Source organism: Macaca mulatta, chromosome 14, assembly GCF_049350105.2.
Source record: "Macaca mulatta isolate MMU2019108-1 chromosome 14, T2T-MMU8v2.0, whole genome shotgun sequence".
NCBI lineage: Eukaryota > Metazoa > Chordata > Mammalia > Primates > Cercopithecidae > Macaca > Macaca mulatta.
The window spans coordinates 121,311,244-121,887,959 of record NC_133419.1 but is presented as its reverse complement, the minus strand read 5'-3'; the positions used below and the strand labels follow the sequence as shown (position 1 = coordinate 121,887,959).

Sequence of the window (576,716 nt, the reverse complement as noted above, 5' to 3'; positions counted from 1 at the left end):
TCCCCTGGTGCCCACCCTGACTTCATCCTTGCTAGGTTTCTTTTTCTCCCTCAAATCTTAGCTGAGTGGTACCTTCTCAGAAGGCCTGCTTGAAATTGACATGGGTTCTGCATCCCCACTTTTGACCCTAACATCCAATTTGTATTTTTCATAGGATTTTTCTCCTTTGGAAATTACACCTTTATTTGGTATATTTACTTGTTTATTAATGCTCTGCCCCACTAAACCACAAATTCTATGAGGGGAGGGACTACATTTGGTTCATTTACCACTGTAGACCTAATACCTCATACTAGGTAGGCAATAAATATTTGATGAAAGAATGAATCAAGTACATCCAACTGGTAAGTGGTGAAATCAGGATCCAAACCCAGATCTGTCGGACTCCAGAATGTGTGTTGTGCACTATTATGCTATGAGTAAAAGTAATGCATGTTTGGTCAAATTTTAGTATGAAATACATTTTTTGAAAATCAAAAATTCCTTTTAAAAAAGTTTTTTTTTTTTTTTTTTTTTTTTTGGATAGAGTGTCTGTCTGTCACCTAGGCTGGAGTACAGTGGCATGATCACAGCTTGCTGCAGTCTCGACTCCCTCAGGCTCAAGTGATCCTCCCACCTCAGTACTGCAAATAGCTGTGACTACAGAAATGGACCACCATGCTCAGTTCATTTTTATCTTTAATGATTATTGTTATTTTTTTAGATGGAGTCTCGCTGTGTTACCCAGGCTGGAGTGCAGTGGCGTGATCTCGGCTCACTGCAACCTCCACCTCCTGGGTTCAAGTGACTCCCTTGCCTCAGTCTCCCAAGTAGCTGGGACTACAGGAGCGCACCACCACACCCAGCTATTTTTTTTTTTTTGGATTCTAGTAGAGACGGGGTTTCACCATGTTGGCCAGGATGGTCTCCATCTCCTGACCTCATGATCTGCCCGCCTTGGCCTCCCAAAGTGCTGGGATTACAGGTGTGAGCCATGGCGCCCAGCCTTAATTTTGATTATTTAGAGACAGAGTCTCCCTGTGTTGCCCAAGCTCGTCTTGAACTCCTGCCTCAAGCGATCCTCCTGCCTTGGCCTCCCAAAGTGTTAGGATTACAGGTGTGAGACACCACGTCTGGCCTCTTGAAATTTGATGGTTCCTATGATAAGCCTCTGTTGGCTATAGTGTACTTGATTTACCTCTCTCCTCCAAACTGACAGTGACGCTGCATAACATAAATTTTACTATATTTCACATTTTGTTTACTAAGATGGCCAGACAAGGTCCCTTGCAGTGATTCTTCTAACTCCATCAAAAATTCTATGAAATCAAATAAAATGGCCTTGTACAAGTTACTTAACTTCTTTGAATCACTGTTTCTTCATCTATAAAATCATGAAATAACTATTTTCTAGGGTCACTGAAGGGGACTTGAGGAAATAATAGATGCTAAGCCCTCATCAATGGGCTTAGTGTTTGGCAAATAAACAATAACGGGTTCTTTTAAAAGAAAAGTCTTAATTCTTTAGTTGACTGAAAGATTCTAATCTTTAGGGTCAACTAACCAGGTTTGGGTGGTGGTTGTTGCTGTTGTTGTTGTTGTTGTTGTTGCTGCTGTTGTTTTAACTGTTTCCAAATTGTGACATAGTCCAGAGGAGCGGGATTGACACGTGAAGTCATCAAATGCTGATGAAACAGCAGGGGAGTAGGCAGGAGAGCTGCCTCAGAAAGGGCCCCTATGAATCCACACACAGGCTCTAAATCTAGATGAATCAGACTTAGAATTTCCACTGAGTTTACACTTTACGACTGTAGCAAAGAACAGCTAGAGTCCCAGGTTGAAGTTGACGCCATTCTTGGAATTTGTGTTTGGCTCATGAATTTACATTTCCCACCATGGTAAACTTCTTTTTATAAGAGGAATATAGCAGCACACTCATTCTTTTCTAAATTGCTTTTAAAGAGAAATTTGATTCAGTTTATCGATTCTGCCCAAAGAACAACATAAAGGTAAAAACAGCCGGGCGCGGTGGCTCAAGCCTGTAATCCCAGCACTTTGGGAGGCCGAGACGGGCGGATCACGAGGTCAGGAGATCGAGACCATCCTGGCTAACCCGGTGAAACCCCGTCTCTACTAAAAAATACAAAAAAAACTAGCTGGGCGAGGTGGCGGGCGCCTGTAGTCCCAGCTACTCGGGAGGCTGAGGTAGGAGAATGGCGTAAACCCGGGAGGCGGAGCTTGCAGTGAGCTGAGATCCGGCCACTGCACTCCAGCCTGGGCCACAGAGCGAGACTCTGCCTCAAAAAAAAAAAAAAAAAAAAAAAGGTAAAAACACTGATTTTTAGTCATGAGAATTTCTTTCTTTCTTTCTTTTACCCCAGAGGACTTTGTTATCCAGCATTTGTCAAGTGCTCTATTTCATGTGGTTTAATGAAAACCTTGGGTCCCATTTTTCTTTGAGATCAGTTTGAGAGGTCCATATTTCTTTCATTTAAAAAGTCAGAATTTCTTTTCTGAATCTCAGGTTTTGAGTATTATCATGACAAAGGTAGACAAGCTGGCAGAGGAAGCCGCAGAAGGTCTCTGAGAATCTGAAAGCCTAATAAATAGAGATGAATGGATTTTGAATAACAAAACCGTAGAACCGTCTAACTTTGGGAAAATAAGATAGACCTTTTGTTAAATATTTATGTGTTTTGGAGAATAAAATTTTAGAGCTAAATACTAAAAATTTTAAGATTCATCAACTTTTACCCTGAAGCTTTAATTTACACACACATACGTACACACACAAAAATGCAGAAATAAAATTGAACCTTAATGTCCGTAATAACTGGGACTTTAACTAAAGGAATGGCTAAGTAAATTGTTTCACAGCATCCTAGGGGGAAATTACTGGTGTTTCTTAGTATCCTATTGATACGGTTTGGGCCTGTGTCCCCACCCAAATCTCATGTGGAATTGTAATCCCCAGCATTGGAGGAGGGACCTGGTGGGAGGGGATTGGATCACGGGGGCAGATTTCCCCCTTACTGTTCTCATGATAGTAAGTTCTTATGAGATCTAGTTGTTTGAAAGTGTGTAGCACCTCCCCCCCCACCCCCCCCACCCCCCAGCCTTCCTCCTGCTCTGGCCATGTGAAGAAATGCCTGCTTTGCCTTCTGCCACAATTTAAAGTTTCCTGAGGCCTCCCCAACCATGCTTCCTCTACAGCCTGCTGAACTGTGAGCCAATTAGACACCTTCTGTTTATAAATTACCCAGTCTCAGGTAGTTCTTTACAGCAGTGCAAGAACACACTAATACATCTATGGATTTGCTCTAATATTTATTTACTCATTTTTCAAGGTAATCAGTTTAGTTTTTTTTTTTTCCATTTATGAAATCATGTGTTTAAAGGCAATGGCATCAAAGCACTTGGTTGCTTGCTTTATATTCGTTAGTGTCTACAAGGAATTATTTTGTTAAATTCAAACGTTTTTCCTCAGGGAAATCCTGGGTTCATATTTTATTTCTTGGTTCTTGGTTCCAGTAGATTTTTACTCGCTGAATTAAATCTGAGAGATTCATTGTTTTCTTTAAAATAGTATTTTCCAAATATCTCAGAATTAAGATCATTTTCTCTATCTTAGGGGTTTTAGTAAAGTCAATTTCCTTTTCCTTTTCTTTTTTTTTTCTACATTTTTGGAAGGAGACTATACCTTCAAGGGCATCTGGCCCACCTGGCTAACTCAGGGTTCCATGAGAAGTCGAGGCCAAAGCAGGGGCCACCCACAGCCCTGGCCCTCTGCACTCCTTCCACCATCCTCAGCTGCACTTTGCAACATATAGGAACAAAATATCCTTGTGCTACCTTCACGAAACTAAAAGGTTCTGCCACTCTCATTTTTCCAACCCATGTACATTTATATTCTTCTGGTGAGAAGGAAAAACTCGGCCAGGCGCGGTGGCTCACTCCTGTAATCCCAGCGCTCTGGACGACAGAGCGAGACCCTGTCTCAAAAAAAAAAAAAAGAAAAACAAAAAAACTCAGAATAGGGTTGGAATAAATAATGTGGGAATTGCTTTACAAATAAAACAATAAGAGCAGACTTTGCCAGTGATCAGTGACTCAAGTTCATGTTTTAGGGGTGGCATTTAAAGAACCCACTTCTAACAGCAGACCCAAAGACGAGGAATTTTGTTGTTGTTTTTGTTGCTCTTTCTATAACATGGGAGCACCTCAGAATGATACTTTCTGGTAGAAGACTTAGAAATGCAACCATACATTTTACAAACTTTATTGTAAAATTTATCAAATCACCACACGTTAAAGTTCTATAGTTGTATCTTCCTAACAAAGTATGGAAAACCCTAAGGCAGAGGACAGAGAAATAGTTGTTGCCGCGAGGTCTCTTGGTTTGCAAGAGTTAGGGGTGCCTCTTTGGGGATCTACCTGGAAAGTTGACTTTTGCTGAATTTGTGTTGCTGGGGTATAATGCCTGGAAATACAACAAAGTCCTTGTCAGTTGCGATTGTCTGAAACTGTTCTTCAAAATAAGAAGCATTTAAATGTGTATGATGGAGACATGTTTCCCTGTGATTTAGGCAGCCTGTGTTTTCAGGGAAATTTGTCTAAATAACATACAAATGTCAACTTAGTTTTGGGATTCTACTTAAAATTAACTAATGAAAGTAATTGTGTATCAACACGACCAGGTTGAGAATACAAACAGAACAGGTAACAACAGGAGACATGAATAAAATCCATAGTGGCCAAGTATCTCTAGACTCACTGCATTTCTGCTAATGTTAAATTAATATTCAGAATACTTCCATTCTTCTCTCTTGGAGGTTCAAAGTAAGCATTTCAAATATGGGGCTTTTTTAAGGATACAAATTGGGTTATGTGCTATCTACAGCCCTTTTTCTCATTTTATGCTTTGAATATTCTGATTTGACACGTAGATGCTTCCGCATTATATGTTAAGTCATTTTCCCCCTGTCGAATTAGTTTGCCAAATTGCCTTGTGACCATGACTTTTCAGGAGAGCAGACTCTGTCCCCTGCACGGCTGCAGATACTCCTTAACAGCATTTTGCGGTCATCAACGTAGAGACTCATGGTAAGTGTGAATAAATATATGCTTGTAACTTCTTGATTCGAATGACCCATGTAGTTATAGAAACCAAATTTAAGGACCAGGATGGCCTGTTAAATTAAGAATGTTGGTGGCAGATAAGAGGGAAACACTAGGAACCTGGTTTTTTTCTGCTTTTGGTTAACATATAATTAACTCAGTAGCAAATTTCTATGTGACTACAGTCTTTAAATTTAAATAATTCCACTAATTCTAGGTTGAGCCACTGCAAAGGTTTCAAGACTTAAATTAAATGTTATCTTTTTCAGTAAAATAATATATTTTTGCCCAACTAAAATAGGGTAATATCGATGTATTTTTGTACCCTAAAGTATTCCACAAAGGAATTCAAAAGTTACGGGGAGAAAATAAAGAATTGTAAGTTTGTTTGTTCTTAAAAGTCTCAAAAGGTCACTATCATCCTAATATGTCTCATTAGAAGTTAAAAATTACTAAATAAACCTGCACATACAAGCATACATATATGAATGGGTCTGTGTTCTTTAGTTAGCACTTTTGGATATATAAAACTTCAACTTAATACTTTTCCTCTAATTTCTCTGTCAGAATGCAGCATGATCTAGGATTGAAAAATATTAAATACAGTGGCAAAGCATTAGTTATGAAAGATGCTACATTTGCATAAGGGATTGTTATTTCATCCAATGGTAGACTATCTTAATTTCAAAACTATTTCACCATCAGTATCTTATGCTACTGAAGAAAACAAAAGCTAACCTAGAGGCTAGATGCAAACAGAAACACACAATGAAATGTACAGTGAACATTCTTCCTCCATTTGTTTCCTTAGCAAATAGAATTTGATTGCTGAGTTCTTCATGGAATGATGAGTCTTTTGTATTTTATTTCTATCTATAGACACAGAGATCTGTCCCTCTGCCATGGAGATGTTGTCTTATATGAGAGTCGTATTTCAGCAAACATAATTAAACCATCACAAACAGAGCCTTCCATTAGTCAGAACAGTTATCGCTGTTGTGCTGTAGATGCATGTGAAAGTATTTCACATTCTGCTGGGGGGAAGAAAAGACCATTAAATATTGCCTGGGTTTTTCTTGATCAGATTGTTTATTTCTCAACATTTTAAAGAGATACTTAATTTTTCTTGACAGCTATTTTTGTCAACACGTTAGAGAAACAAATATTAAGGGCAAAATTTGCATGGGATGCCAAGTGCTGGTATTTCCTGGAGTAATGCATACTGTATGCATAAAAATAAATCCCATACTGTTCTCCAGAAAACGTCCTTGGCATTTGATGTGCTTTCTAAAGCTATATTCTCGTAATGTTCTGCATCTAAGGTTTCAGGGTGGCAGTGGGGCGGGGGACGGGAATCATAATTTAATTGGTGTGGTTCAATACACATTTGAGCTTCATGCAAAAACAAAAATCAGACACTAGAGGGTGCTGTTTGATTTCCTTTTTCACTGGACTGTGCAGCTGATGTCAGTGTATGGGGCACTGCAAAATGCCAGCATGGTCTTCTAAACAGGCCCAAACTGCAATGAAATACAAGCTGTAGAGATCCCCTGAGTTTTAGGAGAAAGGCTGGGAAGTTCAAAACACGGTGGATGGTAAATTAATTCAGAATTAGTAAAGAAGTAATTCTTTATTACCCTAGCCCTGCATGATTGTCATCTTTTGATAATTACTTAATTCCTTTGGTTGAAAGAAATTTTATTAGATTTCAAGCTCCCACTAAATGTCAAATGGTTCTAAAAATAGCTAGAATATTAGACAATGTTAAACAATTAGCACTCTCAAGTTTTGTCATTAGAATTTTGAGTAGAATACATACCTACTACTGGTTAAGAAACTACAGAATTCCCAGTGGTCACAAATGCCAGACCCAAAGATGTTGTTTCTTTTGATATCAAACAAATACCAAGTCAGTAAGATTCCCAATTAACTTCCTTTTCAACCTTTGCTAAGCCCGCACTTTCCCACCCCTTTACCCCGCAAGCAAATCTTTCAGAGCAGCAGGAAAAGGCAATGCTCTGAAGTTATCTTAACCATATACTATCATATGGCTTCTCTTTGTACAAAGACAAGGGATTAGGTTCGAGGGCGTAGGAGAGTGGGTAGGGTTCCCCGGTCAAGTGTCTAGTGTCACTTTGTGACATAAGAACATTTGAAAAGAAGCTTCATGTTCTTATGTTACATACAGGAAAATTAAGGTATTGAGGCATGTAATCATTTGCATTTCAAGCAGAGAATTAGTAGAAGAGTCAGGATCATCTCTCAGTTCTTCTGCCTTCCAGGAAGTCAACTAAAGGGCCCATTTGTTTTCAGTTTTGTAGAAGTATTTCTCTTTAATCCAGATGGAAGTGATTGGCTCGAAGGCAATGTGAGCACTATCACCACTGATTTCCAGCTCTTCTGCCTTCCAGGCACACGGGAAGTTGGTGCTTCCTCATCTCTAAAAGTCAGTTACAACCATCTGGCTTGCATTGACCAATGAAGTGGGAACAGAAGCAATACGTGTCACTTCAGGCAGAAGCACGGAAGAGCTAGGGTGGGATTCTCCATGCTGTCTTCCCTTGCCAAGGTGAATCTTGAAGCCACACATTGAGCTGACAACAATGAAGGATAATAGTCTCCAGCAACTTCCATTCTAGGATGACAACGAAAGCAGGGGTGACTTGCGTGAGCAACAAAGAAACCTTGGTAAGTCACTGAAATTGTGGGGTGTTCTATTTCTTTTTTTTTTTTTTTTGAGACAAAATCTCATTCTGTTGTCCAGGCGGGATTGCAGTGCCATGATAATAGCTCACTGCAGCCTCTACCTCCCAGGCTCAAGCGATCCTCCCAACTGAGCCTCCCAAGTAGCTGAGCCTACAGGCATGCGCCACCACCCCTGGCTAATTTTTGTATTTTTTTGTAGAGATGGGTTCTCACTATGTTGCTCAGGCTGGTCTCAATCTCCTGGGCTCAAGATCTGTCTGCCTGGGTCTCCCAAAGTGCCGGAATTATAGGTATAAGCCACCACACCCAGCCTGGGGTTTTCTGTTGCATCATTACAACCAGGTTTATCCTGATGGTAGACATGTGAAGGATGCCAACTAAGCGAGAAAACCAAAAGCCAAGAATGAAAGTGTGGCGAAAAGGATTTCAATTAAAAAGCTTTTTTAAAAAAAAAAAAACTAGAATTTTTAATCGAGGAATCTCTAATGACTTTAATATGGGAATCAATAAAGAGGTGCTGTCAAGTAAGTAATATACCATTTCTTCCTTGTATGTTTTCAGTTAAAATTCATCTAAAAAGGCAGGCATGGTGGCTCACGCCCATAATCCCAGCACTTTGGGAGGAAAAGGTGGGTGGATTGCTTGAGCCTGGGACTTCGAGACCAGCCTGGGCAACACGGTAAAACCTCATCTCTACTAAAAATATAAAAAATTAGCCGGGCATGGTGGTGTGTGCCTGTAATCCCAGCTACTCAGAAGGTTGAAGTGGTAGGATCACTTGAGCCCAGGAAGTCGAGGCTGCAATGAGCCAAGATCATGCTAATGGACTCCAGCCTTGGCAACAGGAGTGAGACTCTGTCTCGGGGGAAAAAAAAAATCATTTAAGGATCTCAGGTAAAACCATAAATGAGACATTATTGTATTCAACTCATAATGTTTGATTTCAAAAGCCTAACCCTTTAATGGTGTGAATGGAAATGGTGCATAAGCGCATCTCAATCCTCTGATCCTGAAGTGTGGGATAGTCTGGAATCCAGGTTTTCATGCAAACGAAGAACACACGCCTAACATTCGTTTCTGTCTTGGTGAGGAAGAAGTACTGTGTCTCAGCTAGAACAGACAATGGTTTGATTCCTTAAGCCATCTCAATGCTCAGTATTTTCCCAAAAGATCTTAAGATGTCCAAGCAGAAGCAGACGCAGATTCTTCTCCATCAATACCAGTTGTCCGCTTAGCTGCATAGCATGTGTGACTGCTGAGGTAAGCTGGAATGTGTTGATTCTCCCAGGGGGCTGGGAGAACAAAACAGCTCAGTGCACAGTCAGTCTGCACCCCACTTCTTCAGCCTAGTGACAGTATGATGCCAGTGCTTTGACATATGAGACAATGGCCATTTCACCCACACTCACGTTCAAGAGCACTAAGCATTTTTGCTCAGCTTTTCAGAGTTCCCAGAAAAATACAAAAATGCGATCCGTTTAAATCCAAGGCAACTTTAAAATAAACCTGAAGTGGGTTTTACTTTGTTTTTGCCCTTAAAAAGCAAAGCATTCCAGGGATATATTTAGTAGGCCCTCCATTTTGTAGTTAATTATAGCACATATGTGTTTGTGTACCACTTACAAAAGAGGATGATGCCTGCTTCTCTTCTACGCCGTGCCTTAATGCTCTGCTAATGCTCTGTAAGTACACACGAACAGCAATATAACGGTGCATTAACGTTTTGGCCAACAGTGCCTTCCTGGTCCAATTGCTGCTATTTCTTTAAAAAAAAAAATTCATGGCATGCTCTTTAGTGTACAAAGCTTAACATCAATAAGAATTATTCCAGCCACCAAGTAATGAGAATATTTGAACACAAAGTTTATTTAAGGATAAAACACATTAAAAAGTATTTGGTTGATTTGTAAAAAGAGAAGGGATTGGGTTCGAGGGGGTAGGAGAGTGGGTGGGGTTCCCCAGGTCAGCAGTATCCCCAGCGGCCAAAGCTGCCATGGCAAGGTTGAAGGATACAGTGGGTGGAGAGCGCCTCATAGACAGAACACATACATATCATAGATCAGACACTTCCAAACGCCAGCAAGATTCCTTAGAGGGAGTCAAACCTTCCAGTCATCACTTCAAAATCATTCCAACAGGCTCTCTCTGTAAAAAAACGTGATCCAGAAATAGCACTGGCTTGATAGATTTCTCTGGTCAGATTTCCGGTCAGACTTCTCTAACCAGAATTTTTTTCCTTTACTGGTTTTTCATGTGAACCAAAGTTTCTAGTGACAACTGTTTGGAAATTTTTCACAAGAGATATACTTTCCATAACTGACTTGTAGAAGCCCCGTTTCATATTCTGAAAGAGGAGCTTGCATGTTCGCTGGTTTCTGGACCTCAGACCGTTGGAGGCAGGTGGCATCATTCTGAGATGCTGGACACTTTCAAATAGGTTTTGACTTAAGGGCACACACTTTTTATCCTACAGGGAGTTGAAGTAAGTAAATTACAGTACTTTATATAGCAACTTTGAGTTAATTATGAGATCGTGCCTGATTTATAGACAAAATGCCATAATGAAATCTGGATCATGACGAGAAGAAGCGTCCAGACTTGGAGTTCGACTGAAGAATTAGAGGCTGTAAACAGAGAGGAACACAGTAAGCCCTATGGGGAAAAAATACCTGTTTGATAGGGATGAGACATCTTTGCAGCACTCAGCTAAAAAAGGAAACTTCATTGCCAAGAACCCATTTTACCCAAATGACCCGAAGGCAGCAAAGTAACAGAATTAACCCAATCTTTAAGAGAGTCCTACTTTGGGAGGCCAAGGTGGGCGGATCACAAGGTCAGGAGTTTGAGACCAGCCTGGCCAATATGGTGAAACCCGTCTCTACTAAAAATACAAAAATTAGCTGGGCGTGGTGGCGTGTGCCTGTAGTCCCAGTTACTCGGGAGGTTGAGTCAGGAGAATCGCTTGAACCCAGGAGGCAGAGGTTGCAGTGAGCTGAGGTCGTGCCACTGCCCTCCAGCCTGGGTGACAGAGTGAGACTCCATCTCAAAAAAGAAGAGAGTCCTGCCAACCTCATTAGAGGTCAGGGAAACCATGTGCTAAGGCTTGTTTGCTGGAGGAAGCATCCCAATCCCAACCTTAGCCCAAGCAGACTTGACAGCCAGATGTAGGCCAATATATGGTCCTTAAATGGCTGGATAACTTGTTTTTTAAATTACCTTTATATTTGAGGTGAAAAAGCAAGGTTTTCTTTTGTTGTTGTTGTTGTTGTTGTTTGTTTAATGGCCCTAGAATTCCTTGGGTATGTTCCCCATCTTTCCTCCTTAATTTCTGGAGTTTTTGAGGGAGAGTTTGCTGACCTAGTGGGCTTCAAATCTGAATTTCTCCTTCTGGGGTAAAGAATCTCCCGTGTCCCCTAGCTGCCTGCCCCAAGGTAGAAGAGTGTCTACCTCTGCAGCTCTTGCCATCCTCCTGCAGGGTTCCTGTTACACAGCTGCAGAGAGGCCCGTCCACCCTGCTCGTGCAAATCTGCTCACACCCTCCATTGTCCTCACACCAGTCCAGCCCTACAAAAGAGCAGTTAGGAAGATTAACTACACATAGTTCAACCCTTCCACTGGTATCGAAGGGCAAGGCTTTAAAAAGAGAGGAGGACAGGCTGGGTGCGGTGGCTCACACCTGTAATCCCAGCACTTTGGGAAGCCGAGGTGGGCGGATCACAAGGTCAGGAGATCGAGACCATCCTGGCTAACACTGTGAAACCCTGTCTCTACTGAAAATACAAAAAAATTAGCTGGGCGTGGTGGCGGGCGCCTGTAGCCCCAGCTACTCGGGAGGCTGAGGCAGGAGAATGGCATGAACCCAGAAGGAAGAGCTTGCAGTGAGCTGAGATCGCACCACTGCACTCCAGCCTGGGAGAAAGAGCGAGACTCAATTCCCCCAAACCACCACCCCCCACCCAAAAAAAAAGAGAAGGACAAAGAAAAGCTCAATGCCATTGTTGAATGTTTATGTCAATGAAAAGATGTCTTTAAGGAAGTGGGTGCTGTTCTCAAACCGGTGTCCCCAACACCAGCCTCCTCATCCACTGGACCCACATCAGAGGTGAAACACGTCTGAGCCTTCAAATCCCATTGTTTTAATAATCTAGGGTGTGTTTTAGAGAACATACATACTTTTTCTCCTAATAGGTCCCACTGAAATGATCTGTTCTTTGGGTTCTTTTGTGTAATCTGTGGCACTCCTGGAATTTTGTGGGCAAGTCTGCAAGACAGAACACCAGGGGAAAAATTTCACACAATTAAGCTGGTAACTTATTCTTCACCATGTTTTCACCTCTAAAAGAGGCAGTGACTCTGGCCTCAAGCATTATTGCTGCTCAGACTAATTAGAACCAATGCATTCTTGATCATCGAATCCACTGGGACTCTAGGCTGTGTGTTGAACAGAATTAAACACACTCTCCACACTGGAATTAGTACTTTTTCCTTTTTAAAAATCTCTCCTACATTTCTGATGGATCCGCACTGGAATGAGATTCAAAGAGGCTCCCTGCCCAGGAATAGGATTGCTGTATCTCATCAGGCACTAATGTATGCAGTATCATCTGTAAGTTACCCTGACCATAATTCACATCTTGATTCTGCAAACATGGTGTTAGCATAAAGCTGCAATGTTAAAGGCTAGGGGCCAGGTATCAGGCAATCGAATCTTAAGGACCCAGCCCGTAAGTGGTGGGGGTGGAAGCCTGGCACAGAAGAGATGATTAGTTTGCTACTTCATCCCTCATCCCCTCCAGGGTCCTGATGTAGATCAGGTGAGCTGCAGGACACCTGGATAAACTGTATCCTGAGCTCAAGAGTTTGGTTCTGTAGTGGAGTGGAACTTGGCCCAATGGTCATTAGAGTCAGGCCGCCTGGCTCCTTGAGACTCTAGTGCGGTGGTTCTCAGCCAGGCCAACTGGCAACATCCGGAGACATTCTGGGTGTCGAAACTGGGGGAAAGTGTGATTGGTATCCATGGGTAGAGGTGAGGAATGTTGCTGACATCCTACAGTGCACACAACAGTCCTCCAGAACAAAGAATTATTCCGTCCAAAATGTCAACAGTGCCGAGCTTTGAGAAACCCTAGTCTAGCATTAAGCCCATGACTGGTTGACAATTCAGAGATAGAAGAGTAAATAGATATATTTCCCCGTGTTTTCTCTCACTGTCCCATCAAAGATGATTGTCCACCCCAAGCATCTATGGATGCTTCCAGTCCGGCCACCTGGCATTCACGATCCTCATGTTGGGAAACCGAGACAGTGAGAAATAAGACTAAGCACTTTGTTTTCACATTCTCACTTACGATTTTACAGGAGTACTTTTCTGAGTCGCAGAGTGACACTGCACAGTGAAGGTGAACTTCGTCGTAATCCCCTATGAATTTAAAGACGGTGACGTGAAAGCGACAGGTCAGGGAGACTGCGTTCTCCTCGATGCCGATGGTGTTATCTTTGATGTTCTGACACCTATTCAGAAAAAATAATGGAATCTTTGCCACATGTTTTCCTCTTACACTTTAATCCTCATCTTCATTTCAAAATTTCACTTTCACATAAAACCGTCATAAGTGGCAGAAATGCCTTTACATTTGAAAGTGACCTCTGGACTGCCTGGGTTTGTCATTTATTATCACTCCCTCATATTTTCATAGTTTGTTTTGAAACATCAAACACCACCTCGAATTAGTATCCTAACTGCAACTAAAAACAAAACGACTGCAGGGACCACACTCAATTTCCCCACGCTTCAGTTTCTCATTCCGCCCCCTCATAATGCTGTGTTTTACCGATAGCAATTTAATAAACACAAGATTCATTCTTACTTCTCTTCTGTACTTTCTTCAGTTAATTATCAATGTTGGCAGGGGCCCCTGACTCAAACCCTGTTGGGAATACTTCCCACGCATCAAAATAGGTGGGAGCTGGAGGGGAAAGAAGACCCATCAGGGCGAGCTGCAGAGTCGCTTGGATGTGGCTGACTTCCCCTTTTCTCAGCCCCTTCCTTCCCGTGGTATTGAGCCAAGAGACAACCCCAGCCAAGACATCTCTCAGACACAGAGCTCTTGCTTCAACTACGTATAGTTCCCCAAATGCATCAGAGTCTCCTCTAGTCCTGTGTCTTTTCACGCAATGTTTCCCCCGCCTGGAAGATCTTCCTGCTCTTTGTCCAATGCATCACTCCTGCCCTTTCTCCAACCCCAGTTCTATGGCACCCTCTCCTTTATAAATGTCCCCTAGTCATGCCCGGACGAGGCACAAACAAATGGCCTTTCCTGGATTTGCCAACAGCCCTCTGTTGAAATCCGTGAGTGCAGAAACCAAGTCATATTCCTTACTGTGTCTCCACTGCACCACATGGCATGTGGCATGTATTTGAAAATTTTTGTCAGATGAATGAATGAGCGAGCGAATGGTGTTGCCACAGCCAAGACTGGCCCGTAGGAACCAAAAAGCTCTTTAAAATGATAAAGATAAAAAGGGTGACTCTTCCTTATGTTTCTTCTCCCTGGTCCACAGGATTAAATAGCTTAGCAATAAGGAAAAATTAAAACTTGAAGTTATCCTTCAGCATTTCCACACATTTAGCCTTCCAGGCAAAATGCAAGTTGCTTTTCAAGGCAATAGTCCAAGTCTCTTAAGTGCTTTGAAACAAAAACTTACATGCCATACTTTTTCTTGACACCGTTATTTATTCGGATAACCTGAACAGGCTCAAGGATTCTAAAGCGGTAATAGCTCTTCAGTCTTCATACAGACCTTCCCTCTTAACCAGACCACCAATTCTCTCCCAGGGAGATGACTTGAAGTGTAGGTATCAGCAAAACTGAAGGAAGGGGCATAGCGAGGCAGGAATGGCTGTCTGGGTGTCTTAGACTGAGCACAGACACCAAGCACTAGAATCTTCTGTTAACAATGAAACATCTGCCCTTTCCTCCAGCTAGCACATGAAGAGAAAACAGAAGTGGCCTGCGTGTCCCCAGACTTACAAGCCACTTGTAGAAGCTGCTGCTGTCTCTGCCCTCCACACAGCTGGAGAGAAACAGCTGACCCCCAAAATACTTTAGTGGACCCATTTTGCAGCTCATTCATTAAGCATTGAACATCTGGTTTCCCTAAGTTTGCTGGAAAAAAACAATAACCACATTCCTCCAAGAAAGGTTAGGAGGACTGATGGATTCACCTACATAAAGAAGTCACTTCCCACCCAACCACGGTTTAACTTGAAGATGTTTATTCAGACAGACACTGGGGTAAGCTGAGATTTATGAATATGCTCCTTGGCTCGCTCTCCCTCTCTGGGTCAAGTCTTTTAAATATCATTTTAAAAATGTTAAAGGCTGCCATGTCCTTCAAAGGAGACATAAGCCCTATAATCTGGATTTGCATTTGTATAGTGTCTCATATATTAACCCTTTTATGTTGCAAAAGGAATACAATAAGAGGAGGAAGAAACATGAACAAAAGGATAATTGTGATGCTCACCCACTCATCTAGGCCTGAAGGACACCAAGAGTCACCACGTTCCTCTTTTTCCCTCTATGGAGGATAAACACCAATTCAGAAATACAAATGCCTTAGTGAGGTCTTTGCTGAAAATTCCACAATACACCTCAGCAACCCATGCCACTCACCACACCTGGTCACTTAGGGAGTCGGTGTGTCTTGAAACCTAAAAGGATTTCTTCTCTGCTCCTTGATAGTTGTGTGACCTTGAGTGAGCTCTGTGCCTAGTCTCTGTGAGCCTGTTTCATCTGCAAACTAGTGAAAGTCTATTGTTTGTCTTCCCAGAACCACACCCTTCTTCTCTTGGGAAACCATGCCTCTTCCCCTCAACCATAAAGCTACTTACTGTATCCAAAGCACTCTCTGACCACTACAGGGGTGGGGGCTGACCAGGCCAGGCAAATTCAATGGTGTATATCCCTACCTGCCAAACAAAGGATAAGCAAGTGGTCCAGGATAGGCCTGGGATTCCCTGCACTGGAGTCAGAAGTGCTCTCTTCTCATTGGTTACAATGCTATAAGAATGTGAGTCTAGGATTGCCAGTGTCGAACAAGGTCAATGAGAGAGAGAGAGACAGAAGGGATAAAGCAAGAGGAGAGTCTTGATAGCATCTGGCTCCCTGGATCCAATCATCTCTGAAGTCACATCCACTCCTGTGATTTGGTGTTACAAACATTAAATGCCTTGATTTTTGCATAAACTAGTTTGAATTGGTCTCTGCCACTCAGAATTCTGATTAATACATTTACTTGCTTTAGGAATTATTGTAGGCTGGCTGGCATGGTAGGTCACACCTGTAATCCTAGGACTTTGGAAGGCAAAGATGGGAGGATCACTTGAGCCCAAGAGTGCAAGACCAGCCTGAACAACATAGGGAAACCAAGTCTCTACAAAAAATAGAGAAAATTTACTGGGCATGGTGGTGTGCGCCTGTAGTCCCCGCTACTCAGGAGGCTGAGGTGGGAGGATCACTTGAGCCCAGGACGCTGAGACCGCATTGAGTCATGATCATATCACCACACTCTAGCCTGGGGCCTGGGAAACAGAGTGAGACCGTGTCTCCCAGAAAAATTATTATGGGCTTCAAGATGGCTGGCTAGAGGCACCCAGAACTTGCCTCCCTAACAAAGATGGGCCCAAACAATAAGCAGACTATCACAAGTTGAATAGAGCATCAAAGAAAGAACACTGGAATCCAGCAAAAGAGGGACAGAGGATCTCTGAGGCACGAAAATAGAGGGAAACAAAGCAGTTGGCCGTGCTAGGGTCAGCTTGGAGCCAGAAGAAACTTCCCAATGCAGGAAAAGGTAATTGAGAGATCCCAGTGGTCCATATTCCACTGCAGACTTTGGTAATGCTAGCCATGGGAGAGCCATTTGGACCCTGAGACTCGTATAGGAAGCTACCTGGACTCCACATAACAGTATTGTTCCAGAGATGGCGTTCACACTGAATCGCACAGCCTCCAGCCCCCCAGACCCAAGCAGCTGCAGCATGGCGCCATGTTGAGAGCCCAGCCCCCATCAGACTATATCTTGCCCTGGGGTCCAACAGCCCCTACTTCTCCACATCCCTGGAGCCCTGCTAACACCCACCCCTCATGTCTACTCAAAAGGCTGCAGGTTCACAACACTCCCTGGACTCAGTGGTACAGCTGTGTCCACAGCACTCTAATCCACACAGTGTCCTACACCCTGGGGAACAGGTGATGCAGTGCACCAGGGAGGCTGTCCCCAGGGCCAAGGGGCTGACGCACAAGCTCCCCAGAACCCAAGAGCCATCTGCCTGCAGCTGCTGCCACTGTCAGCAACTCTGCCACTTCCCCAGCAGCAGGGCCACCAGACACCCATATACACCTTCAGAGGGCCTGAAGATCAGCCCACCAGGTGGCGTCGTGAGGCCTGAGGACAGGCCTGCCCCACCCACCACCACTGGTGCCCATGTATGCTGTCGCGGGATCTGGGGTCTGACTCATCCACCAGTCACCACTGGCGCCCATACACGTCTTCCAGGAGTCTAAGGACAGGCCTGCCCAATCTGTTGCCACCACCACTGGCAACCACGTGTGTCGTTGGGGGGATTTAGGGATCAACCTGCCCCATCCACTAATATTGATGGCTGCATGCACCATCAGGGGGGCCTGACAACAGACCTGCCCCACCCACTGCCAGTGCTCACATGCACCATCAGGGGGCCTGGGGACCAGCCCACCCCTGTGCTCACACATGTCATCAAGGGATCTAAAGATAGGCCTGCCCCGCTTGCCACTCCCAGCACCCATGCACATCATCTGGGGGCTTACAGATTGCCCTGCCCTGTCCACCACTGCCAGCGACTACATTAAAATTTGCCTTTTGGGAACCTGAGGACAGGCCCACCCAGCCTGCCACCACTGCCAGAACTCACCCGTGTGCCACCTGAAGACCTGAGGACTGGCCCACCACCACCACCACTGGCACTCCCATGTGAGGCTTTGGGGCCTAAGAGTTGGGCCACTGCTGCTACTGCCATCACTGATGCCACATACACCACTTAGGGCCCGAGGACCCACCCACCCACCTGGCCCACTGCTACCACTGACCAAGGATTGGCCCACCTAGACCTACTACCATGAGTGCTTGTTAATGCCACCCAGGGGCCCAAAAGCTGGCATGCTGGCCTGCTATCACCACCACTGGTACCCAAAGACTGGCTCATCTGGCATCCCTGTCCCCAGCAAAGCCTCACCATAGCCTCCACTAATAGCCTAAGTCACTGACTAACTCACAGACATGACTGATGCTGATTACAGCTGAAGAAATCATATGGAGACTACACTGCTGTGTCCACCCAGAATCAAAGCCAAAGTCAAACCCAACCAACACTATAGATACATCTATAGGAAAAACTCCGTCCCTATAAAAGCCAGTCCATAAAATTGGAGAAGCAACTATGATACCAGATGCACAGAAACAAACATAGGACATAAGAAATATAAAAAAGCAAGGACACAATAAGAACACCATAATTCTCCAGTGACCAGGCATGGTGGCTCACTCCTGTAATCCCAGCACTTTGTGAGGCCAAGGTGGGAGGATCACCTGAGGTTGGGAGTTCAGGACTAGACTGACCAACATGGAGAAACCCCATCTCTACTAAAAATACAAAAATTAGCCAGGCGTGGTGGCACGTGCTTGTAATCCCAGCTACTCAGGAGACTGAGGCAGGAGAATTGCTTGAACCCAGGAGGCAGAGGTTGCGATGGGCCAAGATTGTGCCACTGCACTCCAGCCTGGGCAACAAGAGCAAAACTCCATTTCAAGATATAAAAAATAAAACAAAATAATAATAATTCTCCAGCAACACATTCCAACCAAAAAGAAATCTATGAAATACCTGAGAAAGAATTCAATATAATGATATTAAAGAAGTTCAGTGAGATAGAGGAAAACACAAACAATACAAAGAAATCAGAAAAACAATTCATGATCTGAGTGAGAAATTCAACAAAGAGACAAACAAAAAGAACCAAACAGAAATTCTGGAACTGAAGAATTCAATGAATAAAACTGAAAAATACAATCAAGAGCTTCAACAATATGCTAGATCAAACAGAATAAAGAATTTTTTTGTTTTGAGATGGAGTCTTGCTCTGTTGCCAGGCTGGAGTGCAGTGGTGCGATCTCAGCTCACTGCAACCTCTCCCTCCTGAGTTCAAGTGATTCTCCTGCTTCAACCTCCTGAGTAGCTGGGACTACAGACACATGCCACCATGCCCAGCTAATTTTTTGTATTTTTAGTAGAGACAGGGTTTCACTGTGTTAGCCAGGATGGTCGCAATCTCCTGACCTCATGATCAGCCTGCCTCGGCCTCCCAAAGTGCTGGGATTATAGGCATGAGCCACCGCACCTGGCCAGAATAAAGAATTCTTGAATACAGGTCTTTTGAAATAATCTAGTCAGGCAAAAACAAACAAACAAACAAACAAACAAACAAACAAAGGAATAAGAAAGAAAGAAGAAATCCTGTGTGAAATATAAGACACTATAAAGTGACCAAATATTCTAATTTGGGGAATTCCAGAAGGGCAAAAGATGTCCAAAGGCATAGAAAATCTATTTAATGAAATAATAGCTAAAAACTTCCCAAGTCTTGCAAGAGATATAAACATCTACATACAGGAAGCTCAAAGATCCCAAACAGATTCAACCCAAAAATGTCTTCTCCAAGGCATATTATACTCAAAGTGACAAAAGCCAAAGACAGAATTCTAAAAACAGTGAAAGAAAAGCATCAAGTTATATATAATGGAACCCCATCAGATCAACAGCAGATCTCTCAGCAGAACTCTCATAGGATAGGACAGAATGCAAGGATATATTCAAAGTGCTAAAAGAAAAAAAATACCTGCTAATCAAGAATACTACACCCAGCAAAGTTATCCTTCAAAAATGAAGAAAAAATAGTATTTCCCAGACAAGCAAAAACTGAGGGTATTCACGACCAGACCAGCCCTACAAGAAAATTTAAGTGTGTCCTACATTTGGAAGTGAAAGGTTGATATATGACATAATAAAAACATACAAAAGTGTAACACTCAATGGTAGATCATACACACAAAAGAGAAAGAGAAGGAGTCAAATGTTACTACTACAGAAAGCCACCAACCCACAATAATAAATGATAAGAGAGAATGACACAAAGGGTATACAAACAGCCATAAAACAATAAACAAAATGACAGGAATAAGTTCTCACTTATCAATAATAACCTTGAATGTAAGCAGATTAAATTCGCCACTTAAAAGATATAGACTGACTGAACAGCTAAAAACAAACAAACAAACAAAAAACTCCAATATATGCTGCCTACAAGCAACTCACTTCACCTGCAAAAGACACACATAGACTGAAAGTAATGGGATGGAAAAAGATAATTTGTGAAAAGCAAAACCAAAAGCAAGCAGGGGTAGCTATATTTGTATCTGACATAACAGACTTTAAGTCAAAGGCTGTAAAAAGAGACAAAGAAGATCATTACATAATGATAAAAGGATAAATTCAGCAAGAGGATACAACAATTCTAAATATATATCTATCCAACATCACAGCACCCAAATGTATAAAGCAAATATTATTAGATCTAAAGGGAGAGATAAATTCCAAAGTAATGAAAGTTGGAGAATTTAACATCCTACTCTCAACATTAGAAAGAAAATCAACAAAATATTTTATTTATATTGCACTTTAGACCAAATGGACCTAACAGGCATTCACAGAACATTTTACCCAACAGCTGCAGAATACACATTTTTCTCATTAGTACACAGAATATTTTCCAAGATAGACCATATGTTAGGCCAAAAACCAAGTCCTGACAAATTTTTAAAAATTGAAATCATATTGACTATCTTCTCAGACCACAATAGAATAAAACTAGAAATCAATAACAAGAGAAATTTTGGACACTGAATAAATACTTAGAAATTAGGCAACATGCTCCTGAACAACCACTGGGTCAATGAATAAATTAAGAAGCAGATTTAAAAAAAATTTTTAAAAACAAGTGAAAATGGAAACAGAACATACCAAAACATGTGAGATACAACAAAAAACAGTGCTAAGAGGGAAACTTATTGCAATATACACCTACATCAAAAAAGTAGAAAATTAAATCCAAAATTAGTAGAAGGAAAAAATAATAATAAAGATTAGGCCAGAGTTAAATAAAGTAGAGACTAAAACAAGCAAAAAATCGATGAAATGTACATTCATGTTTTAAAAAGATAACAAAATTGATAAAGCACTGGTTAGACTAACTTAAGGGGAAAAAAGACAGAAAACCCAAATAAAATCAGAAATAAAAAAGAAGATAATACTTATACCACAGAAATATGAAGAATCATTAGAGACTGTTATGAACAACTATACACTTTGTAAAACCTACAGAAAATGGATAGATTCTTGTACACATACAACCTACCAAGGTTGAACCAGGAAGAAATAGAAAACCTGAACAGACCAATAACTAATAACAAGATTGAATCAGGAACAAAATGTCTCTCAGCAAAGAAAAGTCCAGGACTAGTTGTCTTTACTGCTAAATTCTACCATACTTACAAAGAAGAACTAACACCAATGCTTCCTAAACTATTTCAAAAAAACCGAAGAGGAGGGAATTTGGGGATTCTTCCTAGCTCATTCTACAAGGCCAGCATTACCCTGATATCGAAACTAGACCAGGACACCACACACACACACACACACACACACACACACACACACACACACAACAAGCCAATGTCTAAACATAGATGCAAAAATCCTCAATAAAATACTAGCAAACTGAATCCAACAGCACATCAAAAAGATAATACACCATGATCAAGCAGGATTTATTCCAGGGATGCAAGAATGTTTCAATATATACAAATCAACAAATGTCATATATCACATAAGAATGAACAATAAAAACCATACAATTATCTCAATAGACACACAAAAAGCATTTGATAAAATTCAACATCCCTTTATGATAAAAATTCTCAAAATATTAGGAACAGAAGGAACATGCCTCAACATAATAAAAGCCATATATGACAAACCCATGGGTAATATCATACTGAATGAAGAAAAGCTGAAAGTACTGGAACAATTCATGGATTCTCACTCTCATCATTCTTATTAACATAGTACTAGAAGTCCTAGCCAGTTCAATCAAGCAAGAGAAAAAAATAAAAGACATCCAAATTGGGAAATAGAAAGTCAAACTTTCCCTTTGCAGATAACATGATCTTATATACAGAAAAACCTAAAGATTCCATCAAAAACTCTTAGAACAGATAAACAAATTCAGTAAAGTTGCAGGACATAAAAACAGCATGCAAAAATTAGTAGCATTTTTATACACCAATAACGAACTAGCAGCGAAAAAAATCAAGAAGGCAATCTCATTTACAATACTTACAAAAAAATAAGAAATCTAGGACTAAATTTAACCAAGTGAAAGATCTCTACAAGGAAAATTACAAAATGAAGAGGACAAACAAATGGAAAGATATCTCATACTTATGGATTGGGAGTATTGAAATTGTTAAGGTGATCGTACTACCCACAAAAAAAAATCCACAGATTAAATGCAATCCCTATCAATGTACCAATGAAATTCTTCACAGAAATAGAAAAAAAAATCCTAAAATTTGTATAGAGCCACAATAGACCCTGAATAGCCCAAGCAATACTCAGTAAAAAGAACAAAGCTGCAGACATCACACTACCTGACTTTTAAGTATAGTGTGAAGCTATAGTAGCCAAAACAGCATGATATTGGTATAAAAACAGACACATAGACCAGTGTAACAAAACAGAACTCAGAAGTAAGTCCATGTATTTACAGCCAACTGATTTGCAACAAAGACGACAAGAACTTACATTGGGGAAAGGACGCTCTCTTCAAAAACTGGTGCTGAGAAAACTGGATATCCATATGCAGAAGAATTAAATTATACCCTTGTGTCTCACCATAAACAAAAATCAACTCAAAGTGGATTTAAATGTTCAACCAGAAACTATAAAGCTACTAGAAGAAAACAAAGTGAACATGCTTCATCATTGGTTGAGGCAAATATTTTATGGGTAAGATTCCAAAAGCCCAAGCAACAAAGCAAAAATAGACAAATGGGACTATATTAAACTAAAAAGTTTCTACACAGCAAAGAAAACAACCAACAAAATGAAAAGACAACCTGTTGAATAAAAGAAAATATTTGCAAACTATTCATCCAACAAGGGATTAGTATCCAGAATATGCAAGAAACTCAAACAACTCAACGGCAAGAAAACAAATAATTCCTTTAAAAACTGGGCAAAGGATTTGCATAAATATTTCTCAAATGAAGACATACAAATGGCCAACAAGTATACAAAAAAAAAAAATGCTCAACGTTACTAATCATCAGGGAAATAAAAATCAAAACCACAATGAGATATCATGTCATGCCAGTTAAAATGGCTACTATTAAAAAGACAAAAAGTAACAAATGCTGGTGAGGATATGGAGAAAGGGGAACTCTTCTACACTATTGGTGGGAATATAAATGAGTACAGTCATTATGGGAAACACTACAGAGGTTTCACACACACGCACGCGCACACACACACACACACACACCCCCCCAAAAAAACCACTAAAAATAGAACTACCACACGATCCAGCAAGGCCACTACTGGGTATTTATCCAAAAGAAAGGAAATTAGTATATCCAAAGAATATTTCTACACTTCTATGTTTATTGCAGCACTATTCACAATAGCCAAGATATGGTATCAACCTAAGTATACATCAGTGGATGAATGGATAAAGAAAATGTGATATATATACACAAGGGAATACTATTCAGCCTTAAAAAGAAATGAAATCCTATCATTTGCAACAACATGGTCAGAACTGGAAGTCAATATGTTAAATGAAATAAGCCAGGCACAGAAAAGCAAATATCTCAGTATCTCACTCATATGTGGGAGCTTCAAAAGTTGATCTCATGGACGTACAGAGCAGACTGATAGTTACCAAAGGGTGGGAAAGAAGCTGGGATGGACAGAGTTTGGTTAATGGCTACAAATATGCATTTAGATAAAAGGAATAAGTTCTAGTGTTTGATAGCACAGTAGGGTGACTATAGTTAACAACAATTTATTATATATTTCAAAATAGCCAGAAGAGAAGATTTGAAACGCTCCCAACAGAAAGAAAAGACACATATTCAAGGTGATAAGTATCCTAAATTCCCTGGTCTGAGCACTACATATTTAATGCATGTATCAAAATATCATATATACTCCATAAATATGTAAATGTATCAATATATTTTAAAAAGAAATTCATATAAAAAGTAACTATTGGAGTGACAAAAATGTTCTAAAATTAGATTATGGTGATATTTGCAATTCTCTGCAAATTTACCAATCAATTACCATTGATTTTTACACTTAAAGCAAATAAATTGTATTACCTATAAATTATCTTTGTAATAAAGCTGTCAAAGTGAATTGTTACAAAACCTATTACAATAAATGTGAACTGTCTAACATATCCAGAAAGTATTTTTGTTTTTAATAAAGATAATTATTGTGGTTGGTCTACAGTCTTTTCTTTCATTCATTTATTCATTCAAGAAATTTTGTTGTGTAATCACTATGTTTTCAGGAAATATACTAGGTGGTAAGCATATAGTGGTGAGTAAAGGGAAACTTGTTGAGTCTATAGGCTATTATATTAATTTCTTTTTTATTTTTATAGATGCCCTGTTCATTAACCTGTGGTTATTGTCATTATATTCTTTCATTTGCAGAATTCCACATTCTTCCCAAATTGAAGTTCAAAGTAAACAGCACAGAATCCCCACTTTGAGAATAAAGCATCTTGTAGTTAATGTAGTTAATGTCACATGGACTTGGGGTACCTACCACTATATTTCTGTGTGACTTTAGGCAAGTTACTTGATTGCCTGTAAAATGAAGCTTATAATATCTACCTCATAGGTTGCCTTGAGAATTAGATGAATTAATAAATGCAAAATGCTGGCCTTGTAGGCAGCCAACAAATATTAGTTTCCATTCCCTTCCTTAAAAAATGATGCAGACAATATTATACCTGAAGCTCTGAGACTGTTATCTATAAAGAGGTTACTCACCCTCCTTCGATGATGAAATATCGGAGCTTATCATTGCTATCTCGGGAGGGTGTGGCATAGCATTTGTTGAGCGTTAGGATTAAATGTGTGGAGTCAGCTCCAACCACAAAAACCCCTACATACAGCACATCTCGAGTCGTCAACACTACTTCACCCTGGCGGTAAGGATGTTTGTAGGAGGCATTTTTGTAGAGAGCCATCTTGGTGGTGAAGCTGCCTTCTTGGGTTGGAACTGTCAGGTTAATTACACTAAAACGGAAACAATTATGAGACAGGAACCTAAAACAATGTTACCTGTTCAATTATCTACCATTTTTCAAGCTGAGAATGCAGAGGGAAAGCAAAACATGTAGTAGCAAAGTCTAAGGCTGTGCTGTCCAATATAGTACCTGCTAGCCACATGGGGCAATTTACATTTAAATGAAATAAAATTAAATAAAATTAAAAATTCAATTCGCAGCCCCCTGAGCCACATTTCAAGTGCTGAGCAGCCACACGTAGCCACCACATTAAACAGTACAGATGGAACATTTCCATCATCACAGAGAGTTCTATTGAACAATGCTGATTGAAAGGATTTAGGCTCAAGAAACGTGAATTATGTTTTTCCTAGGGCATCAAAGACAAATGCTAGCAATTTTGATTATGCTAACCTTAACTGTCAAGGAAAAGAAAAAGCAATGTGCACAGCCCAGGAGGTGCCTTACCTTAGCATAGGCTTCACAACAGAATCCAAGGAGATCTTGATATCCAGCTCATAAGCACATGCAAATTCCACATTGATCGTGCGGTCCCTGGTGATGATGTTGCCAGTGTTGTTGGCACTTTCGATCCAGATTGTGTTTTTATACATGATATGAGTGCCATTGGACTGCAGAGCAAGGGGAAGTCAGAAATCATTACATCTGGGAGTGAGTATGTAGCTTGCATATCAAATCCATATCCCTGAAAGTGGAGAAATGGCTTCCTTCCATACATAACTTAGAGGCCAGTATAAAGTAGCATGGAGCTAGCCTTAGCATTTACTTGGGGCAAAAAAGTATTACAATAGATATCAGCAGCACCCTTCAGTCTGCTAACCTTGAATACCAGTGGAAGGTGATTTCATCTACTACTGAATTCTAACCACTACCAGACCCCACTTATCTGTGAGACCCCAAGCTAGGAATAGCATGAACTATTGCCATTGCTGAGTAACAGAAATCTTCTTTTTCAATGCTTAATTCAAAATCTCTTCTCCACCAAATCCATCACCAGACATCCCTACAAGGACCAACATGAACAAGTGCAAGTTTCACCTCCTTACTCCTTTCAACCTCTGGTAAAAGTATTAAGAAATAGAGCCATGAATAGAAGACGCACAGCAAGGCAGAAAAAGAAGAGAAACAAGATGCTTTGCTAACCTATACACTGCACAATCTGACATTAAAAGTTGGGACCTTACTATATTTCTGAAGTCAGCTGTTTTTTGTTTTGTTTTGTTTTGTTTTTAGTGACACGGTCTCACTGTCACCCAGGCTGGAGTGCAGTGGTGCAATCATAGCTCACTGCAGCCTTGAACTCCTGGGCTTGAGATCCTCCCATGTCAGCCTTCCAAGCAGACACAACTACAGGCACTGTCACCACAGCCAGCTAATTTTTAGATTTTTTTTTTTTTTTAAATAGAGACAGGGTCTTGTGATGTTGCCTGGGCTCATCTTGAATTTCTGGCCTCTTGCAGTCCTTCTGCTTTGGCCTCACAAGGTGCTGGTGAGAGGTGACAATGTGCTGGCAGCCCTCATTCTTGGCACCTCCTCGGCCTCAGTGTCCACTCTGGCAGCACTTGAGGAGCCCTTTACCCCGCCACTGCACTGTGGGAGCCCCTCTCTGGGCTGGCCCAGGCCAGAGCCGGCTCCCTCTGCTTGCAGGGAGGTGTGGAGGGAGAGGCGCAGGCAGGAACTGGGGCTGTGTCCAGCGCTCACAGGCCAGCGCCAGCCCAGGGTAGTGAGGGGCTTAGCACCCTGGCCAGCAGCTGCAGAGGCTGTGCCAGGTTTCCCAGCACTGCTGGCCCACATGCACCACTCTGGAATTCTCCCCAGGCCTCAGCCACCTCCCCGTGGGGCAAGGCTCAGGACCTGCAGCCTGCCATGTCTGAGCCCCACCCTCCATGGTGGGCTCCCATGGGGCCCAAACCTCCCCAATGGGCTCCACCCCCTGCTCCATAGTGCCTGGTTCCATTGACCACCCAAGGGCTGAGGAGTGCAGGTGCCCCTCAGGACTGGCAGGCAGCTCTGCCTACAGCACTAGGTGAAGCCAGCTGGGTTCCTGAGTCTAGCGGGGACTTGGAAAACCTTTATGTCTAGCTAAGGGATCGTAAATGCACCAATCAGCACTCTGTGTCTAGCTCAGGGTTTGTAAATACACTAATCAGTAGTCTGTATCTAGGTAACCTAGTGGAGACTTGGAGAACTTTTCTGTCTGGCACTCTGTGTCTAGCTAGAGGATTGTAAATGCACCAATCAGTACTCCATGTCTAGCTCAGGGTTTGTAAATGCACTGGTCAGCACTCTGTATCTAGCTAACCTAGTGGGGACTTGGAGAACTTTTATGTCTAGCTAAGGGATCGTAAACAAACCAATCAGCACTCTGTCTAGCTCAAGGTTTGAAAATACACCAATTGATACTCTGTATCTAGCTAACCTAGTGGGGACTTGGAGAACTTTTCTGTCCAGCACTCCTGTGTCTAGCTCAGAGATTGTAAATGCACCAATCAGCACCCTGTCAAAATGGACCAATCAGCTCTCTGTAAAATGGACCAATCAGCAGGACGTGGGTGGGGCCAGATAAGGGAAGAAAAGCAGGGTGCTGGAGCCAGCCAGTGGCAACCCACTCGGGTCCCCTTCCACACTGTGGAAGCTTTATTTTCGCTCTTTACAATAAATCTTGCTGCTACTCACTCTTTGGGTCCATGCTGCCTTTAAGAGCTATAACCCTCACTGCAAAGGTCTGCAGCTTCAGTCCTGAAGCCAGCGAGACCACGAACCCACCAGAAGGAAGAAGCTCCAAACACATCTGAATGTCTGAAGGAACAAACTCCAGACACACCATCTTTAAGAACTGTAACACTCACCGCAAGGGTCCGCGGCTTCATTCTTGAAGTTAGCGAGACCAAGAACCCACCAATTCCGGACACACTGGGATTACAGGCATGAGCCAAAGCACTCGGCCTGAAGCCACCTGTTAAATGAGGTTTGGGACTCCCTTACCCCCTGAAATAGCTAAGCCTAGATGTATTTGCCTCAAAGAACAATAGAAGCATAAAAGACACAATTCTATCCATATACAAGACAAAGAACCACAGTAGGCATCCCAAACCAAGGAAAAAACACATCACTCTTTCAACTCCGTCAACCACTTAGCATGAAATGACGACTGCTCTTGCTGTCTTTCATTTTACACATGCCTATTGCTGTTTTCCAAGGAGCATATTTCTAAGCAGATCATCCTGAAGTTAGCTTTTGGGACAATAAATGTGCAAACACTCGAAGCTGTCGCTGTCTCTGCCAGGTGCTCTTTCCTGCTGCTTTTCTCACCTGCACAATGTTTCCACAATTCCCTTTGGTGTTGTTGATCTGAAAGGAGATAAAATCTTCCCCCTCGATGCCGGTACACTGTCTGTCATTGATCCTCACGCCCTCCCTCTCAAAACCGAGCTGGAAGAGTTTGCACTTAGATATGGACACTTCCATCTGGGATGCTTTGCAGGTCACCTCTGCATCGATAATGTCATGTGAGTCTGTGGGAACAGTTATTACGAAAGGCAAATCAGTGGAGTCGGTCTTGCTGCAGGAGTGGGAGCAAAGCATCCCATTACCATTCTCCTTTAGAAGAGGCAAATGATCTCCACTCAAAGACTGCAGCATTTCTAATTAGGCTTTGATCAGACCAAGCGAGCATATGAATTCATTCAAAGCAGTAACTTGGGCATTAGCAGAGCCTTTTTAAAAAGATAAAAATGCTAATAAAGTGTCTTCTGTCTTTTCTTTATAAAAACATGTCTTCCCCCACCTTGCTGGTGGCAGCTACTTTTCTGTAAGCTACATACTGAACATACCAAATCTGGCACATTGTGGCCTGGCTGAAAAGCATGCCTCTCAGGGACAGCAGCACTGGCCAGGCCACATCCGAAGCCCCTGCTGATTCAGCTCGGCAGAACCGTAGCGATTCCCAGGTGAGCACTAGGAGCTTGTTTTTTGACATGGCAATGCACCAATTGACATTTTCTCTTGAGCATGTAAATACAGCTAATAAGCACTATAGAAACAGAGAAAAACATTTTTATCTGTTTAGGTGAAGCCCTTGTCCCCTCCTAAGGAGCCTTTGGTCAACCAGATTTTCATTCTCCAATGCTGTTAAATTTAGCAGCTGCCTCTGCGTTACTTGGTTCAGGAAGGGGAGCAGAGATGGAAGGCAAAGCAGCTCCGCTTCAAGCTGCCATCCAGGCAGGCTCGGCAGTGGACAAGGCCATTTCCACACCAAGGGAGCTACAGTTAGGAACAAGTCCTGGAGTCCTAGTTATTTATGGCTTGCTTCAGACATTTGAGTCGTACATATCTTCGGGACCAAAAAGCTTTGGGCCAAATAAATCTGGCTTTAAATAACATTCATCCTAATTATTTCATATTGACATCAAAATACCCTATTTCCTTGTGCATCTAAAAGATCAATTTGGACCTTTCTGATGTTGAACGTGACCTCAGATGGAAATGGCTGGTTCCATTCATGTACAAATTTGTGTGTTACAATGTATTGAGGAAAAGGATGTAGCTATACTTTGAAGCAGTCAGATTGCTTCCTTGTTCTGCTTAAATGCTCCTGAAAGCTTCACTGTTTGGGAAAGCTTCACAAAGTGGGATGCATCAAGGTCCCTCCCCAGAGCAGCATCTCCCACGGGGCCTTTCTGGGTGGGGAGGTGGCCCGTGTCACTCACTGTTTCCATAGGGGGGCGGCTCGATGCAGCCACACAGCTCCCTGCCATTGCCCAGCTCGCAGGTTCGGTTGGGACAGTCCGCCCCCACACAGGGATCTTCAACCACTCCTGCTAAAAAGAAAAACACACAGAAACATGCACAACTTGATTTTCACACCTACATGCGGTAACATTTGGTTCCACTCCAGACTTGCCTCTTTAATCACATTGGAAATGGTCAGATGGCAGCTGCAGGTTAACAGACATGGCAACCTTCCAGAAAATAATGTCAATAGCTAGCAAATAGGTGCGTGCTATGGGCCTGGATTAGCTTCTTTGACCCTCGCAAATACTCCTCAAGGCTAAATATTATAAGCTCTATTTCACAGCTGAAACTTGCCCAAGGTCAAAAGCGAAGGTAAGTGGTGAAGACTGAATGCACAGATGCTCTTAACCCCAGTAATCTTACCACGATTAAGGCACCCACTACACTATAGCACAACGATTTGCACTGATATTTATATAAAGAGTAGCATCCAAATCATTTATCTCTACATCCCAGCATTCAACCACCTCATGGTTGGTGCACAATAAATATGTGTCAATAATGAACATATTAGGGCCAGTAAGATCCCAGAGAGGTCTCCCACACCAGCGCTTCTGACTCCTTTCTGATTCTTGGTTCACTTTCCCCCATGATCTGCTACTTGATTTTGTAAAAATAGACAAAGGAAAAACCTCCACACAGCTCACCAGCATTGACTTAGATTCATGGTGCTGTTTTGCCAAAAGGGTAAAACTGTAAGTAAAATAAAGATGTTATGTGGAGTATCATCATCATGTTTTTATGAACAATATTTCTGTAACAGATGAGATCACCTGCAAGATAGTCAACGCCTCAGTTTGAGAACCACTAATTAGCATTTTCTTTTAGAAGTTCATTTCTTTATTTAAAGAATCGCTCTGCCTATCAAGACAGAATATTCCTCCTGTTCATCACGGTATATGATGGACAGTGCTAAAGAAACAACTGTTCAATCCCAGCATGAGCCAAGTTGGCTTCAAGAGTTTTTTAAAAAAGAGTTTTTAAAGGATGCAAAATTTCATTTAGACAAGAGGAATAAATCCAAGCGATCTACTGTACATCAAAGTGGCTATAGTTAGTACCAATACACTGTACACTTGAAAATTACCAACAGACTAGAGTTTCATGTTCTCACCACAGACACACATACCCCCACACACAGGGAAAAAAAGAGTTTAAAAACAAAACAAAAATCCCAGGCTGCCCACAGCTCCATATACCTCTTCTGACTCAGCTGCCACGCCCCTCTGGTAGGTAACTAATTACATTAGGTAGGAGTGCATGGATGGCTCAGCATAAGCCTGTCTTAATTTCTGGAAGGACAACTGAAAGAATGCCATCAGCATAAGTTAAATATATTTATTTTCAAAAGGCTGCTTTTTATAAAGATCCTTTCACTGGCCCAGTATATCCAGTACCTAGCACAGTGCTAAGCACATGGCAGCCACCAAGCGAATGTTATGATTGACCGACTCTGCATGAGAATGACAAACAGAGTAACAGAAACATGGTGCAGAGGTTACAGTCCACAAGAAGGAAATGTTTATTTACAAATGTGGTGGTCCATCTGCCAACTGGCAGATAAAACATGCCCTTAGACAGATGGAAGCTTTGAGTATTTTTTGAATTATATATGTATTTTTTAAAATTCCTGACAATTTGAAAAGTTCAAAACAGTTAATTTTTAAAGTCATTGAAAGTATTCTTATGAACACAGCAGAGTAAAATATTAACAAATATTTTTGTTAGTTTCCAACAGAGACTAGTAATTTGCTTAACAGTTTCTGAAATCACTGAAATGTATTTTAATTAACTGCATTGTTTTTAGGCTCTGAATTAAAGTGTATTCCTACACTTGATCCAGTTTGGTCTGCAAATTTACCAACATGTATTTATCGTCTTGGAGTCAGCCTGTTTTCACAGTGGTACCTATATACACACCGGGCTGGTGTTGTGGGTCAGAGCACAAAACACACATTCTGTTGGCCACACTAGTGGGAGTGACCATTTATGTGTATGGACACACATGTATGTCTATGGCACGTTTACATGTGTGTGTATACATCTATAATCACTCCCCTATTTGATTAACACAGTAGGAAAATGAACAAATTGAATAATAGAATACACATCAAAATAATTTTCTTACTACAGAAAAAAACCCACAAGATTCTGTTTACCTTTTTTTTTACCAGCTGATCTAATATATGTGATCTCCACAGTCAATCCAACTGCAGCTTCCTTTCAGCCCAGGTGGACATAACCAGCTCAGTTCCACCTCTGCCTTCCGCCTGCTCTTGCCTTCACTTTCTGATAGAGGATGACCTCATGCTAAAGAAGCCAAGGTGGAGATGCGTTTGGGAACTAAAATCCATCGGGAATCCCACACTGTGTCCCTCTACCTCATAAGCCACTAAACCAGGGCTCTTCCAACCCAGAGAGCCCCATCTTCCCACGTTTGTTTTCCAAATTCCATAGCTGGACAGGAACCATAGGTGGGTTAGGCTCCATGGGAGGGGCCCGTCACTGAATCTCGGCTGCAGCTCACAGCTCTCTACTATCCAATCCTGGAAGCAGATCTATGAGTAAATCTGGAGAGGACCAGTCATCCCTAGAAAAAGCAATGCTACCTGCAAAGCTGTTCTTTTCACTGAAAATGGAATCCACAGAAATAAAATAATTCTCTTACAGCAATTCTCCTTCTCAATCCATTCGGTGCTGAGGATCCCGAAGGAGCGGCAGGCCTCCCCGTAGGCAGCCAGGGAGCCGCACAGCTGGAACTTCTTGTGGTTGTAGCAGCCGTCCAGGTAGCAGGACTCGTAGAATGGGAGGGGATCAAGAAGCCCATAGCAGGGCTGGAAGAAGCCCTTCATGTCGGTGAGCTTCAGGCAGTAGCCATCACCCTGCATCTTCTGGATGTGCACATTGTCACACATGGCTGCATACTGTGAGAACTGCAGCTCGTTGCAGCTGGGGGCAAGAGGTCTGGTCAGACTGAGTGATGCAAAAACAGCCATCTGAGATCTTCAATGGAAGGTAAATAGCATCTGTACCTGTTTTGCTACCCCTGAAGCTAGTGCACTGTGCCAGTTCCAACACTAATTAGCTTTGTGACCTTTGGCAAGTCAGATACTACTGGTCTCTATTCTATCCATCTAAGAAAGTGAAACGGTAATTCCTGTCACATATCATTGAACTACAGTGAGGCTAAAATGGAATGATGGATTAGTGGCCAAAGTGCCATACGAAAGGCAGATATTGATATAGTAACCACGAACACTTTGGCATAATTGATTGATATGTTTGATACAATTGATATAATAACCATTAACAGGTATGAATATAATAACTAATAACAATGATAATAGTAATGATACTTGGCAGAATTAAAGATTTGAAAGGAAGCCTTCTAAGCCAGTTCCACTTTAGCCATGAGGGACCAAAAGCAAAACATTACAAGAAAGTCGGTGTCCAGCTGATAACAGTTTATTTTAAAAGGAAGAGGAGGGGAGGGGAAGGGACCGGTGAGGAGGAGGAGCAGGAGGGGAAGGGGGAGTGGGGGAGGGGAGGGGAGGGGAGGGGAGGGGAGGGGAGGGGAGGGAAGGGAAGGGAAGGGAAGGGAAGGGAAGGGAAGGGAAGGGAAGGGAAGGGAAGGGAAGGGAAGGGAAGGGAAAGGGGAAGGAAGGGAAAGAGGGAGGGAAGGAGGGAGGGAGGAGGGAGGGAGGCAGGCCGGCCAAATTCAAACAGAATCATAATTCCTCAAGAGGAGCTGAACCTTGCCTATCTTTGGAAACACTACAGTGGCTTAAAGTAGTGTTCTAAATATAATGTCCAAAGTTCTCTCTTTTCTATCTGTGGGTCAATGCATAGCATTCTAGAGTAAGCACCAAATTAGGAATCCTGGAATCTCATCCTGGCTTTGCCATATATGGGGCCTCCTCATATAAGCCATTCTCTGTCTTAGTCTCTGTTTTACCTAGGAAAGGAAGAGACTGAACAAGATATTGCCCAAGGATTTTCACAGCTCTGAGTCCCATAATTCACAGGACAGTCTAATATATGATACATTGTTCACTGTGCACTTGGGGCAGGGTCAAAGAGGCTTAAAGTGTGATTTCCAAGACTAGGGATTTAGCTGATATTTAGCATGTAAAGCAACATGATTGAGCCATTGTACAAGCAGAACTAACAAGAAAGAGAAGCATATCTACAGATCCAGAAAGGTATCCACATACTCAGCAGCCCTGAGGGGCCCTAAATTTAAAACCTTTGGAATAACTTTTTTTTTTTTTTTTTTTTTTTTTTTTGAGACGGAGTCTCACTCTGTCGCCCAGGCTGGAGTGCAGTGGCCGGATCTCAGCTCACTGCAAGCTCCGCCTCCCAGGTTCACGCCATTCTCCTGCCTCAGCCTCCCGAGTAGCTGGGACTACAGGCGCCCACCACCACGCCCGGCTAGTTTTTTGTATTTTTTTTTAGTAGAGACGGGGTTTCACCGTGTTAGCCAGGATGGTCTTGATCTCCTGACCTCGTGATCCACCCGTCTCGGCCTCCCAAAGTGCTGGGATTACAGGCTTGAGCCACCGCGCCCGGCCTTGGAATAACTTCTTTAGCTCACTCTCTCTTTGCTGGCAGGGGTGGGCCTGATAATAACCTTGTAACTGCTGTTTTTAAAAAAGGCTTTCCTGATTCCCACCAACTTCTACCTACACAACCATAGTCAAGCCTTCTTGTAAGAGGCAAGGACACACAATTAGACCCAGCACTAAGGGAGTCAAAGATAGCCCTTCTTCTTCTGAGTCAACTCTTAATTCCACACCCAGCAGGGGTGCCTAGGTCCTGGGTGGGCAGCTGGTCAAGGCTTCAGAGTTCTCATCCTGGGCACACTCTTCTGTTTAGCCAAGGGCTGGATGACCTGAAAATTAGAGTTATATCATCTAAGCCCAACTCCTTCCTCTGCAGTTCACAAAATTACTGGGGTCTCTGATGTGCCTAGTTTTAGCATCAAAACTCCAAAGAGCTTGGGTTCATCTCTGTAGGAGAGCAGGGGCAGTGCTAAGGAAAGTGCATTCCTCATTCACACCACCTATGGACGTGAGAGAACCTGGGCCACCAAGTTTAGTGGCTTGAACTCCTACACCCTCACCTCTTCTGCATGCCATTGGTTTTCCAGCTCTGGGCCAGCACCACGCTGCTTACCACCGGCTTCCCTCGCAAGGTCACATAATCATCTGTTAGGTCCCCGTTGAAGTTGCCACAGAGACCACACACTTTGTTCTGCAGCCTCTCGCTGATGCTGATTTTAATGACGTTGAAACCATTGTAGTATATCTGGATGTCTGGGCTGGTGTCAATCACCAGAAACCCCTCACTGCTGTAGATTTTGGTTGCCAAACCAGTTATAAATGGAACATTCACTTGTGTGCCATTCACCTATAGGAGGAGGAAAACAGAAAATAATTACGCTTAGAGCAGGGGTTGCCAAACTTGTTCAGGAAAGGGCCAGGGAAAATATTCTGGGCATCGCAGGCTCTGTGATCTCTGTCTCAACGACTCCACTCTGTCCCTGCGGCATGACAGCAACCACAGACAATACACAACTAAATGAGTGTGGATGTGTTCCAGCAAAGCTTTATTTACACAAACAGGCAGCAAGCAGATTTGCCAGCCCCTGCCCTAGAGTTTAAAGGCATTCACTCATCTTACTGTGTAGTTGCCCCAAAGGAAGCAACTATGGAACAGAAGTAGGGGAGAGGAGGTGAGAGATAAGGAAATCTTAGAAAAGTATAACCCACAATGAATGGCTGCATTTGTGTCTAAAACTTTCCCCAGCATAAGCCAATTACTGAAAATGAAATCCCAATCCTGTGCCAACGAGAGTCTAACACAGTTAAGATGGATCTGGGCATCATTGCCATGTTTATCGTTTTCTTGCTTATAATGTTCAAACTGGAGGTCCCCCCAGAGGACCTATAGGCACATTATTTTCTGCATTTGTCATTTTCCTGCTTTCTAACATTTTCTTTCCTTAGCCCTTGGGGCAGAATATAACATGCTTTTCCTGTACTTACAAAATAAAAATTTTCTCCCCAGGCTATTAGTAGCTTTTGTACCTTAAAATAAAAAAATAAAAACCAGACACCTTTTTAAAAAATGAGTCTCTACTGTTTTGACTAGCTTGGGTATTTTGTTCAGCCACAATGTCAGTTTTTCTCTCTCGGGTGGTCATCTTCATTTTCTAGCCCCTGGATTCTGGACCAACGCTGTCGTGTTGATGTGGGCCAATTTGTAAAAGGAATGAGAATGTCAAAAACAGTGGCACCTTTCACTGAAGTTAAAACCGGTATTAAATTTCAGATTCTTCATTTTAAGCTCACAAAATACTGCTGGTCTTTTGCCTGATGCTTGATACTATGCTATTTGATGACTCTTCAATTAAAGATACACTCAAGGCCTGATTATCTGAGCAGGTGGAAAACAGATACACGCAATAACACTCAATTCCAAAAAGTGGTAATGTGGCTGTCTCTGGGTCCCTCCCTCCCTGTGCTCACAGTGCTGGGGCCTGGCTCCATCCTTCCTGGCGACCTGCGGCAGCAGCCTGCTCTGCCTGAGAGGCTGGGTCACCGTCAACAGTGCATCTGAGCAGGTGATCTTCTTAAAAAGGGTGGGAGGAATTCAAGTAGAGAGCCATATTTGTTGTGGGGGTGAGTGGGGGGTTGGGTGGGGGGTTTACATTTATTTACACACAGGTGTAAGATAAACAAGAAACCAGGAAATGGGCCTAAGGAGGAGCCAACCTAAGAGAAGTCCACCAAGTGCAGCCTCCCATTTCCTGCCCCTCAGCGGGTCATCATGTGGCCCTTGGACAAAGGAGGTGCGCGTCAGGTTTTCACTCAGATTGGTGTTTTGTAGGCAAATGCTTGCTTTCTCTTAGCTTATAGAAAGGATGGCAAAGATGAAGGGTGGGTCTGACTACAAGAGGGCAGAGCCAAAAATAATCTTAAGGGCTGTTAAAAACAAATGAGACGCATTTTGGAAAGTAATCAGAGTAAAAACTGATTTACCTAACAATTTATCACCTGAAGCTCTGTTAGCACCCATGCCATTGCCTGGCTCTGAGACCCCGCAAGTCTCCTGCCTTTGGAATCATCAGCCAAGAACCAAATGGTGTCCATTCTTAATGCTTAAAGCATCTTCATACTTCGATTCTTTAAAACCTGGTCACTGTGTGTGGAACACCATGAAGCAACAATCTATCCCACAACTTGGCTATCTGGGAGAACCCTACACAATCCCCCAGCCAACCCCTTGTTTCCGGGCCCCTTCTTAAGAATGGACACCAGACTGGTCACCTTGACCGTGTTCCGGTCGCTGATGAGAATCTGCTCTTCGTTAATGTAGAAGTAGACGGGCGAAATGATGGTGAGGTTGGGGGCCGACCACTTGTCGAAGTTGATGATAAGCTGGAAGGAGATGTCGGGCAGTTTCTGGCAGATGGTGGACAGCACGAAGGCGCAGTTGGCCGGGAAGCGGAGGAAGGCGCCGTCGAAGGTGCGGAAGACGCCGCCGCCGGCCGCCAGGCAGTAGGAGGTCTTGGTGCTGAAGCAGCCGCGCACCCCGTTGCGCAGCGCGCACTCCTCGTCGGACTTGCACTGGCGCGGGTCGCACTGGATCAGGTTGCGACGGAAACAGCGGCAGCGGCGCGTGCAGTCGCTGTTCCAGAACAGCTGCTTGGGCTGGAAGAGAGGCGCCGTTTGCATTAAATTCAGACTGTGGTCAGGGCTGGAGACCCCAAAGTCCAGTCCCCCTGGTCTTTTATCAGGCTGGGCTAGCCTATCTTTAATAGGGCTGGAATTTGTAGGAGGCAGCAGTGGGGAAACGGTCTCAACTCAAAGGCTCCATCAGTTGCATGCAACTCAGACGCCAAACAATATGCAGTTTTGACATTTACTTATTTACTTATGTATTTATTCTTAAAGACAGGGTCTCATTCTGTTGCCCAGGCTGGAGTGCACTGGCGCAATCGCAGATCACTGTAAGTAACCTGGAATGCCTGGACTCAAGCTATTCTCCTATCTCAGCCTCCCTAGTAGCTGGAACTATAGGCACACACCACCACACCCAGCTAATTTTTGTATTTTTTGTAGAGACGGAGTCTCACTATGTTCTTGAACTGCTGGGCTCGAGCGATCCTCCTGCCTCAGCCTCTCAAACTGCTTGGATTACCGGTGTGAGCCACCACCCTGGCCATAACTTGATTGATTTTAATAAAGAACTCTGAAATCTTTGTGGCTGGATTGTAGAACTAATCACAGTCAACCTGAATGTGCAGCTGTTAGAGGAACTAGGTAAAGAGGAAGAATATTTGGTAGAAAATATTCATCAAGGAATCACACTTCTGACAAGTACAGACTCTGCTTCAAAGATGAAATTAAAATTTACTTAAGAATGATAAATTGGCCCTTCAAGTTTTAAACAGTCGTAAGAAAGCAATGACCAGCACTTCTGATTAACCATTTCACATTTCACAATCCTCACCCTTCCTTGTGTCTCGTCTGCTTCCAACTTACTTCTGTTGGAAGTACCTTCATTCCCATGTGTCCTGAATGTGAGAGATCCAGAGAACACCTGGGGTCCATGAAAGGAACGTTTTGGGATCAGACCACCTGAGTTTCAATCTAGTCCTGTATCCCCCCCTGTGCCATCTTGAGTAACATTACTCACCTCCCCAGTGTCACTTTGCTCATTTCTAAATTGGAGATATTAATAGTATCCTGTGGTTGAGTGCAGTGGCTCATGCCTGTAATCCCAGCACTTTGGGAGGTCGAGGTGGAAGGACTGCTTGAGCCCAGGAGTTTGAGACAAACCTGAGCAACACAACGAAACCTCATCTCTACTTAAAATAATAATAATAATAATAGGCCAGGTGCAGTGGTTCATGCCTGTAATCCCAGCACTTTAGGAGGCTGAGGTGGGTGGATCACCTGAGGTCAGGAGTTCGAGACCAGCCTGGCCAACATGGTGAAACCCCATCTCTACTAAAAATGCAAAAATTAGCCAGGCATGGTGGCACATGTCTACAGTCCCAGCTGCTCGGGAGGCTGAGGCAGGAGAATCGCTTGAACCTGGGAGGCGGGGGTTGCAGTGAGCCGAGATCATGCCATTGCACTCCAGCCTGGGCGACAGAGTGAAACTCTGTCTCAAAATAATAGTAATAATAATAATGATAATAATAACCAGCATGGTAGTGCATGTCTGTAGTCCCAGCTACTCCAGAGGCTGAGGTGGGAGGATCGCTTAAGCCTGGGAGGTAGAGGCTGCAGTGAGTTGTGATCCTGCTACTGCACTCCAGCCTGGGCAACAGAGAGACCCTGTCTCAGAAGTAATAACAATAAAATGAAATTAAAAATAATGTCTTACAGGGCAGTTGTAAGGAATAAATTAAATAAGATGTATAAAACACACTTCCTGGCATAGGGTAGGCACTCAATAAATAGAAGCTGCTATTACAGGAGTAGAACAGCTCATCGTCTTTCAGATGGTGAAGAAATTATGCAACATTATATAAAATACCTACAACATAGCGTATCCTCAACTGGAGGCAGCTATTCTTTTCTTTTCTTTTCTTTCCCAGGAGTCCCACAACTAGAATGTTATTTTCTACTTTTCCCAAAACAGGCGGCAATCTGCAGGCACGACTCTGCTTGGTAGGGTTTGCATTCTTGATGTTGCACTTGCTCTAGACTAAGAATTCCAGGAAACTGTTGGAAATTGGTCATGATTGTCCAAGTGGGAGGTGGTACCAACAAATAGACTGTGTCAGAGAGATGTGGGCACTCAATGCATTATCGACTTACCAAAATAGTGTTATCCAGAAAAGATCTTTCAACAGCACAAAAAGGCCTATGTTTCTGTCTGGTCAGTTTTCTGCTTTAACTAGAGACATCAAAACCCTGGATATCAACTACAGATATGACTCAGATTCAAGGGTAAATAGATAGAGGAGAAGATCTTCCAGAACAACTTTCCTGATTGCAGTGCACTTCAAGATGCTATTGCTGATTCTTTCATCCTCAAAGTGAAGTCATTGCTGGAACTAAGTCTACTCTCCTTCCAGACTTACATAACATATTCTGGATGCCAACAGCCTCACAAATTGACTTCATTTCTCTTATCAGATTTATAGAATAACTGAGTGGATGGTTTGGCCTCTCCCTGATAAGAAGTCAGACATTACAGTGGTGAAAAGTGAAAAATAACTTGATGTATGTGGATATGATAAAGGGTAAATAATTCATCCACGAGAGAATCTGATCCTGAAACGAGCATTACAGTAAAGTGGCTGGCCCAACGCTGCTTTCTTCACCTTAATCACACATGACAATGACAGCTGGGTGATCACTCTACATGCTAATAGCCAGGCATAGTCTCTATTCATTTCCAAAGAAATTTATTCTATGAACAAGCCCCCAAGCGCTTTGGAATGGTGGCAAGTAGATGTGGATTCTTTGTTCTCTGAGTTTCCTGCTTCCCGGATGTAAGCTGTTGTCAAAATCCACTGAGGTTCTGATGAAAAACTGTTCATAATGTTTACACTGTAGTACTAATAGCAGCCAAGAGCTGACCATGCTTTTCCTGAGAGTCCCAAGGGCTTTTATTTGCATCCTTTCAGAAACACGCCTGGATTTTTCATTTACAAAATGTTTCTCAAGAGAATAACAAAACAACAATAACAATAGCAGCTCCCAATTATTGAAGGACTCGATGCCAGGCAGTAGGCTAGGAACCCAGCATATATTATTTATCCAACAGCCCTACTGGGTTGGTATCATTAGTCACATTTCATTCACAGGGAAACAGACGCTCAGAGAAATGACAGCGTTTGCTCAGTGTCACACCTCCAGCGGTGGTACTGCTAGGATCGAACCCAGGTTTCATTGAATTATGCCACACTGACACTCAGAATGCCTGCCAAGGGTGCATGGCACAGTTGATAGATGGATAGGTTTTGGTAAGTCTCCGGGCTGGGGAACACAGTTTATGGAGTACTTTTTGAGTTTTGAGCCTGATTGTATCTTCTCCTCAACTGTGAGAAAACAGAATTCATTAATTTTTTCCACATGTTCTACCTTTTCCTTTCAAATAATATTTCTAAGAGCTCATTTCAACACCCCCCTCCCAAAAAGCCTCCTTTGATTAGTTCCACTATTTTACCTTACTTCCTCCCTGTCTTTCTAATATAGCATTTAAATAAATTTTCCACTGAAAGTGAAATTGAGGGTCACTTCCACATTTCTTTTATTTATCCCCAAAGTTAGGGCAACTTGAATGAGTCAATGCATCTTTACAAAAAGGAGTTACTATTTATTTTTCGCCTAGTTGATTTCCAATTCAGACATTTCAGTTAGATTTATTTTAAATGCTACTATTCTTTTTCACTTAAAATTGATTAGTTCTGTAGGGTATTATTTTTCACTTGCTGATAGGTTATTTTGTAACTGTTCTCCTGTTCTTTAACGTACATTGTTTCTCTCTTCTGAATAGATTTTTAAGATCCTCAAGGCAGGGGACATGCTTTCTCATCCCCCACAATACCACCAACACAGTGCTTTGCAAACAGTAGATACTCAATTATTCGTAGTTGTTAACCATCTAACTTGCCAACATACGGTTTTGATGTCATTTAAACAGGGAATGGGCTTGAGGTCGAACCATGAACTAAATGCCTTGTCTATTCAAGAGCTTTTCTAGCTTAGTATTATGGAATTCTAGCTTAGTATTATGGAAAGATTACAAAGTCCAAAAAGTGAAATGATTTCGTGAACTAATATGTTTTATTGATAAACATCTGCGAAGGGCATCTTCATAAACTCTACGTTTAAACCCCTGTAGGGGGCGCCGCAGAGGGTGGGATGTGGGGGCACCACATGAGCAGTCCAGACCAAACTCTGGGGATGATCCACAGTGACAAATGGCACACGTGGAGATGGCAGCCACAGCTACCCTCACGGAGCCTCAACAGCCAGAGAGGGAAGGCCGCCCCACGCAGCCTCCAGCTCCATATTTTCCAGTGACAAATGTCCTTAGCTAAGACAGCTACAAATGTCAGATTCACAGCCACCATATTTCCAAACTATAGCTGTATCTGAAGCTTTCAAACTGAGATTTACAGGACAGAAAACAGAGAAAGGCACGACAGAGACACACAAATGTGAGTGAGTTGGGGAGGCAGAGCACCGGAGACCTTGCCAATGTGGAGGAGGGAGGAGGGAGACACTCTGGTGCTTTTCTGACACTCAGTGCCCAAGAGCATCATCTGAAGAGTGTGCTTAGCCTCTCTACCCCCCATCCCACTCCCCTGCCATGAACATGATGCTCTTCATAATGAAGTGGGAAAATTGGTCAATCTGACCAACCTCTTAAGAGTTGGAGAGGAATCTGATCATTGGCAAGGAGGACGCCAGGCTGGCCTCCCATACCTCGTAATATTTGCCATCGGAGTAGCAGCCGCAGCTGTGGGGCAGGATGCAGCTCTTGCCGTTGAGGACGTAGCCAGCGTCGCACTGACAGCCCTCCACGCAGTAGTGGCTGCAGTCACTCTTCAGGCGGATGGCGGCACAGCGGGGCTGGCAGACACTCACGCAGCTCTCGTAATGGCTGTTTGGAGGGCAGGTGACAGCTGGAACAGGACAGACAAGTCAAGACTCACACGATCACAAGGCACCAAGGAGGGTTTTCTCACGGCCACTGCTCACCTACTCAGGGGGATGAAGGTCACAGGGAGAGGCAGGAAGTAGGAGGTCTGCCGCCTTTCTTCATTACTGCCCTCTTCACTCACAGAAAGCCTGGGTCTGATTAGTTGCCTTTTAAATAAAGGGCCAATGTACAGATGGAGGTGGCTGGAGCTTCTCACATCATGGTCGTCCTCTCCTCAGCCTGGCCATTGAGATCCTCTATTGCCTGCCACCTAAACCGACCCCGCATCTGAATCTCCAGTTAGACATGTCACCTGATAACCTCTCAGGGCACCCACACTCCTCCTGCCTCTAGGTCTTCATTCACACTGATCTTTCTTATTCATGCCCTCCTTCATCCTCTGAGCCTATCCATATTCCTGGTTCTTCAAGTCCCAGTGGGAGTCCCAGCTTACCCATATAGCTCTCCCTCTTAGACCAATGTCAGCTCCTCTACACCCCAGAGCTTCTACAGAACCTTTTTCTAAGCCAGCAGTTTACCATCCATAGATGCCTGAGCCCCACGATCTCTGAGAAGGCAAATGTACACTCTGTGTGTGTGTGTTTGTGTGCATGAGTACACGTGCTGGCGTGGACGTGTGTGTGTGTTTGTGTGCATGAGTACACGTGCTGGCGTGCACGTGTGTGTGCATGTGCACGTGTCTGTGCAAACTGACTCACATCAATTATGTTCTACCATTTTTCAAATGCATCTAGATGCTTCTATAGAAGGCAAGTAGGGTCCTGGTGAAGGGTGTGGGCTCTGGAACCAGCTGTAAGAGACCCAGAGCATCACCCGGGCTCTCTGAGCTTCAGCTTTCTTCTCTATACATACAGATACCAATAGCATTCGCTTCATGCCTGGTTGCAAAGGATTAAGTGAGTCTGTGTGCTCAGGACGGTGGCTGGCACATAAGTGTTCCATAAGTATTAGTCAATCATTAAAGATAGGTTTGCTTAAAAAGTTTTGTAGAAGCTATTATCTCAATCAATGTATACTAAAAGCACAACTACCATTGTGTGGGAATGTCTACCCTATACTGTATACAGTATCTATATGGGGGGTTATTTCATTTATTAAATTATCTAGTGGTAACATCTACTTTTAGAGTACACAGTTCTATGAATTTTAACACATGTTTTGATTCATATAACCACTCTCACAATATACCATATGTTTTTAAAAAACATTTGTAGTTTAATACATAATACTTGCATAGCGTAGAAAATCCAAACCATACAAGTAAAAGCATAATGAAATGGCAACCTCTGATACCAAACTATAGTCCATTTTTCCAGAAGTGTTCTATGCATATACAAGCACCCATTTGTGTGCGTATGTATGCACACAAGCATATGTGTATGCCCTGCCCATTATTTTTTGCATAAATGGGAGCATAATATATACACATTTCTGCTCATTGCTTTCTTTATGACAATATTCATTTCATTTATCCTCAAATTATTGCTTTTGCGCTGCTGCATGCTGAGTGTATTTTATATGTTTATGCTGATGCTGCAGTGAACATCCCTGTACGTATATCTTTGCCCTCATGAGTAAGGGCATCTGCGGAATAAATTACTGAAAGTGGAATTACTGGGTCAGATGGTATGAATGCCACTAAGTTGCCTCTAAAGAGGCTGTGCCAATTTATCTTCCTCCCTGCACTGTTGGAGGAGGTTTGTTTTCCCACACTCTCCTTGATTGTCTATCACCAAATTGTCTGATCCTTGGAAACAAGCTTAAAATACTATATGTGCTGTCTCCTTATGCTATATGTGTATTATTATTATTATTATATATCCTTATTTAGTTTGCATTTCTTTGTGAGGTTGATCCTCTTGCTTTCATTTGTTTTTTTTTTTTTTTTTTTTTTTTTTTTTTTTTTTTTTTTTTTTTTTTTTTTAATTTATTTATTATTATTATACTTTAAGTTGTAGGGTACATGTGCATAACGTGCAGGTTTGTTACATATGTATACTTGTGCCATGTTGCTGTGCTGCACCCATCAACTCGTCATTTACATCAGGTATAACTCCCAATGCAATCCCTCCCCCCGCCCTCTCCCCATGATAGGCCCCGGTGTGTGATGTTCCCCTTCCTGAGTCCGAGTGATCTCATTGTTCAGTTCCCACCTATGAGTGAGAACATGCGGTGTTTGGTTTTCTGTTCTTGTGATAGTTTGCTAAGAATGATGGATTCCAGCTGCATCCAAGTCCCTACAAAGGACTCAAACTCATCCTTTTTTATGGCTGCATAGTATTCCATGGTGTATATGTGCCACATTTTCTTAATCCAATCTGTCACTGATGGACATTTGGGTTGATTCCAAGTCTTTGCTATTGTGAATAGTGCTGCAATAAACATACGTGTGCATGTGTCTTTATAGCAGCATAATTTGTAATCCTTTGGGTATATACCCAGTAATGGGATGGCTGGGTCATATGGTACATCTAGTTCTAGATCCTTGAGGAATCGCCATACTGTTTTCCATAATGGTTGAACTAGTTTACAATCCCACCAACAGTGTAAAAGTGTTCCTATTTCTCCACATCCTCTCCAGCACCTGTTGTTTCCTGACTTTTTAATGATTGCCATTCTAACTGGTGTGAGATGGTATCTCATGGTGGTTTTGATTTGCATTTCTCTGATGGCCAGTGATGATGAGCATTTTTTCATATGTCTGTTGGCTGTATGAATGTCTTCTTTTGAGAAATGTCTGTTCATGTCCTTTGCCCACTTTTTGATGGGGTTGTTTGTTTTTTTCTTGTAAATTTGTTTGAGTTCTTTGTAGGTTCTGGATATTAGCCCTTTGTCAGATGAGTAGATTGCAAAAATTTTCTCCCATTCTGTAGGTTGCCTGTTCACTCTGATGGTAGTGTCTTTTGCTGTGCAGAAGCTCTTTAGTTTAATGAGATCCCATTTGTCAATTTTGGCTTTTGCTGCTGTTGCTTTTGGTGTTTTAGACATGAAATCTTTGCCCATGCCTATGTCCTGAATGGTACTACCTAGGTTTTCCTCTAGGATTTTTATGGTATTAGGTCTAACATTTAAGTCTCTAATCCATCTTGAATTAATTTTCGTATAAGGAGTAAGGAAAGGATCCAGTTTCAGCTTTCTACTTATGGCTAGCCAATTTTCCCAGCACCATTTATTAAATAGGGAATCCTTTCCCCATTTCTTGTTTCTCTCAGGTTTGTCAAAGATCAAATGGCTGTAGATGTGTGGTGTTATTTCTGAGGACTCTGTTCTGTTCCATTGGTCTATATCTCTGTTTTGGTACCAGTACCATGCTGTTTTGGTTACTGTAGCCTTGTAGTATAGTTTGAAGTCAGGTAGCGTGATGCCTCCAGCTTTGTTCTTTTGGCTTAGGATTGTCTTGGAGATGCGGGCTCTTTTTTGGTTCCATATGAACTTTAAAGCAGTTTTTTCCAATTCTGTGAAGAAACTCATTGGTAGCTTGATGGGGATGGCATTGAATCTATAAATTACCTTGGGCAGTATGGCCATTTTCACAATATTGATTCTTCCTATCCATGAGCATGGTATGTTCTTCCATTTGTTTGTGTCCTCTTTGATTTCACTGAGCAGTGGTTTGTAGTTCTCCTTGAAGAGGTCCTTTACATCCCTTGTAAGTTGGATTCCTAGGTATTTGATTCTCTTTGAAGCAATTGTGAATGGAAGTTCATTCCTGATTTGGCTCTCTGTTTGTCTGTTACTGGTGTATAAGAATGCTTGTGATTTTTGCACATTAATTTTGTATCCTGAGACTTTGCTGAAGTTGCTTATCAGCTTAAGGAGATTTTGGGCTGAGACAATGGGGTTTTCTAAATATACAATCATGTCATCTGCAAAGAGGGACAATTTGACTTCTTCTTTTCCTAACTGAATACCCTTGATTTCTTTCTCTTGCCTGATTGCCCTAGCCAGAACTTCCAACACTATGTTGAATAGGAGTGGTGAGAGAGGGCATCCCTGTCTTGTGCCAGTTTTCAAAGGGAATTTTTCCAGTTTTTGCCCATTCAGTATGATATTGGCTGTGGGCTTGTCATAAATAGCTCTTATTATTTTGAGGTACGTTCCATCAATACCGAATTTATTGAGCGTTTTTAGCATGAAGGGCTGTTGAATTTTGTCAAAAGCCTTTTCTGCATCAATTGAGATAATCATGTGGTTCTTGTCTTTGGTTCTGTTTATATGCTGGATTATGTTTATTGATTTGCGAATGTTGAACCAGCCTTGCATCCCAGGGATGAAGCCCACTTGATCATGGTGGATAAGCTTTTTGATGTGTTGCTGAATCCGGTTTGCCAGTATTTTATTGAGGATTTTTGCATCGATGTTCATCAGGGATATTGGTCTAAAATTCTCTTTTTTTGTTGTGTCTCTGCCAGGCTTTGGTATCAGGATGATGTTGGCCTCATAAAATGAGTTAGGGAGGATTCCCTCTTTTTCTATTGATTGGAATAGTTTCAGAAGGAATGGTACCAACTCCTCTTTGTACCTCTGGTAGAATTCAGCTGTGAATCCATCTGGTCCTGGACTTTTTTTGGTTGGTAGGTTATTAATTGTTGCCTCAATTTCAGAGCCTGCTATTGGTCTATTCAGGGATTCAACTTCTTCCTGGTTTAGTCTTGGAAGAGTGTAAGTGTCCAGGAAATTATCCATTTCTTCTAGATTTTCCAGTTTATTTGCGTAGAGGTGTTTATAGTATTCTCTGATGGTAGTTTGTATTTCTGTGGGGTCGGTGGTGATATCCCCTTGATCATTTTTAATTGCGTCGATTTGATTCTTCTCTCTTTTCTTCTTTATTAGTCTGGCTAGTGGTCTGTCAATTTTGTTGATCTTTTCAAAAAACCAACTCCTGGATTCATTGATTTTTTGGAGGGTTTTTTGTGTTTCTATCTCCTTCAGTTCTGCTCTGATCTTAGTTATTTCTTGCCTTCTGCTAGCTTTCGAATGTGTTTGCTCTTGCTTCTCTAGTTCTTTTAATTGTGATGTTAGAGTGTCAATTTTACAACTTTCCTGCTTTCTCTTGTGGGCATTTAGTGCTATAAATTTCCCTCTACACACTGCTTTAAATGTGTCCCAGAGATTCTGGTATGTTGTATCTTTGTTCTCATTGGTTTCAAAGAACATCTTTATTTCTGCCTTCATTTCGTTATGTACCCAGTAGTCATTCAGGAGCAGGTTGTTCAGTTTCCATGTAGTTGACCGGTTTTGATTGAGTTTCTTAGTCCTGAGTTCTAGTTTGATTGCACTGTGGTCTGAGAGACAGTTTGTTATAATTTCTGTTCTTGTACATTTGCTGAGGAGTGCTTTACTTCCAATTACGTGATCAATTTTGGAGTAAGTATGATGTGGTGCTGAGAAGAATGTATATTCTGTTGATTTGGGGTGGAGAGTTCTATAGATGTCTATTAGGTCTGCTTGCTGCAGAGATGAGTTCAATTCCTGGATATCCTTGTTAACTTTCTGTCTCGTTGATCTGTCTAATGTTGACAGTGGAGTGTTGAAGTCTCCCATTATTATTGTATGGGAGTCTAAGTCTCTTTGTAAGTCTCTAAGGACTTGCTTTATGAATCTGGGTGCTCCTGTATTGGGTGCATATATATTTAGGATAGTTAGCTCTTCCTGTTGAATTGATCCCTTTACCATTATGTAATGGCCTTCTTTGTCTCTTTTGATCTTTGATGGTTTAAAGTCTGTTTTATCAGAGACTAGTATTGCAACCCCTGCTTTTTTTTGTTCTCCATTTGCTTGGTAAATCTTCCTCCATCCCTTTATTTTGAGCCTATATATGTCTCTGCGTGTGAGATGGGTCTCCTGAATACAGCAGACTGATGGGTCTTGACTCTTTATCCAGTTTGCCAGTCTGTGTCTTTTAATTGGAGCATTTAGTCCATTTACATTTAAGGTTAATATTGTTATGTGTGAACTTGATCCTGCCATTATGATATTAACTGGTTATTTTGCTCATTAGTTGATGCAGTTTCTTCCTAGCCTCAATGGTCTTTACATTTTGGCATGTTTTTGCAATGGCTGGTACCGGTTGTTCCTTTCCATGTTTAGTGCTTCCTTCAGGATCTCTTGTAAGGCAGGCCTAGTGGTGACAAAATCTCTAAGCATTTGCTTATCTGTAAAGGATTTTATTTCTCCTTCACTTATGAAACTTAGTTTGGCTGGATATAAAATTCTGGGTTTAAAATTCTTTTCTTTAAGAATGTTGAATATTGGCCCCCACTCTCTTCTGGCTTGTAGAGTTTCTGCTGAGAGATCTGCTGTTAGTCTGATGGGCTTCCCTTTGTGGGTAACCCGACCTTTCTCTCTGGCTGCCCTTAAGATTTTTTCCTTCATTTCAACTTTGGTGAATCTGGCAATTATGTGTCTTGGAGTTGCTCTTCTGGAGGAGTATCTTTGTGGCGTTCTCTGTATTTCCTGGATTTGAATGTTGGCCTGCCCTACTAGGTTGGGGAAGTTCTCCTGGATGATATCCTGAAGAGTGTTTTCCAACTTGGTTCCATTTTCCCCCTCACTTTCAGGCACCCCAATCAGACGTAGATTTGGTCTTTTTACATAATCCCATACTTCTTGCAGGCTTTGTTCGTTTCTTTTTCTTCTTTTTTCTTTTGGTTTCTCTTCTCGCTTCATTTCATTCATTTGATCCTCAATCGCTGATACTCTTTCTTCCAGTTGATCGAGTCGGTTACTGAAGCTTGTGCATTTGTCACGTATTTCTCGTGTCATGGTTTTCATCTCTTTCATTTCGTTTAGGACCTTCTCTGCATTAATTACTCTAGCCATCAATTCTTCCACTTTTTTTTCAAGGTTTTTAGTTTCTTTGCGCTGGGTACGTAACTCCTCCTTTAGCTCTGAGAAATTTGATGGACTGAAGCCTTCTTCTCTCATCTCGTCAAAGTCATTCTCCGTCCAGCTTTGATCCGTTGCTGGCGATGAGCTGCGCTCCTTTGCCAGGGGAGATGCGCTCTTATTTTTTGAATTTCCAGCTTTTCTGCCCTGCTTTTTCCCCATCTTTGTGGTTTTATCTGCCTCTGGTCTTTGATGATGGTGATGTACTGATGGGGTTTTGGTGTAGGTGTTCTTCCTGTTTGATAGTTTTCCTTCTAACAGTCAGGACCCTCAGCTGTAGGTCTGTTGGAGATTGCTTGAGGTCCACTCCAGACCCTGTTTGCCTGGGTATCAGCAGCAGAGGCTGCAGAAGATAGAATATTTCTCAGTTGAAAATGCAGAAATCACCGGTCTTCTGTGTCGCTGGCGCTGGGAGTTGGAGACTGGAGCTGCTCCTATTCGGCCATCTTGCTCCGCCCCCGCTTTCATTTGTTTATAATCCATTCGTATGTCTTTTTTTGTTAACTGCCTTTTCATATCCTTTTCACATTTCATGTTGTTGAAATTTTTATTATTAAATTATAAAAGTTCTTTAAAAATTAAAATAGGCCAGGTCAGGTGCAGTGGCTCACGCCTGTAATCCCAGCACTTTGGCAGTCCAAGGCAGTGGATCACGAGATCAAGAGATTGAGACCAGCCTGGCCAACATGGTGAAACCCTGTCTCTACTAAAATTACAAAAATTAGCCAGGCATGGTGGCGCTTGCCTTTAGTCCCAGCTACTTGGGAGGCTGAGGCAGGAGAATTGCTTGAACCCAGGAGTTGGAGGTTGCAGTGAGCTGAGATCGTGCCACTGCACTCCAGCCTGGTGACAGTGAGACTCCATCTCAAACAAACAAAAAAAAAGAATTAAAATAGGCCTTTGTGGTATGTCCTATGTGTTACAAAATATTAATCATTTGTCTTTTGACTTTGCATTCATTTTTAAATAATTTTCTAACTTTTTTTGAAGTTGTTTATCTCTCTGCCATGGAAAGATGTAAAATTTTTAATGTAATGAAATTTATCAAATTTCCCTTTTAACTTTGGATAATTTGTTCTGAAACGTTCTCTCCACTGCAAGATTATCAAGAACACTCCTTTGTTTTCTTCTAGTATTTTTGTGATTTAATTTTTTTATGTGTAATCTTTGTTCTGCCTGGATTTTATTTTGGAGTAAGAAATGAAGGAAGGATTTAGCTTTTCCCAGCTAGTTTGCCCTTTGACCTTTTACTATTTACTGAATAACAAATATGTTTTCCCAGTACTTTGAAATGCCAACTTTACCATATGCTAATTTCTCTTTAGTGTTTGGGCTTGTTTCTGAACTTTCTCTTCTTTCCCTTGGTTGGTCTTTCTGTTCATGTGCCAGTATTCACTTGTTTTATTTTTATTATTTATTTGTTTAACTTGTTCATATGCCCGTGTTAACAGTGACTGAAGGTCTGCAATACACTGTAATATTTGGGAAGAGGTATTACTAATTTAGAGATGTTTGTTATTTCAAGTATTTCAAATGGGTCTATTTCTCCAACTGGATGATAAACACCACGTTTCGCACTCTGATTCTTCCATGCCACCCCAAACAGTGTGAGAACATGGCAGATGGTTAAGAAACACTTGATTCTTGGAAAACAAACTTTCAGATTCCTAGTACTGATCCACTGCTTCTCTCTCCCCACCAAATGATATACTGCGAGCTGTGGAGTGATGACCTGGGCTCTGCACCTGGATTTGTACCATGGTCAAGAATGTCTCTTGCCATACCCAGCATCTGTGCCTTGGTAGACAGGATGAATGGTGCCCCTAAAAAGCAATTCAGCTCAACAGAATGGACAGGGGCTTTGGAATCAGGCCAACTTGGATTTGAGGCCTCGCTCTGCCATTAAGCAGTGTCACTATGGACAGGTTACTTGCTCTCTCTAAAATTCTGTTTTCTCATCTATAAAACTGGGATCATATCTCCCTCATCGAGTAGTTATCAAAATAAAATAAGATATAATTCATAAAGCGCCTCATATAGTGCCGGGTACTTCAATAATAACTTCTGCAATTCATGGTAGTAATAGTTGTAATTGTAGAAGGAATTTTTTTTAACAATTATTCAACAGGAATTTATTAGATGTTTGGAGAAAATGTAAGACAAATCTTAATTATCAGACTTTGTACTCAGCACTCTGAAGTAGCAGCAGCTGCCTCCAATAAAAGGGAAAATGACGATGACAACCAACTTTGGCCACAAGTTAGGCACTGGGTGACCAGGCTCAGAGAGGCAGCATTGCACAGAAGGGAGAGCACTGTCTCAGGAGCCACTTTCCAACTTACCCAGGCCACCTTCCTCGGGAAAGTGACTTCATTTCTCTGAGCTTCAGTTTCTTCCTATAGAAAATGGGATCATGAGTAGTGCCTACTTGACAGGGTTGCAATGAGAAGTAAATGCATGAGTCCCCAGATCCCACTTAGAACCTGGCACATAGTGAGAGCTAAGGAACTGTCATTTATTCCTTTTTTATTTCCTTCTCTTTCTCCTCTCACCATTGAATGCCCTAATTACAGTCCCCCGTTAAGGGACTGAAAGAACGATAGACTCAGCTCAATGAATTTTAAGGAGGGGCTAGTAATTAAGACAATTTACCTTCCCTTCTCCCTGTAAGCCTATTTGCTCAACTTAGGTTACAAGATTTTCCAATGAGTTTACAAATAAGGTAATTGAGTAATAAATTATCCCATTGATAGGAACGGTCAGATCATTGAAAAACACCAGCATTCTACCTTGTTACCAAAAAAGCACAAGTTTGATGGGCAGTTCTAGGTTAACCCCTTTGCTCCTAAAGCACCATTTCTCATATCAAGCATTGGATGAGATGCTTGGATTAATTTTTGGTAGAACGAGAGTTGGAGAGAGATGGGGCCTGTCCTCACATGATGTGGAGTCATATCAGCTACAGTTAAAACAATCCTATTCTTAGGTCGAATGGCTGAATTAGGACTCAGTCTCCCGAAGCTTTTCTCTGCTTCTGAGATTCAAAATGGAAAAGGAAGTTGCCTCTAACCACACCCTCTCCCCCAACCTGACCTCCATACCAGCTTTAAAACATATATTTTTTCTCCTATTTTAGTTTTTCTTTTTGCCATTCATTACCACCATCTCCTCAGGTGCTCTAACTTTTGGATCTTTACCCCTATCTTGAAATGTCAAGGTAGGGAAGGTCTAAGTCTCCTTGTGATGGGAACGATTCTAAGTTACCTGCTGGCCCTGGCGTATCAGCCTGGGACGTGCTGGTGGGAAGCTGGTAGAGGGCAAGGGATAGGACCCGAGACTGAGGATGAGGCAGGGCAGACTCGGCTCTGGGTGCCATGGGTAGAGCTCCCATTACTAGCAAGCCAGGGTAGAGAGGAGGCAACCAATGTTTGGACAGAAATTTGGGAGGGGAGAGGAAAGGGTTGCTGGTAGAAGGGAGAGAAAGACAAGAAAAATCACCTTCTTATCCTTTATCCCTAGCCAAGCTTTGTTGTGGGGGCCTTTCTTTCTTGGGGGTAAGGTTGTGAGGCCTTGCTGACTCAATTTCTTTTCCTTCTCATGAGTGACAAAAATTAAGACCCATCAATTGAGGTGAGAGTTCCTGGCATTAGCCCCTGTGTGCACTTCCCTATTTGTTGCAGTTGGAAGCACTGGTTTTTGGCATGCCTGTCCCCACCCCAGCCACCCTGAGAGCGGTACACCCAGCATGGCGTGGCTGCAGGTGAAGAGGGAAGTCTCTGTAACATGTCTCGAGGGGAAACAGGCGAGCTTTCCCTTCCGAAACAGCTTCCCCATTCTGCACCATGTTTAGGCCTCTGGGTCCAAAGCTTGGTTTTCTGATTTAGAGGAAGACAAGCTCTCTGGTCTTACTGGAATGACCCCAATGAATCCAGAGTAGCTCTGGGGATTTACCCAGACCCAAGCTTTCTTATAGGTGTATTTATTTTATTGAAGTCATCAGAGGCCAGTTCGTCTGGACTGTCATCCCTACTGGCACCATTCCCTACCCTGCCTGGCCTCACCCACTCAGGGACTGAGCCTGGATGAAATGGGGTTGGCATCTGTTCCCTGCCTTCATCTTCCTCCCACCCTTCCCTTACAATCGACATGAATCCAGTTGTGTGGAATGTAAACTGACTGTGTGAGCGTTAAAGCACAATGCTGTTTCTGGTTTTTCATCTGAATTTCCTTTTCCAGGATGAAGATGGGAGTTGATTCTCTGGGGACCCTGCTGTATCACTTATTTAGAGCTATATGCATTCCGGATCAATTTGTAGTTTTAAAAGAGCTACAGACCTTCTAAAGGGAATATGCTTTTTAAAGAAATATGCTATTATTGAGATTGAGACAGGAAAATAGATCAAAGCAGGTTAGCTAAAGACCAACAGTGTTTTTTTCCCCCCAAGTTTTTCCTATTCTTATGTGCTAAATGCAGGTAAATTATCCCAGTACATAGTCCAGCAGTATAGTATATGGGTTGCGAGCCTGGGCTTTGGGTTAGAAGCTCAAGTCCTGACTTTGCCACTCAGATTATATGACCTTAGGCAGTTACTTCATTCCTCTGAGTTTCAGTTGCTCCTTGACTAATTGGGTCATTGAGAAGAATAAATGAGGTATATTGATAAAATGTTTAGCATGGGGTCTTGGCTCAGAGCAAGCCATTAATATAACAATACCGCTTAGAATGCACAGAGTGCGCCTGGCTTTCAATTACCTAATTGGATCCCCTGGACGTTTCTGAGGCATAAACAGTAAAGGCAGCATTACCACTGCTTTATGGAAGGGGAAACTGAGAACCAGGGAGGAAAAGTGAATTGCCCCAAGGTCACACAGATCCTTAAAGACAGAGTAAAGGCTAGAATCCAGGGGCTCTAGTTCCTTCTCTAATGTACTCTTAATATTCTGCTCTGTTTCATAAACACAAAGACTGAAACATGACACATATGAATCAAATAGAGTAACATGCTTAGACAAAGCATGTGGATTACTGACACAAGGATGGGCCCATGAGGTGCTGCTAAAACTTATCCTTCTTTCATTAATCTCTTGTTAGCATTCTATTGCGAACTTTGTGTGTCCAAATGCCACGTGCAATACTCTGTGATTTATATGCATGACCTTATTTCATCCTCAGGGTAACCCATGAAATAAGTGATATTAACTCCATTTTACCAATAAGGACATGGAGGCTCCAGGAGGTTACATGTCATGCTTCATTCAGATAACAAACTCAGTTCCAAAGTGCATATCCTTAAACTGCTACTCAATATGTTCTGACTTCTAGGGAGATGGAAGACTAGCCTTCCCAGAGCAATCAAGAAAGAAGAGAAGCTACAAGGAGCGACAATGAGAAGGACTCACTGCAGGATGTGTAGTTCCTCCAGCCAGTCACCGTGATCCCCTGAGTCTGGCAGGTGCTGGCGTAGTTCTGCAGCCAGCTACAGGCGGTCTGCACCGCGCCCCCATCGATGCAAGAGTCAAACAGGCAGTTCTTGTAGAAGAAGGTGGGGTTAACTTTGCTGTGACACTTGGAGAAGCCAGCATTCTGGTTGGGGATCAGGCTGCACAGCTGCTGCACTTTGGAGAAACCTTCTACCTTGGCACAGGACGGACAGCGGTCCCCACAGCCCACCTGGCAGAAGGTGTCCCTCTTCACCCAGCTCTGCCCAAACTCATTGACGCTAGATGCGAGCAGACCTATGGGCATCTCCAGGTCGTCGTCAGGGTTGCCGTCGTAGCGGCCGCACAGACCATAGGTGCTGTTCTGCATGCTCCGAGGGACTGTGATGGACAGGAAGGTCTTCCAGTCATATACAACCTTCAGGCCAAAATCAGTTTCCACCACCACGTGGAAGCCAAAGGAAAAGATATTTATCTTTCCTTGCCCCAGCTTCAGGGGCAGATAGAGCCGTTCACTGTTGACCTATAAGAGGAGAGATGAGGGGGAGAAACACAGTTGGCCCAGAGATTTCCCAGCTCTTCTCCTAACAATGAGTCTCTTGAAAGACAAGTCCCAGAGGGAAGTTGGAGCAGGTTGAATGTAGTCTTTGCATGTACTGTTGTTTATGTCAGTCAACTATTATTATTAGGATTTGAACAGATGCAAATGACTATCCTTGGTACACTAATATACTTATTTATTTCAGTGCCTTCTGTTTACATAGCATTATTTCCCCCAGGAGTTCAAATTGTTTTCTCCAAGGTAATGTAAAGGTAATAAGAATTCAATTAAAGTTTAGACTGAAATACCAAAACACAGAACTCTTGTGTTTCTATTTCTAGCTCTACCATGGAATTTATTTTAGGCAAGCCCCAGTGTATTAATTCCTTCGAGATTTCTTTTTTCTTTAAGGATGGCTTCACTTTGCTGTTCCCTCTGTCTGAAATGCCACTCTCCGCCCATCAACATCCCTCTCATCCTCCAGACCCTGCTCTAATGTTGCCTCTTCTGTAAGGCAAGATTTTCTGAGCCCGTGGTCAGAATTAATCACTCCCTTGTCTGGGAAACCAGGGCAGGTTATTTATACTTCTCTTGTATTCCTCTCTACCGCTGGCCAGGATCACGCCTGCAGACACTGTATTGCAGCACACATCACAATCTGCCTTATGTTATGACTGGTGTACGCTCTTCCATCTCACCTACAAGATTATGGGCAACTTGAGGGCAGGAACCACATTTTACTGATCTTTATGCCCACCTTCCCCTCATTACCCCCCAGGCACCCAGCACAATGTCTCCCACGGAGGGGGCACTTGACATAGGTTTCCTCCCACGTATTTTTAAATTCAGACAAGAGGGAAATCCCTTAACAGTAAACTCCAGGACTGCACTGCCCTTGAACTATTTTGATTCAGAGGAGCCAAATCCTACAGCCTGTGGCCAGGTTAGTGCATGATGGAAGATGGACAGGCAGCTTGCTCACTGCAGCAAGGGCTCATGGGGGAGGTGGCATGCCTTGTGGGAGAAGCAGCTGTTTTAAGATTGCTCTGACCAGAAATCCCTTCCCCCAACCTCCTTCCTCTCTCTCTTGGCTGACACCACTTTCCACGCCTTCTCCTGCCTTGGTTCAGACTCTCATCACCTTTCACCTTGACTGTAGCGTACTCTCCTAACTTGTCTCACTGGCCCCAGGATTGCCCCTCCATTCAGTCACTACCGCCACGCCAATAATCTTAATGCAATTGAAAGCAGTTAATCCAATCCTGAAAGCCCTCTCCAGGGCTTGAGTAAAGTGTCTGATATTCTTAGCACTTCACCCTGAGCTCTCCAGGAACTGGCCCTGCCTCTCAGATCCACCCCATTGGCTTCCTGCACACCAGCAACACCCAACAGTTTGCAGTTCCCTAAATGAACCAAGCTGTGCCATTCCACCCTGCATTTCCTGTGCTGTGAGTGTGATGGATGCTTTCCGTGCTCCACCCAGGGCCCCCAGTCCCAGGCCCTGCGACTATGGGCTAATGATAATTCACAGCCGGCCTTGGCCCCATGGGAACCACGTTTCCCAGAAGATTCTGACCCCCTAATCCAAGGGTAGCCCTTGGCCAATGACTGGCTGACACTGTGAGTCGAGTGCCAGGGCTCCCACTAGCCCAGGCTAAAGCTGTTCTGCAGCTTGGACCACAGCCCTGCTGAGCTCTCTTGACCTGGTGCTATCCTCACTTTCCCAAGATTTCCCACCTCAGACTTTGCTTCTCGGGAACCTGACCTAAGACAACAGGGATGCCCTTGACCCCACCTTTTTCCTGGGGCAATGCTCACCCTTCAAAACTCAACTATCTCCTTCTGTGAGTATTCGCTGAGGCAGAATTCATTCATTCATTCAGTAGACATTGATTTGACACCACTGAGTGCCAGGCACTGTGCTAAAGGCTGGGATACAAAACATATGGCCTTTTCCTAGGAGCTCATAGGCATGTGGCAGAGGGAAGTACACAGACAGATAACAATACCATGTGATAAAAGCAATGATAGAGGTAAACAGATGCACAGGCACCAGCCTTAGCCTGGGCACAAAATCAGGGCTGCCTGCAGAAGACAATGGCCGCACCCGGTCTCAAAGGAGGAGGAGGAGTTGGCCCATCAAGGAGGGGTGGGAGTGAAGACAAGGGAATTCGAAGTAAAGGGCTCACTCAGTCCCAGCAAAGGCCCAGGTAGGTAAGGGAAAAATATCCTGATAAATATGAATAATTACAGCAATTTAGTGCTGCTGGGGCATAGCGTGTGGCCTTGGGAGTGGTGGGAGATGAAAATGGACAGGTGGTGAGGGCCTGGATCATGAAGGGCCTTGTATCCAGTACACACATGGCAAAGCGGCCTATGAGATAAAGCCTGCAAAACACCCATTTGTTTTGTAAAACAAAAGCATCACAATCTTAATAAGAGAATTTAAGTAGGAAGATGAGGCCAGAATTTGGATTGCAGAAACAAATAGCAAATAAAGTAACAAACAGGAGATTCAGAAGCAGAGATGATGCTCTTAAGAGTCTGACCAGAAATGGAAGGAGAGAGATTGGATTGAAGCTAGTGGGCAACTGGGGGCAAGGCTTGTTTGAGAATGAACATGTCTATGGGTTGAAGAGAAGGATGCTGTAGAAAGACACAGAAGGGAGAGGAGACAACAGAGGGCCAAGATCCCAGGGAAGGCAACAAAGAGATGGCAGAGCGGGGAAGCAGCCATGGGAGGAGAAGAGATGCCTCATTCTCGGCACTTGGAAGGGAGGAGGTGGAGAGGATACAGTGATAGTCATTTAAGGGACAAGGTGCATGGAGGGTGAGAGGAGGAGCGAGATCAGGCCATGGAGACTCTGATCTATCCTGAAAGTTCACAGCGAATAAAGTAAAAGCCTTGCACTCAGAGGCCAATTGGTGCCAGCTGGCTTTTCTTCCTAAGTTACCTTGCATTCTATATTTCTGGCTACCTGATGTCACGCAGGAGGCAATGCCTTGGGGAGGCAATATAATTGGATGAAGCTAAAGGCTTGCAAATTCTGCCATTGCCAAGGAGAGCTTTGAGAAAGGAACACCCTCGACTCAGACAGGCTCGGCTTCTCTGTCTCAGAAACTCCACGCATGCCGCCTCCACCCTGGCACCACTGCCCTGCCTCTCTGTGAGTGAGAAATGGAGGAAAAGAGGGAGCTCAGAGGCAGGAGCTCAGAGGCAGGAGGTCAGAGGAAAAGGGAGAGGCTAGAATGGCAACAGGCTTGATGGATGGAGGAGGAAGTTGCAGAGGATGATGAGAAGGTGTGGCAGGAGTCGGGGGAAGTGTATTTCAAATATTTAAGTATTGGAAATAAGACCACATATTAGAGTTTTTGGAGACAGTTTTCCTTTAAACAACAGACCTTGACCTAGTTCTCCAACAAGATCTTCTGCAGCAAAGTCTCCCTGCATCCCTCACTTTGCTACCCACCCCGAGTCTTCACCAATATTTCCTTTTCGTGGACACCTTCACCTCCTTCTTGGCCTGGCAAGTGTAATCCTCCAGTGATCAACTCTGGGTCTTCTCTTCCAGGAAGCCCTCCCTGAGGTCCTCACAGCTGATTTAGGCAACCCCTCCTCTGTGCTCTCACACCCTCCATGAGCAACATTTTTGTAGCTCTTCACGTTACACAGACATTAATTGCCAACATGTCTGTCTCTAGCACTAGACTCTTTTAGGACAGAGGCCATATTTGATTCATTTTTCTACCCCCAGGACTTGGTAGAGAATAAGCATCAATAGAAGCTCAAGACACTAAACCAAGCCAGAGTGATGCTCAAAACCCCACTCTTCTGGCAATAAATGATAAAGACACAGGCTACGAGGACCCTGAAAACCTCCCCGTTGGCCTGAATCATGTCAGACTTGGCTGTGATGAAGCCTGGGGGTAGGGGCAGGAGTGAGGCAGTCTCTGATGAGCTCTGGCTGTGGATGGCTGAGATGGGTTATGGCGGTGCCCCCAGGAGTGGCTCACCTTCTGCAGCTCACCCCCCTACCCTGTCTGGTCTGTAGATAGCACATTTATTTCTAGCTTCTCTTGGCTTAGTGGATTTTCCCATGTCCTGTGGTGCTGCTGAATGCAGGGAAAGGTCAGAGTCATAGAAGAACCCTGTGTCCCAAGGAAGCACTTTCTTATCACCCTCCATTTCTGAGGGCCCCAGCAGTGACCTGCACTCTAGGCTGTGTTTTACCCAGCACTTCATTTCACACTGTCATCCTAACGGCCATTATTCTTCAGGCTCAGGGAGAGATGGTGACTAATAAAAACATCATGGGAAAACAAATGCAAATCATTGAATAAGCAGATTCTGCAATGCATTTTAATAATCTGAAGTAACTGTTAAATCTATCCCCTATGCCTCGAAAGAAAAGAACCCTCGATGCCCCCTGAACTTGTTCTTCTTGTCAAGGATTTGAAAGCTGTATACTCTGTTTCCAACTTGAGCACTTAGGACATCTCAGTGACTTAGAAAGAAGTACCCTAGCAAGAACTCCCCCCACCTCTTTAATCCATTTCTCCTTGATCCCCTGTTGTGGGTTACACTGTGTCCCCCCAAAACAAATGTTGAGACCTTAACCCCCAGGACCTGTGAATGGACTGATTGGAAATAGGGGCTTTGTCGATGTGATCAAGTTAAGATGAGGTCACCCTGGATTAGGTGGGGTTAACTCCAGTGAATGGTGTTCTTAAAAGGAGAAGGGGATTTGGACACAGAGAAAACAGGAGACACAGAGGGAAGGAGGCCATGTAAAGATGGAGGCAGAGACTGGAGTTTATGCTGCCACAAGGTAAGGAACATTGAGGATTGCCCACAGCCACCAGAAGCTATGAGAGAGGTAGGGGGTGGTGCTTCCCCAGGACCTCCTGGGGAGTCTGAACCTGCCACCACCTTGACTTTGGACTTACAGCCTCCAGAACTGGGAAAGAATGAGTTGCTGTTGTTTTAGGCCGCCCAGTCTGTGGTATTTCATAATGGCAGACCTTAATAAACTAATTCACACCCCCCTCTCCATCTCTCTGTGAGGAAGAAGTCTGCTGTGTGGTCTTGGGACTTTAGCAATAAGTGCATCTTGTGAGACTGGGGCAGAGCACATGCCTGGAAGGAGAGCTAACCCACTGGGGGCTTAACCCTAAAGTAGAGGGAAAGGGAAGGAAATGCCTAGAGACAGTGGGAAGTCGTTTATTGTGAAGGAGAGGGAAGGGTAGCATGAAAGAAGAGTAGGTGCTCACGAGGACCCCACAGTCTATACCTGAAAAGAACTGGGAGGATGTCTGAAGCCAACATGCGTAGCCTCAGGTGTTGAGGTACCTAAATGCAGACAGTGTGTAACACGAGGCATAAAACACAATTCATCTTAAACTAGATGAGACAGGACCCATGAACAGATTACATTTTAAAAGAAAAGAAAAACCTGAAAGGCAGAAAGGCAGAAGAGCAGCGAGTATCAAAGAGATAAGTAACTGCATGAAAACACCTAAATCTAAGGGTGGAAAGACATCACAAAAGGAAACAAAGAGTAAAGGACAAATACAACGCAAGCAATGTGGGCAAAACGACCGATACATTTGTTTTAACGTAAGATGAAAATGGATAGAGGGAAGTTGTCATAATGGGTAGCTTTGACTATCCAAACATCTAGAACTCTTATGTGGCTGAAAGCCAAGACTCTGACACAGTCCTAACTTGCCTCAGTGGCAATGTAACCTCTCAGATTGTTGAAACAGTAACTAGCACTGTGACAAAATCACGGGAACCCTGGAAGAAAGGGGTTATTGTGTCGTTTCATTCATTCTTTTTTTGGGGGGTCGGGGGAACAGAGTCTCACTCTGTCACCCAGGCTGGAGTGCAATAGCATAATTTCACCTCACTGCAATCTCCGCCTCCCGGGTTCAAGCATTTCTCTGCCTCAGCCTCCCGAGTAGCTGGGATTACAGGTGCCCACCACTATGCCTGGCTAATTTTTGTATTTTTAATAGAGACGGGCTTTCACCATCTTGGGCAGGCTGGTCTTGAACCCTTGACCTTCTGATCCACCTGTCTTGGCTTCCCAAAGTGCTGGGATTACAGACATGAGCCGCCATGCCCAGCCTCATTCATTCATTTGACCAGTGTTTCGAGTGTCACTAGGTGCAGGGGGTTGCCCATTCATTCAACATAAAGATAAATTAGGTATGGTTCCTGCCCTTATGAAGCCCATGATTAGAAGTGAGAGAGCTTTAGACATGAAGATCACGAAAAATACAGCCTGATGAATGCAATAATGGCTACTGGAATAAACCATTAGGATGAGCAGAAAGGAAAACAACTGGAATTTAGGTTTGTGGGGTGCAAGCAAGGGAAGAGGACGACACAGTGAAATTGCTCCCTTAGATGCTAAAAAGGAAGATTTTCAATAAACTTGAAAGGCTTGGGAACCTCTCTTTGTCAGAGAAGGAAGTTGAAGAAATCCCGAGGCAGAAAAAGAAGTCGGTATAGTTGCCCAGGGAGCTCTTTAGTTAGGTTTAGATAGTTTAGTTCAGTATAGCTCAGAATTTCTAACACAATGTATACAAGATGAAAAAGAGTCCCTTTAGAGATAGAAAAATTATGACACAGACCTGTGATGATAATGTCAAGAAGGCAAACACCCTAAATCAGCTCTCTGAAATGCTAAAGCAGAGGCCATTGGCTTGCTTCTTAGCATTTCAAGTCATGTGCAGAGCAGGACCCTGGAGAAAGAATGGCTGGGCCTGTGGCTGGGGCTGATGTCTGCAGGCCAGACGAGGAGTGCACAGAGCTCCTCAGCCCCACTGCCCCTGTCTTCGTGGTCAAGGAAGTGCTCTTTGGGTGAAAAGGGTGGGAAGCTTAGAAAGAGTGAGTTGAAGCCTAAGTGAGTAAAGGGATTGTAGGAGAGCCACGAGTCCTCCAAATGTGTGAACTTACAAATCCTGTGGGTGCCAAAAGGGAGACCAGGAGAGATGGAGGGAGGCCAGAACAGGTGAATATCACCCTGATCTCAAAAAAGGGAAGTGGGTGGATGAGGACAATAGCATCAGTTAGGGAGGCCTAGTCTGTACAAGGTAGGCATTTCTTTTACAGGTGGAGTGACCAAGCTAGGAGGTTAAGTGACTGCCTGAAGTCACACAGCAGCCACCAAGCAGGGATGCTAACCCCGGTCTGTGCTCTCTCCAACATACTCCGCTGCCACATGAAAGGCCCACTTCCAGAGCTGGCTCTGCCTCCTAACTTGGTGTATGTGACTTGGGCAAATCATTTTTTTCTCTGAGCCTCTGTTTCCTTCTCTGTAAGATGAAGTGACCAAAAATCTCTAGGGCCTCTCTCTGCTTTAATATACTATGATTTTCTTTGGATTCCAGACCTGCCTGATTCAACTGCAGCCTGGCTTGCTGACCCCATCCTTACGTCTCTACGACTCCCCTCTTGAGGGAGCCCCGTGACTACTCACCAGCACAGTGTGCTTGTAGGCTCGGTGGATCACGATGCTGTAGCCAAACACGGTCACGTCCACCTGCTTAACCCACAAGGCCAGTGACGGGTCCCGGTCCTCATTCTTGGCTGTGACAACAAACTTGGGGAAAGAGTCTGAGCTCGGCCTGCTTCCTGTGGTGCACAGGATGAGCGGGCAGCTGGTCTGGAAGTCAAAGGAGAAGCCATCAAAGGTAAGGTAGTGGCCATAGCCTGAGACGATGCAGGAGGCGTCGGTGCGGGCTTGGCAGTAGTACAGGCCGCCCTCCTCCATGCAGTACTCATCATCCTTGCAGGGCACGGTCTCACAGTGGACACTGTTGTCTGTGCCATTGCAATAGCAGAAGATCTGGCAGTCCAGGTCCACCCAGAAGGTCTCATTGGTGACAAGTTGGTGCCCCTCAAAGTTGCAGCCACACTCACTCCGCGTGACACACTGGCTGCCCAGTAGAGCGTAGCCCTCATCACACTGACATCCCTCAGAGCAGCTATCCACGCAGATGGGGCCCAGGGCAAGGGTCTCACAGGTCTCTGTACATATTATACACTCCTCAAAGTGGCTGTTCTCTGGGCACTCCAGTGCTGCAGGTGGTCAAGGAGAAGACGGGTTTGAGAAAAGGACAAAAGTCAGAGACAGAAGTGTGTGTGCATGCATGTGTGTGTGAGTGCATGTGTGTGTGTGCATGCATGTGTGTGAGTGCATGTGTGTGTGCATGCATGCGTTTGTGCATGCATGTGTGTTAGTGTGCATTTGCATGTGTGTGAGTGCATGCACATGTGATTGCACGTGTGTGCATGAGTGCATTGTGTGTGCATGTATGTGTGAGAGTGCATGCGTGTGTGCACATATCTGTGCATGCATGTGAGCGTGCATGTGCACATGTGTATGCATGTGAGTATGCATGTGTGTAACTGCATGTGTGTGCCTCTGTATCTGTGTGTGTGGTCTTATGCGCACAATACAGTAAGTTGTACTCATCCTCATTTGGGAGATCCAAGTTCCAGTGGCACCCCTTCATTCACATACTCTGCTAGGGCACCTAGCTTTCCATGTAGAAGATTTTGAGTCTACATTTCCGGCAACATGGCCGAATAGGAACAGATCCAGCCTCCAGCTCCCAGCGCGAGCGACACAGAAGACAGGTGATTTCTACATTTTCAACTGAGGTACTGGGTTCATCTCACTAGGGAGTGCTGGACAATCGGTGCTGGTCAGCTGCTGCAGCCCGACCAGCGAGAGCTGAAGCAGGGCAAGGCATCGCCTCACCTGGGAAGTGCAAGGGGGAAGGGAATCCCTTTTCCTAGCCAGGGGACTGAGACATACAACACCTGGAAAATCGGGTAACTCCCACCCCAATACTGCGCTTTACCAAGAGTCTTAGCAAATGGGCACACCAGGAGATTATATCCCACACCTGGCCAGGAGGGTCCCACGCCCATGGAGCCTCCCACATTGCTAGCACAGCAGTCTGCGATCCAACAGCAAGGCAGCAGTGAGGCTGGGGGAGGGGCGCCTGCCATTGCTGAGGCTTAAATAGGTAAACAAAGCCGCTGGGAAGCTCCAACTGGGTGGAGCTCACAGCAGCTCAAGGAGGCCTGCCTGTCTCTGTAGACTCCACCTCTGGGGACAGGGCACAGCTAAACAACAACAACAACAACAACAACAACAAAAAGCAGCAGAAGCCTCTGCAGACGCAAACGACTCTGTCTGACAGCTTTGAAGAGAGCAGTGGATCTCCCGACACGGAGGTTGAGATCTGAGAACGGACAGACTGCCTGCTCAAGTGGGTCCCTGACCCCTGAGTAGCCTAACTGGGAGACATCCCCCACTAGGGGCAGACCAACACCCCACACCTTACACAGTGGAGTACATCCCTGAGAGGAAGCTTGCAAAGCAAGAATCAGACAGGTACACTCGCTGTTCAGAAATATTCTATCTTCTGCAGCCTCTGCTGCTGATACCCAGGCAAACAGGGTCTGGAGTGGACCTCAAGCAATCTCCAACAGACCTACAGCTGAGGGTCCTGACTGTTAGAAGGAAAACTAACAAACAGGAAGGATACCCACACCAAAACCCCATCAGTACGTCACCATCATCAAAGACCAGAGGCAGATAAAACCACAAAGATGGGGAAAAAGCAGGGCAGAAAAGCTGGAAATTCAAAAAATAAGCGTGCATCTCCCCCTGCAAAGGAACGCAGCTCATCGCCAGCAACGGATCAAAGCTGGATGGAGAATGACTTTGACGAGATGAGAGAAGAAGGCTTCAGTCCATTAAACTTCTCAGAGCTAAAGGAGGAATTACGTACCCAGCGCAAAGAAACTAAAAATCTTGAAAAAAGAGTGGAAGAATTGATAACTAGAATAATTAATGCAGAGAAGGCCATAAACGAACTGACAGAGATGAAAACCATGACACAAGAAATACGTGACAAATGCACAAGCTTCAGTAATGGACTCGATCAACTGGAAGAAAGAGTATCAGCGATTGAGGATCAAATGAATGAAATGAAGCGAGAAGAGAAACCTAAAGAAAAAAGAAGAAAAAGAAATGAACAAAGCCTGCAAGAAGTATGGGATTATGTAAAACGACCAAATCTACGTCTGATTGGGGTGCCTGAAAGTGAGGGAGAAAATGGAACCAAGTTGGAAAACACTCTTCAGGATATCATCCAGGAGAACTTCCCCAACCTAGTAGGGCAGGCCAACATTCAAATTCAGGAAATACAGAGAATGCCACAAAGATACTCCTCAAGAAGAGCAACTCCAAGACACATAATTGCCAGATTCACCAAAGTTGAAATGAAGGAAAAAATCTTAAGGGCAGCCAGAGAGAAAGGTCGGGTTACCCACAAAGGGAAGCCCATCAGACTAACAGCAGATCTCTCGGCAGAAACTCTACAAGCCAGAAGAGAGTGGGGGCCAATATTCAACATTCTTAAAGAAAAGAATTTTAAACCCAGAATTTCATATCCAGCCAAACTAAGTTTCATAAGTGAAGGAGAAATAAAATCCTTTACAGATAAGCAAATGCTTAGAGATTTTGTCACCACCAGGCCTGCCTTACAAGAGACCCTGAAGGAAGCACTAAACATGGAAAGGAACAACCGGTACCAGCCATTGCAAAAACATGCCAAAATGTAAAGACCATCGAGGCTAGGAAGAAACTGCATCAACTAACGAGCAAAATAACCAGTTAATATCATAATGGCAGGATCAAGTTTACACATAACAATATTAACCTTAAATGTAAATGGACTAAATGCTCCAATTAAAAGACACAGACCAGCAAACTGGATAAAGAGTCAAGACCCATCAGTTTGCTGTATTCAGGAGACCCATCTCACATGCAGAGACATACATAGGCTCAAAATAAAGGGATAGAGGAAGATCTACCAAGCAAATGGAGAACAAAAAAAAGCAGGGGTTGCAATACTAGTCTCTGATAAAACAGACTTTAAACCATCAAAGATCAAAAGAGACAAAGAAGGCCATTACATAATGGTAAAGGGATCAATTCAACAGGAAGAGCTAACTATCCTAAATATATATGCACCCAATACAGGAGCACCCAGATTCATAAAGCAAGTCCTTAGAGACTTACAAAGAGACTTAGACTCCTATACAATAATATTGGGAGACTTCAACACCCCACTGTCAACATTAGACAGATCAACGAGACAGAAAGTTAACAAGGATATCCAGGAATTGAACTCATCTCTGCAGCAAGCAGACCTAATAGACATCTACAGAACTCTCCACCCCAAATCAACAGAATATACATTCTTCTCAGCACCACATCACACTTACTCCAAAATTGACCACATAATTGGAAGTAAAGCACTCCTCAGCAAATGTACAAGAACAGAAATTATAACAAACTGTCTCTCAGACCACAGTGCAATCAAACTAGAACTCAGGACTAAGAAACTCAATCAAAACCGCTCAACTATATGGAAACTGAATAACCTGCTCCTGAATGACTACTGGGTACATAACGAAATGAAGGCAGAAATAAAGATGTTCTTTGAAACCAATGAGAACAAAGATACAACATACCAGAATCTCTGGGATACATTTAAAGCAGTGTGTAGAGGGAAATTTATAGCACTAAATGCCCACAAGAGAAAGCTGGAAAGATCTAAAATTGACACTCTAACATCACAATTAAAAGAACTAGAGAAGCAAGAACAAACACATTCAAAAGCTAGCAGAAGGCAAGAAATAACTAAGATCAGAGCAGAACTAAAGGAGATAGAGACACAAAAAACCCTCCAAAAAATCAATGAATCCAGGAGTTGGTTTTTTGAAAAGATCAACAAAATTGATAGACCGCTAGCAAGACTAATAAAGAAGAAAAGAGAGAAGAATCAAATAGATGCAATAAAAAATGATAAAGGGGATATCACCACCGACCCCACAGAAATACAAACTACCATCAGAGAATACTATAAACACCTCTACACAAATAAACTAGAAAAATCTAGAAGAAATGGATAATTTCCTGGACACTTACACTCTCCCAAGACTAAACCAGGAAGAAGCTGAATCCCTGAATAGACCAATAGCAGGCTCTGAAATTGAGGCAATAATTAATAGCCTACCAACCAAAAAAAGTCCAGGACCAGATGGATTCACAGCTGAATTCTAGCAGAGGTACAAGGAGGAGCTGGTACCATTCCTTCTGAAACTATTCCAATCAATAGAAAAAGAGGGAATCCTCCCTAACTCATTTTATGAGGCCAACATCATCCTGATACCAAAGCCTGGCAGAGACACAACAAAAAAAGAGAATTTTAGACCAATATCCCTGATGAACATCAATGCAAAAATCCTCAATAAAATACTGGCAAACCAGATCCAGCAGCATATAAAAAAGCTTATCTACCATGATCAAGTGGGCTTCATCCCTGGGATGCAAGGCTGGTTCAACATACGCAAATCAATAAACGTAATCCAGCATATAAACAGAACCAAAGACAAAAACCACATGATTATCTCAATAGATGCAGAAAAGGCCTTTGACAAAATTCAACAGCCCTTCATGCTAAAAACGCTCAATAAATTCGGTATTGATGGAACGTACCTCAAAATAATAAGAGCTATTTATGACAAACCCACAGCCAATATCATACTGAATGGGCAAAAACGGGAAAAATTCCCTTTGAAAACTGGCACAAGACAGGAATGCCGTCTCTCACCACTCCTATTCAACATAGTGTTGGAAGTTCTGGCTAGGGCAATCAGGCAAGAGAAAGAAATCAAGGGTATTCAGTTAGGAAAAGAAGAAGTCAAATTGTCCCTGTTTGCAGATGACATGATTGTATACTTAGAAAACCCCATTGTCTCAGCCCAAATCTCCTTAAGCTGATAAGCAACTTCAGCAAAGTTTCAGGATACAAAATCAATGTGCAAAAATCACAAGCATTCTTATATACCAGTAACAGACAAACAGAGAGCCAAATCATGAATGAACTTCCATTCACAATTGCTTCAAAGAGAATAAAATACCTAGGAATCCAACTTACAAGGGATGTAAAGGACCTCTTCAAGGAGAACTACAAACCACTGCTCAGTGAAATAAAAGAGGACACAAACAAATGGAAGAACATACCATGCTCATGGATAGGAAGAATCAATATCGTGAAAATGGCCATACTGCCCAAGGTAATTTATAGATTCAATGCCATCCCCATCAAGCTACCAATGAGTTTCTTCACAGAATTGGAAAAAACTGCTTTAAAGTTCATATGGAACCAAAAAAGAGCCTGCATTGCCAAGACAATCCTAAGTCAAAAGAACAAAGCTGGAGGCATCACGCTACCTGACTTCAAACTATACTACAAGGCTACAGTAACCGAAACAGCATGGTACTGGTACCAAAACAGAGATATAGACCAATGGAACAGAACAGAGTCCTCAGAAATAATACCACACATCTACAGCCATCTGATCTTTGACAAACCTGAGAAAAACAAGAAATGGGGAAAGGATTCCCTATTTAATAAATGGTGTTGGGAAAATTGGCTAGCCATAAGTAGAAAGCTGAAACTAGATCCTTTCCTTACTCCTTATACGAAAATTAATTCAAGATGGATTAGAGACTTAAACGTTAGACCTAATACCATAAAAACCCTAGAAGAAAACCTAGGTAATACCATTCAGGACATAGGCATGGGCAAGGACTTCATGTCTAAAACACCAAAAGCAACGGCAACAAAAGCCAAAATTGACAAATGGGATCTAATTAAACTAAAGAGCTTCTGCACAGCAAAAGAAACTACCATCAGAGTGAACAGGCAACCTACAGAATGGGAGAAAATTTTTGCAATCTACTCATCTGACAAAGGGCTAATATCCAGAACCTATAAAGAACTCAAACAAATTTACAAGAAAAAAACAAACAACCCCATCAAAAAGTGGGCAAACGATATGAACAGACAGTTCTCAAAAGAAGACATTCATACAGCCAACAGACACATGAAAAAATGCTCATCACTGGCCATCAGAGAAATGCAAATCAAAACCACAATGAGATACCATCTCACACCAGTTAGAATGGCAATCATTAAAAAGTCAGGAAACAACAGGTGCTGGAGAGGATGTGGAGAAATAGGAACACTTTTACACTGTTGGTGGGATTGTAAACTAGTTCAACCATTATAGAAAACAGTATGGCGATTCCTCAAGGATCTAGAACCAGAAGTACCATATGACCCAGCCATCCCATTACTGGGTATATACCCAAAGGATTATAAATCATGCTGCTATAAAGACACATGCACACGTATGTTTATTGCGGCACTATTCACAATAGCAAAGACTTGGAATCAACCCAAATGTCCATCAGTGACAGACTGGATTAAGAAAATGTAGCACATATACAGCATGGAATACTATGTGGCCATAAAAAAGGATGAGTTTGTGTCCTTTGTAGGGACATGGATGCAGCTGGAAACCATCATTCTCAGCAAACTATCGCAGGAACAGAAAACCAAACACCACATGTTCTCAATCATAGGTGGGAACTGAACAATGAGATCACTTGGACTCGGGAAGGGGAACATCACACACTGGGGCCTATCATGGGGAGCGGGGAGGGATTGCACTGGAAGTTATACCTGATGTAAATGACGAGTTGATGGGTGCTGATGAGTTGATGGGTGTAGCACACCAACATGGCACAAGTATACATATGTAACAAACCTGCACGTTATGCACATGTACCCTAGAACTTAAAGTATAATAATAATAATAATAATAATAATAATTAAAATTTAAAAAAAAACCCCTCTTCCTTCTTTAAAAAAAAAAAAAAAGATTTTGAGTCTGAGACCCAGAATTGAGCATCTGCTACATGCCAGACACTGTCCTAGGCACTTTTGGGTACCTTATCTCAACAACCTGGAAAGTAAGGGAAATCTTATTACTCTTATCTCACAGGTGAGGAAATTGAAGTTTGATGATTTAACTTAATCTAACTAGTAAGTGCCAGAGTGAGATTGAATCTGGGTCCACTGACTCAAAGACTCTGGAGAGGGATTATTGTATGTTTTGGGACCACAGAGACCTGTGGATGCTGCTAACTTAACTCTGGGATGTTATTTCCTGTCTTCAGGGCTTCTGTTTCCTCTTTCATTAAGTATGAACCACATTTAGCTAGCAAGGTTGTTTTGAGGGTTAATAATATAATCTATCAAGAGGGTCTTCATCAATGGTATGCCCTTTCTCCTCTTTGCACCTCCTTCTGTTACACAGACAGGCTATATGTAGGTATTTTTACTCTGTAGATTGGCTTGTAGTCTCTCCTTTTGTCTTTCATTTCTCTGTTCTTGGTGCCCTCTGGCCTCGTCCACCTCCTCATCATTCTCTACAAAGGAGGTCATCACTCCGCAGCCCCTCTGTTCATGCGCTTTCACCTTCCTGGACAGCCCCCCACCCACAAAGCCAAAATCCCACCCATCCTTCAAGTCTCACTTCAAATTGCCCATCTTCCCAGAAGCCTTCCTTGAAAGGTAAGTCTCTTGGTCAAAAAGCACGGCACACAACTGTAATCCCAGCACTTTAGGAGGCTGAGGCGGGCAGATCACCTGAGGTCAGGAGTTCAAGACAGCCTGGCCAACATGGTGAAACCCGGTCTCTACTAACAATACAAAAAAAAATTAGCCAGGCGTGGTGGCACATGCCTGTAATCCAAGCTACTTGGGAGGCTGAGGCACTAGAATTGCTTGAACCTGGGAGGTGGAGGTTGCAGGGAGCAGAGATTGCGCCACTGTACTCCAGCCTGGGTGACAGAGCAAGACTCCGTCTGAAAAAAAAAAAGGCACATAAAATGATAACAGCACGGGATATTCACTGTGTCGTAGGCGTACTTCCCATCTCTCACTGTTACTTTAATGGGTCACAATTTACCAGGGGCAGGGACAAAACTCAGGAGCACAGGAGAAGCCTCCTATAAGCCTGTGCAACCTAAAGATCAGCGGAGGTCCCCACCATCTTCCGGGAAAATAAGATCTCACCTTTAAAACTTTATTTGGCTCATATACATACTGTCACTCCTTAATACTGTTTTACAATCCAAGGACACAGAGGGCATTACAGAAAAATAAATTGCATGGCAATAATAGCTCTGCCCACAAGTACCGATACAACAGTTCTGCACTATGGGCTGGAAGTCAATCATTTTTTCCTCTGGGCTAGAGGACTATCTCCACTCCCATTGACTACAATACCATACAGCTTCGAAGTTGAAGGCTAGTTCGGCACTGATTATATATGTCTGTATAGAGGGATTTTCACATTTGTCTCTAAATTATGAATGTTCTAACACTGACTGCAGATTTATGGTGATAGCAAATAACATGACTTATTTAAATGGCTCCCACTTTATGACTTATTGTGTTGTCTGAATTTGTCTGAAAGTCTGGAACATACAGACGTCGAGTAATAAAACTTCCTGTAGGCCCTGGAATGCCTCTGTGAAATTATTTAATTGGGCAGCCTGGCTCTGCCAACAGGAGGGCCAGTTAAAAATATCTGAACACAGAGGCAGCAGTTGTCTGTCTCTAGGTTCAAAGAAGATTGTGTTCCTGATTCACAGCTGTCATGCAGTTCGATCCCCACTCTGCAAGACTCCGAACAGATTAATCCCTTAGTACTTGGAGGCCTGATGAATCAAGTGGGCACTATCCAGTCCTTCTCGCCAGATCCATGTACACAAGATGTAGATGAGATATCCTGGGGGACATCTCAAGTCGGAGCCCTGGCCCTCAGCCCAAGAAAGCCATGTTCCATGTGACTGCTTCCGCCCACATCTTCCCTAAAAAAGACATGATAAGAACTTCCTCCAGGTTTGCAGGCCCAGATGAGGGATAGTGAGAAGCTCTTCTCAGTAGCTGCCACACGCAGGGAAACAGGGAATATCACCATCACACCCTGCTAACTTGGCACACACGACGTCACCAAACTGTGCTCCGTGCAGCACAAAAACAACTCAGAAACATCCCCAGCCGGGTAGGAGTTAGCAGTCTAAAAGGACCGCACCGAAATGGCCTGGCAACAGAACAGATTTGGTATGGGGGAGACTCGGCAATCCTATAGCATGAATGAAACACAACTGGGAGGCTCAGTGTGGGAGCAGAAACAGAGATCGTGTTGGATAAGCTGGAGATAGGACAAAAGAGGATATAGGGAGGTGGATGAAAAAGCTTTGGGAAAGTCTGATAAGGCCCCACCGGATGTGGTGGCCAACAGGAACCGTGGAGGCTCTCACGGCATCTGCTATTAGGTCCCTCCCTGGGGCTCACCAGGGATACAACTGCCCTTCTCTGAGATGACAACCACTAAGCTCTCCACACGCTCCTTGGATTTCCCAAGGTCAGGAATCATAGAGTTAAAAAGATGTATGTGTGTGTGTGTGTGTGTGTGTGTGTGTGTAGTGTGTGGTGTGTGTGTTGGTTTTCAGCTCTGTCTGTTGAAAGGACCTAGAGGCAAAGCAAAGACACCCCAAGAGCAACGGGGACACCTCCCTTACATCTTGGTTTCTAACAACATTCCCCACTCAGCAGGGCTTCCTGGAGTCACGCAGATTCCAGCATGGGGCAGGGAAGATTAAAAGATGAGCGTGAGGCACCTTGTTATGCCAAAAGGAAGAAAGTGCTCAAAAAAAAAAAAAAAAAAAATGACAGAGGCATGCCAAAGGGACACAGGAGCCAGCTTGAAGGAGCTCCTACAGGCCAATTCAGAGCAATTTTAACACTGAAAATAATTAATACATGGAAGATGAAATACAGACCACTGGAAAAAACAGGCATCCATGTCCAGATTGAGAAGATGACTGATAGATAGAGAGATAGACAGACAGACAGACTGACAGGATATTTGCACAGTCTTAAAATATCTCCCCACAGGTTGCAAGGGAAAGCTCATAGTGACTCTACAGCAGAGACATTTGACAACAGCTTGACCAGGGAATCAACGTGCACATCACCAATGGGGGGAGGCTGGACAAGATCGTGCTTCTGTGTGTGCTGTGATTCCATGAGAAAAACACATGGCACCTGCCCAGGAGGCTAAGTGGAGATGCACAGCTGAAGCTCCTCAGGATGGAACATCAACCCCAATGGATGGTCATTCTGTTTATGGAGGGCCATTCTGTTTCAAAAAGTAGGAGGCTGTGTTCTTCAAAAATGCCCATATCAGAAAAGACAAAGAAAACTAAGTCATTGTTCCAGATTAAAGGAGACTAAAGAGATATGACAATGAAATGCAATGTGTGATTCTAAACTAGGTCTGTACTGAGTGCCCCACCCTGGCACCCCAAAAGAGCTGTAAAGAACATTGCTCAGTCAACTGACAAAATTGGAATATGGACGTTAAATTACTGTAGCAATGTTAAGTTTCCTAAGGTTGAAAACGGTACTGTGGTTATGTACATAAATGCCCGTACTCTAAGGAAATACATACTGAAGTTTTAGTGGTAACGAGGCATGAAGTCTGCAACTCAGTCTCACATGAAGGGCAGGGAGGGAGGAAGGAAGAGACAGGGAAAGGGAGGGAATGATAAAACACATGAACAAATATTATCAATAGGTTAATCTGGGCAATGGGTATACAGGTGTTCTCTTATGTAGCTTTGAAATTATTTCAAAATAAGAAGCTAACAAAATAAACAAACTTAGGAGGAAATACAGTGGGCCAGGTTTCTCACTCTCAGATAAAAGAAACTAAAAAATGGAAAACTGGCCGGGCGCAGTGGCTCACGCCTGTAATCTCAGCACTTTGGGAGACCAAGGTGGGTGGATCACGAGGTCAGGAGTTCAAGATCACCTGGCTAAGATGATGAAACCCCATCTCTACTAAAAATACAAAAAAAAAAAAAAAAAAAGTTAGCCAGGTGCAGTGGCAGGCGCCTACGATCCCAGCTACTCGGGAAGCTCAAGCAGGAGAATCCCTTGAACTTGGGAGGCGGAGGTTGCAGTGAGCCAAGATCATGCCACCACACTCCAGCCTGGGTGACAGAGTGAGACTCCGTCTCAAAAAAAAAAAGGAAAACTAGAAAACTCTGTGGTATTGGGCTGAAACTGTAGGTTCAGTGTGAACTCACGGTGAGATAGAGACAGAGATAGATAGAAAGAGAAAGCGACGTACCTAGCTACATAAAAATGTGCATGGAGGGTGTGTATAGGCAATACATGCATTTCCTCACTCTCTTCACTAGGGAATGCTAGAATCAATGACACTCTAGGAAGAAGTGGGCACACCTGACACCCAGATCCTATCTCCTCAATACTGTGCTCCGCTGGAAGGAACCAAAGATTCTTGGAGAAATGGCTAATCCAAGGCTGGAGCAGAGAAAGTGCAAGATGAGCCCGGAGTACATTGTGCCTTGTGGAAAGCAACGAATGATGATGCAAATGTCAACAGAAACCACTGCTGGAAGGAACTCCCACTGGCCGTATATGGAACAATTTGAGCATAAAAACAAATTATGATAACAGATACAATCGGTTAAGTAGGAATCCATGATGAGTTCATACTCATCTAAATAAACAAAAATAAATAAATGGGTGAAAAAGACATCTCTTTACAGTACAATGCCATATTAAATGCAGGAGCCATTGAATTACAAAAAAATAGCCATTTCACAAACAATAATAAATGATTCAGGCAAAAATTATCACTGGATGCTAAATCTAGCGTATGAAAGCTTGGGAAATAGAATAGCTACCTAAATTTAAAGTATCTCCCTGAAAAATATGTATTAATTATATGGTAAAAAACAGTAACTTTCAATGGAGAAATCTGACAGACACTACCTTAAACAAGTGATCGAATCTATCATGCTCAGTGTAACGGGACAAACCAACATCAGAGGCCTCCAGATATGACACATTGAGAAGACACGTCATTGCTTTTGTGGTATTCCTGCCAAAAATGCATAATTTCAATGTAACCAGGAAGAAATATAAGCTGACTCAAACTGAGAAACAGTCTGCAAAATAACTGGCCTGTACTCTTCAAAAACACTCAGACAACGAACGTCGAAGACTGAGGACCTACTCTAGATTAAAGGCACCCATAGAGACATCATATTAAGATGCAACATGTGAACGTGGATTGGACTCCAGGGTTTTTTTGTTTGTTGTTTTGGCTATAAAAGACATTATTGGAACCACTAACAAAATATGAACATGGTCTTCAGATTACATAATAGTATTGTATCAATGGCAATATCCTGATTTTAATGATTATGTTATGGTCATATAAATGTTCTTATTCTTAGGAAACACACTGAAATATTTAGGTACAAACAGGCATAATGACAGCAACTTGCTCTCAAGTGGTTTAGAAAAAGAGTGAGTATATTTTTAGAGACAAAATTAGAAAGAAAATGTGTTAAAATGTTAACGATTAGGGAATCTGAGAGCATGGTAGACTTTGTATTATTCCTGCAACTTTTCTGTAAGTCTAAAATTATTTCAAATTAAAAAATACTTTTGCTGACTAAAAATGGAGGGCAGATAAACAGCCGTCAGGGACGGAATCTTAATGGTGGCTTTGGCTTTGGTGCGGGGCCCACCTTCGTGGTGGGAGAGGGATGTGTGCTGAAGGCCAGATGAGGTAGTTCTAGCTCCAGGAGTGGGCTCTGCCTTTTGCCATGTTACTCCTCCCTCTGGCCTCCCCAATAACCAAGGGTGTTATATATCAGGCCTTCCCAGTAAGTATTCTAATTACTACTAGTACTTTCCACTGCCTTGTTAAGAGGAGTCAGACACTCGGGACAAAATTAAAAGCCAGTAACACAGGACTCTCTTAATATCCATTGTCAGGTTTGCCCTGGGGAGCATGCTAATCTCTATGCCCTAAAGGCGCCCTAGCCGATCACTTCCTATCAAAATGAATGTGGCTCTTCTTTGCCAAGGGAGAAGGCACCTACAGAGTCCTTTGACATGGTGCCTCTATCCTCTGCTAGATAAAACCACATGTAAATAGGACGGCTAATTGTTCTACAGTGAAGAAGTACTGTGCAGTTAGGAACAAAAGTGAAGATGAGAAGCTATCTGGTTTGGGGTGATGAGTCTTTGGGAGGACGCATCAGACTAGGGCAGGTATACACAGTCATTAACATCGCCCTTGGGCTCAGTCCCACCTGGAAGGGAAGTCCTGAGTAAGGCCCAGTATGGCATCTATTTCCCACCTAGAAAGCCTCTCCCAGAATCCAACCCCAACTTACGGCAGAAGTCATAGGTCCGCCAGGGCCCCACCTCCACATCGGCATTCTTGCAGGCGCTTGCATACCGGGCCACAGAGTCACAGAGCTCCGACTCATTGCCCCCACTCTGGCACAGGCGGAAGAGGCAGGTGCGGTAGTAGGCAGTGACGTTCACCACCCCATGGCACTCCAGGAAGGAGCTGTTGGAGGGGTCGTTGATGATGCCGCACCTGGAGCGGCTTCGATAGAACTTGAGCAGCTCGGAGTCATTGTTGCAGGCCTTCAGCAGGTCCCCACACTCCCCGTTGCAGATCTCCTCGAAAGTTGTCCAGCTTTCCAGGAACACTGCCAGGTTGTCCGTGCACTTGCCATTGGGGAGACAGAACTCGTCACTGACGTTGGCGTTGAAGAAGCCGCACAAGCCCCCCGTGCAGTTGAAGTATGTGGTGGACAGCCGGATGTACAGCAGACCTACGTCTGAGTACTGGACAGTCACCACGCCCCTGGACTCCACCGTCGTACTGTTTTTGTTTCGATAAATTTCCAGCTTCCCCGAAGGATGGAAAAAAGGCAATTCCACTTCCTGACCATTCAACTGAAAAATCAAATCATTCTTATCAATTCCAGGGACACACAGAGGACTCCCCATTTCCTAGGCTGTGGGATAAAGACATGGTCTGCCCTATTGTTAGCCTTTTGAGAGAGGTCAAGAAGCTGATGGAACCCACACAGATATCAACCGATTTGTCATGGGCTTCTTTATATCTTTCTTTTTGGATTCCCCTGATTAGACCCATTCGCTGTTTATATGTGTGTTCTGGACCCAAAGCTAGCCCATAACAAACTAAACTGAAGTGTGAGCAAAAATCGCCTTAGATACGTGGCTCCCTCCTGCTGCCTGGCACCTCTGTTTTGGTACCTTTCAAAACAATTCCCCTCCTTTCCCGCCTTTCTGGCTCCTTTTCTCTTCCAATCTTACTTTTCCTGTGTCCCAGCTCCTCCAGGGCACATAGGATATCTCTAATGATCTAGGTGTCCATTCATCTATCTACTTCCTACTAGTCTATTAACAAACAAATCTCTGCCAATGTGGCAATGGGAATAAAAACACATCCCTTCCAGTTTGTGGATGTGTATTTTATTATCTCCTTGGGCAGTACTGTGTTGGCTTTTGTTTTCCAAACTAGACTTCAGGTGACATAAAATGCATATTGCATCCCAGTTCTGCAACAATTAGCTGTGGGACCTTCATTTACCCTCTTAGTATCTTCATGTGAAACGAGGAGTTGCACTCGATAATTCTCAAGATTCCTTCTAGAGCTAAGGATCTATGAGTCTGGGTGCCTAATGATGGGTTTTTCAGAGCAGGTCAGAGGGGTGGGAGTCACCCCTTACATCATCCCACATAGACTGGCATGTACAGGTAGGGGAGTTAGTAGGGTGCAAGGGTTAAGAGCACAGATTCTGGAGCCAGCCAGGCGGGTGTGAATCCTCCTTCACAGTTATGTGTCCCTGTGGAAGTTACTTAGCCTGTCTGCTCCTCAGCTTTCTCATCTATAAAATGAGGATCATAAGATGAAGTGTGATACTGCTTATAAGGGGCTTAGAATAGTGCTTGGCACATAGTAAGTGTTCTGTAAGTATTTGCTATTCCGGAGAGCTGGTCCTGCTCTATCTAATTGGAGAAATCCCAGCTGCATGCCATTTCTCCACCTGATAAGTCTTATTTGGTGCAGATCATTAGAAAACACTCCTGGTTGCAGCCATCTTCTTCCCAAAATCCACTCACAGCAGAGGCAGAAAGGCAAGCCTGAAGAGGATGGCGAGCTCCTCCTCCTGGCTAGACGTACCAGGAACCCCTCCAAAGGAGCAAGGAGCCTTACCTTGACTTCCGAAGCCCCGATGCCTCCTATCTTGACCTCCTGGTTGGCCACCAGGATCCGAAGTCCCCGCAGCCAAGCAGGTCCTGCATCGGGCTTCTTCTTGTTGATGTCGATTTCCAAGTACTCTGGGCGCTCAGGGCAGGTCTTCAGGAGGGTGTAGGAGAACTCGGAGGGGAAGGCGTAGGCGGCGCCATCAAAGGTGTGCAGCACCTCGTTTTGGCTGAGCAGGCACACGGTCTCCCGCTTAGGGAAGCAGCCCTGGTAGCCGTCCTCCACCGCGCACACCTCCTCGCTGCTGCAGGTCTTGTTGAAGCAGTAGATGTCCCCACCCTCCTCGCACAGGCACTGCACCGTGCAGTTGGCTGTGGCCCAGAAGAACTCCCCCATGGTGTAGTAGTGGCCATCGAAGTCGCAGCCGCACTTGTGCAGCGGGACGCACTGGCTGGTGCTGAGGACGAAGCCCTGGTTGCACTCGCAGCCCTCCGTGCACGGTGTGGCGCAGTTCTGCGAGGCCGTCAGGTCGGAGCACGTGTCGGGGCAGCTGCTGGTGCACACGGAGTAGTGGCTGAAGCTCGGGCACTGCACCGTGGACACTGATGCGGGGAAAGGAAGAGAGCCGATAACAAGGTGAATGGACCCCGACTGCCAACCGGCCAGAATCTTAACGCTCCTCCTGGATCATTTAGTTCCTAGAGTGAGGGTCAAGCGGCCACTCGGAGAAGAGAGAATTGAGGTTGTATCTGTAAAACCCAGCTCAGTGACTCTCCTAATAACTACTGAGCAGTGTAATTGGACTATGAACTTCTATTGGAATTTGATCATCTTGACTAAAATTAAACTTTCAGGATGCCATCCTTTCTAGACTACTGATTACCCAATATAGGTTTATTATTTGGTAATCCACACTATCGAGATGTTTTAAGAGCTTCCACTGATGGACATTTAAATTGATCTGATTTTAAAGAGCATGGCCCATTCTTAGAAGGAAATAAATCCAATTTTCAGGAGAAATGAAAAATGTAACCATTAGAGGAGTAATTTGAAAACGTCAAATTTGTAACAGGGAGGTACTTAAAATACCTAAGTGTGACCAATGAAGATTGTGGGGATGAATTCCCTGAGATATTAAAAATAAGAAAGAACCCTGGCTACCTCCAAAGAATTCAAAGAATTTGTGTGGCTATTTCTCCAGGAGACTAGGCAAGATGTCTTCTAAAGGCCCTTCTTGCCTCAGAAATCTTCGGTTTAATAACATCTGGGCCTACATAAATGTTTGAGTCTGGTTGAATCCAACAAGCAGGGGCTCAGGGGCCTAGTAAACTAGCTCTCTGAATTAAATAGAGTCCATTGCACCAGAATAAGAGAGAGAAAAGAAAGAGAAATGTAGAGGATGGGAAAGTAGTGACACTAGAAAATATCTATCTGTAGCCATTGTAACATTTGAGTTAGATAATTTGGATGCTCTTGGCTTATATAAGGATAAAGAGAAGCCATATTCGGTCTCAACTTGAATCCGAATATGGATGCTCTGGTTATAAGAGAGGCTGGTCAGTCACACAGCAAGAATACAGTTGCTTGTATTGTAGTTTGACCAAAACTCTTAAGAACTGAATCAGATACATGATGGTTTATGTGACTCCAACTTATACTGATAGGAAGAATTCTCCCCCTAGCCTTGGAACTTAAAGAAACCTTTACATCTTCTCACCTCTCTAGTATTCTCAAATGCATGGATTACAATTTTCTATTTACTCATATGGAGAAAACCAAGGACTAAGAAGGAAACGAAATCTATTTGTTTCTAAACTGTGTATAACTAGCAAAAGAAATACATATTTAAGTGGGATACAAGGAAAAAATAATGAGATAACTAAATGGTAAAAATGCTTAATCCAAAAGTGTGATTCAAAAGAGCCAGGATTTCCCTTAAAGTTGGGGCTTTTCCTAACCACTCCTAACATTTAAGAAAAAGGGTTTCTTTACTCATATGCTGTACTGCTCATCTGCAGCAGCAGCAGGGCAAAAACCCTAAAGGGTCTAACAGTGGAGAAGAAAGTGCCAAGGAACAATTGCTGCAGGTTCCATGTGGGAGGTGAGCTGTTTTCCCAAGGGCTAGTTTTGATGACCCAGGCCCACAGCTGCATTAACTCAACAGCCTAAAAAGTAGCCACCTCCCCCTCTGGACACCCCACCTCCTCACTCAACTCTGGAGCTGCCATCCCCTGCTATGGGACTTCCTGCCATGCCTTCCATGTTTCCAGACCAGGTATGTTCATCAATGGGTTGTTTCCCGGCTGTGGTATTAGGTGGGGGCAAAAGCAAAGATCCTTTCACAATTCGTTCTTTGTAATTTGTGCAATTTCAACCTCCCCTTCATTCTTGGGTCACAAGTCTTAACAAGGACATTTGGAGGAGCCCCCAAAGCCTATCCCTGCCCCCTACACAAGAGAGACCTGTCATGGGTATGGGATGCCAGCTTACCACACCCAGTCTGGGTTCGCCAGTCTCCAATTGGAATGCCAAGGGCTTGGCACACAAGAGCGTAGGCCTGGATGGCTTGGCAGAGGAGCGTGCCATTGTCCCTCACACTGCACAGGTCATACACGCAGCTGTGCACAAAAGCAGTGGGGTCCACGACAGTGCCACACTCCCACAGGGGCCCATCTGTCTTGTTGAGGAAGCCGCAGTAGTCAGAGCCAAAGTAGAGGGCTTCAGTGGCAGCGTCACATTGGGTGCAGTTGTCCACGCAGCCGGAGTCGCACTTCCAGTCCGCGTGGTACACACGCCAGCTCTCTCCCAGATCCAGGACAGACATGGCCGGCCTGCCATCCGGGCGGAGGAAGTCATCCAGTGGGTTTTTATTATAGTTTCCACAGAGTCCGCAGGTGGAGTTTATATAGGAGCCTGGGATGGAAATGGAGGCGTAGTGCTGGCCATCGAAAGTCACTAAGAGCCCAAAATCTGTTTCCACGGCAGTAGACATGCCACTCTGGTAGATTTTCACTGTCCCCAAGTCTAAGGTGACGGGCAAAGAAGTCAGTAGGTCATTAACCTGCCAACAACAGTAATAGTGAAAGGCAGGTGAGCAGGCGCCCGGGCACTGGGTTCCAGCAGAGATCAGGAAAGGAAGGCAAAGCAACTCAACACTCCAGAAAGAAGCCACCTAAATGGTCCAGGCTCCAGTAGGCTTCCGTCTGATTAAGACAAAGGCCCGGGGGCAAATGGAGACAGCTGCTTGTGGGCCAGCCCAAGCACTGTGTATATGGGCTGTGGTTGCTGTGGCATACCGAGTGCCACTACAGACTCCTCTGGGGACCGTCTGGTTGTCAACCTTTCCTGGCTGGCTCTTGGCTAGCTTCAAATCTTTTCTTCAAAGACCTGTCACCTCCCTTTTCCTCTGCATTCCTCTAAATATCCATTCTTTAAGTCTCAGCTTAAGTCATGCATTTTCCAGGACCCCCTTCCTGCCTTTAGTCCTCCCGACCCCACTCTCAGCTCGAGTGTGTGCTGGGTCCACTGCTGGACACCATTTAGCTTTCAGCCTGTCCTGATGTAGTATTCTCCAAGAGTTGTACTCTGTAACTTCCTTGTATCAGAACTACGTCATGTAACCATTCAACAACACGTTTAAACACCTGCTAGGTACCAAGCACTATGTCAGGAACTGAGATGTAAAGGGTTAAAAAACCTAATTGCCCCTGCCCCTCAAGGAGCCCTCAGTCTGCTGAAGAAGAGGGAAATGCATCGATACTTACAGCATACTCTTTAACTGTGAGTCAACAGAGGATACAATGGGAGAGCAGTAAATGAACGTTGAATCCAGCGTAGGGGAATCACGTAAAGTTTTTAGAAGCAGTTAAGTCTAATCTGGGTCTTTAAAGATAAACAGAAGTGGCCAAAGGAAGAGTCGAGGAAGGGCAGAGAAATCCAAGACAAGAGAGCAGAGGCAGGAGGGTGAGGAACAGCTGGGTGGGGTTGGGGGGCAGACACTGAGGTGTTACTGGACTACAGAGGGAAGAGATGGCTGAAAATGAGGCTGGAGGTAGAGGCAAGGTCCATTCATTCTACAAGTATGTATTTAGGCCTTTCTGTGTACCTAGCACTGTTCTAAGAGTTGTGGATTAGCAGCAAGTGAAATGAACAAAAATCTCTGCCTCATAGAACTTATATTTTAGCTAGGGAGACCAACAACAAGCAAAATAAATGAGTAAAACGTTTATGTCAGATGAGTGTTAATGCAGAAAAATAAAGAGCAGGAAATACTTTTTAAAAAAGTGCTAAGGCACATATGTTTATTGCGGCACTATTCACAATAGCAAAGACTTGGAACCAACCCAAATGTCCATCAATGACAGACTGGATTAAGAAAATGTGGCACATATACACCATGGAATACTATGCAGCCATAAAAAAGGATGAGTTCATGTCCTTTGTAGGGACATGGATGCAGCTGGAAACCATCATTCTCAGCAAACTATCGCAAGAACAGAAAACCAAACACTGCATGTTCTCACTCATAGGTAGCAATTGAACAATGAGAACACCTGGACACAGGAAGGGGATCATCACACACCAGGGCCTGTTGTGGGGTGAGGGGATGGGGGAGGGATAGCATTAGGAGATAGACCTAATGTAAATGACGAGTTAATGGGTGCAGCACACCAACATGGCACATGTATACATATGTAACAAACCTGCATGTTGTGCACATGTACCCTAGAACTTAAAGTATAATAAAATAAATAAATAAATAAATAAATAGTGCTAAGGAAAAGGGTTTCTAATTTTAAATAGGGTGGTCAGGTAAGACCTCCTTGGGAAGGAGACGTCTGAGATAAGGAAGCAAGCCATGTGGTTATCTGGGGTGAGACTGGCTCTTGAGGAGGGGACAGCAGCCCTAGGTTGGGAGCATACCTGGGCGCTCCCAGGATTACAAGGCGTGTGGGGGACAGTGTGGCTGGAGAGAGACAGCAGGACAGGGCAGCAACAGATGACGTCAGAGTGAGAAGAGCAGCCAGAACAAGCAGGGCCTGTCGGCCATTGTAAAGACTTTGGCTTTGGCTCTGAGCAAGACGGACAGCCCAGGGAGTATTTAAAGCAAAGGGTCGGCATGATCTGACTTCTGCTTTAAAAGAATCGCTCTGGCTTCTGTGCTGAGAACAGATCTTGGAGGGCCTTTTAAGCCAACGTTAAAAACAAAACAAAAGTTGGATTTCTATTCTGTAGGGAGAGCCCGTGAAGGCTCTTAAGCAAGGGAATGACATCATCAGATTTGTGTTTTAGAAAGCCCCTTCTGGCTAGCATGAAGAACTTACTGAAGGAAGTTGAGATTAGACACAGAGAAGCCAGACAGGCAACTGCTGCAGGAGTCCAGGGAGGTGATGAGGATGAGAGCCTAAACTGGCTGCAGACATGAGAGGGAGGGATGAGCTTATAGAACACACACAGCTGGATGTGGTGGATTTGCAATGGGGCATGAGAAAGGAGGGAAGAATCAAGAGTGAGCCTCAGGCATCCAGTACGGGTGAGTAAGTGGCTTGATAAGCTTCAAACAGAGAGTTAATTTTCTTTTTCACACTCACCATGCCTAGCACCTACAGACACTCATGCTCATGGGCTGGGATAGAATAACTTGTCTTAGAACAGCCCTCAGTGGGCTTGACTCTAAGTGCACATAAACTTTCCAGGGTGTCCTGGACCCACACTGATTTCTGGCACATCAGATAAACAAGGGTCTTACCTGTCATCATTGTTGCTACTTTCTGAGTTGTCTGGGAGATGAGATGATGGTCTCAGCATCCCTTCCAACATTTACCGTGGCAGATGCCACATGCATCTCTCTGTCTCTATGGATTAGTAGTTGGTCCTCACCAAAATCACCCTTAATGGTCCATTCACTACAATGTAGGCTTTTGCTAGAATGTACTTCAAAACTCTTCCAGCCTCTACCAATTACCGAAAGATGCTAGCACTTTTTTTTTTTTTTTGAGACAGGGCCTTGCTCTGTCTCCCAGGCTGGAGTGCAGTGGCACAAACATGGCTCACTGCAGCCTCAACTTCCCTGGCTCCAGTGATTCTCCCACCTCAGCCTCCTGAGTAGCTGAGACTACAGGTGCACACCACAACACCTGGCTATTTTGGCTATATATATATATATATATATACATATATATATATATATTTTTTTTTTTTTTTGGAGAGACAGGCTTTTGCCATACTGGCCAGGCTGGTCTTGAACTCCTGAGCTCAAGCAATCTGCCCTCCTTGGCCTCCCAAAGTGGTGGGATTATAGGTGTGAGCCACTGTGCCCAGACTGCTACCACATTTTTAGGTATTTATTACAGCAGCACCCTACTCCTGGTACCAATCTTCTGTTTTAATATGTTTGGGTTGCTAGAACAAAATACCACAAACTGGGTAGCTTATAAACAACTGAAATTTATTTCTCACAGTTCTGGAGGCTGGGAAGTCTAAGGTCAGGGGGCTAGCAGATTCATTGTCTGGCGAGAGCCCAATTTCTGGTTCATAAATGGCACCTTCCAGCTGTGTTCGCATGTGGTGAAAGAAGAAATGAGCTCCCTCTGGCCTCCTAAGAGCACTAATCCCATTCATAAAGGCTCCACCCTCATGACCTAATCACCTCCTCAAGGTCCCACCTCCTTATACCATCGCCTTAGGAGTTAGAATTTCAACATATGAATTTTGAGGGGAACAAAAATATTTAGATCATAGCAACGGGGGAAGGGAATAAGAAAATAAGCTTGAGAAATAAACCATCCTGCAGAGAACTAGAAGTAGAAAGAAAAACCAAGGACTTGATTTATTTATTCCTATCTCCTAGGTAGAGGGTTAGCCAAATCTTACTAGCTGACCTTGCCTACAATATGGTTTTTCCTACCATAAGAGAAAAGGGAGAGAAGATCCATATTACAGGGAAGGTCAGCTAGTAAGAGCGCTGAACACTTATCCATCGTTCTGTGCTGGTAGTGGAAGGCGAAATCTTCCCCAATGTTGGTATAATTATGAATGTCAAATACGTCAACTGCTGAGTGGGCTCCTCTGCTCTTACTTAAGCTCCTGCTAGCAAGGGGCACAGTCTTACTGTGTCCCAAAGCAGAAGCCATGGGGTAGGCTGGCTCTGGATATTTCTACAGTCCCCCCACCATCACAACCCCAGGACCCCAGTTTCCCTGCCTCTGTTCTTGTCACACTCAGGCTAACCTGACACCTGGGTGACTGTGGGTGTCAGTAACGTTCCAGTTCATACCTTTTTTTTTCTGGCATAAGTTTTCATTTATTGCACCCCCTTTCACTCTCACTATAGAGTCATTGTCCTTGTGTCCCATAGTGCTTAGAGCAGGAGATCCCAGAGAACTCTTGTCCCCAAGTGTAATTCCTTGCTTCATTCCTCTGACCCTGTCCTCAACCTGTGGTTAGCAGACAGCTGATAAGCCTCGCCTGTTTGCTTGCTTTTCTTCTGCCTGCATTCTGGCCATTTCCCTCTTCCACAGTACCTCTCCCAGGATGTAGGTGGGGGCAGGGGGAGGAGAGAGAAGTGGAGTTACAGAGGCATAGGTCTTGGAACTGAAAGAAAGTTCCATGGGAATAGTCATAGGGAGCCGGCATGCACCGAGCATGTACTGTGTGCCAGACTTTGTACTGGACATTGCCCTGTGGCTATTCTATTTAATTCTCATAACAGTCTTAGGAGGTCCTTATCATTTTCTCCTTTTACAGATGAGGAAATTGAGGATCGGGGCTGGTGTGACTTGCAAGTGACAGAGCCTGAGTCCTTCTAGTCGAGCTCCAAAGCCAGGTTTTCTCCACTTCTCCCTGCTGCCTGTATACCAGTGCTGAGGACAGGCCGCCAGGGCCAGCGACAGCCCAGGAGCCCTACCTCCTAGAGGGCCCCGTCTCACAGACAAAGAAAACGGAGCTCAAACAGGCCACTCAGCTGGCGGTGGTGGCGTAGGGATTTGAACAGGTCCAGCCCCAGAGCCCAAGCTGCTCATCGCCGTGGGCTGCTTGGCCTTGGCTCCCTTTTCACTGGAGCCAAGTGAACACCTAAACTACTGGTGTTCATGTGGGGAAGAAAGATGAGAACTGATATTAGCTAGAAGGAGATGCTTCTTCTAGATGGATTTTTACTTATGCTGGCTTTCTTTGGTCCCACTGGCATATCTAATCCTAAACTGTTTATTTTGTTATTTGAGAACAGTTCAATGGGGGAAAATCCATGTACAGAACTCAGCTCCTAATCCCAGCGTATGAAGACAGCGCTGGAGGAGGGAGGTCTGTGTTTTGGAAGAACAGATCTTAGTGGCCATTTCTAACCTGGCACAGCGTGGCTGAAGAAGTCAGCTGCCTCCCGGCATCTCAGGCTCCTTCCTGCTTCCCAGCCCTCTCCTTGCCTGTCCTCATATCACCCTGGGTCAGGGCTCTGCCATCCACCAAACCACTCTCCCCAGCAGGGCAGGTGTATTCAGAGACGCTTGGAAACCATTTGGCAAAAGGAAAAGGAAGCCATTGTTAGCTTGCAGTTGGAGTCACATAACCTTTTCTTTCTGAAACATTTACATTCACATCCACATCTCCCTGTCGCTACAGAAAATTGAGGAATCCGTGCCCTATGCTTGGACGATGGAACAGAGCCACATAAAATTAGCAGAGCTGCTGGGCCTGAAAGAAATGACGGTGTCCCTTTCCTTCTAAAACAAAAAAAATCTGACTGAGAATGAAAAAGAATTTTAATCAAAATACAAAATAGGAATAAAGCATGAAGCTTTATTTTTCAACTACTGATATCATACACATCATCCCCAAATACAGGAAAGTAGAGGGAAGCTAGTGAAAAATTTTTCTAGCTTGAAATGCCAGCATCTATCTACAAGGATAAGTATAGTGCTCAACAGCACAATATAAATTTAAAAGGGAAAATCTCCAAACTTCTGTATCTGAACTCTTAGCCTTGATTTTATATACAGAGTTGTCCCTAGAGAGACTAACCAAATAGCAAGCACACTGGCGTTTCAACCACAGTAATAGCTCACTTTCCTCATTATGAGACTGATAAACTGCCCAGACCTGGGAAAGGCAGAGCCAGAAAGTGGCATTAGTTCCCTGGCCCTGCCTTTTGTTGGACATGCTACATCAATTAAAACTACAACACATTTTTCCAAAAATGAAAGAAATCCCTGCATTGGCATCAGTTCTGGTTTGTAATCTCTGTAATGACCTACATGCATGGGGATTAAGGATTGCACGGGGTTGCAGCAATCAACCCCTTGTGGTCTTGGTTATTACAGCTTGAATAAATACACGGTTGCAACAAGGTCTTGATTAACATTATGAAAATTGGGGCCTGCACAAATTGAGTAATTGCTAGTAGCTTTTTGCTTTCTCTCTTTTGTTGATGTCCCTGCTTGAAATCCAGGTGGACAGTGACAGGAATCATTTGCATATGCTAAACTGGCCAGCAGAGACCCATGTTCTTCTGTTATTCTAGGTGGGAGTTGGGGACTCTATTCAAGGGGTGTCTGGGCAGAGCTTTCATGGGACTTTCCCAGCCAAGCCTCACTAAGGAAGTCACCAAAGCCAATCCAGGTGCCTGCACAGGTGGTGTCTCTGGAGACATCAATCGATTTGGAGGTTTCTCTGAAAATGAAGCAGCAGCTCTTGAGCAAACAGAATTGGGGCTGAGATGGGGTAAGGATTGTTAATCAAAGGCTGTAGTGAATTGGGGGTTTGTATTGTGTTTGCACCATCCACAGGGCATGGCTATGTGGCTACAATTATTGCAAGCCAGGACCATGAGAAACTCCAGTTTTTCTGAGCTGTGCGTCTGTGTGTGTGTGTGTGTGTGTGTGTCTACCAGTGTTTATGAGGGAACTAGGAATATAAATGTACTCTAAGTTTAAAAGCAGATAGACATGTTGAGGAGAGAGCTTAGGATAGCTCTTGTACACATAAAATTTGGCCCAGTGAAGTATTTTACAAGCTATTTGCAAGGCAGGGAGAGCTGTGCATCTCTTTGGCACCGTAGAGAGACAAACAGCAGAACCAGTCTTCCCTAGGCTGAAGAATCTCCAGCTTCTCCATTTCCCCGTAAAGGACAGAGAGGGTCTCACCTTGACTTTTCCATAGCTTCCTTTGGGGATGAGAATCTTGTAGCCATTCACCTCCACTGAGAGCTCCTTCACCCAGGAGACGGCTGAACCCCCGCGGTGTTCATTCTTGGCCTCTACACTGAAGAAAGGGAGGCTGGAAGTCTGCAAACACTGTCGGGCCAGCAAGTAGGCACAGGAGCCTTGGAAGTGGAAGAGGAAGCCGTCAAAAGTGTGGTAGTGTGGCTCCCCAAACACCACGCACGTGCTGGTTTCCACAGTGCTGCAGTAGAAGAATTTGCCTTTGGGTTCGCACACCTCGTAGGGGCTACAAGAAGCCTCCTGGCAGTAGATCTCATTGTTGAAATCCAGACAGCGGCACTTGATGGTGCAGTTCAAGTCTTCCCAAAACACCTCCCCTCGCCGAAGGAACTGTCCTGGGGAATAATAACATTAGAGCCAACATTTACTGAGCATTTACCCTGTGTGTCAGGCATTGGGCTAAATGCTTTACTTCCATCATACCATTTAATCCACGTAAGAACCTGTTAGGGAGGTATGGTCGCCCTCATTTGACAAATGAGGAAACTGAGGCTTAAGAGAAGTTGAGTAATTCATCCAGGATCACTCAGCAACTCCGTGGGAAAGCCAGGATTCCAAGTGGAGTCTGTCTGAATCCAGTCTAAGCTCTTGGTATTATTATCTCCATGGCTGGTGAGCAAACTCACATTCAAGGAAAACAACATTATCATTAATCCATGGAAAAGGGTATGACACTTGGAAGTCATTTCCTGCCTTTTCTTCCGAAGGAAGAGCCAGTTTACCCAGGTTACTCAGCAACACTCATTGTTTGTTTGCTAATTTGTTCATTCATTTAACAGACATTTGTTGGGGGCCCAGTATGTGCCGGAAAAGGTCAATAGCACTAATCAGGAGTCAGATGTATGAGTATAAATCCCAAGCTCCCTGGGAAGATTCTGGAAAGCGCTGACCACTTTCTTGGCACGTTTAAAGGCTCATGAATCCTGCAGATGCTGCTTAGGCAGGATTTACACCTACACAAATTGTCTTCTTTCCCACTCTAGGGCCCTGTCCAAGTCCAGGATTCCTCTCTGTCTATGCACTGGACAGACCTTCTTGACAAATTCTAGGTCAGGAAGAGAATGAGGAAAGGGGAGGGGAATGGTTTGAAGGGATGTGATAATTTTAAAAACACTTTTGTCTTTGGTAGAAGTGTAGTCTTTAAAATCATTTCCATAAATAAATGACCTCCCCACCAAAAAACTTTGAAATTTTCCGGTTGCTAACATCAACCTTTAATTGAAATAGAAACATTTCTGGGCTGAGGGCTGTGATCTAGTCCTTGCTGGGGGGTTGGGGTCAAGAGAACTGAGCAGCAGTCACAAATCTGCAATCAATTTCCAAGACTACTCACTCAACTTCCACCTGTCTGTTTTTCTAACCTGTAAAATGCGGATACTGCTATTTCTCATCCTTGTCTCACAGGGAACAGTGATGCTATAAAAAAGTTGACACAGGTTGATAGAAGTAGAAGCACTTGTAAAATAAGAATGTCTGAAAAGGCAAGTATCAAAGACACAGCATTAAGAAATGTAAATAACATCTCAAGTTTTTATAAAACTGACTATGGAGTGAATAGCACAAGGCTGCAAGGTTAACCCAAGTCGGGGGTGCGGGTGCATCAGTAACAGTCTTGGCTCTATCTGCCCAACAGGAACAATGACACTTCAACAGGCAATTCTATTTTATACCTGTTGAGAATAGAGTTGAAAAATGAGAGAATAGATTTAGTCACATTCCCAATAGGTCATGTGCATCAGCCCTGAAAACAGGTCCTCAATCCTCAGCACTCCTTGGCACGAGTTTAGGGCTGTATGTATTGTGACAGCCTCCACTCAGCATCATTTCCAGGCCCTGCTTTTTCAGGCTTTCAATAAATGAGAGGAAAATGCCTTTGAATAGAGGGGGTTTGGACCAAAAGGTAGACTCTTTGAGATAATTTTGTTTGTGGAATGATGATATAATAAACCAGCTCTATGGAACACTTCCCCTGTATACCCCAGGCCAAATCCCAATCTCATTAGATTGATAGATGCCCAGAGGCACATAAAAATGCATAGCAGTCTATATAAGGATATTGAATTCATCCTGGATATGAAACCCAAACTTATAACTCAGGAGGAAAAGAATGAAGTCAAAGTGGAGACTGTGTACACAGCTGGCATCTGACCAATTCCACAGCTCTGCAAGCCGATGTTTTCTATTATCACAGCATTTCATTCCCAGGACTCAGGTAAGAGGCTGTCACTGGGCACTCATGTTGTATGGCCATAGTCAGTCATCTCTGTGATGCCTGGACAAGCGGAAGAGGTATTTGGGTAAGAGTCTGCAACTTCTCAGGCCCCTGGTCCAGGCTGTACAACGGAGGGAGAGAATGTGGTATTGAGTTGCTATCTCTCACAGACCTTAAGTGATGCTGTATTTATACTCTGTAGGGGAGGAGGGTACAATCTCAAATCCTAATGAGCTCTGGAACTAGATTATTTCCTATCCAGTTAATACCAGCTTAGCTGCAAAACATTTATTTGTTATTTTGAACATGGGGGATTTTACAGAGTCCACAGAGGCAAGAGCCCAGGCAGGCCATCTTCACACATGACCTACCTTAGAGCAGAGGCACTAATCACAGCACAGGGAATGGGGCAGAAGGCACAGGTGTGTCAGACCATGTGAATGTGGCTTTTCTGTATATTAAACACATTGAGCCCAGGTGCAGTGACTCACACCTTTAATCCCAGTGCTTTGGAAGGCTGAGATGGGATGATGGCTTGAGGCCAGGAGTTCAAGACCAGCCTGGGCAACATGCTGAGACCCTGTCTCTACAAAAAATAAAAAATTAGCTAAGCATGGTGGTGGTTCCTGCAGTCGCAGCTACTCAGGAGGCTGAGGTGGGAGGATCACTTGAGCCCAGGAGTTTGGAGTTCAAAGTTACAGTGAGCTATGATCATGACACTGTTCTCTAGCCAGCCTGGGTAACAGAGAGAGATGCTGTCTCCTAAACAAACAATAACAACAACAACAACAACAACAAATTGAAGCTGAGCCAAGAAAGAACCCCGAGACCTCCCAGGGCTGCCAAGACAAGCAGCAGTCCAAGCTTCTATCTGAGGGTGTAAGGGCACCTCCTCATTCCTATCCAAAACTTCCTTAGAGGTCTGGAAACACTTTTCCCATGGTCTTCCTCTGTGTTTCCACAGTACCCTACACACGTGTCTATCATAATATGTCTTATGCTGTGTCATCATTGTTCCCATGGCTATGTCTCCTCTACCATAGTAATGTCATGGGCAGCTAGAGCAGCTTTATCTCCAGCACCTCACAGAGTGGCTGGCATTTCAATGGCGCTCTTAAAATGTTTTTCAGAAAGATGCAATGGCTTGCTGAATGGCTGGATGACTTGATGGATGGGTTGGTGGATGGGTAAGTAGGTGGATGGGTGGGTAGGTGGATGGATGGGTGGGTGAATGGGTGGATGGATGAATGGATGGATGGGTGAATGGGTGGGTAGGTAGATGGATGGATGGGTGGGTGGATGGGTGGGTGGATGGGTGGGTGGATAGGTGGATGAATGGGTGGGTGGGTAGGTGGATAGATGGGTGGGTGGGTAGGTGGATGGATGGGTGGGTGGATGGGTGGGTGGATAGGTGGATGGATGGGTGGGTGAATGGGTGGGTGGGTAGGTGGATAGATGGGTGGGTGGGTAGGTGGATGGATGGGTGGGTGAATGGGTGGGTGGGTAGGTGGAGGGATGGGTGGGTGAATGGGTGGATGGATAAATGGATGGGTGGGTGAATGGGTGGGTGGTAGGTGGATAGATGGGTGGGTGGGTAGGTGGATGGATAAATGGATGGGTGGGTGAATGGATGAGTGGGTGAATGAGTGGGTGGGTGGGTAGGTGGATGGATGGGTGAGTGAATGGGTGGGTGGGTAGGTGGATGGATGGGTGGGTGAATGTGTGGATGGATGAATGGATGGATGGGTAGGTGAATGAGTGGGTGAATGGGTGGATGGGTGGGTGAATGGGTGGGTGGGTAGGTAGATGGATGGGTGGGTGGGTAGGTGGATGGATGGGTGGGTGAATGGGTGGATGGGTAGGTGAATGGGTGGGTGGGTGGGTAGGTGGATGGATGGGTGGGTGAATGGGTGGGTGGGTAGGTGGATGGATGGGTGAGTGAATGGCTGGATGGATGAATGGATGGATGGGTAGGTGGATGAGTGGGTGAATGGGTGTATGGATAAATGGATGGGAGGGTGAATGGGTGGGTGGGTAGGTGGATGGATGGGTGGGTGAATGGGTGGATGGATGAATGGGTGGGTGGGTGGGTAGGTGGATGAGTGGGTGAATGGGTGAATGGGTGGGTGAATGGGTGGGTGGGTAGATGGATGGATGGGTGGGTGGATGGGTGGGTGGGTAGATGGATGGATGGGTGGGTGGATGGGTGGGTGGGTAGATGGATGGATGGGTGGGTGGATGGACCAATGAACAGAGGCATTATTTCCTGCTTCTAATTTCTATAGCTTCTACTCCTGGAAGTAGAAATATTATCAAAAATTCTGTTTTTTAAATATTTTTGGACACATAAAAGCAGGAATTCATAAACCAGGATGTTTCTCTGAAAGTGCAAGGTGAGTTTGCACATCTAAAGGGGTTCGATAGTTCAGAAAAGGCTCCAAACTTTGGGTACCCAATGTGAAGGACATCCATCCAGGTTCAACTACAGCTTGTTCACAGAGACCTAAAGTCAGCTTTGATTCTCCTCAAATTCCTGCACGTTTTGCTGATGCTGGGAAGATTTTAGAAGAAGTTACCGTAAAGACTTACACTATTTTTTGTTTCTTTTTTTCCTAATCATTCTAGGAAGTGCTGATTTACCCTCATAGGAACTTGGCAATACTCCAACTGCACCCACTCCTGTGTATCTACAAAGTGCAGATGGCAGAGTGAGAATAAGGATGAGAAGAAAAACGTAAAGGGCAGAGGGAGGAAATGGCAACAGCAACAACGAAAATAATGTTAAACAGGAGGGTTCCCTTCTGTCCCTCTGGCTGAGAAATCACTCAAGATCCTGGTCCATTTCGGAGCTGTTCAGAACTGAGAGCTGTGTGCACACCCCAGAAAAGGACTTCCAAAGCTGCGAGGTAGCGAATGCAGGGTTTTAGCTCCTGATGTGATGAATGTGCATGCTAAAATTACCTTGATCTCCATTACCCAGCTGAGAGATGTCAAAAGAGTAAGGCTTTGGGAATGAGTCCGCCCCCGTGGCTTAAAAGCTTGCCTGTCAATCTACCCTAAACAAACCCTGCCTTGCCATAGACAGAGGAAAAGCTTTACCTCTGGAGGTGCAGCCATTGGCTGGGTCAATTTCCTTTCCATCAACTTTAAATGCCCAGCGGCCTGGAACATTGACGTTTGTGGTCTCCTGGATATTCACGATCTCGGGGGTTCTTGACCCGGGGAGGCTGAAGAAATTGGTGAGGTTTCCACCATTAAATCCTGCCTGCAGCACAAAAGGAAGACAAGATTTTTTGAGTACAAAAATCCCCCATGGGTTAACTGGCCCTACTGTCTTATTTTTAGAATCCAGCACCTCTAAAATCAAGAGCCCTCTTTTCCTGGAGTCATTGGGGCCAACATTCCAGGTGAGAAAGGACTGCCTCGTTCATTTCATAGCCGAATCAGGGTGCCAAACATGGGCAGGACTAGCCTCATAGTTCACCTGCGAGATCAGACGTGCGTCCCTAGTTAAAAGCTGGTGGCAGGATTCCCTCCAGAATGCTGAGCCACAGAAGCAGAGAGTGCAGCGACGGAAACACGCGGGGGATGAAGTGGAGAGTCACCTACCTGTGCCATCACTCCACCAAGACCCGTCAGGGGGTCACCACCACTAGCCGTCCCCGTGGTCCAGTTGATCTCGTAATAATTGAAGAGGGTGAACGTGTAGGAGCCATCGGACACCAGGACGGCCTGGAAGGTGTTCACCTACAGGATGGGAATGCACAGTCTCATGACTTGCACTCCCCAGGAGGTCCTGGCCCCAGGGAGGTCCTCCCCTCACCCTGCGCCTTCCCCACCCACAGGCAGCTCAGAGCTGCTCTGCAGCCAGGCCCTCCAGCTCTGACTCCTCTCTGAATTTGTTCTCGCCTCCAGTGGGAAAAGCAAGACATGTGGGATTGTGCATCTAAAAGAGAAATTGCCTGAGATAAACCCAGAGTCTGACTCAGCGTCCGCTTACATCTCTGACTTCTACCAGACAGAAAATTCAGAGGCCTGGCTAAGCGTGTGATAATGTGAAAGCACCTATAGATGGCAGCACGAGAATAAACTACAGGAAAGACTCGGCCGGGGACCAGGATGAAAGCACCCATTCCCCTTGCAGAGTGGGTTGGACGAGGGAGCAGATACCAGTCCCTGTGATTAAAGTGGCCATGTGGATTGTGCTCTCTCCCTTCCCGGAAAACAACATTAATCTTGATGAGATGTCTCCCTTTTTAAAAATGAAAGTGAGAAAGTGATTTTTAAAAAGCACTTTGTGGAGAGAAATTACTCCTCTAATTGAGCATTTGTGCATCACTTTATTTCTGCAAAATCGTCAACATTCATCTGTACCCCAGACCAATGCTAAGATCGTATTGGCCCACATATATCTTATAGCTAAGAAAACTAGGCACTCTGGGAAATGAGTTACTGGAAATTTCACAGTGACCCAGCAACAGAAAACGGGATTTGCGCCAGATTCCCAGTCCATCTCTCAGGGCACTGCCATTCCATGCTGCCTTCATTTTAAACTTTTTAGGATAGAGATGTTATTTAAATTCATATGAAACTTGTGAACGGTTTTCAGAAATAAGCTGTAGCAAACCCTGTCCTTTATATTTTCCGCTTGCTAATCCTTACCCCTTGTCACATGTTTTCAAAACATTTAATAGAAATAGAGTTAAAAGGAGAGGCTGCATTGACCTTTTTCTATTCAAACCCAGCACTTTTCCCTGCTGCCTGACACTGTCCCGGTTAACAGTCTGTCCAATGCAGAGGAAGACACAAATCCTTATCCTGTGTAATCAAACTGGGGTAGAGGATCTTGGAAGCCCCAAATCTCCCCATTCTAGATGATCCCAGAAAGCGAGGCAAGCTACGAGTAAGAAGAGCCCTTTTTGTAAAGAACTTTTCTTCCCACGCTCTGTGCTGGCCACAGCTGATGGCGTTTGTGATAGACTTGCTCAGGTATATGCCTTCAGTCTCTGGCCCCATTCGACAGAAGAGGAAAGTGGGACACAAAGATGAGTGAGCAGTAGGTTCAAGATTGCTGTAAGGTCACCAGCAGGCTCTCTTTCAAGGGACAGGTGCAAAGTCAAGGTCACACAAGGACTAAAGCTACAGCCTCCTTCAGACCAGGATTCTCCTTCAGAAGGGAATTCCTTCTCCCACAATGAAGCTGGAAATATCTGGTCCAAGCAGGTCTCAAGAGCAATCCATTTCCAACCCCTGAAGTCACACCTCTAAACCAACCAGCCATCCCAGTGACACCCCAGAGGCTGACCGCCACCAGCACGCACCTTAGCTCACTCTCACACATTCCTACACTACAGAATTCTTCAACATTCATTCTAAGACTCTTCTGGATAAAAAACCTTTTTTGCTTCTGAGGACTTCAGCCACACCCGGAGGAGGCAGCTGAAGAAAGAAGAGTCTGGGATTTGGAGTTGGAGGACTTTGGTTTGAACCCCTGCTGTGTCTCCTAGGAGATACGAATCCTATCCTTTTTCTTGCCACTTGAAGGAGATACTTGGCCTCTCTGGACCTGTTGCCTTCCCTTGAAATTGGAGACAGTACTTGTCCAGGAACATTCTGGGGAGGGTTAAATGATATGCAAAAGTAGCCTTCAGCACCAGACACACAGTAAGCCCTCAATAAATACTAGTTTTCCTTCCTCGAAGTAAACACATCCTCTTTCCTTCCCTTCTGTTGGCCTCACATGAGAATTTTTGCCTGTAAAAGACCTCTCAAGCCCAGTGTTTAGCTGGCCTGTGATATGTGTTTCTGTACGGAAGGGGAAACATGGAATAACAGGATGAAAGAGGTGGGGCCAATTTCAAAGATGGTGATGGATGGACACTTTCGCAGCTCCAGAGAACTACACCATCTTTTTTTCTCCAAAGAGCTGAAAGCACTTAGAGGTTACCTCATTCATCCTCATAGAAAGAGTTCTCACCTAGTTCAGAAATTTACTCCAAAGTACAAGCCAGAAAGTATCTAAATTATCTTGCCATTTTTATTGCCAATGGAAGTTTTTTTGAAAAACCGGTGGTCAGCATTTGATGGGCATTTCTTCCCTCCACCCCATGCCACTAAAATTTATCGATTGCCGGCATCCCGCATTCTAACGCTGTAAGATATGAGGCTTAAAGGATATAAAACATCACCCGAGGAGTCATTAGCGATCCACAACGTGACAGAGGGAAATGTATGCTTCTTTAGAGGTTATTTCTAGCCAATGCATCCGCTGTTTAAACTTGTGTCTTTCTGTTCTACAGAACCTCTTAACGATAAAGTGCTTCTTGATGCTCTGGCTAGAAGGTGCTAAAACATAATGTGTTCGTGGTGTCGCAGCTGTGAACTGCAAACCCGGCACTTTTTCACCTCTCTCTAACTCAGTCGTTTGTGTTCCACCCCTAAACAACTGACTCATTGCCAAGGAAACTGGAAAACAGATGGAATTGGAAATAATCCTAAGTAAGTGGAGGGCAGATTTTTTGAGTTGTCTTTGCTTACTAGAAATTATACAGTTGAAGATGTGTCTACTACTTCAAAACTCTCCACTGCCAAAGTCACCCAAACAAGCTGCAGGCTTTTGTGAAAACTGCATTCTGTCCCTTTATGTAGAAAGTTGATTATCTCTGCGATAATGCCAGTGATAATCTTTCTTATTTGACTTTTATTTGACTGCTCATTTGGGATTTCAGAGCAGATGTTGAAATTTTATTCATGAAACACTTTCACTGCCCACTCTAATTAACATCAAATATGAATAATTTCAGTCCTGGTCGCAATAAAAAAAAAATATCACAACATAATGAGCCAGTTCATTTGGGCCCAAACTTGGGACGCTATTTTTCTCTTCCAACCAAATTTTACTGGGGAGAGAGGGAGGAAATTAGGAATAGAGGGAGGCATTTGTACCTCTGTCAAGAGAAAAGGACCTTTGGGTCCCTAGATGGGCTCCTAAGCATGTGGCCTGGAATGGGTCTCCGTACCTCAATCACTCTCCTGCAAAACAGGAATGTCACTTACAGCGGGAAAGTTCTTGAGGGTTTTTTTAGGCATTAGTAATGATTTGTGATAGGGGTGACATATCTTCTGAAATATTACAGCTGACTGGGCTGGTTAGCTGTGATAGTTCCCTCTGTTTCCTGCAAAGTGGGTAGCAAGACTCATTAGTTTAACTCAAGGGAACTGACACTCCTTAGCTCTAATAATTAGACTCCTTCACGGTAGCGAAGATGGACAAGAATTAGATGTCAGGTTATGAAGTGGAAAGTGGAAAATTTGAATTATTACAGGTGTGGTGCTGCTGCCTCCATAAAACGTGACTTCCTCCCATGTCACAATGAAAACCCAAGTGGCAGAGAAGGTTGCCATGTCTTTGAAGTACTTCCTGATGTCCTTGGTGGCTCTTTTCAAGATGACAGGGTCCATGGTCTCTCTATAATAGATCTCGCCTCGAATTCCATTGTGCACATCCGCCCAAAATGGGGCGATGAAGGCCCTCCCATCCGTCAGGGGAAAGGATTCCGGCGTGAACTGGCTCACTAGCACGTTGAAGGAAACAACTCCGTTGTTATTGACCTACGAAAATAAGAGAGGTTTTGCACAGCGGATCTGAAACCATAACAACTTCAGAGTCACAGACCAAGACAGGCATTCGCCTAACTGTATGAATGAAAACAACTTTTAAACTACTGAATTAGAACCCCCAAATGCCGGCTTCCATTGCTCAAACTAAGAGGTTCGTTTACTTCCAGACAAACTCATTGGTTTTCTTTCACATTCGATTTGTAACCAACTTCATTTCTGATTAATAATCAGTCTCATTTTCATGTTCCCTATCCTGTCTCTATTATGCTTATCAAATGCTCCTGAGTTGTGCTTGTGCATGTGTGTACGTGTGTACTGCGGGTGAGATGTGCATGTGTGTGTACTGCAGGGTGTGTGTGTACTGGGATAAGGTGTATGGGTGTGTGTGTTCTGGGGATGGGTGTGTGTGTGTGTGTACTGCGGTGAGGTGTGTGAGAGTGTGTGTACTGGAGTGGGCTTTGTGTGTGTATTCTGGGGTGGGGAGTGTGTGTGTGTGTACTGGGGATGGGGTGTGTATACTAGGATGTGTATGTGTGTGTTTGTGACTGGGGTGGGGCGTATGTATACTAGGTTGGGGGGTGTGTGTGTGTGTACTGGGGGTGGTGTGCATGTGTGCTTACTGAGGTGGGACACATATGTGTGTACTGGGGGTGATGTGTATGTGTGTGTGTATATTGGAGTGTGTGTGTGTACTGGGGTGGACAGTGTGTGCATACTGGAGTGGGTGTGCATATATGTACGTACTGGGAGTGGGTTGTGTGTGCTTACTGAGGTGGGATGTATATGTGTGTACTGGGCATGGTGTGTGTGTGTGTGTGTATACTAGGGAGGGTGTGTACGTGCGTGTGTACTGAGGGTGGTGTGTATGTGTATTTGGGTATGTATGTGTGTGTACTGGGAGTGTGTGTGTGTGTGTACTGGGGGTGGTGTGTGTGTGTGTGCTGGGCCAGACAGGGAGTAACATGGGTTCCAAAGATAGATTCAGGGTCACTAATACAAAATAAGCAGGAAAAAGAAATAAGCATGGAAGTGAAATTTGAAAATTGAGGTGCTCTATATTAGGCCTTGCTTCCTATTTTATAACCAAAGAGGAGTGTCAGAGAGAGAGAAATCAAACACTCCGTCCAACTCCAGTCTCCGACGAACAATATTCTGCTTTGGGTGAGACATTTAAAAGACCTCTACTGATGTCACAACCACTCCTGTGCTCAGAGCAAGGACAAGGTTAAGACCTACAGATGCCCAGTTCCATTCCAGCTCGTGTGGTGTGATAGTGTCTTGGTACAATCGCTGCATAAAAATTGAGGCATGACTACGTTGTTTATATAAATGACTATCTTATGGTGATTTCTTCATGATCTGTAAATGGCTTAGTAAACCAATTAAATAGGAAACCTTACTGGAAATCACAAGCCAAGATACACCCTCAGTTTACAAGGGACCTGTAAACAATTCAACCTCTGCCTGAATCTTTAGCTCTGTACGTTGCTAGATAAACTGATTTAACTCCGTGGCTTACATGGCTTCAGCAGCAGAGGTGCCTGTAGTGAAACTGCAATTCTTGGATATAGAAAACCTGGAGATAATTTTCCTATACACTCCAATCATATGTTAATTTCCTGTTAACCAGTAACATTATGGACATTAACAGTGGCCCAGATCCCAGAGGCAAGTTATCAAGGCCTGGGCCAAGGGTAGGTCTACATGTTTGGAAGTAAGGCTTTGGGTTTGGAAGAGACTTAGAGTCTGTTGTCTTCCAGTAATAGGGAACATCCTAGAGGCTTGAAGAAAACTGCACTACTCAAAGTGTTGGAAACGCAAGGAACAATGTATCCTCAAATAAGTCTGCCTCAGGTTAAGGACCCTCCTGTTGCAAGGGCAAGAAAAAATTCTTCAGACTCCATATCACACAGTGCAATAGAGAAGTAAAACTAGCTTAACTGGGCTTCCAGTACGGAAGTCCTCACTCTATTATTGCCAAAATCAGGTCAACACATCCCAAAACTTAAAACCAGCTATTGCAGACTAGGGAGGCCCTGTTGTGAGTAGAGAATAAAAGGCGTTTCAGGATGTCAGAGTGAAGTGTTTGCTAGGGAACAATAGGTGTAATTAAAACACACAGACTGGCAGAGGAAGCTGGTGATGACTCACATGTGTCTTGATTATATCCTATGGTTGAGATCAGTGGTTCTCAAACTTTTGTGGGCATCAGAACCACTTGGAGGACTCATGAAAACACAGATTACTGGCTCCTCCTCCCAGAGTTTCTGACTCAGTAGGTGTGGGGTGGGGCCCAAGAAATGACATTGCTCATGAGTGCCTGTGTAACCCTGCCTCTGCAGGTTCAGGGACTACCAGTTAGGTAATGGAACAGGGAACTCTTTTCTAGCGGGAATCATCCCGGAGTCATAAATCAAAAGTTGGGTAGAGAGAGGTCCCAGAGGTAGAGATGGCCAGAGGTGGACATGCTTAGGGTTGCATTCTTCCTCCAGGGATGTGGTATAATCCCTCACCCAGTTCTTTAAGGCCAACAATAAAGGCAGGCTCAGTTGCTCTGAGTCTTCCTCTTCATGTGCAACCGTTTCACTAGCAGCAAACCCAATGATCCAAAAAAACAAAAACAAGAACCTGAGAACACAGGTGCCTAGAAGAGCTCTGATCACAAATGGGACCATTTCTTAGTGCGGGTTGAGCGATGGGATCCTCTGGCCTATCTACAGACGATTATTGAGGGTGGCCAATTCTGCAAACAACTTTGATATAATAGTTGATTACCCCTCTACTGTGTTCAGACTTTGCTTCGAATTGGTAGGAAGCCCAAGAACAACAGATGCCTAAACTTTTCACACCCCCAGAAGGGAAAGAAAAATGATATTGCTCCTACTGTGGTTCATTGTATCTTTTTATCTCATTGAGTAGCAGAAATAATGTTCATGGCATTGGGGCTTCTGCTTCACTTCTATGTTTAATCACCCACAAAAGCAATTTATTACCCTGTATACTCCTCCACCATGAACATTAGCCATTAAATATACCTTTGACTTTCTTAATCATAAAACCTATCAGCTCATGAAATCTCAGAACTTGTCGTTTTGGCTGCCAATAAATCCTCCTTCCCAGAGCTCTGGAAGAGGATACTTAAAATGCTTTTCTTAATGACAAACAAAAGGGAGAGCCAGAGAGCAACAGCTGGGCTGCTTCTCCACTTACATAGACAGTGCGGTAAGGAACGCCAAAGAAGAAAACTGGGATGGCCAACTTAATCTCAGATGAGCTTCCATCGTCTACTTTAGGGGTTTTGGTGTCATTCTGCCAAAATGGATACATGAGCTCCCTGGGCTGAGCTGTCAAGAGAGATGATGGTTAGATAGATGGCAGCTCCCTCTTCCGTTTGGCAAGCTACATCCCTCCTACTTACTGAAGCCGGTTTCTTTCAGTAAGGCTTGCAAGCTGAACACAAGTCACACTGCCCTCTCATTCATCCTAAACCTAGGCCATACACAGTGCAGTATCTTCTGCCTCTGGGAAAGGGGAGAACGGGAATGATAATGTTTCTCCATAGGAGAAAGCGCTTTGTGCACGTTCTTGCACTTTCATGCATCTTGGTGATATCTACGGTTACAACTGGCTGGAAATTTGTGAAACTTCCCTGGAAGCTGGAGCTTTCTGGGTACTGAGAGGCAGCCTCTAGGTCTGGCATGGCCACAGTTTTGAAGCTCCCTTTCTAGCTCAAGAATTCCACTATCGTGTCTTCCTGAAAGGAGTTCCCTCCCTCTTGCCGCCCAATTGGAGAAAATCCCAGATCCCAGAAGGAAATAAACAACAGTGGGGACTGGGACAAAAGTGGGAGGAGAGGATTTGTAGTAATTGGCCCATGAATGACCTTGATTGAGGGCTGGCCCTGCAAGAGGCTCTTTGTCCAACTCCTTTTTACAAAAGACAGACACGAGATCCTCCGCGGTCAGGGGGTTGGGTCCTTGAGAACTCTTTGGAGAGGAATTGCAGGGCTCTGACTGGTCCTCCTGGTCACGGGAGAGCCATCATACAAACACACACTGCACCCCGCCGTGACAGGGTTACCCCCGTCCTGGCAGCCCCGGCTTGCTGCTCCCAGGTTTCCGGTCCGTACTGCTGCAAGGTGTGGCTCAGTTTTGTGGGAGAAATGAGACAAGTTCCCTAGGGTCTGCATCACTGAGGATCAAGTCCAATAGTATCTGTGAAATAATCTACATTTTGGGTGTTACTTTTCTCTGCCTCTGTCCTTTCTTCCCTGAATGAATATAAGACAATAGGACACTATCATTTTCTCCCTTTTTCCCTTTTTTTAAATTTCTCATTCTCAGGGGCAGCGGCAAGCCCATTCTGAGCATCAGCCACACTTCTTGAGGTACCTGCTTGCTGCCATGAGATGCCGACGCCCCCATTCTCATGTCGGGCCTTCTCCTCAGGAAAGTCCCTGCTCTGTGCTGATGGAAGCAATAGGCTGGGGAGCAACCGGCCAAGGACTGTCTTTGCTCCTTTGGGAGGCTTTTAGTGAACAGACAACAGCTCATGTAAAAGAGAGTGCAAAAGGGCCAGAAAGCAGGCCTGTTGCACCAGGCCAAGAGCCAGCTCTCCAGTTCTGAAGCAGGGAGCAAGAGGAGTTCTGCCTCAATGGAGGGCTAATTTCTTTCCAGGGGCTGACGTCCGAGGAAAGCAGGGAAACGAATCTGGTCATTAGTGTATATGCATCGTCCAAACCCCAGAAGTTGCTGAGAAGCTGCCCGAATTTGAGCCTGTAGGAGGCACTGTGTCAGATCATAGGAGCTCTGGGCCCATGAGCTGTATTTAATTTACAACCAGCAGGTGAAAAGGGGTCTTCTAACATTTCTATTTACATAATAGTAACAAATTAAAAATTCCTAGAAGGTACGAATTAAAAAAAAATCTTTATAATCGCTACTACAGTATTATACACAGGTACTTATTTCTCAAGTTAACAGTAACAAATTGTGTCCTGGCATGGATTTATCCTTCATGGGGAACTTTTTAGGAGTCGTGCCCAAGTATGAATGAGGGCTTAAATTCACACTGAATTATCATCATTTTTTGGAAAGATTAATTGGTATTTTGGGCTGCATTAATTGGCCAGTCTGCCTAGGGAATGGAAAATCCATAATACCCCTTGGAGGAGACAGAAAACCATGGCCAGGGAGAATGATCCTAACCTCCTCTTCTGCTGCAAAGGTGAGGCAGTTTGCAAGATTCTTCTCTTTGCGGGTGATCCTAATTAGTTCACAATTTTGAATAGGAAAGAATGGACAGTTAAATATTTTTAATTTTAAGAAGGATACAAACAATAAGAATATCTAATATGGTAAATAATACTTGTCAAATGAAAAGGAGGGTGCTAAACACAAGGGCATAGGTTTAAACTACAGTAATTAACACCTCAGAAGCCATTATTATTAAAATATATATATATGTAACTGTTAGCAGCATGGCCTATCAATAACATCAGAGTTGCTAAAAGAAAGAATATCCCTATCCATGCTTGCCCTAAGCTGAGAATTTCACAATAAACATAGCTATGTTTCCAGGATTTTTTTTCCCACCAAATAAAATGTACTTTCTTGGAGCTGGGGTAGAAGGTTGAAATCACGGGCCCTCTTTCATTCTTGTGGGGTCTCACACTGTGGTTTAACTGTTTAAATTCACCAACTCTGGAAAAACATTAGCGCTGCACAGGGGCTGGACATGCGCACCTCAGACTTGTACTCACGTGCCACCTGAACTAGACAAACTCTCAAAGTAAAGAAAGGTGCCTGAGAATTTTAGCCATAAAATGTTAAAATCTATTTAGACTACCCCATCTTTGTCTAAAATCCAAAACAACAGTAGAAAAAGATATATGTGGCCTTTCACTTACGCAGGGCAATGCTACACAGAGAAAGAGAAGGAATCACTGAGGGGAATAATTCTCTTATTTACCTTGAAGTTTTAGATTTGGGGGCCACGTAAAAGGTCACTGATATACAAGCCACTGACATCAATACCATTGTAATTTCCTAGTTTTAGGCCAAAATAAGTAGATTATTTAAAGTCTCCACCGCAAATTAAATGCCTTAATGGGAATCAGTGATCAGACATGAGGTGCACATACACCTATCTTATCTACTTTTAATGGAAGTATTTTGCATTATTTTAAAGATCTACTCCATTAGCATAGGGCAAGCTGGTATATACAAATAGTATTTGAAGTTAAATCAGAAGAAAGTGGGAATATAAGTAAACCTCATTTAAAGTTAATGAATTTTACCCTTGATAATAGAATTTAATTACATTTTTCTCGTGTATCTGTCGACACACATGCACCTGCCCTTACAATTATGGTTCCTAATAAACGTGTCTCTTTATCAATTCAAGAGCATGCTAACTGAGAGCTTTATGGAATTCTGTAGTACTCACCTTGGTGCCGTACAAGTGCGAAGATGAAAGAGACCCAAATTCTAAGGAATGATGAATAATTCATCCTGGAATTTTAAAAAGAAAAAGAAAAAAAAAATCCCCAGCTTGCCAGAGTAAATAGAACACCAGGTGTGTTTGGTGGCGAATCCCAAGACCATCAAAACCATCACAGAACAAATTCACGTAACAACATCAACAGTGCTGAGTCGGGCTGAAATCCCCTGAATGCTGGCAGGTCCTCCTAAGTTCAAAACTTCACGAACAAATTATAGCTGCCCAGAAGAAGCCAGTCTGGAAGTGTAATGATATCGTTCGAATTGTCAAGTAATTATTTAGAATTAGTGAGAGCAGTATGAGTAAAGGAAAGGTATCTCCTGTGCATCGAATAAAGCACTGAAAACTAGGACCCAACGCTAAAGATGCATGCGGGTCCCGGGTTGTGTCTCTGCACCAGAAACCACACCCCAGTGAGACCTGGCTTTCCTAATTTTCACAACAGCTTTCCACCAAGATCAAACAAAAGTTGGTTAAAACACAGTATGTTCTACAGCTAGGAGAATTTAGAGTTTGCCATCACCTTCTCCATAGAAGGGAGCCGATCCATCATTCTGAAGTATTGACCAGATTCAGGGCCAGTCTACTCTGTTCACTGACTTCACATAGTGAAATGAATGATAGAAACATTAGTAATAAAAAAAAGAACCCGTCCAGAATTGGAATCACAATAAAAAATAGAATCCAGTGCACAAGCAACCAATTAATTCCAGCAAGTTAATTAAAGAAGGAACGCAGCAAAGATGAACTTGTTTTCGTGTTAGTTTACAATCAGTTGCACGGTGGCTTTACCCTCCATTAGGAGTGCGTTTTGTCTGTGTCACTCTGCAAAGCTACAATGAGAACACGGATGCAAGCTCAAGTTAGATATCACCAAAGTGCGTGGCTAGACCATGAAGTCTCCTCCTGAGAGTATTCTTAAAAAGAAAAACCTTCCTCTTATTTGAAGTTATCACAATTCTTCAGCCAAACTTTCACGGGAAAGGCAATGAATTTATCCTGTGAGAGTTTTATTGCAAATCTTTAGTTGTCAAGTATGTATGTTGTAATTTCAAGCACATATTAAATATTAGACAGTTTTGCTGGAAACGGTACAAAGGCTTTAGCAGAGATCACACACAGCTTTAACGGAGACAGATGCCATGCAAGTTTAAGACTACAGCCCTTAGGGAACTGGTTCAGAGAGAAGGAAGGAGGATTCATTTAGATATTTGTATTTACGAAAAATGTCACTAACCTGTTCTGTAGAGGCTGGAGAAACTGAGTCAGAAATATTAAGCCAAATCTTGGTAAGCCAGGAAAAATTAGGTAAAACAAGAATTCATGTCAGTTCTCCTCAACTTGTTGCCAATAATTTCTGATTCCTGAAATGATGTCTGAATCCTGTACTCTTAAAACCAAAAATTAAGTTAGTCCTGCACTAGAGACAGGTAAGTGTTGAGCTGCAATCAAGTTTTTTTCTATTGATTAAGGAAAAGTAAATCTAAAGATCAGTTTCAGGATTGCGTAGAGAGGTTCTTTGCCTGAAAAACTAGACCTTTTTTTCCCCCTTAAAAAAAAAAAAAAAAAAAAAAGGTAGATTCAGATGGAAATGTCAGGTGCTTGGAGCTGAAACCTTGGGCCTTTCTGATCAGAATCACTTTGCACTGAAAAACACAAAAGAAAACCCCCTTCTACCTTTGTACCCAAAAGAAGCAACTGTATAATGTTACAGAATTAGCATCCACCGGCATGGGATTAAAACTCCGAACAAAGCAGCTGCCTCCAACGTTTAAATGAAGTTGGTTTTCCATTAAAGTCTTTTTTTGTTTCTCTGGTTTTGGACAGTCGCCACAGATAGGCCCTACTCTATTTTTTCACAGGTATGTATGAAGTATTTAAAGAAACTTTTCCAAACTTTTTAAGTTTTATGCCCTCTCTTTTCTCTCTGATGCATCGCTCTGCAGGAGATAGGACAGGGCAGTTTCCAGGCAAAATCTAACAAGGGACCTAGTGCTAGACATGATCTTCCACAAGGGAAATCTCAAACTGTGGCCTGGAAACCTCCCCTGACACCCAGGGAGGGTCACTGGAGGCAGAGGGGGGAGATAAACCCCTCCTGATAAAAGTTTGCAGTAAGTAAATAGTTTAAAAGGCATGTGAATAAGGGGAAAACGTGCTCGGTTAGATGCTTCCAAGCATCCAGTAGATGTGGAATAAGCAAAACTGGCTAAGGCATAAGCTGAATCTACTATTCGAAATGTTTAAATGGAATTTATCAAGAAAGAAGTAACTTGACTGTAGCAGGAAAAAAACTCTTCTGTAAATCAATGGGAATTTAAAAATTATTCCAAATTTTCTCTGACCAGACATTTAAATGCCAACTGTACAAAAGAAATATAATTCTAGGTTTAAGCATGTTGTCACAAGAGTGTTTGGTGAACTAAATTTTTTAGTTTAAATTTCTCCATGTTTTTCCAAAAACCTGTGAAAATTCAGCAGGTTTCCCACATTGTTTATTCTCTCACTGGTGTTATGAATCCTCCACACATATTTACTTACAGATGTTAAATGACTGCTTCTCTCCAAATGACTCACATTTATTTATTTTTCTTTGGATTCTAGGAGTGCTTAGAATGGCACATATTTATATAACAGAAAAGCTAGTTTCTTGGGTGCCTATTTAAAATAAAATTAAGTTCAAATCAAAGACACATTAGAGAAGGATTCTCTTTGTCCAGCCTTAGGTTGTAGTCCAGTAGTCAACCTACATGTCTTGAAGCAAAATCGTTGGCTCCGTTTTTCGTGTTAGTTTACAATCAGTTGCACGGTGGCTTCACCTTCCATTAGGAGCGCTTTTTGTCTGTGTCACTCTGCAAAGTTGCGATGAGAACACGGATGCAAGCTCAAGTTAGACATCACCAAAGTGCGTGGCTAGACCATGAAGTCTCCTCCCGACAGTATTCTTAAAAAGAAAAACCTTCCTCTTATCATTTGAAGTTATCACAATTCTTCAGCCAAACTTTCACGGGAAAGGCAATGATCTTCCTGGTGGCATATTAATTGCTTTCTTCCTTTTTCATGCTCTCTAGGATATTTATATCTCAGCCCTTTTGACCCACACTGGATGCTCCATCCTTCTCGAGGCAGGACTGCTGCTGGTATAAATGCCATCGGGGCATAACCAGATACACAAGATGGTGGCATACATGATTAGAATTAGAATGCCTCTGAGAATCCGGCTGCAAGGGAACACCAGGTGCGTGGGGAGACGCCAGGTTGGCTTATCACTTTGGGAAGCTGGTCAGTGAGTGTGTGTTCTGGTGTACACCCAGTGGTCACAGATTGACAAATGACAAAAATCTCTTTTCCTGCTGTGTCAGCAGGAGGACTTATTTTGTTGAAAGTGTGAGGTGAGCAAAGATTTTGACAAGATTTAGATGTGGGATAGGGTGGGGGTGCATCGGAGCTAGTCAACCAAGATATTTGTGCTTTATTAAAAAAATGGCGAAGTTGATGCTATTTTATAGGCAAGAGGAAAGACGGCTCAAACAAAATAAAAAAATACAGTCCTCTAAAATCAAGTAGAATGGGTTTTACGTGTGGGATGCTTTTGTTTTTGTGTTGTTTTCTTAACTTTCATATACCTTTTTCTGTGGAACAGATGGTCAGATGTGAGCTACTTTGAAATGATGCAGTTATTGGCTATGGCAGACATGGAGATGCGCCACTCAGACCCCCCACTAAACTCCGTACAACAGAGATGGGAGAAGCACAGTTGGCCAACAGCCTCTAGCCCTCAGCGCTTTCAGGCTCAGCCCCAGTGCTGAAACCCAGGACACACTCTTCATGGGACAGCCCTCCGCCAATAACTGGGCAAGGTCAGGCTACACAGTCTAGCACTTTCCAACCAAAGCAGGACTCCCCAGATGGGCAGTTTTTGCTCTGGAGAGCCCTGTTGAATGACAAAGACTTGGTCAGGTGCTCAAGGGAAGCAGTTCTATTATACCAATGTCAAGGTCTACCTGGGAAAAACATACATATGTGTGTGTGTATATAGGTATATATAATTTATTACACATTATATGCATACATATATATTATACATGTGATTTATCATATACACATGTACACACACATGTACATATAGGTATTTTATATGCTTATTTTATATACCTAGCCTCATTTGGAGGCTATCTGGGTAGATGCCTCCAAAGATTTATTTCTGAAAATTTCTGATCCTTTAGACACACCCTACTGCACACCATCAGGAACTAAAATTTCCCCCAGCACAGGAAGACAGTAGAGAGGACTTCCCCCGACAAGGCAACAGTTGCTCTCTTCAAAAGCTGCTCCCACCTTCTCTCCTGAATGCCAGGCCTGTAATCTGGGCTAAGCTGCTGCATAACCCAGCCAGAGACATGCTGGGCCTGACAGGAGACAAAAGGGACTGTGCCCACGAAGGTGCTGCAGGTGCAAAGCGCCAGCACGCACTGGTAGGGATGAGGGGAGGGCATACCCAGGGGCACTCTCTAGAGCTACAGACTTCAACGTGGTGTCAAGAGCACCAGCGGATGGTGCAAACTCACTCCTAGAGAAGCTTCTAGAAGCCTGGAAAAAGTGATGGCTCACACTGAGCAAGGTTCAAATGCCTGAATTACCATGGCAGATGGCCGAAGAAGGGACCAAAAGGCTCACAGATGTTTGCATGGTGGAATAGATATATTATGTGACTCTGCTAGGCCCACTGGACAATCACGTTCCATGGAAGGACAGAGGACAGACGCACCAGCCACCAAAGCCAGCAGGAATATACTGGAGAGGGAGGCACCAGTATCACTAAGCAGCTCAGTAGTGGCTCCCTAATGCCAGCCAAGGCTAATGCCAGGAAAGGTGATCATGGAACTTGGCTCTGATAGCAACGGAGATGATGGGTCCCTGCAGAAATACAGGCCAGGTGACATAACGCTACTGTGTGAAGCCAGGGATGCTGGGAGGGCAATCATAATTTTTGTAATGACCAAGAAGATCAGAGGGGCAGCCAAGGGACCTGATCCTTAAAGAGTCAAGGACATGCTTAATAAAGCACAGTATCCAAGGGGCAAAGCAGATGGGCAGCCAGCAAAAGCATGGTTTCCTCTGTATAATAATATAAAAGAGCAAGAGCCAGGCGCGGTGGCTCACACCTGTAATCCCAGCACTTTGGGAGGTCGAGGCAGGCAGATCACCTGAGGTCAGGAGTTCAAGACCAGCCTGGCCAACATGGTGAAACCCTATCTCTACTAAAAACACAAAAATTAGTGGTGGTGTGCCTGTAATCCCAGCTACTCAGGAGGCTGAGGTAGGAGAATTGCTTGAACCCAGGAGGTGGAGGTTGCAGTGAGCCGAGATCTCACCACTGCACTCTAGCCTGGGCGACAGAGCAAGACGCTATCTCAAAAAAAGAAAGAAAGAAAGAAAGAAAAAAGCAGGAATGGTTGAGAAAGGTGGAGAGCAGTGGTCCCAGTAAAAAAAAACCATGGGCCCTGCTTGGTTTCTGGATCTGAGTCAGTTTTCAAATCTGGAATCTAGACTGAAAAGGTAACAGGTACCCAAAGGGCAGGACCCTCCAACACCATGGCAAATATGGTAATTTTCCCAATCTGTCCCCAAAAAGACCTTTGGCCATTTACACAAGTGACCATAGACTGGGAGAAGGAGAATGCTTAGACATTTTGAGGACTGTTATAGAAGGAGTTTGAGTTAATAATGATAAAGACTCCATTAAAGTGGGAACACATAGGGCTCAGAGAATAAAAGGAATCCTAGAAAAGTTTACAGTGGGTTTACAGGGGCTGCAGACCCGTTGGATGTTATTTTCCCAGTCCAAAGATATTACAATAAAATTAAGCTTAAATCAAAGATTCACCTAGAGAAGGATTCTCTTTGTCCAGCCTGTATTAAGGTTTAGTCCAGTAGTGAACCTAAATGTCTCGAAGCAAAATCGTCAGCTCTATTTTAATAAACTGCTAGCAGCATACTAATTGTTTTCTTTTTCCATGCACTCTAGGATACTTATATCTCAACCCTTTTGGCCCACGTTGGATGCTCCATTCTTCTCGAGGCAGGACTGCTGCTGGTATAAATGCCATCTGGGCATAACCAGATACACAAGATGGTGGCATACATGAATTAGAATGCCTTTGAGAATCTGGCTGTGAGGGAACATCAGGTGCGTGGGGAGAGACCAAGCTGACTTATCATTCATTGGATTAGGAAGCTGGTCGGTGAGTGAGTACCATTGGGATTGATGTATTAATACTTGGCACATTGCATCTTTAGCTTATAGAGTAACAACTATCATAGTAAGGAAGGCAAGTGGAAATCTCTGACACTCCCTGTCCCTACTCCGACTAAAGTAGTCACATAAAAGAATATTGCACCCTGGGCTGTGGGGAGAATGGTAAACATTAGTATCACTCTTAAAGAAAAGGGGTGGTGAACTCTTACCATATCTTTATCGAACTGGCCAGGATGGATCCTAGAGAATGGCTATGGACTACTCCAACTTCAACCAAGTGGTAGTACCAATCGCAGCTGCTGTGCTTCAGATACGTGATATGTGGCCATTCATTTGACAAATGCATTTTTTTCCCTGTTTGAATCAGGAATGAGGGTCAAAAATAGTTCACATCTTATGGAACAGACAACAATATATATCTGTATTTCTAGCTTTGCCCCAGGGCTATAAGTCTCCCACCTTCTTTCATATTGTAATGAAAGAGTTCTGAGTCATCTGGGTACTACAGAACATCACCTTGATTCACTGTATTGACAACATCAACAAACCGGGCACCATGGGCAAGAGATGGCCAGCAGGCTGGACGCCTTAGTAACACACAGGGGCTCCAGAAGGTGGAAGATAAATCCTACAAAGATTCAGGGATGCTATTTCAGTAAAGTTGTAAGGAATCCAGTGGCCAGGAACATGCTGGGACAACTCCTCCAAAGGAAAAGGCAAATTGCTGCATCTTGTAGCCTGTCTACAAAGAAATTCTTTCTTCTTTGTCAGCTTCTTTGGGTTCTGGAGGCTACATGTTCCAAACCCAGAGAAATTGCTTCAGGTGATATGAAATTAAGCCAGTTTTGTGTTGGTCTGAGAACATAAAAGAATTCCATTGCAGCTCCAGGCTACGATGCAAGCAGCTCTGCTGCTTGGGCCATGTGTTCAGTAGGTCCTTTGATATTGGAGGTGTGTTTGGTGGAAAAAGATGAAATGTGGACTTTATTGCAAACCCCAGGGGAAGAACTACCACATAGGCCCCTGGAGTTCCGGAGCAATGTCATGTCATCTGCAGCAAAGAATTACACACCTTCTGAAAATCAGCTCTCTCATGGGACTAGGCCATGTGATGGAATATTTGTCTAAGAGACAGTGGTCATGTATCCAGAACTTCCCACGAAGACCTACGCCTTGTTGGACCCACCAAGTCATGAAGTCAAGTGGACCCAGTAGCAATCTAGCATAAGATGGAAATGACATATCTGGGACCAGTCATGAGTAAGATGCCTGAGTAGGTAGTCCAGACTCCATGTCACCTGACATAGTTGTGTCAGTACCTACTCCCCAACCAGATCACACATATGGCTATATGTGGGAAGGTGAATACGACAAGATGGAGGAGGAGGAAGAAGCCTAAGCCTGGTGCATGGATGGACTCAATTGGTGTGTGTGCGCGCAAGCCTAAAGCAGACGCTGGTTGGCTTCATGACAGCCTCATTCGAGTGGCCTTGAAAGACAATGATAAGAGAACATCCTCTCAACGTGTGGTGCTTTGGGTGATATATCTTGTCATGCATTTTGTGTCAAAGGAGAAAGAGTTCTGAGGTTAGAATATGTACAAACTCATAGGCAGTGGTGAATGACATAGCTGGCTGGACAAAGGCCTGGAAAGAAAAAGATGGGAAAATCAGTGACAAAGGGGCCTGGATAGACAGATGAGGGTGGACATGAAGTGTGAAGATCTTTGTGTCATATATTATCACCTACCAGAAAACATCCACTACAAAACAGGAACTAAACAACCAAGTAGACAAAATAACTCGGCCAGTTGATGTAAAGCAGTCTTCATCAGTGTTGGTCCAATGGGCGCATATATAAAGTGGCTACAGCAGCAGGATTGGAGGTTATGCATGGGTCAAACAGCACGAACTTCCATTTAGCAGGCTGGTCTAGATACCACGGTATCTGAAATGTTCAATCTGTTCAACCTGCGAATAACAGAGACCAAGGCTGAAATCCCAATATGTTACTGTTGGGGAGACCATTTGGCCATCTGGTGGCAAAATAACCACATTGGACCCCTTTCATCCTAGAAGGGTCAGCACTTCCTTTCCACAGGGATGGAGCCATATTCTGGACATGGGTATGCCTTTCTTGCCCAGGGGCCTCAGCCAGCACCACTAATGGGAGGCTTGCAGAATGCCTTATCCATAAGCATAGAATTCCATGCAAAATAGCATCTGACTAGGGAACCTGCTTTATGGAAAAGGAAGTGTGGCAGTGAGCCCACGGCCATGGGATTCACTGGTTGGAGTAGTGACAGTATGAGCGGAAGATGCCAGCTGAGAAGATGCCAGGTGAGAATTGAAGTAAATTGCTTAAGGAGTAGGTGAAGCACCACCCTGAAGACAATATTATGCAAGGATGAGGTGCTATTCTCCAGGATACTGTGTACACAGCGAGTCAGAGACCTTTGTAGGGTGCGGTGTCCCCAGTAATAAGACTACATGGATCCAGGAACCAAGGTGTGAAGGCAGGAGTGGCCCTACTTGCCATTACTCCCAATGATTACTGGGGGACTTTGTGCTCCTCAACCCCTCATCTCTGGCCTATGCAGTTGGAAGTCCTGGTTCCTCAAGAGGGTACATTCTCACCAGGGGATGTGAGTCCTGCTGAATGATAAGCTATGGGCTGTAATGGTGCCTGGACACACTGGGCTCCTTGTATGCAAAGACTAGCAGGCAAGAACATGAACCATCATCTTCTTAGGAGTAGTTGACTCTGATCAGCAGGAGGAGACAGGGCTATTGTTATACATTGGGTTCAAGGGATAACATATGGCACTCAGGTGACCAATTTTGGTGCCTCTTGGTACTCCCTTACCCAATTAGACTGTGATGGACAAGTGTAGCAACCCTAGTCTGATCAGCATACGATTACGAAGGACTCAGACTATAAGGAACGAAGGTTTGATTAAGGTTTGAGTGAAACCACCAGGTAAGCCACTGAGACCAGAGAGACAAAAGCCAAGGGGTTATAAGGATAGTGGAAGAAGGAGAGAGTGGGTACCAGTTGTCACTCTGAAATCAACTGCAGTGACAGGAGTGTTAAGCCATTTTCCTAGCCTCCCTCTTCTAAGTTTCCTCTCAGATAGAGAGGCCCACCAGAGCCCTAGAGGAGCTGCCATTGATCATGGATGGAAAATTGGATCTACACATTGCATGGAGTGGACCGTGGCAGACACTAAGATGCAAAACTCAGACCCACCCTCAGAAAAGGGATGATTTCCAGCTACAAGGTGTACGGTTAGCTGACAGCTTCCAACTGTTGGCTCCTTTAGCATCTATATCAGTTCAAGCTGAGGTTATGTTCTTGAAGCATTCCCATATCAACGATTGAGAAAAGTATTGGTAAAGGGCCCTGGCCATTTCTGGCCAAGGTAGGACTCATCTAATGGAAAATCTGTGCTCCAGAGCATCCTATTGGGCTGACTGATTCAGGTCTGTAGCATGGTCTGATGGTCCATCTCGCTCAACCCTACTTCTTCCCCGTTCTTTCACAGGTGTTACTCCCCAGCAAACTTCCTGCACTCCCAACTCCACCTCAGCATCTGCTTCCTGGACAACAGAATCTGTGACATTGATGTCTCTGATAAATTTACAAGCCCTGTACAACTGTTTTGCTTCACTGTATGAACTACCATGGAGTCCAAAGAGTTCTGTAATGCAGTTGTTTCTACCACTTATCCACTGAGTGAATAATGTCTAACCTCCTAGATCTAGCTCATTCAGGTGATTACATCTAAGGCTATATTTACATTCTCCCTGAAAATGGTAATGTTGTCCATAACAGGATCCTCAAAATACATGAGGTAATGGAAAAATGAAATTCAAATTTAAAGCAAACAAAATTTTAACACAACCAAGACAGTTCCTATTGTCCTAGTTGTATTCCCTAACAATGGAATAAAGCTTACATCTGCCCTCAAATGCATCAAATATTTTGGAAAACATTTTTCTCTTTAGTCTGTATTATTTGACGTCTGCTTCCCAGAGTCTTGTTTTTATTTATTTAACACCTTAATTGTATTACTTAAGTGACTAAGAAGCATTCAGGAATGCAAAGTCAGAATGATCTGATGAACTGAAATTGCATTGTCTTTTTTTTTTTTTTTTTAACAGATCTAGATCCTGCAGACCATAATAGAAAAGCTGTCTCCTCTATTTTAAAAGTAATATATATATTCTTTACAAGGCTCTCTCTTGAATTTTAAGGAGGAACAGTAGCGTGACTGCCTCATCCTTTCCAATAACAAAACCTTTGATAAAGGCTCCTGGAACATTAAATTATTGTTTTTCCTCAATAAATGCCTATTTTAAGTTCACCTGGAACATCATGCCTCCTTGATAAAAGTCTGAGTTGGAACTGAGTGATCTCTCTCACCTTTGGCTATCTGCTGAAACCAGTTTTAGGGCTCTAGAATGTCCCGAGGTTAAAAAACAAATCATCAGTCTTCTTGGGTCACATTACTTGTTCATTTATTATTGTGAGTAACACCCATCCTGTGTCCAATATGGCATTTCAGAGGAGAAGGGGGGACAACAGATACGTCCCAACCACAATTTCTCAATTCTGGAAATGGTTTGAGGGCAAATTCCAGTCTGGATCTAGAGCTATCAGCCACATCAGTGATTCTGTTACAGAGCCAATCAATTTAGTAAATGGATATTGAGGACATCTCATTTTAATTTTTCAGTGAAAAGGAAGACTAACAATAAAGGTGTGTGCTGGGGAACTTTAGCAGTAAGCACTACAGTACAGCTGTCAGTGCATGGGTTCTGCAACCAAACTGCTTGCGTTTGCATCCTGGTCTTGCCATTTACCAGCCATGTAACTTTTGGTATTACTTAACCTATCTGTGCATCAATTTCCTCACTAGTAAGAAAATGGAGATAAGAGTGTCAACCTCGTAGGGTTGTTGTAAAGACCAAATAGGAACTTCTTTTCCAGAGAAGAACTGAAAGAGAAATGTGACTTCAAAAGCCAACCTTCTTGTTTTAAATGCATTCTAATAACTAGAGAAAGTCACAGTATTTTCCAGTCCAATAGTTATTGGATGTCTTGATACATGTCTACTTTGCAGGTACTCAGAGAAGCTCATACTAAATAGTAATTAAATAAAACGTAGCACAGAGGCTTAAATTACAGTTCTTTGAAATTTGAATAGCAGGCAGAAATAATCTTAAACAGGTCATGATACTTATGTATTTCTGAGGCATTGAAAGACAAGTGAATGAACTCTGTCTCTTAAATACAGAAATAAAGTACAGTCCTTAGACTTTAATCCTTGGTGAAGGTTAATTCATAACGGCTTACCAAGAAATTATTGATAAGCAAGCAGGGTTCAAATGTACAAAATTCTAATACATATAAAAAACTATTTTTCTAAGGAAAAAAGTAGCCCCTGAATAAGAACTGGCAAATTTTAATTTCAACAAATGAGATTTTTCAATCTTACTCATAAAAGGTGATGCCAAATATCTTAAGACAGGTTTTATCCTCAAAGGATAAAAAAGCAGTCAGAAGCATGTCAGAAGTATAAGATTTTGCTAACAGAAAAGCAATAACACGTCTCTTATGAATCTTTGTTTTCTAGTTTTCAACTCTGGCAAAATTCCAATTAAATTTGTCAAAATGGTCAGACTTTTACTAGTTTGGGCCAATCCTCCAGAGAACTCAACCACAGAACCAATGAATATTTTTAGCTATATAAAAATAAACATATACCTTGACCCCACACTCCAGAAAAAAAATCAGAACACAAAGAGAAAATGGACTTGAATTTTAATTTTTCAAAGATTATCTCTATATATATATATATAAATAAAAAATGCAAAGAATAGACCTTCATGTTTAAATTATATTCTAAAATTATATATATATATATATATATATATATATATATATATATATATATATATTTCCATTAACTGCAGGAGACAACTGGCAAGTAAAGAGCCTGAGAGAGTCCAGTCCCTCTCCACCACTACAATGGACATATATTTCAAGGAAGCACCTATGAAAAATAGTAGAGTGTTCACAACACATCTGGTAACACAGATAGCTTCTGGGTGTTCTTGAAAGCAGTTTGTTTGCATTTTCAATTTGACATGAAATGAAGGGAAAAATCAAATTCATAAACAGAAATGACATTACTTAGAACAATCTAGTATTCTGTATTCATGTTTTACATGCCCTAGAGCCTAGTATTTTCATGCAGCAAGCTACACTCACAAGTGCGTTAGTAACAGCTATCAGCTGCACGCCTCAAATGGTGATCAGCTCGTAGTGCAAGTGCTCTCTGCTCCTACCACTGCTGGTTGAGCAACACAGCTGGAACATCTGGTTAGAACTGAATTTTCCTTTCTTTAAAAATAAGTGAAATTTTTAAAAACACTGTAGCATTCAGCCCTGTTATACGTAGCTCAAGTTACATTTTGGCCTTAATATTAACTGAAAGGTCTTAATAACAAGGGGCTTATACTATCTGCTGCTTTCTTACGTATTTATGGCAATGGTGGCAAAAGGTTGCAAAACTTAATAATAAAAAAAGATATATGACTGGATTTTTTCCTTTAAAGCAATCTAGGATATTTCAACAATTCAAATTCAAAAATTGATTTCTACAATGGCTTCAGCAGCCATTCACCCACATGTAGAAAAGATCCCTTGGCTTTGATTTGGTTTTCTTTATTACTCTTTTCCTTTTTCATAATTGGAAATAATTCCTATTTTAGAAAAGATATGTTCTATACATTGTGCCTGCGGCAACATATCAGTAATACTGGCTATGACAGCATTTTGCCTCAAAATGTCAATAATATGCTCTCACTGAATCTGGGCAAAGTCAGTATTAAAATACAGATAAGCTGCAGATAATCAATTAGGCATAACATGTAAACTCAAAGGTCCATGGTCTCTTCTCTCCTTCTTTTAATCCTGTTATAAAAACAATTTTGGTTACAAGTGTCTACACAGCACCAATTTTATTTCAAAAGCAGCATCTTTACTCAGCCACCCAAATGAATCTATAAGTACACATGCTCAAATAGCTTTTTGCATTAACTTCTGTCCTGTAACTCTAAAAGACCAGTAATTGTATTACATTTTTCTCTTAATCAAAAATTATTCAGCAATTATTAAAACCATCAATTACAATGCCGTAAAAATACCCATATTCGCTGAATTAAATGAGAAGCTCCCTTTACATGCAACTGTATAATAAAAGAATTATGCCCGCAGTTGATCAACACTGTGTTCTGTAATAACAGAAGAAACAGGTCTCTAATAGTAAAAAAGCATTTCATAAAACTTTGCCATATATAAAATATCTTATTAATTGTGACCATTCCACTTATGATTAAAGCATAACATAAGTGTTTGTTCTGCCTTCTGTTGTGGGACAGTCCAGGGTCATACAACTTCAAAAAATAATAATGCATCTGTTTCCCAGGCGGACAAAAGCTTGGGGCTCAGTTACACTGTTTCTCTCAAACTCGTCTGCACTCATGCGTACATACACAAAGCACCTACAGTTTCAATCTTCATGACACTGTTGCCATACTTTTTTCCTACCAAAAGTCTGTCAGGAAAATGTGTTTGCAAAATAATTATTCTTGTCTATACCCAGCCTGGATCTCCATTGCTCATTTTTATGATTTTGAAAGATAATGTCTGCAGCAGAAGGAGAATAGGCCTTACTCATCTTTCTCAAACCCTTTGGTTTCCACCTTTAATGTTACACTGAATGTAGATTTGACTCAGTAGGCCTGGGTCAAAGGCTTTACAGATAGCAAACCTGAAGTGCATTAAGAGAATAAACATCTGCCACATGGCACAGGAAAATTTAAAAAGTAGCGTTAATAAACACAACTCCTCATACATGAAGATTTTACAAGAGTCACCTAAAAATTTCATAAAAAAATTAAATTTGTAGGAGGGGTGGAATTATGTAACAAAGGTCAAAAGGTCAAATGCAATCAGATAATTGCATTCTTTGAAAAATACTTCACTTACACACTTGTATTTCTCAAGCTTCCCATCCATAAACATGGTGGACCAAGAAAAATACACATTAAAGAAAGGGATTACATCTGATTAACAAAGGAATAGAAGAACAAACAAAAAGATTTCCAAGTAGGTAAGGAACTAGCTTTTACAGAAAAGTGCTTTAAATGTGCTTCTGCAAAAAATATGACTTGGAGGCAATTGTGAAGTTTTGACACTTATACTTTACTCATAGATTGGGCAGTTATACTTCTATGAGGCAACTAAATTGAAATGTAAAACAAAAGAATTGTTCAATTATTACATCACAAAGCCCCAGGGAAAACCTGGGCATAAAAGCTCCCTTTGATTAATGTTTCCCACTTTTAATGCAAAGTGCAAGAGCAAGGTCTTCGAATGGATGACACAGGTGGGAAAGTCATAAGCTCTTCCCCCACATTCCTCAACTTCATTCCCCACACACACCATAGATAGTTTGTGAGCTAATTCTCAACTCTCCTGGTGCACGTATCCAGGACTCTATTGAATTATTTATAAAGTCAGGCCTCAGTTCCCAATAGTTTAAAGTAATGAAAAAGAAAGACATGAGAAAATACATTCAATAAGCAAAAACAAAAGAACTCTAGAATCTGACATATTTCATGTTATGAAAATAATGGCTGACATAACGTACAAGGGACATTAAAAGTGAGTCAGTAACATACAAAGAGATCAGACTGTTCTGCCGGTGCTTCCAGAATAACTGCAAGTTTTCCTGGAGTTTTCACTCTACATCTATTCTTCTTCGAGGTTCTAACAGAGTTATAGCTTCTTACTGCGTACCTGAGATTAGAATCAGGTTGAAAAATGCTTAAAACACTTTCAATTATTTCAAAAGGGAGAAATGAGAACAAAAACATCACCCAGGTTGAGAAATAAGAATTCTGAACAGAACAAAACTGTTAGGTAAACCACACATCAAAATGAAAAAAAATGGAACTGAACCAAAAAAGCCAAGGAGGGAGGGTAGCGGAAGGAAGAACTGGGAGAGAGAAGTTCTGGCCCTTCCTGTGAAAATTCCTTGTCCCCCCGTTTAAATTCTCTAGGAGACCCTTCTAAGAGGCTACACTGTTCATGTTATCTTCACAAGTGTACCCAACAGTAACGATAATCAGGTGGCAGGCAAATCCCAGTGAACACAGTAAGAAGTCGGTGATTTCTTTGTCATTTTCCTTACAGAGGGCACATACACTGGAAATGTGGCCAATTCCACTGGCTGAGCCAAGTAAATCTGTGGTAGAAAATACCAAAAATGGCCCCCTACCCACTCCAGGGGGGAAAAATACAAAATCCCTCCCAAACCTAAACAGAACAAAACAAAACAAAAACAACCTCCTCCCTCCTAAAGAAAACCACATTAAAAACAAATGCCCTGCAACAAGTCCTTATGTGTACGTTTTCACAAGGCTGGTAGAGGTTATTTTGTTTTGGATTCCACGTAAATTTTATCTCCATCCCTAATGCCAAAAGAATGCAATGCCCGAGAGCTGTACTTCATTTCCTCTGGGCCAAAGGGTGCTTCATGGTCAAAATAGTAGAGAAGCATGTTGCTTGTGGGTAACTGTACCAGAGTTTTTAACTGTTTCTTTAGTTCTGCAACTGTTTGGTCCAGACGAATGCTCATTTCTTCCACCTGATCGTTAAAGTGGACTTCTACTTTTGCACTGCTCTGGGGTCTTAGGTCCACTTCTGCCAAAGGCTCCAACTTCCCATATTTTGTGATCAGTTCATGATACCTAGAAGGATTAAAAACAACAACACTGTCAGCTTAAACTACTAGCACATGTACTGTGGACTTCTTCCCAACTACAGATAAACAATATTACTAGGCTCAACATCTTTAAAAAATCTTACTCTATCATTATGATACTGTGCATTCTGTGACCTAATATGAGTGCCCGAGGGAGGCCACTGTAAAACCGGGGAATCGTTTTTCCTGAAGATGGTCACATGCCTACTGTTAATCAATGATTACATAAGAATAGGCTTAGGAAAAAATGGAACCTAGAAAAGTAGACACTATAAAGATAATAGAAGGCCATACTCTCTGTAGAACTTGCTTTCTTGGGTGTCATCACCAAGAAGTGCAGATATCCAGGCATGTATCTCTTGGGAATAGATGGAAAGATGGAGGGAGGCCAGCAGTTTCTGAGGCCTGGAGAAGCCATAACTTATAAAGAAAAACATGTAGTTGTATGTTAGCAATTAACCTAACTCTTTCAGAGATGCCTTGTTTGAATGTTCCAATCTAATTTCAGGTGTAATACATAGAATTTATGGAAGAATCAAGAATACATTCTTGGAAAAAAGTGGTAAATAAGGGATACACGTTTCTTGATCAAGGAAGGAATACAGAGCAAAAGACACCAAGAGGAAAGTGAATTACAGAGATGAGAATAGGGCCCACAAAGGTCACGTTTCCCATAGAGAAAATTCTGTCTGCACTGCCAGCCCTGGAGGATCTAGATCCGATTTTATCAAGGACACTTACAAGTTTCCTACATATCAGAAAGGGAAAAAATGCTGAAAAAAATTAATATTAGTTTTATTAAAACCAAGATACAGTGAGGTCACTTTAATTAAGGATCAGAATACAAGTCACACAAAATTATCCCCCTACCTCCTCCACACCACTTTCAGCTTTAACTCAGTTAAAATCAATGTCATAATAAGGTTTGTGGGTACATTAAACATACAGTAAGACCACTGTGGCCAGGAGTGGTGGCTCACACCTGGAATCCTAGCACCTTGGGAAGCCCAAGGGGAAGAATCACTTGAGCCCAGGAGTTTGACCAGTATGGACAACATAGCGAGACCCCATCTCTTATAAAGAAAAAAAAAAAGATTGCTGTGCTTAGAGATGGAAGTAATCATTTCTAATAAGTGGAATAATAGGGAACGCTAAAAATAGCCCTGGCTCTGTCTTCAGGATCTTGACTCCATTTTATAATTAGCTGTGTGACTTGGCAACTCACTGTCTTTTTGGATCTCAGTTTCCTCATTAGTAAAATTAGGAATAATTTCTTCCCTTCCTACTGTATAAGACAGTCATAAGAACCAAATAAAATATCAAACGAGTAAACACTTTGTAAATTCTATGTTCATAAACAAATAAAAATATTTACATTATATTACTGCTGCTCTGAAGCTTATTTTAAAGCACATATACCCATTAAAACATATAAGATTGCTGGACACAGTGGCTCACACCTGTAATCCCAGCACTTTGGGAGGCTGAGGCAGGTGGATCACGAGGTCAGGAGTTTGAGACCAGCCTGGTCAACATGGTGAAACCCTGTCTCTACTAAAAATGCAAAAAATTAGCCAGGCGTGGTGGTGCGCGCCTGTAGTCCCAGCTACTCAGGAGGCTGAGGCAGAAGAATCGCTTGAACCAGGAGGTGGAGGTTGCAGTGAGCTGGGATTGTGCCACTGTACTCCAGCCTGGGTGACAGAGTGAGACTCCGTCTCAGGAAAAAAAAAATGCACACATATATATAGATATAGATATAGATATATGAATGATTGAAATCTACTTAGGTGGGACTTCAAGATGTCAGGATTTTAGCAAAGGCAAACAAAACAAAACAAAGCAAAACAAACAAACACAAAGCTGCCAGGACTTGAAATTTTCCAAGGCTCTAAACTGAAAAGGTAAGATGATTCAAAGTCTAGGGGTATCTTTTCCCCACCCCATATCCTAGTATATGCCTTCAAATAACTGAAACTAGGTTACGAAAATTTAACAAAATCTCAGAAAAGACAGCAGAACCCAGTGGTCAAATAAGAACTGAACCCAAGTCTAGAGATGTTTTACCTTCAGACTATAGAAAAGTAAAATTGTAATACCCTAGCTCTCATATTTTGCCTAGGAGTAACAAAAGAAACAATGTCAAAGTGTTCAAAGAGAATTTACTCATACTACATTTCAGCAAAGAGATGACATGAAGAGAAGTGACCACTTCAAGCACAAGCAAGATGATGAGACACAAAATAGCAACAGAGCACATACCACAGCAAAAAGAATAAAGGAGAGGAACACATAATAAGTAAAAGACAGAGGCAGAACTCAATCTGAGAGAAAACACAACTGAAGAAAAAGAAAACACTCCACAAAACTCAAAAGTCTAGAAATTACTAAGTACTTCAATATAAAACCAGCACTCAAAGATAAATGATAAACTGTAGAATGAGATGAAAATGGAGACTGCAGAGCTAAAGAAACAAACTGAAGAGCAAAACACCACTGACACAGACCCAAATAAATGAATTAGAAAGAATGGCCCCAAAATATTATACCTAACCTAGTGCTTTGGTTTGAATGTGCTCCCCCTCACCAAGCTCATGTGCTGGAAACTTAATACCCAGTGCAACAGTGTTGACAGGGGGCACCTTTTAGAGGCGACTAGGTCACAAGGGCTTCATGAATAGATTAATGGTGTTACAGAGGGAGTCGGCTAGTTATCCTGGCAAAAGTGAGTTCAGCCCTCTCTTGCTCTCTTGTCCTTCCTCCTTCCATCATGGATAATACAGTAGGAAAGCCATAGCCAGATGCTGGCACCCTGATACTGGATTTTCTAGCCTGCAGAACTGAGAAATAAATTTATTTTCTTTATAAATTACCAAGTCTGTGGTATTGTTATAGCAACACAAAATGAAGTAAGGCATCACGTTTTTTCCAGAAATAAATTTAATAAGCAGATATTCTAAAATGAGAAATAAGAAATAGAGCACCATGAGTCCTTCTGGTAAAAAACAAAAACAAAACCCCACTACTCAACACTGAGATTAAAGAACTAGGGATAAGCCCTGAATCTATTTAAATATAAAACTAAAACACAGTAACAACTGTATACTCCTAGACTCATTCATACTTGACATTATAGCCAACTGAATTAATCTCAACCATAAACATATTTGTACACAAAATTATGACCTACATTCAGAAATTAGCCTATCTTCCATAAATGGGCAAGTACATCTAAAAATTAAATGACCTATAAATCAGACACTCTGAAGTCTTAGTTTTCTCAAAATCAACATGTTCAAAAACAACTGCCAGTCCCCAACTGTGTCCTCTTCTAGTCTTTCGTATCTCAGTAAGTGGCACTGGAAACTATCTAATTATCCTAGCCAGAAAGTGGACAGTCATTCTTATTTATTTCTCTCCTATCTCTTCTCTACTTCTCTCATTCAATCAATTACCACATCCCACTCATCTTCCTACATATCCCATGAATCTATCTGCATTTCTCTTGTTCACTCACCTTATAAATTCAGGCCACTATAATTAATAACCTAGATTGCTACAATTTTTTGTGGCTGCATAAACTAGATGAGCTTTCTCAATATCTGTTTCACCCTCCTCCTGGTAGGCCTTCCTGTATTTCAAAGATGGAAAAGCTGAAAAATACATTTCCCATACTCTGTTGCCAATGAGATTTAGCTTCTATCAATCACAGCCCTGGAGAGAGGCAGTAGATCTAGTAGATATAGTGTGGAAACAGTTTGGGTAGAGGCTTCCAAATGACTAGATCACACAGTTCAAGCAGTCTGTTTCTAGAGTCAACGACCCCAGCAGCAGCTTGCTGATCTCCAGATCACAGTTAAAGTGATGTGATCAGCACCAGGGACAGCAGCTTATGAATTTTCCCTTTACTTGATTCCTTACAAAGGTGAGCAGTGCCCTTGGTGGGCCAGTTCCATGGTACTACTCTAGAGTCAATCCTAGAGAGGAGGCCTAAGTCTGCTCCTCCAGCCCTTCCACAGATTTTGTAAGCACTTTATTCACTGTCTGAAATCCTTTTCTTCTTAAAAAAGCTAATGGCTTTCCATGATCTCAGGATGGCCCAAGACAATTCTTGTCTTTATGATAGCCACAGGGTTTGTTATAAAGCACAAATTGTATCCCATCACTCCTCTACTTAAAATCACATAGTACCCACCAAAATAAAGTCCTAACTCTTCAACATGATTGTGGTAGGCAGAATTTTGGCTCCCATATCTGGGTAGGCCTAATCTAATCATATGAGCCTTCAAAAACGGAGTTTCCAACTAGTAGCAAAAGAGGAAGTCAGAGACAGTCAAAGCACCAGATTTTGACACACCATTGCTGGTTTGAAGATGGCACACATGGAAAGTGTAAGAGAGAAGAGAATTCTGCCACCATTCTGACTGTACCTGCAAAGAGATTCTCCTCCAGAGCCTCTGATATAGAAAATAGCCCTGCTGACATATTGATTTTGGCCTTGTGAGACCCTAAGCAGAGAACTCAGCTGAGTCACACTGTGCCCAGACTTCTGTCCCACAGGACCGTGAAATACTAAGTAGGTATTGCTTTAAGCCGTTATGTTTATAGTAATTTATTATAGCAGCAATAGAAAACGAATACAGTAAGCATAAAAAGCCCTTCATGATCTGGTTCCTTCATAACTTTCCAACCTTACTTTGTGTCATCACCATTACCATTTTCTGTACCTTCCTTTCCACTTGTTAAAATCTTAAAATCAATGTTTATTTATTAATTTATAGGTAAGGCCAGCAGACTTTTATAGATGGGTTAGGCTTTGGATGTGGGCTTTGAGAATATTCACTATTAAATAAAAAAGAAGCAAGTGTACTAGAGTTGTGATTCACTATACATACTGAATATGTTCCCTTAAAAGCTACATAAATAAAAATCATGGTTTCAAGATAATCTGTTTTCTCCCAATTTTCTTATTTTCCACTTATCTTTAAGCAGGAAAAATTAGTAAATATAAGAAATCATGATTTTACAAAATGTCCAGTAAATTTCAGAAAGCAATTCTGTCCTAGTCTTTCAACTTATATATTTTATTCATTATCCAAAAGTCCATCCAAACTGAACTATACTGCATGCATTGTACGCCTGAGCTTTTCTTAGCATGAGTTCCAATGTCTTCCTGAAGTTATACTCTGAAGAGGTAGATGGTTTCTGCTGACTAAGCATTCTCTGAAATTAATGATTTTGATTTATATTCTACCAGTCAGTATCTTCATCTGACCATTAACAAGTATTTAATATTCATAAGCCCCACTTCTGAAGAGGGCAAAATGTAAATAAATCTACTTTGGAAAATATTACCAATAAGGATGTATTACAATCATCAAATGCTAAAATGTAACGTATGCCATGTTCAGAAGTTCTCTGGTGCATTCCACCATGACCTTCTAACAGAAAATGGCCAATCACAAGTAAAACAAAATTTACTACAAACAGCATAAAGGCCAGCATAACCACGTGGGCAACTGAGAGTGATAAATGGAAACCAAATGCTAGCTGCAACCCTGTGAAGAATACCACCCACAGGCAAACTGGTGTGTTTTTTTTTCCCTTCTTATTAAATAAAAACACCCACTGAGAGAAAAGCTTCTTTCAACTTTAGGGGTCTTTGAATCCTAAGCAGTTAGAAATCAGGCTACCAGCAGAGTGGGGTTGAAGGTGATACTAACAAAGAGAGGAAGAGAGAATGAAGCCATCTGCGGTGGAACCAGGCTAGCTCTACTCCCAGTGCAAATAAGCAAACCTTCATACACTCAGGTCCTGGTCCATGGCACACCTGTCTAATGTTACATAAGAGCAGATTTTAGCAGCACAGTGGTCATTTTTAGGAGAGGTATGCCTGTTTCTCCATCTTGCCAATCCTCACTCTTGATTCCAAGACCTGGGGGCATTTCCTCAATCACAATTCAGTCAGATATGACTCCAGAAGAGGAAGATGCGGTACACTATTTGAAAAAGACCACAGGTTCCTGCCATATGTCTTAGTCTGTGTTTCTATTTATTATAAAACCTAAAACAAACATTAATTTGTTCTCATGTTTGATTAGTCTTATAAATGATCCTAAATAAACAGTATATATTTTACATAATTTTTAGGAAATTGTAAAATGAAACTCTGTCTAGAATCAGGGACTTTCCAATGGCAGAAAGCATCCAGATTTGGACATCAAATCTCCAAATTCACAATCTTTAGGAGCATCCTAGGGAAAAATAAAGGGATTTACATTTTCTGCAGGTGCCTACGCCACAATGGGATCATAAATATCCCAGAAGTACTCTATTTATCCCTTACAACTGTCTAGAGGTGTATTCATGGGTAGCTTATGTAGTAGTCTCAAGTTAACAATTCTCTTAATCAATCATTCCTCAAATGCAGACAAATATTGAATCAACCGAAGTCTTTACTCTAGGTAATGCTGTATTACTTCAAAATAAATCCCTAATACATGTATCTCTTTTTAAAAGAAATGTAACAAATAAAACATGAAAAATCCCAGATGGTTCACTTGGTTAAACCAAACCTTGAAGTTTAATTAACTATAAGAAAAATATGGCCAGGTGTGGTGGCTCACACCTGCAATCCCAGCACTTTCGGAGGTCGAGGTGGGTGGATTGCCTGAGGTCAGAAGTTTGTGACCAGTCTGGCCAACATGGTGAAACCCCACCTCTAGTAAAAATACAAAAAAATTAGCCAGACGTGGTGGTGTACGCCTGTAATCCCACCTACTCAGGAGGCTGAGGCAAGGGAATTGCTTGAACTGGGGAGGTGGAGGGTGTAGTGAGCTGAGATTGTACCACTGCACTCCAGCCTGGGTGACAGAGCGAGACTCCGTCTCCAAAAAAAAAAAAAAAAAAAAAAAAATTATTGAGTTTGTTTCCCAAGGCATTGGGAGGGATTCAAAAGTACATTCAAAACATCTTCTGACTGCTGTTATCTAATGTCTCTTGCTACAGTATGCCTTCTCACTTTTGTGTGGCATCATATCCTGGGACATCAAAGAAACCTCCTTAACATTCTACAACTGGGACTTGACAACCTACTCAAGGTTTTCTCAAGGTCACCAACATTCCACTTATTAAAACACATAAGCATCACATTTTACAGGTAGAAGGAATCTTAGAAACCATCTATTACATACTTTACAGATGTAAAAATTGAGACCCAGTTTGTTAACCCAAAGCCTCATAACTAGTGAAAGGAAAGGTGGAGATTAGAACTCAGGTGTTATTCTGAGACTATCACTGTTTTAGTTTCATCATCTTAGTGGTTTGCTGCAATAGTACATATTGTTCTAGAAATTATTTTCTCATTCCTACATTTCAAATGTCCCCATTCAATCTCTCTTCAAGGGTTCTCATTTCTCTTATTACCACCTATACTTGGGTAGTTCTAAAAATTCACTCCTGAACTCTCTTTTCTTTTTATGGGTTCCACCACAGAGCTCATTCCACCTACCTGAAGCCACAGATGTTTCCCACTTGTCTTCCGCAAATGTCTGCATTTCACCTACCTCCAGAATTATTTAATGTCACCTTTCACACATATAGCAAAGTATCTTGAAGTGAATTTAGTATTTTCCATTTAGTTTTTCAACAGAGCTTAAGTCATGGAAGTACATTTGTTTCAACTCACTATTTCTTAAATTCAAGTGTTATCAAAAATCATCTAGTAATGGATAAATAGAATGCGATCTATTCATATGATAGAATACCATACAGCAGTTAAAAGAATGATTTTAATCCACATTTATCAACATGTTGCACTTTTGCTCCAGACGCAGAGTAAAAATTGATAAAATGTAAAAGGTTGAAATCCAAGAAGATATAGCCCAGGCTCAAAAATGATAAGCATCTCCATGGACCAGAAACTGAACAGAAATACAAGTCATAGAACTAAAACTACAAGACCTCCAGGCTAGAAATCTACAGCAGCAGAAGCAGTAAGGAGTGCAGGTCACACAAGGCAAAGGAGACTGAATGTGCTTCATGGGAGGCAGGGGAACTAGAGCCAGGTTCCCTGCTTGAAGTAGGGGTAGAACTGGGTGCTGAGAGGCTGTGCATGAAATGAGGATGAAAAAAAGAAAACTTGTGCAGATCCACTGCCTAAGGCTACCTTTGTAGAGCAATGGTTCTAATAAGTAAAAGAATAAAAAGATAGCTCCACCATCAGGAACTGAATTAAATCACTTGGTGCTTAAGACTAGGAATATGTACTACCTCTGTAATTATTGCAGGACAGGTTCTCCAAATTCCATTATAAGAGCTGGTTCTGGACCAGGAGTTAGGTGAGCTGCTTAGAGGCAAAACCATTAGACAGGGAGAGGCAAGCTCCAGCAGAAAGACATAACAATCCAAAATGCGTATGTATCTAAAAACAGATATGTACACAAGAAATAATGAAGCAAAAACTGGTAGAACAACAAATAAAAATAAACAAACCCATAATTATAATTGGAGAAATCAACACTCCTCTCAGTAATTGATAAAACCAGCAGAAAACTGTTAATGATATAAAATACCTGAAATATAAAACATGCCGACCAACATCAGAATGCACATTTTTTTCTAGTACATATGAGATACTGACCAAGAAAGACCATATTCTAAATCGAAAATGTACCTCAAATATACCACAACAGACTTTAAAAGAATTGAAATAGTACAAAGTACATTCTCTAACTATAATGAAATTATACTAGAAATAATTAATAGAAAGATGAGGAAAATCCCTGGAAAGATAAGGAAAATATCTGGAAAATAAACAACATACTTGTAAATAACCCAGTGAGTCAAAGAGGAAGTCACAAGACAAATTAGAAAATATCTGAATTCAATGAAAATTCAAATATAACAAATCCCAATTACAGAATGTATCTAAAGCAGTGCTTAAAGGAAAATTTATAGAATTAAATATTATAATAGAAAAGAACAGTCTCAAATCAACGATCTATACTGAAAACACCATAAAAAGATGAGCAAATTAAATCCAAAGCAAGAAGAAGGAAGAAATAAAGATATGAGCAGAAATCAATGAAATGCAAAAACTAAAACAGAGAAAACACATAAAACCGGAAGCTGGTTCTTTAAAAAGGTTTGTAAATTTGATAAACCTGTAGCTGGATTGATTAAGAAAAGATGATGCCAATACTGGAACTATAAGAGGGAACATCACCACAGACCACAAAGACATTAAAGGCTTATGATAAGCAAATACTATGAAAAACTTTATGCTTAAATAAAACAATTATAATTCAATTCAACAATTATAATTAAATGGGTGAATTCATTCAAAAATACAAACTACTAAAGCTCACTCAAGAAGAAACAGATAACCTGAACCATGCTATATGTCCATTAAATAAATTTAATTCGTAGTTAAAACCTCCAGCAAAGAAAACACCAGACTCAGAAGGCTCCACTGATAAATTCTACAAAATATTTTAGAAGAAAATAACACTGTTCTACACAAACTCTTCCAGAAAAAAAGGAGAGAACACTCAAAAATGAGGCCAGCACTACCCTGATATCAAAACAAGACAAAGACATTATAAGAAAATTATACAACAATGTCCCTTATAAGCATGAACACAAAAATCCTTAACAAAATATTAGCAAATCAAATTCACCAACATATAAGAAAAGATAATACATCATAACAAGTGGGATTTATCTTGGGAATTCAAGGCTGGTTAAAAGTGCAATTAATATAATTCACTATATTGATACATCAAGAAAAATGGTATAGCCTTTTCAGTAGATGCAGAAGAAGCATTTGAATAAATTCAGTACCCATTCAGGATAAAAGCTCCAGCAAACCTGGAATAGAAGGAAATGTCCTTAATCAAATAAAGGTCATGAACAAAAAAACCTATAGCTAACACCACTTTTAGTGGTGTAATGAATGATTTTTTCCTAAACAGGGAAAAAGGCTAGGGTGTTTGCCATCACTACTCCTATTCCAATACTATACTGGAGGTCCAAGTCAGTGTAATAAGGTCCAAAAAACAACAAAAATGTAAAAAGTCATACTGGTTGGAAAAGAAGACATGCACTGTGCTAAGTAACAGACAATACGGTTGTCTACAAACAATTTATTAAAAATCTACTAGAATAAATAAATTTATCAAGGCCATAGAATACAGAGCCAATTACAAATACCAACTGTAATTCTATGCCTAGCAGTGAACAACTTAATTTGAAATTTTAAAACAGTACTACTTATAACAGGACCAAGATACATGAAATCTTTAAATAAAATGTAGCAAAATATGTACAGAATCCTTATGTGGAAAATACACAACACCAGTTTTTTAAAGAATACTTAAATAAATGGAAAGAGATACTGGGTTCATGGACAGGAATAATCAATGTTATTAAGATGTAAATTCTGGCCAAATTCTTCTATAAATTCAACACAATCCTAACCAAAATCCCAGAAGAATGTTTCATAGACTTCAACAAGCATACCCTAATATTTATATGTAAGGCAAGGAATTAGAACAGCTTAAACCATATTGAAAAATGTCAAAGTTGAAGGACCCACACTACCTTAATTGAACAGTTACCACAAGGCTACAGTCATCAAGATGGTGTGGTACTGGCAAAAGGATAGAGACACGGGTCAATACACACAGAATACAGAAATACAGGCCACCTATCTGATTAGTTTATTTCTGACAAAGGTATAAAATCAATTCAATAGAAAAAGGATAGTCTTACCAGTGAATTTTGCAGGAGTAACTGGCACCCATACGCCAAAACAAAACACTTAATCTATATCCTACACCATATAGGAAAATGAACTATACCATATAACCTAGGTGTGTGGTAGGCTATACTATCTAAGTTTATGTAAGTACACTTTATGATGTTCACATGACAAAACTGCCTAATGATGCATTTCTCAGAACGTATCCCTGTCATTAAGCAACACATGACTGTACTTACGTGTAAATCTAATAAAAGACGAATAGGACTTGTATGTTGAAAATTACAAAATTCTAGTGGAAGAAATCAGAGAAGGCCTTACAGAGAGACATACTGTAATCATGCATTGGAAGGTCTCACATACTAAAAATATTAACCTTCCCCAAACTGATCTATAGGTTTAATAAAATTCTTGTTAAAACTTCAGCCAAGTTTTCTTCCAGACAGAGATAAAATTAGTCCAAAATTTATATGGAAAAGCAAAGGCCCTAAAATAGCTAAAACAATCTTGAAGAATAAAGTGTGAAGAATCATTCAACATGAATTAAAGCTTACTATATAGTCACAGTAATCAAGAGATTGTGATACTGTTCACAAACATACAGATCAATGGAACATAAAAGAAAACTAGAAATACACCAAAACAAATATACTTTCCTGATTTCTGAAAAAGGTAGAAAAGCAATGCAATGGGGAAAAGACAGCCTTTTCAATGGACAATGCTAAAGCAACTGGACAACTATAGGCAAAAAAAAGTGAACCTCAACCTAAATCTGTTGGGAAAAGCTGAGTGTTGGGAGAAGCTGAGGCAAGGTTTGCATGTCTGACATAATATAAGTCTTGGAACATGTCCGGGGTCCAGGGTCTAAAACCCCTTGTGGCCTTTGGAATACCGAGCTCTGTGCTAAAGGGTGGAAGGCTACCCTGATGCACTATAATCTAAGCCCAGGGCATAAAATCCCTCGTGGCTTGGATAGAATCCAGGGTTCGTGGCTCCTTGCTCCTTGCTCTCCCAGGATCGATTGTATCTTGAGTTAAAAGAACCTGCTCTCCATGATCTCAAGTAGCAGAGCAAATGCTAAACCATCACAGTTATAATCGTGTGCTTGCCCTTTCGACAAGGTTGAAAAGCCACAGTATGAGGGAAGAAATAGCAATTCACACTAACAAAGAATCATAAAATGCTACTTTATATTTCAATGGAGATATAAAATATGAAAAACAGACATCAAGGATACAAATCAAATTTCTGCTAGTGGTTACTTTTGGAGTAAGAAGTAGGACTGAGATTAGTAGAAAAAAGGCACTCCAATTTTATGTATAATATTTCTTTTTAATGAAAAATAAACTCAAAGTAGAAAATATTAACTATCATCAGTTCTTTTTTTTTTTTTTTTTTTTTTTTTTGAGACGGAGTCTTGCTCTGTAGCCCGGGCTGGAGTGCAGTGGCCGGATCTCAGCTCACTGCAAGCTCCGCCTCCCGGGTTTGCGCCATTCTCCTGCCTCAGCCTCCGGAGTAGCTGGGACTACAGGCGCCCGCCACCTCGCCCGGCTAGTTTTTTGTATTTTTAGTAGAGACGGGGTTTCACCGTGTTAGCCAGGATGGTCTCGATCTCCTGACCTCGTGATCCGCCCGTCTCGGCCTCCCAAAGTGCTGGGATTACAGGCTTGAGCCACCGCGCCCGGCCAACTATCATCAGTTCTGAACAGCGTGAACATGAATGTTTTATTACTCTCAATAATTTTTAGTAGTGTTTTACTGACAAAAAGCAAACAAAAATGAAAAAGATAAAACTGGCCCCCTGCCCTGGCCAAAACGAAAGTTCAGACAGCGAAGACAATTTTCTCCAAGCCCATGATTTGGGAGGGCTGGCTCTCACTCCTCTTTCCTTTGCAAGTATATCCAAATACTTGTATATAACTCCAATCAAGATTAGGAAGGTAGTCTGTCTTCTGCTGGGCTGGGAAAGTGGCAAGAAGTCAAAATAAAGTCCAAGGTAACTGGAATGACAAAGGCTGTAAGCAACAGGGAAAGCTAACATTTCAGAGGCTCTCCATGGTGCACCAAAGAAAATGCCCCTTTTGTTTCTCCTCAGACTCTTGGCTGAATGTGAGGAGTGCTGTGTCACGGCCCTTGTCAGAGGATGATGGAGCATGGCAATATGGAGAACCCCAGGAGACTCATGTCCAGTATAGAAATGTTCCTTCACAACAGCAGGTCCTCTGTTTGGAAGGAATATGAGGTAACGGACACAGCACACTAAGATTTCTCCAGCATCCAAGACAAAATAAGCCTTCATTGAGGTGGTGTCCAAATACAGGCTGCTGCCTGCTCTCACAATAACATGGAGATACGATCAGCTCTATTTAGAAAAGCCATTAGTCTGAAGCAGGGAAAAACATACTCTCCATATTTTAAAAAGCATACCACCAATGACAATCAAGTCAGCATTTGAGGAATTCCTAATGTAATCCTTGCCATCATAAAGGATTTCCCAGGACATAGATCAGGGATTACTCGGGACAAACAGAAAATAAGGTATCAAAGAAAAGAAAAGGCAAAGAAAAGCCTCTAAGAAAACCTGTTTCTGGAGTTGCCACTGTCCCCGACAATGGTACTTCCTCTTTCCATCAAATAATTGTTCACTGGAGCTATTTTCTTATGACTCCTCCTTATGATAAGCAAAATTTTAAAGTCTGAAAAGGCACCCTAAATCAATGCATTTACTTCCTACCACTGTCCTCAAAAACAAAGAGAAATCACTGAGTTCCCAAAGATACATGATAAGTTGATTTCTAAAAGTTACATTTTTTTCTTTTTTTCTCTTTAAAATTAAAGAGGATGACTGTGTATTAGGTAAGCACTAAAGAAGCAATTTAGATTCAATTTCTCAGATTCAATCTCTCAGAGGAAATGGAGAGAGAAAGTAAACACAAAATGAAGGGAACACTGAAAAATATAAGCAATGTGGGCAGACATCTGATCAAGGGCAAGGCAAAAACAATAAACATGTACACTTTACTATGTGCCTGACCCACAAACATGGAGGTTTCTTTCTCTCTAAATGGTATTTCTATACCCTCAGAGAAATCAGAGCTATAAACACCAGACAACAAGTACAACTTCACGATGTGTTTTCTGAGGACCAGTTCAAATTCTAGAGTGAAATTCAGTCTTAATACACATAATCTCTCTAAAAAGACATAAGCAACCTCCACCACATATATCCTCCTTTACTATAGTCTTGATTATTAAGTTTCTGGGTCTTTCTCAGCTGCTGCTTTTTTTTTTTTTTTTTTTTTATACTTTAAGTTCTAGGGTACATGTGCATAACATGCAAACATGTGCCATGTTGGTGTCTTGCACCCATTAACTCGTCATTTACATTAGGTATTTCTCCTAATGCTATCCCTCCCCACTCCCCCAATCCCACGACAGGCCCTGGTGTGTGATGTTCCCTTCCTGTGTCCAAGTGTTCTCATTGTTCAATTCCCACCTGAATGAGAACATGCGGTGTTTTGTTTTCTGTCCTTGCAAAAGTTTGCTCAGAATGATGGTTTCCAGCTTCATCCATGTCCCTACAAAGAACATGAACTCACTTTTTTTATAGCTGCATAGTATTCCATGGTGTATATGTGCCACATTTTCTTAATCCAGTCTATCATTGATGGACATTTGGGTTGTTTCCAAGTCTTTACTATTGTGAATAGTGCTGCAATAAACATACATGTGCATGTGTCTTTATAACAGCATGATTTATAATCCTTTGGGTATATACTCAGTAATGGGATTGCTGGGTCAAATGGTATTTCTAGTTCTAGATCCTTGAGGAATCGTCACATTGTCTTCTACAATGGTTGAACTAGTTTACAGTCCCACCAACAGTGTAAAAGTGTTCCTATTTCTCCACATCCTCTCCAGCACCTGTTGTTTCCTGACTTTTTAATGATCGCCATTCTAACTGGTGTGAGATGGTATCTCATTGTAGTTTTGATTTGCATTTCTCTTATGGCCAGTGATGATGAGCATTTTTTCATGTGTCTGTTGGCTGCATAAATGTCTTCTTTTGAGAAGTGTCTGTTCATATCCTTTGCCCACTTTTTGATGGGGTTGATTTTTTCTTGTAAATTTGTTCATCATCTTCTTCTATATACAAACCAAAATCTCTCCACTTAACTTCCCAACTTGAAACCTTTCAATGGTTTCCCACTGTCTATAAGAATAAGCCCTACTGTCCGAGCATAGCATACCAAAGTCTTTCGTGGCCTGCCCTGTTTCCTGCCTTCCTCCCCAGCATAATATGTATCATTACTTCCCAGTTATTGACTACTTTTTTTTTTTCAGACAGACTCTAGTTCTGTCGTTCAGGCTGGAGTGCAGTGGCACAATCTTGGCTCACTACAACCTCTGCCTCCCAGGTTCAAGTGATCATCCTGCCTCAGTCTCCCCAGTAGCTGAGACTACAGGCACACACCACCATGCCTGACTAATGTTTTGTATTTTTAGTAGAAATGGGGTTTCACCATGTTGGCCAGGCTGGTCTTGAACTCCTGACCTCAAGTGATCCAGCCACCTTGGCCTCCCAAAGTGCTGGGATTACAGGCATGAGCCGCCGTGCCCAGCTCCCACTTACTACTTTTCACTAGTCATATCAAACTGTTGTAGTTCACTGCACATAAAGACATTTCATACCTCTGTGCCTTTACTTCCTATGTACTCACATCTGTCTAGAATATTCTTCCCTCACTGTCGCCAGATTAACTCAATCGTTTTCCAGGAAAGTACCCTCTTCCAGCAGACCTAAGTCCTCCTTCGTGTTCTCAGAGTATAAAGCAAATACTCAGTCATCTTACTGAACATTTGCTATACTGCCAGGCACCGCTCTAGGCACTGGGGAGATGGCAAGGTACAAAACAGAGAAAGTCCCTACTCCTACAGAGCTTACAGTACCATGAGGGGAGATTGACAATATACAAGAAATGTAAGTCAGGTGTTGGTAAGTGACAAGAAAAATATGAACAAAAGGAGGCTAAGAGAATTATAGGAGACAGAGGTGTGCTATTTTAGACTGGGTGAGGAGAAAAGGAATCTCAGATAAGGTATCAGCGAGGGAGAGAATGAAGCAGGTAGCCTGGTGCATTCCAAACAGGGAACAAAGTGCAAAGGCCTGAGGAGGGAGTGTGCTTGATGTGTGTGAGGAAGAGTAAGGATAGTTTCTGTTTTTTGTCTGTTTTTTTAATTTGAGATGGAGTCTTGCTCTGTCACCCAGGTTGGAGTGCAGTGGTATGATCTCGGCTCACCACAACCTCTGCCTCCCGGGTTCAAGCGATTCTCCTGCCTCAGCCTCCCAAGTAGCTGGGAATACAGGTATGCACCACCATGCCCAGGTAATTATTTTTGTATTTTTAGTAGAGACGGGGGTCTCTCCATGGTGGTCAGGCTGGTCTCGAACTCCCGACCTCAGATGATCCTCCCGTCTTGGCCTCCCTAAGTGCTGGGATTACAGGCATGAGCCACTGCGCCCGGCCTCTGCTGTTTCTTTAAAAATCAACTTGAGTTCTTACAAACAGGCTGCTATGAGATGCACAGGCCTTAAGGGAGCAAGGGTGGACTCAGGGAGACTGGTCAGTAGGCTACTCCAATAACACAAGTAAGATATGATGAAGGATTTGGACTAAAGTTATAGGAAGCAGTAGTCAGATTCTATATATAGTTTTTGAAAGAAAAAAAAAAAACAGACTAGATGTGGGGTATGGGAGAAAAAAAATCACAAATGACTCCAATGTTTCTTCCCTAAACAATTGGAATAAATGAAAAAAGGAGAAAAACTGGCAGAGCAGTAGATATGGCACAGGGGACTAGAGGTGAGGGAGGCAGGGTAGGGGAAAAGACAGGGTATCAAAATTTCAGTTTTGGATATATTAGGTTTAAACATCCAGACAGAGATACCAAGTAGGCAGTTGGAAATCGCAGTCTGGAATTTAGGGGCAGATCACAGCTGGATGTATAAATCTGGCAGTTATTAGAATACAGAAAGCATTTAAAGCCTCAGGACTGGCTAAGTGTAGGGCATGAGTACAGAAGAGAAGAGGTCCAAGGACTAAGTCCTGGGGTAACTCAAGTTTTAGAGGTTGGGAACATGAAGAGGGCCCAGCAAAGGAAATATATGTCTAGCTTAGCTTCTTGAGAGTAGACACTACTGTTTTTGTCTCTTTATCTCCAGCTTGGAACCCAGTGCCTCTTGGTCCTTAGTAGGTATTCAGTAAATAAATTAAACTGCCTTTGAAACCCAGCTAGAATCTAGAGTTATTTCCTAGAAGTTCTCCTGGTAAGGCATGAGAGTCTAATAACTGAAATATGGCCAGCCCAGTAAGGACATCTTTCCAGCTACCTGCAGCACACACTGAACTTATTCGGAAACAGCATGCCACACCACTGCTACAAAAGCCACTAAGAAACAAGGCCCAGATGAAGGCTTTAAAAGAAAAAAGTCTATTGAGTGGAAAAGCAAACAGTATGATGGTCAAAGGCCAAGAATCAGAAAACAGAGACTTTTCCTCTTCTGTTGTTTCACAAAGTAAATAAACATGAGACATATGACTGATTGTTCAGTTTTTTGTTAGTCCATTATTGCCATAAGCAGCTAGAGAGGCTAAACTTCCAGCTCTACCTATCAGTAGAAGGCAATAAAAAGGATAATTGGGCACCTATAAGAAATTATAAAGCTCTTAATAAGTATGTCTCCCTTCAGTCTCCTAAACATTTTACTCTTTTCATCATAAAAATTCAAATGATTCAGATTTTGCATTTCATCCTGGAACAGGGAAACAGATATGTGAATCTCTGGATCATCTTTAAAGTCTTCTATTGCCAAAATGACTAATCACATAGAAACAGATGTGTGTGAATAATCCAACTGACTCACAAAATAACTTTGCTACCATAAAGGACATTCAGCTGATCATGTCGGCTCTTTATTCATAACCTCAAAGACATTTTGAGTAACTTTTCTTACTTTATGTCAAAGTTAATTAGAGCCATTTCATGTTTAACTGACACAAGAGGAAAATGAAAGGAAGAAGAAAAGCTCAGGGAAGTGAACTAGGAAGGCTGTAGTGGAAGTTAGAATCTACAGGAAAACTGGCCGGGCGTGGTGGCTCACGCCTGTAATCCCAGCACTTTGGGAGGCCGAGGCGGGCGGATCACGAGGTCAGGAGATCGAGACCATCCTGGCTAACACGGTGAAACCCCGTCTCTACTAAAAATACAAAAAATTAGCCGGGCGAGGTGGCGGGCGCCTGTAGTCCCAGCTACTCAGAGGCTGAGGCAGGAGAATGGCGTGAACCCAGGAGGCGGAGCTTGCAGTGAGCCGAGATGGTGCCACTGCACTCCAGCCTGGTGACAGAGCGAGACTCCGTCTCAAAAAAAAAAAAAAAAAAAAAGAATCTACAGGAAAATTGAGTTGAACACTGATCACTGATTTCTTTAAAAATTTCATTAAATGAAAAGGAATGTTTTCTCCAAATAAATGGATACCTCCATCCTACCTGGAAAGTAAAGCTCAATTTTATAAGAGACACTGAATGATGTAGAGGGTCAAATTCCACCTTTTACTAACTATACACAGTACTATGTGCTATTCACTGACATTTTACAGAGAGATTATGGATATAATTTGGAAGAGAAAGAGATAAGTATAATACTAATACTCTGTATATATATAGCTATTCCATAACAAATACATACTTCATAACAAATGCATTTTAATGCAACTCCTCTGCTGTTATTTGCCACTCACTCTGGCCATCAGCATGAATACTATTATAGTTCCTTTTTAAAAGCCTAATAGTTCCCGGTATACTGCAAGGGCTCAAAAGACATTTGCTGTGTGAATGGGTAATTCCACAGGGGACTTGTATGAACAACTACTAAGGAACTGGTACTATAGTAGATATATGCCAACTTTGGCTATCCAGCATCTGAATGCCCTTCTGACTGTTAGAAAACCAAAGATAGGTGAGACGCTGGAACCACTTCCTACTATACAAACTGAAGAGGAGTAGATATTCTCTTTCTCCATTCCTTGGAAGCTAGAACATGGGAAGCTGATATAAGACTGTCTAACCGTAACTGGGATTTTAAAGCTTCAGGAGTAATGCAAGGACACAAGGTCTAACAGAGATTATTCACAAGAGATACAGAAAAGCAAAGAAGTCAAAAGCATGGCTTTAAGTGTCTGAGGGCAATGAAGAAAAGCTCAGGGAAGCGAACTAGTAAAATGACTAATGTAAAATGACCAGTGTCAGAAGCATGTTGTTTGTATAGTGAGATAACAGAAACCTTGGCTGTACCTTGCTTCCCATCAATCCTGCTCAAACTTGAAATTTTCTGATCTTTTCTATTCTGTAGGCCACACAATATTCATTATTCTTTTACTAAATTCCTCTTCTACTTTGGTTGGCCAGAATTGATTTCTGTTGTTTGTACTAAGAAATTGGTACCAAGGAGTGGATTACAGGCAATAGTTCCTCAGGTAAGTAAGCACAATTTAGGATTGGTTTCTGGTCTAGAAGAGGCCAGTAAATATCCTATTAGTGTTAAAGGGATTCTGTAAGTCCTTGACATGGAGTAATGAAATAATTATCACCTGTGGTCACATGAACTGTTTTAGAGAGTGCTGTACTGTGCTGGTGATTTAGAGAGTGCTGTTGAGAACAGAACAATATGCGGGGCATGAAGAATTCAAAACTCTGAGGTAGAACATCTGCTGTTCTGAGGATACAAAATAGCTTAAATAAAGAAAATGTTAAGGTCAAATCTCCATAAACTAGGCTTTAGGCACAGACTGAAATGCAGGTACTGTTAAGAAAATGATCTTTTTTCTCTTACAAAAATAGAGCTGATGTAACCAGAAAAACAAATGCACAGGGTTTGATGCTCTAGGTTGCTGAATTACAAGTCACTTAAATTTGCATACATATTGATACTATTACATATACAATGGAGAATTGATTAGAAAACAAAAAGAAGGAGAATTAGAATGGAGGTATACAGGAGGATTCTGACATGAGTAAGAGTATCCTAAATCTCTAATTCTCACTTAGGCCCCCCTTGCTAACTGGGTAGCCCCTCCTCCCCTGTCAAATGAAACTGATCTTTTCTTGCTTACAAAGGCAGTAAAATCCCCCTGCCTGAGAGAATTTTCTTCCAAGAATAAACTTATTCCTCATTCGCTCTGCTCTACTAGCTCAGATAACAGCATGCTCAGTAGGGTTAATTACAAAACACCAAAAGAATTGCAAGGCTTTAGTTATTTATATGGAAAAACACATAGAAAATAAGTATGTGCCAGGCACGTTGGCTCACGTCTGTAATCCCAGCACTTTGGGAGGCTGAGGCGGGCGGATCACAAGGTCAGGAGATCGAGACCATCCTGGCTAACATGGTGAAACCCCTTCTCTACTAAAAATACAAAAAAATTAGCCGGGCGTTGTGATGGGCGCCTGTAGTACCAGCTACTCGGGAGGTTGAGGCAGGAGAATGGAGTGAACCTGGGAGGCAGAGCTTGCAGTGAGCCAAGAACGCACCATTGCCCTCCAGCCTGGGTGACAGAGCAAGACTTCGCCACAAAAAAAAAAAAAAAGAAAAAGAAAAAAGAAAGAAAATAAGTATGATAATGGAGATCATTATTATTATTATTGTGTCACTCATGTCCTACCTCTTCTCCATTACAAATCCTAAAAGGACCCAGAAGATACTTCCTACTCTAAGACTTTGAAAATATAGTAGGAAGTAGAGCACCCATACATCTGAAAACACTTTATAGGTCAGGGATGCAGATAAGACACACTGAAATCAGGTTGCCCATTTCAATTTAATGAAGGATGGGAGAAACCAAGCAGTGGCATTGAACCACTAGTGCATGGGAAAGTAGGTATAATCACATAAATAGCAAGGCCAGAACAGCAAGTAAAATAGTCCGAATGCATGAATCTTTTGCAATAGCTAATTGGTCATGGAGTCTTTAGGATTAGAATAAACAGGTGGTCTATGAATCCGTTTCAACAAAAGCACTGAAGCAAAAGCAACACCACTTCCCTAAAAGGAAACAGAAAGACATTGCACCACTAAAAACTGGATGATGATTCCTTATCATATTCCCATTTAACTCTTCAGTAAGTATGCATCTTGAAGAACAAAAGTGATACCAGTTGTTCTTTGTCAGAGCAGACAGGTCTGCAAACTCAAGGGTAAATGTGAAAAACACAATACAGCTCATGATTACATCCAGTGACTAACTTGCAAAACTCTTATTTCATATTTCTAGGTTTAGAAGCTTTAGAACCCGAGAGGCACGTCTGCACTAGTGCTACAACAATTATTCCAACTGGAAGCTGAGACTTCCAAGTACTGAATTTAAGTTCTACAAATTACTAGGAAAAGTCATCCCCTACCCACAATCCCCACTTAAAAATCAGCTTGTCAGCTAAGATAAGTAATCTTGACTGTCAAGGAGAAATGCAAGAGGGGTAATATACGAGTGTGGATGGAACCCTGGTGGTATCTGCTGGTATTACCAGGCCTAGTGGTAAAAAGTAATCTAAGACTACTAAAACCCAACACAAGTAAAACTACCAAGAGTGTAGATTTTACCAGAAAAGACTGAGATCCACCCCTCTCCCCCAACAAAGAGGTACAGAACACTGTCCAACAAAGTCATCTGCAGGCAAAGTTAGTTGCAAGCAAAGAAACAAAGGCAAATAATGGAAGAGGGAAGTCGTAAATACCAATTATAGCCCCAGTGTAGAAAAATGAGAGCATCAGTCCACATGTATATTTTGTTCTTTCCTGTTTCATGTAATTGTTTGTGAACTTTAACTAACTTTCCTTTTCTTTCTTCTCTATTTTTCCCATTATTCTGTAAACAGTATATACCAGGGTAGTTAAGTTTACAACTGAATCAACAGATTTAAAGATATGGAAATAAAGGATAAATGAATACCACCCAAAGATCCAAGACTGGGAACTAGATGCAGCAATTCATAAGACTTAGGTTATGTCATTTAAGGAGAGAGAAATGTATTTTCATTTGTGCAAGGAATGCATTAGGGAAGATAAGAATAATTTTTAAAAATGTAGTAATTTTTAAAAATGGGGAAAATGTATGTGTAGATATTGAAGAGTCCTAATAGAAGACAGTAATACACACTATTTGTTTTTCTGAATTGTTCCTATTTGAGGGAAAGTCCCAAGATCAGAGGAAACAAGATTTTACCCCACCTGCAGAAGCTAAAACGGAGCAGATAATCCACCTCCCTATATCTTGAGATGGGGTGTGAGTACATGTCCTAAACATAGCCAGTTGGTCCCATGCAGACTTTTGATTCTTGGGGAATGAAGTAAAGGTGTGTGAGAAAACCCATTAGAATATGAGCTCCATGAAGGTAGGAACTTTGTTCACTTCTACTAACCGCACCTACAACACTGCTAGTCACATGGTAAGTACTTAGTAAATATTTTTTAAATGGAGAAAAAAAAGGACAGTGAGAGATTATTTTCAGCACTCATGAGGGAATAAAAAGTCCAATGATGTAGCTGCTAGTGTCCAGTGGTAAAGTCCAGCATGTGGTGTCTAGAGATGACACTGCCAGCGGCAATATATGAAGCACAACAAGAGTTCATACTGTATCTATCCTTGACTTCCTTGGTTCCTGTCTAAAGCTGGTTCTCCATCCTACCTAACAATTCTTTTCTTTTCCCAATAGTCTTTCAATAAATTCCTCTCCTGACTAAAGTTAATCAAAACCGGTTTCTATGACTCCCATTCAAGAATACCAACTAGTACAGAAGTATAAATGCACTTAGAATAATTATACCATCAGGGACAGAAAACAATTCACTGTACAGTTAGGTGCCACATGAAGACATTTTGGTCAACAGTGGACCACACATACAACAGTGGTCCCATAAGATTATAATGCAGCTGAAAAATTCCTGTCACCTAGTGACATCTTAGCATCGTAACATAACATATCACTCAAACATTTGAGTGATGCTGGTATAAACAAACTTACTACACTACTGTATAAATGTATAGCACATAAAATTATTTACAGTACATAATACTTGACAATCAATGACTATGTTACTGGCTTATGGACTTACTATACTATTTATCGTTATTTCAGAGTGTACTCCTACTTATAAGAAAAAGAAATTAACTGTAAAACAGCCTCAGGCAGGTCTTTCAGGAGGTATTCCAGAGGAAGGCACCGCTATCACAGGAGACAAAGACTCCATATATGTCCTGCCCCTGACAACCTTCTAGTGAGAACAGATGTGAAGGTGGAAGATACTGATATTGATCCTGACATCAGGATCAGGACAGTGGTTTGTGTGTGTTTGTGGCTTCATTTTCAATTAAAAAAAAAGTTTAAAAAGTAGAAAAATAAAATAAAATTTAAAAAATAAAAACGCTTATATAATAAAAATATAAACAAACAAAATGCTTTTGTACAGTTGTACGATGTGTTTATATTTTAAGCTAGGTGTTATTATGTGAGTCAAAACGTTTTTAAAAATTAGAAAGCTTATAAAGTAAAAAGGTTAAACTAAGCTAAGGTTGATTTACTATTAAAGAAAGAAAAAAATTGTATAAATGTAGTATAGCCTAAGTGTACAGTGTTGATAAAGTCTATAGTAGTGTATAGTAATGTCCTAGGCCTCCACATTCACTCACCACTCACTCACTGATTCTTCCACAGCAAACTCCAGTCCTGCAAGATTTTCATGGTAAGTGCCTTGGACAAGTATAGCAGTTTTTATCTTTTATACCATATCATCACTATACCTGTTGTATGTTTAGATGTATTTAGATACACAAATACTTACCATTGTGTTACAATATTCATTACAGTCACATGCAGTACAGGTTTACAGCCTAAGAGTAATAGGCTGTACCATATAGCCTAGGTGTGTAGTAGGCTATACCACCTAGGTTTGTGTAGGTATACTCTATGATGTTCGCAACATAAAATCACCTAACGATAAATTTCTCAGAACATGTCCCTGTCATTAAGCAATGGATGACTGTAGGTACATATGCATGTATGTATGTACATGTATATATATGTATACGTGTGTGTCTGTCTATATACAAAAAACCTTTTGTAGTAGACTAGAAGTTAAATAAACTGTGATGATAGACTTATGCTCAAAGCTATTTTATTTATTAATCTAACAAATCCATTAATATGTTAGATTAGACCAAATGAAACCAGATATTAAAGCATTTTTTATCTAAAAAAAATTTCATCTGGTTTAACCTAATATACCTAGGTTGTGTTAAATGATAAAGTAGTATCTATTTTCCCCTACTTAGTTGTTCTCAGATAGTTTTTAAAAGTTACCTTAAAAATCTTACTTAATTCATCTAATATTCTTAAATGCTTAGCTTTAAAACGCTACTAATAATACCACAAAATCTTGTTATATGGCACTGATTGAGACTTATAGAATGTTAACCCCCTTAAAATCTATAAACAAGAAACAACTTTGGGGGAAAAATAGACACATTCAATAAGAATGAATTAGAATCACAGAATGAATTAAAGTCACAGGCATTTTGTAACCAAAAGAACAACTAATGTGACTGACATTCAGGCTGTTTGTCTAAAACTCCTCCAGTCAAATGGGTATTCATATTACCCTTAAAGTCATTAAGGAAGAAAAGCGCATAACTTTTCCAGTAACCAATTCTAGTTACCAATACCCAGAAACCTGTTTTGGGGGTAATTTTTTTCTTGTATGTTTGCCCATATCGTACCTGCTACATTTCCTTTTACATTTACAGAATTAAAGTTAGTTCCTCATTAGACAACATTTATTAACTCTTCATATATTTAAAGTTAATTACTAATTTAGCCCTCAGCATTTCTCTTTATATTCACCATCCTAATTCCTTTAATATTTCCTCAAGAGTCTATTTTCTAGTCCTTTTCTCATATTCATATTCTGTGAACTTACTGCACATTTGCCAAATCTTCCTAACCGGAGAACTTAGTATATCCTAAAAGCAGATCCAACATGAATGAACAGACTAATCTGAGGGGTAGGTAAAAATGTACCCCAAAAAAGAAGATCAAAAAGGAATCAATGATATGGAGTATGCAGCAGGAGCTACCGGAATTGTCAAATACCCCATCATTCTTAATACAGGTGCAAAGCTAAAAGAAATATGCTGTAGAAAACGAGATAAAATAGGTTTGCTCTTGTGTTTCTTCCTTTTCTTTAAAATTTTTTTTTAACAAAGTTCTCTAAGAAGGGTCCAATAACAAATGATTACATTTTGCTCTAACACAAGAGTTCTTAACTGTCATCACCACGCTCTAAAGTGTTTGGCCAATGAGGAATTTTTTACCTGAATGGCACTTCTTCCTGTGGAACATCCACATAGTAACGAATAAAAAATCTCTCAGAATCTTCTCGTTCACCATCAGTAACAACGCTGCCATTAAGTTTGGATACTGATGGCAATCTATAAGTTAAAACCAAAATAAAGACGTATTTTAAGATACTTATATATTTAGCTTTAGAAAGAAACTAATTGGCTTGTGGGCCAGTCTCATTTTCTTGAAAGGACACATTTGATGTAGTTCCATTTGTATACAACTACTGACATGAACTAAAGTGGTCTAAACTGAAAAGACAAAAAAAATTGAATTTGACTTTCACGTGACACTGAACTTTCATAATCATACCTCCCCTTTCAAAACAAGATTCTAGGCAGCACTGTCCAACTTAGATTAATATAATGAAGCCACATATGTAATTTTAAATTCTTTAATGGCCACATTTTTAAAAAATAAAAATTAAACACATGAAATTAATTTTAATATTTCATTTAACCCAATGTATCCAGAATATATAAACATTTCAACGTGTAATCAATATTTTTAAATGAGCTAATTTACATTTTTAGCCATATAAAATATTTGAAATCCAGTATTTATTTTACCCTTATAGCACATTTCAATTCAGACAAGACATATTTCAAGTACTCATAGCTACACATAGCTAATGGCTGTCATATTAAACAGCCTAGTCTAGAGAGTAGTCAGTAAAACTGGGTTATATAATTCAAGAATTAACTTATTATATTTGCAAAAGAATTGTGTAAAGAAAATAAAGCACAAGACCTACTGCAAGACGTATTCTTCTTCAAAGAAAAGTATGCTCACATTTATTTCTTCAGAAAGATATTAATGTGTACGTTAACAACTACAAAGCAGTAAGGATCTGCTAGGCATTAGCTTGTCACAAAGATCAACAACCTGTTTAAAGAACCACTCTTCTTTAGAGAACCTTAAAGCCTACAGTTCCCCTTTCAAAACTAGTATGTATAGTATACAAAGAGAAAAAAAGCAAAGCTCTATGGCCCTTGCATTTTAGCCCAAATCTTATTTCTGCTAAAGGTTCATACAAAAATAAATACTCATGGGAAATTCCCAATTATGTGGAGGCAGCGGCTGAGACACAAAAGGTAAGGGGAGTTAGAGAGAAGATAATAATGGTGGTCATATTTAAGTCAATCTACATTCAAGAAGAAAATGCAGATGCTGCTCTCTTAAGTTTTCCACGAATGAAACAGTCCAAGTTTCAGGAATTTGCGATCTGAATAATCAATACGTTAACAGAGAAAATAAGGACAACCATAATAGAAATGATTCCCTACTGTACGTACTTTTACTTTGTGACCCCAAACAGGACTTCAAATATTCTAAGTATTAAAAAGCATAAAAACAGATTTGTAGAGAAATTTTTCAGTGGTGTCAGCAGCCCAACTACATTTCATGTTTTCCTCATCATACTGCTCGCATTCCTTTTCAGCAGGATTTGGAGCTACAGAGGCAGCTCCTTCAAGCACAGTCTGCTCAAAGGATGAATAAATTCATAGTGCACTCCCACTAAATAGTGCATTATTCCTTTAATGAAACAATAAGGCCTCACAAAAATAAAACAAAACAATCAGGACAACAGACCTGGCTATTACCAATTTCCTTCGCTCCTCAGTGGTATAAGGCTGCAGAAGAGGAATTCCTAACAATCTCACTTCTTCCAGTTTGGGAAATGAATTTAGCTTATCAATGTCTTCCCAGGACTGCAAACCTAATTTGAGAAATATATTAAGTAAATCCAGAGATGCACACAAAGAAGAAAAGAAGCATAGCAAAAATATTAGCTCAATTAATAACTTCTGAAATGTTAAAAATGATCATAAACTAAATGGTCTGAAAGTTTTCTTTATCCAAGGCAAGAGTAGAACATAGTTAAAACCACAAAAACTTCCCCATAGCCTCTCCCACCTCTGTGATCCAGGGGTTAAGAAAGAAGAGCGTTATTGTCTAACATCCTCTCATCTACTCATTTTCTACCAAAATGACTTATAAAGAGGGGTTACTGGTAGTTTCATCAATAAGCAGGATGTATGCCATGATTACATAATTTAAAGAAAGCTATGTGACCAACTCATTTCATTCAAATATAGACTCATGGAATAAAACTATTGATCAGAGTTGATACTAACATACTCAAATTTTTACCTGAAAAATTCTAAAATGAGGCAAGGTTGACAGAACCAGAAACTAAATACAGCTGTCCCTCGTATCTATGGGGGACTGGTTCCAGGACCTCCTACAGATACCAAAATCCACAGACGCTCAAGTCCCCTATATAAAGTAGTATAGTATTTGCATATAACTTACACAAACCCTCCTGTTTACTTTACCTCTAGGTTACTTTTAATAGCTAATACAATGTAAATAATTGTGATACTGTATTGTTTAGGGAATAATGACAAGAAAAAAGTCTGTATGTGTTCAGTACAGACACAACTACCCTTCTTCCCCCAGTATTTTCGATCTGCAGTTGGTTGAATGCATGAAGAGTCCATGAATATGGAGGGGTGACTGTATTATGAATTTGATGACAGGAGAGAGAGAACTAAAATTTAAAACAAACAAAAACAAAAACCTGAACCTTTGAGTAAGGAGAATATGTAACAAATTAAGATTTTTAGTCCTAAAATGAAACTCTTCTCATAGCTATGAGAAACATGTATTCTCCAAGTCAATACTTAACTTCTAAGTCAGGCAGGTCTTCTACATAGGAAAAATGTTTCTATAATAATGAAGCTGGTCAATTTCACAATGCATCAAGTCTATTTCAGAGAACAACATAGTCCCATCCTATTTTTATCAACCTTCAGCAGGGGTAAAGACAGAGGAGCAATTTAGGAGGTCTCTGGTGTATAACTATCCCAAGTCACAACTACCCTCATCCCTTAGAATGGCATTTCCATCAAGGAGGAAGAATAGTTAGCTCAAGGGTGTCAAGGTATGAAATAAACAGCTTCCTTGTGCAAAACACTGGATTTTAAAACTTACTTCCCACTTTTAAAACCTCTATGGTAAATTAAACTAAGTTTATGCTTTTTCAGTTGTAGGTTAGAGTTATTTCTAATTACATAGGTGTTTTAAGAAATTAGCTAAGACGGCCAGGCGCGGTGGTTCACGCCTGTAATCCCAGCACTTTTGGAGGCCGAGGTGGGCGGATCACGAGGTCAGGAGATCCAGACCATCTTGGCTAACACGGTGAAACCCCGTCTCTACTAAAAATACAAAAAATTAGCCAGGCGTGGTGGTGGGCGCCTGTAGTCCCAGCTACTCGGGAGGCTGAGGCAGGGGAATGGCGTGAACCCAGGAGGCGGAGCTTGCAGTGAGCCGAGATCGCACCACTGCACTCCAGCCTGGGCAACAGAGCAAGACTCCTTCTCAAACAAAAAAAAAGAAAAGAAATAAGCTAAAAGACAGTATCAAGAGAATGAGAAAAAAAGTCACAGACTGGGAGAATGTATTTGCAGAAGACATATCTCAGAAAGAACTGTTATTCAAAATATACGAAGAACCCTTAAAACTTAGCAATAAGGAATAAAAAACAACCTGGCTACAAAATGGGCCACAGACCTGAACAGACACCTCACCAAAGAAGATATACCGATAGCAAACAAGCATATGAAAAGACGTTCAATATTATACATCATTAGAGAATTGCAGGTTAAAACAAGATACCCCAATGTACCTATTAGAATGGTCAAAATCCAAAACACTGAGAACATCAAACTCTGGTTAGGATGTAAAGCAAGAGGAACTCTTGAACTGCTGGTGGGAATGCAAAATGATACAGCCACTTTGGAAGACGGTTTGGCAGTTTCTTATAAAACTAATCATACTCTTACCATATGATCCAGCAGTCATGCTCCTTAGTATTTACCTAAATGAATTGAAAACTCATGTCCATACAAAAACTTGTACACAGATGTTTACAGCAGCTTTATTCATAACTGTCCAAACTTGGAAGCAACCAAGATGTCCTTCAGCAAGTAGGTGAGTAGATAAAATAAACTGTAGTACATCCAGAAAATGTAATAGTATTCAGCACTAAAAACAAATAAGCTATCAAGCCATGAAAAGGCATGGAGGACTTAAAGACATATTCCTAAGTGAAAGAAGCTAATCTGAGAAGGCTACATACTGTATGATTTCAACTACATGACATTCTGGAAAAGGCAAAACTATGCAGATAGTAAAAAGATGAATGGTTGCCAGGATTGACGGGGTAAATAGCTAGAGCACAGAGGATTTTTAGGGCAGGGAAACTATTCTGAATGTTACTACAGTGGTGGACATGTGTCACTACACATCTGTGAAGATCTGTAGAATTTACAACACCAATAGTGAACCCTAAGGTAAATTATGGACTTGAGTGATAACGACGAGTCAACATAGGTTCATTGATTGAAATGGTACAAATGTCCCATTTTGCTGTGGGTCACTGACAGTGGGGGAAGTTGTATATATGTGGGAACAAGGGGTATATGAAAACTCTCTGCACTTTCTGTTGAATTTTGATGTAAACTTTAAACTGTTCTAAAAAATAAAGTTTATCAATAAAAAAGAAATAAGCTAAATATATTCATTCCTGTGATACACAGGATCAAATGGCAATAAACTGACAATCAATTACATACAGATACTAAAAAAGTCAGCATTTGAAAAGACATAGCAGGTTGGGATTCCTTAAACTAAGTCCAGATAAAATGGTCTATTTTGTAATTCTTTGTACTATTTTTACTGTGTCTTTTAATATCCAGTGTATGAATTTCATTTCACTCTTTTCATAGCATGACCCCTTTAATGTATAAAATATAAACTGTCAACGTAATGCTATGCCACTCAGTATTTATCAGATCATTTATGAAAATCAATGTCTTAAATTTAGCCAATCATAGGCATCTGCATGTCACATAGAAAATTCACTCTAAAAAAGATAAAACTGTGACTGAAAGAAATATACTTTCATTGTATTTCATGCATATGCTCAGGTTAATTTGAATGTAGAATAAGAACAAGCCTGAACCTCACCTGACTTGTGGAGGCTGATGGATCGAAGATTAGGAAACAACCTGGCCAATGAATCATCAGGCTCCTCAATAGCATTCAAATGATTGTTGGCCAGGACGAGGGTATCCAGTGAAGGAAACATAACTCCTAACTTTCGTATTTCAGTCCAGTCTTGGAGGTTATTGTCTGTTATATGTAGTAGCTTAAGAGAATGACAGCAAATAGAAGGACAAGACACTGTTTCATAGTCATTAAGGCACAGGAAGAGCTCCTCCAAACTGCAGAGACAAAAGGAAATATTTCATGTTGAAAGCAGTTTAGTTTCTACTTTATATCTATTTTCATTCATTCAATAAATAAATAAATAAGTGCCTACTATATGTGAGACTCTGCTAGGAATTGTGGAGAAAATACCAAGATATCTTCCTGAAGTTCAAACTATAGCTGGGAAGACAAAACCTAAAGTACACACTGAAATAGCAAAGAATGATGTAAGGTAGTGCGAAATTACTTTTGTGCTTAATTAAGTACTAAATTAAGCAGTACTAACTGTAAGTATAATAGTCATTCACATAAGAATGAAATTGAAATTATAGTTAGAATAACCAGGAAAGGATGCATGGCCTTGAAGGAGGGGAGGACTTCCACAAGTTGAGAGGACATAGAAGAAAATTCCAGAAGCAACATGAACAAATGTTTAGAAGTAGAAATAATAACTATCATTTGTTGAATCCCTACCCTGTGTCAGACCCTATGCCAGGTGTATTACAGATTTTATCCCTACTTCTGCAAGGTAAATGCAATTATGCCCATTTTACAGACAAGGAAACTGAGCTCAAAGAAGTTCAGTAGCTCATCAAAGGTCATATGATTAGTAGTGAAACTAGCACTTAAATGCTCATTCTGTGCCATGCTGGGTGTTGGGTCCAGTGAGGAAACCAATCTCATTAGAGTGAGAGTGCGAAATTAAGATGGAATAAGTTGGGTGGGACAAGATTCTGAAGGGCTTTGAGAATTTCCATATTTATACAGTCAAAGAAACTACAGCTTCTTTAAATTTCCTTTGCACACTTACATGTAAATACAAAGATAGAGACAAACGAAACATAATAAAGCATTTTTTAATTGACTAAAATATAATTTCTTTCTTAATTTATTGAAAATAATACTAGGTCACTTTTCCCATCAGATCAGCTAGGTACTTAATCATCTGAATGTTAACACATTTTAGTGATACTATGACTTTTTCCTCCCAAAGAAAAGGGCTGAGGCTCAATTCTCATATCAGAAGATTAAAATGGAGTAAGGCTGAGTTGATTTAGAGTGATAAGTGCTTCTCAGGGGTATTTTCTAGCCCAGAGATGACATATCCCATGTCTTGGTGCTACTCAACACTGAACATGTATTCCACTGGAAATGCTACTAGATTACCCGCACATTTTCATTCCAATAACTTCGTTTTTCTAACCTCTTTCTCCACTCAATCTGCAGTTCTAGTATTTCTTGGGTGGGAGATCAGCAGTAATCCTATGTACTAACACAGATGGCAACATAGCTCCCTTGCCCTCATGCTCTCTGGGCTTACTCTGGTAACTCCTGCAGTATCGTGTGGACTGTCTCCCAAGAAGCTTTGCTGTTGTTGAGGACAAGTTTGCGAACCCCAGAGAAGGACCCAGCACATGTTCTTTCTAAAACCGACAAATTCAGAGGGTTGGAACTCAGGTTTAGAAACTCCAACTGAGGAACATTTGACACAATTTTACTGACCTAAGGAGAAAAAAAGAAAAGCATTATCAGGCAGTAATCAGAGCTGTTAAATAGCAGTCATGCTCAAGAAAGCCTAGGGGAGCGGGTCTCCAGGCAAAGGGCTGTTTACATCAAGGAGTCCTATTTAGTAACGGTACTCACAGAGGGACATAAGTGATTTCAACAAACCTTGGCAAATAATTTAAGCTTTCAATGAAATAGTGGCAGAACTGACTGGTACATAACAGAACTTAATGGTAAAAAGGAAGATTTCCTATGTTGCCTTTAGAAAGGCTTCTGATTCTGCTCTATGTGATGTTCTCTTTGATAAGTGGAGAAAAGATAGTTTTGATGACATTTCTTAAAGAGTTGAGATTACTTCCTATAATTCTCTTTGAATATCTCCTTCCTCTCATTCTTAGCAAAATATTAAGGCTAATTAAAGGTTAAAATTCACCTGGTAGTAATTCATGTGTTAAGTTTGATTATATTATCACAATCACTTAGAAAACAGTTTCAATTTGGTTTAAAGATGTACCAAACTTTAAAATATGTTTACTCAAAAACAAACAAAATCCATAACTATATAATGAAAGGGAAAACAAGATTATCAACGATTTAGCTAGCAACTTGGTAGACAAAAAGGAAAAAAAGAAAATGAGCATTACTGACCTTAACTATTTGGTCTGCATGGTACTAGTCTCTTTGATATAGTTTATTCATTAAATTCTCAAAACAGCTTGCAAGATAATACTACTTTCATTTTAATAAATGAGGAATCTGAGGCTCAGAAATGTTAAATAATTTGACTAAGGATCTTATAGTTACAAAGGTCAAGTCTGGGATTTAAAATTCAGAGCCATTTTTCTTTCCAATATGCCATATTTATACATCAAAAATATAACTAGAAAAAATGAATAAAGAAGACTGAAGACTATTTGGTACAATCTGTGAGAAGGATCAGCTTAAACAAGTATGAAATAAATGCTAAATGTCCAGTAAATGTATTAAGCATCAAACAGCCAGGCAATGTTGTAAGTAAAAGTTATAAGAAAAGGAGAAAAGAGTAGTTAGGATTAGTTTTAGAGTAAAAAAACCTGGGTTCAAACGAGGTTCCAACACTTCCTAGCTGTGTGGTTTCAGACAAGTTACTTAACCTTTCCAAATCTCAGTTTCCTCATTTGTAAAATAGGGAAAACAGTTCCCATCTGTTGGTAGGATTAAATGAGATACACATATAAAGTGCTTAGCATAGCAAGTGACACATTTTTTTGAAACTTGTTTCCCCACATCCCCCCAATAGCATGTAAGCGCTATAAAAGCAGATATAGTACTTACCTACTTCACTACTGCATAGTGGCACTTATTTATTGAATAACTTAATGGCACTAAATCATTTAATAAATGTAACTACTATGAACATAAGCACAGTATGAACCATTATCTCAACCCCGGCTACTCAACAGAATCACTGACAGAATTTAAAATATACTGATTCCGACGTTCCACCATAACTACTGAAACAGAAGCTTCATAGGTGGGACAAGCTTCAGGGTTGTAACCTGAATATCTTTCTTTTCAGAGCTCCAGAAGTAATGCCAAAAGAGTATCCAGGAGGGAGAACCATGGGTAGAAAGAAAAAGTAACCTGTATTTTACATCAGATCTACTGTGTAAACATTCAGTTCAGGAGCTCTAAAATCAGTGAGAAGTAGATTAATTCCAAGAAGTTTCAGAAGAGTGGGTGAGAAGAAAAAGTTCCCTGCATTCACTATTTCACTTATTCCACACACTAACCATATAAAGTGGGTACCATTTTTATCTTCATTGTACAAATGAAGAAATGAGCTGACTTTTAGAGAAAATACACTAGGCTTCTGTTTAAAGTGTAAGGAATTTATACCAGTGTGCACATATCCTCTTGCTTGATCCCTTTTGCAATCAAATGGTACCAAACATTTGTGCAATATATGGCTAGTATTTGGAGCTTAGTCTGTGACTAAAACACAGCTAAATAGTTCATGCAGGAACCAATCTATACTGCATTCTATGACTGAATACCAATATGAAGAACGTTCATACAGAAGATGCTTACCAGCTATACTTAACCTCTTTGTGGGGGTGGGAGGGGGACAGGAAATATGCTCCAACTAAAGCATAAAGAATAACTCAATTATAGGACAACCCCAGTTAAATAAAAATAAAACATAAACTCTTTGCTAACTACTACCACTCATATTTTATTTTTATAATAAAGAGGAAAACACTTTAAAAAATAGTCAATTTAAGGGTTTCTGAAACAATTTCTGGGAGATTTCCCAAGGCTAGCAGATATATGACATAATCACCACAGTCGGCATCAGCATTACCGCACAGGGAAAATAAATATTCAGAATAATGACTTGTTAACTCTAGAATATCCTAAAAGATAAAACTGGACTAGAATTTAACCATTCAAGCAGGAAAAATAACAAATGTTAGAAATAAATGAATATTTTCTTTAAAGGGATGAAATAAAAAAGGTTTTTTTGCGTAACCTCAAACTGATAAGGCTCGGGAAGACGTAATATTCATTACACAGATAAATTTACTTATGACAGAAAAATTTCCCAGTACCAAAAGCTGACAAACATTCCATGAGTTTCTAGGGCAGTATACTGACTTCTCTTTTTTAAATTCTAAAAATAAAAAAGACTCCTCCAACTGGAATGAGTATGCTCATGTGCAGAAACATGGAGATGAACTCAGATCACCTTTTAGGTTTCTACAATTCTATTATTTAATAGGGGACCCTTTACTTTGGCTTCTAAAAAGGAAGAAATTGAAGATTTAAGAAAAATGGGAAAAGGGTTTTAAGATATCAATCTGTCATCTATACCTAAGCTATTCTCTACCTTACCTGAGTGGCTACTTCCTCCCTCCTCTCAACCACTAGGTTTAATTTCTTTCATAAAATGGTTTTGATAAGTAATGGAGTAAAAAGAAGGTACCTTGGGAAAGGACAGACAAAGATCTACTCAGTCAAAAATTCAAGTCAAAAGCTAAAAAATTACATTATTTTTAAACATAGGTGCCCAATTTTAGAAGGGTGAAGGCAAATCTTTGCCTCCCCAAAAGTATTACTTTTCTCATCCATATTTATCTTAGTCTCTGGATATACAGCAGCCAGCAAATTAAGCTACAAAAGAAGTTACTCATAACCTATAATATTCTTGGTCATCCAAAAAACTAAGGGAAAAATATACAACTGGTTCCACATTGCCCTATCAGTACTGGCTGAAATAAATTCCGTTAATGGCTAAGGACAAATTATCTTTTTGGTAATCAGATATATGGGTTATAATGGGGTTGAAATGTAATGTCCTAAAACTGGCAACCTATGAAGCATTTGTAGCCTGGCAAAGAGTTTAATCAATCCTAAAAATCAACATTCTTTTGTCATATTTCTCCCTTCTCTATGTTCTGATATATCCTCTAGAAGACTGGGATCAACTACAGTTAAGGATAAAGAGGAAATAATAAAGGAATGATGAAAACAAAAATAAATTGGAAAATGGATACCTGAAAGTAACAGCAACAAATATTTACTTGAAAACTGCCTGAAAACAGACAATAGAGCACTTAGGAATATGCAAACTGAGTACAAATACAGTATAAATAAGTATGTGGCCCTTTGGGTACATGTCAATGTGGCTTGAGAAAAATTTGACATAGACCTTTGTCTAAGCAGAGAAAAATGCTGAATTACTTAGTTTACACACTGTGTACTGATCTGTACTATACACATCTTCCTCCTGAGGTAGCAACTATATCACTATTAAACTGTTCCCAGTAATTAGCAAAAGCTTATATACATGGTCAAAGCACAAAACCTTTGTAAAATTTTGTATTTCCAAAGAAACAAATTTGAAGTGCAGACAAAGCATGTGTGGCAATTAAATGTTGCAGAGGACCAAGAAGGCACAATCTGTAATTTGTTAAACAGTAAACTATACAAGTTGTTCAGATAAGTAAATAAATACATATACAAATAGAAGTTATTTCTTAGAATAGCCCTACATATCTGCATATGTTAATAAATCACTCAGAAATAGGTGACATGCATTGCAAAGAATTTTGGTTAAAATCCTAATAAAAGTAGGAAATATAACCAAGAACACAGTTACCAGATTAAACAAGGGCATAAAATAGATAAATATAAGAAAAGCTTACCAAAACTAGGTTATGGATAGGTTTTTCTTAAACAAGAAATCTGTCTTAGAATTTGTATAGCATTCAATATCTACTAAGTGTTTCAATGATTAATTTTATCAGCAAGCCTATCTTATGGATGAGCAAACTAAAGCTCTAAAGGATTAAGTGAATTTCTTAAGATCACAGGAAAAGTTGGAACAAGAGGTCTTGAGCAATTCTTAAAATATAATCATTTAATGATTAACACACTCAACAAACATTTGACTACTTAGTATGCTGGGCTTATGATTTAAAAAAAGATAAAAATCTCCACTTGGAATAAGCTCATAGTCTATTAGGAAAACTGTGAAGTAAGCAAGTCATCACACCTGACTGTGATAAATCCTTTCATACTGGTATAGTGTAGGTGCTCTGGGATAATCTGTCTGTGAGACAGCCAGGGAAAATTTCACAGACGAATAGCAACTTGGGCCAAGTCTTGAAGGATAAATAGGAAGTGGCCAGGTAGACAAGAGAAGAAAGACAGCAGTGGGTTCAGAATGAATAAAAGCAAGGAAGCTTTTTATTTCGAGTTTATCATGAGCTGCAAGTAAAAGTATATGGCTAAAGAGGGAGAAAAAGTTCTAGAAATAGCAAAGGGCCATATGATGAACAGCCATGCTTACAGAGTCAGACCTTAGTTTCCAGGCAAAGAAAGGCAACTATAGGCCTTTATGCAGGACAGCGTCATAATCATGCTTCATGTAGTAAAAGGAGTCTGTGGTAGCACTATGGAAGACAGCTTAGCGGAAGCAGAATAAAGCCAGATCCAGGAAAACCCATAGGAAAGTCTTCCTAAAGTCCCATCAAAAAGTAAGAGCCCAAATTAAGAAGAATGAACCAAGGAGGAAGAACATTTTAACCTTATTCTTCAGGGTAGCTTCTATCAGGTAATGTTATAAGCAGGTAGGTAATGTTATATATAATAATAAGAGAATGTTACAAAACTGTACTTGTGTACTTTTACAAACTATGTGTGTAGTTTATAGTTACTCTGAGGTCAACACATCAGTTATGTCAAACCACCCAAGGGATCTGATAACATAAGAAAAGTTGTAAAATATTTGAATAAATTTCAATAACAAAAATAAATATATTTATAATCTCAGTTTCAACAATCAATTTTATGTCAATTTTCAGTAAAATTTACATTACTGAACATTCAGTCAATATTTATATTGAAGCAGAAGTAGAGAATGAGCATAGGATGCATAAATTATTGAAACAGTAGAAAATTTAATGCACTGTTAGCAGTTTAAGCTGACAAAGACTAATGAACCTCTTGATGCCTGAATTTCCTTAGCGATTTTCACCTTGATGAAAAACAAAGTAACAATAACAAAGCTAACAAAAAATCACCATAGACAGAGTCAGCTATTTGCCTTTTTTTTTTTTTTTTTTTTTTTAATTAAAGATGGGTTCTTGCTATGTTGCCCAGACTGGTCTTGAATTCCTGGGCTCAAGTGATCCTCCTGCCTCAGCCTCCTTAGCACTGGGATTATAGGCCTTATTTATCTTGACATACAGACATACAGACAATAAGATATACAGACAACAAGAAGCCATACAGACATCAAATAAGAACAGAATTTAGAACATATAACATAAACAAGGGTTATTGCTGCTTTTCACCAAAATGTAGCAATATAAAAACTTCACCTCATGCCAGTCTTCGAGTTTGTTGTCAGACAGATCTAGTTCCGACACATGAGCACAGAAGGCAGCAATTTCTTTCTCATCTCCTGCACAGGTTATTCCACAGCTGTTCAACACTAGTACACTTGGGAGGTTGAGGCGATCTGAATGATGGGAGACACAAAATACTTTCCATATCAGCCAAATTCTAGTCTACCTATGTTCAGCCCCCAGGAATTGTCAAGAAACAAAAATCAAACTGTGTGAAATTACACAAGGATCTAGAAAATACAGGATATAAGGGGACCAAAGGGTACTGAATTCTAAGAAGAGACACCCAGTTATTGCCCAGGAGGAGCTCAGAAGTACTGCACCAGTACCACCAAAAAAAGTCCTTTAGGCTTTAACTCATAGCAGGATTGTTTATCTCAATTACCAACAACAGAGTCCTCATCCACGCTATCATCTTATCATCTGAAAAAGAGATCCATGAAATTCATGTGTGGACTACCAGTACTTTCTAACAGGTCTCAATTCTTTCTTTTTTAAATTTAGTTCCGAAGTATTCTGGATGGCTCTTTTCTCTCTATCTGATGTGTATCTTTATATTTTGTGCCTCTGAAAATCATCTCAAACCATTAATCTACTAAATCACTTCTGTTAAGTTTATATCATTCAAGAAATCTTCCTCACTTAAGTGGATCCATTCAGAACTCTAATCTGTCTCACTCTTGTCTATCAATTATCTCCATTTCATATCCCTACAGAATTTGTCCCTTATGAAAATTAGCCTTCTTTAAAAATATAACTATAATGGGAGAAAGTGTTTCAGAGTCTTACACTATTCACTGAATTTGGTCAAACCGAGGCAATGACTTTTTGACTACTGCCTGTTTCAAAAACACATGCGTCAATAAAATCACTCTCACAATCTCTACTAAAAAGGATAAACATGAGAATGCAATCACTCTTTTCCCATTTGGTATTAAACAAGGACTCATCAAAGTAATACTTTGTTAATGGAGACCTCAAATTACACGGTTTTCAACTTGCTACTTTCAGCAACATATTTCTCAGAATGGGAATGGATCCCCCTCAAAAAAAATTACCAAGAAATCCACTTCTCTCTGCCATTTCAGGTTACATAGAGATAAAATTATTGTATTTAGAAACAGCAAACACTCAGTAACCTTTGAAAGTAAGAACTAAAACAGTGATTCAATATTAATCCCCCATAATTACAAAAAACTACTTCCAAGAACTCTCAATTGCAACGCTAAGCAAAAAGGCAAGCAAAAATATATCCTGCACATTTCTAGTTACAGATTTTTGATCACATCTAATCCCTCTCCTAGAATGTATCTCATCTGTAACCAAATTCTACATTCTTGAAGGACTAGTTAAAATCTCACAGCTTTGAATCATTTTTTGATCATATTAATTATCTTTTAAATTTCTTTCCCAGTCACTATACCATTCATTTGGCTCAACATAAATTGTCTTGTGTTGATTTACCTTTGTAAATGTGAATGTCTTGTAAACCAATTAGGCTATAAGGTCCTGGAGGGCACAGGCCAGTCCTGTACTGTTTTGTACCCTCTATGTTCCATAAAAGAACATGCATTTGAGATATTATCACTCAAATTTATTCTTGTCCTACACATGCAACTAAAATCTCTCTTAGTCAATCTGGAGGAAAACCAGTCCTGTTATGTTCTTTAGAAAACTGAAATCATAACAAGGAGGAAAGATTATTTGACTGTAATTAAAAATAAATCATTTGCAAACAAGGCAACATTGTGATTTAACATTCTAAGTAAGTTCCACTAAATAAGTGTTTTAGGTCCCATCTTTCTTACCTTTCATAGGAGAGCCCTGAGGTGTGGCTGGGACATGGACTCCCATCCCTGGGCCACGGCGATAAGGAAAATTTTCAGGACTGTATTTTTCACATAATACTTGCATGAAACTTCTTCCACTAGGCTGATCCATCTTTCTTTCTTAAAATGCTACAAGAAACCAAGAAATCATCGAATTATGTATTTACTCACGTAAGAAGTATTTATTGAAAACCAATTACTTATAAAGTACTAGACTAGGCATTACAAGACATATGATACTCGGTCACTGACCCTATAAACATATACTGTGGTGACAGCTTACAATTTAGGGAAGCTACATATACAGACAAATGACAGCAATAACAGTTGAGCATATTATCTGCAATACAGATGAAAAGTATTACAAGATTTAGAAGAGGAGTTGATCACTTTCAAAAAAGGGCAAGGAGAAGGCTTTTGGCTGGTGCATAGGATTCATGTGGATAAGTAATTGGAGAAAGGTCTGAAAAAGAAGGTACAGATTGAACACCAGGCTAAATAGTTTGGATGAATCCTTTAATATCTGTCCCTCAAAATCCATTATCTTCTTCCATAGTCAAAGAACCTTTAACTGGATAACTGTATTTGGGAATGAGTGCTGGCTAAGTTCTAGCTGATGGGATAGAAACCAAGTATTCTGTGGCAGCTTCTAGGAATCATCCTTAAAAGATGACCAGAGTGTGCCATTTGCCCTCCTTCTTTGTTTCTTCCTCCATCTGTTGCCTAGAAAACTGATACCACCAGACAGTGAACCCAAGGAATATACACTAAGAAAAGTGGGACGAAGAGCTGAAAGGGCTTTGCATTGCTGAGGACTTCATGTAACTGAGCTGCCATACTGGTACATATCTCTGGAAATTTCAGTGACAGATAAATAACCTATTTTGCTTAAGCCATTGTTCTTCTCAATTTTTTAGTTACCTATAACTGGACCTACTCCTAAATAATACAAAATGTCATCTTTTTTCGTTCTGAGTTTGGGTAGGGTCCTTTCTGTTTAGCATCAGCTAAGGGTCCAAACATTGAATGACTCCAGCATCTGAGAAGATAAATACTGAGAAGGACTCATGCATACATTAAAACAGGTAATATTAAACAACATGCTAACTTCTGACAACCTGATAACTCATTACTTAAAGGGCTGTCCTATAACCATATTAAATATTAATCAAAATATAGGCAGCTAAAATTGACCTCTGTAATTTCAACTATTAGGTATCAGGCATTTTTTCTAAAATAATCAGAAGGGAGAAGGATATACGTACAAAAGAAGGGATATCATAAGAAAAGGAACGGCAGTCAAAATGTATTATGGTATATATGAGTAAGCACAAAATATCTGATGTTGCCAAAGCAGCCTGCCAATGGTAGACATCATCCGGAGCATCTAAATAGGAACCTCAGAGGAGATCTTGTATACTACATTAGGAGGTTTAATGTTATCCTATAGGAAACAGAAAAAACTGAAAGGTTTTAAGGAAGGGAATACAACAACTAATTTTTAGGGAAAACTCATCCTGGAGCTGGTGAATATGAGGGAAACAAGACTGAAGGTAGGGGGAAGAGTTAGGAAGATACTGCCAGAATACAGCAGACAGATCGTGAGAGCTTGAAGTCATTCAGTGGTAGAATAAATAGAAAGCAGAGGCATATTCATGATCATGTTAAAAAGCAAACTATTCAGAAATTACAGGGACTGAGGGAGAAGGTAAAGTCAAAAATGACTCCCAGGTTTCCAGTTCAGGTGACCAGGTGACTGGTGATACCATTAACTAACAAGAAAGCAGGAACAGAGCCAGTTGTACAGAAGAAAATGATGAACTCCACTTTATACATGTTCAATTTGAAGTGCCTGTGGAATATCCAGGGAAACAATCTGGAGTTGCATGAGAAAAATGAGCTAAAGATGAAGATTTGGACACCATTATGATATACAAAATGTTATGAATAAGAACAATAACACAATAGTCACTGATATTTAAGGGACAGGAAGAAGAAGCAGAGTCATGAAGAAAAAGAAAGAAAACAGACAGACAGTAGAGTGTTTAGCCAACATTTCAAGAAGCTTTGCTGGGAGTGGAGAAGGAAGATGGGATGATAAGAGAGTAGGGAATCTGGGCAACTGTCAAGATTTTATATCTTAAAATAAGAGAGACCCGAACATGGTTATAGATTACAAGGAAGAAGCCAGTAGCCCTGAAGAGGCTGAAACGTCACTACCCGTACTTTTTCCTAAAAGAAACCAGCAGGAACGAGCACTGAAAAGCTTCTCAGAAGGCTCTTTGGTATTAGCCAGATAATGCTTCAAATTGCTTCCCATTAGTGGTGACATGTTTACTTCACTATAGTTACTGGTTTACTTTTGCTTATATTGTTTAATTATAATGAACGTTAGGTATTTTTCTTATGTGATTATCCTATCTCTACCATTACATTAGAAAGGGGAGTGGAAGTGTGTAATCCTATTTCCTTCAGTATCAATTCATAGCATCAGGCATAGTTTATTATACATGGTAACAGTTTGATAAATGTTGCCAAGTATTAAAATCGCTAGCCTCTCAGGTGCTGAGAAGAAAGGGCAGAGAATTCAGGATGAAGGGTAGGTCTAGGCCCCACTCAGTTCTGATTATCTAATAGTTCTGTACCATCAGGCAAGTCAGTGCTATCTCAAATGTCTTCAACTATAAAATAAGGTATTAACATCTCTAGTACCTGGATTACAGGGTTGCTGTAGAGCCCTAAAACATACAAATGCACTATTTGGATTACAGGGCCATTGTAAAGTTCTAAAACATATAAATGTTAATTCTAAGAGGAAGTTGTAGTACAACAGAAAGCACATGGACATAGGAAATTTAAGCTCTTTCCCTAGCTGGGTAAACCACAGGCTAATTACCTAATCTCTCTCTACTTTAATTTTCTCACTTATATATGGTCTAAACCTTCCTCTCAGGTTTGTAATAAGAATTTGAAAACAGTATGAATATAAAAGTGGTTGTTCAACTTGGCTCATTTCCTAGATTACTACCAGGACCATGATCTACTGGACTTTGTGGAAGCAATTTACAAATGCCTAGAACACAGGAGATGCTCACTGAGCACATGCCCAACCACTGAACAAAAATTTTCATGATAAATGGCATCAATGTCATCATGAGTAAAGTGACCTTGAAAATAGAAGGCTGCCCTTTGCTCAAAATTCCCATTTGTAAGCTAAAAGATAGAGTTTGTTTTAGTACAAGACACTTTGTTCTTTCTATCCACACAGTGTTAAGTATTTACATAGCGACCGCCCTCTATTCCAACACTGAGTGTGTCGAAATTGAACTGTGTTGTGTTCAGCTAGGGCTTTGGGAATTTCAAGTTGAAAAGTTCTTTTTCAATGTAAACTCCTCACCTCCAACAGCAGACAACATAGAGCAGGGACTATGCCACTAGAGACAGGCACCATAGCTATTTAAAAAAAAAAAAAAAAAAAAAAAAAAAAAAACCTGTCTCAAGCAGAATGCCAACAGAATTTTTAGAAATTTTTAACGAAAAAGCCAAAGAAGTTACATTGTTATCTTTCATACAATCAGCAGATCAAAAGAATACAAAGTGTGTGGGGAGGGTGAACTGTCACTGTCAAAATAATATCACTGAGTTTAAGCAGCACCTTTTATCTGGAGGCTTCAGAACCACTTAAACTCAAACTTACACAATTCAAGGGCAGTAATCTTACATACAAATTTAAATATAGAGAAACCAAGGGATGGTAGGAAAGACATATTCAAGTTAAAGTGCTAGTAAGCAAGCAAACATGGGAACTTAAAAGCTTTCCCTCATGGTCCCATGTTGTAAGAACTCTTCCAAATAGGATTTTTTTTTAATACTTTTTGTTTTGTTTTGTTTTTGTTTTAAGACTGAAAAGCAACACCAAGCGCCTTCATTGGCCATTTTCCAGGATGCACTATTGGATTAGCTTTCCAGGAATGCAGATGGGCACACATTAATACATAGGTTTTGAATTAGAATATCAAGATTGTGAAATGGATTGGTAATGTAACTCTACTCAAAATCTGTTGGGGCAGTCTGAGGAGGAACAGTAGGTGGGAAAAAAGGCTGAAAACCAAACAGATTGAAAAATGAGGGAATACAGGATGGAAAAAGATCTTTCACTAGAGCCTTTAAAAGGTTTTTGGGGGGTGGGAGGGTAATCTATGACATTTTGGAAATAACAGGTATCAAATTATCTCAGACTACCTCTACAGTTGGCAGAGTTCTAACACATTTGTAAAACTGTTCTGAATTGGTGCTGAAAGCCAGAGAGCCAGGGATCTTTGGTGATATTGCTTGCTTCCATTACTAAGTTGTGAAGTAGGCCTGTGAAAATTTCAGTTCGTTTGTGCCTCAAGATCCTGACTGTAATATACTCTTGTAAAGTGCTTAGAAAAAGTCAGGATAACGTATGAATTGGAGAATAAGGTGCTCAGTACACTTTTGCCAACTACATTAAAATCAGAACAAAACATCCAGTCACCTAAGTACTCTTAACCACTGTTGAGGTTAAGTACACAAACAATTTGTATTTTATGTTCCCAATAAATGGGTTAGGTAAGAAGCTCAGCACAACTGAAAGTTGTCTGAAGCTCAACACAACAGAAAGTAGGCCATGTCTGACCACTAACACTGGGAAACATATAAGATAGATCCTTTTGTACAATAAGTATGCAAGGTCAATACTTATTTCACAAAGAAACAACGTAGAGTAGTATAATTCTTAAAGTACAAATACAGCCAGCCTCACTAGCTAATTCCAAAAGATATAAAAAGTACCCCACAGAGTGCCAAAATATACATTTTAAATCTTATAAAAATAGATTTATCTGCTTGTATATGCATAGACTATCTCCGGAGGAATACGAAAGTTTTGCTTTCCAATGTTTACCCTTTTGAACAACTTGAATTCACCATGTGCATACATCATCTTTTTGAAATGTAAAATGTTTTTAAGTAATGTATCTGGAAATGACCTAATAATTTGTCAAAGGGTTTTTAATGTCTTCATTATTATAATATTTCTATTTTTAAAATTCCAAATTGGAATTTGTGTATGTAGAATATAAAATATTAATTTTGAAGAAACTGGGGAGGAAGAAAAGAGAAATAAAATAGATGGCTAAACAGAAATACATAATTTTGTAAAACAGCAACAGCACAGAAAAAGCAAGCAGAAACAAAACATATCCAAGCCTGAGAACCAAACCGCAGTGAAACTAAGAGGAGAGAATGAGATGAAGGTGAGCAGGCTGCCAAGGCCACAGCAGCGTTCTGCCCTTCTTTACCATGGCTTTCACAGGGCTCCACTATGGGGTGTATCAAAGGCCTGGAAGAATACCCTCAGCTTGCACAGTTCCATTTCCTTTGCTAGCCAGTTACCCAAATCTTTCATCCAAATTACCAAAATTTGACCCAAATTATGCTGATTCTGGAGCCATAAGCTAAGGAGATGTGATGCCTTAAGATGGCTGGGAGATTCAGGCCTCCCTGTCACCTCTGATTGTAGAGGTTAAAAAAGGAAAGAGGTGCTTCCTGCAGCAGGAAGCCATTTCTGCAGGTTTCAAGTTACTACAATAGTAGATACTTGGGAACTGATTTGTGCTTTTGAAAAAGAAATCACAATAATTCAAAATATGCATTAATTTAGGATGGGGCTAAATTTTCAAGAAGTTTTCATAGCTTTCACAAAAATGGAGAAAAGGAAAATACTCTCAAGTAGTTTAAAATTACTTTCAGTTATTTGACAAGGACCCATTTGTATTCAACGAATCAATCATATCTATTCATCAGAGAAGTGCAGAAACTACACTCTAAAAGCTACCTGCCAATATTTTGCTACCACTATTTGGAAACAAAACTTCAGGTAAACAATTTGTCAAAGGCTCCACAATTTCACCTTCAGGTTCCTTGGGTCAGATGACATTTCATTCTAGTGATTTGCTATCCACTTGGGTAACTGTTTTCTTCACAAGACAACCTGAGAATGAGAATTTCCTTACCAATTGTTTAGTAAAAATGCAGACAACTAATATATTTCATTTTCTCTGTCATCTCTTTTCATTTTTATATCTTAACAAATTCTCCCAATTAGGTTTATTTCCCCATTCATTTATTTTTTAAATGTGTGCCTTCATAGAGCTTAGTTTCATTTAGTTCAGTTCAACAAGCATGTAGCAGATGCTAAATCTACACCACACACTATGCTAAGCACTAAAGAAAGTGAGAAGGAATAAAATCCAAACTCTGCCCTCAGGGCATCCACACTCTAGAAGGAGATACATAACACATATCTAAAATAAGCCAGACAAGAAATAGTGAATTAAACATAAGAAGTGATTAACTTTCAGAAGTGTGATCAAGGAAGTAGGTGAATCCTGAGCCATTTTGAAAGATAAAGGTTAGCTGACAAGGTGAGGAATGGCATTCTAGGCACAGGAAACAACAGCACATGAACAACCACAAGAGACCAGAAACAAGGGTTATCAGCTGTACTGCTGCAACATAAAATATGTGTGCTGACAGGCGGGGAAAGGAGATTCAACTGTGGAGGTGACAGTGGTCAGTAAGGTCATGACTGACCTTTCTTGGGCTAGACTTTATCCTGCAAAGATAAAACGAAGAAAAATTCTGAGAGATTACCATGACTACAGTGCAAGGATGAGGGTTATTGATCTTTATGAAGAATACAGAGGTCAAAAATGAGAATTTAAAAATCAGTAAAGGACTGGGCAACTAAGAGTTTGTTTACCTTAGGAGAAGCATTTCCAGTACAGTTAAGGGAAGAGAATCCATAGAATAGGGAGTTCAGTAAATAAGCCGAGAAAAGAGTAGCAATCATACCTTTGAGAGGCTTAAATGAAAGTGGACGAGGTGGGACAGTTGGTGGAAAAAAACAAGCGTTAAGAAAGAGTTTTTTTTGTTTTTTTGTTTTTTTTAAAAGACAAAAGAGAAATGTATTGCCTCTGAATTTGCAGGGAGTGGGGGGAGGTCAGCAAAAACTAAGAAAACGAAGCCACAGGAGGAAAATCTCCTAGCTGTCTTCAAAGAACCTCTCAGGATTGCTACCTTTCTCAATTGTTGCAAGTTTTGTTTTTGTTTTTTGTTTTTTAAACCCATTAAATTTTCACTTTGTGAACTCTTCTTCTAACCTCATCTCCAAAAAGCTTTCTTCTTTTGAACAATTATCCACTGTATCCAAACTCTGCCAGATTCTTAGACAATTTAGGTAGCTGGAATTTTTGTTTTGTTTTCTAAAGCAGTCTTTCTGATCTGCAGCACAAGAGTATCCCCAAAAAGACTAATTTATTCTGGAAAAGCATACGTATATATGTTTTTCCCTCCAGGAAAGATGAAATAAATCAATGAATAAAGGTCTACTAACGAGGTTTATTCTAAATATTTGCTTTTTTTTTTTTTTTCTGAGACGGAGTCTCGCTCTGTCGCCCAGGCTGGAGTGCAGTGGCCGGATCTCAGCTCACTGCAAGCTCCACCTCCCAGAATATTTGCTTTTAAAAAAATACAACATTTGGTGGGCGCGGTGGCTCACGACTGTAATCCCAGAACTTTGGGAGGCTGAGGCAGGCGGATCACCTGAGGTCAGGAGTTCGAGACCAGCCTGGCCAACACGGCGAAACGGTTTCCATCTCTACTAAATATACAAAAATTAGCCAGGCATGGTGGCACGTGCCTGTAGTCCCAGTTACTTGGGAGGCTGAGGCAGAAGAATCGCTTGAACCCAGGAGGCAGAGGTTGCAGTGAGTCGAGATCATGCCACTGCACCCCAGCCTGGGTGACAGAGCCAGACTCCATCTCAATAATAATAATACTAATAATACTAATAATAATACAATGTTCATTCTGAATTTTTTACAATTTCCAATTGAAAATAAGTAAATAACAACAATGGCAAAACCAGTAACCCCACCATGTAGTTTCCCTTTTTATTAGCTAAGCTAATAATGTAAATAAGTATTATCAAAAGCTTTTCATATCTGAAGCACAGAGCCACATCCACACCAGGAGACTTTAGATTTCACAAGCACATGAAGCCGGAGGATGTACCTCATGGTGTGTATCCTTCCAGACCATTTTTTCCATGCTATGTAAATATATATTTTTTACACAAAGATTGAATATACAATTTTATAACCTGCCTTTTTGCAAAATAGTCCATGAAAAATTTTCCATGTCAGTAAGTGCATATCTACCTAATCATTTTTAAGGTTTATAAAGTATTCCATTAGTAAGTTTTTGGAGCTGAAGTCATGAATGACAGCTATCTCTCCCATATAAACACTTCCGGGACATTGACCAAGTCAGCGTAATTAGGCTGGATGGTCTCATTCTGTATGGCACTTCCAATTTCATTTATCCCGAAGTATCTATACCTGTGATTCTATCTCAGTTATTGTAATATAGCGAAGTGGATGCTCTCTTTGGATGAAATGGAAAATAAACTAATTATAATCAACTTTTAGCACTATTTTGTAGAATTATAGTTAGCCAATTCACTAACTTAACTCTTAGCATTCTAAAAGCAAAATGAGTGTAGCTGATAAATCCCTTATCATAACACACCATGCCACCACGATTTCACACCCTACTAAGAACCACCCTGTGTCTCAAAGTCTCTTACTCAACTATATGCTACACTATACGCAAGTATAGTAATGTGGCATATCGACCTTTCTTGATAGGAGGTTTTTTTAAAATCCAGCACTGCCAGATGAAATATGAATTTGGACTCCTGATCGTTCCTTTAATTATGCTATCAGTCAGCCACTACCACCCTCTTCTTGTATCACAGTACTATGCTTCTCCTTAAAAGCACTACAAACATTAAAATACCTATCAAAAAGCCTTTATTTCATTGTATTAGTGACAAAGATATCTAAAACTGTGACTATGTTATCAGTGAGAAGTACAGCCTCAGAGCTGTCTATATTTTCTACTAAAGAACTATACTGTGTTTAAGGTACTTCAGATGTTGAACAAAGACACAAACTTTTTTCATCAATGACTGCACATTAGCAACTATGATTGACTCTCATGCTTGTAGTCCACCCAAATACATAAACACAGCCCTTGAAATTTCTAATCCAAATACGCTAGCCCCAGAATGTCATAATTTTGATGAGAAATATGAGGGGAAAAAATCAAGACAATACTACTATTTAGACTGAAGTACCTGTTTGTGTGATATTTCTAAACACTTCTTTCTTCATTTCCACAGCCTCTCCTCATCCAAAAATGTTGGTTTAAACCAACTGTCTATATCCCTATTAAATTAGACATTCTGAAATATAAGACAAAAACACTTTGCATATACTTTCAGCAACAAAAACAACCAAAAAGGTTTAACATTCACTGACTTTTACTCCAAGGGCTTCCAAGGAGACTTCAACCCTGCCCATCCCTCCACCGTCACCCTGCCCCACCACACACATCCCCAACTCCTTTACAAACAAATTTACATCTACTCCTACCTTTCTATTTGGCCCAGAATTCGATTTGGTAAAATCCCAAGGCTTTAAAGTTACATTTATTCAAAGCAGGATCAGATATATTTACTCTTGAACTGATGTCTCCCAACCAAATGTCCCTGTACTGAAATTAACAATCATTTTAAAGCCTAGTAATTTTCCATAAGCACTCTCTGAAACAGAAAAACTAACTTATCTCTATTTACAGGATACGAAACTGGGGGAACTTGCTTGGGTTTTTGTGGCCTTACCAGCATGCTAAGTCATACTTTCTGTAGCTCTAATCTGTCAAGCCATTCCATCTTTACCAAAAAAGGAGTATTTCATGTCAACAGTACACAACATCACACAGAAGACATGGAAACATAACTTACAAAAATGTATGAAATCCATTACAGCCAAAATTCCTATTGTAACCACATCAAAGTAACTGAGCCAAAAAATTAAGCAACAGTACTGACTGGTCTAATCATCAAAGGGGAAAAAATTATTCCCAACTTTTCCATCCTTCCAAAAAGCAAGATTCTTTTTCCTGAATACATTAGGTTTCATCAGAAGAAAATTGTATATGCATGTTTTCTTTCCGCTGTGAACACACAAGTTTAAGGTCATTACTTAGCTGTTTACAGAACAGATTACCCCCATTATCTGTGCTCTTCAGCAGCTACAGAAGCCATCATGTTAAGGAAAAGCCTCATTAGGAACAGACCACCAGTTCATCACTCTACAGCTTTTCAGAGCAGTTTACAAACCACCCTGACTAATAACCAGGGATTGCCAGAATGTTGAAACATCAATCACACATAAAGGTTGCAAAAGTTTGCAGGTCATTAAAAAAAAAAAAAATCCACATTTTTTTTTCACTAGCCCCTCCTACATTTAGTGCTATGGCAATATTGACCAGTGGTAATAAGTGCTGGTTCTAAAACTAAACTCCCTGGGGATGTAAATCCTGACTGATTCCACTACTCTGTGCAACTGTGGGCAAGTTACTTAAGTTCTCTAAGTCTACCCTTCTTCATTCACAGGAAGGGATAGTAGCCCGCAACTCCTAGCTCATAGGGTTACCAAAGAATGAATGGAGATAATATTGGTAAAGGGTGGTTAGCAAAGTGCCTGGCACATAGAAAGCACTTAACAAATATTAGCTAACTGTTACTTCTCCTGCTACCAGAATTACTACTACCATCACCATTCAGTGAACATGGTAGCATGAACAGAATGTAAAGCTGGAGAACTTGCAATTTTTGTTCAATAGATTTAATCTAATTTTTAGGTCCAAGGACTATGCTAAATTAATGCCAATTAATGAGTTGGCACAGTAAAAATGTCTGACATTTATGCTACTCCTCCTTAATTGGAAGAGCTTGCCCTTACCTCTCCACCTATCTGAATTTTATGCATCCTTCAACACACTACTCAAAATATACTTTAGAGATGAAGCATTTTCAGATACCTCTCCCGATAGTGATATTTCCTTTGAGCTAAGCTCATGTTAATCTTGCCTCCAAATACTCAGTGGGCGATTAATCACATACTGGCATGTCATCTTTTCATTTTAAATAATATACCCTTATTTTTCATGTGTAGCAATGTAACTTTCATGTGTTTGTCTTGTGTCTTCAAACTGTACAGCTCTTGAGAGTAATAACCATATCCTAATGGTTCTTTGCATCTATCATATACTGGAACCTTGCATATAACTGACACCCCATAAATGTGCTAATCAGTAGGTTTTCTAATCACTTTTGATTGTGCATACCAAATATATTTTATGTAATATGAAAAGTAGGTTTATTAATAAACTCTGAAATCAAAGTACTTTAGAAACAAAAATTCTTCATAGCTACAGCTAGAATACATAATTTTATCTACTCCACGGAGATTCCAAAAGAGGTGCCATCATGTCGCAGTCAGAAATATTTGCCACTGCAAGTTAAATTATTCAGCAAAAACCACAACCACAAAAGATTTAATACTGAATATATGATTTTTGTACCCATACTATACAACTCATATGCAAGAGTTAATAATTTATGCCATACTTCAGAACAATAGGTGCTGCTCAGTAACTCAAGATGAATATATGTGCACTGCTGGTAGGAATGTAAATGGTGCAACTGGTGTGGAAAATACGATTGTTCCTCAAAAACTTAAGCATAGAATTACTATATGACCCAGCAATTCCCCTTCTGGGAATCTACCCAAGAATCAAAAGCAAGAGTCAAAACCTATTTGTACACCAATGTTCACAGCAGTATTATTTACAATAGTCAAAAGGTAGATAAATGGATAAACAGAATGTGGCAGATCCATACAATGGAATACTATCAGCTTTAAAAAAAAATTGACACATGCTACAACATACATGAACCTTGAAGACATGATGCTAAAAGAAATAAGCTAGACACAAAAGAACAAATGGTGTATGATTCCACTTACATGGGGTAAGTTCACCGAGACTGTAGAATGGTGACTGTCAGGAGCCAGAATGCATGAGGAATGGGGAGTTATTAATTAATAGGTACAAAGCTTCAGTTTGGAAAAAGAAGAAATTCTGAAGCTGATTGATGGTGATGGTTGCACAACAATGTGAATGTACTTAATGCCACTAAACTATAAAATGGTTAAAATATGTAACAAACCTGCACGTTATGCACATGTACCCTAGAACTTAAAGTATAATAATAAAAAATAAAATAAATTAAAAACAATTTTTAAAAAATAAATAAAATAAAATGGTTAAAATAAATTTTATGTTATGTACATTTTACTATAAAATAAACATTTTTGAAAAACACAGGAATATAGTGTATGCTATATAAAAAAGATGAACATAGGTGAGGTCTACCATTTCTGATTCTTACTCTCAGCACTTATCAAATTAATGCAAATAATTCACTTGAGGATCTTAAATCATGAGGGATAAAACAGCCAAGTCTCAATAAATACATTTAGTGGGAGATCTGATTTACGATGTATACAATCTTCATTCATCTTTTTCTTGGAATCCTTTATCAATGGTCATGAGGAAAATTGTCACTAATGAGGGACTAATAGAGCCAATATTTAAATTTCAACCTCCAAATGGTATTTCCCTTTACAAAACTTATGCCTTAAGTTATTAATAATGCCTATGAGAAAATATCCTAATACAACTCTCATATAATAAAAGTTTAATAGTTTAGACTTGTTTTCAACATTTTAAGAGTTGCAATTATTTCCTACAATTATTTGCTTCAATTTACCTATGAACTAAATAACATGATTATAAATAAAGGTATTCTCAAAAAAGTCTCTTTATTGACATAATGGCATCTACCAGAACACTTAATATTAGAAAGATTCACAGCATTATTCTCTTAAAATAAAATGCTATAAAGATATGTGTAAATATGACAGAGAGGGGAAAGTGCTAATGCTAAGTTTCCTAAAAAACTGCCTCTCTCCAGTATTTCATAGGTTGAGTCTCATTCTTCACAAATTCCCTATCTGCAATTTTCCCTACTTGCCAAAAGGTACTCGTTACCACAAAATCAACACTTGCAGCATTTTCGTGGTCATTTGCAGATAAGCACAAAGTAACAAAAAATTTGAGTTGTTCAATGTGTATGCTCCCTGCTGAGGTAGAACAAGGTGGCACTATGCCTTCTTGTTTCAGCTTTCACAATATAAACAAGTGTCCTTTCCATGATCTATCCAGTGCCATGCTTTTCATATTTTTGTGCTTTTGGTTGGTGACTTCACTATTTAAGTAGTCCCCAAGGGTAGTGTTGAAATGCCATCTAGTGTTTCGAAAGCACAAAGAAGCTGCAATATGCCTTATGGAGAAAATACACAATTAGATCACTTTATTCAGGCATGAATGTAGGGCTGTTTGCAGTGAATTCAATGTTAACGAATCAATGATACATATTAAATATATTTACACAGAAACTAATATAAAACAAAATTATCTACTGATTACTTGACAAAATGTTATGATTAGAGGCTCACAGGAACCTAACCCTATATTTCCCCTAGGAGTAACAATTTCCATATTCACTAACTCACTGTTCATGGCAACTTTATAAAAGTACTGTAAATAACAAGAATCAACTGTATTCTTACCCTGGGTAAGAAAAATAGACCAATGAAACAGAAAACAGAGCCCAGAAACATGCCCATGTAAATATGGCAGGGAAGTAGCATAGAGATCAGTAGAAAAACATTAAGCTATTCAATAATTGGTGCTAGGACAGTGAATAACAATCTGGGAAAAGATGAAATTGAATCCTTACCAAAAAATTCACCTCCACACAAAATATGAAAGCAAACTTTATCTCCTTGAGAAAAAAATAAGTTATTTCTTCTAATAGGAAGAGAACTTTATGATCTTGATTTAGGGAAATATTTCATAAAGAAAACATTTTAAAAATCCATTAACAAAAAGTTGAGCAGTCAAATGAAAACTTGGCCAGGCATGGTGGCTTACGTCTGTAATTCCAGGACTTTGGGAGGCCAAGGCAGGAAGATCACTTGAGCCCAGGAGTTCAGGACCAGCCTGGGCAATATAGCAAGACCCACCTCTACAAAAAAATCAGTCGAGCATGGTGGCATGTGCCTGCAGTCCCAGACACTTGGGAGGATGAGGTGGGAGGATCACTTGGGCCCAGGAGGTGAAGGTTGCAGTGAGCAGAGATCACACCACTGCACTCGAGCCTGGTGACAGAGCAAGATCCTGTCTCAAAAAAAAAAAAAAAAGAAAAACTTTTGATCGTCAAAAGACATTAAAAACATGAAAAGACAAGCCAAAAACTGGAAAAAAAGATATTTGCAACACATGTAATATAGAGAACTCTTAAAAACAGTAAGAAGAAGACAATCTAATAGGAAAATGGACAAAAGACATAAACAAATAATAGAAGATAAAATTTAAAATGGTTAACATATGTAAAAGATGCTCACGTTCAATAATTTTCGGAGACAAAAATTAAAATCTCAATGAAATACCATTTTATGCAAATCAGCAAAACTTAAAAACTCCGACAATATCAAGTATTGAAGAAAATGCAGAAGAATAGAAACTGGCAATGTAGCCAGTGGGAGTATCAATCAGTACAAACACCTTGGAAAACAATTTATTACTGTCTAGTAAAGTTGAAGACGCACATACTCTATGATCTAGCGATTCCACTTCTCCGTATAAACTCTACAGGAACTTGCACAGCAACTTGTAGTGTGTACCAGGAAACAAGTAAAAGAATGTCCATAACAACAGCATTGCTTAAAACTGCAAAAACCCTGGGGGAATTGCCGGTGCGGGCAGGGGGCAGAGGGAGTGTAGTGTGGAGAAGCCCTTACATCTAAGAAAGGCAATTGGATAAATTACAATATATTCATAAAATAAAATGGCACACAGCAATGGAAATTAACATTTGGTAATTCATTATGCCTACTTCCTCATCAACACAAATGGCTTTTAAAAAACAATGCTGATTTGTTCACACAGGGCAGGAAAAAAAAAAAACAATGCTGAATGGTTAAAAAAAATCACAAGAATATATACAGTATAATTCCATTTATACAAAATTTTAAAACATGGAAATTAGCCATCTTATCATTTCAGGTCACATACCTATGTGGCAAAAACTGTAAAGAAAAGGCAGAGAAAAAACACAAAATTCAGAATAGTGGTATCCTTTGTGGATAGTATGATCAGGAAGGCAAAAATGGAACTCTGAATTCCCTTTCCAAATTTGCTCACCCTCCACTCTTTCCCATCTTGGAAGTTATATTTGACTTTTCTCTTCTTCTCATAACCCCATGTAACTAACCAGCAAGACCTATCAATACCACATCCAAAATATCCCAATTTTGACCAATTTTGTCCATCTCTATCACTTTATTCTTGTTGAAGCCATCATCAACTGCTCACCAGAACCTCTTGACTCTTGTACAATTCATTCTCCACAAAGCAGCCAAGTGATCTTTTCAAAATTTAAGTCAAATCATGTCCTTTACACTCTCCAATGGCTCCTCTTCACATGCAGAATAAAATCCAATCTCTTCATCATAGTCGCCAAGGATTCATTTAATCTGATCACTGCTTACGTCTCTAATCTCATTTTCTGCCACTCCTTTCCTAGCCCACTATTCAGCCTCCGTGGCTTTCTATCTCTCAGACTTGCCAAGCTGATTTCCCCCATGGCCTTTGCATTTGCAGCACTGCGCTTTTCCTGTCTCTTGGCAGAGATGCTTCATCTCAGTGTTTAGGTCTCAAATTTAAACACGAATGTCACCCTCTCCAAGAGGCTGCTTCTGACCACCCCATCAAAAACAGCATTACTGCCACCATCACCCATGGTGACTTCACCCGCTGTCATTCTTTATAGCACGTATCATAATCATAATCTGTGAGTTTAGTGTTTGTTCTCCAGCAGAAAACAGGTCCCACACAAGCAGGGATTTGTCAGTCCAGTTCAGTTTTGTACAGAGCAGTGTCTGGCATATGATAAAAAATATTCATTGGATAAATGGAAAGTGAATTTTATTATCAATAGACATGAAGCAACACCTTCTGACAGTGAAAGGAAAATGAAGCTCACCAATGGCAGAATGAGAAGAAAGAAAAATTTTGAAAATCACTGGAAGCGCATTATTCCAAGAACAGTTTTAAATAACTTTTCACAATAGTACTTGTTATGGTTCACATTCCTAAGAATGATTAGTGATTAATCAAAGTTTCACACAGTTTTAAGATCCTAAGTTTGGGAAATGTGCTACCTGTTTACATTTCATTTTTAGAAGAGCACTGTAACTAAAAAAGCATGGTCTTCAATTAGTTCTGAGTTCACTTATGACTCTACTGTGTAATTTGAACAAGTTACTTACCTATCTCTATGCCTGCTTCCTCACTTGTAAAATGAAGCTATTAATAACTATTTCACAGTTAGTGTGAAAATTACATGAAATAAAGTTTTTGAAGCATCTAATTAAGTACCTGGCATGAAGTAAGTGGTCAATAAACTAGTTACTATTGTGAAAGCTGAGACGTCCAGACAAATGGAGGAGCTGATATAAGTCAAATAAACAAACACCCTCCCCTTTTGGCAGAAGTGGGAATACATGCCAGGATTAAATCGTTTTCCCTCCAAAAAGACAAATGTACACAAAGGTAATATATAAACAAGTATGGACGAAGGACTTTGAGAACACTGAGGGAGTGACTATCTTCACTAAGGAGGTCAGTCACATGTAAAACTGAGTTTTACAAGACAGCAGCAGGAATTTACTAGATGAAAAGAAGGGGAAAGCATGTGCACAAATACAAATGAGTGAGAGATGCAAAATAAAGTGAGAAATGTAGTGTAGTTGGTGTAGAGTATATGTGGGAGGACGGCTAGAAAATAAAGAATTGGTAGGGCCACACGGTAAGGGGCTAAGGTCCACCATTCGAAAGTTTGCACTTTATTCTTCCATCAGTGGGAAGATGAAGGGGACATGCTAATTTGACACCAATTCTTCTAAAGACGGCAAAACATCTTTATGACTTTAAACACCACATAGGGCCACAATCTGTTAATGTAAAATGGAAAATATTTTAAGCTTTAGTTCTTAAAACCATATGAGCAATTTGTGTATTAACAATGACTGACCTGGAACCTCTCCTCACGATGCTTTATTAATTACTCTGGTGACCACTGTTGTGCTAGGCATCATCATGACAGCAGATAAAATCTATCGTAAGTTTACTATGTGTTGTGTACTGTGTTGTTTTATATGTATTATCTCACCCAGTTACCACAACACTTTTATAAGGGGTACTATTACCCATTTTGCAGATCAGAAAACTGAAGCAGAGAGGTTACGGGCCCAGAGCTAGTGACAGAGCCAGGTCTCAAATCTAGGCTGACTTCAAGGCCCTAAAATTAAACCAGTTTGCTGAACTATGATATTGCTCAGTTTATTAACATCACTTGCTGAAAAATATGAGTGCCTACTGCAATTTAAAGCATCATGTTAAGTCAGTTACTTTTAACTTTTACTGTATGGAAGAATCATCTGGGCAGATTGATAAAATGCAGATTCCTAGATTCCACCAGAGATTCTGATTCAGTAAGTCTAGGTTAGATCTGCTTTATTTTATTTATTTTTTTAAACAGTGCCTCACTCTTCTTGCCCAGGCTGGAGTGCAATGGTATAATCACAGCTCACTGAAGCCTCAATCTCTGGGGCTCAAGTGATCCTCTGGCCTCAGCCTCTCAAGCAGCTGCGACTACAGGCATGTACCACTATGCCTGGCTAATTTTTAAATTTTTCATAGAGATGGGTCTCCCTACGTCGCCCAGGTGACTTCGACTCCTGGACTCAAGCGGTCCTCCTACCTCAGCCTCCCAAAGTGCTGGGATTATACATGTGAGCCACAATGCCTTGCCGGATCTGCATTTTTAACCATATGTTCAGTCAATTCTGAACTACTTGGTCTATGAACTATGCTCTGGTAGACCCTGTGCTAGATGTCCTAGTGATTCATGGGTATTTGAGCCTCGTGCTCACTAGGCATTTATAATCTAAAAGGGATAAAAATAAGGTGCACAAATAATACAAAGCAATATAGCAAAAATAGTACAGACAACATGAGCAACAAAGACTTCAAAGAAGAGAGGTCATCTGAAATGAAATGAGAGGGTGTAGGATTTCATAAAGAAGGGGAACATTTTATATGCAGACTTTCCGGGATAATTTTACACACATAGGAAGGTACATGAGCAGAGGCCTTGGCAGGCAGAGGAACTGCATTTACGAGTCTAATGATGATGCCAGAAAAAAAAGTAGAGAAAGTCTGTAGAAGGCCCTAAATGTCAAGCTAACCACTATGGGCTTTATGTAGTGCCTGTCCCTGTACTGGAAAGCAGCTAATGGTTTTTGAGGAGGGAAATGAAATAATCATAGCAATATTCTTTGGAAGAGTACTTTCATGAAGCTATGGAAACAAAAGACAAAGGGAATATTCCGGTTGTTACCATTCTAATCCCGAAGAAATAAGGCAGAACAGGTAGCATGAAAAAGGGAGGAATGGTAAATCTTAATAACTATCACGTGTAGGAGAAAGGCAGCAATCGCAAATGATTCCTTCACCCTTTAAGCCCAAATTGTATCACTATCAGTTTCACGTTACTTCTTACACAGCTAACCAGGCCCAAAATATATAGAGTTCACTTATTTAAAACACAGCCCAGGACTAAGTAAATTGGCCTCCAAGTAGCCAACATACATGTCACACACTAAGAAAAGAAAAAAAAAGTATTATATAACAAATATAAGCATCTGATTTTCAAAACCATAGTAGTTTGGAAGCAAAAATCAGAAGGGGAAAAGAGCCTGCTACAGGTGGACATGCTTAAGAGTCTAAGGATCAAAGAAGAAACAAAACTATTAAAAAGCACACACAATCACTCAGGGTCACTTCTCCATAACTGTTTATTGACAAGAACACGATTCCCAGAAAAATGATATAAATAAGAATCTTCCTTAATGTTCCAGGCACCTACCACAAAAGAAAGTCTTCTTTAAACATTCATTAAAGTTAAGTATTTTAAAACAAACAATATTTCCCTGATTAAGAGGTCATTTTTAAAGGACGGCTGATATATGCCAGCATAACTCCTCTATCAGTACCTAAGAAACAATTAAAGGCAAGAAAGATTTATAACACACAAAGTTTGAAGGTGATAGAATGTTTTCATAAAGCATTTGATCAAGAGTGTGACCCCACTGAGTGTAATTTGGGTACTTCTGTCCTGATGACTGTGTCTTTGAATTCTATGTTACAAATAATATGAACTCATCCTCAACAAAAAGAAACGCTATTAAACTGGTCTTAAATACATACCCTGTGTACCTACTGAAATTAGACAACATCCTTTGACACTCAATGTCCTGCAGCAATAGGCTGTGTAACAACTTTTCAAAAGACTTTAACATTACAACATTTAACATTACATGAAGGACTCTCACTTTGTTCACCAACAGTCATTAAGGTTTATTATGAATTAATACCATTTTTCTAAGGACCCCACCTAAAATTTTTGTAAGGGGAATTAAGATGTTAACTGATTCAAAGTTATACTTAGGTTGATGATTAAGTTTAAAATATATACCAAAGTCACAGACTGTAAGGCTTTTATATATGTCTATGGCTTTGGTATATATTTTATCGTGTATTTTTCACATAATTTTCATCATGTAACAAAAAGTATATCATATTACTGGAGTAAGAAGAATTTGGGATGTTTCTAAATAGCAGAAAAGAAAATCAGTGTATCTTCACAACATTGGAACAGTAAAATAACATTTCTTTAACTATGTTGTGGTGATAAAGCAACTAAGTGGAACTAGGCCTCTCACATTTCTCAGACACAGCAAAGGATAGAGAAAACTAAAACACACAAGCATACACAAAATTTCATCAATCAAATGATCTGACAACTTTCAGATATTGAAGATCAAGATTATGGTACTTCAGAAAACACAGGTCAAATATCTACGTGGTATAAACGTCTAAACCGAAGCAATCAATTGCACCTAGCTGCCCTCCCTCTCCCCCACCCCCAAAAAAATCCATCTTTTTAGAATCATCCCTGCTCTTCAGAAGCTTACAGAATGAGGACGCTGAAGCCAAATAAATGCGCTTTTCAGTGTTTTTCAAACTGCAAGTTGTGACCCACAAATCATCAATTTAGTAAATGTCAGCCAGCAGGTTTTTTTAATGCAAGAGGGTGGAATATAATAGAAATTAGCAGAACATATCATATGTAATAAAGGTAAATACTGCTTTGTGAAAGTTTCCCTTCATACCTAGGCATGTACTAGATCTGAATGTAAGCCATACTTAATACTGTGGGGCATGATTTTTTTTTTTTTTTTTTTTTTTTAAAGTTTGAAAGTTACCACCCTAGAGATCTGGGTCTAACGCTGCTCAGGACCCAAAGGGTGAATGTTTTCCTCAGTCCTCGGCACCTATTCATACTCCTTGCTCAAGATAGACTACTGGAAACTAACTTAAGAGCTCCACAGCAGCATGACGTGAACAAGGGACAAGCCCCAGCTCAGCCTGTATTTGGACTTGAAAGTATTGCCAGCTTCTCTCAACAGCCCTAGGCGTTGCCTATAAGTTCTTTGTAGCCTAGCAACCTTCAGAGTAGAGCTCCTCCTTCCTCCACTGACTGTATACAGTTCAACACTTCCAACCAACTTTCCTCAACTACAACTTCTGGAATCACCGTGTTCCAAGAAAAGACAGTATTAAATCTCCTCTCTTCACCAATTCCCAAAATGTCTTCCTACTAGAAGACCTAGAACTCAACAGAGAAGCTCCACACAGATCCTTACTTCCCCCAAGATCCCAGCACCCTCCTGTCAGTCCCCATCTTATTCCAACACCCTCGTTCTCAGTCTCCCAACCTTGGCGCAAATCTTTTATCCCAAAAGCCCTTATTCAATTACCACATCCTTTTATCAGCCCTGGTAAGAGCAGGCCTAATGTCCCAAGGGCCTAGACATGCCAGTCCTTCCCCCAGCAAACCTCCCTGGGAACATGTCCTCTTTTCTGGGATTCAGTAGTTCAGAGACAAGTTTCCTATTTCCCCAGGAGTCCCAGACACGTCTCCCTCTTCTAACAGCTAGGAGGCATCTACCCATCCCCCCACGCTGGGGCACGGTGAGACGCCTGGATTCTCCCAGGAACCCGGGCAGGCTCCCCAACACGCCCTCCTCCAACCCGGGGCCACCCCCCAGCCCAGGCCAGCCCAAGACCCTCCCAGCTCCGCCCTAGCCCAGGCCAGGCAGGCCCCATCCTCCCTCTAGCCCCAGAGCAGGTCTCCCATCCCCACAGCTGCTCGAGACAGGCCCCGTGTGGCTCTCAGCCCCTGCCCAAGTGTCCTATCCCAGCACCCTGCAGGAGCGACCCTCCGCGCCTCGGCTCCGGAGGGGAGCGCCTCGGGCCTCGAGAGCCCGGTAGAGCTGGCGGGCCTGGCTCCACTCACCCCTCAGCCCGGGAGGCGGGGGAGCTGCTGCGGCGGCTCCTCCGGCTGCGCCTCTCCTCCCCCCTCCCGGCCACCGCTGTCGCCGCCGCTCAGCCTCAGGCCTGTTCCCGGCCGGCCCCGGCCCGGCTCCGCTTCACCTAGACCCCAAATCTGGCCGCTGGAGCCCAGTGTCCTGCATTGACCCGGAAGCAGCTTTCCCGGCCCAACAACAACACGTGACCCCGCCGCACGTGTCACGTCCGCTGCGTGAATGGGAGGGGGCGCCAGAGGAGCTGGTACTCCCTAATCGAGCTGGGGTTGCCATGGCGACGGGGATGGCTGTACTGGCCTGGGCTTCACCAGAAACACCTCATCTGCTCTTTCTCGTGCCCATCCATTGAGGGGACATCCCCAGGGGCAGAATAGGAGTACACATTGTCATATCAGAGGACAATAGGAGCTGCAGAAAGGAGCATTGGGCTGAACCTTTCCAGAGACACTTGGAATCTTGACCCGGCTCTGTTACTGATTTGCTGTGTGACCTTGACCAAGTCTGTTCCTATCTCTGGCTTCAGCGTCCTCAACCATAAAATGAGGGAATTATACTAGATGAGCCCTCAGGGTATGGTGGCAGTCTGAACTTTCTTCCGTGCCCCCTTCACAAGTAGCATCCCGAGCTTCCAACACCAATGTAGTAACAGCAGCTTTCATTTATTGAGCACCTTCTAGGTACAGGCGCTGCGCCTGTGCGATTTTTAATTTTTATAGCCCTCCAAAGAGATGGTATTTATAGAATTGAAAACAAGTTCAGAGTGCTTAAGTGATCTGTCCAAGACCACCCAGTTAGTAAACGTGACCAGGGTGAGATTTGAATCCAGGTCAGGCTGGCATCAGGGTCCATGCACTTCACTTTATGCCACGTTATTGCTCCAACTCCATGCTTAGTATTATTATATCTGACTGTTGAGCTGTGATTGCTGAGGTACTCCTTTGTCCATTTCTTTTGCAGAAACATACATGGAATAGGGATGGTGCTGGCTCATCCCAAAGTGAATTCAGCCTTGTATGGGAATATCCCCCGAAGTGCTAGGAGATGAAGATGTCTTTGTGCATACAGTGTATGTGCTTTTGTGTGGTGTGTGCCAGAAAAGAGGTGGGGGATGTAATGTGCATGCACACGTCTGCATTGGTTTCTAGAAAGGGGAAACAAAATTCTTTAGGAGACACCCAATAGCAGCTTACCATCATCAGTTCCTGGAGACTTATTTTGTCATTCTGTTTTGTTTTGTCATATCCCATAGGTAGGACTTAGAGAGGTTAGAGGGGGAAAAAAAAAGCCAGAAGGACGTGGATAAAGAAACTGCTCTGGGGATAAAGGGGATGATTTGCCAAGAATTGTATCTTAGGTTTCTTAGGAGGGGGCTTTACTCCCCCTTCCACAGAGAACAGAGTGCCTTTCTGGCAATTTAAGAATTACTGGCTTTGGGAGCACTCAGATCATTGGCATGACCACAGTCAAAAGTAGCCTCAGGGGTGAGGACCATCAGAAGAGCAGAGTGAAATGTACAAGGTGGATGCTGCATGGATACTCTGTTGACAGACTTACTTCTGAGCTCAGGTACCTTTGGGGACACCCAGAAATGCTTAAGAGGCTAGTTGCCCTGTGAGCAACTAGGAAAAAAGCAAGAAATATGGGTTATTACTGTTAACATATACTATGTGCAATGTATATAAATACACATATGAGTATTGTATGTGGCTGGGTGTGGTCAATTATACACTTCTTTTTATCGCTGAGATATCCTCCAATCATTTTTCTGCCTCTTTTCCCATCTTTCCCCTTATAGATCAAACTTCTAAAGACAAGATCAATGTCTCTACCCACCTCCCCATCTTTCTCCCCAAGACAGCTGGAATTATCTTTCTACGACTTATGTCTGTAATCTCAGCACTTTGGGAAGCTGAGGCGGATGGATCAAGCGGTCAGGAGTTCGAGACCAGCCTGGACAATATGGTGAAACTCCATCTCTACTAAAAATACAAAAATTAGCTGGGTGTGGTAGTGCAAGCTTGTAATCACTGCTTCTCAGGAGACTGAGGCAGGAGAATTGCTTGAACCTGGGAGGCGGAGGTTGCAATGAGCTGAGATTATGCCACTGCACTCCAGCCTGGGTGACAGAGTGAGACTCCATATCAAAAAAAACAAAAACAAAAACAAAAACAAAAAACAAACAACTCATATGTGATTGTGTTATTCCCTGGAACTTAAAACCCTTTCAAGATTCTCTGTGGGTCTCAAGATAACATCTATTATTATTAATGTACTTCTCAAAATTTTTCCAGATCTGGACCCCACTTTTCCAGCCTCCTTTCTCACTGTTGTTTGCTCTTCTGTATCTGCTCTATTCAATCTGGTAGCCACTAGCCACATGTGGCTATTTAAATTGAAATTAATTAAAATTAAGTGAAATTAGAGTTTCATTTCCTCAGTCACTTGACACTAGTTACATTTCAAGTGCTCAATCACGATGTATGGCTAGTGGCTATCATATTGGACCGGGCAGATACAGAATATTTTCATCATCACAGAAAGTTCTATTGAACTGCACTGCTCTGTACTCACAAACCTTCCTGTATGATATATTCTATAGGAATTCCCTCCACAAAACCATTTGCTTCAAATGTTCTTCTTTCACTTCCTTTAGACAGGAGGATATCTCAGAGACAGCTTATTTCCTTGTTGTTTGTTTGGTGAGCATGTAAGCCTCAATGAAGGCAGGAGTAGGTCTATCATGTTCACTATTGATTCTGCATTATTTCTAAAGGGCTATCATATAGGAAAAGGAGAGAATGGACATTGAACTAAACTGAGAGAAAATAACAGAAAGGCAGATTTGTGGCCATTTTATTAGATATTATGATTATTAATTATCATTTTAGACAGGGTCTCTCTCTGTCACCCAGGCTGGAGTACACTGGCACAATCATAGCTCACTGCAGCCTCAAACTCCTGGGCTAAAGTGATCCCTGCTTCTCAGCCTCCCAAGTAGCTGTGACTACAGGTGTGTGCCACCATGCCTCCCTAATTTTTTTTTCTTTCTAGAGATGGGATGTCACCATGTTGCCTCAAGCGATCCTTCCACCTTTACCTTCCAAAGTGCTGGGATTACAGGCATGAGTCAATAAGCCCAGCCAAAAAAAATATTCATAATTTGATCACTTTGACCTACAAAGGGCAATTTTATACTGTGCAACCTAATAATAAGGAAGAACTTCGGGAGAGTTGGAGCTGCTTTAGTCAGTTCTAGTTAATTCTCTGTCATTGGAATAGGTTGAGCAAAGGCAGAATCTATTAAAACAATGTGTAAACAATTCCTGGATCAGAAGATTCGAAGTCTTGTAAGATTCTCAGTCTATGTTTCTCCTACTGGATGTTTAATTCAGAATTGAGTATGCCATAACAAAAATCACAGCCACTTTCTAAGGTTTTACTATGCCAGACACTGCTTCAGACATTTTATGTAGATTACTGTTTTTCCCTCAATCTTCACAATGATCTTATGAAGTATGTTTAGTGCTATCAGATTTGCCAACTAAGGCTGAGGCTAAGTCATACACCCAGCAACATACAACTAGTAAAAGGCGAGTCCAAATTCACATTTAGGTCAGTCTGAAATCAGAATTTGAGTTTGAGTTCACAATGACCCTGTATGATGAGATATAGTTCTGTCATGAAGTTTCAGTCAGATATTTGCATGTCATTTTAATTAAAAAATTGCTTGTTTTGTAAGAGTTGTGTTCCTTGTACTCAGCTAGGTGGTTTGGGGAAAACAAAGATAAATAAGGCATGGTCTCTACAATGTAATTGGAATGATAACAGTGATACATGGCAACTTACGGGATATTATTTTTTTAAAGGGCATAAGGGAATTATCTTCACAGCTGAAGGCTCTTCCCAAGTAGACAAGAGGATAAGGACATAATTATATGAGAATTTAATGTGAACAACAATAGTACACAGATGGGAACACAGGGGAAGAGAAAAGCAACTGCTTCACTTGAAAGAATAATGGCTGGTTTGGTGATTGTGTCTTTAATACCATTCCTGGCTTCTCCACTAACCACCTCTGCTTCTTGGACTGTTTCTGCCTAGAGCATTATCTACCAAATAACACAGATAAACTGTGGTATCTGGATAAACTATCATGGCAAACCACCTGAAATTATATATATTGTGTATATGACACATGTATGCATTTTTAAGAGGAAGTGTCCCAGATTTCATCAGATGCACACACACACACACACACAAATTCTAAGTCAAAAAAAATGTAGAATGGATGACCCCTTTAAATTTTGCAATTCTCAGATTCTATATTTTATTTTGGTCAACATTTTTCACATATTTGTCAGGAGCTGTACTGTCATGCCAAGCCTAGTGACCAAGCAAATGGCAAATATTTTTAAAATTTTAAACTGGAGGGTCATACCTAGAATTATTTAGGAAGGATCAGTATTTCCTTACTGGGCAGAATATGATCTTTAAAAAACAACTCTTAATTTGCTTTTTTGCAATTTGCAATAGACAGATCAGCCGCATAAAGCTTAATTTTCAAGAAGACCTTACATTAATTAAGATCACTTGCAACAAATTGCTACAAGCCTCACTAATCCCTCATAAGTTTTTTATTGTGAATAACAGACATACAGAAAAGTGCACACAGTGTACATAAATGTACAGCTCAATGAATTATCACAGATAAGCATGTAACAACCCCCCATTTAAGTCATAGAACACTGCCAGTTTCCCAAAGACTTGCCCCGTACCTACACTCACAATTCTCCCCAAGTTAATTTAACTGCTGTTCTGACTTCTAATAGTGTAGCTTATTTTTCCCCGTTTTTAAATAAATGAAATCAAACGAGATGATTTCTTTCACTTAACATTATGAGACTCATCTATTTTGGTCCATGTAGCTATAGTTTCTTCATTTTTGTTGTTACACAGTATCTTATATTATAGTAACACTAATTATTTATCCATTCCACCGTTGGACATTTGGGTTGTCTCCAGGTTTTGGCTAAAAGCCTGTAGTCCCAGCTACTCGGGAGACTGAGACCTAAATGAAAGCTCTTGTCTTTAAATCTGAGAAGACACGATATGTCCATTTATCTGTGAAGACAGCCCCACCTACCAGGCAAAATTGAATTGCTTCTTCCATTATGTTCCCAAATCCTTTATTCATTCTTCTATTATAGCTTTTATAAGTGTCTTTTTTTGTATGTAACCCCATTAGACCCAGAATTTGTCAAGGAGAAGGCAAAGGCCTCACAAAAGTAAAGAATGTCCTTGTCTCTTACATGTGTGTGTATATGTGGTGTGTGTATGTGTATATATGGTATGTGTATGTGTATATATTTGATACATATGTACAGCAAGTATTAGAGTGGGGAAAGGGAAGTGAAGAATTGGTTATATGGCTATGGCAGGACAAGACTCAAGAATTTACAGAACCTGGGACCCTGTCCAAACACTCCCTTGCAAATATCCCCAACTCTAGTGCCCTCGTATTGTTCTCTGTCCATCTTGCAGGGCAAGCCCCGAGGTTGCCTAGGATTCAGTTCTAAGGCTTCTCTCTTTTCTCACTCCAATTTCTCCTTAGGTTACATCATCTATTGCCCTGAATTTAAATAACATCTTCATGTTGATAAATTCTCAATAAGGAGCTCAGACATCTCTGGACCACTAGACTTGCTTATCCAGACTTGCATATCCAACTGCCTATTAAATATTTCCACTTAGATAGCCCATATGCGTCTCAAATTTAACATGCCCCAGAGAGAAATCTCAGTCCCCCCCGCTCCTTTCCCAATCTAATCTTCCCTATTTTAGTAAATAGTATCACTTTCCATACCAATTACTAAAGAAGTCAGTATGATGGAATCATTTTTGACTCTACCAAATGCTGTCTACCTCCAAAATATACTTATCTGTATCTCTACAGATACCTAGCTCAGATAGGCACTCTATAAATATGTCATTGATGAAAAATAGGAAAAAGGTCAATATGTTTGTCCACTTGAGAAACTCTGGAACAGGTTGCTGGGAGTCTTATTATATGAGAAGTTGGTATTCTTGTTGCCAGCGGGGTAAGAAGATATTGAAATTAAAGCACCCTAAAAATAAGTGGGGAAAGATTTTCCCAGCTTCCGGAATGAGTAAAAAATTACCTGAGAGGAGATAAGAGTCAAGGTGCTCAGATCCTTTTGAGTCACCATATTGTGGTGTGCAAGGGAGGAAAGCTTATACAGGTGTATTAGTCTGTCCTCATGCTGCTAATGAAAACATACCCAAGACTGGGTAATTTATAAAGGAAAGAGGTTTAATTGACTCACAGTTCAGCATGGCTGGCGAGGCCTCAGGAAACTTACAATTATGGTGGAAGGAGAAGCAAACATGTCCTTCCTCACATGATGGCAGGAAGGAGAAGTGCCAAGCAAAAGGGGAAAAGCCCCTTATAAAACCATCAGCTCTTGTGAGCACTCACTCACTATCATAAGAATGGCAACATGGGGGTAACCATCCCCATGATTCAATTACTTCCCAACAGATCCCTCTCATGACACATGGGGATTATGGGAACTACAACTCAAGATGAGATTTGGGCAGGGATGGGATCAAACCCCTCTAGGCCATACCTTGGGAATTTTCTCCAACTTTCTTCACAGAAGAGCTTGCAATATCAGAGAGTGAAGCAATACGTTGCAGAGCTCATTCAAAGGATCATAGTATCCTAAGAAGAGGGGCAGCTCTGTAGTACCTGGAATGGGTAACATGGAGGTCAACAGCAGTGCCGGCAAACAGTAGTACTAAAGCAAAAGAGAAGCTTTACAAGCCACTGACATGCAGGAAGAGGAGGTCCAAGAAAGGTGCGTTTTCAAGCCTTCATGTTCCCAAGTTGCTACAGGCGATTTACACACACAAACATGCACATGTATGCACACATACCACAGCTCTTGTCAAAAATGTCTGTGAAAAGCACCATCCCATATCACCCTCTTAGAGAGTCACTGTACACATTTGCATTATAAATGCTCCACAAAGTTCTGCAAAAGAAAATAATGGCTTAAGTATATTTTGTGCAGCATATTTGGCCTGGGAGCCCTTTGTCGTGGATACCTGTTACCATGTCACTGATTACTGCTCTACCAGACACAGGATTGCAGGGAGGCAAGATTTCTCTAGATATGGACTCAGGTTCAGAGGGTCCTGGAGAGTTCTTCACAAGGGGTCTGCAAATCCCACTGTGCACCAAACCCTGAATAAACAACAGTTCTTAAATACATAGTGCTACTTTAACAAATATGGATCACTACCTATAATTTTAAAAATACTAATTTTTAATCACTTTATACTAAATGTGTAACAATGACCCTATTTTGCAGGAGCATGAAGAATATTTTTTCAATAAAAGGGTTTTTTAAATAAAAATGAAAAATTTGTGGATCAACCACATTTAAAGTGATTTTGACCCTATAAATAATGATGGCTAACATCTTTTGGTGCCTAATATGCATATGCATGGGTACTACCCTAAATGTGTTATAGAGATTATGTTACTTAATCCTTACAAACACTGGGTGCAATGACTCATGTCACTTTGGGAGACCAAGGTGGGAGGATTTCTCGAGGCCAGGAGTGCAAGACCAGCCTGGGCAACTTAGCAAGGCTCCATATTTACAAAAATAAAAAGAATTAGCAAGGCATGGTAGTGCATGCCTGTAATCCCAGCTACCTGGGAGGGAAGCTGAGGTGGGAGGATTCCTTGAGTCCAGGAATTCAAAGCTGCAGTGAGCTGTATTTGTGCCACTGCCCTCCAGCCTAGGAGAGAGAGTAGGACCCTAGCTCTAAAAACACACTTTCTTTTAACCACCTTATGAAATAAATACACATATTGTCATTCCCATTTTATAGTTGAAAAAATTAGGCTTAGTGAAGTTAAAGTGCTTCAATTTGTTGAAAGCACACATTATAAAGTGATAGAGTTGGGGTTTGAATCCAGAAGCCTGAGTCCAGAGGCAACGTGTTAACCACTAGGCTGTATCTGGCTCTCATTGGAATGACGTGTCCTGAAGGGAATAAGGCACAAGCCACATGTTCTATCTTTTTCAGGGAAGAATGGGGGCTTCTGTGTCCTGTTTTATGGCAGCTAATCCTAATCCTACAAGCTCCTGAGAAATGTGTCTCCAGACTTCTTCACAAGACTCTGCCCTCCCTTCTTCATTAATTATGCAACTGGAAAGAAAAGTCAATTCAGCATTTGGAGGAAAATGAAAGCATGAAAGAAGGGACCTTACCTCACCTTTCTTTTAGGCTAAAAATTCACATTCTTTCCTCATGAAGTCACATCCATCTTCATAGCACCTCACCAGGATTTGGCCCAGAAACAATTGCAAAAAACAAACTGACAGAATTACCAAGAGTTATGAAGCAAAACACTCCCTACTGGGGTGGGGGGGTGGCGGTGGGCGGTGGGGGCAGTGGGGGGGGCAGTGGGGGGAGTGTCAATGTGCCTTTCCTAAGAGAAGCGCACGTGGTTCAGAGCTGAGGCCCCCTCACCTCACTCCGGGTTATAATGCTGAATTCTGTGCACTCCTCTTAGTCAGGGACAGGGGACGTAATTTGAGTGAGCTAAGTTGTACCCTTGAACCCATGGCGAGGCTTAATATCTATAATTTTAAAAATAAAAGCAGACGCGCCAGAGAGCAAAAGGAAGGCAAAAAGTGTTATGATGGTCTTTCACGCATAAAGATGACGATGACTGAAAAAGTGCAAGGCCTTGACTCTCAGCCCCAGAAAATAATCTCCTGAGCACTCCTGCTTAGCGTCTCGCATTGGAGTTGCTTTTGTCTTTCTTTCAGCATACAGCGTAGATTTTTGCTTACATATAAGTAGTGCTGCCCCATCCCAGATGGTATCCCACCAGGAAAATGGAACATAAAATTGCTTTCTTGAACTGTTTTTATTTTTGCAAGTTATTTTCTGGAGTTTTCCCAGCATGTCTCAAGCAGCACTTTAACACCTCAATTCCTGAGGTGCAAAACAGTATATTAGAAATGATGTATTGGGGAAAATGCTTCTTTAGGATCTAGGTGAGGGTTAACAACTTAACTGCCTTTTTAAGAGCTGCATTTAAACGTGTATATGAAGGTTTTATGGGAAAAACAAAACTTTTGACTAGTCTGCACTGTATTAATCTATTCTCAGACCACCCAGAGTGACAATATTTTGCTTAATTTCTTTTATAGATCAGTCTGGAGCACTATGTTGTAGTGTAGGCATATGTATCTGTGTATCTATATATTTGTGTGCTTTTTAGCTAAAAGTAGGGTGAAAGGAGAAGAAAAACAAGGACAGGAACAAAGAGAACTCCAGAGCAGGGTTAAAAGTGCACACGGTGATGACATTACGCATTTAACCAATAGATCTCAAATTTAGCTCTCCAGATATTGATTCAAAAAAGGAAAAGAACCTTGCCAGTTCCCAGTATCTATAGGATAAAACTAATTGCTCAAGATATTTTTAGCTGTCTGTGGCTCTAAGATCAGATAGGTATTTTCCCCAGAGACTTGGGAATGGACCGTGTAAGATGCAATGCACTGAACCTCATTGTCAAAAACTGTCTTTACAATGGTGCTAATGAGTTTCACTGGGCTCCATCTTAGCTAATAACATCTTACCAAAGGGTCCTTCCATAAGACTAATTCTGCAGGGGTCCCGTATAACGTAGTCCATATAGTCAGCTCTCTGCTGATCAATATTGTGCAAACAATAAAGTAAATCAACGCCAGAAAAATTACAATAGTAAAATAGAGTGGCTAGTTATCATCTAAGTGCAAGAAACTACATTTCGCCACTACGTGCTTTATAGACTTTTGATCCATTTGCATAGTTTTTTTGTTCCTTTCCCATCAGCACCATAAATATTTGAAGGAGGCTGTAGCTGACAGTAGCCTAGAAAAGGGCTCTTCTGGCTGGGCATGGCGGCTCACTCCTATAATCCCAGCACTTTGGGAGGCTGAGGCAAGTGGATCACCTGAAGTCAGGAGTTCAAGATCAACCTTGCCAATGTGGTGAAACCCCATCTCTACCAAAAATACAAAAAAATTAGCCAGGTGTGGTGGCAGGTGCCTGTAATCCCAGCTACTTGGGAGGCTGAGGCAGAAGAATTGCCTGAATCTAGGATGTAAAGGCTGCAGTGAGCCAAGATCGCACCATTGCACTCCAGTCTGGGCAACAAGAGCAAAACCCTGTCTCAAAAAAAGAAAAAAGGGCTCCTTCTTCTCCTCCTCCCCCTCCTCCTCCTCCTCTTCCTCTTCTTCTTTTCTTGGTCCTCATCATCATTATCATCTCCACCATTTCTTGGACCCTTCTTATTTACCAAGCCCTGTACATATGTTCTTTACATGTGTTACCTCTGTAAGCCTCCCAGCAAAGCTGTAAGAAGTTCTATTTTATTTTATTTTTTAATTGGGGATGAGAACCATTAAATGAATTGCCCAAAACACCACCAGCTCATACGTGGTAGAGGCAGAATTGACTCAGTTCTGACCTTCCATTGTGCCATGCCACCTGTATACATCCACGCTTTAATTGGGAAGATTTTTCCCCCTGATTTCTTGTGAGCACTTTCTATTTTGGATGACTTTCTTCCAAATACCACATAGGACTACAAATCATTTGGGTAGAAACTCAGATTATTGATCCTTTGATTATATTTAATACTCTAGTAAAGAAAAACAGAAACACTTCTCAAACCTTTTACTGTGTTGGTAGCAACAGTGCAATCTGAGTTCTTGAAGACTCTCTTCCAGATTTCCTTTGACTAACACATTCTGATTCAAAAAACTACTTATCTGCCTTCCTTTAACTGGGTTACTGCTCCTTTTATACACTTGCGATCAGCAGATACTTTTTGGGTTGTTTTTCTGCTCGTACCTGTTGTACTCCACTGTTGATAGTACAAATGGCTCCCTCCACATACCACAGGTGCACCTAAATCATGAGACCTTTTAGGAAAAGTTTCTTTGCTGGCATAAAATCAATAGTTCAGCCTCCTAAAATACCTGAGGCCATGTCCATATGATTAAAAACATTGCTTTGAAAGGACGGTTGAGAAAGTGTTTTTCCTGGTCAATGACTGAACTTGAGTGACAGCTTAGTTCACCTGAGCTACAGGAGATTTCACTCAATCTTGTATGGTAAAGACTTATCCATATGGAAATATGTAGAGCTGGTCCATTCACTTTTACTACTGTGAATTGCTGCATTGTATTGATTAAGTCATAGTTTTCAAAATCTGTCTTTTCATTGGTATACTTTTTAAATTGCTTCTAGGTGTTTTGGTTGCGTCTGTTTTGCTGTTACCAACTATTGCAGTGAATATTTTTTGTCAGCGTCTACTTGTGAACATTTGTGAGAATTTTTCTAGAGTATATTCCAAGATATGGAATTGATGATTCATAAATGTTCCTCACTTTACCTTTACTAGATATTACCAAATTGTTCTCCAGTTTACCATCTACCAGAGACAGATACATGAAAGTTTCCTATATCCCACCTCCTTACCAGCTTTGGTACTATCAGATTTTTGTTTATTTATTTTGCTTACCTGATGGATGTGACGTATTATTTCATTGTTGTTTTGAAAGTCTTCAAGTTCTGGACAAAAGCTGACTTGGTAGCTTTGTGAGAACATAGCCTTGTTCTAAAGGAAGTGGACAGTTCATGAGAAGAATTTATTCAATTAGGTCCCAATGACTATGATAAAAGAAATCAATTACCCACAGTGCTTTGAGCACTTTTTGTTTGTTTGTTTTTTTGAAACAGGGTCTCACTCTGTCACCCAGGCTGGAGTGCAGTGGTGCAATTATAGCTCACTGTAGCCTCAAATTCTTGGGCTTAAGCAATCCTCCTGCTTCAGCCTCCCGAGTAGCTAGGACTACAGAGGCACACCACCATACCCAGCGAATGAGCACTTATATTTAAAATAAAAATGAGGCCAGGCATGGTGGCTCATGCCTGTAATCCTAGCGCTTTGGGAGACGGAGGTGGGAGAATGACTTGAGTCCAGATCGAAGCTACTGTGAGCTATGATGGTACCACTACACTCCAGCCTGGGTGACAAACAGAGACACTGTCTCTAAAATACATTTTTAAAATAAAATAAAAGGGAGTTGCTGGTATTCATATTTTGACAAGTCATAAAAAGTTCTTCCTCTTTTCCTATGCTGCATAACCTTTTCCTATTCGTGTTGAGTTATGAATTTGGTGCTACTCCAAAATAAATAATTCCAGATTGGTGCTTGTTTGCATGGGGAAAGCATTTGCTTAGAAATTTGAGGGTTGGCTTTAGACAATGGCCTGAACTTGCAGAAACACAAACATGCTTTAAGATGTTCCAAGTTGCTTGGGGTGGGATGGGATGGGGACTTTGGTCTCTGCCACAGAGGCAGGCTAGAAGCTAAGCAGGCAGGAGCCTGTGCAGGGGCCCTCTGAGGATGGACCATGCCTTGGAGAGCCATCACAACTCTTAAGCTCAATTAATTAGCTACCTTTTAATCTGTGTTTATTTTCCTTTGTTATCTCTGGGCCTTTTCGTTTAGCCTTACTTTACCATTTCAGCTTTGTTGCAGCTGTGCTACAGGGAATTAAGGAAAAATTTTAAGTCAGTTTGAGTTTCATTTGTGCAAGAGCAAAAGTGGCACCCTAAACAAAGATGGCAACAGTGATTTGTGACAAGACTCCAAGGGCAAGATGACTCTTGAGGGGATTGAAATCTGGTTATCATATCCAGACTCCCATTCTCATGTAGAGATTCCACCTCCATTGCAATCTTGGAAGATTTTATTAAGTGAGACTGTGGGGGTTCTTAGAATCTCCCACAGAGGCCCCTATGGCAAGGTGAATCTTGGCTGACTCAGCTGTGAAATGAGCTTCTTATTCTTTTATTTCCAGGGAGCCAGCATATTGTCCCAGAAAGACCAGGATCTTTGAATTCTGGCAAACTTGAGCTCAGATCCGTGCTGGGAGAAGTTTGTGAACTTGGACAAAGTACTTACACTCCCTGAGACTCCAATTCTCCAGCTCTAAAATGAGGGTAACAAGACTACCTTAGAGAGTTAATCTTGATGATTACATACGATAACTTGTATAAAAGTGGCTAGTTTAGGCCTGGAACACAATAGACATGAAAGAAATATCTGTTTGCTTCTCCACCCCCCTACCTCACCCCTATGTCAGGTTTCCACAGTAGCTGGTGCCTCCACACTCTCAGACCCCAGGATCCTTGGTGTGGGTCTCCTGGCCCCAGGCCTCGTGTGACTGTCCAGGAGTTGACCTCTCCCTTGTCGCATTCCTGACCTCTGCTCTTGGGGAGCAACTGACTTTTTTTTTTTTTAAGACAGAGTTTCACTCTTGTTGCCCAGGCTGGAGTGCAATGGTGGGATCTCGGCTCACCGCAACCTCCGCCTCCCGGGTTCAAGTGATTCCTCTGCCTCAGCCTCCTGAGTAGCTGGGATTACAGGCATGTGCCACCATGCCCGGCTAACTTTGTATTTTTTTTAGTAGAGATGGGGTTTCTCCATGTTGGTCAAGCTGGTCTCGAACTCCTGACCTCAGGTGATCTGCCGGCCTCAGCCTCCCAAAGTGCTGGGATTACAGGTGTGAGCCACCGCGCTCGGCCTACGACTGACTTACAATGATGAACTCAGTATTATACCTCCTTAACACAAAGAAATCACTCTATTGATGGCAATTTCAGGTACCACAGCAGGTGTATGGGGGAATGCTGTATTTGAGAACAGCAGAATCTTGCAGTAATTAAAACTAACCTCCAGTGCATACCTTTACATCCACCTCAGGGCAAGCTATGGTATTCAATTCAAAGTGAATGGATTTTTCACTGAGCGTCCCCAGGGACAATTGATGTCCTCACCTGCCGTTAAGGCAACTATCTCTCCTCACAACTGAAAGAGACTTAGGACCTATAGATGGTATTATGGATCTCCTTGACATGCTTTGGTCTTAAATTAAAATGCCTCCAATAGCTGCTGGCTTGGGTGGCTGACTGTGGAACTTTTCATCTCTCAGTTACCATTTCAAATTTGCCCCTGCAACAGCATTCTTCTCCTGGAAGAAGGCAGCCTCTGATAAGGAATTTGAATGGGGTCTCAGCCATGTCCCTTACCCGTGGACACTTGGCTAGCTGGAAGCATCCTTCCTTCCGGCATGGTAGTCTCAATGGAGGAAGTGAAGATCAAACAAGTTTAATCTCTGACCTGCACACTGGCCACCTAGCAGGGTTCTGTCTTTAGGGCAAGAAGGATCTGAAATAATTCATGCTGTTCTCAGCACAGTGTTATTTCTCCATAGGAGGCTGTCAGCTGCTGAGGGCTATCAATCTGACATACTTCTCTAGTTCTACATAGAGACTAAAATACCACTTAAGTCTTATTCCAACATTTCTCAAATCATGTGGGTATTACCAAGCATGAAATTATCATCTAAAAACTCAATTTGAAAGAGCTGGTTCTTTGGGGAAAATAAGAAAGAACATTTCTTCCTGTTTACTCTGAGATTTGCTTTTTTCCCCCAATAATGTGGTTATTGTGTCTTTCTTAATCTTAGCGATCAGGCTTGAATTTTCACCTAGTGTCCAATTTGCTTATAAATCTCTTCATTTTGCTTAATTTAAATGTTTTGGCCAGCTTCATGGTTTAATAATGGGAAATAAAATTGGAGCCTTAATGATTACTAAGAAGGGAATTTTCATTTCATTTGGAATTAAAAGAGCTGTCAAAGGAGTGGACATCCCGTCAGACAGGCTGCCACTGCCTTAGCTGGAGCATGCCAAATGCAGCTTGATACTATACATTTCTTTACGCTCAGCGTATTCTCCAATAGGATTACTTGAAAAATCCCTCAACTCCATCCCTGCTCACATCCACCTGATTGCTATGCCCCTATTGATTAGCTGGGCACTATTAATTGAATACAGGCCATCTGAGGAGCCCCCAGGTCCCCAGTGTGTTGTTCTCTTGCTGCCCAGCAGAGCCAAGGCAAGTTACCCAGCTCCAATACGCTTCAACACAAGTTGTGTAATAGGGGCCCTGAGACCACAATTATCAGATAACTAGGCAGTAGAGAGTACTGTTTCAGCACTTCCACCTGAGCAGACTTAAACTTAAAAGAGAGACAGAACTATAAAAAGTTTTAAAACCCTTTTCTAGTAAGTTTACCCACTGGAGAAAGATATCCACAGCATGGCTATGTAGCCTAGAATTCCCTCCTTGTCCCAGAGCTGGGAGGAAACCCTAGCTGGGTAATTCCCCTTGTGAAGAGAGAGGAGCTCTGGTTTCTTTTGCCTGTGTAGAATACAGTGGGTCCTCTGAGACAGTCAATGGGGAGACCGCTTGGCACCGGGTAGAAGAATGGGAACTGGCTTGAGATCGACTAATCCATTTCTGTTGGGGGCTTATTGGAGAGTTCAAAAAAAAAAAATAATCTCAGATTCTTTAGGCTTGTCCCAGGGCATCTTTCCTCACCACATACCACTTCTTTCTAAAGAGTATCTCACAACTACTATTCAGCATTTAATCACACATTGTCTCGGGTTAGAAGGCTACACAAATAGACTTGACTTTCAAAGCAGATTGGAAATGCCTCGAGGGCAAGAAATTTGTTTTTATATTTTTTGTGTTCACTCATTTATTAATTGATAAATGAATGAGTGATCAATCCATTCATTATTCCAGCACCTGCTGTACTGAGAGCATTGTGCAAAGTTTGTGTGTCTGTGCTCCAGGGGCTCCAGAGATGTGTGCTCCCTAACTTCTGCCTCCAGTAGCGCACAGTCTTGTTGGATAAGCTTGATGTACATGGAAAGATAATAATGCAGTAGCCTGCAGTAAGAACACAATGACTCAAAAACACATAAAAATGACTAGAAGAGCTGGATGCAGTGGCTCATGCCTGTAATCCCAGCACTTTGGGAGGCTGAGGCAGGTGGATCACGAGGTCAGGAGATCGAGACCATCCTGGCTAACACGATGAAACCCCATCTCTACTAAAAATACAAAAAATTAGCATGGTGTGGTGGCAGGCACCTGTAGTCCCAGCTACTCGGGAGGCTGAGGCAGAAGAATGGTGTGAACTCAGGAGGGGGAGCTTGCAGTGAGCTGAGATCGCGCCACTGCACTCCAGTCTGGGCAACAGAGGGAGACTCCATCTCAAAAAAAAGAAAAAAAAATGACTAGAAGAAAAATGTCACTAGTGTTTTTAGGTAATGCATTTGGGGTATTCTGTTTCTTTCTTCTACTTTTTGGATTTTCTAAATTTTCTATAATGTATGAGTATTACTTTATTAGTGGAAAAAAAACCCTCAAACTATAAATTGAGTACCAATACAATATATAACAAAAATGTCAAAAAAGCAAATTAAGATTCAGGGCCAAATGAGTCATCCAGAAAGTGACTTCCTTCCATTGGGCCTTGCTTTCTGTATCCTTCAGTGCCTAGGACAGAAACGTGGACACAGTAGGTGTTGAAGGAACATTTTTTGGACTATATAATAAATACTTGTTGAATATCAGTTTGTTAGTTGATTAATTTGCTGTTATGCCTCTTGTAGTCATATCTTTCATTATTAAAGAAATCTCTTCTATCGTTTTCTGACTGTGTTTCCAGTCTCTTCAATGAGACAATGTTTTTGTTTTACATATTATTTCCCCTTTGCACTATAGTTTGTCTCCTCTCTTACATGGCACATATTGGTACTTTTGTCTCCTGTTTTAAATGGTAGTCTGAAGGCAGGCCCCATGGCCTGATAATCATAAGATGTCAAGGGTGGGTTGGAAAAGACTTTTACTGAAAAAGAGACTTTTGAGCCAGGCAGCTGTGTTCAAATCCTAATTCCACCACTGACTTCAACATTGATGCTGACCAAATGACATAGTCTTTTTTTCTGTAACATAAGGAAAATACTATCTACCTGCTATGAATATTAAAATAATATATATGAAACAGAGTACCTCATCTGGAAATTATTAAATACTTGAGAAAATATAGCAGCTATTATTGTTATTATACTACTGTTATATGATTATCATAATAACAGGTCACCTAGTCTGACCTCTCACAAAATAAAATAATCTCTGATATTCTTAATGTATTAAAGTATCTCTGAGAACATTAACTCACATCTTACAGTGATAAGGAGCTTGTTACTTTGTTTAAAGGTTTTTTTTTTCATTGATCGTTATTCTTTATCTCAGCAATATGCACCATTAGTTCTAGGGGCTACAGAGAAGAAAAAGTCTATAAACTTTTCCACATGGCTTCATCCATCTTCATAGCTCTCAGCCGTACCCACAAAACTCTCTCCTTCCCCACCAATTCAAATGTAGCATTTAATAAAGTTTTATGGATTTCAATTGATAGATTACCTTTGTAGTCTCGATGGCTTGGGTATGGTCCTAATGGTAGGGAAATAAACTAAATTGGTCCACTGACTGTGGGAAGGTCCTTCTGGTTTACCAATCTGGGTGGCAAACTTCTAGACCTCTAAGGGCCTATGTACAATTTTCCTCAACTAGATATTTATGTCTGCTCACTGAACATTGCTTTCTTTCTCTGGAAGAAAAACCAGAGCAGCTGGTAGCTTATGTCAACTAAACGACTGTCCTGGCTAGTTGGTGTGTGCTATACTAAAACCATAAACCCTCATTGCTATTAATAGTAAGAAACATTGTCAGAGAACCTAATAAAAACTGTTCTTCTAGTAAAAGTCCATTATTTTTGTTTGTTTTTTGGAGAGAAGTTCTTACTCTGTCACCCAGGCTGGAGTGCAGTGACATGATCTCGGCTCACTGCAACCTCTGCCTCCTGGGTTCAAGCAATCCTCCCACCATAGCCCCCCAAGTAGCTGGGACTACAGGTGCACGCCACCAGGCCTGACTAATTTTTGTATTTTTTTTTCTTTTTTTTTTTTGTAGAGACAGGGTTTCGCCATGTTTTCCAGGCTGGTCTTGAACTCCTGGACTCAAGCAATCTGCCCACCTTGGCCACCCAAAGTGTTGGGATTACAGGCGTGAGCCACCGCGACCAACCAAATGCCATCTCTTAAGTCGTATATTTAGCATCACTGGTGATTTCTGAGCATTTACGGAAGCAGGTTGTTTCAAAAACTAATGTAAAAGATTAGGGGTGAACAAAGTTATAGAATCAAAGTGATTTGTCTGCTTCAACAACAAAAAGCAAGAGTCCTAGCTCTCAAAAAACCAAGCATATTTGGAACCTTGCCTGGGTTTTCTCCTTTCTGGGATCAGGTGATGTGATGCAATAAAAGATATCCTGGAAATGGAAACAGAGAGAACGGGGCTCTAATCTTTGCCCTTCATCTTGAAGCTTTTTCACTAACTGTGGCACTCTGGGCATGTCATTTCACTTCCAGAAATCTTCATTTTCTCTCCTGTAAGTAACGTTTAATTCATGGGGCTATCACAAGGATTAAATAAATAAATGTTTTTGACAGGTAGGAGATCCTGGAGAAATGCTGGTTCCTTCCCTCAGTGTCTCTCCTTTGTTGTTGTTGTTGTTGCTGTTTTCAAGCCAAACACTAACACTTAGAAAAATTGTAGCACTTTTCTAAACTCGTCAAAACTGGCCAGACTTCCCAATATGGTAATCACTCTAAATGCCAGAGCTATAATTTGTTGTCCTTCAAACCATGATGATGTTTCACATTTTAAAAGCAAATCACCAAGGGGAAATGTGTCTGTTTTCCTGGCAACTGAGGAGGAAACATAGATTGATTTTGATGATTTTGGTCAAGACTGCATCCGTTCTGAGCAAGCACCGCCTTGCTGGACTTACATGAAAATGGATAGCCCAGTAACCAAGTTTTGGTAATTTTATTTTGGAGCACAGATCACTTTTTGAGGATAACGAAGAGAGAAGGGAGAAGGCTGATTGATTTTTTCAAAGCTGGCTTGGGAGTTGGAAGACTGAATTCTTCTAACCTGTGTAGAAGGCATGCAGGCAGTGCGAAGAAAACATTCCCTCATACCTACCGTTTGGAACCAACTCTGAACCACTCTACACATATTATCAACTCTCTCCGCACTAGGTTCATGCCCAGTAAAGTAAATGAAGTCATATTTTTGTCTGGTATAAATTATTAAGTAGTTCTTTGCATGGTTGCTTTAAATCAAAGGTGTATTAGCATATCTCTGACACTCAGTTTCACACCTGCTGCATTTTTATGTGCATTTGCTCTCAGTTGAATTTGCCTCATTCATTCATGCATTCATTCATGGAAACCAAGTATGTGCCAGGAATCCTATGCACTGTGAAAGATAAAAGATGGAAAAAGGATTTTCTCTATACTTTAAAGACCTCACTCTGGTAGGTGGGAGTAAGGGGGCCAGCATATGTGTCACATATAATTTAACGTAGCAGGTGATAAGGGTCGTAAAAAAAAAGGGTTGAGAATGTTCAGGAGAGGGAGAGGTTGTTGTTTACTCCCTTGGTGATGGGGATCAATGAAGACTTCAAAAGGGAGGTGGCATTTAAGCTAGATCTGAAATATGGGTAGGCTTTGGCAGTGTAGAGATGAATGGGAAGGGCATTCCAGGAGCTGGCAACTTCCAGAGCAAAGGCCCAGAACATGGGATGCGGAGGGTCAATATGGGGCAGTGGGGGATACGGTTTGACTGCTGTGTGGGGTGGAAGGGAGGTAAGAAGTGTCAGGAGAAGGTTGAAAGATCAGCAGGGGCCCAATCGGGGAGACCTTTGAATCCTCTGAAAATAATGACAGCTTTAGCAAATTTGCTGTGTTATTCAAAACAAGAGATAGGCTACCTGAGTAAGCATGTTTCTGAATTCTGTACTTTATTGGCCAATTCAACCACTCAAATTTGAACAATTTCATTGTCTGAGCTTTTTGAAAATGATTTTCTGCTTAAAATGATGAGGTTATTGATAAGAATGGAGTGTAAATGAAAGCTGGCCTGCACTGCTCTGGTTCTTTCTGGCTGTGTTCTATCACACTATCGGCACGACACTTTTTTCTAGTCACTTACTAATGCTAGAGGGACTTTCTTTTGCAGCTGGTGGAGGTAGAGTGGGAATAAGTTTTAAGAAGTCAGCGGCCGGGCGCGGTGGCTCAAGCCTGTAATCCCAGCACTTTGGGAGGCCGAGGCGGGTGGATCACGAGGTCAGGAGATCGAGACTATCCTGGCTAACATGGTGAAACCCCGTCTCTACTAAAAATACAAAAAAAAAAAAAAACTAGCCGGGCGTGGTGGCGGGCACCTGTAGTCCCAGCTACTTGGGAGGCTGAGGCGGGAGAATGGCGTGAACCCGGGAAGCGGAGCTTGCAGTGAGCCGAGATCACGCCACTGCACTCCAGCCTGGGAGACACAGCGAGACTCCGTCTCAAAAAAAAAAAAAAAAAAAAAAAAAAGAAGTCAGCTCAGGCATCTTATCACTCATCTGGGAATGGGGAAAAACACCTTTCACCTCATGCATCTACATTGCGTTCAGCTTAGAAATAAATTACATCGAAGACCGTTCAGTGAGAACTAAGCCTCCAAAGCCAGAAGACCAAAGCCAGCGGTGTTACCTAGAAGCACGGAGAAAGGCTGAAGCAATAATGGGAAAAGTCTTCTGTCTTTTGAAAGGGACATTAGGGGCATGGACAGGAACCTGCTACACACACACACACACCATACAACACACACACCACACACACACAACACACACGCTGACGGGAGCCGGAAAGTCTGTGCTAAACTGCTACACACACACCACACACTCACACACATTGCACACTTACACATATACACACCCACTTGGTGCACACACACTACACCCACAGACAGGAACCTATACGTCTCTGCTAAGCTGCTACACACATACATCACACACACATATACACACCCACACCACACACACACCCTACACTCCCACACTGAGAGGAAGCTGTAGGTCTGTGCTAAACTTCTACACACACCACACCACACTCACACACATATACATACCCACACACCACACGAATACACCCACACAGACACCACACCTCGACTCCACACGCACACATACAGTGACAGGAACCTGTACGTCTACTCTAAACTGTTACACATCCCACACTCTCAGACAAGACACACACACATATATATACCCACATACTCCCCACACACCCTACACCACTCATACACACACCACACACACATATATACACCCACATACCGCCCACACACCCTACACCACTCATATACACACCACACACACATATATACACCCACATACCCCCCACACACCCTACACCACTCATACATACCCCCCACACACCCTACACCACTCATACACACACCACACACACATATATACACCCACATACCCCCCACACACCCTACACCACTCATACATACCCCCCACACACCCTACACCACTCATACACACACCACACACACATATATACACCCACATACCCCCACACACCCTACACCACTCATACACACACCACACACACATATATACACCCACATACCCCCCACACACCCTACACCACTCATACACACACCACACACACATATATACACCCACATACCCCCCACACACCCTACACCACTCATACATACCCCCCACACACCCTACACCACTCATACACACACCACACACACATATATACACCCACATACCGCCCACACACCCTACACCACACTCACACACACACCACACACACCCTGACATTCATACATACACTTGCACACCACACATTCACATATCACACACACATACACACCCACACACCACACACACACATATGCTACCCCACACTCATATACATGTCACACACATACAGTGGCAGGAACCTGTAGGTCTATGCTAAACTGCTACATACTCTCATGCACACACATCACACACTCACATCCCATATACACACCCATACACCACACACACACACACACACACACACCACACACACATATATACACCCACATACCGCCCACACACCCTACACCACTCATATACACACCACACACACATATATACACCCACATACCCCCCACACACCCTACACCACTCATACATACCCCCCACACACCCTACACCACTCATACACACACCACACACACATATATACACCCACATACCCCCCACACACCCTACACCACTCATACACACACCACACACACATATATACACCCACATACCGCCCACACACCCTACACCACACTCACACACACACCACACACACCCTGACATTCATACATACACTTGCACACCACACATTCACATATCACACACACATACACACCCACACACCACACACACACATATGCTACCCCACACTCATATACATGTCACACACATACAGTGGCAGGAACCTGTAGGTCTATGCTAAACTGCTACGTACTCTCATGCACACACATCACACACTCACATCCCATATACACACCCATACACCACACACACACACACACACACACACACACTCTGGCAGGAACCTGTAGGTCTGTGCTAAATTACTACACATACACACCAGTTTAGTTTATATAAGGGAAAAATCAGCAAAGAAAAATAACTTCAAGTCTCTCTATACTGAACTATTTCTCATCTGATCCTCTGTACGTGGGTTTTAAAGTTCTGTCACCACCTGAGCTTGAGGGCACACAGTCTCCTGGTAATGACAGCCTGTGCTGTCCACCTGTTTGTGACTTCTCTCCGTTGACCTTCACATTTGACCAATCTTAGTGATTTAAAATGCTTTTGTAGCCCATTCGGTGCTATAGGATTACAGATGATGGAAACGGAACTTACATTTTATTATTTTTAATGGAAAAGCTACTAAGAAGCTAACCAGAACAATCCAAGGAGAATACCTTTCCAGGTAGACTCCTTGTGCTGTGACTAACAGGATGGTTAAAAGGACTGAAAAGGAAGCCAGTTCTAAATGTTCCTGTAGAGCAGAAATTTGGACGTTTGGTTCTGTATTAATTTTTACACTGGCTGCACACCTTCGGTCCTGTTTTCTTACTCCTTCCCTCCAATTTTAAAAATCTTTGATCTTTTTTTCTAAAAAGAGCTCCCAATCCACTTCAGACAGTTTCATTGCTTGTTTCAGTTAGCCTTTCTGTATTCTGTAGGGCTAGGCTGTTTGTATCTGCAGCTAATTCCACTAATACAACTTAAAGAAACGAAGGGATGAGACAGTGGTGAGAATCTCTAGTGTTGGCAGCAAACAGGAAGAAGCATCGTTTAAAAGCCAGAATTCCTCAAAAAGGGATGCTGTGGGTAAAAACAAAACAACAGGTATAACAAACTATCTTTTATCAGAGTGGTGCTGAATTCATCACCATGAATTAACCATATTTCACTCCAAGGGCAATGAGCAAGATCTTATTTCCCAGACATAAAAAAAAAAATTAATTAACAACCCAAACACGCAAACAGTCCTGCTTCCTCCACCCAACCTTCCTTTGCTTTTTCAACTACTTAGAATCTTGAGCTCCTCTGAATTTCTACATGGTTAGTATTCCAAACCACACACTCTAGCACTTTTATTGTTATATTTTGTGTGATATTTTTTCCGTTTCTTACAGGTTAGTTTTTTCCTTCAAGCAGAGTGTAGATCACTGCTTCTATGTCTTATTTCTGGCAAAATCTAACGTGGTGCGGGGTGCTAGGTAATACCCTCTCCAGGTCACTTACCAATCTATGGAAAAGTGCCAGTGTTCCCTGACAACCAAGAAACAACATTTGATTGGGCACAAGGAATACTGAAGAGTGGGCAGGAGCTTTAGCTAATTTTCTACAGGAGAATCTTTTGCCCTAAATACAGATGATAGAGGGATTTGTAATCCACCATCTGTATCTAGTCTAACTTGTAAATAGGATCAAGCCCTCAGTTGCTACACCCATCATTCACAATGCACTGACATGCATTGTGACATGTAAATCCTGGTGACTGAAATATTTATATGCATATGCTTAGTTAACCTACGGATATAGTATATGCTGAATTTTTTTCTGACCCTTCTTGGGGCCTCAATTTTCTGCCACTTCTGGTAGAGAGCTTAGTTTTTACTTCATTGCCTTCGTAGACTTCTTTCTTTCTTGATCTCAGCATTACTTCTGCTGTTTGTCAAATGCTAACATTCGTATTTGTTTCATTCACTCTCCAGATTTGGAAATTAGTATGAAATTCATAAAACTTGAATGACAATGTTCTAACAGCAGTGGTGGAATTTCTCTTGCTTGATTGCCCTCAAATTACAACAAGCTTGTTGACCATGTAGGCTCTAAAATTTGGATTTTTTTTCCCTTTGGAAGCCACACCCAGTAACAACTTTTTCCCCTATGGGAAAAGTCTTAGGATAGCATACTGTCCCCAGCCTTTGAGGCAAACCTTAGGATGGGCAGGTTGTCAGTTCCTGAGGGCACTCTCTGGCCACTTTGGGGAGTCGCCTGTGGGGAGAAAGTCACCATTCCCGGAAAGGCAAAGGAATTACTCAGGTCGCTTTAATTTCTCTTTGAGAAGATCCCACAGGAAGCATTAGCTATAAGCAAAATCTTTATGAAAGGATTCCTTCTCTGAATTTTCCAAACAGGCCTCTTTGTTATTACCCCAAGAGAGCTTTGTTATTACCCCAACGAGTCAGGCACTCAAATCTCCCTTATCATTTCCAGACTGTTTTACCTTGCTGTGAACATCCCGTTGGTGGGAGGGCCACAAACGGTCTCTCAAGCTTCTCTCAAACCACCAATCTGGCGTTTCTGAAACGCCCCAGCCCTTTTCTGGCCTTGTGTACTTGACTCCTACACCACGGGGAAGCTCCCCCTTGGATTCCAAAAGAAAACTAAACTCCTTGGAATCCAAAACTAAGAAACTTTCACAGAGTGGCCCCAGGTGGATTGGTTATCATGATATTTCAGTCTCACCTAACCAATAAGAGAGCTGGCTGGCACGTTCCCAGGAAGAATATTCTCATATGAGCAGTGGATGAGAGGAAGCCAAAAGATTTTCGGCCCTCTCCATGCTCACCTTACACTCTACCTGGGTTCTGAGGTAGAGATCTTGTGACGGTTGGGGCCCTGCAAAGCAATTAAAAGAAATAAAGCAAAGTATTATATTTTAATTGATGTAATCTTCAAGCTCCCAGTGGAATCTGGGGTGATATCTGACTAGAGTTACCCTAGGTATCAATAGATGACTATTCTGTGAAAGTGCATTTAGGAAGACAAAACCCTAGGAATCCTGAACTTCATTAACATATGTATCCGTTTTTGGGGATGGGGGGCGGATTGGCTCTGGCTCCTAGGACTAAAAATTGAAAGAAGCCACCTAGACTTTTCTGGGATCTGAACAAAGAGCCAAAGCGGGTGGGGGAGTAGAGAGGGAGGTGGAGAGAGGGAGAGAGAGAGGGCAGGTGGAGGGGAAGACAGAGAGTGGGTTTATGATTTTATTTGCTTTTCAAGTCTAGTACCTGGATATTAGACACACTAAACCATACTTTCTAAACCCAAACAGCTTTCATCCATCACTAACATTTCAGGGTTTGTTTCTGTTTTATTGTAAATATTCCAGTTGAAGAAAGATAAACAGACAAGAAAAAACTGCTTTATACAGTATACAGAGTCAGATAGAAAATACAGACTGGAAAAGAAAGCCAACAACCAACAGATAAAAAGTGGAGACAAACCAAGGAAGGGTACTAGCTGGTTGCAAATTCACCCACCAGCTCGAGCAAGGTGCGGCCCTTGCCTCAGCAGCTAACAGAAACCATCTAGCGCTGGCAGTCTTATCTTGATTCCACACGGAGAAAGAAACAGACTATAAATGATGCATAGGGACATTTATTTCACTAATCCATTAAAAAAAGTTTGCTATTGATCAAGATAGCCTGCTCATAAAAATGAGTTTTTTTAAAAAACCACCCTTCCCGCCCCAAATGTGATCTGACAGTAGGAACCACGTTGTCAGAAGCATGAGATGGAGCTGCAGGTTGGAGCACAGTGGCACCATTGGGGTCTGTGGTCAGCCGGCCTTCAGGTGCCCTTCCCACCAAATCCATGTTTCTCCACGAGGATCAAGGCAAGGTTTAAAAAAAAGACCCACGTGTCTTGCACAGCTTGTTGTCATTTGATGGTTAAAGAGAAAAAAGATAAAGGATTCAAATTCATGAGTGAGGTCAGGTGAGGACAAAATGAGTATCCCTCACAGGAATAATCAGGGTACCGTTCGGCCCCCAGGACGGCAGCCCTAACTCACTGTCCTGGCATAAAGAGGATGCCGACCAACCCAAATGGCAAAAACATGAATTAAGCTCGTCATCTTCCAAAGATGTCTTTATTTTAGTACATTTGCAACAGCAACAAAAGTGAGGACAATTCCATTCAAGGTGGTGGCAGCGGTGGTGGAGGTGGAGGTGGTGGTAGTGGCTGTTTGTTTCTCTCTCTCTGAATTTGCTAAGTTTACAACCGGAAATTGCATAGAATTTGTTTTCCATCAGCAAATGAGAACTCTCTGCGTGAAACTCCTAATTGGTGAAGTCAAGCAAAGGTCAAGCAGCTGCAGAAAGCCTCACCCCTCCCATCACACGTGTGCTCTGGACTCTGCAAACTTCTCACATGGAGAGCAGTCACTAGCAGTCACCTGGTAACCTGGACAGCATCAGTAACTCCTATTTGGTGGATGGAACAGAAGTTCAATGCTTTACCTAAAGTCATACAAGGTGGGGGGCTACTGCTCAAGCTGAGGTTAGGACTCAGGAGTTCCTGGTTCCCAGGACTGTGTATTGACTAGGAGACTCCACCTCTCTCCCAGGAACCTAGCAAATTCTTGATTACTTAAGGTCTTTCTATGGAATAAATACACACACGCACACGCGCGCACACATACACACACATACACTTGCACCCAGGTCTCACATCTAAGTAGCAAGAAACTACCCAATCCATGATTGATAGTCTTGGGGGTCTGGCTTCATAGGCAGCCACTGAGTTTGGTTGAAAAGAGATGCAGTTGACAAAGTATGCACCATACCAACGGCGTGGCCTAGTCCTTCCTCCTCTGTGAACAGCATGTTCCACGGGAAGCCAAGGCCATGGTATGGGAAAATTCTATCCACTCTTTCCGCTCCTTAAACGAAGTCCTAGGACACTTTGTGCATTCTGTTCTCCTCCCCTGTCTGTCTTCAGAGACTACATTCACAAAAAGATCAAATCAAACACAGTAACAGTGAAAGTCAGAAAGAGAAAGGGAAAGAAAAGACAGATTAACCCTTGACATCCCAGGCGTTTCAAGGTCTCTCTGAGTATCCGATGAGTTAATTGCTTTTTGGCATCTACAACTTTACTTCAATGCTTTTGAGACTCTCCATCTGACTCTTCCCGAGACCCCTTCTCTTGTGCTCCTGCAGGCCCCCAATCACCATACAGAAAGGAGAGTTAAGCACCTGAAATCGGATGCACTGGTAACGCAATATCCCAAAATTCAGGAAGAAGAAGAAATGGGGATTATTTAGGCTTCCATTCCCTAACCCAGCCTCCCCCTCCAAAAAACACAAAACAAATTAACAGAACTGAGAAGATGACAAAGAAGAAACGGAGAGGAGGAAAGGGAAAAGAACATTAACAAAAATATACAAATCCAGAAATGAAAAACTTCCCTGTTTAGTTTAATTTTTTTTTTTCGGTAAGAACTAGACAGAGGGTACATTGGCCTCTGACTAGGGGGAATTCAGCTGATGATTCCACCAATTCATTGGACTGGTCTGGGTAGGGACCCCCCACCCTATACTCTGTTATTTTGGCGAGAGGGAAAGGCCCGCTGGGAGAAGATGTGTCTTTGTGCCCAGGAGGGAGGGCCGTCCTTTGCCACTTGGGTGCAACGTCTCCGGGTGGACCCCGCTGCCTGACCGGGCGCGGTCTCTGGCTGGGGCGTCAGGCTCCTTGATCTTTTGGAAAAGTGACTGGCTCCGAAATCCGGAGAGGTGTCGACGCTGTACAAGTCCCGGCTCGCGGCTGACAGCAGTGCCCGCCCCGCCCCGCCTCCGCGCGTCCTGTGGCCGCCGGGACTACTCGGGCTCGCTGCTGTTGGTGGTCTTCTCCCACTCCAGGCTCTCCTCGCTGCGGGCGGGCGACGGCCGTGCCCGCAGGCCCTGGAAGCGGCGGCACTCGGGGCAGACGCGGATGTGCGTGCAGCCGCGGGCCACCAGGGCGGCCTCCTGCGCCAGTCTCTGCGCGAGCTGGTCGGGCTCCCCTGCCCCGCACAGCTTCCCGTTGCTGAGCGTCGCCGTGCCCCGGGGCCTGCGCTCCTCGGGTATGGGGGGCCGGGGCGGCGGGACTCCGGCGCGCCGCCGGCGGGGGTGGATACTGTCCTGACACAGGATGATACTGCGCAGCTCTGTCACCATCTCCTGGCAGACGGACACCTGGAGGAGATAGCGAGGTCAGGGCCCAGCCCCTCAACCAGCCACCGCGGGCCCCTTGCTAGTTCGCTGGGATGGGGGATGAGGGGGACAGCGGTCACAGAATCGTGTCATGTTAGGTATGAAGATAATAAAGGCTTTTCAGTCCATCTCCTCACTCCACTCCCATTTAATGTCCAAACACCCTCCATACCATAATATTCAAGAGCCCCACCAGCTGGTCTCCAATCTTTGATGAACACCTTCAAAGACAATGATCTCCCTTTTTTTTTTTTTTTTTTGCACATTTCCATTAAATGCTGCTTCCTTTTACCCAGCTAACAATTTCTGTCCCTGAAATTTTCATTCATTGATCCCAGCTAAATTTGGACCTTGAAGTCTACCAAATAAATAATTCCTCCACCACATGTCAGTCTCTCAAGTATCTGAAAAGGCTACCATGTCTCTATGAACATTCTGTTCCTTAGGCTGAAGATTCCTGTTTCTTTTAGCCAACCGGTTATAGCTGGAGATGGATGTATCCTCATGATAACAAAAACAAGAGGAGGGTAATACAATGCACACAGTATAGTATGTATCACACCCAGTGGGTCTGGGGCAGACTTGAATGCAAACCCACTAATATTCCTGTAGCAATATGTACGTACACTCACACCGTATGTGATAAAGGCCACAAACATCAGTCAAGCGAAGTCACCACTAAGTGCATTTGCATCAGACTTACAAGGAACTTGGAACTCTCCCAGCTTTTTAGGTTTCAGAACTGTGGATGAAGAATACAGGAGAGGGCTGGGCACCTGTAATCCCAGCACTTTGGAAGGCCAAGGTAGGCAAATCACTTGAGGTCAGGAGTTCAAGACCAGCCTGACCAACATGGTGAAACCCTGTCTCTACTAAAACCACAAAAATTAGCTGGGTGTGGTGGTGTGTGCCTGTAATCCCATCTACTCGGGAGGCTGAGTGGGGAAAATCACATAAAGCCGGGAGGCGGAGGTTGCAGTGAGCTGAGATACTGCCACTGCATTCCACTCCAGCATGGGCAACAGTGAGACTCTATCTCAAAAAAAAAAAAAAAAAAAAAGAGAATATAGATGGGCCTGTATTTTTTGTTTGTTTGTTTGTTTGTTTAGACAGAGTCTTGCTCTGTTGCCTAGGCTGGAGTGCAGTGGTGCGATCTCAGCTCACTGCAACCTCCGCCTCCTGGGTTCAAGTGATTCTCCTGCCGCAGCCTCTCCAGTAGCTGGGATTACAGGCACGCGCCACCACACCCAGCTAAATTTTGTATTTCTTAGTAAAGACTGGGTTTCACTATGTTGGCCAGGCTGGTCTTGAACTGCTGACCTCATGACTCACCCGCCTCGGCCTCCCAAAGTGCTGGGATTACAGGCGTGAGCCACTGTGCCCGGCCGATGGGCCTGTATTACTACGATTACTATTATTATTATATCCATTTCACAAATGTAGAAATGGAGGCTCAGAGAAGTTATGCATATTGCCAAAAATTGACTAATAGCTGACTCTGAATTTGGACCAATACCTATCAACTCCAAGCCCGCACATGCTCTGCTGAGTGCCCTACTCTGAGTTGAAAGGACACTTTCCTAGACCATATGGGAGCAGAAGTCCTCAGTTCTTTCACGTTCTTTCTTCCAATTCTATAAATGGGACAGTTGTTCTACCATAACCAAATCGGTAACACAGCACTGACTCTTTATTTTAGCTATTTGGAGTGCTCTAACTACTTGCTGAGTTTGTCAATGTACTTCCAGACCATGGGTGAGCTTTGGGGGAGAATAACAAAATGTGAAGCGGTTATAGAGAGGTGATGTCACTTAATGGAATATGGCCTACATTAGTTTTCCCGACTTGGATTATAGGACCCCATCAATTGTTAACTAAATAGCAGAGACTCTTGGCAAGTCACCTAACCTCTCTTCTTCTAATAATAACTACAATAAAAATAGTACCACCTGCCTAATCTATTAAATGTGACAATAATATAATAATGTAGATTTATTGACTGTCTACTGTGTGTCAAGCATAGGGATAAAAGACACAGTGTTTACTGCAGGCAGCTCAACCTCTAGTTGGGGGCTGATACCAAAATAATTGCAATGTGGTGTGTAAGTGGTTCATGCCTAGGTTACAGCGGTGTCAAGAAGAAGGAGGATGACCAATTGCTGAGACACAGCAGGAGAAATGAGGAAGGATTCAAGAAGAAGGGAACACTTAAACTAGGTCTTAGGGAATAAGTAAGACCGCCACCTTTTAAGGAGTGGGCAAAAGGAGAAAGCCAGTAAAGCTGGAGACAGCAACACGAGGGGAACCAAGAATCTGGGTGCCATGCAAGGCAAGGGAAAAGGGATTCTGGAAAAAAGTATCCCCATCATCAAGAGACACGCCGAAGTCCAATAAGGCCCAATAGATTCTCTTTGGTTTGGTCCACTGAGAGGGGTCAGACCTTTAAGCACTGGCCTTTCAGTGCAGGGGTAGGGAGAAGACAGGCTGCCCTGGGTTTCGGACCAAAATGGGGGTGAGGAGATAGAGACTGAGATTCTCTCAGCTGGATCCCCTTGGTTTGGAAGAGGAGAGGGATAGAGCAAGCAATAGTAATCTTCCTATTATGTTGAAAGACGGCAGACGCGTTCATAATTGTGGATTGGAGAAAGAACAGGCAGAAAAAAAATACAGGGGAGAAAGAGGATAATCCTGGAGTAGCTGAGGAAAGACAGGATCAAGGAAGAGACAGCAGAAGGACTGGGCTATCTGCTGCAGCTGCAGGGTGGCTGAGCTGTGGGGAGATGCTTAGTGGGGGTTTTAATTCAGGGCTGGCCACTCCTGATTTCTTGGGAGATGGGAAGTAAAATGAAGCTCTATGCATGCAGAAGCAGAGAAGCTTGAGGAGTGGGCAACAGCATGGAAGTCCTACAAGGAGACAGCAAAGGGGCTGAGCACAGAGGACCAGGACTGGCAGGCAGTGTTGTGTTAAGGCCCCATGTGAGGCCAGACTCCATAGACTTCCAGCGGCACTGTTTGTCCTGCTGTGAGATATTTCCCCAGTGCCAATTAGGAAAGGTTTTAGGAAGATTCAGAGTTGGGAGACTGAGATAGAGGCTAATGTAACTTAAAAAAAAAAATCTAATAATGCAATTAACATGTAAGGATTTATATATCTTCCCTGGGGTGGGCTGGAAGAAGAGCAGGATAACATCTTCTTCCCTCTTCTCCAACTGTTGAAGCTGGGTAAAGTTTATGTTCACCCTGTCCCTCAGCCACAGCTGGGGAACTGAACTTATTCAAAATCCCCGAGAAGGGAGATAAAATTCTTGGATAAAATTCTTGAGTCGGGATATCTCTAAGGATCTTTCCCTGCAAGGCAAAAACATACTCGAAATGGAAGGACTGAGGTTGTCTTTTCCGTAGTAACCTGGTACTTTCACCTATTTTTCTCAACTACATCTTAAAGGATAGTTCTAGACGGCTTTGTTGTTCATAAAAGCTTTTTCGCATGCGTATTGGCTGGGCTGTTTCAAAGAAAACTGAAGCCCGGCGAGGTTAAGTGCCCCTTCTGTAGCTGCATAATTACTAAGTACTGAAGCATTGAGCCAAATCCCCTCTGCTGGGCACTGGGATTCTCTTCGCTGCACTTCCTGTGGGAAGCGTCAGAAATGACTTTATATGTGCATGAGTCGATGAACTTCACCCCATCTGCCAACACTATGGATCACACCCCTTTGAAAGTTTACCTCAGTTGCTTCTGAGTGTCTGAGAGTCCATAAAAACTCCAACATAGCCATGAAAATGGCCACGATTAAGCCACAAATAAGAACCACAAAGATTCCACCAATATTCTCCATTCCCAGGCCTGTAAGAAAGTGATAACAAATAAAAAATAAAAGATCAGAAAGACACAATCATTGTATCAAAAATGCTAAAATCATTTAAACAAGAACTTGAGTATTGTAGATGCTCAAGTAGACACCCATGAGTCTACCTGACATAGAGACACCCAGTCCTTGAAGATATTTAATTATCTATCTGGGAAAAAATGCAGCATAGTTGAAATAAAATGGAAGAGAGAGATCTTGCCGTCAATCAAGGACACTGGCAAGAAGCCTACCAAAGGGTGTCTGGGGCTGGGAGGTGGGGACCTTTTAAGAAAAGGGCTCAGGCAAACTCTGACAGCTTATAGAGAGAGACATGACGCCAAAATACCTGTCAGTTCTAACAGTTTCATAAAAGTTTTACTCAGTCTTCCTAATATTGTATTTATGTGATATAAAAGCAACTGTTTTGACCAAACCATGGATAGAAAAAATTCTATTTACCTATCTTTGTCAACATGTTACTAAAATACTTATCTGTAAAACTTTTTTTTTTTTCTTTTTTTTTTTTTTGGTGAGACGGAGATTTACTCTTGTTGCCCAGCCTGGAGTGCAATGGTACAATCTTGGTTCACCACATCCTCCGCCTCCCAGGTTCAAGCGATTCTCCTGCCTCAGCCTCCCGAGTAGCTGGGATTACAGGCATGTGCCACCAGGACTGACTAATTTTGTATTTTTAGTAGAGACGAGGTTTCACCGTGTTGCCCAGGCTGATCTCGAACTCCTGACCTCAGGTGATTCGCCTGCCTTAGCCCCCTAAAGTGCTGGGATTACAGGAGTGAGCCACTGCGCCCGGCCTGGAAAGTAAAACTTTTTATCCCACCAAACGAGTGCTTCACAAACCAGTTGCCATCAGAACTGCCTAGAAAGCTTGCTGAAAATATTGATTCCCAGTCCTTACCCCAGACCTACTCAATCAGTATCTCTGGACATGGGGCCCAGGAATCTGTATTTTCACAGAAGTTTCACAGGTGATTCTTTTCTAGCCATTCCTAAAAATAGTTTACAAATTGGCAATTTTAGAAGCATTGCGCAAGTTTGTAAGTTCCTGGGAGTCAGACATCGTTTCTGGTCATGTCCTCATTGCAAAGCACGATACCTGGCACACAGTATATAGTCAATACATACTTACAGGATATGATGTGGCTGTTTCATTTCCACTGTGTCAAACACTGAGTTCAGCTATGGAATTAAATGCTTTTTTTGGCATTAGAGAAACTCAAACACAAAACACCCTGATTCAACTGGGGCCACAATCAGAAATCAGAAGGCATCTTTCATCCAGGAGGGTCTGTTGTGTCCCGTGTTCTTCAGGAATGCTTGCACATCTGAGTGTGCAGTCGGTAGTGTCCTCACAGAACACGGAGCCTCGTCAGTGTCAGGGGCAGTAAACTTTGCATGGTACTATGAAAGGAGTCACAGGGCCAGAGCAGAAATCGACGCTACCTTTTGCACCTTGGAAAACTGGAAAAATAGCCCTATCTGGCCATTTCAGGACGCCCAGGGTTTCCTTTCACAAAGTCCTAAGTGGATGCCTGATTTTTGTTTTTAAAATAACAGTGCAGTAGCCATCCCTGCCTACAACTGAAAATCTGCTTAGAATGACGCTGAGGACTCACATGATGAACGCACCAAATGAACTATACACTCTGATCTGCAGGTCCACAGTCAACTCTTGAGTACCTGTGTGAATGCGGGAATTCTCTATTTTGAATAATAAAAAATAGGGGATCATTTAAAAACTCAATTCTACCTTCCAGGAGGAAGGTGCTTAAATGGGCAAAAAGGCCTTAAAACACCTATATTTGGAGGCCCCATCTCACATAAAAGCAAGTAGAAGAAAATGCACCCACATCTTGTGTTAACACCTGTCCCCCTAATCTGGGCCATTTGGGTAGAAGGTTTTCACTCTGGGAGCATCAAGAGCCACAAGAAGGAGGGGATGAAAAAGGGACACTTAAGAGGGAATGTACCAAGGAGCTGGCTAGGGTTTGTAGGCAGATACTTCAGCCCACAGATTTAGGGGTGGTGAGAACTGGAGTATTAGGATGTGTATCTGTGCGACACGGATGAATTACCTTCTCTGGCCAGCCCCTGTGGAGGGAGGCTGGGTGGACATCCCTCGTGAATGGGGAAATGACAATGGTGACATGAAGGACGGCCATCTGCTCAGGTAACTGGAGTCCCCAAGTGACTGCTGAGATTCTACAAGATACCCCCATCACTTGGCAATAGTTGTGATTGAGATAGAAAACAGGACAAGGGGGTGGGTGCAGTGGCTCACGCCTGTAATCCTAGCACTTTGGGAGGCCAAGGCAGGAGGATCCCTTGAGGTCAGGAGTTCGAGACCAGCCTGGCCAACATGGTGAAACCCCGTCTCCACTAAAAATGCAAAAATTAGCCAGGCATGTAATCCCAGCTACTTGGAAGGCTGAGATAGGAGAATCACTTGAACCCAGGAGGCGGAGGCTGCCACTTGATCCGAGATCGTGCCCTGGCACTCCAGCCTGGGCAACAGAGTGAGACTCCATCTCAAAAACAAAAACAAAAAACAAAAGAAAATAGGATAAGGGCCCCTTTGCAGAGGGTCTCACATTCCTCTTGTTTCTGTAGAGGTGGTTTTCTTTCCCCTTTAGGTCTTCTTCTGCTACCTGTGTTCCAGCTGTGCCCCCTGCCTCCCTATCAGTCACCTCCCTGGTCCTCCTCCAATCTTCTCTCCACTGGCTCTCTCCCTCAGTACATTCACATACTCATGTCTCTCCCTCCTTAAAGACAAAGAAATCCTCCTTACTGTCTCCAGCTCTGTCTAATCCAACACTTCTCTCTCCTTCCATGGCCAAGGATTTTGAGAGTTGTCTACATCAGAACTATTTTAAGACCTTCTAAAAGCCCTTAAAATCACTTACATTTGGAGGACCCATCTCACATAAAAGCAAGTAGAACAAAATGCACCCACATCTTACGTTAAATGCATTAAAAAATTTTTGCTTCTGATATTACTGAGTGGCAAGATACAGTTAACTTAAAATTGGCTGTGATTTCTCAGCAATCATTGCACATACATACAAAAGAATGTTGCAAAATTAAAAATATAACCAATAAATTATTTCTACATGTAATGAAGTTTTTATGAACATTAAATTTAAAGATTAATGAAGTTGAAACAATGTTACATTTTGGAGATATTTAATTAAACATGTCTTAATTTAATTTTGCAGTTTCCTTTTTGCATTCTGAAACCAGTAATTTTTTTCAGACCTCAAACATAATTTGGACACTCAAAAAGCTTTTAAGCTCCAAGTAACTCTGTCTATGATATCTAAAGGAGAAAATAATTCTGTTTTGAATACTCTTTTGTTCTTGCTATTCAATCTTCATCCCATGCAATTTTGTCTTGCACCACTAAAACCACCCTTGCTATGGTCACCAATGAACATTTTGTTTCTAGCCTAATGGAAATTTTCTAGTCCTAATCTTGCATGACCTTTGTTAGCATTTGAATCGTCAGTCACGTGTCAGTCTTGGCATTTTATAAAGCCATTTCTTATCACTCTCTTCCGATCTCCTCAATCTCCTTTGATTGGCCTGGGGCACATTTTCTTCTCATTTTCCTACCTTTGGTCTCCTATCCCTCCTCCATGTCTTGGCTATTACCAAATCCTGCTGATTTTGCCTCCTGAATATTTTTAAATTTCTTACCCTTCTCTCTATTCCTCCTGCCACTTCCCTAGTTTAGGCACCCACCATCTCTTGCTTGGACTATTGCAGTAGCCTTTAAAACTATTTCCCTCCCTGTAGCCATTTCCTCCTCAACTCTGCATACTACACAGTTGCCTCACTGATCTTTCTGAAATGCAAAATCTAACTGTGACACATTCTCAAGTAACACAGAATTGTTTATAGTTCCCAGCACACAGCATCGTTGCTCCTACCTTCCATACCTTTGCTCCTGTTAATTCCTCTGCCTGGAACCTATCCCTACTCCCGAGACACACACCTGGCTAAACTCAACCTTTCCTTTAAGACTTAGCTCAGAGGTCACTTCCTCCAGGCTGCCTTCTTTACTCTTACCTGACTTTTAGTGATACTACTTTTGTGTTTTACTAATAATACCTTGTTTATCACTATTATGCATAAAATAATACACTAGTTTATATATCTGGATTTCCCACTACACTGCGAGTTCTTTGAGGGGAAGAACCATGCCTTGCTCAACTCTACAACCTCACAGTCATGGTACCTGGCCCATTATAGGAGCTCAGTAAATGTTTGTGGAAAGAATGAGCAGAAAGAGAGAGGACAAAGAATTCCAGATGTAGACGGCTGCATTACCAAAAGCTCTGGACCCATATGTATTCCTTTCTAATTAAATTTGGTTTGAAATAATGGTAAAATGTGACAGCTCTGGTTGAGTGCTCCAGCCTGGTCATAGAGGAAGACGGCCCAGACTGTACTGAGTGGTGGCTAAAGGGGACTGAATATTGACATGGGCAATTCACAACATGGACTGCCTGTGTTGGGTGGGGGTATTGGGACAGTTATCAACAGGCATGTGGTCTGCACTGGAACAATTTTTATTAGATCAGGGAAAGCTTTTGGGGGAGCTGAGGTTTAACAGGAGGCTGGCAGAAACCATGAGTCACTGAAACACCCCATAGTCTTTCTTTCCTAGCTTCTCGCATTTCAGGGCCAGCATGTTAATCATGGGTGTTGGCTCCAGAGTCCTGATTCCTGGCTGAGTGGCCTCCTCCTCACAGAAGCAAGGCTTGAATACCATTTGTGCCTTGAGGAAGTTATTGGAAAGAGGAAGCAAGAATAGATTGCTGGCAGAGTCAGAGTTGAAAAACAGATGGAGTGGGGAGTGGGAAGGGAGAGTTCGGAGAGCACAGCAGTTCCATTTAACACTGTCATCAGTCATTCTCTAGAAGTCAAATGCCTTCCACAGCACATCAACATTCATCAGAAGGGGCCCTTGATGTGAACTCCCTCCAGCCTACAAGGCCCACGTGGCACTCACAGATGCCTCAGCACCGGCAAGGGGGATTGGGAAGCCATCTAGTCATCTCTTTCCTTCCCTTCTTCAGATGGGACCACGCATAAGCCATGCAGGCAGATGGCTTTACAAACTGGGACTTTCTCCTGACACTTGAGTCTGAGCCTCAGCTAGGCCCCAGCAATCAGCTGCAGTCACTGAAATAGAATCACGCTCTCCCCACAAACTCCTGGTTGGCTAAATACTAACTTTGGTGTCACCCGCAGATTGCCCACAAATATTTTGCCCACAAAATGATAGTTCACAAATGCAAACGAATAATGTTCTTTGTCTCTTGAACTAAGAACGGGAAGGGCACCCTGGAAGAGAGCACCTGTGAAGAGATGTGAGTCTCCACCCACCCACTTGCTCTTCCTTTGGTTCCGTCTGGCTAATAACCACTTCTTGGATTCAGGTACACTTGTGTCCTAGCCCGTAAAACCCTCACACATCTCCACGAAGCACTGTGGAAATCTGCAACTAAAATACAGAGGAAAAGCTCCTTTTGAACAAACAGTGAGGGAAGACTGAGAAAAAAGGCAGAGACCATAAAAGCCATGGAGGCAGGTGCAGAGAATCCACTCGCACAGAGAGAGGACTGACTAGTGCCACGAGATCCCGGCAAGAGACAATGTATTTGCTCTTTGACCTTGGTCAACAGATCTTGACTGAGAAGCTTCCATGAGCTGGGCACTATGCTAGGTGCTAAAGCTCTGTGCCACATTGGCTCATCAAGAGCACTGGACAAGAACATGAATTCTTGGACCCATAAGGCTTTCAAGCACTTTCTATTTCAGAACTATATTCACCTATAGCCATGCAAGTATATCAAATAGTCCGATCTCCAGGGATTGTAAATAGCAACTTCATGTGCCCAGGTATAAACTGACTTACATGACCTTCCCAGAAAATGCAAAGTGATTCATCATGTTGAAATGGTAAGCTTGACATTTCGTCTTGCATTCACCAAGGCATCTGGTGACTAGACCTAGCAGATTCTGGAAAGAATAATGGGAGAAAAGTAGGCAAAAGGGACTCAAACCCGAAGAGGGATGGGAGAGGTATTTGATAAATTTTGCAATTTATCAAAACACAAGCTATGGGAGGGTGCTTATAATCCATCAAAATATGAGCTCAAGTACCTCATTTTTCATTTGCTATCTCATTCAATTATCATTAAAAACACCATAGAGAAGGCCCATTGTCCCCACTTTATAGTTAAAGAAACAGAAATTCAGAGAACTTAAGTTGTCCATGTTTTCATAACTAATGTAAATTCTAGATCAGTTTGATTCCAAAGCTAACGCTCTGTATATATGTAAAGCTGACCTTTATGAGTGTTTACTACGAGCAAAGTTAGCCTGCTAAATGTTTTAACTCAATCCTTACAGTTACCCTGTGAAATGGGCACTACGCTTACCTGCATTTTCCTGACACGGAAACCAAGGTACAGAGGAGTTAGGTAACTTGCCCAAGGTTCCACGGCTGACAAGTGGAAGTGCCCGAATCTAAACTGAAGCCAGGCCCCCCTGCCGGCCAATTCCACACCACCTCTCCCAGTCACTCGGCATCCACTCACGCTGCAGCGGGGCGATGACAGAACTCAACCTGGCATCCTAATGACTGAACACATTCCTGGGAACCTCTAGAGGGACACAGGGCAGGGGTAAGGGGGTCTATGTGTGAGCTACAGCTCAGCTTATAAAATCCCCTTCTGTCCTTCAGAACATGACATCACATGTTTGAATCGATGATTTGTTGGCTTAATCTCGGCCCAGTTTCCAGACAACAGTGAGCTGAAGTCTTAACAATTCGACCTGCTTTGTTGCAGACTCATGGGGCCACCCTTTGCCTCTGCTGTGATCATGGTTTCTGGAAATCCCTCTGGAGTTTCTCTCTCTCAAAAATAGATCTAATTTGATCAGAGAGAGGCTTCCTCCACGGCATCTCTCTGAAACACTATCTAAATTCCCACATTCAGGTTTCCAGCCCTGGCTCTCTCCAGAGAAACCAGAGAACCAGGATAACTACGCTGGACCCCATGAGAAGAAAGAGAGAGGGAAGCATCCCCGGGGCCCCTTCCACCCCCATCACTCACCCCCACTCTTGCTGAGATGTCTCACACTTCCATTCCCACCGTGCCAGACAGCAAACTTCCTGTTTTCTAAGGGTTCTGTGAGTCAATGCCACTGGCCTCTTTTCCATTTTTGAAAGGGAACCCTGATTTTCACAGCCTGGTGGTGTATTTATGTTCCTTTGAAGCCCGACTGTGAGCTCGTGTTTTTCAAGATAAAGGTATTTAATTTCCTTGGAGTTCACCAACCACCTTTTTGTCTAGCAATTGTTCTGCAAAGACTTCAGTAATCCAATCTCCTTGAATTGGGATGCCGGCATCTGTGAGTGGCTAGCGATATTTCTTTTTATAGCAGCTAAGTGAGAAAATAAATAAATAAATGTTTTTTGAAAAGAAAAGGCAGAAGAAAATGAAACAGCTTGGAATGGAGCCTGTTCCTTTTTGTAATCTCCAGTTTTCCACAGGATCTGCTGTTTCATTTTTTTAGCGAGGTAGGGAGGTGGACAGTCACCCAGCTACGGGCAGGGAGAGTCAGAGGGGGCGAGGAAGCTAAGGGGTAATGTTGTGGCTCTTACCAGAGGCAAGCAAGACCTGGCACAAAGACTCGGGATTGGTGGCATTATCACAATGTTAGGATTCTTCTCTGGATTTGGCAGTAATGTTTGAGCTGTAATATTGGATTAGAAGTGGGGTAAGCACCAGTTCCTTTTCTTTGAAATTTCTCGCATTTTAATAGGATAACAAAGTAGAAAAGGATTATGTTAGGCACTGGCACGTCGTCTGGTACATTCTAATTAAAACTGCAGCCACTCTCAGTTTCAGAGGTCTCCGAAAAACAGACCCACTCATAGTTCCTTTCACCTCTATCCCTCTCTGCCCATTCCATATTTCTCTCCTTCCTTTAAGCACACGTGAAAGCCAACTGATTGAAATTCTAAAAAAGAAAGATCACCTAGGAGCTGCTTGGGAAAGCAGGTGAAAGCTACTGCCCTCTGTTCAGCCTGAGACACAAGAAAAACAATGTTCCTAGGTCTCAATTCTTGGTGAACACTTAAAGACGTAAAGCCCGGGTGCGGTGGCTCACGCCTATAATCCCAGCACTTTAGGAGGCCGAGGGGGGCAGATCACTTGAGGTCAGGAGTTAGAGACCAGCCTGGCCAACATGGTTATATCCCATCTCTACTAAAAATACAAAAATTAACTGGGCGTGGTGGCAAGCACCTGTAATCCCAGCTACTCAGGAAGCTGAGGCAGGAGAATTGCTTGAACCCAGGAGCTGGAGGTTGCAGGGAGTCAAGATAGCACCACTGCACTCCAGCCTGGGTGACAGGATGAGAATCTGTCTTTAAAAAAAAAAAAAATGATTTAATGGAAGAGATGTTTGGGTCATGTTGGTCCTGTTTTTCCAAATCCCTTGGACAATGAATGACACAGCACAGTAAGTTTGACAGCTAATTTACGAGAGAGATCAATCAAGCAATGGCACCTTCCGTTTCAGGCTAGTGGCTCTTGCTTGGTTTGGAAGAAGTCACATGCAGTTTCGCTTGGCCAAGAAGCCTCTTAGCCTCTCTGAGTAATGTTTGCTTGGGCTCCAGCCATGGCACAAATGGGGCCACCACATTAAACTGGCACTAGCAGCTATGGCTGGGACAGCAGCTGAAGTCCTGGCTTTCAGAGTGATTTGCATAGCATCTCCCACACAGCCCCACTCTGAAACATTGCCTCTTATTAATACAGCTCACCCTCTTGTTCCAAAGGATGACCGTAGAGAGACAAGTTAACACTGGCTGGCTGATGGCACCCAGAAATCTTCGGATGCATTTGGGACCTGGGCAGGATGACTTCCACTGTTTATTTTCCCTTTCATCTGTTCAGTTCTCTTCTTCATGCCAGGGAACATTTGGTCCCAAAGTGCAGTGGAGAGAGGCCTCCTGTTCACTTCTTTCCATCTTTCCTGGAAGCCTGATCTCCCTCTCTGCCTCCCCTCTCCCTCCACCCTGAACTCCACTGTCAGCGCAGTCTTCCAAAACTGTGGAACCATCTAATCTATTGTGGATGCGGAACTGTTTCCAAGGCCAACAACTGCAACAATTATAACTTTGTATTTCTATTCCACCTCCAACTTCCATTTCTACCACATGGGCAAAAACATAAGAGACTTTTCAGTCATTTCATGTTTAAATTCGCTTAAATCCAGTGTCTTCTCCATTCCCCCTTCTTTCCGGGATGTATTTCAGGTTTGTGGTTGTGTCATTGTATTGGGGTGGGGATAGGTGTCTGGTCTTATGCTGTAGTCCACTTAGATTTCCAATATCTTTGTCTGGAGTTAAGGAAAACTCAGGCCTTTCACTGGGCCCTCTGCTGTGGGTCCCTATGTGCCACCTCTTACGTCCCCCACTTCACTGAGGCATGGCACATATTTCTGGGGTTTGCTAAACTCCAGAAATATGCGTCATGCCACAGTACAAACTCATTACACAGCCAAACTCCCCAGATGCGAATTCTTCTCTGCTCCACATGTACACCCACAGCCCCTGCACAAGTAAAAATCTCTTTAGAACGCTTGGAATACCCAGCTAATTCTGGGAGTGCTATCTGCCACTTGCCGGCTCCCAGGAGGGCAAGGACCAAGCACATTTTTACACGTCACTTCCTGCTCAGAAGCTCCTGTCCTGGCCAGGGCATCCTTTTATCTGATTTGCAGAGTTGGTGGCCTGGTTTTTCTATTTCTAATTTTTTTTTTTTTTTTTTTTTTTTACTCCTACTTCTAGCATCAACTTTTTGCCCAGATTCTATTAGGAATTAACCTTCTGTATTCCAAAATACTTCTCTAGCAAATCAAAAACCTCGCTCTCCAAGGACATTATGTCTGCTGTGAGCTTTAAGAACTTATTTTGGAACTTAAAGCCAGTAATTTGACTTGGTTTCTCCCGAGGCAATAACTATCCCCTGGGACCATGAATGCCACCAAGAGCTCAGAATTCCGTCCCACCACACCTGCTTTCTGTGTGCCACATCTCACCCCAGAACCTTTGATGGCTACTGCCAATTCTCCCAAACCCAGTCCAGGGCACTGTTGCTGTGCCAAGGAGTCTGGCAAAGCTGTGGCATGCTGTTAGGACATCTTCCTGGGACACTGATTTTACTTACGGCTTGGGTGGGAAAAAACATTCTTACATTAAATAAACATGCCTATATTACAGAGTAAGATGCAAAATTCACACGTATTTTTAGGACAAAACAGAAGATTTTCAGGAAATTCCGAACAAGTAGGCTGCTTTAGACAATGTCCTAGATCCCCAGCAGTTCCCATTTGGTCTCCTCTGCTTTTGGTTCCTCCTGTGAAAATGCGTGAGACAGACTGGTTGCAGTCCAAATACCTTTACCCAGTTTTCAACTCTCTCTTAAGTCCAACCTCATCCTACCTTTTCAGACCGAGTTCTCAGCATAACACCTGTGCCTCACAGCAGTCCTAAAGCAGCCATTCCTACGGGATGCTTCCAGGTCCGGGCCATGTGCCCTTAAACCTTCCCTGACCATTCCGCAGAATTCATCACTTCCTCTTCTGGGCTTCCAGACATTCTCTTTATACCACTATTAAAACTCTCCCACACTGCAACCATTACAGCAACGATCTGTGCCTCTCTCTAGCTTCTAAGCCTCTTAAGGGCAAGGGCAGGTTGTGTTCCTTTTGGTAATTTCAGAGCCCCGCACAGTGCCTGGTACACAGCAGTTTACCACGCTGTTTGTTGGCAGCAATGAGAGCTACATGAATACTTTCCATGCCAACATTTGGGGTGCTGGGCTCCCGTTTCAGAGGAAACAATCATAAGATAAGGCTTTCCAGACTTTTCCTTCTCCAAAGTCAGGAGGACTTTGAGATGCTTGCTCATTCACCTATTCATTTATCGATTGTAAATGAATTGTTCATTGTTTCATCAAACACTGATGGCAGGTGATGTTCTGGGCATCAGGACACAAAAATTAATAAGACACAGTCCCTGTCCTTGAGTTGCTTATTGTCTATAGGGGGGAAAAATGTCAACAGACAGAAAATAAATGTCTTAAGTGTTGATTTTTGAAGAGCCCTTCAGCCTGAGGAAGAAGGGATGGATGCGCACATTCGCAGCTTGGGGACACTATTCAAACCTCTCATTGTGCCCTAATTGCTCGTTCAGGCCTCTCTCTTCTCCAGCACCTCTGCACCACCATATGCCTTCGGTCAGCTGTTCAGAGGCAGGAACAACTGACTGTGAGCGGACAGCTCCTGGTGCGAGGGCTATTGGGGAAAGTAACTTCAAGCACAGTCTCATGAGTCACGTTAGCATGACCCAGGAGAACACAACAATTGGTAGCTTCCGACAGCTAGCGGCAGTTTTCATCACACATCCCACAAACACTGGGTAACTACTATGTGCCTGGCTCTGTTGGGGAGGCTAGGACCACAGAAGCAAATGAGACTGAGTCTGGGTCTAAGGTGCCAGCAACTGAGCAGAGGAGACCAAGATTGCAGCATAGTGTGTTGAGGGCTCTGTCCAAAGTCACAGAAGGCCCCCAACCCACTGTGGTGAGGGGAGAGGGAGATCAAGGGTTTCTAGGAAGACAGATACCTAGACATTTCTTCTATTTCATCTATCAATCAGAGGAAGGATCGATTAGCAGAAGGTCCTCTGCTGTGGGCCCCAGGTTCACCTCCCCATTTCCACGTTAGACAGCTGCAGAGCACACCACTACTACTGTTTCCCTGCAGACGGAGGTGAGATGGCCCTCTTTCCTGCCATCCTTTAGCTCACTGTTATCACAGAGCAACATTAACATATGCTGACAATAATCCAATTTTATTTTAGCTATTCCAGGTCCAGCCACATGTTTCCAATCCATCTCTTTTTTTCGGAGAGGGAGTGGAGGAGCATTTTGCTACCCACACCTTCCCTAGTACAAACCGATTACACAATCCAACTCCCCAAATGCGAATTCTTCTCTGTTCCATCTGGACCACCCACAGCCCCTGCACACAGCCCTGCCCACTGCGCTGACTTCCGCTCCACACCCGTCTTCAAGGTGCTTATCTGCCTGCAATGCCCTCCTCCTACACTGTTGCCCTATTGAGGTCCTGGGCATCTTCAAAATCTAGTTCATTCTATCCAATCCACAGAAGTGTCTTGACACTTTTTTCTGCATATCCCCCATTTTCTATTACTCTGAACAAGCAGAAGTAATCTCCGCACTTCACCCCCTAGCATTTAACTGTAATTTGGCAAGTGTCAGTAATTGTGTGCTGACCGCTTCCAGTAAGTTAATTTTGTTTCCAGAAGTCACTTTAAGACGCTTGCTGGTAAGTCTGCAGAGCTTTCTTACTCCCAGGCGTGTGAAGTGATGTGCTAGGACACCTCACTGTCACTCAGCACATCCCTATTGATGGAATATCCGGCTGACCCTTGAAAATAACTCCCCTGCAGGCAGCTGATGGAATCAGACAGCCCGGAAGTTCAGAGAGCAGCCGAGTACAGTGCTAGGATGCAGATCAGTGACAGCTACGATACACTGGGCCCGGGGAGGAGCCAAGCTCTGTGCTTTTTCACTCTCCCTTCACAGCAGCCCTACCGTGTGTTACTTACTGAACTCATTTTACAGATAAAGGAATGAGGGCTCAGCGCTGTTAACTAATGTGCTGAAACTCACAGACTCGCGGTCGGTGGAGACGGGACTGAAATGAGGTCTGCCCATGCCCTGTGTCCATTCATGTCCACTGCTTTCCCCATGGTCAGATCTGGCCTTTGGGGAATGAAGAGCCAAGAAGTGTGTGGCCTCACTCAGTTCCTCTGAGAGCAGCATTTCCTTTAAATTATAAAAAATAATTGCTCCATATATCCATATTGTTGAGACCTCTTCTTGCAAGATAGAGATCCACGTTTAGACACTGAGAATCACATAGTTATTCATTCGCTGTCTCATTAGGGACAATCATTCATGCTGAGCAGAAAAGACAAGCACATGATATCCTTCATTCTGTTCCTCAGCTGTCTTCCTCAGGCAGAGCATGGACAGGTAAATCTGTTGCATATTTAACAAGGCTGCAGTAGATGGAGTAGTAGATACGGTATGTGACCGTATGATTTATTGTCTAAACCAGGCCACTTTGAGAATGAAAGCTGTCTAGAAATAATTAATAGGCATTAACTGATCTACAACAGATAGAAACAAGACTATACCATCCTGGGCAAACTAGGGTAAGTGTTCCCCTACAGAAAATCCTGGGTGCTCAGGCACCCTCAACACTCCTTAACCAAACATCTTAGTCAGGGACTGCTTTCTATTTAGCCAAATTTAACATTCGCTCATTCATTTGATAAAATATCCACATGTCCAGCTCTGTGGGCAGCCCTGTGATGACCAACCCTGCCCTCATGAAGCTTACATTCTAGTAGAGAAAGTGGAAAGTAAACAAATACATAAGAAATATAATATCAGGTAGCGATGAGGTCTGAGAAGGGAAATAAGGTGGGGTTAAGGTGATGGAGAGACATGTGTAGGGTAGGAGTGAAGAGCTCTTCAAAGAGAGGCCAGGAGGAGGGAGCAGGTGCACAGGCCCTGGGGTGGAAGAGCCAGATGGGAGGCTTGGGGACCAGAGAGAAGAGAGGAAGGTTGAAGGGGAACAGATCATATAGGGCCCTGAATTTTATTCCCAGTGGGATGGGAAACCGTTGGAAGGTTTGTGCAGGGGAATCCTGACATTGAATTTGCATTTTTAAAAAGGATCACTCTAGCTAGTAGTGGAGAATATATTGTAGAGACGCAAGAATGGGAAACTAAAACCAGGCGGTTGTAATTACACAGGTGTGAGACAATGCAGCACGGGGCAGGGTAGAAGCCGTGGTGCTAGGGGTCAGAGGCAGCTGGGTTCAAGAAACACCATGGAGGCAGAGTCTCTAGGACTTGGAAGCCAGGTGGACACTGGGTGCCCGTGATACGCAAGACCCTGGGACAGACCTGACCCCCTGCCAGCCCAGCTTATACCTAGGTTCCTTCCAAGGCGGTTCGCGATGGGTCCTAGAAGTCATTATGTGTACCTGGAATTTGAACATGAGAAACAAGCTACTTTGGTCCTCTAGGGCAGGAGGAGGATGGCCCTGAACGTCCTTACCTTTAGCTCTGTGATCTTCCTCCTTGGGGCACTTCCCTCCTTCCCACCATTTGCGCTTCAGGATCTCCAGGCGGTTGTTCTCCTGCAGCTGGAGAATGGCCAGATCAAACTCGTCCCGGAAAACCGAGCCTGCGGGGGTCACAGGAGAGCCCAGGACACAGGTTGTGAATGCCCTGTTAGGGGTCACTCTGCTCCCCTTCCCGGCACACCTCCTGGCCACCCTGCCTGCTTTCACCTCGAGAGGGGACAGACAGATGCAGCGGATGGGGCGAGCCCCTGGGGCCACTGCTCTCTACTTCCCCGGAAGAGTGCGGCGTTCTGGCTTCACGCAGGGTTCTCAGGTTTTTCTACTTCCCTTCTCTCCATGCTGACTGGCGCATCCAGCCCATGGCCCAACACCCCAAGATAGGTCAAGGAAAGGCTTTCCAGGCAGTCGTACCATCCACCTTCCCAGCCGGACACCACCACTTTCTAAATTAAAAAGATGGTCTATTCTGGTTAAACAACCTGCCCACCAACACCCAGGACACTGGCTGCAAAGTATCCAATCCACCTCCAGGAGGCCAGAGTTTGTGCTTCTGTGACACAAACCTCTTAGGTGTGTCCAATTTCTACTTTATTTAAATTAATTTCTCATGGCCAGTCACGGTGACTCATGCCACTTTGAAGGCTCAAAGTCCAAAGTGTGAATGTCCTTTTAAAAAGCACAGAGAATGAGAATGAGAAAGTGCTCATTCTCAGCACTTTGGGAGGCCGAGATCACTTTGGGAGAGTGGATCACTTGAGGCCAGGAATTCAAGACCAACCTGGCCAATATGGTGAAACCCCATCTCTAGTAAAATACAAGAATTAGCTGGGTGTGGTGGTGTGCACCTGTAGTCCCAGCTACCCAGGAGGCTGAGACAGAAGAATCACTTGAACCTGGGAGACAGGGGCAGTGATCACACCACTGCACTCCAGCCTGGGCAACAGAATGTGAGACTCCGTTTCAAAAATAAATAAGTGAATCAATTTCTTAGGCACTTGTAACTCTCACTACGTTACACCTGACAACTGTTTATCCAGAGAAGTAACCAATCAGTGAGAGAAGAGCCACACCAGAGTGTGAGAATCAGGTCACCAGGTGTTCCCCATCCTCAGCGCTGCCTTCTGAGCGCACGAGAACCCACTGGCCTGTCCATCACCCTGTTTCTCCCACTCCTCCTTCCCTCCTCAAAAGAAGGTTTTTTTTTCTGTTCAGTACTATTCTTTTTTAATTTTTCTAATGCAATTTTGCCAAGGAGCTTTGGTTCTAGAATTTAGGTTTAATCACAAAAACAGGCTTAAATCAAACCATGGAAAGCTCAATGTCTCAGCACAGGCTGAGGCCTGAGATTATTAAGAAAAAGCTGCCAAGAGGCTGGAAAACAACTAAGCTGCCCAGTTTCCTTGCCCAAACTCTATGAAGGCTGGATGTGGACAGATGCCCCAGAGGAGAAAGGCTACTCTGAAGGATCAGGCAGAGCTTGGAACAAACAGATGAGTGCTTCTGAAATTTTCACGTGCATTGCAATCACCTGGGGATTTTGCTGAACTGCAGAATCTGATTCAGTAGGCCTGGGGTGGGGCCTGAGAGTCTGCATTTCCAACAAGCCCCTAGGTGATGTCCATGCTGCTGGGCCATGGACCACACTTTAAGAGGCAAGGAACCAGAACATCTCCCAGATCTCTTCCAACCGTGACAGCCCACGGCTCCACGGTAGAACCTTCCCTACTATAGATACAACTCTGCTTGGACACCCAAACCCAAGCCTGTAGCACTGGATGTGTGCATGTGATTTGGGCAAACACCAACGAGCTTCATGTAGAGTAAGTACTTATTACACATCTTACACATAGTTGGACCCGAACCCCAAGCCTGCAGCACTGAATGTGTGCAAGTGATTTGGGCAAACACCAGCAGAGCTTCAAATACAGTAAGTACTTATTACACATCTGCAGTGAATGGACACATGAACGAGTTGTCTAACAGAGGTTGTTAGGTGGTGAGGCTAATGAACATTCCAGGTTTAGAGAGAATGGTCTAGCCCAGCAAGGCAGTTCAAGCAGTTTGAAGGCATGTTCAACCCAACCTCCTAACACATCAGGGGCCACATGAAAGGCCTATTCTGCTTACTCGTTGGTTGCCTACTTAGTTCCTAAGCCACCTGATTAATTTTCCATCTTGTTCCTTGTTTTGTTTCTCTTAATTTTCCTGGGTCCAACCACATTGCTTATTCCATAGTTAGGCTCTTACATTCCACTTAAGAATGATATACATGCTTGTATTTCCTGGGCATACCCCCAGCTGGACCTAAATCCTGGCTCATCAATGAACTGTGTAATGTTCTTTCCAGCTTCATGTGGGAAGCTGGGCTAGCTCCGAGTAGACCTTCCCACCTATCCTGTCCTTTCTAGCTGATAGGACCCATTGGCAACATGGTCTGGTAAATGAATTACTGGACTGGAGACAAGCATCCTAGGCTCAAACCCAGCTTCTCTACCTATTCTGTGACCTTGGACAAGTAATCTGTCAGCTCTGAATCTGAGTTCTGTCCTCTACAGGATGGGAATAACCACATACATCTTGCAGGGGTCTATGAAGTGAGATAAAATGTGAAAACAGTGTCATGTCAGATATACAGCAAACGCATTTCCTTTCACTTTTCCTTGGTTATTGATGAAAATTTCTAGAGTTGTGGTCTGTCTTACCCCAACTCTCCATTGTTTTGCTCCACGAAAACTTTGGAAGCATTTGAAATTTAGGTAAAATGTGTTAAATTGCTAGAGTATCATCAAGGTGTGCCTTAAGTTCATTTTGCAGTTCACACTATCATCTTGAAACAAAATGTCAGTGAGTATATCTCTCAAAGGGGTCCATAATCTGTATTATTAGTGGACACCAGTGAAATATAATGGCATATAGAGGGTGTGGAGGTTTATAAGTACCCGGAGTGAAGCCTCCAGTTCACAGTTCACAGAACTCCTAGTGCCATAATGTACAGAGTTCAGGGATGAACCATATTATTACCTATGTTCATTTTCTTGGTTTCTGATCAGAATTTAAGTCATGTGCTTTTGTCAAATAGTGGTGGCTCATGCCTGTAATCCCAGCACTTTGGGAGGCTGAGGTGGGCAGATCACCTGAGGTCAGGAGTTCAAGACCAGCCTGGCCAGCATGGTGAAACCCCATCTCTACTAAAAATACAAAAATTAGCTGGCCATGGTAGCACACGCCTGTGGTCCCAGCTATTCGGGAGGCTGAGGTACGAGAATCACTTGAACTGGGAGGCAGAGGCTGCAGTGAGCCTAGATAGTGCCACTGTACTCCAGCCTAGGTGACAGAGTGAGACTCTGTCTCAAAATAAATAAATAAATAAACATATATATATATATATATGTGTGTGTGTGTGTGTGTGTGTGTAATAACATAGGAAACCATAGAAGAGATGAGAAGGACACTAATATCCCCCAAGGCAGGCTCAGTGTGAGACACTAAGGTAAGGCACCTAACTAGATTATCAGGTTTAATCCTCCCAACCCCATATGGTAGGTATTAGAAACCTAATTTTATGAATTAGATAACTGAGGCTAAAGAATGCATCTAAGGTACCACAGCCAGTAACTAGAACACGTCCCGGGGTCTGCCTGACTCCAAGCCTGTGCTCTTTACACTCCACAGGTGTGAGTGAATCCTGCAATTTACAGAGTTTTGAGCTAAGGTAAAGATCAACAACAGGGATGTGTACTGTAAATACAAAGATGAGCATACCGTATGCCAATTTTCTCCCAGAGACTGATGGCCTTGATTCCCGCTTCTTCCCCTGTTGCCTTGTACAAGAACACCCTCATGCAAGAACAACCCTCTACAGCACGGGCTCTCTATGGGGTGTGTGGAGGGGGAAGGGTGCATGTCAGAAGGGGCTGGGGAAACATACAGATCCCCTTCACAATCACCACAGCAGCCAAACATGTCCTCTCCTCATCTTCTTGGGGAGGTTCTGTTAGCAGGTGAAGGCTCAAAGTCCAAAGTGTGAATGTCCTTTTAAAAAGCACAGCCAGGATACCTTTCTGGAAGCCAAACATCTCTACCCTCCTATTCATAGAATGAGACGGGGTGACACCCAGTCAGCAGGCCAAACACCAGAGCATTCCCGCCCCTTCTCAATGACCCACACCAACCTACTGTAGATGGATCAGTGAAATCCACAAATAATTTAAAAGCCATTTCATCTAATCATGGCCGTCCCCTTTAGAAGTAAACTTTTCACTGGTGATGCTAACAAATAGCAAAATTAACTGATTTGAATTTCACCATCTCATCCTTCTTTCCACTGCTAGTAGAGATAGCAATCAACAGAGAAATGGCCAAGGGGTAGCAAGCAAGAAGAGGAACAAAAGGCCTAAATACACACCAAAGGCATCAATGCTCTTTAATAATTAGTATTAGCCCTTTAAATTAGTCAGTTAATCAATCAGTAGCTAATCAACTAACTCTTTAATAATCAAGGATTGAGCACTGGTTGTTGAGTAAAAGAAATATGTGTGTTTGCTTTAAAAAAAAAAAAAACAACAACTTTAGAATGCCCATCTAAAGTCACTGTTAAACTGGTTCTAGCAACAGGGGTTACTGGATTCAATGCTGCTTTCAGTGGTTTGATCTACCCTGACCCTGTCTGGACAAAGCTACCCAAAGAGGCTGTTCCTCTCCCGCATACCGACTGGCATGCCAATCCCATAGCCCTTGGTGTCCAGCAGGCCCCCAATCTGAGTGAGGTTGCAGTTTCGCTGCCGATAGTACTCGTTCATGGTGGATTCCAGGAGGAAGGCGTAGTTGGAATTCAACACCCTGGCGATTCCCTCCTCTGTGCTCTTCACGAACACGCTGGGCTGCTTGGAATACATGTAATTCCACATGCGTTGGTAGGTCTGGTAGCGGGAATTCTGGGAAAAGAACAAAAGGAAGCAGGATTGGGAAAAGAGGAAGGAAACGTTGATTTAAAAAGAGAGGGAATCAAAGTGCACCTTAAGATGCTGACCCTTCCTCTACTCTACCCGCCAATCACAGACAAGAACCTTTTCCCTTTCTGTGTCTCAACACAAGATGTTCACTGTCACTGTGTAACGGCAGGGGAGGGGGGTGTGCCTTTGATACCTTTTACAGAAAGACGAGGAAGCAACAGGGCACTAGGGCCCTGATTTGGTCATTGGTTTTGCCTCATCTACCCTCAAGAGCTCTTCTACTGCCAACCTCCATTTTCCGGTAGAACTGAAATTCTGGTTGGGTACCTTCATTGTCCCTCAATTTGGGGCAGTGAACTTAGGTTCATTTAGGACTATACAGAAATACCATTTGAAGAAGCAGTTTCACTATTTTCTATCCACCCTAAACCAGTTGATCAATCACATATACGAAGCTGGCTGCTGTGTTACAAATAATAACAAGTCAGAGAACTCTGGGGGTCTATCCAAACCCTGTGTTTGCACGATGACTTCACTGCTCTGTGCCAGTAGGCACTGAGACTTGCCTGGAAAACAGAAAGCTGAAGGCATTGGACTTGTTTCATGTGAAAATGAACTTCTTGGATATTAGGTTGGTTAGACACCTTTTAACCCCAGGGGAAACCTGCTTCCCAAGAGAGCTTGAGGCACATGAAAACCACTATTCCATCTGGTCTGGCTGTCAGTCTTGGCGATCAATCAGTTTGCTGACAGCAAACACATCGCTGTGGCAGGGCTTTCTCCTGAGCCTTGCAAGGGAAACTCAAAGAAGACAACAGGTCCCTATCTGATACCTATCAAGTCTAGAATCAATGAAGCCAGTTTGTCTTAAGCTGGTGTTCCTCAAACTTCAGTCACTCGTGTATGAATCTTGCTCTAAATACTACCTATACGATTTAAATCACTTGTTAAAATGTAAATGTATACGTTAACCCCATTCTATGCAGTAATACAAATAAAACTACAAGTTTGATTCACTGCATATATATACTTTTTTTCTAATGGCCATTAATATAAATATGAAACTATGGCAACGAAAAAATAGTTCCACCACATTAGACCTAAAATCACCTCAAGTATCACCACTCTGGCACCGGCTGATATTAACACAAAGTTCTTTTGGGACCTCATTCCAGGTGTATTTTGTGGAGCAACAGATAAATGAACCCCATGTGGACTTCCAAACTATATGTTCAAAAGAGATAATGAGATGACGAGAGATGTTTTTATCTCCAGCAGACAAACATCTCAACTTTATTCTGCCCAGTTCCCGATGTTGGTGAGCAACCAAATGGGGTTTACTTGGAAGAAGGTCATGCTGGAGCCTCCGTGAATTGTGCCATACTCAATGGCGGTCTGGTCAGCCAGGTCATCCACTGACTCAATGGGCACATCCATGCGCTGCACGGTCAGGAAGGCTGCCAGGTTGGCCGTGTAGGATGAGATGATGATCAGCGTGAATGCCCACCTATGTAGGAAAAGACAAGGAAGTCATCATTGCCCGGGCACTCCCTGGAGTCTTGGCCCCCAACCCCAGTCCTGCTGTGACATGGGAGAGACCAGGCATCTTTCTTCTAAAAGAGCTTTCAGCTTAGTGGGGGAAGAGAAAGGAGGCAGGGCATATGATGTCAACAGAAATGAATCGAGTTGGTGAGCACTGCCTGGAAGAAGACAGCTGATTTGTTTTTCTTATTTCCTAAAGGAGATGATTATTGGGTTATTATTCAAAAGAGGTATAGTCCATGCACATGAGACAGTTTTGGACACTGTGAGAAATGAGCCAGTGAATGAGCTGCGCGTGCCAGCTCCAAGGGCTCTGTTCAGAGCTAGAGCAGGAGGGCTTCCTCGCCTCCTTGTGTTGAAGCCAGCCTTCAAATGTGCATTGCCAGGCACTGATCATCTACCACGAGCTACATCCACTATCTCACTTAATCCCTACAGCTCAGGAAGGCAAAATTCTTATCCCAATTTTACAGGTGGGGAAATTGAGGCTCAGAGAAGTGAAGCAACCTGCCAAGTAACACCTTGATATATTCTTTTTTTTTTTTTTTTTTTTTTTGAGACGGAGTCTCACTCTGTTGCCAGGCTGGAGTACAGTGGCGCGATCTTGGCTCACTGCAACCTCCACCTCTGGATTCAAGTGATTCTCTTGCCTCAGCCTCCTGAGGAGCTGAAACTATAGGCACATTCCACCCTGCCCAGCAAATTTTTGTATTTTTAGTAGAGATGGGGTTTCACTGTGTTGGCCAGGATGGTCTCCATCTCTTGACCTTGTGATCCACCTGCCTTGGCCTCCCAAAGTGCTGGGATTACAGGCGTAAGCCACTGCACCTGGCCGATAAATTCTTTTTTTTTGGAGACAGGGTCCTGCTCTGTCGTCCAGGCTGGAATGCAGTGGCTTAGTCAGGGCTCAATGCAACCTAGAACTCCCAGGCTCAAGAGTTCTTCCTGCCTCAGTCTCCCAAAGTACTGGGACTATAGGTGTGAGCCCCTGTGCCATCTGATAAATTCGTATTTTAAAATCAGTTCTATAAATTGTAACAGAAAATCTTTAGTAAAGACGACCTAGTGAAAAGCACCTTTGAACTGCTGAAAGGCTGGAATTAGAAAATATTCTTACAATTGTCACGCCATTTCAAATTAGAAGATTGTTTTATTGAGTAGACAGAACTCATTTAAAATTAGAATAATTTTGCAGCTCAGGCAGCATATATCCTAAATCCCTTAAAACCTGTGTGTTCATTTTAGTAGGTTAAACAAGCCTTCTCCCATCTGGTCAACAGTATGGAGCTACATCCCAATCCCAAGGGGCTCAGAGAGAGATCGTAGCACAGTTTGGGATGGAGAATCACAAATTCTGAATCAGTGGAGCCTGAGTTCATAAGGCTTTATCCATTATAGACACACTAATGATGAATGCATAGTGATTAACACACAGAACTCGGCAACCTGCTGCTGCTGGGTCGATTTTCAAGAGCAGCAGGTCCCATTGCCCTTTTTGCCACTGTGACCAAGAGCTCTTGCTGGCTGCCTCCCCAGGAGTGAAGCAACAGGGGCCTCCTCTGACCCGATGGGCACGTCTACATGGCAGACCACCAGCAAGTGAACTGGGTTTTGGTTCTGGCTGTGTTCCACTGTGAGACCGTGGGGAAAACCACTCACCTACTCTAAGCTCATTTACTTGTCTAATAAATATATGGGGATGATCATGCCTGCTCTGCCTGTTGCTGGAGAGTTGTGAGATAAAATGAAGTAATATGTCATGAGTGATCAGCAATCTGTAAAGGACTAGAGGGATGTGAGATATAGAGAAATGTCTAGAGAGACCATCAGACTGAAAATGGGATGAAAATCACCTGGCTACCTCCTTCTGCCTTCTCTATCTGTGACCTGTAAGTAGCAGGTGTCCCTCCATGCCCAAGGTCTGCTTTCCCTGCTCCTGCTTCAGCTCTTCTGCCCTATTGGAAGGTGCTTCTCATGACCATCCCTAAGAAAAGGCCTGGGGCAGGGCGGTCCCCAGGAGGAAGCCAGCGCTCTGCAGCTGCTTAGCTGTGGTGGAGTGTGCTGGGGGTTAATGAGCCCTAGGTATGGACATGACTCAGAATTGGCTACACTCTGGCTACACCCCAGCTGGCTATTTAGGCCACTGGTCACAAGGAAACTGGTCAGAGGGCACAAGCGGCTCAGTGCAAGGCCATCGGCTCTGCTGAGAAAGGGAATGATGCCCGCTTCCGGAGGGGTCAGTGCAGCCTCGCTCCTGTATCAAAGGGCATTTTCAGTTGTCAAACTGGCATTCTCTCCAGCGACATGGTGTTTTCTATCTCATGCTCTGGGTGAGGAGGTCAAGGTAGGCCACAATGGCCCCGTCTTCTGACCTCCCACTCCTCCACAGAACGGACCAAACTGAGGCCCTGATTTAAGAACTAGGAACTGTTAGTGTGCTGGAAGAGAAGCACACTGACCACCTGGAGTCGGGGCTGGCACAGGCCTGTCACAGCGGCTTCGCATTTGCACTGAGCCCCTTCCCACACACGCTCTGGAACAGAGTGACCAAGCCACCTGCCGCCAGCTATTTAAAGCAGTGCTGAGTCCTCCCCTCAGGGCAGGGCAACCTGCAGGACGGCTGGGTCCTGGAGGAGGGATTTCCTGGGGTAAGGGTGGAGCTGACAAGCGGATGAAGTGGGCAGTGGGGCCCTAGCTGCATCCATCCGTGTGAACAGGCACCCCCGGAAGGAAAAGCCCCAGGGAGAAGATGAACATCCTGGCACGCTCCTCTCCCAGGGCTTCTGCCCAGGTTCCCGGATGTTGTGGGACTTCCGTGACTCTCCTTGCTGGGACTGTCCATCCTTCTTCCTGGGGACCTGAGCTCCTATTCTCCATGGTGATCTACTCAGTGACATCTCCGAACTATCTGGTAACAGGCGAGCATCTCGCCCAAGTTTAAATCCTGCTACATTTGTTGTTTATTAGGGAAAATGGAAACCCCAGACAGGAAGGCGTGGCTGTCTCGCTGCATTTTCACCTTCCTAACAGCCCAGTGGCTCCTCCAGTAATTCTGTCCAGACCACCCACTCTGGGCACCAGTACTCAAGGGTGGAAACATCACCTGTCCTTTTCCTTTGGCTAAACAGGGTGAGAAGGAAGGGAGAGAACCAAGGTCATAAGTCCTGTACGCTATGGCAGCCAAACCCACAGCAGATCTTTAAGAAAGGATCAAAAAAGGATCAAAAAAGGATCAAAAGAGGCATGTTTGTGTTCTGCAAACATGCCTCTCCAGGCTATACACACACACACACACACACACATACACACACACACACACACACACACACGTTTCATCTTGTTTTTCCTTTGCCCCCATAGTGGTCTAATAACAATGACCAGTCCATATGTTTATGTAGCACTTTCAAGTTTTCAAAGAGCTTTCCCACACATTGAATCATTTGCTCAACTCTGAACGACAAGAGTTTGCATTTTCCCACACCTGCTGAGGTGAACAGGCCAGCAAGCCCCCAGAGCCAGGGGCAGAGACCCAAAGCCTCAGAAGGCTGGTAGAGGGGGCGTGATGTGGCAGCCAGGCTGGCTTCCTCCTGCAGGGACTTCCTGCCAGCAGGCTCATATTTGCATAAATCTGAATATGCCTTCTCAAACCTCAGGTCATTTTCAGGTCAGGAAGTTACCATTGCTTTGCTGAAATTCAGCAAGGCTGTTTGGTCACCTCCTCTCCCTTCCTCCCTTTGTTCCCCTCTGCATCCAGACCCCAGAGAGTGAGTAAGGGAAAGGGGACCAAATGGCACAGAGCAGGCCCCATCCATTGCCCCAAGCTTCTGAGTTGGCAGAAAGCACTCGGCTCCTTGCGTGGGTCTGCTGTAAGAGGCAGAGGCTCTGGGGCTCTAGCAGCTAGAGCCGGCTTATCAGAGGGCCCCTTTTGTGTCCCCACCCCACTTGGCCTGGTTCACCTCTGCCTGGGGCCTTACCAGACGCCACTGACACAGCGGGTGGATAAGGCGCGAGGGGCGATGGTGGAGCCCTGCTGCATGAACCCCCCGACCGGAAACCAGAGGCTGTTGCCCAGGGAGTACTGGTTCACCAGGAGGTTGCACCGGCCCTGGGCACATGGGTGTGGGCTGTACCACTCGTAGGGCGTCAACCTGTGGGAGAAAAGGAACATACACTAGTGCCACGGAGGCGGGGTGTGAAGGGACATAGGCAGGCTCTTCTGGCTGGTCTCATCTCTGAGACTGGCCTGTGGCCTTGGGCAAGACACTTCCCTTTGCTGGACTTGGAGTTTTGCAACCAAAAAAAAATGAAGCGGGTTGAACTGGGTTGATGGTTCTCAAACTTTTTTTAATCAAAGAGACATTTTTACCCTCAATAAATTCTGATGTGGAACTCCAAAATACAAAATAGAGGATGGCCGGGTGCGGTGACTCATGCCTGTAATCCCAGCACTTTGGGAGGCCGAGGTATGCGGATTGCTTGAGTCCAGGGGTTCAAGACCAGCCTGGGCAACACAGCGAAAACCCGTCTCTACTAAAAAATACAAAAAATTTAGCCAGGTGTAGTGGTGCGTGCCTGTAATCCTAGCTACTCAAGAGGTTGAGATGGGTGAATCACTTGAGCCCGGGAGGTCAAGGCTGCAGTGAGCCAAGATCGCACCACTGTACTCCAGCCTGGACAAACAGAGTGAGACCCTGTCTCAAAAAAAAAAAAAAAAAAAGATGAAAGTGGAGCACCTGAGGCTAGGAGTGTCAAGAGGTGGACAGCCTGGGAAGCTGCTTGTTCTGTCACTGCCACTGACAGGGTGATGAGAACTACGGTTTGAAGACCCCTAGCCTAGAGGAGTGGTCCTCCAGCCTTAGCCTACCTCAGAACCACCAAGCCGGTGTGCTGACACAGATGGCTGGGCCCAGCCCCAAAACTTCTGCGTCGGTAAGTCTGGGGTGAAGCCTAAGAATTCCCAAGTTCCCAGATGATGCTGACACCACCAGGCCAGTGTCCACACTGACAGCCACTGGCCTGATTGGTGTCTAAAGCCAGGCTATCCCCTGTCTGTGTTTCAGACCTCCCCAGAGGCTTTTAAAAAAAAGATTGCTGCTGCTTGAGTTCCATTCCCATATATTCTGGTTTCATTGGCTCAGGTGGGGCCTGGGCATCAGTGTTTGTTTAAAGCTCCCCAGTGAGTGTAATGCACGCATGGGGCTGAGAAGGGCTGCTCTAAGCTCTGGGCCTTGGGGTGAGGTGGGGACACTGCCCTGCTTTTCCTCTCAGCCTCACCACTGGTGTCTCTCTGAATGGCCCCTCTGATGCCCAGAATGCCCGCTCTTCCCCCACCCGCCAGGGACATGCTTGCAGCCCCAGCCCATTTTGTACTCAAAGTCTTCCAGCTCTGACGAGAGAAACAGTATGCACAGGTGTGCACCGCCCAGGCGGGTGGGGTGCTGTGTGCTCGGTGTTATCTTCACACTGCTCTTTCCTGCACCTGGCCTGATGTGCACTTAGTATTCCCACTGTCGCTGCCTCCCATTTCCATCTGCGCCTCCCCTCTGCCCTGAGTACAACACAAACGTGTCAGCGTTGGCCCCTTGACCGGTGAGATGTGCTCTGTCCCTCTGTGCGGGTCCCGAGGAGCTGGCTGGCACTCTGGTGCCCCACTTTGTTGGCTCCCAAGCCTATGGACCATTGGTGGGATCTGCAGAACTTCAAAGATACAGATTCTCAGGCCCTTCCCCTAGAGATTCTGAGGTCATGGGACCGGGGAATTCAAATGTCTAAAAGCTCCCTACGGGACTCTGAAGTCAGCTTGCTTGGGAATGGCTACCAAAGAGCTGTCGTTTTCAGATATTTTTTTTCCCTGTAAAATCTTACCCAGAAGTACAATATATAAGAAATAAAAGTAGAGCTGGTCTGGATGAGGAGGAGTTGGAGACCCAGGGCTCTGGCTGCCCAGCCTCTTGTCATTTCACCCCTAAAGGCTCTGGTTGCTCCCAGGAGCCTTTGCAGTCCATAGAACCATGTTTGAAAATCACTACCTTAATACAGAATACCTTAGACTCCAGTATTTTGTGTGTGTGTGTGTGTGTGTGTGTGTGTGTGTGTGTTGTGTGTGCGCGTAGTGAGGAGAGAGAGGCCGTATGGTTAGCCCTTTAGCACATTTTCTGTTAACCTTTCTATGATGCTAGATGCTGGAGGGAGTGTGTTTGGATGTGGAGGGGAGGGAAGAGGGGCAGTGTAATACCCCAGGGCTGGTTGAAAGCTCCAGGCTGCTGCAGGTGTGTTGAAGCAGGCGTGTATATATCTGCTCACCAAGCCCCAAGACTTTTCAGGGCCCTTGAGGTGACCTGGGTGTTGTGGCATGCCACACACAAGGGCTCACATCCAAGGGGCAAGTGTGAATTACAGAGCAGTGGCGCCAGGGCTCACGTAGACAGCCTTCTAACGCGGCAGCAGTGTGGCAAAGTGGAGAGGTAAGGTGTCAGACAGCGTGCTAGCTCCCCGTCTCACAGGCCGTCACTGACAGCAGATACTCAACAGTGGCCATGCCTACAGGCCCGGGAGGGCTTGGTGGCACCTGAGCAGCAAACTCTGCCATGTTTGAAAATGACCAGGTTGTCAGCAAGGCCTGTCTTTTTTGGCTGCATCTTGGCCCCAAAGACCTTCCTGATCTTGGGGAGCTTGGTCTCCACTGGAAGAGGTATGTGCAGACAGGTTGATGCAACCCTTCTCTGGCAGGCTGGGAAGTGCCCCCAGGGGTTAGGTAGCCGGTGGTTCCCTAGAGCTCACCATGCAGCAGCTCCATCCCCGCGTGCCCCCCTCAGTCCAGTGAATGAACATGCCCTAGGGGAAGACCCCACCCACGCCACAGAGATGGGATGTGCACTCTAAAACGGTCTGCCCTGCCGCTGTGGCCTGGAGGCAAAGGTAACAACTGAGGAGACACCTGCAAACACAGCCACGGACAGATTCCCAGAAGCTCCTCCTGAGTAGCTCTCGGCTCCCACATAACAGCCCTTTGTGAGCCTCCACCGCAGTAAGTGGAGGGCTAGCAGCACCAGGGACCTGAGTGAGTGGCCTGGGAGCCACCAGGGCTCATTCCACTTCTGGAGGGTTAAGCTGGCTCTCCTGCAGCTCAGGCTGGTCCAATAGCCTGTGGCCTCGAGCGAAACTACCTTTTCTGTGCACATTCTTGGGAGGCCACAGCCTCAGGCTGCTCCTCGGGTTTTTCCATAGGGTCAGGGCAGCCCCTGGCTTCCTGGGGATCGGGCAGGGCTTATTCTCCCCACTCCCAGGTCTGGCCCGTGTGTCTCAACTCAGTACTTCTTGAAAACGCCTCTCTCCATCCCGTCTCCATGCCTCCCGTCACCAGACTCCATGGTTTGCATTTGACAGGGCGGCTGTGTTTTCACAGGCAGACCCAGGCTGTCTGCATAGGAGGCCTTCTTCCTGGCCTGCTCCACTGCAGCCCCCAGTGCCCCCAGTCCAGATTCGCAGGCTCTGTTTCTTGTCATTCAGCACTTTGTGGCAGATCCTTTGTGGCAATGACTGATGCCAGGGCAGCCAAATGCATAGTGCTTAATGGGAGTCATCTTCCTGCCACCCTCACCCCTCCTCTGTTCCCAGGGCTCCTACACAAGCAGGGGGCTTGGGTGGGGCTCTGGGGGGAAGTGGGAGGGACAGGAGGCAGAGGTGCAGAAGCCAAGCCACCTGTCTGCGTCGTGCACAGTGGGGAACGTTTGGATGGGCAGCATGAGGTCGACAGCGGGGCAGAGAGCATTTCAGGTCCCCAGTCCTTCTCCTGTCCCTCTAGTTTGGCACCAAGATCTTCCCAACCCACTCCTCTCCTCCTCCCTACCCCCTCCCCATGCAGTTCCCAGAGGTGGACACGAGGTGGCGGTGTGAGGACAGGGAAGGGAAGAGGAGCGTACCGAGCCACCAGGAAGAGGACACAGCTGACAGCCAGATAGGCTAGAAGCATGAAGAGCCAGACGCCCGGAGAAAATGGGTCCAGGAAGGAGAAATAGCCGGGTTTGCGTCCCTGGAAATGGAGAGAAAAACAAGATTCACCGCACACATTCAGTCAAAATGACCTTGGGGCAGGCAGGGCAGGGCAGGGCAGAGGAGGTAGTGAGTATGGGTCTGGCCCCAGTTCCCATTTCTCTGGGTTCTGGGTGACTGGCTTAAATGACACTGGGAATGAGGGTGTAGCCAGGCTGGGCAAACACCACCACCCAGCCCTGACCTCAGCAGGTGACACAGAACAGCAGCAGGGGCCATGCCACTTCCTGGGATGAGGCAGGCTTTGTGCTGGCAAAGAGGAACAACCCTCAGTGCCCCGAAGTACCACCCTGTGTCCTCCATGGGGAGTCGAGGATGGACTCAGGGAGCACCTTTGAGCTGCTGCTGTCTGCACTGCTGGATTCGACCACAGCATCCCTCTTAGACACTCACATCTTTTTCACAAGGATGCTAATACAACCGGAATCTCTGGGTTTTGTTTGCAGGGTGATCTCACACAGTGAGACCTTCCCCTGTCAACCTCAAAACAGTCCTGGGAGGCATAAGTTATTATTCTCATTTTATAAGTGAAGAAGCCAAAGCCGAGGGCAGTCAGAGATGTGCCCGAGGTTCCACAGCATGTAAGTGGAAGAGCCGGGACCCAAACAAGCCCATGTTTCCTGACTCAAAGCCCAGGGCTCACACCACTGCACTGTGGGAAAACACGTTAAAAGGCCAGGGATGAGTCTGGCCAGAGTCCTGTGAGCCAGATGATGGAGCCAGGAACGGAATCCTGGGCGCCAAGCTCGCCACCATTCTTCACGGGAAAACAAAAGGGAATGAGAAGGATGGAGTTAAGTCATCTGCTCCACGTCTTTAGCCGTGTGCTCTCAGGCAAGTCCCCACCCCTCTCTGGCCTCAGTTGGAGTGGGACTAGATCCGAGGTGACCACGATCCGAGGTGACCAGTGGCCTATGGACGCATACAGCCCACAGACTTGGTTTACCCTGTAGCATCTACCTCGTTTGTATTAGTTGCCAGCGTTAAATTATTAGGTAACTTCACATACAAATCTAGATTTCTGGCTTTTTAAAAAATGGGGCGATCTTGACACCACTGAGTCCAAGTTCCCAATTGGCTGAAGCTGAGTGTGGGCTGCCCACTGGAGACAGGGCACGTTCTCTGCAGCTCCGTGCTGCTACCCTGTCTTGTCCCAGGCTGGTTTCTTTCATTTACTATAAAACCACTGGACTTAGATGCGCTCTAAGGACTACTGTAAATGGAAAACGCTATGATTCTATAAGGCCAGAAATCCAGGAAGTCCATGGATAGGACTGAAAATCAGTACTAAGCTCAGGGTTCTATGAACAGGTCAGCGTTTAAGCTCAAGATCATATCGGCCATGGCGCAACCTACTGTCACTATGTCATTTTTACACTGGGGTTCCCAGAAACACAAAAGGGAACTCCCTATGTCAATACCGAGCTAAACTCGACCAGCCCTCTGAGCGTTCATTATTCAGGGGAAGCTGGAAGAAGCTGAGAAACTCCAAGTAACAACAGCTGTTTCCACGGCTGCATCTGAGGCAGGTGGGAGCAGGCAGTTCTGCACGCTCCTGTTGTATCTGCACAGCCCCCATCATGGGTGATTTCCAGCTCCTCTTCTGGACGCTTTTCCCTTCCTTCTTAGGGAGCCAGTGGGCACACTGTGTTTCCTTCTACCTGTGGTGCAGTTTTACTTTCCTCTTTGAGACAAGAGCCGGAGGGTACACGGAGAGGATGCGAAGACTCATCCTCTGCCAAAAACGGCAGCTGTTCTTGGGCACTGTGGCCTTTCAGCAGCATGACAATGACCTCTCATATGGTCTATCTGAAACTGTTTTTCTTTCACAGTATGGGCTCAGACCACAGAACTGCCCTTTGATACCAATTGCAAGTTCTTTGACCCACTGTGGATCCATGCTCAGTCTGCAGACAACACTCAGGTATTATTGGAAAAATGAAACAAATGGGGGACAAAACCCAGTAACTTAGGGAAGGGAGCAGGAGAAGAATGAGGAGATCATTTAAGCTTGTCTCATCCCGTCATTACATAAATCCTCTAACAGAAGGCAAAGGACTCCAGAGCAGCAGAATCCAAGTCCCCAGTTAATCATTCCTGTGTCCATCACGGCTTGACTGTGTTTCCTTCATCATCCTAAGAGCCAGAGGCAGACACAGGAAGACACAGAGAGGGCAGGATCCATATACAGAGTACGGAATCAGTAAAGGAGCCGATCATGCCTATACACCTACTGCAATAGAAATCACTAGCGTGGTCCACTCCTGGGGTCTTTTTTGACCCCAGAGCTTCTCTGAGTAAATGTGCATGAATTCCACGTGCCCTGTCACTTATGACTGTTTCAATCTGTCTCTCAACTGAAAAATCTATTACTGTTGCTTTCTGACTCTGAAACCCCATTAGATGCTCAGTGTCAGAAATCTATACCTGATTATATCACAACAGGTGAAATTGAGGAAAATGACAGCACTATTTAAAGCTGCCATATTTGGTTATAGGTGATAAGGAATGATGCACAGCTGTGGGAAAAATTCCTAGAGACCAAAGTTATAAAACAGAGAACATCACACAAACAAAAACCAAGACATGAACAAAGCTCCCCCAGAAACACACCAATCACGTTGGCAAGGCAACATCTGATTCTACTTGTGATTGACTGACGCCAACCAGAAGAGCAAGGAATGGGCAGTCATTTGAGATTTGGGTCCGGGCTTATACAGCCTTGGCTTAGGCTAAATCCATGCTGTTTCTATGATGCCAAAGAGAAGTATGTTTCTTGCAAGATTCTGAGTACCCACAATTTTTTTCTATGTGGATGGTTTAGATCACTTTCTTCCCAAAAGACATGAGTTACTGGCACCTGGGGCAAGTCAGGTGTCATATGCCATAGGCATTTCTTCCAAATAATTGATTTTCCTTAGCTCAAAGGAGGTATGATGGTGATGCCTTTCTTTTGAAGAACTAAAAGTGCTTCACTATGTTCTCTTGATTTCAATACCCAATTTTCCATACTGACAGATGGAAGAACTGAGACCCAGGGAGGTTAAGTGCCTCGCTCAAATCATTGGTGATGGCTTCAATTTGTCTGGTGCTCATTCATCAAGCTTTGCCATAGGCATGCCACACTCTCCTTCATTCAAATGGCAGCTGTACTGCATCTTCCTCTCCTTTTCATCTTCACATCTTTATTTACTCCAATAAATTCCCTAATTAATCCCACGCCTTCTCCCCAATGCCAGCAAACTCTCAACCTACACACCCTCTTAGAGTACTCTTGAACATTATTTATTTATACCCATCACCATTTATTGTGACTCTGCTGTATTTATAGGCATTTGTATTGATTTATACATGTCTCTGTTGACTGTGAGTTGGCCAGTTCCTTCCGGTGAATACAACCACTTTGGAAGTAGATTGGTGGTTATATATAGTCTATGCCCCAAATGTTGAAGACAGGTCAAGCTCTGCTGATGAAATTGAAAATTAGATGGCAGCAAAATTAGAATTAGCTCCCTTGATGTTTGGACTGTGCATCAGACTGACCGTCAATCAGTATCCCTGATGCTCTTTGACGGAGGGAGAGATGCAAAGGGCTGGTCATCAACTGACCACAATCCTGGTGTGTGTAGGTCCTTTGCACGATAGTAGTGGGGCTATCCATGGAGCTGTGAAGTGGCATTAAACCCCCCTTGCATGCCAAACGTTCCTCTTATCCTTCAAAATAATCTGTTAGCTCATTGATACTTCACTCTATACATACTGGAAGAAATGACGTTCTAGGAAGAATGCAATTGCTTTCCCAGAGTCTGAAGCCAGATTCACAGGGACACCAGAGCCAGGCAGTCAGGACAGGTAGTGAATAAAACCCAGACTCTGGAGCCAGACTGTGCAAGATTGAATTCTGGCCCTACCATTTACAAGACACGCAATCCTGGATAAGCTGGGTAACGGGTCTCTGTTTCTTCCTGTGTAACATGCAGGAAATAATAACACCTACCTCATGGGGTTGTTCTGAGAATTCAGTGAGTTAACACATAGAGCTATATGTATGTTCACTCCTCTTCTGTCTAATGGTAGCCGTGAGTGAAGGGGGAGTGGGGAGATGGTGTGTTACAAAGGCGGGAACTTCCTTTTATACTGATGCCTTCCTCAACGGACAAGAAATACTATACTTTCTCTCTTATGGTGACACATGTTAAAGATGCTTTGGGGAAGAATGCTATCTGGCTACAGCCACTTTTCAGAACTCCTGGAGTTTCTACAGCTATAATATATGCATCATGAGAGTTCCTCTAGGGCTCTCCAGAGAAGCACTTAGGGCAATACCAGGCTTTCTTCTGGAAGGAGGACTCTTAAAAGCCAGTGATTCCAACCTTTAGAACTCAATCCCTCCTCAGCCTTCCCAAAGAAGTCACTAACAGAGTGGACCAGACATGTGGCAGGTTCTCTTGGATCTGTGTTAGGGCTCTGTAGCCTAGCCACCATTTCCCTACACAAATGCATGATACCAGCTCTCTTCTTTCCCGAAACTCCAGCCCCTCCCAGCATAGCCAAGGACAAAGGGTCCTTCATGTGCTTTTTTACAGTCTTTAGAACTAAGTGGCAATTTATAGAAAGGTTGCTTGTGATATAGTCAACTCCCAGCAGTGCCCAATGGTCACTCAAACACTGTCCAGGGCTGAAGAGGTAAGAGAATGCAGTCTCTCCAAGACTCCTGGGAGAGGCAGGAGGAGGTGATTTCTTCCTGTCCCTCAGCAGGATCCCATGGATGGCCTCCCTCAGTGTGTCTGCAATGGATTGTCCTGCTGATATTTTGGTTTAGCATGCGCTTTCCATCTCTGACTCCAAGAGGAAAAAAGGAAGCAAGTAATTAATTCCTATCCATGTAAAGCACCCAGATGGGTCTGTTGCCCATAGAACTCACATGCTAGTGTATCTGTTTTCACTTACTGGCTGAAAATCTGGTGTGAGGAGACCTACATTCTAATCCTGGCACTGACCTGGACTTGCTGAGTGGTGGTGCTAAGCAAGCCACTCAACTTATCTGGGTGCCATTATCTTCTCCCATAGAAAGGAGCACCATGAACGGAGCACCTTAATCCACATGAAGAGGGGCCGTGAGAATTACTAAAATAATGTTGATAACACACCTTGAGCTTCTTCAGAGAGAGGCACTCAGTAAATAACTAATATTAATATGATTATACATTCAGGGATCCATATTTCCATTATATGGGCTATCATGTTACTTAGCTTTAAGGAATAGAACTCTATTCATTTTCCATTTTCTTATAACAGAGTATTAAGCAGTATTAGAAATGATTCACTGGTTTACTTAGCATTGTTCTCCATTTTCCTAGACAGTCTTTCTGAAACGAAACAGACCTTCTTGAAAAACAGGTAATATATCCAGCAATGTCATGCATTAATTTAATGTCAGCATTTATTTCTCCCTCACATTTTTTTTTTTTTGAGACAGAGTCTTGCTCTGTCACCCAGGCTAGAGTGCAATGTTGCAATCTTGGCTCACAACAACCTCCGCCTCCAGGGTTCAAGTGATTCTCCTGCCTCAATTTCCTGAGTAGTTGGGATTACAGGCGTGCACCACCACGCCCAGCTAATTTTTGCATTTTTGGTAAAGACACGGTTTTACCATGTTGGTCAGGCTGGTCTCGAACTCCTGACCTCATAATCTGCCCACCTCAGCCTCCCAAAATGCTGGGATTACAGGAGTGAGCCACTGCGCCCAGCCCATTTCTCCCTCACTTTTTAAACACTGTCTGATTTTTCTTTTCCTTGAGAAAGAAGACTCTAGCTAAGAGTTAAGAAGAGAAAAAGAACAGAGTATAAAACTTTCCCATTTGTTAACCAAAGGTGGAACGAGTTGGTATGGAGGGAAAATGGTAAGCTCACATTTTCCAGGGAGTCTCGGATATTCTAGCTGGCTTGGGACCCTCTCTGGGATCAGAGATAGTACCCTCAGATGGGAAAGGATCTTGAAAAATCACCTAAAGCATAGCATTGACACCAAAAGAAATACACCTATGATACCATAAAGACAGGTAGTTGGACATGTATGGAGATTTGGAGACCAAAAACCTGGTTTCAATGCCCCCTGCAACATTGTGTTGCTTTTCCTCTTTCCTCTGCACTGACTGGGCTCACAGAGTTTCAGAATTTTGTCCTGTAAAATGAGAATCCTACTACCTGCTTCACGGCATTATTCCATTAAACCAGAGACTGTACATGAAAGTGCTTTATAAATTAGGAGACGTGAGTCAACAAACCACCATCTTACACATATTCCCAATTTCCTTGAAGATGTCAATACTGAGTTTTTATTTTAATTTATTTAATTTTTTAAGAGGTGGGGTCTTGCTCTGTTGCCCAAGCTGCAGTGCAGTCATAACTCACTATAGCCTCGAACCCTGGTGATACTCCTGCCTCAGCCTTCAAAGTGGCTGGGATTACAGGCGTGCACCACTGCACCCAGCAACAATGAACTGTTTGGATGAGATTTATTCATGTGGGGTTTCTATGGGCCAAACACTGAATCCCAGGTTGGCTTCTACCACACTCTGATGATGCCTTGCTATAACAGTCAGGGTGTGCTTGAGGAATACAAACTCACTTTAATATTAATCTGAACAAAACATCATTAGGTAAATTGCTGCTGCAGAAAAAAAGAGACAGAAAACTACATGATATACTCTAATGTCAAATACAAATGGTTTTGGTTTTTCATATTCTTTTCCCCTCCATTCACAGGTATATTTGAGAGCTCAAAGTATGCATTAATGCCATAAAACCCTTGACTGCAAAATGTCCTTGGAATTATACTGCCATACCAAATACTAAACTTATCATTACAAGGAGATGAGCTGATGCGCCAGGGAAACCAAGAGTCTTGAACTTCAGATGTTCTGCCACTTGGTTCCCATCCTTGAGGTACCAGGGGACAACAAAGGCTAAAGGCTGGACCATCTATATATAGCCTAGAAGCCCATCTGGCCCCAGACACGGATTCTGATACCTTCTCAGGTGGATGCTATGTTGTGTGTGGAATATGCAGGCATTGAGAGAGAGAGAGAGAGAGAGAGAGAGAGAGAGAGAGCGCACAAGTGAGCAGTGAGTTCAGGTGGCAGCTACAGCCAGACCTGAGCAAAGGCTGCATTTAGGCTGCCTGAAACATCTGCCTCCCACCTCTTTTTGTTCTCGAGACCTACAGGGGTAAAGGCCAGAAGACAAAAAAAAAATCTATTTGGGTCACTTGTCCTGCTGCCTGGAATACTGGCCCTGTAGGGTTCCCTAATAGAATCTCAGGTTCCTGGGGCTCAGTGCTGCCCAATCAGGAGCACAAAGGAAAGCATAGCATTCACTGCCCACAGGATCACTGGATTTATGACCTGCCCTCCTTCCTTCCTGTTAAGTAAATACTGCATGTTTAGGATGACCCCATTTTCCATACCAAAAATCATATAAAAATCTATGGTCTGAAAAGAGGGTACCTTTCCCTTAATGTAACTCCCATTGGAGGCTACAAAGGGAGAGAGGGATAAACAAAGAATAATATAATGCAGCCTAAAAGTGTTATAATAGAAGCATAGGCAGACGGCAAGCAGCTCCATCTAGGGGAGCCACATGGAAGAGCAAGTGCCATTTGAGCTGGGTATTGAAAGCCAGGCAAGAGTTTGTTAGCTGGCTGAGAGGCAAGCAGATGAGCATGAACCTACATGAGGAGGCAGGAAGGGTCTGACCTGACAAAAGAGCAGTGAGCAGCAAGGGGCAAAGGCGCCTTCAGGCAAAGACTTGGATGTAAGAAAGTTGAACTTTTTTGTGTGAGTGATGGGCAGCTGGTGAATGATTTCAAGTAGGAGGTTGATATGATTACATTTTTTTTTTAAAACCAACACCCAGGCTGCAAATAGATTATGAAGGAACAATTAATACACATTTCTTGAGTATAATAGCTAACACTTTACTGTGTATATGTCAGGCACTGCTATGAATGTATTACATACGTATTCTCATTTAATTTGCATGACAACCCATTTTTACAAATGAAGAAGCTGAGATGTATGTGACATGCATCTAATAACTGTAAAAGATGGGAATACACCCAGACAGTCTGGGTCCAGAGTCCATGGTTCTCACTCTGCTGTTTCTTAGTGAATGCATATAATGACTGTTGCCTTTTGATGGGGATCCAGTAATGGGCAAGAAATGCCTTGCCCTAAAGGAGGATACAGGCTGCAGGAATGGCAGCAGAGATTAGGAAAGCCTGAACCAAGGCACAAGTGGTGATACTCAGTGTATTTGAGAACTCTTTGGGAGGTGAGATGACCAATAGAATGTGTAAGGTAAGAAAAGTTAAGGATGGCTCAGGTTACTGGATGGAAATTCCATTACCTGATATGGGGCACAGGGAAGGAGGGATAAGTGTGAGTCAGAAACACACGGAATGCAGTTTGTGACACAGTTTTTGGGGTGCCTGTGAGACGTCCAGATGGAGATGTGAAGAAATGTGTCAGAAATACACTACTGGAACTCGGGGGAGCAGCCAGGGTTAGATTCACAGATTTGGGAGGGAGTGAGATTATCCCGGGAGAGATGGAAGAATAAGAATAGAAAAGGACATTTAAGGTGGGTGAGAAAGAAAGAGAAAGAGAAAGAGAAAGAGAGAGAGAAAGAGAGACAGAAGGGAGGGAGGGAAGGTGGGAGGGAGGGAGGGGGAGAGTGAGAGAGAGAGAGAGAGAGAGAGAGAGAGAGGAGAGAGAGAAAGAAAGAGAGACTTTTAAAAAGCAGGATGGAAAAACAGTAACAAACGCCAAAGCCAGAATCCTCAGCCAGCCTGTGAGTAACAGGGAGTAGGTGGTAAAAAGAGCAAAACATTCTTATTTTGGTCCTAAGGATGCCTGAACAGAAACAGAGATTATACCCGGTGTTAGGAAGAAGGTAAATATCCCACAGTCAACTGTTGATGATCTGTGCTCATGAAAATGCCTAGATAATCTTAGATCGCTGGAAAGTCACAAATGATTTCTTTAGACTTCAGAGACATACTTGCCACTACTTATTATTTTGGAGGCTTCAGCAATAATTCTTAACTAGGCATTCTAGGTTAATTATTTTTACATTTGCACACAGGTTTGATTGCCACCAGATGCTCACTTTTTAGTAACAATAACTCATCAGTCAGGTGACCTCATAAACATAGAACTAACATAGACATTCTTGATCCTTATAGTTCATAAATTTGATTAAATTACCCATATTATTGCTCACAGATAACAATTAGAGAAAAATTGCAAAAGAACGAACACCCAGTGTTTAATTTCATTACCTTAACACTATGATATTAGAGATAGAGTATGTAATTTTAGAATTAGGCTCTTGGGGTGGACTCTACCAGTTCATCCTTTAGCCACAGCAGATCTTCCTAAGGCCTCCTCTGTTTCAGACATAACAACGTTCATCTCAGACTTATTCTAACCAGGTATCCCCTGGGTTAGTCAATTTGGGATTGTTCTCTCCTCAGCTGACTTTTTGGTACTTTCTAAGCATGGTGTCTCATACACAGAATGCACTCAATAAATATTTGTTGAATAAATGTATAAACTGTCAGTTCTGCTTAGTGTAAGCTGTTTATCCCAGCACTCATTTCTTGCTTGGCCCCCTGTCACCAATCAGATCTAGGCAGCCACGTGGCATCCTGGTGCTTCAGTGTGGAGGCCAGGAGAGGAGAGGAATCCTCACCCAACAGTCAGGTGTGTGTGTTTGTGTGTATGGAGAGAGGGAGAGAGATAAGGAGAGATTGGGAGAGACAGGGAAAGTTATTTTAAGAAATTGGCTCACAGGATTGTGGGGGCTGATAAGTGCAAAAGGCAGGCAGGCTAGAAACTCAGGTAGGATTTCTATATGATAGACTTAAGGCAGAATTCCTTCTTTGGGTAACCTCAGGTTTTGCTCTTATGTCCTTCAACTGATTGGACGAGGCCCACCCACGTTATCAAGAGTACTCTCCTTTACAAAGTCAATTCACTGTAGATGTTAATCCTTTCTACGAATACTTTCACAGAAACACCTGACTAGTATCTGACCAAGCATCTAAGCAACATAACCTAGCCAAGTTGACACAGAAAAGTTAACATCCCAGAAATGAATGCAGGGAAACTCATACAGGTCTTCAGGTGGTAGGAAATATTTAGTCAACAACCCAATTTGGGATGTCCAGAGGGTTGGTGAATTGTGGCTTCTTTCTGCTCAGAGTTGGTATTCAGGACAGTGGTGCCCTAGGTGGGGAGGGCAGCCTAGCAGTAGGTGTTTCCCGGTGGCGAAAACATTTGGGGTCAGGTGCCTTCCACCAGATGGTTCCTGATGGGCCACTGAGTCGCCGGGAGGGCATTAGTTCCCTCCAGGAATCTAGACATCAAGGCCAGAGCCTAGTGGTGTAGCTACCACAGGCCACAGCAGGGTAGTTTGGACAAAGGCTGTGTGTCTCCATTTCTTTTGGATGTCCCCTGACTCCAGGGGTCAATGTGGGGGAGGGGAGCTCCAGAAATGGTGCTGGCTGGAAGACTGCCCAGTGAGTACCAACAGATGTAACGATGGCAAGACACCCTCCTGGAGATAAGGGGCCTGGGTTCCAGGCTCAGCCCTGAACTAGCCCCAAGCATGACTTCAGTTTCCATATCTGTAAACTGGGAATTATCATACCTGCCCTTTTTCCCCCAAAGAACCATCTTGAGGACCAACTGAGAAAAAGGGTGCACAGAAGTGCCCTACGCAAGTGATTCAAAGACCACACACAAGAGGGTGGCAAGCTGCTGTCCTGTAGAAAGCACAGGCTTCAAACACACCATTCCTGGTTTGAACCCTGTTCTTTCACTTACTAGCATGTGGCCTTGCCCATGTTCTTAAACTGATTACAACTCAGTTTCCTCATTTCTAAAATAAGAACGACACAGCTGTATTCATCTCCCAGGACTGCCATAAAAAAGTACCACAACTGGTGGCTTAAAACAACAGAAATTTATCATGTCATAGTTCTGGAAGCTGGAAGGCCACATCGAGGTGTTGGTGGGGCCAGGTTCTCTCTGCAGACTCTAGGAGGATCCTTCCTTGTCTCCTCTAGCTTTTGGTGGTTGCCAGCAATACTTGGTGTTCCTTGGCTTGTAAATGCATCATTCCAATCTCTGCCTTCGAATTCCCATGGCATTCTCCTCTACATGTCTGTGTTCAAATTCCGTTCTTTTTATAAGGACGCCAGACAATGGATTAGGGTCCAGCCTAATCTAGTATGGCCACATCTTCACTTGAGTACATCTGCAAAGACCCTACTTCCAAATGAGGTCACATTCACAGGTCCTAGAGGTTAAAACTTCAAGATACATTTTGGCTGGGGGGACACAATTCAACCCTTAACAACAACCCCCATTACAGGGTTGGGAGCATAGGCTGGAGCTGCAAAGGTGGACAATCCCCCTTTCTTAGAGCTGGGATGTGGGGCCTGGCAAGGGGTCACTTCTTCAGCAGGCATGTTGGGTGATCTCTTGGTCTCTACCCTGCTGGGCAGCCTTGAGGTACAGGCTCTGTTCTGGAGCATACCATGGCAGCTGAATCACGGGCACTGAGAGTGACTAGCGTGTTGGGCAAATCTGTATGACGCTCTGCACTTAGAGCCAGTTCAGCTAACAAGAGGAAAGGAAGGCTCTTCTGGTCCAGTAAGGTAAACTAGCAAAGTCAGCTATTTGCTGGCACTGTAATGATTATCTACTGATGGATGGGACCCAGCCAGGGTGACTCTTCCTCTGCTCTTCCCACCGGCCAGTATACTTGAAGGTCGTGTCTGTACTCTGCTGCCTGTTGGTGTGTTCTCACAAACTCACTGTGACACTCACCTTGGCCTACCAGAGGAGTCTTTCTGATAGGGGGCATGGAATGCAGAAAAGGGCAGGCCAGATATAAATGACATTAAATTATCTACAATTTGTTCTCCAGGACAGATCATTGAGAGAGAAAGAATCTACATTCCCTCGCCAGTTGCAACACTAGAAGTGAACATAGGTGGACTTGGAAGTTGGCAACGTGCTTGAGAAATGCTAGGGTGGCTTATCTGGGCTGCAGGCAAGGGACCAAAGTGACCCACGGGGCCAATCACCAACACAGGATCCACCAAGTATTGAATGACCATTCTTGGTCATCGCTATTCAGAGAGGCAGAAGCAATTTTTACTGGAAAGCCCACAAGCATGACTCTTCCATCCCTCCAGTTTGCAAGTTTGTGCAGCTGATAGGAGAAAAAATAGCCCAGCACATTTGCATTTAAGTCTTGAAATCTAAATATTTCCGTGAGTCATTCATTATTCCCGTATAACTCAGTGTTTGCATGCAAATAACTTTAATGACATAAATGCTTATAAAATAAGTCTCTTACCATATGAACGCGGTAAAGAATGCTAATTCCCAGAGTCATGAATGGCTTAGAGAAATCAATCACCTTCTCCCGTTCAGCTGTAATGGTGAGGCCTGCTACTGCCAGATCTGCTTTCTGAAAGGAACAGAGACAGCCTGTCAGTCGGGTGGCCACAGGAGACGAGGTACAGAGACTTGCGACCAGCAACCGTCACTGCTATTGGAGATGTGATGCTGGTCTGGCTTCTTGCTTGAGGAGTGGCTCTAAGTCAACAAAGCATACAGATCTGAATGATCACTCATAAAAGTACATGGATATTGAAGCTATAACTCATGTTCACTTGCCGTTAGATCCCTTTCAATACATAAACCATTTTAAAAACGGGGGTATCACTACTAGACTGTTCAGAGACGGTCTCAAAGTGTCCTAGGGTAGGGGCTCGGGAGGAGGAAACTGGCAGATTGGGCTCCTGCGTTCTCAATAGCTTTTTTTTTTTTTTTTTCCAGAGACAGGGTCTCACTCCATCACCCAGGCTGGAGTGCAGTGGCGCAATCTCAGCTCACTGCAACCTCTGCCTCCTCAGTTCAAGCGATTCTCCTGCCTCAGCTTCCCGAGTAGCTGGGACTACAGGCGTGGGCCACCATGCCTGGCTTATTTTTGTATTTTTAGTAGACACAGGGCTTCACCATGCTGGCCAGGCTGGTCTCAAACTCCCGACCCTGTGATCTGCCCGCCTTGGCCTCCCAAAGTGATGGGATTATAGGCATGAGCCACCATGTCCGGCCCATTCTCAATATTGAGTAGTGTTTGTTCTGTTCAGTTGACAGAACTCCACTGAGTGCTTATGGTGTGTAAGAAACTTTGCTGAAGGGGGCTACAATGAAAAGTAAAAATGCTGCAACCACAGAAATCAGAAAAACCTTAATGCAACCCCATTTGTCCCACAGTGAGGAAGCAGAGACTTGGAAACTGAGCAAGTGGCCCAACGTCACAAAGCTCATCCCGGCTGGCTAGGATTCAGGCCTCCTGGATCACCGGCCACTTACATCGCTGTCCAGGTGAAACTTCAGGTGTCATTAGTAGACCCAAAGAAGAGTCTCGATGGTGGTTCTCAAAATGCTATCTAGGGGGCCACCGACCTCAGAATCACCTGCTGGGTCAGTTAACATGTGAATTCCTGAGTCTCATCCCAGACTTCCTGGATCAGACTTTCTGGTGGTAGGACCCTGGAAGCTATATTTGTAAAAAGCTGCCCTGATGATTCTACCTTATACTGTACTAATTGTTAAGAGCCATATTTTTATGACCTGGGCGCTATGTCTCAGACTAGCCTACAACGATTTACATTTTCTAATGCTGGGAGATCAGCTGATGCAAGAGATGAAATACGAAAGTGAAGTGTGGTCCAACAATCTACAAACAGGCTAATGAGTTCTGAAAGACTACGTACAAACATTGCAAAGAACGCAGGGAGACAGGCCCACATTTTACACACCAGGGAATTATGATGTGTGTACGGGAAGGATAAATTCGTTGGCAAAGGTCAGTTTCTTCTCCACCTCAACTCCAATCCTCCATCACCAATTCAGGTTCCACCCCATAAAGCAGTCACACGATCCAGCACAGCTTAACAAACTTGGAGCCTTATACAGTGAGGTCATCCTTAAAAAGCAACTAGGGTGCAGATGAAAATAGAACATGTGAATGATTCATTCTGTATTTCTCCAAGACAGTGCTGATGACTGCTAGCAAGTGAATCGACCCTTGGGTTCAAAGTGAGGTTTGATTAGAGGATTATTAGCGCCTTCATTTAGGGGACTCTTTAGAGGGTTGCTTGGGCCGTTCGGAGCCTCAGCCCCTCCACAACAGAGGCATTGATTTGAATTCAGCTTTTGAGCACAGGTGTCAGGCAACAGAAACGAACCAAACTGGTAGCCAAGCCCTACCTGAAACTTGAGGGGCGGAAACAAGAGTTAAGTGGGCTGCAATGAAGAAACTGGAAGAAAGATGGCAAGATCAGAAAAATTAAAAGTGTTCAAATGGGCAAGAGGTAAAAGTGGCATCTGCTCCTTTCTCTGGTTGTTTTTTAAAAAATCCATATCAATGAACCAAAGTCAACAACTCTATCCTCAATTTTATTTTCCTCACACCCTGCTTTCCTCCCAAAGGGCAAACTTTGGATTGAAATTTGGAAATCATTTCACAAGTCGATAAAAGTTGGCCAACAGTGACATTATGCCAACACAATTCCGCAAGTCCCTATGGAGACACATCTGGAAATGGGCAGCAGCTCCCTACAGGGTTCTTCCCTGGGCACACAGAGAATGAGCACACGCCAAGGGAGAGCTTGCGCCCCATGTTTGGAGAGCGCATTTCTGTCTACTCACTCACTGACACTTCCCTACAAACAGGGAACCAGCTTCATGCGCACATTGTGGGCACATTCCTGCCGGCCCCAGTCTTTCTTTCCTTTGTCCCCAGTCAAGAGGACGCTGGGGGTAAGGGAGGCAGGGAAGGAGACAGGAAAGGGCAGTGACAAGCTAAAGGAGGCCATGAAGGGTTTGTGATGGTAGTTTCTTGCACTTAATATCATAGTCTCAACATAGAGGAGCAATTACCTACTTTAGCTTGAACGCACTGGGGTATCAGCAACAGTCACATGGGATCAGATTATTCCAATCACATGTGCATTCGTTATTTTACCTTAGTTAAAAAGACATTCTGGCTGGGCGCGGTGACTAACGCCTGTAATCCCAACACTTTGGGAGGCCAGGCTGAGTGGATCACCTGAGGTCAGGAGTTCGAAACCAGCCTGGCCAAAATAGTGAAACTGTCTACTAAATATACAAAAATTAGCTGTGCATGGTGGTGCACGTCTGTAGTCCCAGCTACTGGGGAGGCTGACACAGGAGAATCACTTGAACCTGGGAGATGGAGGATGCAGTGAGCTGAGATCATGCCACTGCACTCCAGCCTGGGCAACAGAGAGAGACTCCATCTTAAAAACAAAACAAAACAAAAGACATTATGCTATAAAGCAGCCTTCAGATGAAGAGATAATGTGCCATGAAAGCAAACTAGTAAGTTGGGGGACTGCAATTCCACCCAGGAGTCACTGGTGTAAGAAGCTGAGGGGCATGTAGAATGCTGAGGGGCATGTTCAATGACAACTCATCCAAGCCCTTCTGCTCCTCTGCCTCCTGGGGGGACAGGTGGGGGCCAGGCCAGGCAGGGGTGGGCGTGCTCTCCAGCAGAAAGAGCAGGGAACAGGACATCAGAAGACCTGGCTTTTGGTGACTGCTCCTGCTTTCATAGCCACTGAAGTACACTGAGCTCCATCGAGACAGCACCAGGGCAAGTGAGAACCAGATGGGCAATCGGCAGCTCTGTGCCTTGCTGAAGACAAATAGCTAAACACAGGCAAAGAAGACCCTAAGAAGCTGAGAGGCAAAATCTCATCAGGTGCAGTCTGTGCAAACTTGCTGGGAGGAGCAGGAGAAGCAGCACCCAGCTGTCTCAGTCAGCTTTGCCAAGTTTTCTCAGAAGTACTCAGTGCTGCAAGGCCATGTCTGCTAAAGAGAAGGGAAAATCTGCGGACAGGGCAAAGGTGGAAAAGGCCTGTTATGAAAGAGAAAGGAAACCAATATCTCTCCTAAAGGGGAGACAGAAAAAACATTAAAGGATCCTAACACACCCAAGAGGCCTCCTTTGACCTTCATCTTGTTCTTTCCTGAGTACTGCCCTCAAATCAAAGGAGAACATCCTGGCCTGTCCGTTGGTGATGCTGCAGAGGCGCTGGCAGATGTGGACTAACACGGCTGCAGATGACTAGCAGCCATATGAAAAGAGGGCTGTGAAGCTGGAGGAAAAATGCCAAAAGGATATTGCTGCAAACTGAGCTAAAGGAAAGTCCGATGCAGCAGAAAAGCGAGTTATCGGGGCTGAAGAAAGCAAGGAAAAAAAGGAAGAGGTGGAAAACAAGGAAGATGAAGAGGAGGAGGAGGAAGATGAAGAAAATGAAGACCAGGGTGATGATGATGAATTTGGTTCTAGAGCATTTTTTCTTGTATGTGAAGCATTTGACACCCACCCCCCATACAAAACCCATTCCTTTTGAAGAAAATAAGTGAAATGTAAGGCTATGTAGGATTTGTTTTTTAACTGTACAGTGTCTTTTTTTTTTTTTTTTGTCTAGTTAACACACTACTGAATGTGTCTTTAGATAATCCTGTCTTGGTGGTATTTTTAATGGCCACTAACCTTGCCTGACACAATATGGGGTTGTAAGTTGGCACAAAAATTTAAAGCAGGTTCTTGGTGCACAGCACAAAGTAGTTATGTATGGGGGCGGTGGCTTATCCATCTTTAGTTGACTCCGATGAAGCTTACACATGATAACTGTCGTTCTGTTAACTGAGTACCGCTCTGTAATTGCAACAACAAAAAAGTGGCAGCTCTTTGGTTGACATTCTGAATGCTTCAAAGTAAATACCATTTTTATTTTATTTATTTATTTTTTATTATTTTTATTTTTTTGAGACAGAGTCTCGCTCTGTCTTGCCCAGGCTGCAGTGCAGTGGCACGATTTTAGCTCACTGCAACCTCCACCTCCCGGGTTCAAGTGATTCTCCTGTCTCAGCCTCCCAAGGAGCTGGGAATACAGGCGCCTGCCACCACGCCCGGTTAATTTTGTATTTTTAGCAGAGATGGGGTTTCACCATGTTGGCCAGGCTGGTCTCAAACTCCTGACCTCAGGTGATCCACCTGTCTCGGCCTCCCGAAGTTTTAAAATTTTAAACCAAAAAGAACCGTGACTCTTGTCACTTGTGGGCCACAACCTCATCATGACCTTAGGCAAATTATTCCACCGTCCGGAATAGTGTCCTCAACTGTAAAACGAAAGGGTTCAAGCAGAGGTTCTCCAAGCTCCTTTCGGGCTGTCAAATCCCCGGCTTTCACGTGCCTGACTAGAAGAAGCAGAACGTACACGAGTGGCGCCCACTTTGCTTAAGCGGATGATGGCGGTCAGCAGTATTGAATACTCTGAGGAGGAAACTGATGACCAGACTAGTCAGTGAAGAGCAGCCGCTAGCAGGGACATTTGATTTTAGGGAAAGAAATTCAGGAAGGGGCCAGCTGGGGAAGGCAGGTCTAAAATCGTAACCCAGGGGGGATGGAAAACCAGAAAAGGCTGGGACCATTTGAGCCACGGGGTAGGTCTGCCGGAGGAAGAAAAAGACTGGTGAAGGGAAGCAAAGAGTGCTCCATGCATCCCATGTGCCTGGCTGTGGCACGGGGCGGATGTGCGCCCGCACAGGGGTACAGAAATACATTCCCTCCGAGAGAAAGACTTCTGTCTCCTCTCCCTATTTTTGACTGAAAGTGTTCTTTGAAGAGCTTTGTGTTCTGCCTCTGAGAGGCCCCCTCTTTTATCTCCTGGATGTTTGTAGAGTTTACAAGGGGAGGGCAGGCAGGAGCCTGCCTGGAGGTGACTTCCAAAACATACTCTCTTTGACCTCCTGGAGATTAATAGGGGCCATGCAGCTGCCACCATTTCTATCAACGCCTGAAGGCTTGGTGTGGCCACTGGTCCTCTCCTGGGACATGAGCCTGGCTGGGAGGAAGATGAGCTTTCACAACAAGGCTGTGATCTGCATCTGCCTGGGCCCGCTGCTCCCACTCGGCTTCCTGAGAACGGCATGAGGAGCAGTCTAATGGCAGTACCAGATCCGGGACCATCAGAAGCCAGCAAAGCCTTCCCATCTCCTTCTCTTCTTTTTCAGACAGCTGTTGCCGCCTTTCAGGCAAAATTCCGTCCCTCTCACTCAGCAGTGCCCTAGCACCATGGCGCTGACCTCTTTTTTTTTTTTTTTTTTTTGAGACGGAGTCTGGCTCTGTCGCCCAGGCTGGAGTGCAGTGGTGCGATCTTGGCTCACTGCAAGCTCTGCCTCCCAGGTTCACATCATTCTCCTGACTCAGCCTCCCGAGTAGCTGGGACTACAGGCACCCGCCACCGTGCCCAGCTAATTTTTTATATTTTTAGTAGAGATGGGGTTTCACCGTGTTAGCCAGGATGGTCTCGATCTCCTGACCTCGTGATCCACCAGCCTTGGTCTCCCAAAGTGCTGAGATTACAGGCGTGAGCCCCCGTGCCCGGCTATGACCTCTTGCAGCCTCAGGCCTGCCTCCTCCACCGGGCCTGGTTGCCCTCCCTTACACACAGCCATGCTAATGGGAGGGTGGGATGGGTCAGGAGACCTGCCAATGCCTCTGCTCCTTGACGTCCAAATGTCCATGTGCAACTCACTTCCCTTCTCTGGAACTCATTTTTCTCCACTGTAAAATGGGGCAATACCTGCCTATCAATGTTATGTGAGAGTCAAGAGAGATGTTGGTTGTGAAAGAGCCTTATAAATCATAAAAGTGTAGAGTGCTGCCCTATCAATAAGGGGCTAGCGAGGCAGTAGAGGGGGTAACTGGACTTAGTTTTCAGCGTGGCCTAGAACTACTTGGACTCGCACTCAACTTACTTGTTGTATGACCTTGGGCATGTCATTTATTCAACTTTTTCTAAGCCTCAGTTTGCTTATCTATAACGTGGGGATAATACAGTATCTAGCTCCTAGAACTGTTGAGAAGATGAATGAGGCCACGTCTGTAAATGCTGAGCATGGGGCCTGGTTCAAAGTAAGTAGCCAGTAGGTGTTTGCTGTTGGGATGACAATGCTGCTGCTGCTGCTGCTGCTGCTATTGAACTTGACAATGAGGATCATCTTAGCAAGGGCTTATGGAGACCTTATGATGAGTTGTGGGCATGTTTGGAGGCAGGAAGGCCTGTTCCGTGTATGTGCAGCCCTAACTGGTCACCGCGTCCCCCACTCCGCCCCCTGCGGCCTTTCCCGGGTGACCTGGAGCACACACACAACTATGTTGACACAATGTGCTTCTCTGGTGTGACTCTGTCCCTGTGGACCCATGTGGGGTCCAGGCCTCCCATACCTCATGCTGTCTGTCCTTTGGAAAACTGGGAAAAATCCAGTACCTAGCTTGGAAAGCCAGTCATTCTCCCCAGCCCCTTCCTCGAAACATGATTCTCCTTTGGGGAGAATGAATCACATGGCCTCTCCAGCTCCCTTTGAATCCTCTTTCAGATCCTCTCTTCTATCTCTGATCAGCTTCCAGATCTTTCTTCTCTGACCTTTTTACATGGCACCCCCTCACCCCAGCTTTCTGCCCTTGGGGAGGCCAGCTGCCCCTGCCCCCTCTCCATGCAGGCAGCTTTCTTCAACTCTGCAAGTCAGGCCTCCACGTCTCCTGTTTCACCTGCTGCTGGGGCTGCAGAGTGCCTCCCATTCTTTGATGTCATTTAACTCTGTAATTGTGTTACTTAACTCTGGGAAGCTTTAGGAGCCTACAGTTGGGATGAGAAAACGCTACCCAGAACAAGCATTCCTGGAAACCTTCATTCCAAGGTAATTGTCTCTGGAGATCCCCTGTATATTGAAAAGGCTTATGGAATTTCAAGCAAGGCCAGGCCTGAGGCTGTGAAAATGAGGCTGGCGTTATCTGTGAACACCCAGATAGGAAGCAGCTCTGTGCCCAGCAAGCCTGGCCTTCCCCGGAGGGATAAAGCACATTTGGCTCTGGATGAGGATATGGGCTGAGGGTAACATGGGGCTGCTGAGCTCACTGGGGGATTTCAGCGTGGGCGGGGGCTGCCTGCAGAGCCCATTGCCCTCTCGCCGCCTATTTCCTCCTCGCTAATGCTCAGTGTACCCTCGCAGCTCTCCACTGACTCTCTGCCCTGCATCAGGCAGTGTGCAAAGTGCTGGGATACTACGGTGAACAGATACAGGCACAGTCCCTGACAGCAAAAAAAAAAAAAAATTGCAGGCCAATAGAGGAGGCGAACAGGTATCAGATTGTAAAAAAACAAAACAAAACAAAACAAACCTTGTAAAATTGCACGCGTGCTGTGTTTATAGTGCGTTTATAGAGGGGTTATATATGGCACCATGAGAAGGTGGAACAGGGCTTGGGCAGAGCCTAGAAGGTCCACAGGAGTTTTCCCCCGATGAGACTCAGTTGTCTGAACACGGGTGACCAGTGAGAAGGCCTGGGTGAGTATTCCCACAGAAGGTACAGCGTGTGTCAAGGCCCCGATGCAGGAGGGAGCTTGGTGCTTTCCAGGGGCTGTGGGAAGGCCAGAGTGGCTAGAACACACAGGGCCAGGAGCGTGCTGTCAGATGAGGCTGGAGAGGCAGGCAGGGAGAGAGGATGCAATGCCCCAGAGAGCGGTCAGAAGATCCTAAAGTATTTTCTACAGTGAATGTCCTACGGTATCGGACTTGTAATATCAATACAGCTAATACCCGTATCTCTTCCTATGTGTCAGACACTGAACTAAGCCCTTTACATGTTACCTCACTCAGTACCCACAAAACCTCTATGAGACAGGTTACTCATTACTATTATTATCCTTATTGAACAGATGAGAAAACTGAGGCACAGAGAGTTCAAGTAACTTGCCCAAGGTTGCACAGCAAGTAAGTGGCAGAGCCAGGATTCAAACCCACTTAATTTGGCTTCAGAGTCTGCATGCCGAATTTGCCGCACATTCAATCGGCTCTAGCGAAGAAAAAGATTGAAGGGAGGCAAGAAAGGGCCCTTTGCACTTTTCTCCTCACTCGCTTGCCGTGTATATCACTACACTCCAGGCAATGTGGTCTCCACCCCATCACTCCACCAATGCCACTCCGGCCAAGGTCAGCATGACCTCCATGGTTCAGTGACCAAGGGGTGCTTAAGTCCTTGTGCTGCCAAGTCTCCTAGCCTGTCATTCTCTCCAGTTCCTGCAGGGGCTCTCCTAATAAGGCCAAAGTCAAAGCCATAGCTCTGCTTCCCTCCACCTGCTCTGACCTGTGACTACATTGCCTGGGTCACTGGCACCAAGCCAAACTGGGTTCAAGTCCTAGCCCTGCCAGTTACTAACAGTGTGACCTTAGATAGGTGTGATTTCTCTCCCAGCTCTTTTTTCTTATCTGCAAAGTGGGGATAATAATTGCCCATTCAGAGATGTTATGAGGACGAAGGAAATAATACATATAATACACAAAACATTTTACCTGGAATAAAGCGGGTGCTCAGTATTTCTAGCAAAACTCACTTATGCACCACCACAACTGCACCTGTCCTCCCTCTTTAAGAAATTATTCACGACTCCCACTCCTCTGCAGTCCAGTGTGTGGGAGTCTGGCCCTCGTGGTCTGCCTACTCCTGCAAGTTCGGCCCCATTTCCATCGCTCCTCTCCCAGACACTGCCCCTCCCCTGCAGCCAGGCCAGCTCAGCTGGCTCTCAACACACCTTATACTTTTCTGCAGTTATATTTACTTCACATCAAAAGTCCGAACATCAACTCCACCTACTCTCTTCAAGGTCTTTTCAAAGTTTACCATCCTCATAAAGCCTTCTCTGATCATCTTCCCAGGCATAAGCCCTCCCTTCTCTGTCACCAAAGAGAGAAGGCAACGCTTGTGCCACCCGCCGTGGCATATACTATAAATTTCCTTGTATTAGCATAGGAGGCCTGGACTCACTCCAACTCTGCCACCTATGAGCTGCGTGATCTTAACTTCTCTGTGCCTCAGTTTTTTCATCGATAAAGCAGGGATAATGATAGTTCCCACCTCCATGGAGCTTCTATGGGAATCACATGAGCAACCCACACAAAGCTTAGGCCTGACACAGATAACTCACAATAAATGTTAGCTCTTACTATTACTGCTGTTGACATTTGTGTGCATATCTCATCTCCACATTAGATAAATTTCCTGAAGCAGGGATCAAATCTTAAAAAAAAAAAATTAACATAAACACCATTTCAAAGCTCCCATTATCCCTGTTTTGGAGACAAAGAAGCTAAGACCCAGAGAGGTTCATAATTTGCTCAAATACACACAGCTAGGACATGAAGAAAGCTAGCTTCAGACCCCCATGTACACATTCTCAGACTGTGCGCTTGGCTTTCTTATTACAGCACGGTTCGTTGTGACTTTCCCCAAGAGGGCACACAATCAGTCCCTAGTGAAGAGCCAGTACAGCCAAGGCGGGGACCCCCCTAAACGTGGCCCACCCTCGAGCCCCTTCTTGCTGGCAGCTGAAGCAGGCTGATTTCTGACAGATGCCTGTATGCAGGAGGGATTTTTGTCAGGAGGATGGAACATTAGAACCAGAGTCAGGTCATGCTGCGGATGCGATCCGACACACGTCCTCATCCTCCAGCCTAAGGAAGACTTGAAGCCGTAGGTTCCCCACTAGAGGGCGCCCTTCTCCCCTTGCCCCGCCCCAGACCCGGTTCCCTCTAACTCGTTGGACAGCGTCATGTGGGCCGCCCAACCAGAAGAGGAAGGGCCCCTTGCTCCAGCCTGGCTTAACGCAGCTGTCAGCGGAGGGGTGTTAATTACAGTCCGGGAAGGAATGGAGATGCCAGGCCCAGGCTGAGCCAGAGGCCAGAAGACTGGCTCCACGGAGCTGCTTCCAAATTCTCCCTAGGCCCCAGTCCTTTTGTGCTGTGCAGTTGAGCAGAATAACATCTGCATCTCAGTCCATTTCAAATTAGATTATCTGCTCACTTCCTGTCTTTTGATCAGTTCGCCTGCGGGCAGCTTTCTCCCTCCAACCCGCACCTATTGAGATGCTCAGGGAACTTGCCAGGACTCACTGGGGTCACTGAGCTGCAGCGCAATGGGATCAGAAGAAGGCAGGGAGGTTCACTCCCACTACTGGCCCACACGAGCATCTGCAGGGTTCATCCTTTATACTTCGGCGTCACATGCCTGGGAACGCAAACACACACATCTGCTCTCCTGCCACATGAGTCAGGCTGTCTGCCCACGCCATCCGCCGCAGGCTGGAGACAAGGAGAAACTCTTAGGGGTCACATGGCACCCGCAAAATATTTGGTGTCCTTGTCCACTGAGGAGACTGGATGCCAAGCCCACCACTTCTCCCTTCTTTCAGAACCAGGATATAGGAACAAAGATCAGGGAATAAGGGAACAGTAAATAGCACCCAATTGTTCACCTGTGCCAACACACACACACACACACACACACACACACACACACACCCCGTGTCTTTGCTAACCAATGCGAGCCCATGTTTGTAGAAAGCATTCCTGCTCACTGGGCCAAGCCTATCCACAGCAATGCTTGAAGAGGCAGAGCCCCAGCGGAGCATTAGCATTCCTGGGGAAGTAGCAATGTCATCCGCAGGTCCAAGTGCTCCCTAGTGCTATTTCTCGAGGTTACAGCTTACTCTCGGGGCTGGATGAATTTCTTTAGAGCTAAATTAAAGTCCCCATGAAATATTTAGTTGGCTCGGCACAGGGCTGTGTTATTGGCGTATGGAGGGCAGATTTTAGGAAAGAACCAGCGCTAAGGAAAGAAGGGGCTGGCGGTTCATTTGCAGGTGAAATTATGTGGCACAGAGGTCCAAGCTAGCTCAGGAGGCCAAGCAGATACTGTTTACCCTTGACCCTTTCATCACAGGCTCCCGTTCACTGGCCCACGAATCCTCTTGCTTTTTGGCATCAGGCAGATGCGTGTTTGAATCCTGGCTCTGCCATTCACCAGCTGAGCTACTACCAGAAATCTGAGCTTCAGTGTCTTCATCTCTAAAACAGGCAAAATAACGTATACTTCTTATGATTGTGGTGAGGATTAAATCCAAGTCCCTGTGTAAACAGAGCTCACATGCGGTTCTGCTTCTTACAATCTCCTCTTCCCACTGCAGCCAGAGGGGTCTTTGGGAAAGCTAAAGCAGATGATCCCATTCTTCTCCACGTTGCCTTCTTGCTTTCTTTTTTTTTCCCTTTTTCTTTTTTTTTTTTTGAGACGGAGTCTCACTCTGCCACCCAGGCTGGAGTGCAGTGGTGTGATCTCGGCTCACTGCAGCCTCCACCTCCCAGGTTCCAGCCATTCTCCTGCTTCAGTCTCCAGGGTAGCTGGGATTACAGGTGTGCACAACCACGCCTGGCTAATTTTTGTATTTTTAGTAGAAACAGGGTTTCACGATGTGGGCTAGACTGGTCTCACACTGCTGATCTCAGACCAGTCTGCCTGCCCTGGCTCCCCAAAGTGCTAGGATTACAGGCGTGAGCCACCACGCCCAGCCCACCTTCTTAATCTTTTTCATGCCATGGACCTCTTTAACAGTCTGTTGATACCTGTTCACCTCTTATTTTAAAATGTTTTAAAATGACTACATAGAAATTCAGTTATAAAAATTTGTGTACACCTTTTTGTGGTATAGTGCTATCTGTGCCTCTTTATATAACAAGAGCTGGAAGTAGGTCTAATAGCAACACTAAATTAATACCATTGGTGACAAAGTCACAGGTGTGGTTAATACCACGAAGTTTTGTTGACCACATTCATAATCGAAGGAAATATTACATTTCTGTTTGAACTTAGAAAAATATATAGATGTTAATTTTTCCTTTCTTTCTTTCTTTTCTTTTCTTTTTTTTTTTTTTTTTTTGAGACAGAGTCTCACTCTGTCACCCAGGCTGGAGGGCAGTGATGTGACGTGGGTTCACTGCAAACTTGCCTCTCAGGTTCAAGCGATTCTCCTGCCTCAGCCTCCTGGTAGCTGGGACTACAGGCACGCACCACCACACCCAGCTAATGTCTGTATTTTTAGTAGAGATGGGGTTTTGCCATGTTGGCGAGGCTGGTCTCGAACTCCTGACCTCAAGTGATCTGCCCACCTCAGCCTCCCAAAGTGCTGGGATTACAGGTGTGAGCCACTGCGTCTGGCCAATTCTTCCTTTCTAGTTTTGTGGACTCTCAGTACTATCCTCAGACCATGGGTGTATGTGGACCCTAGGAAAAGAACCCAGAGACTTCCAAGTTCATAGACAATAAAGTCCTAACTCCTTACCGTGGACCACCAGGCATTGGTGATACGGCAGTCCACTCACCACACTCTAGCTAGTCATGCTAACCCCCATCCTGATTTCTGAACATGACAAGTTCACTTTCCACCTTGGGATCTTGGAGTTTACTCTTTCCCCTCCACATATGCTCTGCCCTGGCCATGGCCCGGCTGGCTTCTCACCGTTCTGACCTCAGTTCAGGCACCAGGCCATCAGCACGGACTTCCCTGCTTGCCCACTTAATAGGGCCCTCTCCTCGAGACACTCTGGCTCATTAACCTGCTTTATTTTCTTCACAGCAGAAATCATGACCTGAAATTGTCTTGTTTATTTACTAGTTTACCTGTTGATTGTCTAGAGTGCCATCTTCAGGAGGGAGTGACCTTCGTCCGCCTTAATCACCATACATCTCCAGTGTCAAGAACCTGCCATGTGCCAGGCACTACATAAATATTTGCTGAATGAAGTCATGATTGAATGAATGAATAGACAAATCCAAGAGAGAGGAGCTCAATTAACATTATTCTCCATCCTTGGCTCTCAACTGGTGGAATAATTTTGTAGCAGAATGTTTTGACTAAGGGCACACACTCTAGGGCCAGCTCAGCCGCTTACTAACTGCATAATCTTATGCCAGTTATTTAACCACTTTGTACTTTAGTTTCCTCATCTGGAAAATGGGGTTAGTAATATTACACACCTTGTAGGTATGTTAGGGAGGTTAAATTAAGGAATATATAAAAAGCACTTAGAACAGTGCCTGAAACATAGGGAATGTTCCAGAAGTGTCAGCTTTTATTATTTTGTTACAACTTAAAGGATTCACTTCAATTTTATTTATTTATTTTTAAATTATTGTTTCAGAAAATTCAATGTAGGTATTGAAGGGAGTACAAAGAAATCCCATGATTAAAAGACTAATATGCATTATAGATGTCAGTGTTTATATAGTTGAGGTGTGAAAGAGAATGGGAACTGAGAGAAAGGTCCAGACAGGTTATGGTACATGGCAAAGCCCAGAGAGGCCTGAGCTTCGCTTCCTCACGTCACTACTACCATCGCCATCACACCTGACTTTCTGAAGACTGACCAACAATTTATACGTCTAATCAAGAAAATAAATTGAATCCTATCTGAGTTTTCAGGAAGACATGCTCATTTCTTTTTTTTTTTTTTTTTGTAATGGAGTCTCGCTCTGTTGCCCAAGTTGGAGTGCAGTGGTGTGATGTTGGCTCACTGAAACCTCCACCTCCTGAGTTCAAGCAACTCCCCTGCCTCAGCCTCCTGAGTAGCTGGGATTACAGGTGCACATCACCACACCTGGCTAATTTTTTTGTATTTTTAGTAGAGATGGCGTTTCACCATGTTGGCCAGACTGGTTGTGAACTCCTGACTTCAGGTGATCCACCCGCCTCAGTCTCCCAAAGTGCTGGGATTATAGGCATGAGCCACTACGCTGGACCGATATGCTCATTTCTAACCCAAATGCACCCTTTATTGATAAAACCTCTGGTCCACGTTGCAGTCACCAATAAGCCATGGGACAAGGGGCACTGAATTTTCACCAGTGAGTCCACCCTCTTCTGACAGTCTCCTATCCCTGCTGGCTCTGGATTGCTGACAACGGGCAAAGCTAACTGGCCCACATGGGGATCCAACCTGCAGACCTGAACTAATGAGCAAGGGCTTGTGCTGGCCTAACCAGCCCTACACTTATTTCGAGGCTATGGGTTCCAGGCCCATTCAGGGGCCTGTGTAAAGCCGGCCTGGGCAAGCCCGAGCAAGAGCCTTCTGCCGCTGTAGGAGCCCGACGGTGCCACTGGCTCAGGGCGCTGTCTTCCTTTCATTTTCCCTCCCACTTGTCAGCCCTGTAACTGGCAATGGTGAGATTCACAGGCCTGTTACTAGGACTGTTTTTGTTGGGTGAAATGAAGTATCACCAACTTCTGGGAGCAGTGCCCACAGCCATAGAGAACTTCTAGAGGCCTCCCCTGTGCCCCCTCTCTATTCGCACTTCTACCCCCATCCCCTACAGCTCCTGAGAGGCGGAGAAGGGAGGCCCCGGCTCTGAACTGCCCCACCGCCCCAGGGAGTGAGCAGTGATGTGACCAATCAGATCCACAAAGTGGACGGCATCTGACCCCTTCTCATTTCCAATCAGCATGTGCACACGTTGAGACTGCTGCAAAGGGCAGCAGGGCATTTTCTCGGGAATCCCTGCCATTTTTTGAGGAAGAGAACTGGAGACATTGTTGTGAACCTCTGGCCACTCTTCCTGGGTGATAAAGGTGTATTTGGCCTTTTTCTGAGCGGTGTCCCACTTGTTGACATGGCTCATATGCCCATCAAGAGTCATACCCCAAAAGTTATTTTTCACAGATCGTACTTGAGACCCACAGCAATGTCTAAGGTTGGCAGTAACCTATTCAGAGATGAGGAGAATGAGACTCAAGAAGTTATGTGGTGTTAAATTTGGAATATTAACAAAGGTGGTCCACCTTTGGGTGGACGAAAGGTGTAGAGAGTGAAACAGGAAAGAGGTGGGTGGGGACAAGGGGGTCTTCGGGATGCCGCTAAGGGTATATTTCTTTATCTGGACAGTGACTGATCACACAGGGATCATTCATTAAGCCGACACTTACGATTTGTGCACTTTTCTATATGTCTATTTCAATATAATTTTTTTTAAGTTAAGTGATTTTCCCAAGTAGAAGAGAGAATGGCCACTGTTGAGCCTGCCACTAAATGCTCTGCTGACTCTGTGGTAAGGAGCCTGGAAGGGAAGCCAGGGCTGCTGCCACTGTACTGACTGCTGCAGTGGTGACCTCACACATGCAAGGGAGCCACACGCAGGCCTGGCCAACCTCCTGTGCACCTCTCTTTACACATCTGGGTGATTCTAATGCAAGAAGGGGTAAAATGCACATCTGGATATTTTCGTGGATTTTCATTTTCATTTGGATGGAGAAGAGTCCAGATCCCTTGTCTGGCACAAACAGCTTAACAGATTGTGAAATTCCCAGAGGAGCCAATTCTGCCTGCTGCGAACGCCAGGCAAAGCCCAGGGGGAAGACTTGCCTCCCTGCTGGGAGCTGTAATCACCCTCCAGGACTTGCCAACCATCACCCTAGAGAGGTCCCTACAGCCCAAGGGAGAGGGACCAGTCTGTCCCAGATTCCACAGTGATGCCCTGACAAAGCTGCATGGATCAACTACCCACCAGAATCTGACACTAGGCCAGAGAAGTCATCACGGGGTCCCGGGTTTAAGTCTGCCTCTGGGTAGCTGTGTGACCCTGGGCAAGTTACTTAGCCTCTCTGAACTTGCTTTCTCATGAGTAAAGTATGAATAGTACCAGTTTCTGCTTCATGGGTTTGTTCTGAGGATTAAATGAGTGAACGGATTGGGCCTAGCATGGCGCAAGTGCTCAATAAGTGTTCGTTGCTGTTCTTTTTATGCTGCTGTTCCTGATTCTGGCATCTCATCTCCATCCTTTGTGCATGAGCCCCAGAGATCCAGCCTCTGCTTTGGGCAGTACCATCCTGCCTGGTAAGTTTTTCTAAGGCTGAGCCCTCCTATCCGATTTGCTCCTAGTAACTCCCCTTCCCTGTTGGCCAGACTAACCCCAGCTTGCACACTTGCTGGTCTCACTGGCCACACCTAGCATCTGTTTTGAAGTCCTGGTGTCCCACTGTTTGCCACCCTCTGACAGCCTCCCAGGCCTCTGACCCACTGTTCTGCCGCCACCTAGGACATGGCAGGTCTGTGTAGGGTGTCTCCTGGATCTGGATAGGGATCTGTCTGGCAAGAGTCAACAGTGCCTTTCAGTGCAGTCCAAATGCATCGACCGGCCTACACGCTGCCATTTCTAAGGATCTGGGCCTTCGTATTGTTGCCTCAAGAGCAAATGCGGACACAGCTAGGGCTGGAATTTGGCATCACGTGAAGCAGCCTATCTGAAGGCTGCATAAGATAAGGAATAATTCCATAGGTTCTGGAAAGGGGTGTAATACAACAGGGCTCTCAGATGGCTGCCTCTGTAACTGCCAACACCGCCATGGGCACAACTGAGCCAGGCCTGACCGTCATGCTGACAAACGGGAGGATGTCAGTTGCTCCTGACGAGCTATAGGATGGCAAGAAAAATCATCTGTACATAAGCCCCCCAGAACATATAATGATCCTGGCCAGGAACTGTGAGTTGGCAAGGCCAAGCCAGGCAGTATGCACATCGAACACACCAAAGACCTTCTGGTGAGGGATGGCCAGAGGGTAGAGGGAAGATGGAGGGAGGTGCCACATTTGGAATTCTTTGAAGCAGGACTATCTATTCACAGAAAGGCAAGGGATGAGCAGGGCCTGGCTGTGGGGTAGGGCAGGGAGCAAAAGCAGCAGGATGGGGTGACTGAGGTACCACCCTGTAAGCGAGAGGTGGCAAGTGCTGGGGACAGCTCTGCATGGCAGTCAGGAGAACACACTGATCCATCTGAGTTTGAATCCTAATTCTACCACTTCCCAGCCACGTGACCTTGAACAAGTTAGTTAACCTCAGAGCCTCAGTTTTCTGATCTATAAAACGGGGGCTATATATATATATATATTTTTTTTTTAGATGGAGTCTCGCTCTGTCACCCAGGCTGGAGTGCAGTGGCCGGATCTCAGCTCACTGCAAGCTCCGCTCCCTGGGTTCGCGCCATTCTCCTGCCTTAGCCTCCCGAGTAGCTGGGACTACAGGTGCCCGCCACCACGCCCGGCTAGTTTTTTGTATTTTTTAGTAGAGACGGGGTTTCACCCTGTTAGCCAGGATGGTCTCGATCTCCTGACCTCGTGATCCGCCCGTCTCGGCCTCCCAACAATATACTTTTGCCCTTGTAAGGTTGTACTAAGATTAAATAGGAGAACATTTGTAAAGCAAGCATTGGCATTGTGCCTGGCACACAGTAATGAGGCCAGTCCTATCTGTGGAGCAGGCACAGGCCAAGGTGACCCAGGGAGCCATGGGGGTTGAGCACAGTGTTGGGAGTCTGGGTGAGATGGTTCCAAAGTCCTGATGGGTGGGGTGGGCACTTGCTCTGTGACCTCCCGCCTGCTGCCGCCTTGCCTCACCAACACACATACTTCAGGAAAGAAAGCCCGCAAGCTTGATAGAGATGATTTATCCTAAAGGCAGTTGGACCATAGATGTGTGGGTGGTAGGGGCTGCACCAATACCCAGTTAGGCTGACAGCTTAAAAAGTGAAGCAAGGAGTCGCTGCAACTTGGAGAACAACATTGGAGACTGGAGGGTCAATCTTAAGAGTCAGACAACTCCCCCTGGACCTCTCCACCCCATGGAGAGAGGAGGGAGGGCAAGAATTGCTTACATTATTCTTTCTCAAGATGATACTGCCCTGGGAAGTGGGGTGGGGCTGTGCATGCAGTGGGGTGAGCTGGAGGCCCACCTGTGGGAGCCTGGAGGGTGGAGGCAGGAGCGAGAGGCGGGGATCAAAGGAAGTGCACGCAGATGGGCGGGCAGCCACCTCCTGCAGCCCCAACCTGCCAAACGCACCAGTACACCTGGACTGCTGCTGTGCTTTCCCTGTTAGCAAAAGGATCTTCTGAAAACCTACAACAGGTCCCCAGCATTGGGCTGTTTGTTCCAGGCTCCAAGTGCTTTGGCATCAACGCTGGGATGGTTAATTCTCTTCCACATGCCTTTACAGCATCCATCCATCCACCCATCCCCTGGTGGCTGAGTGTTATGTGTCAGGTCCTGTTCTGAATGCTACCAGTAGAGGGATAAAGAAGACAGCTCTAGTTCCTGACCTCAGGAAACTTACATTCTAGTGAGCGGAGACAGTCAATAAACAAATAGTCCCATCATAAGCAAGGTGGTTTTAGACAGTAATAATTTCTTTGAAGATCATAAAACAGGATAGTGTGGTAGAAGGTGACTAAATGAGAGGATGGGGGTCCTTCAGGGTGGCAGAGAAAGAACACTTCTCAGAGGAGGGGACGCCTGGCTTCGATGGAGACAATGACATGGAAACGGTAGACTGGAGATTTGGGAAACAGCAGACTGGAGATTTGGGAAACAGGTTTTTGAAAGAAGTGCAAATGTGAAGGCCACATGCTGGAATTGACCATGCTGTATCCAAGGAACCAAGAGGAGGCCAGTGAGTGTGGGGCACATGAGGGGAGATGCAGAGATGTAGGACGCTGGATTAGTTCTTCCAGAGACAAGGGATACTGGTGAAATTGTGGCTGGTGCCAGGCAGGGCATAGAGGAAATGGTTATGCTCATTGAAGATGTGAGCAAATGGTAGCCCAGGAAGATTCAGATACTAATTTACGGTTCTGGGACAGACCCTGGCTTCCAACTCAAGATAATATTTCTCTAAGCCCAAGAGGACTAGTGGGTGCTCCACCACTGCCATTTCCTGGATGCCAATAAGAGGGGGCCCAGACACCCCCAACTCCTGGGGGGAAGATCTGCTGCTTGTGTCTCCTTTACCTGCAGAGGGCAAGAAGAGAGGGGGTTGGAACAGCACATGTAACTTTGGAAGGCTGCTGCGCCTCTCCCCAGTAGGATCAAGACTGGACACAGGTGTGTCTGTGTTGATGAATGACGCTGCTGTGATCTGCATGGCAAGAGGAATGAACCCAGGCCGGCCTGGGAGAGGGAAGACTGGGGCCTGGATGAGCATGTCCCAGGAGAGCAGGCAGAACTGCATGAAGATGAGCATGTTTGGGGACCGAGGCGGGTGAGGCTGAGGAGCTGAGCTCCAGGCCAGAAGAGGAGGTGAAAACAGAGCCCTACGCAGGGAGGGAAGGAGAGGAGAGAGCGAACACTCACAGAGAGTCCACAAAGTGCGAGCATGCTAGAGGAATTATATTCCATTTATTTCTCATAGTAATCTGGGGTGGGTACTATTATTTTCGTTTTGAGGGTGAAGACCCCAGGATTCAGAAACGTTGGGTGACTCGTCCAAGTCCACACAGCTTATAGCTGGCAGAGCAAGTGATTTGTACCCGGGTGTCTGGTCGGGAGGAAAGGCAGTGTGAGGACAGGGGTGGGCACATCCCTCCCATTTTATTACCACGTATGCTGACAACTTCCAAATGGGGCTCGGGCCCAGCTCTGCCTCTTGCCAGCCTTCCTCACTCCCCCTACCTACTGACTTCCTATGCCCATGTCTAATTCCGTATCTCTGCCATCTAAAGCTACTCTTTCCCTGTGTGCCATTAATGACTTCCCTATCCATCTGTCATCCCAAACAGAGACCATGAGTCAGCCTGGAGTCTTCCCTCTCCCTCCCTTCCCTGTTGTCTCCCCATTCAATAACCAGGCTCCATCCCTTTTACCTCTGAAATGCCTGTTGAATCCATCACCGCCACTTGACTCTCACTGCCCCGACCATCATTCAAGCCTTCCTTTGAATTATTCAGTAGCTTCTGCACTGGTCTCTTTGCTTCCAGTTCTTTCCCATGCCATCCATCCACTCAACTGCACTGGGCACCAGAGGCTCTCAAACTCAAGCATCATTGGGAATCAGTGGTTCTCAAACCTGAGCTCGAATCAGCACCACCTGGAGGGCCCGTTAAGTTGCAAATGGCTGAGTCCCACCTCAGAGTTTCAGGTTAAGTAGGTCTAGATGGGGCCCCAGAATTGGGATTGCTGACAAGTCCCAGGTGCTGCTGATGCTGCTGGTTCAAGGACAGTATTTTGAGAACCACTGCTCTAAAGTTTACACCAAAGATCTAATATTACTCCTCTTCTTTAAAAACTCCAGTGACTCTCCACTCTCTTTAAAATGGAGTCTCAGCTCCTTCCCACGGTCTAAGTGATGGTCACCACCCAGCTGAGACTTGCCTCTTCAGCATCACCTCTAGCTACTGCCCTCTCCAGCCTGACGTGGACACAATGCACTCTTCGTGTTCCTTAAACTTGGCATACATTTCAGACCCCACACCGTTCCCTCTGCTGGCAACTCTCTCCTCCTTGTTGCTTGTCAGATTCCTACTTGTCTATCAAGGTCTGACTTGACTGCACTTCCCTGAGAGGCACTGCAGTGGTTACAATGACCGTGGGCTTTGATGTCAGATGGGTCTGGCTTTGAATTCCAGATCAATCACTTGTTAGCTGTGCGACCCTGAGTTGGCCTTCTCTGTGAAGTCAAAGTCAACCTTGGCGTCTTGGTTATGAAATATGAATAACAACATTTATTACATAAGATTGTTATGTGGAGAGGAAATGATGCATGATAAATGCCTGGCAGGTAGTAGGTATTCAATAAACACTGGCGACAATTCTCATTAGCTCTGCTCTGAAGCCTTGCCTGGCTTCCTCTGGCTGAAACACTTCCTTTCTTCTCTGTGCTCCCATATCATTTTGCATAGGATTCCCTTTTGTATATATCACAAGATAAGGTCTCATACTAACTTATACACTGGGTCTCATTCCCAGTATAGTTGGGGACGTTGTATGAATTATAAAGATTGGCCCTCTGAGCGGACTTAGTGGGCACATGGCTTGGCAAGCTAAAGGCACTTTTGTAGGAAAAAAAAAATCAACAAGTGGATACCATCCCATCCCAGAGCACATGCTTGGTGAGCAGAGTGAGGGTTGGGTTTCACGACCCATTCCTCCTTCGCCATGTCTTAACCTGCACAAACCATACCTGGAGGTTCTATGTATACAGGATGTGAGCTCTATGAAATTAAAAACTGTGTCTTGTTCAAGCTGAAGGCACAACCAATATGGAATCAATGCATCTAGGGGCAGGCACTATTGGTTGAGGATGGTAAGTACATCAGAGTGGGTCAACAGGGTTGTCGCCCCGGGTTCAGGCATAGGATTCTCACTCCTGAGGGGAAGGTGAGTGAGAGAACCAGCGCTGGCAAGCTCAGCGACTCAGGCTTGGGGAATCCTCAGAAGCTGCATTTCTCAGTCTGGGTGGGAAGGGGAGCAAGGCAGAGGGGGCTTGGTTCCTGTGTGCTGAACTGGAGCTCCTGAAAGCATCCCTGGCCTCAGACCAGAGTCTGGTGTCTGGCCAAGCCTGCAGGTAACATCCTCACCTCTGCTGCGTGGCTGGGGAATCGAGACTAGCTAATTCTTAGAAGACGTTAAGATCACGTTGTCCGTAGTTTCCTTTCCTGCCTCTGACCCAAATCAATTTCCTACCGCCTGTCTCTTCTGCTTAACAGCAAGCCAATCTCTTAGAAGGCTTTCAGATGCCTTAATTAATACATTTTCATTTCCTCTGCAGACTCTTCACTCCCCTTAACAGCTGGCGCTCAGTGGGCAAGGCAGAAATAATTCCCAAGAAGTGAACCTTCCAACAAGTTTCCCAGGCTGCTTTGAGATGCCCACTGGGGTTTGGAGGAGTTCCCAATAGGAAGCTGCTGAGGGAGCACTGAACCTAACTGAACTTGGCCCCTTCCAGATCTCCCCGAGCAACTCCTTCCGTGGAAAATAACCAGCATGGGGATCTGAGGATGGGCAGGGAAAATTCTGAAGTCTGTTTCAAATCTATAGCTGACTCTCTCTGGGCCTGGAGACTGCTCTCTTGGAAACAGTGATTTAAGCAGAGTGCACCTTCACGGGTGGCGCTCCGATGTCATTCCTTAGTCCTGCCCTGCTTGGGGCTCCCAGCCATGTACTCACACACACACTTAATTATCTTACATGCCTATGTCCCCCTTGCCTTTTACCACCTGGACTGTAAGCTTTCAGAGACAGAACCCAACCTGATCTGTTCCTTTACCCTACACCCCAGCACAGTGACTGGCACATAGGTGTTAAATCACTGTCTGCTGATTGACTCACAAATGGAAAGTCTGTCTTTCTTTTCTTTTCTTTCTTTTTCTTTTTTTTTCCTCCTTTTCTTTTTTTGAGACGGAGTTTCACTCTTGTTGTCCAAGCTGGAGCGCAATGGCGCGATCTTGGCTCACTGCAACCTCCACCACCTCCCGGGTTCAAGCCTCAGCCTCCCGAGTAGCTGGGACTACAGGCGTGCACTACCATGCCTGGCCAATTTTTGTATTTCTTAGTAGAGACGGGCTTTCTCCATGTAGGCCAGTCTGATCTTGAACTCCTGACCTCAGGTGATCCACCCGCCTCGGCCTCCCAAAATGCTGGGATTACAGGCGTGAGCCACCGCGCCTGGCTGGAAAACCTGGCTTTCTAAGGCTTGGGTTGATGCAAACCTACTAAAGAAAGCAAGCCCTAGGGGAATGCAAGTGCCCCTTATCTGAAATGCTTGAGACCAGAAGTGTTTCGGATTTCCAACCTTTTCAGATTTTGGAATATTTTCATAAACATAATGAGGTATCTTGGGAATGAGACTCAAGTCTAAAAACGAAGTTCATTTCTGTTTCATATACACCTTAGACACATAGCCTAAAGGTAATTTCATACAATATTTTAAATAATTTTGTTCATGAAACAAAGTTTTGACTGTTTTTGACCATGACCCTTCATGAGGATAGGTGTGGAATTTTCCACTTGTGGTTTCACGTCGAAGCTCAAAAAGTTTCAGACACTGGAGCATTTCAGATTTTGGATTTTCAGACTAGGGATTCCTAGTATTACCTGTATTACCACTTCACTGTGTTTCAGGCACTGTGTTAGGTTCATAAGGATGTCAAGATGCATAAGCCACTGTGCTTTCCTTCAAAGAATTGCCAGTCTTACTTCCACTAGGAATCCAGTCCAGTTGTCCCGATTCAGATGTCATTTCTGCCCCTACCTTCCTAGTCATTTATGATGTACTTCGCTATGTCTAATACAGCACTTATCCTGTATGACCACATTAAAATAACTTCTGCTTGCATCTGTCTGCTTTTTTAGCTGAAAGGCTCTTAGAGGAAAAAGATCTGACCTCAACTCCTAGCATTCCTGGGCGTTAGCTTCTTGGGGCTCTGTTTTCTTAGTCTGAAAAAGGAGGTGGTCATAATAAGTCCAGTTTCCAGATGGAAGGGGTGGAGGATGTAAGTGTCATCCAAATGTCCCTGTCAAACTGGCCACTCAGAGCCACCTCCTTGATTACCATTCTCCTGGGCCAACTTATTCCTTCCTCCCCATTCTTCTAGGAGGCAGATGCAGAGAACAAGACAATGCTACCCAAATCATTCTCTGTTCCAGACACCAGTTCTCACATGCCCCTTTGGTGTAGTGAGAAGAGCCCAAGATTGGGGTCTGAGTCTGGGCTCTGGCCACTTGCTGCGTGTCTGAACTTGGGTTAATTATGGAACTCTCCGAGCCTCTGTGTCTTCATCTGTGGAATGGGGTAATAATGCCTGTCTCATGGGCCATGTGAGGATCGAATGAACTCGTGAGTGTAGAGCTGTTACATGGTGTCTGGCCTTGTCAGGAGCTATAGTGTTCCTGCTTCTACTCCCTTCCCTCCTGGTGGCTCAGCTTTGAACTAGGAAGACATATGAGCAAGGGTCTAGAGCACATGAGATCCCCATTCAGATCCCATACAAGCCAAGGGAAGCCAGAGGATGGAGTGAATCGGAAAGGCACAGCAGAGCCCTCCACCGAGCGCAGGTAGGGCATTGGCTGGGCTCATACGATGGTTGGCAGCTGTGGCTCCAGAGGCCCAGCGGCAGTCTTCTGAGGTGTGTGCACCTCACTCCGGAATGCAGGAGAGGGAGGCCAACAGAGGGAGAGAGGAAGACGAGATGGGAGAGCCCAGCCGCAGCCTCGCAGCCGATAGGGTCATCTCTGAAGAAAAACGGGGTGGCTGCAGTCACGAAACTGCCATTATTGCCCTTTTCTCAGGTGAGTGAAAGGACTGCTAGTGACAGAAAAGAACCTTTTGAGAACTCACAACGAAGCAGAGTGTTGTCGAGAGAGCACACGAACATGACTGTGGCTAAGGCGCAGTCCAGAGCGCTGGCCCTTTTGTTCTCAAGTACACCTGTCTGTGAATAATGAGCCGGAGAAGATGGATTTCCTCCCTTCCCAGGTCTCAGTGGGTTGCATGCAGGGATCGCTACGTGGCATGCATCTCTCCAGGAGCCATTGTAGAAAGGACCTTCCCAGGGTGAAACAGCGCATCCCTTCGCCCCCGAGAAGCAGGATGACCTTAACCCATGCTTGAAGGTCTACCGGAAAGGGGAGCTCCCTGCACTCACTGCGTCCCAGATTCAAATGCTGAAGTCCCCACACAGCCACCATCCTCTCCTGGGCATCCTCACCGTCACTGCTTAATTCAGACCCCGTTCTATTCTCCTGATCACTGGACAGCTGTCTAATGAGTAAACCTGCATCTGGTCTTCCCACCTCCAATCCGTTCCCCTCTCATCTGCTAGAGTAACCTTCTGGAACCAAAGGCAGTTATGCCACTCCTCTCTTTGAATAAAACAAACAAACCACCTGCTCTTAGACAGCTCCCACTAGTACTCTGGACATAGTTTATAAAGATCCAAACACATAAATCCTATCACGACTGGCCCCTGCCTTTAGCCCTGTTCTCCTCCACCCCCTCTCGTGCTTGGCTCCAGTTGTCCAGAACCAATGGCACTGCAATGTACATTTCTCACCGTCCACTGCACCTAGAATATAATATCCTTTTCTGCCAAGGCGATCCTTCTTGATCCCCAGTGCTCTGCTCACTCGTCATTTCCTTGGTGAGTTCTTCCCTGCTCCTGAACCATACCTCACTCAACTTCTATCAAAGCCACCCCTGCCACTCACTACTCATGGGACTTTCAGCAGGTTCCTTAACTGTTTTGCAACCTCACCTGCCACATTCGGTTATTGTGAGGCTTGAGTTAATACAGTCAAGTGCTCAGAACAGTGCCTGGCCCATAGGAAGCACTTCATACCTGTCAGCCGTGGTTATTACCATCATTATAACTGTTATTAATATAGCATGTGTCTCACCATACAGTAATTCTTGTTTACCTGCCCGTCTCTTTGAGTAGATCCTGAACTCCTTATAGGCAATTCCTCACATCCAAGCGGTGCTTGTCAGAAAGCAGGCACTTTGATGAATGAATGAATGGTTGAACTATAACGGAAGCTCATCTCTTTCAGATTTGGATAAATGCAGAAACTAAGCCTCAATGGGGAAGGTAAAGCAAAGCCCTCGCTGAGCTTGGCTGTCATGTGGGGAAGGAGTGGAACACTGCACTTTGGCCCCTGGATCAGTATCTTTATTTTAAAGAATGCTCAGTAGAATTCTGTGACCTACTTGCAGTTGAAATAGTCTCTGGCTTCAAGGTGAAAAGTGATCCCAGAGGACCAGTTGTATTTTTTATTTTTATTTTTTTTAGTTCAGCAAAATGTCTCCGGACAACCTTCCCGGTGGATTGAGCCCACGAACGGCCCAGCCCACCAGGCCTCCGGGAAGCTTCCTCCACAATCCTTTCTCCTGGGCACCCAGGAGAAAAAACGGAATGAGGCGTTTCAGCTTCATTTACACTTAATTCGTCAAAATGTCATTGGTAAGAGCTATTTGATGTCCAAGGCTTATGAGCCTTGAATCTAAGCCTTCCAAAGCCCTTTTCTCTTTGAACTTAAATGTGCCATTCTGCCAACATGGAGTTGAATGCCAACGGGGTACTTTGTTCTGAACTGTGAACCTAGAGGGGCACTCTATCTCTTCCCAAATGTGTTTTACTCTCTCCCAAGCAGGGCCCTGAGGATGGAAAATGCAGCTGTAGTGCCTTCCAGGGTACTACAGGTCAGTGCTTGACCAAGAATGCCTCCCTACCAAGCGGAAGGGGCCTTGGAAGTCATCTGCCCGGCTCTCTCACTTTACAGATGGAGTGCAATCTCTTTACGGGCCAGAGTTGAACTTGGGTATCAAGTTCTGGGCACCTTCCCCATCCTCTGTCTGGAAGGACATCTCAGAAGTGAATGTCAACTGTGGCTGCAGGGAGATGAGGCTGTAATTCCTGCAGGGAAAGGCCATGTGCTGCCATGAACTTGGTCTCAGGTGCCTAAGTTTCACCAGACCTCTGCCACTAACTGGCAGTGGGACACTGGGTGGATCATTTTGTCCTTTGAAGCCTCAGTTTGCTTAGCTCTAAAATGAGGGTAATAATACCTACTTCACAGTGCTGCTGTAAAGGATGAAAGAGCTAATGCTTGTGAAAGCAGTTTGTAGACATTCAATCACTGCCCAAACGTCAAGGGTTTAAGACAACGCCCAGACAGATACTTGCCTGACGGCGCTGGTTCCCGGGTACCAGCTGTGGGAAGAAGTACTAGCATCTTGACAAAAACTCCAAAACCCTTTTCTGAACACTCCATCACCTCCAGCCTCCATCCCGCCTACCTTTTATTGACACTCCCAACTCCAATATTGCTCCAGCCACATGAATGTCCTTGCATTTCCCCAATCCATAAGAGAAGCATTCTCAATTCTGAGCAGTTGCTTACATAAGGGATTTCATCTTGACTTACAATCAATCTGTCAGCTCCACAGCTCCCTCTAGCTACAACCCTTTATCTTGCTTTCCCTTATAGCCACCTGACTTTAATGAGTATTTCCCAGGCCACTGTCTCCATCTCCTCCGCTCACTCTTCTTGTTCACAATTCAATCACTGCCACTGGACCTCAATCCAGTCACCCCCTGAAATTGCATTTGCCTGTGACCCCTGTATTGCTCAGCCTGGGAAATGCTCTTCTGTACTTCCTTTCAAGAGGCAGAAATCCTCTTTACTCATTCTCTTTCAGCTGCCTTCACAGGCTCCTGTCTTCCTCCCTCCTGAACATGTGCTCTTTTCCCTGAAAGATTCCTCCCTACTCATATCTTCAGTCGCACCCTCCCATCCATTCACCCTAGAATCTATGCCTTCAGTCTGCTGAAGCCCATTCTAGCCAACTCTCTGCTGAAAGTCTCTAAGTAGATGTCCAAAAGGCACCTTAAACTTGCCATTTCCAAAGCGAAATGCATCCTCTCTCTCCTTCCAGAACTGTTTTTCCACCTCAATGCTAGGCACCACCAACCATCCGTATGTCCAAGTCAGAAACTGGTGAGTCATCCTACATCCTCCCTCTCTCTCACATTCCACATCTACTGGGTCCCCTAGTCCTGATGATTTCTTTATTAAATAGTTTTTAATGGGTTACACAACACTGCATATAGTATAACCTCTTTTTTATAAAAAGAACTTGTGTAAAACATATATGCATTTAAAAATTGGAAGGCATGATACAGAAATAGCCATGGGTATTATTGGGTGGTGAAATTACAAATAATTTTTAGCTTTTTAAACCTTATCTATTTTTCAAAAAGCATGTCTACTGCCGTATAAGAGAAAAACCTTTTTTATTTTTTTTTGAGACAGCGTCTCACTCTGTCACCCAGGCTGGAGTGCAATGGCGTGCAATCTCGGCTCACTGCAACCTCCACCTCCCAGGTTCAAGTGATTCTCCTGCCTCAGCCTCCCGAGTAGCTGGGATTACAGATGTGAGCCACCACACTTGGCTAACTTTTTGTATTTTTAGTAGAGATGGGGTTTCACTATGTTGGTCAGGCTGGTCTCAAACTCCTGATCTCAGGTGATCCACCCACCTCAGCCTCCCAAAGTGTTGGGATTACAGGCGTGAGCCACTGTGCCCAGCTTATTATCTTTAAAGAGAGTTTTGGAATCTGTACCTTCCTCTAACTCCCAAGCTACTTTTGGTTCTCACCATTTCTTTCTTGCAACAGTGAAAGCCTTTTTCCTGGCTCCCCTGTCTCCAGTCTTGCCCTCCTGCCCACTTGTTTCATGCTGCAGCTCAAACAGGCCCTTCACCAATGACAGCTGCCCACAGGCCACACTCCCTTACTGCCATGTTCTGTTCCAGGCAGACCCACCTTTGTGTGGTTCCTGAAATGGAAACTACCTCTGCACCTTCAAGTCCCCATGACTTGGCTCTTGTACTCTCTCCTCACTGGCATGCTCTTCTCTCTCCATGTTTCTTCTTTGATGGCCAATGTCTCTTCATCCTTGAAGATTCAGGCCTAGCATCACCTCCCACAGGGTCCTTCCCCACGTGTCACAGGCAGAGTGCAGAGCCCTCCTCCAGTCTTCTCTCTGCACCCTGCACTTCCCCATCATAGTCCTTCTCACCCTGCTCTTACCCACATGAGGCCCCTATCAAAGAGTGGCCTTCTTGAGTTGACTATCAATTCATCTTTGTACCTGAATGCCTTGAACAGTTTCACCAAAACTGTTTATACATTCATGTAAATGTACTGGCATGATACAGAGGGCCCCTGGGATTAGTCCTGGGGCATCTGCTTCTTCAAGCTACTCCAGTCTGTCTCCTTTCTGCCAAGCACACCTCCAATGAGATACAAAATCACTGCTGCTCAGGCCTTCTGTGGGCTTAGCTGTGAAGGAGCTGACCAGGCAAAACAAATTCAAACCTGACAGCCTCCCAAACAACCACCCTTCTCATCTCCACTGCCCACACATAGCCCCAAGGTGAGAGGCCACCCAGCTGGCCCAGTTTGTGTGAATCCATTTGCTCCCACTCCAACCACACTTCCCCTTTTAATGGGATTACACCAAAAGACATGCTCTGATGATTTTCATGAATATGCAGAAAATATGCTTAAATTCTCCTCCACAGTGAATACATGGCCACGTGTCTAAGTCCATGGTCTCTGTATGCTTTCTGCTGTTATAACAGGATACCACAGACTATGCAATTTATAAACAATACAAGTTTATTTGGCTCACAGTTCTGGAGGCTGGGAAGTTCAAGAGCATGGCATTGTCAGCTGGTAAAGGTCAGCCATGGCAGAAGTGAGCACACAAGACAGAGAGAGGGACCAGAGGCCTGACTCACTTTATAACAACCTGCTCTTCCAGTAACTAACCTTCCTTAATGATGACATGAATCCATTCCTAAGGGCAGAGTACTCATGACCCATTCATCTCTTATTGGGCCCCACCTCCTAGTACGGTTGCATTGGGGATTAGGCTTCCAACACATGAACTTTAGAGGGACACATTCAAACCACAGCACCCACTGTTTTGGGTAAGCAGGTGATAACAAATGTGAAAAGACTAAGCCTCTACAGCTTCCACTGGAGATAACCCTGGGCCTCTACACTTCAATTCATATCACTCAGACATACAAGCAGTCACTATATTCCCCAAACTCTCCAAAGAAAGAGATTCCTTGGTCAACCCCCAGCCCCTCGCTGGGGAGGTTCTCCTTTATATCAACTTTCATTGCTTCTGCTGCAGTTTCAGTTACATGAACCTTGCTTGTTGTCCAGGGGAAACTGGTGGGCAGCCCTGTCCATACACACCCTGGCACCTCATCTTTGTACACATTCCCTTTCTTCCCCAAGTTCCACATGTGCTGGATAAGTGAGAGCCCCTGGAGAGCTGCCATGCCTGCAGGATGGCCAATGTCTAGGCAGGATCCCTGGACCCCCAAGAGGAAATCCTAGGCTTACCCAATGTGTTACAATGGTTTTCACTCTCAGCTGTTGACCATTGGCCTAATTTTATTCTTTGTACTAGCAAACATATACCTCTTGAACAAGAAAAGGGCATTGAGAGACAGCCTGGTGTCCCTAAGATAATCACTCCTGGGGCCAAAGCTCATACCCACGTTTGCTCAGGCACGCCCATGAGGATTTCCCCACATTGTTACCAATAACCCTCCAGGAAGATGACCCGGCACCACTGCCTTCTACTGATTCACAAAGGGAAGTTCCAGTCTTCACTGGAGAGAGGCTCAGCAGGTTCTGCCACTGCCTTGGTGGTATTCTGCCTGCTGGCCTGGCCCGGTCCATGGTGTCTCCTCTGGCTGACCTTTGTATTGCCTAACCTCACTCCTTGCACCGTGTCCTCAAGCCTCCATCCCTGAGGCTTCTTTGGGCTGCTGTGATGCAAGGACACGTTGGACTCCTTGGTAACCAGACCTGCACTGGCGCATCCAGCTGCAGGCCAGGCTGTGGGCAAGGAGAGGGTCACAGCTCTCACCCACTTGCTAGATCAGCCTACATGTTATGCTTTGCACCTCGAGTGCTGTTACCAGTGTCTTGGGAGCCAACTTCTTTGAAGGTGGCCAAAGGGTCTGGGCACACAACCTAGAAGTGTTGGGGAGGTGACTTCCTGTGGTGTGAACTTTGGTCAGTGAGAGATGGGACTCACAGACACAAGTTTCCTCCTCCTTGCAGTGGACTGTTTAGTGAGGCAATAGTTTCATAGGGCCTCTGCAGGCTGAGCAGTCAGCTGTGCTTAATACAAAGCTATGACCAGCAGTTAACACACTCCTTCTGCATACTCTCCCCGCTTGCCTGCCACCTTCCCCTTTCCCTCACCTCTGTCTGTGTACTTGTACTCCCTGATTTAGCATGCAAGCTTTGACCTTGGGCTCTGTTTTCTAGGGAGCCTGGCCTAAGACAGCTCTCATACTTCCTGTATGCCAAATAGTCTCTCTCTCTGTGTGTGTGTGTGTGTGTGTGTGTGTGCGTGTTATTTTAAATCTTTACCAAAAAAATCCTTTGCAGATGAACACTAGAGCTGTGGGGGCAGGGTTGGAAAGGATAAAATAATGCACTTAAGCACACATGGCTAGTAAATGAATAAACGGAAATTTTAGCTTAGGTCTGTCTAACATCAAGATTTGTGTTCTCTCAGATCATGAGTACTGAGATCAGACAGACCAGGGCTTAAATGCTGGCTCTGAACTTACTAGCTGTGTGATCTTTATCAGGTTACCTAACCTCCTTGGGCTGCCATTTCCTCATCTGTATAAGGGACAGATTTAGATGCAATGGTTTCTAAGGTGTCTTTCAGCCAGCACATTCAACAGCCCCAGGGGCCTCACAGGAGCCTCTGCTTGCTGGTATAGCCACTGGAATTTTCCTGTGCAGCTTGGGAAAGGGGTCACAAAGAAGGGATCCAGGCCTGAGGGCTACCACAGTCCTAGGGGAACATACTGGAAAACATCTTAATCCTTCAAACCTGGGGATGGTGGGGTCCCAGTGTTATCAACGACCACCCAGGACCAACCCCAGTGGCACACAAACAGCCTTCAGCCTTCTACCTTTTCATTGCCCAGGAAACTCCCACCCATCCTCCCTAAGCCAGCGCACACATCCCAAGGGAAGCCTTCCCCCTACAGCCCCCTTATGCGCCCACAGTGCGTTCTATTCTCCTCTAGATGTTCTCTTACAACTCCTTCCACTCTGCCTCCCCTGCACTTATCACTTATCACAGCTTGAAATTACACAAGAATGCGGCCATTCATTGATCTCCGTCTCACTCACTAGTCCAAAAGATCTGTGAAGGCTGTGTCCATGTTTATTTTGTCCCCCATTGTATCTCCAGTGTCTACAAGAGTGGAAGATGTTCAATAAATATTTATTGAATTAATGGGTTAATTAATTAGTTCATGTCAAGTAGCCAAGTCTCAATGAGACCAAAGCAGCAGTATTTTTGCTTGAAAGAAGATCTGGGGTGAATTCTAAGATTCTGATTGCTCAAGTCACTCGGTGTGTGGCTGCATGTCTAAGAGTCCCAGACTCCTCTTCTTGTCCTCCAGTCTGTCACAGCTCATTAGGGGGCTAAAAAGGAGATGGCTGTGCACTGACACCGCCATCCCTGAAGTCACCCTACCAGTCATCAGGCAGCCCAAGGAGACCAAAGAAATCAGCTCAAGGTGAATGAGGACATCAGGAAGAAGGTAAAGAAAAGGCCTGGCATTTCGGCTTTCTGTGGTCTAACTACTGAGCTGCACCTTCACAGTGGACACCAAATAAGAAGAATGTTTCAGGAGTGGGTCTGAAAGATTAAATAGAGAAAGACACAAATCCTCTTCCACTTAAGCATGTACATCATCAGGCTGGAATCTCAAAACCTGAGGCTCAAGGACTGCAGAGGGCTTTCTGCCAAAGGCTTCGCCCTGCCATCCCCAACCCTGTGGCAGTCGTCCAGGGATCCCTAGGCCTTCTGCAACCTTCTGTTGACTTGTTGGCCCTCTGTTTGCAAGCCCCTCTCTGCAAGCAAGGCCTCACTTCTGAACCAGCCCTCTCTGGACTCCAGTCGCCCTGGGTCATTCAGAATTCCCAGAACAAGGCTTGCCATTTTACCCTGCTGGATCACTGCAGATGCCGTCCATATTCCGTCAGGCAAACTCCTGAAGGATCCTCCCTCCTCAGTTCTTAAACACCTTTTCCACAGTTCTCATCTACATAGGACTTTTCCCAATCCCAAGTCAAGGACTGTTTATTTAATACCTCAACTAGTATTTTTATCATTGAAAAGTAGGATTTTAAAAATTTATCTTATATTCCAAGTTTGTTTGATATAAAGGGTTTAAAGCATATTATTAATTCAATAAAGAAAAAGATCTGGGTTCCAATCTGAGCTCTGCCCTATGCTGACAGTATAGCTCCCGACAAGTCATTCAAGCTTTCTGGGCTCGATGGCTCATTTGTAAAGTGGGACTAACAACCAGCTAAAAGGTGTGTTTAAAGAGGATTAGAGATAATGCATGTAAAACACCTTGCACATCAGCACGTGCTGGGAGGCTGCAGGAGCTCCTTCTACCATTGAAATCCAGAGGGGAAAAGAGTTGGATCAAGGTCACACCAAGAACCCAGGTCTGTGCTCTCTGCATTATGTCCTCATCACCTATCCTGATCATTAAAACTCAGTTATGGAAATATGGATGGTGAATTAGCAATGCCTTAATTAATTTCTACAGTTGTTAATAGTGTGTACAAAGAAAACAAGAGATTTCCCCCTGGAAGAACTTTCTATACCCTTGCTCTAACCTAACAGATGTCTGACATTCTCCAACGCTCACCCGCATGTTAATCACATCTCCACATTCACCCTGAAAATCTACAGCAGATCCAAGCGCACCTTGGCCCTTGGTCCGTAAAAGGACATGAATGCCAGCCAAAGATAATACAAGATGAAAGAAAATAACTGTAGCTGTGACCAACTCCTCTGCCAGTCAATCCCTTTGCCCTGTTATTTAGCCACGTCTCCCTTGGCAGTATCTCTCAAGCATCCAAGCCAGCTGATGTGGGTGCATTCTCTTCTCCCAGGGCCTGTTCAAGCTCTGCCAGGGAGTGCTAATGAGCCACAGAATAATCAGAACAATCAAAAAGCATCAAAAATGGAACCCAAACTCCCTAATCTGTGTTAACCAGTCAAAGCCTCCATGACTTGTCACAGGCTCTGGACTGGGAAAGCCACGGGGTGGGATCGTTGCAGGCTTATCCACGACTGCATGTCTGTGCCAGCCCAGGCAAGATTTATAGCGTGAATGGACAAATAAATGACAAATGCATGAATGATTGACTGAACAAATGGAGGGTTCATGAGCGTGCAGCACAACCTTATGCCCTTCCAATCCCTCCCAGCCCACCCTCAGGCCCAGATCACTTGTCCCCTCCTTACCCTAGCGATCAGCTCCCCGACCATTCCTGTCCAGGTGCCGTTGGCCTCGGGAACGCCGTACACGCCATCCCCAACCAGGCGGATCTTGTAGTTGAATCGGAGGATCTCTGCCAGCTCCTTGAGCATGTCCACACAGAAGCCCTCGTAGCGGTCATTGCCTTCCATCTCCTGGTGGTTCCCCTTCAGCATTAAATACGGGTTTTCCTGCAGCAAAACTGGGCAGCTGTCATTCTCATCTTAGCCCTGGTGTCTCAGCCACATGTGATGGGGAGGGCCGGGGCACAGAGGGCTGGGGAGGAGATGGGGCAGAAGGAGGAAAGTGACGTGGGTAATGGGCTACTTTGGCGTGATGACCAGTTCCTCTCCCTGATGTGCTCCTTAAAGCTGTCCTTCAGGGTGCTTCTATTGTCAGGAACACACAGTGGTTCCCACTGCACGGAGGGTCAGGCTCAAGCTGCTTCATCTTGTTTAAGGTCATCATCTGACCATACCCTCTATCTCTCTCTTTTTTTTCTACCCCTGCTTTATTCCAGGCAGATCAACCTACATAGGTTGGGTATTATCAGAGATATAAGGATGTCTGCAATAAGCAGGCTAGGTAAGAACAGGTACATGAGCAACTGCAGTCCAAGGAGGGCATTGGGAAGAGGGCAGATATCTCCAGTGAGATGTCCAGAGAAGGCTCCAAGCTGAAGGTGGGATCCAAGCTGGGCTCTGGAGGAGGCAGAACACTGAGAGATGGAAGGGCTGCGAATGAAAGGCATGGGCCAGGGGAAGGCACAATCAAGGGCACAATCCTGAGTGGCTGCTCAGTGGACGATGGACCTTCCAGGGTAGCTGGAGCACAGGTTGTGGGCAGGGGCGAGATGGGAGGAGAAATGTAGACGGATGGATTAGGGTCAGGGTGGGCCTCAGACGCCAGGATATGGTGGCTGCACATTACACAAGGTATAGAGGGGAAACATCACGCGTTTTAAAGACGCAAGGCTGTGAGCAAGGAATATTAAGTAGTAGGAGAGGAAGCATCCAGGGGCGAGGACAGACCCTCTTCTGAGATGAGACCCTGAATCCTGGGCGCAGGTTGGACTGGAGAAAGCCAGAAGGATAAGAGACACAGAAAGGAGCAGGCCTGATGACTGGCTGGTTGGGTGTGGGTCCTCAGAGCCTTGGAGCCCGGTAGATGACCGACAGCGGGTGGTATCATGGGGGGCTCGAATGCCTGGAGGGGAGGAGGATTTGGAACAGGTTGAATCTGAGGTGCTGGCAGGCTATGCAGGCAGAAATGCCCCACTGGGTGTTTAAAATGTGGAGCGAGGGTAAGCCAGGAGCCAGAGATTGGACACGTCGCACAGAGATCAAGGCTGAAGCTAGGGAATATGTGAGACTGTCAAGGGGAAGAGTTGAGAAAGGGCAGAAGAGGAAGAAGAGGAGGCCCTGGGGAGAACCTGGTCTAAGGGAGTGGGGAAATGAAGGGCAACCACAGAAGACAACACAGAAGCAGCCAGGAAGGCTGAAAATTAGGGAAACGTGGTCTTAGCGTCAAGGAGGAGGGAATTTGAAGACAGAGGATGTAGCCACTCCCACCATTCTCACAGACCAAGCAGGGCCGGGAACCAGCGTGTGGATCACTTGTCACTGCTGACCTTCTGAAGGCAGGCAAGGTGGGGGCAGCAGGACTCCGTAGGATGAGGAGTGAGTGAGTGCCGCAGGAGTGAGGGTGGTCCAGCATTTTGACAGGTTAGGAGCTAAGGGAGGCAAGGCGGCAGGCACAGAGAGGGCAGATCGCCTCTCTTCCAAGCTCCTTCCCCACTGCAAACAGCAGGACTGGAGGGTCCTGGGGCCCACCCAGTTCTGTGATTCTGTGACTCCCTACGTTTGAGGGCGGCTTGAAGGGCAGCAGGGTGTGGGAAAGGTGAAGGCGAGGGTGTTTTAGGATGGGACAGTCCAGTGTATATTTATAGGCAGGAAGGGAAAATCTCTGGAAAAGGGGAGAAAAGAGGAAGAAAGAGCCATGTTAGCTGGTGGAGCAAGGGCCCAGGAAGCGCAGGGTGGAGGCAGGGTGGCGGCAGGGTGAGGCTGAGGCCTGAGCCTGGAGGTGAGGTAGAGGGTGTGGGTGAGTTCACAGAGAGGAGGGAGCTTGTGCTGGCCCCAGAGTTGTGCTGAAAGTGGGGCAGATAGGCTTGAGGCTTGGTGTGTGGGAAGATTTTCAGCAGAGCCACTCAGGGGATGCGACAGGAGAGAGGAGAGCTGGGCTCAGGGATTACCAAGGTCCAGCTGCAGAGGGGGAGGCTGGATGCAGACAGGCAGCTGGGAGCAGGGGTGGGAGGGACAATCAGGCTTGGGTGCAGGTGTGCGTGGAGAAACCTGCACACCACGATTCTAGGAGCCAGGAGAGGAAAGTGCTGAAAGCCTGACGGGTTGAGCTTACTCTGAGAGGTGCTTCCAGGCTGGGGAAGATGGAGAGCCAGACAGACCCAAGGTCATGGGGGGACTGTGCAGGAGAGCAGAGTGTGGGTGTGATGGTGTGGGCATGATGAAGTGGGCAGCCGGAAGGCAAAGGTCGTATGTCAAGGAGCAGGAGCTCTGAGTGGAAGGTGATGTGATTCTGATTCACGATGAGTCCACTGTCATGTCAATGAGATAGGGCCAGTCGGCCTGCCTTCCACACACGCCGTCCTCAGCACAAGGGCTTCTCCCTGCACAAACTCTCCACACGCTCCCCCATCTTCCGCCTCACCTAGCTCATCTTTGTCCACAGAGTCACACTGCCTCCTCTTGTGCCAACCCATGTCTCAGAACTACCCTGCTCTCATGCCAGGACCCACACAATCGCCCTCCAGTGTTTTCTGATTTGCACCTGCTCTAGGTGGAATGGGAGTGGGGCCTGGGACGGACTCGTCACCTGCTTGGTTCCCCTACCTGGCTCAGCATTAAACACTTACCAGTCATGTGAGTAAGAAGCAAACGAATGGCTTCATGGACAGGGCATGGCTGGCAGTTTCCATCTCAAGACTGGTAATGTACCATTGTATCTTTAATTGTCCCAAGGGGTGACACAAATGCTCCTTCCCAAACACTTGCTAGTCTCAAGTTAATTTAAAACTTATTGACATATTCAAAGGTCTTGGAGATGCATTGGAAAGCCCAAGGATGGGGATGGTTAGGGCTCAATGCCACTTTGGAGAATGCTGGGGGTTTGAGTGCTAGCAGCGGTGCTGTGAACGCAAGGTGAGAATGCGGCAAAATGCTGAAGACGAGGTCTGGTACAGAAAAGGTGTTCAGGGAATGGGAGCAGCAGCCACTTCCATGTGTTTGCTGGCATTAACCAATAAATCATCCACACATTCCCAAGTGTGCCTTGACCAGAGCGGGGAGACAACATGGATACGTGCTGAGTTTTAAGGGATAAATCATTCAGGATTCTCATTTGCCAGGGAAAACGCACAAATGGTCGCCCGGGGACTGAATTAAGATCATCATTCCTGGTGAGATCTATCGGCTCGGATCGGCCACTGTAGCACACACGCACAAGCGAAGAACCAAGGCTAATAGTTGTTTGAGTTGTACTTACCATGTTGTTAAGTGTCACCTCACACACCAGTGTCCGGCCTGCACCCCACCCCTCGTGAGCACGTGCATGTATGTGAATAAACACACGTGCACACACACACAAATCAGGGTGACTTTCCCAGACTAGCAACAGGACCCTGCGGACTTGGCATAGCCGTGGACCTGTGCCAGAAGTCCAAGCACGGTGTAACTCCCAGCTCTGAGAGGCTGGAGGTACAGCCCAATCAGTTCCTCATCTCCCTCCCAAAGTCTTGTTGGCTTTTAAGGGACACCCTTACCCTGTAGGAAGGACTTCTTTCACTCAGATTCTAATTATTGAGCTCCTACTCTGTGTCAGCCCCTCTACTTTCAAGGAGCTCTCATCCTAGAAGGGCAGGTAGAGCTTTAAACAACAACCTCTAATAAGAGAAATGGGAGGGTCCAGGGAAAATGCTGGAGACAAGGAGAGGACAGGAGTTAGAGCAGGGAAGACTTTGTGGGAGTTGTGACATCTGAGCAGAGCACTGAAGGATGCATAGGCATTTCCAGCTGGAAACAGAAATTAGAGGGAAGGGTAACCCAGGCATAAGGAACAGCATGTGCCAAGGCAGGAAGGAGCAGGATGCAGTGAGCAGGTGTTGAGCCATCCAGTGGCACTAGACCCCACGCTGCATGGGGAGGAGAAGGTGAGGTGGGCTGGGCCTGATTACAAAGGGTTATGTCCCAAGCTAAGGGGCAGCAGGGCCTAGGCAGTGGCTGAAGGATTATAAGGAAGGAAATGCCAGGCCAATTCTGATTTTCAAATGACCATGCTGACAGTAGGGTCAGGGGACAGGCAGAGAAAGAAGGGAGCCTGCCAGCAGAGTATGGAGCGGCTCCAGAGAAAGAAGTAGAGGGGCCCCGATCCTGGATTAGAGCAGGGGCTTTGAGGATGGATAGAAGAGGACAGATCCAGAAGTTTTTAGAGACTAAGAAGACAGCGGGAAGGAGGTCCCAGCAATCACACGGGGTGCTGCACATCCTCCCCCGAAGTGGACTCAGCCAGGCTCTTCCCTGCTCTCTGCTGGGCAGCGACACCGCAACCCTCTCATCTTTCTGGCATTTTCACACTGGTTCAGATAAGCTAAGGCTGAGCTGAGATGGGTGTGGGTGAAACCCTGGGGGCTGGAACTGCGCTCTCAGTCCTTGCTTCAACAGCTCCCTCTGCCAAGAACACCCCTCCCCAGGCAACCACTTTGCTGTGTCCTCACCACCAGGTCTCTGCTCAATGCTGCCCTTCTCGGAGAGGCCACCCTGACCACTGGGTACGAACACCGCAGACCGTCCCAGCACCCCAGGCCCTTCACAGCTGTAGCTCCTTTTCCTCAGCCTTGCAGCCTTCTAATTCACTGTTTGACAACATTGCTCTTTCCTATCTGTCACGCGTTTCTTGCCGGAATGTAAACTCCTTATAGGCAGGGATTCTTGTCTTTTTGGTTCATGGATGCACTCTGAGCACCTACAACAGTGCCCAGCATATAGCAGCACCCAATAAACAGTCATCGCGTGAATAAATGAATGAATGAATGAATGAAAATGTTCAGTGACTCCATCTCATGACAATGAAGGGAAACTTAATAGCCTGGCATTCAAGTTCCTAAGTGCTATGGACCCAACCCACTTTTCTGGCTTATGCCTCTTCCCTTTCTTACCAGTGTTTGTTTCTCAGGAAAACCTGTACCTTTCTGCTTTTCCTGAACACCTGACGATGCCCTCCTTCATTCATGTCCTCCTCCCCACTTACTCCCTATCTTTCAGAGCCCATCGTCAATGCCCCTTCTTTCCTGAAGGCTTTGCTGATCTCCCCATGGGAGGGACCTCTCTCTCCTCAAAACTCCACAGCTCTAAGTGTGCGCCTCTTTCCGGCTTTTATCTCCTGTTTACAGTAGATCAATCATTTCAGCCCAGGGCACCTGGGCCCCAGCAGTTCATAAAGCTAGTGATGGAGGTCCTTGAACTCTTTTTATTATCTCCAAAAGCCTAAAAGACATGGACACATTTGCAGACCTTGCACAGTTAGCAATGATAAGGCTGAGGAGGCGAACTCATGCATCGCCTCTTTGTTTTGGGCTGCAATGATATCAGTGTGGTACCACTGGCTATCTCCTGCTAATAAGATGCTGGGCCAGGCAGGGAAAAATGCTTTAGATTAGTTAAAAGGGGGAGGGGAGGAACAAACTAATGACTACTTAATACATGTAGTTGGTTTAATTGACAAATCTTTTAAACATAAGGCCTTCAGAGGGGAAGACAAATAATACCTTGACCATATATGCACTTGACCTATCCCATCTACTAACTTACAACCTCAGGACAGAGAATAGAACTGAGTCCTCCTCATCTTTGGTCTCCAGGACTGGGTACAGAACCTGGCACATGGCAGGGGGGCAGGGAAGGGAGGGTGAACTTGGCAATTACTGAATAGAACAGAATCAAATAAAAAGGGCAAATGGGCCGGGCACAGTGGCTCACGCCTGTAATCCCAGCACTTTGGGAGGCCAAGGCAGGCAGATCACAAGGTCAGGAGATCGAGACCATCCTGGCTAACATGTGAAACCTCGTCTCTACTAAAAACGCAAAAATTAGCCGGGCGTGATGGTGGGCACCTCTAGTCCCAGCTACTAGGGAGGCTGAGGCAGGAGAATGGTGTGAACCCGGGAGGCAGCGCTTGCAGTGAGCCGAGATCGTGCCACTGCACTCCAGCCTGGGCGACAGAGCAAGACTCCGTCTCAAAAAAAAAAAAAAAAAAAAAAAAAAGGGCAAATGGTCTCTTCCCCTACAGATTTTATTTTATTTTTTTGAGACAGTCTCACTCTGTCACCCAGGCTGGAGTGCAGTGGCACGATCTCGGCTCACTGCAACCTCCGCTTCCCGGGTTAAAGTGATTCTCATGCCTCAGCCTCCCAAGTAGCTGGGATTTCAGACGTGTGCCACCGTGCCTGGCTAATTTTTCTATTTTTTTTTTTTTTTTTTTTAGTAGAGACGGGGCTTCGCCATGTTAGCCAGCTTGGTCTCAGACTCCTGGCCTCAATCCTCCCACTTCAGCTTCCCAAAATGCTAGGACTACAGGCGTGAGCCACTGCACCTGGCCTCTTGCCCTATAGACTGAGAGCTCTCTTTTTATCACCTGGAAATGAAGAAACAGGCCATGTAAACCCACAGACATTCCATGTCCGCTTCAGGATGTGGTGGGGGACAGTCCTGTTTTGTATACAGCAGACACCCCCCAGCAAGGTGGGCTGCTGCGAAGGGGCAGGGGTCCCCAGGGTCTGAATCCAGCTCCCCGCTCTGTGTCACAGGTCCCCTTCCCTTGCCCCTGCACAGCTGCCCCAGCTGTCAGGGTGCCCCCAAGAGGCATCCACAAACTGTGGTGCCTCTCCACCCCGATCCTCCCCCCAGCTGCTCTGAAACACATCAAATATCATTTCCATAAGAAACAGCAACTTGAGTGTAATTACGCTGTCAGAAATTGGGCTCAGTGCTGTGATTAGAGCTCCCATCTTCTGTTCAAGGGGCAGCCTGTGAGTGCTTAGAGCCGGGGAGGCACCCCAGGGAGCTGCAGCTGGGAGCCCGGGAGAGCCCACTTACCAGGATGGTGGTGACGACCAGGGTGGTGTTGAAGAGAGTGTCCGAAATGTTGGAGGCATAGAGGCGGCTGTCCATGCTGAGGCCCTCTGCCACGTGCCACTGGCCGATCTGAGGAGACCAACGGAGAGGACTGGGAAGAAATGGTGGCCTTCAGGGCTGGAAGGAGCCAAGAGACTGACCTCTGCCTCCGGCTGTGCTGCATGTGAGCAGGGAGGGGTGTGGAGTACGGAGCAGGGGACTGGACTGCAGCAGGGAGACTATTACCCAGGGTTGGGGGGCTGAGGGAAGCGGGGGCTGTAACAGGGAAGAAAGAAATAAAGACGTGGGGGAGAGGTGGGAGAGGAAAATGGAGAAATAAATCAGGAACGAATGCAGTTTGGTGAAGTTCTCTCACACAGAAAGGAACGGAACATGTGGAATCACATTATTTTGGGGCAGGGATGGGCTGTAGAGCTTTTTTGATCCGGCCTGCCTTCAATCATTTCTGAGTATCAAAATAAGAATGAGAAGGCTATACTGGAGAGAACTGTGTCCTTTGATAAATGTTTGCTGGATGGCTGAATGAATGAATGAACTTCAACAGGTCTAGTCCAGATTGACTCATTTACTGGCTGTGAGAACACAGGCAAGTTATTCACGTCTTTCAGAGCCCTAGTTCCCCATCTATCAATGGGGATGGTAATGCGTGTCCTGCCTTCCTGGAGCTTCTCATGTATGTGCCAGTGGGTGTTCCATTATTTACCCAGACCCAGGAACACAGATCTCAACAATGAAACCTTAGAAAAGTTACTGAACCTCTCTGAGCATGTTTCCTCACCTATAAAATGGGGATAATAATAGAAACCTCATTGGGTCATTGTAAGAATGTATTTAACCTGGCATTCAATACATGCTGCTCTCCTTCCACGTTGTCTTTTGTTTTCTCTCTCTATTGTGTTTTGTTTCATTTATTCTGTTTTTATTTTATTGTGATAAAAACACTTAATATGAGACATACTTTTTTTTTTTTTAAGAAGGAGTCTTGTTCTGTCACCCAAGCTACAGTCCAGTTGTGCGATCTCGGCTCATTGCAACCTCTGCCTCCTGAGTAGCTGGGATTACAGGTACCTGCCACTGTCCCCAGCTAATTTTTGTATTTTTGGTAGAGATGGGGTTTCACCATCTTGGCCAGGCTGGTCTCAAAACTCCTGACCTCATGATTCACCCGCCTCAGCCTCCTAAAATGCTGGGATTACAGGCATGAGCCACTGCGCCCGGCCGAGATGTACTCTTTACCAAGTTTTTACACGTACAATATATTACTGTTGGGTGTCTCATTGTCTCAAAGACCACCAGGTGAAAAAAATCCACAACTTACTCAGTTCTTCACTCTGGAAAGTTACCTAAACCTAAACTCAACAGCAATGAGGTTTCAGATTGCTTGTTTTTCCCAATGGATCTCTCTTTTTAATTTTTTTTTTAAAATAAGAGATGGGGTCTTATTATGTTGCCCAGGATGGTCTTGACCTCCTGGACCCAAGTAATCCTCCTGCCTTGGCCTCTCAAAGTGCTGGGATGATAGGCGTGAGCCACTGCACCTGGCCATAACTCTTTTTATACATATAAAAATACACACACACATCTCTAGATACATCAAATCCCAATATATCTCTACTAACTGGAGCCCCTGGCAAATCATTGCTGACGCTGAGTGTTTTTAGGTGGGCAGACAGGAGAGACGGCTGGCTAAAAACCCAGTGAAACGCACACACCCTTCTCTGCCAGGCTTCTGCAGGCAGCAGCAGCAGCTTCCCTGGAAGGCCCACAGGAGTTCCACAGACGCCACGCAGTTCTACTCCGCAGAGCTGGGCCCTGGGTTCTTTCACGGAATTTCCAGCAACAATAAAGACATGTTGCACCCTTTTCCGCCGCTCCCACCCTATGGGGGCCAGAGGATTGAGAGTGAGAGGGAGCAGCTCCCTGCCTTCACAGTCTGGAGAAGGTGGAGCGTGTGGACGGCAGGGTCAGCCAGGCCCATCCCCGACCATCAGCTGGGAGCTCTCATGGGCCTCCAGTTCCAGGCAGGAGCCTTATGGTCTCTACAGTTGGGGCTTTCATGTGGAAAAGGGGAGATGACCAAATGCTCCCGTCCATGCCCTGCAAGAATGCCACCTGGAAAAGGGTGGGCAGCTGTCCCCATCTCTGCAAGGGCAGCATGGTTCTGTGCGTGTTCACATTCCTTTGCCGTTTACAAGCAAGGCCTCATACACATCCATACATCAAGCCCCGTTTTACAGATAAGGAAACGGAGGCCAAAACAAAACAGCCCACCCAACTTGCCTGAGGTCACAGAGCCTGTCAGCTGAGAGGCCTGAGCTTTAAGCCCTGCACTCTTAAGTACAGATGAATCTTCCCAAGGAAGGCTGCCTGGTCATCCTGTCTGACTCCTCCACCATTCAATTGCACATGCTTGTTTACTTGTGTGTCTCCCCCATGAGCAGCCAGTGTGGCTCAGGACAGCAGGTGCTGGCCTTACTTATGCTTGTACCCTTGCTCTGGGCCTGGCCTTGGGAGTGGGGGGGGACCATTGTCTCAACAGACTGCTGTTGTGGGTGAGGCATGGGAAGAAGGCACTTTCTCTTTCTCTGAGCCCTCCTCTGGCCTTGGGAACTCCTATTGTCTCTTAAAGGGAACAGCCAGGCCATGTTATGGTCCAAGATTGCCCTTCCTCCTCCTCTCTGCAGGGGTGAGGGATGAACTGTTAGGTTTCCAAATGAAAGGGAAAAGGGTAATAGTTACTGGACACCTGATGTGTTCGATGTGTCAAGCCTATCATCTCTGAATTCTCCCATCAACCCTTTCGAGTAGTTACATGCGTTTCTGTTTTAGTTAAGAAGAAACTGAAGCTCAGGGAGGTTTAATGGCTTGCCTAAGGTCCCCTGGCTGGCAGGTGTAGCACGGGATTGAACCTAGATCTGTGACTCCTAATTCTGTGATCTTTCCTGTTTCTGCTGCTGTCTCTTAGGGTGGGGATACGAATGTGCCCTTCACTTAAGCAGGCCAGGCTAACTAGGGAATGGCTTCTAGGGCCCCCACCATGCATTAAGTCCAAATACATAGCTTTCTTCTCCTTGGCCTCGACACGCCACAAAGCCAGGTGAAATTATTGTCCTCAAAGAGGCTCAGTTTCCCTGTCTGAAAAATGGATAGAATTGGTCCCCAGTGGTCTCCTAGGTTGGGAGGGGCTATATTGAGGCAGAAAGAACAGAAAAAGCAATTGGGCTAGATGTCAGCACTGGGATGTCTGGAACAGGACTGAACTCCTTAGAGTCCTTTCTGTCATCCTAAACCTCAGACAACAGAGCCAGTAAGGCCTCAGCTCTCTGCTACCCCCGTTCCCACCTCCACTGTTCTCAAGGGGTCTAATCCTCACTAACCACTTGTTCAAAGAAGCCCCAGCCCCAGACTCCTTGGTCTTCCCCAAGCCACGAGACAGGTAAAAGCCAGAGCCAGATCCAACACCCTGAACTACGCGCCCTCCCCGCTCCCTCCTCTGGGGACACAGCAAAGAGACTAATTAGCCCCCAAGCTCCAGTCAGGAAACGAATCCCCCACCCACCCTCCCACTAGCCCCCAAGAAATTAATAAACTCATCAGATCCAACAAAGCGGCTTGGCAGCCATTATCCAGTGCAATCTAATTGCAGAAAGGCAGTGGGAGGGAAAGGGAGATTCAGAGCCAGGCGCCCTGGGATACAGGCTAATTGCCCCACCCACTGGGCACCCTCGAAGCCACACACGTGCCAGAAGTGGGCAGGAGATACAGCTCTTTCATCACTGACAATCTGTGGCTCTGCCTCCAGCCAAATCCCTTTGCTCCACCCCGCTGACACCTGCCCCCCAAGCCTCCTGTAGGAACAGCTGTTTTGTAAGCCGCTTCCACATGCCCACATGTGCAGGCTTGATTTTGCTTCAAATAATGTCTCTCCTTGGCTCCCTCTATACTTTCTGTCTTGCACTTGCTCTGCCTTTCCACCGTTTAGAGGCCCCAGGGGTTGCAGTGGAGGAGGAGAAGGTATGGATTTGGACAGGGCCACTGCTAGCCTACATACAGCATCTTAATACCAATAAGAAAAAAGCACCCCTCTGGGCTGAGGTGGCCCTGCCAGAGCACCCTCGGAATGCAGAGTTCGAGCTGGACTTCATCCCTGGGCGCTGCACAACCAGAGCCACTGATGCAAAGTTGGAGAGGAGTTTAACCTGGCTTCCTGCTGAAGGGCTGTGTGAAGTTGGGTAAGTTAGTGAATCCCTCTGAGCCTGTTTCCCCCATCTATAAAATGGGGACGAAAATAGTAATTATTACCTCATAGGGTTCTTTTTTTTTTTTTTTTTTTTTGAGACGGAGTCTCGCTGTGTCGCCCAGGCTGGAGTGCAGTGGCCGGATCTCAGCTCATTGCAAGCTCCGCCTCCCGGGTTTTTACGCCATTCTCCTGCCTCAGCCTCCCGAGTAGCTGGGACTACAGGCGCCCACCACCTCGCCCGGCTAGTTTTTTGTATTTTTTAGTAGAGACGGGGTTTCACCGTGTTAGCCAGGATGGTCTCAAACTCCTGACGTCGTGATCCGCCCGTCTCGGCCTCCCAAAGTGCTGGGATTACAGGCTTGAGCCACCGCGCCCGGCCACCTCATAGGGTTCTTAAGATTAAGGGAGATGGTGTATGGGCAAAGTACTGTGTCAACCCTTATTAGTTTTTAATACCATTGCCCAAGGCGGAAGGTGGAATCTCCCGTGTGCTCTGCGAAAGGTTTCACACTATGGGCTTTAGTTGATTAGGCAGATGAGGCTGGTGTCTCAAAGCATAGTTCCCAGAAATGCAAATTATCTTCTTCTCTGAGATGGACATTTAAAAACCAAAATGAAAAATGAAAACAAATGCAAATTCTTGGGCCCCACCCCAGAATGACTAAATCAGAAATTCTAGGAGTAGGGTAGGCTGCGTTAGAGCAGAGCAGAAAGACCAACTCAGATGACAAACGGGATGACAGCGAAGGGCTAGGGTGCAGAGATTAACAGTGCTTCAATGCCTGCCCACGGTCAGTTAGGAAATGTTACAAACTGGCTCTCCTGGGAAGAAAAAAAAAAGGCTCTGATGTGTAGCATTTGCCAGTTTCTGTGATGTAAACACACCCACTATGGCTGATTTAAAGCTGCCAACATGATGTCACCAAGCACAGAGCTGGGAACGGATGTGTGCAACGGACTCCTGCAGGCTGGGGCGAGCCGGCTCTAGCACTTGACTGCTGCCCGCTATACTCACACGGGCTCTGTGCTGGGCACTAGAAGGTCGTGCATACTAATCCCATTGCCACCCCACTGTATTCAGAAGGAAAGCAGGGTCCAGATACGTTAATAATTTACCTAAGTCGCAGAGCTGGTGAGGAGAAAAAATAGGACTCAAAACAAGGTCAGTGGCTGCTTAATTGGTTTCACAATATTTAAAACAAATGTGTAGTCCTTCTACCTACAGATTCTTAATGCCATTACAAGAAACATTTTATGATAGGAGTGCTTAGACAAATATTAAAACGTAGGTAAATATAATCAATATGGGATGTGTTTGCACGTACACAACGTGTATCATTTACCCAGCATCCCCAAGAGACACAGGTGGATATAAATTAATAATGATCTTGCTCCTTAAGCATTAAAATTTCGGAGAGTTTAATTATTTATTCAAAACCATTGTTTCCAAAACTCCTTTCTAAAGGAATTATTACGTTCCTCTGTCCTCTTGAACAGGGAGCCTGTCTACCTTAATATGCAGTGTTATCATTACCAAGCCAGTTATTACACTGTGCCATGATACAGTGCTACCCTTGGGGTTACTGAAATGTGGAGGGCCACTGCCTGCAGTTCTGCACTTTTATAAGTTAATTTGTCTGCTTCTCATAGTGTCTGTTTCTTTTCTCACTGTGAGCCATCACTTCTTGCTCCTATTAGGACTGCTGTCTCTGAGCCTCTGTCTTTGCAGGACCCCTGGGTAGAGCAGCTAAGGACCAAGCTTGAAAGAAATGTAAGGAGAGCCTAGACAAGGGGGCTGATGGGGTCACAGGGCTGTAGTGAATGGTTCTGTGGCATCGGTAGGGGCTACCCATAGTTCTTTGGAAAGGTGATGACTGCACAACTGAATGAGTGTCAGGGACTTGGATTTGGTCTGTTGCGTGACCCCAGGTCAACATAAGCAAACTCGTCACTTGTGCAGCAATGCACGACAGAAAGTCCTGCACCCAGGGGCCAGAACCACAGGGGCCCTCTGCTGCTTCCTGACAGAGGCTGCAGTGTGTTACCTGGCATTAGGAGACCCGCATTAGTACCTGGTACTATGGCCACAGGTGGGTGACCCTGAACAAGTCAGTTAACTTCCTCGAGCCTCACCCCTCCCCAGCCTCCACCCTAATCAAAATCCCCACTGACCTTGCCTGGGACTAGAATCCACTCTGGGCCTCTCTATTCTGTTCTTCACACAGCAGCAACCGTTGTCACTACCAAATCTCACATACATGCCAGTCCCTGCTTTTGTTTACCTTCAATTGTTTACCCTTCAATTGTTTACCATGTTGGTAAACAATTAAAACCCTTCAGTTGTTTACCATGTTGGCTCAAGGATAGAGACCAAACCCCTTACCATGGCCTGCAAAGCCCCAAGTCTTTCCTTTGCCCACTCTCCACTCTCCATCTTCTTCTCATGCTCTTTGGTCCAGCTTTACCTGTGCTGCAGCCACAGCTACCGTCTTCCTGCGTCCAGTGCGACAGGCTCCTTCCCGCCACAGCCTTTGCACATGCCATTCCCTGTCTGGAACTCTCCTTGCCACATGAACCCCTGCCCCACAGGCCCTTTCAGCTAGTTTAGGAGTTGGCAAATCCTGGACTACATGTGGAATCCAGCCCACTCCCTATTTTCTGAAATAAAGTTTCATTGGGACGTAGCCCCACCCCTTCATTTGTGCGTGTGACTGCTTTCCTCTACAACAGCAGATTCGCTCACAGCCATGTGACCTGCAAAGTCTAAATATTTATCATGTGGACCTTCATAGAAAAAAAATTTGCCAAATCTTGATCTACTTTACATCTGTTAATCCCCTCAGGCTTCAGCTCAAAGGTCCCTTCCTCCAGGAAGCTTTTCCTTGCTAATCCCTCAAAGTCAAGACTCCTCCCAGAACCACGTTCTTTTCCTTCCAAACCTTCATGGATGTGACTATTGCTTATGGCCTATCTTTCTTACTAGATAATAAGCTTCACGAGAGTAGGGATCATGGCCAGCTTTGCCTGCCCTTTTATCCCGAGTCTGGCACAGTGCCTAGCTTATCACAGATGTTCTATAAAATCAAGTTAAGTGAATACACCAGGAACACTGCCTATAGTATCTCATTTAACCTTCAGCCTATCTTTAAGAGGGAGTTATTTTGTACTCATTTTACAGATCTTAAACCTCTTGAATCTCAGCAAGGTTAGGTCACGAATGTCCCCAAAGTCACATGCTGCTAAGTACCAAGATGGGGATATAAACCCGTGCTTTCCGCATCCCCAAAGCATGTGCTCCTAACCACTGTGCTATTTTGTTTTAGAGTCAAGACAGCGATGGGAACAGGCATAGCACAGTGCCTGGCGTGTAAGCAGGAATGAAATGAACTTTGCCAAGTCCTTTCCTCTCTCTGTGACTCGGATTCCTTCCAGGCTGCAGTCAGTGAGCCCTCAGGCCCTTTCCTGTAGACCAGTCCTGGAGGCCCATGGGCTCACCTGGGTGTCATCCCTGGGACCTGCAGGCCCTGCCGCGGAGGGGAAGCCCTGGCAATCCTGCCTGCTCACAGCTCTCACTCCTGCCTAGAATCACACAGGGCTGTCATTTTGCCACGTTGTTCCCTCTCAAGTAGGTAAAAAGAGATTCATTTTTAAAGCCTCGAGGGATTTCCTCACATCTTTGCCTGCATCCGTGGGTGTGCACGCAGCACTATAACATTTAATATTTTATGTACATTTAGACGATTGTTCTTTGCACTCAGCGCTGCCAGGATCCAGCTTCTTCTAGGGAGGCCACCGTAACCCCAAGGCAGGATAAGTCCTTCGGCTTCAGACTCCGGTTTTGCAAACACTTATTGATCACCTTTGCTTTCTGGGCACTCAGCCATGTGCTCTGCTTACATAAATTTCCTTGATTCTGCACAAGAACCTTGTTATTATTCCCACCTGAGAAATGTAGGCTTAATGGAGGTACTTCAGACAACAATAATAATGCTTAATGTAGCCACTTTCATACCAGTTTCTGTTGAATAAATGAATGAATGAATGAAAGTGAGACTCAGAGATGTCAAGCAACTTGGTGACGGTCACACAGTTACCAGGAGATTAAACTGAGATTGGAACTTAGGTTCTATTTATTACTATACCATCTGGTTGAGTTAGGACAGGTGTATGTTGTCTTGACCTTCAAACCTGGGCCTTCCCACATTCCTCTCTGATCGTCATGAACTTGTTTACTGAATACAGCCCTGAAGGGAGTCACTTCAAAGAGCCCATATGAGTGATCCTGACCAGGGCCCACAGTGGTTGCTTAGGAGCTAGCTTGGCACAAGGGGATTCAGGGGGTACAAGAGGACCCACATTGTTTTTCCCTCCTCTCCCATGCGTAAGCTGTATGAGCTGGGGTAAGGTATTTAACCTCTCTGAATCTTCTCCATCTGAAAAGAAATGAATCTGCCTACCCATAATACAGCGTTGTTGTTGTTGATAAGCAACTGAGATAATGTACATGATGGCCCTTGATGAGCCACAATAAGCCATGGGAACATAAGGTAACAGTACCATTTAACAGTACCATTGTGTATTTGGTGGGAATGGAGCTGGCCAGAAGTCAGGAGATTTGGGTTCAAGTTCCACCCTGCAACTTACTACATGGTCTTGGGAAGTTGATTTTGCTACCTGTAAGATAAAAATAGCTCCCCTTCCCTTCTCCCCTTATTAGGATGATCTGAGGCAATTACAGATGTGGCAAAAGTCTCAAGGCCTATTCAAATGCAAGCTCTGACGGGGTGCAGTGACTCATACCTGTAATCCCAGCATTTTGGTAGGCCAAGGCAGGCAGATTACCTGAGGTCAGGAGTTCAAGAACAGCCTGACCAATATGGTGCAACCCCATCTCTACTAAAAACAGAAAATTAGCCAGGTGTGGTGGCACATGCCTGTAATCCCAACTACTCCGGAGGCTGAGGCAGGAGAATCACTTAAACCCAGGAGTTGGAGGTTGCAGTGAGCCAAGACAGTACCATTGCACTCCAGCCTGGCCAACAAGAGTAAAACTCCATCTCAAAAAAAAAAAAAAAAAAAAAAGAGAAAGAAAAGTAAGCTCTTTCTATTTTATTCTATTTCAGATCCTTGTTCTCTAGGGACATCCAAAGTCAGATGAACCATAACCAATGACTTTTTTTTTTTTTTTTTTTTTTCACTCTCAGGTTCAGGGTACTAAGTTGAAGTTCTCACTAGGAAAGATGCATATTAATAATCTATTTGTGGCTTCATGAGTGCACAGAAATGATTTTGACATATGGGCCAGAAAAGTGACATTCAGGTGAAAACACTATGGCCAGGGATCCCAGGAATAAACTGAGTTTGTTAGAGTTTCAAAGTCTCTTACATTATATACGTCTGTACTTTGAAATAAAACCAACTAAAAAGGTCTGTAATATTAGCCTCTGTGGTGAACACCTTGGCATGAAGGAGTAAATGCTTACTGCATTTAAATCTAATATCTCCAATCATAAAAGTTTCATTTACAGAGGAGACTGAGTCATGAGTAAGCAAGAGCCCAACTGAGTCCCGGAGTGGGTGATCTGGGGAACAAAGGGAGTTGGCCAAAGGCTGCATTCTAGTAGCAGAGGGAACCATCAAATGTGTGCTTGTGCAGAATAATGCTGAAAATTCAGGATCAAAAGAAAGCAATGGTAAATGCCAAGGGTAAGAGATCAAAAACAAGTCCAGGGAAGGCTGAGAAGACTCGACATCAAGTGAACCCTAACTGGGCTTTATTAAGCCCGCAACTCAGTTGGTCCAAGGCGGTATTTTGTTAAACTGTGGGTTGCAACCCATTAGTGGGCCATGAAATCAATTCAGTGGGTCAAGACATGCATTTTAAAAAGCAAATCTATACCTAGAATAGATCAGGGTGTAATGCACATAGCAGGGGTAACTTGTTTCACAAGCTTTGGTTTCAGTTACATATAGATGGATGTTTATGTGCATCCTGAATTGCAACCCCAATGTAAGTCATGCTCAAGAAGTGTGCAAGTGCTTGGCATAAGACATTTGGACACTCTCTCTGTTCACTACTCTATCATCAGCCCTTAGCCGAGTACCTGGAACATAACTGGTTCTCAAGAAATATATATTTTTTGCATCAATGAACTCCTAGTCCTGGTCACTTGTTATAACTGAAGGACTAACTACAGTATAAGAAAATTATACAAGCTAAGACTTTTGAACACTAACCATATGCCAAGTACTGGACTAAAGGTTTTGTATTTGTCATTTCATTTAATCTTCCCAACCACATTACAAGGGAAATACTGCCATCATCCCTGTTTTACAGATAAGAAAACTGAGGCTCTGAGAGGTTGGATTTCTTGCCCAAAGCTCCATAGTTAATGCAGATTCAAACCCAGGCAGGTCCGCTATGCTACTAGATATAGATACTAATAGATATAGATACTAATACTAATAGATATTAACTATATTGGGTTGGGACTATATAGTTAAACATTTAGTAAACATTCGAATCCTTATCCTTTATCCATTGTCATTTGCCGCAAGCGTTCCTGCCTGAGACCCCATATCCCTGAAGGTGGCCTTTGCTGTCCCTTGTCTTTGATTCTGAGTTACGTACTTAGAAGAGGATACATAAATAAAGCTTGAGGAAAGGGAGGCTGGGCGGCAGTGAAATAAGCAGAGTGGGAGTTCTGGCTTCCCAACCAGCTCTGCCATCTACCACAACCACCTCTGGGTGGCCCCATTCAGGCTCCTCACACTCCCCTTCCCCTGGGGTTTCCCAGTCATCCACCAGGTTTCAGCCTGAATGTCACCCCTCAGGGAGGCCCCTCCCAGTCTTCTGTCTCCATCAAGATCCACGTCACAGACTTGTGCATAGTGCCCTGAACTACTGCTTTGTAGCACTCATCACATTCGAAATCATATAGGTATTTAGGTAATTATTTGTTTCACACCCCTCTCCTGTACCAGAGTGAAGAGACTCTGTCTTGTTCACTATCATATGCCCAATACCTTGCATGAAATTGGCACTTGCTACATATTGGCTGGATGCATGAATAAATTCCGCTTTGTGGCTCCAGCTTCCAGGGAAGTGCCTGGCCTAAAAGGGTGCTCAATAAATATCTGTTGAATTGAATTAGAAAGTTCCTTTGGGCAAGTCATTTCTTTTGATCTTTAGTTATCTTACCTATAAAAGAAGGATATAGGCTTGCCCCTTCCAGTTCAAACAGGAATTCCTGAAAATGCTGGGTATATTTATAAAGTGAGGTAAATTTGCAAAGTGACTTGGGGCAGAGCCTGAGAGAGACAGGTTTATTCTTTTTTACTTTTGTGAGTGTCAGCAGCTCTCGTCTGAGCAGTTGTCTGAGCAGGCAGCCCCAGAAGGCCTCAGACAGGTGACGGTAGGAGGCGACGGGCAGCACTGCTTCCCTGGCATGAAGGTGAAGCAGGTGGCCACCGACATGAGGGATACAAGGAAGTCTCCTCTCCAATCTGCCACAAAACAGCTCCATGAAATGAAGGTAGTGACGGGAAGGGTGGAATAGATGTGTGGAACCAAGAAACACAACTAAGGAAAAAGGAAAAAGGCTTTAGAAAGAAAGATTTCTGCCCAATAGATAGAAGAACTTTCTAAGAATAAGAGCGTTCCAAGATGGAATATACTGTTCCTGTATGAGTTCCCTGACACCGGAGGCACTCAAACAGACTCTATGATAATCCATTTGCCAGAATCCAAGCAGCCAATTAGAGTGCTGGCCTAGAAGACCTTTATTATTCTTTTTGACCCCAGGAATATAAGATCTGGATTCTACTTCTGCATCAGGGGAACCAGGAGAAAGGCAGGACATCAATAGGAAATGAAGCCCTTGCTCATTTTGAGAAAACAGGAGAACAGCAGTATGGGGCAGTGAACGCAGAGAAAAGGCCATTGTAGGAAAACTTCAGCTACTCATACGTTTGCTCATTCCTGGTCTTCTCTCCTGGCTGAAACTCACTACAGGTGATTCTCATTATTCATGGTAGTTCTGTTCTATAAAGTTGCCACAAACACTGAATTAGGGAATACTGAACCATTTTTGTTCCTATGGGAAATACAGGGCTAGGTTCCTGTGAGCCTCTGGTCACACTGTTTTCTTCAATCAATCAATCAATCACTTTGTTTTACATGTGTTGCTGTTTGCAGACACCTCGCTTAATATATATTGTTGATGCATCTACATTAAACAACAGCAAGCCCACTCAGCCAGAATGCAGCTTACCTAACACATGTGCTTTCACTGGAAGGTACATCACTGTTCTTGTAGGTAGGAACACTAGATAGCAGTTCAGCACTATGCTTAGGGGTCATTTTAAACAGAAACATTGCCAAGAAAAAGTACAAAACTAGACAAGATGTGGCATGCAGTGGACTGTGAGAAGGACACTTGTTTACAGTATGAGAGCTGAAAAAAGAAGACATGGTGCAGCCTTGTTCAGCCTCAGCTGGGAACGTGCACATCGGTGATTCCAATTTTTTGCTGCTCTGTGCATGTCTGCAAAAGCACTGTATTGATTTGGGGGTTACAAATAGATTTTAGCAAGTAGTCGAATTTGCAAACATGGAATCCACAAATAATGAGGATCAACCGTACTTGTCTGCTCTCGAATGTGAAGCTTGTGCCAAGACCTGCCCAGACTTCCATCCCTAATCCCCAGTGTCTGGCATAGGAAGCAGAATTTGGTCTAGCCCTCACTGCTCCTCCTGCCAAAGAGAATAAAAGCACATTGGCTGTTCTCAGAGATTCCAGTGACAGCGAAAATAATAGGGCAGGAGTGGAGCTCAGTCCACCCCAGTCAGCTCTGACTAAAAATGCCACCCCCGAATGATGTTTGTATGAACTTAATAGACTTCTCACCTAGCTCATGGTTTCTGAAGTTAAATTTCCCAGAGATGAGCTGTGAGGATGCTCAGATCTTCTTTCTTTTTGGACAGAAGCACTAAGTGATTTCAAGAATTTCTGTTGCTGGCAAGGAGTGGTGGCTCATGCCTGTAATCCCAGCACTTTGGGAGGCCAAGGCACGCAGGTGACCTGAGGCCAGGAGTTCGAGATCAGCCTGACCAACATGGCAAAACCCCATCTCTACTAAAATGCAAAAATTAGCCGGCTGTGGTGGCAGGCGCCTGTAATCTCAGCCACTTAGGAGCCTGACGCTGGAGAATCGCTTGAACCCAGGAAGTGGAGGTTGCAGGGAGCTGAGATCGTGCCATTGCACTCCAGCTTGGGCAACAAGAGTGAAACTCCGTCTCAGAAAAAATAAAAAATAAAAAAAAGAATTTCTGTTGCCTACATCACAACTTCCTTTTCTTTTCTTGCATAGTCGAAAATCTCACAGACTCCCTTGTAAACATTTTGGGGGACGATCACATTGGCCTTCCTCAAATTGCCATGTGTGGAGTGCATGGCGGGATCCGCCAACATGAGGACACATCTGCACACCCTGCTCTCACCTCCAGGAAGCTAGAAGGTATTTCGAATTAGCTGCTGAGGAAAGAATGTATCAGAGAGCTCAGGCATGCTGGAGATTTTTCATCGTACAAGAAAATTACTGCCAAAGAACATGACACAGGCAGGCTATGCCTGGCTTCATTTGTTAAACGCACCAGGTGGAGAAGGATCTTGGGAAAGCTGGTTGTATTAATAACAAAACTTTGCGCTCTGAGTGGCAGATGCCAACTGAACTCATGATTTTAATGAAGTGCCTGGGTGGAAGGAAGCCAGTTACTCGCTGTCCTTCTGGAACTCAGGACATTGAAGTCAGCAGAATGCTGGAGGGCAGGGGAGGACACAAGTTCTGAGCTTTCTGCGAGGCCTGAGCATGGCCCGGCTCTGCCCCTGGCTGGAAGCTGGCTCGCAGCATGCAGCTAGCATGTGCGCAGGCCTTGCTGTGCTCTGGCTACATGGGGAATTTTTAGTTTTGGGGTTGTCAGCAGCGCTTGTCTGAGCAGGGCTCTGTCAGGCAGGCCTTTGAGGTGCTGGGATTCTCATAGGAGTGGTATCACAGCTTCTGCTTCCCTAGGCTTCACACCCAACCAGAGCCACTGCCAGGTGGAAGCAGCAAGGCTGCCACATTAGAGAGTGGAAAAAGGAGGGGTCAGGGATGGAGGAAGGAGAGAGGCAGGGGAGGCAGAGGCTGTGGGGAGGCCGTCCTGAAGCCCCGAGTGGCCAGCCTGGTAGAGCTGGTGTGCGTCCTATCTGGCTGGCACGGGCCGGTCTTTGTGTGGTTACAGCCAGAGTGACCTGGCCCTGGGCATCTTGCTAGACCTCGCTTTGTTCTTCTCTCTGCCCTGAGGCACAGTAGAAGCGAGATTCTGGGAACACCACACACAAAGGTAGACAGATACATAGATAGTCATCTCTGCGTGAGATGACAGAACTAAAATTTGCAAATATAGTAGAATCCTCAAGAACAGCTATAAACAATGTTTCATTTTGCTCTCACAATAATTTTATGATGCACATAAAGCAGATATGATGATGATCACCATCCCTGCTTGACTGAGAAGGAAACTGAGAAACAGAAAGCTAGAACAGAAACGGAGAGAGCTGGGACTCTGCCCTGAGCCTCTGACCATGAAGCCTTATGCTCTTCCCAGTGCCCCACACTGCCTGCTGCTGAATGTGGCTCCCTCACCTCCCTGGATCCACCTTCATTCTTTCCCCAGGCCTGCCTGCCTGCAAACCCCACACCTCTGGCCCGTGGCCTGGCCCACCTCCCATCAGAGCTGACTGACGCAGGCTGCTTCCTGAGACCGAATTAGCAGGTCCGCCTCTTCCGCTCTTCCAGGCATGAGCTGGCTGAAGAGGCACGGAAGAGTCATTGGGAACTGGCAAACTTCCCCAGACTGATCTCAGGCAGAAGCGTGATCGGGCACATTATAAGAAATACATTTAAAATGCAGCACTTTAAAACCTTGTTCTTCTGCCCAAAAGCGGCCCCCAGCTCGAAAATTTAAGTAGCTCTAATTTGTTTGCCGGCTGATGTGTGAATAAGCTTCTGCAGTCAGTGAATTTCCCATCAGAGCTGATAAGCAGGAAGTCCCTGTGCTTTGGGAGAAAGAACCAGACTTATGTGGGCCAGGAAGGCAGGAGAGAAAATGCCCTTCAGGTTACACCCTGCCAAAGCCAGCTCATCTGCCCCTTGACCGTTGTCCCTGGAGTGGACAGGAGAGCCTGAGTCACTCATAGGAGAAAGTATTTCAGAGCCTTTGAGCGAAGTAGGGGAGCACTGTTCCTGGACGATGGCAAGAAATGGAAAGGGGGAAGATATCAGTGATTGGAGGGGCCTTCTGCTTCAATTTTCAAATTCCAGTTGTCAGCGGGGAGCTTTGTCATATGAAATCTCTCTTGAACAACGTGGCGAACAGTAGCTTTACAGAACTCTCACGACAAAATCCTCAGGTCCCCAGGGCTCTGGTGTCCCCATTGGCTATGAGCTCCTTAGGGCCTGGACAGCACATCTGTGTGCCCCCTGCACACCTCCCCAGGGCCCAGGGAGGTGGGCTGTGCACACACCAGTCCCTTGTTCACTCCTGTCTTCGCTCTCCAAGCCTGCCCTGAGCACCACTCTCAGCTGGCTCAGGGAGCCCCCAGCACTGAATAATAGTGTGAAAAGTAGAGGGAGCACATACATGGAGCTCTGGACCGGTGCTTGCAGGAGCTGGGGGTTAGGGAAGCCTCACTGAGCTGAGTTTTGGAGACGTGAGTAGGAGTAGCCAGGTGAGGCATGGGAGTGGGTATGGGTGCACTGGCACGGGCATGTGAGAGAGCCTGGCATGCCTGATTGCCACAGCACCTAGTATTGCTGCAGCAGAGTCGGGAGGGCCAGTGCAGAAAAGGGGACTCGAACGTATGCAACACCCAACACCTGCCATCCTGAAAGCAAATGGGGGCCGCCGAGGGCTTTTCAGCCCAGGAATGACGCTCTCACAGATGTGTTCTCCGGTAGGAAAGATGGACTCGCTGACCTCCAACTCTTAAGAATTTTTGACATTCTATGAGATGTTGTCAACTATTTTAAACCTCATTCCAATTCCCCTTCTCCTGGATCCTTAATTAAAAAGAAGAAATAAGTGACTTCTCAGTAACTTTCAAAGCAGCCCCTCAGCCACCCATCTCTCTTTCTGCTCCCTCCACCCGGATCTGCCGCCTCAAAGTTTCCTCATCAAAGGTAAAGTCACTCCCACTGGCTCTGGGGGAATCGCCTGTCAAGTGGCCTCCCCAGCTGGCCCACAGAGGTCTATTCCCAAGCCGGAGAGCTGGCACTCAAGGCTGCCGATTCCCAACAATCAAAGCCGGCTCCAGCGCTCTGAGCCAGGCTCCGGCAGAAGCAGCTTCAAAGGATCTGCATATTTATGGTAAATTCCTTCCTCAAATTGAAAATGCATTAGATAGTAGCAATCACAGTACTCTCAGAGCTACCTTCCCGCTTCCACCCCGCAACCTGTCTGAGCCTTAATAGTCCTTCTCCTTAGCGCAGAAGGGGCTGGAGCTATGATGGGGTCAGCTCACAATACGAGGGGCTGGGGTCAAGGGCACAGATGCCGGGGGTACCTCTCCATGGACAGTGTGAAATCCTCCTCACTATTCTTCCATGTCATGTGAAGGCAATGTCAGTGCAGAATGTCATCTGACAGGCAGGGCGCTTTGATGGTTTTCTGTTGTTCTAGGTTTGTTTGCTTTTGAAATGGAGGAAGGGGCCTGGGTATGGGGACAGGAGTGGCTCCCACCAGAGAAGCAGGTCTGCTAAAATTCCCACCAGAGCAACAGAAGCTATTTTCCGGAGTTCTTGGCTGCACAGGGTCACGATAAGAAACGCAGCTGCCTTTACGTGACTTCCGAGTGCAGCAAAGCAAGTTCCACCGCTGCCAAGGCAGGGGGATCCCGACTCCCCCGGAAAGGGGGCAGAGCTGCCTCTGTGTGGGCTTCTGTCAGGCAGGATGGCAGGAGAGAAGATTAAAGAGAGGCAGCCTGACCTCCTAGCAACGGGTGGGACCTGCAGAAATTTCAAGGAGTTGGGTTGAATTCTCTGAGCCTTCTAAAGACGACACTGGATCCCTAAGTTCTTGGTTTGCAAGAGTGACTCGGGAAAGTCATTTCATTCATCCTCCTCCTCGGGTTAGAACTCAAATCAGCCCCTTGAAAGCTGGGTTGATATAAGCTTTGGAAAACAAAAGTCTGGCCGTCAGCTCACAAGGCTTATTACTGGCCCTCTCCTTCGCTGCCTTGCCAGTTTCTCCAGCTCTGTAGGAACAGTGTGAAATAAATCTGTGGTCTAAGGAAAGTGTGGCTCAGGTGTAATCTCTGTGAAAAGTTCACAGGAAAAGAACCCTGCGTATCTGGTGGGAGAAAGGTAAGTGGAATAATTAATTGATCCCAAGGCCCAGAGTTCAGAATGAATAAAAAATTGGAAAACAAATTCCAGTAAGAAAGCTAACGCGGCAAACAGAAATGTGGCGTTCAGTCTGAGGAAACTCGTAACTCTCCAGTGCTCTCAGCTCTGCTGTTCAGCCCCATCTGGAGTGTGGTGTCCAATGTGGGCCTTGTGTTTTAATAGACAACCTAGACAAACTGAAAAGCACTAGTGGTGAGAGACGTGGCAGCCATGTCATGCTGGGAACTGCTGCCTGAGAAAGGAAAAAACGGAAGAGCATGACAACATCAGCCCTGTACAGTAAGACCTGGCTGCAATTTTTGTCTTCCCCAAAAGATGATGAGCTCTTGGGGGAACCATGATTCATGAATCTTGCATTCCCAGCCCCTGACACAGAGAAGGTGCTCGAAAATTCTATGCTAAATTCAGGCATGAAAGAATAAGTGAATGAAGTAAAATCAAACTTTTGAAAAACGTTTGAAGAGCTGGTAAGAAAGAGGAAGCAGACTGTTCCTATTACGGCAGAATTAGGAGGCAGATTTTGACTCAGTGCCTGGAAGAATTTGGAATGTGTCCCTTGAGAGGCAGTGAATTCCTCAGCCCAGGACATGCTCAGGGAGAGGCTGGGTGGTCATCTCCTTCAGGGGAACAATGGAAAACGCTCTTGCCTTGGGTTGGAGGAATCCATGAAGGGCTTGAAGGTCCCTTCCAACATGGTCTGGGGCAATTCTGTATAGTGGAAAGACCTTGGACTTTGAAGGCAGCTGTACTCAGACCCAATTCTTAAATCTGGCACTTACTGGCTGTATGAATGTGGATACATGACTTCCTCTCTCTCTGTCTCAATTCCTTCACCTACAAGCTGAGAGAATAGCTCTCCTGCAGGGTGGATGAAATGATGAGAAATTTTAAATACATACGTACACCACTCAGCACAGCACATCACGTAGGTGACAATAAATGTTAGCGATTATGTCAGTAGAGCCGGCTTTCTATGTAACCACAGACAAGCACAAGACTGTGTCATGCAATTCTAGTTTGGCTAATTCTTGGGTTCACCCAGGTCCAACGCTGGGAGGTTACGACCTTCATTGCTCAGAGAAATGAAACTGAGGTATCCACATAGTGATATACAGTGAGCCAATAGAAAAAGTTTAGATTTGCATCTTAAACTAGGAATAGCAAACCTCAAAGGCTTAATTAGAGCCTGTTAAGCCATTTCCGATCCTCAGATGAAAGGTGCGCTCATCTTGTCACGGCACTAACAAAGTTGCTTGGGGGCTGCTCAGAATCTCTGATCTTTAGACCAAGTTAAACGAAGGAAATTCAGGGTCTTCTAATGCTGTGCTTCCTTCTTTCCCAGCCTCTTCCAAAGATTTCTCCCAAATCCGGAAGGGAGAGTATACTTTCCTAGTACTGTCCAGGCCATCTTCCGCGTCATGAAAAGGGAGGATATGAGATGGACAATGGAGATCTTGCAAGCGCAAAAACTGGGCGGCGGAGCTGAAACAATACTGTCAACTTCTATGCCCATAAGCCAACAACTGGGAGATGGTCCAGGTTCAGAAATGTCACTGACAGGGCACAACAGGGAACTGTCCCTGACCCTGCAGTCTCCAGCAGAAGCTCCACAAAGTCAGTCTCAAGACTGAAAACCCTCTCCGAACAGAATCAAAACAGTCATTTTTAAAATAGTAGAAAACAACCCTGAGTTCTGACAGACTATTTTTAAAACGGTAATAATCCTTTAATCAGCCACCGGCAGAGAATGCGGTATTTGGTTCGGATGTTTTACCAATTACAACCCACCAGGTCCCCGCGTGAGGCTTTCTAAATAATCAAAACCAGCTCTTAATGGTCACTCACCCAGACAGGAAGAGAGAGAATAAAACCAAGCCCCAATGAGAAGACGCCATTCCTAAGGCACGCCCAGCCCAGCCGGTCATCAGGACCGAGGCGCTGTCCTGGTTTGCAGCAGGTGGCAGCAGAACAACAGACCCGGCTAAAGGAGTTTGATTTGGGGTTTTAGGGATTCCAGGAAAGTGAGGAATGGCCAGGAGTGGGGGAATCCAAGAGCACAGGCTTTGCAGTTGGACAAGCCTGAGCATAAATTCCAGCTCTGCCTGAAGTCCTTGCTAATAGCAGGACCAAGTTCCTTCCGCTCCCTGAGCTCCCGTATTCTTATCGGTGAAATGTGAATTTATCTACCTTGAAGGGCTGTCCTCAAGATTGGAAGCGATTTGGGCAAAGTGCTCATGTGATGTCCGGTATGCAAAAAGTACTCAAAAGATGTTATTTCCCCTGCTCCTTGTCCCTTTCTCCTCCCCTGCCCAGCATCACCTTGAATGGAATTGGGAGAGTATTCGCACAGAGATATTGACATTCCTCCCACCCTGGAAGAGAGGCCCAATTAATTATCACTCCCTAAACCATTTCTTCATCCTGTAATAAGCAGGGGAAGGACACCTGTCAAGAGGCAAAGATTGGGCGGTGATTGGGAAGGGACCTGGGGACCAAAGCTGCGAAGCTACATCTGTGTCCATGATACATCACGCACAGTTTTCACTTGGTACTCACGGCACCTACACCAGACAGGGAAGCAGCAGGATGCTCACTAGATTTGTTGAAAAAAAAGAGGGGGCAGGACATAAAGAGAATAATGACCATCCACTTTACAAGTCCAATCAAATATATGTGTCCCTTAGAGTAGTTGAAGGTCAAAGCACATCCTCTTTAATGGTCACTTCTGCAGCAGATTCCATCCAACACTGGCTCAAAAAGATGGGGGTAGGATGTGGAGAGGTCAAGAAAAAAATCTCTGTGTAGAGGCTGCAGTTCACGAACACTCTTCTACTAGGACAGTATTTGTCAAAGGGTAGTCTGTGGACCACCTGCACTGTTATCATCTATCTTGGTGCTGGTTAAAATTATGCGGATTTCTGGAATATATCCTGTTTTACTAAACTGGAATTTATAGCTGTGAGGCCTGGGAGCGTTCAATTTTTATGAAGCACTCTCAGTCATTCTGGTGCACGTATATATTTGAGAAGCTTTGCCCTGCACTGCTCATGTGTGCCGCTGCCGAAGAAACCGCAGCCGCTATGGAGGATTCAGGGCACAATCCCTTGCTGGCCTGGGTCGGGGGCTGAAGGATGAGCCCTGGGGGCTGGGGCTGATGACGCTGTTTCTTAATAACTCAGGCAGTCCTCTGGCCTCGGGGCGAGCACAAGCCAGCCTGAGCAGCGGCTGCTGGAGCAGCAGAATAAAGATGAAGAGGCACTTGGAGCCTAATCAGCTGTCCTTCAAGTGGAGAGTGGGATCAGGGCTACCAGCCAGCTCTGCCACTGCAGGTGTCTCTTGATGGAGGGATGCTGGAAGTGGGCTCTTTCCCCGAAGCACTCACAAAGCAGGGCTGAGGTCTAAGGGGAGTGTTTCAAAGCCTGGGATCAGGCTTTCTATGGAGTGAGCATCATGTTCTCCTAACTGTTCCTCCACTGTTATCATCTCCATCCCCTTCTCCTGTCCCCTTTTTCTTTCTCCGCTTACCACTCCTGACACTGTCACATATACATTTGTTTGCCCACTGCCTGTCCCCTACTAGAATACAGGCTCCACAAAAGCAGCCGCTTTCTTCGTCTTAAAAAACCTATACCTAGAAGAGAGTCTGGCACATAATAGGCACTCAACAAAGATGTCTTGAAAGAATGAATGAATATTCTTCACTTCACATCCCCCAAGCACATTGGGACTCAGAGAAAAGTGTGTCTGACAATTTCTCCACAGGCTGGCAGCTTCACCTATTCAGGTAATTAGAAGCCTGAGGGCACAATCTGAGTGTAATAACCCAAATTTGCACTTACGGTTTTCTATGTCAGGCTCCCTGGACCGACCGTGAGCACTCTCTCCATGCAAGGGCTGAATCTTTTTCAGCTTCGTTTCCCCCAGGCCCAGCACGGTACCTGATGCATAGTGTACGCTCAATATATGACTTGTTAGATGAATAAAATGGCCATTTTGTGAAACGCCATCCCCGTAGTTTCTGGCTGCCTACCTAACCCTGCTCCCATTTGAGAAATTATGCAAAGTGGTAGCTGTTATTGCTTACAGGCAATGCAACTCTGGCCCAGAGATACGAGGCCTTGCTGAGAGTCAGCAGCAGGACTCTGGACTCCCCTCTGTCTGGGACTCTTTCCTTTTACTGCCTCGCCTTCCAAGAAGGGTGACCTGACCTCGGGACCCCGCATAATTAAGATCTCCTAGAAAGAACTCCACTGGACTTCTAAGGAGGGCTGATCGGAGCCTATCAGATGTGGGGACCCAGAAGCAGGAGGCAGATGTGACAGGGCCTCCGCGGGGTAGGGCTTCATTCGAATCACCTTGGGGGCTTGACGACTGCATCAGTTCCCAGGGCCTATCATAGGCCTCCCCAACTAGCCTCTTGTGAAGTAGAGTTTTAAAATCTGTGTTTTTAATGCATTTCCAAGGCGATTCTGATGCATAATTTGTTGTAATGGTTAAGGACTTAGACTTTAGAGGTAGATCTATTTGGGTCCAAAACCAGCTCTGTCATTACTGTTTGTTCAAGGATAAGTCACTCAGTTCCCCTGAGCCTCAGTTTCTTCAAGTATAAAACTGGGACTAATAAAAAGTATCTATTTTGTAGGGTTAAAAGAGAAAATATATATGACACACTTAACATGGTATAAGGCCCATGGCAAGAGCCTAATAAATGGAGGCTGCTATGATGATGACAATTGCAGTGGTAGTGATGATGATATTGGTGGTGGTGGTTGTGGTGATGACAGTAGTGGTGGTGGTGATGATGACAATGGTGGTTGTGATGATGATGCTGGTGGGGGTGGTGGTGGTGATGATGGTAGTGGTGATGGTAGTGGTGGTAATGATGGGGATAGTGGTGGTGATGATGATGACGGTGGTGTTGGTGGTGGTGATGGTGGTGGTGGTGGCAGTGGTGGTGGTGGTGCTGGTGGTGAGCATGTTGGCAGTGGTGGTGGTAGTGGTGATGGTGCTGGTGGTGGTGATCGTGGTGGTGGTGGTACTGATGGTGGTGGTGATGATGGTGGTGGTGACGGTAGTGGTGGTGATGGTGGTAGTGATGGTGATGGTGGTGGTGGGTGGTAATGGTGGTCGTGGTGGTGATGGTAGTGATGGTGGTGGTGCTGGTGATGGTAGTGATGGCGGTGGTGGTGATGGTGGTTGCTGTGTTGGTGGTGGTGGTGATGGTGGTGGTGGTGGTGATGATGGTGGGGTGGTGGTGTGATGGTACTGGTGCAGTGGTGGTGATGGTGGTGATGCTGGTGATGGTGATGGTGGTGGTGATGATGGTGGTGATGGTGGTGGTGTGATGGTACCGATGCAGTGGTGGTGATGGTGATGATGGTGGTGATGGTGGTGGTGGTGGTGATGGTGGTGGTGGTGACAGTGGTAGTGATGGTGGTGGTGATGGTGGTGGTAATGAAGATGGTGGTGGTGATGGTAGTGATGGTGGTGGGGGTGGTGGTGGTGGTGATGGTGGTGGTGGTGATGGTGTTAGTGATGGTGGTGGTGATGATGATGGTGGTGGTGATGGTGGTGGTGGTGATGGTGTTAGTGATGGTGGTGGTGATGATGATGGTGGTGGTGATGGTAGTGATGGTGGTGGGGGTGGTGGTGTTGATGGTGGTGGTGGTAGTGATGGTGGTGATGGTGGTGGTGGTGGTGAGGTGGTGGTGGTGATGGTGGTGTTGGTGGTGACGATGGCAGTAGCGATGGTGGTGGTGATGGTGGTGGTGGTGGTGATGGTGGTGGTGGTAGTGGTGATGGTAGTGGTGGTGATGATGGTGGTGGTAGTGGTATGACGGTACTGGTGCAGTGGTGGTGATGGTGATGATGGTGATGATGGTGGTGATGGTGGTGGTGATGGTGGTTGCAGTAGTGGTGGTGATGGTGGTGGTGGTGATGGTGATGATGGTGGTGATGGTGATGGTGGTGGTGGTGATGGTGGTGGTGATGAGGGTGCTGGTGGTGGTGGTGATGGTGGTGGCAGTGGTGGTGGTGGTGGTGATGGTGGTGATGATGGTGGTAGTGATGGTGATGATGGTGGTGGTGGTGGTGATGATGGTAGTGATGGTGGTGGTTTTGGTGGTGATGGTTGTAGTGATGGTGGTGGTAGTGGTGATGGTGGTGGTGATCGTTTGTGGTGGTGATGGTGGCAGTGGTGATGGTGGTGATGGTGGTGTTGGTAGTGGTGATGGTGGTGGTGGTGGTGATGGTTGTGTGATGGTACTGGTGCAGTGGTGGTGATGGTGATGATGGTGGTGGTGGTGATGGTGATGATGGTGGTGATGGTGGTGGTGGTGATGACGGTGGTGGTGGTGGTGATCGTTTGTGGTGGTGATGGTGGTGGTGGCGATGTGGTGGTGGTGATGGTGATGGTAGTGGTGATGGTGGTGGTGTTGATGATGGTGTTGGTGGTGGTGGTGATGGTGGTGGTGACGGTGATGGTGGTGGTGGCGGTGGTGGTGGCAATGGTGGTGATGATGGTGGTAGTGATGGTAGTGGTGATGGTGATGTTGGTAGTGGTGATGGTAGTGGTGATTGTTTGTGGTGGTGATGGTGGTGGTGGTGGTGATGGTGGTGTTGGTAGTGGTGATGGTGGTGGTGGTGATGGTTGTGTGATGGTACTGGTGCAGTGGTGGTGATGGTGATGATGGTGGTGGTGGTGATGGTGGTGCTAGTGATGACAGTGGTGGTGGTGGTGGTGATCATTTGTGGTGGTGATGATGGTGGTGGTGGTGGTCGTGATGGTGATGGTGTTGGTGGTAGTGGTGATGGTGGTGGTAATGATGGTGGTGGTAGTGGTGATGGCAGTGGTGGTGATCGTGGTGGTGGTGGTGGTGGTGGTGATGGTGGTGGTGGTGATGATGATCATGATGGTGGTGGTGGTGATGATGATGATGGTGGTGGTGGTGAAAAAGGGTAATGGTGGAGAATGAGCAAAGGAGTGGGGAGCTGAAAGGAACTATGAAGGACAAGGCATCCCTGCAATGACGGAGCAGGCAGGGAGCGGCCAGGAGAGGGCTGTGCCATTGGCATGGGGGTGGGAGTTGTGGGTTGGTCAGAGAAGGGCAGACAGGAGACACCCAGCCATGCACTCCAACACTGAAGGTTTCCTTGGCCCACATGAGATACAGTCTCTGCCTTGCCAGCAGGCTCCCTGGAGTCTAAATGGGCTCCAGGATTAGGGTCCGACTCAGGGAGTAAAATCCTCCCTGGGAATTCCTCCCTTACATGACACCCCCTTGCCTCCCCTTTCATCCCAGTTCTCTCCCTCTTGGTATTTTGCTGGGGGTGTAGTCCCTGAGCCACAGTGACTGATCTGGTGGCAGGAAGGGGGAGGCTGGTGCAGGCCAGGAGCCTCGCCCAGGATCCAACCTGCTGCTCTTGGGGATAACTGGGAGTAGGAGGCCATCCAAAACACCAAAGGCATCGATGAAATGGGCTGGGGTCAGAGAAGGAAACAGAGAGGAGGACCTGCCATCACCACGGCACAGCTGTGCTTACCTGCCGAAAACCATTCCTTGTGAACTGTAAGATTTTCAAGGCATAGTTGGACCTCTGGCCTTTGCTGTTGAATTCAATGTGGCCGGTAAGACCTTCCAATTCTACCTGTCCAAGAGAGAGTGAGTTACAGCACCAAACAGGCCCCAGGTTACACTTGCCCCCAAGCAAGATTTCTACACAGGGGCTATTTAAGGATGCCCTGAAGAGGCAAAGCAGTTAAGATCCTTCTCCTGCCCACCCACAGCCAAGGCATCTTGAGATGACAAATGTGATGTCTGCAGAGACAATTCAGACTTGGCTTGGCCTGGAGTAGGAGAAGAATGCTTCCCCAATAACGCCATACCAACTGCACAAACCAACCCAGTCATGGTGCTAACTTGAGCTCACATTCCTCTCGGCCCCTCCTCCAGGCCCTTGGCTGTCCACAGCATTCATCCTCTCTGGGCAGGCGCTCACCCACCCCCAGGCCCACAGGAAGTCAGGATGACTCTCCACCTAACTCTAAATGCAAAGTCCGAGACATTGTGCTGCAGCAGGCTTCTCTGACAGAAGTCTTCTGTGTGGGGTAGAGATCCACATTCATCCACCAGAGGAGGCATGGCTGGGGAGGACAACAATGGGAAACCCAGCCAAGCTAGAAGTCTTGAGCCTGCAACTCCCACAGGGACGCCAGTCTCCATCAGCACCGCCCTTTCCCAGCTGTGTGGAGCTTTGCTGAGAACACTGCTGAGCAGACAGGCCAGGTGCTAAGTCTGGAATTCAGGGGCCCATTAACAGCATAAGGCTCGAGGGCTGTTGCCTTCTGAACAAACTTCCATGGATTCTCAGTGGTTATTGGGGCTTAGGGAACAAATGTGGCTCATGATCCATTCAACTGGGGTCACTAGAGAACACTGATTTATCTGGGGCTGTAATAAAAGGCACGTTTTGGGGAAGCCTGGAGTTGAGGGACTATTGTACCTTGAACCACGTGTCCCACCCCACCAGCCTGGGCACGGCCCTGTAGGGCCTCAGCCGCTCCTCACCATGCGCAGGTAGTTCATGAGGCTGGTGCCGTGCTGCCAGATCTGGGCCGAGCCACAGGACAGGGGCTTCACGCCGATTTCCTGGCTCCGGTTCAGTTCCTGCACCGCAGTCACCACAGCATAGACAGCATCAAACAGCAGGGCCGAGGAGAGCTGGGAGAGGCCGGGAAGCAGGCAGAGGGAGGGAGTGATGGGTGTAGAGGAAGGAAGGGAGGGGAGGGAGAAAAGAAGAGGACGGAAGAAGAAAAGAGAAAGCAAAAGAAAGGGAAATAAGAGTGCACCTTCATCGCCCTTGGCCCATGTCCTGTCTCTGGGCCAGCTTTACTGCATCCAATAGTCAGGTACTCACCCAAGACACATAATAGTGGCAAAGGCTGCTCTGCGATTCAAGCCTTGAGCTGGCCCTTTGGGCCCCAAATGACTTCAAGTGTACCCTTTTTTCTCTGCTCCAGGGAAATAAGCAACTGCCATTGCTCCCAGGAATCCTCAAGAGGCGGGTAGGGCTGCTTATGTCAAGAAGAGAAAGGAACCTGGCCACTGCCCCCCATCTGCCCATTCTATAAGGCTCAGTTGAAGGTCACTTCCTCCTGCAAGACCCCACGATATTGTTTCTTCCTAAATGTGCCTCATATTAGTCCACTTTGTACTGTACAACTTGATGAGTAGGTATGAAGCACACGGTAAGTTCAAAGCCCAAAGATGAGTAGGAGCCTATTCCTGTGATTACAGCAGGATGGGGAAGGGAGGTACGAGGAGACAGGGCACGAATAAGGGGAACATGAGACAGAGTGTGGCAGGTCCACAAAGGTCTTGCCGGGGATGGGTTCCAAAGAGGGAAACATCTGGTTGGGCAATCGAGAAAGTCTTTCATGGAGGATGCTGCACTGGAACTGAGCACTGAAGGATGGGGAGTTGCTGGCAAGAGGGAAAGGCATTCCAGAGCATGGAACTGCAGGAACAAAGACTAGAAGGTGGAGAGTTGGACCATTCCTAGAGGGAGGGGAGGGGAGATAAGGGGTGGGGCTGGAGAAAGCAATCCATCAGACAAGTGACAGGGGTCATGCCATGCAGGGCCTGAAAGTCAGGGAAGAGGTCAGCACAGTTGTGTGCCCACGTTTTCATCTTCCCTATTAAACTGCAAGCTTCTCAGGGTAGAGAACACACAGGACCTTAATCTCTACATTCTGCACAGCATCTGTTATGGGGCTTGTCATGTGACTGGCCCCCAAGACATCTGCTTGACTTGAGTTAACTTCTGGCTGAAATCTGTCCACTACCCAATAAATGGACACAATGTTCGCAGCCTGTGGGGAGGGGAAAGCTGGGTATCTTGGTGGAGGTGGTAGGAGTGGAAAGACAGAAGCCACCTGTCCTTGAGGAACTTGCAATCTAAGGAGATAATACTACACTATGTTAATGTATGCGGGGTCCCTAGCAATACAAACAAACAAACAAACAAACCCTAGTAAGTGCAATTGACTATATACTCAGTACTGTGCCAGGGCCCTGAGGGGGGCCAGGAAGGCAGGTGGAGGCCTCCTGGGAGGAGTGGTGTTACAGGGCTAGAAGTCCACACACAGTCCCATTACCAAGCAAGTTCCTTCACTGAAACCAGACATTCCATCACTGGCGACTCAACATTGCCCCTTCCAAGCCTCCTCTTTCAACTGATGGCATCCTTGTGAGGGTCCCACGGGAGACCCTGTGAGAGCAACATTCCATGGGACCGACTGCTTACAGCCTGCCTCTTTCCTAGCCAGCCCTGGGACACCGGCCCCTCCAAGGCTGGATGGAGGGATGCTGTCGCAGGGTTTTCAAGCTCTCCAGGCAGTGTAAGCAGTGTGAGATAGCGAGGTGTTGGGGAAAGACCTTGAAAGCATGAACACCAAACCCAGAGTCCAGATCCCAGCCCTACACTATGTGCTGAGTGATCCCAGGCACGTGAATCCCTCCAAGTAAGCAACAATTTCTGCATCTGTAAAAGAGAAGCAGCAGTCCCTGCCTCAGAAGTCTGTAAAAGTGCTCTGCAAACGGCCAGTGTCAGAAGATAGCATTCCTGAGAGCAGGGGCTGTGCTCTCAGCTCCAGACACATGTCAGCAGGTGCTCAGGAAGCAGGTGTTGACTGAACTAAGCAAGGCTCCAGGGAGTGGTAAGGACAGGGGGCTACAGGCATGGTGGATGGCCTTATTTCCTACCCAGTTTTGCTACATGTTTGGCCAGGAGGCCTATGAGGGGAACTGGGTGAGCCAGCTCTGGATAATCTCTTTAAAAGGTAATTACAGAGCAAAACAGTCAACAAAGTTTGTCTAGTCCAGTCCAAGTTCACCTGCATCACAAAACCACCTGGCTGCTGTATGCTTTCTTCCTCCCTCTCCCTCTCTCCCTCCCTCTCTTGCTGCTTCTTCCCCTCCTTGCCTTGCTTCTTTGCTTTATTCCCACTTTTATTCAGCCACTACCATCTGGCAGGTACCATAGCTCAACACCTTCCCACTCTCCACAGAGACACTGGATCAGGCCACTGCCTTCGGCCTCCATCGAGTCTCCTGTATCCCCCTGCTCCAACTCCCCTCCTGTCTGTCCCTGGGTCCCGGAGCCTCCTGGAACCCAAAGACTAAGCAACAAAGGGCACCCAATTCTCACCATGGGGAACAGTGGACATCTCTGCAGTCCTGCTGAGCTAGGATGAGCTGGGCTGAGACGCCACACTCCCGAGTCCCTCCATCCATTGTCTTCCATTCTCTCTTCTCTACCTCCCTGCTCTTCCCCTTTGCCCTCAGTTCCTTCTTCATTGGATTCACCCTGCATGGCAGCGAATGCTCCTTTGCAAGCCTACAACCGTCCTTGTCCTTCCATGTAACTTGCTTTCCCCTGAGCACATGTGGCTTTTTTATTAATGGGCCTCTCACGTGCCACAAACTAATGCTGCAGACCCCCCCTTTCTGGCTTAGACAAATTGAGGGGAAGTTAGCTGCCCCTACTGAAATCGGCTTCTAGATTCCTCTGTTTGGCTATTTAAATGATACTATAAACCAATTTCTGTCCCACCTTCTCCCTTGCCTCCCAGTTAATCTCATCATTCTCAGATTCCCAAAATTGCGGAGTGTTTGAGCTGGAAGGCATTCTAGAAAACAACTCATCCAGCCAGGCCCGGTGGCTCATGCCTGTAATCCCAACCCTTTGAGAGGCCAAGGCAGGGGGATCACTTTGAGGTCAGAGGTTCGAGACCACCCTTGCCAACATGGTGAAACCCCATCTCTAGTATAAATACAAAAATCAGGGGCCAGGCACAGTGGCTCACGCATGTAATTCCAGCACTTTGGGAGGCCGAGGCATGTGGATCATGAGATCAGGTGATCGAGACCATCCTGGCTAACATGGCGAAAACCCATCTCTACTAAAAATACAAGAAAATTAGCCGGGCGATGTGGCTGGCACCTGTGGTCACAGCTACTTGGGAGGCTGAGGCAGGAGAATGGCATGAACCCAGGAGGCGGAGCTTGCAGTAAGCCAAGATCATGCCACTGCACTCCAGCCTGGGCAACAGAGAGAGACTCTGTCTCAAAAAAAAAAAAAAAAGAAAAAGAAAAAAAAATCAGCCGTGTGTGGTTGTGCGCGCCTATAATCCCAGCTACTCGGGAGGCTGAGGCAGGAGAATCGCTTGAACCTGGGAGGTGGCGGCTGCAGTGAGCCAAGATTGCACCACTGCACTCCAACCTGGGCAACAGAGTGAGACTCCATCTCAGGAAAAAAAAAAAAAAAAAGTCGTCTGACTCTCTTCTTTTACGAATGAAGAAACTGAGGCACAAGACATTCTTCTCTTGCCCAAGGTCACAAAGCAAGGCCTGGAGGCCCGGCACCCCTTTGTCCAGCCTGGCTTCCTCCCCTCTCCACAGCACTGTCCTCCACCTCTGTCCCGCTGAGAAGCCCAGGCTGTCATTGCTCTATCAGATTTATTCTTATGCCTCATCTCCCAGGACAACTTGGGGCAATCTTTCATTGTTGCCTTCTCAGCAGCAGATGGGAGCGTGGGACTCTGGCGCCAGGGTGCGGGCAGGAAGGGGTGGTGGGCAGGCTTCTTGAATGCCCTGGGTTGGGGCCATCACCCAGTTTGCCTCCTGGCCAGACTGGCTGTTTGTCCTCACATTAGCCCCTCAGTTAAGAGCCATTAGCCATTGGCTGCCTACCTAGCACCCATTCTCCCCTTCTTCCTCCCATTTTATTCAGGTATCCTTCCTTGTCCCAAGCTGCAAGGAGCTTCAGAGGAGGCTGAGCCAGCCCCAGGTCCCAGGGAATCCTGGGTGGTCCAAGGTCCCCAGGCCAATATGTGATTTGGGACTGTGTGAGTGACCCCATTGGAACAATGAGCCATGAACAGCGGCCTGGAAGGAGGGGCTTGCTTCTCAGGAAAGTTTCCTGTCTCCTAAGAGGACGCTCCTTCTCTCTCCTCTGGACATGTCTGTGTCTGGTTGGGATGCTTGGACTGCTGCAGCCAGCCCAGCTCCAGCCTGAGCATGAAGCTGGCACCAAGCAGGGACACAGCAGAGATGGAAAAGATTTGGTCTCCAACCTCATCACTCCGGAATCTTGCTAAGCCACGCAATAACACATTTCCGTTTTCCCACAAGGCATTTTAATACAGGGTTTCTGTTGCCGAGAGTACTCTGGTACCAAGGCCCTGGGGATCCCTTTCCTCGCAGAGGCATTGTTGCACGAGGCCCCAGAGTCTACAGGCCCCCTCCCCAGGTCCCCTCTTCCTCCGGTGAGGCTGTGTGCCGGTCCCCAAGAGACCCTCATCATGGTACAGTTGCAGAGAAAGCGCCATGCCGTTTCTCACATCCTCCCACCAAGCCCCCAGCCTGTTCCTGCTACATGGTTGCCACTATTCCCACTCCGTCTGGGACATGGTTTCCTTGGCTGATGCTCTCTTATTAGCGCATGATGTGGATGCTGAGAGATCCATGCATGCCTGTTGGCAATGTTCTTTGGCATCTCCAACTCCAAGGCCTTCAAGATTCTTCGAGTGCTTCTAGTACTAATGCCAGCTAGGGATGCTGGGCGCGGGGAGCAGGTGGAAGGAAAATCCTCAAGGTTCTGGTCTCCTCTCCATCTGTGCGTGGCCTTCAGAGGGGCGAAACCAGTGACGAGTCCCCCGTAGGCTCTGGGCTTTACGGTTCCTCTGTGTGGTTCAGCCTGGGCTGGTCAGAGCTGACCCCTTCTAAACCCCAAACGTCTTCTCTCCCAGTGCAGTCTCCTCGGGTTCCTCCGCCCATCACCAGGCCACTCTCTTCTACAGGCTCCTGGCAATCTGCTCACACTTCTCACCTGGATCCTTCAAACTGCTCTGAGAATTCACTTCCCAACCCTTGTGCCTGCAGCTTTCTCCGCGCAGTCACCAATCTCCTGCCCTCACCCAATTTCTCCTCTGATGGTGTGCGAGCCTGTCATCTCTCTGCCTCATCAATTTTTCCATCTTGTTTCAGATCTCCATCCCAAAGCATCTTTCTCCCTCTCCTAATTGCTTTCTCCCTCCGCTATTACTTACTCATTTAGCTCTGGAAAGCATTTGGGGCTACAGTCAGGGAGAAGCAGTTTCTATTACAAAAGCCCTCCGGGCCTGGCGTGGTAGCTCATGCCTATAATCCCAGCACTTTGGGAGGCCGAGGCGGGTGGATCATGAGGTCAGGAGATTAAGATCATCCTGGCCAACATGGTGAAATCCCATTTCTACTAAAAATACAAAAAAAGTAGCCAGGTGTGGTGGCACGTGCCTGTAGTCCCAGATACTTGGGAGGCTGAGGCAGGAGAATTGCTTGAACCCAGGAGGCAGAGGTTGCAGTGAGCCGAGATTGTGCCACTGCACTCCAGCCTAGGCAACAAAGAGAGACTCCATCTCAAAAAAAAAAAAAAGAAAAAAAGAAAAGCCCTCCATCCATGTCTCCACTTCTGGGCCCACCAGGGGAAGGAGGCGCCCCCCTGCCTCACTCCATTTCCACCCCTTCTCTGCTCTCTTATTCCATTTCCTTTTCCTCTCTGTCTTTCTGTGGCCTCCGCTCCTCATCTGTGTGTGCACGCCTCTTGGTTTTTGTCTCTGCTTCTCCTGTCCCTGTCTCTTCTAAATACTAAATCCCCCAAATGGCTCAGTCCTCATTTAAAATCCTCTCCTCTTCCTTGGCACCAAAACGTTGCTTGGCAATGAACCCTCGATTCTCTTGTTTTTATATTTTCATTTGGTTCTTCATTGTTATTTTCTTTTGAGCTGTTTGCAAATTGTTTAGGGGAATGCAAAGCTCTGTATAAATTAAGATGAATCAATTCTGACTCAGGGAGCTGTGGCTGAGTTCCTTCTCCCTCCCATGATATGAAAATAAGAATATCTCCTAAATACACACCTGTAACCCTCATCTCTCTCCACGCCCCAGATGACGGGATTCCCAGGATCCTCCCGGATGCCAATTTGTCTCTGAACTTCTGCAGCTTAAACTCTACCCCCCAATATAAAACCAGGACAGGAACCATTAAAATCTCATGGAATAGTTCTTACAATCTGGATTTTATTCAATGAAATAAACACTTAATTACAAACATCTGCTTTAGCCTAAATTCTAATTACTTAATCTAGCCATCTGTAATTTTAATGATTTTCCAGGATTTTTGTTCTTTGCCGCGTGATTAATGGGAACGGCGTGTGAAGCTAGCGGGTGTGCGTCTCCATTTGCGACACCCCGTCTTCTGCTTGCATTGTCTCAGGCAGAAGCACGTTTGCAGCTCCTGTTGGCCACCTGGCAGGTATGGCTTAGGGGCGTGGACTGATCCAGAAGGTTAGGAATAGCGGGAGACACCTACCCAAGTCAGGAGAAAAAGGCAGTGGAGAGAAGAAAGTGCCAAGAGTGAAGAAAGAGCGGGGAACATCATGTGGAGAGAGAGAAACAGAAAGGAAGGTCTAGGGAGAAAAGGGTAAAGAAGGGGAGAAGAGGAAGAGAAAGAGAGAACGTCCCCACTGAGGCTGGAGCTGTAGCCTTTGTAGAACGCTCGATGGCGGGGACAGAACCAGACTGTTTTCCTGGAACCGACTCCCTCTCGCCTTCCAGCTCCCCAGAACATAAAAGAGCTGGGCTGTTTGTGCTGTGAATTTCTCAGCCTCCAAAGAGACAGGAAGAGGCACCACTTTTCAAAAGCTGGTTGCTAAAGTGAGAAGCCTTGAGAAAGGTGTGTTGCTACTGTTGCTGCCGTGAGCTTCCTTTCCACACGCTGAGATGAGAGTGTCTGGAATACTTTCCCTTCCCTCTCAGAGGCCACAGAGTCAGTAGCTGGAAGGTTCTCCGGCACTGGGAGACAAATGTAGGTTCTACTCCAGGTTATATTGGAGTGCTGATCTCGGGGGACCCTTGATGTGCCATCCAGCACTTCCATGCCTCAGTTTCCCCACTTGTCCAAAAGGGCTACATGACCACTCTTAACTGTTACTAGGATGCCCTGAGGAGGAAAATAGGAGAAGGCGGGATAATTTCATGGGAAGGGCTACAGGAGTCTTCAGCTCTGTGCCCAGGTGAAACCCAGTGGGGTGGGCGCCCTGCTGTCCTCCGGAAGAAAGAACACTTGTCCATTTTATTGGCAAGAAAACCAAAGGGGCTTGGCTGAGAGAAAGCTGACTAAAGTAGACGCAGAATCTGTGACCGGCACAAGGACCAGCTGTAGGCCTGAGGTCCACATAGATGCTCCTCGCACAGTCCCATGAGACAGCCTCGAGCCCGCGCAGCTCAGCCCATCTTTACTCTTATTCTCCACCAGCAGCACCAAGAGAGCCTCAGAGAACACCCCCACTCACTGAATACCCCCCAAGCATTCTTGCGGGGCATAAGATGCTGAGGCCTTCGGAAGTCTGACTTTGGACTGGGAAGGAGATAAACGAGGTCAGGGTTTCTATCTTTTAAACGGCCCTGGGCAGCATCCTCATGACAAGACACCCTCTCCAGTCCACTGAGCGAGTCAGCACAGCGCCCCTGCTCCACTGGGATGCCGTGACCCTGCCTGGTGTATTGCACACAGATGAGCAGCAAATGACTGGCCTCCCTTTCTTCCGGCAAGCCTTCCCCGACCTCTGCAGGCAGAACTCAGGGGCTTTCCTCCGCTTCCATGAGAGTAACATAAGCCCAGGAGTCACCTTCCCAGAGGTGGAGGTGAACCCTGCTCCTGCATGGTGCATCTGGAGGACAGTGGCTTTGATCTTCACTGTGTGACTATGTGATGGAGCCAGCCCTTCATCCCACTCTGCCACGGTTTGTTTGGTCCCAAGTCTCATGTGGCAGTGACCCGGGTGGGTTGGATAAAGGGGGTGGATGCTTCACAAATGGCTTTGTGCCTTTCTCATGGGAGCGAGTGACTTTTCACTCCAGTTCCCACAAGAACTGGCTGTTGAGAAGAGCTGACACCTCTTCCCCTCTCTCTGTGGCTTTCTCTCTTGCCATGTGAGCTGCAGACGCCCCCTCCCCTTGCCTTCCACCAAGAATGGAAGCTTCCTGAGGCCCTCACCAGAAACAGATACCGGCTTCTTGTACAGCCTGCAGAACCAGGAGCCAAATAAACCTCTTTTCTTCACAAATCACCCAGCCTCGGGTATTCCTTGATGGCAATACAAACGGACTAAGACGCACTCTGTATTTGGATATTCAGACTTTTTACCATGCGGCTTTGCATTTTTTTCCTCTAAAAGGGTAGAATACATTTCCTCACTCCCTAACATGGAGTTTGTGTGTGTGACTTTCTTTGGCCAAGAAAATGAGTGTGTGCCTTTCTGGGAGCCTAGGACTAAGAGGTCCTTGTGTTTCCACTTGCTTTGCTGTCCTTCTGTCATCACCATGAGAATATGCTGGGCTGGCCTGCTGGTCCAGGGGAAGAGGTACTGGCCCCAAGTAGGCCCAGTCTGGATCAGCCAACCCATGCATGCTGAGAGATCTCATCCAGAGCAGCAGAGCTGCCCAACCGAGCCAGCTTAGACGAGTGGCTCCCTCGCTGACCCACAGGTCCACGGGCTTTATAAATGTGTACTGTATGCATATTTATTGTGTATCATGAGATTTAGGAGTTGGCTGTTACACAGCATTTACATAGCAAAAGCTGCCTGATATATTTAATAATGCCTATTCCAGCATCTGGCATATATAGGTTGTTATATTAACTTACTTGGTGAATAACTGTGAATTGAAGATAGAATCATACCTGATTCCATCTTCACAATAATGCTCTAAGACAGTCAGGCATAATTCACCTAAAATTATGGTAAAAGAATCTGAGGCCCACAGGGGTTACATCACTACGTAAGATCACATGGTGAGAAAGCGTCTAGGCCAGTATTCGACTCCAGGCTCTGTGACTCCAAGGCCAGTGATCTTTTCAGCCTGCCTGACCATGGCAGCGCTGACCCACAGCTCTCTGAAAGGCACTCCTGGCCTTTGTGCTGGATCCTTACAAAGAAGCCCACTAGGAACCGAAGGACCCTCATTTGTCTGCTCGCGGCCAATGTGAGCATCAATGCAAAGGCAGACACCCTTAGAGAGAATGAGGAAATAGGGCCTAGGACCATTTACTTCACTAGGCCAGATGCCAAATGTGGTGAGGCTTGGGTTGAAGGGAAAGAGACAGATTTTTTTTTTTTCCTTTCTTGATACTGTGTTGCAAGCCTTTCAAATTGGTCAGCACCTATTAAAATACTGGAATGAGAACTGTAAGAACAGCAGACTCGGCTGGGAGAACAGGGCTTGCATTGCTGCTGGGGGTTGAGTCTGATCCTGCACATGAAACTGTGCTTTGAGATGTTCCTCTCTGTCCCTCAAACCATTTAATGGGCATGACTCCTTCCTTCAGCTGCCCTCCCCAGTCCTTCCCATGGATTTTTGCCTATTTTAGGTCTAAAATAGCTTGTTGGGATGGGTTCCATAAACCTTCATGAAACTCTGTTTCTCAAACCCCATCCTCCTGTCCCATTCCCTGGATCAAAGCTTCCTGAGTTTTCCATGAGCTCTGACCTCCTTAGCTATCCCTTCCTTCCTAAGACATCCACGAGGCCACATGATCATAAAAGCACAGAGTTTTGTGAAAGGTCATTAAGTCCAGGCCCTGGCTTCCGCAGCCCGCCTCCAAGGTCACCATGTTGACTAAGCACTAATTAGACGCCAAGTGTGCAGATGTCTAGATATGCCTTTGCCTCTGGGCATATCTTATCAAAGACAGGCATCCCTCCTATTTTTAAAACTCACCAGAGAATTTCCCACTCCAGGAGTGTACCTAATTCCATTGCCATCTCCTAGACCTGATGCTTTTCCACTTCTATCTATAACTCATCATTCCGCCTGACTCACTCACTCACTCATTCACTCAACAAATACCTAGTAACTGCAGACATGTGTTGCTTAACAGTGGGGACACATTATGAGAAAAGCATCATCAGGCAATTTCTTCATTGTGTGCCCATCAGAGAGTGTGCTTACACAAACCTAGATGCTATAGCCTACTACACTCTTAGGCTATATGGTATAGCGTAGTGCTCCTGGGCTACAAACCTGTATGGTATGACTGTACTGGATACTGTAGGCAATTGTAACACAGTGGTACGTACTTGCATATCTAAACATACCCAAACATAGAAAAGGGACAAGAAAAATGTGCTATTATCATCTTTGGAACCTCCATCATATAAGTTGTCCATTGCTGACCAAAATGTCATTATGCATGCATCACTGTACCTCCATCTAGCCAGGCTCAATTACAGTACAGCATGGCAAGGAAATGACAGTCCTAGAGAGATGCAAAGTGGCACGGAGGTTAAAAGTATAAACAGTAAAGCCATACGGCCTGGGTTCTGGTCCTGGTCCTCTGCTCACTGGCTGTGTGGCCCTGGGCTATTTGCCTAACCTTTCTGGGCTTCGGTTTTATCATCTGTAAAATGGAGATACTGATAGTAGCTGCCTCAGGAAGTTGTAGTGAGCATCACAAGCGCTGCCTCGTGGAGCTTTTAAAAATAAAATAACGTGTATAATGGGGCTAGGCAGGGCATAAAAAGCCACACAATCCTAGTCTCCTGAGAACTTGGCTCTTAACAAATGTACACAAGCAGATATTCTTGGCCTGCCCCACGGAGAAGAACATCCAACTCAGTGGAGAACGGCCATGGAAAGGTTTGCTCCCGTTACACGTGCCGGAAGGGGCCAGAACTGCAGAGAGGAAGCACAGGGACTGGGCAGAGGGGAGCCACTCCGGATGAGCCCTGACTCAGGAAGTGGCCAGGGGGTGGACAGAGCACCAGACCAGGAGCCAGGAGTCCTGGGGTTAGTTCCACTCTGCAACAGCCTCGATGTTTGCCCTTGAACAAGACCCCCACATCCCCACTCCACATCCCATTCCAGCCTGGGCTTCAGTTTCCTTATCTGAAAAATGAGGGAGTAGATCAGCTTAAAGGCCCTTCTAAACGATTCTTGGATCCTAAACTCAGGCAGCTCTCGGCAATGGTATTATTGAGAGTCTGGCCGCGGGGGACCTGCAGACTTCACTAAGTGACAACCCAGTACCTCCACACAGCCTCTCCCTGCTGTCTACAGCTCACTGCTTCCCAAACATCACCCCCTGCAACCACTTCCCACACTTTCTACCTCCCTTTCTGAGCTGGGACGGGAGCGGGAGACGGCTGGACTCCAGGAGGGTGTGTTGCCCAGGGGCTGGTCCACAGAGGGGCGATGTGCAGAGGCCAAGGGGCACCAGGAAGAGCTCTGGCGGGTACTTACCGCAGGCCCAGTGAAGGGCACATGGTCACAGTTCTCCTGCCAGGACTGGTTGAGGCTCTGGGCAAACTCTTGGAAGAAAGCATGGGATTGGTTGAAAATGGAAAATCCCAGGATGTTGACACGATCATCCACAAGGCTGTCCATTCTCTGGAGTGAGAACTCCTGGAAAGACCCAGCATCAGAAATAAGAACATAGTTAGGAAAGGGTGAAGTGAGGGATGGACTTCAGTAGAGCACGTCCGGGTACTTCATTCTAGTCCAGAGAACACCAGACAGTCTGTTGGGACCTAGGAGTCCAGAGTTAATGAGAGTAGTTTTTCTAGGAGTTAACACTGTAATAGTGGAGGGTGGAGGAGGAAAAAAAAAGCAGAATGATCTCTAAACAAGTATATACAAGATGCACTAGCTAGAGAAAGAAAGAAAAAAGCCATGTGCCCAGTGGAGGCAGCACTAGGCACATGGGGTTTTTTCCACGGGAAGTGGGATGCTTGAGCGGTGTCTTGAAGGATATATAGGCATTTTCTGGAGAACTGTGGGTGGTCAAAGGCTACTCCAGCCAGAAATCCCCACATATACAAGGGCACAGAGCTGAGAAAGTGCATGGCCCTTTCAGTCAACTGCCCGTGCTGTACTTGTACTTTGATGAAGACGTCACTTCTTAAAGTGTGATTCTACCGTCAGCATCATCCAGGTTCCTTTTTAAAAAATGATAGGGCTGGGTGCGGTGACTCACACTTGTAATCCCAGCACTTTCGGAGGCTGAGGCGGACGGATCACTTGAGGTCAGGAGTTCGAGACCAGACTGACCAACATGATGAAACTCCATCTCTACTAAAAATACAAAACTAGCCAGGTGTAGTGGTGTATTCCTGTAATCCCAGTTACTTGGGAGGGTGAGGCAGGAGAATCACTTGAACCCAGGAGGCAGAGGTTGCAGTGAGCTGAGATTGTGCCATTGCACTCCAGCCTGGGCAAGAAGAGCAAAGCTCCATCTCAAAAAAAAAAAAAAAAAAAAAAAAGGATGATTCCTGAACCCCACCTAACACCACCTGAACCCGAATCTGTGGAGCTGAGGCCCAGGAGCTTGCATTTCCAGTGGGACCCTAAGTCTTATACACCTGAAGCATGGGTTAGCACACTGGATACAAGGGGGCCTGGGAGAGGGATGGTGAGAAACGAAGCTGGGGCAGTCAGCAGACGCCAGACCATAAGAGTGAGGATGCCAGGCTTGCGAATGTGCCCTTTGTCCTAGGTGTGATGGAACCCAAGGGAACTGTCAGCGGGGGAATGCCAAAACCAAGTTTGCTTTCCCAGAACCTCAACCTGAGGGATTGTGGGTGGTGCCTTCATTTACCACTAATTTTTGCATTCACTTGATAAACATTTAAGCATTTATCATGTGCCAGACATGGTTCTAGGCATGGAGGATACGGATGAGAGAGACACAGTTGCTGCTCTCAGGAAGCCTGCAGTTAGTGGAAGAGACAGATAGTCAGGAAACAAATTCATCATCATTTTGTATAGCTAGGGGGATGGGACTTGGGGTGAGGGACTGCTACTTTAGATGAGGCAGTCAGGGAAACCCCATCTAAGGCAGTGATATTTAGAAGCTCAAAGGCGTTCTCCCTGCAACCCATGGTCCTCATGCAATCAGCCGGGTGGGGCCAAGTGATAGTCAGCAGGTGTGAGTGCACCAAGGCCAGTTAGAGTTATAGAGAGGGGCAGTGTCCTCCTCTGAGCTGGGAGCCCTGGCCCCTAAGATCTCCCTGGGCCCTGTACAGCGAAACCAGTCAAGAGGGTGTAGATTATCCAGCTCACTGATCCCTGCTCCCAGAAAGATGCCTTCAAATGTGTGTCAGGCCACCTTTTCACACAAAAATCACATTCATTGCATGTTCATTCCAAGTGCCTTGCACACAGCTCCACACCCTGGGGGTACACAGGACTTCCAGACCCAAGGACTAGCCCATCAGCTACTCAGCCTGACATGACAGATGGCAAGCGCCTTGGGCTTTCCTTCTGGCCAGGCAGGCAGAAATATTGCTTTCCTCCAGGCAGTCTCCTCTTCTGAAGACTTAGCTGCTGTAGGCCCCTGGCACCACCCTTGTGTCCTTGCCACACAGCTCCAGTCACTGCCAAGGTCTCAGGCTGCAGGCCTGAGCTCACCTGCCCAAAGCCTGGATTCATTAGCTTACACGTGCAAACTGGAGGTACCAAGCTTCCTTTGAAGCCACCAATGCCTGACAGAGTGGATTTGGATAAGGATTAAGTGTATTTTGGATCCTGCCACATTCCCATTAGGGGAACAAGGACATGCCAGAGAATGTACTGATTCCTACACTGATATTATCTCCCATCTCTCTAACAGGGCAGCTGCCCATGTGCTGTGGGCTATCGGAAGGCACAAGGGGGCAGACGGCTAATGAGAAGAAGATTCATTTGGCAAGGGTGCAGTGACTGGGGCAGAGCCAGACTGTTGTGGGCAAACCTGGGCACAGTTGGCAGGGGCTGGAAAAGAGCCAGGGGCTCTTCCCTGGCTTCCTTATCATTGTGGGCAGACACATCAGCTCAACTCCATCCTCTCCCCACATGCATAGCCTGATGGATGGAGGCTCATTTTAAGGAAGCCCTGAGGCCCTGGATGTTCACAGATTCACAGTGGCAGCTGGGGTGATATAGTGGACTCAGGCTTTGGTGTTCAAATCCAGGTTCCTTACCGCACTGGCTGTATGACTTTAAGCAAGGTCTGTAACCTTCTGGGCTTCAGATACTCGTTTTTAAAAAAGAAACAATATTAGCAACCTTATAGGTTATTTCAAGGAACAAGTAAGATGCATGCAAAGCTTAGCATCATATTTGGCAAATACAACAGCTACTGAAAGACCACAGTGAAATCTGGGGCAGCTTCTGGCTCTCTGCCTCTTCAGTTCCACTTGTCTTGGAAACCTAAGTTAGGAAGGTATTCCCTTCAAATGCATGTTCTAGGTGGAGTAAGAATGAATGAGTTAATTACAGACACTTAGAGACAGTCTACCCAGAAGTCAGCCAGTCTGTCTTCCTGCTTTTTTATTCCTATCTTCTTATCCCTCAATTATACGCAACTTTCAAAGGCCAAACCAGATAAAAAGATAAAAAGATTCCAGAAGTTTCCTTGATAATTTGTTCTGTTTATAATGACTCATGGGATAGCCTGTGGAAGGACAAGGAAGGGGGAGGGGCACATTCTTTTACTGCCATTTCCCACGACACTCTAAGGTTCTATATCTAAGAATCCTTACAGTTAGGAAATTCTTCTTTTCATCTAAACTTAGACTTTCCTGCTGCTATTGAAGACTATTGTCTAAAAGAACATGGGAAATAGCTGACCACCACTAGTTTACAAACAATGAACATCTTCTGTGCCAGTATTTCTCAAAGTGTGTTCCTCAGGGCATTAGGTTTCCAGAAATTTCATGAAGACAAGTTTCCATGCTCAAATAAGGCTGGAAAACAATGCACATTATATCTGCCTTTTCAAGATTCATAATACTCACTAGCCTATTAAAGGCTGAAAAAAGTACGGCAGCGAAGCAGCTGGTTTCATTTTGTTTAACCCTGAATTTCCCAAACACACTGACCATGGAACAAATCAGGACCGTGGGTTTTTTTTCCTCCTCCAAAATCCATGAGTGCCTGGCAGTAGCATGCTTCAGAACGTAATCTGGGAAATGCTACTCTACATCTATTCAGAGAAACATTTCTTATAAATCCAAAGTCAAGTGGTGGGGGCATTTTGTGGAGACAGTTCATAAAACTAACACATTTCAGGAATGGAAGGGATTAAAGTTCACCCAGTTTCTGCTGCCCACCCATCTTGAGTCCTACCCAGGAATGCACACCTGGCTCACTTAGGCTCCCACTGTGCCTCCCCAACCCCGCCCCAGCCACACTGCCTGGCTGGTTGTAACCTTTATACAATGACAGAAAGGGCTGGAAGCAGTCCCTCAGGTGGAACAGGTCCTCATGGGGACCTTGATCCTCTTCTTACAAATGTCCCAGGAAGGGATGTCCTGAGGGTCCCTGCTCCCAACAAGCGTCGACTCCCATTGTCCCAAACCAGGGTGAAGCATAGAGCAAATGAAACCTGGTAAAGCCAAGTGGTGGGGCAGAGACCAGGACCAGGTCTTCCACGACTCCACGTGTGGGTGGCTTTGTGACAGACCCCATGTTGCAGTCTTTGTTCACACACGTGGCCTCTCTCTACAGAGGGCTGTGTGTTTCCAGGAAGTAAAGATACATTTGCCTCATTTTTGAACTTCACATTGCAGCTACAGAGTGCTTGATACCTAGAAGCTGTTTGGTCAATGCTGTTTTGAGGACAGTTGATTGACGACATCTTAATGCCTTGGGTCTCACTGTGGCCAACTCTAACACCGAGCACACACTGTCACACCTCCAGAAGGTGTAAAAACATGCGTAGAAGCTGTGCTAACCACTGACTGTCGCCTGTGAATTGCATTACTGTATTTTTAAAAATCCTGACAGCTTGCTTTCTTATCACTGAGCTTTCACATGAAAAACATTTTTAAAACTGTGTGCATGTGTGTGTGTGTGCACATGTGCATACATGTGTGCAAATCTTTGTGTATACAATGGTATGGAAGGGTCCAAATAGCTATAGTTGAAGGTCAGGTCAGAACCACAAGTGGATACAGGGGGATGTTATCCTGGGATGAAGGAAGGCCTCATGGATAACGGCTTGAGAGCTACATGGAAGGGCGCCCCTCACTTTCTGCAGCAGATGTGCCATGTCCAATGTCCTGGTTTACCAACAGGCGTCCATTCACCGTGAGCTGCAGGAAGCTTCCTGGGTCTACTGCCTATTCATCACCTGGGCCAGGGAGCAAGAGCAGGCTCTGCGTAGGGGCTGAGTTGGGGATGGGCTCAGACAAGCAGAGGTCCTAGAGCTGAGGTAGTTTTGTTGGAGGAAGAGAGGAAGAGAGGGCCTGTGAAACTGTGAGATTACCATGGCTGCAAGGTGCTGACCATGCCTTACACCACACAGGGTCTGGTGCCAAGAAATACATAGCTTCAGTGTCTGGTATCTGGGAACATGGAGGGATAAGGGAAAGGCTGGGCAGACCTTGTGGGCAACTTCTGCAAGGGAGGTCTGGGGGAAGCAGTGCCCTGAGGACATGTTCAGCTGGGCTAAGCAGTCCAGTCCTGTCACTGGGGGCTGGATTTAGTCAACCCTGGGGACAGGACGAGGTTAGTCAACTACAGCTAAAAGCACAAGAACATTTAATGACCCAGATTAAGTTTCTGTGTTTGACCTGAAGTAGAAAAGCAAGAAACCAAAGCACAGGTCCAGGAGGTGTCCTTAAATCAAGTTCATCTCCTAACTCAGGCCAGATGGGTAAGTAGGGGAAGCGGCATTCCGTGATGTTTTCTGCCCAACAGCCCCTTCCCCTTTGCCTTCCTAACCAATACGTGCATTACTATTCTCCCAGGCACCTAAGCTAGAAACTTCAGACAGCCTCGACTCCCTTATTTTTTAACTCCACACCCAGTCAACTGCCAATTCTGTCAAACCTATCTCTTAAATGTCTCTTGAAGCTGTCCCTTCCTTTCTAATCCCACCAGGCCTCGTCATTTCTCCTCTGCAATAGCTGCTATTTAATGGAGATCATGCCTGTGATTTTGGGATACCTAGCCACCATACTGTTCAACTCCCAGGTTCCATTTATACTGATGACCATGTGAATGGTGCCCCTTGGCATTGTGCAATGTGGCAATCTCATCACGAAACAGCAGCATGTATTAGAAAAAGCACAAGTTTTAAAATAAGGCAGTCTTGGTTTCAAACCCTCATTTGACCACATACTGGCTGGCTGATTTCAGGCGGGTCTCTGAACTTTCGGTGTGTTCACCTGTAAAGTGTGGGTAAGAGCATCCACCTTGCATGGGTAATCCATGAGCAGTGCCTGGCACACAGGCACTCGCGGCCTGGGAGTCCTCTTCTGTCCAAGTGCAATCTATCCTCCGTGCTGCCGGTGTCACCAAAGTGGGTGCGCTGCCCCACTCTCCTCCCTTTTCCTGGTCCCCCTGAACTGCTGGGCCCTGCCAAAAGGAAAGATCTGGCCTGGAGGTCTTGCCTTTCTCTTTCTCTTCCTCTTTGCTTGGAAAGAGATGATTCTTAGCTACTTGTCAAATGGGAAAAGTTTTGCTAAATAAGTCACCACAGGCTGGGCGCAGTGGCTCACACCTGTAATCCCAGCATTTTGCGAGGCCAAGGCAGGTGGATTACCTGGGGTCAGGAGTTCAAGACCAGCCTGGCCAATATTGTGAAACCCCGTTTCTACTAAAAATACAAAAATTAGCCAGGCGTGGTTGCGTGGCATGTGCCTATAGTCCCAGTTACTCGGGCGTCTGAGGCAGGAGAATCACTTGAACCCGGGAGGCAGAGGTTGCAGTGAGCCAAGATGGTGCCACTGCACTCCAGCCTGGGTAACAGAGACTCTGTCTCGAAAAAGAAAATAAGTCACCATAAGATGCTAATTGCTTGGTGTGGCGATTTGTGTTGAGATAGATGCCTTTAGTTGAAATTCCAGATCTTTCAACCATGAATAATCACAAGAAAGCAGTAATTCTAATAATAACTCCTACAATTTACTGACCACCAACTGTGTGCCAGGCAAAACTGAGCACTTCACCGAGAACATGGGAGAGCTGAGGTTCGCCTCACATCGCATCTGTTCAGCATGAGGAACCCAGACAAGGAGTCACAGCAAGTACCAGGTGCAGCAGGTGGGAAGGAATTCGAAGCCAATGCAGTACAACTGCAGGCTTGTGTGGCTACCATGGCTCAGAGAAACAGGCAGTCGAATGCAGCTTGGTGAACTTGGCCAACTTCTGCTGAGAGCTGTCCAGCAGCCTTAGCCACCCCTAGTAAAATCTCTCCACGGTCATCATTATTTGAGCCTCAAATACTTCCCCGCTGGCCTGTGAACTCCTGGAAGGCAAAATGGACTGTCTCACTCACCGCTGTGTCCCTGGCACCTAGAAAAATCAGTGAAACCAAAAACTGCCTTCTGGGCTCAATTAAACGGTTAGGAGAATAATAATGCTGGAAAGAGTGAGTATGGGTCTGGAGTCGCGGCATTTTACATCATACACTGTCTGTGGGCATTTTGACCTAGATTTTCCTCTCTGAAATCCCACATTCCAAAAACCAATCTTTTTTAAAAAAATCTTTTAATTTCTTTATTTTTATCTTTTTAAATCAGAAAAGTTTCCTCATTTTAAAATGGGGGAAATCAGACTTCACAGTGCCATTGTGAGACTCAAAAATGATAATATATAGGAGAGCTCTGTGCAGACTGGAAGCATGATACAGACTCCTTGAGTTATTACTATTATTAGAAGTAATAATAGAATAGCTCGAGGAATGCATGTTTCATGTACTTTCAGGGATCATTAGCAGGTTGTGAGGAAGGCAGTGTGCAGAGGCCTTCCTGAAGCCCACCAGATCACGCCACAAAGGTGGCCATCTCTGGCGTCTGCATAAAGCCCTCAGCCCCAGGTAGCCCCAGAACCTTAACAGCTCCCTTCCCACCAGGGCCACAGGCAACTTATAAAAGGTGTCACCCCAACACTTCTATGACCTCTGAAATCTCTCCGAATGTGAACACCTGGACCCATTTGGGTTTTAACTGCCCCTATTTGCAGCCTCTTCACTCCAGAACCGGCTCTGCTTCTTAACAGTGGTGTTTAAAATCCTTAACCCCCTTAACAGTGGGGTTTCCAGCAGTCCCTCATGTCTTGCCTGCTTTCACCCAAGCCTCAGCCTTTGATCCTCTCTGCTCCATGCTCAGCCCTGGACCCTGACTGCCTGGGAGAGGAGGCTGGCAGCCTCATGTCACCCACGTCAAAGTGATTTATGAAATATCAATTTATTACTGAGTATAATAACATCAAATGCTTCCATGGATGTGGCTGAATGAAGCTTACAGGGCACTTTCATGCACTGCTTTTGGGTCTCCCAACCGTAATTGGAAGTGGACAGAACAGGTTTTATTCATGTTCACATGTGGTACAAGAGGAAACCATGGTGACCAGGAGTTAAATGTCTTGCCCCTAAGACAGATATGGAATTAAGATCCAGGTCCTTGGCAAAGAAGACCAGTGATTATTCTATCTTCCCTTATTCTATTTTCCCTTGTTCTATCTTCCCTTATTCTATCTTCCTTTATTCTATCTTCCCTTATTCTATCTTCCCTTATTCTATCTTCCCCACCATGTGCTCAGCACCGGGCTAGGCCACTAGGAGGTGGTGTCGGGGCATACCCCATCCCTGAGATTATTAATGATTGACAACTTCAAATGTTCTCACTCCAGGAGTCCTGAGAACACTAAACAATTCTAATTTCTTAGAATATTATTATGAAGTTGAAAAGGAGGAAGATAGCCTTAAGACTGTATCACTCTTTAACTTGAACTCTTTATCTTCCCACTTGGATCTGCTTCCCTCCCTTGGTTCCCTCTTTGTGAATGTCACATGATCCACCTGTCAATCAAGCTAGAATTTAGAATGCATCCTCCACTTCCATGTTCTCACTGTCCCCATCTCATTCATGTAAGCAGGTATGCACTCATTTATTGTCATTTGAGGACATTTTAATTTCTTTACATCTCTTGAATCTGATCCCTGCCCTCCACCCCATCATCTCTACCTCAAATCAGATCCTCACCAGCTGGGTCCTAGACTACGGACTCACTGGTTTCTCTTCCTTTAGTCTTGCACTTCTCCAAGTTCCTTCTCCATGTTATTGCTGGAGTGATCTTTCTAAACTCCAAATTTGATCATGAACTTCCCCCTCGCCGAATACTCCTTTATTGCATACAGGACTCCTTTATTGCCTACAAACCCTTGGCTAGACATATAAGTCCTTTCATGCTATGATTCCTGTCTACCTTTTCCTCAGTGTCCACCTTGACCTCCTCCATCACTCAAGCCTGGCAGAAGTGGCCACTCAATCATGCCCCCATTACACCTCATCTACATACCTGTCATCACTTGGAGCTTTTTACCACGAGTTTGTTCAAAGCTACCTCTCCAAGGACTAGATGCCATTTGAAATAAATGCACTTACATTATCAGTGTTCACTCTGGTGCACCCCATATAGAAAGAAGTCAAGGCTGTTGACTGAAAACATTTAGGAAGGGAGCACTTGTCAGGCTGTGCCTCATCTCACCCCATTGGCAGCCTGGCCCTCTCACCTGCCCAAGGCTCTTCTTCATAGTTAGATCCATTCACTGCTCCTTGGGATCTAATGCATCGCAGAAACCAGGCCCCAGACCCTTGTCTCAGAAGTCCCCTCTTAGCCTTTTTGCAGGAAAGCCCCGGAGCCACCAGAAGTCCAACATCTCCTGGGCACGCTTACATCCTCTCCTTCCCTCCTAAGCCCACTTAACTGTGGTACCTGTCTGTCTATTTATCTGCATCAAAGCTTGTGCTGTCTGTGTAGGCTGGGAGATGGCTTTTTGTGTAATAGGTCTTTGAAGACAGTAGCAGCTGGGAGGCTAATTCATACCTGTCAATGAATTTCATTTAATAGGAGATTGGTCCTAAATCTCCCAGCTTTGGATTCTTCTCCCTGCATGTTTCGTATTCATTTAGCCCCATAACCTGGACATGCACATCCCTTCCTCCCGGGAACTCTGTCTTTTCTCTGCTTTTCTTTCCCAACATGAGTCCACAAACAGGACTTCAAAGGCAGACCATATTCCATCTTGTTCAATGCTCTATCCCCTTCACCGTACCTTGTGCTTAGCAAGTGCTCAATACACATTCATTAAATTAGTTAATGTTCACCTGCAAACACTCATCAGGGTAGAACTACCTTTACAAAGCCTTCAGTCATACGCTTCCCAGAAGAGGAAGGCAGAGGCCAGGAGGAAAGCCCTCTTACCTCCTCGGCAGCGGCTGGGTCTGTCTTCATTTTTTTAATCTACAAGACTGTTCTGGGTCTCTGGGTGCGAAAAAAGTAGTTATTAACTGTGTGGTTAACTGTGCAGCTGAAACCTCAGGAGGTCAAATTGACATGAGAACTGGTGGACACCTTGGGCTCTCCCCTTAGGCTGCAGTGAGCTACCGCTTTTCTGCAGGCTTGCTTTCTTCTTCAAGCACGGATCAGGATTCACCGATCAGGCCTCCTGTTTATACATCAGGTACTAAACCTCTCCTTTCCCAGGTCCCAACACATTAGAATCAGGCATGCAGAGATCCCAGGCACCCCCAGCCCCACCATCTCACCAGGGGTACAAGGAGTTGTTTAGGAAGATGAGTGATGCTGTCAATCAGTGGCCTCTGCTCCTGACTAATTTATGTGCTCCATATTGGCAGCAGGATCAAATAATAACAGTTTTTCAGCTCTTGGACACTTTTTAGATCTTAGTTTCACTCATTCCTCCATTCATTCAACAAAAACATGAAGGTCTCCTTGAGAACACACATCATGCTGTGCACTAGAAATAGAACAATAAGCACACCCCATGCCTGTCCTCAGGATGCTTAAACTTAGTAGCAGGTGGAGGGCAAGTCCTGAAGTGTGGTTAATTACACAGTGCGGCACGTATAAAGTGGTCTCTTCTACCAGAATTGCTGCTGATATTCCTGAGCTGAGGGTTGACTGCAAGTTGAGACCCGAAAGCTGAGCAGGAGTCAGCCAGATAAAGAGGTAAAGAGGAGTTTCATGAACAGAGAAACCACAGCATGTGCAGAGCCCCAGAACAGCAAGAGCTTATGACAGATTCAGGGACCTGCAAGTCCTTCAGTATGGCTGGGGTGTGCAGTGGGAACGGGAGGTCACCGGAGTTATGTTAAAGGGTTCAGACTTTATCCTGAGGGTAATGGGGAGACAGACACCGAAGGGTTTTAAGCAAGAGAGCACTATGATCAGGAATGGTTTTAGGACTATCTTAACTCTCTGCCAAGATGAAAATCCAGCTTTGGAATTCACAGGAGAGGCATCTACCACGTGAGCTATGGCTGGAGGCTTCAGTGGGATGGGCAGGCCTCAGGCTTGCCACTGGGCTGTGAACGTGAGGGAAGCTTCAGATGGTGATTCACTGAGCTGTCGATGCCTTTGACATGGAGTGGAGCCTGACGCTGAGGATGGAGAAGCTGGATTGCTTAATAATAACAGCAATTGCTACTCCTAATGGTGCTTGTAATACAATAGCACTTATAATGTAATAATAATAATAATGCGATTTGCCATAATGCCTTTTATTCTCAGTCTCCCTCTGCTTTCCAAACATTCATTAAATCTCAAACACACTTCTCAGCAGGGCCCAAATTCCTCAGGGCCACCAGCCTCCCTGCTAGCCACAGCAGTTTCAAGAGGCCTTGGTTTGCCCCTTTGCCTTGGCTGTCAGTTTTCCCTCAGGGGCTGGCTTACAGGCCATCATCAGGATGCAAGGGATGGGCCCTGCCCTGAGCTCTGCCTTGCTCCGGCAGAGACAACACAGAGTTTATCATTTGCATGATCAAGGGATGTATGGATTTCCTGCCTCAAGTGTCTCCAGCACTCTCCTTCCGGTGCCCTGGCCCCAGATCTCTCCTTGTATACCCTTTCACCAGATGGTAGAGAAGAAAGGAAAATAAGTAAACTAATTTACACAGTTGGCATGTGTGGTAGGCAGGATTCTAAGATGACCCCCAAGAAACACACACACACATACACACGCACACACACACTCTCCAGGACTGTGACTATGATGAATTTTACCTCTGCAATTAGGTTACGCTATATGACGCAGTTGGCTTCAAAGAAGGAGATTATCCAGATGAGCCTGACCTAAGAGTCCTTTAAAAGCAAAGAGTTTTCACTGACTATTTGCAAAAGAGGAAGCCGAGGAGATATGAAGTGAGCGAGGGGTTGGACTAGAGGGAGGTTCCCTGTTGATGAGATGGAGCAGTCATGGGGAAAGGACCCAAGAATGGTCTCTTGAGGCTAAGCTGTCCCTAGCCAAGAGCCAGCAAGAAAACAGATTTCATTCCTATAACCACAAGGAAGTAAAGGAAGTAGATTCTGCCAACCATAGGAATGGGCTTGGAGGGGGACTCTGTGCTCCAGATGAAAACGTAGTCGGTGACATTCAGATTTCAGCCTGAGCAGAGAGCCAGTCATGCCATGCTGGACTTCTGACCTACGTGACTTTGCACTAATAAATGCTGATGTTTTAAGGTGCTAACTTTGTGGCAATTTGTTACACAGCAATAGAAAACCAATACAGCACAGAAAAGCCAAAAAGATCAGTTTGACAAGTACAAGATGTGGGCTGGGAGGTAAAAAGCAGATTCTCACATCCGCCACTTATTGAGTGAAAACCCTTAAACATCTCCGAGCCTCACTTTCGTACTGCGTAGAACCAGAACACCCACCTTGCAGTGTTATTTTGAGGGTTAAAGATCTTGAGTGGAAGGTGCTGGGCATGGCGTCTGGCACACTACTGGTACTCAGAGCCAGCAACGCCTGTTGTGATAATACCAGCTTTGGGAAATGGGCAGATTTTTATTATTAGACTCTCTTGATTGTGAATAATTGGAAATCGCTGGATCCGTAGACAGAAGGAAGGCCGAGGTATTTCTCATTAAATTAATGAGACTTCGGAATCTTTAACAACTTTGTGACAGAGGTCAAGGCAGCTTCCTCTTCTCCCAAAGCTCTATTAGGTAGAAGGCCTGGGCAGTCAAAGGCGAGCATTTCCATTATGTGTCCAGAGATACTGAACCACAGTAGTCTCCAGGGCTTTGTTCTTATTTCAGTTTGATGTATTTTATATGCACGGTCTGATGCACCCAGTCACCAATACACACGGGCATAGAAATTGTGTGTGTGTGTGTGTGTGTGTGTGTGTGTGTGTGTGTGTGTCAGGGGCAGATACAAGCAATGCATTTCAATTTTTACTAAATGGATGCTACACAAATATCTCAAACTCGGCTCTGGGAGCCCCGTGGGACTTATCTTCCCTGTCATGCTATTTGTCAAACATCAGCAAAGGGGTTGTCTGATAATTGGTTCCTCTGATGCAAAACAAGAGTTTCTTCACCTCCACCAGGGTCTCAACACCCCCTGTTGAGTTCAGGTGCTGTTGCATTCAGAAACTAAACGCTTCTTCAGTTTCTATTGATTTCCTGGCAATACTCATTCTGTTCTCACACCCCCTGTCCCCCTTGGTTAGGAACTGAGGGTATCTGGAAACTCCTGCCTCACCTTGGATAACCAGATCTCACTGAAAGGCCCAGGGGCTGGCTCCTCCTCCCCTACCCGAGCTCTGGGTGGGATAAAGAACTAATTGGTTAATTTTCATTTTTAGTAATCCTGCATCCGCCAGGTACACTGTCTGGCTATTCTTCCAGGATAACTGACAATAATGCCTCGTTTCCCCCCAATATACTGATTCATCAGTCCCAGCTGAGACCCACTCTTGCTGTGGGTGGAGAGCAGATGAAGGGACCCAAATCGAACAGCTTAATATTGGGGTACTCTTGGGGAAAGTTCCCATGCAGCTTGGGGCCATTCTTCTGATCACCTGAGCTTGCCAAGGGAAGGGTCTCATCTCTGATACCTTTTTCTCCTCTTCCTCTAGCCCAATAGGACTGGGTGAACAGCCACATACCCACCAGCCAAGTAAGGCAGTGGCTTGATTCAAATGCCCCCTGAACCAGAGTCTGTGCTAGGTACTGTTAGCGTAAGGAGAGGGAAAGTCAGAAGTACTGAGGAAAGAGCGGCCGCCTATACATGCTGGCAAGAAGAAAGGTGAACAGAGCACAGGAGGTAAGCCCTGCCCACCTGGGGCCGCCTGGAGCTCCGGATGAAGTTCATTGATGGCATGGAGCATCTTAGAGTCAGTCTGTACCTGTGCCTACTACATCCCCTGCCCCCTTAAGGGCTTCCCGGCCATCCTCCCTGCAGCACTCCTCCTCCAGGAAGAAGTTTCTCCTGCCTTGGATCTCAGGGCGAGAAGGCTTCCAGGGTCAGGAACAGGGATGCACTCCAGTGCTGGCAGAATAAAGTTCACCTTTCAGATGCTTCTTCCTAGCTAGCACCGGAAGCAAACCAAGGCTACGCCACCTTTAGGACTGGCCTAACCTCCCTGTTCCTGCCCTAGGGAAGCTCTGGTTTCCATTCTCTTTTTAAGCCAGTAGGGCTCACAGCCTGGAAGAGGGACGCTTGTTGACAGCTATCCAAGCGGTAATCCCTGAGTCTGGGATTTTAGGATATTTAGCCTGGGACAGGCATTTGTAACAAGCCACCACCAAGCTAAAGGTGCTGACTCAGGTCCACTTGGGACTCACGCCTTTCCTCTTCCCCTGCCTTACACAGGACAGTAAGTTGGCTGACCGTGTGGAGTAATATGAAAGCTCTGAAAGGTTCTCCCCACCCCCAAAATACCCTCCTTACAAGCTCCACAATTTCTCATGCAATCTGCTTCCTTGGTTAAGGCCTTAGTTAAAAAGCAAATGTTGTCTGGGATGCATGAGCCATTAACTGTGTATATCCCCCACTTAGAATGTCCTTCTCTACCTGGCTAACTCCCATTGATTCTCCAAGGCCCTGTGGATGTGGCCTATTCCAGGAAGCTTTTGATGAACCTGCCAGGCTAGTCTGGAGGCCCTTCTCTGATGGCCCCATAGTACCCTGTGCATATCTTCATCACTTTATTAAACCCACTGATTCATGATAATTGGCATGTGTTCTTCTTCCCCTGACCTCCTGGAAGGTCAGAATTTTATTCTTCATTCTATACCCGACACATAGCACAGTAAGTGCTCAATTAATACTGGTCTAGGGAATGTGTGAACTGTGTGAGTGAGGAGACCTCCTCTCTCTACTCCTGACTCACTGTGAGAGCCTGGCCAAGTCACTTTCCCTCTTCAGTTCTGTTTACTCAACTGTAAAAGGATGAGATTTACTTAGATGCTCTCAACAATCCGAAAGAATTTAATGTTGTCATGGACATTAGCACCTTGGCATGAACTGGATTTTCAGATTGCGCCATCATCTCCCAGGGCTCTGTGGAGCAGGTGAGGACACAGGACAGGTACTTCTGGGTAAGGGAGTGGTAAGAGATTGAGATAGCTCACAAGACACGGGTGCTTCCCCACCTTGGGGTATCTGGACAGCTGAGTGCACTGCAGGGATGAACCAGCCAGACGAGGACACTGGAAAAACCGTGAAGAGGAGGGTGGCCGATTTCATCTGGAAAACAGGCTGGCCAGGAGAATTCATCTGGTTGTTCATTACGTATTCATCCAATCCATAAACCCAACAGAATTTCAGAGCTGAAAGGTCTTTGGAGACCTTCCAGCTTGTCTCCAGAGGAGAAAGGGCTTGTCCAAGATCACACAGTCAGTGGGACAGCCAAGACAAGACCCTGGGCCTACTGATGCCAATTCCAATGTTGAAATGTCCGGCAAATGTGCGTAGCAGCAGGACATCATCTCACTTGAGACTCCCTTGGCTGGCTCTGGCTCCACCTCTCTCCATCCCACTCTCCTGCTCCAGGCACAAAAAGGACCATAACTTACCACTGCCTACATGTCACTCTCCAATTGCCATCTCCAACCCATCCTTCATTAAGGGAAGCCATATCTGTAAACCCTCATCCAAACTCCCAAAGAAGAACTACATGCTCCTTCCTCTGAGCTGCACACCTCACATTAATAGATGCAGACCTCTTCAATTCACATCCTGCTGGACCACATCCTCCTAGTCCTTATATCTCCCACCATACAGCAGGCACTTAATAGATGTTTGCTGAATAAATGTAGTTGATGGTAGCATTTTCCATAGGTAAATTGCCTAATCATAGCTGGCTAATCATTTTATAATCCTATAACTTGGACCAAGGAACGTCAAGCTGTCAGCCACAGTTTCCACAATGCAAAAAATAAATCTGCAGTCAATGCCTCCTGAATCCCCTTGTGATTCTCTCTGTTGTTTCTCCTTCTGAATATACCTCCATCTTCCAACAACCATGTGCAGAGAACAGGTACAGGAAGGTTAGCAGCTTTGGAAAACACAGTTTTGGATCAATAGCATCTCTGTAAGAAACTGCTGTGCCCATGTACACCCAAGAGACACCTGTCACCGCCAGACCTGCCACCTCTCAGGGTTTGCATTTGGTGGGGTGGTACCTTGGCAGCTCACACTGACACAGGAGGAGCTTTCACTCCATTACTCTTTTTCTAGTTGCACTAAAAACATATTTATTCACCAAAGTATACTATATTATGCAGAGTGGCTCTCCTAAAAGGCTCAATAAAGCTGAAATATGTGGATACTCTTAATAATTTTACAATAAACTACACTTTGGAATCAATTGCTCTGGCACTAGAAAGTTGTCTGGCTGATGGATTATAACTTCTGGCTGTGTGCGTGTGTGTGTGTGTGTGTGTGTGTGTGTAGAAGTGTGCATAGGGATGTGCGTGTATTCGTTCAAGTGTGCCTGTTGCATTTTCCGTGAAGGACTGAAAGATGTGGAAACGGCTCAAGCATCCTGGGAACTATAGTTCCAACTAGGTGAGAGGCCAATTGAAATGTTTCTGATAACAGCTGTAGAGTTTTGGAAAGCTAGAGGCAGTAAATCAGGAAACTGAGGTCTAAGGATGGAAATACTCAACAGGGAAGTGAGGAAAAAAAGAGGGAAGGGAAATAATATTTACTAACAACCCTCAGGATTAGAAACTTCCCAAGGTGTTCACAAAATAATGTTATGAGATAAACATTATTATCTCCATTTTACAAGAGGGAAAACTGACAGGCCAACAGGTTAAGTAACTTGCCACATGTATGGCAGGGCCCAGATAGGAACTCAAGTTCTCTTTGATCTGAGGCCCTGGCAGCTTCCATTAAACCATATCTCTATCCTCAGTGTCAACACAGTAATCAGGCTCACCCAACCTCATATGCCAAGCCACTGGGACAGAAGACAGGACTAGATCACTTCATAATGGCCTTTATAACCTGAAGGAGAGGTTTGTTTTAAAGACCCTTGGCTTCTGGCTCCATGAGTCAGCTGCCAGGTGTTGGCCCGAAGACACCACATGATCAAGGCTGACCAGGGCATGGTGCGGCCAGTGAAGGAAACAGTCCCAGGTGACAGAGAGACCACTTGGCACAATCAGTCTGACTGTCCTTGCACTCTTCTGCCCTCCCCTGCCTCAATGATCATTCTTGGTGCCAACCCTGGGCCTCAGGTTTTGACATCACTCTCACTCAGCAGAACCCCTGAAATTGTGTCTCTTGGATCCTGAACTAAACCACCCTGCATGGGCCTGCACAACCTTAACTTCAAATCTGTCCAGCTCAGAATGGGAGGAAGGGTATTCCAGATGGAGTAGCTGTCATGTAGGCTATTCAAGTACCAGGGGGTCCTGGGGAATAGGGAACAGGGCCCAGCTCTCCTCGGCTGAAATGCAGATAGTTTCCTTCGTGCCTGAGGCTTAGTTGGGATGAACTGAATTCCTGTGGGATGTAAAGAGATGAGTTATCTCACTTAGCCAGCCCTTCTACTCCAAGAACTCCAGATACTACGGAATGCTCCATTCACTCATACAATATTTATTGAGTGCCTACCATGCAGGAGGCCACTGGATCTACGGTGATGAACAAGACTGATTTCATCTCGCTTTTCTGAAGCTCAAAGTCTGGTGGAAAGGTTAGCGTAGAAAAAGGGATTCCCACTCAAGATGAATGCTACAAAACCCAGAACGCACGGTGCTGGGAGAGCGTGTGACAGCAGACGTAACCTCGTGGGGTGTCAGGGAGACTTGCTGGGGGAAGTGACATTTAAGTAAGACCCAGAAGATGAGTAGCATCAGCTCGCCAAAGCAAGGAGTGAAAGAGTGGGGCTGTGTGCGTTCTCACTTCCTCCTGGAATCAATTATTTTTTCCCTCTCTGTCTGACCTGGGTCCCCTTTCTGTAATAATTTTAGCAATTTCAAATTACTTATGGCTAATCTCTCTGATAAACCTTTGGGAAAATAAACATAGGCTCAGGTCTGCTGACAATAAAATGAACCCAGGGGAGGAAAATTGGCTGCACATGTCCTTTCTGCCCAAGCAAGACAGAGACTGGGGCGTGGAGGGGTTGTTTCTGCAGGACTCACTTGGACCTGACTATAGTTTGGGAATCTGAGGAGCTGTCGGGTGAACAGAAACTGCTTCCACAAGTCACACGAACTCCCCAACCTGATGGGGCATTCTCCCCTCTCCCCAGGGAACGTCCCCAACTCCAAGGCATTGTGAACTGAAGTGAAACAGGTCCAAGGCTGAAAAGGCCCTTAGAGATCACCTAAAACAACCTCACAATTTTTCAGATAAAAAACTGAAGCCAGGCAAGGTAAAATGGCTCACCCAGATACAGGCGGTAGAGTGAAGAGGTTAAGAGCTACCTGCCTGGATTCGTGATCTGATTTGATCACCTTGATCAAGATACCAACGCTTTATAAGTCTCAAGCAAGCGGTAGAGTGAAGAGGTTAAGAGCTACCTGCCTGGATTCGTGATCTGACTTGATCACCTTGATCAAGATACCAATGCTTCATAAGTCTCAAGCAAGCCTCAACTTGCTCATCTCTAAAATAGGGATAACACTGTGCCTCCTGCTAGAGTTGTTTTGAGGTTTAAATGGGAAAATAACTGGGAAGCACTTATTAGCAGTTACTCACAGAAAGTATTCAATAAATATCAACCATTGATATCGCCATGCACTCAGCTAGTTAGTAGCAGGTCTGGAACTTGAAGCCACAGCTGCTTCACCACTAGTCCAGGGCGTCGCCTTCTATAATAATGAGGCTTCCTGCTGGCGTACTCCTTCCCCCTGCCTTCTAACATGGCATACCCAGCTCTCAGTCCCTTCTCTCTAGATTCCCCAAAAGAAAAACTCTGGGTGACCACTGCCTCTGTTGACACCCCACAAATGGCAGCCTACCGTCCAGCACAGTGATGGTGCCAAGAGCAGGGAGCTCTGGCCCTGCCTGGGGCATGGCAATGAAATGGTGGCAATGGCGTCCAGCTAGTCACACCACCTGCAATGCCGTAGCAGCTCAGTGACCAGCAGACTGCACAGCCTCCTGCTTCCAATGTCCAATTATTTCCCACCTTTCATTGGCAGTCCCTGACTTTTGACCCTTACCCTTAAATCTCAACACTTCTCTCTGCCGAGATGGCAGCTCCTGCCTTTGGCACAGGGCCCACTTATGTTCTCTGACAATAGATTGGGGTGATTTTATCTTTTCTATTAGGCAGTGACTGCATATCTCTCTGGGTTCATTAGTAGCTGGATAATCCCTCCAGATTTATTAGCTCAAATTGAGCTTCCTCCTTCATCTTTTCTCTTGTGGCATCAACCACCCCTGCTGTCTCAACGGTAGACTGGTTGCCCAGAGGCCCTTACTTCTTTATGTCTTTTATCCAAACTTCCATCAATCTTGCACAACAAAGGTTTTCCCCAACCAAACCCAGAGGCCAACTGGAAGACAGAGACTCCCTTGCAGATTAAAGAGCAGAACAAGCACAGTGCATCTATAACTGTCCTATGCATGCCCTCCTTGGATAAGAGAACACAGGGAGCTGACATCCTTATAACTAAGTGCTGATCTCCACTTTTAGGATCAGTTATCCTCTAAAGAGACAAGCCAGGGCTTGGGATGCTAATTTCTTTTTTAGTAATACATGATATAGATGTGTGATGATGATTGACAATTTAATAATGTGGCAGAGATTGTTTTGTGGTCATTAAATCCATTTCCTGTTCTCCCTGGGCACATGGCTAGACTACGTTTCCCAGCTTCCCTTACAAGTGAGTGTAGCCATGTGATGAATTCTAGCCAATGGAATTGGGAGCTGAAATAATATGTGTCACTTCCAGCCCTGACACATAAACCCTCCCATGTATGATCTTCCACGTTGTTTTCCTAACACTGGTCTCTAAGAGGACACATTTATAAACCAGAAGAAGACTGGGCCCTTGAATAACCTTACGGAATGCTACTCACCAGGAACACCCTTTTGGAATTTCAATTGAGTAAGAAATTTACTTCCACTGTATGACACTATGATATTTGGGGGTTTATCTGTTATAGCAGCTAGTATTACCTACCTGGTTCAGTGTTATCAGTAGCTAATTTTTAAATCTTACTAAGATTGTTAAAAGATGGATGTTATTATTATTCACATTTTACATATGAGGACAGACAACCCCCAAAGGCCTCAGCTTATAAGCTCCTGAACTGGGGATTTTTACCACTTCTGACTGATTTTAAGGATGCAATTTTTATACATCAGCTACTTTCTCTCATTATAAAGCTTCTTAATCACCAGGACTCTCAACTTCAGTCATGTGGTCTTGCTTCTTCCAATTTGCACACTTCAAATAGAAATAAAAAACACATCTGACTACTTCACACTCATTGGGATGGTTATTATTTTAAAAATGAAAAATAATAAGCATTGTCAAGATGGCAGAAAAACCGGGACCTTTGTACATTGCTGACAGGAACGAAAAATGGTACAGTCATTCTGGAAAACGTTGGGAGGTTTCTCAATAAATAAACGAATAATGACTACATGACCCGCAATTCCACTCCTAGGCATATACACAAAAGGATTGAAAGCAGGGACTTGAACAGACATTTGCACACCCATGTTCATGCCAGCATTATTCACAATAGCCAAAAGTGTCCATCCATGAATGAATGGATACACAAAATCTGGTGTGTGTGTCTACAGACACATAGTCTATTATTCGACCTTAAAAAGGCAGGCAATTCTGATGTATGAATGAACCCTAAACAAAGTCAAACACAAAAGGACAAATATTATATGATTCCACTTATATGAAATACCTAGAGTAGTCATATCCATGCAGAGAGAAATTAGAAGGTGGTTGCCAAGGGCTGGGTGGAAAAAGGAATGGGGAGTTTGTGTTTAATGGGTACAGAGTTTCATTTTGAAAAGGTAAAAAATGTTTCAGAGGCAGATGGTATTGATGGTTGCATAACAATGTGGATGTACTTAATACCACTGAAAAGTGTACTTAAATATGGTTAAGATGGCAAATGTTGTGTCATATATATTTCACAATAATACAAAGCTTAAAAAAAGAAATGCAATTTCTGACACATGCTGCAACATGAACGAACCTGGAAAACATTATGCTGAGTGAAATAAACTAGACACAAAAGATCAACATTGTATAATTCCACTTCTGTGAGGCACCTAGCTAGAATAGGCAAATTCATTGAGAAGAAAAAAACATGGAGGTTACCAGAGGCCATGGGGAGGGGGAATGGGGAGCTATTGCTTAACGGGTACAGAGTTTCTGTTTGGCTTGATTAAGTTTTAGAAATATATAGTGGTGGCCAGGCGTGGTGGCTCACACCTGTAATCCCAGCACTTTGGGAGGCCGAGGTGGGTGGATCACGAGGTCGGGAGATCGAGACCATCCTGGCTAACATGGTGAAATCTAGTCTCTACTAAAAATACAAAAAATTAGCCAGGTGTGGTAGCGGGCGTCTGTAGTCCCAGCCTCTTGGAAGGCTGAGGCAGGAGAATGGCGTGAACCTAGGAGGTGGAGCTTGCAGTGAGCCGAGATCATGCCACTGCACTCCAGCCTGGGCAACAGAGCAAGACTCCGTCTCAAAAAAAAAAAAAAATTGAAATATATAGTGGTGATGGTTGTACAACACTAAGAATATAATTAACGCCACTAAACTGCAAACAAAGGCAGGCAGATTAATTTCTGGATGAGGGCAGAAACTAGTTCTCTGTGTTGCCATGCTTTTATGACTTGGCACAGTAATTTTATTTCTCTTAATTTGTTCCTTAATGGGTCCACTTCATTTTGGCCTGGACTCTTGACCCCTTGCCTCAGTCTACCTGCCAGGACTTACTTCCTCATAGTTGCTCTTCGTGTGCCTGACCACATGTGCTGTCAATTTACCTGTCAAGTTCTCATGATTTGGACCTCATAAGCTAACCCTCTGCCCCAGGGCTCCCACCTTAACCAGGTACCATTGCCATCTGTTGATGAGAGATTTGCTCCGAGGGGAATGATTCCTGACCCACTAGAACCAGAAGCAGTGGCACGATGCTGTTTCACTTATCAAGTCTCTAACATCGGTGCCGACCACCCACATCTCACTTTGAAATAGATAATATAAATAAAAGGCTCAGATGTCAGCTCACTGTTTCCTATGACTGTGTGCCTTCATCGCTATACTTCCTGTCACTGACTTCCTCCTCTGTTCTGGAGAGGGGCTGTCCCTGTCTGCTGCTCCCTCCCCTCCTGCAGAAGTGTCTCTCTCATTGCCTGACACCTCACTGTCACCCTGTCACTGAGCCCAGCTTCCCCTGTACCAGAGACCTGGCCCTTCCCTGGACTTGCCCAGCTTCTTCCAGCTCTGCCTGTGATCGCCGTGTGACCTCTAGCAGCCTCCGCGCTCTCTGGCTCAGTTCCTCTTATTGCATCAGTCACCTCTGTCACCCAAGGTTCAGGGTTAGCACACTCACTCTTCTGCTGGCTAGACCCTGACAGAGAAAGAAATTGTGTTTCTATAGGGTCAAATGAACTGATGGTTTAGAAGTTCGATTCATGATGGATAATTTTGTCCCAATTCTTGTGATGGTTAATCAACTGACAGAATCCACAGCAGTCAACCTAATTCATTTATGATAGATGCCCTAAATCCACCACTTTTCTTTATGCCTGGATGGGAGTGAGGTATGGGCATTTGATCAATTACTCAGTAATTACGGACACAAATAAACCCTACAATGGTAGGTTCAGTCACACACAAAAACCGTACTACCTAGTCCTATTTCTTATCTGGAAATAAATAAAATGGCATTTTAGGAGTCACTTTCACAGGCAATGCATGGCTGGGGAGCAAAATAAGCATCTTCCATTCCTTTGAGCCCATGGGAGGCATAAGCTGGACTTCTTAAAATAACACCTTCTCCTAAATAAACTTGTACTGTGAGTCTGTTGCTGTGTGTACATTATCTCCCAAAGCATGTGCTATTAGTATCTAATTACAGAACAGGTTCCTGGGGCTCAGAAAGGTTAAGCAACCTGCACAGGATCACACAGCCAGTAGCAAGTCAAACAAAAGTTTTGAGTCATGAGTACCTAATGCCAAAGTCCGTACCCTTCCCGTTTACCAAGCTTGTTCTCTAAAAGCTGATCTGAGGACCTACTGCATCACTGTAGCAGAATTCAGAGTGATGAGACATGGTGGAGATCTCCAAGGGATTCAGAGAAAGAAGAAATAAGAATGAAAACCCACTTGGCATCTGTATTGGGGAGAAGGGACTGGAAAATGTAGAAAACAACTCATTATCCTTTGGATGAAGCCTCTCCCTCTATGGCCCAAAACACCAACTGGGCCAGATGTGGTGGCTCACGCCTGTAATCCCAGCCCTTTTGGAGGCCAAGGCAGGCAGATCACCTGAGGTCAGGAGTTCAAGACTAGCCTAGCCAATGTTGTGAAACCCCGTCTCTACTAAAAATACAAAAATCAGCCGGGCGTGGTGGTGTGTGCCTGTAATCCCAGCTACTTGGGAGGTTGAGGCAGGAGAATGGCTTGAACCCAGGAGGCAGAGGTTGGAGTGAATCAAGATGGCACCACTGCACTTCAGCCTGGGTGACACAGCGAGATTCTGTCTCAAAAAAGCAAAAACAAAAACAAAAACAAAACACAACAAACAACAAACAAACAAAAAAACACCAACTGCAGCTGGGCAGAAAGAGTGGTCCTAAAAAGTTTCTTTACTCCTATTAGAGGTTTGTCCCTTTTAGAAAGCCAAAGCACTCATGAGAAGCTTCTAGAATATTCTCTCACTGGCAGACTTTTGCAATGGCTCTGCTGTCGTTTTCTTGACTATTATTCAGTCAGCATCACTCAGTTACTTTTCATCATGATTTCCCCTTGCAAACTTACAAACTGTTAATTCCATGAGTCCTGTTGATTCCTAAAGCTCATCTCATCCATGGCCACCCAAAAAGGAGAAAAGTTCTTTGAAAACTGAAAGCATCATAGAGATATGTATTTTTCTAAATATAATGCCTTAGAAACATACAGTACTTTGATATTTACAATAAATTTTTACTTACAGAATTCCATATAAAGTTTTATATTCCCAGTTTTAAAATGAGAAAACAGGGGTTCAGAGTCACTGCAACTCAACCAAAGGCTCACAGCGAGCATAAGGCAGAGCCAGGACTTGACTCGGGCCTCCTGACTTCAAGGGCCAGTGCTTTTTCCACTAGATAACATCGTCACCATTGTTCTTACGATTTCTATGAATGGGAAATAGTGGTACACTGTGGAGGATGCTGTCTTGAAAACCTCTAAGCCAAGCAACTCCACCTTATTCTGGTTACCGTCCTGGGAACTCATGTTCTAAATGAATGGCTTCCTTCCATCTGCTAAATCACCCCAGTGACACCTCGCTGCCCAGTTCCTTCCTCCTCTACTGATGTTGCCGGCCTAATTTAGGGAGCCTGTCTGGCAGGCTGGCACTGGCCTGCTTTTTCCCTCTCCTCCCTCTATTTCCCAGGCTCCCGAAATGGAACACAACTGTACTTTCATCTCTCTTTGCTCCTCTGCCAACTTGCCCAGGCTCTCCCAGATGCCTCCTTACTTTAAGCAAATGTTTTTGCATTGTTCTGGGAGTCTAATCCTTTTTTCCCTTTTTCCATATTAATGCTCTAATTTATAGCAGCAGTGTTAAGAAAAAAAAAAAGAAACAAAGAAGTTCATCTGTTTTATGTTTTGAGGGGCATGAGGGGGGCTTCTGGGGTGCTGGTAATGCTCTATTTCTGGAGCTGTGTGCTGCTTACACAGGTGTGCTTACTTGGAGAAAGTTTTCTTAAGCTGTGCCTATATAATATGTGTGGTTTTCATCTACATGCACGCTAGACTTCAATGAAGATGCCAACAATGGGGCAGGTATTTTGACAGTGGTGGTGAACTAGGCATTTCTACTCAAGTTCAAGCAAAGGCTGAATGACTTCCTGGCAAGCCTGTTGTGGGAGTCCCTATACCAGAAGAAAGGTCACACTGAATTCCTCTAAGGTCTGTTTCAACTCTGAGAACAAAGGCCTGTCGGATGCTACAGGGTCAACATTCCCACAGCAGCCCCCGGAAAGGACTGTTCATAGACACCGACAACTGGAAAAGAACAAGGATCTCAGAGTCCAAGCCTGTCTCTCTGGGCTGACATCTCCTAAACCTCACAGGACATTTTAGGACACCTGATCCCTAAGTCCACGTAGAGACTGGACTACAGGCCAGACTCGTTCCTCCTGGACCTATTGAGGCGGCTCCTCCATCATACTACGGCCCAGAATTTGCTTTATGTAGCTAGTGGCATTTGAATGGCAGCATTAGATTCCCCAAATCCTCATTCTCCTGTGGCTCACTATTGTTGGGATGAGGATTTCCAGGATGCCCTGCCTCTCTGGTTGGCTTCTGCTACTCTGCTTCTATCTCCCGTACTCCTCATCTCCTGGGCTTCGTCCCTCATAATCCACCAATCCTGACCACTGACAACACTCTCTTCCAAGGAGGTGAGCTGTGAGAGCCCCTTACCAGATTAGTGAAGATGTATGTGTAATAGGCTGACACCATCCCAAGTTCGGCTGCCTGCAAGGCAAAGAGAAGGAGATTAGAGAAGAAAACAAAAACTCACTTGAAGCAAATGAGCAGTAAGGGTTCCAAGTGTCTGCCATTTGTCTGGCCCACTGCCCCTTGGCACCAGGCAAAACAGAACATCTTGATTGGTTCTTATGTTGCCCTTGATCTTGGAGGATGGAGCAGAGAAATTCTGGTCTCAAGAGCGGGGTCTCTCCACCTCTCCACCTCCACTATGCAGTGGCACGCATAGTAGCTGATGTTCTTATACACAACATACTCCCACGGTTATAGCCAGATCTTACTGAAACCAAAAAGGCTTTTAGGGAAATGAAGCAAATAATAAAACCGACTACAATAATGATCTCCACAGCTATTAACAATAACAATGGCTAACATTAACCCACTGTTTAGTATGTGTCAGGCACTCTTAAGCATTCTACATGGGATAACTCTATGAGGTTGGCACTATTATTCCTCCCCAACCCCATTTTACAGCTGAGGAAACTGAAACAACGAAAAGCTAAGTGACTTGTACAAGATCACATGTCTCATTACCGGAAAAGATAAAAGCAAATCCAGGCAGCCTAATTGCAGTGCTTATATCCAAACTATACTCCCCCTTCAGGACTGTTACATTGATGGAACCACAAACACATCTCTCTTCGGGCATAGATAAGAGAGTCCGTAGGTTGTAGCAGTGAAAACGAACTCCACTCCGTCAGAGTGCAGGGCACACTCATAAGGGTATTCTTGAACCTGCGGTAACGTCAGAAACAAGTGACTCATTTGCAAACCTGGGTCCTTTATTCGTAGTAAGGAGTCAGTTGCCTGTGACATGCCTCACCCTTGATCACAGCGCATCAGTGTGACATCACTCCACAGCTGAGAATTGCTACATCAGAAGAGTCTCCCTTTTGTCTGATCTTTGTACCCGTCATAAATACCCCTAGCCAACCTTCCCTGTCAGTGTGCCTGGCTTTGAGTGTGACAGGTGCTATAGAAACTGACATGTAGATCAGGTAAATGATGAGCTCCGCTCTCTCCAGGGCCCTCATCCCTCCTGACAGTTGGCTAGATTTTCCTAATGTATCCTGTAGCCCTGGGCCACTGGGAGACCGTTTTGTCATGACTATTGAGGTGGATGGAAGAGAAACCAGACCAAGGATGATTACATTTTCCTCTTACATAGTGTTTATCTCCCAAGGAACTCAAATAATTTTGTGAGCATTCTTTTTTTTTTCCTTTGAGTCAGAGTCTCCCTCTGTCACCCAGGCTGGAGTGCATTGGCGCGATCATGGCTCACTGCAACCTCCGCCTCCCAGATTCAAGTGATTCTCCTGCCTCAGGCTGCCAGGTAAGCTGAAATTACAGGCACCCACCACCACACCTGGCTAATTTTTGTATTTTTAGTAGAGACGGGATTTCGCCATATTGGCCAGGCTGGTCTTGAACTCCTGACCTCAAGTGATCTGCCCGCCTTGGCCTCCCGAAGTGCTAGGATTACAGGCGTGAGCCACTGTGCCCGGTCATTCTTACAGGACCCCTCGCAGGCTCCCTGAGGAACAGGTTGGGGGTAATTCTATCATGGTTGTTCCAATGGGAAGCTGGAGGGCAAAGGCTCAGGGGCTGCAGCAGGAGTCTCGGGGCACAATGGAGCTCAAGGCCTCTTTGGTGAGGCTCCTTCTTCCTCCAGGCCAAGCTATATTTCCTCCTCCACTTTCAAGAGGATGGTGTGGCAAGATGACCAGCCCATCCTATGCCCCACTGCACACACACAATCACACAGTCCAAGTAAAAGTGCTGCTGCATCTCGCCCCTGCCTAGACGGATGCGACCCACTGAGCGAGCCCACTGCTTACAGCGACGGGCTGGGGGCAGAGGCACCGGGAGGGGCCACAGTCGGGAGCTAAAACCCATTTTGTGAAATCTGCTGTCCTAGAGATAAAAGACAAGAGATCCTTGGTTTTTAAGGCCTGATTTCTGGGTAAACATGGAGTTTGTTGCTGGAACAGCCGCTCAATAAAATCAGGGATTACTCTGCAAATCCTCCTGAAATCAAGAGGTGGCAGAGTGCTGCCAAGCTCCTGGGGCTGGGCTCCCACGTGCACACCGAGTCTCCCAGAGTCCCCGTGTGCTCTCTGCCCACTCTGCTTCCCACCCTTGCTGAGGCCCTGCGAGGCCCTGTTGTGCCCTCCTGGAGGGGGGAGTATGGAACCCCAGGGAAGCATGAGGACAGAGGCCAGGCCTGATGGAACACCTGCCTGCCTGGGAAGGCAAATGGGAAAAGGGAACAGGCTTTCCTGAAGCCTGGCTGCTCATTCATCAGTGTGGCTCCCAGGTCACAGGAGTTGGGGCTGACAGGTGGGCTCAGGAAAGACAGCCCTGAGGCATCGAGCAGAACCATTTGCTAATAATGATCACTACACTACAGGCAGAGCTTCCTTCAAAAGCATGGCCACACACACACACACGCACACACACACAAATCTACAAAGCGTTTTTAATTAACATACCCAGTATTGGCAAGGGTGCTATAAGACACCTATACGCTGCTGGAGAAAGTGTAAACTGTTACAGCCTTTCTAAAACGCAATCTGGCAAATCATATCAGAATCCTTAAAAGCATGCATACCTTTAACTCAGTAATTCCACTTCTAGAAATATATGCTGGGGAAATATTCACGAATGTGTATAAAGATTTATGTACAAAGATGTGCATCTCAGCATTATTTATTGTAGCAAAAGATTTGAAACAACCTGTATCTCCAACAATAAAGTGATGTTTAAATAAATTATGGGACATCTGTATGATAGGAAATGAGGCAGCCATTAAAATATTTCTAGAAAAATGTTTAATGACATGGGGAAAATGCATGGCATAGAATGAAGTGGGGACAAAAAGCGCTTACAGAAAAGTTTGTGCAGTATGACAATAATTTGGGGGGAAAATGTGTCTGTAAAGCAGAAAAAAACAGACATCAAAATTTAACTGTGGTTAAACAGCTCTGGGTGATAGGATTGCTAATAATTTTTAGTTTCTTCTATGTGCTGTCTTTTCCATACATTAAAAAATTTCAACAATGAACTAGTAATATTGTTCGAATTAAAAAAATCATAGTGCAACATCAGACGCTGGGAGCCACGGAGGGCAAGAGACTGGCCCCCAGAGGCTTCTACCAGGGCTGTTCAGGCAGGCTCCAGCTACCGCAGGGGGACCTGTGTATTCTGAGCTACCCTCCACAAGGGACATGTGTCTGCTAAGCTGAAGCTCTCACTCCCTGCTCCCAACCTTCCCTAAAGAGGGCCCCTCTCCTCCCGTGAAACTTGGAGGAGCTTTTCCACCCTTAATGACTTCATTGATCATAGCTCCAGGCATAAGGAAGACAGAGAAAAAGACGAAAAGAGAAAAATGTTCTGTTTCTGTGTGTGTGTGTGTGTGTGAGAGAGAGAGAGAAAGAGATACCGTCTGTCTGTGTGTGTGTGTGTGTGTGTGTCAGTGTGTGTGTCAGAGAGAGAGAGAAAGAGAGAGAATGTGAGTTGGGTATACGCACACAGACAGACATGGCTTTGGAGCTCTGGAAGATTACTATAGCAACGGGCTGAAGGGACAGCCCTCGGTACTGAGAGAACTCATTCAAATCTCTTATCAACTCTGAGTCAAAAACGAGCTGGGGAGGGGCAGCGGGGAGGGAGGGGGGAAGGAGAGGAGACAATCATCTGAGTGTCTGCGGGCTCCTCACAGCTTGGCAGAGGTTAACGAGGAGCCTCGCTGCCCTAGTGGAAGATGGCAGGTTGTGTTTAAATGTGCAATTAAAATGGCATTAGAAGAAGCCAGTGCGCCTAGAGAGGTTGGGGGAGCCGCCAAGGGGCCTGGAAACGGGGCCCGCTCTCTCCGAGGTTCATGCCCAGCCCAGCCACCAGCCCAGGAACTGGCGTCAGGTGACTCTGATGCTGCCCAGCTATTTCCAGCTGTTTGTCCTGTGTGGGGCCCCTAGGCTCCTGATTTCTCTCTCTCTTGGATGAGCCTCACTCACACAGTTCTGGTTTCCAGTGTGCATGTTCTGACTCAGGCGCCAGCACTGCCCCTCCGACTCCAGGAGCATAGGAGACACTACCTGATTTGCAGATAAGAGAGGGCTGTGCAAGCTCGGCCCTGCTCCACTCAGGGCTGGGCCTTGGACGCATCTGTTCATCTCCCAGAGTCTCAGTTTCTTCATCTGTGGGGGAAGACATTATACCTACCTCACGTCATTGCTAAGAGCTCTAGGCCAGGAGACTGACTGCACAGAAGCTCTGTGTAAACTGTTGTGGACCGTGTCAGATTAAAGACAGAGCTGGCATTCAGCAGGACACACTGGTGTGACAGTCCTATTGTGAAACTACGGAAACATTTCTACACCATTTGGCAAACAGCCTCTGCCCAAGCCCCTTGGGTGCCCCACCCTAGCCCCTCCTAGGAACCCACAGACCTCTCCGCAGAGCCCTTTGCAGAGTCTAAGTTTGGCAGCATCTAGGTGTCTCCGCTGCCTACTGCCCTGCTGCCCCAGTGCTGAAAACGACATCCCCCTCACCCTGCTTTCTTCAGTTTTCGGGAACCGCCCATTGAAAACGGAAGCTCAGGGAGAGGTTTGTCAGAGTTCAGGTCCGGCCCGGGGCTCCGTCAGCCTCAGCTCAGGAGGACCCTCAAGGCAAGGAGTGCGGAGGGTGGGAGCTCAGCAGGGGAGGGGAGAGAGGGAGGCTCCCACCTTCAGGAGGATGGTGTGGGACATGGAGGCGTTGGCGTGGATGATGATGGTGGCCGTCTTGTCGTCCCGGATCTCCTTGAGGAGCGGGGTGGGGTCCCGGGTGTCATCCAGCATGCGGACGGACAGCGTGTCCTTGGAGATAAGGAATTGCCGGAGCAGCTTCTCTAGGTTTAAAAGGCCTGGAGGGGAGAGAGGATGAAGCCCCTGAGGGTCCACAGAGCTGCCTCTAGAGACACCTGGGCAGAAATGGAAAGGCACGGAGATGTGTGCTGGAAGTGGGGTTGGGGGGTCTGGCCCCATTGCCAGCATTAAGGAGCCAGATCATAACCTGAGCAGGTTTCTCAGCCTCTTTGGGCTTCAATGATCACATCTAAATAAAAGAACACTTCAGAGCCCATCACCTCCCCCGACTCCCTAGAGAATGTTCTTTCAAGGTAGAGACAGAAGCTCCCTTGGAATAAGAGAATCCCCTCTCCTCCTCACCACCCTCAAAAGCTGGACAGGATGCACAGAGACCAAGACCTGGGTTCAGAGACCACCAGGCCTGAGTCTGCTTCTCTAATCCATGGACTTCTCCATGTGGCCAGTTGTCTTGGCCTCAGTTTCCTCATCTGAGAAGTTAGAATTATCACAGCAGTCAGCACTCAGTTCCAAGGCAAGGATTACAGGAGGCCACGTGTGAAGGGCTCAAGCCCGAGCCTCGGACACGGTAAACCCTCATAAATGTTACACTGGGCTCTGTAAGAGCCTTTGTTTTCATTTTGGAGGTGGAGGAGCAATTCCCTAAGATCCCAAGGCCCAGAAAACAGATCTAGCAAAACGCTTTGAACTCCTCAGAGCCTCGTGGCTGCATTAAGACAAAATATTATGATGATCATAAGAGAACAGGCTTTGAACTGCACTCCAGCAGGCAAGAATCTGGGCCCAGAACAAAACAGAAAAAAGGGACTGTGCACCAAGGACCTACCCCTGCCCTCCCTCACTCCCTCCTCTCCTACCCACCAGCTATTTGATGCCTAGGGCCCTGGTGGGAGGAGGGGTTCCGGAATGACGTCACTGAGACAAGAGGGTCTTAATTCTGCCTTGTCTTTGGAAAGGCATGCCAGCCAGGAGAGGGTATGTGTGTATGGGGTGGGGGTGGGAAGTGTGGGGGATGGGGTGATGTGGGGGTGCAGGAGGCAGAGTGTGGTCTCCATTCCCATTGAAAAAGACATCATGTAGGCGTTTGCTCCCAAAAGCAATGAGAAGGGCAACATTTATCAAATGCTTACTGTGCTCCAGTTAATGTGCTAAACACTTTCCATGGCTTATCTCATGGAAGTCCTCACAACAATCCCATAAAGTAGTATAATCCCCAGCACAGAGGAGAGTCGGAGGTAGAGGGAGGACGAGCAACTGGCCTCACACACTGGGATGGCGAGGGAAGAGGTGGCTTTCTAACCAGTCCAAGGGCCCGTGCTGCTGGTTTCTGTCCTGGCTGATGGGATATTCAACCCAGGGATGGCTTGACTACAACCCCAGAAGACTCTTTCCTGCACAGGTTCCTCACTGCCCAGGCCAAAAGGAGGAAGAGCCTCCCATCCACCTCCTCGCGTTGCAGACTGGTGACATGACTTGCTCAGCACACAGAGACGCGGGGACACAGCTGGGACCAGAATTCTGATCTCCGTTTTTTGATTTCCATCCATCCCTCTTCCCATGACACCAGGCTGCCTCTGAGGACAAACTCAGCTGGAGGCAGCAGGCACAGTGCCCGGAAAGGCCCTGAGACACGCGTCTCAGGACTTAGGGGAGGGAAGCTGATGTGGGTGTGTGTCTGTGCTTTTTCTTTTTTCACAGGAAGGAGAGGATAGTGGAGTTGGAGCCCAAGGGCCTGGCCTGATAGAGACAGGAGCTCTGGGAAGGTGCTGCCAACCCGTCTTCGTGTCACCTGTTTTGAGAAGGCTTTCTAGGGAGCTGGAGGTTGTGGCAGGTCGGGGAGAAGCCCTGGGAAGGCCTGTTATTTATAAAGATGCTTCAGAAACAGCCCAGCTGTGCAAACCACAAAACTGGCCTTTCCTCTCTTCCCTGACAGGGTTTCAAGGGAGACTTGTAGAGACTCTCTGCCGCCACCGTCTGTGCCCTCACAGCCCCTCACCACCGGCCCCCACAACAGTGGCACTGACGTTGCAGGTTACTCCCTGCCAATCCTGATCCTGAAGCTCTGGATTCAAGCTCAGGGTCAGCCCTCCTTAGCTACGTGACCTTGAGAAGTTGTCTAACCTCTTCAAGGCTCCGTTCTTCATCTGTAGAATGGGCAAAGGAGGATGAGAACTCACTGTGATCATATGAGAAACCGCCGGGAAATGGGATGTATGGTCTCCATGTTACTCTTGTATTTACCCATCCCCAGAAGTGCTCCAAGGGCAGGCACAGTGAGGCAGCTGAAGAGTCAGGCAAGGACACGTCTGTTCAACCAACAACAGGACACCAGGCAGAGAAGACGGGTCACATACAATCCCTGCCCTCAGGAGTTTAGGGTGGCGGCACTCGCAGCTAAGTTGATGATGAAGTTCAAATCACATCCCCGTTTTGTTTGGCAGCCTGAATTTAATTTTTTTTTTTTTAGGGGGCAACCTCATTTTGTCCTATATGTAAAATGGAGAGAGTATTTACCACCTCTTCCTCAGAGACGATGTGAAAAGCTACCTCCTGCCTGGACAAAGGTCGGGGTGCCTGATCCAAAAGACACTCCAACAAGGAGGTACAGGGAGGCCACAGAGCTGGGGCACCCGGAGTCTCAGCTGTCTCCTGGGCAGGCTGTGGGTGACGGTGCCCCACAGTTGGAGAGGTGAACAAGTAAGGGGTGGCAGATGCAACCCCCCACCCAGGTCCTAGAATGGAGCAGGAATAATTTTTAGAGCCTGACTGGGAAAGAGGCCAAATCCCCTGGGATTCTTCAGACAGGCAATGAAATTCAGTGGGACGAGACAGGGAAGGCTGGGGAATGACAGCAGGATTATGCACAGCATGGTGATGCCTGGCAGAGGCCGCCGGGAATGCTTTATTCCTTTGCAAATGGCAGGTGCACGAAACTCCCAGGGAAAGAGAGCCCCCAGATGTCAGATAAACTGGGGACCTGTTCCAATCAATTCCCAGCCTGCTACCCCTTGGAGAGTTCTGCTGTCCTTTAAACAAAGAATAGCATCATTCCCCATCCCATGTAACATGCTCTGTGTGCTGAGACGCAGGGCGGGGAGAGGAGAGAGGCGGCGGCAGCGAGTCCTCTGGGAGGTCCGCATCCCGCCCAAAATTGCCTATTAGTCAGTTGCTCTGTTTCCCAACCTGGACACACCTGGCTCAGCACAAAGAACCCAGTCTGGGACATGAGTGCCAACTCCAGCACTGCCAGGCAGGTTACTATGGCAATGGCCCTACCCCTCTGTGCCTCAGTTTCCTCTTCTGTGGAATAAGGGGAGTGACTACATTACAGGGTCATCAAGAGGATGGTAACTACAAGGGGCTTAATAAATCTTGTTTCCCACTCACCCCCCAACTGCCCTTTATCCCATCTCCTTCCTGAAACCTTCTCTCCATTCTCCAGCCTCCACCCCCTTCTCACTTCTCCCACCTCTTACAGGATTATCCAACCCACCAAAGATAGACTTGGTTTTAAACCATAGAAAGTATTTGAGAGCACATATATGCGTATGTATGTATATGTGCATATATGTGTGTGTATATATTTATAATATACAGTCTATGTATAAATGATTTCAGTGTTCAGTAGGGAACCCATTTCAGACTTCCCGGCACATCCCCAGGGTAGGCAGGGTGCATGGTGCTTGCTGGATTGGACTGATGTAGAGACTCTGGGGGAAGAAAGTAACTACATCCTAACGGGTCAGGGGAGCAGCAGTGCCAGGCAGGAACCGTCGCCATGTCACTTGAGGAGCAGCTGACTTGGGTGCCTGGCCGGAGGGAGAGTGGGAAGGGCTGTCACGAGGCAGGCTAGCTCTTGGCAGCCTCAAGGATTAAACCCGGGAGTCATGAGTGGAGTGGAAGTCACAGGGAGACAGACTCCAGCTCAACATAAGGAATAACCCTTCCTTTATGATGCAGTGGGCTGCCCATGAGGTAGTGAGTTCCCCATCACTGGAGGTAGTCAAGGAAAGACTGCAGCCCCTCTTGAGGATCACTGTAGACGGAATTAAACCAGTGGATGAAAATTTGAACTAGAAAAACACTGATGTCTTTCCAGCCCAGAGATGCTCTAATTTTATGAATCAGAAGAGGATACTTTTTAATTCCAGGCAGTGGAAGAAATTTACATTAGGAAAAGTGTGGCTTAGTTACATTGAGAATATTGAGTTTTCAGGGCAGTTTGGCATTTTTGAATTGTCATTCTCCTCACCTTTATCTGTTTAATGGAACTAAGGGATTCACCAAAGGCAGCTGCCATCACAGGGGTTAAAAGCTGCTCTCTTCCCCACATCCCATCCACTTCCACCCCCACTCTCCTCTCCTTCGGGACCATGGCCCAGCATCAGGCCTGCCTGCCTGCCAAGTCTAAGGCGGAGAGGGGCCTAGGGAACCTATTAGCCTTGCTCAGGATGCAGCGGGACGGATCGATCAGAGACTCGGCAGGCAGGCTGTTCTGGGAGGAAGAAGGGAGGCTGGCTTCTGGAACTGGAAGGCAGGGGCCAAGACGGGTGGGAGGAGGATGTCAAGGCAGGGAAAGGCACAGCCGGGGTGGACACAGCTGCAGGACAAGGACATGAAGACCTAAGTGATGGGTTCGCAGGGGACACAGAGGACCCTTGTATCAAAAAATACTATAAAAATAAACATCTCTTTCAACCAGCTTCCTTCCCTCTCTACTAGCTGGAGTAGCACCTTGGTCTGGGACCAGCACTTTTTAACCTTGTGGGAAGCAGCTCATGTAGTATTGACCTTGGCAGATTGTGGTAAGGATTTAATGAGATAGTATGAATTCAATATGGCACATAGTGTCCTAAACCTAAACCTTCCCCTTCCCCCTGCCAGGTGCCCATGCCTCAGGGTGTGTGGTTGTTGGACCTCTTCCATGAAGCGAACCCTCACCAGAGGGATAAGATGAGGGTCCAAGGTGTCCCTAGGTGGGGAAGGGGCACAGAACAAGTTCAAGTTCTGGAATGATGTATTTGACCTGCATCCCAAATTTGTCCCATCCCACACCTAAGCTCTGCTCCAGGAACAGGCAGGGGAGACCAGCGGGGCAAGAGGAGGAGAGGGAGAGAGGAGCCGGCTGAGGCTTCTTGCTCACAGGCGGACCGTAGGTGGCTGTTTGGCCATCGAGGCTGTCTCTTCTACGATGGCAAGAATGGGTGTGGGAAGACCCCGGCCTTCGTGTTCCCATCAGCCTCCTGATTTCACGATGTGTTTCCAGCTTGGGCCTCAGCCACCGGGACCTGGTAGACATCCCTGCTCTGAGAATAACCTTCAGCGTTTCCTAAATTCCTTCACATACACAACTGATTTCATCCTCACGACTGCCCCGGGAGGTGGGCATTATTATCCCTGAGTCAAGATAGAATTGCTGGGGCGGGAGAGATTCAGTGACTGAGATCATAGGGTCAAAGGTCCCGGGACAGGCCAGGATCCAAACTCAGGTTATCTGATTCCACATTCTGGTCTCTGATACATGGGATGGTCTCGGTCCTCCTGTACTATAGGAAAGATGGTCCCTCACTTTTCTCTCTTCTTTAGGAAAGCTGGGAGAGAAGGTAGCAGGAATCATGTGACCTTGAAAATGGAGATAATCTCTCTTTTCTTCTGCATTTAATGAGAATGTTAATAGGGCCCATCTTATATGGTTATTGTGAGTTATATGGTTTAAATAAGAGAATCTAAAATTTAAATGAGATAATATAAAAACACTTAGCATGGTGTTGGGCACGTAGTAACTGCTCTGTAACGGGAGGACTGTGACCCTCCTGGTATCAGCTCAGAGCTGCATGGTTAATTTTGAATCATTACAAGCAAAAGGCCTTCCACAGGGCCTCCTGGGGACGGCACAGGGAAGGCCCACAACCGTCCTGGTTACTCTTCCAGGGCCTTGGGTCTCACTACTTACTCCCCATCCTCCACCCCCACGATCACAACCAGAGTTGCAGAATAAAATAACAGTAATTAAATGTGGTATCGTGTTCTGGGCCCAGTTACTTTCCCATCCAATTACCTCAATAGACATTATTATCGCCTTGTTACACGGGAGGAAACTAAGGCTCAGAGAGGCAGATTGACCTGCTCCGTGTCACACAGCTCCCAAGTGGTGGTGCAGCTTGGCTGACTCCGGTATCCTGCCGTTCTCTTTGGCAGCACATCCTCCCCAAGGGCAGGGACTGCCTCGAGATCCAAGTCTGCTCCACTCCAGCAGCCTGGGCCACGTTTGGTGAACACAGACTGGTATGAGGACAGAGCCCGGCCTCAGCTGACTCTTGCTCCCGGGTCTGGCCATGCCTCATTTGAAAGAGATCAGAGGAAGGGAGGAAAGGAAAACTCGTGTGTGCCGAGCATTTCCTCGGTGTAGACGCAGGGTTATTCACTCTCCAGGTGTCATCCTATTTAATCCCCTCAGCCATCCCGGGAGGGAGGTCTCACTGCCCCCATTTTACAGATGAGATGACAGAGGTAGAGGGTAAAGTCACTTTCCCAAGATCTCACAGGTAGAAAATAAGTAGCAGAAGATGTGGGGACATAGGCCATGTAACCACAAAAAAGGACGTTAAAATATTCAGAAAGAGGCCAGGTGCAGTGGCTCACTCCTACAATCCCAGCACTTTGGGAGGCTGAGATGGGCGGATCACCTGAGGTAAGGAGTTCAAGACCAGCCTGGCCAACACGGTGAAACCCCGTCTCTACTAAAAATAGAAAAAGTTAGCCGAGCGTGGTGGCTCACATCTGTAATCCCAGCTACTCGGGAGGCTGAGGCAGGAGAATCGCTTGAACCCAGGAGGCAGAGGTTGCAGTGAGCAGAGATTGCACCATTGTACTTCAGCCTGGGCAACAGAGCGAGCCTGTCTCAAAACAAACAAACAAACAAACAAACAAACAAAAACACTCAGAAACACAAAAGCAAGCATTTAAAAAATAATAATAATAAAATAAGGCCAGGCGCGGTGGGTCACACCTGTAATCCCAGCACTTTGGGAGGCCAAGGCGGGCAAATAATGAGGTCAGGAGTTCAAGACCAGCCTGGCCAACATGGTGAAACCTATCTCCACAAAAACATACAAAAATTAGCGGGGTGTGGTGGTGCATGCCTATAATCCAAGCTACTTGGGAGACTGAGGCAGGAGAATCACTTGAACCCGAGAGATGAAGGTTGCAGTGAGTGAGATTGTACCACTGCACTCTAGCCTGGCTGACAGAGTGAGACTCTGTCTCAAAAAAAAAAGAAAAGAAAAGAAATAAAAGAAAAGAGAAGAGAAGAGAAGAGAAGAAGAAGAAGAGGAAGAGGAGGAGAAGGAAAAAAAAGATTTGAGCCATGCAGGAAGATAGCAGATAGCAGGGAAATACACAGCATATTATACCTGTGGCTCTGGGCTTTGCCTGAGGTCAACAGGTAGATCCGCGGCAGGGCTAGGTGATCTGATCAACAGGCCCTGGGCACCCATAGTGGTGAGCCCCAACTCTCCTTGGAAGCCCCCCAGTAGCCAACTCCCTCAGGCTCTGTGAGTTCCTCCCCCAGCCTCAGCAGGAAACAGACACTTGCAAATGTTCTTTTTTCTCATTAAAGAAAAATAATGTAATATACAATATCACTCTACTTGGTCCAAAACCTGCTTATTAAAAATCTACTTTTGGGAAGCAAGAGAGTAAGTGGCATGATTCTCCATGGAATTATCTCCGTTATGCCTAATTTTGATGGCTGGAAAATAGAATTAGATTCTGCTCCTAATTCTACTCACAGCATCTCTTGGCCCTGCATTAATAAGGAAGATGGAAGAGTGTCTCCTTCGGAGCTCTGAGCTGCATTTCCCTTTGGTTCCTCATTTTCTCATCCCTTGATTAGATTTTTAATCCTCTTTGCCCTTGAACTTCTGCTCTGCTCCACTTTCCCTCCTCTGGCCCTGGAGGGTGGGGACTGGAGTCCCTCGGCAGCCTCAGTGAGTTTGTTCCAGCAAATCCGTTTCGTGCCTGCCAAGTCTGCTGGGATGTGGGCTGGCCCCTACTGTATCTGGACAGGTACATCTGCTCCAGAACCTTGTCTATGCTTAGCTGTCCTGCACCCCTGCTCAAGGGAACAAGGGCGTGTGTTGTTCAGAGAGATCTCTGCCCTTCCCTGAACACTGCACCTGCCACCCTCGAACCACTGCTCTGTTTGTGCAGACCATGATGGTGGAAGGGGGTCATGGAGAGGGAAAAGCCAGCTTGAGGATCAGAGGACTAAGAAAAAGTCTTAGCTTTGCCATGTACCAGCTGTGTGACCTGGCGTCCCTTAATACCTCCAAGACTCTGTTTTCTCAGCTCTGGAATGACTGGGGAGGAGGGAGGTAAAATGGAGAGATGTTAAGTGAAAGTGCTTTGCCATCTGCACGAAACTGTATGAATGTCAAGGAATGTCATAATTCTAATGGGAAGAGCCCTGGGCTGGGAGGCAACAGAATTAGCATAGTGCTTAGTGTGTAGTAGATGCTTAGCAAACATCTGAGCAACCTGTTTCCCAAAGCCCAGTAAGAGTTGAAGCAGACGAGAAAAGCTTCAGCTTAAAAGCAAGCCAGATTGTGACTAGATACAAAAAGAACTTCCTGTCAGGTTGGTGAGATATTGTACCAGCATTGAGGAAGACTGCAGGACAATCTTTGCCTGGAGACATTTGCGGGTGCCCTCGGTCTCTTAATAACCCCGCTGTGTACACAGAGTACACCAGTTCAGTCCTGCCAAAATGGTCTCGTGGCAGTCAGTTCTAGGGGAGAACCCCTGAGCCTGTTACACCATTCGAAGGTCCAAGGGCGCCACAGGAGGAGAACCACCGAGTGGAATGCAGAGCTTCCTACTGTGTTGCTTGAAGTGGGAACATCCTTCAGGTTGAAAGATCAGCATTCTTTTTCCGCTCATGGTCAAACTTATTTCAAAGAAAATGAAGCAAATACCTGTTTTGGCCACAAGACATCTGAGCGTGTCCATGCTAATGTGTATCGTCAACTTCCTCCACTAGGAGGAAATAGAATGAAGGGTTATCCAAACATTATTTTTCTGATAAAACTCCTGGTCCACAAAACACTTATCATCAAAGCAGAGCTGTCCTGTAGAACTTTCTGCGGTGATGGGAATGTTCCACACTTATGCTGTCCAACACAGCAGCCACCAGCCACGCAGCTACTGACCACTTGAAATGTAACGAGACAGACTGAGGAACTGGATTTCTAATTTTATTTTATTTTAATGAGTTCATATGTACACTTAAATAGCCATATGTGGCTTGCAGCTGCTGCACTGGTCAACATAGATCCAGAGGAAACCCATTTGATAAATACAGGTGTAATGACGATGGTGCACTAGACTGTGATCCAGAGACTCTGGATTCAAATCAAAGCTATACCACTTACTAATTATGAGACTCTAGTCAAACCAAGCTACCTTCTGGGCCTCCCTTTCTTCTTCTCTAGCTGAGGGGGTTAGAATCTATGTTCACTGATCTCTTGCCAAACCCCCTTCATGGAAGCCCTGCTGGAGAACTCCAGTGTACCTCAATTACCATTTTACTGTCTTTCTTTCTTTCTTTGTTTTTTTTTTTTGTTTGTTTGTTTGTTTGTTTTTTGTTTTTCTTTGAGACAGGGTTTCACTCCTGTTGCCCAGGTTGGATTGCAGTGGCATGATTTCGGCTCACTGCAACCTCCGCCTCCAGGGTTCAAGTGATTCTCATGTCTCAGCCTCCTGAGTAGCTGGGATTACAGGCGCATACCATCACACTCATCTAGTTTTTGTATTTTCAGTAGAGATAGGGTTTCACCATATTGGCCAGACTGGTCTTGAACTCCTGACGTCAAGTGATCTTTCCACCTTGGCCTCCCAAAGTGCTGGGATTACAGGTGTGAGCCACTGCGCCCATTTAACTGTGTTAATTGCTTCTTGAACATTGACCCTGCTTAGTTTTCCATCAAGTCTGCTTCATTTTTGAGGAGAGAGACTGCGTGTTGCTCTTTCATGTCGTACATAGAGCGTAAGGGTGCCCAGCACCCAGGAGATGCTCGAAGATGCCTGCTGACTGCCTGAGTGATGGACTGGAGCACTCTTGAATGCACCCAACTTGCTGGTGCCACTCAGGGCCTGCCTGTTGAACAAGGCTTTGGGTTCAACTTTCTTTCTCCAAGTCTGAGGGTCCCCAGCCCCTTGGGTCTAATTCCAGCTCCCAACTCCTTTGCCCTTTTCATGGACCCAAAACCAGTTGTTCCACAAGGGCACACCCATGATGAGAACGGCCTCTCCGCAGAAGACGCTCCTCGGAGAGTGACCTTCAAGGGCTTGCAGATGACACAGGACCAAGTCTGCGTTCCTCGCCTGCTACAAGGATCTCTGCTCCCTTCTCCAGCCTCTCTTTCCATCTTTATCCAGCATGGACTCTAGGCTCCAACCTACGCCCCCTAGGCACAGCATCAGGATTCCTGCCTCCCTCTCTTGCTCCTCATCTGGCATGCCCTATCTCCTTTCCCTCCTTTTCTAAATCTTTTTTATCCTTTGAGATCCAGTTGAAGCCCTGCCCACATCCCAAAGCCTATCTAGCACCCTGTACTCAGGGACCTTCTCCTTCTCGACTGGCCATATTGCACATCTGACACTTAGCATAAACCACTCTGGGCCTTCTCAGATCAGTGGCAAGGGCCCTATTTTCTCTGCATCCACCACAGGGCTCTGGAAAGAGCTTTTGACTTGAAGTGAGGAGGCCTTTATTTGAGTTTGGGCCCTGATGCTTAAGTTGTGTGGCCTTGGGCAAGTCATTTCACCTCCTAGAGTCTCAACTTCCTCAACTTTGAAATGGGGAGATCCAACACCTCCAATCCCCTGAGTGGTCACAGCAGAGTTGGAACTCCATTCCTTGATTTCTTGGATAGCACAGAGTAAATATTCAATAAATCTGTATTAGATAAATGAATTAAAGCAAATGCCAGGCACAGAGATCTGGGAAAGTAGGTGGGTCTGACTCTTAACAGAATGCTGGCTTTTGTATTTGGAGACTGTGGGGATTCCAGGATGCAGGAAGGACTTGAGAAGGCAGAGCAGTTCTGAGAAGCCATAGAAAGGAGCCCTAATAAAGATGGAATCACTCTGCAGTGTAACCCATAAAGACCCCCAGGGTAAGCCCTGGACAGGTGAGCTGCACAGGACACAGATGCCTGGGGCTCAGGCACTGGGTTCCAGCAGTAGCCAGTGGCCAGCACCTGTTTGACCACATGTGGGTGCACAGCTGCCGCTGGGAGCACACAGATGCACAGATTTGCTGGAAGGTGCTGGCTTAAATTAGCTAAATCTCATAAACACTAAATTTATGTCACAAATTGTCTGAGAGTCATAGAAAACACATTTCCAAAACCTGCATTTGCTAAAAAATGCTTTATCAGGAATTGACCTTGGACCTTGTTCCATCAGCAAAACCTGCTCTCCAGGGGAAGAAGCTCTTCAGCCCATCAAGTACAAATGCATCCAATTTTATATGTTCCCTCTCTCTCTTTTTGTATCTCCTTAACAATGAAGCTGAGAATGTGGGAATTGAGTTTGCAGATGCAAAAAGGCTTGGCGGTTGGCCAGTCTCCTTGTAACCTAGTTCCCCTCTGTTCCACTCATGCCCAGGGAGTCCTGGCAAATAGTACTCCTGGATGGACTCCCTCCCCATCTCTCCTCTCTCTCTCTCTCTCTCTTTCTCTCTCTCTCACTCACTCTTTTTCTCTTTTTCTCTTACACACACACACACAGACACACACACACACAAGGATAGGAACGTCCAAACCCACTGGTTAACAGCCCTTTGGATCTGAAGGAAACCTCCTGTTCCTGGAGGGTCTCCAGCCAGGGGCACAGGGAATCAGGCCAAAATCAACAAGACTGGACTGTCTGGGGCGGAGCCAGCCTGGGGAAACTTACATTCTGCTTTGGCACAGATGAGGCAGGCGGTGGTACAGTTGAAGAAGTTCAGGATCCCGGCTACAGCCACGCTGATGTCGGTGTTGCTGGGGTGGAGGTTCAGGGTTGTGAATCTCTGGAACTGGAACTTGACGAACTCCTCTGGGGCCACTTTGAAGTGAGGGACCTGGCGAGAGGAGCAAAAATGGACAGCAGGGAGGATCCAGGTGGGTGAAAAGAAAGAAAGAGGGATGAGTGAGCTGAGGCTGCAGAGGGTGGGTTCTTTTATGTAACACCTTCAGCAGACACCAACGGGAGAAGGAGCTCCCAGGGAACCCACTCCGTGGGAGGAAGACGAGAGATGACATCCCTGATGACGCTTCAAAGGAGCAGCCCCGGGACAGAAAACTATTTGTCCAGAGACCCGGATGAATGTACCGTGGGTCTGCAACCTGGGGTCTGTGGTCCTGAGAAGGCAAAAGAATCGATCTTTATTCTCAGAGGAACTGCCTGCCGCTGGGCAGACAGACAGTTGGCTCTTGAAAGCATAATCCTTAGAATATTTTATTTGTAGTTAATACATCAGAGCAGAGATGGCAAAAAGAGAAAAATGGCTACCCTGGGACTAAGAGAAGAGTCCCATTAGCCCAGCCCAGCCAACAGGTGTAGAGTAACCAGCTCCCAACAAACTTCAGTGGAGAATGCCCAGGGAGAGGAAGTAGGGCAGGGATGGGCTCCTGCACAGACTCACACGGGCGCACGTGGAGGAAGGAAGCCCTGCAGGCTGAGAAACCATCTAGAGAACCTCTGAACACAGCCAGGTAAATAAATACCTGGTTTGGCTTCATTAGGACAGTGTCAGCTTCCCTCTGCATCTATTACTGACATTTCCAGGACCCACCGTCCTGCCTTCTGCCTCTCTTCTCCCAGGAAAAGATCTTAAGAGGTTGTGATGGCTGCTTTATTGGCGGCTTAGGCTATTTGGTAGGTAATAGGAAAGTTACAATGTAATCATCTGCCATCCACCTTGATTTTATTCTTTCACCCTCACCCCTGGTGTTCAGAGCTGACAGAGCTGAAGCTGAGTCTCAGTGTGTATAGATGTTAAAGCAAGGAAGAGCGATAGTAGACAGCAGGAAGAACTTCCTGGTGGTGAGTAGACTGGCTTCCAGAATGGATTATTCAGAAATGACGGACGAATTGTCTCTGCCTACTCCAGCCCAGAACTTATCCTGCCAAGAGTCTGGGAAGATGTTGGGATGGTCTCTGTAGGATTCTCCTACTTTATCCTTTTAAATTTCTGGGAGAAGTCAGCTGGAGACCAGAGCTCCTCTGAGACTGAGGTGGGAGGAGGATAAAGATTTAGCAGAAACTAGGGAGAAAATTTCTGAATTCAACTAGGATTAGCCTTTGAACCATAGGGAGAGGGCAACCAATATTTTCCAGCAGAAACTGAAAACCGCAGACTTGGGGAGAGTCTGGTGAGTTATGAAAGGCAATTCTAAAGAGTGAAATTGATCTGTGTTGTAAGGGATCTTTCCTCCTGCTTGTATTTTGTATCCCATCCACTCTGTCTAAAGTGAATAACAAACAGACCTTGAAAGGAAAAGGTCACAAATGGGCAAGATAGAGGGGAAGGCCGGGCAGGGGCAGGCAGGGTAGCCTGGCTGGCTGGTTTGAATGTTTGAGCACCTCTGACCAAGGTTGTCCCTGCATAACCCTCTAGCCTACCACATTCCATTAGCAGCTAACCCAATAGAGCACAACCCATTAGCACCCCCTAGTACTGTGGAGCCCTCCAGAGTTGAATCCACCAGATCCTAGAGATGGATGGGAAAGACTCAGGAAGGTCAAAACAAACAGGTTTTGGAGTCTACAGACTTGGGTTTGCATCCAGGTTCCACTATGTGATTTTCAGGCAAACCACTTAACTTGTCTAAATGTCATTAAAATGGAGATAACCACAGGTGCTTCTTAGAGCTCTGGGAGGATAAAATGTGCACCTGTGTGTAGGGTGTATAATAGCTCAATATCTAACGAATAATAAGTGCTTGGGCAAGGCCCTTTCTCCTTCCTCCCCAAACACAGGAGCTCCCACAAAGCTCTTGGAGTTGTGCGCACAGGGGGTGAGGGCTGAGGAAGGGGACCTGATGGGGAGCGCCCAGCACAGTCTCCTTGAAGCCCGCTGGGCTCTACTGGGTCCAGGCAGGGATGGCCCAGCCCAATCCTGGTCCTGTGGTTCCCTCCCTAGGACAAAGATCAATCTATACTCAATGTGCAACTGCAAATGTATCCCAGGAAGCCATCACGGAGGTGTGTGTGGGACAAGAAGAGGTGAGCAGAATGGAGAGAGAAGCAGCAAGGCAGAAGGCAGCCAGCCACAAGGGCTGCAGAGATGTCAGCAGCACTTAAAGGAATGGACTCCTGGGTGAGAACTCCATTGCTTTTCCCTGGAGCTGGGGAGAATCCGCGTAAGGCAGTTCAGTCTCATAAAACATTAAAATAAATGCATAATCTGAGCAGAGAGGAAAGGTTGCTCTAGAAGAAACATAACCAGACAAAGGCGGGTAAGCGTCTGGCCGCTCCCAGGGCAGTGCAGTGCAGTCTGGCTGGCTGGTCTGGCACAGGGGCAGAGGAGTTGGCTGCAGATCAGGGGCTTGGCCTCTGGCCTGAAATGCCACACAGGGTTAAAGGATATATTGGCTGAGATCAAATAGCCACTGAACCCCAAGAGAAGGCCATATTGGAGCGGGGCTTGGGGGAGGATTGTGATGCACAGCAAAGACCGTGTCGGGGCGGGAGGAGGGAGAGAGGAGGAAAGAAAAAGAGGATGCAGAAGAGAAAAGATGGGGAGCTGAAGTCTTGGCAGCCCCACTTGGTGAAGATCAGAGCCACCGCTAGAATAACGACCTGCCATAGATTTAAGCTGTTTCTCAGAGTGTGGCAAGAAAGATGTAAATTACACATGAGGTCTAACTTCCTGGGCCAAGGGCTGGGAGAGGCTGGGAGGGACCTGGCAGAACAGAGCTCCTTTGTGGCCTGGGCTGGCCTCAGAGTTGTCTTTGAGGATATGTGAAGGGGAGGAGGATGGGGAGTTGTCAGCCCCAGCCCACGTAAGAAGGTTCAGGAGCACAGTCTACAGAGAGAGGCCCAGCTACTGGAGGAGCAGGACCAATGCAGCCAGGATTAGGATTGCGGCACTTAAATGTGCACACCATTCTGAGAGTGGGCTCATAAAATCAGGAAGATAAATATTCTTCCGCCCAAAGCCTCAGGGACTCACTGAGCCCTGGATCGTAAGAGATAGTGGTGGTATCAGAGGGGTAGGCTCCTCCCAGCAGGTGTGGGGTGGGCAGAGCCCTGTCTGTTGCTCCTGCCCTGGCAGGGGCGGCTCACTGAGGAGGCACCCAGTCCCTCCTGCAGCAAGTGCTTCCCCTATTTCTAAGAACTGGGTCCTCCTGAGACTAGAGCTTCTGGAAGGCTGAGTCTCCAGGCCTCTAGGGCAGAAGCAAGACTGAGCCTTCCTCTCATGTCCCTGCCCCCGACCCCACCCAGGCCCTGACCTCATGCCTGATCACCAAGCTCCATCTGCTCCCTAAGGACCTGGCGGGAAGGCCCCTGGGGCAGACAGGGGCTAAGGGGCCACTTTCTCACTGTCTCCTGAGGATATATCTGAAGGGGAAGGATTGATGGATCCAGGAAAGACCAGGAAAGATGCCAGCACTAGACAGAATCTCTGAATTTCTGAGTTTGTCTTCTCTGGGGAGAAAGGAGGGGGAGAGCTAACAGAATAGGGAGGGGGGCAGTCACTCTGAAACTTGTCCCCTACCATTTTTTTCTCCCATGGAAACAGAACTAGAGAAAATGGACTCAACACTTTGAAACTGGAGAGCCTCCAGTTCGAGTCACATCTGAGGAAGAATGTGCTGCCTGAAGAAGCAAACACTGGAATTGGTGAATGAGGAAGAAAGCAAGATAAAATCTCTTTTCTAGATAACTTATATGACAGAGGCTTTCAAACTTTATTTTAGCAATAAAATGTAGCAAAGCCTTCCTCGAAGGCATCCTTCCCCGGAATCCCGATATGTACACAGATGAACAGGAGCTGCTCACGTGGACACGAGAGTGGACGCTCAGATGTCTGCCCGCTTGGCCTGCCATGCCCACCACCCTCTCCAGCCTCTCCCTCTACCCACCACCACCAAGAGGCCGCTGGGGGCACCGCCATGGAACCCTAAGACACAGAGGAGCTCCGCTTCAAATTCCTGCTGTCAAACACCTCCTCCCAGACCCCTCCATGCAAACATCCTGGAGCAGGGCAAGCCCACTGCTTCTGTATTTGTATTTATGTTGTTGTTACTAATGACACCAACCCAGACTTGACAGGCTCTTCCAGCCCTTAAGAATCAACCGTATCTTTGGACCCTGGGCACAGGCTCCAGCGCACGGATATTCCCCAGCCCTGCCTCACCACTCACCTCCTTCTCTCCACAGATGTTGCTGATGATGGAGCTGGAGGCTGGGCTGGACGATGGCCCGAGGACAGCGACCACCCCCTTGGGGAGGATCTGACACACTGCAGCCAGCGGCAGGGACAGGGAAAGAAGCAAGGCACTCATCAGGTCAGGCTTGGGCCACGGCCCAGTCCTCTCCTCTTCACCCGCTGCCCCCTCACCTTCTACCCATCCGCTCCCCAGGCCCCTGCTCCAATGCTTCCAAACCCAGAGTCTCTCCTTCTCCCCTGGACGACTGGGCTCCAGGACAGTTTTATTGGAGTTTATGGACGGCATTAAATGAGGAAATGACCCAGGTTATGACAACATACGGCCACAGCCAACAGGGTGTATAAATTGTCTGGACTGTCACTGAAGGACAGAGGCTAATGGAGCAAACCTGCAGATTCCATCCCGCGGCCCGGCCTGGCCTGCAGGGGGGTAGGGGGAGCCCCAGCACAGCTGCTGCATTAGTCCTCCCAAATATAAAGAGAGTATAGGAGGAGGAAGGCAGGCAGGCAGAGGTACGAAGGAGGGCGAGGATGACACAGACAGGAAGAGAGCAGGTGCCCCTAAAGTAAAAGGGAGCAGAGGCAAGAAAAGAGGAAAGAAGATGGGAGGCAGGGAGAGAGCAAGAGGCAGAAAGGAGTCTCATCTGTCAATGCCCCCACCGTTCACTTCGTCCCACAGCCTGGCACATTCCCTCCCGCAGGCAGAGCAGGTCCCGTCCTGACAGACCAGCATGGCTGGGATCTGGCCTTTCCCTCCTGCACTGAACACTTGCTCACCTGTCCGGGATCAGCTCCGACACCACCTTCTCCTTAGACCTTCCTGGGCTTATTTATTTATGTATTTATTTATTGAGATGGAGTCGCACTCTGTCACCCAGGCTGGAGTGCAGTGGTACAGTCTCGGCTCACTGCAACCTCCGCCTCCCAGGTTCAAGCGATTCTCCTGCCTCAGGAGTAACTGGGATTACAGGCACCCACCACCACGCCTGGCTAATTTTTGTATTTTTAGTAGCGACAGGATTTCACTGTGTTGGCCAGGCTGGTCTTGAACTCCTGACCTCGAGTGATCCACCTGCCTTGGCCTCTCAAAGTGCTGGGATTACAGGCATGAGCCACCGCACCCAGCCACTGGGCTCCTTTAGATGGAATTAACACTGCCTTCGGCTCCCAAGGCCTGGGGTTCATGCCTCTAGTCTAAGACACTGTATCTATTTTGCTTTGTTGTTTAGAACTCTCCTCTCACTAGATTTCAAACCTCTTAAAAACAGGAACTGAGCCACATTTACTCCTAATCCCCACTTCTCACCTCTTCAGTGTCCGGCACAGTATCTTCTAGAAAGTAGGAAGCCCAGCTCAGATTTGCTGAGTGAATGTGTGAAGGAATGGGATGTGTAATCAGAAGAGGGGGAGAGAATCTAAGATTTTAAAATGCTAGAGACTGAGAAAGGGAGGACGGGAGAAAGAGGGAGAGAGGACAGGAGAGAATTCTCAGTGCACACACTAGGGTATCAGAGCCAAGGGGCCGCCCCTCAGAAAATGCAGTTGAGCTTCCCACTGCATCCTTGTCTGCAAAACTCAAGGCTTAACTCCATATGTATTTTCTTCCTACTCGTATTGGGAGTCAGGCAGAGCAATTTCCCTGGGCTAGCAATTGAGGTTAAGGGACTAGTACAAGGTTTCTTATTGAACCAGCTGCAAAGCCACACTTGCCATGTGGATGCTTTCTCCTGGGTTAGAGTCCAACACAGCCAGGTGAACACCAGGGTTCAAATCCCAGCATTGCAATTTACCATATGAACTATAGATCTCAGAGTCTTCTCTTAGCTTAGGGCTTGGGCAGGCATCCCACAACATCCCAAAATCTCAGCTGACTGGAAGACTCATCAGTACTAAGTATCTGGCCGAGGGAGTGATGATCAGGCTTCATCTCTGAAGAGCCTCTTCAAAGTCCAAGCTATTTCCATGGGGGTTATCTCATGTGACCTCAGCCAACTTAACTCTTACAGCCTGCTAGGTGCTTTAAGTTCATCATCCCATCAGATCCCTACAACTGCCTTGTGGGAGTGGGGTCTTATCTCCTGATTTTACTGGTAAGGACACAGCACCCTACAGATGTGAAGTGCCTCCGCTCTGGTCACACACCTAATCAAGGCCAGAGCTGGCATCTGGATTCAAGTCTCCTGACCCACATCCAGGGTTCATGTTCCTCTCTCCTAGCCACTTACTTTGTCTCCACTGCCCCCTGCAGCCAGCTACTCCTACACCCAGCTCTTCTCAGCCTCTTACAGTGGAGGTCCCCCTGCCCACCTCGTCTGCTGAATCCACTTTCTCCAAGGTCACCATGACCTGTTATCCCTTCTCATCCTGTTCTCTTTCTGTAGCACTTGTTGTTCTGATTGCATTGTTCTTTAGAATTTCCTAACACCATCCAATCTGGATTTTCCTCCAGTTCTCTAGTCAGTCTTTCTCTCAGTGCTGACTCCTCTTCCTTCTCCCACCCACCAAATTCGGGATTTACCCATGACTCACTCTTCCTGGGCCATTTTACCATTGCCTACGGCCTCCACCCTTGTCTCTGCCCAGATGACCCTGCACTCTCATCTATGTGCTGGGTCACAAAGTCAAGTTCCAACCACCTGCTGGATGTTGCCACAGGGCCTTCCCTCTGGCATCTCGCACTCAGTTCTGTAAGAGCTTGGAGTCTGATGCATGGCTGTCTGGGTTTGGGTCTCTGTCACTTACTAGCTGTGAGACCCTGAGCAAATTACCAAACCTCTGGGCCTGTTTTCTCACCTACAAGATACTAACAGCATCTCTCTCGTAAGGTTGCTGTGAGAATTAAAGTGAATTAATACTTAACACTTAGAATGGTACCTGACACGCTACATGACCCTTTTCTTATTATCCCCACCGTATCAGATTTGTTATATATTTTTCACAGTCTGATTGGATCTCCATACTTCTATGAGGAAAATTCATTTTTATCTCCACTTTACAGCTGGGGAAACTGAGGCCTACAAAGTTTAAGTAACTTGTTTAAGATCACACAGGTAATATAAGGTCGGACTGGGCTTGAACTCGGGGATCAACCTAGCACCAAAGCCAGTGCTCTTGTCCACTCCACTTTACTCCTCTTAGCTCCTCAAGCTCAAAGCCACAGTCATCCCGGCCTCTTTCTTGCCTTCCCTCACTAAAGCTGTCCACCTGCTTTACCAGCCAGGGACCAGGTTCCGACCATCTGACCTGCTCACTCTCTGCCAGCCCTTCCTTCCTACGTCTACTGCCATGGTTCAAGGTCAACCCCTCTTTATAACCTGCCCTTCTAAGGGATCTCTCTGTCTCCAGGATTCTTCATTTCCAATCCATTCTTTAAACGGTGGGGCAAATTATAGTCCTAAAACATAGGAGTGCTCCCCCAAGGCAGAGAACCTGTCTTATTTACGTCTGTGTCCTCCATACTTGGAACAAGACCTGACTCAGAGTTATGTGGCCAATAAACAGTTGCTGAACCACACTGAGGCCCCCTCAACACCTTCCATGGAAAACGGGAAATAAACTAAATGTATAATCATAAGGGAACAGCTATATAACATGTGGGTGGTATGCCCAAATGGAATATTATTTAGGCATTTAAAATACTTATGAACAGTTTATAATAGTATTAAAATATTTATGTAATAATACTAAGAGACAGAAGCAGGATATAACATTATATGTATATCTATACGAAGGCTACAGCTAAGCAAATACAGAGAATACTTATACATTGAGGAATGATTATGAGAAGATGTTATTAAAGACAACATTTACTGAGTGTTAATTATGGCCCATTCGAAGCACTTTTACAGGAACTGACTTATTTAATTCCCAAAATGACCTGATGAAATAGGTACTATTACTGTCATTCTCATTCTACAAGTACAAAAACAAGACAGAGAAATTAAAGAGCAGAGTCGAGATTCAACAGCTCCACCCATTTCCCCAAAGACCAGCCCCTTCACCACTGCACCACACAGCCATCCCCAGCAAGTGGCAATTAACTGGGATGTTTGTAGACTGCCTTGGCCATTGGAACACTGAGTTATTTTCTTCCCTTTTTTCATTTCACTACTTTCTATAATGAGCATGTATTCCTTTTTATAACATATTATAAAAAATACAATGCTATAATAAAAGCATTCTTCTGACGAGCAAGTAAAATTCGAGTGACTCTGGTCTCCTTAAGTCCTATCTTTGCAGCCTCTTCTCCCACCGTGCCGTCTCCCGCTCCATGCCAGCTCACCTAGAACATACTCTGTACATATTTTCCTGCCTGATCCTGTTCCCGAATGGTTATCTCTAGACCAGGGGTTCTTAACCTGTAGCCTGGGTTCTGTGGGTAGAAGTCAGGGGTCTGTGAACACTTGCAGGGGGAATTGCATCATTCTTTTCTCTAACCCCTAAGTGAAATGTAGCATTTCTTTCCATTTTGAATGTAGGCAATAAACCACAGTATGTTAATAGCACCTGTGACTTTGTTTCCCACAGAAATCACCAAAGTTTTCATATCACACTTCAGGGCTAAGGATATCTTGAAATACCAGTTATATTCATTATTACTTCAAAATTATGGTAGTAGTTAGACTCGATGCTGGGCTTGGCTATTTAATACATTAATGAAGAAGCACATATATTAGTATACCACTACTAAAATATAACTGCATTTCCATATAGCTGGTTTTCACAGTCATCCTATCCATTTTATCGGATTTCTGTTGTTTATTTTCTGTCCTTTTTTATTAATAAAAATGTTTTTATTCATTTAAAAACATTTATCTGAGAAAGGATTCATTAGCATCTCCAGACTACCATGGTCTAGGCCTTCTCTCGCCCTCTGCCTAGCAAACTCCTACTCACACTTCAGCATCCAGCTCAGATCTTGCTCCTGGGCCAGAAGGCCTCTCTCCCTCCCTGTATTGACAGCACACTGTGGCTCTGAGTCAGCTGCGTTTAGGAGACAGTGCAGCTTCCTTACTCTCTGAATTCCTGGCCAGCTTCTGTCCCAAGCACCCTGGTGACGCTGGGTCCCAACAGAGGAAAGTTCCTCCTGAAAATAAATTCTCAGAGAAGGCCACGATTCCTTATTCCCAATTCCAAAGTCCAAAAGGCTCTGAAACTTGATGTTTTTCATCAAACTCAGTTGTTGGCAAAATCTGATCTCAACAGACAGATATAAAGCTATTTACAATGTGTGAGTATTTGAATGTAAGCATGCATGTGTTTGAGTATGGGATTACTGGAGATTCAACTTTATATATGGTACATGCACCACACAACCGTTCTTTTGTTTTTGTGTGTTTGTTTGTTTGTTTTTTTGAGACAGTGTCTCACTTTGTCACCCAGGCTGGAGTGCAGTGGAGCAATCACAGCTCACTGCAGCTTGAACCCCTGGGCTCAAGCAATCCTCCTGCCTCAGCCTCCCGAGTAGCTGGGACTACAGGTGCATGCCACCGTTCTTGGCTAATTTTTTATTTTTTGTAGAGATGGGGTCCCACTACATTGCCCAGGCTGGTATTAAACTCCTGGCCTCAAGCAATCCTCCCACTTCAGCCTCCCAAAGTGATGGGATTTACAGGCATGAGCCACCATGCCCAGCCCCTCAACCTTCCCCATGTCTCACTCCGGATTCTACACACCTCAGGCCTCAAGGGTTTGTGGGCCTGTGCCTGCCATTCTGAGCTCCTCAAACACATTTGTCAATGTGTCCATCTCCCTCAGTGGATCATAAACGGCCTTGAGAACTAGCATCGTGTCTATTCAGCCCTGGCAAAAAGAAATTGTTCAATAGATGTTTGCTCAACTGAACTGAAATGATCCCAAATGAGTCCAGTGGAACTGAATTATGGTCTTACCAGCGGCTACGGCCCAGGGATTTCCTGGGATCTGGGAATTGGTCTTTTGTTCCCTATGAAGGGTGCCCTGCTCAGTAGAAATGGAAATCATTTATAAAGGGCCTCAGCTCTGGAACCCCTGTACGCTGATTCTGCAAGCTTTGGCCGTGTGAGCAGTTTGCAGGAGGCACAGGAAGGGAAGGAGATGCATTTACCTCTTCCTCTCAGGCAGCGGAGGAGTTGGAAGGCTCAGCTGCTGGAATAAAAGGCCATGATGGGGTATGGTGGCCCCATGGAGGAACTTCTTCTCAAAATGCTAGCACTGGCATGGATTGGAGACTCCTTAGAAGCCCAGGCTGGACAGGGATGGTGGCATGAGGGGTGTTGTGGAACTTCCTCCTTTCCTGTGTCTTCACAGGGTCCCTCCTCTGGACAGAGAGCAGTTCAGGGAGGGGAGGGTGCGGCTGTGTCACAGATGGTTCAGAGGGGTTAATGGTAAGTGCCACTGACTGTAGCCCCATCCAGGGAAGGAGCAGCTTCCTGGATGGACCCAGGGGCCAGATCCTCCTGCCTGACAGTAAGCAGCTGCTCAGTGCTCTCTGGTCCCAGGTGGTAAACAACCCTGGCCCCGCAGGGCCCACAGAGCTGTGGGAGAGAGGCTGGGAGTCCTTCAAGTGGAAGCACTTCCCAGTGCTGCAGCCTGAGTGGAGCAGACGGTACAGTCTCCCTCTGAGCCTGTTCATACTGCACAGAGTACGTGTAAAGCCCTGGTGTCCCAGGGCAAGGCAAACAATTGCCTCAATCACTTCCGAAGAACCATCTCCTCTCTTGTGCTAAAGCTGTCAGGAACGCATTCCGTTCTGAACTCTCTGGGAGTAGAGAGCGGACTAAATGGATTGGCCTTGCTGGCCCTGGAGCCGAGGAAGCAATGTGTGAGGGAAGGAGTGCCACGCCCCATGACGGGCCCCCTGGTGTCCAAGAACTCGAGACAGCCATCACTTTTCCTCACCAACAGCGTATCACGCAAAGCCTTCACCTGGTCCCAAGATACCGTGTAGGCAGCAATACCATTTACTGGGGCTTTCCAAGTGCCAGGCACACATGCCACCTGAATTCCTAGAGCAACCCTGAGAGGGAGGAGTCACTATGCTAATTCCACTACTACTAGGTAACATTTATGGAGAGTACACACTATGCCAGGCACTGCTCTAAGTCTTCTAAGCACCATCTCATTTAATCTTCACAACAACCTCATGAAGTGAGAACTCTTCTTATTCCCACTTTACAGAAGAGGACTGTTGGGCATAGGAGAGAAGCTCAGGATGCTGGTAGAGCCAGGATTAGAATCCTGGTGCATCCAACTCCAGAACTTCCTCTACACTGAAGCCAGGCTCTCTCCTCTGCCCCCACGTACACTCTGTTTCAACCATACTGTCTGTCACTGCATCCCAATGTATCCCTTTTTTTTCTGCCTTCAGCCTTTGCTCATGCTATTATGCCATCTACCTAATGCCTTCTTCTCTCTCTTCATCGACCAACATTCTAAGATATGGCCAGGGGCCTCATCTGACCCCATAGCCTGCTCTGCCTACCTCCTAGTTCTGACCTCCTGCTCCCCTGTCTGAGCCACTCATTGGCACGTTCTCTGGAGAGCCACCTAAGACGATGTCATTTTGCAGATGTGTGCATCTGAACTTCTTCCTGGAGAAGATCTTGAACCTCAGTTTCCCCATCTGTAAAATGAAGGGGTTGGACCAGATGATTTCTAAGTACAGCTATTCAATGCATGACTGAGCCCACATCATGCCCATAATGTGGGTAGCTCCGAGAAGGGGAGTAAGGAATGTGTGCTGAATGACTCATCACTATTTGCATGCCTTTCTCTTCTGGCTTCTTACTTTTTTTTCCTTAAGCCAACTTCAATTGATGCTGTTGAACTGAAGGAGGGATGCTAGCCCTCACTTCTTAGAGGCAGCTCTGAATCACCAGAGGTCATGCTCGTGGAGCCTGAGAGAAGTTCAGAAGCCTGTGCAGGAGGTGCAGCCACGGGGAGCCGGAACACTATGCACCGTGCTCCCTCTGACCGCTGGAGCCACGAGAGGCCCGGATAACCAGGGCGCCTCTAGTTTCAAGGGGAAACTGTGGACAGCTGATAGCATGCTTGGCCTCACAGAGACAAACTGAGGCACAGGTGAGGGGTTGACAGGGAAGCCCCTGCTTCTGGGTCTGCAGGAAATTAAACCTCAAACTGGTTCCAGCAGCAGCAGGGACGGAGCCTCGGGTTGTTTGAATGGTAAAGGGTGGTGCTTAAATACATGAGCCGCAGGAGAAACGCTGATCTGTAGGAACGGAGGAGGGCGACGCTTGTGGTAGCTCCCTGCAGAAGAAAGGCTGAGGCTCAGATGAGACACGGGCGGAAAAAAAGGAAGGGCCAGGTGGGACAGGAGCTGACCTAATAGGTCTTGTCCATCCCTGTTATTTTAGATCTGTGGGCTGTGTAGAAGGAGTTAGAAAGTCAAACATGAAGAGCCTGGGGCTATAATGGTGGAAGGGCAGAGGTGGGGGATGTCAGATGCAGGCTGGAGAAAGCTTTACAAGTGACCCTCACTTTAAATAAACCCATTATATGAAAATCTGTCTATTTGAACCCAAGAGAACAGGGGGTGATTTCCTCCTCGTATCTTTCCAGTTTCCAGGCTGGCTATTAATTAATGCCCCGTGTGATACTTTCCATCTCGGAGCCTCGCTTTCAACCATCAGACGAGGGGGCTGACCTCTGGCTTCCAGCATCGTTAGCTTCTATACACTTCATAATCTTTGATTCTTGAAATAACCATTGCTTCCCTCAACTGACTCTCCCACCCTGAATACGATTCATTAAGTGTGATGTGGACGGAGCTTTCTGAAATCCCCATTACTCAAAGTAAGGCACAACTGTGCCCTGTTAGAGTGCTACAGCCCCACCTTCAATCAGAGCCTCTGCTTTCCACAGTCAAAGGCATCACTAGGGTCTCTTTCATCGCCCTGAAGCCGAGTTCCTGGCCACAGGGTGACAGGTGTAGGGTTAGGGCAATTGTCCAGGACCCCAGATCCACTTGCATTTTTTTAAATTAACAATGCGAATTAGCCCCGGGCCACTAGCCCAGGGCAAACCACGGCCTTTGGCATTGGGCAGCAGCTGGCTTGAGGAGGCTCAGCACAACTTTCAAAGGTTCAGAGCTATCAGATGCATCAAGCCCAGAAAACTAGAAAGGGAAGGGGAATATCCAATGGCGATGGATGCTGACATTAGGCAGGCCACTCGAGAACAGCCCTGGAGACAGTGCTGCCACATAAGTAGGGCTGAACTTTGAAACAGAAGAGAGAGGGGGAGGCTGGCAATAAGTTGGGAGGAAGCCTGTTCAAATGTGGGGTGAGAGAATAAAGCCAACAACAAAAGCCACAGCTGCCACTTCCTGAAGGCCTGCTATGTGCGGTGCCGAGCATTTCACCTACACTGTTGCGGGGAGTGTTCCCCGTGACCCTATGAGGCAATGCTACCATCGCTCCCATTTATGAACGAGGAAACAGAGGCACAAAATGGTTTAACAGCCTGTCTACGTCACACAGCTAATACATGGGAGACCCAGGATTTAATGCTTGTCAGTCTGGTTCTAAAATCCATGCTCTGAATTTGTATACCACACAGCCTCACCAAAGGAAGGATCACAGTGCTGTGGGCTCTCCTCCACCCAGAGATCCTGTCTCCCTCCTCCCTTCCTTCCCCAAACACAATCGCTGCCCCACCGTGCAATAGCCAACAGGTGGGAGGTGCTTAAGCTGCAACCCACCTGCCCCCTTACTTTGGGAGGGAAAGAACTGGGCTGGAGCCTTTCAATGAACCTTACCTGGGTAGTGTTTAAAACCCACTGCAGAGGAGCACTCTGGCTTCAGGTGAAAAGCCTTTGGAGTGGGAAGTTCCAGAAGTTCCCTTTTCTAACAAATGCTAATCATACCTCAAACACACTGAGATGTAAAAACTGAACTGAGGGCCACTTGCTAAGAAAATACCTGGTGCCTAAAAGAAGCCCATTAAAAAGATGCCCAAAGTTCTATAAGGTGGAATAAAGATATCCGTTTCCTTTATTTCCCTGATTGATCTGGCTCAATAGTTTAGATATATTGACTTTACTAAGTCAGGCTGCACGGGTCACTAAAGAGGAAATTTACATCTGCTAATGATGCCATCCATCATGGGCAAATCTTGGCTCCCTCATTTCTGCCAGAGAAACCCCAAAGAACCAAAGAAGAGAGGGGCTGGCTTTTCAAAGTATGGACTACTGAACTATTTAGAAATCTGGACCCTTTGTCTGAGACCTGGCCCCCTGGACAAGGAAACACTGTGGACTGGACTGGGGGTTCACAAGGAGTTGTTGCTGGCATTTCTGATTTCATTTGCAAGATACTGGGAAATCTGAATCTCCCTTCCATTATACTGGAAATTAACCTCCATGACAACTAGGATTCTTGTCTGTTCCCTGCTGAATCCTCATGGCCTAGAATAAAATATAATAGGCACTCACTAAACACTTATTGACTGAATGAATACATGAGCGACTATTCTGGCCTTGTTCCTCCATGCCTTCTTGGGGAGGAATCTGTGCCTATAGATCCTGTTGGCCTCAATGGCCCTGTTCTATATGGTATGGCCCTCCCTCAGTCATAGGACCAGGAGGGACCAGGAGTAGACACTCTCTCCAAAGGTAGTTATTAGGCAGCCTGGCCAACACCTGCAACTTGTGAGACTGGCCCCACTGCAAGTCGAGCTGGTCCAATCAGAGCCAGACCTTGGGGACACACACTAAGAGGCACTGGGGGAAGCTGCCACTGATGTGTGCCCTAAAGAGAGACTGAAAACCACCTGAGGGCAGGAGCACATCTGTCTTATTTCCTGCTTTGTTCCCAATGCCTGATATCCTGAATTATGCCTGAGATAGAGTCAATGCTCAATAAAAGTTTCTGAATGAATAAACAGAGAGTACATCAGGTCTGGGTAGTCATTATGGACAAGTACATGATGAATAAACCAGGGAACCCAAACTAAGAGAGAGGGAAGAGCCTGGATCTAACAGCACAGGAGCATGAAGGAAGCTGTGAGAGGGAGAAAGGCTAGGGAGTCTCCAGAGCCACCGCCTGCCTCACTTCTTACCTTTTCTGGATCTCACAATACCCCACATGTGATGCTTGGGCCGGTGTGGATGTACTGATTTTCCTGCAACCCTAACAGCCCAGGCTGGAGCTTTGCTGGATCCTCAGATGGAAGAACAGATGTATTTGAGCAAGTTGTTCTTTTGTTTTGTTTACTTATTTTTGCCACCGAGGGTGGTCAAAGGTTGAAATAAGTTAGAAAGGGAGGAGATGGGGACTCTTCAAAGTTTTAGGGAATAGATACTATTATCTCTGATTTGAGGGGCTCTTCTCCTGCCCTCTGAACTGGAGCTGTTCCATTTCTAGCTTAGCCACAAGCCACCAACCCACTAACTTGGGCTTAGTCTTGTAAAGTTGTCAAGGTAATACGAACAGCAGGCCAGAGGATTGCAGGGAGGTGTCGTGGACTGTGCGCTGGGCACACAGGGTCCAGGACCAGCTCAGCCATTGACTAGCTCTGTGGTCTGGCAAATGATTCAACGGTTTCGAACCTCAGTTTCTTTTCTAAAGTGGAGGGGATAACACTTAACTCTTAGGTGAGAATTAAAAGCAGTACCCAGCACATAGTAGGGGCTCCATATATGTGACTTGAGCGACCTACTACGTACACCTGTAAAACACCGCAATTCACAGATTTTCCTATATTTAAAATAATTTAAATCTCACAATAGGCTGGGCACAGTGGCTCACGCCTGTCATCTCAGCACTTTAGGAGGCTGAGGTAGGGGGATCACTTGGGGTCAGGAGTTCAAGACCAACCTGGCCAACATGGCGAAACCCCATCTCTCCTAAAAATACAAAAATTATCTGGGCATAGTGGCACACCCCTGTAATCCCAGCTACTAGGGAGGCTGAGGCACGAGAATCACTTGAACACGGGAGGCAGCTGCAGTGAGCTGAGATCACACCACTGCACTCCAGCCTGGGCAACAGAGCAAGACTCTGTCTCAAAAAAAAAAAAAAAAACAAACCTCACAACAACCTACAAGACTTGCAAAATAGAGCCTAGTATTCCTCTTTTAAAGATGAAGAAACTGAGGTTTGGATAGGATAGGATAAGTGACTTACTGGCTTATCTGAGGTTACCCAGAGAGTGAGTGGTCAAATTCCATCCCAAGTCCCAGTTTCTCCCACAACACCGCCCTTAGCATAAGAAAGCAAGGTAAGCAGTCAGATGTGTAGTGGCTAAGATACCCTCGGGCTGGCCGTCTCTCTTATCGCACGCACACGAGATTTCATTCAGGGATGTGTGGACAAAATGTCCAGAAGATGAATCAATCAATATATGAAGCAATGAATGAATGAATGAATGAATGAATGAATGAATGAATGAATGGGTATCCTGTCTTAATTCTACTCCACACGTGATTCGCAACAAAACCTGGGAATCTCATCCAGGCTGAGAGCTTCACAGGACCTCCTGGTTCAAGTTCCTCTCCTTTCGCTGGAAATATCGATATCAGGTATCTCAGAGGCCTGGTGACTGATGGGTGCAGCTCACACCACCGCTCATCCATCCCCTCAGCAACGGAAGAGGCAGCCCTGCCCAGTCTACGTACTGGTTTCTGCAGTCTCGTACTCGCTGTCTCTGAGAAGCTCAAAGATGTCCACTTCGACCTTGGCCTTGCCCAGCCTCTCAGGAGCGCGGTTGATGCGGTTCTTGGCCAGGGTGATGGAGAGCCGCTCCCCTCTGCTGCACTCCATGGGGTCGTCCAAGATAGCAGCTGTGGGCAGGCAACCACATGGAGACAATTGGTACTCCACCGTTACTGTCACCCTCCTCCTTCTCCAGCCTCCCCCTGCTGCCACCTTCCTCTTCCAGGCAGCGCCCCAAGTCTCTCTCCATCCTGCCATGCTCAGAACCGTCCCCCAGGGCAAATTCTGTCCAAGCTGAAGGGTCTCGGTTTGCAGCCAGGTATACAGCAGTGAATTCTAACGTGGATGCATGCCTCAGGAACCCTGTAATACCAGAGCAGGCCACTAGGGGTCCTGTCTGCACGAGGTCCCCAGGTCCAGGCATCCTGATACTTGGATACCTGTCTCCATGCACACAGGTAAGCAGGCATTGTACAAAGCGAGGCAGGTAGTGGCTGTCCTTTGAAATGGTATTCGGAACATATGAGAAACTCTCCCTGAGGTGAGAGAGGGTTAAAGGATGCCAGGTCTGTGAGGGAGGGCTGTGGTCTCAAGGAGCAGCTGCCAGACACTGCTGAATGCTGGCTCCCCAGGCTCTGACACCGATGGGCCATGCTGCCAACGTGAGCTACTTAGTTTCTCTGAACCTCTTTCCTCACTGAACATTAGAAAGAGTAGGACAACCTCACAGGGTTGGTGTGAGGATTCACTAAGATAATGTATGGAAGTGGCACAGCACACAGATTTAATCAGTGTGACTTACTCAGTGTGGATGACTGCAGTGGTGTAATACCAACAGTTGCCCAACTTCTGGGAGCAGTGTTAAGGATAAGTGTTATGGTATCACAGACAACTGGCGTCCAATCCCAGCTCCAGCCCTCCACAGCTCTGGGACCTCAGTTGCCTCACTTTTAAGGAAGTGGAGAGAGCCTTGGGCTATTGTGAAGATTACAGGATATGGCATGGGCTCAACACAGTATCTTGCATGCAGTAGGCACTCAATAAATCTAGCTACAGAGATTCTTAATTCTCTTGATGCAGATGTTACAAAAATGAAGATCACCAAAAACTTGTACACAAATATAAGCAGCATTATTCATAATTGCCAAAAAGAAACCCAAATGTCCATAAATTGATGGATAAATAAAATGTGGTTTACCCATACAATGGAGTATTATTCAATGATAAAAAATAGCAGGTACTGATACATGCTACAATATGAATGAACCTTAAAAACACTATGCTAAGTGTGGCTGGACACAGTGGCTCATGCCTATAATCCCAACACTTTGGAAGGCTGAGGTGGGCAGATCACTTGAGGTCAGGAGTTTGAGACCAGCCTGGCCAATATGGTGAAACTCTGTCTCTACTAAAAATACAAAAATTAGCCGGGTGTGGTGGCATGATGTCTGTAATCCCAGCTACTCGGGAGGCTGAGGTAGGAGAATCACTTGAACCCAGGAAGTGGAGGTTGCAGTGAGCTGAGATAGTGTCACCTCACTCCGGCCTGGGTGACAGAGCGAGACTCCATCTCAAAAAACAAACAAACCATTAGGCTAAGTAAAAAAAGCCACACACACACACAAAATACATATTGGACAGTTCCATGAATATGAAATGTCCGAAGAGCTGAATCCACAGAGGCAGAAAGATTTGTGGTTGCCTAGGGTTAGGAGAAATGGGGAGTGTCTGCTAATGCATGTGGTGTTCTTTTTGGGGGTGATGAAATGTTCCTAAAATTGTGATAATGGTTGCACTACTCTGTGAATATATGAAAAAACCACTAAATTATACATTTTAAGGAATTATGTGGTATGCAAGTTATATCTCAATAAAGCCATTATATTAATAGAAATAACAGAAATATCAACCTTATCTTTCAGAGGTTGAGAACTCAGAAAAGCAACACAGGGAATCAAGCCAAATAAATTTCACTGACACATGGCCGTTGAATGTCTGGTGGACACAGAGATCCAGGTTCTATGATGTCCTTTCTGGGCATTGCTCCATACTCACTATAATCCATCCCACAAACCCAACATCAGGACACAGAATATTGCAAAACATTTTTTCCTTGATTTGTGGATTTATTTACATGCATAACTTCACTGAATAATAAAAGTTAAATGTCATTTACTCATGTTGGCCATGCATGGGGCTACAGAGGTACACCCAAGTCCGAGGCAATCTAGTGGACTTCTGGGAATTAACTAGCAAAGTCCACGCACACCTGGGTGATCAGTCACCTGTAGAAGTGACCACAGCACCATAAATGTGACTGAAGAGCCTGGGAACATTTAAATCACCCCCACACCCCCACCTCAGGGAAGCATGACTAGATTGAGGTGGCTACTGAGAGAGTAGAAACCGAGACAGTCACACCGTGGCATAAAAGAATGACAACCTTGGAACTAGAAAGGAAGCAGGGCAGCCTAGAGGAATGCTTCTCAAATGGTGCTCCCTGGCAGGCCCCTGAGTTCCTCCAAGAAGTGGAGGGGAGGCTGCCTGGGATCTCCAGCCCCATACCAGCTCCAACCATCACAATTCCACCTGCATCCATTTTAGGGGGTGGGGTCCCACATAAGAGTTGATGTGGGAAAAAAATGTTTTGCTATTAAAAATACATAGGGGCTGGGCATGGTGGCTCACACCTGTAATCCCAGCACTTTGGGAGACTGAGGCAGACAAATAAGGTTGGGAGTTCGAGACCAGCCTGACCAACATGGAGGAAACCCCGTCTCTACTAAAAATGCAAAAAAAAAAAAAAAAAAAAAAAAAAAGGCAGGCATGGTAGCGGGCGTCTGTAATCCCAGCTACTCGGGAGGCTGAGGCAGGAGACTCTCTTGAACCCGGGAGCTGGAGGTTGCAGTGAGCCGAGATTGTGCCACTGCACTCCAGCCTAGGCAGCAAGAGCAAAACTCTGCCTCAAAACATATATATATAAAAAATAGGAAAAAATCAGCCAAGCTGTAGAACAAGGAAAAGAGACATCTAAAGTGTCAGGAACTGGCAGTGCCATCCAGCATAAGTTAGACAGACACTGGATCCATGACACACGAGCTTTACATTAAGCTACAATGTCAGCATAACCACTTAGTGGACACTATCTCACTTAATCTCTGTAACAATTCCGTGAGGCAGATGTTTTATCTTCACTTGGACACGAGGAGTTGGAGGTCAGAGAGGTCATGATCTGCCCGTTCTCACAGGTTTGAAGCATGACAGAGGAGGGAGATGAGCCCAGGTCAGTCTGACTCCAGACCCTGCACCCTGGCCACAGCTTGTCTTCCTTTTTTAAAAGAAAAACTCAAGGATTTGCTGCTAAGCAGGGGTGCGCTAGGGAGCGTGCATGAGCCTTCTAGGGACTGTAAAGGAAGCCTCCTTTTACAGACTGTAAAGGAACCCTAAAACACCAATAGCAACAGGCTTGCCCCTGGACCTCTGAAAACTCTCTCAGGGAACTTCCCCTCCTCCCTTCTCCCTGTCCTCCCTCCACCCCAGTGACACGGTGTTTAGACTGTGGAGGCAGCTATCCTTCCCTCTGGGCCAAATGAGCTCACTGTTACAACGTTTCCATCTACAACCTACTAACTATTTAACAATCACTTGTAATAAGATAAATAAAGTAGTAAAATAATCTCTCAGAAAATGAGCATGTCCGCTGCAGGTCTGGGAACTGGGAATGTTTTGATGTAGTTGTTCATGTTTCAGAGTCACGCTGGGCCTGCCTCTGCCTCATCAGTGTACAAAGGCCACAATTACACCTGCACCACAGGAGGCAGCACACACCAAAGGGTCTGCGCTGGAGCCTAGCAGTTCCATCTATTCCCACTTCGTTTTGGCAAAGTAAACATTCAAGAGTGTGCTATGGACTTCAGCAGGTCCCCCCAAATTCATATATTGAAGTTCTAACCCCTAATATTACTGCCTTAAAAAATAGGGTCTGTAGGACAAAACGAAGGTTTAAATAAGGTCATCAGGATGGGACCTTGATCTGATAGGATCAGTGTCCTTATAAGAACAGACACCAGTGCCTCATGCCTGTACCAGAACTTTGGGAGGCCGAGGCAGGCGGATCACTTGATGTCAGGAGTTCAACACCAGCCTGGCCAACATGGTGAAATCCCGTCTCTACTAAAAATACAAAAAAAATTATCCAGGCATGGTAGTGTGTGCCTGTAATCCCTGCTACTGGGGAGGGTGAGACACAAGAACCACTTGAATCCAGGAGGCGGAGGCTACAGTAAGCCAACAGGATCATACCACCGCACTCCAGCCTGGGCAACAGAGTAAGACTCTGTCTCAAAAAAAAAAAAAAAAAAAAAAAAAAAGCCTGGCACAGCGGCTCACACCTGTAATCCCAGCGCTTTGGGAGTCTGAGGCGGGTGGATCATCTGAGGTCAGGAGTTCGAGACCATCCTGGCCAACGTGGTGAAACCCCATCTCTACTAAAAACACAAAAAATAGCCAGGTGTGGTGTTGGGCACCTGTAATCCCAGCTACTCGGGAGACTGAGGCAGGAAAACTAGGAGGCAGAGGTTGCAGTGAGCTGAGATTGTGCCACTACACTCCAGCCTGGGTGACAACAGGGCAAGACTCCATCTCCAAAAAAAAAAAAAAGAGAGAGAGACACCAGAGCTCACTCTCTTTTTCTCTCTGCCACATGAGGATAGAACAAGATGGCTATCTGCAAACCAGGGAGAGGGTCCTCATCAGGAAGCGAATTGCCTGACACCGTGATCTTGGACTCCCAGCCCCCAGAACACTGAGTAACATTTCTGCTGTGTAAGCCACCCAGTCTGCGGTGTTTTGCTATGGTGGCCTGGACACCAGTCTGCCATGTAACAGCATACAGTCGGCTCACAGAGCATCACTGCACACACCTTGAGATAGAGGGATAATAAGCAGGTGGGAAATAGGGAACATGGGAATCTTATAGTAAGGGGAGGATGAGGTCCTCTCTTCACCCCATTCCTCTTTCCCTGCCCACAGCATCTAATTCAGAACTCTGTGCTCCAAGTTATTCTGCAGGTCATTGCCAACTCACTAAGATCTAAAATCTTGTCCTCTCTACCTCCCAATCCCCGTGCCATTCAGGGACCACTTTTCATTAGGTTTTCAACAGTGATTCAGCTCTGGCTGGAAATGGCCCCAACCAGTGGTTGGCTGGCAGGAAACATATGAGGATCGTAATAATTAGGATGACACCAGGTACTCAGACTCTAGAGCTGTGGACATGAAAGACAAGGTGGAGGCTCAGGCTCTCTTGGGACACCAGAGAAGCATGTCCTCAACAGGCAGTTACCAAACAGCACGCTTCTTTAGTAGTCCCAGGAGCGGGGACCAGATGGATGAAGGACAGCAGCTTGCTGAAGACTTAATATGCAGCGAATGCTCATGGCCTGCGCTGCGTCCCCTAGGCCTGGCTGCCTGGTTGGGCTGGGATGCTCCGAGTCCCAGCTGCTGCCTAATGAGGAACAATATGATCCAGCACATCCTCCAGCCCTGGGGACTGCCCTGAAGAGAAGCGCCGCACCACAGTGAGGCTGGGAGATCTGGGGCCACAGCAAGGGCAGAGCTGAAATGGGGAGACGCGTTCAGAGACCTGGGGCTTCCCCCTCTTTCCATCCATGAGGCCTCAGTGCACAATGACTCTTCCAACCCAGGTGGACTCCAGATGCCTCCAGCATGCCCAGGAAGCTGGGATCCCCTGCGTTTCCATCGAGTCTTTCTCCCCAGGAGCCCCAAGCACTTCATCCTCTGCCAAGTTCTGAGTTCTAAGGCTCATGCCAAGAAAAGGGGAACCCCTTGATTGTGCCGTTCTCCACCCCTAAAACTCTTCTCCATGTTCTTGTCACATGCTTGTGTCAACACTGGAGGGGACTCCTCCCGCTGCAGCCCCTTCCAGCTCACCCCTAATCAGTGTGGCTGTGGCGACCCCAAGAGGGCATACAGCCACTGACCCGCTCAAGGTCCTCAGAATCTCCCCACTCTCTGAAGAGCTGTCCCAGTTAAGTCTCTGGCATGGCCTCAGGCCCCTTCTGTCCTGTCTTGGCCACATACCTCTGTGGTCACAGCATCCTCTCTACCCCCAACAAGGTGTCAGAGCCTCCATGTACAGTCCTGGACTGGCCCATTAACTCTCCTCCATGCCTTTGCCGACGCTGTCCCTGTCCTTTGTTCTCCCTTTCCCTACCAGGGCTCTTCTCTCCCTCAGACACCTCTTCCAGGAAGCCCTCTCTGACCCACTAGCCACAGTGCTCCCTTTCTCCTCGGATTTCCCGAGAAACTCCTACCACTCCAGCAGGCTATTCCTTGCACACTGCCTTGGAGGGGTATTTATCCTTCTATCGGTACCTGTGAGTTCCCTCAACTGCTCGTATAATCCACCCTCCACATCTGTGGGTTCTGCATCTGCAGATTCAAACAACCATGGATTGAAAATATTCAGAAAAAAACAGTAAGAAACAACAGTACAATAATAAAAATAATACCAGTAAAAATACAGTATAGCAACTATTTGCATAACACTTACACGGTATTAGGTATTAGAAGTACTCTGGAGATGATTTAAAGTACATGAGAGGCTGTGCATAAGTTATATGCAAATACTACGCATTTTACATAAGGGACTTGAGTGTCCTCGATTTTAGTATCAGAGGGAGGTCCTGGAATCAATCCCCAGTGGATACCGAGACAGCTGTACTTTAAAAACCCAGAGTAATCCCTCTTTCCTTTGAATCTTCCCAAACTCCCCATCCCAAATTAATTTCCCCTTCCTTTGAACTCCCACAGAAATTCCTCTGCACCCTTCATTAGACACAAGCCACTTTTTCATTATGCTGATTTGTCTATCTTTTCAGCTCCTTCAGGGTGAGGACCACACCTGATTCATCTCCGTAGCCGCACAATTCTGGACGCAGAGTAGGCCCTTCATGAATGGTTGCTGAGTGAATGAAAAATTCAAGGCCGCCTGTCTTTTCATCCCCTACAGCCAGTAGGAGACGTGGAGCCTGGCGATGGTGCAGTCAGCGTCAGGCAATGAGTGGACTGACAACAGCCCCCACACACAGGGGTCCACAGGGTGGATGACCCGCCAGAGGCCTCCAGGGTCCCCCAGGGCTGGCTGTGTTCCTCCTGCTCCCTGGGTAAACTGGACTGGGGCTGGCTCACACTCCACAAATTCTCAGCAGCCCAGAAGTGACCCCTCAGGTTGAAAAAGCAGCCTCCTTAATCCCTCAGTTCTTCCAGAGCCGCGCTGCTGAAGATTTCCATGCACTTCGGTAACTCTTACCCTTTTAAGGGGTAAAATAAAGAGGTTTTACTGGAGAGTCTTTATAGGCAGTATCTATAACACTGCCTGTGGCTGTTTGGCTGAGCCGGATAGAGCCCTGTGTTAACAAGAAAAAGTGATGGTTTGCACCTTGGGGAGTGTGTTAGCTCTGCTCCCCAGCTGACCCCGGCTGCTTGCTCTCGGAGGCCCAGCCACAGCCCACCCCATCACTCATCTGGCACCTCTGTCCTCTGTGTCCCGCTCTTCAGCCCCTTGTCCTTGGTCATCCCTCTTGCTGGAGGGAATCACACCACTGTGCAGCTGCTCCCGCCACCAACTCACACCTTCGTCCCCATCTGGGGCACCAGGCTGGGCTGCTACCAGCCTTGGAGCATGCTCAGTCAGCTCCTCCCACACCACAGAACCTTAGCTTCGGCTGGGTCTGCCAATACAAAGCCCCACAGACTGGAAGGCTTAAACAACAGAAATTCCCTTCCTCACAATTCTGGAGGCTGGAAGTCTAAGATCAAGGTGTGGGCAGGACTGGTTTCTTCCAAGACCTCTCTCCTTGGTGTGCGGATGGCGCCTTCTCCCTGCACCTGCTCGTGGTCTTTCTTCCCTCTGTGCCTGCCTGTGTGCCGAGCTCCTCTTCATGTAGACAGAAGTCAAACTGAATTAGGGCCAAACCTAACAACCTCATTGTAACTTTCTTACCTCAACACCAAATAGAGTCACATTCTGATGTCTTAGGGGTTAGGGCTTCAATATAGAAATTCCGGAGAAGAGACAACATAGCCCCTAAAACCGACCTTTACCTCTAACCATCACCCAGCTCTTAGTTCCTAACACCGCCCTTCCCAGCCAACCATCGCCCTGCTCTCAGCCCTAACACCTCCAGTCACCTCTAACCATCACCCGGCTCTCAGCCCTAACACTGCCCTTCCCCCACAACCATCACCCAGCTCTCAGCCCTAACGCCTCCCCTCACCTGTAACCATCACCCGGCTCTCAGCCCTAACACTGCCCTTCCTCTCCAACCATCGCCCTGCTCTAAGCCCTAACACCTCCAGTCACCTCTAACCATCACCCGGCTCTCAGCCCTAACACCTCCAGCCACCTGTAACCATCACCCGGCTCTCAGCCCTAACACTGCCCTTCCTCTCCAACCATCGCCCTGCTCTAAGCCCTAACACCTCCAGTCACCTCTAACCATCACCCGGCTCTCAGCCCTAACACCACCCTTCCCCCACAACCATCACCCGGCTCTCAGCCCTAACACCTCCCCTCACCTGTAACCATCACCCGGCTCTCAGCCCTAACACCTCCCCTCACCTCTAACGATCACCCAGCTCTTAGTTCCTAACACCGCCCTTCCCCTCCAACCATTGCCCTGCTCTCAGCCCTAACAACTCCAGTCACCTCTAACCACCACCTGGCTCTCAGCCCTAACACTGCCCTTCCCCTCCAACCATTGCCCTGCTCTCAGCCCTAACACCTCCAGTCACCTCTAACCATCACCTGGCTCTCAACCCTAACACCTCCCCTCGCCTCTAGCCATCACCCGGCTCTCAGCCCTAACACTGCTCTTCCCACCCAACCATCACCCGGCTCTCAGCCCTAACATCTCCCCTCACCTCTAACTATCGCCCTGCTCTCAGCCCCTAACACTACCCTTCTCTTCCAACCATCACCCAGTTCTCAGCCCTAACACTGACCTTCCCCTCCCAACCACCGCCCAGCTCTCAGCCCCAACATCTCCCCTTACCTCTAAACATTTCCCAGCTCTCGGTCCCTAACACTGCCCTTCCTCTCAAACCATTTACCCTAACACCGCCCTTCACCTGTAACCACTGCTGGGCTCTCACCCCTAACACAGCCCTTTACCTCCAACCATCACCCTGCTCTCAGGCCCTAACAATGCCCTTCACCTGTAACCACTGCTGGGTTCTGACCCCTAACACTGCCCTTCACCTCCAACCATTGCCCTGCTCTCAGCTCCTAACACCACCTTTCACCTGTAACCATTGCTGGGCTCCGACCCCTAACACCACCCTTCACCTCCAACCATCACCCTGCTCTCAGCCCCTGGCTCTCAGCTCACACACTGGTTAAACTGAGGCCACTCTCAGTGAGTTGGTTGACTTTGTGCCCCACACCTTCCCAACAAGCTCAGGTAACGAGGGCTCAAGACTCCCCACATCCGGCCGGGCGCGGTGGCTCAAGCCTGTAATCCCAGCACTTTGGGAGGCCGAGACGGGCGGATCACGAGGTCAGGAGATTGAGACCATCCTGGCTAACACAGTGAAACCCCGCCTCTAATTAAAAAAATACAAAAAACTAGCCGGGCGAGGTGGCGGGCGCCTGTAGTCCCAGCTACTCGGGAGGCTGAGGCAGGAGAATGGCGTGAACCCGGGAGGAGGAGCTTGCAGTGAGCTGAGATCCGGCCACTGCACTCCAGCCTGGGCGACAGAGCGAGACTCCGTCTCAAAAAAAAAAAAAAAAAAGACTCCCCACATCCTGCCTTCCTCTCCCCTGGGACTCTGCCTCACCAGGCTTCCTTCTTTTTCTTCAGCCTTTCCCCCAGGCCAGCTGGTTCCCCTGTGCTAACAGTCAAGGCCCGCCCCTCCTATGCAGACCCTCCCCTGACCACCCTGACCAGCTGTGCCCTCTGGCTCTCCCTTCTCTGTCACTTTCAATGCAAGCCAGGCTTCTCAAATGACTACTCAACATTTGCTGACTTCACCCCATGCTACTGCACTGTGCCTTCCGTCCCCACCACTCCACCCAAACTGCACCTGCCAAGTCAATATCAACATTCATTTTTGCAAAACTGGTGAACTTTTGATTCTGTGTCTAATTATATCACTAGCTGGCAATACAACTTACAACCTGCCAGGTGCTGTCCTAAGAACAGCATATATGTTACCTCATTTAATCATCCTCCTTGGCTTCCATGAAACTACTCTCCTAGGGTTCTCCCACTGCTCTGTTTCCTCCAGGTATGTTCTTCTGCCTCCCCTTTAAACAATGGTGCATCCAAGGTCTTTGCAGAGGCCTCCCCTTGCCGTCCTCCCAGGAGCTTCCCGATGGATCTATTTCACAGCCGCCTCCATGGGTATGTTTTACTTATATTCAACAGCCTGGTGACATCTCCATGAACGTGTCCGAAGAGCATCTCAAACTTATGAAGACCCAAAGTAAACCCACCTCTTCCCTCCTACATTCTTCCTGTTACATTCCTACATTTAGTTAATAGCAGCACAAGCTACCCAGGCATCGTGCCTTCACCCAGTTCCTCACCTCCCAATAACCAGTCTCCAATTGCTTCTGGTTGTACTTCCTGAAAATTTCTCAAACCAGTCCACTTCTTTCTAGTCTTAACACCACCACCACCCTACTTTGGTCCTTTCATCTCAATGACTTAACTGCAACCTCTTAACTCTTATCTGGTTTTCCGCCCCCAGGCTGGCACGACCACCACCTGGCGCTCCTCAACCACACCCTCTCATAGCTGCCAGAGTGTGCACTTTGAAGTGTAAAGCCCTGCTTTAAAAGCTTCCATCCTCAAAATAAATGGAATTCCTTGGCACGGCACACAAGATCTGAATTGACTCTTTGTCAAACCTTATATTGTGCTTCCCTGCTCATCCCTGTCTACCTTCTAGAAACAGTGAACTACTCATAGCACCCGTTACACACAGACACACACAGACACACACACACACGATGCTGCTGCATGCCTGCACACCTTTGCTCACTCCTCCTTCTGCACTCTCATCTTTGCTCACTGACTATCTCGGCTCAGACATCCCCACCTTCAGGAAGCCTTCCCTGAACACAGAGGCTGAGCAAGTGCACAACAATGTGTTTTCATAGAAACCCATGTATCCTATAATGTACGCCCATCATTGATCTAGTTTTCAACTGCCAGGGTTTAATTCTTCCTATCCCCAGTGCATTGACCTCGCTTGACAACAGGAGAACTTCATGAATGTTTGAGCCAAACTTGTCTTGGCTTTTGAGGGATTCTATGCCAACTTCTATTCCTACCTTCATAATTACTACTTTGACCTGTACATTTGTGGAAAACTGATTTTAACAAAGGTACGGTGGGGAAAAAAGTCTTTACACAAATTTTGCTGGAACATTTGGATATCCATATGTTAAAGAAAAAAGAAATCCCAATCCTTACTCATGCTATATGCAAAAATTAACAAAAATAATGAACCATAGACATAACAGTAAAACCTAAAACCATAAAACTACTAGAAGAAAACCTTTTTGATCTTGAGTTAGGCAAAGATTTCTTAGATATGACACCAAAAGCACAACGCATAAAATTAAAAAATTGGTAAAGCAGACATCATCAAAATTTAGAATGTATGCTCTTCAAAAGATCGGAATAAAAGACAAGCCATAGGTGGGGAGAAAATATTATATGCAAAGCACATGCTGGATAAAGGACTTGTATCCAGAATATGTAAAGAACTTTCAAAGCTCAATAATAAGAAAACAATCTATTTTTTTTTTTTTTTTTTTTTGAGACGGAGTCTCGCTCTGTTGCCCAGGCTGGAGTGCAGTGGCCGGATCTCAGCTCACTGCAAGCTCCGCCTCCCGGGTTCACGCCATTCTCCTGCCTCAGCCTCCTGAGTAGCTGGGACTACAGGCGCCCACCACCTCGCCCGGCTAGTTTTTTGTATTTTTTTTTAGTAGAGACGGGGTTTCACCGTGTTAGCCAGGATGGTCTCCATCTCCCGACCTCGTGATCCGCCCGTCTCGGCCTCCCAAAGTGCTGGGATTACAGGCTTGAGCCACTGCGCCCGGCCGAAAACAATCTAATTTTTAAACTGGGCAGAAGATTTGAATAGACATTTCACCAAAGAAGTTGTATAGGTGGCAAGTAAGCATGTGAAAATATGTCCAACGTTATTAGTCACTGAGGAAATGCAAATTAAAACCATAATGATCTATTACTACACATCTATTAGATTTAATTATTAAATAAATAATTAAATAAATTTAATTATATTTAATTATGGCTGAAATTAAAAAGCTTGACCATACCAATTGCTGACATGGATATGGAAGAACCAGAACTCTCATATGCCCCAACCTCTTCCCTCGCTCCCCTTCCTCTCCTATGTAATGCTAGACACTATGTAATTGTCCCCCAGTTTTACACCCTGGATTTAGTCCACAGGCCACTCTTCATTGTGTAATTTCTCCCTTAAGAAACTTACTAATTTTCAACTATCAGCCCTATGCAGATAACTCCAAAATCTCTATCTCTACCCCCAATTTCTCATCTACACATCAGACTCCTTTTTCTGGCTACTAATAAGAAATGTCCAAATGTCCAAATTCTGCATCCCAAATGTAACTCATTATCTTTTTATTGAATTGGGGGCTCTTTCTGGCTTCCCAGTTTCACTTCATAGCACCAGTTGGTCTCATGCAAATCCCTGGGGGAGCTGCCTTGCACTCTCCCTGTCCCTACAGCCCCTCCATCTGCTCACCCACTAAAGACTGCTGAGGTATCTGCCTCCCACCCACTGCCCCCGTTCTGTTCCCACTGCCGCCACTCCTCGCTTTCTTTTGTAATACGTCTACACTGTCTTCTGCCTCCAGTCTCTCTTGCACCAACTTAGCTACTCTCCACTGCAGAAGCACCTGCCTGGCCCTCAGGCCCTCCACAGTCTGGCCCCAACACGCCTTTGCAGACTCACCTTCTACTGAATTCTATGACCACTTAGCTACATCTAGATTGTCCTTGCTGAACACTGAATACACCATGTTGCTCTGCCCTGTTTTTTTTGTTCAGGTGGTCTCTTCCTGGAAAGTTCTCAGCTGTTTTTTAAAACCCATGTCCAAATCCTACCTAATAACCCTCATTCTCATACCCCATTCCCACCGTGCCCCAGGTAAGCATTGAACTGCGCCAGCCCACACTTTCACCCTCCTCAAATCCTACAAAGCACTTATTGTGTGCACGATTCATTTAGTACTTAATATTTTGCTTTCTAATTGACATGGGTAATGCATTCACTCATTCAATCATTCCTTTCTTTATTAATTCCTCAAATACCTATTAAACACCTATCTTAAGCAAGGCACTATGTATTCAGAGAAGGATAAAATGTATCTCTGCTTTCAAAGTGTCCAGAGAAGGACATGGTCATACAAGCAAATAGCCACAACCCGATATGGTAAGTGATATGACAAAATCTTAAGATGTTTCCACCATGAACCAGGTGTTCAGGTGCTGGGAAATCACAGGTGACTAAGATGGGGTCATTTGACTCTGGAAGGCATCCTGGGGTCAGGGGACAGAGCCAGACTTTACTGTACAATGAAGCGATTCCATAGAGAGAATCGCAAAATTCTAAGGAAGCTCAGATAAAGGGAAACCAAACTCCAGGCGGTGGGGCAAGTTTTAGGGAAGGCCTCACACATTTATCTAACGCACATGTGTTAAGTGACTACTACCTGCCAGGCTTCACGCAAGAGTCAGCCTTGAAGGAGGGGAGTGAGCTTCCCAGGGAAGCAAGGAAGCAAAGCATGTTCCAGTGTGGGGTGACTGGCTCAGCCGGTGGGAGGGGCCTGAGCACCTGGCAGGGAAGGCAGATGGGAAGAAAAGAGCCAGGGCATGAAGAACCTGTGTGTCTCGCTGGAGAACTGGGATGGAGCCCCGAAGGTCCAGAAGGTGCCGAGGGACAAGAGGAGGGCTTCCGACAGGCGATGACATCATAAAATTTGCATTTTAGGGCAATCACTCTCAAAGATACACTGGAGTGAGAACTGAAATACGAGTTGGGAAGATCAATAGTCTGGGAAAGAGAAATGAGACAGGTACTGAGTGGGGCAGGGAAAGAGGATCAGAGAGAAGAGGCAGATTCTAGTGAGATAAATCCGGCAGAATCAAACTCAGTGAGGCTTGGGGGGAGGTAAGAGGGCTCTTGGCTTCACTGACAATTTAGATGGTGACATCAGTGACCAAGATAAAGAATGCAGGGGGATAGAGAGGAAGATTTTTCTTTTTTGTTTTTGGAGAAGGGCAAAGATGATGATTTTGGTGTGGTATTTATTAAGTTTGGGGCGCACTGTTTAGTAACAGAAAAAGTTACTGGTCTGGCTCTCCAGATAATGATCCAGGCTGGAGACACGGAGACCCAAGAGTCCCCAGGGTCAGGGTGATAATGACACCTTCCTCTCCTCTCCCGGAGAGGAAGAACCAGGCTAAAACTCTGGACACTCAACATTTGGGCGAGTGTAGGGAAAGAGACTGAGAAGCAATGGTTACATCAGAGGATCTAAGGAGAAGAGAAGTCAGACAAAACAAGGACTGAGCATTCTCCACAGGGCTGGGCAACTAGGAGGTCACCGCGGACTTCAGCAAGAGCACCTCCAGGGGAGAGGTTAGGCAGCATTTAGATGGTAGCAGGTGGAGGAGCGGCTGAGAAGTGAATGGAGAGAACCAAGTAGCCGGTCTGGGAAGGGAGGGGGCGTAATTAGGACAATCGGCGGAGGGAAGCACACCCTCCAAGGAAGGGTGTTTAAATTAAGACGAGAAGGGCCCAGAAGAGGAGCCAGTGGGAAGGGAAAGAGAAAGTCAGAAGAAAGGAGCACTTTCTGAAGCAAGCCCTGCAAAAAGGCAGCTGGAGGGAGCCTGGAACACACGCACAGGCTCATCTGAGGTGAGAGAAGGGACAGCTCCCCCTTCATGGGTGCCTTCTCCTTTTTTTCCTTTTAATCATATGTCATCCTGTGTTTGACACAGACACACGGCCACCTAGCTCAGACCACACTTACCAGCCTCCCTGAACTCAGGAGGCCATGGGCTAAACCTGGACTAGCAAATGGAAGTAAAGTGACCGGAACATCCAGTTCATCTCCTTGCCCTGGATGTTCCCGGCCTTTTTTGCTGGCTGCTAATGACAGCAAGAACATATAGAGACCACGTGCTGCTGATGGCAGTGCCGCCCGCCACCCTCCATCCTTGGACCACTACTATTTACCTCCAGGTTTATGTGTGAGAGAAAAACACTTTGATTTTGGAGCTACTGCATTTTCAGGTCCCTTTGTTTTCATGGCTCAGCCTATATTCCCACTTAGAGCTGAGCCATAGAAATATAATGCAAGGCAGCTGGACATGGTGGCTCATGCCTGTAATCCCAGCACTTTGGGAGGCTGAGGTGGGCGGATCACGAGGTCAGGAGATTGAGACCATCCTGGCCAGCATGGTGAAACCCTGTCTCTATTAAAAATACACAAAAAGAAAAAGAAAATTAGTTGGGCGTGGTGGTGCGCACCTGTAGTCTCAGCTACTAGGGAGGCTGAGGCAGGAGAATCGCTTGAACCTGGGAGGCAGAGGTTGCAGGGAGCCGAGATTGTGCCATGGCACTCTAGCCTGGCAACAGAGTGAGACTCCGTCTCAAGAAATAAAAAAAAGGAAAGAAAAGAAATATAGGGCCGGGCTCGGTGGCTCAAGCCTGTAAGCCCAGCACTTTGGGAGGCTGAGACAGGCGGATCACGAGGTCAGGAGATCGAGACCATCCTGGCTAACACAGTGAAACCCCGTCTCTACTAAAAATACAAAAAAAATTAGCCGGGTGCAGTGGCGGGCGCCTGTAGTCCCAGCTACACAGGAGGCTGAGGCAGGAGAATGGCGTAAACCCGGGAGGTGGAACTTGCAGTGAGTGGAGATCGCGCCACTGCACTCCTGGGTGACACAGCCAGGCTCTGTCTCAAAAAATAAAATAACATCAAAAGAAATAGGTGAAATTAAAAAATTAATTTTAATATTTTCCTTAACCAAATTACACAAACACTATGTTTTGTTTCTGACTTTGTTTTTTTGAGACAGGGTCTCACTCTGCTGCCCAGGCTGGAGTGCAGTGGTGTGATCTCGGCTCACTGCAGCCTTGGCCTCCCGGGCTCAAGCAATCCTGCTGTCTCAGCCCTGTGCAGCTGGGACCACATGTGAGCACCACCATGCCAGGCTAATTTTTGTATTTTGTGTGTGTGTGTGTGTGTGTGTGTGTGTGTGTGTGTGTGTGTGTAAAAAAAAAAAAAAGTCCTACTATGTTGCCTAGGTTGGTTTTGAACTCCTGGCCTCAAGCAATCCTCCCGTCTTGGCCTCCCAAAGTGCTGGGATGACAGGCATGAGCCATTGTACCCAGCCAAATACCATGATTTTAATATCTAGTCAATATAAAAATCATTTGTGTATTTTGTATCCTTGTTTTCATACCAGAACTTCAAAATCCAGTGTGCATTTTATATTTAGAGCACATCTCCATCCAGATGAGCCAGGTTCCAGGGGCTCAATACTAATGGCTACGACACTGGGTAGTGCAGGTCTAACTGATGCTGACAGATACAGCTGTAAATAAATATTTGCTTCAGGTGGGGGGTGTTGAGAGAGGCTTAGCTGGATGGCTTCTATTTTCTCTGAAAAGAGGAAAGGTCTCATCTTCATCTTCCACTAGCAAGACTGACAAAGATAAGGAAAGTGGCTTCAGGGGAGGGCTTGGAATAGCTGCTCTGATATGCAAATGTATTTCTGTTTGGACCCAGTTGAAATGAAGAGATGTTGGTGTGTTTCTGAAAGCAGCCTCAGGGCACAGCCAGAAGCAAGGCAGGCAGATGTCACAACTAAGAGTAGAAGGTGATCAGGTGGGTGGGCAGGACTGGGGACTAATGAGTGAAGGTGCTATCGGGACCTGGCAGGGGTGATGGGCTGGGCCTTTTCCACTGGACAGGAAAGGGAGTAACACCCAGAAAAAGCTGTCCAATGGGTTAGCCCCAGCAGCAAGGAAAGGCTGCATATGTGTGGAATATGTGGATACCAGGATTCACGGAAGAGCGGGAGCAGGGGAATGTGACGGTGAGACTGGGTAAGATGCTGTTTTCAGACTGTGGGATTTGGAAATGTATGGTTTCAGAAGCAGAGGATCTAGGGCTGCCATGACTCGGAGTGCAGCTGTGATGGTCACGTGGAGTGGGAGAGAAGGCCATCAGACGGGAGGCAGCCGAGGATCCCCAAGGCAATGGCACAAGTGGGATGGCCCTTTGGGCACTAGGATCATGAGGCCAGAGCAAGGCAGCGGTGAGAGGAAGGCTGGGAGCCCTACATGAGAACAGCAGGCACAAGGCGGGGGAGGACTTGGACCAGGCAAGAATGGGGGAAATGTTTGAAGGCTGCACTGGGGAGTGAGGGAAATGCAGCTGCCGCTCTGGAGTAAGCAGTTGCTCTGGAGATGGGTTGGAAGGAAGCACTCTGACAGGGCAGATGAAGTGTGATGGGCTTGGCATCCCCGCTGAGTGGGGGCTCTGTGTGTGCCAAAAGGGCCGGGAGGGCAGGTGAGCTGGGGATGAGCACAGAGCCGCCGGGAGGATGCGCATGGAGATGCAAAGGCGTGCACAGAACCAAGCTGCCCAGGCGCTGCAGAGAACCATTTCCCTGTGCTGCGGGACTGCTGTCTAAACCGGAAACACCCCAAGTGCAGGAACTGAGTCTCCTCTTATCCTGTATCCCCCATACAACTCAGCAGAGCCAGGCAAATGTTAGGCACGTTAAGCACTTGACCCTGATATGAGCTGTTGGACTTTCACAAGGTTCACCTTTTAGCCTATCCCTTCACCTTTCACACTCCCACAATTAGCTAAAGAACATGACTCCTGAAACAAAGTGTATGAATAAAGTCCCTGGCATCACCAGCAATTCTATCTGCAGTTAGTGCCCTATGTATATGGCCACTTTGTAAGGTCTCTGGATACCTGATTTGATATTCCCAGTTAGCCTCCTTAAACAGTTCCTTGCTCTCTGTGGACCGGCTCACCTCCCTGTAGGTTGTCTTTTGGGTAGGAAGACAGTCCTCATGTGTTCTCTTTTGAAAGCAGTCATGGAGAGCCCTCAGCTACATTTGGGCAAGCTCAACCAGCCAGCTCTGGCCAGCCCAGATGCATGACTGTGGCAGTTCGGTGCCCGGGATATCCAGTCTCATGGCTCACTGCACACACAGCCAGGCTGGAGGAAAGGAACAGTGGGCTGGAGTTGCCCATTTGTCTTGTCTAATGGCCTGCCAGTGACAGCATTCTGGACGACTTATGGGACAGAGCGGGAATGAAGGCAGAAGGGACGGGAGTGATGGGGGTTGCTGGGAGCCTTAATGGGTCTAGTGCAGACAGAGACACCAGGCAAGGTCTGCCTGTTACCTCCGGGGGAGACCCAGCCCAGATCAGCTTCATTGTCTGGGATAATTCAATTTGACTTGCATTTACTGAGCGCCGACCTTACGCCAGGCACAAGTGGGATAGATGCTGTTGAGAACACAAGACATGAAGACATGAAGCAGTTCTGGCCCCTGCTCTCAAAGACTCATGGAAGAACTGGGGAGACAGTGATGGGGCAGGGGAGGGAGGGTGGAGATCACAAACTAGGTTCCTGGCAGACTCTGAAACTTGAGCTCAGCGGGGCAGCTGGAAGGTACCATCTCAAGAATCCACTCACCCCTGGACCAAGATCACTCCATGCTGTCTTCTGACCCACCTGTCAATCTCCATCATGTTATATCACCATTATATCATGTCACCTCCCTGATTCTAGACAGGGCGACCCTAAGCCATAGCACCACTGAGGGTCTTATCTCTACATTTTAGCCAAAGCTGTGAATAAATGAGCATCATACCCGCTAGAGTCTATAACACAGGACCCTGTGGCCTCCGATCAAAACTGACAAGTACCATGGGAGCCAGAGGTCTGACCACACCAAGGAAAAGCGCAAGCAGAAGGAAATGACAGATTAGAATGGCTTTGAGTTCTTTGCAAGAATATGGGTAGAAAAATCTGGAGGGCCATTACTTTGATGGTTTCCACCTTGGAGTTATCTGTCTCTTTTCCCAGGAGATCAAAGCGCAAGTGATGGGTATTTTTATTCATTGTCATCATCCCCCAGGGAAGGAGCCAGAACAGGGAAGGGAGTATTTTTTATTCAGGAGGACACAGGCGCTCTGAGTCCAAGCTAGGGCCCCACCCCGGGGCAAGAGCAAAATATTCCTGTGATCATTCCTTCAAATAATACGCAGGTAATCTGTCATTTGTCTGTTTCCCTTTTCCTAAGGTGAAAGGGAAGAGATATGTATTAATATCAAGTCACTGTTCTACATGCTGGGGAGTGCCTCCTGGTGGAGGTCACGTCTAGGATGTGGGTGTGAACCCTGCCTCGCTCCCCATCCCCTCAGCCTCCCTGAGGCTGGGACCTCCCTAACACACTGCCTCCTTAGTTGTCTGCAGAAGTCTCAAACATCCTTTCAAGCACTTTGCAAAACAAACACCTCTTAGGTCTGTCCTCCCTCAAAATCCCATATTATGCATCGTATTTTTCCTGGACACTAAACTGCCTGTTTCCTTGAAACTAACCTGCCTTGGTCTTCTTTTCTGGGTAAACGTACGCTGTCTGGATGAATTTCCTTGAGAGCTGTTGCCTGAAAGAGATGCTTAGTTGGCTGTTGTCAGAATATTCAAAATGCATAGGGGGACGAGGGGGAAGAAATATCACTCACCGCAGGGGATAAAAAGCAGTCCCATTCCGATGCCATATGCCACGGAAGGGAAGAGCTAGTAAATTTCATTTAGTAGAGCCCACGCAATTACCCACTCTAAAAATTAAGGACGGAGACCATAAACCTACTAAACTTCAAATCTTCATAATGGGCTGTTAAATGAGAGACAAAGGGAGAGGGAGCAGAGGGAGAAAGGAAGAAGAGGAAAAAGACAAGAGGGAAGGGAACGGGGAAGGCAAGAAGGAAGGAAAGAGGAAGGCAGGAGAGAAGAGGAGGAAGGCAAGAAAGGGGGAGAACAGAAATACAGGATTAGCAAGACAGAGCAGGAGGCAGCGCCAAGCAGAAAACAAAGTCAGAAACAGAGTTTGATGCACGCACATTCTCAGAGGAACTCCTGTTCTCAGGGTCTTCCCACTCTGTTGCCAAAGAGATTTAAAGTCACACCGTAGGCACAGAGAGGGACACAATCGTACTCTGACAACTTAGAAATATTCAGCACTCTTGATGTGGGGCTGGGTAATTATTTGTGGTGGGAGTTGCTCTGTGCATTGTAGGGAGTCTAGCAGCATCGCTGGGGCAATGGTTTGAACGTGTCTCTTTTCAAATTTCAGGTGTCCCCAGTGTGATGGTATTAAGCAGTGGGGATTTTAAGAGGTAGTTAGGCCACAAGGGCTCCTCCCTCATGAGTGTGATCAAGGCCCTTATAAAGAGGCCTCATGCACTCTTTGGAAGGCAGAAACCTGCCCTCCTGGCTTGTGAGGATGCAGTAGATGCTAGTAGCACCCTCCCCAGTTGTGACAACTAACAATGCCTCCAGATACTGCCAAATGTCCACTGGAGGAGGGAGAGGGGGAGAAATTGTCCCCAGCTTAGAACCACTGGCGTGGACCCTTTTCGCATCACAACTGTTGGTGCCCCCAGTTTACCTCATTTCAGAGCCCTAATGCTCCAGCACCCCCTACACACAGTCATAGGAGGAATGCCTGCAGAAGGCACCTTTTGACGGGGCTGCTTCACTATTCAGAACCACTTCAGAGCATCCCAGTGTCCACTAAGTAAAAAAGTCATACTGGCAGCTGGGCGCGGTGGCTCACGTCTGTAATTCCAGCACATTGGGAGGCCGAGGCAGGTGGATCACGAGGTCAGGAAATCGAGACCATCCTGGCTAACACGGTGAAACCCTGTCTCTACTAAAAATACAAAAAATTAGCCAGGCATGGTGGCGGGCGCCTGTAGTCCCAGCTACTCGGGAGGCTGAGGCAGGAGAATGGCATGAACCCGGGAGGCGGAGCTTGGAGTGAGCTGAGATCCGGCCACTGCACTCGCGCCTGGGCGACAGAGCAAGACTTCCTCTCAAAACAAACAAACAAACAAACAAAAAGAACCAGTCATACTGGCTACCTACTAGGTGCCAGGCTTGGTTCCAAGCATCGGAAAAAGACTGGTGGACGGGAAAGAGACCCAGACTCAAGGACCTTATGCTCTAGCTGAGGAGGCAGACAGTACCCATGTAAGGAAATAAAAGCAGGATAATTTCAGGTAGCAAAAAACCGCTACAAAAAATAAGGAAAAAAAATAAGGAAGTATGAGAGAATGATGGGGGGTGGTCAGGGAAGGGGTGTCGCTAACAAGGTGCCACCTGAGCTGCAACCTGAATCAGGAGGAAGAAGCCATGGGAGAGAGAGGAAGAACATGCCAAGTTGGAGGAGCAAAGAGGGAGCTTGGCAGCCACCGGCGTTCAGCAGCTGGAGTGGCGCGTGTGAGGGGAAGAACGCAGGGAGGCACAGGGAGCAGGGACACACAGGTTGTCACATGGTCTCAAGGGCCATGGCGAGAATCTGTCTTATTCCAGGTGTGAAGAACAGTCACCGGAGGGTTCTAAACCTAGCCCAAAGTCCTGAAGCTGATTCTAGGCTTCCAGAGACCAACCCCACTCACTGCCAGCTTCATCCGCTTGCATCCCTCTGCACCAACTTGAGCGCCCATCAGAGTCACCTAGAGGGCTTGTGAAGACACAGACCGGGCAGGGCGCGGTGGCTCACACCTGCAGTCCCAGCACTTTGGGAGGCCGAGGTGAGCGGATCATGAGGTCAGGAGATGGAGACCATCCTGGCCAACACAATGAAACCCCGTCTCTACTAAAAATACAAAAAATTCGCCAGGTGTGGTGGCAGGTGCCTATAGTCCCAGCTACTCGGGAGGCTGAGGCAGGAGAATGGCACGAATCCAGGAGGCGGAGCTTGCAGTGAGCTGACATCACACCACTGGACCCCATGCACTGCAGCCTGGGCAACAGAGTGAGACTTCATCTCAAAAAAAAAAAAAACAAAAACAAACAAATAAAAAAACCACACACAAAAAAATGGATAATGTTAAGTCCTCAAAAAATTAGAAATAAAAATACCATATGATTCAGCAATACCACTTGTGGGTATATATCTAAAATAATTGAAAGTGGGGACTCAAACTGATATTTGTACACCCATGTTCACAGCAACCTTATTCACAACAGCCAAAAGGTGAAAGCAACCCACGTGTCCAGCCACAAATGAATGGGTCGACAAAACACATACATACAACAGAATACGATTCAGCCTCACAAAAGAAGGAAACTCTGACACATACTACAAGGATGAACTTTGTAAACGTTATGCTAAGTGAAATAAGACAGACATAAAAAGACAAACACTGTATGATTTCACTATATGAGGTATCAAGGTTGTTGCCAGGAGCTGAGAGGAGAGTTATTGTTTAATAAATACAGAATTTCAGTTTTGCAAGACAAAAAGAGTTCTGGAGACAGATGGTGGTGACGGTTGCACAGCAATGTGAATGTAGTTAACACTGCTGAACTGTACACTAAAAATTGGTTAAAACAGTAGTTTTATGTGTATTTTACCAAAATTAAAAATAATTTTAAAATACACGAAGTCCTGTTTTATAGTTTACAAAGCACATTCACACATGTGTCTCATTTGTATCTCATGCTATTCTAGGAGATTAAATAGTACTATTCCCACTTCACAGATGAGTATTCTGAAGTCCAGAAAAATTGCCTCCTTATTGTCTGGCACTTCAGAGCTGCCTGAGCCAGACAAAGGCATCCATAGGCTGCCCCAACTCAAGGACACACGGCAGACATGTTGAGGAATTAAAGCTAAAAATCAGATCTCCTGCTCTACCAACGCTCTGTCTAGTGTATCACAATGCTTGTAGAATGTTCTGTAAAGTAAATCACCTTTCACATGCTAAGTGATGTAGAAATACTACCTGGCTAGCTAAGAGAAAGAAAACAGGCAAGGAGAGAGTGAGAAGCAATGATTTGATGTGAGGACGATTCCTGCCTCATGATTTAGGTATAGAGGGAAAACCAACATTTTCTGCCTTATATGGTGGGCATTATTATTTATTATTATTATTATTTTGCAGATGATAATAAAGAAAATAGAGTCCTTAAATCACTTGACCAATTTCACCACGACTTTGAATCCAGGTCTATGTGACTTCTGGGTGCAGACTCCCACTGCTGGAAAGGTAGCCTCCCCCTTGTTCCAGAATGGTCTAGTTGCCAACCTGTGGCACCCAGGCCTTCTTGCCCCTGGCTACCAGTCAGCTGATTCCTTGCCCAGTTCGCCTTCTTCTTCTACCATGCCCCCAACCAGGGTACTCGCCCTTTAAAGGGGATGCCGTCCCGAAATGCCCTTTCCTCTGAATGGACCCACCCACTAGCTGCCCTTTCCCCAGCTCCTGACCAGCTCACTCTGCTTGGTTTCTCAGGGTAAGGACAGACATGACATGGAGGCTTCTCTCTTCACCTTCCTTTGCCCGGGCTCACAGAAGGCCTGCGTACGCCCTTCTCCAAGAATGGTTGGTCGGTCCCCCGTCTGTCACAGGACTCACACCTCCATGGGACCTCTCAGAGGACAGAAATAATGTTCAGTCCATCACATCTTTCTCGCAGTCCTGCCCCTCACTCATGAAGGAACGAACCCACAACTGAGGTCCTGGTGCATCTGTCCCACCAGGTCGGTGCTCATCTCCCCAGCCGACAGGAGAGCAGTCAAGGTGCTCTCAGAGCGGGGGCTGAACAGCAGGGGGCCTGAGATGTGGAGCCCCACCATGAGTCTGAGAAGTTCTGCATCCTGTGGACTCACAAAGGCATGTCACACCAGCTCTGAGTTAGCTCTTTCTCCCACCTGGCCTCCTTATTGTCTGGTACTTCAGAGCTGCCTGAGCCAAACAAAGGCATTCATAGGCTGCCCTGTTCTAAGAATGCAGAAAGATCTGAGGCCCCACTGCTTTGAAGGAGGGGCTCATCGACCCCTGTGTCATGAACTGGGCTGCAAATGTGACTCCAGCTCCCAGTTCTCCACCAGAATTTGTCATTTGGTGGCCTTCCATTTCTCAGCATCCAGAACTGGTTAATCTACCAAATGTTAGCCCACTCCATGAATCTGACGGTAACGAGGTCAGCTTTTGCTTTATTTATCATTAGAGCTGGCAGACCCAAAGGGTAATTTAGTGTTTGAAAAAGCCGATTTTAAAACTTTATGTCAGGTGACACGTTGCCAAATGCAGCCTAATAACCGTATCATTAAATACAGACTAAAGTCTTCATTTAAATTTATTTTCATCTCACCTTGTCTATAAGGCTTAGGGATATAAACGGAACGAGTCTTTAATCCACAAAACAAATTTATCTGCTCTCGTGTTTCTCCCCCAGTCAGCATCCTGGTGCCTCTGGAAGTTTGTTGGGGTCCCGATCCTGTCTCTCAAAGACACTTTTCAACTCCTATACATCAAAAGCACATTCCTCGTTCATCAGGCCTCTACCATGCTAAGCAGTGGAGATGTGCAATTGACATAATTGATGTATTCATGGTCCCTGCCTTCGAGGAACCTACAGACTTGTGTGGAAACAAAAGCAAATAATTATACCATGATAGGCACTGAATGTTATCCCCAGATATCCTCCCAGTTCAATGCCTCACTTACTACTGGTCTCCGGTCCTTGTCACCTGAGCAGCGAGGCCTTCCCTGAGTACAGGGTAAGAAACAACACCCCCACCTCATCGTTACCCTGCTCTACTTTATTTTGTCCTTTTTTTTTTTTTTTTTTTGAGATGGAGTCTGGCTCTGTCACCCAGGCTGGAGTGCAGTGGTGCCATCTCGGCTCACTGCAACCTCAACCTCCCAGGTTCAAGCGATTCTCCTGTCTCAGCCTCCCAAGTAGCTGGGATTACAGACATGCACTTCTGGCTCCTTTTTGTATTTTTAGTAAGGACAGGGTTTCGCCATGTTGGCCAGGCTGGTCTTGAACTTCTGACCTCAAGTGATCCACCCACCTCGGCCTCCCAAAGTGCTGGGATTACAGGTGTGAGCCACCGCACCCAGCCCTATTCTGTCCTTTTGTCCATACTGTATATCAACACCCAATACAGTCCATACTTCTTGGCTTCTTTGTCTGTCTGTCAGACCCCACTACAGCAGAGGCAGGGATTGTGTCTGTTTTGTTCACTGCTGTGCCCCCAGCCCCAGCCCTGTGCCGGGCACACAGTGGGCACGCACTCACTACTTCCCAAGTAAGACATGGATGGCCGCTGGAGCGGAGGTACGAAGTGACTATGGGGCACTGGGAGAACCCCCATCTTTCTGGGAAGTTGCCTGGGAAGGTTTCACAAAGGAGGAGATGGGCTAAACCAAGTTGTAAGATAGAAATCTACTGTTTGGAGAAGGGAAATTGCAGGTCCATAGTCACAGAGAAATGACACCAAACTGTTTGTGTAGCTGGATTGGGGGTGACTGGAGAAAAGAGCAGAAAACGGGTGAGAGGTATTGGGGGGCTGTGAAGCACCTTGCAAGCCACTGAAAGGGACCTGGACTTTATATCGAAGATAAACTTTGAAGAAATCTGCATCGGTGTTTTTAGAATGGGAGAGAAGACCCGAGGGTGAAGTTTCTAGTTCCCTACATGACTCGAGCTGCACGGGTTCCTGCCAGGCCTTTGTCATAGCCAGCCCCCGAGGATGCCTGGTGACCTCTGCCTCCTGGTATTCACACCCCTCTTCCCCTCTTGTGACTCCCTGAACACAGCGGGGGTTGATCTGCCCAACAGCACATGGCAGAAGTCATGGGATGTTGCTTCTGAAACTGCTGCTTCCATGTAAGGGGACTTTTCTCTCTCTTGTCTCTTGCTCTGGGGAGAGTTGGCTGCCCTGCTGTGAAGAGGCCTATGGAGAGACCAACACGGCCAGGTGCTAAGGCCTCCAGCTAACAGGCACCAAGGAACTGAGAGGCCCAACAACACCTTGAGTGAGCTTGGGAGTGGACTTTCCGGCCCCAGTCGAGCCTGGGGATGGCTGCAGCCTCAGCCCAACAGTTTGAGAGTGACCCTGAGCCAGAAACACTTGCCAAGCAGCTCCCACATTCCTGACCCTCAGAAACTGTGTGAGACAACAAATGGTTATTGTTTTAAGCTGCTAAGTCTTGGGATAACTTGTTACAAAGCAATACATTGTTATTACAGCTTAATTCCCCTCCAAGAGCATCCAGTGATCTCCTGCCTTCAGAACAAAGACTGCAGTAGACATGCAGGTTGTCCCTTCTACAAAGGCTACTAATCAGAGATTCCCAATGAGGTCAGGCAAAAAAGATGGGGAACTCCAACTCCTTGTCTCAAACGCCCAGCAGGCGGAAAGAATGCCTGAAACTCAGCTTCCCTCTGAGCGAGGCCAGACACAGCTCTTCCTCCAGCTCCTGGGGCTGGCAGCTCTCCCCACCTGGCACTCTGGCCCACGCGGTCCCAGAGGTGCGGTAGAGATGTGAGCACGCAGTCAGTTTTACTGCTTCCCTCCACTTAATGCATGAGTTAATCAGAGGACAGTGCAGCCGCGCCTGCACAACAATAACAGAGAGCAGATGTTTCTGGGCAGGTTTATCTCTTGCTGGCACAACACTGGGAGGCTGACCTTTCTCCACCACGTTTATTAAGTGTTATTAACACTTTTAAGAGGGTCGTAGGTGCCCAGGTCCTTAGTCAAACTGAGAGATGCCTTCTCAGGGAAGATTTCCCAATCAGCCACTGCAGGATGCAGCCTGCCAGGGGAGGCTCTAGGGGCAACCAGGTGGCAAAAGAGGGCTCAGCCTGACCCCAGCGGTAATAATAAAAGTATTTCACAAATACCCCAAGAGGTAGCACCATGCAGTAAGGAAGCCATAAGCCTGGCTCTCACAAACTCCAATTTCAGCTAGACCATTTAGTTTTTGCCCTTAGGCAAGTTATTTGGTCTGAACCAAGAGTTCTCATCAGGATTGTCGGATTGTCATCAGGTTTAAATAAGAAACTGCAAAGAAAGTGCCAGCCACAGGCTCTGAATATGACAGGTATTAGTCAAGGTCTTCCTGCTAGGATAATTTGTAAAAATCTCACCCCTGCCCCATCCTAATCAATACACTGTATATTCTCTTCTTCTTTGTTCCATGCATGTAGTAAGCATTTCCAAATAGTACCTGTCATTATGGTCATGTTTTATACTTTCCAGAACACTTCCAATATTCATGAACATGTTAAATCCTAATATAGTCTTGTAAGGTCTGAGAGGTAGGGACTCTACCCGAGTCACATCAGTGATAAAGGGAAGAGTCGGGACCAGAACCCAGGTTGCCTGATTCCCTGTCCTCTTGCTGCCCAACCCAGCCATGTCTCTCAGGTCCTTCCTCTTCCTCCCCGTCATCAGACATTTCACCACTTAGGGGGGCTCTCTTGTATGGCTTGTGTGCCATTTCATGTGTATGAGTCCAGATTCTTCAACGGAGGGCAGGTTCTTAACAGCTGGAGCTCTGGGCTTGCCAGCAGACCAGAGGCAGAAGAAATACAGAGGCCCAGGGTGTTTTCCAGGACAGTGGACAAGAAGGAGCCATGTTACAAGGCCCTCCTTAAATACCAACTCACGTGAGTTAGAAGTGCTGAAAACATAAACTGCCCCTCTGGGATGCCAAGGGCAGAGGAGGGGAAGGGAAGGAAGGATTACTGGGTGCCCCCATGCACCTGACACCACACACACACCTATCTGCACCGAGCCCCATCTTTATCTCATCTCCCACCCCTGGGGCAGAGTGTCACTCATGCTGCATCAGTAGGCCCTCTGCTGTCATTTAGGTTTCTATTTGTTCATGCATGTATTCACACACTCCCTCACCCTCAGCTGGGCCCCCACATGGTCCAGCAGCCTTGTCCATGGACTTAACCATTACCAGCTCAGAGTCCCCACTCCCCTCAGCCTCCCAGTCACCCTGATATCCCTCCCCTCCGCAGATCACCCCACCGCCCCATTCACAGAGAATGCAGACTATCAGGACCTGGGTTAGGCTACAGTGCCTGAATGTTTGGCCAAACACCAGTCTAGATAAAGGTATTTTTTATATGATTAACATTTAAATCAGTAGACTTTGAGTGAAGCAGATGGCTCTCCACAATGTGACTGGGTCTCATCCAATCAGTTGAAGGACTTAAGAGAAGAAAAAAAGACTGAGGTTCCCGAAAAAGAAGGAATTCTGTCTCCAGACTTCTGCCTTTGGACCTGAGCTACAACCCTCCTTGGGTCTCCAGCCTGCTGGCCTGCCCTGCAGATTGAACTTGCCAGTCTCCATAACCATGTGAGCCAATTCCTTAATATCAATCAATCTCAATCTCTCTCTCCACACACACAAATACATACACAAACACACACACACACAGCTGGTTCTGTTTCTCTAAAGAACCCTAAATACACAGCTCTCTAACCCTAAAGCCACCTCCCTAGAACTCCCTTTGGCAAACTCCTACCAATTTTTCAGTCTCTGCTCAAACGTGACCTGGGGAGGCCTTCTCTGGCTCCTCCAGGCAGAGCTCTTTCTCCTAGCCTCAGCATCCTTCCAACATGAAAAAATGATTAGATGGTGCTATGATCAGATCTGTCTGGTGATACTGTTAGCTGTACCTTCTGAGGGTCTAATCCTAATGTTTGTTGCTTCTGCTGACTCTCATTTGCAGCGGCTGCTTTCCTCTTTGTTGTTCAACTTTGGATTGCGAGCTCATTGTCAGTGGGACTTTTTCTGTGGGAATCCTTTGTGGCCAGGGTAGATGGTTTGTTCACTTGAGGGTTTTGTTTTGCTTCTGTCAGAAACTTCAGGAGCATTGCCAGCCTGTGACCACTTTCTATACCAATGTTTTAACTTGGTAATTCTCGGACCAGCAGAGGGTATAAGTTTAAACTTCTAACTCTTTGAGAGTAGTCTGTGGTTATAAAGTCTCCAGGGACTATTTTTTCTAACTCAGAGCCCAGGTTATCCCCTCTACCTATGAGTCGGCTGTTTTATAGTCCTCATTTCACTGAGGGCATGGCCTTGAAAGCACTAACTTTGTGTGGGATTCTCAATTCTAACTCTTGCCTGACACAGTTCCGAGGCCTTGCTTCCTATCTTTCCTTGGACGATAAAATCCAAATCCCTTGAATTTCCTGAGGAGCAACACCCCCACTTCCCCACTCCAGGCTGCCACCGCATCCATTCGCACGCTCACCACTTCAGCTTTCAGCTTTCTCTCCGTGTTCGGTCCCTGGTGGTTTTCCTGTCGCTCCTTCTTGCTCAGCTAGCTTCTCAAAAAGGTTTGTTATTATATTTTATCCAGCATTTCCTGGTATTTGATAGGAGTTTTCATATTATCTAGTCAACCACACTGTCGGAAATAGAAATCTGCTGTATTTTAATTATTTGTCTGTGTGTCTATCTGCTCCCACTGGGCTAGACAAGCTTCTTGAGGCAGAACATTCGATGGGTACAAGGGTGGGCTTCAGACCACAGGTTGACTAGACACAAAGCCTGTCTCTGCTCCTTCCTAGCCATGTGGCCTTGTGCAGGTTACCTAATCCCTGTGTCCCAGTTTGACCATCAAAAACAAGTGAAAATATCAACATCTACTGTTTATGATGATTAAATAAAATATGCAAAAAATTTCAAACAAAAACAGGCATATGATCAATCCTCAATACACACTGCTATTATTGTTGGAATAGTACTCAATCTCTAGATGCTCAACAAATACACATTTAATTTATAATTGTCAACTTTATATCCTCATTGCCTAGCATAGTAATGTTGGCTCATCACAGGATTCAATAAATATTTAATGAGTTAATGTGACTAGATGACTAGATGAGTGAATGGATGAATACACCAGCACTTGGACCCACTTTCCCTTCTGTCCGAGGGAAGAGGTATCCCTCCCGTGTAAGGCCAATCCTTCCAGCAGCATGCTAGATCCCATTCCTTCCCATTTCTTCCCATGCCCTCTCTCCCAAAACTCCATCTTCCCTTCTCTCCTTCTCCCCAGAATATAAAATGTTCTCATTTCTCCCATGTAACACACACACATACACACACCCCTCCTGTTCTCACCTACCAGCCTAGTGCAAGCTTGTAGACCACCTCCTTTTTTGACCTCCTTAGCCTGAGTTGAAGGCACTAAGCCACTGTTTCCTGCCCTAATTTCCATCCTGGCCCTTAACCACTGCCTGATAACAGAGGATGGGGAATATACAGTAGTTCTCCTCTTGTCATCCCCAGTACTTACTACTGAAACTAACATGCAGTAGGTGCTCAATAAATTTAATTTTTTTTTTTTTTTTGAGATGGAGTCTTGCTCTGTTGCCCAGGCTGGAGTGCAGTGGCGCAATCTCGGCTCACTGCAAGCTCCGCCTCCCGGGTTCACTCCATTCTCCTGCCTCAGCCTCTGGGGTGCCCGCCACCATGCCCGGCTAATTTTAATTTTTTGTATTTTTAGTAGAGACGGGGTTTCACCGTGTTAGCCAGGATGGTCTCAATCTCCTGCCCTCGTGAGTCGCCGGCCTCGGCCTCCCAAAGTGCTGGGATTACAGGCGTGAGCCACTGTGCCCGTCCTCAACAAATCTAATTAAATAAATGAATGAACAAAAGCTAGTGATGTACAATACTCATTTACCATTTACTCATTTACCAATACTCATTACTACCCCTAGGAGCTCAAAAAAAGAACCTTCAATAGTTCCCTGGGATAATCTAGGTGAATCAGTTGCTTGTTAAAGTTCTAAGTTAGGCTTATCTTCATGGCTGCCCTGACGAGCAGGCCCAGAGAGAGGTGAGGCTGGCCAGGGTTTGGGGGAGGACAAAGCATAGTTCAGTTCAGACCATGTGCTTTGACATAGCCAACTCCCTGTCCTACCAATGCTAACTATAGTACAACTCTGGAAGAGCCAGTCTCTCTGAATCTCAGTTTCTTTATGGACATAATGGTGATAGCACTATGTAGCCTTACTCTCTCTCAGGGTCGTGTGAGAAACAATGGTATATGTACTCATGGAACCGTGAAGCCCAAACATGAGTCAGTATTGCTGTGATTCTGCCCTCTTCCTTTCCCAGCTCCAAATCAATCCCACCACATGTCTGCTTTGACGTGATACTCTTAGCATGTGCTAGCCTATTCAGGATGCTCTAATAAAATATCTTTGACTAGGCAGCTTTTAAACCACAGAAATTTATTTCTCACAGTTCTGGAGGCTGGGAAGTCTGAGATCAAGGTGCCAGCAGATTTGGCATCTGGTGAGGGCCTGCTTTCTGGCTCATAGATGGCTCCTACCATAGATGGCAGAAGAGGCAAGGGAGCTCTCTGGGCCTCTTTTATGAGCATAGTGATCTCATTTCGGCCACATTCTTTGTCACATTATAAAAAGGATGTCCTCTCCTCCACTCCTCCGTTGTCCAATAATATATTCCTCATTTCTGTCTGAAACTTCACTGGGATGGCCTCTATCTTCCATATTTCTACCAACATTCAGTTCATGACCACTTAGCTAATCTCTACAAAGACTGAAGCTTTCTCTATGGTTCTCCTCTTCTGAGCCCTCATCAGGATCACCCTTAACAGTCTGTTCTTGGCAAGGTAAGCTTTTTCTGGTACACACCTCAAACCTCTTCCAGCCTCTACCCATTACCCAGTTCCAAAGCTGACTCCACATTTTAGGTATTTGTTAGAGCAGCACCCTCACTTCTTGGGACCAATTTTCTGTCACAGTCCATTGGGCTGCTATAACAAAATACCATAAACTAGGTGACTTATAAACAACAGAAATTCATTTCTCACAGTTATGGAGTGCTGGCAGATTCAGTGTCTGGTGAGGGCCCGCTTTCTTGTTCATAGGTAGCACATCCAGCTATATCATCACATAGTAGAAAGAGCAAGGCAATTATCTGGGACCTCCTTTATAGGGTACTAATCCCACCAGAAGGGCTCTACCTTCATGATCTAATCATGTCCCAAAGTCCTCATCTCCTAATACTAACACATTAGAAGTTAAGTATACATGAATTTGAAGTTGGGGGGGAGGGCAGACACAAACATTGAGACCATGGCACTTCCCCAGAGTCAAAGGCTCTCACTGCATATAGAATTAGGCACAAAATACTCAAATGCATACACAGCATAAAAGAAAAAATAAACGAAATTCATCCAAAAGAAAGTATACTTTGTCAGCCAGCCTCAAGTAGGACTGGCCAATGGCAGATCTTTGTTTATAAAGGATGGAGCAAGGTCAGAGAAGAGACAGGGCCTGATACAGTGATGGGACTGAGAAACAGTTTGCCACCAAAAGAGGTAATGTGTTTTCAGAAAGGATGGCTGGAGCCAGAAGCTTAACTTTGGGTGACTTCCCAGTTTTGCTGAGGGTCAGCCCTCATTAACTTTCACTGTATGGCATAAACAGATGCTGGGAGTTAAGGTCATTTTATCATGCCACCGTCACCCAGGAAGATCTGTGCTGTAGAATTTGGGAAGATTAGTGTGTGTTTGTCTTCTACGCCACGCCTTGACTATATAGGAGGATCATTCAATTCCTTTGCTTCCCTATTGCACCTCTGGGGACTGCAAACCTAGTGAGTGTTTCAGTGACTACTTACTGACTAACTGGCTAATTGCAGAACTCCTCTGGGTCTAGGAACAAAAGTAAGAGCAGGAAGACCCTGCTAAAATGTATGGGTTTGGGTGTTACCTGGAAGTGAGAGAAATGTTTCTCAGCCCATTGCCATTATTTTGAAGAATTAATTATATATTGGTTAAGCTGGGAGGGAGTCATGGCAGTTCCCAGGTAGGGAGAAGTGTTGCCCAGAAACTGTTGGTGCAGGCTTTGTCCACCATGGAGCAACACATAGATGTTATAAGCCTCACTGTCCATAGTCCCAGCTAAACTACGCTTCTTGCAGACCCTCAAAAACACCAAGCTGTCAGTAGAGCATACTGAAGTTGACTCCCTATCCATTCCATGTCTCCTTCATTATACAACAGCAACATAATTTAGGGACTGAAACCCTGTTCCAGGAATGAGTTCTTATTAGTGTAAGTCAGGGGTCAGCAAACTATGATCTGTTAAATCTAGCCTGCCACCTGTTTTTTGCTTGTATGTGTGTGCATGTCTTGGTTTGGAATGGTCTGCAAGTTAAGAATTGTCGGGCGGATCACGAGGTCAGGGATCGAGACCATCCTGGCTAACACGGCAAAACTCCGTCTCTACTAAAAAATACAAAAAAACTAGCTGGGTGAGGTGGCGGGTGCCTGTAGTCCCAGCTACTCAGGAGGCTGAGGCAGGAGAATGGCATAAACCCCGGAGGCGGAGCTTGCAGTGAGTGGAGATCCGGCCACTGCACTCCAGCCTGGGCAACAGAGCCAGACTCTGTCTCAAAAAAAAAAAAAAAAAAAGAATTGTCTTTACATTATTAATGTTTTGGGAAAAAGCCAAAATATTTCATGACACATACAATTACATAAAATTAAAATACTAATATTCACAAATAAAGTTTTATTGAAACACAGCCACATTCATTCATTTATGTGTTGTCTACAGCTACTTTTGTGCTACAATGGCAAAGTTTAAAAGTTGTAATGGCCTCAGAAATAAAAGAATCATAGAGACTATTACAAACAATTTGAACAATTATTTGTCAACCTAGAGGTTGAAAAACCTAGAGGAAATGAAAAAATTCCTAGAAAAATGTAACCTACCAAGATTGAATCAGGAAGAAACAGAAAGCTTGAACAGACCAATAGCAAATAAAGAAACTGAAGTAATTAAAAATCTTCCAATAAAAAAAGCCCAGGACCAGATGGCATCAGAGCTGAATTCTACCAAACATTCAAGGAAGAATTACTACCAGTGCTTCTTAAACTCTTCCAAAAAATAGAGCTAGAGGGAATACGTCCAAATACATTTTACAAGACCATCCCTTTGATATTAAGCCAGATAAAGACACTGCGAGAAAAGAAAACTACAGGCCAATATCACTAATTAACATTAATGTAAAAATCCTCAATAAAATATTATCAAACTGAATTTAACAACTCATCAATCAGATTATACATCATGACCAAGTTGGATTTATGCCTGGCATGCAAGGCTGGTTTAACATATGCAATTCAATCAGCATGACACATCACATTAATAGAATGAAAGATAAAAGCCACACAATCATCTCAATTGGTGCAGAAAAACATTTGACAAAGTTCAGCATCCCTTCTTGATAAAAACCCTTAACAGTTTAGGTATAGAAGGAAAATTCCCCAACATAATCAAGGCCATTTATTAAAAACCCATAGCTAAACTCATAATCAACGAGGAACAACTGAAAGCTTTTCTACTAAGATCTGGTACAAGGCAGGAATGCCCATGCAACTTCTATTCAATATAGTATGAAAAGTACTAGTGCTAGCCAGAGCAATCAGATAAGAAAAAATAAAAATAAAAAGGCATCCAAATTCAAATGATCTCTATTTACAGATGACATGATCCTATATGTAGAAAACCCGAAAGATTTAACCCACACAAAAAAACTGTTAGAATAAATTAATTCAGTAAAGTTTCAGTACACAAAATAAACAAAACAGCATTTCTATATACAAATAATGACTTAGTTGAAAAAGAAACCAAGAAAACGATCGCAAAAAAATTGATAGCATCAAAAAACAAAATGTCTAGGACTAAATGTAACCAAGGAGGTGAAAAATTTTTACACCAAAAGCTATAAGATGTTGATGAGAGAAACTGAAGAAGATAAACAAATAAATGGAAAGATATTCCATGTTAATAAGAGTAGTATTGTTAAAATGCCCATACTATCCAAAGCAATATATAGATTTAATGCTGCCCCTATTAAAATTCCAATGACATTCTTCACACAAATAGAAAGACAATCCTACAATTTCCATGGGACCACAAAAGAAACCCCTGCATATCCAAAGCTGTACTGAGAAAGAAAAAGAAAGTTGGAAGCATCACACTTCCTGATTTAAGATTATATTAGAAAGTTGCAGTAATCAAAACAGTATGGTACTGGCTAAAAACAGAAACACAGACCAATGAAACCAGAATGGAGAACCCAGAAATAAATCCAAACATAAACAGTCAACTGATTTTTGACAAGGGCACCAAGAAGACACAATGGGGAAATGACAGTCTCTTTAATAAATGCTGCTGAAAAACTGGATTTCCACATGCAAATGAATGAAATTGGACCCTTATCTTACACCATACACAAATATAAACTCGAAATGGATAAAAGACATAAATGTAAGACCTGAAACCATAAGACTCTTGGAAAAGAACACAAAGAAAAAGCACCTTGACACTGGCCTTGGCAATGATTTTCTTGGACAGCACACCAAAAGCTTAGGCTACAAAAGCAAAAATAAATAAATGAGACTACATAAACTACAAAGGTGCTATACAGCAAAAGAAACAACAAAATGAAAAGGCAACCTACGGACTGGGAAAAAATATGTGCAAATCACATATCTGATAAGAAGTTGACATCCAAAATTTATTTTTAAAACTCTTATAAATTAATAGCAGAAAAACAAATAACCCAATTTAAAAATGGGCTAAGGACCAAACAGATGGTTCTCCCAAGAATACATACAAATGGCCAACAGATATATGAAAAAGTGCTCAACATCACTTATCCTCAGGGAAATACAAATTAAAACCACTATATCACTTCACAACTGTAAAAATGGCTCTTATCAAATAGACAAAAGATAACAAGTGTTGGCAAGGGTGTGAAGAAAAGAGACCTCTAGTGCACTGTTTGGTGGGAATGTGAATTGGTAACAGCCCTTATGGAAAATGGTATGGAGGTTCACTAAGAAATAAAAAAATAGAACTAACATATAACCCAACAATCCCTTCTCTGGGTATATACCCAAAGAAGATGAAATCACCACCTTATAAAGATATTTCAACTCCCATGTTCATTGTACTATTAATCACAATAGCCAAAATGTGGAAGCAACCTATGTATCCATTGGCAGACAAATGGATAAAGAAAATATAATATATGGATTCCTCGGCAAGATGGCCGAATATGAACAGCTCTGGTCTGCAGCTCCCAGTGAGACCAATGCAGAAGGTAGGTAATTTCTGCGTTTCCAACTGAGGTACCCGGTTCATTTCATTGGGAGTGGTTAGACAGTGGGTGCGGCCCACGGAAGGCAAGCAGAAGCAGGGTGGGGTGTCATCTCACTGGGGAAGTACAAGGGGTCGCAGAACTCCCTCCACTAGCCAAAGGAAGCCATGAGGGACTGTGCTGTGAGGGACTGCTCTGTGAGGGACGGTGCTATTTGACCCAGATACTATGCTTTTCCCGCGTTCTTCACAACCCACAGACCAGGATATTCCCTCGGGTTCCTACACCACAAGGGCCCTGGGTTTCAAGCACAAAACTGGGAAGCCATTTGAGCAGACACCAAGCCAGCTGCAGGACTTTTTTTTTCATACCCCAGTGGCGCCTGGAATGCCAGCAAGACAGAACCATACACTCCACTGGAAAGGGTGCTGAAGCCAGGGAGCTAAGTGGTCTTGCTCAGCGGATCCCATCCCCATGGAGCCCAGCACACTAAGATCCACTGGCCTGAAATTCCTGCTGCCAGCACTGCAGTCTGAAGTCGACCTGGGATGCTCAGGCTTGGTGGTGGGGGAGGGGCATTCACCATTACTGAGGCTTGAGTAGGCGTTTTTCCCCTCACAGTGTAAACAAAGTCACTGGGAAATTTGGACTGGGCGGAGCACACCGCAGCACTACAAAGCCACTACAACCAGACTGCCTCTGTAGATTCCTCCTCTCTAGGCAAGGCATCTCTGAAAGAAAGGCAGCAGCCCCAGTCAGCAGCTTATAGATAAAACTCCCATCTCCCTGGGACAGAACATTTGGGGGAAGGGGCAGCTGTGGGCGCAACTTCAGCAGACTTAAACGTTCCTGCCTGCCAGCTCTGAAGAGAGCAGCGGATCTCCCAGCACAGTGCTCCAGCTCTGCTAAGAGACAGACTGCCTTCTCAAGTGAGTTCGTGACCCCTGTACCTCCTGATGGGGAGACACCTCCCAGCAGGGGTCGACAGACACCTCATACAGGAGAGCTCCAGCTGGCATCTGGCGGGTGCCCCTCTGGGACAAAGCTTCCAGAGGAAGGAGCAGGCAGCAATTTTTGCTGTTCTGCAGCCTCTGCTGGAACGGGGTCTGGACCACCTCCAGCAAACTCCAGCAGACTTGCAGAAGAGCAGCCTGACTGTTAGAAGGAAAAAACTAACAAACAGAAAGCAATAGCATCAACATCAACAAAAAGGACGATCACACAAAAACTCTATCCAAAGGTCATCAGCAGCAAAGACCAAAGGTAGATAAATCCACGAAGATGAGGAAAAACCAGCACAAAAAGGCTGACAATTCCAAAAACCGGAATGCTTCTTCTCCTCCAAAGGATCACAACTCCTTGCCAGCAAAAGAACAAAACCAGATAGAGAATGAATTTGACAAATTGACAGAAGTAGGCTTCAGAAGGTGGGTAATAACAAACTCCTCCGAGCTGAAGGAGCATGTTCTAACCCAATGCAAGGAAGCTAAGAACCTTGATAAAAGGTTAGAGGAATTGCTAACTAGAATAACCCATTTAGGGAAGAACATAAATGACCTGATGGAGCTGAAAGACACAGCGCAAGAACTTTGTGAAGCATACACAAGGATCAATAGCCAAATCGATCAAGCGGAAGAAAGGATATCAGAGATTGAAGATCAATTTAATTATTTAAAGTGTGAAGACAACATTAGAGAAAAAAGAATGAAAAGGAATGAACAAAGCCTCAAAGAAACATGGGACTATGTGAAAAGACCAAACCTACGTTTGATTGGTGTACCTGAAAGTGACAGGGAGAATGGAACCAAGTTGGAAAACACACTTCAGGATATTATCCAGAAGTTCCCCAACCTAGCAAGACACGCCAACATGCCAATTCAGGAAATACACAAAATACCACAAAGATACTCCTAGAGAAGAGGAACCCCAACACACATAATCGTCAGATTTACCAAAGTTGAAATGAAGGAAAAAATGTTAAGGGCAGCCAGAGAGAAAGGTCGGGTAACCCACAATGGGAAGCCCATCAAACTAACAGTAGATCTCTCTGCAGAAACCCTACAAGCCAGAAGAGAATGGGGGCCAATATTCAACATTCTTAAAGAAAAGAATTTTCAACCCAGAATTTCATATTCAGCCAAACCAAGCTTCATAAGTAAAAGAGAAATAAAATCCTTTATACACAAAGAAATGCTGAGGGATTTTGTCACTCCCAGGCCTGCTTCACAAGAGCTTCTGAAGGAAGCACTAAAAAGGAAACAAAACAAAACAAAACAAAAATAACAACTGGTACCAACCACTGCCAAAAACAAACCAAAATGTAAAGACCATCAACACTATGAAGAAACTGTGTCAACCAATGGGCAAAATAACCAGCTAGCATCATAATGGCAGGATCAAGTTCACACATAACAATATTAACCTTAAATGTAAATGGGCTAAATGCCCCAGTTAAAAGGCACAGACTGGCAAATTGGATAAAGAGTCAAGACCCATTGGTGTGCTGTATTCAGGAGATGTATCTCACTTGTAAAGACACACATAGGCTCAAAATAAAGGGATGGAGGAAGATTTACCAAGCAAATGGAAAGCAAAAAAAAAAAAAAAAAGCAGGGTTGCAATCCTAGTGTCTGATAAAACAGACTTTAAACCAACAAAGATCAAAAAAATACAAAGAAGGGCATTAAATAATGGTAAAGGGATCAATGCAATAAGAAGAGCTAACTATCTAAATACATATATTTGCACCCAATACAGGAGCACCCAGATTCATAAAGCAAGTTCTTAGAGACCCACAAAGAGACTTAGACTCCAATACAGTAACAGTGGGAGACTTCAACACCCCACTGTCAATATTAGACAGATCAACGAGACCGAAAACTAACAAGTATATTCAGGACTTGAACTCAGCTCTGGATCAAGTGAACCTAACAGCCTCTCTACCCCAAATCAACAGAATATACATTCTTCTCAGTACCACACAGCACTTATTCTAAAATCGACCACATAACTGGAAGTAAAACACTCCTCAGCAAATGCAAAAGAATGGAAATCATAACAAACAGTCTCTCAGACTACAGCGCAATCAAATTAGAATTCAGGATTAAGAAACTCACTGAAAACCCCACAACTACATGGAAATTGAACAACCTGCTCCTGAATGACTACTGGGTAAATAATGAAATTAAGGCAGAAATAAATAAGTTCTTTGAAACCAATGAGAACAAAGACACAACATACAAGAATCTCTGGGAAAAAGCTAAGGCAGTGTTTAGAGGGAAATTTATAGCACAAAATGCCCACAGGAGAAAGCAAGAAAGACCTAAAATTGACACCCTAACATCACAATTAAAAGAACTAGAGAAGCAAGGGCAAACAAATTCAAAAGCTAGCAGAAGACAGGAAATAACTAAGATCAGAGCAGAACTGAAGGAGATAGAGGCATGAAAAACCCTTCCAAAAAGTAGTGAATCCAGGAACTGGTTTTTTGAAAAGACTAACAAAATAGATAGACCACTAACCAGACTAATAAAGAAAAAAAGAGAGAAGAATCAAATAGACACAATAAAAAATGATAAAGGGGAGATCACCACTGATCCCAAAGAAATACAAACTAACATCAGAGAATATGGCAGAGACACAACAACAACAAAAAGAAAATTTCAGGCCAATATCCCTGATGAACATTGATGCAAAAATCCTCAATAAAATACTAATGAACCAAATCCAGCAGCACATCAAAAAGCTTATCCACCACAACCAAGTTGGCTTCATCCCTGGGATGCAAGGCTGGTTCAACATATGCAAATCCATAAATGTAATCCATCACATAAACAGAACAAATGACAAAAACCACATGATTATCTCAATAGATGTAGAAAAGGCCTTTGATAAAATTCAACACCCCATCATGCTAAAAACACTCAATAAACTAGGTATGGATGGAATATGTCTCAAAATAATAAGAGCTATTTATGACAAACCCATAGCCAATATCATACTGAATGGGCAAAAGCTGGAAGCATTCCCTTTGAAAACCAGCACAAGAGAAGGATGCCCTCTCTCACCACTCCTATTCAACACAGTATTGGAAGCTGTGGCCAGGGCACTCAGACAAGAGAAAGAAATAAAGGGTATTCAAATAGGAAGAGAGGAAGTCAAATTATCTCTGTTTGCAGATGACATGATTGTATATTTAGAAAACCCCATTGTCTCAGTCCAAAAACTCCTTAAGCTGATAAGTAACTTCAGCAAAGTCTCAGGATACAAAATCAGTGTGTGAAAATCACAAGCATTCCTATACACCAATAATAGACAAACAGAGAGCCAAATCATGAGCAAACTCCCATTCACAATTGCTATAAAAAGAATAAAATACCTAGGAAAACAACTTACAAGGGATGTGAAGGACCTCTTCAAGGAGAACTACAAACCACTGCTCAAGGAAATAAGAGAGGACACGAACAAATGGAAAAACATTCCATGCTCATGGATAGGAAGAATATCGTGAAAATGGCCACACTACCCAAAGTAATTTATAGATTCAACGCTATTCCCATCAAGCCACCATTGACTTTCTTCACAGAATTAGAAAAAGTTACTTTAAATTTCATATGGAAGCAAAAAAGAGCCCGTATAGCCAAGATAATCCTAAGCAAAAAGGACAAAGGTGGAGGCATCATGCTACCTGACTTCAAACTATACTACAAGGCTACAGTAACCAAAACAGCATGGTACTGGTACCAAAACAGATACACAGACCAATGGAACAGAACAGAGGCCTTAGAAATAACACCACACATCTACAACTATCTGACATTTGACAAACCTGACAAAAACAAGCAATGGGGGAAAGGATTCCCTATTTAATAAATAGTGTTGGGAAAACTGGCTAGCCATACACAGAAAACCGAAACTGGACCCCTTCCTTACACCTTATACAAAAATTAACTCAAGATGGATTAAACACTTAAACGTAAGACCTAAAACCATAAAAACCCTAGAAGAAAACCTAAGCAATACCATTTAGGACATAGGCATGGGCAAAGATTTCATGACTAAAATACCAAAAGCAATGGCAACAAAGGCCAAAATTGATAAATGGTATCTAATTACACTAAAGAGCTTCTGCATAGCAAAATAAACTATCATCAGAGTGAACAGGCAACCTGCCAAATGGGAGAAAACTTTTGCAATCTATCCATCTGACAAAGGGCTAATACTCAGAATCTACAAGGAACTTAAACAAACTTACAACAAAAAAACAACCCCATCAAAAAGAGGGCAAAGGATATGACAGACACTTTGCAAAAGAAGACATTTATGTGGCCCAGAAACATATGAAAAAAAGCTCATCATCACTGGTCATTAGAGAAATCCAAATCAAAACCACAATGAGATACCATCTGACACCAGTTAGAATGATGATCACTAAAAAGTCAGGAAACAACAGATGCTGGAGAGGATGTGGAGAAACAGGAATGTTTTTACACTGTTGGTGGGAGTCTAAATTAGTTCAACCATTGTGGGAGACAGTTTGGTGATTCCCCAAGGATCTAGAGCTAGAAATACCGTTTGACCCAGCAATCCCATTACTGGGTATATACCCAAAGATTGTAAATCATTCTACTCTAAAGACACATGCACACATATGTTTACTGCAGCACTATTCACAATAGCATGGACTTGGAACCAACCCAAATGCCCATCAATGATAGACTGAAAAAAAAAAAAGTAGAACATATACACCATGGAATACTGTGTAGTGATAAAAAAGAATGAGTTCATGTCCTTTGCAGGGACATGGATGAAGCTGGAAACCATCATTCTCAGCAAACTAACACAGGAACAGAAAACCAAACACTGCATGTTCCCATTCATAAGCGGGAGTTGAACAATGAGAATATATGGGCACAGGGATGGGAACATCAGACACTGGGGCCTGTCGGGGGTTGGAAGTCTAGGGGAGGAATAGCATTAGGAGAAATACTTAATGTAGATGACAGCTTGATGGGTGCAGCAAACCACCATGGCACATGTATACCTATGTAACAAACCTGCACATTCTGCACATGTATCCCAGAACTTAAAGTATAATAAAAAAAGAAAATATTTTATATATATATATATATACACACACACACACACAATAGACTATTATTCAACCTTAGAAAAGGAGATCTTGCTATTTGTTACAACATGGACAGACCTAGAGGACATTGTGCCAAGTGAATAAGCTAGACAGAGAGACAAACATTACATTATCTCACTTATATGTAGAATATTTTTATAAAGAAGAACTCAAATACATAGAGAATGAACAGTGGTTATCACAGGTGGAGATAAGGTAGAGAAGAAATAATAGGGAGACATAAGTCTAAGAACACAAAAAGGCAGATATGTAGTATGAACAAGTTTAGAGACCTAATGTACAACGTGGGGATTAAAATTTACTTATTTAACAAAAATCTCTAATATAAAGTGTGTTGTATTGGAGATTTTTGTTAAATAAGCAGATTTTAGCTGCTCTTGTCATAAAAAGCATGTGTGATAATAGACATGTTAATCTGCTTCACTATAGCAACCATCTTACTATCTATATGTATCCCCTAACATCATGTTGTAAGCCTCAAATATATACAATAAAAAATTTATTTTAAAAAAAGATTCCGGGGAAAAAAGAAGTCATAACAGAGACCATATGGCCCACAAAGTCTAAAATATTTACTATCTGGCCCTTCATGGAAAAACTCTGCCAATCGCTGGGTCTAAGTCAATCACAGTAATCCCATTTCCCTTACCAGTGTTTTGGTTTGTTTTGTTTTGCTTTGCTTTTAAGAACCCAGACTAAGTCAATCAGAGCCAGGCATTCCCCCATGACAATAATCAGTTCAGGGTAGTTAAGTGAGCCAGACTGGCCCCATTAAGACCTGAGGGAAGAGACTTCGGTTCTTACTTTCATGTTAGACTTGAAAAAAAAAAATGCTACTGATAGCCCGCAATACAACACAAGGGGAATCCAATCTTGGGAGAAGCCAATCTTGGAGAGAAAGCCGATCTTGGGAGAAAGCTGAGGCTGTGAACAGTGGAGTAAAGAGACGGGAAAGCCTGAATCCGATGTCCCTGAGCCACCAGGACAAACAATGCTCACAGCCTCCCTGGCTGCCGCCTGCCTCTAGACTTCCTACTGTGGAAGCCAATTCATTTTCTTGGCATTTTAGCTGCTTTCAATTTAGTTTTCTGTGACTTGCAACCAAAAGCTTCTCTCTGACCCTGACCATTTGCACATACTGTTCCCTCTGCCCAGAAAGCTCTCCATTCCCCAGCCCTTGCCTGGCTAACTTCTACTACTCATCTATCAAGCTTCAAAATACATGGCAATGTCACAGGAAGGCCATCTTGTAGCCTCCTAGACGAAGTAATATCCCCGCGCTATACACCATCCCTTGTCCGCAGTACCCTCGATCCCACATCACTTATGTATTATTATGTGTTTATCCCTGCCTTCCCTGCTAGTCTTGGATATAAGCCAACGCCATGCTTGTCTTTTTCTCTACTGTATCCCCAGTGCCTAGCACAGTGCCTGGCAATTAGGTGCTGACTAAACTGCACAAGGAGCAGCATTTCCTAGACTATGTTTCATGGAATACCAGTGTCCCATGAGAAGCAGGTAGATAAGACACCAAAACATTCCCATTTATTGATGTCTACTATAGACCAATTAACAGCTGGTGATTATTTTTAGCTGCCCTCTCCCTTTTTCTTCTGTAATGTTTCACTCCAGTGTCCTGTATAGACTATGTATTATTAATAGATGATCACCCTCTTATTAGAAGTTTCAGGTCTAATACCTAAATAATTTCAAGAATCATTTAGACAATTCTAAGCAGTGGCCTTCACTACATGATTTCTCAGAGACACTGTTACAGCGCTGACCCTGTAATGGTGCCATGGGAGGTGGGCAGTGCCAGGGCCCTGGTTATGAGCCTCTAAGAGGTGAATATATATAAAATGCAGTATTTCCCAAACGTATTTGATGACGGCACACTTTTCTCTAAACCAAGTAGCATCTTACAAGACTCCAGAGCTGGAAAAAAGAAAAAAAAAAAATTTATGAAACCTACTGGCTTAGGGCCTTTGGGAAAAGACAAATGTAGAGGCAGAGCATGAAGAGGCCCTCCGAGGTATCTGGTAGAAAGCAACTGATTTGCTAAACACTCCAGAATCACAGATGTTAGGCACAGAGGCCCCCCAGGTCCTCAGGATGGGCACAATGAAGCGGAGTGAAAGAGAGGGTTGTAGGGTCTTGTACCCACTGTTCTACTGCATGGGATCCTGTGCCACCTTGCTTCCAGAGTGGTGTGAGGGGCATAGACTGTGCTGCACTGAGCCTTAAGGAATGCCCAGGGAGATGGATCCAGAGGGGTCACCTCGGGGCCAAGTGATCCCCACTTGGCATCCCAGCCTAATGCCCACTCCTGGGCTAGGAGCTAAAACCAATCCAAGAAGCTTGGCTATCAGTCTCCATGTCGTCAATCCCATGGACTGTAAATAATTTGCAGTCTCTCACTGAGGCAGAGCCAAGGAGAGCTCCAGTGGAGAAGGTGAAGCTTCAGGTTCCTTTCCTGTTTTCCCAAAACACCCTGTGCAGGGTGGGAACAGAGTGATCCTGCCCTCCGAGGCCCAGAGGGAAGGAATCCCATGGAATTCTCCAATCCAAACTCTCCTCCACAGACAACTGAGACTCAGCAACGGCCCCCGATCACTAAAGGAGAACTGGTGGTTCCATGCCCAATTCAGCAAACCTGTATTTCTAGAGCCCAAGCCCTATTTTGAAATCCAAAAAAATAAAATATAGGGGACTGGAAGAGATTGACGTTTCACTGCTTTCTGCCAGACCCTGGGACCTCTTTTACCTTTCATAGCTGTGGAGGTGGACAGATTCTCTAGAAAGAGATATTAATGGCTCCTGAGCCCTCCCTGGGCCACATGTCATCCTTGCTATTTTCCACACTCTAAGTCTTTTTGCCTCCCAACCCCACTGTGTGACAGGCAGTACTAGCATCCACATTTCACAGATAAGGCACCTGAGGCTCAGAGAAGTCAGACGACTTGCCCAAAGACACGGCCAGAGAGAGAGAGAGAGCTGAGGTTTGGCTAAAAGCCCATGCTACTCCCATTGGTCACACCACCTTCTGGAAGCCCCAAGGCAGGTATCGTGGCCCAGCAGACACAACCTTGAATATGCTGCCCCGTGGCCCTTGACATTTTTATCTCCCTAGAGGCTGCTTTCAGGGAGTCCAGCAGTATCTCTGTGGGACTGGTGGCTCCTAGTAGCCAAATGTGTGCCTCCAAAACCTCTCAGGCCACCTCTGGGAGTCTCTTACCCTGCTCAGTGAGGAGGCAGCTTCACGATGCTGCTGCTGTGTCAGTGAGCAAAGACACTCACGGGCCATCGATCTGATGAGCACACACTCGATTCACTCATGGGTGAAATCCTGCACCTCTTTCGAGAGCAGGAAAAGACCTGTGTTCTTCAGGCAGGAGGCAAGCTGAGCAGAGGCTGGCTGGGCTGGCTGCAGGTGCGCAGCACAGTGGGAGGTGGTTGGAAGGGAGATGGGTTATCCAGGCAGCATAAAGCCTGCAGAGAAGCTGCCAGGGACAGTCCCACCTGTGTCCCAGCCTCAGGGCCTGGATGCTCCCCCATACTTACTCCCTGCCTCTTAAATAATAAAAACATTCAAGAGTCTCAGTGTCAGGATCTGAGCTCCATGTCCCCTACGGATCAATGGAAAATATGCAAGATCCACAGGATGAGACGACTGGGGTCCATTCGTACAAGAGACAAAAGGCAGTGATGGTAAACTTGGTTTCAGAGGTATGAAGAGTTGGCAGGAAGATAAATAATTTGGAGTCCAGTATGGCTCACGGACCTCAGCCCTTTGAGCCAAGTCCTAGAGAGCATGCAATAAAGAACAACCAAAAACAAGACAGGGGTTTTCTTTTGGAAACTAGGCATATAAGGCAGCCCAGTTTCCTTCCCTGTAGAGCAGAATGTGGCACAGGGCATTGGGGAACATTTTACCCCCATCAGGACACCACAGAGGCCTTAAGGGTCAAGAGTTAGAGATGGGCATGGAGGCCCTGGGATCCACAGAGGGGCGAGAGCAGGCTAGGACATGGGGTCCCAGCAATCTTGCTGGAGGGTGGGGAGCATAGTATCTAGAGTGGGCACACACATGTCTGACAAATGAAAATATACCTTCAGACTATTATTCCTAAGGGTGGTGTAGCCTGGAGAAACCAACGTTGCAACAGCAATGCCATATATTGGTTTAGGGTGGTGCAGGTGACCAAGTGCTTAACCATCCTGGGGCAGGTAGCATCAGTCCTACCTGATGAGGGACACCAAGCTTACACGGCTGGGATCCAGTCAGGTCTGGAGTCCAACACACAGAACAGAGTCTCATGATGCTGGAGACAGAGCACCTCTGTCCTAATCCTAATCTCAACAATTAGTAATTGTCACTGTGGGCAAGTCACTTAACCTCCCCAAGTTACAGTTTCCTGATCTGAAAATGGCGACAATAACAGTTTACCTATGAGGTTATCATGAGATGACAAAATATCCTACATTCCAGGAGCCCCAACTCTCCCTGGAGGGTAGGAGGGCAAGGCCAACCACGTTGTCTGTTAGCACAGAAATAAAAGCCGTAACAGGCTTGAGGGACCTTTACAAGCAGGCTATTTTCCTAAATTGTTTTCACTGTTGATTTGCCCAGTAAATTCTTTTTATTGTTGTTACTATTATTATTTATTATCTTTGGTGTTTTGTTGTTGTTGTTTTGTTTTTTTGAGACAAGGTCTTGCTTGCCTCTGTCACCCAGGGTGGAGTGCAGTGGTGTGATCACCACTCACTGCAGCCTCGGCCTCCCAGGCTCAAGTGATCCTCCCACCTCAGCCTCCCAAGTAGCTAAGCCCACAGGCATGTGCCACCATGTCTGGCTATATTTTTTTTCTTCAAATGTTTTGTAGAGATGAGGTCTCACTAGGTTGCCCAGGCTCAGCTTGAACTCCTGGGCTCTAGCAATCCTCCCACTTCAGCCTCCAAAGTGCCGGGATTACAGGTGTGAGCCACCGAGTAAATGCTTTTTAAACAGTTAGCTCTTCCTTCCCCAGGGCTCCCTGAGCACCTGGCTCTGCCATTAGCGCTCAGGCCCTTGGCTCCCATGGTGTGACTGTGTTCTCCTCACCACACACTGTGGCTGTAAAGGCAGGACTCAGTTCTGTTCACCTCTCTACCCTCAGGGCCTGGAACAGTCTTTGACTATAGACAGTCTCAATAACTGTTGAAAGAATAAACTTTGAACCTCTGTCCTGGACCCATTCCAAATTACCAGAGTCCAAATGAATGAGGTTTAATTGTAATTAACACTGACATCGTTTGCAGTTTGGATTCAGATGTCTCCCTTCAAAGGACACTGTGAAGAAAGTAAAAAGACAGCCTACCAATGAGAGAAAATATTTGCAAATCACATAAATGATAAGCGGCTATATCTAGAATATAGAAAGAACTCTTACAAACTCTTACAACTTAATAAAAAGACAAATAACCCAATTAAAAAGGGACAAAAGATCTGAACAGATAGATCTCCAAAGATGATATACCAATGGCCAGTAAGCATATGAAAAGATCCTCAACATCATTAGACTTAGGGAAATACAAATCAAAACCATGTGAGACAGGATGTGGAGAAATTAGAACCCTCATACATTGCTGGTGGGAATGTAAAATGGGGCAGCCACTTTGGAAAGCAGTCTGGAGTTGCCCAAAGGATAAAATATAGATTTACCATATGATTAGCAATTCTACTCCTAAGTATATATCCAAGAGAATTGAAAACATGTGTCCACCTAAAAACACATACATGAATGTTCATAGCAGCATCATTCACAATAGACAAAAAGTGGAAAAAAACCAAGTATCTATAAACTGATTAACAAATAAAATGTGGTAGAGCCACACAATGGAATACTATTCAGCCACGAAAAGAAATGAATTATTGACACATGCTACAACCCAGATGAGCCTTGAACACATTATGCCATGTGAAAAATGCCAGACACAAAAGGCCATTGTCTGATTCCATTTGTATGAAATGTTCAAGGGCCTGAACAGTGGCTCACACCTATGATCCCAGCACTTTGGGAGGCTGAGGCAGGCAGATCACGAGATCAAGAGTTCGAGACCAGCCTGGCCAACATGGCGAAACCCCATCTCTACTAAAAATACAAAAATTAGCTTGGTGAGGTGGCGGGCGCCTGTAATCTCAGTTACTTGGGAGGCTGAGGCAGGAGAATCGCTTGAACTCGGGAAGCGGAGGTTGCAGTGAACCAAGTCATGCCACTGCATTCCAGCCTGAGTGACAGAGCAAGATTCTGTCTCCAAAAAAGAGAGAAATGTCTCAAATCGGCAAATCCACAGACACACAGAAAGCACATGAGTGGTTGGCAGGGGCTGGCATGAATGGGGACAGTGAGGAGTGATAGCTCAAGGGGATGGGGTTTCTTCTTGGGGTGCTGAAAAAGTTGGAAAAGTGATTGTGATGAAGCTTGCCTAACGGTTAAATACATTAAAAACCATTACATTGTGTACTTTAAATGGGTGCATTGTATGTTATGTAAGTTCATCTCAGCACAGCTGCTTAAAAAACAAAACAAAAAGGAAAATCAGATTCTGATGTCTTCATTATTCTCAAGCCTCTAATTTTGAAAGACAAGGGCCAGCATCATCTCTTACCTGTTGTATCCCCCACAGCACCTAAGATTGGGCTGGATGTAGAAAGCTCCTCATATGTTTGTTGAATTGAAAATGACGACTGTTTTGCCAAAAAAGGAAAATAGGGTATGCAGTCCCTCATTCAAATTCAACACCATCAGGGAAACAGTCTCCTAAAATCTATAGAGGACTTGTTGGGATAGGCACGATCCCAATTTTACAGAACAGGAAACTGAAGGCCACTTAAATTGCTTGTCTGAGGCCACGCAGCTAGTGAGTGACAAAGGTAGAATTACATTCTAGTGTCTCCTGACTTGTTTGATTTTCCCACCCTAATTCACTTTGTCTTCCCCAGTCACCCTGCACACACACACACACACACACACAGTTGTGTTGTCTGATTGCTCAACTGCTGGCCCAGGCTTTGGCCCCTGCCTCTGCTCCCCAGCCTTAAGCCAGAGGCCCCTCAGATCCCGCACCAAATTATTCAGATTCACCTGCATTTCTATTCTGCTCTGAATAAAGTTGGGTAAAACTCCAGAGCTTTCTTGCCCATTTTCTCCAAACCACCCATTGGTGCTCAGCCGCTCTCCTGTAAAGGACAAGATGAGGTGAGCAGTGAAGCCTCATTTGGGAGTCCACACCCAGCTGAGCACCCTGAAAGCCACAAAGGAGGGGGTGGGACTGGCCTAGGAGGAGGCACCTCCAGGCCATCTTCCAGCCTAGGCCCACGGCTGTGCTCTCCTGCCTCCATCCCTCGCTTGGAGGGAGCCGCCTCTGACTTGACTGCGGAGAGGGTGAACAGGCTTAGAAGCCCACTGTGGGTCACTAATCACTGCCATGCTTCATGCCTCAGCTGTGCAAACAGTGACAACAGGTGGCCCTCAAGCAGAGCAAAAAAAGATCAAGGCCAGTGCAGACAGCTTTGGGCAGGGGGGGCAGGAGACTGGGTCCCCACCCTGACCCCTCTAAAAAGCTGCGTGCTCCCTCCTCCCTGAGAGCTGCAGGGAGGGCGGAAGGTAAAATCAACTAATGAAAATGGGAGAACTTTAAAAGAAATGAAAAAACATAAACTAGATGAAGTTTAAGGGTCACCAGGCCAACACTGTTCAACTCTCTTTGACTATGAGAAAGCCCGCTGGGCTCAGGCAAGGGGTGCATCTCTCCATTTCCCACCCAAGCTGGGGTCACTTTGGCTTTTGCAACATCTCTTAGACGGCGGCCTGCCCACCTTGTCTGGCTGTGTGACTCTGGCTGTGGCTCTGCCCCTCCGGACGTCAGTATCAGATCACGGGGGGAGCTCTGCTGAGATGGCTCCCCAAGCAAGGTTACAGACTCTGCTCTGGCCCAGTTGCCTCAAAACTCTGCAAGTAGAGTTATGGCTTCATTTGCAGGGATCTCTTCCTAAAAACAGCAGCCTTTTGGGACTGAAGAGCTAGATTTTAAATCAGACCTCCTGCTCCCTGGCTGAGTGACCCTGGGCAGGCCCCAGTTGTCCTGAGCGTCTATTCCTCACTGGTCACAAGAAGTTGATCATCTCTTCTTCACAGGTTGTGGGAGCGTGCTGGCCAGGGCTTGGTGGGTTGCACAGCTGCCCTGTCACCCTGTCGAGAACGCCCAGCATCTTACTGTTAATAGCTCCTGCAGCTCCCACCTCGGAAGAGGGTCCTCAGAGGGTGTCTCCCCACCCTCCAGCTGCAAGCTGGTGATGCAGATTCCTGGGCTCCCCTCCTGACATACCACAGCAGACTTGTCAAGGAGACCCAGGAACATTCATCGGGAGAAGCTTCCCAGGATCATCCTCCCACTCAGCACTGAGCACTGCTGCTCAGGGGAGCACAGGAGCCAGCCTGGAAGCCCAGCAGGCCTGGGGAGGAAGGAGCAGGCCCTTCCCTGAAGATGCTGCTGACGTCAAGCCAGCACAGAAGGTCTAGAGAAACCTGCAGGATCGTTTCCTGGTGGGAACACGGGGCTGCTTTTATTGCATCCAGGTGCCTGTCCGACGGTGTATCTGACTTGTCTGCTTCCTCCAGAGCCTGGGTCCAGAAACCTGCCCTTCCCCCGAACCCACCCAGAGCCGGGCAGCGAGGGGCTCCTGGGGACTCTATGCAGAACCCAACAAAGCAATCACTTCCCTCTCAGAGCACAGGCTTATGGGAGTCTGCTTGGCAGCCTTATCGGCCGTTTATTTTATTTATTTCATAAAGCTACCGATAGGACTTCCTATGCAAATAACTCCCAGATGAGATGCAAATTGGGATTTGGAGCCAAGAACCACTAAGGCTTTTTTTTTCTTTCCTTTTTCTTTTCTTTTATATTGGAATGGCACTGTGGCACATCCTGCCTCATCCTCTGCCCTCTGCCCGGCAGCTTCCTTGCCACGTGCTTCCCGCTGGCAAGGCTTTGCTTGCCCCTGCCAGCCACGGGTTCTGAGCTGGCCACGGAGAGCTTGTTAATTGTGCTTGAAGTAGGGGGTCTGGGTGGTGAGCAAGCCTCGGGGGCTGTGCCAAGGTAAAAAAAACACTGGGGTCTTCCCACCCTGTGTCCCCTGTACACAGGTCAACTTAGATGCAGGTGTGCAGACAGGAACCCCCTCCCCAATTAACTTTCACGTTGCAAAAGGCTTTACTGCACATGTGTTCCTCAGGAGCCTACAGATCTGGGTTCAAATCCTGACACAACCACTAAACCCAGTGTGTGATCTGAATTTAATTTCTCTGAGTTTCCGCTTCCGCGTCTGTGATGAGGATAACAATGCCTACTTTCTGATTTGGTGAAGATTCCGTGCAAGCATCTGTCCAAGGTACTCAGTCCAGTGAGAATAGCTCATTGATAGGTTATTATTACATTAATTAAATGGAACACTGAGTACCTCACTTTGCAGAGCCTGTGTTCTAGATGAGGGAGTAACAGAATGATAGAAACAGAGGTTTCCAGGCCGGGGGTGGCAGCTCATGCCTGTAATCCCAGCACTTTGGGAGGCCAAGGTGACCAGATCACTTGAGGTCAGGAGTTTGAGACCAGCCTGGCCAACATGGCAAAACCCCATCTCTACTAAAAATACAAAAAAATTAACCAAGCACGGTGGCACATACCTGTAATCCCAACTACTCAGGAGGCTGAGGCAGGAGAATCACTTGAACCCGGGAGGCAGAGGCTGCAGTGACCTTAGATCACACCACTGCACTCCAGCCTGGACCACAGAGTGAGACTCCACATCCAAAAAAAAAAAAAAAGAGATTTCTAGGATAGTTTGAATGAAGATCCCTTTTTTATAACCAGGGCAGGATTAGGGTATACCAAGACTATGCCTTGGCAATTTGTTTTTTTCAATTCAATGAACATGTTTTAATGACTACCGTGCAGGGACCAAATGAGAAACATTTGATACTCAGGCTTAACACCCCTTCTTTCAGGGTTGCCATTGCCAGTCTGGGAGTCAAGAGCCACGGGTCCTGTCTCAACTCTGCCACAAAGTAGCCTGTGAACTCCAGCAAGTCACTTTCCTTCTCTGCCTCAGTTTCTTCACCTGTAAAACGACGCGGCCATACCAGGACCTCTGAGGCTCCTTCCAGTGCTAAAATTGTGGGATTTTCTACCCAAGGCTGCTGGACTCCCTTCTCTCCCTCTCACAAAGCTAACAAAGCGCATTAACAAATGGTTCTTGCATACATAGAAAACAACCCTAAACTCAGAAGCCACTGCCAGATTGATTTCTCTGTCAGCAAATATTAATAGCATAAAAGTAAATTTCAAAATGATTCTGAAACATCCCCCCCCCGTCCTCACCACTGCCGAGCCCATCAGCCCTTCCGTGGAGTCCCACCAAGGCTGAGATGCTGAAGGTTGTGCTATGGGGCCCCTTCTCTGCAACTGGCCTTCGAAAGGGCTCCCTACCGCAAAGCAGCGCTGGCATTATTTACCATCTCCCTGTCATCTGTCCTCTCGGAGGCTGTGCTTATTGTGCTTGCCTACACCCTCGATTTGCAGCTGGATGAACCCAGGCCTTTTGGTGTGATTCATTCTGGGGAGTTCCTCTGTTCTGTCTCAGAGCCTCTCTTTCTGCCTGGAAAGCTCTACAGATTGCTCTGAGCCCAGCAGCCCAATGGTTTCCACGAAAGTGGGTGGCACAAGGACAGAAGTAGGACTGTTGGCTTCCCTGTAGCTCCTCGACACCATATGTGAGCTGGGCAAATAGAGGCTCTTGGGGCCCTGTTGCCGGTCCCCTCTCCCGACACCTGCCCATGGCACCCTAGCCACAGAAGAGAGGAGGGGGCTTCTTTCTAGCCTGGCACCACAGCCCAGTGTCCAGAGATCACCTACTTTGGAGCCCCAGAGTGATCTGTGTCTTCCCAGTTAGATGAGCAGAAGACTGCGAGGATGTTGGGAATGGGGTTGGCGGGGGGGAATGTTGGCAGAACTCCCCTGAGGTCAAAAAAATAGTACTATAGGGCCAAGCAGGGATCCAACTCTGCTATACCCAAACCCACCAGAGCTTTCTTGTTCCTGCTTAAATGTACCCACCTTAGCCAATTTCTAATCCTCACAGATCAGCAGATGGAGGAGGAGATAGTAGCTTAAATAACTTAAAAATGGCCATAAAGCCTGGATCAAAAAGTTAACGGGTTCCCATTTCTAATTCATTTGACTTGGCTTTGTGGCTATAGCACCACCACTTTTGAGGAGGCCTTAGAAAAGCTACCCAGGAACGACAGGTAGATTTCCTTAACAGTCCTGGGCAGATGGAAGGCCGCCGCTTGCCCAGCCTCTCCTTCAACTCCTGAAGGGCCCTGGGCAACTCGCTGTCCTGTGGTTTCAATAGAAACCTTATCTTTTTCATGCAAAGAGCGAATGGTGACCAGGGAGGGCTTTACAGAAGGATTGGGTGCTGAGTACCACTGTGAATGGTCACTAGGTGTAGAGGGAGCCCATTTGCCATCAGCGGGGGCGGGGGGGGGGGGCGGCGGGGAACCAGGTGCAAATGCTAGAGCCAGCAAAACACAGGCATGTTTCATTCCTTCCTCACTCTCCTCTACAGCTATTCATTCCTCTCCTGTGTGCCAGGTGCTTCCTCGACTTGGAGACACAGCCATGAGGTCACCAGTACCTGTGGGAGAGCAGAAACGGTAGGTCTGGTAGCAGAGGCTGTCCCCTCACCCGCCCGCTATACAGCAGCACCCTACTCTCATGTCCCCACAGACATGGGGCCTACGTACATCAAGGAGAGGTTTCAAGGTGATAAATAAAAGTGAGGAGAAAATGAGGTGCAAGAAGAAGACAGAATCAATTATTCCAAGCAAATTAAAAGTGCTCGGCAGGGGGTGGAAGGAGATGGGAGGAGGAAGGGAGAGTCTGGGAAGGTTTCCAATGGACACAACAGCCAAATGCTGGACGAGGAGGGAGACAGGGAGAGAGGAGGGTTTAACCTGTCGGCCAGTTTCCCACAGACCACCTTGGGAGACAAACATCAACTCCCCAGCCAAGGTCTTGGCGGTGAACAGAGAGGATGAAGGCTGCTCTTCAGAGCAGAATCACAGTCCCCGGTGGTGCTTCTTAGAGAGGATATTGAATTAGCTACATTAATCCACAGAGGCGCCTGGCAGTGATAAGTGTAATTAAACCACTTAGTTGCTGGATCATGGGCTTGGGTTACAAACAGTCAAGTTTACTCATCGCGGCCCTCACCCTGAATCTTGTTTGAAGAGCACACTTGGAGAGGGTGAGGCTTGAAAACCGGTGTGTGCGTGCGTAGGTTTGCACGTGTGCGAAGCCATGCACATGCTTAAAAGATTTTGGACCAGGCCCTGAGCCCACTTTCTAGACACTTTGATAAAATTCTGATTAAAATTATTTGACAATAATGTTCACAATATTAACCACAATACCAAAAATATGAACAGTACCACTGAGCCGTGCTCAAAATAAATCACTAAGCAGAAATACCACAAATGGGAATGGCGCATAGAACAAGGAACCCTGGCAGCCTCTCCTCCCTCCTTCACCTCGTGTTGTTCTGAAGACCTCCAAAGCAATTTCTAAAGTCCTAGCTATCTGTCTAAGCTTTTCATCAGCCTCAAACCACCTTAGCACTCCTGACTTTACATCTAGGGTAATCCGTTTATGGGGTTTTGGACTTTTTCCACCACTTCTGGCTTCCTTCCAGACATTTTCATCACCGCTAACATTGACTTGGTTTGTCACACCCCTAGGAGGGGAGGAGACTGGGGCAAGTCAAGACAGGCTGGGGATGCGTAGGTCTGGCTCAGAACTGCAGTTGTCTAGTGCCTGTTGGGACGTGCAGTTAATCAGCTTCCAACAAATGTGAACTAAAGACCAACGGATTAATAGGATGTGCTGAGGAAGAGCCTGCTGCTCATTCACTAATTGTTTGTTTATTTAACTGATGATCACACTATACTCATTAGGGGTTGTTAGAACATCAAGGCAGTAGGTCTGCTGATACTGAGAAAGGCTTGAGTTTGTGGACCTGAATTGCTTGTTAGAGTTTGGCAACAGCATGCACCTCTTATTTCAGGGATGTCACACCTCACAGAGTTACCAATTATTGAGTGCTTACTCAAAAAAATAAAAGCCAGGGATGATCTCATTTAATTCTTAGAGCAAGCCCATCATCCCTGGCTCAGAAAGGGATGTGGTTTGCACAATGTCACACAGCTTGCCAGTGGTGGACCCAGGATTCCAACTCCATAGTCTTAACCATTGTGCTGAATTATCCCATCCTCCAACCTTTGCTTCCATGCATTCATTCAAGAGTTGTCTGTGTTTGAAATCCTACTGAGTGATGTGCTAAGAGAAGATGGGAAACCTGAGCTCTGCCTCTTCTCTGAGGAATCTGTCATTCCTGATGATGACAGAGAGACCTTGCCGTCCGATGCTTGCAGCTCATGAACATTTGATTTCTCTGGAATGGATTGTGGCTGAATAGAAATGGAGTCTGCCATTTCCCCTTTTGGGTAAGCAGAAGCTCCTCCCCGTCTGCTACCTAGGACAGTTCCTCTCCTAAGGCATTTCTGAAGTCACCACACTGTGTTCGTTGACCCTGGGCTCTGAGGGCACAGAGCCCTCCCCACCTGGCTAGGACAGAAGAGGGGGCTGGAGGAAGGGACAGTTCGCTCTTCTCATCTTGCTCTCATGACCTATCCACCTGTCCCACCTACCTACCTATGCACATCTAACTGTCCCATACCCCATCTAAAAAATCAGCAGAGCTGCTGATCATGACAGGGCTGAGCTTCTTACACAGTTGTGCCTCCCTTGAGTTTTCAGAAAGGGAAGCTTCAGCTTAGAGAGGCTTAATAACTTTCTCAAGGTCAAAGAGCAAAGAGGAAACGAACACATCTCTGTTCTCTGGGTCCCAGGGCTCTGAGCACTGTGGTGGAGTAGGGAGGAAAGGAAAGGAACACTTTGATCAGCTTTAAATCAACCTCAAATGCATGATTAATAAAGACACTGACGTTTAAGAAGCACCTTATTCTTTAGAAAGTAATATTGCAAGAGCTATCACAGTTACTTTTCACAGTGACTCTGCGAAGTATTTGTGATGGTCGCATTTCACCCAGGAAGAGGTTAAAAAAACATCCCCAAGTCCCAAACTCATTACGAGCAGAGCTGGAATCACAATGCTGGGTTGGACAGCAAGCCCCAGGTGCCTCATGCATCGTCAGTGCTCTATGGTAGCTGCTATTATCACTAGCTGAGGTTGCAAAGGGGCTTATCACTACCCTCCTGAATACCTCTCAAGTCACAACACTCCCACCCTCAGTGGGAGTGAGGCTAAATGTTGTTCTATGGTCCAAAACAAGCTCTCTCTCTTTCTCAATCTTCATCCTGGCCCCTAAATGAGCAAAATCACCAATTCCCAAAAGATCTTTCCGAGTTTTGTGCAGTAGTCTGACATAATGAGAATCCATTCGACCTACAGGACAAACGTTGTTGAATCTCATTTTTCAAGGTCAACAATGCCCAACTGATTCCGCTTTAACATGTTCACACCCATTCACCCAAATCTTTCACTTGTAGGAGTTACTCTCCAGAAATCCTCCTGCAAATATACAAAGACCCAGGCACAGGGATGGGAACAACCCATATGTCCATCTCAAGAGGAAAAGTTAGTTCAATGATAGTATAGAGGACAAGCACACGGCTTTTAAAAAGAAGTAGATGGATGTATATGAACTGATATGGAAAGCTGTTCACAATACAGTGAAATGGGCTCATTGTAATACAGTAGGTATGGAATGTTCTCCATTTTTTGGAGAAAAAAAATATAGATTTAGTATAAATAGAAAAAAGCCAGAGGAATGTTCATCCATGCTGGTTAACTTGGCAGGTGAGAGAGGCAGAATCATGGGAACCAGGAGTAAGCGTTCTAGAAGATGCCCAGTGGACTCTGGCCGGAGTCACCTCCTCTGTCTCCACTGTTTTCCCTCTAGCTGTGACCAGGATGAAAACTGGAGGCCTCTCCCCAGCTGTCATGTTTGGACATCAGCAAAGATGAGCTGGGAAGGTCATTCCCATTTACATCCCTACTCAATTCCCCTCAGTCATCAAGTCCCATCGGGTTCAGAACAAAATCAAATCATAAAAATGAAACACAGATTTATTTACCACCGTGGTAGAATTGGGCCATTTTTTTCTATCAATTTCCAAGCCCAGAAATTGCCTTTTAAATGGATAATGATGATTCTGAGGGTCCAGTTATTACCTTGAAACCTCACATTTTGATATATTCAATGCTGTTCTCTTATATAAATAACAGTTATTACTGCAAAGCAATTTTTTTTCCCTTGCACTTCCAAAGTGTTCCTGCAGGAGATGGCAAGAAAATGGATTCCATTAATATTCTACATAGAACTGTTGCTTTTTCCAGCACTAACTTCCACATAAATCTCCTTGTGAGTCTTTTTATACAAACGCCACCCCTTCTTCCCTGCACTGCCCCACACTTTCTACCCCATCCGTATCTCCTCCTGCTTCCTCTTTACGCCTCTTCCGGGAAAGGGAACACTCCATTCTCTGGCTGCCCAGTCAGCTGCTGGGACACCTCGACTGCCCCCTTTGCCCAGGGCCTGGCAGAGGGTGAATGGCAGTCGACATTACTCCTGTCGTCCTTCTTGTACGCAGCCAGAGAACAAGCTTTTCAGTTCTATCTTCCTGCCTATTTGGTACTCATTAAAACCCCAAAGTAAAACGTACGAACAACAAAAAGGCTAAGTAATGGACAAGGGCCAGGGACAGTGGGGTTGTGGGTCTTGCTGTGCCCAGCATCCAGGCCCGGGGGAAAATGGAAGCCCGAGCCCCACGCCGTTTCCAGACATTCCCAAGTCCCAGCAGCTGTTTGTGCCGGCAGAGTCTGATGGCGCCAAACTTTAACAGACACCCGACAGCCTCATTAACGTTCCTGTCAGCCTCCTTCCCCCTGGACAGCTTGTAGGTTGTTATTAGGAAGCATCTCTAAAAGACTCTATCACTGCAAAGTGCTTCGCACTCACTTCACGAGAGAGACCGGGGTGCTGGGAGAATTACACAGGACTTAGCTCCATCTCCGTCTCTAGGATCTGTCAGCTGCGCACCTTAGAGGACCGATTCTGTCACTGTGCCCTTAACACAGCCCTCTGGCTTCCCGGTGCATGACTCCCACACCAGCCTCGCTGTGCTACTCGTTACAATGAAGATCAAAGTTCGCATATTAAAGCCCTTCCACCCACAGTACATAGTTTTCTCTTTACCAGCAGCTTTAAAGATACTCAAGGCAGATACTATTGCTCCCATTTTATAAATAAGACAATTGAGGCCCGACAGCGTCAGCTGACTTGTTCAAGGTAACAAAGCAAGGTGCTGAAAAAAATTTTCAAAAAGCATCTATGAGACCTCGTATGTGCTGAACTTTGTGCCAAATCCTTCAGTACATCATCTTTGCAACAATTCCCCAAGCAGTAATGGGCAGAGCTGCGATTTGAACCCAGGTCTTCTTTGTGGCTAATTCCAAGATTACCAAAACTTTTCTTTCAAAAAAAAAAAAAACACTTTTATTTTAGGTTTGGAGGTACACATGAAGGCTCGTTACATAGGTAAACTCACATAACAGGAGTTTGTTGTACAGATTACTTCATCACCCAGGTATTAAGCCCAGTACCCGAGTTATCTTTTCTGCTCCTCTCCCTCCTCCCACCCTCCACCCTCAAATAGACTCTTGTGTCTGTTATTTCCTTCTTTGTGTTCATAAGTTCTCATCATTTAGCTCCCACTTATAAATAAGAACATGTGGTATTTGGTTTTCTGTTCCTGCATTTGTTTGCTGAGCATAATGGCCTCCAGCTCCATCCATGTTCTTGCAAAAGACATCATCTCATTCTCTTTTTTTTTTCCCCTGAGACAGAGTCGTGCTCTGTCACCCAGGCTGGAGTGCAGTGGCATGATCTCCGCTCACTGCTCACTCCTGGGTTCAAGCAATTCTCCTACCTCAGCCTCCCGGGTAGCTGGGATTACAGGCGCCCGCCACCACACCCAGGTAATTTTTGTATTTTTAGTAGAGACGGGGTTTCACCATGTTGGCCAGGCTGGTCTCGAACTCCTGACCTCATGATTTGCCCGCCTTGGCCTCCCAAAGTGCTGGGATTATAGGCATGAACCACCATACCCAGCCAATCTCATTCTTTTTATGGCTGCATAGTATTCCGTGGTGTATATGTACCACGTTTTCTTTCATCTGTCATTGATGGGCATTAAGGTTGATCCCATGTCTTTGCTATGGTGAACAGTGCTGCAATGAACATTCACATGCATGTGTCTTTATGGTAGAATGATTTCTATTCCTCTAGGTATATACCCAGTAATGAGATTGCTGGGTCAAATGGTAGTTCTGCTTTTAGCTCTTTGAGGAAATGCCATACTGCTTTCCACAATGGCTGAACTAATTTACTCTCCCACTGACAGTATATAAGTGTTCCCTTTTCTCTGCAACCTTGACAGCACCTGTTATTTTTTGACTTTTTAATAACAGCCATTCCGACACGTGTGAGATGGCATCTCGTAGTTTTGTTTTGCATTTCTCTAAGGATCACTGATATTGAGCTTTTTTTTTCACATGCTTGTTGGCTGCATGTATATCTTCTTTTGAAAGGTGTCTGTTCATGTCCTTTGCCCACTTTTTTTGAAACGGAGTCTTGCTCTGTGGCCCAGACTGGAGTACAGTGGCACAATCTCGGCTCACTGCAACCTCCACCTCCCAGGTTCAAGGGATCCTCATGCCTCAGCCTCCCAAGTGACTGGGACTAAAGGCACACACCACCATGCCCAGCTAACTTTTGTATTTTGAGTAAAGACGGGGTTTCCCCATGTTGGCCAGGCTGGTCTTGAACTCCTGGCCTCAGGTGATCCACCAGCCTTAGCCTCTCAAAGTGCTGGCATTACAGGCATAAGCCACCGTGCCCGGACTATGAGGTTGTTTTTCTTTTGTAAATTTGACCAAACCTTTCCTTAATTCCTGAGATGTGAGCCCAGTCTCCAAATTCCCAGATCATATTTGTTTCCCTGTGTCCCCATGGTAATTTACCTCTATTGCTGCAGCTACCCTAGAGCCGTTGCATATTCACAGATCTATGTCTCCTCTTAGCCAGAGAATTCCCCCAGGGCAGGGACTGCATCTTACCCCATAGGGACCCACTGGGCTTTGCTGGTCGGAAAGAATGAACGAAGAGCAGGGTAATGACAATTGGTTGATGTGAGTGTGTCTGTGCTTGCCTGTGTATGTATGTGTGCATGTATACTGATATCCATGAATGAAAACAGAAGGCATTTTATATTTAACCTGAAAAGTTAAGGTCCCCTGCGGGGCACTCACACAAATAGAAGGCCCTGAGGAAGGAAATCTACACGTTTGCTGTTTTTGCAGAAAGGCAGCATTGCACAGTGGTTAAGAGCACACTGCCAGGGCCAGGCACAGTGGCTCATGCCTGTAATCCCAGCACTTTGGGAGGCTGAGGTGGGCGGATCACGAGGTCAAGAGATCTAGACCATCCTGGCCAACATGATGAAACCCCGTCTCTACTAAAATTACAAAAATTAGCTGGGCGTCGTGGCACATGCCTGTAGTCCCAGCTACTCGGGAGGCTGAGGCAGGAGAATCGCTTGAACCTGGGAGGCAGAGGTTGCAGTGAGTCAAGGTCACGCCACTGTACTCCAGCCTGGGTGACAGAGTGAGACTCTGTCTCAAAAAAAAAGCACATTCCTTGTTCTGCCACTTCTCAGCTGTGTAAACTGAGGCCAGTTTCTGAACTTCTTTCTCTATGCCTCCAATTCCTGAACTGTAAAGTGGAGGATATTGTGAGTAGTAAACGAGTAAATGCATACAGGGGTTCAGAAAGACCCCGACACCTGGTAAATTCTCAGTGCTAGCAATCACACGAGGGAGAGAGAGCACAGCAGTGGAGTTCTGGAGCAGGTGCCAGAAAGCTGCCCCTCACACACACTATCCATAGGTCTACTGAGGCCCCTCCTCCCTTAGGTCCCTGGTCCAGCTGGAAGACCCCAGAAATATGAGGTAGGGTTGGACACTCAGTGCAGTCTCAGCTCTTGCAACAAATAAAACCAAATAAACATGCCTCGTCTCTACGGTAAGGTGAGAATGACCCAGGAGAGGGTCCATAATAAAGCATTATGCAGACACATGGCCAGGAGAAGGGTGGGAGAGGCCACCGCACTTTACAGATACACTAACTGAGGCACTCACGGGAGGGGGATTGACTGATGGGCAAGAGAAGCAAAGAGACAATGCTCCCATTCCCCACTAGTCACTCAGCTCCATGGGAGCACAGAGACTGGGGTAATCTCCTCTGGACCAACCCAGGGAGGCCAGAATCCCAGGCAGACGCCAGAGACAGTTCCTCCCAGGTTACCAGGCAATGCTGGATTCCTTCCTGGCAGTTCACCTCCCCTCTGCCAGCTGGGGCCCTATATGGGTGGAGTGCATGATGGGGCATGATGCTCAGAGTCCCAGCTGGGACAGGGCCACGGGGCAGCTCTGGGTAATGTGGGGTCAGCAGGTTCCTGTGGGGATGCCTCACTCCCTATCCTTTCTCTAGCTGAAGGCTCTGCCACTCATGTGGGGGTGAGAGAAGGAGGGGCTGGGAGCTACTGCCACTGTGAGAGCCTGGCTGTGATTGTCTAGCTTCCGCTGGTTTTCACATCAACAGCAGGTGCATGGCCGGCATATGACTTCCCCAGCAGCCTAACTACAACCCCATGCTATGCTCAGGTATAACAGTTGTCGACTGCAGAGTACAGCCAGGCTCAGGCATTTTATTAAAATTCTTGAAGTGGAGAGTAGGCTCAGAAGGGAAGGAGAGGCAATCTACACCTATGTGATGCCAAACATCTGGTTAAATCTGCAGAAGTTCAGCCAATTGTTCATGTAGTCCACATCCCAAGCTGTTCCGTGTCATGCAAACCAGCCATCTGTGTTTCCCAAACACAGCCTTTGGCCACCAGATGGGCTGCCCTGGTGGATGAGGTTGGGGCATGTGAGGTCAGCTGGCTGGAGCGCAGTCCTAGGGCAAGGGTAATGGGTTTGGTCTGTGTGTGATCTTGTTAGTGGACTCTGTTTGGAGCCACGAAAGTCACCTCTAGTTTAGGCCTGCCCTCTGGATATGAGACAGATGTGTGACTGTACCAGATCAGTGTAAATCCATCACAAATGCTAGAAACTGCATATGCATACTGACACTGAGCACCGTCACCTGAGCACAGAAAGGCCGAGTCACACACTCACCTCTAGATCTTGGGCCTCCAAAGTGCCCCATATTGCAAGGCAGAAGTTTGCTCCGATAGGTGTATGCTAAAATAAGAGATGTCTAAACACGTTGTCTCAAGAGAAACACAGAATGACACAGAAAGTTCTAGAAGCAGTAGAAAAGGATTCCTTTCCTGTGGGCCTCAGTTTTCTCACCTAGAAAAACATCTCCAGGGTCCCCGCAACTCTAACCTCATTGGGCAGTGAGCAGTCCTAATGTATAGACTCTCACCTCCAAGGGAGCTCTGGTCCATGAAGCAAGGCCTAGAAGAGGCCCAGGCTCAGCCCTGTGGGAATGTCTCTTGAGTTCCTGACACAGAGGGCAGGAAAGCAGGCAGAGCCCATGGGAAACTCAAGGGGGCCAGATCAGCTAAGATTAGCCCCACTTGTGTGGTAAGCACCGCTCTAAGCATTTTAAGCATAGGAACCCATTTCTGATAGTAATTCTACAAGTAGGCACTATTATTATTTCCATATAGATGAGGAAAATCAAGCCTGGCTGGTTAACACCATGCCATCCTACTAGAATGCCTCTGCCCATGGGCAGGGCAGGTGGCTACAGGAGGGGGTATTGAGCCTTGGAAACTCTACTAAGAAGGGAGGACACCAGGCTGGTGTGGATTGAGGGCTACGAATGCTCTTTTTATATTGCCAGGCTGCTCTGAAGAGAGTATCCAGCCCTGCTGTGAAACTTCTCCGCTTCAACTTTTTGGCTCTGATCTTGGAATGAACAAAAGGCTACTCTGCTCCTCTCTGCCGACAAGACAGAGTCCGCTCACCACCAGCTGCATCTCCAACCGCCCTGGCCTGCCTCATCTTCAGGTGCCAGCCCCTCCACCCCCATCTCACCAGGATGAGAAATGGCTGTGACTGAGCTTCAGAGGGAAGGCACGAACAAGACACAGGGAGAATCCATTCTCTCGACTTTGCCAAGGCAGGTGGTGATGGGGATCAGAAATCCCAGCTGACGGCTTTGATCTGCTTGGCATCCTGTCTCAGCAGTTGGCTGCTGTTGCCCGCAAGTGTGGTGCCTCCGGCCCTTCAGGCCCTGCTTGCCCTGCATGTAGAACAGCAGCTGGCTGCTGCCTGCCCTGCTGCAGGTCTATCTTCAGCATCATGCATTGGGCAGAGCAGCGCGTTGAGACAGGGTGGGTGGGAGGCAGGGGCTGAAGGGTGATGGACTTCAGCAGAACACACCATGTAGCTCATCTTCCAAGCAGAGTGCCCTGCCATTGGGGCTGAGTCTGACTTGCATTTGTCTGGCACTAAGACAGTCGAGGGTGTTCCTGACCCATCGCTTGCCCTCTCTTTTGCATCACTCAAGGTTCCCTTGAAACCATTGCCTCCACCTCACTCCCCATCCTCGCCTGAACCCACTCTGCTAGGCTGTTGCCACCACTCTGAGACAGTGCTCATTGAAGTCACCAATCACTTACCTTGCACCAAAGCCCATGGGTAATCTATGCTCGCTCTAGTCTCCCAGCAGCATTGAGCAGTTAAAGCATTTACTCCATCTTGAAATACTTTCTTCTCTTCCCTGATACCTCATTCACCTGTTCCTTTATAGCTACTGCTTTGTTTTCCTGCCTCCATGGCGGCTCCCTCTCAATCTCCTCTTCTTACCAGACATTTAAACACTGGAGTGCCCCCAAGGCTCAGTCCTGGGCTGTCTGCCCTATCTATCCTCTCTCCCAAATGAAATTATCTATTCCCAAGGCTTTAAATTCCGCTTATGTTTTCATGACTTTTTTTGGTTTTGATTTTTTTACCTGTTTATTGTAAAACAAAACATAGATACAGAAAACAACACACACAATATAAATGGTTTACTGAATCATTATAAGGTGAACACTTCATAATAACTATGCAGGTTGAGATATAGAACTTTGCCAACCACCCAGAAAGCCCCCATGTCCTCATCCCAACCACAGCCTCTACCTCTTTTCCAAAAGTAACGACTTCCCTGACTTTTAATCACTTCCTTGTTTTTTTCTTTTATGATTTATCACCCAAGTGCATTCCCAGACACTAGTCTTGCCTAGTTTTTGAAACTTTATGTCTTCTCTCTTTTAATTTACAGATTCCTCCTTCATCTCTTTCCTTTCCTTACAATTTATTTGTTTGTTTGCCTGATGGAACTTCTCCCAGTCTAGATTCTGTGGCCGGCATACTTGTGTGCAGTTCAACACATTGAACTGTCTCTGTATTCTTGAACCTGACAGCTGGATTCTGAGGCTTGATCAGGCTCAAGTTCAATTCTTTTAGCCAAAGCTATGCACTTCATTAGGAACACATAATGCCTGCTTTTTGCTCTGTTTTTAGTATTAGCACCTATTGGTGCTCAACATCTAATGTCTAGACTCTGGATCCATAAATCATTTAGATTTCATTTATCAGCAGAATAATTTTATGCAGAGATGCTACCCCTCATCTATTATTTGGTTTTTCAAATAATGCATTCAAATAGTAGTGATAAGAAAAGTGCTTATTTCCTTGTATTTACTAAGTTTTCAAGATAAACTGGTGTCTGGCCATCCTCAGAAGACAACCAATTAGATAATTTTTAAAATGTCATTATGAACTCATGAATATAAATATACTAGACCATGTCTAAACATGGGTTCCAATCCATTGCAACGACTATCTTTATTAAAGCTCAAGTTGTCATCTTTGGCTAGTGGGAATCTCCTTAAGTTGGCTTCTAAGTCCTTTTTATATGACCTGTTCTGGGCTCATATTGTACATTTTCTGCCCAGACCTGGGATCAGCCATTTCTCCAAGATGCCCTGCCTTCTTTCAATGGGAAATGATATATCACAACCACATCTGGGCATAAGAGGCTCATTGTATTTCTTGGTCATACTTTCTAGGCCTTTTTCAGTGAACAGAGGTGGGCAGGGTGGGGGGAGAGAGAGAGAGAATATATATATAATTAAAAATTCAAAGTCAAGTCCAGATCTACAACCTTACCTCTTCTATACAACTATGTATTTCCATTCTTTTGAACTGAGAATTCTGGTCCTCAAGAACACAGAAATAATAGAATTAGAATGATCCATAAATGTTCTAATTATTCATTTGCTTTATCCTACATTATACAAACAACAGCCTCAGAATAACAATAACAATACTGATACCACTACCAGTAAATTATGATGACCAAAACAGTGTAAAATGTCTTAGGCAGGTCCTGATGCTGTGCTGGCCTTAGAGCCAGTGGACTGGAGCAGTGCATGACCTAGGTAGACACCAGTTGAAGCGACCAAGTGAGAGTTTGGTCCCCCAACCCCACTCAGCACAGCTGGCAGCAACAAAAGTGACTCCTTCCTTCTGCTTGAGGAGAGAAGAGAGAAGAGTAAAGACAACTTTGTCTTGCATCTTTGTTACCAGCTCAGCCACAGTAGGGCAGGACTCTGGGCCGAGTCATGAGGCCCCCATTCCCAGCCCTGGCTCCCAGATATTTCTAGACATACCGTGGCCCAGAAGGGAACCTGCTACCTTGAAGGGAAGGACCCAGTCCTGGCAGGATTCATTCATCACTTGCTGACTAAAGAGCCCTTGGGCCTTGAATAACCAACAGTAATACCCAGGAATATAGACCATGGGCCTTGGGTGAGACTCAGAGATGTGCTGGCTTCAGTTACTAGCTCGGGCCACAGGAGGATAGAGCACCAAACAGGCTCTTGGGATCCCTGAGTCCAGGCCTAGGCTCTTGGACAGAATTTCTGGACCTGCCCTAGGCCAGAAGGGAGCTCACTGGCCTTAGGATTGTGTCCCAGACCTGGCAGTATTCACCACAAACTGACTGAGATGTCCTTGGGCCTTAAGGGAACATTAGCAGTGGTCTGGCAGAACTCCCCATGGGCCAATGGTGGTGGAGGCCACGAGGAAAGGCTCCTCTGCCTGTGGAAAAGAGAGGGAAGAGTGGGAAGGACTTTGTGCCAGCGTAGCCACAGAAGAATAGAACATCAGGTAGATTTCTAAGGCTTTTTTTTTTACTCCAATCCCTGGCTCCCAGACAGTATCTATGGACCCACTTTGGGCCTGGGGGAACCTGTCGCCTTGAAAGAAAGATGCAAACCTGGCTGGCTTTGCTACCTGCTGATTGTAGAGCCCCAGGGCCTTGATCAACCATAGGTGGGAACCAGGTGCTGGTTACAGTGGGCCTTGGGTGAGACCCAGTGCTGTGTTGGCTTCAGGCATGACCCAGGGCAATTTGAGTGGTGGTGGCCATAGGGGTGCTTCCATCACCCCACCCCCAGCTCCAGTGGCTAAGCACAGAGAGAGAAAGATGCCATTTGTTTGAGAGAAACTAAGGGAAGAGAACAAGAGTCTCTGCCTACTAATCCAGAGAATTCTTCTGGATCTTATCCAAGACCACTAAGACGGTAACTCTGTGAGTCTGCAAGAACCATAGCATTACTAGGCTTGGGGCCCAAGACCCGTTGAATACCTGGAAAGTCTTCCCAAAAAGAATAGCACAGACTGCGAAGTCCAGATTGTGAAGACTACAACAAACACCTAACTCTTCAATGTCCAACATTGACAAACGTCTACAAGTATCAAGACCAGCCAGGAAAACATGACCTCAGCAAAGGAACTAAATAAGGCACCAGGGACCAATCCTGGAGAAGCAGAGATATGTGACCTTTCAAAACCAGAATTCAAAATAGTTGTGTTGAGGAAACTCAAAGAAATTCAAGATAATAGAGGAAAGAATTTCAGAATTCTATCAGATAAATTTAACAAATAGACTGAAATAATTGAAAAGAATCAAGCAGGAATTATATATTTCTTGGGGTCCCTGAGTCCAGGCCTAGGCTCTTTTTAAGGGGAACATCACACACCGGGGCCTATCATGGGGAGGGGGGAGGGGGGAGGGATTGCATTGGGAGTTATACCTGATATAAATGACGAGTTGATGGGTGCTGACGAGTTGATGGGTGCAGCACAGCAACATGGCACAAGTATACATATGTAACAAACCTGCACATTATGCACATGTACCCTAGAACTTAAAGTATAATAATAATAAAAAATAAATTAAAAAAAGAAAGAAAAATGCAATTGATATACTGAGGAATACATCAGAGTCTCTTAACAGCAGGATTGATCAACCAGAAGAAGGAATTAGTGAGCCTGAAGACAGGCTATTTGAAAATACACAGACAGAGGAGACAAAAGAATAAAACATGCCTACAAGATCTAGAAAGTAGCCTCAAAAGGGCAAACCTGAGTTATTGGCCTTAAAGATGAGGTAGAGAAATAGACAGGGGTAGAAAGTTTATTCAAAGGGATAATATCAGAGAAATTCCCAAAGCTAGAGAAAGATATCAATATCCAAGTACAAGAAGGTGATAGAACACAAAGCAAATTTAACCTGAACCAGACTACTTCACGACATTTAATAATCAAACTCCCAAAAGCCAGAAGTAAAGAAAGGATCCTAAAAGCAGCAGGAGAACAGAAACAAATAACATACAACTGAGCTACAATATGTCTGGCAGCAGACTTTTCAGTTGAAACCTTACAGGTTAGGGGAGAGTGGCATGACATATTTAAAGTACTGAAGGAAAAAAAACTTTTACCCTAGAATAATATATCCAGTGAAAATATCCTTCAAGCATAAAGGAGAAATAAAAACTTTCCCAGACAAACAAAAGCGGAGAGATTTCATCAATCATCAGACCTCTCCTACAAAAAATGCTAAAGGTAGTTCTTCAATCTGAAAGAAAAGAATGTTAATGAGCAATAAGAAATCATCTGAAGGTGCAAAACTCACTGGCAATAGTAAGCACACAGAGAAACAGAATATTATAACCCTGGAATTGTGGGATGTAAACTACTCTTAAGTAGAAAGACTAAACAATGGGCTGGGCGCAGTGGCTCATGCCTGTAATCCCAGCACTTTGGGAGGCCAAGGCAGGTGGATCATGAAGTCAGGAGTTCAAGACCAGCCTGGCCAACACGGTGAAACCCCATCTCTACTAAAAACACAACAATTAGCTGGGCATGGTGGCGGGGCCCATAATCCCAGCTACTTGGGAGGCTGAGGCAGGAGAATCACTTGAACCCGGGAGGCAGAGGTTGCAGTGAGCTGAGATCGCATCACTATGCTCTAGTAGCCTGGGTGACAAAGCAAGACTCCGTCTCCAAAAACAATGAACCAATAAAAATTCATAACTGCAACAACTTTTAAGGCATAGTATAATATGACATAAAGAGAAACAAAAAATTAAAAAGCAGGGGGACAAAGTTAACATGTAAAGTTTTTATTTTCTTCTTGCTTGTTAGTTTGTTTATGCATTCAATGTTGTCATCAATTTAAAATAGTGAGTTATAAAATAGTATTTGCAAGCCTTATATAAGGTAAGCCCTCCCGCCCAAAAAAAAGACATACAACAGATATACAAAAACTAAAAAGCAAGAAATTAAATCATACCACCAGGCAAAAACACCTTCACTAAAAGGAAGACAGAAAGGAGGGAAAGAAGGAAGAGAAGATCACAAAACAACCAGAAAAAAAAAAATGGCAGCAGTAATTCCTGACTTATCAATAACATTGAATATAAATGGACTAAATTCTCCAATAAAAAGATACACAGTGCTTGAATGCACAAAATAACAAGACCACATAATCTGTTGCCTACAAGAAACACAGTTCACCTATAAAGATACACATAGACTGATATTTCATGCCAATGGAAACCAAAAAAGAGCAGAAGTAGCTATACATATATTAGACAAAATAAATTTCAAGGCAAAATCTGTAAGAAGAAACATAGAATGTAATTATATAATGATAAAGAGGTCAGTTCAACAAGAGGATATGACAATTGTAAATACATACGCACCCAACACTTGAGCACCCAGCTATATAAAGCAAATATTATTAGAGCTAAAGAGAGAGAGAGACCCCAATATAATAATAGCTGGAGACTTCAACACCCCAGCACCCCACTTTCATCATTGGACAGATCTTCCAAACAGAAAACCAACAAAGAAACACTGACTTAATATGCACTATAGAATAAATAGACCTAATAGACATTTACAGAACATTTCATCCAATGGCTGAAGAATACACATTCTTCTTCCCAGCATGTGGATCATTCTCAGGGATAGACCATATGCTAGGTCACAAAAAAAGCCTTAAAACATTCAATGAAATTGAAATAATGTCAAACATCTTATCTGACCACAGTGGAATAAAACTAGAAATCAATAACAAGAGGAATTTGGGGAACTACATAAACACACAGAAAATAAACAATATGCTCCTGAATGATGACCAGTGGATCAATGAAAAAATTAAAAAGGAAATTTAAAAATTTACTTAAACAAATGATAATGGAAACACAACATACTAAAAGCTATGGATACAGTGAAAGCAGTACTAAGACGCAAGCTTATACCTGTAGGTGCCTCATTAAAAAAGAAAAACAACTTCAAATAAATATCCTAATGATGCATCTTAAAGAACTAGAAAAGTTGGCTGGGCGTGGTGGCTCACGCCTGTAATCCCAGCTTTGGGAGGCCAAGGCGGGTGGATCACAAGCTCAGGAGTTAAAGACCAGTCTAGCCAATATGGTGAAATCCTGTCTCTATTAAAAAAAATACAAAAATTAGCTGGGTGTCGTGGTGCACACCTGTAGTCCCAGCTACTCGGGAGGCTGAGGCAGGAGAATCACTTGAACCCAGGAGGCAGAGGTTGCAGTGAGCCAAGATTGCACCACTGCACTGCAGTCTGGGCGACGAAGCAAGACTCCATCAAAACAAAACAAAACAAAATAACAAAAAACAAAAAACAGGAACTAGAAAACCAAGAGCAAACTGAACCCCAAATTAATAGAAATAAAGATCAGAGCACACATAAATGGAACTGAAACAAAGAATACAAAAAAATCAACAAAACAGAAAGTTGGTTTTTTGAAAAGATTTTTAAGAGTGACAAACCTCTAGCCAGACTAGGAAAAAAAGAAAGAAGATCCAAACAAACAAAATCAGAGGTGAAAAAGGAGACATTACAACTGACATTGCAGAAATTCAAAGGATCCATTAGTGGCTACTATAAGCAATAAATTGGAAAATCTAGAAGAAATAGACAAATTCCTAGATACAACCTCCAAGATTGAACCAGGAGGAAATCCAAAACCTGAATAGGCCAATAACAAATAATAAGATCAAAACCATAAAAAAGTCTCCCGGTAAAGAAAATCCTGGGACTCAACGGCTTTACAGCTGAATTCTACCGAACATTTAAAGAAGAACTCATACTAATTCTACTCAAACTATTCCCAAAAAACAGGAAAAAGGAATACTTCCAAACTCATTCTATGAGGCCAGTATTACCCTGATAACAAAACCAGACAAAGACACATCAAAAATAGAAAACTACAGGCCAGTATCACTAATAAATACTGATGTAAAAATCTTCAACAAAACTAGCAAACCAAATCTAACAATATATTAAAAAGATCATTCATCATAATCAAGTAGGATTTATCCCAGAGACACAAGGGAGTTCAACATATGACAATCAACCAATGTGACATGATATCAAAAGAATGATGGACAAAAACCATATGATCATTTCAATTGTTGCTGAAAAGCATTTGATAAAATTCAACATCTTTTCATGATTTTAAAAAAACTCAAAAAAAAAAACAGGTATAGAAGAGACATACCTCAACATAGTAAAAGCCATATATGACAGATCCACAGCTAGTATTATGCTGAATGGGGAAAAACTGAAAGCCTTTCCTTTAAGATCCAGAACACGACAAGGATGCCCACTCTCCCCACTTTTATTCAGCACAGTACTGGAAGTCCTAGCTACAGCAATCAGACAAGAGAAAGAAATAAATAGCATCAAAACTAGAAAGAAAGGCATCAAATTATCCTTGTTTGCAGATGATATGATCTTGTATTTGGAAAAACCTGAAGACTCCACCAAAAAACTATCAGAACTGATAAACAAGTTCAGAAAAGTTGCAGGATACAAAATCCACATATAAAATCAGTAGTATTTCTATATGCCAGCACTGAACAACCTGAAAAAGAAATAAAAAAGTAATCTCATTTAAAACAGCCACAAATAAAGTTAAATACCTACGAATTAACTTAACCAAAGAGGTGAAAGACCTCTACAATGAAAACTAAAAAACACTGATGAAAGAAATTAAAGAGGACACCAAAAAGGGAATGATATTTCATGTTCATGGATTGGAAGAATCAATCATTTTAAAATGTCCATACTACCCACAGCAATCTATAGAGTTAATGCAATCTCTGTGAAAATACCAATTACATTCTTCACAGAAATAGAAAAAAAAACCTAAAATGTATATGGAACCACAAAATACCCAGAATACCCAAAGTTATCCTAAGCAAAAACAACAAAACTGGAGGAATCATATTACTTGACTTCAAATTATAAGCTATAGTACCAAAAAGGCATGGTATTGGCACAAAAACAGATACATAGATCAATGAAACAGAATAGACAACCCAGACAAAAATCCATACATCTACAGTGAACTCTTTTTTCTTTCTTTCTTTCTTTGAGACAGGTATCACTTTTTCACCCCGGCTGGACTGCAGTGGCACAATTGCACCCCACTGTAACCTCTGCCTCCTGGGCTCAAGTGATCCTCCCACCTCAGCCTCCCAAGTAGCTGGGACTACAGGTACACACCACCACACCTCACTAATTTTTGTATAATATTTTGTAGAGACAGGGTTTTGCCATAATGCCCAGACTGGTCCTGAACTCCTGAGCTTAAGTGATCCACCCACCTCAGCCTCCAGAAGTGCTAGGATTACAGGCACGAGCTACCGTGCCCCACCTGGTGAACTCATTTTCCACAAAGGTGCCAAGAATGTACATTGGGGAAAAGACGGTCTCTTCAATAAATATTGCTGGGAAAACCAGATATCCATATGCAAAAGAATGAAAGCAGACCCCTATCTCTTACCATGTATAAAAATCAAATCAAAATGGATTAAAGACTCATAGCTAAGACCTCAAACTGTGAAACTACTACAAGAAAACATTGGAGAAACTCTCCAGGACATTGATCTGGGCAAAGATTTCTTGAGTAATACCTGACAAGCACAGGCAAAGACAGAAAAAATTGACAAGTAAGGATCATATCAAATTAAAAAGCTTCTGCATAGCAAAGGAAACAGTCAGCAAAGTGAAGAGACAACCCACAGGATAGAAGAAAGTATCTGCAAACTACTCATCTGACAAGAGATTAATTACCAGAATATATAAGGAGCTCAAACAACTCTATAGGAAAAAGTCTCATGATCCAATTAAAAAATGGGCAAAAGATCTGAATACACATTTCTCAAAAGAAGATGTACAAATGGCAAACAGGCACATGAAAAGGTGCTCAACATCACTGATGATCAGAGAAATGCAAATTAGAACTACAGTGAGGTATCATCTCATCCCAGTTGAAATGGCTTTTATCCAAAAGTCAGGCAATAACAAATGCTGGCAAGGATGTGGAGAAAAGGGAACACTCACACACTGCTGGTAGGAATGTATATTAGTATAACCACTAAGGAGAACAGTGTGGAAATTCCTCAAAAACTAAAAATAGAGCTACCATACAATCCAGGAATCCACTGCTAGGTATGTACCCAAAAGAAAGGAAATCAATGTTATCAAAGAGATATCGGCGTTCTCATGTTTAGTGCAACATTGTTCACAATAGCCAAGATTTGGAAGCAACTTGTGTCCGTCAACAGATGAATGGATAAAGAAAATGTGGTACATATACACAATGGAGTACTATTCAGCCATAAAAAAATGAGATAATATTATTTGCAACAAAATACATGGAACTGGAGACCATTATATTAAGTGTAATAAACCAGGCACAGAAAGACAAACTTCACATGTTCTCACTTATTTGTGGGATCTAAAAATCAAAACAATTGAACTCATGGAGAAAGAGAGTAGAAGGATGGTTACCAGAGGCTAGGAAGGGTAGTGGGGAAGTGGGGATAGTTAAATGGTGCAATAAAATAGTTTAAAAGAATGAACAAGACCTAGTATTTGCTAGCACAACAGGGTGACTACAGTCAGTAGTAATTTAATTGTACATTTAAAAATAACTAAAAGAGTTTAATTGGATTGCTTATAGCACAAAGGATAAATGCTTGAGGGGATGAATACCCCATTTACCATTATGTAATTATTATACATTGTATGCCTGTATCAAAGTACCTCATGTATCCCATAAATATATATACCTACTATGTACCCACAACATTAAAAATAAAATTGTGAAAAGATATTTTTAAAAGTTTAAAATGTTTTGCATATACCATCTCTATTCTCCCCATTTTTAATACTATATCTATATTGTTAGATCATAATATATCCCTATTAATTCTCAATCTTGTTTAATGCTCACCATTGGTTTTATGTCAACATCTCTCTAGTTATTTGGTTGTCTGAAATGCATTCTTTAGCAGATTCCAGAAGGAGGGCTCTTGGGAACAATATTCTCTCAGTTCTTACATGTTATGTTAATATAAGTGTGTGTTCTTCACACTTGAAGGTCGATTTTACTGAATATAAAATCCTTGGCTCATGTTCACGTTTTCTTTTTTGAATATCTTTAATATGTTATTTCATTTTCTTATAACATATGACTGTAGAAAAGTCAGATGACAATGTCGTTTTCTTTCTCCTATATGTCACTTACTCTTTTAGCTTAGATGCCCAAAGTATTTTTTTTCTTTTTCTTTAAAACCCAGTTATAATACTAAAATATGTCTTGGTTCTTCTGAGTTAATATTCTCAGGTGCACAGTGTGCTCTTTCAATATACAAGTTTAAATTTATAGATGTTTAATTTCATGAGGCTTTTTGAATTATAATTTTTAGGATTTGTTACTTTGGTTTTTGCTTCACAGGGATGCCTATTGTTCGCATATTAGATCTTCCTTGCCTATCTTCAATATTTGTCATTTTTCTCTCAAACCATATTTATCACATTCTTAATTTCTTTTTGATTTTAAAATTTTCCTTCCTTTGTGCCTTTTGTTTCCCATAAGCATTATTTATAGTGTTTATTGGTTCTTGTGCTCCTTACAGTTTTATTTTCATTTATAAAATAACGTTTTTTCCTTCTATTTCTAATTCTTTCTTGAATCTGCATCCCATTTCTAAGTTTTTCTACTTCCGATTTATGTTATCTTTCATGTCTTTTATCATTTTAAAATGCTTTTGAGCTCATGGTGACACAGTGTGCCATAGGTTTTTATTTTTTTCTGCTTCTCTGAGCATGAGTTTCTGGTGTGCTTTCATGCTCAGCAGGTTGTTACTCATCTCATTCTCTCTTTCTTACAGTAACTTTTATTAAAGTTGGATCCAATCATTTCCTTTCTATGTAAAATAAGTTTTCCCGAGCCTTTAGAATGAGGTTTCTAACATATATCCTTTCTAATTTCACAGAGTTCCCATTTCTGTTGTTTCATATGGTGTTTAAAAAAAATTCTGGTGGCTTCCTTTCTGAGATTTCCTGGTTCTGCTCCCCTCCCCAACTTTTATCTGGACTTTCTCTTTGTTTAGTCTTTATTATCCTGACCCTGTTCAATTTCTATTCCATTCCCAGTGGTTTCTTTTCAGTGGGAACTCTGGAAGGAAGCCCTGACAGGTCAGTTTAGAGAATATGCAGGAACGAAGCTGCTCTCGTCCCTTTGTTCCATGTGGTGGACTTGTTGTACATACCTACTACTGGAGCGGGCCAAACCCCTCCCAACTGCAGTTCCTATACTCAAATTGGCCCATCACGTTTTCCCGTGAAAATCTGTTGCTATTTTGTGGTTCTCCTGTTCTCAGGGCTGTCTTTCCCTTGCTTCTTTCTGCTTTTCATTTTTGGACACAAATAACAGACAAGTCTTTTATTTGCTGTTTCTCCTCACCCTATTGTATTTGGAAGTTCATGGAAATACTCCATCACCTAGTTCTATTGTAAATGTTGCCTATGGATTTTTGGTTTTGTTATTATGTTGTTTCATTTGTTTTATGTGGGGATTTGGGAAGATCCACAAACCATGCTGCCACCACCGCCACTATGTTACCAGAGGCTATCCTGTTGATGACTTTCAAATGTTTATCTCCAGACTGCATCTCTCAACTTCTATGCCCAACTATTAGTTGACATGATCTATGTCTAATAGATGTCTCAAATTTAACTTAGCCAAAATAGGCCAATTTCCCCCTTAAAATATACCATCTCTATTAATTTTCCCCACCTCAATAAATGGCACCACCTCCTCCCCAGTTGCTCCGGCCAAAAACTTAGTAGTCAGTCTCTTTTCCCTACATTCCAAAATTAATCACGTCCATAGGCCCTGGCCAATGGACGTGATGAATGGATGTGGAGTATTCTATCTCCAAAATACATCTCTAATTCAATTGCTTTTTACCGTCACCACTGCTTTTACCCTGGCCTAGGCCTCCACCATCTCTCTTCTGGACTTCTGCACGAGCTTCCTGACTGGTCTCTCTGCCTCTACTCTCCCTGCAGGGCAGCCACAGTGGTCTCTGTAAAGCATAACTCAGATATATCATCCCCATGTTTAACAGATCCCAAAGGCTTTCTACTTCAAACAACAACATTCCAACACTTAACCACGGCTTACAAGACCCTACATAATTTGGTCCATGCTGTCCTCTCTGATTTCCTCCACTCTCTCTATAATCTCTGTGTTCCTGACCTCTAGACTTCTTTTCATCCCCAAAACATGTTCAAATGCTTCCCATCTCAGGGTACTTGTCCTTGCAGTTCCCTGTGGTTGGAATATCTTTCTGCTAGGTTTCTGTAACACTGCCTCTTTCTCACTGTTAGGTGTGACTCAGAGAAGCCTTCTTGAATACCCTAAGTGCTACCTATTTTGTCTTAGCACTCGTCAGTGCCTGAAATTATCTTATTCATTTATTTGTATATATAAATATTGTCTGTCTGTATACCCCCCACCACCACTATCACTAGAATTCTCTTTGTGGACAAGGATAACACTTGGTACATAATAAGTGGCCAACCAATATTTGCCTGCCAAGTGTATTTCCAAATGCCTCTGGATATGGCCAAGGGAACAGAAAGTGACCCAATAGTTCCACAGATTTTTTTTTTTTATAAACATAGAAAATGACCCTTCTGGTCCTAAAGCTTGCAATTTAATTTGTTTTATCTGAGTTCTTCCTCAAGAAATGACCCCCAGGGCTCTCAAAAAAAGAATCAAAGAATTGAAACTCACCAGATGACCACATCCAGGAAATGAGATGCCAGACCCCTCATTCCTCAAGACTGCTTGCTTGCCCCTCCCTAGTTCCTGTTTTCTTACACACTGTTACATTTCTTCCCTGCTGTATAAACCCCTAGTTTTAGTTGGTCAGGGAGATGGATTTGAGACTGATCTCCCATCTCCTTGGTTACAGCACCTGATTAAAGGCTTCTTCCTTGGCAACACTAGTCAGCTCAGTCACTGGCTTTCTATGTGGCAAACAACAGGACCTAGACTGAAGCCCTGGTGTTTCAGTAACAGAACTAAGCCCTGTGCCATAGCAAGTTCTGGAACATGAATATTTTCGTAAAATTACCAGCCACCAACCTAAACCTTTCACTCAGGACATGGGCCCTGTCTATGCTGCTGGATATGGAGACCAGCTAACTCATGTAAAGAGCAATGGTTCTCAACTCTTGCTCAAAACAAAATTCCCTTTTTATAATAGATAGTTTGTAAGGCCCCTTTTCTATTCTGAAATAAAATTTATTCGTAACTGCATACCTAATTGTTTTCAAAAATCCACATAATCCCTAATTATATAAAGAATAATAAAAAAATTTGCAATAGAGTAGCATTTTATTAGGCAAATAGTTGAGCAAGACTAAACTAGAAGACATAATGAAAGACTCAGATGTTTGCACCCTTATATAGAATAACTATAAACACAGCAACCACAAATTCAGACTAATACAGGAGTATTGTGTTAGCAACGCAAATACCACAAGCCAAGTTGGCAAGAGCGACGAGGGTGATGTGATTCTCCAAAGTGGTGCACAACTTTGGTAAAAATCAGAACGAAACAAAGTATAGTCTTATCAGTTTACTTAGTAGTTATAGTAACGGAAAATTCAATGCATACTAAACCTTGATAAAAATTACTCTGAATTTACAAAAAAATATAGTTAGTTTCTAGGCTTAGACATTTATAAACAGGTTTACCACTTACACGAAGGTCCAGCAGAACATGTAGAAGTCTTGGAGGAAGCAGGAAATGCCTTCATTGTATTGGACTGTCCTGAATCTTGAGGGTACCCAGTACCAGGCCTGGCACATTCAACGCCAGTAACATTCCTTCTCCAATCATCGAAAAAAAAAAAAGTTGACCTAACAAACTGACAAAATGCCTCTTCAGCTTATATTAGTGTGAAATAGCAACCTTATTCATGGTCACCAGAAACTGGAAACAACTCAAATGTCCTTTAACTGGTGAATGGATAGATACACTGTAGTCCATTTGAACAGTGGAATACTATCCAGTATTAAAAAACAAACAGGTGGCCGGGCGCAGTGGCTCACACCTGTAATCCCAGCGCTTTGGGTGGCCAAGACGGGCGGATCAGGAGGTCAGGAGATCGAGACCATCCTGGTTAACATGGTGAAACCCCATCTCTACTAAAAATACAAAAAATTAGCCGGGCGTGGTGACCGGCGCCTGTAGTCCCAACTTCTAGGGAGGCTGAGGCAGGAGAATGGCGTGAACCCGGGAGGTGGAGCTTGTAGTGAGCCGAGATGGCGCCACGGCACTCCAGCCTGGGCGACAAGGCAAGACTCTGTCTCAAAAAAAATAAATAAATAAAAATTAAAAAAAAAAAACTGGCTGGATGCTGTGGTTTGCACCTGTAGTCCCAGCTACTTGGAAGGCTGAGTCAGGAGGATCACTTGAGCCCCGCGGTTCGTGGTTACAGTGAGCTATGATCATGCCACTGCACTCCAGCCTGGGTGACAGAACAAGACCTCGTCTCTCAAAAACAAACAAACAAAAAGGAACAAACTTGTGATATAGGCAACAACATGGATGACTGTAAAATGCATTATGCTAACTGAAAGAAGATAGTCGAAAGGCTACATACTAATTCCATTTATATGACATTTTAGGAAAGTCAAAACCATGGGACAGAAAACAGATCAGTGGTTGCCAAGAGCAGGAGGTGAGGAGAGGGGGCTGAGCACAAGGGAGTTTCCAGGGCACTGCAATGGTTCCAGATCTTGATTATGGTGATGGTTACATGCTTGCATGCATTTGTCAACACTCATAGAAGGTGCACTCATAAAAAGTGAATTTCACTATATGTAAATTATACCTCAATTTTTAAAGTGTTAAAAAAAAATAGGTGCTACCCTCACCGAGAACCACTGGTTTAGAGTGTCACAGCTTATAAAGCACTTTCAGATGTCCTATCCACTGTGAGGAAGGCCAGGCACACTAACTGGCCCTGTTTTAGAGGCAAACATGGTATGTGAGAAACTTTACATGGGACTTCGTGTGAGCAAATCAACACTTGGGCTGAAGGTCTGGTTCCAAAGCCTGGAATTCACCATCTGGGTATATCTGTGTGACCTTGGGCAACTAACTTTCTCCTCTAAACTTCAGTTTCCTGATTGTGAGTCTTGACCTTCTTTGATTCAGTGATTTGCCCGAGGCCATAGAGCTGGTTAATGGCAGATCCAGGGCTTCTGGGTCCTGGTGTAGCTTGTCACCCTCACAGCGAAGAAAACTAGGATACCTCTCAGGGCAGGTGATGCTCAAGGGAGGCCTATCAGCTGTCCACCCTCTTGGGGAGGGGTCAGTGCAAAGCACAGGGGCTGGGAATGAGGCCTGGAAGAGTAGTGGGTGGAAATCACTAAGAATGGGTCCTTTGAAGGAAGGGCCTACTGCAGGGGGTGGTCAGGAAGTTCAGATGGCAGCAGGTCTGGGTGAGATGACTTGGTGACAAATCAGAAGTCATGGTTGTTCTTGCTACAAACTCCCAAACTTGACAAGGTCCTCTTTCTAAGTGGCAGCAGCACAGGGACTCTCAAGGGCTATGTTTTTCCTTCTGTCTCTGTCTTAGTCCCTTCAGGCTGCTATAACAAAACGCCACAGGCTCGGGGGCTTCAACAACAGAAATGTATTTCTCACAGTTCTGGAGGCTGGGAAGTCCAAGAGCAAGGCACTGGCAGGTTCAGTGTCCAGTGAGGGAGGGCTGCTTCCTGGTTCCTAGATGGTCATCTTCTCATTGTGTCCTCACATGTTGGAGAGCAGAGAGAGCTCTCTCGGGTTTCTTTTGTAAGGACATTAATCCCTCCCATTCACGACAGCTCCACCCTTAACCTATCACATCCCAAATACCATCACATAGAGGGGGTAGGATTTCAACACACGAATTTTCAGAGGAGCACAAACATTCAGTCCACTGCAGTTCCCTCCTAGGGGCTCTTCTCTTTCCCTCCTTACTCTGCTGCCCCATTTACAGTGCACCTAAGGCTCTGTCTTTCCAAATGGTATATATACAATCACCTTTCAGGGATGAAGGCAGACACTTTGCACTACAAACCTCCAGAGGGCCTTCTCAGGCTAAGAGCTGAGCTCAGCCTCCCAGTGAAACCCCCGTGGAACCTTTAAAAGAGTTACTACCAACTGAAGCCCATTACACACCTCCAGAACTGAGGAGGGAAAGGCCAGTTATCAGAGGACGAGACACATAACCCAAACTTCAGCACCTTCCTTCGACCTCTCCAGATCACTGCAGCCTTTGGAATTTGAACCCTGCAAAATCCTTCACATGTGGTTCTGTCACGAAGCACCATTTACAGATGAGGAATGGCTGGTGTCAGGATAAAGCCCTATTAGTTACCATCTCTTTTAAACTTCATTAAGGAAAACATAATTACCAAGTGAATCTCATTTGGGTTCACTCCATGCTCCAAAGGCCCCAGCACAGACTGTTCTTCACCACTTCTTTATAGAAAGAACAGTAACTGGGCTTGCAAAAGATTCCCTGAAACCTGGGGACACTTGGTATACATGCAAATGAAGGAAAAGCAATGTCTAGCCGGGCGGCCTGCTGGTGTTGCCTAGAGAGAGAAATTCGAGTCCCTTTCAGAAGAGCCCAAGTCGGGAGGCAGCCTTCCAGACTGCATCAAGACGCCTCTTTGGAAAAGCCCCAAAATCTTTTTTTTTTTCTTTTTTTTTTTTTTTTTAAGATGGAGTCTCGCTCTGTCACCCAGGCTAGAGGCTGGAGTGCAATGGCACAATCTCCACTCACTGCAACCTCTGCTTCCCGGGTTCAAGTGATTCTCCTGCCTCAGCCTCCCAAGGAGCTGAGATTACAGGCATGTGCCGCCACGCCCAGATAATTTTGTATTTTTAGTAGAGACAGGGTTTTATCATGTTGGTCAGAACTCCTGACCTCAAGTGATCCACCCGCCTCCGCCTCCCAAAATGCTAGGATTACAGGCTTGAGCCACCGCATCTGGCCCCAAAATCTTTCTGATCCTCAATTAATCCTACTGCTAAAACACCATTACCTCCATCATGGTGGAAGTAGTAGAATCAAATGGGAAGTTTTTAAAAGAAGAATGCCACATATAAATGCAAGAAATTTTTAACTTTAATTAAAGTTGCTATTACTGAATGAAGGATCCACATCCTTTGTGTGTTGGCTTGCTCAGCACCCACTACAGAAGCTGCAGAGCACAGAGCTGAGACTACCAGCCTGGGAGCTTGCCTGCTGCACTGGACCCCAGGCCCAGATATTGACTAGCTAAGTAACCTACCTCAAGTTACTTAACCTCTCTGAGCTTAAGATTTCTCCTCAGTAAGGTAGTACTTAAGTCCTAAAGACACCATGAGAAGTAAGTTAAAACATATAAACCATGCCTCACACATAGTGTCCTGTAAATGTTATCAGTGATCATTCACCTAACTGCTGGTACTAACCGTGTCTTTCATTTTCTGTATTCTGATGCTTTGACGTCTCGGGGTCTTGCCGACCTGGGACAGATGGCCCTCCCCTCAGGGTTAACCAGTTCCTAGAGACAGGAACACAAGGGCATGTTCTGAAAACAAGCCAACCAATCCACAGCCCATACCCCAACCATTTCCTTGATTGGGTCTCCCACTCTGGACCACCAGTCACCTGCCCTAATCACCCCTGGGCCAGGTACCACACAACTAGGATGGCACCTACACCCCAGAGCTGCTGGAATTATCCAAACAAGCCCACCCTAAATCTGCTTGACTTGCTTCACCTGGTCCTTCCCACAGAAACCACAGTAAAGGTTCTTGCTTGCTCCTGAGTGATCCTGGGACATCCCATGTGGCCTGCCGTGGCGTGGCATGGCCCCTTCTCTTGGGAACTGTGAGGAACAAACTATCTCTTCAATGGCAATTGTCCCTGATCTGCTGGCCTTACTGTACCTCGAATTTTCTATTAATGCACAATATTGAAAACATTGCCTTTGCCACGGTTCTAATTCTCTTCTCAAAGGTCATCAATCATGTCTGCTTGCCAACCAGATGCCTCCTCCACATCTGTTTTCCCTCCATGGTCTAAGGATTTGATTTTGTTGACTGGCTCACAGCTTAGAGATCACCTGCTCTAAAATGTCACCTTGAACCACTCCCTGTAGCTCCCAACCAGGGACCCCAACATGCTCCCACAGATGTTGTCATTGCCCATTTTTGTATCCATAAACCCTTCATTAGACAGTTACCTCCAGAAAAGCATGTCTTTCCCTCCAGTGTGTAGCGCCCTGCCTGGTGCTGCTCAGTTACTCTTAACTGAATGAATGATGAATGAATGAATGAATGAATGAATACATGAATAAACAAACTCATCCAGCTTTTAGAACCTAGAGTCATCTTTAACTTCTTGTCCCTCTCTCTTCTGTCTTTGCATTCATCTCTCTCCCTTTTCCCTCCACCCTCACCCTCCATTCCTCTAACCTTTCCATCACATGCTGACACAGAGCAATGACTTCTCAATTCATTTAAAAAATTCCAGTATCTTTCCCCTCCAACCTGTATTGCACCCTTAACTTCTTAAAATATAGCTAAACTCTTAAATCTGTCTCCCTCCCTACTCTTCCCTAACCCCCACCCTCACAGAATAAATATCAAATCACAATTGCCTATCCTGGTGCCAGCACCTTCTTCCCCTCCCCAATTTCCCTGATCTCCAACTACCCATGGCTGTGCACCAGGGCTCCCATCTGAAAGCTTAGTTCCTTCTCAGTCCTGAGCTAATCTTAACCAAAGCAGGACACAACAACATCATCAGTTCCTACCTCCCACATGGTCCAGGCCTGGCATCTGGAGGCCCAGGTACCATGCCAAATAGCTCCTTATCCCCACCCCAAACGTGCTGGACTTGAGGGAGTCAGCCTGGAGACCTGGAATGCGATGGGAAAATCTATATTACTTTGCTCACAGCCAAACACACATCAAAGGATGTCTGCAGAAAAGTCTACAATAAACCAGGGTCAAACACAAAATGCAGTGCTGATCGATTTCATGACCAATCCCACCTCAGCAGACCTTAATGTGCTGTGACTGTGACCAGCAGAAGTTTTTCTAATGGTCATGCCAATGAGCCCTTGGTTCGAAATCTCTCCCTCTCCCCTCCGTTCTCTTTCTTTACCACATCCCCCGACAACACCACAACGTGCTCCACATTCTAGGTGTAAGGCAGGGCAGTGCTCCCTAATTCCAGGTGTAGTTTGCTTTACGTAAAAGTTATGTCCTGAAACAGCTTGAATTTTTACAAATGAAATCTGTTTCCCAAAAAAAAGTATATATATATATATACACACACACACACACACATATATATATATATATATATATATAAAATCTACCTTATCTCTCTCTTGAATTGATCTTTAGGAAACAAAAATTCCTAACCTTTAAGCCGTTAGCTTTCAGCCTCTTTTCTTGGCTTCTCTGTCAAATGGATAACAGCAGCAGCTAACGTGGAGAGAAAAATGCTTTGCGGTAGAAGTGCCCTGGCAAATACCTTTACATAAAAAGAAGGATCCTTCTGGAATAAAGCTAGTCACTGTCTCTTAGCTTTGTATTTTAGAAATTCTTGTTTTGAAAATTGGGCAGGAGAGAAGCTTATGTAACTTTCATTTCAGATTAAATACTTCTTTATAGTGGGAGAAGGAGTGTGTATGAATGACTCTGGACTCCTGAGGCCTGAAGGAACGGGGGAAAGGTAAGAGGAAGGGAGTGATGATCTGTGGGGAGCAGGCCTCTAGGAGCCTGACTCACAGACTGTATCTCAGATCATCTTCAAAACAACTAGGAAGTCGGTATCATCAACTGTCTGACTTTACCAGAAGAGGAGCACTCAGGATCCAAGGGAAGGTAGCTGGCCCAAGGTCACACAGGCAGTGAGTGTCAGGGGCGATTTGAATCTAGATCTGTCTCACTCTAAAACCTTCATCTTCTGCCAGGTTATCTCTGGAAGGAGGCCACCTGGTTAACCCCTCACACACACTACCTTCAGTTCCCTGCCTCTACCTAGACGAGATTATAGGAAATACCACTTTGTGTATGGCTGTAGAAGTTGCTATAACCTACTATTTTAAAAACCCTACTTTTAATGGACTCACCCAAGCATGCATAAAATGCTATGAAATTATTGATGGTGTCTCTGCAGAAGAATGTGAGATCTCTGATTTGTTGGATTTCTTTAAAATCTTGTTTATTTAAAATTCAAAATATTCATTATACACTTTAAAAAAGACTCAATTATGCAACTTACCAAAATAAAGAGTAAATGTGTATCTAAAAAAATAACCGCAAAACCTGTTGTTTTACTTCTGTAAGCCTTATTCTATACCTTATTCTAGAAAGGGGAGGGCCACCTTCTCTCTTAGCAAACCATTCCTATGCTTAACAACTCTTGTTCTTAAAAACAGGCCTTAGCCAGTCCTGAAACCATTCTGATTGTAGTCAGCAAGGGACTGAACGGGCAAGTATGAAGGGAAGGGGTTAAAGGTCCAAGCAGCCCTGAGGTATGGACCCAGACTAAGTCAAGGCAGGACCAAGGTTGGTACTGACAGGTCCTGGGCTGGGGACAGGCAACAGTGGCCAGGCTGGCCCTCCCAGGCAGCAGACCCACAGCCCTGGACATCCACCTGCCGACCTAAGGTGACTTGGATATGAAAGTGCCTCACTCAGCTTCAGCATACAGACAATGCTCAATACATGTTGGACTCTCCCTCCTTCCTTCCATCTCAGGGACAGGATTGGTCCCATGCCAGGGCAAGGCTGTACTTGTGGCTGGAGGTTAAGTGTCCCTGGCTTAGACTAGAGAGGAGGGAGGCTGAGGCAGGAGAATGGCGTAAACCTGGGAGGCGGAGCTTGCAGTGAGCTGAGATCCGGCCACTGCACTCCAGCCCGGGCTACAGAGCGAGACTCCGTCTCAAAAAAAAAAAAAAAAAAGAACACTAGAGAGGAGAGTGGCAGGGAACCACATTATTTTCCAGCGTCACCAAGCTCTTGTCTAACCCAGCCTAAATCCACTTGCGGCTGCCTAAGCCTATCTCTTTTTGCTCTGTCCTCGGGGAAAATGGAAACTGGCAAGTATCCTCTCCTGAATATGGATGCCTCCGTGACTCAGAGACGCTGGTCACATACTCCTCAGTTTACCAGGAGTTGGAGCTTTTTCTGCTGTTTCCAGAATGCCTGGGTAAAGACAAGGAGAGGAGGAAGTGGCTGGGAGGTCCCTGATGGACTTACAGACTTGAGGGGACATGTTAGGAACTCCAGGGGCAGTCACAGAACTACAGTCCTGTGGCTCCAGGGCTGAGTCCTGTCTTTGCTCTTCTTGAGGAGAGAGAGGAAGGAAGACCCTAGAAGAGAGGGAAGATGGCAAGAGGGAGAAGTCAGGCTTCTCAGCACCCAAAGCAACAAGCAAATGACTTAGGATCCTTTCCTGGAATCAGATGTTGTGTCTAGACAGACACTTAAGGGGAAAACCACGGCACTGACTTTATTCTTTTCAGAATCTTTTCAAGCCCTCTTGCCACACACAGCTGTCTCAGCTTAGAGAGGCGGGCAGGGAGGTGCCAGCTGGTGGTTTCCTACCCCAGCCTTGCTGGGAGGTCTCCCCATCCCCCAATTGCTCAGCCTCCAGGAGGCCTGAGCCAGTGGAGCCTCAGCTCCAGCGAGAGCACGTTCCTGCCCACAAAGCCCAGAGCTGGAAGGGTGCCCCGGGCTGATCTTTCCTGATCAGAATCCCGCACACCCCCAGTGGGCCTTCCCCACCCAGGCCCTCTCTTCCATCATCCCATGTAGCCTCCTCTCCTCATCTTGGTGATGCAGGAAGCAGGAGGAGTCTTATTTCCCTTCTTATAAGTAAGGAAATGAGGACCAAAGAGGTCAGCTAATACAGTCAACCTCACACATCAAGTTCTGGAGCCCTCCCCCCAACCTTTTTTTTTTTCTTTTAACTTTTAGGGCTCAGGTTTCCTGGCCCTGTGTTCTCTTTCTATGCAGCCTGGGACATGTGTGTTGGCAGGATGGCAAAGGAGACAGTGGGCCCATCCTTCTCCACTCCCTAAGCACTGCCTGATCCTGGGCATGCTTGCCGTCTGTGAGCAGGTTCAGGGGACAGGAGAAGAAGGGAAGAAGGCCCAGGGGGCAGTAACATCTCACCTCGTGAGAGTGTAAACATTGCTAAAGGGCGCCCCACAGCAGCCGCCCTTCTGTTCCTGCAGCGTTGCCCGCCACCCAGGTGCATGCAGTTGCTTCCTCTGTCCCAGCCCTTAGCTACCTTGCAACAGCCTAGCCAGGTGACCCCAGCCTGAGGCTCACACTAAGGTGACCAAAGGCAACCAGTTCTGCGATGAGCACAGGGCACCTGGCCTCCATTTACAGGCATTCCGTCGGCAGCAAAAATCTCCTGGCTGGACCCCAAACTGCCTGTCAGAGCAACCAGCAGCCACCGCCTCAGCATCCTTTCCCCTCCTGGGTATGAAGACGTCCCCACAGCAAATATTTAGAGGATTTGGATCCTAATCCCTAAGCATGCCCTCTCTAACCCTCTGAGCTAAATTCTCAGTCCATGGCTGTGCAAATAGATTTTATTACCAGGGCCCTGAGCTGATAAATGGAGTTCAGGGACAATCGTGCTGCAGAACCACCCTCCCCTGCGGATCCATCCTTAGCACTCTGATGAGCAGAGCGGTGGCAGCTGGAAAAGGCTGTCTCTCCTGGAAACTTCAGGAAGAGAAGAACTCCTTCTTCTCTCACTGCTGGAAGGATTCCTGTGCAGAGTGAATGTCAGGTCAGGGGTGCTGGGGGCCTGGGCTTCCTCCTCATCTATTTAGACTCAGTTTCTGCTTCCCTAGCCAGGCTGCCAACACTTAGGAGGCAGAGACTGCATCTTAGTTATCTTTGCACCTCTTGTACCATAGCTCTGAGCCTGCGCATAGCAGTCACTCAATTCACATAGAGAATAGCCAGACATAGTGGCTCACACCTCTAATCACAGCAGCTTGTGAGGCCAAGGTGGGTGGATCACTTGAGGTCAGGAGTTCGAGACCAGCCTGGCCAATATGGTGAAACGCCGTCTCTACTAAAAATACAAAAATTAGCCGAGCGCAGTGGCAGGCGCCTGTAATCCCAGCTACTTGGGAGGCTGAGGTAGGAGGATTGCTTGAACCCGAGAGGTGAAAGTTGCAGGGAGCTGAGATCGTGCCACTGCACTTCAGCTTGGGCAACAGAGTGAGACTCCATCCCCATCCCGATCCCCCCCAAAAAATCATGTCAGGTAGTGAATGAGCTTTATAACTATAGAAATCCAGGTTTGGGCTTCTGCCAATCAGGCTCTGGCTCCTTCTTCTCAGCTCTGATAGGGTCACTCCCAGTTCAGAAGCCTTAGCCAGCTCACCATTGCCTACAGAACAGTGGAGGCTCCGTACCCTCCCTGCATTTAGGAGTGCTGACGTCAGGCTCCAGCATGCCTGTTAGCCGCCTTCCCCCACTGCCCACATGCCCAGTTCCTGAACTACATAGAAGCCCACTCTCTGCTCAGGATGAGGCTTTGCTTGGGTCACTTCCCCCACCTGGAATCCACTGTGCTTTCCACCAAGAAGGGGCTCAGGAAGAGTATGTTTAATTCATTTGAATTAAATTAAGGCTGGAACCCAGAGGAGGCTGCGTCCTATTTTCTGCTTCAGTCTCCCCAGTTCTATCTCAAAAGTGGGAACATTTGCCCCCAGTCCAGCCGCCCCACTAAAGGGAGAGGGTGCGGCGCCCATGGGGCCTGGTGTGAAACGAAGCTACAAACACAAGATGTTTTCTTCCCAAAGGTTTGGGGCCACAGGAATTTGCGAATCCCCAAGCCTTTTGCAAACGTTGTTCTCCATACCTGACCGGGAAGGCGTTGGTGGGGAAAACGAATGTCTAGAAAAGGAAACACGGAGGGGAAAGAGGAGAGAGAGGGAGTGTTGGAATCAGACAAACAGGAAAGACGAGGAAAGGAACATGGGGGGGCGGAACACACTTTAGGCCAAGGGTCCTCATTTGCGTTCACAGACCAACCTCTAGGGGGGTTCATGAGCTTCCGATTGCTTTTGTTTTGTTTTGCTTTGGTTTTTTTTTTTGTTTTTATGAGACATGACCCACCGCTTTCAGACAACGGATGCTCAAACAGGTCTGGGATGCCAAAAGGGCTTCCTTTTCCTGAATTATTTGCAGGGTCGACTTCCTTGCCTGCCCTCGTAGGTTGGTACTCCTCAGGACTGTGCCCCAGGGCCCCTTCTCCCTCCCTTGATCACACATATCCTTGGCTTCAGTTATTGCTCCACAGATAAGCCGAATCCCAGCACCTGGCCCAGGACCAGCATTAGTGCCCCAGTGCCAGCAGAGATACAGTGAATTCCTATTTCCAGCCTATACCTGTCTTCTGAGCTCCAGTCCCATGGGTGAAGGTAGTTACCTACAGGGTGGACACCTCCACTGCAAAGCCCAGAGGCAATTCAGAATCAGCAGGACCCACACCAAAACACCTGCTTCCTCCCATGCATTCTCTACTCTGCAGCTAGAGGAGTCTCTCCAAAATAGAAATCTGATCATGTCCCTCCTTGCCTGTAACTCTCCAGTAGCTTTCCCTTATACTAGGCTAAAGCTGAACCCTCCTTAACAAGACTCCTAAGGCCCTTTATCATCTGACCGCTTCCTACCTCTCCAGGCTCATCTCTTCCCACCTCCCCCTCTCCCTACATTTTCAAAAAGAATCATGTTCTCTCTTGACCCAGGCCCTGAGAAAAGCACTGTTCCATGTCCCCTTCATCTAGAGTCACATCTACCTTTTATTTAAACTCCGGTCTCAGCTTGAGCCATTTCCTCTAGGAAGCCGTCCTTAACTCCCAGACCAGGTCACAGGGCCTTGCTGTGGGACCCTGTAGTACTTCATGCTTCCTCCATTAGGACAAATTTGATACTTTTCAGTAAGTGCTTAATCTTCTGTATCCTCTCCCTAACCTCCACGAGATTTAAGTTCCAAGAAGCCAAAAACCACCTCTCCCCATGTACCACTAGATTCCTAGCACATGGCTCAGTGCCTGGCACACAGTAGGTGTTCAAAAAATAACTGCTGAAAGAAAAAACTAAATACCATGAATGGATAAAGAAAGGGAAGGCAGGAGGGAAAAGGTTAGTCCTTTCCTTCTGAAAGCCCCTCATCTTTACTCTGGGTTGCAATAGACACATGCACTACCACTTTCCTTTCTCCAAAACCCCAGAGCTGTGGATTGTAAGTCACAATGAGCCTCCAGACTGGGTGAATTCCCGACATTATTAAAGTCACTGCTATTGAAAGGCTGGGAGAGTACAGCATACACTTTTGCATCCGCATGGTGTCTTGCACACAGCAAGTCCTCAGTCATAACAACAGCAACTATGGATAGCACCTTTAGACTTTAGTTTACAATGTGCTGTCATAGACATTATCTCTTAAATAATGATGGAAGAGGAATGAGTGATGAGCCGGGATGAAATCCTGTGAATAATGCTGGAGGAGCACGTGCTCTGTGGTAGGAAGAGCAGAGCACAAGACCTGATTCCAGCCCCAATTCCAGCCCCAATTCTATTCATGACTCTCAATGGGACTTTGAATCAGCAGCAAATCCACTCTCGACTCAATTTCCCTCTCTGTAAAATGGAGAATTGAGCCTTCCTTTCCCTATCTGCCAAAGCTGCTGTGAAGAGATAAGGCTAGCAAAGCAGTCACCTAAGTGAACGGAACTATGAATATTCATGTTGTACATCTCTTAGGGCGACCTTAGCAACTGCGACTCATCAAGTCACTTGTAGCCACCTCTCTACCTCACCGAGTTTCCCAGTTCCAGCCCCATTTGTCTTTCCTCCTCCCTTAAAAAATCCTCTGTAGCCAGAGAAGATAAAAGAGACACAGCTACATCTATTACCTCCTACAAGCTACGGTCATAAATCCCATTGCAATTAAACCTCGCCTAGTAAAGAGCTCTAAGCACAAAACAGGCTGGTGCTTTCTGCATTTGCCAATTACAACATGACAATGACTGAAGAGCCCAATGTCAGTGACGCAAGGGTGGCCCCCCTCTGTCTTCCTCCTGCTCTCTTCATGGAGTTTACCTGCCTGGGTTGGGGGGCTGCTCAGGTGCCAGGAATGACAACCCACAGAGCATGCTGATGAAATCTGCAGAGGGCACAAAACTGGGAGGGGGTGTGCTTAGCATGTCAGGTGGCAGAATCCAAACAACCGATGAACAGCAGAATAGAACACTGAGAGAAACCAATCCAGTGAAATCTTGGATGGAAAATATAAAGTCTTACATTTGGATTCAAGAAATACAGCAGACCTATAAACAGGGGGACACTTGACTTGTCCAAGTTTATTAAAAGAGGAAAACATAAGCTTTGTTTTTTTCATTTGTTTTTAGAACCACAAACTTGACATGAGCCAGCTGTGACAAACTGCTGCTTATAAAAAAGTGCAACCTTGGGCTGTGTGAATAACAGCAGAATGTCTCAGACAAAGTGGGGCACTGCCTCTCTCATCCCCGCTCTAGCCGGGCTCACGCGGGAAACTGTAACCAGTTATTGTCATTTCTTTCAAAAGGACGATAATAGACCAGGAAAAGAAGGGATCCAGGCTAGTGACATGGGTAAAAATCAAATCACGTAAGAAGGGACTGAGAGGGCAGGAAAGACACCTTCTGAGGAAGAGGAGATCAGACATAATGTTGTTGCTGACTTCAGGTGTATAAAGGGCCATCGTGAAGAATCTGGAGACTACCTTCTCTAGGCCCAGGAGGGCCAACCAGGGCCAGCAGAAGGGAGTGATAAGGCTGAGATTTGGACTCAACATTAGGAAAAACTGACGACCAGGCACTGAGCTCCCTGTCCCTGGCAGAATTTAAGCAGAAGATAATTTTTTTTTTTTTTTTTTTTTTAGAGACAGGGGCCAGACTGTTCTCGAACTCCTGGGCTCAAGTGATCTTCCAACGTTGGCCTCCCAAAGTGTTGGGATTCCAGACATGTGCCACTGCGCGTGGCCAGAGGATAAATTTAGAAGAAAAGCACAGAAGGGTGGGTGGCCTCTGCTGACACTGCCTCTGGAAGGCAAGAAATGACTGAGTTTGGAGGAGATTTTCCTAATGGAGCTGAAAATAGCTACAGACTGCTTGGCTAAGGTCCTTCCTAGGCCAGCAGGCCTGGTTTCTTTTCCTCTCTTAAATCCTACCTGTCTGGTCTCTTTTTCTGCCACGTTTCCCCCTCTCTTCCCAGCCCTCGCCCCAGCACACCGCATGGCTGGACATCAAGACCTGGTTTCTCCATCACCTCTGAGAAGCCTTCTACTAACCCCAAGGGTCGGCTGGGTGCCCCTGCACCCCAGGTTCCCTTAGCACCCTGTATGTGTGCTACTGGAGTATTCACCCAACTTTACAGTCACTATTCATTGACATGTCCATTTAATTTCCCTGCTGAATGTAAGCTGGGTGAAAGAGAGACCTTGCGTGCTTTGCACATTATTGCATCCAGAGCACCTCACACAGCGCATGGCACAGTGCAGGCGTAAAACAATAATTTCCTGAGTGCACGGATATATGAATGAATTGGATTCTGAATGAAGCTCCTCAGACCACAGAATGGGTAGGATTCAGTTGCTAGGACTTCCAAGCTTTGCATCCCGTACAGACCCACCTCCTGTCTCCTCTGGGATACGTGTCAGCTTTAAAGCCTTTCTGTCCTGGCCTCAGGGCACTGGGGAGAAATTTCCAGCCCTCTCCAGCCACAAAAGCCCCTCTGCAGGTTCAGGGTACATTAGCTTCCCTCTTTCTATTGGATCATCCTGAAATGGACATTTTGGGAAGTTCTTTTCTGGAAAACGTTAGGGATCAATCTGTTTGGTATAGTTTTGCCAGGTGGTTACAGATTCAAAAGAGATGGGTTAGGCTCTTGGAGGTCCCTTTCTGCCTTGGGAGTCTCTGCTCTTAGATTCTGAAACAGCCTGTCCTTCTGAACTTGGGCTATCCTGAGAGACACCCCTTGAAGAGAAGCATGACCCATTCCGGGGTGTGACTCAGCAGCGATCCCCAGGCCAGAGAGATGGGTCCCGCCAGGATGAATTTGCTTCTCTCTGCACACCTTGGGCTGTGGCAGAGGCAGGTGATGGGGACCAGGAGGTCTCTGACTTGGGACAGCAAATGAAGTGAGGAGCATCTCGTCCCACCTTGGTGAGCCCACTGAGAAAGTTAAGACCCAAGGTTTAATGCTTTTGCTCTGCTCTTGAAATGCTCATTCTACTCTCACCCACTGTTGCCCTTAAAAGGAACGTTTACAACTTGCTTTCATTTACCCTCTGCCTCTGCTGCTGCCATTAATATTTGATGTCTCTCGAGGAAGGCGAGCTTCCCTGACATAACAAGCTGTGGTACAGCATTCATCAGAGACACTGACTTGGAGCTCACTGCCTCCTAAAGCTCAGCATGGCCCACCCTGAGACGGAATGGGAGGGCTCAGCATGGCCCACCCTGAGACGGAATGGGAGAGCAGGGCCCTGCAGCTGCCCACACCCCCTGCCCACTTCACAGAGGCAAGCGAGGCTGGCCGGGCCGCCTGGTGTTCCAGCTCTGCACTGCCTTCTGGGAATGACAGTTTTGGAGTCGGCTGAAGACTCCCAGTTAATTTATTTACCCACTTCCTTACTTTCTGGGCCTCTGGCAAAGAGGCCTCCAGGCACACAAACAGATTTTAAAATAATACAAATCATTAACATTAACATGGTGATGAGCAACAGCTTATTCTTCTTTCCTGAGGTAGCAAGGCAGCTCAGAGAGGAGTAGGGCCGTGTACAAGGCTCCAGGTCAAGCCCCACACCCTCTGGGCACAGAGTCTGGAGGAGGTCTGCTTTCTTCCCTGGAGAAAGGGATCGCCTTTGACCCCTGCACAGAAAAACCGCGGGGCGCGTTCCAATCTGTGAAAAAAGACTCTTGTGAGTCTGGTGCCCAGAAGAAAGGGCCCGCACCACTGCTGCCTCACACAGCTGGAATGGGGGCCCGTTTTGCCCACAGAGCAGGCCACACTCAGAACCTATACGCACGTGGTTACAGGGGGGCCAGAGTGAGTCAGTGCAGTCGATCAGAAGAGTCGCCCCTGGGGTCCACCAGGAGGCCCCAGCTGTATCTTGACTTCTGCCGTGCATGAGCCATGTGGTCTCAGCCAGACCTCCTAACCTCCCGGTGACTTGGCTCAGCTCATCTCAACTTTCTCATCTGGCAAAGTGATAGAATTATTCTATTTTAAAAATGGAAGAGGTCCCAGAAAATATCCAGTTCAATCTCCTCACTGTACAGATAACGTCTGTCCTACCTATTTCTCCGAGTTACTAGAAGGATTAATTGGAATACAGGAAACCTTCTGTATTTGTGGATCCAGGATTTAAGATCTGACATGGTGTCAGTCATTTCATTTTGTTTCCGCCTTGTCTCGCGCTGACTACTGTTCAGCTGGGACCTACAAGCAACTCTGAAACCAAGGTACAGCGTTCTGGTCATGAATCACGATGCTTTGTATGTGCGTGGCTGCTTCTCAGTTTCCAAAGCACCCTCGCCTGCATTAGCTACTTTATCCCGATGATACAGACAGTGATATATTAATGTGGCAGGTGGAAAAATACAGACAGAACAGTACACTCGGAATCTCACAGGTGGCCGAGAGCATCCCGGCCATTTTATTCCTTGTCCAGGACTCTGTCTTCTACACTACTCTGATTTTTCAGTTCAGAAAAACTGGGACTCTCTTTGGTATAATCAGAAAACCTAAAAGAGCCTCCAAAAGGAGGAGGCTTTGGGAAGTGGGTGAACAGCTGTCCAAAGCATCCTGTGTATGCAACAAACACTTATAGAATAGTCTATTTGCAGGGACAGTCAGAGGTGTCATATGAAAGTAAACTATGATCATTATTAAAATCCCACATTGCAAAACCAGATGGCACCAATTCTCCAGTACTCCTATCAAACTGACCTTTTATTTTCTATAAGCTAGTAAGTATTTGCAGAGAATCCCTCAGGAAGTGACTCCAAAACTGCAGCAAAAGGTAAGGAGAAGGGCTGGGGAGCTGAACCCCTATTTTCAGATAATAGAACTTAGTGCAGGGACTTCTGAAAGCAATCATCCCCTCTGTGGCAGGTACCATGTCTTATTTATCCTCATGTCTCCGGCACGTAACACAACACACAGCATAGAGTAGATGCTCAACAGACGCGACTGGAACTGCCATGAGATTGGGGGTAGAAAGTAGATCTAGAATGGGCATTCTAGATGGGGGTAGGGACAAGAAGTGGGTCTCAAACTTTAGAATTCCTGTGACTCACTGGGTTGCCTGATTCAGACATCTGAGATTTAGTAGGTCTGAAGTGTACATTTTTAATAGAGTCTCCAGGTAAGATTTTAAATAGGTGATCCTTGGCCCTCCCTTTGAAAAATATGCCTTGGAAAGGACTCCGGACTCCTGAGCTGGCAGGTTCTCCTGAGGGCTATTTATACATCTCACGTCCACACAATTTGTCCCCAAGCTCTTGGATTTTATAAATGTCTCCAGGCCAGACCAGGTAAAGGTTACTGCCCTGCCTCTGCTTATGCTCTGGGCCGTCAGAAAGCAGCCAGCCCGCTTGCTGAAGTCCTGCAAGCAAAACCCAACCTCTCACAGTGCGGGAGGGGTAAGAGGTGGGAGACGGAAGAGGAGTGTCTCTGTGTGGCAGTCCTGGCCTCCCAGCAGCCAGGCCCTGTGCAAAGCAAAGACTTCAGCTGGTGCAGCCTGCGAGCAGAACATCAGGAAGACAGCGGGTCTCGGCAACTGCGTTCTGGCCCAGCCCGACTGAGGGTAATTAACCTTTACAGGGGCAGCCTCATTTCTGGAACCAGCAGCTGCCTCTGTCCTCTGGAGCCTGTTCACGTTCCCTTAGAGAGCACCAGTCTGGGGGCATCTCCCTGGATGTGGCTCTGTTCCAAGGCCCAGAGATCCAAAAGGAAAAATACCCACACTGGCCAGCCTGCCAGCTGCCAGGGCTAGCACCTCCGAGCCCCACACTCAGCCCCGTCTCTGCCTGGCTGTTAAGTAGGAGGATATTTCTGGTCTCTCTCTGATGAGGATTATTCATTAGGGACTTCTGCAGAGCTGAGCTAGAGGTGGGAGGGGATGTGTTTTTCTCACAAATGGTCCCTCACAGACATCAAGGAAGCAGATCAAAAGCTTTGCTCCCCCCACCACCACACACAGAGTAGAAACAAATCAGGCACTACAGTTAGGATCTTTCCACGTGCCCATGGCAAGATTCACTTCCTCAGCATCTTGCCCTTGTACCCACTGCCATTTTACAAGTCCCTAGGGTTCTAAGCATGTGGTAATGTCAAAATATGGCCATTCCTTCTCTATGGCTCATATGGAGATGGTATTATGTTTTCCTAAAATGACCACCACACTATCTCCCATCCCAGGTATTCTCATGATGTGTCTGTGGCATTCCTCCCATTAAGAGGTGGCATCTATCGTCCCTCCTCTTGAACATAGGTGGGCTTGTGACTACAGTGCAAGTGATGCCAAATGACTTCTGCTAGGTCAGCCATAAAAGGCAAACAGCTTTTGCATGGTTCTTGTGGGTTGCTCAGTCTTAGAACTCAGCCACCACGTTGTGAGGAAGCTCAAGTAGCGTGCAGAGGGGCCCACATGCAGCAGTCCATGTGGAGAGGAACAAAGACCCCTGACCCTCAGTTCTGACAGTACCTCCAGCCTGTAGCCAGCACCAATTTGCCAGCCACATAACTGTGCCATCTTGGGTTCTCCAGCTTCCTGTCCAGTTGCCCATTCAGCTGATGCTACATGGAGCACAGATTAGCCTTTTGAACCTTCCCTACTGAACCTTGCCCAAAGTAAAGATTTGTAAGCTAAATAAATGATTGTTGCTGTGTTAAATTATATTTTCAGATGATTTGTTATAGAGTAATAGACAACTGGAAATAGTTTGGTTAGGCCCTGGGAGTCCAGCCTCTTGATTACTTCCTCTACCCTTGGCAGTCATCAAAAGGGGCCTCTGAGGTTACAGAGCCACATGGATTTATAGGTCCATGTGTAGACAGATAAATATGCAGGATCTGCTAGTGGACAGAGTTCAGAATTGATTTCACCCACACTGGCAGGTGCTTCCTCAGACTTTCCCCTCAATGGTTCACCCTCAGCAGACTGGCTGTGCCTGGCAGACTGGCGGCCACAAGTGTGGGTCCCAGCCAGTGAAGTGATACACTGATACATCAATGGCTCCAGCTCCCACAGTGTGTGGTTCTGACTCATGTACTTAGCCTCCCTTCCATGGCTCGCCGGGGTTCTTGTCTCATTACTTTCTCCATCTCCTTGCCTCCAGGCCTCTGTAAATGGCCATCACACTGCCATATCCTCCTGAGCAGCCCTGTCCTGACAGCTCATCCAAGCCTGGTGGTTCGATATTGATGAAAACAAAAAGGCTCTGCGTGGTCATCCCAGGAGCTCTGAGGTGTTGCAGAATCTTTGCCCAAGTCAGAGAGGATTGGTAGCTATTCGCTCCTTTCATGGTGCCTGACATGGTGTCAGGTCACAGCACCATGGCACCACTGTCAGCACCTGATCCGTTCATATGGTGATCATAACAAATAAAGACAGTGCTTGTAGGAGACACAGCCACCAAGTAGTGTGCATCTGCAGACGAGGAACCAGAAATTAGGAGGCCTGCTGGGCCAGCAGCCACAGAGGGCGTAAGAACCAGTTGCCATCCCCAGTCACTGCTTGGTCTTGGTCATACGTTCCCTTCTCTCAGCCTCACATATTGCTTTGACACTGCATGCAGCACACTACCTATATGTCTTAGGTGATAAAGATCCCCATAGGTCACATGTTTTCTAGGCCAGAAATCAACCCAGTCCTTTAAGGGGTCCCCGGTGCTCCTAAAATGTCGGAGCATACCGTCCACCAACAGCCCCTCGCCTGGAAGTCCAGCCATCCATCTCATTCTCTACATGACTTACCCCTGGGCTCCATGCAAGGACTCCAGGCCTGCAAGAGGGGAGAGACATAGGGCGGACACATGTTCCCCCATGTCACACCCACATGTGCACACTCACACTCACAGAGCCCCGGCAGGCCAACACAGAACGGAAGAGGTGGAGACACAGCACCGGGGCTGCATCAGCCAGGAGTCCAGAAGAAACTGGGTCTAAACATAGACAAGGCAAGAAATCCATTCCACATAGGGCAGCTGGAAGGGTGGAGTTGGTGATAAAAATGTGTTAGAAAGAATTACAGGCAGAGATCAGGGTCAGCCCTAGAACCCACAGCCCCTTCCTAGGAGAGGCATGGACTTCAGGACAGAGCATCAGACTCTTGCAAACGGGCAGGAAGAGGTTCCTGTATCTCTCCTGAGCTGACACCAAATGGACTTGGTCACGGTGGCCGTCCAGGGTCCGTGGAACTCTAGAAAACTCAAGAGCAGGCCGGACGCTGGAAAGCAGTCCTCTAGTGTTTAGGGTGATATGCCTAGGAGTGGGATGTCCTAGAAGCCTCACCAGAGCTAAAGGAGAATGTCAGACAGGAGCCTGAGATGCTGGGGCCCCCAGAAAAATCCCAGAGAATCCACGAACACTACTAGAGCTAATAAACAAATTCAGCAGATTTGCAGGGTACAAGATCAATGTACAAAAATCAGTTGAGTTTCTAGATACCAGCAATGGGCAATCTGAAAAAGAAATAATAAAAAAAAAATTAATAAAACAAAACAGACTATTTTGGCCAAAGTCTTTAAAACCAAAAAAAAAAAAAAAAAAAAAAGAAATACTGTCTATGCTAACTTTTTACTAAAAGAAAAAAAAAAAGAAACATTTCAATTTACAATAGCATTAAAAAGAACAAAATACCCAGGAATAAATTTAACTAAGGAAGTAAAAGACTTGTATACTAAGAACTATAAAATATTGCTGAAAGAAATTAAAGATGACTCAATTAAATGAAAAGACATTTCATACTCATGAATTGGAAGACTTAATATTGTTATGATGGCGATACTCCCCAAAGCGATCTACAGATTCCATGCAATCTTTATCAACATTCCAGTGGCTTTTTATAGAAATGGAAAAGCTGGGAGAGGTGTGGTGGCTCACGCCTGTAATCCCAACACTCTGGGAGTCGGAGGTGGGCAAATCACCTGAGGTCAGGAGTTCGAGGCCAGCCTGGCCAACATGATAAAACTTTGTCTCTACGAAAAATACAAAAATTAGCTCGGCGTCGTGGCAGGCACCTGTAATCCCAACTACCTGGGAGGCTGAGGCAGAAAAATTGCTTGAACCCAGGAGGCAGAGGTTGCAGTGAGCCGAGATTGTGCCATTGCACTCCAGCCTGGGTGACAACAGTGAAACTCTATCTTAAAAAAAAAAGAAAGGAAAAGAGAAGAGAAGAGAAGAGAAGAGAAGAGAAGAGAAGAGAAAAAGAAAAGAAAAGAGAAAAGAAAAGAGAAAAGAAAAGAGGGAAAGCTGATTCTCAAACTCATATACAACTGCAAGGGACTCTGTGAACAGCCAAAACAACATTGAAAAAGACAGAGTTGGAGGATTCACAGTACCTGATTTCAAAACTAACTACAAAGCTACAGTAATCAAAACAGTGTGTTATTGGCATAGGACAGTCATACAGTCAATGGAATAGAATTGAGAGTCCAGAAAAACCCAAACATCTATGGCCAATTAAGCCTATGACAAGAGTGCCAAGACTATTCACTGGGGAAAGAACAGTCTATTCAACAAATGGTTCTAGGACAACTGGAAAACCACATGCCACCTGTTTTTGTAAAGTACATTTTTTGGAACATAGCCCTGCTCATTTGTTTATATGTTGTCTGTGACTCCATTTGAGCTAGTATGGCAGACGTGAATAATCTCAACAGAGACATTATAGTATACAAGTCTTAAATACCTACTCTTTGGCCCTTTACAAATAAAAAAAAAGTTCACAGAGTTACGTTCTACAATGTTACTTCTCATGCCCCACCTGTGTTCATTCCTTCATCAGACATTTACCGACCACATGGTATGTGGGTCTCATGCCCCAGCCCTGTTTCAGACACAACAGCAAACAAAAGTGTCTATCCTCACAGAGCTTATATTCTAGTAGAGGAATTATCCGTCACAGCCCTGCAATCTAAAGAATTTCAATGGCCACTTGAGAAAGAGAAGCAACGAGACTATAAATTACGTGCAGGCTTCTAAGCTGAGATAGCGGCTGTGACTCCTGTAAGCTTGGGCACTCCCAAATGTTCCCTGTTGGCCCTGGGTCATGTCTCATTCAGCTGCATCTCCTGAGCTGAGACCAGAGGTATCCAGCAAGCAATAAATCCAATAGCTCTTCCTAAGAACCTAAGAGTGAGGGCTGTGGAGGACAACAGTGAGTAAAATACAATCCCCACTTGCAGAAGACCACAGTCTAGCGAAGAATAAACCAAATATATATCATCTTAAGAAAAGTAAAGAAACATTAACACTTAATAAATGAGCACCTACTATGCGCCAGGCACTGTGCAAAAACTTCTATGGTTACTATCTCATTTGACCCTCAAGAAAACACAACAAATACACTGCTTTTGATAGATGAACAAATTGATAGATGAGCAAATTGGGTTTCAAAGAGCTTAGCTTTTCGCCCTTGGTCACAAAGCTAGTGAATGGAAACTCAGAAATCTAAACTAAATGGGTGCAGCACACCAACATGGCACAAGTATACATATGTAACAAACCTGCACGTTATGCACATGTACCCTAGAACTTAAAGTATAATAATAATAATAATAAATAAATAAAAAGAAAAAAAAAAGAAATCTAAACTAAAACTATACAGTTCTAAGTTTAGCCATTCGATTATTAAACAGACATCTGTTGAGGTCCCACAATTTTCTAAGCATCATTCTCGGCTTTAGTGTTACCAAAGATGATCAAGACGAATGCTCTTTATACCAACCCATCTTGTACCTACCATGTATAGGAAACGAGATAATTCACCTGCCTCCAGGAGTTTATAAAGAGATTCAGAAAACAGCACACAGACATAACTGAAATAGTGATAGTAATAATAGGTACATTCTAAGTGTCCAAAAACGAGTTTAAGTAACAGTATTTCAAAGGAATTTAAATGAGTCACTGCTCAAGAGATACAGCTGAGTGGACAGGGGAAGTTTTATGAAGGAAATTGACAGATGGTGGGATTTATAAGAGGTCCATATACTAGATATACCCTCCCGTCCTCACCCTTACTTCTAGGTCCTCACCCTTACTCCTGTAAGCCCAGCCTTACAGCCTGGGTTGGGCTGACGGTGGAAGAAACAGCTTCAGGAGACTTCAGAGAGCTTGTAAACCGGCTAATAGACCCTAGAACTTTAGACCACACCTAGGTCACATATATTATCTCCTTCTCAAACTCCACCCTCCAAGACTCATCACCTCAAGCTAACCCAGCCCCCTTTAGAACATTCTGCCACCTTCTTGGGAAGCAGAGGGTAGGTTGAAAGATCCCAGGCCTTGGATAAGAACACCTGGGTTTAAATATAGTGTAAATATGACCACTTAGAATCGTTCCATCCATTAAGTTAGCCACTTGCCATAGATGGTTCTTTATATTTAAATTTAGAATAATTTAAGTCAAATGCAATTTTAAAACTAGCCAAAAAGTCACAATTCAAGTGCTTAGTAGCCACAAGTAGCCCACAGATTCAATGCTGGACAAAGCAGATACAGAACATTGCCATCATCGAGAAAGTTCTATTGACCAACACTGATTTCAAAGCCTCTGAACTAAAGAGAGCTATGTTGCTTTTTTGCATCTCATTTTCTTCATCTTAAATTGGGAAAAGCACTACAAATACTCCCCTAAAAGGCCTTATGGAAATAAAACAAGACAGTGAACTTAAAAGTGTGATGGTAATTTCCTCTTTTCTTTTCCATACAAATACATCTTCCTTCCTGCTTTCTGCAGGGCTGGAGCCTCAGGCTTTATTCAGATAGAAATGACCTCAGGCCATGACCCATGGGATATTGTTTTAATGTGGAGCATTAAAAACAAAGTGAAACAAAAATCCCCAGAGCAGTGAGCCCACCTGTCAGTCCTCGTCTCCCTGGGCCTTTCAAGAGGTTTGTGACACTGATCACTTCTTCCCTTGGCTTCCAGGAGACCATGCTGACCCAGCTTTCCTCCCGCCCCTTGGTTGCTGCTTCTCATTCTCCCCAGTGGGCTCCTCTGCATCCCTCTGACCTCTTCATTTCGAAGCGCCCCCGAGCTCTCTCCTCGTCCTCTTCTCTGTCTGTACAAACCCAGTCTCGTGGTTTTAAGCACAATCTGTATATTGATTACTCCCAAATTTACGTTTCCAGTAGAAGCCTGTCACTTGAACTCTAGACTCACATTCTAGCTGCCAGCTCGCATCTCCACAGGTTGTCTAACAGGCATCTCACATTTGGCATACCAAGATTCGGCTCAGACACCTCCTACCCCCAAACCAGCCCAATCTCCTTCCCTACTGTAGCAAATGCCAACTCCACCCTCGTAGGTACCAAGGTGAAAACCTTGGAGTCGCCAGGCACGGTGGCTCACGCCTGTAATCCCAGCACTTCGGGAGGCCGAGGCAGGTGGATTACAAGGTGAACAGATCGAGGCCATCCTGGCCAACATGGTGAAACCCTGTCTCTACTAAAAATACAAAAATTAGCCAGGTGTGGTGGTGTACGCCTGTAGTCCCAGCTACTCAGGTGGCTGAGGCAAGAGAATTGCTTGAACCCAGGAGGCGGAGGTTGCAGTGAGCCGAGATCACACCACTGCACTCCAGCCTGGCAACAGTGAGACTCTGTTTCAAAAAAAATGAAAAAAAAAACCTTGGAGTCACCCTTGATCTCTCTCTCACACACACATCTCACATCCAGACCATCAAGAAATTCTGTTGACTTTACCTTCACACTGTATCCAGAATTCCAACCTTTCTTACTACCTTTACTGCTGCATCCTGGACAAGCCAGCAACCTCTCTCACCCAGATTACTGCAAGAGCCTCCTAAATGGATCTCCCTTCAGCCTATTCTCAGTGCAGCAACTGCAGTGATCCCTTTTAAATCTAAGTCAGAAAACAATATGGAGGTTCCTAAAGAAATTAAAAATAGAACTACCATATGACGCAGCAATCCCTCTTCTGGGTATACACACACAGGAGATGAAATCACACCTCGTAAAGATATCCACACTCCTATGTTCACTGCAGCGTTATTCATGTTAGCCAAGATATAGAAACAACCTAAGTGTCCATCAGTGGATGAGTGGATAAAGAAGATGTGGTGTATGTACACAACGGCATACTACTCACCCTTAAAAAGGAGATCCTGCCATTTGCCACAACCTGAATGAACCTAGAGGAAATTATGCTAAGTGAAATAAGCCAGACACAGAAAGAGACATATTGTATCATCTCACTTAAATGAGGAATGTTAGAAAAGGAGTTCAAAGTCATAGAGAAAGAAACAATGGTTACTATGACTGGGCATGGTAGAGGGGTAGGAATTGGAGAGGTACAGGTCAAAGGACACAAAATAGCAGAGATACAGGAAGAACAAGTTTAGAGATCTAGTGTACAAAATAAGGACTAAAGTTAATAGAACTGTATTGTACAGTTACATATTGCTTAACAATGGGATACGGTCTGAGAAATGTTTTGTTTGGTGATTTAGTTATTGTGTGAACATCACAGAGTGACTGACACAAACCTAGATGGTATAACCTCCTATACCTAGGCTTTACGAAATAGCGTATTGTTCCTAGGCTACAAACCTACACAACATATGCCTCTACTGAATACTGGAGGCAACTGTAATACAGTGGTAAATATCTGTGTATATAAACACACCAAAATATAGAAAAGGTACAGTAAAAATGCAGTAATATGGCTGGCTACGATGGCTCACATCTGTAATCCCAGCACTTTGGGAGGCCGAGGCGGACGGATTACCTGAGGTCAGGAGTTCGAGACCAGCCTGGCCAACATGGTGAAACCCCGTCTCTACTAAAAATACAAAAATTGGCCGGGCACGGTGGCTCACGCCTGCAATCCCAACACTTTGGGAGGCCAAGGTGGTCCGATCACGAGGTCAGGAGTTTGAGACCAGCCTGGCTAACATGGTGAACCCCGTCTCTACCAAAAATACAAAAATTAGCCAGGTATGGTGGTGCTCACCTGTAATCTCAGCTACTCAGGAGACTGAGGCAGGAGAATTGCTTGAACTCAGGAGGTGGAGGTTGCACTGAGCTGAGATCACACCACTGCACCCCAGCCTGGGCAACAGAGTGAGACTGTCTCAAAAAATAATAATAATAATAAAAAATAAAAATACGAAAATTAGCTGGGTGTGATGGTGCACGCCTAATCCCAGCTACTCAGGAGGCTGAGGCAGGAGAATCGCTTGAACCCAGGAGGCAAAGGCGGAGGTTGCAGTGAGCCAAGATCACACCACTGCACTCCAGCCTGGGTGACAGGGAGAGATGCCATCTCAAAAAAAAAAAAAAGAAAAAGAAAAAGAAAAAAGGTAGTAATATAATCTTATAGGAACTTTGTCATATATGTGGCCCTTTGTGGATGGAAACTTCATTATGTGGCATGCAACTATAGTAGGAGTTTTTGTTAAATAAGTAGATTTTAGCAGCTCCTGTCACACACACAAAAAACCAGCTATGTGAGATCACGGGCATGTTAACCCGCTTCACTGTAGTAACCATTTTACTATCGCTATGCATCTCATAACATCATGCTGTAAACCTCAAATATATACAATAAAGTTTATTTTTGTAAAAAATTTGAAGTCCAATCATGGCCTTACTTTGCTCAAACGTCCTACCTGGTTCCCATTTACCCTAAAGAACCCCTGTGGTTTGACCCTCACACCCACATCTCTGACTGTCTCCTACTGCTGCGGCCCTTGCTGGTACAAACTGGCCATGATTTGTACCAGCATGCCCCGAGCTGGCCAGGCCCATTCCTGCCTCTGGGTGCTGCACATTTGCACATGCTGTTCCCTCTCTCTAATATCTTCTTCCCCAAACGTGTGCAGCTCTTCTCTCACGTCCTTGAAGTCTTTACTCAAATGTCACTTTCTCAGAGAGGTTTTCCATGCCCACCCTGTCTACAATGAAACACCCTTTCCCTTGGACATTCCCTATCCCTTTTACTGCTTTATTTTTCTCTTTAATACTTATCAGTCACAGATTACACACACACACACACACACACACACGCACACACCTGACTTACTGTTTATATTCCTCACGAAGCAGGGATTCCTATTTGTTTCAATTCACCAATTTATGTTCAATGCCTAGAACAGTACCTGGTCCATAGCAGGAAATAAACATTTATTTGTTGAATGAACTGAAGACTGGAGGCCATGGAACTAAAAACTTGCTTTGTCATGGGGCTCTGCAGGTTATAGTCATGGCCGTGACCACCAGCCCTCCATGCTCAAGAGCAGAACCCCTGGAGGAGCTAGTTTGATCTTTCCTTAAAGCAGACAATTTGATCCAGGCTTTGGAGGAGTAGGGCTGGGACTGTGAGCCACCAAGAGAGATCAAGGCAGGTGGGCAGTGTGCTGGCCTCACCTTGCCACCTGGGCCAGAGGCTCACATGCAGCTGTGATGGACCGAAGCAGCTTGCCCTATCACCATCCAGTGGCAACGGGAAGTATGACATGTGAGATGCAGTGTGTAGGGGGGCTGCCACAGGTGCAAACAGACACGGGCAGGAGATCATCCCCGAATAGAACCAGATAGAATTTATCCCCATTTTAACAATTATGGCAGGGAGAGTGATGAAACATTTATGAAGGACACTTACCTGGAGCTAGGCCTCACAGGGGACCAACGAAATCCAAGAGCCCACTTATCCTAATTAATCTAATGCACCAACAATAGAGAAAAATGTTTGCACTTAGAGTGGGGGTAATTGGGCTCCTAAGATCTGTGTTACACCTCCCTGCTGGGTGGTGCAGCCAAACAAGCCCCAGGAAAGTCAGAGGCTTGGGAGTGCAAAGTGGATGGGGGCAGAGCTTCAGGGCAGGGAGGCAGCAGGAATTGTACTGCAAGCTGGCAGCACAGGAAACTGCAGAGTCAAGGGGAGGGGAGAGCAGGCCGCGATGGCATGATGGAGGCAAAATCGCTTTCAAAGGTGAAGGACAGAACAAAGGTGAGGCGTAAGGGTATTGTGAACATTACTAAGAAAGGTAGTGGGAGGGGAAAAGTGTGCCCTGTGTATAGAACTTTAAGATATTGCATCTCATTAGTGCCTCTCATCCACTCAAGGGGCAGTCATAGTTCTGTGTAATTTACCGATGAGGAGACCAGGGCTCAGAGAGGCTAACTCACCTGTTCAAGGTCACACAGCCAGCAGTGGCTGAAGACAGACCCAAACTTCTCTGACTGCAAAGCCATTGGTTCTTCACAGGGACCCTGTGGAGCTTTCTGGAAACTCAGGGGATATTTCACCCTGTTATATGTAGTAATGCCCAAGGATTTATACATTGAAATTAATTTTACTATGTTATTTTCTTTTTATTCATCCTTTATATTATATTTAGGACATTATATATTTTTAAAATCATAAAATCATGTACTTAGAAAGGTTATACTCTCTCTAGGTTTCATCTTGAGAGAGTAAAGTAAGCTTTTTCAAAATACTTGTAAAATGGACAGGGTTGAGTGGAGAAACGCCACACCACACAAAGCCGGGGGGACACCTCTTGGCACACTGCCCACCTGCCTTGATGTCACCTTAGCTCTGGCCAAACCACCCCACCCCACCCCCAGAGACTCGGGAAGGGGGAGATGGTAGCCTGGAGCAGAAGGAGGTAAGGAGCAGTGCATCAGCGATGTGAAAAGGCGGCAGGGCAGGTGCAGGAGCTGCGACCCTCCATCGAGGCCATTCTGGCTTCCCTTCACCACTGCCAGCCTTTCCCAGAAAGGACCAGCCCTGCCTTGACAGCCCCAACTCTCCACACTGTCCCCATATAAATCACGCCCTGGGAGTATGCAGAGGCCAACATACCCGGATCATGCCTTCATAAAAGCCTCCAGAGCTCTGCAGCCCATTGCTAGCTCATTTGGAGCCTCAGAAGCTACCTTTCCTCTGGCCATCCACTGTGCTAAAGGAACACAAACTGTTTTTTTTTGGAGATGGAGTCTCACTCTGTCGCCCGGGCTGGAGTGCAATGGTGCGATCTCAGCTCACTGCAACCTCCTCCTTTCGGGCTCAAGCAATTCTCCTGCCTCAGCCTCCCCAGTAGCTGGGATTACAGGCTCATGACACCATATCCAGCTAATTTTTGTATTTTAGTAGAGATGGGGTTTCACCATGGTGGCCAGGCTGGTCTTAAACTCCTGACCTCAGGAGATCCTCCCGCCTTGGCCTCCCAAAGTGCTGGGATTACAGGCGTGAGCCACTGCACCCAGCCACATAAACTCTCATAGGTCAGACTTAGCGAACCCACTTCCAACACAGGAGGCATTCAGGATTTGGGGTTAGCTGATGCTGAGGACTGTCTGCCACTGTTCCCCTGAATCAGCACAGCCAACCAAAGGCTCTCTCATGGTCCCTCCTTCAAGAACACAACCTGCTGCTTAACTCATATTGAAGCACAGGCAGGGTGGAGCATCCTGGGGTGGGACTGGAGTGATATAGTCAGGAAGGCAGAGGAAAAGAGCTGGGAAGTGACGGGGTTGAAGGATGAGCTGAGGCAGCAGAGGCAGATCCATTCATAACAGGAAACATACAAACATCACAGGGTGTGGCAACAAGGACACTGGATAAGGGGCTGGCCTCCAGGGTTCCAGACGTGGGGCTGCCCCAAAACAGTCATATCTCTGTCCACAGCACAGTTTATCTTCTGGAAAATGAGGGGGCTGGACCTGTTCTGGACTCTGACAGCCTATGAGTTAGGAAGCCAGTTGGCAAGGAGGGTGCAAAGAGCAGAGCCCCGGCCCTCTAGTGGGCGCTCCCATGGGCAATGGTGAGAGGTGACAATGTGCTAGCAGCCCTCACTCTTGGTGCCTCCTCGGCCTCGGCATCCACTCTGGTGGCGCTTGAGGAGCCCTTCAGCCCACCACTGCACTGTGGGAGCCCCTCTCTGGGCTGGCTGAGGCCGGAGCTGGCTCCCTCTGCTTGTGGGGGAGGTGTGGAGGGAGAAGCACAGACTGGAACCAGCGCTGCATGAGGCACTCACCGTCCAGTGTGAGTTCCCGCGGGCGCGGGCTCGGCGGACCGCACTCACAGCAGCCAGCCATGGCCACGGGCCCAGGGCAGTCAGGGGCTTAGCACCTGGGCCAGCAGCTGCAGAGGTTGTGCCGGGTCCCCCAGCAGTGCCGGCACTGTGCTGGAGTTCTGGCCAGGCCTCAGCTGCCTCCCCGCAGAGCCCTGCTCCGGACCTGCAGCCCGCCATGCCTGGGCCCACCCCCCAACCCCTGCAGTGGGCTCTCACGCAGCCCAAGCCTCCCCAACGAGCGCCACCCCCTGCTCCAGGGCGCTCAGTCCCATCAACCTTCTGGGGGCTGAGGAGTGTGGGCGCATGGTGTGGGACTGGTGGGCAGCTCCGCCTGCAGCCTGGCTGCAGGATCCACTGAGTGAGGCCAGTTGAGCTCCTAAGTCTGGTGGGGACTTGGGGAACTTTTATGTCTAGCTAAGGGATCCTAAACGCACCAATCAGCACTCTGTGTCTAGCTCAGGGTTTGTAAATACACGCATCAGTACTGTGTATCTAGCTAACCTAGTGGGGACTTGGAGAACTTTTATGTCTAGCTCTCTGTGTCTAGCTAAAGGATTGTAAACGCACCAATCGGCACTCTGTGTCTAGCTCAGGGCTTGTAAATACACCAATCAGTACTCTGTGTCTAGCTCAAGGTTTGTAAATACACCAATCGGTACTCTGCATCTACCTAACCCAGTGGGGACTTGGAGAACTTTTCTGTCTAGCACTCTGTGTCTAGCTCAGGAATTGTAAATGCACCAATCAGCACCCTGTCAGAACAGTTCAATCGGCTCTCTGTAAAATGGACCAATCAGCAGGATGTGGGTGGGGCCAGAGAAGTGAATAAAAGCAGGATGCCTGAGCCAGCCAGTGGCAACCGGCTGGGGTCCCACATTGTAGAAGTTTTGTTCTTCCACTCTTTACAATAAATCTTGCTGCAGCTCACTCTTTGGGTCCACACCGCCTTTATGAGTCGTAACACTCACCCGCAAAGGTCTGCAGCTTCACTCCTGAAGCCAACAAGACCATGAACCCACCAGAAGGAAGACGGACAAACAACTTAAGACGCGCTGCCTTTAAGGGCTGTAATGCTCACCATGAAGGTCTGCAGCTTCACTCCTGACAGTGAGACCACGAACCCACCAGAAGGAAAAAGCTCCACACACATCTAAACGTCTGAAGGAACAAACTTCGGACACACCATCTTTAAGAACTGTAACACTCACCGCGAGGGTCTACAGCTTCATTCTTGAGGTCGGTGAGACCAAGAACCCACCAATTCCGGACATAATGGTACCATGTTGAGGGAGTCGCCCTCAGTTCCCACCTCTCCCTCATGTCCACCCCTGCAGCCGCTGCCTTGGCCAGACCCTCATCCTCTCTCACCTGGTCTGTGGCACCAGCTTCCTCCAGGTCCCCCTTTCCCAACCCCAGGCCCATTCTGGCTGCCTCTATTCTCTTCCAAAGGAAAATAAAAGGAAGCCACCAATGAACTCAGGGCTCCGAACCCCCTTCTTAACCCCAGCTCTCTCACCTTGGGCCTCCCCAAATTTAAGCTTCACAGCCTCCTCCACCACATGACCCCCCACCAACACCTCTATCTATCTAGAACCATTTTGCTCAAAACGTAGCTCAGACTTCACCTTCCCTATGGAAGCTCTCCCTGAAAGTCTGAGGCTCTTTTCAGGTCTGATGTTCTGGACTCTTGAGCTGGGGTGGGCCCTGCCCCACCCAATCCACCAAACAGGACTCTGTGGCTAGCGTAAGATCTGCTGTACAGTACACATCTCTTTCCTGGTTGCCACTGGGACAGACACACTTCAGCGCATATGTGCTCACAGGCAACCCCTGCAGATTCTTCTTCTCACTCTGCACTCCCAGGGTTAATTAGCCTGCAGCATCTACAGGGCTGCTTTCTCCTTTAATAGGCAATTAGATATTATTAGCTCTATTGTCATTTATAGGACAAGTGACAGAGGCACTCCTAAGGCCCCTACCCCATCTTGCAGAGGCAGGCTGCCCAGATCCTCTGCTAGAGGGGGGAGAGCTGGGGACCTGCTCCTAGAAGTGGAGTCCTCTTAGGAAGAGAAGGTCTCCAGGCCCCTGGGTGGAGGCACGTGAGAGCCTGGGCCCTCCTCCTACGGGTTCATCAAACAGGCCTGTGTGAGGGGTGCAAGGTCCCCCAGGGCCACTCTGGTCTTGTCACTTCAAATGCTCCTTCCAGAGGCTACACTCAGTTAGGTCCTTGGCTGTGCTCAGTTATCTGCATGGCGGCTCCATCTGCCAAACTGCCAGGCCTCTGCGGGGCCAATCAATATCCAGTCAGGCTGCCCTGCTAATGACACTGCCTCTCACCTTGGTCACAGGGGTGTCGGCCTACTGCTGCTGCAGCTCCAAACAAGATCTCAGCCTCGCTAACAAGGCAAAGACAGCCCTGGCCAGCCCTGCCTCCCACCCGTGGAGGCCATCCAGGCCTGGGAGGCAGTGGGTAGGCCAGACCCCGCGGGCTGACCTCTCTTCTTCTTCCACATAAATGAAAGTTCTGACAAGCATGGCCTCAAGTGTCCTTGGTGCTGAAATGCTAACATCTTGATATGGGCAAAGAAACCTTTCTGGCACTCTTCTATGGAAACAGAGTTTGTCTTTCTCACAGAGACCTGCGTGACATGTGTGTCTTCGAAGCAATCCCTTGGCGAGCCACAGAAGGCCCTTCATGGTAGGACATGGCAGCCACCTGAGCCGGAGGGAGGGCCAGGGCTTGGGGGAGAGCCGCCCGATGCCAGGATGGGCTGGAAGAGAGCTTGGGCTCCATGGGCAGCTGAAGGCCCTCAGCCTACTCACAGCCCTGTTGGGTGGCCCTATAGCTGGCAAAGTCACAGCAAGAAACAGCCCAGCTCATGAGAATGAACACCCCCCATGCTCCTGGGTCCCAAGGCTCCCACCTCCAGCGGGGAGGGCGGGCTGGGGGCATCCCTGGCTCCCCGTCTTTGAGAGTATGGATTGTAAGTAGCACAGGGCTTTGAAAGGAGTGAGAGAAGGCAGCAGGACTGGCTGAGGCTGAGGCTCGGGATTCTTTTTTTAATACCTTCCTAAATGCGCTGAAGGGAAAAAGGAAATAATGAGGTTCCCACAGTGAAGCCGAGAATGACAATCTAGGAGGAAGTGGAGCCGCGTGAGCCGATGGGAAGCGTTACGGGCTGCAGTATTTTATGACCTGTGCTGCTTGCCTGTTTTCCTCTTTTTATAAAGGGAAGCAAATTAAAGGGCTTAGATATTAATCAGGCCACTGAAAGACAAAAATGAACCCGGGCACTTGCAGGTCGAGCGGGCTCCAGACAGCCTCTTTTCCCAGGCCCCCTGGAGCTCTGCTGCACCCCAGGAGGCCTAAGGCTCAGTGTTCACCTCCTGCACCCAAGGCTGGGCTGTAAACCAGGCTCCTAGAAGTAAGTGCCAGCTAGCAGGGACCTCAGGAAGCGGGCACATTTCCGGTTTCCAAAGTATGCCCCCCAGGGCACCCTCAATGGCTGCAGTGAAATGTTGAGTTTGGGTTGGGGGTCGGGTGGGGAAACAGAGCTCAACCTCCAATCTCTTGACATTCTACTCTTACAGCAGCTCACTTTTCGCTGTTGGGACTCTGTGTGTGATTTTATTTGAACAAAAGGTTCAACCACTAAAAACTAAGTTTGCAGACCACTGATCTGATCATCTCATTCTACAGATGAGGGCCTCCAAGGCTGAGAGGAGGAAGAGGCTGTCTTAGGTTGCAGGATATGAATGGCAAATCTAAGACTCAGACTAAGATACCTCGACATTTAGCCCAGGGTTCTTTTCCCTACTGCACTCTTCCCCCAATAATTTCATCTGCTCACGTGCTTTCTGTTGCTGACAGTGCCAAAGCAATTCCTCCGGCCCAGACCCCTCCCTCATGCTTCAGGCCTATGCATCCAGCTGTCTATTGAACATCTCATCCAGATGCTGTGGGCACTTGTAGTCCACCCCAGCTCACCATCTGCCCCCTGCTGAATGTCTCCCTTGGTTGGTGGCCCGCCTAGTCACCCAAGGCAGCTCCTGAATTTCTACAGAAGGAAATGAAAGGCAACTGGGCTGACAGAAAATGGTGCTGAGACAAGGTGGCGCCCTAGTCTCAGAGCTGCATCTACACGGCAGATGCACTGCTCTCCTCTGCTTCTGTGCTTAACCAAGGGGCTGAAGATGCTATAGCAGAAGCCCCTCCTGGCTCAGCCACTACAGCCTTCCAAGGTGGAAAATGGGAGCTACATATGCCGCCTCCTTCATGCTCGCTACCCACATCCAATCCATGGCCAAATCCTGATAAACCGGCTTCCAAAAGGACTTTTTACTTTATCTTCCTTTCTCTATCTGCTCTACGAGAGGTCCAGACCTCCTTACCTCTTCTATGTCACTGCTGGTGGGCAGAGACTGTCTTTCTTACCTACCTCTGTATACCCAGGACTCTCCCAGTGCCTGACACGTACTAGGTATCCAAGAAATATTTATTGAAAGGACTATTTGATAGACAGATGGATGAATGGATGGACAGACTACTCCAACAGTCTCTTAACTCGTCTCTCTTTAAAGCTGTATCCTCCATCTTACTGCTGGGCTAATGGATCTAAAATGTAAACTGCCAGCCTGGCGCAGTGGTCATGCCTGCAATCCCAGCACTTTGGGAGGCCACGCCAGGCAAATCACTTGAGGTCAGGAGTTCAAGACCAGCCTGGTCAACATGGCAAAACCCTGTCTCTACTAAAAATACAAAAATTAGCCAGGTTGTAGTGGTGCATACCTGTAATCCCAGCTACTCAAGAGGCTGAGGCAGGAGAATCGCTTGAACCTGGAAGGCAGGGGTTACAGTGAGCCGACACTGCACTAGTGCACTCCAGCCTTGACAACAGAGAGACTCTGTCTCAAATAATAATAATAATAATAATAATAATAATAATAATAAAATGTAAATTGCCAAGACACCCTCTTTACCTAAAACCCCTCTTTAAGAGTTGCCTGGGCTGGGTGCAGTGGCTCACGTCTATAATCCCAGCACTTTGGGAGGCCGAGGTGGGTGGATCACCTGAGGTCAGGAGTTCAAGACCAGCCTGGCCAACATGGTGAAAACCCATCTCTACTAAAAATACAAAAATTAGCTGGGCATGGTGGTGGGTGCCTGTAGTCCCAGCTACTCAGGAGGCTGAGGCAGGAGAATCGCTTGAACCCAGGAGGCAGAGGTTGCAGTGAGCTGAGATTGCGCCACTGCCCTCTAGCCTGGGTGACAGAGCAAGACTCAGTCTCAGAAAAAAAAAGAGTTGCCTGTTTCTCCAAAACAAAGTTCAAGCTTCCTACTAGGGCCCAGCAGGTCTCTGTGGTTTGGGTTCCTCTGCAGTCTCGTCTCCCCAACTGTCCTCCTTGTAACGCTCCTCTGAAGCATCCTTCCCCTTCATCCGGCCAACTTTAACTCAGCTCCAGGGACGTGTCTCTCAAAAACCACTGCTGCCTCCATCGTTCCAGTTCTAGGCTGTTTGATGCCTCACTCCCGGGCTCCACAGTGCAAATCTCCATCCCCGCCATGGTCACATGAATTGTATCTATCTATGCACCGCCTCCCCCGCTAGCCTGCTCTCTCCTTGAACACAAGCTCCATGTCTCACCCATCTCTGTATCCCCAGCACTCAGCACAAAGACAATGGTTTAGGTTTTAAACATGTCACTGTGTTCCGGTGGGGCTAATTCTGAGAAGCAGATCCTTAAAAATCTTCCTGGTGCTGAGCATGCCCTGGAGGGTTGGAGTCAACTTTCCTTGGGCCTGCCCCAGGTCATCACAGGCTCTGGTCACCTCCCCAGAGATAGATGTCTTCCTGCCCCCAAGCAAGTGGCAAGGAAGACAGCTGTCATGCCGGGTACCACTGACACTTGGCCACTCTGCCTTGTTGGGCCCAGCAGCCATCACATCCTCCCCTGGCTGGCTGGCACAGGCAGAGAGAGAACGGGCATCACCCATAGAGGGGCCGTGTTCAGTCCAATCCAACCACATGCACATCATCGGAGGGTATTGCTCAGACACAGCAAAGGACTGGGGCAGCATCCAGCAGTGGAGAAAATTCTCACACTCTAAACTGGAGAATGCTCCCCATCCAGCTTGGGAACGGGGAACGTACGGCAGTTCCCAAATACTCCCCTTAAGGCCACTGGCAGGGGATCAGCAGGCACATGAGCCCCACTGCATACACGGCAGGAAGTAAGCCGAGTTCAGGATAAAGGGAGAGGCAATCGGAACAAATCAAGTGAGTTTTAACATTTCAGGCCATGCCAGAAGAAAGCCACTGCTCTCCAGGACCTGGGTTCAGTGGGGATGAGGGAAACGTCCCCTCACCTAAATGCTGCTCTTACACTGCTCCCACTGCAAACTCCTCTGTATTTTCTTTAAAGGAGGCTGCATAGAGTGGAAAAAATACTTTTGGGGGTCATCTCACAGCCCGTGTCCAAATCTTAGATGTTATTATTTATTAGCTATATGCTGTTGAGAAAGTTATTTAACAATGCTGAGCCTCAGTATCCTTAACTGCAAAGATGGAGTAATAATATACATCTCACATGATTCTGTGCGAGTTCCCTGAAATCATACATCAAAGTGTCTTGCACAAGGCTGGTCACATCGCAGGGGCTTGGTGTCTGTTGGCTCCCTCCTCTTTCCACCCCCAATCTTCCCAACCTTAACTTCTGAGCTCTTAATGTCTCCCAAGCCTCCATCCCAGGCCTGAGGAGTGGGCCACAGTGAGAATAAGACCATTCCAAGAGAAGACTAGGTTTAGGGTGTGTGAACCGGAAACAGTATATGCCAGGATAAAATGAGAAACATGCAACAGCGTCACCAGAGAGAAAGCAGCAAACGCACCCCAGAACAGGGGTCCCTGACTGCCCCCCCTCTTCAGACCATTCTTGAAACACATTATGGAGTTTTGGCTTTCTTGTTCTGAAAAGAAGCCAAGGAGGGAGACTGAATGCAAAGAAAGGCAATAAAAATGATTAAAGGAATTAGAAGGCTTGACCTATAAAGGGAGGTTAAATGAACATAATATGTGGAACCTAGAGAGCCAGGGCCTACAAGGACATGATAACTTCCCATAAATATGCGAGACAGAGCCACATAAAAGAAGGGCAAGAATTATTTCAGGCAGCTTGGGACACCATTAAAAGAAGAAATGGCCTGAAACTAAAATAAGAGAAAGTTAAATCTGGGCCTTGGGAACATTGGCTGGTGAGGAGGGTAAGGAATAAGACACCTGGCTGTTGGTGCAAAGTCATCAGAAAGCAAAGCCACAGGTCCCAGGGATCCTGTCCCCATTTGGGAGAAACTGCCCCTGTGGGACCCATCTTGGTTGCTCAGGTGGTGTTCTCACTCTGCAGGTTCAACTACTGTTACCCGGCTTCCAATTCACGACAGGCAGGGGCCTGGCTCCGGGTGCCTGGCTCCAGGTGCCTGGCTGCCCATGCTCAGCTTCACTCTTGGAGTAAAATGAGATTGGCGCAGCCAGTTCTTGCTGCAGTCGGGGGTGCTCAGCTGGTGACAGCGTGAAACTAGGAGGCCAGGGTCACAGGTTTCAGCCCCGTGTGTGCTTTGCCAAGGATTGCCGTGGGAGAATGTGGCTGGACAAGTAAAAAGCTATCACCACTGGTGCAGATGTGCCTAGAAGCACAACCCACACAAAAGATCATTCTTGAACATCAGGCTGCAGGGCATTCTATGTGAACATTACCCATAAACATCTTACCATGCTCTCAGGAGTGAGCATTTTTTATTCAGCACTTCAACACCAGACACTAAAGCCACTCACGCCCCAGGACAACAGGACAGCTATGCTTCCACATTTAGGGTCTGGAGTAATGAGGGGTGCAGGTAGAAGCTGACTCTAAGCATTTTCCTAACCTGTTTGCACAGATCTCCTATCCAACCATAAATCACTTTTACAGTCCTTCTCAAACCTCACATAAAATTTATGTTGTTTTTTGCCTGAAATTGACTTTAAAAAAAAAAAAAAAAACTTTAATTACAATAAGAGACACCTGGAGCAAAACACGTGGCAAGCCCATTCGATACTCATTTACTCATTCAATCAATAAATATTTGTCAAGCACCGGGAAGGCACAAGGCACCAAAGGAGCTGCGGTGGAGACCCCGGAGATGAAAGGGTGTTCTCCTGCCTTCAAGGAGTTTGCCCTGGCGGGGGTGTGGGAGTAACTACCAACAGACAGAGACACAAGCTGCTATGAGATGAGCAGAGTGTGATTTATTTTAACAGAGGAGGAAACTATCAGGTAACTCAGAAGAGAAATTATTCATTTGAACTGGGAGGATCAGGGAAGTTTCCAGAAAGGAGGTGATATGTGATCTGGGTCTGAGGTAAAGGGTAGACTTTTCATCAGGTGAAGACAGCAGGAAAGGACATTTCAGGCACAAGGAACACCATAAAGAAAGCCAAGGGACGAAGAAAGTGCTGGTTGTTTACAGCAATACGGAGAGGTCAAGTGAACTCTAGAACAGGGGTGCAGTGTAGGGTTGGGAGGGAATGGAGGAAGATGATGAAGGAAAGGAGGGTGGGTATGGCTGGATCATGGAAGGGACACTGCCCACTAAGGAGTTGGTATTTCATAAATAAGAAAAACCCTAAGAAATTCCTGGGCTGTCAACAACGGTCAGGTCTGTGTTTTGGGAAGAAAAGCATGGGTTCAACATTTAGAACAGGCTCAAATGAGGGATGGGAGGCAGGTAGGAGGCTCTTGCCAGGCAAGAGGTTATGAAGGCTTGACCAGGGTAAGGGCAGAGGCAATAGAAACTTCCAGTTTCCATGGAATTATGTCTGTGTTATCTCAGTATTGTAGCAGCACTATTCCTCAACCTGTTCCTTCTGCCCAGAAGGCCCTCCACCCATCCATGTGGCTTACCCAAGCCCTGACTCGGCTTGGTGCTCCCGACACAGCAGGGGCCTTCCTCCATCTGAGCACCTAGGACTGTTGTTATTGATCATCTGGTTACTTCTCAGCCTCTACCATCAGACTGTGAAGTCCTGAAGGGTAGGACTTTGGTCTTTATCTCTATTTTCCCCAGACCTGGTACAGAAAGGTTTCTGTGATGGAAGGGAATATCCATACAACGCTGTCTGCACATACAACCTCTCTTTCTTCCATACCACATCCATAAGCAACTCCATTCTGGCATACATATGGGCTACTCCCATGTTCAATCTCTCTCTTACATCTCACGCCCCCTCTGAGCCCCATCACTCTATTTGCAATGTAAAGCATCCTTGACTAGCCTCTCTCAACCCCATTAAAACGTGATTAATTATTTTCGGCTCTCATGCAGGACTCCATATTGGGTTATCTGAGCTGAAACACAATCTGTTTGCTAATATCAAAATGCTGCTGCTCACCCATGGGATTAAGACTCTGACAAAATCATTAGAAACCTGATGGAGTATCGAGGCCTCCTGGGCTTGCTGAACACTCATTCCTCATCCCAGTGAATGCCTTCTTCCTGGGTCCGCAGTTACACACCCACCCATTTCCCTGCCGCCTTCATGGTGGGACAGCCCGGACACTCAAGGAAATGCCTTAAACAGTGTTTGCTCCTAGTTGGCTGGCCAGCTACCGAGACACCCAGCTAAGAATCGCTCTTGTAATCCTGTGGCTTTTATGTGTGAATAGTAAGCATCTGGCTTCCTCTTCGGCGTAGGGTGCGATAGTTTGTGGCCGATCAATGCTTCCACTAAGAACTAGAAATGCTAGAAGAAATACAACAATCATCTGTTTCAAGGCACCATTGACCTGCTGGAGCAAGAAGGATGGGAGAGGATACAGTTACCGAGGGGGGAAAGTGTGAAGAGGTGAACTGATATTCTGTAATCACTTCCTGGAGGGTATGTCATTTCTAGGCCCAGGATGAGAGGCTGAGAACCCAGGGTTTGCAGGAAGCAAAGACTGCTGCTCGGGGACAAAGAAGCCAGCATGGCTCTGGCAGCCTGAGGACTAGAGAGAGAAAATTAAGGACTTGAGGGTCCTCAATATAGGGTCCCAATTTTCTCCTTAAGTCATTTATAGAATTCTGAAGCTGAATGGAGGAGAAAGCCAAAAAATCTCAGCTGAAAGCCTCTATAAAGCAGAGTGTTTTCTGGCCATTCTGAGGCACTGAAGAGCAAGACTAGAATTGAGGACCTGCTGGGGAGGGGACCCAGTAAACACAGGAGGCTCTCAACTAATGGTGGCTCTGCTCTGAGAAAGGAGTGAGCCCGAGGTAAACTAAATCTGACCAAAACACAACCCGGCAGGGACTCAGTTCAGGCTTTAATTGGAATAAGATCATTGGTTTTACTCTGTCTAGCAATGAGTAAAATGCCTCTTGAGGAAGATCACAGCATGTACAACCCATACAATATTCGGCATTCAATAAAAAAGTTATTAAGCAGATCCAGCTATAGGATCATATGACCAAAATCCAAGAGGGAAAAAACAACAACAGACAACAGACATAGACTCACAGGTGATCTGAACAGACAAGTTAACAGAAAAGGACTTTAAATGTGATAAATGTATTCCAACAAATGGAAAGAAAATATAAAAAATAGATGAAAATAAAGAATCTCACCAGAAATTGAAAACAACAAAATATAACCACTTGGAAATTCTAGAAGTGAATAAGAAACATCTTAAAGAACTGGAGGTTCATTAAAGCAGTATGGTAAAGTGGAAAAAGCACCAGAACCCAAGAGTGAAAAGACCAAGGCATGGTCCCTGACTCTGCCTGTATCCAGCTAAGAGAGCCTGGAGAAGCCGCTTTACTCCTGAGCCTTGGTTTCCACATCTGTCAAATGGGATAATGTCATCTACTCTATTTACATAAGCGTCAAGCAGACAAAATTAAATAATGTATACAAGAGCTCTTTATAAATTACTAATCATACAAATGTAAGGTATCATTATCATAATAGTCTAGCATGAATTCAAAACGGTGCTTCTGCTCCATCACCAGAAGTATTTTATGTCAATGTCAGGTGATTAGTCTGCCCTTGACTAATTGTTATAAAGGATTTTAACCAGAGAAAGCTAAGAGGGAGGGCTGGGCGCGGTGGCTCACGCCTGTAATCCCAGCACTTTGGGAGGCCGAGGCGGGCGGATCACAAGGTCAGGAGATCGAGACCACGGTGAAACCCCGTCTCTACTAAAAAATACAAAAAATTAGCCGGGCGCAGTTGTGGGCGCCTGTAGTCCCAGCTACTCGGGAGGCTGAGGCAGGAGAATGGCGTGAACCCGGGAGGCGGAGCTTGCAGTGAGCCGAGATCGCGCCACTGCACTCCAGCCTGGGCGACAGAGCGAGACTCCGTCTCAAAAAAAAAAAAAAAAAAAAAAGAAAGCTAAGAGGGAAATAATAGCGCAACAGCCAACTCACTGTTACTTATGTTGGAGTTAATAATGCACTTTGTGAATTATCCCTGGAAAACTGAAAACCCTAAACTAGCTTTTCCCGCTGCTTTGCCTATGCTTGGGTCACCACCTTCGGTTTCCCAGGTGGTGTATGCTCATGGAACGCAAGGTCATATTAATGTATGCTGATAAAACATAATCAGCAAGGTAAATCTGAAGCAGAAATACCAAAATGCTTTCCAAAGCCAACGGCAATAACGTTGAGACAGCCTGTTATTTGGATTCTCCACATCACTGCTCTCCTCTGTTAGCATATTTAATGGAGAGTAACGTGCAAGCCTTCACATATCGACGTGATGCAGCCCATCCACTAACAGCAGGACTTGTGAGCTTCCCTGGTATGGTACACAGGCACTATATGAGGCCCTCTGGGGAATAAAACTATTATAAGGCCATGAGCCTGGCCTAAAAGGAACTTTCAGTTTTTAGGAAAGATACCATGTGCTTAAATAATTACAATACAAGGTAGTCAGTGATTTAGGTACCATAAGAGGCACAGTTAAAGAAGTACAGGTATTTGTGTGAAAGCTGATTTGGAATTGGGTTGATAATAGACTTCATGGCTGAGGCAGCAACAGAGTTTGGCCTTGAAAGACAAATAAATGGATATTCTAAGCAGAGGGCTGAGTATGACCAAAGTCACATTTTAAAAATGTAGTCGGTGGCTCACGCCTGTAATCCCAGCACTTTGGGAGGCCGAAACGGGCAGATCACAAGGTCAGGAGATCGAGACCATCCTGGCTAACACTGTGAAACCCCATCTCTACTAAAAAATACAAAAAATTAGCCGGGCGCGGTGGCGGGCGCCTGTAGTCCCAGCTCCAGGGGAAGCTGAGGCAGGAGAATGGCGTGAACCCGGGGGGCGGAGCTTGCAGTGAGTGGAGATCATGCCACTGCACTCCAGCCTGGGCGACAGAGCGAGACTCCGTCTCAAAAAAGAAAATAAATAAAAAATAAAAATGTAGCAAGGTATGAAAAATTGGGTTCAGACTGATGGATGTATCATACTTTTTTTTTTTTTTAAAGAAACTAACATTTATTATGCGCTTACTATGTGCCATGTAGTTTACATACATTATCCCATTTGGTGTCCAAAATAATCCCTTGAAGCAGATGTAATTAATCCCACTTTAAAGGTAAACTGAGACTCAAAAGTAAATCAATTTACCCAACATCCCTCAGCTGAAAACTACAGCCTGAGTAGATCAACACATGTTGAACTCTGCGCACAGCTGGAGTTGGAGAGAGGTAGGGTTGCAGACGATTTGAAAGTTGTTTACTTCCGTGGAGGGCACAAGATTGCCCGGAAAGGGTGAGGGAAGTACAAAGGGCTTAGGGAAGAAGAATCATCAGCAAAAGAGACAAGAAAGGAGTTGTTAGCAATAAGGGCTGAGAAAGATGACCATAGCCTAATGGAAGCCAAGATCAAGAGAGAGCTTCAAAAAGGAGGAGGTGGTCAGAACTGCAACTGCTGCAAAAGTGAAGGCGGACGAGATGAGGAAGACCAAGAAAATGCCATTTGGTTTGTGGTCTTCAAAAAAAATGAGTTCGATAGAAGAATGCCTAGATCCAGGTGTGTGCTTGGAGAGAAAGCTGGCCTGCCCCAAGGACACGGGGCACAGCAACAGAACAGCCTAAAGCAGAGCTTTGAAACCTTGTCTGACAGCAGGCATCATCTGAGGGTACTTATTAAAAATGTTAACTTGCAAGTCCCATCCTAGTCCCACCAATCAGAATATCTGGTGGGCGAGGGGTGCAGGTAGACCTGGGAGGTATCCCAGAAGAGCCCTACATGACAAGGGTTAGACCCATGTTTCTCAAACTTTAATGAACATGAGAATCACCTGGGGATTTGCTGAAAATGCAGACACTGATTTAGTACCTCTGGGACAGGACTGGAGATTTTGGATTTTCACACTCTCCTAGATCGTGATGTCAGTGCTGCTGGTCTGAGGGCCATATTTTTAATGACAACGAACTAGACTAAAGCTCACTTGTCCTCCAGAGAGGGAGGTGTCAACACGTGGTTCTTCTTGGCACCTTTCCTTTCCAGTACCTGAAGACTAAGCTCCAAGCTCCTTTCCACACTCACCAACAGATGGCAGCAGATCTAAATGTCATCTTCCACAGAAGTACTGACTCCGAGGTTCCCTTCCATCCCATCTGACTTCCTTCACACCTTAAAAAGCACTTTAGTCACTCCTCTAAGATAAATCACCGTGTCAGGTGATTTAGACTTTATCTAAAACCTGCTGGTCTCTTAAGACCCTTCTTTACTTTTCTACGGCTAGCCTCATCATTGACCAACATGCCCCTCAGACACAAAATTCACAGCTTTTCACTCTTTACTGCCAGTTAAAATATTTTGGCTGGTTAAGTCTGGTCTATACATTAGTCCTACAGTTCATTATGCATTCAGTACACTATGTCTATTTTGCAAATATTTCTTTTTTTGAGCAAACATCTAGGTTGCTCAGTGCTGGGCTCTCCATCCAACTTTCCACACCTTCTCTCCCTAGGACACGGCCTGGTCCCATGGCTCTGAATACTACTTATGTGCCAATGATTCTCCATTTATGTCACCATCTGGGACCTCTTCTTCTAATATCTTATGTCCATCTGACTCCCTGATATCTATACTTGGATGTTTTACAATCATTTCTCATTTAACATTTGCCACATAGAATTCTTGATCTCCCCGCCCCTACCCTAAGGTTTCTCCTGCCTTTTTCCCCTTCTCAATAAATGATACTTTGGCTACCTACTTGGTCATTCTTGAGCTTTTCTCCATCATTCACATCCAGCTACTACCAAGACCAGTCAATTCAACTTCAAAAACATCTGTTTACTTCTCACCATCTCCATTGTTACCCCCCAAGCCAACATCATCTCTGGTCTGGATTATTAAATAGTACCTAAAGCCATTTTTAGCTTTACACTCATTCATCTATTTGTTCATGCAACAATTTACAGAGTGTCCACTCTGTTAGTCAATGCTCTTAAACCAGTGCAGTAAGCCCAGGAAAGACCAGTGAGTAAGTCTGCTACAATGAAGGTATCTCTGAGGCATGATGACACACAAGGAGAGTACGAGCAACAAGAGAGAGGGGGAGCAGTATCTGGGAGCATGTCACGGAGAACCCGACACTTAACCCGGGTTTTAGGGAATGAGTAAGTATTCACCAGGCAGACACTTGGAACAAAAGCCTTCTGAGTGTGGTGACAGAGGTGGAAAAGTGCGTCATGTTCAGGGATCATCAAGCAGAGAAAAGTTCAGGTGCATGGAGAGGTGGCTGCTGAGGTAGGGAGAGGCTTGGACCTATAGGCAATGTGGTCACGGGGAAGGGTTTAAGCAGGGAAGAGGCCACATATCTCTCCAACCCACTTCCCATGTATAAGATGGAAACTGTGTTGGGCACTGGGAATACGGTCCAAAGAAGGTTCATCTGCAGAAATGGCATTTTACCTGTGGGATAAATAGGAGTTGGTCAGATGGGGAAAAAAAATGGGGGCAAATAGTGGTCTAGCCGAGACAAGAGCATGCATGGATATGGCCCTAAATCAGGAAGGCTCTTGATGCATTCAAGAAACTGACACTAGGCCAGTGTGGGCAGCACTTGGTGAGACAAAGAAAAAGCATCAAGAGTTGCAAATGGGCCGGGCGCGGTGGCTCAAGCCTGTAATCCCAGCACTTTGGGAGGCCGAGACGGGCGGATCACGAGGTCAGGAGATCGAGACCATCCTGGCTAACACGGTGAAACCCCGTCTCTACTAAAAAATACAAAAAAAAAAAAACTAGCCGGGCGAGGTGGCGGGCGCCTGTAGTCCCAGCTACTCGGGAGGCTGAGGCAGGAGAATGGCGTAAACCCGGGAGGCGGAGCTTGCAGTGAGCCGAGATCGCACCACTGCACTCCAGCCTGGGTGACAGAGCCAGACTCCGTCTCAAAAAAAAAAAAAAAAAAAAAAAAAGAGTTGCAAATGGGGGGAGTCAAGGCCAGACCATGGTACAGGCCAAATAAACAAGTGTGTCTCCTCTTCAAAGGACTCTCCTGGGGGCCCAGGCCCACTCCCTGCTTAAGTGAAGCCTCGCGGTGCCTCTGGCTGCCGCCATCTTGCCTTCTGCCAGCAGCAGGGAAGCCCTCCCCCCGCCTGTCTGCCTGTCCATCGGCCGCCAAGGTGACACCACCAAATGCATTTCTTCCCAGCCTGTGCTCTGAGAGACACCAGGATTTGCATTTCAATTTGACTTGGTTCCGAGGATTCCAGCCCAAGCTTGGAAATCACTGCCCCTGTCACTGTCTCACCAGCTCAGTTTTCCTCCTTTCCTCCCTCCACCTCCAGGGAGGGCTGTTTTTTCCTTGACATCTCGCTCCTCGATGCTGAGAAAAGTCATCCTTAACAGCAGTTTTATTGCCCGGTGATATTAACACAATGAAGGAAATCATCGCTAATTTTTATGAATTATCTCATCATCTGCAGCTAATTAACAGCTGCTGAAAGAGTAGGCATTACGCCTCCCCTTGGAGAGCCTTTACCCCGAGCACTTCTGAAATGGCCCTGCCCCTGCTGTCAAGGGGGACCCTCGGCTACGGACAGCGCCTCCTCTCCGACAGGGCTCTGTCCATCTCTGTCCCCTCCAGCCCAATTCTGCCCCTTCCTGCCTGTTCCCAGCCTGGGGTACTCAGTGGTTGCTGGGCCATCTGTGACGGGGATGATTTAGGTTAGCTGGAAACTTTATTAAAATCCAAACTAAGTGGGCCGCCGCCGCTGCTCTCTGTTCTCATTATGCTTCCTCTCCAAAATCAGGCCTTGGCCTCTGTGCCTCACCAAATGCATCTATAAAACTGAGTGAACAGGCAGCCAGCAGCTAAGTGGCACTTAACCAGGGGATAATCTAGACCAGGGTGGAGAGTAAATACTTAGTGGGGCAGAAGGATGAGAGGGAGAGAAAACAGCAGAGGAGGAGGACAGGAGGGAGGCTGAAGGCGCAGCACCTGTTACAGCCTCGAGACAGAGGCACAGTACAGAAACACGGAATCCCAGGCTGGGCAGGACCTCGGAGGCCAGAGTAGGAGAAAACTGAGGCTTGGAGAGCTGTGAGCCCTGCAAATTCCAGACTCAGAGCCTGGGACTCACCCTCCTCCTGTGCTTCCCTCCTGCACCCTGAGCTTTCCTGGTCAACAATCTTCCCTGGCCCCTCCCCCCAGGCCCTCTCTAGTCTTCCTTCTCATCCCTTTCTTTTTGACGATCCTGTCTTTGAGTCTGCTGACATCTGGCTAAAGCCCAGGCAGCCACTGGCTGTGTCTTAGAGATGAAGGGAAGGGCACTGAGAAATGTGGTAAAAAGGTGAAAAGGCCTGAGGCCAGCCCACCCTGTTTGTGGGGTGGTCTTCCTTGGATGGAGTCGGGCATCAGGGCCAGGCAGTGCAGGGGGCCGCTGTGATGCTGGGCCAAGCACACACAGTCCTCCTAAAGGTCAGTGGCTGCTCGTGATATATTTTGCTGCAACTGAAAAGGCCAGAGACTCAACGCTGGTATTACAGGGAAGAGAGAGTCCTTGGAGAGAGGCCCTGAAATCCTCCTTTGGTGCTGGCCAAGGTCTCTTTCTCCTCTCTTCCAAACTCGAAGACAAACATCCAGCTCCCTTCGCCTCCAACCAGCATGTTCCAGGTGCTTTGCTGTCCTAGTTCAGGTTGCGTAACTTGGCGCATTTAGTCCCTGTTTCCTGCCCTGATGTCCCCATTTTCAAAGCCAGTGAGTATGTGGCCCCAATTGAAACAAACACCTTTTCCACAGCTGCCCAGGATAAGAATGAGTCATTCCTACATTCACTTGACTAATGTTTACTGAACACCTACTATGAGCAAGGCCGAGGGAGTCATAGGTAATGAGACATAGTCTTTGCCTTGAGAGACTGATGCTGAAACTCATGTCACCATGCCACATGGGGTGAGGCTGAGGTGCAGTCACCCATGCGGTGGCACCGAAGCCCCAGAGAGGGAGAGATCCACTCTGGGAGGAGATGGAAAGGGCCATCAGGCCAGGCACAGTGGCTCACACCTATAATCGCAGCACTTAGGGAGGCCAGGGCAGGTTGATCACCTGAGGCCAGGAGCTTGAGACCAGCCTGGCCAACACAGCAAAACCCCATCTCTACTAAAAATACAAAAATTAGCCAGGCATGCTGGAGCACACCTGTAGTCCCAGCTGCTTGGGAGGCTGAGGCAGGAGAATCACTTGAGCCTGGGAGGTGGCAGTTGCAGTGAGCTAAGATCATGCCACTGCACTCCAGTCTGGGTGACAGAGTGAGACTCCATCTCAAGAAAAAGAAAAGAAAAGGGTCATCAGAGAAAGGCCTTCAGAGGACGAGGTCATATATAAGCAAGGCCTTGAATGGTGAATAAAATTCTGCTGGGCAGACAAGGTGAGAAGAAGAGTATTCCAGGCAGTGGAGGCAGCAAAGGCCCAGCGATGTGAGAGGCAAGGATGTTCTAGGGACTCCAGCGTCTGCAGCACAGAATTCATGGGCGTTGAGTGTTTATGGTAAGGACAGGGATGGGGAGTGATGTTGAAAGATGAAGCCACCTGGATCATCTATAGCCTGCCTGTGAAGGCCTCCCATGCCCTGAAAAGGAGTTTGAGCTTCCTCCTGCAAAGAGAGAACTGAGAAAGAGTGAGGATGGGAGGCATGAGAGAGCCCAGGGGTTAGCGTGTCTGAGATGGGCAGGGGAGGTTCAGTTAGACAAGTCCTCCCTGCCAGGAGGGTCCCTGCTTTCCTCATGTGTCCAGAGGGTGGAGACACTACAGGTTCCCATCTTGGTACCTCTGGGCCTGGCACTGCCCAGCCTCTCCCTGCACCATCACAACTCTAGGCAGACACCCTGCCTGCCACGCAATTCAGGCTTAGGCAGGGAGGCCCCATGCCATGACCTGTCCCACCCCAAGTGGCCGGCCCCAGGCCTGTATTAGATGGCTCTGCATGAGCCATGCTCCACGGACCACTGGCAGCTCCTTCCGAGTGAGCAGCAAGGCACTGGGAAAAAGAACGGAGAAGCCAAGAGCTGCATTCTCCATACTCTTCCCTGGGCTCCGGGGGTACTAGGTTTTCCATTCTTTTCTTGGGTTGTTTACTCAAAAAGTTAAACTTAACCAAAAAAGAAGAAGGGCACTGACTTTGACAGAGGGCAGGGCAGTATAATGGACATGTGCTCTCTCCAGAGGCAGACAGGGCTTGGATTTGAACACCAGCTAAGTTATGAATTTCTCTGAGCCTCTGGTTTTTCATCTGTGAAGTGGTAGGATTAATCATTTTGAAGAGCATTTACCATACTGCCTGGCACATAATAAATACTGAATAAATGCTGCTGTTATTATAAAGCTAGATATTTCTAGCTCCAGAAACCCCAACTCTTATTTCAAACTCTTCTTTCCCTTTAGGGTGTTCTCTACACTCCCACCCCTACTCCCTCTATTTTAAGGATTGGCTCTTTAAAAAAAAACAAAACAAAACAAAACAAAACGGGCTGGGCGCAGTGGCTCATACCTGTAATTCCAGCACTTTGGGAGGCCAAGGCATGTGGATCATGAGGTTAGGAGTTCAAGACCAGCCTGGCCAACATGGTGAAACCCCATCTCTCTAAAAATACAAAAATTAGCAGGATGTGGTAGCACACACCTGTAATCCCAGCTACATGGGAGGCTGGGGCAGGAGAATCGTGTGAACCCAGGAGGTGGAGGTTGTAATAAGCCAAGATCGCGCCACTTTACTCCAGCCTGGACGACAGAGCAAAACTCTGTCTCGAAAACAAAAACAAACAAACAAAAAAAACACCCTTCTAGTGGAGCCCCTCGCCTGGTCTGTAGGACCACCGGCCAAGCCAGTCCTCTATCCTGGCCCCTTCCCTTGGTGCTTTCCTGAAAAAGAAGTACCCGGTACACTTAGCTGGCTGAATAAATAGCGATAATAATATATGTTCAGCTATTAGCCGCATAAGTAATCAAAGATCACTGCCATATGATTCCTGGTTAAACATCATTTAGAATCTAATAAATAAGTGACTATAAATAAAGCCAGCATGCAGACTTTGCCCCTCTGAGCACCACAGCCTCTGCTCTCAATTTTAACCTAATGGTGCCTTTAGCACTAACCCTGTGGTTCCGTTTTAAGTTAATTTCTCTCTCTCAAGTGTCTGAAAAGGAAACCAGCAGAGGTGGGGGACAAGAAGGGAGGCGAGGTGTGGGGTCTGCCCTAAAGAAACTGAGGTTGTCCCGTGGGTCTCAGGCAGACCTCAATCACACCTACCTTCTCTCGCACCTCCAGAGCCACAGGCACTGGCCAGAGGCCTTGGGGTCTCTGCAGAGGGGAGCACAACAGGGAGGAGTCTAGTGTAATGGATAGAGCATGGGGTTGGTGCTCCAGGGAGTCTGGCTCAAATCCAGCATCTTCCATGTTCTGCATGGATGACCTTGGTCCCTCCACGCCTCAGTTTCCACACCCAAATAGCAGACATTATCAAACCGACCTCTGGAGGTTGTTATAAAAATTAATCATACAACTTCTGGAAGTGATGGGCACAGCAGATGCTCAATAAACATGAACGTCATCCCCTCTCCTGTGATGCACAGCCCCTTAAAGGGATGGTCCACTGCCCTCTCACTCACTCTGCTCTAGGCAGCAACAAAAGAAATACCAAACAGGGAAAAGGAAGCGCAAAATGGCAATGTCCTCACGGTCCCTGGACCACCACAGTCACCGCTGCCTAACCCCAGAGCTGATGTCTCAGCACTCAATACTTCCTTATTTCGTATCGCCCTCTAGTTCCTTCATGTCTGAGAGTCTGGCCTTTCCACATTTAGAACATGTACCAACAAAATATCCTATTTCTTTGTATTTTCCATAGAGCTGAGCCCTAAACAGAGCATTGTCAGTATTAAGTAAGTATCAGGGGACAGAGGAACAGGCAGGACCAGCTTCAGATCCTAGGTGTCCTCATTCTCCACACACAGCAGTACTCTCCTACACCACATTGCTTCTTAAAGCACACATAGATCTGTGCCCTTCTGGAAGGATGGCAGGCAGAATAAGAGAGAGTCTGCTGGGACTGCGGCGGGACGTTATTCTCTCTAGACCCCATGGCAGGAAATAAACACATCATTCTGAGCAGAGCCCAGCGGAGCCCACGTGACACAGCCTCAGATCACATTCAGCTCGCTGGCTACTCCTTCAGTGCCCTGACATGTTAGGAGTGGCGAGATTACTAAATCAACGTGATAAAATACTTCCTGTTACACAGCCCCTTCCTAGCTGTCTCTTCTCTGGTGGCATAGTCTCAGCTGCAGTAATAGAAGAGCCAACATGTCCAGTTCCCTCTGTCCATTGAAAAAACCGCATCAGCTTCGGTGCTCTGAGATGCCTGCTTCTTATGCAAAATGGTTGATGGTAACAGGAATACGGCAACTTGGGCCAAGGATTGAGCTATGGACAGTTTCCAAGTGTGCAGTCCTTGCACGTGGAACTGCTCATGAGAAGGCTTTCCAGCGGCTTAGCCTCCCACATTAGAAGAACGGTTGTTGTAGGAAGAATAATGGCCCCCAAAGATGCCCACATCCTAAAACCCAGTCTCCGCAAATGCATTACCTTCCATGGTGCTATGGTTTGGACATGGTTTGTTTGTCCCCATCAAACTCATGTTGAAATTTTATCCCTAATGTGGCAGTGCTGGGAGGTGGGGCCTGGTAGGAGGTGTTTGGGTTGTGGGGGTGGATTCCTCATGAATGGCTTGGTGCTGTTCTGTAGTGAGTGAGAGTTCTTGCTCTCAAGCAACAGGATTATTTATTGCAGGAATAGGTTCCTTCCCAAGAGAGTGTGGGTTGTTAGAAAGCCAAGACACCCCTCAGGTTTTTCCCTCTTTGCACATATCTGCTTCCCCTTTTGACCTTCTCTGCCATGTTGTGATGCAGTACGAAAGCTCTCACCAGGAGCCAGGGCCATGCCCTGGAGCTTCCCAGCCGGCAGAACTATGAGCTAAATAAACCTCTTTTCTTTATAAATTATCCAGCCTTGGGTGTTCTTTTATAGCAACACAAAATGGACTAAGACACATGGCAAAAGGGGCTTTGCAAATGTGAGTAAGGTTACAGATCTTGAGGCAGGGAGACGACGATCCTGGATTATCCTGGGAGATTCAATCGAATCTCATGAGTCTTTAAGATTGGAGAACCTTTCCCAGCTGAGCTCAGTGAGCTTGTGAGGTGAGAATGACTCAACCCACCATTGCTGGCCTTGAAAATGGAGGAAGAGGAAAGTGGAGCCAAGGGATGCAGTGGCCTCTAGAAGCTGGGAATGGCTCTCAGCTGACAGCCAGCAAGAAAACGGGGCCCCCCATCCTATAACCACAAGGAAATGAATTCCATCAACAACCCAAATGAGCAGGTTCTCTCCTACAGCCTCCAGACAGTAATGCAACCCCACTAAAATCCTAGCTTTAGCTCAGTTAAGACTTCTGACCTACAGGCTATAAGATCATAATTTTGTCTTATTTAAGCCACTAAGTTTGTGAAAATTTGTCATGGCAGCAATGGAAAACTACAGTGATAATAATTATGGTAGAATGATTGATAATAACTGTTATTTATAGACTTCCTACTGTCAGGTACTGTCCTAGCTATTTTCCATACATTAGCTCATGTAAACCTCAACAATTCTATAAAGTGAGTATTAGTATCCCCATTTCATAGTAGGAAACAGAGACCAAATAACTTGCCTGAGATCACATGCTGAAATTACAATTCAGTTGCAGTTTTGTACATCAATAAAGCTCATACCTGTCTCACTACCCTATGATGCCATATAGTTGCTTGAGCAAACTACTATTTTCTTAAATAAACAAAAAAATAGAAACTAATATTTATTATATGCCACACACTGTGCATGCTACTTCACCTATATCCTCTCAATTAATGCAATAATTAAGGATAAACTCTGTTATCTCCAGTCCAAAGATGGAAAACTGAGTGTGAGAATGGGATGAGTAATTTGCCTCCAGGCACTTGGCTAGTAAGTGGGATTCAGGCACACAAGTTTTGGATCCAGGCCAGACATATTCCAGGATGCCTGGGCTATGATGACTTGAATGTGAACTCCAGACCCAGAAGGGAGCCCCACCCAGGCTGCAACTATAAGCCAACTGCAGCAACTCTCCCAGAGAAGGTGGCCCTGCCTCCCCATGGGACCCTCCCAGGGGCCATCGTGCTCTCTGGGAGATCATTCCTATGGCAGATGAAGAAGAGTTTGGTTAAATAAAGGGAAAGCGCCAAAGGGAGCAATCCACAGATGATTTCACTTACATACATCCAATTTCATCTCCACCAACTCCACTTATTTCCACTTAGCAAACTTAATTCCTTTAGTGCTTTAGGTTTTCCAAATTGACTCTACAGGGGAAACTGGCATTCAACCATAATTTCCAGATAAAGGCCCTTTTAATTCAGAAGCTCCAGCAGCTCCAGGAGGTGCAAGGAAAATTCCTTAACTGTGGCCTCTGGAAAGTTCTCCCTCTTCTCCAGGCTGCATGCCTGAGATTTCTGGGAGGCTGCCAAAGGTCTGGGGCCACCCATTACAATTCTACTCAAGCTTCTGGTTGGTGCCCCCTTGGAGCAGCTCCTTAACAGAGATTCCTGCTGGGGCCCCCAGGGCTATATGTTTCCCTTTTCTGTCATTGCTGGGAAAATCCCTGTTCTTTTATCTGTGAGCTGAAAGCTCAAAGTCTCACGTTGTTAGATCCCTGCCGCTAGGGGAAATTTATAACTGTTGCTAGAGAAGTGGCATTCACTCCCCCACCTGTGTCACTCCACGCTCGAAAGACCATGTCCTAGAAAGGATGAGAACAACACAGCTTGGAGGAAGCCAAGGAGGTGATTCCAGTGAGGGAAGCTCCCAGCACTTGGCCCTTCGATGCAGTGATATTTACACACAGGGCAACCTGCTGCAGGGGTTTCAAAGAGCAGCCTTGGTTCTGGGTACTGAGAGCAAAGCCCAAGCTTTGAAGAGCCAGGGCTGGGGGATGCGTTTTATAGGCACACGTCGAGATCTAGATTGGCTCTCTTTAACCCAAAGAGAGGCACTTGGCTAGTAAGTGGGATTCAGGCACACAAATTGTGGATCCAGGCCAGACATATTCCAGGATGCCTGGGCTATGAAGACTTGAATGTGAACTCCAGACCCAGAAGGGAGCCCCACCCAGGCTGCAACTATAAGCCAACTGGGTGGGAACGGGTTCAACAAGGGGCTCTGAACCTAGAGGCCAGATCCCCACCAGGCTGGAGCAGATACCTATGGTGGATGAAAAGCAGGTGAAAAGAGTCCCTCCTTCTGATTTGAGGGATCACATCCTAATTCGGACGGAGAAAAAAGAAAAATTTGGAGGAGAGTGACCAGGTTGATGAATTGGATCCAAACCATGAGATGGAAGGAACCATCAAAGGCACTAATGGTACATCTCTGGAAGAAAGAAGATGCTAGGAGCCATGAAATGATAGTGCTGCAGGTCTCAGAGGGGCCATCACAGGGAAGAGCACCAGGCCTGTTCTGTATGGCCCCGAGGAACAGGCAGAGCTAGAAAGGTAGGCACGGAGAGATAGAGTCAGGCTCAACAGAAAAACCAATGGTCAAAACGATTCAAAGGAGGAATGGGTTATTTGAGGGCCCTGCCAGCATGCAGATTTTGTGAATCTAAGGAAAAGCGAATAGTCAGAACTGGTCAAAGCTTCTCCAGTTTCCTGAAACTACCAACAATGGCAGTTTCAGGAAAGAGCTGGAGGCCAGGGGCAGTCCCAACTGAGATGCTAGGTCCAGGTTCCGGTCTCCAGGCTCCTGCAAGACTGAGACAAAAAGGTCTGACCATAGTCCCAGAGGAGCTTGGACACAGGCAGAGCATCAGAGTGAAGTCACAGACCTGATGAGAAGACTTAGGCACTGCAGGGGAAACACAAGTGCTGGCTGGTGGACTATATGCCATGAACCTGGTATTTGGATCTGAGGGACAAAGTAAGACCAACAGTCAAAACTCAGGTTGATGCTGAGTCATTAAACTGCTGGCTTGGGCTTCCTCCAAACAGGAACAAGATTTGCCTCAGGACCTGGGGTTTGGCTGCAGGGATCAGAGAATATAGGGACAGGGAGCCAGCGGCATCACTGCACAGTCCTCAGCAAGCAGCACTTGTTAAGGGCTGCCTCTGTATCCGTGAGACCGCCCATGTATGCCTTCCAAAAGCTTTCAAATTTAAAGCTCCCTTGGGTCTCCATCATTAATTCATTCAGTAGATATTTAGTGGACACCTACTATATGCCAAGCACTCAGTCTTAAGTGCTGGGGAAACATCTGAGAACTAAACAAGGGTTTTTCCCCATGGGAGGACTCAGACAATAAACAGTAGGACCATATGTCAGATGATGATGAATGTTATAGAAAAATAAAGCAGAGAAGAGGGACAGAAAGTGTCAGGGGCAGAGGAGGGGCTAGAGGATGGTCTCACAGCCAATATCACACTGACTGGGTGAAAGCCAGAAGCATTCCCTTTGAAAACTGGCACAAGACAAGGGTGCCCTCTCTCACCACTCCTATTCAACACAGTATTGGAAGTTCTGGCCCGGGCAATGAGGCAAGAGAAAGAAATAAAGTGTATTCAAATAGGAAGACAGGATATCAAATTATCTCTGTTTGCAGAAGACATGATTATATATTTAGAAAATACTGTCGTCTCAGCCCAAAATCTCCTTAAGCTGAGAAGCAACTTCAGCAAAGTCTCAGGATACAAAACCAATGTGCAAAAATCACAAGCATTCCTATATACTAATAATAGGGAGTCAAATCACGAGAAAACTCCCATTCACAATTGCTACAAAGAGAATAAAATACCTAGGAATATAGCTTACAAGGGATGTGAAGGACCTCTTCAACGAGAACTACAAACCGCTGCTCAAGGAAATAAGAGAGGACACAAATGGAAAAACATCCCATGCTCATGGATAGGAAGAATGAATATCGTAAAAATGGCCATACTGCCCGAATTTACAGATTCAATGCTATTCCCATCAAAGCTACCATTGACTCTCTTCACAGAATTAGAAAAAACTACTTTAAATTTCATATATATATATATATATATATATATATATATACTTTTTTTTTTTTTTGAGACAGACTTTCACTGTTGTTGACCAGGCTGGAGTGCAGTGGTGTGATCTTGGCTCACTGCAACCTCCACCTTCCAGTTTCAAGCGATTCTCCTGTCTCAGCCTCCCGATTAACTGGGATTACAGGCGCCTGCCACCATGCCCAGCTAATTTTTGTATTTTTAGTAGAGACGGGGTTTCACCATGTTGGCCAGGCTGGTCTCGACCTCTTGAACTCATGATCTGCCTGTCTTGGGCTCCCAAAGTGCTGGGATTACAGACGTGAGCCACTGCGCCAGGCTTAAATTTCATATGGAACCAAAAAAGAGCCCATATAACCAAGATAATCCTAAGCAAAAAGAACAAAGATGGAGGCATCATGCTACCTGACTTCAAACTATATTACAAGGCTACAGTAAGCAAAACAGCATGGTACTGGTACCAAAACAGATATGTAGACCAATGGAACAGAACAGAGGTCTCACAAATAACAACATACATCTACAACCATCTCATCTTTGACAAACCTGGCAAAAACAAGCAATGGGGAAAGGATTCCCTATTTAATAAATGGTGTTGGGAAAACTGGCTAGCCATATACAGAAAACTGAAACTGGACCCCTTCCTTACACCTTATACAAAAATTAGCTCAAGATGGATTAAACACTTAAAAGTAAGACCTAAAACCATAAAAACCCTAGAAGAAAACCTAGGCAATAACATTCAGGACATAGGCATGAGCAAAGACTTCATGACTAAAACACCAAAAGCAATGGCAACAAAAGCCAAAATTGACAAATGGGATCTAATTAAACTAAAGAGCTTCTGCACAGCAAAAGAAACTATCATCAGAGCGATCAGGCAACCTGCAGAATGGGAGAAAATTTTTGCAATCAATCCATCTGACAAGGGCTAATATGCAGAATCTACAAGGAATTTAAACAAATTTACAAGAAAAAAACAAACAACCCCATCAAAAAGTGGGCAAAGGATATGAACAGACATTTTGCAAAAGAAGACATTTATGCAGCCAACAAACATATGAAAAAAAAGCTCATCATCACTGGTCATTAGATAAATCCAAATCAAATCCACAATGAGATACCATCTCATGCCAGTTAGCATGATGATCATCAAAAAGTCAGGAAACAACAGATGCTGGAGAGGATGTGGAGAAACAGTAATGCTTTTACACTGTTGGTGGAAGCGTAAATTAGTTCAACCACTGTGGCAGACAGTGTGGTGATTCCTCAAGGATCTAGAGCTAGAAATACCTTTTTTTTTTTTTTTTTGAGATGGAGTCTCGCTCTGTTGCCCAGACTGGAGTGCAGTGGCGTGATCTCGACTCACTGCAAGCTCCGCCTCCCAGGTTCATGCCATTCTCCTGCCTCAGCCTCCCGTGGAGCTGGGACTACAGGCGTCCGCCACCGCGCCCAGCTAATTTTTTTGTATTTTTAGTAGAGACGGGGTTTCACCGTGTGAGCCAGGATGGTCTCCATCTCCTGACCTCGTGATCTGCCCATATCAGCCTCCCAAAGTGCTGGGATTACAGGCGGGAGCCACGGCACCCAGCCTAGAAATACCCTTTGACTCAGCAATCCCATTACTGGGTATATACCCAAAAGATTATAAATCTTTCTACTCTAAAGACACATGCACACGTATGTTTAGTGCAGCACTATTCACAATAGCAAAGACTTGGAACCAACCCAAATGCCCATCAATGATAGACTGGACAAAGAAAATGCAGCACATATATACCATCGAATACTATGCAGCCATAAAAAAGAATGAGTTCACGTCCTTTGCAGGAACATGAATGACGCTGGAAACCATCATTCTCAGCAAACTAACACAAGAACAGAAAACCAAACACCGCATGTTCTCACTCATAAGTGGGAGTTGAACAATGAGAACATATAGGCACAGGAAGGGGAACATCAGAAACTGGGGCCTGTTGGGGGGTGGGGGACAAGGGGAGGGATAGCATTAGGAGAAATACCTAATATAGATGACAGGCTGATGGGTGCAGCAAACCACCATAGCACATGTATACCTATGTAACAAACCTGCACGTTCTGCACATGTATCCCAGAACTTAAAGTATAATAAAATTAAAAAAAAGAAAAAGAAAAAGAAAGCAGAGAAGAAGGACAGAAAGTGTCAGGGGCAGAGCAGGGGCTACAGGATGGTTAGGGCATGACCTGCCTGCATGGCATGAGAAAGTGAACCACACAGATATCCAAGGGAAAAGTGTTCCAGGCAGAGAGCACAACAGGTGCAAGGGCCCTGGGGCAGGAGCACACTTGGTGCATTTGAAGAAAAGCAAAGAAGCTGGTGGAGCTGGGGGTGGTGTGTGGCATGAGTGAGAGGCGGGGTGGTAGGAAATGACAATAAAATTCACCAGAATAAAGGGCAGTTCATGGACGGCCCCGTGGGCCACTGTGAGGCCTTCATCTTTTATTCTGACATGGGAAGTCAGCGGAGGACTGGAGCAGTGGACTGGCACAATCCAACTTACATCTTAAAAGAGTCATTTTTGCTGCCATTTTGACAGTGAAAAGTGAGAAGGCAAGAAAGAGGCAGGGAAACTAACAGGAAAGGTTTGCAGTAATCCAGGGAGAAATAATACTGGCTTGGAAAAGGGAAGCGCCTGCTGAGGTGGTGAGACGCCGTTGGGTTGTACTGGATATACTTGGAAGGCAGAGCCAACAGGACTGTTGATAGAGAGGCTGTGGGTATCAGAGAAAGATGAGACCAAGGATGACTCTAAGGTTTGGAGTCTATGTCCACAGAGGTAGAATGGCATTACCATTTATGAAATGGGTAGACAGTAGGAGAAACAGGCATGGAGGGGAAAATCAAGAACTTGATTTTGGACATGCCAAATCTGAGTTTCTGTTAGACATCCCAGTGGGGATGAATCTGGAGTTTTGGAGAGGGGTCAGAGCTGGGGATGAGATTAGAGAGTCACAAGCATAACAATGCCTTTAAAGCCCTAAGACTGCATGAGATCATCAGGCAGAGGGCATGCACAGAGAAGAGGTTTAAGGACTGGGCCCTGAGGCATATCCATCTTCAGAGATCAAGAGATGAGGAAGAACAAGCAAAGGAAACTGAGAAGGAAGGGCCAGAAACAGGGCAAGAACAAGATGGGGCATGGTCTAGAAGCCAAGCGAAAAAGTGTTTCAAGGAAGAAGGAGGAAAATACTACGTCAAATGCTGCTGCTAAGTCCAGTAAGATGGGGCCTGGGGATGGATCACTGGATTTAGCAATCTGGGTATCAATGCCCAGAACTGAAAGTCTGGTTGGAGACGGTCCTATTGATAGGGAAAGAGAGGACAGGAAATGGAGACAGCTTGAATAGGCAATTATTTTACAGAGCTTTGCTGTAAAAGGAAGAAGAAAAATCAAGAGCCCACTGTAGAGGGACAGCAGCTAAGGAAGGTTTTTAAGAAGGGGGAATCATTCAGCTCCATTAGTCAATACCTGGGACAACTGCTCCTGTGTGGAGTCCACCGTACTAAGAGGGTAGGAAAGACAGCTCTCTCCTCAGGATGCTCTTAGCCTCCCAGGGTAGATGAAATTCAAATAACGTTTCAAAAAATGCCTGTACAGAAACGGGGGGTAAGTGCCCAGAAAGAGTGCAACCCACACATGAGTGTGTGAACACACACACACCCACGCTTTGGAAGGGAAAGTTCCCTAGACAAGGTGGGGATTCTTATCTCCTAGAACAAGGTGAATTTAAAGCAGGGTTTAAAAAAAGAGAAAAGACAAGATTTGGTGGAGGCATGGGGAAGGGTGATCCAGGCAGGCAAAGGCTAGAGACGGAAACAGGCTGGCCCAGTAGTCTATCATCAATTATAGATGTCACTTTCATAGCACTTACTGTATGCCTGACACCATCCTAAGTGCTTCTATGCAGGAACTTACTGAATTCTTATAAAAGCATAAAACAGGGACTACTATTAGCCCATGTTATAGATGAAGAAATGGAGGCACTGAGAAATTATGTTCTTGCCCAAGGTCATACAACTAGTGAAGGGTGGAGCTCAGATTCATATCCAAGCGGTCTGGTTCCAGAGCCCACGCTCCTGGTGTTAATGTGTGCACTGTGCCAGAGCCTCCCGGGAACCAGCTCCAGCGTTTCCCCACAACACATCTGACTCCATTCCTCAATCATATGAAAAGCCACTAAAGGAACCTGGGTGAGTCCAGGTGGAAGAGACTGAGAGGAGAGGGAGACATGGGGGACCCTCTTGTGGACTACCCTAGATGACTAGTCAAGCCCGTTCAGGCTGATTCACCACCTGAAACACAGGGAGTGACAGGAGTATAAAGGGCTGGGGCTGACATCTGCCCTGGGGTAGGATTTCAGAGAGGTAAGCCTCTTTCTTTTCAATTATTTTCTTTCCTTTTTGTTTTCTTTTCTTTTTCTTCCTTTCTTTCTCTTTCTTTTCTTCCTCTTTCTTTCTTTCTCTTTCTTTTCTTCCTCTTTCTTTCTTTATTCCTTCCTTTCTTCCTTTTTCTTCCTTTCTTCTTTCTTCCTTTTTTTTCTTTCATCTGCCTACCTCTGTCTGCCTACCTCTTTCTCTGTCTACCTGTCTGCTTATCTACCTACCTACCTCTTTATCTACCTACCTATGTATGTACTTATCTACCTATGTATCTATCTGTCTTCTATCTATCTATCTATCTATCTATCTATCTATCTATCTATCTATCTTTGAGACAGGGTCTCACTCTGTCACCCAGGATGGAGGGCAGTGGTGCTACCATAGCTCACTGCAGCCTCAAACACCTGGACTCAAGTGATCCTTCCATCTCAGCCTCCCAAGTAGCTGGGACTACAGACATGATGAACTTTTTCTAAAGGGGTCATACTCAGACAGATAGAGTCTCAATTCCAGAGACCCCCAGTCAGGGTTGAGCATTTGACTGAGTCACAGTGCCTCTCGCGTCCAGCAAAGTGGCACTGTCTGCCCGCTAGAGGACTGTGTTTGCCATTGCGTGTGCATTTGAACCTGACTGGTCAGTGTCCTCTCCACAACACCCCTCATCAGTGTGGGTTTAATGGGCCTCGCTGGCTGGGTCCACCACAAGCTGCCCAGGCACCATATCTCAGCTCAATGGGAGGAAACACACACCAATGGGACATGGAGGGGCTGCTGGGCAGCCTGACAGCTGTCTGCAGCACCCTGCTGCCCACACTACCCCCGCAGCCGAACCCCAGCCCCCGTAAAGCCGACAGGGAACGTGTGCCTGTTTATCCAGACTAATGAGAGCTAAGTGTGACCACTGTCTTGCCTGCTGACGAGCCGCGAGGCTGTGAGTGGGATGTGCTGGCTCTGGCAATGCACACGCACGCGTCCCACCCACGCAGGCACTCGGCTGAGGTCTAGCAGCAGCTTCCACATTGCCTGTGCTTCTTCAGCTCCACCATCAGTGGCCACAGGGAGGAAGGAAGCACCCAGACAGCCCAGGTCTACATCAACAGAACGAAAGAATTAGCAGGGTTCTTAGGTCCTACCTGGCTTATCCAAAGGATTGGAGCCAAATGGGGTCATGGCTTAAATTAGGCAGATGGTTGCCTCAATTCTAAGTTCTTGTTAATGGTTATTAATGAGGACACAATGAAAATGAAATGCCTCCCCATGAAAGGATGAGAAGAGACCAAAGGTGAAAAGACTGTATCACCAGATCCCAGACTGAAGGGGGTCTTAGAGGTAACAGGTCCAATACCACATTTGAGGCTGAAATCCCTGTCCAACCTATCTGTGGCCACCTCCGGGTATGGGGACCTTGGTATCCAGAAAAGCCCATTCCATCTGCCTGGAAAACACTTTTTTACATGGAATCAAAACCTCTTTCCATAATTTCCACTCCCAACACCCCCCCCCCACCAAAATAGAGCTTGCTAGTGACTCACTCCACATCCCAAGACTTTTTGTAAATGACTTCACAGAGTTGGAGACAGGCTTTTGAAATTCTGATGAAATATCACCATCACTCTTTCAATACGATGTTCATCCCTGTTGAATCCAATACTGCCAGTCAGGTCCACTGGCCATGCTGCTCGATCCAACCGAATAGATACCATCAGCCCATAATATTCGTTGAAAACCTGGAGATACTCAGGCCATTCTAGCAGAAATGAACACAGGCAGCCACATACCAAAATGATATGGAAATCAGCTCCGTTACCTAAGACTTCAGATATGGAACAATAGCCTCATCCCTTCATGTCTGACACTTCTGCCAGTGATCAATCCCAATATGCTTAAGAAAACAAAATAGAGAAGCAAGACTCACTAACGCTTGCTGCCATTACCTATGTGCTTTTTCTCTTTAGCTCAGCCTCGTTTTGTGAGCCCCCAGGCATCGGCACACTGGCCCCTGGTGGCATTCGGATCTCATACATCGAGAACACACTGCCAGCAGGCTATTCAGGACCCTGCCCCAATGCTGTCCTCAGATGCTTCTGAGTCCATCTCCTTTGATGTGACCCCTCTTCCTGACCTGTGCAAGCTTGGGGAAGTCACAACCCTGGGCACCTCAGGCTCCTCTCCACAAGATGGGCACTTCGACCTGCCTTGCAGATCACTGGGGAAACTGAATTAACGTGTGTAAGAACACGTTATTCACCACAAACCATGGCACGAATGTCACCCAGGTGGTTGGGAGTCAGAGTCCTGGCACCGCCAAAAGGGCATTCACCAATTCATTTCACCTTTTGGGACCCGGGGATTTCTTATCTGTAAAATGGAATATCTAGGCCTAATTCATCTCTAACTTCTCAGCAGAAGAGATTATGGATGAAGTTACAGTGCACAATGGGTTTTGGAAAGGGCAAAAGAGAGAACAAACATCCCAAAAGCACCCTGTGTGGTGCTCCTGAGGACCAAGGGAAGATGGATGACACAACAGCATGCCAGCCTGGATATCTCTCTCACTACAGCCACACCTCCCTCAGCCACCCCAATACGTGTTGGTGGCAGGGGAGGAGCAAGGAGGAGAGGAGAGATAGCCTTACATAAGCACAAGTGTATGCAGACACACACGCGGACTTTTTTTTCTTTTGGTAAAATATTTACTCTCCTAATTATATATTTTATGGGCTGACAATAACATTGGTTGGCATTTTTAAACCTTGACCAATTCCTGGGGGAACAGAAGTTTACAAACTGACAGGTCAGCTCAAACTTCAAAACTTGCCACAGTGAATTCATTTAGCAAACATTTACTAAGCCCACTACTGTGGGCCAAGCACTGTGCTAGACTCTGGGAATACAGACATGAATAAGAAAGACACAGCCTCCCTAAGGTGCTTACCAGGGGAGAGACTTATGTCCTAGAAATCCTTCTATATTCCCCCTCTAGGTGACAGATGAAGGAGAAAGTCATCAATTTCTATTTGTCACTAATGTGAAAGACCAATTGATTGTCTATATGGGTGACTCAATTTGGAAACGAGATGAAAAGTTGCATGCTGATCAAAATTTCGTAAATCAAATCATGTGCTAACATTATCAGAGGAGCCCACTACTCAAACAAACCCATGGTGAATCCTCTACAAACAAGGCAAAGAATTCAGCTGGTATATTTGAATCTCGGTGAATCAGATATATTTAATACACAGCATAACAAGATGAGAAACTGGTGTTTTTTATCCTTTCCCCTTGTCTCCACCAATTCTCCTATTATCTTTATCTTTATAACATTTCAATGTTCTATGTTGAACATTCTCTGTACAGAATTGAAGCTCATTGGGGGAAACCAACTAAGTAAAAAAATTACAGTTGTAAAGTGCCTGGGGGGTCCTCGTAAGACAGAGTGTCAAATAAATCCAAGTTCTTGCTGCTTTACCACACAGGAAAACCTTAAACAAGAGAGATTCAATTGCTACAATTACCTGCTGATGTGTCTAATACATCCATGCTGAGCAGAACTTCCCTTGCCACCTGGAATGAGCCCTGAAATCCCCATGCCTCAGTTTCCTCATCTCTCAACTAGACTTTGTGCCCTTTAAGAAATGCTTTGGAGGTAAAAAGTGTCAAAAAAGAGCAAGAAAGTATATTAGCAATGATGATTCCATCTTTCAGCTCCTTACCAGCAGAACACAATATATTTAATGTGATGGCTGCGATAATGAGATATCCCAAATGCTTCCAGGGGTTCATCAGCTCTAGAAGAGCAGGAAGAGACAGCGTTGGAGACAGGTTCAAATTTCAGTAGCTGTGTGACCTTAGATTTGTTATTTAAATTCTTTGAGTCTCTGTTTCTTCATCTATAACAGGGGATTGTTTGTTCCAATGAGACAGGCTGAGATATGGGGAATACTTAGCCCAGTGCCAGGCAAAGAATGGGAGTTATTATTTTGGCTATTATCGTGTAGCACTGCATCCTCAGTGCTTGGCACATAGCATTCAATAAATATTTGTTGAGTTAATTAATGGATGAATAATTGTACCATTGAGTTTATTATTACTGCCAAAGCTTTCATTAGAACCCAACCAGGATCTTCAGCCCATTCCTATTCTTTTTTAAGTAAGACAGGTAGATGAACATTTTCTCCTTTTCCTCTTTCTCCTTTCTCTTCTACTTTCTCCAATAAGTTTACCTCTTTATGCATAGGTAAGACAGTGCCATTTAAAACAATGGTACCAAACATGTTATTGGAAAACCCAGTCTTGCAAGGACCATGGATTCATATATCCATCACATTCATTGAGCTGGAGCCATATACTTCTCTGTATCATGTGTTGGGCCCTTGTGTTAGGGGGTCACTCTCCCATGGAGTTCAGAGTCTAGTGGGAAAGTGCTATAATCTTTAGAATATAACATGGCAAGTGCTGGAACAGATGTTATATGCTGGGGGAATGGGGAATGGTAGGAAAAAGATGAATTCTCCCTCTTATGGACAGGATGATAACGGGAAAGGACTTTGCAGAGGAAGAGCCATTTAAGCTGATGGTGATGGAGGAGGAAGACAAAGAAAAAGAAGAGGAGTAGAAGGAGGAGTTGGATTTGTTTTCCAGACAGAGAAGATGGAATGGGAGGAAGAGCACTATAGGGATAGCTAGGGAATAGGTAAAGCTGAGAGTAAATCTTCCTGGCATATTTGGCTCACAGGGAGTGGTTTAGTGTAGCTAAAATACAGAGCCAAGGAAGGAGTAACAACAGAGCCAAGGAAGGAGTAACAAGAGATAGGCTTGGAGCCTAGCATTCATTCAGTTAACAAATACTTAATGAGTCCCAAGGTGTTAGGGGCAAAGGTAACACATTTGCTAATGTCTGAAAAGTTTTCTAAACAGGAATGGAGAAAACTGTAGGAGAATATAACCTTCACATACTGTTGAAGGTGATTCTGCTTCTCAGAAGCTAAGGGAGGCCATGGGTGCATGGAGAAGAAAGCACTGGAAGAGGAGTCAAGGATGCCAGCACCACTGCCAGCTGCCACCACCCAGGCCCCTACTTGCCAGGCGACCTTGGCCAAACCACCGCCCGCTGCAGCCCTGTTTCCTCATTTGCAAGATGAGCAGGTTAGATAATGAATCCTTATAGTCCCTTCTGAATTTAAGAATGACAATGCTTTCTGGTCTCTTTAAGTGACGAAGGGGGTGCAAAGATGGGGTGGGGTCTTCTCAGGGCATTTATTAACTTGTAGCTCCACAGTCATCACTCAGAGGACCCAGAGGGACAGAAGCAAAATCAGAAAACATTTTCAGAAGATCGATGACGGAAGGGGTTGACATATGTGTGAGAGTTTGGGGAATTTATGCAGCCAGCCTCACAGCCATAAATAAAATCCCTTTCTTTTACCCAAAACCTCATTCGAGGGGTAAACACCAAACACTGTAATAGACAATTTGGCTGTATCTCCTGCCCTGTGCCTCACTTGAATGAAAAACAGCCGTCACAAGGCAGGGTAATGGGTTCGGCCGCCTCTTTCCAAACATCCGTATTGTCACCAGCAGACAAGTGGGGCTAAGGATGGAGCAAACAGGGCGATTTATCTCTCAGATTCTTGGTCTCTTCATGCAGCCCCATTCAGAGAGCCACGCATTCTGAGGCTGGGGTTGGGGAAAATCCCAGAAAAACCCAAATGCAAGGAAAAGTGACCCCCGGGAAGGCGAGAGGCGCAGCAGCCCCTTCCCTTCCCATAAGCCTCTCAAGGACCCCAGAAACCCCAGCACAGTTAACGCAAGCCCGGCCCATCTGCGTGCAAGGCTACCTGCTGCTCAGCACAGCTACTTGTGTTTTCTTGACCCACTTCTCTTCTCATCCCTGCCCTACTCCACATCCCCTCTGGAGTCCACGTAATTAGCAACTTTCCATCCATAAGGATTGGGAGACTTTTGAAAAGCTCCTGGCACTCAGGCTAACCAAGGAGACAGGAAGAACAGGTCCTGGCACTGCTGTTTGCGTTTTTCTTTTCTTCTCTTTCTGTTGTCTTAACTCTGCTTCCTGGCCTCTGCAGGAGACTAGGCCCGGTTTGACCTTGCTAGCCAGCAGGGCCCGTGGCTGGAAAGTGGCTGGAAGTGGCCTAGCATGAACCAAAACCGAGGGCCAGCAGTCTTGAAAGAACTGAACAAGCATTGTTCAGAGTATGGGTTTGGGAGCACGAGGGGTCCCTTTGAAGCCCTCTGTTGTGGCAGCCAAGAGAGGGACCTGTCAGCTCTGCTTTCTGCTTCCCTCTCGGAGCACAAGTGTCAGGAGAAGCGAGGCCATGAGGCACTGCCGATTCTGCCTCAATTCCTTTCCGCTTCCGATTAGCGACAAATGGAAATTGATGGGTTGCTACTTTATTCACTCATTTAGAGGGGGAGAAAACCTCACAGTAAACGCTGAATAACTATAGGCATCTTATAAATTAAAAATCTTAAGGATATGAACCGTTTTGCATTGCTGCTAAGCAGAATTGAATTAGGTTTTGAAGTTTCTGTAAAAATGAATGGAGAACTGGGAGGGAAAATTTTGCTTTTTAATTTCTTTTTTTTAAGCATGCAGAGCAGTGTGTCGAGGGCAGGGTGAGGGGGAGAACTGAGTCACCTGTCCACGTTTCTGATTCCAATCAGCTCCTCTGCATTTGCATGAAAAACTGTGCCCGCAAGGTAAAACGGAGCAGCTTACAGAGCTGCAGGCTGGGCTTCTGGCCTGTGACACCTGGCCTAGCCAGGTCTCGGTGGCTCGCCCACCTCTGCCCACACCATGGCCTCCTGACCACCACCAGCACACCGACCTGAATGCAGCTGGAGGAATTTGGGAGCTTTAAGTCAACTCCCTGAGATTCAGCATCATGCCATCTTTGCTCTAAGTCAGCCTCTAACGCTTTCAGGCTCCAACTTAAGATCTAGATTCCTGCCTTTACTCCCAACCCCACCCCTACCCCCATCTGCAGTGTGGGAAGAGGGGCCTCATGTGGTTATCCCTTGGAGTAACCTGCCTGGTATTTGAGTTCCTCTAGGGCTGTCACTTAACCCTACCCCTGGGGCTCTGCTGTTGGATGGGTCATCTTGTGGCCATCAACCTACTTTTCTGGGTTTGTCACTGCTGTGCTCCACCCACCTGTCCACACTAACCCCCATCCCTCCATGAACACATAGACACCCCCGATCCCCAACACCCCACATCTGTCCTAATTCCATGGGTTCTCTGTTGCTGAGCCATCAGATGACCATGCTGTGCCTGCCAGACTGAACTGTGTCCTTGTCCCTGTGGCTGGCTGTGTCTCCAGGACCTAGGACCTGGAGAGCCTCAACCTGCAGTTGACAAGGCTTGTTCAGTCCTGGCAGGGAGGAGGCACCCAACTTCCCAGGCCCGCCCCTCCAGGGATGGGGTGCTGTGGGCTCGATGGAAGCCCGCCTGCCCACACCTAGAGTGGGCGTCCCGCAGCAACAAGGCAAGGGAGAGACTCACATGACCCTGCCCTCCCTCTCAGAGCCAGGCCACGACAAGCAGATCCAATGTCAAGGGCCCTTCCAAGCAGCCAGGCCACCCCAGCAGACTCCTGGCTTCTTCCAAGTTGTGGACATAGCATGCTCTCCAGGAAGCCTTCTTGGACTGACCACAGGAAAGAAGGGACCTCTTCTCCCATCTCCAGCCCTAGATTTGGAATCCCCATGGCCATCCTCACCCTCCTTTTTCCCCAACAGCTGCCTCTTAACCGGCTAGGCTGAACCTACATTGACTGCACCAGGAAGTTATCAGCATCTTTATTCCAGTGGCCGGGGGGTCGGGAGGTTGACCAGATCTGAGTGGTCACCTGTCAGCTGCCTCCACCCCCACCACCTGCATCTTCTCCCCAGCCACACTCAGGGAGGGCACAGTGCACAGGCTGGGCGGCTTCCCCAGGTCCTGTGCAGCACTCTCATGTCCCTTGTGGACACCTGGATAGTGGATGGGGGCACTGCCCCGAGCCAGACCACACTTACCGATCCTCAAGGAGTGTGGGCTGCAGGCGACCATCACGAGCCACGCAGGAAGCAGCACCAAAGGCGCCGAGACGCGGGGCATCTTCTATGAATCCTCATGGAGCCCCCTGCTGGCCTGGGCATGACATAACTCTGCGAGAGAGGGGGTGGGGGGCACGTGAGTCCCAGGCTCCAGCTAGGCAGCTGCCCCACCATCCCAGTGACCCCCAGCTACCAGGGAAAGTCACGGAGCCGGAGAGGCCCCTTTGTCTTTCCTCCCTACACCCTGGGCTCAAAGAAGGCTCAGGTTCTAACTTCAGCCGACATGGGGCAGGTTGCTGTAACTGTGGTTGGATGATTCATGGCATGCCATTAGAAATGAAGAACCTCATCTGCTCTCAGCAAGGCACAGTGGCTCACGCCTGTAATCTCAACACTTTGGGAGGCCAAGGCGGGTGGATCGCTTGAGGCCAGGAGTTCGAGACCACCCTGGCCAACATGGCAAACCCTGTCTCTACTAAAAACACAAAAATTAGGTGGGCAGGGTGGCGCACGCCTGTAATCCCAGCTACTCGGGATGCTGAGGCACAGACTCGAACACAGGAGGCAGAGGTTGCAGTGAGCTGAGGTCGCGCTACTCGCCATTGCACTCCAGCCTGGCTGACAGAGCGAGCCTTTATCTCAAACAAACAAACAAAAACCTCATCTGCTCTTCAGGAATTGGAGCCATGGGTGAGCAGAAGAGGAAGGGATGGGAGAGATGGGAGGATTACTCCATTGCCCCAAATGCAGCACAGGCACTGCACACTGACGAGAGGTGTGAGAAGGAACTGGGTTCAAGACCAGCTCCTCTAATTGCCAATTGTGTGGCCTTCATGAGGGCCCCTTTGTGTCTCAGCTCAGTGTCCTCACATGTAAAAGTGGTATAACAACCCCTCCTGGTGGAGTTGAACTAAAGAAGAATCAAGGTAACATCGGAGAAGCCACCGTGCTCAGGGTCTGGCCTAAATGAGGTGCTACACAAATGTCGGGTCCTCCCTGGCCCAGATGGGAGAGGTCTGTTCCCAGCAAATATGGAGGGCAGACACACACCTCCCAGGTTATCAGCTGCTTTCCACATCTGTTCTACTACCCCTGAAAACCAGCCCCACCCCCATCCTCTACCAATCCCTCTCCTCCTTCCTGAGGTGGGTGGGCCTCTGATGTCAAATCCAGAACCTTGCAGGGGCTGCCTCTCCCCAAGGCAGCCCATGCCTTGGCCCCCACTTAGACCCAGAGTCTGCCGATGACCAGCTCTGCTTGCTTCACTGGGGTGAGGGTGCGGTTGATGAGCACCTGGATATGCTAATCCCAGGTGCCTGGGTTGGGAGAGTAGCATTAACATGTTTCGACCTGGTGCGGTGGCTCACGCCTGTAATCCTAGCACTTTGGGAGGCCAAGGTGGGCGGATCACGAAGTCAGGAGATGGAGACCATCTTGGCTAACACAGTGAAACCCCATCTCTACCAAAAATACAAAAAATTAGCTGGGCGTGGTGGCGGGCACCTGTAGTCCCAGCTACTCGGGAGGCTGAGGCAGGAGAATGGCATGAACCGGGGAGGTGGAGCTTGCAGTGGGCCAAGATCGTGCCACTGCACTGCAGCCTGGGCGACAGAGCAAGACTTCATCTCAAAAAAAAAAAAAAAAAGTTTTATCCTCCATCCCCTAGACAGACAATCCAATAGGAAAATGGGCAAAGGTTTGAACAGACACTTTACTAAAGAAGATATCCGAATGGCTTACAAACATTTGAAAAGGTGCTCAGCCTCATTAAGTATCAAGAAAATGAAATTTTAAACCACAATAATATAACCACTGTACACCTACCATAATGATTTTAAAAAAAAAGACAACAGCAAGTGTTAGAAAGGATGTGGAAAAACTGGAACTCTTATGCAGTGTTAGTAGGAGCGTAAATTGAAATACGTACTTTGGAAAACTGGTCTACTAGAGCTTTACATCTAGCCTAATGACCCACTAACTCCATTCCTAGGTATGTATCAAGCAGAAATGCAGGTATATGATCACCAAAGACATGCATACATAGCAGCACTCTGGTGGTTTCCAGTTTTCCCAAACTGCAAACTATCCAAATGTCCAGCAGCATGATGGAGAAATATATTATATATGCACACAGTGGAATGTTATACAGAAATGAAAATGAATAATCAACAACTACATGCAACAGCATGGATGAATGTCATAAATATAAGATTTAGCCAAAAAAAGACTGGTACAAAAGATTACACATTCTAAAGACAGAATAATTCTGTCTATATAAAGTGTAAAAATAGATCAAACCACTCTGTGCTGTTGGAAGTCCAGTTTCAGGTTAGGGTGGTGACTGGCAGGGGACATGAGGGGACTCACCGGTGCTGGTGATGTTCTCTGGTTTTCACGCTGAGTGTTGGTTACAGAGCTGTGTTCCCTTTATGAAAGCTCACTGAGCTATAAACTTATGATGTGTGCACTTTTCCTTATGTGTGTTATGCCTCAGAAAAAAATTTTGTTCAGAGACACCCTGCCTCCCCCAGCATACTCAACATTTCATCTACACTCAGAGCCTTGTCACTTCCTGTGCATAGAGCATCCCTTCTGCCCAAAGAATACCCCTCTGCTCGCCCCTGCTATGGCCAGAATGGGGCCTCTCTGTGAGCCATCAGCATCCTGGCATGGCTCCGAGAGCAGCACTTTTCCTGCCGCTGTTGTTGTCTTTATGCGTCTACGCCTGGGATCAGTACGTGCTCCTTAAGGGAAAGGACTGTGTCCAAGTTCCTGTTGCATCCCCAGAGTCTATTTATACATAATAGGTGCATAGCACATATTTGTTCAATGAATGGAAGGAAGACCTCAAGCAATCGCCTGCTAGGGGTAGACAGAGGAAGATAAAGAGTAAAGGATGGGGGTGAAGGCAACTCCGCTGTTGGCAAATCAGGCCCAGAATCTTTGTTCTTTAATTCATGGGTGTTGGTGCAGGGATAGATTAAAGCAAACACAGTCTCAGGAGAAGCTAGACATTCTTACTCATTATGGATAAAGTTGATTATTCAATGATTTTATGTCTCCTTACTAGAATTTTAGCTCAATAGAGGTGGGGCAAGGACAGGAATCTTGTTTGGACTATATCCCCAGGGCCTAGAACAGTGCCTGGTATATTATACAGCCTTAATAAATATTTGTTGAGTGGATAAATGAATGAACAAGGAGAAAAAAACTGTAATAATCTCATTAGGCTATATAAAAGTACTACTAAATACAATCACTTACCTCAAATGCCTTCCATTTATGCCTGATCAGCATGCTGCACCATAATTATTATGCAGACTGCTAAACAGGTGTCAGATTACCCTGTGTAAATTGTATCTGATGACAGAACTACACTCAGTTCAGTTCGTGTAGGCCTGAGGAACTGAGTGTAGCTGCTCACGGCCCCAAACACTGGTGGATCCTGGAAACTACTTTTTTTTTTTTTTTTTTGAGATGGAGTCTTGCTCTGTCACTCAGGCTGGAGTACAGTGGCACGATCTTGGCTCACTGCAACCTCCACCTCTCAGGTTCCAACAATTCTCCTGCCTCAGCCTCCCACATAGCTGGGATTACAGGTGCCCACCACCACGCCTGGCTAATTTTTTAGTGGAGATGGGACTTCACCATGATGACCAGGCTGGTCTTGAAGTCCTGATCTCAGGTGATCCACCCGCCTCAGCCTCCCAAAGTGCTGGGATTACAGGAGTGAGTCACCATGCCCAGCCGAGACTACATTTAAGCATGACAGTGGCTCAGGTCCTGGGCTGCTCTTGGGCCTCAGCTCTGTGACCCCCTAGACACAGTGATGAGAAATAATTTCCTCTTAAACCTTACAAGAATGAAAAGAGCCACCATGTTGCATGTCTGTAAGGCTCAGTGGCTTGCAAAATTCTTTGCACAGTTTTTATCATAGTTAATCCACGGAACAAGCTCTATTACAGATGAGGAAGCTGTGCCCAAGAAAAGATACGTGTCTAGCTGAGGGTCACACAACTGTCTGGAGGCAGAGCCAAGGCTAGACAGGTCTCTCACTCCACTAGCTTTTCTATCTTAACTGCTACAGAGCAGAAAGATGAAGCTTTTAGATTCTTCATCAAAAAAACACAAAGACATTTGCGGTCTTATTTTCAGCTTAACATTCAGATAAATCTAGTCTTAGGAACTAACAGTGCATCCCTCATTAACTGAAAATATTTTAATAATTCAGGGGCAAAAAAAGAAATTATCCTGAAGTTAGAGCACCAAGACGCTCTTTCCACGACCACTACCCTCCATGGGGGGTTTCTCCCCTGCCCATGGTGTATTCTCCTCCACCTGCCTGCATGCTGTGGCACTGACATCGACAGCTCAAGCCCAGAACACTATGACTGCACACCTGCCTCATAACATCTCCACCTGGGGATCCCACAACACGTCACAAACACCTTGTCCTAAAGAGAAGGCGTAGTCTCCACCACGCCCGCCACCTGCTCCTCCTCCTACTTCTTCTTAGTAGGTGGCACCACAATCCACCAGTCACCCAAACCAGAAGGCTGAGAGCCTAGATTTCTCTGTCCCCACACCCCCACATTTAATAAGTCCCCAGATCCTGACAGCGCTGCCTCCTAAATACCACACTTTTCTCTCCGTCACCACCGGCTGTCCAAGTACAGACATTTGTCAGCAACAACCTGCATCTCTGCAATAGCATCGTCATTCGGGCCCCCATCCTCTAGTCTTTCTCTCTCCATTTGGTTCTCCATATAGCAGCCAGGGGCTTGTTACAGAAATACAAACTTGATAATGACACACTCCTGCACTAAAGTCTTGGGGAGCTCTCCATTGCACAGCAGATCAGGGCAATCCCCTCACTCTAATAGATAAACCCTCCCATGATCTGGCCCTGCTCACCTGTCCCTACCCTGTACCCTACGGCACCTGATGCCCCAGCAGAGGCAAAGGCCCACTCCCCAACAAAAGTTGTGTGCTTTCACTGTGCCCTCTGCCCGCTGCAGGTGCTTCTGCTTGGAATGCAGTCCCATCCCCTGATGGACTGCAAGCTGTGTTTTCCAGGTTCAGCTCACTGCCTCCCCTTGAGGCTTCTGTGATCCCCTCCCCATCTGCTGCCACCATACCCTAACACGCCTCACTGGGACATACATCCTACCTATGACGACGATGCTGTCTGGACAGCACCAAGTACCCAGCACCCTATCTGACACATAGTAGGTGCTCCAATAATATTGGCTGAATGAAATGAACAGATGGGGTCAATATGAAATAAATTCCCAGTTTGGTGTGTGCATTTTGTATATGCACCATAATTAAAACAAACAAGCTAAGCAGACATAATGCCACAGATGCAGGCAAAGAGGAATCACGATAATATATGCTGAGAAGGGGAGAGAAGCAAATGTGTACTGCCCTCTGATTCTGTGCCTGGGGCTTGGTCTGGCTGCCACAGGTAAGAAGACAGGGTTGAGTCCTACACTGCCATGTACTAGCTGCACACCTTGGGCAAGTCAGCTAACATCTCTAAACCTTGACGTCTTCATTTGTAATAGGGGGATGATAATAGTTCCCTCGTGGAATTGCTATAAGGATTGCATAATAAGATGCTGTGCACTGCTGCTCGGAGTAAGCACTCAATAATAAATACTAGCCAGGCGTGGTGGCTCACACCTGTAATCCCAGCACCTTGGGAGGCCAAGGCGGGTGGATCACGTGAGGTCAGGAGTTTGAGACCAGCCTGGCCAACATGGTGAAACCCTGTCTCTACTAAAAATACAAAAATTAGCCAGGTGTGGTGGCAGGTGCCTGTAATCCCAGCTACTCGGGAGGCTGAGGCAGGAGAATTGCTTGAATCGGGAGGCAGAGGTTGCAGTGGGCAGAGATCGTGCCACTGCACTCCAGCCTGGGTGACAGAGCAAGATCTGTCTCAAATAATAACAATAATAATAATAATAATAATAAATACTAACTCTTCGCAACCATGTACTCACCCTGTAAGATGGCATTGCATCTCCATTTCACAAATGAGGAAGCTGAGGTTCAGAAAGGCTCAGTAACTTATCCAAGCTCATGCAACAAAAACAGCAATGCTGGGTTCAAATTGAAGTATGTGTCTAATCATATGCAATCACAAATCCTAGGCCCCTGCTTTGACTACAGTTGAATTCAGCAGTGTTGGCAGAATTTAGGTTGAAAGCAGGTATGTCAGTACAGCTTCCAACCTCAGAGGGCCTCTGACAGTCCCCACCTAGACAGAGTTGGGCCTCAATCCCATATTTTAGGTAGTCTGGAAGACAGAGAGTTCAAAAACAGAAATTCCCATCTATTTGAGACTCCTGCTCTCAACACCCGACAAGAGCCTTGCTGATCCTGAGTGCAGAGGGAAGGCCCAGACTGGACAGAAGCTGGGCTCGGTCTGGCTCTGGGCCTTACAATGAATGCTCATGAGCAGTTGCCCCCCTCAAAGCCTGCCTTTTCCTCCGCCAGTAACATGGGAATGGCAGTGCCTACCTCCGGGGTGATAAGCGCCAGGAGAGCAGGGAGCAATTCGGGCTTTTCCACCTGTGTCCTCAGTGCCTAGCACAGGCTGGCACATAGTAGGCACTCAGAAAGTATCTGTTGGAATAATAAAAGAGTCCAATCAGAGAATGTATGTGGAAACACTCTGTCAACTGCAAAGCATTTACATGTGAGTAGTATTTGGTGCCATTGAAGATGAGGAATTTACAATCTAGGTACTATTTCTCTACCCACGAAGGCTCTCCTCCTTTGACCCTCCAGCCTTCGCTGTCCGCCGCTCATGGGGCATCATTTAATCACATGCTGTCCCCCAAGGGCCTCAAAGATGCACTGTGAGCACCGCACTCAGAGCTGAGGCTCCCAAGTTCTCACCTCTGCTTAACCATTTACCTGCCTGCGATGTGTCCTTACCTTAACACCAAAAATCAGGTGTCTCCACTTTTCCCAGAAGGGGAAGCTCATTTCCAGTTTTTTACAATTGCGAGACTGGATCCATTTCCTCAAGCTAGAAGATCCTCTAACATCTCTCTCAATGGAAAGAGACTAGCCCCCTGGTTCCATGCTTGTATTTTGAATACAAGCCCCATAAGGCAGGGGCTTTAACACGCTTATTCTCTTTCAGCACCTTGGACAGCGCCTGGCAAGTAGCAGCCTACACATACTGTCAAATGCATGAATGAATGAATGAATGAATGAATGAATGGATGGATGGATGGATGAATGAATGAATGAATGGCTATTTCACTTTGCATTTTTTAAAGCAGGGGAACATCTCTTTGGGGCATGTATCACCTGCCACACCTGCTATTATGTCTATACTGACTAGAAGTTTAATAAATGTTTGCTGTTTCATGAGCAGCAGCCAGTTCATAAGCACAGACAGGCACCACCTGCAGACAGCTCACGGTATTCTGGCTGTGCACATGCTGTCTGGACTCCATTGGCCCAGTTGTGCAAATAGCTTCTCCTCTCCTGACTTGTCAGCAGTCCCTCTGCTCGTGTCTCTTATCCTCACAGGGCTACTACATCATTAATTGTGATTTTCCGAGGTGGGTCAGAGAGGAGGCTGACAGCCACCAGTCGGTGTGGGGTGGAAGGGAGGGTAGAGGGAATCAGAGGGGCAGCCAGATTAATGACAAGTGTTTTCCCCACTGTGGGCAACAAGATCTTGATTACTCTTCCTGGTGCTCCAGGCTCCTCAAAAAATGGATGTGAGCTTCTCTGCTGTCCTGACTCTCCCCTGGCTAGGAGAAACTCCAAGCAGTAGCCAGCAGCCTGGATGGAGTGTGAATGGGTAGGGGTTGGCCATGACAGGGGAGTGAGTCTGCTTCAGCCTCTGTGGCCTCCTTGAGAATCAACCCTTGTGGCCTAACTGCAGTTGGGCAGCACTTTCTAGGTATCCTCTCTCCCTGACAACAAACAGGGAGATGCCAGGATGCAAGACTGTTCCAGGAATCATGAACCTGGGTGCTCACCAGCTCTGGGAGTCAACTCTCTGAGCTGCAGTCTCTCATTCTGTAAAATGAGGGAATTAGACTAGATGATCTCTAAGATTCTTAGAAGCTCTGGGAATTCTGCAGTTGTAAGAACTGAACTCTATGATAATATAATCTTTATTGAATATTTACTATATGCAAAGTACTACTTCAGACTCATTTACTCCTCAGGAGAAGCCTACGAAGCACATACTGTCATCCTAACTGCCGTACTCCCCACCTGCAGACCTGGAACTGAGGTTGTGTAACTTGCCAAGGTCACTCAGCAGGGAAATGGAGGAACTGGGCGTTGGCTCCAGGAACTTGTTCTCACCCATCACTCACTACACCCACCTTCTCTGCATGTCCCAGAACCCAGTACGCAGTTGGCACTTGAGGAAATGTAGGAATGTGATTGTGACGATCATAATGATGCTGGAGAACAAATCAAGTTAAATGCAAGCAGATCACCTGCACATCTTGCTGAATAAGGGGGCTGGCAACAGAAGAATGCATCTGGGAGTACCCTTTAGCCAAAAGATCAGCCCAGGTGTCCTCGGCCTTTAGGAATTCCCATAAGGAGATGCTCCCAGGAGTCTGTGATGAGTTAGGACACGGCAGGTTAGCCAGGGGAATGAGCATTCACGCTGGGAGCTGGACCTGGTCTGACTCATCTAAATAAACTGAAGAGCAGCGGCGGCACTGACCACCCAGCCCAGGTCCGACTTGTGGGGAGGACGTTCCCTGGGCACTACAACTGTGGGTACGTGGTAGGAACCAGGCCACAGGACTAGAGACAGTCATGCCAAATGCTCAGGCACCAAGGAGCAAGAGGAATGAGTAATTACAAGTCTTGTTTCCTCTCTACATTTCACACAGATTTCAGACCCCTAATGCACCTCTAAACAATGGCCCCTCCCCAGAGACATGATAAGATATCCCTGGCTTCCAATGCCAGTTGTCACTATGTATCCTGGAGCTGGCAGCTTAACCTCTGAGAACTTTATTTCCACAACTGTAAAACTGCAGACAATGGCTCCCTGGAAAGGTTGCTTCAAGAGACCTCAGGTATAATGCAGTCAGTAAATGGGAACTGCCTTTCATCTCTCCACCCCATTCAGTGCTTCCTTCCAGGCCTTGTACACAGACACTCTGATGGCATCCTCATCTTTCCCCAATAAGATGGCCTCCCATGCCTGCTTGCTGGAATTAATCCACAGCCCTCTGACCTGCAAAGTGTAGGTCCAGATCCACCCCATCCCTAAAGCTTTCCCTGAAGAAGTCAGTCCATCTGGCAGAGGAGAAAAATCAGCAGATTGCAAGTAGAGAGCTGTGTGACCTTGGACCCATCACATAACCTCTTGGGGCTTCCATTTCCTCTGCTGTAAGGTGGGAAATGACATTTGTACCATCTTCCTTACAGGGTTGCTAATAGGATTCAATGAGATCATGGATGTAGAATCACTTTGCAAATGAGTAAAGTGCTTTTGCGGCCAAAGGATCTATGTTGTTCCCATACCCAAGACTGGTCAAAGCACATAAACACACTTAATGGCACTATACATTTATACTTTATTCAGTGAATACTACTGAGTGTCTACTGCGTGGCAGGTAATTTTTCAGGTCCTGGGATACATACATTCTCTGCCTTCCTAGAGCTTACAGTCTGGGATATTAAGAAACACTCATCAGATAGTCAGGTATCTTGATGCCATAATTACAGACTGTGAAGGAAATGAACAGGAGGGTTCAGTGCAGCAGGGAGGGAGGACTTCCCTGAGGGTGAAATGTTTGACTTGAGTTAGCCAGGTCCTGGGAGGGAGGATGCGAACAGCAGGGACGAGGCCAAGATGGAGAAAACGACACGTGAGGAGGGCAGAGGCCTAGGACGGGACATGGCACAGTGGGTTTCAGAAATCGCAGGGAGTCTGCTGAACCCACAAAGCTAGAGCTCCTTTTCTGCATACCTGCTGTGTGGATTTCCAGTCTCCCTCGTTAGCTGTGGCATCCATAAGGACAAAAGCCTGTCCCCTCTCCCTCTGCACCCCTTGGTCTAGGATAAGGCTCTGCATTGAGGGCCGATTTGCTCCATGAACCTTGAACTGGACTCAGCATCCTTCACAGAAAAGGCAAGGGGCCCACAGCTCCCACCTCCTGTACACTGAAAGGCAGGTGGGCAGAGGTGAGAGGACAAGGAGCTCATTGCCAGCCATGGGAGGTGGAAGGTGAGGCCCACAGGCTGGATGGGATGGGCAGGACTGGCTCTGAATGGTGACAAATATCCCTGGCATTTATCTGAGGCCACCAGGCTGGGCCCTGGGGGACATGCACTCCTGGCAAAGACCACATGAGCCAAGGCTTTGAAACAAAACAGCTCAGTTCGGAAGCCGTCTGTAGCACACTTAGAGCAGAGAGACCTTGCAGAAGGGGTGCCCACGGAGGAATCAGGTGAGCAGGAGAGAAGACCAACTTGGAGGGAAGAATTTTTAAGGACAGCATTTTAATCACCTCCAGATAAATATAACCCTCTCTCCTCTGCAAGGCATCTCTCTGGGTGTTTGGGAGGAGATGAGCAGTTCTGCAGATGACTGTCTGTGCATTGGAGTGAGGGTGTGTGTGCTGCAACCCTCCCTAAGGAGGACTGAGAAGAGCTGGGCTTCTCAGGCTGGAGAAGAGGGTGGGATGGGTGGCAGCTGTATAATGAGCCATGCAGGCAGAATGCCACCATCTGAAGCCAGCGAGGGCTATGCTGGACTCCCAGGTGATGGTACCCAGGTCAAAGCCCGAGGAAAGCACTAGAACTGCTGTTCGTGACAAAGAGGAAGTCCTGAGGCTGAGAGCTGCTGGGCACAGACACAGAGCTCCGGTCCCTTGTCCTGGCCTCAGCATGCCCAAGTGGAGACCCCATTACATCTGTCCTGTCCACGGTCACTTCTGGTGCACATCAGCACTTTTTGCTGTCTTATCCACCAACGTCAGAAAGTAGGCCCTATTTTTTTCCTTCAGTCTTAGCCAGAGCAGGTGAGAAAGGAGCTATCCCTGGATGCGTGCATTCCTTGGAGAAACCCAGAACCAGCCCACCTCAGCCCTCCCAGGGGTGTGGGGCAGAGGGCAGCAGAGCTAGATAGGTCCACAGCAATGTGAGCGGCGTCCTGCTGAAGGTTCAGAGAGAGACCTATGCTACTAGAGTCATCCAAACTCAGAAGAGTCTCTCAGAATTGCCTAAGGGCACATGCAGGGCCCAGCCACCCCTCCCCTTCCATCAGCCCAGTTAGCACTGACTCCCATCCGCTGGGGGCAAGGCCCTGGCACCAGGCTCCCTCGGGGGCCAAGGGAGAAGAAACTGGCTGCTGGCTGGCTGCCCCCAGAGAGGGGATATAGGACTCCAGTCAGAGTAGGAGGGAGACTTGCTTTTCATTCTCAAGTGTTCTCTATTGTTTGCATTTTTAACTGAGAGGTTAGACTTGGTTTTTTTTTTTCACTTAAAAAGTCTGGTTAATAATTAAAAACACAATAAAGAATCCTGACTCTCTCAATACCTAGCTCCAAGACCTGGGCCTGTTCCTTAACCCCCCTGAGCCCGGATCCCCTCCTCTGCAGAGTGAGGCTAATACACCTATGCCCAGGTTCAAGTGTTAGTGAATGCTGGGCCTGCCTAGGTCTCTGGTGGCCTCTCTGGAACATTCCTCCACAGCCTATGCTCTGGCTGCCCAGAGCAAAGCTGGAGCTCAGCGCTAACCCTGGGAATTCACCCCAAGACCTGCACTTCTCCAACCAGGATCACCTCTTCCACAGCTAGTATTCACCCGAGTCTACCTATAGCCATGATTCTCACCTCAAAGACCCCTGGCTCTGGTTCTTGGCTGGATCTCAGGCCCTCCCTCGGGGAAGGAGGAACTCTGGGGAATTACTAAGTTCAGTCTCCTAAGGGGGCCAGGCATGCAGGGGACACCCCATCCAGAGGCTGCCCTGGGCATCTGTATTTGACACAGGTTACAGAAGAGAACCCGTCTAGGGCCCATCAGCTTCCCTCTGCCAGTGGCCTAGAGATGCCACAGAAACCACAGGCAAAGCCAGGCTCATCTCCGGGCCCTGGGTTAGAAGTCCAGAGGCTGAAGACTTGGCCCCCTGCCTTCTATAGTCACAGGGCAGCCTTGAGGAAATCCTCAACCTCCCTAGCTAAGCAAATGGGTCATCCTTGCTCTCAACAGGGATGGGACTTCAGTGAGGGGGCACATACACCCAAGAACACAGCTCTGGCGGCCAGAAGGGAGAGAAAGGCTGCGGGTACTACACCTCCTCCAACAAGGGGCTGCCACACGAGCAGATCTCACAGGTCTATGGCACTGCGCCAGCGTACCCACATGCTCGGGGCCCACCCAGCTCCACGCTGGGCACTGGCAGCCACGGGGACCCTCGGGGTGGTGCCTTCCCTCAAGAAGCTCCCTGGAGAAGTATGATGTCCTGGTGTGAAGAGTAAAACAGGTTGCGAGAACTCAGGATGCCCGGCCACAGTGAAGCCGCTTTCACAAGTCAGGGTGGCCTCTGTCACAAAACAAGGAACAGCGTTGGAAGGCAGGCAGAAAAATATCCCTGGACCCCGGCAGTTGCAGCAAGAATCTTGGAAGATGTGAGCCACAGGCTGAGCCCCGAGGCATGTGCTGGGTGAGGGGAGACCTTCCAGGTAAGTGCTGGGGAAAGAAAGCAAGGGCTGTCCAAAGGATGGTGACAAAACCAAATCTGGCAGGAGCCCATTGTGTCTGAGGGGCCCAGAGATGGGTAAATATTGCAGTCAGATTCTGGAAGGCCTCAAATGCCATGGTTAAGGAGTTTGGGATTTATCCTCCAGGCAACAAATAGCCATTAAAAGTTTCTGGGCAAGAGAGTGCCAGGACCAGAGCTGTGCTCTCAAAAAATCCATGAGACCAAGGTGTGCCCGATGGCCTGGAGAAGTTGACAGACACCTAGCAACATGTGGGGGGATGTGAATGTGGGGAAAACTGACCCTGAAGCGAACTGGGCTGATTCCACTTGAACAGCAGAGCACAAACATTTTCCCACAAACTGGAAAAGAAAATGTCCAAGCAGCTGCACATTGGGTAGGAGCGTATGGTGGTTCTCCAAGGCAAGCAGAGCCCTGGCAGGTCCAGAGCCAGTCTCCGTAGGATGTGGGACATCAGACACACTGACAAGTCTGGATCCACCCATCCCCAAATGTTAGACTCTAATGGGAGTGTCTTTGTAGTAAAGGGTCTGGACTTGGAGTCAGAAGGCCTGTGTTCAAACCCGGTTTTGCCACTTGTTCCCTGGGTAACTGTGGTCAGATCCTTGAATCTCTCTGTGCCTTACTTTCCCATAAAATAGGAGACATACTATCTGCCCTGCCTACTTCACTGGGCTGTTCAATGATCAGGGATGTTACACGTGAAAAATGGTTTGATAACACGCAGTGAGAATTAAGGAAGGTTTTTTCCTAATCAGATCCCTGTGGTTGGTCAGTTCCTAGCATTCTTCTTCCAACGCGCCCCACCAATTCACCCCCCATCCTATGTTCTAGGATATGTCTGACTCCCTATCTCTCAGATTTATTGAACAGATGAATGATTTATCTTTGTTTTCTTCAAAGCACCTGGGACAATGTTTTCCACCTAGTTGGAGCTCAATGAGTGTATGATTGATTAATTAATAAAAGTGAACCTACAGAGGATGTTTTAATCCTACTCATCTTCCCCCTACTCAGTGACTCATCTTAATATCAATGCTAGCAAAAAAAAATAATTAGGATGGCAAGAAGGAGATGTCCCCCCACTCCCTCCATTCACAAAACTTCACAAAACTCCCAGAAGGAGGCAGTACAAGGCAGTGGTTATCAGCACAAGCTCTGCGTCTGTTTTAAACAGAGCTCCCAGGGCCTGGGTGCTGTTTACCTACCAGTCATGTGACTTGGGACAAGTTATTAACCTCTAGAAACCTCAGTTTCCCCATTCATAAAGTGGAGAAAATGCTAGACATTCCTAAGGTTGCTGTCAAAGATTAGCTGCGATCTTAGCAGTATGTCTGCAAATAGCAAGTGCTCAATGCTTAACAGCTGTTATTGTGATTATTGCTATTATTGTCCAAAGCCAAATCACCATGATTTGGGGAGACTGGTACTTGGGTATAGATTTTCCATTAGCGTGGATGATTGTGAGTGCTCTGTGACAGCCAATGGATTAAGCCTCTCAAATGCCTTAATCTGGAGAATCAGTTGGACCCCCAAAGCCAACTAACATCCCTGCTATGGAATGGCATCTGGGGCTGGGGACACGGAATGGATCAGTCGCCCTTATGGTGCTAACCCAGCGTTAATGGTGCAAGTGAATTACAAACAAGGCCCACCTGCTGTGCTCAGCAACAAAACCCGGCGGGAGGGTAATTGCCCGGAACTTGATCGCAGGGGGACACAGCGGGCATGGAACACATTAACCACAGGGAAAAGCAACTTCCCAATGCTTTCGTTTTCCAGCCGACCCAAGGAGAAGCCAGCAGGCAAGGGAACGTGAAGGCGGAGCCAGATAGGGAACTCTCAGGAACCACAGAAGAAAGGTGCTTCCAGACCACAGATGGCTGCCCAGCCCAGCTCCTCAACAGATCTGAGAGCAAGGGGAGATCACCTACGCCAACCATGCACAGGGACACAGGTGCTCCCCGTGTCCGCATGAATGCAAAGGATTTCTGGCATTGAAGTCCCATCCGGGTGGTCCAACCACAGGAAGGCAGCCTCCTTGATATTAAGCCCCCGACATGAGTGATCAGGAGTAGACAACAGGCTCACCAAGGTCAGTGTAGGCAGTGGTGGCATGGAGGCCATCCAAGTGTTCATTCATTTGTTCATCTACACACTCAACATGCATTCCACATGCTGTGGCATATGAAACGAAAACTAATATGACACAAGACATTCTTTCCAGGGGCTGACTGTGTTAGGGGAGGCAGGCACAGACATTAGTCACCCAGCACAGACTGGGAACCGCGGTCACACAGTCAAGGAACAGGGCCCAGGCTGAGAGCTCTCAGCACTGCCAAGGCACGGTCAGAAGGCGCTTTGCAGAGAAACAGATCCTCACACTGGTATTGAAGGACAGACACACACAGACACACACACACCATACATACACATGCACACACTATACATCATATATGCATATACATATCACACATTCACACATCCACACATACAAGGCATACCATACATACATACGTACATACACATGTACATCATTGATGCATGTACATATATGTAGACCCATACATACATGCATCCTCAGGTTTTAGGCACCTAAGAAGGAAGCATAAGGACCAAAGCTCTCATATCTCCACCAAGTTCTTTTTTTTTTTTTTTTTTGAGATGGAGTCTCGTTCTGTTGCCCAGGCTGGAGTGCAGTGGTGTGATCTTGGCTCACTGCAAGCTCCGCCTCCTGGGTTCACGCCACTCTCCTGCCTCGGCCTCCCAACTAGCTAGGACTACAGGTGCCTGCCACCACGCCCGGCTAATTTTCTGTATTTTTAGTAGAGACAGGGTTTCACCGTGCTAGCCAGGATGGTCTCGGTCTCCTGACCTCGTGCTCCACCCGCCTCGCCCTCCCAAAGTGCTGGGATTACAGGCGTGAGCCAATGTGCCCAGCCATCTCCACCAAGTTCTTAACATGCTCTAAGACCAAAAGGAAAAGGACAAATTCAAGTACAAGGCAGAGAACAATCCTTGTCTTTGATCATCCTCACTGTCTATTGCAGGCAAGGAAGGGCAACCCCTTTGCCTTCTCCCCTTCTACTGGAACGTTCACTGATGACCTGAGCGGTGACTTCACAGCCTTGGACTTTCCTCCTGGCCTGGCTGCAAGAACATCCTTCCTGCTCCTCCTGAGACATCAGGCCACGGAAAGAGGCAGCGATATCCCAGGCAGCCTCTGGAGCAACTGGTATAGGTATTCCTTCTGGAAGGCTGGGTTCCAATCCCAGCTTCCTCACTTACTAACTGTGACCAAGACATTAACCTCTGAGCCTCAGCTGCCTTGTCTGTAAAACAGGAATAATAACAGTACCTACCTCACGGGGCTATTTGCAGTTTCAAATGAGAAACAGTTGACTGTTATTATAGTGAATTATATTTATTGACTATTTATGCAAATAGTTAATACAGTGGCTGGCACATAGTTATCAATAAATATAACTCACAATGGTACCACATTCCCACTGCCTAGAAGCAAACAGCTCTACTGTTTCTGATCCCCAAATTTAATCTAGCAAAGAGCATTTTCCTCACTGCTCTTTCATTCATTCAACAAGGATTTACTGAGCACTTAATGTATGCGAGGCAAAAGATCTTGTAAAAAACACAGTATCCTCAGTATCCTTGTCCTTGAAACATTTATGAAATAATTTTAAAAAACCCTGTGTCACAGAACTGTACACACATACACACAATCACACACACACTTTCTCTCTCGCTCTCTCTCTCTCACACACACACACACAGACCCTCTCCCCTGAAAACTTGTCATCTATATATAAAGTACTATTATCTGTATTGTTAGACTTGATAATTACTAAAGTGTACGCAGTAGGCAGCTCAGGGACTCTTATACTCTATTTTCTATAAGAGGAAACTGAGGCTCAGAGAAAATAAATACCTTGCCCAAAGACCAGGGGAAGGGATTCACTGGAACTAACATTATTAGGCACCCCGGCTGCAACATGCATTGAGTTAGCTGCTTCCACATGGTCACTTCATCAAATCCCACAACAACCCTAAGAGGCACGGGTCAGAGCTCTCCTTCAAAGAAGAAGAGCCGGAAACTCAGAGCGGTTAAGTAATTTGCCAAGGATCACAAAGTTAATGAGCGATGAGCCAAGTAGCAAACAGTATTATCAGACTCAGTCCTGCCAGCTCCTCCCACAGGACCAGGCTAGATTTAATAAGTGGCACTGTTCAGACAAGTCATAAGCTATTCAGCTGCAGGTCCAGCAGGCTGCAGGCTAACCCCCAGTATCAGTGGTGGGCCTACTAAGCTCCAGGCATTGTGCTCTGACAGATACCCTGACGGGCAGAGTCCACAGGTAACGCTGGGTCCCACGGTGCCTCAGGTACACTCTGCACATTCCTATCTCGGGGCCTGTGCTTGAGCTCTGCCCTGGACCTAGAACACATTCCTCCAAAGAGCAGACATACTCCCTTACCCTCTTCCAGGCCTTGACTCCAATCTCTAACTCTCAGGGGGCTTTCATCCTTGCTACCCTGCTTTATTTTTTCTTTTTTCCATAGCACTTATCCCCTTGTAGCTTATTATATAATTTACTTATATGTATTCTTTTTTTTTTTTTTTTTGAGATGGAGTCTCGCTCTGTCGCCCAGGCTGGAGTGCAGTGGCCGGATCTCAGCTCACTGCAAGCTCCGCCTCCCGGGTTCACGCCATTCTCCTGCCTCAGCCTCCCGAGTAGCTGGGACTACAGGCGCCCGCCACCTCGCCCGGTAATTTTTTGTATTTTTTTTTTTTAGTAGAAACGGGGTTTCACCGGGTTAGCCAGGATGGTCTCGATCTCCTGACCTCGTGATCCGCCCGTCTCAGCCTCTCAAAGTGCTGGGATTACAGGCGTGAGCCACTGCGCCCAGCCTTATTTCTTATTTATACGGGTTTCCCCTCTATACGCTTGCTCAAGAGTCCGCAAGCTCCTAGAGAGCAGGGATTTTGTTTGCTTTGCTCTTTATGGGTCCCAAACACCTAGAACAACGCCTGCCGCATATAGTAGGTGCTCAGTAAATGTGCTGAATGAATATGGGAAACATTTGAGCAGTCATGGTGTTAAGATTAAACACTCCCAGTGCAGGTAGAGGCTGGGTATATTCTGGGAGGGGGCCATGGCAGCCAGGCATCTCCTGTTTCTACTGGGGGAAGTGCAGCCTCAGAAGCACGTAGATTTAATGCCTCTCTATTGAATATCATAATAATTCAGAGACAGAGGCAGCATGAGAAGCTTCCTATTTGCAATATTCTGACAGCAAACAGATGAGGTGAGGAGGAGGGCAACAGAATTTCAAGGAGTTCTCATCCTGGACACAAGGAGAACCCAAGGCCGCTGCTGGCTGTGGCTGAGCCCTATGGAAGGCAGGATGCCAGGCTCTGCTTCCCAGCACATCCTGAAGAGACAAGAGCGTCAAGGAGAGGGAGAAGATGGGGCCTCACAGCCTGGAAAGTCAAGAGAGATGAGAAGAGTGAAGCCTTGGTTCAGAAGACAGGTCCCAGGACCTCACAACTGGAAGGGAGCTTGGGGACTGCCTAGTATATATTCCTTACTTCACAGATACAAAAAAAAAAAAAAAAAAAGAAAAGGTCCAGAGAGGGAAAATGACTTTACTAAGGTCCAGAGTTTGTCCCAGAACAGGTTCCAATACCCGCATCTCCCAGCTGCTCTGTCAATGTTCTTTTCGTGATAGTACTGGCTCAGTGACCCGTTTTGCTTTGTCTTTTTTCTTACAGATGGAGGTCTTACTACATCTTGCCCAGAGTGGAGGGCAAGTGGCATGATCACGGCTCACTGTAGCCTTGACTTCCTGGGCTCAAGCCATCCTCCCACCTCAGCCTCCTGTATAGCTAGGACCACAGACACACACCACCACACCGGGCTAATAACTTTTTAAAACACTGTCTTCCATAACTCAGCATTGTATTCCGTACTGGGGACATAGCCGTGTGCAAGACAGATAATGCGTGTTGGGAAAAACACACAGGTAGCCATCAAATCCCAATATAAAGTGGACGGTGTGATCAGAGAGGATGTGTTTCCTGGTTGCCATGGGAACACCGGGACAGAGCGCCCAAACCAGGCTTGGGAAGCGGGGGTGGTCAGAGAAGAATCCTCAGAAGAAAGAACATTTGAGACCCAAACAATGTTGGAATCAGCCAAAGCATCAGAAGTGTTCAAAATAGAGCAAATCCATCTTGAAGAGGAGCTGGGTAAAATGAGGCTGAGACCTACTGGGCTGCATTCCCAGGCAGTTAGGCATTCTAAGTCACAGAATGAGACAGGAAGTCAACACAAGATACAGGTCACAAAGACCTTGCTGATAAAACAGGATGCGGTAAACAAGCTGGTCAAAACCCACCAAAACCAAGATGGCAACAAAAGTGACCTCCGGTCATCCTCACTTCTCATTATATGCCTATTACAATGCATTAGCATGTTAGAAGACACTCCCATCAGCGCCATAACAGTATTCAAATGCCATGGTAACATCAGGAAGTTACCCTATATGGTCTAAAAGGGGAGGAACCCTCAGTTCCGGGAACTGCCCACCCCTTTCCCAGAAAACTCATGAATAATCCACCCCTTGCTTAGCATATAATCAAGAAACAACTATAAATACACTCAGCCATGTGGGCTGCACTGCCTATGGAGTAGCCAAGCTTTATTCCTTTAGTTTTTTTTTTTTTTTTTTTAACCTTTACAGTTCAATTTACTATATAGAAATCACTTGGGTTTTATATTTTCAGTTAACTTTTGAACCAAGATTACAATATTATAACAAAAAAAAATTTACACTAAATCAGGACTTTTTAGCATATCAAATTGAAATACATAGATTCAAATTTCAGATTTATGACAAACAGTCTTCAAATACAATACAGACATTTCTTAAAGTAACCATATCATTCACATGTGATATCTGCAACTCTGAGGTGTTTCTAATAGAACAGCTCTCCTGCAGATATGGCAAAGTGAATATGCCACGAAGTTCAAAGCCTGTATAGTCAAGCCACGGACTCAAAGTTGCACCATCTTTAAAAAGGTTTGGCATTTCTGGGCCGGGCACAGTGGCTCATACCTGTAATCCCAGCACTTGGGGAGGCCAAGGTGGGCAGACTGCCTGAGGTCAGGAGTTTGAGACCAGTCTGGCAAACACAGTGAAACCCCATCTCTACTAAAAATACCAAAAAAAAAAAAAAAAAAATTAGCCGGGCGTGCTGGCATGTGCCTGTAATCTCAGCTACTCGGGAGGCTGAGGCAGGGGAACTGCTTGAACCAGAGAGGTGGAGGTTGCAGTGAGCCGAGATCACACCACTGCACGCCAGCCTGGGTGACAGAGTGAGACTCCATCACAAAAAAAAAAGGTTTAGCATTTTTGGACCACAACAATGCACAACATGTAAAGAAGGTAGGAAACAGTTCCCCCTCCTTGCTATGGTTAAAAGAAAGTTACATGGTAGCTTGAATTTTGCATAAAACCCCATATTATACCTTGGAAAAGTGCAAGGGCAATTTGATGGTGACGGATTGGGGTCCTATACTTTTTTAAATTAATAGAACCCATGAAATTCAAATGGGCATTAATTAAATCAAAAAATATTAAGTACCTACTGATTTAAGAGATTTAAATTTATTAGAGATTCATAATCCGTTTCTTCCCACCTTGAAATCAAGGTGTAAAAACCAGCTATTAAGTACATTCCAAATGTCTCCTATGTAGTACAAGTAGAATTTTCTGTCCACTGGCACCAAAGTGAAGTCACATTTCCTCTTGGGAGACAGAAATTCCACACCTGAACATAGAGTAAGTTGGGAAGAAATGACCCGTTACTACTGTTGTCATTCTGAGATCTAGGATTGCTAGATTACCAGCAGTAAACAAAGCAAATTCCCGGCAACAAGTGTTATTCCTTTAATTTCTTAATAAACTTGCTTTCACGCTACTCTATGGACTTGCCCCAAGTTCTTTCTTGCATGAGGTCCAAGAATCCTCTCTTGGGGTCCAGATCAAGACCCCTTTCTGGCAACAAATGGGAAGCAGAGGGGTGGGAGGAGGATGAGCCCATATCTGGAGGGGACAGGAGACAGGGATCTTTCCTGATCCAAAGGCAGCAAGGGATGCTACCCTGGGGGAACAGGATCTGGGTCAAAGATGGCTCCACAGCAGCCACGCTAGGAAGTCTGGGTTGTATTCTAGGGGTACCACAGAGCCACTGAAAGTTTTACGTAAAGTGGTGACATAACCAGAATTTCTTACGGAAAGATCACTCTGACTACAATCTGAAAAGAATTTTAGAGGGGTTAAGTCTGGAGTCTGGGACATCTATTGGGTGGACACTGAAGAGGTCCTGGAGACAGATAAGGGCGACGTGAGGAAGGTAGAAGTGGTAGAGGAAGAGACGTTTGCATTTGCGAGCATTTTAGGAGGTAGAATTGACAGGACCTGGGGATCAGATGTGGGTCATGGAGAAATGAAAAAGCAAGGATGCCTTCCAGGCTTCCAGACTAAGCACCTGCCTAGAGGATGGAGCCACTTCCTGAGACAGGAGCCGACCCCAAGAGGAGAGACTGCAGGACAGGGGCATGACTTCCCCAGGAGATTAGAGATAGGAAAAGGCAGGAAGCAAGGGATGGTGAGCCCAGGGTGCCAAGAGCACCTGTGCTGTGTGTGTAGCGAGATGAAGAGCACAAAAGCAGGCCTCAGGGATTTTCCCATCCAGAGCTCAGATGGTTCCAGGATAAGCTCCAAGTTAACCTTTCCACCTCTGTCCACGGCGCCCCTGATGCAGCTGAATCATAGGACAAGCTTGTGCTTTGTAGGCTTTGACCACTGGCCAGACACCAACCTCTGCTTTTTTTTCTTTTTCTTTTTTTGAGATGCCCAGGCTGGAGTGCAATGGTGCGATCTCAGCTCACTGCAACCTCTGCTTCACGGGTTCAGGAGATTCTCCGGCCTCAGCCTCCCGAGTAGCTGAGATTAGAGGTGCCCACCATCATGCCCAGCTAATTTTTTGTATTTTTAGTAGAGACAGGGTTTCACAATGCTGGCCAGACTGGTTTTGAACTCTTGACCTCAGGTGATCAGCCCACCTTGACGTCCCAAAGTGCTGGGATTACAGGCGTGATCAGGTGTGGGATTATCGCTCTCGGCCTGACCCCTGCTCTTGTAAGGTCAAGGGCCGCCTTGGATAGAAATGATTTTAAGGCACAGAAAACATAGTTCTAATCCCTGAAAAAGCCAGGCCCTTGCTCACCATGCCACTTTAGAAGGTATCACTGGGTCAGGCTCATGCCTGTAATCCCAGCACTTTGGGAGGCCGAGGCGGGCAGATCACGAGGTCAGGAGATCGAGACCATCCTGGCTAACAGGATGAAACCCCGTCTCCACTAAAAATACAAAAAAGTAGCTGGGCATGGTGGCGGGTGCCTGTAGTCCCAGCTACTGGGGAGGCTGAGGCAGAAGAATGACATGAACCAGGGAGGTAGAGCGTGCAGTGAGCCGAGATCGTGCCACTGCACTCCAGCCTGGGCAACAGAGTGAGACTCTGTCTCAAAAAAAAAAAAAAAAAAAAAAAGAGAAGAAGATATCACTAACAGGTAGCAGAGCATGAGAATAAACAGCATGAACTCTGAGGACAAATTCCAGCTCCACCACCAACCAGCTTGTGATCCTATGCAGGTTACTTAACCTCTCTGCGCTTTGTTTCCCGCATTTGGAAAATGGGGATACTAATTTGTATCTCCAAAGAGGTAGTAACCCTACCTCTCTGTAGAGTTTTAAGAGTTTTAAGTGAGTATTTGTCAAAGAGCTTAGAAGAGTGCCTGGCACATAGTAAGTGCTATATAACTGTTAAATAAATAATAAAACATGAGTGGTGTGGTGGCTCATGCCTGTAATCCTAGCACTTTGGGAGGCCAAGGCGGGCTGATCACCTGAGGTCAGGAGCTCGAGACCAGCCTAGCCAATGTGGCAAAATCCCATCTCTACTAAAAAATACAAAAATTAGCTAGGCATGGTGGCGGGTGCCAAGTAGCATCCCAGCTACTTGGGATGCTGAGGCAGGGGAATCGCTTGAACCCAGAAGGTGGAGGTTTCAGTGAGCCAATATTGTGCCATTGCACTTCAGCCTGGATGACAGAGCAAGACTCCCTCTCAATAATAATAATAATAATAATAATAAACATATGCATAAGCTGAGGGTTTAGATGCCATCACACTAGGAATAAGATAACTCAGGGTGGGAGAGGTATGGTTCTGTAAGGAAAGGAGCCCAGGAGAAAGAAGGGGCATTCTGTGGTGTGGGCTTTAAGCACCCTGGCACACCCCACTAGGAAAAAACCTGGGCAGAGACAAATGAACATTTAAACCAGCTTCAGCTTCAGATCACTGCAAGAAATAATTATTCTGGGTAGGAATCTTCTCTAAGAAGTAATATTTACTTTGGAAACACAGCAACTGTACCTCAAATGGCTCGCTGTTTGTGGAATCTGAGTAGCCTCCACTTTACTAGGGGAAGCAGTCCTTCTTTATGTATCCAGGCGCTCTCTAAAGCACTGAAATTTACAGCGCATTTGTTATGCGGCTCAGCAAAAGGTGTATGAATAAAGAATAACCTGTTCAATCAGCACTGCTCAGCCAGAGAGGCCAGGAAGCCACTCACTCTGCCTGTGAAAGGGATTTGCCAAGTGCCAGGGGGGAAAAAAAACAAGCCTATCCCACCAGGGCACCCTGACATTGGATTTCGACAGGCTCCTGTTCCTGCTTCCACTGTGTCACTTGCTGGTGAAAACAATACAACTCCAACATAAGGACACCTGCTTCCCTCGAGAACACCCGCTCCTTGCCTGTCTGACTTCCTCCCCGCCCCCCACCTGGCGTCTGGAAAAAAGGGGAAAAATATGTGTTCATGGTTCTCTCTTTCTCCCCCTCTCACCTCCTTCCCTCCTCTTCTCTTTCTTCCTACATCTTCTCTTCTATTCTTCATGACTCTTCCCTCCTGCTGGCCATCCAATGCCTACGTCTGGGGAGGCCCATGGCATTGGGGTCCTCAGAGACCTGAAGCAGGTAGAAGCTGGTTTTGCACCAGCTTGTCACCGGGGGGCACTGTGGGAAACTCGCAGACACCTCTGACCATGGCCATGGCCTCCAGTCCATTCTCAGGGACATCAGGACCCAGGTGGAGCCCAGCGCCCAGAGAGTAGCACTCTTTCTTTTTTTTTGAGAGGGAGTTTCACTCTGTTGCCCAGGCTGGAGTGCAATGGCACGATCTTGGCTCACTGCAACCTCCACCTCCCGGGCCCAAGTGATTCTCCTGCCTCGGCCTCTCGAGTAGCTAGGATTACAGGCACACGCTGCCACACCCAGCTAATTTTTGTATTTTTAGTAGAGACAGGGTTTCACCATGTTGGCCAGGATGGTCTCGATCTCCTGACCTCGTGATCCGCCCACCTTGGCTCCCAAAGTGCTGGGATTACATGTGTGAGCCACCGCATCCGGCCAAGAGTAGCACTCTTGCTAGGGAAGAATCCAAATTGATCCCCAAGGCTCCCAACACAGCCTCCCCCAACACAGCCTCCCCACACTGCTTTTCTTAGGTATCAAGAGAAGCCTTGGGCAAAACTGTGACATAAAATTTGTTCATTCACTCAACTAACGCTTTTGAGCATCTTCCACTGCCAGACATTCGCCTAGGAACTGAAAATGTCACTATTCATCTTTCCCGGATTACAACAGAGTGCCATGGGAGGGCAAAGGAGGGGCACCCATGCTCCCCAGGGGTGGGGGTCAGAAGACGGTTCCCAGGAGAACAGCACATAACCTGAGATGTAAAAGAAGAAGAAAGATATGGCCAACAACATTTAAAGCATCACTATTCATGAAAGTCAAAAGCTAGACATCCAAATGTCCACCAACCATAGAATAAACTGTAGTATATTCATACAATGGAACACTACACAATAATGAAAATGAACAAACTTTAACAACATGGGTGAATCTCACCAACAGAAACGTTGAACGAAGGAAAAGCCAGACACAAAGGGTAGATACGTTGAAGAAGTCCATGCTCACAGAGTTTGAAAAGAGGCAAAATGTATCTATGGAAGTCAGGATAGCGGATGCCTTGGGGGTTACAGTGGCTGGCTGGGGGTCTGAAAGGAGCAAGTAGGAACTGTTTCACAGCCCAGGTGCTGGCTATAAGGGTGTGTTCACTTCCTAAAAATTCAAAGCCATACACTTATGATTTGTGCATTTTTGGGATGATTGATATACTTTTGTGAAAATGTTTACTAAAATAATTTTAAAGGCAAATGAGATAAGCCGGCAACCACAGGGCATGCTTATCCTGAACGCCCTTGGCTCGCTCCTTTGCTCTCTCTCCTGAATCACCTGGTGACCTCATGCCCTTTCCAAACACTCATCACACGCCGTTCACTCTGCAGGCAACAGGAAAGCATCCGATTAATTAATTCGTACTAAATTGTCCATGACTGATAGCGGTTCAACAGTATTACCCCTCCCTGGGGGACTTCCTTTTTAATAAAACATAATTGCTTTAACTCAAAATAGTAACTATCACCAGGCATCCGGAGCAGGAGCAAGGAGAGCTATGGGGTGGGGCTGGGGGCACTCTCCAACACCCCTCGGCTCACTGCATGTCAGGAAGGCCCTGGGTGACAGCAGCACGCAGGACTCAGGGTGCAGCGCAAGGCTTGCCAGGGAATTTGCAACTTCAAAACACAAACAGGACTCTGACCTACACCTCTCCATTTGCATAGCTGACTCTGCACCTTGGGCGGCTGTAGCGTGTTTCCAAGAATTATTCAAACATTTCTCCCCTTCTGAGTGGGGAAGGGGTTGGGGTGGGATGTGCTTGGTTCCTAACCCAAGATGATCTCTGAGAAGAGTTCATGGCGGGCAGAGGAGGAACCTGACCCTTTGCAGGGACCTTAACATGAAGCTTCAGCTGGGAATCCTGGGCCACACTCAGCTGCCCTCCTATCTCCTCTGCCTGGAAAATGGAAAGGGGGCAAGAAACAAGTCCCACAGCTGCTCAAGGTCCTCTGGCCTCCCTGGTCTGTCTTCTCCCAGGCTTTGCTCCCTGGCTGCCAAGGCCAAGCTCAACTGAAGTGCAAGGAGGACATTCGCATCTCGCTTTCCCTGGAGATGATGGATGCTCAGTCTGGCCACCTGCTCAAGCAGGCAAGCAGGTCACATGCTTGGCGACTCCGTGAGCTGGGCAGGAAAATTGGCAGAGAGGAGGGAGAGAAGCCCTGGCAAGGGGTATCGCCCCCTCCTGCCCGTGAGGGTCTCTGGAGAGCTCCCGCAAGGAACCTCCCACTGTCTCCGGACTCCGTTCTCTGTCTCTTTTCTGTTCCCAAATCTGCTGTCTCCAGATCACTGGGATTTCCAGACAGAGCAGCAGGTCTCCTGTCTGACAGACTCAACTCTGAGCAGGTCCCTAGAGGAACAGAGTTTCTCTGAAGTCTCTGGGGTAGGCAGGCTGGCAGGCTGGGAGTCTTTGGTGTCTGGGAGGGCTCTTTCCAGAAAGGCCAAGGCAAGACCCTGGCAGAAGCTGCAGAACCCTTGCGGGAGGAGAGGACTCTGTGTTATAAGTAGAGGCCTTTGAACCTGGGAAGTGGCGCCACAGGATGGTGGCGGGGTGGTGTCGGGGAAGCTTTGGAATGGGGAAAGCCGGGTTTGAATGCCAGCTCCACCTCCTGTTTGCTGCAGAACTTCAGGCATAGCCCTGGCACTGAGTAGGGTCTCAGTACACGTTAGTTGTCATGTTCAACAACTAACGCTCTAACGAGGCTAGAGTGACAGAGAGAGTGCGTCAGGAAACACAGGGCACCAGAGGCCCCCTCTTGCCATTTATTCGGTGGCTTACAACTCGTCAGGCAGGACGCCAAGCACTTTACATACATTATCGTGCTTAATCTGCACACACACTGGGAGGCAGGTCTAAAGAGCCCCACTTTAGAGATGAGGTTCAGAAAGGTGCAGCCGCTGCTCTAACGTTACATTGCTCAGAAGCGGAAACACCAGGATTTGAACCTACGTTTGGCCACCTCCAAGTTCTGTCCTACTAATCACCGTGCTCTCTCTCCCCAAGAGCCCTTCTCCCACCCCCATGCTCACAGATCTTCAGTTTGCATCAGCTCAGAGGTTTGCAATCGTCTTTCACACATCCCACTGGGAGATGTGCCGCAAGCAGGGTCCTTATCTCAAAAAATCTCCATGCCCAGCCACGCTTCCCTTCTGCCTATGCTTGGTTCTCCTCAGCAAACCCCCACAGTAGCAACAGGGAAATGGAGAAACCCTCCCTTCCCCCACAAGCCTCTCCAGACTCAGGGGCCTTCTAATGCTAACATAGCCCATCCCCTTTCATCTGAGGGGACTGTCCCTTCATCTCCCTTTTTACTTAAAAAAGCCAACTCAGTACACTTTTGATGCTTCAAATTTATCTTTATTAATAAACAATAAAAGTTAAAGGCTTCTCCGGTCCCTAATTGAGCACCATCAACAGCAGATGTGGCAGCCTAGCTTCAGACACAGAGCAACGTCCTGACAACATCTAAGTCAAAGGCTTTCAAAGCAGGTGCATGTGATCACACACACGTGCTCACGTGAACAGAACAAGGCCTGGGCAGCGATTAAGAGGGGCAGGCATCTGTAGGGAGTCCTCTTTATCCCAGGAAACGGCTCTCTCCGCTCCCCACAGAGAAGGCCTGAGAGTCCTACGAGGCCTGGCCCTGCACTCACTGTGTCTCAGATTTACGGGGCCCTGAAAGCCTGATATGGCCATTTCAGTACTTTAAACATGCCCATAATGATAATTACTGTGCTGATGGCACTTCATCTTAAATGAAGCTCCAGGCCAAGAAGACTCTGAACTCAATGTTACTGAACATATAATGTTCTTGGTTGACTCTACTCTTCTGCGTGGCGCTGGTGGCCCTGTGGGCAGCTGCCACTCAAGGCAAAGGGCAGTGAACTTAGGGTCAGATGACCAAGGTGCCATCATCTGTGCACCTGGGTGAATCACGTGCCTTCTAAGTTTCCTCATCTGTTAAATGGGTGGTGATATAACCAGCCCACCTCGTGGCTTATTTGTGAGGGCCAAAGGAAACGACCTGTGAACTCCAAGATGGGTTAAGACGTGAGCTAGTAACAAGGTCATGGTGTCAATGGCCCCACGCTGGGTGTCCTCTGCAGCAGAGAAACACACTCCAGTCTCCCCAGTGGTGGAGAAAGACTTGTCCACTGAGAGCACACAGAAGCCTCTTGGGGATGCTGGTGGTCGTGCAAGGGGTTGCAGGAGATTCCCGGAATCAGGAACCCTCAGTTCTGGGGGTGCCCTTCCACCCATCCCCAGGACACGCTGTGAGTCAAGTGCTATTCCTGGAAGAGCAAAGTTTTCGGCCAGATAAACGGAGCAGCAAGAGCAGGAAGAAGGTGGCTGAGACAAATGGGGACAAGTGTTAGACTTCTGTTTCTCACACCTGGAGCTAGCCTGGAAACAGGAAGCACAGTGAGGCCCTCGGAGTTGAGCATGGAGCTCTAAGCGCCTCCAGGGTTCTCAGAGGGCACGGTCCAGCCCGACGATACAGGACAAGGAGAAGAAAGAGAGGAGGAGAAGGGGACATGGAGCATGGAAGCAGAACCCCACCATGAGCTACGTTCTTTACTCATTATCTCTATTCAGCCTTATAAAGCTATAAGGTGGGTGTTGTAGTTTGAGGTGGCTTATAAACCATAGAAATTTATTTCTCACAGTTCTGGAGGCTGGAGGTCTGAGATCAAGGTGTGACATGGTCAGGTTCTGGTGAAGGCTCTCTTCCAGGTTGCAGAGGGCCGGCTTCTTGTATCTTCACATGGTGGAAAGAGAGAGCAGCTCCCTGGGGTCTCTCATACAAGGGCACACATCCCATTCATGAGGCCTCCACGTCTATGACCTCCCAAAGGCTCACTTCCTAATACCATCACACTGGGGAATAGGATTCAACACACGAATTTCAGGGGGACACAAACATTCAGTCCACAGCAGTGGGTACTGCCATTCATTTCCAGATGAGGAAGCTTGGAGGGGGTAAGGAACTTGCCCCTGACTGCTGCTCAACAGTATATGATCATGCTGGACTTCGAACCTGGGATCACCTGACTCCAAGTTGGTGTTCTCATCCCCACCCCTACCAAGCTCCAAGGCTGGGGGTCTGTGGGGCAGATGGAACCCATGTGCCTCCTACAAGCCCAGTGGTGTAGTAGGAGCTCTGGGGTAAACAGCGATTTGAGACAAGACCTTTGTCCTCGAAGGGCTTTCAGCATAATTGGAGAGACAAGCCCATGAGGCAGTCCTAATAATCAGTCCTAAATGATGAGAAAATTAGGAGTTTAAGGTAAGAATCATCTTTAAAATCCTTTCATGAAATCAGCTGGGAAGATTCTCCTGACCTCATTGCCCCCAAAGGCCTCTGTCCCCTCTCACTCCTGTCTGATGAGACATTTGTGTTGCCTACTCTCCTGGAGGCAGGGAGGCGGCCGCTGCTGAGCTTACCAGGCTTGTCACTCTCTCCTTGGACCCTAAGAGGCTCCCATCGACTCGGAGGCCTGGCCCTGGGTGACACATCTGCCTACACTGGGCATCGATGCTTTAGTAGCATCACATCCTGGCTACTCAAAGTGTGGCCCGTGGTCAACAGCATCCATATCCCCAGGGAGCTCATGAGAAATGTAGAAACTCAAGTCCCACCTCAGACCCTAGAGTCAGCATCTGCCTTCTGACAAGTTACTCAAGTAATAAAAGCTTGAGAAGCACTCGGAAATCCCCAATGAGCCGCACAGCCAACACTGTCAGAACTAGAAGAGACAATGAAATGACGACAATGATCATTACAATGAAAGAAACAAAACAGCAGACCTGTACTGAGTGCTGTGTAGGAGCCAGACACCGTGCTAAGTGCTATGTGTGCATCTCTGTTCATTCTCGCAATATCCCTGAAAGGTGGGCACTAGCATTACTCCCATCCTCATATGAGAGAACTGAGGCTGAGAGACATGACCCAGCTTGTAAATGACAGAGATGGAATGAGACCCAGGACCACCAATGCTGTGCAGCCCACACACACATTCTTAACTGCCTGGCTGGAGTGCTTCTCCAAGAACCCAGAGATCACCCAGGTGCACTTTCTCATTTTACAGAAGAAAAAATAGATCCAGCAAGAGAGGGGTCTTGCCCAAGGACTGTAGAAACCCAGACTCTAGAACCCAGTCAGGACTCTAGAACCCTGGTTAGCGAACTTTCCAACACATCACGCTGTCCGACATCAGCAGCCAATGGTGTTGCACGAAAGGGACAAAAACGTAGAGTTCTGAAGTAGACTACGCTAATTTTAAATCATTTGCTCATTTGTGCTCAAAACAACATGGATTTATGGACTGTCACAGAAGCCCTCTCCCAAGAGAGTTCCCCCTTACCTGGCTCCTGAGACGGCGTCCAGCCACCCAGAGCTCGGCCCAATGCCCTTAGAAGAGGAGGCAGGTGTCTGCTTTTCTTTGCATTTCACCTTTTCCTGGCAGAGCAGGAACGGCTGGAGATGGCTGCTGCTAAGAACCATCAGCAGAACCGTTGACAGTGCAGAGCCCGGGCTGCCTCCTCTTCCCAGTGGGTGCCAGGAGCACGTGCAACCCAAAGAGATTCTTATTCACTGCTCTTCTTCAAGCACGTTTCTATCTGCCTTCAGAAACACACCACAAATAGTCAGGCAGTCTTTTGTCTGAGTTAAACAGCAGGTCACAGGAGGCCTGGTTTGTCTACTCCCAAGGGGCTTAGCTCTGGCACTGGGCCGTGGGGCCTTCTGCTTGCCCCAGAGGCTGACAGGTAAGAGGGGGTTCAGGGTCCCCATACAGGGCAAGGCAGAGGATGACTCTGTAGCCTGCAGCTGGGCTGGGCTAGGCAGGAAGACAGGAAACCCTCCCAGCCACTTCACTTGCAGAAGGAGCTCAGAAGGGCTCCTAGACCCCATCTCCTGCCTGGTGCCCACGGTGCCCCTCTCTCCCCCACAAAGAAATGCCAGGTGTTTTTTATCTTGGTGCTGGGTATCCTTCACCCAAGCTTTGCCAGCCCAACTGCCAGTGCAATGAAACTGGATTAGCACTAGGACAGCTGGGACAGGCCCCATCAGCAGACAGGCCCCCGCCTTGGTGCAGACAAAATGTCAGATTCCCTAGGGGGTGGGCAGATGCCTCTGAGGGCATCACAGCCCCCTCTCCTAGCAAAAGGCCAACTCCACAGCCGCCCAGCTGGGGAGCCGCTGGAAGGAAAAGGTGGCTGAAGCTGTCAATACAAACAACAGCGGTCCTGGCAGGGAAACTTTTTGCCTAGGAGGACAATCGGAAAAGAGCAGGAGGGAAGTTGGGTTCAATTCACACCTGCTGGAGGGGCTCTAGCTTCCTCTGCTTAGGGATAGGGGATTGGTCAGAAGCCTAAGCACACAGCCAGGTGCACATGTGGCCCAGAGGAGAGATTCAGGTGCCCTCTCATCAGAGCAGGGTCAAGGCAGGGAGGGCAGGAGGACACAGTAGCAGCAACTGGAAGGCAGAAGTCAGGCAGTCGCACCAGCATGGCAAGAACGGCAGTAGTAGCTAATGCGTTTTGAAAACGTGTGTGCTCAGAACAACCTTGGCCCTAGGTAGTTCACATTTTATTTCATTTAATCCTCAAACAACCTTAGGAGATAGATACTGTTATTATCCTCATTTTTCAAATGAAGAAACTGAAGCTCACATAGGAAGGTGAATTGTCAAGGCCACATGGATATTTCATGGTATAGACAGGATTCAAACTCAGATCATCAACAACTGCCCTACACCAGTTTTGTTCTCAATTATGCTTCCTTCCACCTTCCCCACCTCTCCAACTTCTTCCCATCCTTCAAGGCCCACCTCTGAGCCACCTCCTCCACAATGCCCTCTGTGGCTACACCAGGCTTCCCAAAGCTCACCCAGGTCTGAATGGCTATGCCGCTCCATCAGCGGCTGCGTGCCTCCTTCTGCTGCCTTGCTCAGCGGTGATTTCATCTCCCTGACTAGACTGCGAGTTCCTAGGAGGGCAGCAGACACATTCTCCGCTCTTGAGTGTCCTAGTACAGCATAAGGCAAGTACTGCTTGCTTAATAAATATTTTAAAAAGGAAGGAAGGGAGGGAGGGAAGAAGGATGGATCTTTCCCCGAAACCCTCTTTACTTCACATTTATTTTTCATGGTATAAGAAAAAACAAGAGAACTGAGCATGAGGTTTCTTACCCTTGCTGGAGAAGTCCCTCCGCCCCACAGCTGAAACCACGGCCACGACCTCTGGACTCACCTGGGTCCCAAGAAATTGCCTTCCTCAGGCCCCTAGGAGCTGATGTCCCTTCTGTTCCTCCACCCATCACTGAAACACGCCAGGACCCCAGGGAGGCACTGCTAACCCTTGTGTCATCATGACCATCAACCTCTCCATGGCCCTCCCTCTCTGCAAAAGGCACACTTTGTCAGGAGGGCCCTCAGGAGCACAGCTCCTGGCTTCAGGGAATCTATAATCTCCAAGGTGTGTTTTTACCCAGAGGGGTGTTTGGTGGTCAGGGAGGCCCAGGGAACACAAATAAGCATGTCAAGAGTCACATCCTTGTTTCAGCCAAGGAAAAGGGCAGCTAAAAGGTAAGGAGTAGTGCTGGGGATGGCTGGGGGCTCCTGGGGCCATGGCTAAAGATACATTTCTGGGGAAAAATTGATGATTCCTCTAAGCACAGAAGAAAATAGCACTCCAATCTGTGGCCTGGGCCAGAGATGTCAGATGAAGGGCCAGGTGACAGGGACAGAGTGACTCAGTCTCCTCTACCTCACAGCTCACCAAGCCTCTGAGTTTCTCACCATGTTTGAGCCATCTGGATAACAACCCTCCTGGGAGCACACCCTCTGCCACCAGCGGAGCATTAGCACCCTGCCACAGGCTGCCTCCTCTCCCTGGAGGCTGACACTGATACAGCCCTTTGTGCCTTTCAAAGCACTTCACATATATTACCTCTCACCATGTTGCAGAGCTCCAGCAGGGCTGCACCGGCACCCCAAGCCACAAGCTCATCCTGCTCTTAGACCCTTCAGGGAGTGGGCAGCAGCCATGTTGACAGTTTCACCCCAGCAAGGCTTGCCTCCTGGGCCCCAGGAAACCACTGTCTTCAGGAACTACCAGGCTTATTCCACCTCCCAGCCTGGTGTGCTCTGGGAGGCACAGGGTTGAGCAGGAAATATCAAGGGGGAGGGAGAGGAAATATCAGAACTGGAAGGAACTAGCGCAGTCCCACCTGACACGTGCAGAGAGGCACATGGAGACTCTGGGGAGGCGAAGTGCCCACATTCACAGGGCCAGTGCAAAGCAGGGCTGGGACCAGAACCCAGGTTTCTACTCCTAGCCTGGTGCTCTCCTTGCACCGCACTGTGTGGCTTCTCCTTTGGGGAAGACCAGGAAATTTCAGGTTTCCATCTAAAATCAGTTTTGTAAGTAAATGGTGAGATTTATAATTTCTTGTGAATGAAGGAAGAACTGGATTAACTTGGGCTCCATAATGTTTATCATCAACCAACATTAATGAAAGTCCTACTTTGTGCTGAGCCCTGGGAACCCAACAGTAGATAAAGTGGGCTGGTGACACAGAGGGACACGGAGCTGTGCAACCCCAGACACACAGCCCAGGACTCTCAAGAACAAATCAGCACAAACAGGGCCAGGCCTGCCTGCCACATGGCCTCTGCCCAGGGCCTTGGGCAGTGGAGGAGCCCCTTGGGCCTCCGTGGAGTCAGCTGGCACATAAGGAACCAGTGTGCTGACCATCAGTGTTCACCACCACTAGGGCTGGCTTTCTGTCAATCACATCAGCCATGTTTCTTCAGGGCAGATCACAAGGCAAACGTTTGCATCTGTTTGCCCTACAAAGCCCTTGATATGTGAGTCTGTCATCCTCCTGATGAGCCCTGATCAAGGGAGAAAGCACTAGAAGTCCAGCAAGAGTTTTCCAGACATCGTGTGTCCAGAGCGATGACAGCACAGCAGCTGTGGAGTCCTTGAGATTGGATCCAAACGGGGCGTTCAGGCAGAAGGACAGAGGGAATGAGCTCTGTGATGCCTAGGAGCCTACTGTTCCCTGGGGAAAGCCCGGATCAAGGTGAGCTTGACACTTGAGTGCACCCTGGAAGCAGTGTCGGTGTGGCAGGAGACCAAAGGTTAGGCCAAAAGATCCTGGGTCCTAGAACCACCCTATGCGGCTTTGAGACAGCACAACCTCTTGAAGAGTTCACCTCCCCACTCACATAAGACATGCCACTCTCTCGTCTAAGGGTAGGAGAGCGCATCGGTTTCCCTCCAATAAAGTGTGTCAAGCCAGTTAAAGCAGGCAAAATGGTTCCAAGTTCTTCCTGAGGTCGCATCTAAGTCATTTTAACGCATTTTCCCCTTCCCTAGCCTTCATTCTGTTCCCTTGGTGGCAGAGACTTGGATCATCTGTCACCAGCACATAGGAAAGGGGCAAGGCCCATTGAAATACATGCACATAATATTTTTATGTGACTCCCCAAATCAATGAATCCTTTTTTTATAGCATCTTTTGTTGGGATGGGGGGACACTTTGAATCTGAAATTATTAAAGTCTTCCATCAAATTATCCTGGAGATCTCTTTCCATGAAAAGCCTTTAATTTCATCCTCCTTGATGTAATCCTACCCCAGCAGAGGAAGCTGGCCTTTTATATTTCTTCAAATATTAGTCAGGTCCCTTACCAGAAGTAGAATCTGAATAGAAGAGGGACTGGGAAGCCTCCATGCATCAGAGCCTGGGGTGGGGCAGGGGTGGCCATCACTGACACCTCCCCACACTGCATCTGCCCCTGTCTCTATCCCCCATGAGTCCTTCCTCTAATGCATCGCTGCCACCTGGAAGTTCTGGTTCACCCAGCCAGCTGCGTACCCTCCCCCCAAAACACATGCAGTTTCCACCACACCTTGGCACTCTGTTTGGAGCCGGGGGTAAGACAGGAAGAGCACACAAGCCAGCTATGACTTCTTCCCACCGAAACCCAGACCAAACTGTTTCCTCCACTGGAAAAATGAGCTATGCCCACTGAAAGGAACAGACAGAAAGATCCAAAGAGCCATGGAAGAGCTGACTAATCAGCATCTCAGATGTGAGAAGAGGCAACAACACTTGGAATCCTGAAACCAAAATGAAGTTCAGGAGGGCCTGTGAGTAAGTGACCAGCTGCTGCCTCACATCATGGCCCTTCTCTCTCCGCCTCTCCAGAGTCTGCTCTCCCTCCCTTCTGCTTCTCTCTGTGTCCCCTCTCTGGCTGGGTGCTCATTTGCCATTCCCTCCCCACTGCCTTTGCTCTGACCTCCCTCTTTTCCTCCTTTCCCTCTTTCCTGACTGCCTTGACCAACCACTACATGAAACTTAAGTCACTCTGTCACCCAGGCTAGAGTGCAGTG

At 45.4% G+C, this 576,716-nt stretch overlaps 4 protein-coding genes and 2 long non-coding RNA genes across 13 annotated transcripts; 2 read left to right on the top strand and 4 right to left on the bottom strand.

The window, feature by feature from the left end:
* Nucleotides 1–9,645: 9,645 nt before the first annotated feature.
* TECTA (tectorin alpha) lies at nucleotides 9,646–111,896 on the bottom strand. Of its 6 annotated transcripts, none has more exons than XR_013404347.1 (25): nucleotides 111,752–111,896; nucleotides 106,521–106,673; nucleotides 105,230–105,294; nucleotides 101,993–102,126; nucleotides 98,486–98,773; nucleotides 94,772–94,909; nucleotides 94,262–94,427; nucleotides 88,873–89,285; nucleotides 81,227–81,797; nucleotides 78,746–79,338; nucleotides 76,884–77,457; nucleotides 63,129–63,730; nucleotides 55,062–55,623; nucleotides 42,536–42,735; nucleotides 37,409–37,792; nucleotides 35,200–35,486; nucleotides 32,746–33,026; nucleotides 29,993–30,100; nucleotides 28,596–28,798; nucleotides 25,731–25,894; nucleotides 25,024–25,272; nucleotides 13,152–13,314; nucleotides 11,977–12,064; nucleotides 11,251–11,367; nucleotides 9,646–10,427 (listed from the first exon to the last, which is right to left on the bottom strand). XR_013404347.1 is itself a non-coding variant. In XM_028834086.2 (25 exons), the coding sequence occupies exons 3-25, from the start codon at nucleotides 105,291–105,293 to the stop codon at nucleotides 10,327–10,329; spliced, it is 6,453 nt and encodes a 2,150-aa protein (XP_028689919.2). In that variant the 5' UTR covers nucleotide 105,294; nucleotides 106,521–106,673; nucleotides 111,752–111,896; the 3' UTR covers nucleotides 9,646–10,326. The 6 variants fall into 6 exon arrangements, 4 of the variants coding, with proteins under 4 accessions (XP_028689919.2, XP_077820664.1, XP_077820663.1 ...); XM_028834086.2 differs by having other exon boundaries at nucleotides 29,993–30,103; XR_013404348.1 differs by lacking the exon at nucleotides 11,251–11,367.
* LOC144334534 (uncharacterized) lies at nucleotides 92,151–94,135 on the bottom strand. The gene is made up of 3 exons (XM_077964774.1): nucleotides 94,124–94,135; nucleotides 92,954–93,108; nucleotides 92,151–92,808 (listed from the first exon to the last, which is right to left on the bottom strand). The coding sequence occupies exons 1-3, from the start codon at nucleotides 94,133–94,135 to the stop codon at nucleotides 92,289–92,291; spliced, it is 687 nt and encodes a 228-aa protein (XP_077820900.1). The 3' UTR covers nucleotides 92,151–92,288.
* Nucleotides 111,897–113,291: 1,395 nt separating the features above from the next.
* Nucleotides 113,292–182,829, bottom strand: TBCEL (tubulin folding cofactor E like). Of its 3 annotated transcripts, none has more exons than XM_077960646.1 (9): nucleotides 182,640–182,829; nucleotides 161,072–161,221; nucleotides 159,237–159,376; nucleotides 153,185–153,366; nucleotides 151,621–151,877; nucleotides 148,180–148,306; nucleotides 146,559–146,675; nucleotides 121,198–121,366; nucleotides 113,292–113,512 (listed from the first exon to the last, which is right to left on the bottom strand). In XM_077960646.1, exons 2-9 carry the CDS (start codon nucleotides 161,202–161,204, stop codon nucleotides 113,474–113,476), a joined length of 1,164 nt encoding a protein of 387 aa, XP_077816772.1. In that variant the 5' UTR covers nucleotides 161,205–161,221; nucleotides 182,640–182,829; the 3' UTR covers nucleotides 113,292–113,473.
* A 26,186-nt stretch (nucleotides 182,830–209,015) lies between these two features.
* Nucleotides 209,016–541,653, bottom strand: GRIK4 (glutamate ionotropic receptor kainate type subunit 4). Its single transcript, XM_028834083.2, has 19 exons — nucleotides 541,389–541,653; nucleotides 395,424–395,588; nucleotides 382,782–382,879; nucleotides 378,325–378,490; nucleotides 366,223–366,401; nucleotides 361,433–361,486; nucleotides 335,786–335,947; nucleotides 324,011–324,163; nucleotides 322,986–323,090; nucleotides 297,719–297,826; nucleotides 290,543–290,746; nucleotides 256,259–256,372; nucleotides 243,694–243,803; nucleotides 239,746–239,919; nucleotides 235,571–235,736; nucleotides 233,986–234,211; nucleotides 229,250–229,378; nucleotides 214,862–214,980; nucleotides 209,016–211,118 (listed from the first exon to the last, which is right to left on the bottom strand). The coding sequence occupies exons 1-19, from the start codon at nucleotides 541,468–541,470 to the stop codon at nucleotides 210,762–210,764; spliced, it is 2,871 nt and encodes a 956-aa protein (XP_028689916.1). The 5' UTR covers nucleotides 541,471–541,653; the 3' UTR covers nucleotides 209,016–210,761.
* On the top strand, nucleotides 238,608–256,165 carry LOC144334477 (uncharacterized). Its single transcript, XR_013404345.1, has 3 exons — nucleotides 238,608–238,689; nucleotides 245,656–245,747; nucleotides 255,824–256,165. It is a non-coding gene; the product is annotated as an uncharacterized LOC144334477 (long non-coding RNA).
* LOC144334478 (uncharacterized) lies at nucleotides 379,133–386,859 on the top strand. Its single transcript, XR_013404346.1, has 3 exons — nucleotides 379,133–379,287; nucleotides 382,798–382,925; nucleotides 386,727–386,859. It is a non-coding gene; the product is annotated as an uncharacterized LOC144334478 (long non-coding RNA).
* Nucleotides 541,654–576,716: the final 35,063 nt, after the last annotated feature.

Excerpts from the sequence above, each read along its gene's own strand:
- LOC144334534 (XM_077964774.1), bottom strand. Across the intron at positions 92,809-92,953 it reads TCCATCTACCTACCCACCCA|TCATTCACCCACTCATCCAT; the intron begins CCCATTCACCCA and ends CCACCCACCCAC.
- TECTA (XM_028834086.2), bottom strand. The coding sequence starts at position 105,293 with ATGAATTATTCATCATTCCTTAGAATTTGGGTCTCTTTCATCTTCGCA. Across the intron at positions 94,910-98,485 it reads GAGGCAGCAGCACCACACCT|GTGAACACCTTCCAGGCCGT; the intron begins GTAATAATTCAA and ends CCCATCCTGTAG. Across the intron at positions 79,339-81,226 it reads GCGAACCCAGACTGGGTGTG|TGTCCACGGTGCAGTGCCCG; the intron begins GTAAGCTGGCAT and ends TCCCCGCATCAG.
- TBCEL (XM_028832648.2), bottom strand. The coding sequence starts at position 161,204 with ATGGATCAGCCTAGTGGAAGAAGTTTCATGCAAGTATTATGTGAAAAA. Across the intron at positions 153,367-159,236 it reads AACTCGAAGACTGGCATGAG|GTCAGTAAAATTGTGTCAAA; the intron begins GTGAAGTTTTTA and ends TTTTCTCCTTAG. Across the intron at positions 151,878-153,184 it reads ATACTGCAGGAGTTACCAGA|TTTGGAGGAGCTCTTCCTGT; the intron begins GTAAGCCCAGAG and ends TTGTCTCTGCAG.
- GRIK4 (XM_028834083.2), bottom strand. The coding sequence starts at position 541,470 with ATGCCCCGCGTCTCGGCGCCTTTGGTGCTGCTTCCTGCGTGGCTCGTG. Across the intron at positions 324,164-335,785 it reads TGCCCTTCACTGGGCCTGCG|CTCTCCTCGGCCCTGCTGTT; the intron begins GTAAGTACCCGC and ends GGCCTCTCCCAG. Across the intron at positions 211,119-214,861 it reads GACACTCAGAAGCAACTGAG|GTGTCCGTCTGCCAGGAGAT; the intron begins GTAAACTTTCAA and ends TATCTCCTCCAG.